General features: G+C 44.9%; 5 protein-coding genes across 9 annotated transcripts; 1 reads left to right on the forward strand and 4 right to left on the reverse strand.

Moving 5' to 3' along the window:
* Nucleotides 1-94,068: 94,068 nt before the first annotated feature.
* LOC126035240 (uncharacterized) lies at nucleotides 94,069-469,915 on the reverse strand. Of its 2 annotated transcripts, XM_049793518.1 has the most exons (4): nucleotides 469,616-469,915; nucleotides 344,695-346,060; nucleotides 233,088-234,424; nucleotides 94,069-97,408 (listed from the first exon to the last, which is right to left on the reverse strand). In XM_049793518.1, exons 3-4 carry the CDS (start codon nucleotides 234,075-234,077, stop codon nucleotides 94,256-94,258), a joined length of 4,143 nt encoding a protein of 1,380 aa, XP_049649475.1. In that variant the 5' UTR covers nucleotides 234,078-234,424; nucleotides 344,695-346,060; nucleotides 469,616-469,915; the 3' UTR covers nucleotides 94,069-94,255. The 2 variants fall into 2 exon arrangements, with proteins under 2 accessions (XP_049649475.1, XP_049649477.1); XM_049793520.1 differs by lacking the exons at nucleotides 344,695-346,060; nucleotides 469,616-469,915 and adding an exon at nucleotides 258,049-258,410 and having other exon boundaries at nucleotides 94,069-96,982; nucleotides 233,088-235,992.
* On the reverse strand, nucleotides 179,427-186,597 carry LOC126035385 (uncharacterized). The gene is made up of 4 exons (XM_049793938.1): nucleotides 186,272-186,597; nucleotides 185,521-185,619; nucleotides 184,571-184,697; nucleotides 179,427-181,666 (listed from the first exon to the last, which is right to left on the reverse strand). The coding sequence occupies exons 1-4, from the start codon at nucleotides 186,595-186,597 to the stop codon at nucleotides 181,586-181,588; spliced, it is 633 nt and encodes a 210-aa protein (XP_049649895.1). The 3' UTR covers nucleotides 179,427-181,585.
* Nucleotides 187,249-373,164, forward strand: LOC126035241 (zinc finger SWIM domain-containing protein 6-like). 3 transcript variants are annotated; one of them, XM_049793521.1, is made up of 14 exons: nucleotides 187,249-187,887; nucleotides 305,612-305,968; nucleotides 321,008-321,156; nucleotides 321,687-321,837; nucleotides 346,392-346,571; nucleotides 348,164-348,340; nucleotides 348,615-348,761; nucleotides 351,717-351,863; nucleotides 353,997-354,257; nucleotides 357,460-357,595; nucleotides 362,236-362,393; nucleotides 362,908-363,071; nucleotides 368,110-368,191; nucleotides 370,585-373,164. In XM_049793521.1, exons 1-14 carry the CDS (start codon nucleotides 187,329-187,331, stop codon nucleotides 371,445-371,447), a joined length of 3,531 nt encoding a protein of 1,176 aa, XP_049649478.1. In that variant the 5' UTR covers nucleotides 187,249-187,328; the 3' UTR covers nucleotides 371,448-373,164. The 3 variants fall into 3 exon arrangements, with proteins under 3 accessions (XP_049649478.1, XP_049649479.1, XP_049649480.1); XM_049793523.1 differs by lacking the exon at nucleotides 187,249-187,887 and adding an exon at nucleotides 297,419-297,683; XM_049793522.1 differs by lacking the exon at nucleotides 348,615-348,761.
* LOC126035318 (uncharacterized) lies at nucleotides 232,690-268,676 on the reverse strand. Its single transcript, XM_049793818.1, has 2 exons — nucleotides 264,554-268,676; nucleotides 232,690-232,720 (listed from the first exon to the last, which is right to left on the reverse strand). Exon 1 carries the CDS (start codon nucleotides 266,562-266,564, stop codon nucleotides 265,374-265,376), a length of 1,191 nt encoding a protein of 396 aa, XP_049649775.1. The 5' UTR covers nucleotides 266,565-268,676; the 3' UTR covers nucleotides 232,690-232,720; nucleotides 264,554-265,373.
* LOC126035330 (uncharacterized) lies at nucleotides 321,880-381,013 on the reverse strand. 2 transcript variants are annotated; one of them, XM_049793841.1, is made up of 2 exons: nucleotides 379,976-381,013; nucleotides 321,880-324,520 (listed from the first exon to the last, which is right to left on the reverse strand). In XM_049793841.1, the coding sequence occupies exon 2, from the start codon at nucleotides 323,911-323,913 to the stop codon at nucleotides 322,819-322,821; it is 1,095 nt and encodes a 364-aa protein (XP_049649798.1). In that variant the 5' UTR covers nucleotides 323,914-324,520; nucleotides 379,976-381,013; the 3' UTR covers nucleotides 321,880-322,818. Both variants share the same exon structure in this region, with proteins under 2 accessions (XP_049649798.1, XP_049649799.1).
* Nucleotides 469,916-520,027: the final 50,112 nt, after the last annotated feature.

Below are 520,027 nucleotides of genomic sequence, written 5' to 3' on the forward strand. Positions count from 1 at the left end.
CATGAGCCAGATTACCCTGATAATTGTGCTAAGATGAACCTGTCCCAGAGAACGTGGGCCACCCTGGTTTTGGAATTGGTGCAATAAAGCTCCTCCTGGCACTGGAGGTGTTAGTTCTGTTTCAAAATAGGGAGCAAGGAGTCTCCACAGGTGAGAAAACTGTGGATCAATAGTGTTTTAAATATTTTATCTTCCAGAAAAAACAATTTATGGAGAATGAAAGATTATTTGGAATAATGGTGCATTCAGAGTTACAGGACTGCTTATACCTTCAGTTTTATGAAGTAACAGATCTGAAAAATAATTTAGCAGCTAGGTACTTTACCTGCAGGGCTGTGCATTGACCTTATCAGAGCAGAAGTAATATACTAGGAATTTGAAAAAATAGTTATCTTTTCTTTCAAGTAATCTCTAAATTCTTTTCCTGTATAAGAAAAGCTACTTCAAATATGTGTATGTTAAAAATTCTTGCTAATATTTTGAAAATAATGCTGCAGTCACATTTTAAATAAGTGACAGTGCAGCTGAATTTTTTTTTCTGTATTAGTGTAGGGTGATATCTATGGTCTACTTTTCTCCTAATTTGAAACCCTTATATCACAAACCTTTATACCACAATATAAGTATAATTATACTAGTGAAGTACATACAGAATTCTGTTTGGTCTCTATTTGTAGGACTGATTGGCTTTAGTGCTTTAGCTACATAAACTTTACTGGCTGCTATTTTGCATTATATTCCCTTTTTGATGCTAATGCTGATATGGTAAACTGCTGTTTGACAGCTATGGAAGGAAGGAATATTTGTGACCATATTTCATGTTGAAACCCTGTATAACAAATCTCAAATATGGCTTCACAAATCAGCTGGACACATCTTACTGATGACCATATTTTGGGAACCAATGGCTTGGTGAATAGTGTAGGCCAATAAAATGTCATTCAGAATCACCATGACATGTCAGTCACTCTTAAGTGAGAATGAATGTGAGTTGTCCTTCCTTACACTGGTCAAGGTAGCTAGGTCATGATACCAGCTAAGTCTGTTGATGGTGTTCTTAAGACCTGATAATGATTTGGAATCAGGCCATTCTTCCACAAACACCTAACTGATCTCTTTTTTTTTGTTTCCATTATAAAGCTTTCATTTTCTCACAGAAGAAATTTCTTTACATCTCTTTATCTTTAGATTCTAATTTTTCTTATGGAAGAATAATCCAATGACTTCACAAGACAACTTGCTCAGTGTTTAGTGTTTCACATTGTCCTGGGTTAAGCTGGGATAAAGTTAATTTTTACAGGAACCTGGGAGGTGGGGGCATAGCCGGGGCAGCTGACCTGAACTAGCCAAGGAGCTATTCCATACCATGTGACATCATGCTCAGTATATAAATGGGGAGCAGGCCGGGGGGTGGTCTCTGTTTTCGGTGGGGGAAGTGGCGGAGCGTCGGGTCCTGGGTGGTGAGCAGTTGCACTGTGCATCACTCTTTTTGTATATTTTTTCATTAGTACCGTTGTTGTTGTTGTAATTTTTCTTTGTGTTTGTCCCAGTAAACTGCCTTTATCTCAACCCTCGAGGTCCCAGTTTCTTTTTTTTCTCTCCTCCGTCTCCTCCCCATCCCACCGGAGGGGGGCGGAGGAGTGAGCGAGCGGCTGCGTGGTCCTTTGTTACCGGCTGGGCTGAAACCACGACACACATACTTACAGTTTCTTTACTCCCTGCCCCCACCCTATCCCCTTTTTTCCAATTTTTTGGAGGAAGTCACTTAGAGCAGGACTTCTGTGTGCTGGGTTAATCATAACCCGAGAATGCTGCTCATCGCCTTAGTTATTTCTAATCTGATCAGTAACATAAGGCATGTTAGTGGTTGGATGCCTTGGGTTTTGAAAGCCAGCTTCTGGGATACTGGAAACGGTTGTCTTTTGATTTTATTACAGCTTGAAATATGCCAAGTTTCATTCTCAACTCAGTTATGATGAGGGTGATAACTGCAAATAAATCCAGATCAAGTTGCTTCTTATCTTGTGTTTAAACATATTCTGTTCTTATGGTAATCAGGGGGTCCATTTTGATAGAGTAGTTTGGATCACATCTGCACCCAGTGTAAGCATGCATGTGTGCATACACATACATATAAACATAGTGCTTTATAACAGGTGAGAATCTGAGCTTGTATATTGTGGACACATATTTAGCTAATGGTTGCAAGAGCATTCCAGATGCCTTTAGAAGGCCTTGAACAGAATAAACAAGAAGACAAAAATGAAAGATGCCAATTAGAACACAGGTGTGCATTCCACAATAAAGGGAACTTGGCACAAAGAACCTCAATTTGGCAGTTTATCTTGACCAATTAGACTGAGACATGTTTTGCATGTTTTAGTTAGTATAACCAATTATGTCCTGTTTATGCGCATGTACAGAGTTGATATAACCAATCATATTTTGTGCTTGTGCACATGTACAGTGACTTTGCAGAATATGTGACTATAAGTATGTGTGTGTTTTAGCAATAAAGGGTCGTCTGTCGTCCGCTTTCAAGATTACAGGCGTCCGTCTACTTCAATCTCTGCAGTATATGTATATTTTTGCATTACTGTAGCATTCTGTCATCTGTTCCTTTTCTTATATTGTGTATGGTCCTATATGGTTGGCTGAGGAAAATTTTTCATTACCTTTATTCCTGTACAGTTGTAAATTATATTTTAACCAATTTATCAAGTGATGAATAATTAAGGAGACCATTACATTTCTTTATTATGTATATAGGAAACTAGATGTATGTAGCATGTTTTTGGGCAAATAGGAAATATGTTCTTGTCTAGAGAGCTTACAGTTTTAAATTAATGAAAATTTTTTAAAGGCTACAGATATTAAAATATTTTTAATCAAATGCTATTTTGTGGAAGCAGATTTAATAATTTATCACTTTACATGCAAATTAGTTTACCTGCTAAGCATTCATGTTGTCAGAAGTTATTAACAAAAGTTGTCTTGGGATATAGCAGTTGTTTTATAGGAGTGTCCTGGGTTTGGCTGGGATAGAGTTAATTGTCACAAGAGGCTGGGGGGGGAAACACAGCCAGGATAGCTGACCCGAACTAGCCAAGGGGATATTCAATATCATATGTCATGCTCAGTATATAACCTGGGGGAGCTGGGGGGGGGGGGGGTAGGAGGGAATGCAGATTGGGAACAGCCTGGGCATTGGGTTCTGGGTGGTGAGCAATTGCATTGTGCATCACTCGCTTCATATATTCTTTTATTAGTATTATTTTTATTATTACTTCTTCTCTCCTTGTGTTGTCCTATTAAACTGTCCTTATCTCGTCCCATGAGTTTTTACCTTTTTCTTCTGATTCTCCTCCCCGTTCCACTGGGGGGGAGGAGTGAGTGAGCACAGCGTGGTGCTTAGTTGCCAGCTGTGCCTAAACCATGACAGTCCTTTTTGGTGCCCAACATGGGGCCCAAAGGGTTGAGATAATGACAGATCTGACCAGAGCATGTTAAAATAAAATTTGTTATACACATTTCTTATATTAGTTATATAGTTGCTGGTCACAATGTTGGTTTATTTGTTCACATGATGGTGTTATGTAAATCTTTATATACACTATGTATTCCCTGCGGTGATGTTTATCATCTCTGGGAGAGGGATCAGGACTATCATTTTGCTCTACTGGGTAATATCGACTTATGATATGATTACATCACTGGTCATGAGGTTAAGCTGGTATTTGTATGCAGCATTGTTGTCATGTCTGTACCTTGGGTGCTTTCTCTTGGGACCCAATCTATGGGGAAGTAATTGCACCCAATCTATGGGGAAGACAGGGGTGATACTGAATCCCACTCTTTCACCTCCCCTTTCTCCTTCTGGCTAATTACAACAGCTTTTGAGAATTTTGACTATCCTTGGGATGTTCAAGCCAGCATAGTTCTTATTGCTAGGTCTCCTGAATGTGTTTCAGGTCTTGTTTAGGGTTACACAGAAATTTTTTAAGAATACCACCCAGAGATCTGCCCCAAAGCTGGATAGTCATGGGTGGCATGGCACGTGGGAGAATATGGGCAGGTACCTAGAGAACTTCTTACCTCCAATGGTTTGGAACTTCACTCCTGAACAACTACAGCACCCTGATGAAGTGAAAGAGTATTTGAAAGGAAAATATTGTGGCTATTCCAGAAAGGCACAATTTACCGCACTGTGCTGGGCCCTGGCCAGTATCTACCAAACACTGCTCAATATTATGCAGCACCCTCAGGGGGAAGGGAGGGGAAACAGACCGACAAGCACTGTGGCTACTCAAACCCTGGTGACAGGCACTGGAGCTGAACCAGAGAACGAACGTGTGCCGGTATCAGTCACCCCTATACAAAAGAAGAAATGCACAAAGAAATCAGTTTGCTTAGTGAGGGATGAAGGTGAACCAGGGTCATCATGAGAACAGGAGGAAGAGGCAGAACCAGACGTCATCACCTGATCCCTATCCCTGAGTGAGCTGTGAGATATGCAAAAGGATTTCAGCCACCATCCAGGTGAGCACATTGTTACCTGGCTGCTCCAATGCTGGGATAATGGGGCCAGTAGTTTGGAATTAGAGGATAGGGAAGCCAAACAGCTGGGATCCCTTTCTAGGGAAGGGGGCATTGACAAAGTGATTGGAAAAGGGGCACAAGTCCTCAGCCTCTGGAGGTGACTTCTGTCAGGTGTGAAGGAAAGGTACCCCTTCAAGGAAGATGTTCTATGTCAACTAGGCAAGTGGACCACCATGAAGACAGGTATCCAGTACCTGAGGGAATTAGCCATGCTAGAGGTGACTTAAAATGATCCGGAAAATGTGCAGTCACCCACAGATCCAGATGAAGTCCAATGCACACAACCCATATGGCAGAAGTTTCTAAAAAGTGCACCACCATCGCACGCCAACTCACTGGCAGTAGTGTTCTGGAAAGAAGGCGAGGAACAAACAGTGGATGAAGTGGCTGTCCAACTCCAGCAATATGAAGGAAGTCTCTCTTCCTCCCTACAGGCCTGCGTTTCAGCTCTGGAGAAACTGCCAGACATGCTAGCTGAGAAAATGTCCCAAGAGTTCCAGCGATTCGAGGATAAGTTCTGCCACCCACCTGTATGGGCCCATATCTCAGCTGTTAGGAGTAAGCGTTCCTCTGCTCAAGAGAGACAATACAGAAGGTACATGCCACAGGGTACCCTGTGGTTTTACCTGTGTGACCATGGAGAGGACATGAGGAAGCGGGATGGAAAACCTACCTCAGTCCTAGATGCATGGGTACATGAGTTGCAAGGAAAAACAACCACAAAAAGGGAGTCTTCCTAGAAAAATGCCACTCCAGTTTCCAATGGACACTTCCCCAGACAGGTGAAGGGCTCTCTCTTGTGATCCCCATGAAGGGACTTCTGATTCATGTTTACAAAAAGTAACGAATACTCTGACCAGAATTAGAGGGGCCCTGCCTCCAGCCAGGTGGAGGAAAGGGACAACCAGGTTTACTGCACTGTGTGGATTCAATGGCCTGGCACATCAGACCCACAGGAGTATAAGGGTCTAGTAGACACCGGTGCACAGTGTACTCTAATGCCATCAAGCTATCAAGGGGCAGAACCCATCTGTAATTCTGGAGTGACAGGGGGATCCTAACAGCTAACCGTATTGGAATTGCACTGGGAATGTGTGGCATAAACACTCCATTGTGACTGGCCCAGAAGCCCCGTGCATCCTTGGCATAGACTATCTCAGGAGAGGGTATTTTAAGGACCCAAACAGGTACCGTTGGGCCTTTGGTATAGCTGCATTGGAGATGGAGGGAACTGAACAGCTGTTGTATTGGGTCTGGCTGAGATGGAGTTAATTCTCCCCATAGCAGCCCTCATAGTGCTGTGCTCTGCATTGGTACGTAGAAAGGTGTTGATAACACACCAGCATTTTGGCTACTGCTGAGCAGTGCTAGCACAGCATCAAGGCTATCTCTCCAACATTTTTGCCCCCCCTCAACGGCAGGCTGGGGCTGGGCAAGATCTTGGGAGGGGACATAGCCAGGACAGCTGACTTAAACTAACCAAACAGATATTCCATACCATATGACATCAGCTTGTTGCCAAAAAACTTGGAATAAAGAACTTATCAACACCAATTTAGTGTAGATAAGCAGACACTTCTTTATTGACAGCCGGGTGCACGGGCGAGTCCTCTCACGAACCACGCACACCTGAACACCAAAATCATACACCTTATATTGAACTTATTCATTCATATTCATTAGATTTCCGAGAAAGGTTATGCATATTCATTAGATTTCTGGGAAGTTATTAGCATATACAAATGTCCTTTACGCAGGCGCAGTGAAGGTCTCTGGTGGTCCTCTAGAGTCCTCTGGTGGTCTTTCATAGTCTTCCTCACTTGTCTGCTTCTTGACCTCTCAGGCGATTCTGCGCAGTACGATTCTCACCATCATCTATATTAATTTACATTTAAATGCATACTATGTCTATTCTTAAATATAACCTTTCTAATGATTGGTCCTTCCGTCACACCATCTCATTAATATTCTTATGTTCAGACAATCATTGGTTAATCTCACTTAACTCTACTGATTGGAATCCTCGATAATTAGATCGAGGTGGGAAGGGTAAGGGGTTTCCAAGCAGCAAACTGGTGTCCATAATGGTTTCCTTAGTTTCTTAAAACAAAACACTACTGATCAACAAATCTTTGTCAAAGTTTCTGTGGTTAAATGATTTTAGACAATACTTGAATTCTTATGGTTACACGTAGTACATTTTCTAAAGTTCCTAAGTTCCTATGACTATATATTTCAAACTTAACACTCCCATACCTATGCTTCACAATTTTCTACTTCTTAATCAAACTGTTGGTTGTTGGTTAAATGTGTAAAATGCAATAGGTATATATAGGTTTTTTGCTAAAATATTTCTTATAATTCTACATTCCTATTAAAATGAAATATGATTAATTCTAACTAATAACAAATCAATAACAAGCTCAGCTATAAAAGCTAAGTAAAGGGGGATGGAAGGAGGGCATTTTTGTCTTCTGGAGCAACCACTATGCGTACTGAAGCCCTGCTTCCCAGGAAGTGACCAGACATCACCTGCCAATGGGAAATAGAGAATAACATCATTTGGTTTTCTTTGCTTTCACACGTGACCTTTGTTTTTGCTTTATTAAACTGCCCTTATCTCAACCCACGAGCCTTTTGTTATATTTTCTCCTCCCAGTCCAGCTGAGGAGGGGGAGTGATAGAGTGGCTTTGGTGGGCACCTGGTGCCCAGCCAGGGTCAACCCACCACGTAATTTTATCTGAATGGCACTTCCTGCATTCTGTACTCATTGTAATGCTACTTTGTCTCAAAGGAATCTTGCAAGATAGCTGGACATTTCCTACCTTAAGACCCTTGCATTTTTTCATCAGCACTCATTTGCATTCTTATTAGAGATTTTCATTGAACTTTAAGACTCCTACTGGCACATAATGCACTGTAATATGCATAAAAGTGAGCATGCAAATTAAGACTTGCATTAATCACTAAATGTTACCAGGAAAAAAAAAAAAAAAAGACTAGGAGTAGATGGGCAATAAAACGCTGCGTAGCATTCTCATGAATCTCTAAAGGTACATAAAATTACTGATCTCCTCTCAGAAGCACTATTGACATGTCCCGAGGAGGTAAATTACACATTCTACAGCAGGCGAACATTCAGAACTAACATTACAGAAAAGTTATTTGTTGTGCACATCCATATCGCCTAGGGAAAATAAAAGTATGCACTCCCACTTTGTAGTAAAATATAAGAGGTTTCATCTAAACAAAACCAGGTAATATTTGCATTGTGCACATGGATTACGTTCTAAATTCAAAACTGCAGTACAAATGGAAACACATTTTTGGATTTTTAGCATGAAAATCAACTATATTTTCTATGTACAAATATCTAAGACTAAGGAGAACACAAGGGATTATGATTCTATTTGTATAATACTGAGCATGTTTCAGTTTTACAAAAGCCTTAATAGACATTCAGAAGTTTTGTAAAATTCACAGCTCTGAGAACTTAAGAAATTTAATCCTGTGGAGCACTTAAAACTAACATCTTCAGGAGAAAAATTCCAGGCAAACACTTCAGGAGTAAACCCTCAGCCCTATATTCAGTAAATTCTCAGGACTAATACATAAAAATCCTCTCCAGAGTCTGAGAAACAGCTTGCACAGACTGAGCCTGTAATCTGGATAATAGGTTTATCTACTTGCTTTATAGCTTTCTACTTTGCCTCAGTTACCCTATTTCGTGTTTATAACTTGATAAACACAGCCCGAAAATCAGCCCCTTAGTTTACAAACTGTCCAGGCTGTAGGTCTTAGATACACAATGAGATTTAACTCAGATCCCTTCAAATGTCACTACAGCCTGTTCCCGCTCCCTAAACAATCCCTTTCACTTGGTTTTGTGCAAGTTCTCTTCATGCAACTCACACCCTTAAATATTTCCAGGTGTCACAACCCGTGCTGGACAGACCAGGGAGGGGTCTGAGTTTGGAATTCCCTTGGGCTAAATTAAGGTGAAGCAACACCAAAGGATCAGTTAAACATTTTATTCATGGCAGAAGCAAACTGAACTTGGAAGGCATAACAGTAGGTGGCAGGGGTTTCTCTCAACAGGAATTTGCATGAAACTATCTCAATAAACCACATAACCCATGGTAACCATATACATCAGGGAAGAAGGAGAGCCCTCCCATTGACACACAAGAGGTTTAGAGCAGACCCTCTTGCTTTCTAGACTCCTCTTCACAGAAGAGCCTAGGGGCAGCTGGACCCACTCCTAGTCCCAGACTTGGTCAACAGTTTTATGTCTAAAGGGATGATGTGTAGGGATTATGAGAAAGGAAAGAGAGAGAGAGAGCAGGACAGAGAGAGAAAAAGGAAGAGAAAAGAGAAAGATTACACCAGTCCTGGGTCCAGCGTTGGTCCAGTCAGCCTAGAGATACAGTTTCGGTGGGAACGCATGTGTGGGGCTTCAGTTTGTGTCCTTTTATCATCTCCTTGTCCCTCCCTCAGGCAGGCACTCAAACTCATTAGGCTAATTAGGTGTCATGCACGGTTTGTGGGGGCTTGGGGGTAGTTTGGGGAGTAACTTCCCCTTCCCTGCAGACATGACCATTGTTTGATCTTTGGCCATATATGGTGAACTGCCCTGCTCAGCATATCAGAACAGCGCATCAGAACACAGAGCTGTGCACCCTCCAGCATGCCCTCCCCATCCTGTCACTGATGTCCTGTGCTGATCTGTGTTAATGGGCTTCTTTTCACCTGTGGTTCCTTGCTATGCAGGATTCATTGTTATGCAGAGTTGTTAAAGAATTTTCAGTCATGGTTTTCTCTCTGTTTGCTTTATTAACAACTCAGAGTTGGGCCACCATCGCAGTGAATGGCGAAGGATAACTCAAAAATGCCTTCTATATATACAATTTTACAAAACAATATGCAATTGATGTTTTGTCAAAAGAAGTTCTTGGTGTTTTTCCATGAACTCTCAGTTCTCTATTCTCCAGTGGTTTCAAAAGTCCAATAAATTTTCCTGTTTCAATTGATTCTTATTGTCTCATCTCGGTTCTTCTGAAGTTAGTGGTCATAGGCAGAAGGTCTCCAGTCACCACAGTCACTTATCTTCTTAAACTTCAAAGATCACCTTTGAATTTCTGAGAATCACTCAGGTTGTTCTATTAATTCATACTTAGCCTATGTCTAGTCCAAAATAGCTAACTTTTCTGATATTGCTTACTCTGAAGTTAATCACATACTCTTATCTATTCTCATGTCTTAGGTCTAAGATGTATGATTCTTTTTCTGTTGATTCAGCTTGACTGGGTTTTAAGCCAGCTATGGTGAGGGCTATACAAGGGACCAATGAGCAGCTTATGCATATTGTTTCATAAGCACCTGCATTCTATTAATCACATCTAAAACAATCTCTAATCATTAGTTATATGTCTGATATGAATAGTCTTAGAAATGTTACCAATATTTGATAAAAATTAGAATTTAACATGAGTCAGGCTTAGTTAAAAGGGAAAAAGACTGTAGAATAGGAGTTTGAAGCTTGCAATAGTTATAGACACCTAGGAACATACAAAATGTCCAGTAAGGAATTATAAAAGAATAAGTATTGTCTTAGATCAGTTAACCATAGAAATTTAGATAGATTTGTTAGATTGTAGTGTTTTGCTTTAAAGAGCAAAGAGAGAGATCGTTATGGACCTTAGCTTTGTGGTTTACAAACCCTACTTTGATCAAAAGACCAGTTAATGGGATAAGTAAGATTAACCAACGGATGTCATAGTATAAGAATATTGATGAGGTGATGTAACTGGGGGCCAATCATTAGAAACGTTAAATTTAAGAATTAACATTGAATGTACTTTTACCTAAGTGGCAAAATTGTACTGCGCAGAATCGTATAAGAAAGGTCAACTATCGGACAAGGTGAGGAAGACTATGGAAGACCACCAGAGGGCTTATGAAGACCACCAGAGACTTCACTACACCTGCGTAAAAGGACATTTACATATGCTAATGATCTTTCGGACAATTGATGATTATGTATGATATTTCCCAGAAATCTAGTGAATATGTATGACAGGTGTATATTTAACCTGCATGATTAAATCAGACCGGTGCACACACTAGGTGGAGTGATCCCCTGTGTGCCCAGCGCTGCAATAAAGAAGTGCCTGCTTCTTAACTTCTCATTGCTGTTAAGGAGTTTTATTCCGGATTTTGGCAACAGTTTTGGCGACCCAGATGGGACCTTGCGAGTGAGACTGGACGAGATCGAGTGTTGATCGAGCTCCGGCCGGCACCGAGGGATTCTCGGGGAGAACCATCGCTCTCGACTCGTAAAGCTCCTCACAACATTCCCTGGAAAAAGGGTAAGGCACTTCTTCTTTAAAACTTGTTTGGATAGCCTGCCCATAAGGCGCAGCGAAAGCTTTGCAGGGTTGGGGCTGAGAGGGTACCCGTTTGTGTAGAAGCCTAGGCGTCTGCCCGTAAGTCATAAGCGAAAGCTATTGCAGGGTTGGACAATTTTGGGAAACAAGGGAACCTATACGCTATAGAGTTCTCAAAGGTAGTACCTCCAACTGAGGTTGGAAGTTTTAAAGTGTGGTGTTGGGAATTGGCTTGCTGAAAAAGGACATGGTCCTGTGGAAAGGTTGTGCGAGCAGAGTTCTGTGTGAAAGAATGTCAGCGTGGGCAGCAAGACTAGGCCTTGGCCGAAGACTGCTGGCTTTGCTGATATCAGGAGAAAAACAACAGCTGGTCTCGCTGTTATCAGGAGAAAGACAGGGACGGTGTGACCTTGGCATAACTTCACAAGTAACTTTTGAAGAAGTTCTCATGAGAAAGGTACTGAACACGCGTAGCTGCCAACCACAAGTGGGTGTGTTTTAGTAATGAATAAACATTAGCAATGTACCAATCATATTAGGACTAGTAGGCATAATTATCGCAAACTGTATAAATATGAGCTATCCGTGCAAATAAAGTTGAATCACTTCTATCACTCATATTGGGTCGACTTATGTGCATTCCTCCGCCGCTCCAACAAATGGCGCCCGAACGGGGACCGAAGAAAGGGGAATTGGAGGGACGGACACTGAGAAGCACCGGTAGCAGCGACCGGGGGGCAAAAGATTAACTGAACGCTGATCGTCTTGGTTGGTGTGTTAACTCTCGTGCCTGGACCGTCCAAAAGGGGTTCGCCGTCAATGAGGGCTACTGGAAAAAGGCTGCAAAGACTTTTTAACCGAGGTGCCTTAATCAAGGTAGCACCCAGGAGTATCAAGAAGCCGGCTGGCAATGGATCAAGAGGTAGCCCTAAAATTATTACAGTGCTTTTTAGAAAAGCGGGGGGTAAATTGCGTTAAGCAAGTTTCGGGATTAGTTGCTTTAGGTCGTGTTAAGGGATGCTTTAAGAATCTGGATTTATTATTTAAGGAGAGTGAATGGCGTAGATTAGGAGACGTATTATGGGATATGGTAATTAACGATGATAAATCAGCTAAAAAACTAATGAAGCAAGGACAGAAACCTTTCAATTAGTGTGGGTACAGCTTTTGAGCTTAGTACCTGGAAAGCTATCGGAACCTCCCTATGGGATGAAATTAGTGACGGGTCTAAAGAAGTTAAAGGTCTTGCAACTTTATGGAAATTGATTAAGACAACTCCGTAAGAAATGAAAGCAGATCGTAAAGCGTCTGCGTCTGCTTTTGCTGCTCTCTCTCTCCAACCGCAAGCGAAAGGGAAAAGCGGGGAGAAAAACATAATGCAGCGAGAGAGACTTTTTCAAGCTTGTTCGCCTGCTCTTGTGCCCTTGACTTCTGCTCCACTCCCTGGGACTGCCGATATTAATCAGCCATCCGACACTTCCCAAGCCTCCCTAACCGTACGATTAAAGGAAACCCTACAGAATCAGGGAGTGAGTAAAAATCCGCCTACGAAAAACCAGCCCTCAGATACCACCGTTCAACATGAACAAATTATACCTAGCATATACCCTGATTCAAATAATGCAAACAAGGTTTTGGCTACTCTAATAATAGAACAAAAAGAGACAATGTTAGAATTGTTAAAGGAAATGCAGAAAAGAGACGGGGAAACCAACCGCACCCGCGATAGATGCGGAGCCGCTTGTAATAGCCGCTGCAGAAGAAAGGCAGAGACATTGGAGGGGTGTAATAAAAGATGCCATTATAGAAGGGACTATGCTCCAAGCATTCCCAGTTATTGCATCAAATGGATAGAAAAAATGGGAGGTGTTTGACTGGAAGGTCATTGAGAAATTAAGGAATGCTGTGAGTCAGTACGGAATCAAATCTGCGTTAACTCACCAAATACTGCAATTCATTTTTTCTGCTGATATGCTGATACCTCAAGATATTAAACAGCTAGCACAGTTGATTTTGACACCCGCCCAAATGTTAGTGTTTTTCTGGCAGTGGGAGAAGCTCTATGATAGGGAACAAGCAACATCACGACAACAAACAGATCCCCTATGGGGAGTAACCATGCAGATGGCAATGGGTACTGGACCCTTCGCATCAGGGAACGCTCAGTTACAATGTGTCACTGAGGTTCATCATCTATCACAGATCTTGGCGTATCAAGCTTTTCTTACCATACCAGACAATATGCGCAGCCATGCTTTTACCCAGGTGAAACAGGAGTATAACGAAGCTTTTGCACAGTTTATTAATAGACTGCATAGGGCAATCTATGACCATCCTGACATGAACGAGGGCATGAAAGAAAACATGTTCAAAATACTCGCTTTTGAAAATGCTACTGAAAAGACATGCAAAGCATTGTGTAATTTGCCGAAAAATGCAGACGTCGTTGATATGATAGAATACACGGATCGATCAGTGGAGTCACAGAAAGGAGCCTATGCTGCCACAGCTCTCCAAGGAGCTACAAAGAAACACAAGGCCAGTAAGACACCCTTGGTCAAGTGTTCTAACTGTGGCAAACGTGGACACATTAGGAGCAAATGTACAGGTACTGTTAACAGTAAGTGCTGCAACAAGTGTAAGAAAGATAACCATACCACCAAGAATACAGGAAGAAGGGAAACTTTACACCGACCGCGAAGGCCCCTCGCGCGGCGACACAAATGCAAGGGGCTTGAGCTGCCAGCCCTCAGGCAGCCTCACAACCACCAGATCTGCCACCGCAGGAAGCTCCGGAGTGGATGTGGAAACCGCAGTCAACATAAAGGGACCATTGGGGTTTGGACTTAGTGCATTTTTAATGGGGCAATCTTCAACAGCTCTAGAAGGAATTCTGGTGCTCCCAGGGCTTATTGATGCAGATTATTGTGGGACTGTGAAAATTATGATCCATGTTGTAATCCCTCCTGTTTCTATTCCTAAAGGTACCAGAATAGCACAATTAGTTCCATTCAGGTTGTGTGTTCCGAACCCGGGTGAAGTACAACGTGGAGATGGTGGATTCGGCTCCACAGGGAAACCGCAGGTATACTTTGCCATGGACACAACAAGAGGTAAACCAGAAAAGGTAGTGCAATTGGAAGGGCCCAATGGAGTTGTCGTCAAGAAACCAATGACAATCAATACAGGAGCTGATGTTACGATTATTTTACGATGCATTTGGCCTCCATCATGGCCATCGATCAATCCAAATTTTGGTATTGCTGGGATAGGGGGCACACAAGCCACCTTAGTAAGTCAGCTACCAATTACATTTGTGTTCCCCGATGGTGAACACATTACGACGTGTCCGTATGTCATGACTACCCCAACTGAATTGTTTGGCCTCGTAGGCCATGATTTATTGAGCCAAATGAAGGCAATGTTAGTGACGCATCCTTTTTAGGAGCGGTCACTGAGGGGTAGCCAATTCTGAAAATTAGCTGGAAAACAGATGAGCCTGTTTGGATTGATCAGTAGCTGCTAAATTCTAAAAGGTTGCTAAAAATACAAGGGTTAGCTGAAGACCAATTGAGAGCGGGACATGTTGTCCCTTCTACTAGTCCATGGAATACATCAATATTTACCATTCCCAAGAAAAGTGGGAAATGGAGACTGTTACATGATCTCAGAGCTGTGAATGCGGTGATGGGCATTATGGGAGCCCTGCAGCCAGGTTTGCCATCTCCAGTTATGCTTCCAGAAGAATGGAATTTGTTAATTATAGATCTAAAAGATTGCACCCAGATGGCGCTGAACGGTTCGCCTTTTCGGTACCATCGATTAACAAGGCAGAACCCTATAAGAGATACCATTGGGTTGTGTTACCGCAATGAATGCGCAATTCCCCCACGATGTGTCAGGTGTATGTGGCCTGGGCATCAGAGCCTGTAAGAAAGCGGTTTCCTCAGTAACTTGCCACAGGATGAGATTTTAACTCAATTGCAGGACATCTTAAGCCATCGCGGAGTAATAATCACTCCTGAAAAGGTGCAAAAGGCAGCACCTTGGAAGTATTTGGGGTGGCACATAGATGCTAGCAATGTTAAACCTCAGAAGGTTCAAATAACATGAGAAATTTCAACGTTACATGATGTCCAGAAGCTTGTGGGAGATATCCAGTGGGTGCGGAATCTTTGCGGTATCACTAATGGCGATATGACCCCTCTGGTAGAACTCTTGGGTATGAGAACACTGTGCAGATGAGAAACGGGAAATGACAGAGCTGACCAATTGGTTGCAGCGCCACGGGAACCTCCTCCAGGGAATCGTTTTCAACAAAGCACGGCAATCACATGCGTTCTTGCACCAACCCACTAGGATGTTAACAAAGCAATTTGACTTACCACTTACTGATGCCCAAGGTATCTTTAAAGCATGTCAAAGATTGTCAAAAGGAAGGGCTCGGCTTGGGCCGTGGGGTTAACCGACGAGGTCTTTTGCCATTGCAGTTGTGGCAAATGGATGTCACCCATGTCACGTGGTTTGGTGCAAAGCGTTCTGTGCATGTGTGTATTGATACCTATTCTGCTGCCATGTGGGCCACAGCACGAACTGGAGAAAAGGCCTTACATATTGAATGACATCTTCACGCTTCTTTTGCAGTACTGGGTGTCCTTAAGAAATTAAGACGGACAACGGCCCAGCCTATGGTTCTACACGATTTGCTCGATTTTGTAATTTGTGGGGAATTCACCATGGTACGGGTATTCCACATCTTCCCACAGGACAGGCTATTGTCGAATGGGCCAACTAAACCCTAAAAGAACATGCTGCAAAAACAAAAAGGGGGAACCCAGGGCTTACTCCCAGAGGAACGATTGGCCAAAGCCTTATTTCTGCTAAATTATCTTAGATTGACAGGTGATCACAAAGACCCACCAATGGTAGTGCATCATGTTCTTTTACAGGCAGAAAGGACGCAACAAAGTACAGGAATCATGGTAATGTATAAGGACCCAGAATCCGGGAAATGGTGTGGATCAGCAGAAGTAAAACTTACTGGGAGATCCCGGCTAAGTGGGTCAAGCCATGGCTTCGCACTGATGCTGGACCCGGAATTGTCCCAATGGCAACTGACACGTCACTGGCGGGTGCTGGAGCCACTGATCCGACAGATTCTAACTAATAGAGTATTACTAGCGGACACCGAGTCCTTCAGAGAGGTTTTTAGAACAGCGTGCCTTATTGTATATAGAACTTGCTTTAGGTAAAAAGTGTGTTAAGCATAATTTGATTAAACATAGCGTGATTACGGGAAGACAGTGTGGGGTAAATGTAAAAGTTAGTTAAAGCCAAAATCAGGGGTAAGATCTATTTCCATTAATAACCTGGGAACGAGGTTGATTGTGTTTCCACAGATACAGGCCCACGACGGACTCCTGTTCGATTTGCACGACCATCATCATCTGGAGCATCATAGATGATGTGGCAATATGAATACTACCTCAGCCGAAAACTAATGTATAGGTCACCTTGGCTAACATAACAGGTCAAGATTCTCTGTGCATTGCAACTGTATCGTAAAGCCCACGAACCAATAGACAAGATGGCTATGACTCGTGCAGCGCGCCTGGCCAGCGAGCGCATGCGTCATAGATTGCAACCGAGGCGGACTTTTGGCACCCGCTGGCCACGTGTGCTAAAACCCGTTCCTCTGCAAATGTATAAATACCGGGATTTTCCGAAGAGCATCGGGCTGGTGTACGGTGAGGCCGTCGTTGCCTCTGTGGGGACGCCCACGGAAAGCTGGCACCTACCGATTGCTGGGCTGAGTTCGTGGAGCAAGATGGCACAAGAATGTATGGATGGTTCATTTTCCTCATAGTCCTCATGGTCTGGGTCATTAGGGGTAACAGGTTGGCTCAAAGAATTATGGGCATTATTGTAGTTACTGTGATTGTAGCTATTGTAATAGTTTTACCTTGTTCAGCTTATTAAGGAAAATGGCATCCCAAGTTATTAAGCAAGCCTGGATTGCTCAAAAACAAAAAGAGGGAGAAAGATTTAAACAGAGACCTACAGTGGATTCGACCTTGTTGTGGTATTACAAATACAGACTTACAGCCGCTGCTGGATTTATTGAGGGGCAGCGATAGCTTAACTTCTACAAGACAACTAAGTGCACCGGGATGGCAAGCCTTGACAGCAATTGGACAAAAAATCACATCCTCCATGTCTGGCAGATACGTTCCTGATTTACCCATAAATTTGAAACCTTACGCTGAGATTGATATGGAACACACTGACTGTAGTAAGCAGCATGACAGTGACACCAGTGATTGATCCACATCGGTTAACGCCATGGGACAGTAAGAATGTTTGGGTGTCACTAGCTAAAGCTATTAATCAAACCTCTTTTTGTGTGCTTATGTATTTTATTAGGTATAATGTTGTTTTTACTGTGTTTAATTAATTGTGTTCACAGATCTTTGCAAAGGGCAATACAGCAGGTGTTAAAATTTTACCTCAATCTATACACAAACAAATAGATTGGCTGAAGAAACATACACAAAGATCCAGCAAGAAACTAGTTGGTTTGATGGAGTGTTACAGTCAATATTTGGCAGGATAACACCACGGCTAATGTCATTGATTAAGGAAGCCTTACGATGGTTGGGTATATTGATATTAATCTGTGTAATAGTTAAAATTGCGTATGGGTGCATGATAAAAGGAGTCTCAAAGCTGACACACCAAGCTCTACTCGCACAAAAAGAAAAAGGGGGAATTGTTGGGAATTGGCTTGCTGAAAAAGGACATGGTCCCGTGGAAAGGTTGTGCGAGCAGAGTTCTGTGTGAAAGAATGTCAGCGTGGGCAGCAAGACTAGGCCTTGGCTGAAGACTGCTGGCTTTGCTGATATCAGGAGAAAAACAACAGCTGGTCTCGCTGTTATCAGGAGAAAGACAGGGACGGTGTGACCTTGGCATAACTTCACAAGTAACTTTTGAAGAAGTTCTCATGAGAAAGTTACTGAACACGCGTAGCTGCCAACCACAAGTGGGTGTGTTTTAGTAATGAATAAACATTAGCAATGTACCAATCATATTAGGACTAGTAGGCATAATTATCACAAACTGTATAAATATGAGCTATCCGTGCAAATAAAGTTGAATCACTTCTATCACTCATATTGGGTCGACTTATGTGCATTCCTCCGCCGCTCCAACAGGTCCCCAATGGCACTCTTTATGTTTTGTCTGTACTATTTCCCTCATCACAAATGGTGGGACTACTACTTGTCCTTTTGATGTCAGCCACCATCCTTCCAAACTTTTCTTTGCATTTAATAGTTTCCCCAATTTCTCATCCTCTTCCGAATATTTAGGCTTTTCCTTTGGTAGTGCAACAGTTTTTGTGGGGATTAACGCCAATTGTAAGGTTTTCCTTTTGGCTGCTTCTCTAGCTGTTTTATCTGCTAATCTATTCCCTATAATTTCTTTTGTGTTCCCTGTTTGGTGTGCTTTACAGTGCATGATTGCTACTGCAGTAGGTTTCTGTACTGCTTGTAGTAAATGTAAAATCTCCTCTTTATATTTAATGTTGGACCCCTGAGAGGATAATAATCCTCTTTCTTTCCATAAAATCCCATGGACATGGACCACGCCAAATGCATATTTCGAATCAGTCCAGATGTTTACTTTCTTTTCTGTACTCAATTCTAGAGCCCTTGTCAAAGCCACTAATTCCGCCTTCTGGGCTGAAGTTGTGCTAGGCAAGGTATTGGCTTCTATGACTGATTTTTCAGTTGTTACCGCATATCCTGCATAGCGAACTCCACTTTCAACGAAACTGCTACCATCTGTGTACAACTCCCAGTCTGGGTTGTCCATAGGTACATCCTTTAGATCCTCTCGACTGGAATACACATATTCGACAGTAGTCAGGCAATCGTGTTCCAGTTGTCCTTCTTCCTGTACAGAACTCAGAAAGACTGCAGGATTAGTCAGGTTAGTAGTTCTCAAAATCACATCATCTTGCTCCATTAAAATTACTTGATATTTCATCATTCTGCTCGGGGATAGCCAATGGCCCCCCTTTTGCTCCAACACTGATATCACCATATGTGGCACATATACCACCATCGTTCTTCCCAGAGTCAATTTTCGAGCTTCCTGTATTATCATCACGGTGGCTGCTACCGCTCTCAAACAAGCAGGCCAACCTTTACTTACAAAGTCCAATTGTTTGGAAAAATATCCAACCAGTCGCTTCCAACTTCCCATCTTCTGGGTCAGCACCCCCAGTGCAATGTGTTGTTTCTCATGTACAAATAACTGGAAATCTTTAGTCAAATCCGGAAGTCCCAAGGCTGGTGCTGTCATCAAGGACTGTTTTAAACTCTTGAAAGCTCCTTGCTGATCTGGACCCCATTCGAATGGTGGGCCTTTAAGAGCTTCATACAATGGCTTAACCAACAGACCATAATTCATTATCCATAGCTGACACCACCCAGCCATTCCCAAAAAGGTTCTCAATTCATGGGTATTTCTTGGCTCCGGAATACTGCAGATTGCTTCTTTCCGCTCCATTCCCAACTGTCTTTGTCCTTGGGACATTTCAAACCCCAGATATATCACAGTCTGTTTTGCTATCTGGGCCTTAGTTCTAGAGACTTTATATCCACTTAGCCCCAAAAAATTCAAAAGATCAATTGTTACCTTTATACACGCTGATCTCTCTTCTGTAGCTATCAGTATGTCATCTACGTACTGAAGGAGCAAATGTCCAGATTTGGGACCATCTTGTTTCCACACCTCAAGTTCTTTTGCTAATTGGCTTCCAAAAATTGTTCGGCTGTTCTTAAATCCTTGAGGCAGTCTTGTCCATGTCAGTTGCGTTTTTCGCCCTGTGTCCGGATTTTCCCACTCGAAAGCAAATAATTTTCGACTTCCTTCTTCCAGGGGTATACAAAAGAAAGCATCTTTCAAATCAAGCACTGTAAACCACTGATGATTCTCCCCTAGAGCCGTTAACAGTGTATATGGATTAGCCACTACAGGGTGTATATCTTTCACTATCTGATTTATTGCCCTCAGATCCTGTACTAATCTGTATTCTCCTGATGGCTTTTTCACTGGTAAAATTGGAGTATTATATTCAGATTCACATTCCTCTAAAATTCCATATTTCAAAAATTTATCAATTAATTTCTTGATTCCCAATCTAGCCTCCAGTTTAATTGGATATTGCTTTAATCTCACTGGCCTCACATTCTCTTTCAGTTCCACCTTAACAGGTTGTGCCATTTTAGATTTTCCAGGTATCTCTGTGTTCCAAACTGTAGGAATCACCGCATCATCAATTTCTTGTGGCACCTCCTGACTCTTAACCTTTTCCTGTATCATCAATATTTCTCCTGTCTTTGATTCCGGGATCTTTAAAAGAATTTCTCCTCCTTCAAAAACTATTTGTGCGTTTAATTTGGATAACAAATCTCGACCCAACAAGGGTATCGGACATTCTGGCACATACAAAAATTCATGTGTAATTGCCTTATTTCCAAATTTTAGATCAAGGGGTTGAAAGAATGGTCTATTTTCCTGTTTCCCTGTCGCTCCAATTATGGTTGCTCTTTTATCTCCTAATTTTCCTTTACGAGTATTTAAAACAGAATATACAGCTCCTGTATCTACTAGGAATTCAACTTTATCATTTCCCAGCTTAATTGTAACCAGAGGTTCAGCTGGGCTCCCCTCCGGTCCCCTTCATTCATCCAGGGTCATCATTTTCACAACCTCTTGCTGATTTGTTTGCAGCTGAGGACAATCCTTTTTCCAATGTCCGTTCTCTCTGCAATAAGCACACTGGTTTATTCCTAAAGGTGCATTAAGGTCCCGGTTACCAAAGTTTTTAAAACCTCCTCTTCCTCGGGTTCGTCCCCTTCTTCTTGCTGCACCCCCTGTTAAAACAGCTATTAACCTACTTTCTCTAACTTTTTCTTTCTTTTCTCTTCTTTGTTCCTCCTCCTTTTCCCGATTATTATAAACTTTCCATGCTGTTTCTAACATTTTATTCAGATTTCTTGAATCCTCCCCCTCCAATTTTTGGAGCTTTCTCCTTATATCTGGTGCCGACTGTCCCATAAAAATCGAGGCCAGCTGTTGCTGTTCTGCCTCTGTTTCCAGTTTTAAATCAGTATATTTTCTGGCAGTTTCCTTCAATTTCTCCAAGAACACAGAAGGAGATTCATTTTTGTCTTGTTTTATCTCATATAATTTGGACCAATTCAAAGCTTTTGGCATTGCATGTTTTACTCCATACAATACCCACCTTTGGTACCGAGTTAACCTTCTCCTATCTACAGGGTCATTTGGATCCCACTGAGGGTCTCCTAAAGGAAAACTCTGTTCCAAAGTTCCAGAGAGCGTTTCATTCATATGTGCTGCCTCTGCTTGAGCTTTTCTGGTTTTTAATACCATCTGTTTCTCAGTGCTGTCCAATAAATTATCCAGTATTACTTGCAAATCATTCCAATCAGGATCTTGGGTTCTAATAATTGTTTCTACAACCCTTCCTACTCTCTCCAGATCTTCCCTATAAACCCCTGCTGCCTGTTTCCATGCCATCAAATCCGTAATAGAAAACGGCACCTTAACATATACTGGTCCATGTTGTCCCACTCCCTGTCTTAAAGGAGCCAACAAATGAGATTGCTGCCGAGTTCTCCAAGACACTGGAGTGTGGACTATTACCTCTGGTGTTTCATTAACTTCTTCCCCTGTCCTAGTACTATCTGGTTCTATTATTCTCCCTGATTCAATACTCCTTTCCCGTACATGTGAGGAAGAGGGATCCCGATCCTCCCTTGGTGGGGCTATTTCTAACTCTAGTTCTATTTCATCCTCTTTTGGTACCGTACATTTAATGCACCTCCTTCCAATATCACAAGCCGAACAGCAACTCTTAGTCTTCTTATTTTCTGCAGTCAATGACATCACCAAATTGTCTCGACTAATTAACTTGCATTCCTTTTGCCAATCCATCCTCTGTCTCAAGTAAAAGAACAAATCTACATGTGGCACTTCACTCCATTTACCTTCTCTTCTACAAAATAACATTAGCTGTAATATAGTATTATAACTTAAAGTTCCATTTGTTGGCCATTTTTCCTGATCTGCCAAAACATACAAGGGCCACCAGTGATTACAATATTCAATCATTTGATTTTTACATAAATCATCATGCAGTTCACCCCAATGTGCCAACAAACATCCCAACAGAGATGTTTTCGGTATCTTTCCATCAGTGGATAAATTTCCCATACTCTTACTCTTAAATAATTTGGTCAATGCCATTATGTTTATATCCAATACCGAATATCTACTGAATATGTCTAATATCAAATACCGACCCAAATATCAAATGCCAAGTATCAGATACAAAGTTTCAAATACCGAATGCATGCATCAAATACCAGGTATCAAACGAATACAAATACCAATTGTTGCCAGGAAATGGAGTCCACCTACTTGTCTAGGGCACGGACAGAGCCGAGTTCCCTAGGCAAGAGTCATAACCAATATCCCCTGGCAAGATTATTAACCAGCAAAATATACTCCACACTGTTGGAGCAGCGGAGGAATGCACATAAGTCGACCCAATATGAGTGATAGAAGTGATTCAACTTTATTTGCATGGATAGCTCATATTTATACAGTTTGCGATAATTATGCCTACTAGTCCTAATATGATTGGTACATTGCTAATGTTTATTCATTACTAAAACACACCCACTTGTGGTCGGCAGCTACGCGTGTTCAGTAACTTTCTCATGGGAACTTCTTCAAAAGTTACTTGTGAAGTTATGCCAAGGTCACACCGTCCCTGTCTTTCTCCTGATAACAGCGAGACCAGCTGTTGTTTTTCTCCCGATATCAGTAAAGCCAGCTCTTTTCGGCCAAGGCCTAGTCTTGCTGCTCAAACTGACATTCTTTCACACAGAACTCTGCTCGCACAACTTTTCCACAGGCCCATGTCCTTTTTCAGCAAGCCAATTCCCAACAATTCCCCCTTTTTCTTTTTGTGCGAGTAGAGCTTGGTGTGTCAGCTTTGAGACTCCTTTTATCATGCACCCATACGCAATTTTAACTATTACACAGATTAATATCAATACACCCAACCATCGTAAGGCTTCCTTAATCAATGACATTAGCCATGGTGTTATCCCGCCGAATATTGATTGTAACACTCCATCAAACCAACTAGTTTCTTGCTGGATCTTTTGTGTATGTTTCTTCAGCCAATTTATCTGTTTGTGTATAGATTGAGGTAAAATTTTAACACCTGCTGTATTGCCCTTTGCAAAGATCTGTGAACACAATTAATTAAACACAGTAAAAACAACATTATACCTAATAAAACACATAAGAATAAAAGACTGTTCAGGTAATGCCAATGACACACAAAAAGAGATTTAATTAATAGCTTTAGCTAGTGACACCCAAACATTCTTACTGTCCCATGGCGTTAACCGATGTGGATCAATCTCAGCATAAGGTTTCAAATTTATGGGTAAATCAGGAACGTATCTGCCAGACATGGAGGATGTGATTTTTTGTCCAATTGCTGTCAAGGCTTGCCATCCCGGTGCACTTAGTTGTCTTGTAGAAGTTAAGCTATCGCTGCCCCTCAATAAATCCAGCAGCGGCTGTGTAGGGATTGGCGCTCGGAAGATCTCGCGATGTACGGAAAGAGAACGGTTAAAGGAGGCGGGATGACCGACAGACAGTATATAAGGGCTTGACGCAGTTGAATAAACGCCATTTGCAGCATCCTCATATTGGTGTCAGTGCTCTGTGGCCCAGGGTATGATGAACCCTGTGCCGAGTCCCACGGGGTAATCAGACGAATGTCTACAAGTGGTGACCCCGACGTGATTGGACATCGGCGGATTACGCAGGGCGTAATCGAAGGCCTGGCCAGGCATGGAAGCGGTCCTGAAGGTGTTGGACTCGTGCTCTAGAGAGGTAAAGATCCCTATGGGACAGAAAGAAGCGAAAGCTTGCCTAGAGCGGCTCCAGAAAGAGGGAGCGATAGAGCGCCCGGGGGACATATTGTCTCCTGAGTGCTGGCCGAAATGCACCGCGGCTTTAGCGGAGCGGGCTATGGCGACGCAGCATGGTCCAGAGTTAAAGACGTGGGGGCGGATTAGGGCGATTTTGAGGAAAGTGCGGGAGGAGAGCTTAACATGGAAGGAAGCGAAGAGATTGATGCAGGCGCAGGCGGATCGGGGCATACAGGCGGATGGGGAGGCGCAGACAGAAGGGCTAACGGAGGTAGCGGAGCAGACGCCTCTGGTGCTCCCAGTGCAGCCGTCGGCACCGGCCGAACCACCGGGATACCCTTGGGAGGAGTTGGAACGGGAGCGTGAACGGGTGAGAGAGGAGGAGCGGGAGAAAGAGCGACGGTTAATTCAGGAGGCAGAGGAACGAGTGGCTGAGCAAAGGAGACGGGAGAAGGAGAGGCAGAGACTAGAGGAGGCAGAGAGGGCTGTGATGAAGGGATCAGAAAAGGAGCAGGTAGAGGAGGGAGCAGTTCCCCTGTATGATCCGGAGGATTGGGTGCCGGGACGTGTTTTGCGAACCGCGCCACAAGCGCACCCTAAGATGGTGCCGACATCCGCTCTCTCCCCGGATGTCTCTCCGGAAGTCGGGAGAGGCGGAGCACGGCCAAAGGAAGGAGGAAGGAAAGCCAGGACACTCCCACTTCCGCGCGTAGCGGAAGAGGAGGAGAGTGGGCCGGACTCAATCGAGGGGTTGGCTCAACGGTTAGAGGAGGCGTGGCAACTGGTGGGCGGAAACCGCTGTCGTCCGCCACATGCAGCGATAAGACAAAAAGCTATTTCCGGCTGTAAGGCGCAGTTGGCAGCAGCCAGTGAAAAGGCAATGCCTATGTCTTTAACACCTGCGCCCGACCCAGCTACAGATCCACTGCAGATGCTGCAGCGAGTAGTAGAGGAGTTGCAGGAGCAGGTGAAGCAGCAGCGGGAGCTGCTACAAGCAGCTGGGGAACAGAAAGGAGTCCCCAATTCACCGAAGGTCACGTTGCCGGACTGGAAAATTGTAGCAAAGGAATGTATTATGGACGGCATACGTTTTGAAGGACCCCCTCTAGTTTGCCCAGTCCGAGCTGGTCCAGGTGGTGTAGGGGTGGAGTGGTCTCCGTTGGATAGCAAGCTTTTGCAACAAGTGAAGAAGGCCGTGGATGATTACGGCTTAGGACATCCCATGACAGGCTCTCTTTTAGATGTGGTTTTTTCAGGTTCACTGACTCCCTGGGATTCGCGACAGTTTTGTAGTATGATTTTGACTCCCACCTTTTTCTTGATTTGGAAAGAAGCTTGGACAAACAGATTACAGGCAGCACTAGTTGAGGCCCAACAAGAAAGACCCAGAAACAGGAAAGTGGGAAGGTGGGTGGCGCTTGGTGACACAGGGAAGAGGGTATGCTGCAGTACAATCATCAGAGCACCCAGACTCACGCGTGCGCTGGGTGCCGGCACGGTGGTTGAAACCAGACCTCAGTCAATAACGACTTATTGTGAGTTATTTTGCAGGATGCCGTTCAAAAGATCGTCTGAGTGCCTGCACTGTGGTCGCTGCGACCCTTGGGTGCTTGTCAAGTGTGACCGCTGTGGACAACAACTCTGGAGACGCACCAGCCGAGCATCAAAATGGTGTGACCGATGTTTTGAACACCGCAGATCCACTTTACAGCAACCGCTGTGTGTACCCCACAAGCAGGGGACTATGATATGCTTTTGGACAAAGCCAATCTGTTACAGGAGGCAGGTGACAGTGGCTTGACAATCTCCTCTCGTCGACCTGGCAATGGCTCCTGTCTTTGATTGACTGGAAAACGTTGGCCCTGCTTGGAATCCTTTTGGTTGTGGTGGTTATCATGGTTTGTTGTGGGATACCAGCACTGACTGTTTGCGTGCGGAGACTCTTTATACAGAGTGCGGGTACCGACCAGTACGCACGAATTACCATGAGTTGGTGGAATCGCGCTTATAGCTGTAACGCCAGTTTGTACCGTCGGTCATCCGCCATAGGGAGGGGGAACTTGTAGGGATTGGCGCTCGGAAGATCTCGCGATGTACGGAAAGAGAACGGTTAAAGGAGGCGGGATGACCGACAGACAGTATATAAGGGCTTGACGCAGTTGAATAAACGCCATTTGCAGCATCCTCATATTGGTGTCAGTGCTCTGTGGCCCAGGGTATGATGAACCCTGTGCCGAGTCCCACGGGGTAATCAGACGAATGTCTACACGGCTGTAAGTCTGTATTTGTAATACCACAACAAGGTCGAATCCACTGTAGGTCTCTGTTTAAATCTTTCTCCCTCTTTTTGTTTTTGAGCAATCCAGGCTTGCTTAATAACTTGGGATGCCATTTTCCTTAATAAGCTGAACAAGGTAAAACTATTACAATAGCTACAATCACAGTAACTACAATAATGCCCATAATTCTTTGAGCCAACCTGTTACCCCTAATGACCCAGACCATGAGGACTATGAGGAAAATGAACCATCCATACATTCTTGTGCCATCTTGCTCCACGAACTCAGCCCAGCAATCGGTAGGTGCCAGCTTTCCGTGGGCGTCCCCACAGAGGCAACGACGGCCTCACCGTACACCAGCCCGATGCTCTTCGGAAAATCCCGGTATTTATACATTTGCAGAGGAACGGGTTTTAGCACACGTGGCCAGCGGGTGCCAAAAGTCCGCCTCGGTTGCAATCTATGACGCATGCGCTCGCTGGCCAGGCGCGCTGCACGAGTCATAGCCATCTTGTCTATTGGTTCGTGGGCTTTACGATACAGTTGCAATGCACAGAGAATCTTGACCTGTTATGTTAGCCAAGGTGACCTATACATTAGTTTTCGGCTGAGGTAGTATTCATATTGCCACATCATCTATGATGCTCCAGATGATGATGGTCGTGCAAATCGAACAGGAGTCCGTCGTGGGCCTGTATCTGTGGAAACACAATCAACCTCGTTCCCAGGTTATTAATGGAAATAGATCTTACCCCTGATTTTGGCTTTAACTAACTTTTACATTTACCCCACACTGTCTTCCCGTAATCACGCTATGTTTAATCAAATTATGCTTAACACACTTTTTACCTAAAGCAAGTTCTATATACAATAAGGCACGCTGTTCTAAAAACCTCTCTGAAGGACTCGGTGTCCGCTAGTAATACTCTATTAGTTAGAATCTGTCGGATCAGTGGCTCCAGCACCCGCCAGTGACGTGCCAGTTGCCATTGGGACAATTCCGGGTCCAGCATCAGTGCGAAGCCATGGCTTGACCCACTTAGCCGGGATCTCCCAGTAAGTTTTACTTCTGCTGATCCACACCATTTCCCGGATTCTGGGTCCTTATACATTACCATGATTCCTGTACTTTGTTGCGTCCTTTCTGCCTGTAAAAGAACATGATGCACTACCATTGGTGGGTCTTTGTGATCACCTGTCAATCTAAGATAATTTAGCAGAAATAAGGCTTTGGCCAATCGTTCCTCTGGGAGTAAGCCCTGGGTTCCCCCTTTTTGTTTTTGCAGCATGTTCTTTTAGGGTTTAGTTGGCCCATTCGACAATAGCCTGTCCTGTGGGAAGATGTGGAATACCCGTACCATGGTGAATTCCCCACAAATTACAAAATCGAGCAAATCGTGTAGAACCATAGGCTGGGCCGTTGTCCGTCTTAATTTCTTAAGGACACCCAGTACTGCAAAAGAAGCGTGAAGATGTCATTCAATATGTAAGGCCTTTTCTCCAGTTCGTGCTGTGGCCCACATGGCAGCAGAATAGGTATCAATACACACATGCACAGAACGCTTTGCACCAAACCACGTGACATGGGTGACATCCATTTGCCACAACTGCAATGGCAAAAGACCTCGTCGGTTAACCCCACGGCCCAAGCCGAGCCCTTCCTTTTGACAATCTTTGACATGCTTTAAAGATACCTTGGGCATCAGTAAGTGGTAAGTCAAATTGCTTTGTTAACATCCTAGTGGGTTGGTGCAAGAACGCATGTGATTGCCGTGCTTTGTTGAAAACGATTCCCTGGAGGAGGTTCCCGTGGCGCTGCAACCAATTGGTCAGCTCTGTCATTTCCCGTTTCTCATCTGCACAGTGTTCTCATACCCAAGAGTTCTACCAGAGGGGTCATATCGCCATTAGTGATACCGCAAAGATTCCGCACCCACTGGATATCTCCCACAAGCTTCTGGACATCATGTAACGTTGAAATTTCTCATGTTATTTGAACCTTCTGAGGTTTAACATTGCTAGCATCTATGTGCCACCCCAAATACTTCCAAGGTGCTGCCTTTTGCACCTTTTCAGGAGTGATTATTACTCCGCGATGGCTTAAGATGTCCTGCAATTGAGTTAAAATCTCATCCTGTGGCAAGTTACTGAGGAAACCGCTTTCTTACAGGCTCTGATGCCCAGGCCACATACACCTGACACATCGTGGGGGAATTGCGCATTCATTGCGGTAACACAACCCAATGGTATCTCTTATAGGGTTCTGCCTTGTTAATCGATGGTACCGAAAAGGCGAACCGTTCAGCGCCATCTGGGTGCAATCTTTTAGATCTATAATTAACAAATTCCATTCTTCTGGAAGCATAACTGGAGATGGCAAACCTGGCTGCAGGGCTCCCATAATGCCCATCACCGCATTCACAGCTCTGAGATCATGTAACAGTCTCCATTTCCCACTTTTCTTGGGAATGGTAAATATTGATGTATTCCATGGACTAGTAGAAGGGACAACATGTCCCGCTCTCAATTGGTCTTCAGCTAACCCTTGTATTTTTAGCAACCTTTTAGAATTTAGCAGCTACTGATCAATCCAAACAGGCTCATCTGTTTTCCAGCTAATTTTCAGAATTGGCTACCCCTCAGTGACCGCTCCTAAAAAGGATGCGTCACTAACATTGCCTTCATTTGGCTCAATAAATCATGGCCTACGAGGCCAAACAATTCAGTTGGGGTAGTCATGACATACGGACACGTCGTAATGTGTTCACCATCGGGGAACACAAATGTAATTGGTAGCTGACTTACTAAGGTGGCTTGTGTGCCCCCTATCCCAGCAATACCAAAATTTGGATTGATCGATGGCCATGATGGAGGCCAAATGCATCGTAAAATAATCGTAACATCAGCTCCTGTATTGATTGTCATTGGTTTCTTGACGACAACTCCATTGGGCCCTTCCAATTGCACTACCTTTTCTGGTTTACCTCTTGTTGTGTCCATGGCAAAGTATACCTGCGGTTTCCCTGTGGAGCCGAATCCACCATCTCCACGTTGTACTTCACCCGGGTTCGGAACACACAACCTGAATGGAACTAATTGTGCTATTCTGGTACCTTTAGGAATAGAAACAGGAGGGATTACAACATGGATCATAATTTTCACAGTCCCACAATAATCTGCATCAATAAGCCCTGGGAGCACCAGAATTCCTTCTAGAGCTGTTGAAGATTGCCCCATTAAAAATGCACTAAGTCCAAACCCCAATGGTCCCTTTATGTTGACTGCGGTTTCCACATCCACTCCGGAGCTTCCTGCGGTGGCAGATCTGGTGGTTGTGAGGCTGCCTGAGGGCTGGCAGCTCAAGCCCCTTGCATTTGTGTCGCCGCGCGAGGGGCCTTCGCGGTCGGTGTAAAGTTTCCCTTCTTCCTGTATTCTTGGTGGTATGGTTATCTTTCTTACACTTGTTGCAGCACTTACTGTTAACAGTACCTGTACATTTGCTCCTAATGTGTCCACGTTTGCCACAGTTAGAACACTTGACCAAGGGTGTCTTACTGGCCTTGTGTTTCTTTGTAGCTCCTTGGAGAGCTGTGGCAGCATAGGCTCCTTTCTGTGACTCCACTGATCGATCCGTGTATTCTATCATATCAACGACGTCTGCATTTTTCGGCAAATTACACAATGCTTTGCATGTCTTTTCAGTAGCATTTTCAAAAGCGAGTATTTTGAACATGTTTTCTTTCATGCCCTCGTTCATGTCAGGATGGTCATAGATTGCCCTATGCAGTCTATTAATAAACTGTGCAAAAGCTTCGTTATACTCCTGTTTCACCTGGGTAAAAGCATGGCTGCGCATATTGTCTGGTATGGTAAGAAAAGCTTGATACGCCAAGATCTGTGATAGATGATGAACCTCAGTGACACATTGTAACTGAGCGTTCCCTGATGCGAAGGGTCCAGTACCCATTGCCATCTGCATGGTTACTCCCCATAGGGGATCTGTTTGTTGTCGTGATGTTGCTTGTTCCCTATCATAGAGCTTCTCCCACTGCCAGAAAAACACTAACATTTGGGCGGGTGTCAAAATCAACTGTGCTAGCTGTTTAATATCTTGAGGTATCAGCATATCAGCAGAAAAAATGAATTGCAGTATTTGGTGAGTTAACGCAGATTTGATTCCGTACTGACTCACAGCATTCCTTAATTTCTCAATGACCTTCCAGTCAAACACCTCCCATTTTTTCTATCCATTTGATGCAATAACTGGGAATGCTTGGAGCATAGTCCCTTCTATAATGGCATCTTTTATTACACCCCTCCAATGTCTCTGCCTTTCTTCTGCAGCGGCTATTACAAGCGGCTCCGCATCTATCGCGGGTGCGGTTGGTTTCCCCGTCTCTTTTCTGCATTTCCTTTAACAATTCTAACATTGTCTCTTTTTGTTCTATTATTAGAGTAGCCAAAACCTTGTTTGCATTATTTGAATCAGGGTATATGCTAGGTATAATTTGTTCATGTTGAACGGTGGTATCTGAGGGCTGGTTTTTCGTAGGCGGATTTTTACTCACTCCCTGATTCTGTAGGGTTTCCTTTAATCGTACGGTTAGGGAGGCTTGGGAAGTGTCGGATGGCTGATTAATATCGGCAGTCCCAGGGAGTGGAGCAGAAGTCAAGGGCACAAGAGCAGGCGAACAAGCTTGAAAAAGTCTCTCTCGCTGCATTATGTTTTTCTCCCCGCTTTTCCCTTTCGCTTGCGGTTGGAGAGAGAGAGCAGCAAAAGCAGACGCAGACGCTTTACGATCTGCTTTCATTTCTTACGGAGTTGTCTTAATCAATTTCCATAAAGTTGCAAGACCTTTAACTTCTTTAGACCCGTCACTAATTTCATCCCATAGGGAGGTTCCGATAGCTTTCCAGGTACTAAGCTCAAAAGCTGTACCCACACTAATTGAAAGGTTTCTGTCCTTGCTTCATTAGTTTTTTAGCTGATTTATCATCGTTAATTACCATATCCCATAATACGTCTCCTAATCTACGCCATTCACTCTCCTTAAATAATAAATCCAGATTCTTAAAGCATCCCTTAACACGACCTAAAGCAACTAATCCCGAAACTTGCTTAACGCAATTTACCCCCCGCTTTTCTAAAAAGCACTGTAATAATTTTAGGGCTACCTCTTGATCCATTGCCAGCCGGCTTCTTGATACTCCTGGGTGCTACCTTGATTAAGGCACCTCGGTTAAAAAGTCTTTGCAGCCTTTTTCCAGTAGCCCTCATTGACGGCGAACCCCTTTTGGACGGTCCAGGCACGAGAGTTAACACACCAACCAAGACGATCAGCGTTCAGTTAATCTTTTGCCCCCCGGTCGCTGCTACCGGTGCTTCTCAGTGTCCGTCCCTCCAATTCCCCTTTCTTCGGTCCCCGTTCGGGCGCCATTTGTTGGAGCGGCGGAGGAATGCACATAAGTCGACCCAATATGAGTGATAGAAGTGATTCAACTTTATTTGCACGGATAGCTCATATTTATACAGTTTGCGATAATTATGCCTACTAGTCCTAATATGATTGGTACATTGCTAATGTTTATTCATTACTAAAACACACCCACTTGTGGTTGGCAGCTACGCGTGTTCAGTACCTTTCTCATGAGAACTTCTTCAAAAGTTACTTGTGAAGTTATGCCAAGGTCACACCGTCCCTGTCTTTCTCCTGATAACAGCGAGACCAGCTGTTGTTTTTCTCCTGATATCAGCAAAGCCAGCAGTCTTCGGCCAAGGCCTAGTCTTGCTGCCCACGCTGACATTCTTTCACACAGAACTCTGCTCGCACAACCTTTCCACAGGACCATGTCCTTTTTCAGCAAGCCAATTCCCAACACCACACTTTAAAACTTCCAACCTCAGTTGGAGGTACTACCTTTGAGAACTCTATAGCGTATAGGTTCCCTTGTTTCCCAAAATTGTCCAACCCTGCAATAGCTTTCGCTTATGACTTACGGGCAGACGCCTAGGCTTCTACACAAACGGGTACCCTCTCAGCCCCAACCCTGCAAAGCTTTCGCTGCGCCTTATGGGCAGGCTATCCAAACAAGTTTTAAAGAAGAAGTGCCTTACCCTTTTTCCAGGGAATGTTGTGAGGAGCTTTACGAGTCGAGAGCGATGGTTCTCCCCGAGAATCCCTCGGTGCCGGCCGGAGCTCGATCAACACTCGATCTCGTCCAGTCTCACTCGCAAGGTCCCATCTGGGTCGCCAAAACTGTTGCCAAAATCCGGAATAAAACTCCTTAACAGCAATGAGAAGTTAAGAAGCAGGCACTTCTTTATTGCAGCGCTGGGCACACAGGGGATCACTCCACCTAGTGTGTGCACCGGTCTGATTTAATCATGCAGGTTAAATATACACCTGTCATACATATTCACTAGATTTCTGGGAAATATCATACATAATCATCAATTGTCCGAAAGATCATTAGCATATGTAAATGTCCTTTTACGCAGGTGTAGTGAAGTCTCTGGTGGTCTTCATAAGCCCTCTGGTGGTCTTCCATAGTCTTCCTCACCTTGTCCGATAGTTGACCTTTCTTATACGATTCTGCGCAGTACAATTTTGCCACTTAGGTAAAAGTACATTCAATGTTAATTCTTAAATTTAACGTTTCTAATGATTGGCCCCCAGTTACATCACCTCATCAATATTCTTATACTATGACATCCGTTGGTTAATCTTACTTATCCCATTAACTGGTCTTTTGATCAAAGTAGGGTTTGTAAACCACAAAGCTAAGGTCCATAACGATCTCTCTCTTTGCTCTTTAAAGCAAAACACTACAATCTAACAAATCTATCTAAATTTCTATGGTTAACTGATCTAAGACAATACTTATTCTTTTATAATTCCTTACTGGACATTTTGTATGTTCCTAGGTGTCTATAACTATTGCAAGCTTCAAACTCCTATTCTACAGTCTTTTTCCCTTTTAACTAAGCCTGACTCATGTTAAATTCTAATTTTTATCAAATATTGGTAACATTTCTAAGACTATTCATATCAGACATATAACTAATGATTAGAGATTGTTTTAGATGTGATTAATAGAATGCAGGTGCTTATGAAACAATATGCATAAGCTGCTCATTGGTCCCTTGTATAGCCCTCACCATAGCTGGCTTAAAACCCAGTCAAGCTGAATCAACAGAAAAAGAATCATACATCTTAGACCTAAGACATGAGAATAGATAAGAGTATGTGATTAACTTCAGAGTAAGCAATATCAGAAAAGTTAGCTATTTTGGACTAGACATAGGCTAAGTATGAATTAATAGAACAACCTGAGTGATTCTCAGAAATTCAAAGGTGATCTTTGAAGTTTAAGAAGATAAGTGACTGTGGTGACTGGAGACCTTCTGCCTATGACCACTAACTTCAGAAGAACCGAGATGAGACAATAAGAATCAATTGAAACAGGAAAATTTATTGGACTTTTGAAACCACTGGAGAATAGAGAACTGAGAGTTCATGGAAAAACACCAAGAACTTCTTTTGACAAAACATCAATTGCATATTGTTTTGTAAAATTGTATATATAGAAGGCATTTTTGAGTTATCCTTCGCCATTCACTGCGATGGTGGCCCAACTCTGAGTTGTTAATAAAGCAAACAGAGAGAAAACCATGACTGAAAATTCTTTAACAACTCTGCATAACAATGAATCCTGCATAGCAAGGAACCACAGGTGAAAAGAAGCCCATTAACACAGATCAGCACAGGACATCAGTGACAGGATGGGGAGGGCATGCTGGAGGGTGCACAGCTCTGTGTTCTGATGCGCTGTTCTGATATGCTGAGCAGGGCAGTTCACCATATATGGCCAAAGATCAAACAATGGTCATGTCTGCAGGGAAGGGGAAGTTACTCCCCAAACTACCCCCAAGCCCCCACAAACCGTGCATGACACCTAATTAGCCTAATGAGTTTGAGTGCCTGCCTGAGGGAGGGACAAGGAGATGATAAAAGGACACAAACTGAAGCCCCACACATGCGTTCCCACCGAAACTGTATCTCTAGGCTGACTGGACCAACGCTGGACCCAGGACTGGTGTAATCTTTCTCTTTTCTCTTCCTTTTTCTCTCTCTGTCCTGCTCTCTCTCTCTCTTTCCTTTCTCATAATCCCTACACATCATCCCTTTAGACATAAAACTGTTGACCAAGTCTGGGACTAGGAGTGGGTCCAGCTGCCCCTAGGCTCTTCTGTGAAGAGGAGTCTAGAAAGCAAGAGGGTCTGCTCTAAACCTCTTGTGTGTCAATGGGAGGGCTCTCCTTCTTCCCTGATGTATATGGTTACCATGGGTTATGTGGTTTATTGAGATAGTTTCATGCAAATTCCTGTTGAGAGAAACCCCTGCCACCTACTGTTATGCCTTCCAAGTTCAGTTTGCTTCTGCCATGAATAAAATGTTTAACTGATCCTTTGGTGTTGCTTCACCTTAATTTAGCCCAAGGGAATTCCAAACTCAGACCCCTCCCTGGTCTGTCCAGCACGGGTTGTGACACCTGGAAATATTTAAGGGTGTGAGTTGCATGAAGAGAACTTGCACAAAACCAAGTGAAAGGGATTGTTTAGGGAGCGGGAACAGGCTGTAGTGACATTTGAAGGGATCTGAGTTAAATCTCATTGTGTATCTAAGACCTACAGCCTGGACAGTTTGTAAACTAAGGGGCTGATTTTCGGGCTGTGTTTATCAAGTTATAAACACGAAATAGGGTAACTGAGGCAAAGTAGAAAGCTATAAAGCAAGTAGATAAACCTATTATCCAGATTACAGGCTCAGTCTGTGCAAGCTGTTTCTCAGACTCTGGAGAGGATTTTTATGTATTAGTCCTGAGAATTTACTGAATATAGGGCTGAGGGTTTACTCCTGAAGTGTTTGCCTGGAATTTTTCTCCTGAAGATGTTAGTTTTAAGTGCTCCACAGGATTAAATTTCTTAAGTTCTCAGAGCTGTGAATTTTACAAAACTTCTGAATGTCTATTAAGGCTTTTGTAAAACTGAAACATGCTCAGTATTATACAAATAGAATCATAATCCCTTGTGTTCTCCTTAGTCTTAGATATTTGTACATAGAAAATAAAGTTGATTTTCATGCTAAAAATCCAAAAATGTGTTTCCATTTGTACTGCAGTTTTGAATTTAGAACGTAATCCATGTGCACAATGCAAATATTACCTGGTTTTGTTTAGATGAAACCTCTTATATTTTACTACAAAGTGGGAGTGCATACTTTTATTTTCCCTAGGCGATATGGATGTGCACAACAAATAACTTTTCTGTAATGTTAGTTCTGAATGTTCGCCTGCTGTAGAATGTGTAATTTACCTCCTCGGGACATGTCAATAGTGCTTCTGAGAGGAGATCAGTAATTTTATGTACCTTTAGAGATTCATGAGAATGCTACGCAGCTTGATACGCCAAGATCTGTGATAGATGATGAATCTCAGTGACACATTGTAACTGAGCGTTCCCTGATGCGAAGGGTCCAGTACCCATCGGCATCTGCGTGGTTACTCCCCATAGGGGATCTGTTTGTTGTCGTGATGTTGCTTGTTCCTGTGATGGGTTAACCCTGGCTGGGCACCAGGTGCCCACCAAAGCCGTTCTATCACTCCCCCATCCTCAGCTGGATAGGGGAGAGAAAATATAACAAAAGGCTCGCGGGTCGAGATAAGGACAGGAGAGATCATTCACTATTACCGTCACGGGCAAAACAGACTCAATTTGCAAAATTAACTCAATTTATTACAAATCAACCAGAGCAAGGTAATGAGAAATAAAATGAAATCTCAGAACACCTTCCCACCACCCCTCCCTTCTTCCCGGGCACAACTTCACTCCCGGATTTCACCACCAAGACCCCTAGCGGCACAGGGGGACAGGGATGGGGTTTACAGTCATTTTCTGCCGCTTCACCTCCTCAGGACGAGGGCTGATCACACTCTTCCCCTGCTCCAGCGTGGGGTCCCACCCACGGGAGACAGTCCTCCACGAACTCCTCCAACGTGGGCCATTCCCACGGGCTGCAGTTCTTCACAAACTGCTCCAGCATGGGTCCATTCCACGGTGTGCAGTCCTTCAGGAGCACACTGCTCCAGCGCGGGTCCCCCACGGGGTCACAAGTCCTGCCAGAAAACCTGCTCCGTGGGCTCCTCTCTCCACAGATCCGCAGGTCCTGCCAGGAGCCTGCTCCAGCGCGGGGTTCCCACAGGGTCACAGCCCCCTTCGGGAACCCACCTGCTCCGGCGTGGGGTCCTCCACGGGCTACAGGTGGAGATCTGCTCCACCGTGGACCTCCCTGGACTGCAGGGGGACAGCCTGCCTCACCAGGGTCTTCACCACGGGCTGCAGGGGAATCTTCGCTCCGGCGCCTTGGAGCATCTCCTCCCCCTCCTTCTTCACTGACCTTGGTGTCCGCAGGCTTGTTTCTCTTACATGTTCTCACTCCTCACTCCGGCAGCAGTTTCTCTCCGTCCCAATTTTTTTCCTTCTTAAAAATGTTATCACAGAGGCGTTACCACTATCACTGATTGGCTCGGCCTTGGCCAGCGGCGGGTCGGTCTTAGAGCCGGCTGGTATGGGCTCGCTCTCTCTCGAACACAGGGGAAGCTTCCAGCAGCTTCTTACAGAAGCCACCCCTGTAACTCCCCCCCCCGCTACCAAAACCTTGCCAAACAAAACCAATACAGTTCCCTATCACAGAACGTCTCCCACTGCCGGAAAAACACTAACATTTGGGCGGGTGTCAATAATCAACTGTGCTAGCTGTTTAATATCTTGAGGTATCAGCGTATCAGCAGAAAAAATGAATTGCAGTATTTGGTGAGTTAACGCAGATTTGATTCTGTACTGACTCACAGCATTCCTTAATTTCTCAATGACCTTCCAGTCAAACACCTCCCATTTTTTCTGTCCATTTGATGCAATAACTGGGAATGCTTGGAGCATAGTCCCTTCTATAATGGCATCTTTTATTACACCCCTCCAATGTCTCTGCCTTTCTTCTGCAGCGGCTATTACAAGCAGCTATTACAGGCAGCTCCGCGTCTATCACGGGTGCGGTTGGTTTCCCCGTCTCTTTTCTGCATTTCCTTTAACAATTCTAACATTGTCTCTTTTTGTTCTATTATTAGAGTAGCCAAGTCCTTGTTTGTATTATTTGAATCAGGGTATATGCTAAGTATAACTCGTTCATGTTGAACGGTGGTATCTGGGGGCTGTGTTTTCATAGGCGGATTTTTACTCACTCCCTGATTCTGTAGGGTTTCCTTTAATCACACCGTCCCTGTCTTTCTCCTGATAACAGCGAGACCAGCTGTTGTTTTTCTCCTGATATCAGCAAAGCCAGCAGTCTTCGGCCAAGGCCTAGTCTTGTTGCTCAAACTGACATTCTTTCACACAGAACTCTGCTCGCACAACTTTTCCATAGACCCATGTCCTTTTTCATCAAGCCAATTCCCAACAGGGAGCAGAAGCATTAGTAACCTTTTTGAGAAGGCAAGTGGTATCAGTAAAAATGCTAGAAATAGCTAAAATGACAACTGCTAAGTGTGAAATATGTTTGAAAAATAATCCAGTAGTAAAGAAAAAGGTCCAAATGGGGATAGTGAAATCAGGAATGGAACCAGGGGACTATTGGCAAATAGATTTTTCAGAGTTACCTCGACAAAATGGGTATCGATACATTTTGGTGGGGGTTTATACTTTTACAGGATGGCCAGAAGCTTTTCCCTGTCGGACCAATCAATCAAAGGAAGTCATAAAATGGTTATTACAAGAAATCATCCCAAGATTTGGAGTACCTATTGGAATCTCTTCTGATAGAGGTTCCCACTTTGTTGCAGAAGTGGTCCAGGGTGTTAGTAGAATTTTGGGAATTACGTGGGATCTACATACACCTTGGAGACCACAATCTAGCGGAAAGGTGGAAAGAATGAATCAAACACTAAAAAGACAAATTAGTAAAATCTGTCAAGAAACCAATTTGAAATGGCCCCAGGCACTCCCATTAGCTCTTTTACGAGTTCGGATCCAACCAAAGAGTGGGACACTAATTAGTCCTTATGAATTATTATATGGAAAACCTTATGAATCTCCCGAACCAAATTTGAGCACACATTTAAAAGGAAAACAAGATGTGTATAACTATTTACTTTCTTTAGGGAAAATTTTAACTGCGCTGCGGAGTGCGGTTCTTTGGAGCAGACCTCTGTCTTTGGAAAATCCAGTACATGACTTCCAGCCAGGTGATTATGTCTATGTGAAGACATGGGCTTCTGAACCTCTACAAGAGCCCTGGAAAGGACCCTTTCAAATATTGTTGACTACCTTCACTGCTGTTAAGATTGCCGAATCAGATGCTTGGATACACTACACCCGAGTAAAGAAGGCACCTGCTACATGGAGAATCATTAGCCGTGACCCAGAGACTTTGAAACTGACACTGAAACATGTCTAATTTTTCATATCAGTTTGTGATTGTTCTTTTTATATTGGTTTGGCAGATGATGTTGGTGGAAACCTGGACGGAACTGATGAACAGGAACGAAAGACAAATAGAAACAGAACAATTGATTGGCATTCCAAAAAAAATCAGCTGAGGAAAATTTGATGTTAGGATTGATTAAAGGATTTGCCCACTTACAGAATGTTACTCAGATCACTGCTTGTTTACCAATACCAAGACCAGTGGGGGAAACTATCCCTTGGGGAATTCTAACTATGAATTTAACCACCCTGGAACATAAAAACGGAACCACTCATTGTAAACAAGTGCCAGTGACACAATGGTCCGAGCAGGTAAAGGTCATCAGAAAACAATGGAAATGGATGGGCAGAGAAGAAGATTGTTTGAAATTATTGAATCATAAGGTTACACCGGCCTCTTCTATAGGAGACATGTTTGTTGTAGGTAGTCCGAGGGGTTGGTGTTCGTATGATGTACAAGTCAAAACTAACAGGAGTCGGAGCATTATGGAATGGAAATGTAATGAGACTAATCAGACTATCCCAGAAAACACAGAAAGTTGGGATTCAATATGGTCTATGGCCATAATATCTCAATTTCAATATATGGCCAAAACTTCTTGGTGTATCATTTGGGACAGATCAGTTTTTACAGTTTGGCCATCTGTAAATGACAGAAAAAGTACATTGCGGATAAAAGAGAAAATAGTATCTTGGTGGAAATGTGAAAAAATTTACGATTGTAGTACTACAGACCCAGCAATAGAAAGAATTCCCCCTTTAGCTGCGGCCTTGAAATACGGCTGCTTGTGTAGGGGACTTAAAAATGATCTCAAATTAACTGAGACATTCATGCCTAAAAGGGGAACCTTTTTCAGTTGCAGAAAAACTACCATTCAGAGTCCAGGACATTTGGTTTGGGCATTAAGTGATGGAACCTGGACTACTCAGTTATCACTAGATGGTACGGTAAAACAAAATATTTTAGGCATGCCAACATTGTGCCTGATTTGGAAGAAATCACCATTTAAAGGACCCTTGGAGAATTTAAAGTTAAAACGGACCAAGAGATCTGAAACAGATGACGAAATATGGAACAAACCCTCAACAGGAGTAAAAATTGGCTGGGCTCTTGAATCCCTTTTGAACCCTATAGCTTCATATAGAAATAGAGAATGGCTTTATCATTTAACAAGTCAGGTAGAAAAATTGGCAAACATTATAAAGAGAGGGTTTAAGGAATTAAATATTCAGCTGCAGGCAACTTCCAGGATGACTCTTCAAAATAGAATGGCCTTAGACCTACTCTTGCTTAAAGAACATGGAGTGTGTGGATACCTCAAGGGTAGATTGGACCATTGTTGTATTCATATTCCTAATGTTACTCAAGACGTAGAACGTGATATGGAGCTATTGAGCAAAGTTGAAAAAGAAACCGAGACCATTCGAGAGGATATGTCAGAAGATTGGCTAGGAAAAATTTTTAGCGGATTAGGGTGGAATCTGAGTTCTTGGTTAAAATCCATGATTAAAACTTTGTTTTGGTTACTAATTGTCTTTTTGATGATCATGCTGACATATGTTTGTCTAAAGAGACAATTTACTAATAAAATTGCAGTCAATCGCATGATCATGAGAGAGGTTCCAACTATTCCACCAAAATATAGTCCACCACCACAATATGCTGAAACGAATATTGATTTTCGAAATACTAGTAGAGAAATGTTATGTAGTTAATGTGAAAGTATTGAAATAATTTTCAAAACTTTCAAAGGGGGGAAAAGTTACCAATATTTGATAAAAATTAGAATTTAACATGAGTCAGGCTTAGTTAAAAGGGAAAAAGACTGTAGAATAGGAGTTTGAAGCTTGCAATAGTTATAGACACCTAGGAACATACAAAATGTCCAGTAAGGAATTATAAAAGAATAAGTATTGTCTTAGATCAGTTAACCATAGAAATTTAGATAGATTTGTTAGATTGTAGTGTTTTGCTTTAAAGAGCAAAGAGAGAGATCGTTATGGACCTTAGCTTTGTGGTTTACAAACCCTACTTTGATCAAAAGACCAGTTAATGGGATAAGTAAGATTAACCAACGGATGTCATAGTATAAGAATATTGATGAGGTGATGTAACTGGGGGCCAATCATTAGAAACATTAAATTTAAGAATTAACATTGAATGTACTTTTACCTAAGTGGCAAAATTGTACTGCGCAGAATCGTATAAGAAAGGTCAACTATCGGACAAGGTGAGGAAGACTATGGAAGACCACCAGAGGGCTTATGAAGACCACCAGAGACTTCACTACACCTGCGTAAAAGGACATTTACATATGCTAATGATCTTTCGGACAATTGATGATTATGTATGATATTTCCCAGAAATCTAGTGAATATGTATGACAGGTGTATATTTAACCTGCATGATTAAATCAGACCGGTGCACACACTAGGTGGAGTGATCCCCTGTGTGCCCAGCGCTGCAATAAAGAAGTGCCTGCTTCTTAACTTCTCATTGCTGTTAAGGAGTTTTATTCTGGATTTCGGCAACAGAAACAACGAGGCTTAAGGCCTAGTTCCCTTTACAGAGTTCATCATTAAGCAGAACTTGCACCACCACAGTTTGAGACATTATCTCTTTCAGTCTCTCACACTCCTGTAAAATGACAAATTCTCTGTAAGTAAGAAATGGGAAAGAATGGAAAGAGTAGAGAGTTCAAATAATACTATAGAAGCCAGTTGACTGAGTGGGAATGGTATAATACAAGGTTTTTAGACACAGTTGCCGAAAGGCTCATTAAAATTCTATCGGTATTTTTTCCTCTTTAACATTGGTCTAGAAGTTTCCCAGTCCCACAACAACTGTGCTTATTCCCTCAAGCCTTTAAAAGACTGATTAACAAATAAGAAGGTGGTGATAGCTTAAAGAAAAAAAACCCTAAAACATGAGAAGTGTGTTCTGCTTGCTATTCAAGGACTGTTTACATTATGTGTACTCAAGGTAAAGCTTATCTAGTTTAAGATTCTGCTTACAGTAGAGGATGCTTAAAGAGTCACAGACTTGCTAATTAAGGAAATTACAGAGGGGTGTGGCAAGACAAACAAAGACCCTGGTGTCCTCAGATGATGCATGACCATAAAAGGACAAAAGAGAAGAGAAGAGAATCCTTAAGTTTGGAAAACACCTCTAAGATCATCGACTCCGACCTTCAACCCACCACCACCATGCCCACTAAACCATGTCCTGAAGTGCCACATCTACATGTTTTTTGAACAACTCCAGGGATGGTGACTCAACCACTTCCCTGGGCAGCCTGTTCCAATGTCTGACAACCTTTTTCCTAATATCCAATCTAAACCTCCCCTGCCGCAACTTGAGGACATTTCCTCTCATCCTATCTCCAGCCACCTGACAGAAGAGACCAGCACCCACCTCACTACAACCTCCTTTCAGGTAGTTGTAGAGAGCTATAAGGTCTCCCCTCAGCCTCCTTTTCTCCAGACTAGACAACCCCAGTTCCCTCAGCCGCTCCTCATAAGACTTGTGCTCCAGGCCCTTCACCAGCTTCGTTGCCCTTCTCTGGACACGTTCCAGCAATGTCTTTCCTGTAGTGAGGGGCCCAAAACTGAACACAGTACTAGAGGTGAGGCCTCACCAGTGCCGACTACAGGGGAACAATCACTTCCCTGCTCCTGCTGGCCACACTATTTCTGATATAAGCCAGGATGCCATTGGCCGCCTTGGCCACCTGGGCACGCTGCCAGCTCATATTCAGCCAGCTGTCAACCAGCACCCCCAGGTCCTTCTCTGCCAGGCAGGTTTCCAGCCACTCTTCCCCAAGCCTATAGCGCTGCATGGGGTTGCTGTGACCCAAGTGCAGGACCCAACACTTGGCCTTGCTGAATCTCATACAATTGGCCTCGGGCCATCGATGCAGCCTGTCCAGATCCCTCTGTAGAGCCTTCCTACCCTTGAGCAGATCGACCCTGCCTCCCAACTTGGTGTTGTCTGCAAAGTTGCTGAGGGTGCACTCAATCCCCTCATCCAAATCATTGATAAAGATGTTAAACAGAACGGGGCCCAACACCAAGCCCTGGGGAACACAATTTGTGACCCTCCACCAACTGGATTTCACCCCATTCACCACAACCCTCTGGGCTCATCCATCCTGCCAGTTTTTCACCCAGCAAAGAGTACACTTGTCCAAGCCATGAGACGCCAGTTTCTCAAGGAGTATGCCATGAGAGACGGTGTCAAAGGCCTTGCTGAAGTCAAGGTAGATAACATCCACAGCCTTTCCCTCATCTACTAGGCGGGTCACCTGGTCATAGAAGGAGATCAGGTTGGTCAAGCAGGACCTGCCTTTTGTAAACCCATGCTGGCTGGGCCTGATCCCCTGCTTGTCCTGCACATGCCATGTGAGCGCACTCAAGATGAACTGATCCATAATCTTCCCTGGTACCGAGGTCAGGCTGACAGGCCTGTAGTTCCCCGGATCCTCCCTCCAACCCTTCTTGTAAATGGGTGTCACATTGACAAGCCTCCAGTCCTCTGGGACTTCCCCTGTTGACCAGGACTGCTGATAAATGATGGAGAGTGTCTTGGCAAGTTCCTCTGCCAGCTCCCTCAGTACTCTTGGATAGGTTGCATAGACTTGTGAGTGTCCAGATGGTGTAGTTGTGGCAGTACATTCCCCCCCCATCCTGCCAGCAGGAAATGAAACTTCTCCAGGAAGGGAGAGGGGGAAGGAAACCCTGGAGGCTGCAGGTTGAAACGTGAACTGGCCAATCGAGATGCGACAGGTACACTGAGGTGACCCTCCTAGCCAATAGAATTAAATGACCACAGGTCAGATTCAATAGGGGTATAAATGGAGTCCCGCCGGAGGAAGTGTGGGAATCGGTTCTCTTCGGAGCAGTGGGTCTGCAGTTGGGGACTCCCCCTCGGGTCGGGGCACCGCCCGAGGTAACTCCTCGAGGGAGAGAGCCCTCAACTTTTAGGTGAGTGATATGCGCGTTTTGAGCCATCACTTTAAATCTTGGGGATTCTTAAGTTGGCCGTGTAGTATTAATTCTCTTTACATCATTGAGCCTGTGGTTTTATAAAATGTTACCGGACTTCTAACTAACTTTTGCTGAAGAATAAATCTGAGTTTTAACACCTGTTGGATTTGGTTAGTCGTGCATCTGTAACATTTTTAATTGGCATAGTCGGCAGGATGGTGTTAATGGAGGAATTATTACAGAAGCACGGCTGCAGCCCTTCTCCCCCAGGTCTGGACTGGGCAAAGGAGAAGTGGTCCGACCCGGCAGCAGTCATGGAGAGAGTAGAATTATGCCGCGGAACGTGTCGAGATGGCAGAGGCAGTGTGTGTGCCCTCCTGGGCGCCTGCTGGATTCAAGCACAGAACCGAAAGAGTGATTCTGCTAAAAGGCAAGGGGAAATAGATTGTGTGAAGCTGGAATTGGAGGAAAGGGACGTGCGACCCCTTATTGAAACAGAAGGGCACGCGGGTCCGCACAGTGGGACCCCCGGAGCACTGTTTGCACGGGGGTTTTGGTCGGGACACGAACTTGGCGAGTTGCAAGCTAAGTTTTCGCGCAAGCTGGGCGAAACCAAGACTGAGTATTTATGAAGAGTTTAACAGGGGAGGATCAGATACTGTTGAGTGATGATGAAGCAAGAGGTTACTGGGGACCGAGAGTGTTTCTGAGTGCTGGACTGGCAGGTGATCAGTCGATAACGTCCCAAGTAGCCTACTGGGCTGGGGGTGTGGACCCCAAGGAGAGAGGAGAATCTGTTACTATCTGGGAAAAGGGACTGTCGGAGTTAACGGAGGGCAGCAGGAAGGTCCGCCCAGCCTACTCTGGTGGAAGGCACCAGCACTGGGGGCAGCCCGAGCCGTGCTGCACGGGCAGTCCCACCAGTGGCATCCAGGAGTGGGATTGCTAGAGGTTAAAGCTAGAGACCAAGGGGAAGCGCTAGCAGCCCCACCCCCTCAGGAAGAGAAACGGGACCCTTTCGTGGCACTGCGAGAGGAACCGGAAGGGCCAAAAAACTAGAAGCTGTGGTTTGGGTTTCAGGCCACCCAGTCCGCATGGTGAAGACCTGCCAATGGTCTGCTGATAAGGAGCCTTATATACACATTCCTGTGGGCCCAAAACAGATAAGTTTGGAATTCTTAATTGATACAGAAGCCCAAATTAGTGTTTTAAATGAACGACAAGCTAGTGAGCTGGGAATTAAGCCATCAAGAAAGGTGATAAACATTAGAGGAGTAACAGGGGTGACAGAAAAATGCCCCATAACTCGAACTCAACTTTGGCTATCTGGGGAAAAGAGAATGAAAGCTTTGGAAGTGGCTTCAAGCCCCTATGAGGGAAATATACTGGGATTTGATGTGCTGGCAGGCAGACAATGGTATCTACCCAATGGTAGGGTGTGGAGCTTCGGGGGCAGGGAGGCAGAGGCTATTCATGTGAGAACATTGCAGATTGCTCCTGCACTACCGCAATCTAGGGTAACCCATGTCCCTCAATACCCGCTTCCAGCTGCGGCCAAATGGGGCATTTCGGAAGTAATTAATGATCTGGAGAAAGAAAGATCATCAGTTGCACACATTCCGCTTATAATTCTCCTTTTTGGCCAGTCCGTAAATCAGATGGAAGGTGGCGACTAACAATTGATTATAAAAGATTGAACAGTAATACCCTCCCATTAACTTCTGCCATCCCCAGTATTACCTCAGTGATTGCCCACCCTCTCTATGACTTGCTCTGAAAAAAACAGAAAATGGGATTGGACTTTGCAACATAAGGAAGCACACTCTGAAAGATGAGCGTAAGGCTTATCAGAGACTAGGTCCATTGCACCCACAAGATCCTTTAAGGGTGGAATGGGGATTTGCTGAACATGCCTCATACTGTGGCATGTTTCAAAAGGGGCCACAGGGACCAGCCAGGCTGTTATTATTCTCTTCCACTGCATTTAAGGAGATGGAGCGATGATATTCAGATTGGGAGAAGGGGACTCTTTCCCTCACTAGAGCAGTTAAAGAGGCTGAAAAGCTGTGTACTTCACAGGATGTTATAGTACAGGGTCCTTTCCCTCTCTTAAATTCAGTCCTCAATGGGTCACCTCCTCCGGAGGGAGTAGCCCAAAAGGCCACAGTTAGAAAATGGTATGCATACCTAGAAGGAATAAGCCAGTTGCTCCCACTAAAGGAGGGTCCGACTAAGATTTTCAAACTACAGCAACCTGTAAACCCTGACCCAGCCTTGCTGGGTCAACCGTATAAACCTTCTCCAATTGAGGAGGCACCCGAATTTGTGGCAGGCTCAGATGTGCAAGGAGTGTGGTTCACAGATGCATCTGCCCATCAAGTGAGATCAATATGGCAATATAAAGCAGTGGCATTGGAGATTGGTACTGGGAAGAAAGTCAAAGAAGAGGGTGAAGGTAGTGCACAAGTAGGAGAACTAAGGGCTTTATTACTGGCCATAGAGAATGATGCTACCATCATCTATACTGACTCTTAAGCAACCTTTAAGAGTGCTACAGAGTGGATATGTCAGTGGGAATCTAGTAAGTGGGAAGTAGGTCATGTGAAAGTGTGGAGGACAGAGGACTGGCAATGTCTCCTGGTAACAGGGAGATCCCAACCTTTAAAAGTGGGATAGATGAAGGGACATGCTCAGGATGGAACCCCAGCTGCGAAATGGAATCAGCAGGTGGACCACCTGGCCCAAATCAGGATGGTCACCAGTGAGAAGGAAGATTAGGATAGACTAGCAGAATGGTTGCATATCAAGCGAGGCCACTCAGGGAAAGCAGATCTTTATTATGAATGCCGATCTCGGGGTTGGCCAGTGTCTATGAAAACCTGTGAAGCAATTCTTACAGCTTGCCCGCAATGCCAAATAAGGCTTAAGGCTAATCATCCAAATCAAGCTCCAGCCCAGCATATCAGACAAGGCAAGGCTCTTTGGAGCACGTGACAGGTTGATTACATTGGTCTTCTAAGACCGTCTCATGGGAGTGGAAAGACTCACCACATCAGTGCCCAGTGGATAATCCCGGACTTCTAACTCTGTGACCTGGTTTTAAGACCAAGGCCTAGTTTGTGCTTTTTTTACAGGACCATGAAGGAATGAGTCATTCCAGTCCTTCTACCAGCAGTGATGACGGTGACAGGTATGGATGGTGAAGATCTGGATGATAATGTCGTGGCAAAATGATGGACATCAATATATCGCGAGTCCTTGACCTCGTAATGAGAGCAACGTAACAATTATAGTTGGAGGTTCAGATTGGATGGGGAAGGAGGTTATACTCATGTTGTTTATAGTTGGTCACCAGGTGCAGTAAATGCTAGTTCAGTATGAAACACCAGATGTGACTATATCCTCCAACTAACCCATGGGATCATGGGGTGGAGTTGGAATGGCACTACACCATGCCCTGAAATTCCATGGGGGCAACTGTGTATGGTACTCAAGGAACATCGATAGAGCACCCTAGAACTGAGTTTACAACTATCAACCTTAGCCAACATTACATCTGACAGTTTGGGGACTCTTGAACAATCAGTTATAACATACCGGTAAAATGACTATCCAAAATTGAGCCGTATTGGATTTGATGCTACTGAAAGAGAAGGGTATATGTGAAGTTTTGAACCTGTCGATGGATGACTGCTGTGTTCACTCCAAATGTGTCAATGTGGCTTCAAGACTAAATTAACGAGAGAATACGGCAAGAGACTCGGAGACAATTGCTTCTGCACCAGGGACCAACTGGTTGGGAAAGTTTTTATATGTACGGATATTTTTCTTTCACAGGGTGGGCGACCAGCCTTCTCTAATCTTTAATAATGCTTGTAGTTATGATTACTGTAATCTATAGTGCAATAACTTCTATCAAACGCTTGGTAGTGAAGCCAGTACTAATGCTTAAGTATACTCCCTTAAAACCTGTCCATATGCTGGATATTCCCGTGTTCGATATTCCACTTTAGTTCTAGACCAGAAGGGAATGATGACCCACAATGACTCACCAAACTGCACCCCCTTTTAACTTTGGAGGCAAGAGGTGACTGTACCACCACTCCAAAGAAACCAGTTGCATCATGACTGTGGTCACGGGGTGGATTGTGGCAGTACATCTCGCCCCCGTCCCCCATCCTGCCAGCAGGAAATGAAACTTCTCCAGGAAGGGAGAAGGGGAAGGAAACCCTGGAGGGCGCAGGTTGAAATTTGAACTGGCCAATCGAGATGCGCCAGGTACACCGAGGTGACCCTCCTAGCCAATAGAATTAAATGACCCCAGATCAGATTTGACAGGGGTATAAATGGAGTCCCGCCGGAGGACACATTGGCAGTCCTCCTTGGAGCAGTGGGTCTGCAGTTGGGGACTCCCCCTCGGGTCGGGACACTGCCCGAGATAACTCCTCGAGGGAGAGAGTCCTCAGCTTTTAGGTGAGTGATATGCGCATTTTGAGCCATCACTTTAAATCTTGGGGATTCTTAAGTCGTCCGTGTAGTATTAATTCTCTTTACATCATTGAGCCTTGTTGCCTCTTGTGAGGCAAGGCGACCCGGTTCGGAGAAGACACGACGGCAAAACGTACAGGCCGTTCGGGCTAGTCACACACGGACACCAATGTGGTGGATGGCGAAAAGCGTTTATTCCCCGTGTTGCTTCCTTATATAGCCACGGTGCGCTTGCGTCACCACTGAACTGCTATTGGTTAACGTAACTGGAGGGGGTGGGGCCCTACCTTTCCGTACACCGCGAAATCTTCCGATCGGGTTACCTGTCTAACCACAGAGCCTGTGGTTTTATAAAATGTTACCAGACTTCTAACTAACTTTTGCTGAAGAATAAATCTGAGGTTTAACACCTGTTGGATTTTGTTAGTCGTGCATCTGTAAAAGTAGTAGATCACTACCTACTTCATCCTGGATTATGGGGGGTATATTCTGCTCTCTGTCCCTGTCTTCCAGCTCAGGGGGCTGAGTACCCTGAGGATAACTGGTCTCACTATTAAAGACTGATGCAAAGAAGGCATTAAGTACCTTGTTTTTTTCCTCATCTCTGGTGGCAATGTTCCCCTCTGCATCCAATAAAGGATGGATATTCTCCTTGGCTCTCTTTTTGTTGTTAACATATTTGTAAAAACATTCCTTGTTGTCCCTTACGACAGTGGCCAGTGCCACGACTGAGAGAGGGGACACAGCTTGATACAAGCAGAGAATCGTTTTATTGCATATAACACTCGTTTATATAGAAAATTAGAAGACACATTTTTTAAACTGATTGATTATTATGCTTCAAAGTTCTTATCAGTGCGTGCTAATTGGTAGCTACTCAAACTTTAGCAATTGGACAGTTAGCAACTAAGCTATTTTTGCAAAAGACTCTAAGTTGCAGCCCTTTATCGAGCATGACTCACGGGTCAGTAATTCTCCACCACATCGGCATCTCTCTATTTCCCTTATCAGGCCTCCCAAGGTTTATAGCCTACAAGTTCCAGCACATCCCTTTATAACAACCGAGCAGTACCCGCCGTCCTGTCTGATTCCTTCAAGTCTCTCCCCACAGGCCAGATTTAGTTCTAGCTGAGTTTTTGCCCTTCTAATTTCCTCTCTGCATGACCTAACGAGATCCCTGTACTCTTCCTGAGTTGCCTGCCCTTTCTTCCAAAGACGGTAAACTCTCCTTTTTTTCCTGAACCCCAGCAAAAGCTCCCTGTTCAGCCAGGCTGGTTGTGCTCCCTGATGGTTTGTCTTGCGGCGCATGGGAATATCTTGCTCCTGAGACATTAAGATTTCCTTCTTAAAGAATGTCCATCCATCCTGGACCCCTTTGCCCTTGACGTGCGGAAAACAGACTCCACAATCAGTGAGATTGTAAAGTAGGTATGTTCATTCAGTGCTGGGCGGCACGGGGGGTAGTCCCACCAAAGTCGTGCGCGCCCGACTCGGCAGTTTGCCTCAAGTTTATACAGTCAGGTATTACATATTTACAATACGCCTATACATATGCATGACCTATCCCCGCTTCATATTAAAATTAGCTCCGAGAGGTCATTTCCATAGTCTCCTCTCAAACTGTGCCTGCGCAGGGCCTCTTTATGGTGGTCGTCTGGTGGTCGCAGAGATGAAGATAGATGACTCCTCTTCGTCACCACTAGTAACCTCTTTCCTTGCGCAGGCTCAGTGATTTCTTGGTATTCACCCAAGCCGCAAGACCAGTCTTAGCTGGCTCTTGGGGCCTGCTCTTGCTTCTTATCAAGGACTGTCTTTACCTCATTGGCTGGTTCTTGGGACCAGCTCTTCTTATCAAGGACTGTCTCTACCTCAGCTAATTTCAACAATGTAAGCACTAAACATCATCTTTCACCCCCCTTTATTATGTCTACTGACATTCTTTGACTCCTCTTGTCTCAGTCCCCCCTTTTCTAGAAAATAGTAAATTCTTTTACTATATTTAATCCTAGTACTTATAATACATTGTTTCTCTATCTAGCATCCTCTCAAAGTATTTGTAAATAAGTATTTCGATCCCAAGCCTGCCCCTTGGACAAGGTCCAACTCGGGAACATAACAATCAACGTCTCACCAATTTGAGCTTCAAAGGTCCTGTTTCTTGTGAAGTCCATTGTCCTTTGGGTGCCTTCTTCACCCTAGCGTGATGGATCCAGGCGTTCCGTTCCTTGATCTTAATCGCGGTGAAGGAGGCAAGTAGTACTTGAAATGGTCCTTCCCACGGCGGCTCCAGAGTTGTTTTCTGTAAGAGACTTTATATACACATAATCTCCTGGTTGTATATTATGCACAGGCCCATCCAAACCTCTCCCTCGAGTCCCTACCACATGCTTCCTGATTTTATTAAGTTGCTTACCTAATGCCACCATGTAAGAAGTCATAATTTCATCCCCTGCTTGTACAGACACCCCTCTCTGTATCCCATAGGGTTGTCCATACAGAATTTCAAAGGGGCTCAGTCCTTCTTTCGCCCTTGGTCTTGTTCGTATACGCAGAAGGGCTAAAGGGAGAGACTGAGGCCATGTCAAATTTGCTTCTTGTCCTAATTTCACAGTTTGCTGTTTGATGAAGTGGTTCATTTTTTCCACTTGACCACTCGACTGGGGGTGATATGGAGTATGAAGCTGCCAATCTATACCCAAATGGTGGCTAATTTGTTGTACTATTCTTGAGACAAAATGTGGTCCTCTGTCAGAGGATATGGTTGCTGGAACCCCAAAACGTGGTATTATCTCTTGTACCAGTATTTTAGTTACCTCCCGAGCTTTAGCCGTTCTTGTTGGGAATGCTTCTGGCCAACCTGAGAAGGTATCAGTTAATACCAATAAATATCGATACCCCCCTTTTGTTGGAAGTTCTGTAAAATCAATTTGCCATTGTTGTCCAGGCCCATTGCCTTTTCCAATCTGGCCCATTTCCAGCTTGGGGGTATTCTTAGGATTAGTCTGGAGGCAAAGATCACACTGTTGTGTCACCTGTCTCACCGTGGTGTATAAATTTCTAGCCACAATTTCTCTTATCAAATGATTATACAGAGCCTCTGTTCCCCAATGTCTTTTCCTATGTTCCTCCCGTATCAAATGCCATAATAAGCAAGAGGGAACGATTAGCTTGCCCTGTGGGGTATGAGCCCACCCCTCTTCATTATATGACCCTTCTGAATCTGTAATGAGCTTCTGATGTTCCCTGATATATTCTGGCTTACCTTTTAGGGAGATTTGTCTATCAGGAATCAAGGCCCCTTCTGGTTTTACCTTTGTTTTGGCCACTTGTCTTGCCTCTCTGTCCGCCAGCTCATTCCCTTTTTCCAAATCTGAGCTCACTTTCTGGTGTGCCTTAATATGCATAATTGCTACTTTCTTAGGGAGCTGGACAGCTTCCAGTAACTTCAGAATTTCTTCTGCGTGTTTGATATTTTTCCCCTGGGAATTCAATAGTCCTCTCTCCTTCCAAATTGCTCCATGTGCGTGTACAACTCTAAAGGCATATTTTGAGTCTGTATAAATGTTCACAACTTTTCCCTGGTCCAATTCCAGGGTGCGGGTTAGAGCAATTATTTCTGCCTTCTGTGCAGAGGTGTTCATCGGCAAAGCCCCTGATTCTATTACCTCTTGGCTGGTGGTGATGGCGTATCCTGCATGTCGATTACCATTTAGGACGTAACTGCTTCCGTCTGTGAACCAAGTTTCCCCGTTTTCCATGGGGCTGTCTTTCAGGTCTGGGCGACTGGCATATGTTGCTTCAATGGTTTCCAAACAGTCATGATGTACCGGTTCTCCTGTGTTCCCGCTGAGAAAAGAAGCTGGGTTGACAATGTTAGTGACTACAATCTCCACGTCATCCTGCTCTACCAATATAGCTTGATATCTCAGGAATCTTTGTGGAGAAAGCCAGTGTCCGCCTTTTGCTTCCAGTACTGCTGATACTGTGTGAGACACCAGAACAGTCATTTTCTGGCCCAGAGTAAACTTTCAGGCTTCCTGTATAGTTAGTATCACGGCCGCAACCGCCCGCAGGCATCCAGGCCAACCTTTTGCAGTCGTGTCTAACTGCTTAGAGAGGTAGGCAACTGCCCGTCGATATGGGCCCAGGTTTTGTGCTAATATTCCCAGGGCAATGCCCTGCTTCTCATGTGAGTAAAGAAGAAACGGCTTACTCACATCTGGGAGTCCTAAGGCCGGGGCCGACGTCAAAGCCTTTTTCAGTAGCTCAAAAGCTTGTTCGGTCTCCTTGTTCCACTCAAGGTGTCTCTGCTCAGTGGCTGTCAACGCATACAGTGGTTTAACAAGCAATCCATAATTATAGATCCACAATCGGCACCACCCTGTCATTCCCAGAAAAGTCCGTAACTCTTTTACTGTCTGAGGTCTCCGAGTTTGACATATTGCCTCTTTACGGGCCTGTCCCAAAGTTCTCTGTCCCGCACTGATTTCATAGCCCAAATAATTCACTTTGCGTTGCATTACCTGTGCCTTTTTCTTGGATACCCAGTACCCCTGGAGTCCCAGAAAATTCAACAGACTCACCGTCCATGTCGTACAATCTTTCTCTGTTTTGGTGGCGATCAGGATATCATCCACATACTGCAACAGCTTCCCCTCCTCAGATGGGGCTCCCCAGGATTCTAAGTCTTTCGCAAGCTGATTGCCAAAAATGGTAGGACTATTCTTAAGTCCTTGTGGCAACACCGTCCAAGTGAGCTGGGTCTTTCGACCACTCTTGGGGTTTTCCCATTCAAATGCAAATAATTTTTGGCTGGTCTCATGGAGAGGGAGGCAAAAGAAAGCATCCTTCAAATCTAAAACAGTAAACCAAGTCAATTCAGCTGTTAATACGGTCAACAGGGTATATGGGTTCGCCACTACCGGGTAAAGATCTTCAGTTATCTTATTCACCACCCATAAGTCTTGGACCACCCGATATGACCCATCGGGCTTCCAAACAGGTAATATAGGGGTATTGAATTCAGACTCACAGTCTTTTAATAATCCCAACTGCAAAATTTTTTTCTATCACCAGCCGGATTCCTTCTCTGCCTTCCTTCTTTAGGGGATATTGTTTAATTCTTACCAGCTTTCGGCCTTCCTTGATCATAACTTCAACAGGTGGAGCACTTTTCGCTCTTCCAGGTGCATCGGTAGCCCATACCCCCAGGTACACTTGGTTTAAGATGTCCTCGTTAATGCTTCCTTCTAGGGGGAGACTGGTTAAGGTTAGGGTCAATATTTGAATGTATTGCTGATCTTTTACCTCCAGAGTAATTTCTCCCTTTTTGAATACAATTTTTGCTCCCAATTGTTCCAACAAGTCCCTTCCCACAAGTGCCTTTGGGGAGTTGGGCATATATAAAAATTTATGAATGCCCCACTGTTTTCCTAATTTATATCCTAAAGGTTTACAAAAATACGCCTTTTCACTTTGGCCAGTTGCTCCTTTCACCATGATATAATCATTTCCCAGGGGCATCAAAGCCTGATTCAGAACCGAGTATGTTGCTCCTGTATCTACCAAAAATTCTACCTCTTGTTGTGTTTTCCCTAGCTTAATTATAACCAGTGGATCCGCTAGGGTAGATTCCCCAGGTTCCCGTCAGTCTCCCTTCACATGGGCTACCGTTCTTCCTGTTTGAGCCCTCTGATCCTCCTTGTTCCTTGGGCATTCCCTTTTCCAATGACCGAATTTCTTACACAAAGCGCATTGATCCTTGCCCAGTTGGGGCAAGTCTCGTCTAGGCCCTCTTCCTCTTTCTTCCTGAATAACAGCCATTAATTTCCTTTGCCCTTGCCTATATCCTTCTTCTCTGTTACTAAATACTCTCCATGCTTCATCCAACAATATTTCTAAATTCCTACTCTCTGTAGGGCGTAATTTCTGAAGTTTGCGCCTTATATCCCCTGTAGACTGATCCAAAACCAGGGAGACCAATTGTTGTATTCCTACCTCTGACCCAGGATCCAGCGGTGTGCTGCGGCGCATTACATCCCTCAGTCGATCCAGGAATTCGGATGGAGACTTGGAAGGACTCTGTTTGACTGCATATAAAGCTGACCAATTTATAGTTTTGGGGATTGCCCTCTCCATTCCTTTTATAATCCACTCCTGATACCCCTGCAATCTTTCCATATGTGCAGATCTATTAACATCCCACTTTGGGTCTTGGAGAGGGAAATATTCCTTAACGTCCCCTCCTGTAATCTTATAATGATCTTCAGCAAGGTTCCCTGCTGTTTTTAAAATCAGCTCTTTCTCTGTCTCGGTCATATATTCCAATAATAGCTGTATATCCTTCCAATCAGGGTTATGCTGTTTCACAATAAATTGTAAATGCTTAGCTACAGTTATCGGATCTCTCCTATAATCTTTTGCAACCTTTTTCCATTCCCCTAGGTCAGCAGTAGAAAAGGGTACTTTGATTAACATCGTCCCACCATTTGGCCCCACCGCCTCTCGGAGAGGTACTTGTAAAGCTGTTGAGGTAATTTTCTTCCTAGTACAGGAAGATACAGGACTGCTCGGGGGGGTCGGAGTTCTATCCGAGTCTGCATCCTGTTTCTGTGGTTGAGGCTTAAACAAATCAGTTAGATCTTGTTCTGGTAACTGATGAATTTTATTTGTCTTTGTACATCTTTGTCCAATACTACATGCCAAACAACACCGCCTCAGTTTACCTCTAAGCTCCTTGTTGTTCTCTCGCTCAAGTGCAAGCACCATGGGGTCCTGTGGGGGTACCATTCCACAGTCCCTTTGCCACTCCGGATGATTTCGGAGGGTGAAAAACATGTCTGCATACGAAACCTCATCCCATTTTCCTTCTCTTCTTAAAAACAGCATTAGTTGTAATAGAGTATTATAATCTAGTGACCCATTAAGTGGCCACTTAGCATCACTTTCTAACTTATACAATGGCCACCATTGATTGCAGTATTTAATAAGGTTCTTTTTACTTCTGTACCTCCGGTCCCAACAATATCTTTCCAGTGGGCAATTACACAACCCAGAGGACTTTTCCTCAATATTCCTCCTTGATTGTTTCCCATTTTATAACTCCTCCTCCTAATGATTCTTAAGTTTGATCTTGGCTTCTCCTTTTAATAAGCTTCCATGCAAATTGTTTCTTACACTTCTGTTACAGTCTTCCCCAGTTTTCCTCCCACACGTCCCAAATTTCTGGAATTAAATTTTCCTTTACACACCAATCTCACTATTTTGGATTCTTAGTGAGCTCTTTCCCAATCATAAAAGTGTGGAATTTGGAGAAAACACTCAAGGCAGTCTGGTTTCCATCTGCTAGATGTACAGTACCAGCTTCTCCCCCAAGATTTACACTTCAACAAAACCCAAGCCGGATGCTAATTATTATATAGTGCAGTTGCAAGCCCACATACAAAGCAAGGAATCACCCCTATTAATACGTAATGACATTCACACATTAACAAACATACATACACCTATAAATTTCAACATATCATTTCCACACACCCACACAAAATCTTTAACATAAATTTCCAAACATTCACATCATACAAGCATCGCTCCAGTTGACAACCTTCAGCAGCTGCAAAAATAAACCAAGCGCAATTGCGAGGGGGTGCGCTTACCCTTCTCCTGCCTCTTATATACCAGTCATCGACAGGTCCGTCCTGGCTCCCGATACTGGGATGCAGCAGTCACCCCGGATTTGCTCGATCTACCCCCAAGATCTCTAGCGGCCACTCTATCGGTCAGCAAATCCCCCCTTGTACCATACAGGGTACCCTCCTCCCATACGGGGACTACGCTGCACGCCAGACGTCTCTGTGCGATTTACCAGCTGCCCTGGCCCGTTAAATTTACAGGTTACCTCTGTGACACATACTGTTTGGTCCGTGGCTTCAGGAGGTTGTTGTCTGCTCCCGCGGTGAGCAGCTGGCAGCAGAGGCTCCTCCGAGGAAAGTGCTCGGGGCGCACCTAGGGGCGTCCGCTCCGGAGTCAGTCCCGCAGCCGAGCAGAGAGTCTCCTGGCTGGCTCGCCAAACTGACGTGCGGAAAACAGACTCCACAATCAGTGAGATTGTAAAGTAGGTATGTTCATTCAGCGCTGGGCAGCACGGGGGGTAGTCCCACCAAAGTCGTGCGCGCCCGACTCGGCAGTTCGCCTCAAGTTTATACAGTCAGGTATTACATATTTACAATACGCCTATACATATGCATGACCTATCCCCGCTTCATATTAAAATTAGCTCCGAGAGGTCATTTCCATAGTCTCCTCTCAAACTGTGCCTGCGCAGGGCCTCTTTATGGTGGTCGTCTGGTGGTCGCAGAGATGAAGATAGATGACTCCGTCACCACTAGTAACCTCTTTCCTTGCGCAGGCTCAGTGATTTCTTGGTATTCACCCAAGCCGCAAGACCAGTCTTAGCTGGCTCTTGGGGCCTGCTCTTGCTTCTTATCAAGGACTGTCTTTACCTCATTGGCTGGTTCTTGGGACCAGCTCTTCTTATCAAGGACTGTCTCTACCTCAGCTAATTTCAACAATGTAAGCACTAAACATCATCTTTCACCCCCCTTTATTATGTCTACTGAGATTCTTTTGACTCCCCTTGTCTCAAGGCTTTGGGAGTTGTGAGAGACTGAATTGTTATCTCCAGCTGTTGTTCTCAAAGATTGTTAGGTGTGAGAGACTGGACTGTCATCATAAGCCATTCATCTCAAGGATTGTTTGATGTGAGAGACTGATCTGTGAACTATTCATCTCAATCCATTTGTCTCTGGCATGGCCTGTTTAAGCAGGACACTCCTCTGTCCATAAAGACAATTACCAGGCCACTGAGGCATCCAGGGCAGGAGAGGGGCTGGAGCCGCAAAGCATGCAGGAATGTGGAGACTACCATTCTCATGGAAACTCTAGTCTTTGAGATAAGGTACTGGTTTCTGGCCTTGATCACAAGAAGGTCGAAGGTCGTGTGAGAGATGAAACCTGCAGCGTGTGAACACTGCATGAACAGTATGTATGCGCATGCATCATGGAACTATGCCCTATAAAAAACCATGGAGACAAGCCGTGGTGTGCACCCATCACCGAAGAACTGAAGACTGAGGACCAATGGGACACCACTGGATCCATGGTGGTGACTATCCTTGCAACTCTATCCTGACTGCTTGCTTGATTTCTGCCTTTTCTTCCATTCTATCCTATTGCTACTATTTTGATAATAAAAGCTCTTTTGGGTATATGGCATTTGATCTCATTTGTGTCTTAATCTCGCTCTTGGGATCATATGGAAACCTTCCCTGACATTGGATCAGGACAGGAGTACAGCGAGAATAACAGATAGACCTGCCTTTGCTCATGTGACCCATTCAGTGGCCCACACCAGCAAAGGGGGGATGACTGCAGCTATATGACAGGATTGGCTTGCTCCAAACTTTGGTTTGCCTCAATTTTTTCTTGTGTTTGTATTTTTCAGTTATTTGTCTATTCTCAACAATATTTTGGAATGGAATGAGAGCAATAGAATGCTTTAGTGGAGTCACTGAGCTAATGGCTACATCATAAAAATGTTGGCATATCTGAAAATACAGCTAATACTGAAAAATGAATGTTAAAGAACTTTAAATATAATTTCATTTTCTTATAAATACTCCACATAAATTTATGATTTGTATAATTCATACACATTTTTATGTAATCAAATCATTCTATAGTTTGAACAATCAGGAAGGGGCTTTCATTTTGTCAGAAATTAAAGTGTAAATGACTGAAGCTTGCTAGCAAATTACTGTTTAAATTCTTGAATCTTCATATTGTTAGGACACCTTTTAAACTAAATTATGTAAGATAGAAGGAGAAGACAATTATAGCTGCATACCCTAAACCGTGGGGACCATTTGTAAATTTGCAAATTGACTTTATTCAGATACCTAAATACTGTAATTTTGAGTATGTCTTTGTCATTTTAGATATGTTCTCAGGATGGACGCCTGTCCTTGTAAACATTCAGATGAAACAACTGTTGCAAAAAAAAGTGCTGAAAGAACTAATTCCTGGGTTTAATAGTCCCCTAACATTAGATAGCAATAAGGGGACCTATTTTACTGGATAAATAGTGCAGAAAATTTTTGCAACCCTACAAAGAGAACCAAAGTGTCATTTTGCCCATCACCCCCAATCCACTGGGGCTGTATAGAGGAAAAACTCTGATTTTAAAATCAATTTAGCAAAAATTTGTGCAGAAACTGTCCTGAAATGTCTGAATGTGTTACCTCTCCCATTGATGCATATGAGAAGCATTGTGAATAGAAAATACGGACTGTCACCTCATGAGCTTTTAATGGGCAGACCCGTGTGATTGTCTTACACAGCACCCTTAACTCCCATGCAGTCAAACTTAAAACTAGCAGATAATGCTCTTCTAAAAAATTGCCAGGTATTAATGAAATGTTTAAGGACTTTCCACACACAGCTGAAAGAAGTTTTACTAGAACCCACGACTGAAGCCTGTCACTCCTTGAAACCAGGAGACTGGGTCTACATTAAGGTATACCAGTGAACACATGACCTTCAGCTGTGCTGCAAGGGACCTTATCAGGTACTGGTAATTACTAATGCTACAGTAATGCGCAAGGGCTGCTCAACTAGATCAGTGCTTCCCAGTGTAAAAGGGTCACACCACCTTCAGACACAATGCAGAGTGTATCACCTGTCACAACAGAGCTGGATGATCTGGATGGACTTCCTTTGATCAAATATCAACAGAAGTACAATCTACAACCCTGCAAATAGATTTGGATGACCCTATGGTTATCAATTATTATGTATAATATGATTGAAATAACCAGGGAGCTGCTAAAGTTCTGTGTACAGCCCCCATCAGTTAATATTTAAATTAGGGAAACAATAACTAGACACGATTTAGGGTTTAGGAACTAATTGCTAGACAATGGGGCTTTATGTTTATGTCAGAAAAGGTAATGGATTGTGGTCTGGTCAACAAACCTTGAAGAACCGCTTGGAACTGCCAAGATTAGGGAAGAAGTAGGTAAAAGGTAATTCCTATGGGGGAGATCGCAACCACTGACTCATTGACCACCTACTCAAATGACACCACCTGCTCAAAAGAAGACAATGAAGGAAGACAGAGTCTGCGCACTAATTTGCATGAGGGGCAAAGAAGAAAGAACCAATCATTAAGAAAAATAACAGTGAATATGTATTAGTTGAGTGTATAAATGTGGGAATTTTTGAGACAAGGGTGTGCTGTCTTGAGACAGGCACCATTAATGCGCATCAATGAAATTAATTTGAGAATACCTCGACTCTGTGCGTTATTGGCTTGCACACTGGGTAAATGAACCCCGTTTGTGGGACAACACTATTATTATCATCTGAACCTGTCAATTGTTTTTAGAAATTGTAGCTTTGTTTGCTCTGGGATTTTGCATTTGGGTTTATATTATTACTGATGGTATACTAACCCGTAAGAATTGTTATATGATAAAATCTTAAGGAATGAAGGATTATGAGGGGTATGTGGCTTTAAGGCCTATAAGATACTGCCTGTTTATTGGACTAACACCTGTATATTAGGATAGATTGGTTGTTTTTTTCTTGACATTTCAATACATCCAGACCTCTTCTGGAATGACGGGCACAACTTACCCCAGTGTACCAAACAAAGTATAAAACACTCTGTGCAAAATCCACTTGATAAATATTTGACAAACTGGCTTCCACCAGTTCGCATGAACTTTCCTCCCATGGCTACGAGCATCAGAATTCTAAAGGGCTGTCGTAAATATATCTATTGTAATGGAAGAGATAGGTAATGCTATTTCAGCCTTACAGTTAGAGGTAAAACAAGCATCTCAGGTAGCCCTGCAAAACAGAATGGCATTAAATTATGTGCTCATCACTCAAGAAAGATACATGTATACACCACCTGCTGTACAGATGAAGACCAAGATCAGAGAATAGAAATGGACATACATAAAATTTGAGGTAAACTTCAAATACTGCATGAAATACCTGGAAAAAAACCCTTTTTGTCTGGTGTGGACAGCTCCAAGAAATGAAAGGATGGTTAAGGAAAAACTGCTTAAGGCAACACTGAAATATAATATGTTGGGATTATTAACTTTGGTGGTTATGTATGCATTAGTTCAGTTGATCTTATGTTGTAGCCATTTGGTATGTAAAAGGATAGAACAAGACATAATGCAAGCAGAAGCCAGAACAATAATGCTAAATATGTTAGAGGGTAAGGAAGAAGAAAAGGAAGAAGTGCTTGGACTAATGACTATAAATGATTATAAAATCTAGAGGCAAGAATGGATGATGGGACAGCATGGCCCATGCGGTAATCAATCCTGGGTTCCGAGAAGTCCTGAGCAGGATGACTGTGGCCCTTCTACCATACTCTAGATCTTTAAGAACAAGAGCCTCCTTATCTGAAATTGAGCTGTAAACAAACAAAGCTAGCAAAGGGAATAAACCTAAGTGAGGCAAAGCAAATGTCTTTGGAAATGGAAAAGGATAGAAAGAAGCATAAGGAAGAATTTTAAAGACTTGCAATGATTAATGTGTGTGAGTAATAAATACACACAAAATGGAGGAATGAAGGGGAAATTCAAATAGTAACTGCTCAGCAGTGGTAATTTGTGACCGAGGAATGATCTGGCATGGAGGGCAAGAAGGCCCAGCTGCAAGAAGGGGTTAAACTGGCTGGAAGCAGGAATGCCAGAGACAGAAGGACTCCCTGCAAAGGAGTGAAGTTTCCCTGGGTGATGAGATAAGAAACAGCCTCAGCATTGTCTTGTAGCCATCCTGGAATTGGAGCACTCAGGGGCCACCTTTGGGCAGCAGAGCTGGGCTGGTGGATGGACCCAGGGCCTGGATGAGGTACCCCATGCAACCGCTCAGGGATTGGTGCTGGTGCCAGTGTATATAAGGAACTGGCTTATGATGCATCTGTTACCTGATCAGAAAGTAACTCCCGAAACACACAAAGTATGTTTAGAGAGGAGACATTGTTTTGTTCTGCGCAGGGTGCAAGGTGGAAGATTTCCACAAATCGAGCACACCTACTGAGGTTTTCAGTCCATACTTATACGCTACAGCTAAAACACCACGCCTATCTAATACATAAGTTTCACCTAACTATTGCATATTCTTTATGTTGAGCAAGCATGACATGTTGTTCTGAGCAATCATCCCAGAGTCTTCTACACCTGCGCGGGGGTCTCTGGTGGTCTTTGGTGGTCATTTAGGGAAGAATACCCCTACTCCTTTTGTCCTTTTATGGTCATGGGTCATCTGAGGACACCAGGTTCTTTGTTTCTCTTGCCACCCCCTCTGTTTCTCAATGCCAAAGGAGGATGTATATCCTTAATTAGCAAGTCTGTGACTCTTTAAGCATCCTCTATTGTAAGCAGAATCTTAAACTAGATAAGCTTTACCTTGAGTACACATAATGTAAACAGTCCTTGAATAGCAAGCAGAACACACTTCTCATGTTTTAGGGTTTTTTTTCTTTAAGCTATCACCACCTTCTTATTTGTTAATCAGTCTTTTGAAGGCTTGAGGCAACGATTGCCCCCTTTGGAAATTTTAAATTTTTTATTTGAGACTTCCAAGATCTTTAATCATCATTATATTCCAGACAAGCAGAGTTCACACAATTGCTTGTTTCATGCATCCAATTAGCATTGCAATGATTATTATCACTACTATTATCATAATCACACTTTGGATCAAACTAGCTAACCATCCTGTAAGGGACCATCCACCTATGCTTTGTAGAATTTTGTCTATCCAATTGTTTTCAGCACTTTCTCGCAATTCTTTGGTCCCTTTTGCTACCTCCCTGATTTGGTCAATTTGTTTATTAAGATCTTCAGTCATATTGGGAATGTGGACACAACAATGTTCCTTATCCAGTTTGAGATATCCGCATAATCCCCTTTCTTGGGACTACATCTTGTTTCTCTACAATTAAATTTTGACGTTGACATCCAATTCGCAATGCTTTTTCCACCCCTGTTATGTTTTTCAGAACTCCAATATGAGAGCAATTGAACAATTGAGTACAATTCCATTCAGGGGCATATTCTCCATCCTTGGGATTCATGATAATCTCATCATACTGATTGCTAGTATTTATAAATTGTCCTGTCCATTCAAAACACCGTGGACTAAGGTTCATATCTATCTTTTGACTGTATGTCTCAGGCCAGTTATCTTCCACGGGGCTTCTCCAATTTGTTGGAACCTTGGGTGTAGGACAGTTAACCTTTGGAGTAGCCTTCTCATCAAAAGCCTCAAACTCTCCCAACTCAGGTCCTCCAGTTTCTATGTGGTATGTATAATAGGAAGATAAACCTGTCTCATAATTGCTACCTGTGATATATGTCTTGTTCCGTATGAGGTAGCAAGTCGCATTTGCTTTTAAGCTTTTGCTTAAGTTTACCAGTGGTGGCTCTTTCAATGCAAGAATTCCCCATCCTACTGGATTTTTGCTGGAATGTGGAATTGGTATACAAGTAGCAATACTCATGGTGTTTTGTAATTTGCCAAACCCCTGAATGAATTTCAAAATTAAATTATCTTCCAATCCCTTAATTTTTGTTAGTGTCATTAAGTTAATGATGATTAAAATTTTCAGATTCCATACTCCTATCAAAATCATGAACAAATTATCATAATAGTAAACAAAAATATGTTGTGCCCTGCTCCCGAGTACAATTTATGAATTAACCCTTTTAAATTTTAGATGCTGAGAATTCTCTTTCTGTTTTTCCACAATCCACTTATCTGAAGGGAGTCCGTTCTTGATCCGAGTGTAATGGATCCAGGGTCCCACTCCATTAAGTTTGACTGCAGTATATGTGGTTAGGAGAACTTGAAAGGGTCCTTTCCAACATTCCTTCGGAGGTTCGTCATTTCAGGTTTTTAAATAAACCCAATTTCCTGGCTGAAATTCATGAACTGCAGTATTCAGGCTCAAAGGTGTCCTTAATTGTAGATACCTGTTAAGAGAAGACAGAACCTTCCCTAGAGAAATCACATACTCTTTAAGATATTGTTTCCCTGTTAATTCTATAGAACCTGGCTCATGATTCATGCTTTGATAAAGTTTCCCATATGATATCTCAAAAGGGCTAACCTTTTCCTTAGATCTTGGTGTAATTCTCACTCTCAACAACGCTAAAGGGAGAGCTTCTGGCCATTTCAACTGAGTTTCCTGAAAAAATTTATTCAATTGTCTCTTAATTGTTTGGTTCATTCTTTCTACTCTCCCACTAGACTGCGGCCTCCATGGGATACGCAAGTCCTATTTGATTTGTAAAAATTTGGATACCCCTTGGACTATTTCTGCTACAAAGCGCAGTCCTCGATCTGAGGAGAAGCTTCCCGGTACCCCGAATCTCAGAATGATTTCTTTCAATAAAACCTTTACTACTTCCCTTGCCTTGTTGGTGCGACACGGGAAAGCTTTGGGCCATCCTGAAAAAGTATCCACACTCACCAGTAGATATTTATATCTTTTACAATTAGGTAGTTAAAAAAAATATAAATTGATTTGCTAGTAATCTCCAGGTGTATAACCTTTTCTTACCTCTCCTGGGGGGGGGCCTTTTCTGAATTTTAGGATTATTCTTTAAACAAAGTTCACATTTCTGTACAATCCTTTTAGCTTTTATCAACATATTCATTCCCACAGCATATTGTCTGGTTGCCTCAAGCAAAGCTTCAACTCCTATGTGTGTACTTTTATGTGTCCTTTCCGTTAGCTCCTTCATTATAGGACAGGCAATGGTTCCACCTCCATTTCCTTCTCCAAAGTCACAACAGCATACCCGGCCTTCTGTTCCCCTTTATTTACAAAGCTACTTCCATCAGTGAATAGCTCCCAATCAGGATGTTGTAAAGGGGAGTCCTTTAAATCTGGACGGCTAGAATATACTTGCTCTATGGTCTGTAAACAATCATGTGTTTATCCTCCTTCTTCTCCTCGAGAGGGCAACAATGACACTGGATATAAAGTATTAGATACCACATCCTCTTGTTCAAGCAATATTGCTTGATACTGTACCATCCTGCTCGGAGACAGCCAATTATGTCCTTTTTGTTCCAAAGTCTCTGTCCCATTGTTATCTTTCGTGCCTCCTGTATTAACATCACTGCTGCAGCTACCGCCCTCAAGCATCCCGGCCATCCAGAGCTTATGCTATCCAGTTGTTTTGAGAAGTAAGCTACCGGTCTTTTCCAGTCCCCTAAAGTTTGCACAAGCACTCCCATCGCTTCATGTCCTTGTTCATGCACATAAAGATCAAAAGGCTTTGTTAAACTGGGGAGGCCTAGTGCAGGGGCCTTCATAAGAGCAACCTTTATATTGCCAAACCCTTTTCAACATTCTGGAGTCCATTCCAACACTTCTCCTGGTCCTTTAATAGCCTCATACAAAGGTTTAGCCATCAATCCAAAGTTAGGTATCCCAAGGTGACACCACCTGGCCATTCCAAGAAATCCTCTTAACTCTCTTTTTGGTTTGGGTGGGGCAATCTGACAAATCGCTTCCCTCCTCTCAATCTCCAGTTTTCTTTCTCCTTGAGAAATTTCAAAACCAAGATAGGTCACATTTTTCTGTGCAATCTGCTCCTTTTTCTGAGTCACTCGATATCCAGCCAGCCCTAAAAAGTTCAATAAACTAATAGTTGCTTCTTTACACTCCTCAATGGTATTTGCCCCCAACAGGATGACATCCACATATTGTAGCAAGGTAATTAACAAGTTCTTACCTTGCCATTATTCCAATTCCTTCGCTAGTACATTACCAAAGATGGTGGGGCTATTCTTAAATTCTTGGGAAGTACTGTCCAACATAGCTGCATCTTGTGTTCTGTTGTAGCGCTCTCCTACTCAAAGGCAAACAGTTTTTTACTCTGTTCTTCCAGAGGAATACAGAAAAAGGCCTCTTTTAGGTCCAGAATGGCTTCCCTCCCTGTTTTAATTCTACTTTCACCAGTTCGGCTGATTTAGCTCTTCCAGGCCTGTCTGTTGCCCACACAAAGGGGACCACTGCATCCATAATTTCAGAGGGGATTTCAACTTGTTCATTATTCATGTCCTTGATTCCTGTAACATATAAACCTGTGCTCCCCAGGCATTACTCTGAGGAATATGCACTTGAATTTTGTTGGGTTTGGGGTTTTTTTCAAAAGTTATCTGTGCTCCCAATTTATTTAGTAAATCCCGTCCCATAAGAGGTAATGGACATTCTGGCATATATAAAAATTCATGCATCAATGTTGTTTCCAATTTCACACATCGTAGGTTGGAGAAAGGGCCTAACCTCTCGCTTTCCTGTGGCACCAACCGCCGACATAGAGAACTTACTCATAGGTCCCTCACAGCTATTTAACACAGGTTAAGTTGTCCCTGTCTCTACCAAAAATTTCACAATTTCATTACCCAGCTTGCCTGGAACCAGCGGCTTGGCTGGGGCTTAGCCCCCGGTCCCCATCAATCACAATCCTCTGTACCGATCATTAGTAAATTGGCCTCAGGAATAGGGGCAGAAGGAGGAGACCAAGTATGTTTCCCCCTCCTCCCCATTCCCTTCCACATCCCTGTCCTCTCAGGAAACCCCTTCCCCCAGAGGATGTTTGTGCTTGAGTAAATGCTGCTGCTAAAATAGCAGCCTTTTGCTTCTGATCTTTTAGTTTCTCCTTTTGTTTTTCTTTCCCCAACTCTACTCTGTTATTATACACCTTACAAGCAATCTCAATCAGTTGAGATCTTGTCATTCATTAACACATTTGAATCAAATACTGACAATTTGCGTTACTTTCTTGTTTCATAATCATTTCTTAAAGCAAAGAACATATCCACATATGGGATTTCATCCCACTTATCTTGCCTTCTAAAAAACAGCATTAGCTGTAAAATGGTATTATAATTCAAAGTTCCCATTTCCGGCCATTTTTCTTCATCATCTAATTTATGCACCGGCCACCATTGAGTACAGTACTCTCTTAATTTCATCCTTGTTAGGGGATTCCCACCAAACTCATTCCAATGTTCCAAAATACAACCCAACGGGGAAGCTTTAATTATTCCCCCTTCTTCAGAGGAAGCTGAGTTTCCCAATATAACCTAATACAACAATTTAAAACAACCAATAGTACCAAAAATACAAGTACACCGAACCAAACCCAACTCTTTACCTGCTCCGGTTGTCACTGTACTGACGCAGGAGAGAGAAAATATCTCCAACCAGCAGCTGCAATTAATCCACCAATTCTTACCCTAAACAGATACGCTTTATAATATCAAAATAGCAATGTCTCTACCCCAGTTCCATTCGATCACTTAACACCCACCAGGGAATCACAAGAGGAGTCCCTGGAAAAATCCTCCGGTGTGCGCTGGAGTCCGGCTTGCAATTCTTCCGGCGGTAGCAAGCGTTGATAAAAATCCAGTTTTAAAGTCCCATCTGGGGTCACCAAAACTGTTACCTGATCAGAAAGTAACTCCTGAAACACACAAAGTATATTTAGAGAGGAGACGTTGCTTTATTCTGCGCAGGGTGCAAGGTGGAAGATTTCCACAAATTGAGCACACCTACTGAGGTTTTCAGTCATACTTATACGCTACAGCTAAAACACCACGCCTATCTAATACATATGTTCTCAGTCCAGGTCCACCTGAGCCACATCAGTCTTGGCAGCCTGATCCACATGTTCATTGTTTCGATGTTCTTCAGTGGCCCGAACCTTGGGTACGTGAGCATCTACATGACATACTTTTACAACCAGATTCTCTAGCCGGGACGCAATATCTTGCCAGAGTGCAGCAGCCCAAATGGGTTTACCTCTGCGCTGCCAGGTGCTCTGCTTACATTGCTGTAGCCACCCCCACAGGGCATTTGCCACCATCCATGAGTCTGTATAGAGATAGAGCACTGGCCACTTTTCTCTTTCAGCAATATCTAATGCTAGCAGGATGGCTTTCACCTCTGCAAACTGACTCGATTCACCTTCTCCTTCAGCAGTTTCTGCAACTTGTTGTGTAGGACTCCATACAGCAGCTTTCCACCTTTGATGCTTTCCCACAGTGCGACAGGACCCATCAGTGAACAGGGCATATTGCCTCTCATTTTCTGGCAGTTTATTATATAGCGGGGCATCTTCAGCATGTGTCACCTCCTCCTCTGGCAACATTCCCAAATCTTTGCCTTCTGGCCAGTCCGTGATCACTTCCACAATTTCTGGGCGACTGGGGTATCCTATGCGAACCCGCTGTGTGATCAGTGCAATCCACTTACTCCACGTGGCATCAGTCGCGTGATGTGTAGAGGAGACCCTCCCTTTGAATATCCAGCCCAGCACTGGCAGTCGGGGTGCTAAGAGGAGCTGTGTCTCAGTACCAACCACTTCTGAGGCGGCTCGAACTCCTTCGTACGCTGCCAGTATCTCTTTTTCAGTTGGAGTATAGTGAGCCTCGGATCCTCGATATCCTCGACTCCAAAACCCCAGGGGTTGGCCTTGGGTTTCCCCAGGTGCTTTCTCCCAGAGGCTCCAGGTAGGGCCATTCTCCCCAGCTGCAGTGTACAGCACATTTTTAACATCATGTCCTGTCCGGCCTGGTCCAAGGGCTACGGCATGAACAATCTCCCATTTAAGTTGTTCAAAGGCTTGTTGTTGTTCAGGGCCCCATTTAAAATAATTCTTCTTCCGGGTCACTTGATAGAGAGGGCTTACAATCAAACTGTAATTTGGAATATGCATTCTCCAAAACCTCACGACACCTAAGAAGGCCTGTGTGTCCTTTTTATGGAGACATAGCTGCTATTTTGTTAATCACGTCCATTGGGATCTGACGATGTCCATCTTGCCATTTGTGGTGGGTTGACCCTGGTTGGATGCCAGGTGCCCACCAAAGCCGCTCTATCACTCCCCCTCCTCAGCTGGACGGGGGAGAGAAAATATAACAAAAGGCTCGTGGGTCAAGATAAGGACAGTTTAATAAAATGATAGCAAAGGTCGCGCATGAAAGCAAAGAAAAAAACCAAATGATGTTACTCTCTACTTCCCATCAGCAGGCGATGTCTAGCCACTTCCTGGGAAGCAGGGCTCCAGTACGCGTAGTGCTTGCTCTGGAAGGCAAAAATGCCCCCCCTTCCGTCTCCCTTCACTTAGCTTTTATATCTGAGCTGACGTCATATGGTATGGAATATCTGTTTGGTTAGTTTAGGTCAGCTGTCCTGGTTATGTCCCGTCCCAAGATCTTGCCCTGTCCCAGCCTGCCATTGAGGGGAGGGCAAAAATGTTGGAGAGACAGCCTTGATGCTGTGCCAGCACTGCTCAGCAGTAGCCAAAACACTGGTGTGTTATCAACACCTTTCTGGCTACTGATGCAGAGCACAGTGCTATGAGGGCTGCTATAGGGAGTACTAACTCCATCTCAGCCAGACCCAATACACCATTTTATTCCCAAAAACTGGATCTCCTGTGCAGGTCCCTTGACCTTACTTTCTTTTATGGCAAAACTGGCTTTCAGAAGGATTTGGGTTATTTTCTTCCCTTTCTCAAAGACTTCTTCTGCCATGTTGCCCCATACGATGATGTCATCAATGCATTGCAGGTGTTCTGGAGCTTCACCTTTTTCCAGTGCAGTGTGGATTAGTCCATGACAAATGGTGGGGCTGTGTTTCCACCCCTGGGGCAATCGATTCCAAGTGTACTGGACACCCCTCCAAGTAAAGCAAGTTGTGGACGAGACTCTGCTGCCAGAGAGATTGAGAAAAACGCATTAGCAATGTCAATTGTGGCATACCACTTGGCTGCCTTTGACTCTAGCTCGTATTGAAGTTCTAGCATATCTGGAACGGCAGCACTCAGCAGTGGTGTAACTTCATTCAGGCCGTGATAGTCAACTGTTAATCTCCATTCCCCATTAGACTTCCGCACTGGCCATATGGGACTATTAAAGGGTGAGCGAGTTTTGCTGATCATTCCTTGGCTTTCCAGTTGGTGAATCAATTTGTGGATGGGAATCAGAGAGTCTCAGTTGGTGCGATATTGCCGCTGGTGCACCGTCATGGTTAGCAATTGGCACTTGTTGTTCTTCAACCTTCAGCAACCCCACAATTGAAGAGTCTTGAGAGAAACCAGGCAGGGTAGACAGCTGTTCAGTGCCCTCCGTCTCCAAGGCAGCTATACTGAAAGCCCATCAATACCCCTTCAGGTCCTTAAAATACCCCCTCCTGAGATAGTCTATGCCAAGGATACACGCAGCCTCTCGACTAGTCACAATGGGGCGTTTCTGCCATTCATTTCCAGTTAGGCTTACTTCAGCTTCCAATACAGTTAACTCTTGGGATCCCCCTGTCACACCAGAAATACAGATGGGTTCTACCCCTTTATAACTTGATGGCATTAGAGTGCACTGTGCACCGGTGTCTACTAGAGCCTTATACTCCTGTGGGTCTGACGTGCCAGGCCATCGAATCCACACAGTCCAATAGACCCAGTTATCCCTTTCCTCCACCTGGCTGGAGGCAGGGTCCCTCTAATTCTGGTTAGAGTATTCATTATTCACTTCTCGTAAAATTGGCTCAGAAGTCCCTTCAAGAGGATTGGAAATAAAATCAGCCTTCTACTCTGTTTGGAAACTGGAGCGGCATTTTTCCTGGGAGAGTCCCTTTTTGTGGTGGTTTTTCCTCGCAGCTCACATACCCGTGCATTTAGGACCGAGGTAGGTTTTCCATCCCATTTCCTCATGTCCTGTCTGTGGTCACATAGGTAAAACCACAGGGCACCTCGCGGTGTGTACCTTCTATATTCTCTTTCTTGGGCAGAAGATCGCTTGCTCCTAATAGCTGAGTCATTGGTCCTTACAAGTGTGGAGTAGGACATATCCTCTTTGATTTGTTGGACATCCTGGGACAGCTTCTGCACAGCCAAAGTGCAGGCTTGTAGGGAGGAGGAGAGATTTTCTTCGTATTGACGGAATTGGCAAGCCGCTTCCCCCACTGTCGGTGCCTCTTCATCCTTCCAGGACATTACAGCCAATGCGTTGGCATAGGACGATAGTGCGCTCCGTACAAACTTCCGCCACATGGGTCGTGTGCATTGGACATCGTCTGGTTCTTTGGGTAATTGTGGGTTGTCCAGGTCATGATGAATCGTCTCTAGCACAGCTAATTCCCTCAGCTATTGGATACCTTTTTCCATGTGGTCCACTTGCTTGATTGACATATAACATCTTCCTTAAAGGGGTACCTTTCCTTCACACTTGACAGGAGTTGCCTCCAGAGGCTGATGGCTTGTGTCCCTCTTCCAATTGCATAGTCAATGACACCTTCTCTGGCAAGTGATCGCAGCTGCTTGGCTTCCCTACCTTCTAATTCCAAGCTATTAGCCCCATTGTCCCAGCATCGGAGGAGCCAGTTGATAATATGCTCACCTATACGGCGGCCAAAATCTTTTCGCAAATCCCGCAGCTCACTCAAGGATAGGGACGGGGTGATTACCTCTGGTTCTGCCTCTTCCTCCTGTTCCCGTGATGACCCTGGTTCACCTTCATCCTTCGCTAAGCGAACTGATTTTTTTTGTATATTTCTTTTTCTGTACGGGGGCAACTGATACTGGTGCAGGTTGGTCCGCTGGTTCAGTTGCAGTATCGCTCACCGGGTTTTGGATAACCGCAGTGTCTGTCGCCGAGGTTTGGGTAGCAGCAGTGCTCGTCAGTGGGGCTAGAGGGACCGCAGTGCCTGTTGTTAAGGTTTGGGTAGCCTGAGATCTCATCGCCGGGGCTGGAGGGGTCACGGTGCCTGTCGCCAAGGTCTGGGTGCCTGCAATGCTCCTTGCCGGACCTGGAAGGGCCGCAGCGCCCGTTGCTGAGGTTTGGGTGGCCGCGGTGGTCATCGTTTTGTTGTTAGGTCTAGAGACATTCTCTTCCCCTTAAGGGTACTGAGTGGTGTCGAACAGGGCTCGATAGGCATGGGCCAGGCCCCAGCACGTTGCAGTGATTTGTATCTCTCTGGAGCTGCCGGGGTGACAGCATACCTTTTCCAAATATTTTACTAGTTCTTCTGGATCCTCCACTTGTTCAGGGGTGAATTTTCAAAACATTGGAGGTGCCCACTTTTCTAGGTACTTGCCTATACTACCCCACACACCCTGCCACTCATAATTATCCAGCCTTGGGGCTCATCTCTGGGTGATCTTCTTAAATAGCTGTTTAACCTTAAACGAGAGCTGAACCACATTCAGAAGTATGCTAATTCCTAGCAGTAGGGCTAGGACCGTGCTAGTCCCAACACCCCAGAAGTATTCAAATTTTTCAAAATTCTCAAACACCATTGTAACTGGACTGAAGGAGAAAGGAGAGGGGAAGAAAGGTACGCCACCCATAGACTGGTTGTCCATGGATGAAAGGTAAATGGTATAATTACTAATAGTTTCCCACAGATGGCTCCTGCAGTATAAAGGTGACAATGCTAAGTGCAAATACTGGATTAATCCCACAGCCAATGACTTTATCATACCATAAACTAGTGTTATACCATACATCAAAGCAAAAACCTTAATCCACCTCCCATGGATGATAAGCAGTAGAAGAGGAACTACATACAGCAAGTGAGGTGATACATAACAGAGCTTTAAAGACCAGAGCAACAATTCTAAGAACACATAAATCAACATAATGAACGCTTAGAACAATTTTGTTTTAACAAGCTCTGGTCAGCTTTGTCATTATCTCAACCCTTCGTGCCCCACGTTGGGCACCAAAATGGACTGTCATGGTTTAACCCCAGCCAGCATCTAAGCACCACGCAGCCACTCACTCACTCCCCCCCCCCATCCAGTAAAACTCCTGGGTTGAGATAAGAACGGTTTAATAGAACAGAAAAGAAGAAACTAATAATGATAATGATAACACTAACAAAATGACAACAGTAGTAATAAAAGGATTGGAATGTACAAATGATACGCAGGGCAATAGCTCACCACCCGCCGGCCGACACCCAGCTAGTCCCCGAGCGGCGATTCCCCGCCCCCACTTCCCCGTTCCTATACTAGATGGGACATCATATGGTATGGAATACACCGTTGGCCAGTTTGGTTCAGGTGCCCTGGTTGTGTCCTGTGCCAACTTTTTGTGCCCTGGCTGGGCATGAGAAGCTGGAAAATCCTTGACTATAGTCTAAACAATACTGAGCACCAACTGAAAACATCAGTGTTATCAACATTCTTCACATACTGAACTCAAAACATAGCACTGTACCAGCTAGTAGGAAGACAGTTAACTCTATCCCAGCTGAAACCAGGACAGAGGGGCTCATAGAGAGGGCTTTAAACTACGTTTGAAGGAGGAAGCGGATAATACTAGGCGCACCAGAGGTGAGCCTGGGGGAGGCATGCCAATGTTGGGGGTGGAATTCATAGCCCAGCTCAAGTGCATCTATGCCAATGCACTCAGCATGGGCAATAAACAGGAGCTGGAAGCCATCGTGCAGCAGGATAGACATGACTTAGTCGCCATCACAGAAACATGGTCGCATGACTCCCATGACTGGAGTGCTGCAATGGATGGCTACAAGCTCTTCAGAAGGGATAGGCAAGGAAGGAGAGGTGGTGGGGTGGCTATCTATGTTAGGGAGTGTTTTCATTGTACAGATATCCACGATTGTGATGATAAGGTCGAGTGCTTATGAGTAAGGATGAGGGGGAAGGCCAACAAGGCAGATCTCATGCTGGGAGTCTGTTATAGACCATCCAGCCAGGTTGAAGAGACAGATGAAACATTCTACAAGCAGCTGGCAGTAGTCTCACAATTGTGTGCCCTTGTCCTCGTGTGGGACTTCAACTTTCCAGACATCTGCTGGAAATACAACACAGCAGAGAGCAAGCAGTCTAGGAGGTTCCTGGAGTGTGTGGAAGATAACTTTCTGACACAGCTGGTAGGTGAGCCTTCCAGGGGAGGAGCCTTGCTAGACCTACTGTTTACAAACAGAGAAGGACTGGTGGGAGATGTGGTGGTCGGAGGCTGTCTTGGGCTTAGAGACCATGAAATGACAGAAATTTTGATTCTTGGTGAGGTAAGGAAGGGGGTCAGCAAAACCACTGCTATGGATGTCTGGAGGGCAAACTTTGGCCTTTTCAAGGACACTGGTTGAGAGAGTCCCTTGGGAGACAGTCCTGAAGGGTGAGACAAGAGGAGTTAAAGAATGTCAGTAGACATAATAAAGGGGGGTGAAAGATGATGTTTAGTGCTTACATTGTTGAAATTAGCTGAGGTAGAGACAGTCCTTGATAAGAAGAGCTGGTCCCAAGAACCAGCCAATGAGGTAAAGACAGTCCTTGATAAGAAGCAAGAGCAGGCCCCAAGAGCCAGCTAAGACTGGTCTTGCGGCTTGGGTGAATACCAAGAAATCACTGAGCCTGCGCAAGGAAAGAGGTTACTAGTGGTGACGGAGTCATCTATCTTCATCTCTGCGACCACCAGACGACCACCATAAAGAGGCCCTGCGCAGGCACAGTTTGAGAGGAGACTATGGAAATGACCTCTCGGAGCTAATTTTAATATGAAGCGGGGATAGGTCATGCATATGTATAGGCGTATTGTAAATATGTAATACCTGACTGTATAAACTTGAGGCGAACTGCCGAGTCGGGCGCGCACGACTTTGGTGGGACTACCCCCCGTGCTGCCCAGCGCTGAATGAACATACCTACTTTACAATCTCACTGATTGTGGAGTCTGTTTTCCGCACGTCAGTTTGGCGAGCCAGCCAGGAGACTCTCTGCTCGGCTGCGGGACTGACTCCGGAGCGGACGCCCCTAGGTGCGCCCCGAGCACTTTCCTCGGAGGAGCCTCTGCTGCCAGCTGCTCACCGCGGGAGCAGACAACAACCTCCTGAAGCCACGGACCAAACAGTATGTGTCACAGAGGTAACCTGTAAATTTAACGGGCCAGGGCAGCTGGTAAATCGCACAGAGACGTCTGGCGTGCAGCGTAGTCCCCGTATGGGAGGAGGGTACCCTGTATGGTACAAGGGGGGATTTGCTGACCGATAGAGTGGCCGCTAGAGATCTTGGGGGTAGATCGAGCAAATCCGGGGTGACTGCTGCATCCCAGTATCGGGAGCCAGGACGGACCTGTCGATGACTGGTATATAAGAGGCAGGAGAAGGGTAAGCGCACCCCCTCGCAATTGCGCTTGGTTTATTTTTGCAGCTGCTGAAGGTTGTCAACTGGAGCGATGCTTGTATGATGTGAATGTTTGGAAATTTATGTTAAAGATTTTGTGTGGGTGTGTGGAAATGATATGTTGAAATTTATAGGTGTATGTATGTTTGTTAATGTGTGAATGTCATTACGTATTAATAGGGGTGATTCCTTGCTTTGTATGTGGGCTTGCAACTGCACTATATAATAATTAGCATCCGGCTTGGGTTTTGTTGAAGTGTAAATCTTGGGGGAGAAGCTGGTACTGTACATCTAGCAGATGGAAACCAGACTGCCTTGAGTGTTTTCTCCAAATTCCACACTTTTATGATTGGGAAAGAGCTCACTAAGAATCCAAAATAGTGAGATTGGTGTGTAAAGGAAAATTTAATTCCAGAAATTTGGGACGTGTGGGAGGAAAACTGGGGAAGACTGTAACAGAAGTGTAAGAAACAATTTGCATGGAAGCTTATTAAAAGGAGAAGCCAAGATCAAACTTAAGAATCATTAGGAGGAGGAGTTATAAAATGGGAAACAATCAAGGAGGAATATTGAGGAAAAGTCCTCTGGGTTGTGTAATTGCCCACTGGAAAGATATTGTTGGGACCGGAGGTACAGAAGTAAAAAGAACCTTATTAAATACTGCAATCAATGGTGGCCATTGTATAAGTTAGAAAGTGATGCTAAGTGGCCACTTAATGGGTCACTAGATTATAATACTCTATTACAACTAATGCTGTTTTTAAGAAGAGAAGGAAAATGGGATGAGGTTTCGTATGCAGACATGTTTTTCACCCTCCGAAATCATCCGGAGTGGCAAAGGGACTGTGGAATGGTACCCCCACAGGACCCCATGGTGCTTGCACTTGAGCGAGAGAACAACAAGGAGCTTAGAGGTAAACTGAGGCGGTGTTGTTTGGCATGTAGTATTGGACAAAGATGTACAAAGACAAATAAAATTCATCAGTTACCAGAACAAGATCTAACTGATTTGTTTAAGCCTCAACCACAGAAACAGGATGCAGACTCGGATAGAACTCCGACCCCCCCGAGCAGTCCTGTATCTTCCTGTACTAGGAAGAAAATTACCTCAACAGCTTTACAAGTACCTCTCCGAGAGGCGGTGGGGCCAAATGGTGGGACGATGTTAATCAAAGTACCCTTTTCTACTGCTGACCTAGGGGAATGGAAAAAGGTTGCAAAAGATTATAGGAGAGATCCGATAACTGTAGCTAAGCATTTACAATTTATTGTGAAACAGCATAACCCTGATTGGAAGGATATACAGCTATTATTGGAATATATGACCGAGACAGAGAAAGAGCTGATTTTAAAAACAGCAGGGAACCTTGCTGAAGATCATTATAAGATTACAGGAGGGGACGTTAAGGAATATTTCCCTCTCCAAGACCCAAAGTGGGATGTTAATAGATCTGCACATATGGAAAGATTGCAGGGGTATCAGGAGTGGATTATAAAAGGAATGGAGAGGGCAATCCCCAAAACTATAAATTGGTCAGCTTTATATGCAGTCAAACAGAGTCCTTCCAAGTCTCCATCCGAATTCCTGGATCGACTGAGGGATGTAATGCGCCGCAGCACACCGCTGGATCCTGGGTCAGAGGTAGGAATACAACAATTGGTCTCCCTGGTTTTGGATCAGTCTACAGGGGATATAAGGCGCAAACTTCAGAAATTACGCCCTACAGAGAGTAGGAATTTAGAAATATTGTTGGATGAAGCATGGAGAGTATTTAGTAACAGAGAAGAAGGATATAGGCAAGGGCAAAGGAAATTAATGGCTGTTATTCAGGAAGAAAGAGGAAGAGGGCCTAGACGAGACTTGCCCCAACTGGGCAAGGATCAATGCGCTTTGTGTAAGAAATTCGGTCATTGGAAAAGGGAATGCCCAAGGAACAAGGAGGATCAGAGGGCTCAAACAGGAAGAACGGTAGCCCATGTGAAGGGAGACTGACGGGAACCTGGGGAATCTACCCTAGCGGATCCACTGGTTATAATTAAGCTAGGGAAAACACAACAAGAGGTAGAATTTTTGGTAGATACAGGAGCAACATACTCGGTTCTGAATCAGGCTTTGATGCCCCTGGGAAATGATTATATCATGGTGAAAGGAGCAACTGGCCAAAGTGAAAAGGCGTATTTTTGTAAACCTTTAGGATATAAATTAGGAAAACAGTGGGGCATTCATAAATTTTTATATATGCCCAACTCCCCAAAGGCACTTGTGGGAAGGGACTTGTTGGAACAATTGGGAGCAAAAATTGTATTCAAAAAGGGAGAAATTACTCTGGAGGTAAAAGATCAGCAATACATTCAAATATTGACCCTAACCTTAACCAGTCTCCCCCTAGAAGGAAGCATTAACGAAGACATCTTAAACCAAGTGTACCTGGGGGTATGGGCTACCGATGCACCTGGAAGAGCGAAAAGTGCTCCACCTGTTGAAGTTATGATCAAGGAAGGCCGAAAGCCGGTAAGAATTAAACAATATCCCCTAAAGAAGGAAGGCAGAGAAGGAATCCGGCTGGTGATAGAAAAAAATTTTGCAGTTGGGATTATTAAAAGACTGTGAGTCTGAATTCAATACCCCTATATTACCTGTTTGGAAGCCCGATGGGTCATATCGGGTGGTCCAAGACTTATGGGTGGTGAATAAGATAACTGAAGATCTTTACCCGGTAGTGGCGAACCCATATACCCTGTTGACCGTATTAACAGCTGAATTGACTTGGTTTACTGTTTTAGATTTGAAGGATGCTTTCTTTTGCCTCCCTCTCCATGAGACCAGCCAAAAATTATTTGCATTTGAATGGGAAAACCCCAAGAGTGGTCGAAAGACCCAGCTCACTTGGACGGTGTTGCCACAAGGACTTAAGAATAGTCCTACCATTTTTGGCAATCAGCTTGCGAAAGACTTAGAATCCTGGGGAGCCCCATCTGAGGAGGGGAAGCTGTTGCAGTATGTGGATGATATCCTGATCGCCACCAAAACAGAGAAAGATTGTACGACATGGACGGTGAGTCTGTTGAATTTTCTGGGACTCCAGGGGTACTGGGTATCCAAGAAAAAGGCACAGGTAATGCAACGCAAAGTGAATTATTTGGGCTATGAAATCAGTGCGGGACAGAGAACTTTGGGACAGGCCCGTAAAGAGGCAATATGTCAAACTCGGAGACCTCAGACAGTAAAAGAGTTACGGACTTTTCTGGGAATGACAGGGTGGTGCCGATTGTGGATCTATAATTATGGATTGCTTGTTAAACCACTGTATGCGTTGACAGCCACTGAGCAGAGACACCTTGAGTGGAACAAGGAGACCGAACAAGCTTTTGAGCTACTGAAAAAGGCTTTGACGTCGGCCCCGGCCTTAGGACTCCCAGATGTGAGTAAGCCGTTTCTTCTTTACTCACATGAGAAGCAGGGCATTGCCCTGGGAATATTAGCACAAAACCTGGGCCCATATCGACGTGCAGTTGCCTACCTCTCTAAGCAGTTAGACACGACTGCAAAAGGTTGGCCTGGATGCCTGCGGGCGGTTGCGGCCGTGATACTAACTATACAGGAAGCCTGAAAGTTTACTCTGGGCCAGAAAATGACTGTTCTGGTGTCTCACACAGTATCAGCAGTACTGGAAGCAAAAGGCGGACACTGGCTTTCTCCACAAAGATTCCTGAGATATCAAGCTATATTGGTAGAGCAGGATGACGTGGAGATTGTAGTCACTAACATTGTCAACCCAGCTTCTTTTCTCAGCGGGAACACAGGAGAACCGGTACATCATGACTGTTTGGAAACCATTGAAGCAACATACGCCAGTCGCCCAGACCTGAAAGACAGCCCCATGGAAAACGGGGAAACTTGGTTCACAGACGGAAGCAGTTACGTCCTAAATGGTAATCGACATGCAGGATACGCCATCACCACCAGCCAAGAGGTAATAGAATCAGGGGCTTTGCCGATGAACACCTCTGCACAGAAGGCAGAAATAATTGCTCTAACCCGCACCCTGGAATTGGACCAGGGAAAAGTTGTGAACATTTATACAGACTCAAAATATGCCTTTAGAGTTGTACACGCACATGGAGCAATTTGGAAAGAGAGAGGACTATTGAATTCCCAGGGGAAAAATATCAAACACGCAGAAGAAATTCTGAAGTTACTGGAAGCTGTCCAGCTCCCTAAGAAAGTAGCAATTATGCATATTAAGGCACACCAGAAAGTGAGCTCAGATTTGGAAAAAGGGAATGAGCTGGCGGACAGAGAGGCAAGACAAGTGGCCAAAACAAAGGTAAAACCAGAAGGGGCCTTGATTCCTGATAGACAAATCTCCCTAAAAGGTAAGCCAGAATATATCAGGGAACATCAGAAGCTCATTACAGATTCAGAAGGGTCATATAATGAAGAGGGGTGGGCTCATACCCCACAGGGCAAGCTAATCGTTCCCTCTTGCTTATTATGGCATTTGATACGGGAGGAACATAGGAAAAGACATTGGGGAACAGAGGCTCTGTATAATCATTTGATAAGAGAAATTGTGGCTAGAAATTTATACACCACGGTGAGACAGGTGACACAACAGTGTGATCTTTGCCTCCAGACTAATCCTAAGAATACCCCCAAGCTGGAAATGGGCCAGATTGGAAAAGGCAATGGGCCTGGACAACAATGGCAAATTGATTTTACAGAACTTCCAAGAAAAGGGGGGTATCGATATTTATTGGTATTAACTGATACCTTCTCAGGTTGGCCAGAAGCATTCCCAACAAGAACGGCTAAAGCTCGGGAGGTAACTAAAATACTGGTACAAGAGATAATACCACGTTTTGGGGTTCCAGCAACCATATCCTCTGACAGAGGACCACATTTTGTCTCAAGAATAGTACAACAAATTAGCCACCATTTGGGTATAGATTGGCAGCTTCATACTCCATATCACCCCCAGTCGAGTGGTCAAGTGGAAAAAATGAACCACTTCATCAAACAGCAAACTGTGAAATTAGGACAAGAAGCAAATTTGACATGGCCTCAGTCTCTCCCTTTAGCCCTTCTGCGTATACGAACAAGACCAAGGGCGAAAGAAGGACTGAGCCCCTTTGAAATTCTGTATGGACAACCCTATGGGATACAGAGAGGGGTGTCTGTACAAGCAGGGGATGAAATTATGACTTCTTACATGGTGGCATTAGGTAAGCAACTTAATAAAATCAGGAAGCATGTGGTAGGGACTCGAGGGAGAGGTTTGGATGGGCCTGTGCATAATATACAACCAGGAGATTATGTGTATATAAAGTCTCTTACAGAAAACAACTCTGGAGCCGCCGTGGGAAGGACCATTTCAAGTACTACTTGCCTCCTTCACCGCGATTAAGATCAAGGAACGGAACGCCTGGATCCATCACGCTAGGGTGAAGAAGGCACCCAAAGGACAATGGACTTCACAAGAAACAGGACCTTTGAAGCTCAAATTGGTGAGACGTTGATTGTTATGTTCCCGAGTTGGACCTTGTCCAAGGGGCAGGCTTGGGATCGAAATACTTATTTACAAATACTTTGAGAGGATGCTAGATAGAGAAACAATGTATTATAAGTACTAGGATTAAATATAGTAAAAGAATTTACTATTTTCTAGAAAAGGGGGGACTGAGACAAGAGGAGTCAAAGAATGTCAGTAGACATAATAAAGGGGGGTGAAAGATGATGTTTAGTGCTTACATTGTTGAAATTAGCTGAGGTAGAGACAGTCCTTGATAAGAAGAGCTGGTCCCAAGAACCAGCCAATGAGGTAAAGACAGTCCTTGATAAGAAGCAAGAGCAGGCCCCAAGAGCCAGCTAAGACTGGTCTTGCGGCTTGGGTGAATACCAAGAAATCACTGAGCCTGCGCAAGGAAAGAGGTTACTAGTGGTGACGAAGAGGAGTCATCTATCTTCATCTCTGCGACCACCAGACGACCACCATAAAGAGGCCCTGCGCAGGCACAGTTTGAGAGGAGACTATGGAAATGACCTCTCGGAGCTAATTTTAATATGAAGCGGGGATAGGTCATGCATATGTATAGGCGTATTGTAAATATGTAATACCTGACTGTATAAACTTGAGGCAAACTGCCGAGTCGGGCGCGCACGACTTTGGTGGGACTACCCCCCGTGCCGCCCAGCACTGAATGAACATACCTACTTTACAATCTCACTGATTGTGGAGTCTGTTTTCCGCACGTCACACCGAAACTGTCAACTGGCCCATCCCTGTGCCTGCACTGTTGGCGTTTTTAAGGGCAGAATCTTTCAAGGACCCCAGAAGGGTTCCAACTCCTTAGGGAAGGAAAAGGTTAAAAAAAAACAACCATAAAACCAGTCATATATCTCCTTGGATCAGGGACTTATCTGAGCATCCTTGGAGATGTGGATCTCTTGTGCCACTGGCAATCAAACTGGCTGACCCTGGGTTGTCCTGTCCAGCCACCTCTTGTTTATGAGCAGAATGGTATGCATTTCTCTAAGAAGATTTAAATTTCCACTAGGTACATTATTTGTACAGTTAAGTGATGTTTGTTCCCCTATAATTAACCAATTTCCTCTGTAATATTTGGTTCTACTACTTGGCTCTATTAGGTTTAAATCTCTGTAAGACAAGGCCGTTCCTTTGCAACTGTGCATTTCCCTTTTCTACCTGATTCTTTACAAATTTGGAAATTCAATTTGTAGAGAGCTCAGCTTTATCCTGATCCTCTCAGGTTTCCTCTTGCCTTATAGCAAATATCATTATCGATTTGATAGGTGGAAGTGATTTGTTACTTACAGGAGGTCTTGTACATACTTTGGTAAACCTCTTTTCATCTCCCAAACTACAAATCCCAGTCACTAGGCTTGCAGTTTGAGCCATTTACACCTCCTATTGACCTTCTAATATTCTGTAAACATCTTTTCAACCCCATTGTTCAAGTTAATCCAAGAATTTATTAGCACAGGTTCCATTTCAGTGCCTGCATAAAGCTCAAAAGGTTGGTTACAAATTTAACAATGTAGGCACATTAGCAAAGGATCAGTCCCCTATCATGTAAGAATTATATATGTGTAATCTCGGGAGTACTCACAACTTGACCAAATCCTGCTGGCTACGAAACTGTTAAAGGATGTTAGAAGTGATGTACTTAAGAAATGATGTACTTAAGCCACCTTAAGAAGACCACAAAGGTCTTGTGAAACAAGATACCCTTTGTATACACAAGGCATGCCTTGCTAAAGACTGTGCCCCGAAGAAGAACTGAAAGACTGATAAGAAGGGAACATCGTACCCCAGGAGGCGCTGAAAAGTTGAATAATTGCTAATAGGTATGAAGTCAGCAAAAATCTTCGATAACTGGAGGAAAGGTAAAGGCAGCAGGGAGAGATCACGACCACCGACTCAATTCAAGACCAGAAAGACTTACCCCCCCACTCTCCTTCAGCATGTGCTGTAGAATAAAAGAACACTGTACCTTTAATTCGAAGTGGGGAAACTTTAGCCCAATAGAAACTGTGGTAGATAAGCAACTACCAATAATAGTTTTGCAGAAGAACTTTGGAAATTTAATATGTATAACTGAGCTGTATAAATTGCTTGCCCGTTTAGGCATGAGGTGTGGTAGCTTTGTGGATTACCACCTAGCCCCCATCTTTGTGCAAACATGAATTGAAATAAAATGCCTCTCCTCTGTTTATATATTGGTGTTTCACACACCAGGTAAACGACCCCACTTTTGGGACAACAGAAGCACAGCTGCCTCCTCCAGCAGCCCCAGCCAGGACCCTCTTGCCCAGCCACTGCAGCCTAGCCCTGGGGACCGAGGCCTCTGCCCAGGCTGAGGGATGCAACTGCTGCTTTCTCAGTTACAGGTTCAAGCAGTAGTGAAGCTGAGCATGTATCCCAGAGACACACGCACAGACATACACAGGACATTGACATGGCCAGTCACAGAAACTGTAACAGACAAGGCAGTGTTATTAACAGCACCCACATATAGGATTCACATAAACTAAACATAGCCAGCCAAGTCCCCTACCTCCTCTTCAGCTGATGGGATACAAGTTCACTAGTGAAAGTGCACACGCGCTCACACACACATATTACTTCTAGATTTTTCAAGCACACACACATTCACAGATCCCCCGAAAACCAGCATGGACCTTCTGTCCTCTCAGTATCCCTGCCTGGATCTTGGCCCTCTTTTAACCCTGCACCACCTGCGGTATAACATGGGGTGTCTGGCATCACCAGATGAGTGGGATATGGGGGTAAAACTGGTGCAGTAGTACTGTTACTGATTTGTTATTGATTTGTCAGAATTAATCATATTTAATTTTAATAAGAATGTAGAATTATAAGAATTTTAACAAAACGATACATATCTATTGCATATTATATATATTTGGCCATGGGAGTGTTAAGTTAGAGATGTAGTCATAGGAACAAAGGAACTTTAGAGTATTGTCCAAAATCATTTAACCACAGAGACTTGGACAGAGATTAGTTGATTGGTAGTGTTTTGTTTTAAGGAACTAAGGAAACCGTTACGGACACCAGTTTGTTGCTTGGAAACCCCTTACCCTTCCCACCTCGATCTAATTATCGAGGATTCGAATCAGTAGAGTTAAGCGAGATTAACCAATGATTGTTTGAACATAAGAATATTAATAAGATGGTGAGACTGAGGACCAATCACTAGAAACATTAAATTTAAGAATTAACATTGAATGTACTTTTACGTAAATCTAATATATGATGGTAAAATCGTACTGCACAGAATCACATAAGAAAGGTCAACTATCGGACAAAGTGAGGAAGACTACGGAAGACCACCAGAGGGCTACTGAAGACCACCAGAGACATCACCATGCCTGCACAGAAGGACATTTGCATATATTAATAACTTCCCGGAAATCTAATGTATATGTATAACCAGTCTTGGAAATCTAATGAATATGAATGAATAAGTTTAATATAAGGTACATGATTTTGGTACTCAGGTGTGCGTGGTTTTTTGAGAGGACTCACCCGCGCACCCGGCCGTCAATAAAGAAGTGTCTGCTTATCTACACTGAATTGGTGTTGATAAGTTCTTTATTCCGAGTTTTTCGGCAACAGTACCAGGTACTAAGCTTGGGTACAGAGATTTAGGTGCTGCAGCTGAAGCTTTAGAAGGATCCTTATTTTTATTTTCGCCTAATTTCGCCTTTTATCTTTTCAATTTGTTCTTTCATTTTTGCATTATTATCCTGTAAGCTAGCTATAACTGATTTCTGCCTGCGACTGTTCGCCTCCTATTCCCACAAAAAAACAAGCATCCATTTGTCTCTCTTTATTGTCTTTGTAGCGTTCGCTACATATCAAGGTGCCGCAATTAGATCACTGGTCGACCCGGACCAGGGAAAGAGACAGATAACACACACGGTGTGAGTGCCAACTTCCGCCTTTTATTGCGCAGTTAATTCCTTTTATACTAACAAGGGCAGGTGGGGTTACAGGTGTGTCATAGGGCTGCGACTAACCCTCCATCTTTCCGTAACATCGCGAGATCTTCCGGACGCCGAACCCTACATCTCCCCCTCCCTATGACTAACTAGTTTCTATTGTTATAAACAGCTTCACACAAAGAACTAACTGTGTAAAGTACTATAAACATAAGCATATTTCTACAACTAAGGTTAAACACTATATCTTAAACACACGTAAATGTAATCCACACAAATGGTAAATGGAAAACCAAGGCTTATTGTCTGGGGCATCCAGATTCCCGGCTGTAAGCAACTCTGCAACTCCGCCCCTGACAGCCAGACCCCATGAAGGCACGCGTTGATGGGCTCCGAGAGGGATGTCGTCCGGACACGCATCGGTCTCCCCGACTGGCCCTGCATCCACTGCCAGAAATTGTAGCGGATACCCAAGGCGTCACAAGCCAGGATAGGATGACAGCGATCTATAAGGAAAAACACTCAGACATTACGAGGTTAGGGCAGGACGAACCATATGACTATGGACCCATTTCAGTAGCCCTTCAGGCATCTGTACACAGGCATACCCTCGCCCGAGACAATGCAGCTCAAATGGCCCTTCCCATTGGCGTGTCTGAAGGTCACGCACACAGACCAATGGGTAGGGACCTTTCTCTTCCATGCTCGTAAAATGTCACTGCGCCATCGTCTGCTCCAGGTCCCTTCGAACTGTCTGATTTAATGAAGTTAATGCAGTTAACAGAAGACGCTGTATATGGAGAACAGGTACATTATCCTGTAACCAGGAGGGCTCCTCCTGCTCCCCCTCCCTAAGCCGATCGAGCAAGGTCTTTAAGGTTTGATGTGCTCGTTCTACAATGGCCTGGCCGTTGCTATTACAAGAGATGCCATGTATAAGGTTAATACCCCAGGTTGCACAAAACCGTTCCACCTTTTCCCCAGTAAAAAGTGCACCATTGTCTGTCTTAGTCTGTTGCGGAATACCTAGTTGAGCTATGCAAACACACCAGTGTTGTATAAGTGCCAAACTATTCCATTTAGTGTGCAGTATAGGAAAAATACATCTACTATAAATGTCTACTGTAACATGTAAATGCTGCTGTGCCTTAAAAGGAGCATATTCTGCAATATCTGTTTGCCAGATCTGATTTGGCCGCAAACCACGAGGGTTGACCCCAGCCTCCCAAAGGGGTACTTGGGCACAATGAGGGCAAGCTGCGACAATTTCTTTGGCTTCAGCACGAGAAATATCCGTTAGTGTCACCAGGCCTCGTGGACCGCAATGCAAAAGGCGGTGTAACGTCATCGCGCGTGCCCTTGCTGGCGTAATGTTATCATCACCAACAACAGCCAACAACGCTTGTGCTGCCTGGTCAGCACGGCTGTTCCCTTCAGCTAATGGTCCAGGGAGACCAGAGTGACTGGTAACATGAATAGGGAAAACTGGTGCACTACATAACTGTAAGGCGTTCAGTAGCATACCGGCTATCTTCGTAGAAGAGGCTAGTGCCCATTCCCCTGCAACCAAAAGCTTATATACATACAGTGAATCCATGACCACATTTAAGGGTTCTGCCGGCCAACGTAACAATGCCATGGTCACTGCCGTGGCCCCCAAAAACTGTACTAAGCGACTTGGTTCAGTATAGTCTACCTGGTGACATGCCCCATCTTCTTTCCAAACACAAAAGGCTTTGCTGGTCTTGGAGGATGCGTCAGTAAACATTGTGCACTGATTATTAGGGTGTTTCGCCACCTGCTTTGCTGGAAGAATGAGTAAGGCACACAAGATCTCCCCACAGGGATGGACCTCATGTCCCACTATTGTCCCCGTAAACCCTGCTAATGCACCCTGTAAAGCAGACACCACGGTCTGACAGAGAGTTGGCGAATTTTTCATGCCTTGGGGGAGCATTTTCCACTGATACCATTGCATGGGCGCTTGATGGTTCCTTTCCGGGATAGAGAGGGCAAACCGCTCACGATCTTCCATGGTCAATGCTATTTGGGCAAAAGGAGGAACTGCTGGAACGGTTGTTACATTGCCCTGAACCTGTCCCTCCTTCTCGGCGGTCAGTTCCACGGAAGCACCAGTTGATCCTGAGTTGCTGTCGCTGGGTCCTGTACAAAATTTAAAGGGGAGAGCCCGGACCCCATCCCTCCCCCCATCTCGTTTCCCGACATCGGTTCTCGTTGTTTTGCATACCACGGAGCCCCCCGCTGGGCCCCGGGTACACGGCAGTCTCGAACTCTGTGTCCGGGCTTACCACACCTCCAACAACAGAGGTTGCCCGCCCCCACCTGCTGAGCCAACCTTGCGGGTCTGGTTGCGCAATTCCTCGCTCTATGGCCCCTACCCCCACATCGGTGACAGGCGCCTGTACCCCCTTGCAAAACTTGCTTCAAAGGCGCCACCATCGGACACGATTCTTGTTGTTGCTCCCTTTCCAGTACGTGACGTATCATTTCACCCAGCGATGAGCCCGCTAGCAAATGAGAGAGAAGCGCTGCAGTCTGCGGGTTGGCTTGAGCCTTAGCACACTCAACCACAACCGCTTCCTTAGCCGCCTCCGGAAGGTTTGCAGCCTGTACAGCAAGCTGAAGCCGATCTAAAAAGGCTGTAAACCTCTCGGCAATCCCCTAGCAGATCTTCACCCAAGGGGGATCTGCTCTGTCCATAGCCGCGACATGTTTAAATGCGGCCAAGGCGGTAGCCGCGACTGCCGCAAAGTCACGTCTGCGCATGGCCTGTGCCTGTGCCTGAGGTGTCGCAAACTGCCCCTCCCCCATGAGTTGCTCTATGGTCACTCCCGCTAGGTGGTGACCAGGATCCTGAGCATCAGTCACGACCTTAAGGCACCGAGCTCGCCATTCTTCCTTAAACAACAACAGCAATGATGGGGGCAGTACCCCTCTCATCAGCTGCATCACATCAAAGGGCGCAACAGGCGTTGAAAGCAGACATTCGAACAAAGTGAGTGCCTGCGCGGAATTCACTCCATGCGCCTGCACAGTACTCGCGAGTTCCCGAACGGTCTTTACATCAAAAGGTGTCCACTCATACCCTCCCCGCGCCGCTGCCCGAATAGGGAGAACGACCGGCTGAAACTGCACCCCTGAAAGGCAACATTCTTTGGCAATCAGTTGCCAGTCTGTGCCCTCTCGGGTGCCCTCTTCCTGGCCATCCCCGTCCCCCTGTGTGGGGGGCACTAGCGGCACTGCACGCTCCGCATTCTGTATGACCCCCTCAAGTCTCCGCAACAGACCCTGTACTCTCTGCAAAATGTTCGGTCCCTCCTCTATTTGAGTCTGTGGCGCAGGTTTTGATGGCCTCCGTATTGCACCATCCCCCTTCTCCTCGTCAGAACTATCGGAATTGCCCTGCGCTGGCACCTCGCGCCACTTCCGCAAGGACCCAGACGAGGGTTTAACCCGTTCCGGCAAAGGCGCAGTAGGCTTAGGCTCAGCAGGCACAGGAGGCTCAATCCCAGGAGGCTCAGTCCGCTCTCCCAGCAAGGGCGCCTGATCTCCCTCACAGGGGGGTGTTTCCTCCTCTGCCACCGTCTCCAACCCCCGCAGCCTCCTAACTGCTCCCTCCGCGGGTGGCCGTTCCTCCCACTCTCTCAACTTACAGTATAAATGTCCCTTAACATCCCTGCCTGGAACCCAGTCCAAGAGGCATTCCTCTAAGCCCTTCCGAACCACCCGCCGTAATTCTTCCCAGGGAAACTTCCGAGGGGGGGGGCGTATCCGGCCCCGCTGGTGCCGTTTCAATAGGAAAAACCTCGGTCTCGCCGCACCTCCCGTGTCCCCGCCCTTAATCAGAGAGAGATCGGTCTGCGAGCCCCGCTCCACGACCGCCCACTCCGTCTGAGTCTGACTCACTGTCCCCGAGGGCACCGTCTCCCGCTGTCCCTGAGGCGGCGCCTCATCCGCAAACAAAGCAGCTCGCGCCGCCAACCAGCACGCCCCGGCTTTCTGTCCTTCCGTAACCACCCTCTCCACTTTTCCCCAAGTTTGTTATCGTTCTGCAGCTCTGCGCTCGCCCCCGAGCGCAGATTGGAGCAAAGACTCCCGAATCTCTCCCCATTTTGGGGGGTTTAAAACTTCTCTAGGAGAACCAATACCTCCCCGGCGCAGCATCCACTGGATGCATTCGCCCGTGGGGACCCTCCTAATCGCTCCGCGGGCACCCACCTCATTAGCTAACACCTTCAATACCTTAATCACCTGCGCAAGTTCCATCGTCCCCTGTGCGACCGATCACGTCGGGGTCACCACTATGTAGCGTTCGCTACATATCAAGGTGCCGCGATTAGATCACTGGTCGACCCGGACCAGGGAAAGAGACAGATAACACACACGGTGTGAGTGCAAACTTCCTTCATTTTATTGCGCAGTTAATTCCTTTTATACTAACAAGGGCAGGCGGGGTTACAGGTGTGTCATAGGGCTGCGACTAACCCTCCATCTTTCCGTAACATCGCGAGATCTTCTGGACGCCGAACCCTACAAACAGGTGCCAATTGCTACCACGACGGTGCACCGGCGTCAATATCGCACCAACCGAGACTCCCTGATCACCATCCATAAGCTGATTTGCCAATTGGAGAGCCAAGGAGTGATCAGCAAAACTCACTCACCCTTTAATAGTCCCATATGGCCCGTGCAGAAATCCAATGGGGAATGGCGACTAATAGTAGATTATCGTGGGCTGAATGAAGTCACGCCACCGCTGAGCGCTGCTGTGCCAGATATGTTAGAGCTTCAATATGAACTGGAATCAAAGGCAGCTAAGTGGTATGCCACAATTGACATTGCTAATGCATTTTTCTCCGTTCCTTTGGCAGCGCAGTGCAGGCCTCAGTTTGCTTTCACTTGGAGGGGCGTCCAGTACACCTGGAATCGACTGCCCCAGGGGTGAAAACACAGCCCCACCATTTGTCATGGACTGATCCAGGCTGCACTAGAAAAAGGTGAAGCTCCAGAACACCTGCAATATATTGATGACATCATCGTATGGGGCAACACAGCAGAAGAAGTTTTTGAGAAAGGGAAGAAAATAATCCAAATCATTTGAAGGCTGGTTTTGCCATAAAAGGAAGTAAGGTCAAGGGACCTGCGCAGGAGATCCAGTTCTTAGGAGCAAAATGGCAAGATGGGCGTCGTCAGATCCCTGTGGACCTCATCAACAAAATAGCAGCTATGTCCTCACCGACTAATAAAAAGGAAACACAGGCTTTCTTAGGTGTTGTGGGTTTTTGGAGAATGCATAATCCAAATTACAGTCAAATTGTAAGCCCTCTCTACCAAGTTACTCGGAAGAAGAACGATTTTAAATGGGGGCCTGAGCAACGACAAGCCTTTGAAGAGATTAAGCAGGAGATTGTTCACGCAGTAGCTCTTGGGCCAGTCCGGACAGGACAAGATTGTTGGGAATTGGCTTGATGAAAAAGGACATGGGTCTATAGAAAAGTTGTGCAAGCAGAGTTCTGTGTGAAAGAATGTCAGTTTGAGCAGCAAGACTAGGCCTTGGCCGAAAATAGCTGGCTTTACTGATATTGGGAGAAAAACAACAGCTGGTCTCGCTGTTATCAGGAGAAAGACAGGGACGGTGTGACCTTGGCATAACTTCATAAGTAACTTTTGAAGAAGTTCCCATGAGAAAGTTACGGAACACGCATAGCTGCAAATCACAAGTGGGTGTGTTTTAGTAATGAATAAACATTAGCAATGTACCAATCATATTAGGACTAGTAGGCATAATTATCGCAAACTGTATAAATATGAGCTATCCGTGCAAATAAAGTTGAATCACTTCTATCACTCATATTGGGTCGACTTATGTGCATTCCTCCGCCGCTCCAACAAATGGCACCCGAACGGGGACCGAAGAAAGGGGAATTGGAGCGACGGACACTGAGAAGCACCGGTAGCAGCGACCGGGGGGCAAAAGATTAACCGAACGCTGATCGTCTTGGTTGGTGTGTTAACTCTCATGCCTGGACCGTCCAAAAGGGGTTCGCCGTCAGTGAGGGCTACTGGAAAAAGGCTGCAAAGACTTTTTAACCGAGGTGCCTTAATCAAGGTAGCACCCAGGAATATCAAGAAGCCGGCCGGCAATGGATCAAGAGGTAGCCCTAAGATCGAGGGGTGGACTTGACCATGGACACTATCGCACAGGTCATCCATGAATGTGAAACATGTGCTGCAATTAAGCAAGCCAAGCGGCAAAAACCCCTGTTGCATGGAGGGCGATGGCGGAAATATAAACAGTGGGAGGCCTGGCAGATTGACTATATCACACTCCCATGAACACGCCAAGGCAAGTGCCATGTGCTTACAATGGTGGAAGCAACCACTGGATGGCTGGAAACATACCCTGTGTCCCATGCCACTGCCCAGAACACTATCCTGGGCCTTGAAGAGAAAATTTTATGGCAACACGGCACCCCAGAAAGAATCGAGTCGGACAACGGGACTCACTTCCGAAACAACCTCGTAGACACCTGGGCCAAAGAACATGGCATTGAGTGGGTGTATCACATCCCTTATCACGCACCGGCCTCCGGAAAAATTGAACGATACAATGGACTGCTGAAAACTACATTGAGAGCGATGGGGGGTGGAACTTGCATTGGGATACACATTTAAGAAAAGCCACCTGGTTAGTTAATACTAGAGGATCCGCCAATCGGGCTGGCCCCGCCCAACCAAGAGTTCCACATACTGTAGAAGGGGATAAAGTCCCTGTAGTGCGCATGAGGAGTATGTTAGGAAAGACAGTCTGGGTTAGTCCTCCCTCAAGCAGAGGCAAACCCATTCAAGGGGTTGTTTTTGCTCAAGGACCTGGGTATACCTGGTGGGTGATGCAGAAGGATGGGGAAGTTCGATGTGTACCTCAGGGAGATTTGATTTTGGGAGAGAATAGCCAGTGAATTGGGCTGTATGATATTTAACTGCTAAATAACCTGCCAATGCATGTCATTGTATCTATAGTGTCTATATGCCATATCAAGGGTATTATTGTGAGAATTATCCAAATGACTACAGGATGGACTTTTGAAACTGAGCCAAGTACAACAGCGATAGAACTTGAACTGGCACCCAGCAATTTCCTCAAGATCAACATCTTCGACCTGCAGACCAAGGGCATGAGTTGCACCAAATGTACTAGCCACAAGTTCCAAATGCAGCGTACAACAACCCAACATCTCACACCATCTCTCTCTTATCCTGAAGAACTGTTACAACAGATAGAGCCCCAAAATCGATGGACACATTAGAGGGATAGCCCATAGGCTAAAGGAACACCGTGTGTGTGTGTGCGAGGTCGGGGGGTGGAGTCCCTATACTTATATATATGACAAGGAAAGTAGTAGTGGTTGATTGGAAAAAAAAATAAAGTAAGATCTGGGCATGATGTAGATGGTATAGAATAAGGGGTGGATAATGTCCTGGGTTCAGCGGGGATAGAGTTAATTTTTACAGGAACCTGGGAGGTGGGGGCATAGCCGGGGCAGCTGACCTGGACTAGCCAAGGAGCTATTCCATACCATGTGACATCATGCTCAGTATATAGATGGGGAGTGGGCCGGGGGGTGGTCTCTGTTTTCGGTGGGGGAAGTGGCGGAGCGTCGGGTCCCGGGTGGTGAGCAGTTGCACTGTGCATCACTCTTTTTGTATACTTTTTCATTAGTGCCATTGTTGTTGTTGTAATCTTTTTGTGTTTGTCCCAGTAAACTGCCTTTATCTCAACCCTCGAGGTTCCAGTTTCTTTTTTTTCTTTTTCTCTCCTCCGTCTCCTCCCCATCCCACCGGAGGGGGGCGGAGGAGTGAGCGAGCAGCTGCGTGGTCCTTTGTTACCGGCCGGGCTGAAACCACGACAGACTGTTATGGGTTTGCGTGGCATGGGGTTTTATTTTTTTTTTGGTAGCGGGGGAGGGGCCGCAGGGGTGGATCCTGTGAGAAGCTGCTAGAAACTCCCCCGGCTCCAAGTCGGACCCTCCTCTGGCCCAGGCCAGACCCAATCAGTGGCAGTAGTAGCGCCTCTGGGATAACATATTTAAGAAGGGGAACTGGTAGTGAGCAGGGGGATTGGAATGTGAGAGGAACACCTATGCAGATACCAAAGTCAGTGAGGAAGGAGGGATGCCTGAGGAGGTGGATGCCCCTGCAGCCCGTGGTGAGACGGCAGGCTGTTCCCCTGCAGCCCATGGAGGTGAGCAGTGGAGCAGAGGCCCCCCCAAGATGGCCGTGACTCCATGGGAAAGCCCGTGCTGGAGCAGCCTGTGACTGAAGATCAGCCCGAGGAAAGGACCCACGCCAGGGAACTTTGTGAGGAACTGCAGGCCATGGAAAGGACTCACATTGGAGAAGTTTGTGAAGGACTGCCTCCTGTGGGAGGGACCCCATGCTGGAGCAGGGGAAGAGTGAAAAGTCCTCCCCGAGGAGGAAGGAACAGCAGAGACAATGTGTGGCGAGCTGACCCCAACCCCCATCCCCTTTTCCCTTGCGCCGCCGGGGGGAGGAGGTAGAGAAAACCGGGAGTGGCGCTATGCCAGGAAGGAGGGAGGGGTGGGGGGAAGGTGTTCTAAGGTTTGGTTTTACTTCTCATTATCCTTGTTTTGATTTGTAGTAAATTAAGTTGATTTTGTTTCTTCCCCAAGTTGAGCCTGTCTTTTGCCCATGACCATAATTAGTGAGTGATCCCTCCTAGTCCTTATCTCGACCCACGAACCTGCCTTTATATTTTATCCTCATCCCATCATGGCCGGGGGGGTGGGGTGGGGGAGTGAGCGAGGGGCTACGTGGTGCTTTTTTACCGGCTGGGCTTAAACCACGACAATGTCTTAAAGGGATGAGGTGTAGGGATTGTGGAAAAGGAAAGAGAGAAGAAGACAGAGAGAGAAAAAGGAAGAGAGAAAGATTTCACCGGTTCTGGGTCCAGCGGTGGTTCAGTCAGCCAAGGGGTCCAGTTCCGGTGAGCTTGCGCACCTGGGGCTTCAATTTGTGTCCTTTTATCATCCTTGCCCCTCCTTTGGGCGGTGTCCTGGTTTCAGCTGGGATAGAGTTAACTGTCTTCCTAGTAGCTGGTACAGTGCTATGTTTTGAGTGGTGGGTTGACCCTGGCTGGATGCCAGGTGCCCACCAAAGCTGCTCTATCACTCCCCCTCCTCAGCTGGACGGGGGAGAGAAAAATATAACGAAAGGCTCGTGGGTCAAGATAAGGGCAGTTTAATAAAATGATAGCAAAGGTTGCGCGTGAAAGCAAAGAAAAAACAAATGATGTTACTCTCTACTTCCCATCAGCAGGCGATGTCTGGCCACTTCCTGGGAAGCAGGGCTCCAGTACGCGTAGTGCTTGCTCCGGAAGACAAAAATGCCCCCCCCTCCGTCTCCCTTCACTTAGCTTTTATATCTGAGCTGACGTCATATGGTATGGAATATCTGTTTGGTTAGTTTAGGTCAGCTGTCCTGGTTATGTCCCGTCCCAAGATCTTGCCCTGCCCCAGCCTGCCATTGAGGGGAGGGCAAAAATGTTGGAGAGACAGCCTTGATGCTGTGCCAGCACTGCTCAGCAGTAGCCAAAACACTGGTGTGTTATCAACACCTTTCTAGCTACAGAGCTGCAGAGCACAGTGCTATGAGGGCTGCTATAGGGAGTACTAACTCCATCTCAGCCAGACCCAATACAATCTCCACCCCTTATTCCATACCATTTGCGTCCTGCTCAGGTCCCACATAATTTAATACAGATATCTTCTAACCATACTATTGTATTTAATTCTCATTACTGAAATCCTTTCTTACCAACACTTACAACTGAAACTACATACTTAAACAACTTTTATACCCAACGTACAGATTTATACATTCTTATTAATTACTATCCCTTGTCCTTTAAGAGATAGATATTCCAGGGGCTTCTTCCACTCCTCCACATGTTCACACACAGGTTATGACTTGGGCCCCATCCATCAAGATGAGTGGTCAGGACAGGAGAAGCAGTACGTTCAATCGTTGGGCACCAACGTCGGCTTGGTTTGGGTCACCGATGCACTCATCTGGTTCCTTGCGAAGTTCACTCCTCTGCAGTTCAGGTCATTCCTGCTACATTACTTCCTGCAACATACAACTCACATCACAGATTATTTTTCCCCCAAGGTTAAATGTCCTTGAGGCACACACTGGGTCTCCCCATCCTTCCGCATTACCCACCAAGTACACCCAGGTCCCTGAGCAAAGACAATCCCACGAATGGGTTTGCCTTTTCCCATGGGAGGTGCAATCCACACTGCCTTCCCCAGCCACTTCCCCATGTGCACCACGGGGACCTTATCTCCTCCCACAGTATGTAGGGGTTTTGTTTGGGCAGGACCAGGACGGTTAGCAGATCCTCTAGAGTTAACTAGCCAAGTGGCTTCTGCTAAATTTGCATCCCAATGCTTCCATGTCCCATTGCCTAGCGCTCTCAACATACTCTTCAACAGTCCATTATATCTCTCAATCTTTCCAGATGCCTGCGGGTGATAGGGTATGTGGTATACCCACTCAATGCCATGTTTCTTTGCCCAGGAGCTTATAAGGTTATTTCGGAAATGAGTCCCATTGTCTGATTCAATTCTTTCTGGGGTACCGTGTCGCCATAAAATTTGCCTTTCGAGGCCTAAGATGGTGTTTTGGGCAGTGGCATGGTTTACAGGATATGTTTCTAGCCAACCAGTAGTTGCTTCCACCATGGTGAGTATGTAGCGCTTGCCTTGGCGTGTTCGTGGCAGTGGTCCAATGTAGTCAATTTGCCAGGCCTTGCCATATGAAAGACCCAGCCACCGCCCTCTGTTCCAGGGAAACTTTACTCTGGTGGCTCTTTTGATTGCAGCACATGTTTCACATTCATGAGTGGCCTGTGTGATGGCCTCCATGGTCAGGTCCACCCCTCGATCACGAGCCCACCTATATGTTGCATCTCTCCCTAGATGTCCCGATGTCTCATGGGCCCATCGAGCTACAAATAGCTCACCCTTACGGTCCCAGTCCAGGTCCACCTGAGCTATTTCTCTTTTGGCAGCCTTGTCTACCTGTTCATTATTTCGATGTTCTTCAGTGGCACGGCTTTTGGGCACGTGAGCATCTACATGACGTACCTTTAGAGTCATGTGTTCTACACGGGCAGCAATGTCCTGCCACAATGCTGCTGACCAGATGGGTTTACCCCTGCATTGCCAATTGGTCTTCTTCCACTGCCGTAGGCACCCCCACAGGGCATTAGCCACCATCCAGGAGTCGGTATAGAGGTAGAGTACCGGCCACTTCTCTCGTTCAGCAATGTCTAGAGCCAGTTGGATGGCTTTCACTTCTGCAAACTGACTTGACTCGCCTTCTCCTTCAGTGGCCTCAATGACTTGTCGTGTGGGACTCCACACAGCAGCTTTCCACTTCCGATGGTTCCCTACCACACGACAGGATCCATCAGTAAACAAAGCATAACACCTTTCATCTTCTGATAACTCATTATATGGTGGTGCCTCTTGGGCACGAGTCACCTCCTCAGGTGATGCTCCAAAATCTCTGCCTTCTGGCCATTCCATGATCTCTTCCAGAATTCCTGGGCGGTTAGATTTCCCCAGTCGAGCCCGTTGCGTGATCAATGCTATCCACTTACTCCATGTAGCGCTGTTTGCATGATGTGTAGAGGGGATGTTTCCTTTGAACATCCAGTGTAGCACGGGCAATCGTGGTGCCAAGAGGAGATATGTTTCTGTACCAACAACTTCTGAAGTGGCTCGAACCCCCTCATATGCTGCTAAGATCTCTTTTTCAGTCGGGGTATAGTGAGCTTCTGATCCTCGGTACCCCCGACTCCAAAACCCTAATGGTCGACCTCGGGTTTCTCCTGGTGTTTTCTGCCACAGGCTCCAGGTGAGACCATGTTCCCCAGCTGCAGTGTAGAGTACATTTTGTACATCTGGTCCTGTTCGGACGGGCCCAAGAGCTACTGCACGAGCTATTTCCTGTCTGATATGCTCAAAGGCTTGTTGTTGTTCAGGGCCCCATTCAAAATAGTTCTTTTTCCGCGTTACTCGATAGAGAGGGCTCACAAGCTGACTATAACCTGGAATATGCATTCTCCAGAACCCCACAAGGCCTAGGAAAGCTTGTGTTTCTTTCTTGTTAGCTGGTGGAGACATAGTTGCTATCTTGTTAACCACATCCATAGGGACATGACGGCGACCATCCTGCCATTTTATTCCCAAGAACTGAATCTCCTGTGCAGGTCCCTTGACCTTACTTTTCTTTATAGCGAAACCAGCTTTCAGAAGAATCTGAATTATTCTTTTTCCCTTCTCAAACACTTCTTCTGCCTTGTTGCCCCATACGATGATGTCATCTAAGTATTGTAAATGTTCAGGGGCATCGCCTTGTTCCAGTGCCATTTGGATTAATCCGTGACAAATGGTAGGGCTGTGCTTCCACCCCTGGGGCAGCCGATTCCAGGTGTATTGGACACCTCTCCATGTGAAAGCAAACTGTGGCCTGCACTCTGCTGCCAAAGGAATGGAGAAAAATGCATTGGCAATATCAATTGTAGCATACCATGTGGCTGCCTTTGATGCCAGTTCATATTGAAGCTCTAACATGTCTGGTACAGCAGCACTCAATGGCGGTGTCACTTCATTCAGGCCGCGATAATCTACTTTTAACCTCCATCCTCCATCAGACTTCTGCACTGGCCATATAGGACTATTAAAAGGTGAATGAGTCTTGCTGATGACTCCTTGGCTCTCTAGGTGATGAATCAGCTCATGGATGGGAGCCAGGGAGTCTTGGTTTGTCCGGTATTGCCGACGGTGCACTGTCCTGGTAGCGATAGGCACCTGCTGTTCTTCAACTTGCAGCAATCCCACAGTAAAGGGATCTTCCGAGAGGCCAGGCAGGGTAGATAGCTGTTTGATCTTCTCTGCATTTACAGTGGCTACACCAAAAGCCCACCGGCACCCCTTTGGGTCCTTGAAGTACCCTCTCTTGAGGTAGTCTATGCCAAGGATACAAGGGGCCTCTGGACCGGTCACAATGGGGTGCTTTTCCCACTTGTCCCCTGTCAAGCTCACTTCAGCCTCCAGTATAGTCAATTCTTGGCATCCCCCTGTCACTCCAGAGATCCAGATGGATTCTGTGCCCCTGTATCCTGATGGCATCAGTGTACACTGTGCACCAGTGTCTACCAAAGCCTTATACTTCTGTGGGTCTGATGTGCCAGGCCATCGAATCCACACAGTCCAGTATATCCGATCATCCCTTTCCTTCTCCTGGCCGAAGGCAGGGACCCTCTATTGCTGTTCCTCATCAGAATATTCACTGTCCGATCCTTGCGGTACCAGACCAGAAGTCCCCTCACCAGAATCAAGGGAGGTGGTTTCAGTTCTTCTATGCCTGGAGGATCGCTGAGTGCCTTCTTGGGCCTCTACAGCAACTACGCTGACAGCCTTCTTCTTGGGTGACCCCTTCTTAACAGCTGTCTTCCCTCTCAGTTCACGTACGCGGGCTTCCAGCTTAAAGGTGGGTTCACCATCCCACTTCCTCATGTCCTCCCCTTGGTCACGCAGGAAGAACCAGAGTGTACCACGTGGCATACGCCTTGGGCTCCCTTTCCCTCTGACTGGGGCAGGGGAGAACTGATTTCTTGGAGCATCCCTAACAGCCAAGGCACTGTCCTGTAGGGATGAGGAGACACAGAGATTTTCCTCAAAGTTTTGGAGCCAAGACGACACTTTCTCCACAGTTGGTGTTTCCATATCTGCACAATACATTGCTGCCAAGCTGTTAGAATACGACGCTGGGGCACCTTGAATCACCTTTCACCACATGGCTCGTGTGCACAGGACATCCTCTGGGTCTTTGGAAACTTCCTCGTCATCTAGATCACTGTAGATGACTTCCACCACTGCTAACTCTCTCAGGTACTGAATGCCTTCATCTGCAGTAGTCCACTTTTCTGATGAATTTACAAGATCTTCCTTGAATGGATATCTTGCCTTCACACTTGAGAGGAGCCGGCTCCAGAGACTGCAAATTGCTGCCTCTTTCCCAATTCCTCTTTCAATTCCCCGGTTTCTAGCGAGGGATCCCAGCTGTTGCGCTTCCTTGCCTTCCAGTAGCTGACTATCAGCCCCGTTATCCCAGCATCGGAGCAGCCAGGCAGCAATCCGCTCACCTGGCTGGCGGCTGTAATCTTTCCGCAAGTCCCGAAGTTCTGAGGACGTCAGGGACCGGGTAGTTTCTGCTTCTTGTTTAAGTTCCCTCACTCCTTCCTCCAATTTCCTTATCGAAGGACCAGCTTCTAAATCAAGCCTTTCCTCTTCTTCTTCTTCCCTCACTAATCGATGGTATGGACCCGTTGATCTCCTTGTCCACTGTTTCCGTTTCACTACTGGGGCAATTACTGTAGTTGTTGTTTGGGTCCCTATCTCGAGCATCGTGTCCTTAGATGCAGTCTGGGTCCCTGCCTCAACCATGGTCCTCTGAGAGTATTGAACTGTGGCTCGGTAGGCATAGGCCAGGCCCCAGTACAGTGCGAGAAGCTGCTGGTTTTCATTGGGATAGGCAAGGCACCCTTCTATCAGGTGGCGTGTCAGTTTGCCCGGGTTACTTGCTTGTTCGGATGTAAAATCCCAGATTATGGGAGGTGATAACCGTCCTAGGAATCTGCCCAAATCCTTCCATATACCCTGCCACCCAGGGACTGGTCGCTTGAGGGCACATTTCAATATTGCCTCACCTAAAACTTGCCTCCTCTTATACCAGGACGAGACCAGGTTCCACAATACCCATAATATGCCACCAGTATTAATTATTAGTATTGAACAGCTCACGTAAGGGTGAACAAGGACCTCGGGAGCCTGCATAATAAAACCATTCACATCAATGCCTGGTAGGGAGAGGGAGATGTATTCCCTCATCTCCTCCACAAGATAGCTCCCACAGCACAGCAAAGCCATCAGTGCCAGGACAAAGCACACAGCCATTATTTGCATTAACATGTTCCCAAACTCAGCAAGCTAGAGATAAGCAAGCAGCTAACAAGCTCTGTGACCTGCACAGGAGCTTGCCACTTAATGACTAGCTATAGAACGCTTAATGCAAAACTGCCGTTGTCGTGCCCCACGTTGGGCGCCAAAAAAGGACTGTGGTGGGTTGACCCTGGCTGGATGCCAGGTGCCCACCAAAGCTGCTCTATCACTCCCCCTCCTCAGCTGGAACGGGGGAGAGAAAAATATAACGAAAGGCTCGTGGGTCAAGATAAGGGCAGTTTAATAAAATGATAGCAAAGGTTGCGCGTGAAAGCAAAGAAAAAACAAATGATGTTACTCTCTACTTCCCATCAGCAGGCGATGTCTGGCCACTTCCTGGGAAGCAGGGCTCCAGTACGCGTAGTGCTTGCTCCGGAAGACAAAAATGCCCCCCCCTCCGTCTCCCTTCACTTAGCTTTTATATCTGAGCTGACGTCATATGGTATGGAATATCTGTTTGGTTAGTTTAGGTCAGCTGTCCTGGTTATGTCCCGTCCCAAGATCTTGCCCTGCCCCAGCCTGCCATTGAGGGGAGGGCAAAAATGTTGGAGAGACAGCCTTGATGCTGTGCCAGCACTGCTCAGCAGTAGCCAAAACACTGGTGTGTTATCAACACCTTTCTAGCTACAGAGCTGCAGAGCACAGTGCTATGAGGGCTGCTATAGGGAGTACTAACTCCATCTCAGCCAGACCCAATACAGATGTAAAGGGAATTAATATTATACAGCCAATTTAAGAATTCTTAAGATTTAAAATGATGGCTCCAAAACACCGTGTATCACTCACCTAAAGATGAGGGCTCTCTCCCTCGAGGAGTTACCTCAGGCAGTGCCCTGACCCAAGGGGGAGTCCCTGACTGCAGACCTGCTGCTCTGCTGCTTCGAGAAGGACTGATTCCCACATGTCCTCCAGCGGGACCCTGTTTATACCCCTGTCGAATCTGATCTGTGGTCATTTAATCCCTATTGGCCAAAAGGTCACCTCAGTGTGCCTGGTACATCTCAATTAGTCAGTTTGTTACCGAAATCCAGAATAAAACTCCTTAACAGCAATGAGAAGTTAAGAAGCAGGCACTCCTTTATTGCAGCGCTAGGCACACAGGGGATCATTCCACCTATCGTGTGCACCTGTCTGGTTTAACCATGCAGGTTAAATACACACCTGTTATACATATTCACTAAATTTCTGGGAAATGTCATACATAATCATCAACTGTCCGATAAATCATTAGCATATGTAAATGTCCCTTTATGCAGGCGTGGTGAAGTCTCTGGTGGTCTTCCATAGTCTTCCTCACTTTGTCCGATAGTTGACCTCTCTTATGTGATTCTGTGCAGTACGATTTTCACCATCATGTATTAGATTTACATAAAAGTACATTCAATGTTAATTCTTGAATTTAACGTTTCTAGTGATTGGCTCTCAGTCACACCACCTTTTCAATATTCTTATACTAAAACATTCATTGGTTAATCTTACTTAATTCCACTAACTGGAATCTTGATCAAAGTGGGGTTTCTAAGCAACAGAACTAAGGTCCATAACGATCTCTCTTAGTTTCTTAGGACAAAACACTACAAACTAACAAATCGGTTGAAGTTTCTATGGTTAACTAATTTTAGACAATACTTATTTTCTTATGACTGTATACAGAACATTTTGTATGTTCCTAAGTTTCGATGACTACATTGCAAGCTTCAAACCCCTATATTCTACAGTCTTTACCTTTTGATCAAAGACAGCTTATATAAAATTTTAACTTATCAGAATATTTGTAACAACGGGAACTCTTGTTATAGCCCTGGTTGAGTTTCCCTCTGTGAGTAGTCACAGTACTGATGTATTGGAGCCACCTTTTGGCTCTTATTTGCTTTCAAGCCAGCTCAGCTGGAATTGTACCAACAGAGTGTCTAAACCTTCATGTGCCTTCGTGGACCTTCCTCAGGTGCAGGTGCCCTCTCTGAGGATTATGCAGTCAACAATATATCCACTAATGTCATGCAAAGACCAAAAAGCAAAACAAAGAGCAAAATGACATATCCTTCCCTGAACGCCTTACAATCTTAATATAAAAAAGAGACAATAAGCAGGCACAGAGGGGAGTACAAGAAAAAATGGCAGTAATGGACAGCTTGTCAGGCAGTACACATTGTACATCTGCAGCCTGGCTTATTCAGGCCTCTCCAAACATCATGGAAGAAAAGAGCTCGAAGGAGACAAGCTGGCATTCTGCAGAGGCTTGCAGTGGGCTCCAGAACACCAGGCCAACATGGGCTTTCTCAAAGCCAAACATGAAGTTCTCTATTCCTTCAGAGACAGATGGAGAAGTTTCAGCAGAGTGATTCCAAAATGGCATCTTTTGTTGCCCAGAGTAAGGCTTTCAATTCTCTGCAAAGGACAGAATTTAAAACATATCCTTCTCTCGTTGGCAGTGCTATTTCCCAGCTTTGGCAGCTCCCCATTCAGCTGCCTTCCACAAATCCCACTCCAAGGTGCCAAATTTCCAGCATACTCGTGGATCAGATTTGAATGTTAGAAATGCCATTGGGTGCCTACAGCTCAGGAACTATGACTTTCAGCATTATAATGTCCAAATCTTTTTTTGGCTATAACCAAAGACACTGAAGGGCCTTATAGAAAGAGAAATAGAGAGGCTGTTCACATATGTTTTAGCTAGCAATAGGACATCTCTTTCTAGGCTGCCTCAGATCATGCCCTGCCAGTTTCCAATCTGTAGCACACTGGATGCTAAGTCCACCCCTTTCTAAAGAAAAGAAAAAAAGACTCCAGTTTTACAACAAGATCCATAGGGCAGGTGCTACATTAAGAACGAGGGCCAAAGGTATACAGCATTCAAATGAGCCATATTGCTGAGTGCAACAGACCATGGAGGACTCCCTTATAGGAGACCACCACTGAAATGGTGTGGTTTAGATTTGGAGAGGAAAGACATTAGGACTAGCCTGGCTGCTTTCCGTTAGCCCATACTTGTGGCAGGGTGGGGAGAAACTATAGCTCATTACCCTACCTCATTAGTCCTACCTGCTCGCCTCCTGTCATCCATGGCCTGGTGGCATTGGTGGCTCAGACTGGAGGAGCAGGAGCAAGGTGCTAGTGGCTCATGAGGGGCTCATATACTTTTTACAGATTTGGTGCAAGGGTTTATTTGCTTCAGGTCTAGCTTACTATTCAATCTTTGCAGTAATCAGAGAGCATGCAAATATTTGTAAGAAGCAAACAAAAAGGCCAAAAACATCTCTTTCATGTTCAAATGAATATTTGTACATGTCCCCGTTCTCTTTACCCTGTCTTTAGGTGTGCATTGCTCAGCAGTAACATCTAGCTGTGATTTGTTTATTTATTTATTTACATGCTTGGATTTATATCCCGCAGGGGTCCATATTGGCCAGCTCAACGCGAAAACAGGAAAACATGAGGTTGTGCTTAAAATACAACTTGTAAGTCACCCACAGAGGGGGAAAGGGTCCAACATGAAGTTATTCTATTCTGTCCTTCATTCCCAAATGGAGAAAAGCTTTTAAATCAAGCAAACCCATTGTACATCCACAGTAACTGGAAGCAAATTATATCATCAGTTTTCAAAATGAGAAAACGTGTTTTCAAGAGAACTATAATGCACAGGCCCATGCATTAATCTAGGTCCCAAATAAGTTTGATATTGAGGACTTTGGTGACATGTGAGTGGCTGCTGGCACTGGCTGTGACTGATGGGAGTTGCAGCCTTCTGACTCAGCCTAGTACCCAGTAAAGGTGGTGCTTGATCAGCCACTGCCTCTGTGGAAGTGGGACCCAGGGCCACTGTTCAAGAGCAGAATATGATGTATTGTATCTTAGTCTCAGTCTCTGAGGGACTTCCACATTGCTAGTCCCTTCTGTCTTTTGTCTTTGCAATGAAATTAAACACATATTACAATAATTAAAAAAATACATTCTTGGAGCATTCATATCTGCATTTTTCATTACACACTGCACTGCCAAAATGTGCAGAGTCAGCCCTATCTGTTAAAAAGGGGTGTTAAAGACTTAGAAAAGCATATAATTTTCCAAAGCCGTAGACCAAAGAGCCAGTAGACCAAAGTCTGCAGGATGAGAACCTCTTCAGGGAACATGTGCTAACTTATTCAGGAATGAGCAAACTCTGCTTTATCCTGTTGTTCTTTGGTTTGTGCAGAATAAACATTCCAGACTGATACACATCATACACAAAGGCCCATTTCTGGCATAGGGGGCCAGGGACTGTATAGTGTTTTGTTTGGTCCTAGACCTGAAAACAAAAGGCTTCAATTAGAGATATTACTAATTTTCTGAGCAGTAGCAAAACCAATCTGCACTCTAAAAATGGCATTCAGGTGTATTCCACTTCTTCAGGAGAAGCGTGGGTACTCAGCCTTGTGCTGCAATGTACTCCCTCATCATTTGTGCTAGCACCAAAGTTTGCTGGGCTGCACTGTCAGCCAGGATAGAGGACTGACATGGTTTCAATCCCTCTTGCTCCCCTTTTCTGTCAGAGCACACAGACTTAGAGATGAGCCCCTTCGCTTTCTGGAGGGCTTCAATGAAAGGACAATTTATTCACTGACTGCTGGCCCTCAGCACTGGATTTGGTCATTCATTTGGGACAAATTCTTCCCTTGGGCATGGCCTAATGTGGTCACACAATGACTTCAGTGGCAATTCTGCCCACTGAGCTAAGAGCACAATTTAGTTGTTAAAGCTGACACAAATCCTCATGCAAAGTCTTTCCTTTGTTCTTTGTTATCTCAGAAAGAATGTCAGCCTCCCTTGCAGCTGTTATTTTTATCCAACAATGCCAACACTTTTGTGGTCTTTACAAAAAATTAATATCTGCCCAAAACCTCTGCTTAAAATAACACTGTACAGCATTTAAAGTATAATTTCTCTTGCATTACTGCTTTTAGGCATCACACTTAACTCCATGGGATGCCTTTTTATGTGTCTATTTAGGTAGTTGCATTTCCTGTTGCAGGGATGAAAATAAGTCATATATTTTTTAAAACTACTCTCCAACTTCCAGTGAAAAAAACCTGTGTCCCAAATGGCACAGGACCAGGCTCTCATTCCTTTTCTGAGACTGAAGAATATTTACTGTGCAAGTTTTCCTATTGAAATCAGTGAAATTATCTGTGGAATAATGAACCATTTGGGAGTAGTGGGTGTCGTGGTTTAACCCCAGCCAGCAACTAAGCACCACGCAGCTGCTCACTCACTCCCCCCCATCCAGTGGGATGGGGGAGAAAATCAGGAAAAGAAGTAAAACTTGTGGGTTGAGATAAGAATGGTTTAATAGAACAGAAAAGAAGAAACTAATAATGATAACACTAATAAAATGACAACAGTAATCATAAAAGGATTGGAATGTACAAATGATGCGCAGTGCAATTGCTCACCACCCCGAGCGGTGATCCCGCCCCACACTCCCCCCCAGTTTATACACTAGATGTGGCGTCAAATGGTATGGAATACCCTGTTGGCCAGTTTGGGTCAGCTGCCCTGGCTGTGTCCTGTGCCAACTTCTTGTGCCCCTCCAGCTTTCTGGCTGAGCATGAGAAGCTGAAAAATCCTTGACTTAGTCTAAACACTACTTAGCAACAACTGAAAACATCAGCATTATCAACATTCTTCTCATACTGAACTCAAAACATAGCACTGTACCAGCTACTAGGAAGACAATTAACTCTATCCCAGCTGAAACCAGGACAGTGGGATACTGACTCTTAACCCTTCATTACAGCAGTGCTTCTGTAACTGTAGCCATGTACCAAACCCAATACATTGCCTAGGATAATGCTAACAAAAAAAACAATAAAACCCCCCTCATGATTAACTGCATGCTCTTACATTTAAATGAGCAACAAACTATATATGAATTCCTGGATTCATATTTTCCAAACATAACATCTTTTATGTCTTTATTTTATACAAAGATTTAATGAAATGCTTAATTTTTTAAAATTATTATGCAGAAAATTAAAGTCTGTTTATATGCTCTGCTATTCCAAGATGCTTAAAATATTGTTAAGACTTTTGGAAAATCAGTCAAGAAGTCAGGGAAATTTGAAGTTTAAAGGAGGTATTACCAGTTTCTGAAGATTGTACACACACACACATTTAGGCTCATGATAATGTAGAATGGCTTGTTCTAGGGCATCACCATGGTTCAGATGTATTATCCTTGGCTCATTGAAATGACATTTTTGGTTGCTGATGATCTGTACTGATGATGAAGGGGGCTAGAAGATCAGTAATTTTATGTAGCTACTAGAAACACTCCACAGGCTGCACAGGGTTCTGAATTCCTGTCACCTGACACTAAGGGGACAGACGGGTTCCTTTAGGGATCCTTGGCAGAATGATGATGGCACTAAATTGTAGTTACAATTAAAGCTTTATTTTCTTAACAGGATATTATGATTAGTATAGCACAGAATTTATGGTTAGAATGGCACAGGATTTCTACAAGCAGAATCAATATAGTATACTATCTATAAGCAACGTAATACAGAATTTATAATACAACTTAACATATTATTTCTAATCACCTAGACCCTAACTTAACTTATGACTTCTAATCACCTGGACCCTCTGCAGATTAGGTCAAATCTTAATACATGGTTTGCTGTATCAATATAACAATCATAATCTAGACTTGAAAAATCATATAAAAAAATATGAGTCGCTCAGTCCTCAGAGGAAGCAGATGATGGTGGAGGCATCCCTGGCCACCAGGGGGTCACAGGTCTCAGTGTCCAGCAGCAGCTCTGGTCCAAGTTCCCCACTTAGGACTTGTAACTGCTTGATTTTATAGACAGTGCTCTGTATGCTGTTATGCTTCCCTGTTCTGTGACAGGGTCATCAACAACACCTGTTTGGCTGGGTGCCTAGGACCTTCAAGGCCAGTAAGGAAGGGAGTAATTGGCCTGGCACCCACGAATCTTGAGGCCAGTAGGGAGAGGAAGAAGAAATCTGGTTTGTCTACTTGGTTCACAGGACCTTCAGGGCCTGATAATGAGTGAAAGGGAATGAATACATGAACCACTTGGTCATAGAGAATGGCTGCTTGTCTCATAAAATGGCATTAGTTATGCTAACCACATTACCAGTAGTTGGGAGCAGGGTGTACTGGTCACAACTCCTCACTGCTCACATCTGGAGAGCCTTGCTGTAGCAGATACCACACAGGAACCCACAGTGAGGGCAAGGGCAATTAAGCAACAAGACCAGAGGGAGAGAAGTCATATGCAGAGAAAGGAAGGCAAATTGACATTCTCAAAGCATCTCCTTTGTCTTGTATATCTGTGACCAGCTTGGAAAAAAATAGCCCAGCCATTGAATGTAATCCTGAATATGACAAGGAGTGCCCCAAGACTTTTTACATTCATAATGATATGCCTCAGATTTTGAAGGAGTGGAGATTTTATATTTGACTAAAATTTTTCTGCATGTAAAGTAATTCTGTTAGAAACAGATGATCAGTTTTTAAATTTCAAAAGGGCTTTGGGACTGTTACAAAGCTCTTCAAGTGCAAGTCAGGTTCCTTGCCCATCTCATTGAAGGGAGCACATGTACTTCAGACAGTGGGCTTTTGCTTAAGATGAGTAGAAAGTGTGATGTACAGTGAGGAGCATGGGAGTCTTTTGCTTTAGTAGTCATCCATTTGCCCTGTCCTGAAGATGTGCAGATGTGCTTTTCATTCTAGGATGTTTCAGGGAATGGAAAGATACTGACTTTATTTTGATGATCAGGGTGACCATTTGTTTTTTCTCTTTCTGAAAAAGAAAAAAAAAAATTCTTGGAACAAGATTAAGCCCACAGTACATAGGTATATACATAGAGAACATGACATTTTCCACTACAAATGTATGGACAAAACCAGAAATACTTTTGCAAAAATACTTTATGGACACCATAGAAAAACAAAGTTGTAATTGTCATAGGAAGGTACAAGAGAGTGATAAAATATCTTTATGTTTAAAATAAGACCACTTTGTGGGTGCATTTTGCTTTCTGGGCTTCTAAATCTGCCCTGCCTCTTCCCTTTCTGTCACCTGGACTGTAACCTATTCAAGACAAGAAGAATATGTATTATGATTTGGGATGAACTCTATTCATAGCAATTAACAATGGAACAGAAAAGTACCATTGAAGGGGGAAGATTTCCTCACTAGGATGTATCTTTGGCAGGAACTGTATGTTTCTCTTCAGGAGAACCATTGTATGGGGAAAGACGAGACTTGAGAGCAAGCCTGGCATCTTGCACTAAACCTTAGGTGCAGAAGATAGGCAGCTCTGCTGCTCAGAGCTCCACAGCGTGCAGCCTGGCAAAGCAGCATTTACTACATGGATCAGGAAAGGAGGTGTAACAGTGAAGACTGTATACTAATAACCCAAGTTCCGGTTAAGACTTGGTTATAATAAAGGCAGGAATCCCCTCACCTCACCTGTCTGTATAAAAACTAGGCATCCTATCCAAACTAGTCATCTTGTCTCTCTCCCTATTGTCAATGGGAAGAGACAGACACTCCAGAAGGTGATTTATCCTTCCTGTTATGGGTGCATGCCTTAGGATAACATCACTCACCTTCTGAAAGAAATTTTGAATAGAGACAGGTTACATACAGTCTTAACACCTTGTCTCTTCCAGAGCTTTTAGCAATTCCCAATTAAAAATGGCAGCACTGCCACAGTGGTGGAAGCATCTGCGAGAATGCTGAAGGAAAACAATCTTTTTTTGGCTACTAGTCACGTGAACCTGCTTTGGGAAGTTGTAGGTAACATGATACTGAAAATGCCTGTGGTCTCCAGAGCCTGATCTATACCCACATTCCCTCTGTGAATTGGCTCAGTCTTGGCCGGCGGCAGGTCTGTCTTAGAGCCGGCTGGTATGGGCTCTCTCTCGAACACAGGGGAAGCTTCCAGCAGCTTCTTACAGAAGCCACCCCTGTAACCCCCCACTGCTACCAAAACCTTGCCACACAAAGGCAATACACCCTGCAGTCCATGGTGAAGACCATGGTGAGGCAGGCTGTCCCCCTGCAGCCCATGGAGGTCCACGGTGGAGCAGATATCCACCTGCAGCCCATGGAGGACCCCATGCCAGAGCAGGTGGATGCCCGAAGGAGGCTGTGACCCCATGGGAAGACCGCACTGGAGCAGGGTTGTGGCAGGACCTGTGGATCCATGGATAGAGGAGCCCACACTGGAGCAGGTTTTCTGGCAGGACTTGTGACCCCGTGGGGGACCCACACTGGAGTAGTCTGTTCCTGAAGGAATGCACCCTGTGGAATGGACCCATGCTGGAGCAGTTCATGAAGAACTGTAGCCTGTGGGAAGGACCCACATTGGAGAAGTTCATGGAGGACTGTCTCCCGTGGGTGGGACCCCACGCTGGAGTGGAGGAAGAGTGGGGAGTCCTCCCCCTGAGGAGGAAGGAGCGACACAGACAACATGTGATGAACCAACCGCAACCCCCATTCCCCGTCCCCCTGCCCCACTGCTGGGGGGGATAAGGTAGAGAATTCGGGAGTGACGCTGTGCCCAGGAAGAAGGCAGGAGTGGGGGGAAGGTATTTTAAGATTTGTTTTTATTTCTCATTACCCTACTCTGATTTGACTGGCAATAAATTAATTTTCCCCAAGTCGAATCTGTTTTGCCCGTGATGGTAATTGGTGACTGATCTCTCCCTGTCCTTATCTCAACCCACGAGCCCTTTGTTATATTTTCTCTCCCCTGTCCAGCTAAGGAGGGGGAGTGATTGAGCGGCTTTGGTGGGCACCTGGCATCCAGCCAGGGTCAACCCACCACAGGCTGGTAGGGCTGGTTTTATTGTGCCTTTTCATATACAGCGTGTGGGCATGGAGGAAGTGATCCCCTAGTGGAAGAGAGAGCCCTCCACACCATAACCATACACAAAACCTAGAGCTGCCCTGAATGAAGTGCTCAGTGTCTGGACTACAGTATCCTCTCCAGAGAACATAATTCTATTCTGATTTGCAACCTAAATTTGCAATATAAATGCAGAGTAAACAGTTTAGTGTAAATGTGTCTTTACATAAGTATATACTTGTGTATGGTTCAGTTTTAATATACCATTGATATAATCATCAATAAGAAACAAAAACTGGCATCTGGTGACCCCATAATTTCAGAGATGCTATAATCAGAACAAGAGAAGATATTTTGAGAGTTTCAAAGAATCTTTCCCATTCTAGAATCAGATCTCTTGCTGATATCTTAGTTCCTCCTCTGATTAATAATGCTGAAGCTTTATTAGTTAATCAATAAGACATGATACAGGATATGGTTATCATAAGCTAATCATACCCTGGAGCATTTTGAGGCATGAGCCTTATGCCTCTAATCAGATTGGGGTGAGATTATTTTTTGATAAGCACACCCTTGGGAACTGGCTCATTTCTATTATGAGAAAATTTTATGGTTGGGGAAAATGTGCATTTCTGCTGTAGAAAAATGAAAATGGTAGTTAATAATTAGCAGCCATTTCTCCCAAACTGAAAAATCATATTTCCTTTTAGAATGCTCCAGTGGAATTCCTCACTATCTGTGCTATTTTAAGGCAAAAATAATTTCTAAACAGGTGACATGCTTGGGAGTCAGTTTTAACCTACCATATCTATCTATCTATATGCACCAAAGAGGCACACAGGAAAAAAATATCCAATGACAAGTTTGCTGTAGAGCTGAAAAACAAAGGCAGGCATTGCCTTGTTTTCGCTTAAAAAAAAAAAAAGAAAAAAGAGAAAAGAAAAAGGCTGGCAGATTAGGTATTGCTTCTGGTGTCATATGCTACACATCAGATCTCTGTTTATATACATGCAGCTAGTTTTTGTCTTCTATTTACTAATAGGAAATTGAAATATTGATAAAAGTTTCATTTAAATTAAAAAAGAAAATAGCACATTGCACTGAACTAGGAAATAACCTTTTTGAATTATAGTGATTAGAAGTAACAATCACACTTGGGTGTGTACATTGAAAACGTACACATACACTCTGTTTTTATAAACAAACTCACTGTAGATACTTTTAGATATTTTGGAAGTGCTTTACATGACTATTCATAAGAAGCATTAGTGAAAAAAGTCTCAAATTAGCAATTAGAGGTAATTGCACATTTTAGATATTTACAAACAAATATCTGTATGAAATGTGTGTGTGCACACAATCAACCCAGGATCAGTAGTGACAGAATCCAGTGATTTTGCTGAATAACATTAATAATAAAACCTCAAATAACAATAAGTTCAAGGCTTCACCCTCAACCTAGGTTTTTTTATCATTGGAGCTCACCTCTGTGTTTCCCCCCCACCCACTCCCTTTTGAGAGATTAGGAAAGGAAAGCACGAGGAGATGAAATAACTAGTCCCAACTTACCCAAGACCCCGATGACAGAGCCAGAAGCAGAATCATAGTCTCAACGTGGAGCAAATCACTACACTATGACTTGCTATGTGCTTGAGAGGGCCCAGTCACTAGACTGAGTCCATGTTAGGGCTATGCCTACTCATGGGAAAACATTCCACTGGTAAGAATACACAAATTGCCTTTGTGGGGAATCACTGAATCTGAGCCTTATGGCAGAAAGCAGAGAGCACAAGAGGTAAGCTGTGACCTTTTGAAGAAGATCCAGCTGGTAAGAAGCATCCAAATCAAAGAGAAGGTGTGGCAAAGCAACAGCTGCTTCACAGCCCATGTTCCTACTTCCACCATGTTCTATGCTCACCTCCATCCTCTCTGCTGGTTATGATTTTTCTAAACTTTGTCTGAAATTTGTAGGTACATGTGGTTCTTCTTCCATAAAATGAAGGAAGATATTGTAAAAAGGGGATTTTTCTTGCTGTTCCCTTCAGCACAAGCACCTTTCCCACCTCTATTTGCTGCCATTATTCTTAGCCATAGCTGTTTGTACAGTCCAAAAGCATGAGAGTTTGTGACCACTTAGGGATCAGAACAACTACTAAAACTATTGCAACTAACTCAGGACCTTTTGTTGATCTAGCAGGACAACACTTTGTTCCTACATATTTCAACATGGGGCTATTTCAGTTATTCTGGTATTATATGTTTTGATTCTGATCTTCCTTACTGCAGATTTAGGTAAATGTACCGCTGCTGTCACGGCCTTAACATTTAGAAAATGCAGCATGTGTGCATGTGGTTGGAGCATGTGTTAACAGTATAACTGTGACTAGTCTTATATCATGCCCTTAAGGGTCCAAACTACGTAGGCTTTAGTCATGCAGTTGAGTCTTGCAGATATAATTTCTGAAATATCTTTCAGGGCCAATTTACAAAAGTTATCCCAAAAGGCGAGTGAGTGCCCTTTTGCTTTTCCTTACAGGCATGTTATTGCAACAGTGTCCAGTGGGTGTGGGGGTGTTTTTTTGCATCTGAAGCACATGAGAGAGAGAGCATGTCACAAGAGAGCATTCCTTCTATGTCCCAAACTCCCAATGACTTTGATGAAGTTTGGCATGTGTTTAGTGTTCTAAGAACTTCTATTTATATGGTGATTAAAAAAACCCTACTTGGTAGTTTGCATCAGCTGCTGTTTATTGTATAAAGAAATGGTTTTCTTTTTTTTAATTGATATGTCTCTGTAATTGCAGCATAGCTGAAAGATCACAGTTCTAAAATATAAAATTAGATACATATGTCTATGGTGATCTTTTGAAAATGTTCATCAGCTAATCACAGACTGTCCCAAAGCCCACCGAAGTCAGTGACAATCTTTCCATTGCATCCAAGGAGGGAACTGTAATACCTGACAAAATCGGTATTACACTGAGGAGGTACAACAGAAGGTCAGCTCATCCTGAGGAAATGTATTGGGTCTGGCTGAGATGGAGTTAATTCTCCCCATAGCAGCCCTCGTAGCGCTGTGCTCTGCATTGGTACCTAGAAAGGTGTTGATAACACACCAGTGTTTTGGCTACTGCTGAGCATTGCTGGCACAGCATCAAGGCTGGCTCTCCAACATTTTTGCCCCCCTCAATGGCAGGCTGGGGCAGGTCAAGATCTTGGGAGGGGACACAACCAGGACAGCTGAACTAAACTAACCAAACAGATATTCCATACCATATGATGTCAGCTCAGATATAAGAGCTAAGTAAAAGGAGATGGAAGGGGGGCATTTTTGTCTTCCAGAGCAACCACTACGGGTACTGAAGCCCTGCTTCCCAGGAAGTGGCCAGACATCACCTGCTGATGGGAAGTAGAGAATAAAATCTTTTGTTTTCCTTTGCTTTCGCATGCGACCTTTGCTTTCACTTTATTAAACTGTCCTTATCTTGACCCATGAGCCTTTTGTTATTGTCCTGGTTTCAGTTGGGATAGAGTTAATTGTCTTCCTAGTAGCTGGTACAGTGCAATGTTTTGAGTTCAGTATGCGAAGAATGTTGATAACACTGATGTTTTCAGTTGTTGCTAAGTAGTGTTTAGACTAAAGTCAAGGATTTTTCAGCTTCTCATGCCCAGCCAGTGAGAAAGCTGGAGGGGCACAAGAAGTTGGCACAAGACAGAGCCAGGGCAGCTGACCCAAAGTGGCCAATGGGGTATTCCATACCATATGACGTCACATCTAGTATAGGAACTGGGGGGAGTGGGGGCGGGGTATTGCCGCTCAGGGACTAGCTGGGTGTCTGTCGGCCGGTGGTGAGCATTTGCACTGCGCATCATTTGTACATTCCAATCCTTTTATGATTACTGTTGTCATTTTATTAGTGTTATTATCATTATTAGTTTCTTCTTTTCTGTTCTATTAAACCATTCTTATCTCAACCCACGAGTTTTACTTCTTTTCCCAATTTTCTCCCCCATCCCACTGGGTGTGGGGGGAGTGAGTGAGTGGCTGTGTAGTGCTTAGTTGCTGGCTGGGGTTAAACCACGTGTATTGGTTTTGTTTGGCAAGGTTTTGGTAGCGGGGGGGGGGGGGGGAGTTAAGAAGCTGGAAGCTTCCCCTGTGTTCGAGAGAGAGCGAGCCCATACTAGCCGGCTCTAAGACGGACCCGCCGCTGGCCAAGGCCGAGCCAATCAGTGATAGTGGTAACGCCTCTGTGATAACATTTTTAAGAAGGAAAAAAGTTGGGACGGGGAGAAACTGCCGCCGGACTGAGGAGTGAGAACATGTAAGAGAAACAAGCCTGCGGACACCAAGGTCAGTGAAGAAGGAGGGGGAGGAGATGCTCCAGGTGCCGGAGCGAAGATTCCCCTGCAGCCCGTGGTGAAGACCCTGGTGAGGCAGGCTGTCCCCCTGCAGTCCAGGGAGGTCCACGGTGGAGCAGATCTCCACCTGTAGCCCGTGGAGGACCCCACGCCGGAGCAGGTGGGTTCCCAAAGGAGGCTGTGACCCCGTGGGAACCCCGCGCCGGAGCAGGCTCCTGGCAGGACCTGCGGATCTGTGGAGAGAGGAGCCCACGGAGCAGGTTTTCTGGCAGGACTTGTGACCCCGTGGGGGACCCGCGCTGGAGCAGTGTGCTCCTGAAGGACTGCACACCATGGAATGGACCCATGCTGGAGCAGTTCGTGAAGAACTGCAGCCCGTGGGAATGGCCCACGTTGGAGGAGTTCGTGGAGGACTGTCTCCCGTGGGTGGGACCCCACGCTGGAGCAGGGGAAGAGTGTGATCAGCCCTCGTCCTGAGGAGGTGAAGCGGCAGAAAATAACGTGTGATGACCATAAACCCCATCCCTGTCCCCCTGTGCCGCTGGGGGGGGCTTGGTGGTGAAATCCGGGAGGGTAGTTGTGCCCGGGAAGAAGGGAGGGGTGGTGGGAAGGTGTTCTGAGATTTCATTTTATTTCTCATTACCTTGCTCTGGTTGATTTGTAATAAATTGAGTTAATTTTGCAAACTGAGTCTGTTTTGCCCGTGACGGTAATAGTGAATGATCTCTCCTGTCCTTATCTCGACCCACGAACCCTTTGTTATATTTTCTCTCCCCTATCCAGCTGAGGATGGGGGAGTGATAGAACGGCTTTGGTGGGCACCTGGTGTTCAGCCAGGGTCAACCCATCACACCATGACAGTTATATTTTCTGTTCCCTGTCCAGCTGAGGAGGGGTAGTGATAGAGTGGCTTTGGTGGGCACCTGGCACCCAGCCAGGGTCAACCTAACACAGGTAAAGCCAATATGCATGTTGTTACACCATGTGAGTTGTAACAGACATATGGACTACCCTGCTAGGATGCTCCCCGCAGCTGTGTGTCTTACACCATGGACCAACCTCTGCATGATCACCTTGCAGAGCTGCCCATGGTCTATTCATGACCAAGGCTCCTGAGAGTGCTCTGCCTTCTCCACTTCAGCTTCTACTGCTCCCTGAAGAAGAAAATGTTTAAGACTTAGCCTATGGTAACTCTGTCCTGGCAATATTTCTGAATTGATGTTATACTGGCAGCTGGTGTTGTAAATGGACAAGGCTGTAATGGAGCCAAAATCTGAGCCATATGTTGTCCAATTAGCTAAATAAACTTGGAATTAAACAAAGCAAAGATGCACAGGCACAAAACTGTATTTTCTAATTTATCTAAACTTGATAGTTTAGATACCAGAAATGTATATTAATACAATGGGGAGGAATTAGTTTGTTATTAGTAACAATGAGCATACTATGACCATGTGTCATCAAAAGAATTATCAGAAACTTTGATTTATCAAAAAACACTGTGAACATTTTAAACATCATTAGAACTGATTTACAATGCATAGATGAATGTCTAGGGCAAAACCATCATTGTTTCTCTGGAAAATAGTGTACCTCCAAGAGAAAAACACAATAGAGGGAGGAGGAGGAAAAAACTAAATATAAAATAAGCTCTATAAGCAAAAGACTAATGCTCACGGGTACCCTGAAGATTTAACTACTAAAAATTTTAGATGATCTGCTTAACAAATGCATGCCAAAGCATGCTTGCTCCAAATTATTGCCATTAAATTCTTATTGGACTTTGCACTATTACAGTATAATATACTGATTAAATGTGTGTGAGAGAGAAATAAAACACATTTTTGTAAACACTGCAGTGCATTTATCAGAGTAGTCATTTTCTAAACCGTCAGATTGGGTATTCAGATGTGGGATTTTTCATTGAAATAATACATGGGAATGTCTCCCAAACTCAGTTTTGTCTATTACATAAATGATACATAGAGTACGCATTAGCATTAGACTAAAAAGGATAGTAATATTTCTATCTAGCTGTTTTGGGTTTGTGTGGCAGGGGTTTTGGTAACCGGGAGGGGCTGCGGGGGGGGGGGGGGGGGCGGGCGGGCTCCTGTGAGAAGCTGCCAGAAGCTTCCCCTATGTCTAACGGAGCCAGTGCCAGCTGGCTCCAAGTTGGACTTGCCTCTGACCAAGGCCAACCCAATCAGCGATGGTGGTAGCACCTCTGGGATAACATATTTAAGAAGGGAAACCTGCAGTGGGGGAGGAGATTGGAATGTGAGAGAAACACCTATGCAGATACCAAGGTCAGTGAAGAAGGAGGGGGAGGAGGTGCGCCAGAGGGGGCAATGCCCCTACAGCCCATGGTGAGATGGCAGGCTGTCCCCCTGCAGCCCATGGAGGTGAACAGTGGAGCGGATGCCCCCAAAGATGGCCGTGATTCCATGGGAAAGCCTGCACTGGAGCGGTGTGTGACTAAAGATCGGCCCGTGGAAAGGACCCGTGCCAGAGAAGTTTGTGAAGGACTGCAGCCCGTGGGAGGGACCCCATGCTGGAGCAGGGGAAGAGTAAGGAATCCTCCCCTTGAGGAGGAAGGAGCAGCAGAGACAATGTGTGATGAACTGACCACAACCCCCATTTCCCATCCCCCTGCACAGCTCAGGGGGAGGAGGTAAAGAAAACCAGGAGTGGAGTTGAGCCAGGAAGGAGGAAGGGGTAGGGGGAAGGTGTTCTAAGGTTTGGTTTTACTTCTCATTATCCTTGTTTTGATTTGATTGGTAGTAAATTAAATTGATTTTGGGTTTTCCCCAAGTTGAGTCTGTCTTTTGCCTGTGACCATAAGTGGTGAGTGATCCCTCCCTGTCCTTGTCTCGACCCATGAGCTTTTTCTTCATATTTTCTCCTCCTCATCCCATCGGGGCCGGTGGGGAGGAGTGAGCGAGCAGCTTTGTGATGCTTTGTTACCAGCTGGGCTTAAACCACAACACTAGCCTACATGGATATCTAAAAACACTAAGGGTACAGGAAAAATGAAGAAAAACATACAAGCTTAAGGGATGAGACTCATTTTGCCCTTAAGTCTCTCTCTGAATAACATGGTGTCAGCTTATACTGGATGTTTCATACTTCTGCTTGCATGAAAACTTAAGTATTATGTACCTGTCTCTCAAGTATTAAACACTAGTCATTTTTTTCTTCACACTGCAGTGTGAAAGCAGATCCCCCTTTCCTGCTGTGTTCTCAGTAAACATCAAACCATCATGTTGCTTGCCTTGACAACATGTCTTCAGAGTGTAGCTTTTTCAATATGATTTTGCATTTGTATGGAATTTCCCTTTTCAAGGAAGTATATTCCCTAATTTTCATTTCAGGATATGATTCCCTTCTAGAAATTTGTCCTATTTCTTTTAAACTGGTTTTAGTGACATTGTGTTTGTGGCATAGTAATGGTCATTCACCCAATTTAAAGAATAAAAAGTAATGTATTTTACTAGTTTTGTTAGCATGAGAAATAATTGAAGATCTTGCTTACTAAAACTCAACCAAACAGAAAAACCCTCAAGCCATGTTACCATGAATCCAGAGTAACATTGGCAGCAAGATACAGAATTCACAATAACATGGAACTGAACTGTGGAGAAAAAACCATCCTGAATTTTACAGCAGCCATTATTTGTCAATGCTGGTGAAATGAAAAATACTTTTCTATTTCTTTGGGGTTTTGGAAACAATGCACTTGAAAATAGTCTACCCTGAGTCTCTGCCACTGTTAGAATCATTAAAGACAGGAAGGGACCTCTTGAGATCAACTAGTCCATGCCCCCTGCTCAAGTGAGGTCTGCTACAGCAAGTTGCCCAGGCCTATGTCCAGTTGGGTTTTGAGTATCTTCACAGATGGAGACTCCACAACCTCTCTGGGCAATCTGTTCCAGTGTTTTATGGTGTTAGTAAAAAGTGTTTTCTTGTGTTCAGATGGAATTTCATGTGTTTCAATTTGTGCCCATTACCTCTTGTCCTGTCAATGGGTACCACTGAGAAGAGTCTGGCTCCTTCTTCTTCATTCCCTCCCATAAGGTATTTAGACACATTGGTAAGATTCCCCCTGATCCCCCCCTGTTCACTGGGACAGAGAAAGCTGTGTAAAACATCAAGGATCTGCCCTTTTCTATAAGTACCACATGATCTCTAATTGCCACCTGCAAAACTATCTGATCGGCAAAGTGGATTTCTCTCTAACAATTCATTGAGATGACAGAAATACTGCTTTCTTTAGAGATGCACTGTTCTACCAGTACTTCCCTGGGTTTTCTGATTCAGAGGGGAAAGTCTTGACAATTTAGCTTTGAGTCATGCATGCCATAAGAACAATGTGCTTCCACAAATAAGTTTTCCATCCTTTCACCAGAACACATCCATATGACAGGATCATTTGGGCATTTTTTCTGGGCCTAGCTAACCTGAATGCAAAGCCTATTGCTTCAGCTTTCAGAATGCACTTTATTTCTCAATTTCAAAAGCATTTTCACAGCACAGGATTCCACCATGAGCTACTAGAGGGGCTGTATGTAAAGATGAGAACGCTGCTCTGTCTCAAATTCCAATAATTCTCAGAAGCCATTCTGTATAGCTGGTCAACAAGTGACAGTGGCTTCTGATACAGGGATACAAGTGTATTTGGAACTGGACTAGACAAGCACTCTTTCAATTCATAGGCAGTGGCTGCTATGTAAAGGAGAGCATGTCAGCTCCTGCTATAGATATTTCTTTTTCTACTGATACAGGAAACTGGTATTACAGAGAAAATTCTGACCGAAACAGATGAAAGCCTTTAAAATATAAAATAACTAAGGCTTAAATCTAAGATAGTATAACACACCTGGTTCACACGTGGCTCAGAGGCTGGTGCCATTGGTGGAATTTTGGGTTCTTTGATCATGAGGAGGTTTACACAGCACCGGGCTTGCTAGCGACAGATGGTATCCAGCTATCTCAAAGGGGTAAAAGAATCCTCGCTCATAGAGAGGGCTTTAAACTAGGTTTGAAGGGGGAAGGGGATAAAACTAGGCTCACCAGAGATGAGCCTGGGGGAGGCATGCCAATGTTGGAGGTGGATTCGATAGGCCAGCTCAAGTGCATCTATGCCAATGCATGCAGCATGGGCAATAAATGGGAGGAGCTGGAAGCCATTGTGCAGCAGGATAGATATGACATAGTCGCCATCACAGAAACATGGTCGCATGACTCCCATGACTGGAGTGCTGCAATGGATGGCTACAAGCTCTTCAGAAGGGATAGGCAAGGAAGGAGAGGTGGTGGGGTGGCTATCTATGTTAGGGAGTGTTTTCATTGTACAGATATCCACGATTGTGATGATAAGGTCGAGTGCTTATGAGTAAGGATGAGGGGGAAGGCCAACAAGGCAGATCTCATGCTGGGAGTCTGTTATAGACCATCCAGCCAGGTTGAAGAGACAGATGAAACATTCTACAAGCAGCTGGCAGTAGTCTCACAATTGTGTGCCCTTGTCCTCGTGTGGGACTTCAACTTTCCAGACATCTGCTGGAAATACAACACAGCAGAGAGCAAGCAGTCTAGGAGGTTCCTGGAGTGTGTGGAAGATAACTTTCTGACACAGCTGGTAGGTGAGCCTTCCAGGGGAGGAGCCTTGCTAGACCTACTGTTTACAAACAGAGAAGGACTGGTGGGAGATGTGGTGGTCGGAGGCTGTCTTGGGCTTAGAGACCATGAAATGACAGAAATTTTGATTCTTGGTGAGGTAAGGAAGGGGGTCAGCAAAACCACCACTATGGACGTCTGGAGGGCAAACTTTGGCCTTTTCAGGACACTGGTTGAGAGAGTCCCTTGGGAGACAGTCCTGAAGGGCAAAGGGGTCCAGGAGGGATGGACATTCTTTAAGAAGTAAATCTTAATGGCTCAGGACCAGGCTATTCCTATGTGCTGCAAGTTGAACCGCCGAGGAAAACGACCGGCCTGGCTGAATGGGGAGCTTTTGCTAGGAGTTAAAAAAAAAAAGGAGAGTTTATCATCTCTGGAAGAAAGGGCAGGCAACTTGGGAGGAGTACAGGGATCTTGTTAGGTCATACAGAGAGGAAATTAGAAAGGCAAAAGCTCAGCTAGAACTAAATCTGGCCACTGTCGTAAGAGGCAACAGAAAATGTTTTTACAAATATGTTAACAACAAAAGGAGAGCCAAGGAGAATATCTATCCTTTATTGGATGCAGAGGGGAACATAGCCACCAGAGATGAGGAAAAGGCTGAGGTACTTAATGCCTTCTTTGCCTCATTCTTTAATAGTGAGACCAGTTATCCTCAGGGTACTCAGCCTCCTGAGCTGGAAGGCGAGGATGAAGAGCAGAATATACCCCCCTTAATCCAGGAGGAAATAGTTAGTGACCTACTACTCCATCTGGACACTCACAAATCTATGGGACCTGATGGGATCCATCCAAGAGTACTGAGGGAACTGGCAGAGGTGCTTGCCAAGACACTCTCCATCATCTATCAGCGATCCTGGTCAACAGGGGAGGTCCCAGAGGATTGGAGGCTTGCCAATGTGACGCCCATTTACAAGAAGGGTCGGAGGGAGGATCCGGGGAACTACAGGCCTGTCAGCCTGACCTCGGTACCAGGGAAGATTATGGATCAGTTCATCTTGAGCGCGTTCACATGGCATGTGCAGGACAAGCAGGGGATCAGGCCCAGCCAGCATGGGTTTACAAAAGGCAGGTCCTGCTTGACCAACCTGATCTCCTTCTATGACCAGGTGACCCGCCTAGTAGATGAGGGAAAGGCTGCAGATGTTATCTACTTTGACTTCAGCAAGGCCTTTGACACTGTCTCTTACAGCATACTCCTTGAGAAGCTGGCATCTCATGGCTTGGACAAGTGTACTCTTTGCTGGGTGAAAAACTGGCAGGATGGATGAGCCCAGAGGGTTGTGGTGAATGGGGTGAAATCCAGTTGGTGGTGGGTCACAAATTGTGTTCCCCAGGGCTTGGTGTTGGGCCCCGTTCTGTTTAATATCTTTATCAATGATTTGGATGAGGGGATTGAGTGCACCCTCAGCAACTTTGCAGACAACACCAAGTTGGGAGGCAGGGTCGATCTGCTCAAGGGTAGGAAGGCTCTACAGAGGGATCTGGACAGGCTGCATCGATGGCCCGAGGCCAATTGTATGAGATTCAGCAAGGCCAAGTGTTGGGTCCTGCACTTGGGTCACAGCAACCCCATGCAGCGCTATAGGCTTGGGGAAGAGTGGCTGGAAACCTGCCTGGCAGAGAAGGACCTGGGGGTGCTGGTTGACAGCTGGCTGAATATGAGCTGGCAGCATGCCCAGGTGGCCAAGGCGGCCAATGGCATCCTGGCTTATATCAGAAATAGTGTGGCCAGCAGGAGCAGGGAAGTGATTGTTCCCCTGTAGTCGGCACTGGTGAGGCCGCACCTCGAGTACTGTGTTCAGTTTTGGGCCCCTCACTGCAGAAAAAACATCGAGTTGCTGGAACATGTCCAGAGAAGGGCAACGAAGCTGGTGAAGGGCCTGGAGCACAAGTCTTATGAGGAGCGGCTGAGGGAGCTGGGGCTCTTTAGTCTAGAGAAAAGGAGGCTGAGGGGAGACATTATAGCTCTCTACAACTACCTGAAGGGGGGGTTGTAGTGAGGTGGGTGCTGGCCTCTTCTGTCAGGTGGTTGGTGATAGGACAAGAGGAAATGGCCTCAAGTTGCATTAGGGGAGGTTTAGGTTGGATATTAGGACAAATTTTTTTTACTGAGAAGGTTGTCAGACATTGGAATAGGCTGCCCAGGGAAGTGGTTGAGTCACCATCCCTGGAGGTATTGAAAAAGCACATAGACAAGGTACTCCAGAACATTGTTAAGTGGGCATGGATGATGGTTGGACTCGATGATCTTGTAGGTCTTTTCCAACCTAAACAATTCTATGATTCTATGATTCTAAAATGTCCAGTGGCCTCCATACTGTCCATGTTATTTTTAATGAGAGAGGTTTCAAGATCAAGAAAGAACAATTCTGAAGGCTGAAAATTAAGGAAGTCAAAGCCAAATAGTCAATTCTGCTGCTTGGCATATGTGTCCCATGCACTCCATAGCATACTGGTTGGACACATCTGGTTGGCTACTGACAACATGTAGTATCTTAGAAGCTTTCTATTGAAGTTTTTGTTTGGTTAGAGACTTTCTGTGCAGTGGGAAAAGTCAGAGGAATTACATTCTCCGAAACAATTAACTTGACTGGAATGCAAGGTGGTGGCCAGTCTTGTTCCCCAGAGAGGGGATAATGAGCAGTTAACTTTTCTCACCTTGCTGCTTTTTTTAATCAAGATTTTTCATCAAGTTTAAATGCCACCCTAGTTCTTGTCACAAGATTTATAAACACTTATCATGAAGAAATTACTTAGTAGCCTATTAGGTAAGTTTCAGTGAGAGAGAAACAGGTTGCTAATATTGAACTTTGCTCAAAATTCTTTCCAGTAGCCCTCTCCAGTGCATGAAATCCTGATCTACTGAATTTAGTGGCAAAGCTACGCTGACTTTAATTGGCAGGATTTCACTCAGCCACACTTTATGGGAGACATCCAGTACCTTACTGTAAACTCTTGTATTGGCTTTGTGTGGCAAGGTTTTGGTAGCGGCGGGGGGTTACAGGGGTGGCTTCTGTAAGAAGCTGCTGGAAGCTTCCCCTGTGTCCGAGAGAGCCAATACCAGCCGACTCTAAGATGGACCCACTGCCGGCCAAGGCCGAGCCAATCAGCGATAGTGGTAATGCCTCTGTGATAACATTTTTAAGAAGGAAAAAGTTGCCGGGACAGAAAACGGCAGCTAGAGAGAGGAGTGAGAACATGTAAGAGAAACAAGCCTGCAGACACCAAGGTCAGTGAAGAAGGAGGGGGAGGAGATGCTCCAGGCGCCGGAGCAGAGATTCCCCTGCAGCCCGTGGGAAGGACCCACGTTGGAGAAGTTCATGGAGGACTGTCTCCCATGGGTGGGACCCCATGCTAGAGCAGGGGAAAAGTGTGATGAGTCCTGCCCCTGAGGATGATGAAGCGGCAGAAAATAACGTGTGATGAATTGACCGCAAACCCCATTCCCGTCCCCCTGCACTGCTGGGGGGCTTTGGTAGAGAATCTGGGAGTGAAGTTGTGCCCAGGAAGAAGAGAGGGGTGAAGGGAAGGTGTTCTGAGATTTAGTTTTATTTCTCATTACCCTACTCTGGTTGATTGGCAATAAATTGAGTTAATTTTCCCCAAGCTGAGTCTGTTTTGCCTGTGATGGTAATTGGTGAGTTGATCTCTCCTGTGCTTATCTGGACCCACAGGCCCTTTGTTATATTTTCTCACCCCTGTCCAGCTGAGGAGGGGGAGTGATAGAACAACTTTGGTGGGCACCTGGCGTCCAGCCAGGGTCAACCCACCACAACTCTACATGCGCATACTTTGCAACTTTTTAACAACTTAATGTTTTTGTTCTCAGAGGAGCTTATCACATGTTAATCATTGCCCCAAGACCAGTAAAATCATGCAATACATATTATAATAATTTATTTTAAACCCATAAAATAAAGAATGCCTTTGTCCTAGTGAAATGGACACACAGCTAGTAATGTAAGAAATACAAGGGAAAGAACATGTGATAGCTCCCCTGTTTCGGCATTCCTTGGTAGTTTTGATGTTTGCCATTACCAGGACTAGTGTAATTGTCTAGGAATCCAGAACAACATTTGCCATTCTTTGCTCATCATTACAGGAAAGGCAAATACTTGCTTCTAAAAATTTCTTTCCACTCTTCTCTTTGAAGTGCTAAAGGTTGAAATGCTGGGAATAAATTGTGTCCCATTTGGGTGGTATCTGGAGTTTACCCCTCATTGGATCAGCTCAGTGGACAGCCTGGACCTACTGATGTTTTTATTTTCCTGTAATGTCCTTGGGGAACCAAAATCAGAAACGGTAAATGCCTTAGAACAAAAAATCTAATTTGAGACTAATATAATGTAGCAAGGCCCTATATTAGCCAGACAGGCTGCTTAAATCACTGAGAGAACTTAAGCACTCAGTCCTACATACATTACTTTTGCTGAAGCGGGGCTTTGAGCAGAAGAGTTTGGTCCAGAGAATACCCTGGATTCTGCTCCCATCTCTTCTGCTTGCTACCACTTGCAGCCTTAGTCAGATCTAGCAATGGATTTGAGCAGTCAAAACCAGATTTAGGCATGCTTGAGGTGTTTTAATTCCCTATCTGTGATGCCACCCTTCACCCACACAGTGGCCATTTTTTAAATTAGGCTTACAACCTTTGGGCTTGAGAATCCCATAAGCACTATCTGATTTGTGACTGCTTCCACCAGACCAGGCAAGCACTACACAAGCACCACAGGATCTAGAAACTCGGAGAGTGACATGTAAGCCCTGCTCAGTAAATGCTCTCCAAGCACACCTAACTGAAGCTGACAGAATGAGATCCTTCACAAAATGCAATTGCATTTGCTCTCCTTTTCAGACCCCATTCTTGGTGGCACAGGTAACTTATCTATCCAACCTAATGGCTAGATCACTTATCTGAAGTGGGAAATCCAAGTTCAGATCCCTCTTTGGCCACAGTGAGTTCAAGTCCACAAATCTCCCTTCACAGAAGACAATCCAAATGACCAGGATACAGGCTATGAAGCCAATGTAAGCAAAGAAGCAAGATTTACTGGTCAGCAGAACAGTGAGAAAAGGCCGTGATTCTGCAGTGCTTAGCAGCTCTCAGGCCTTCTCCCAGGGAAAAAGTCAGAATTGACCTTGTGCTTCTCCTCCAACTAGAATCTCCAAACACGTTTGGAGGGGAAAGAGTGAAACAAACATAAGCACAGTGTTCATTTAAGGCCCACAATACTCACAATATTTTCACTGTGCAGGCATGCTTCTTTGTAATTATTATGCCTTTATCACCAAAGCAATCCTAAATGGCTACTCTATCAGAGAAATTTCTAGCTGGCTAGCTAGTTGGCTTACTTCTGTCTTAGTTTCTAGGATATGCATGTCGCATTCACAAACTCAGCTCTGCCTAATTTCATGCCAGAAGATATACAAAATCCATACACAGGGAATTGATTATATTGGTTTTGTATTGATTGTATTGGTTTTGTTTGGCAAGGTTTTGGTAGCGGGGGGGGTTACAGGGGTGGCTTCTGTAAGAAACTGCTGGAAGCTTCCCCTGTGTTCGAGAGAGAGCGAGCCCATATTAGCCGGCTCTGAGACGGACCCGCCGCTGGCCAAGGCCGAGCCAATCAGTGATAGTGGTAACGCCTCTGTGATAACATTTTTAAGAAGGAAAAAAATTGGGACGGAGAGAAACTGCCACCAGAGTGAGGAGTGAGAACATGTAAGAGAAACAAGCCTGCGGACACCAAGGTCAGTGAAGAAGGTGGGGGAGGAGATGCTCCAGGCGCCGGAGCGAAGATTCCCCTGCAGCCCGTGGTGAAGACCCTGGTGAGGCAGGCTGTCCCCCTGCAGTCCAGGGAGGTCCACGGTGGAGCAGATCTCCACCTGTAGCCCGTGGAGGACCCCACGCCAGAGCAGGTGGGTTCCCAAAGGAGGCTGTGACCCCGTGGGGAACCCCGCACTGGAGCAGGCTCCTGGCAGGACCTGCGGATCTGTGGAGAGAGGAGCCCACGGAGCAGGTTTTCTGGCAGGACTTGTGACCCCGTGGGGGACCCGCGCTGGAGCAGTGTGCTCCTGAAGGACTGCACACCGTGGAATGGACCCATGCTGGAGCAGTTCGTGAAGAACTGCAGCCCGTGGGAATGGCCCACGTTGGAGGAGTTCGTGGAGGACTGTCTCCTGTGGGTGGGACCCCACGCTGGAGCAGGGGAAGAGTGTGATCAGCCCTCGTCCTGAGGAGGTGAAGCGGCAGAAAATAACGTGTGATGACCATAAACCCCATCCCTGTCCCCCTGTGCCGCTGGGGGGGCTTGGTGGTGAAATCCGGGAGGGTAGTTGTGCCTGGGAAGAAGGGAGGGGTGGTGGGAAGGTGTTCTGAGATTTCATTTTACTTCTCATTACCTTGCTCTGGTTGATTTGTAATAAATTGAGTTAATTTTGCAAAATTGAGTCTGTTTTGCCCGTGACGGTAATAGTGAATGATCTCTCCTGTCCTTATCTCGACCCGCGAGCCTTTTGTTATATTTTCTCTCCCCTGTCCAGCTGAGGATGGGGGAGTGATAGAACGGCTTTGGTGGGCACCTGGTGTTCAGCCAGGGTTAACCCATCACAGCTGTAAAAGGGAATAAGAGTTTAAAGATTCCAGGGGAGTGATGGCAATAGTAATATTATTGAGTGCTGCAGGTGCCTTTGTTGTTCTAATGAAGCAAATAAACAATGTGCCAGCTCTAAAGATATTACACTCTGACTTAGCAACACAGAACAGTGCAAAAATAAAAAAAGTGATGAGTCTTTGCTGAGGAGCACAAGAGGAGAGCTTTGCGGAAGGAAGGAATTTTAAAGATGGATTTAATGGTGATAAAGAAGAGTATGCTGGGCATACCAAGTAGGAACCAGAAGTAAGGGAGATGGAAGTTACATCCTTCCCATACGTGTGCATCTGAGCCTAACTGTTGCTAAATAGAGTCAAGGGCAAAATGTCATGGAAGAATACAGGTACTTGGGAACATACAAAGGATAATAGTGTGGAGATTTATGATAAGAAAATTATTGTGGTTTAATTAAATACTTCTGAAGGCCATATTTTTAACCATTACACTGTTAATAAAACACCAGGTGCAAATAATTTTAGGGACAGAATGAGTCACAAAGTATGTGGGAGATGGCAGGGACTAGCATGAGCATTACTGCACAGGGAGCGCAGCTGAGAAGAAGGAGGCAGCAGATCTATTTCAGACTGTGCCACTGGCTTGTTTCTTAACTGAGTGAATCACAGACTCAAATATTCAAAAGCAGATTCTAATTCCAGATGCTTTGCCTTAGACACTGAGTCTGTCTTTTCAAAAGTGCTGGACACCTGCAGCTCCCCTTGCAGTCAGATGGGATATTCTCTGGATGAAGTTGTAAATATCTGAAGCCAAGTTCTGAATAACTAAGAGTGAGGTTTCATGTTATGGCAAAACTGATCAGCTGGGTAGCTGCTGGTAAAAGAGCTGTCCTGCTCCTACCTGATTCTCCCACAAGCTGCTTTTGCTTTTTTGGGGATAGGTCTGACCTCACAGAGCCAGGGGGCTAAACTGGCAGAAATATTCACTTGCAGGGGGTTACATATCTTCTAGATTAGCTCTTTGAGTGATCCTACCTTTTGGCTACACAAGCACTGGAGGCAGTAAGGAGGAATAAGGATTCCCTCTGAGGCAGCCACGTTTCAAGGCTAATTTTGAACACACATGTCTTATCCTCACCATTCATTTGTTTCAGTCTCACCATTTGTAAAATAGGGATGGGGACAGGTTATTGTAAGACTACACTAATAGGAATATGTATGAGGAAGTACAAAGACTAAGAAGAACTTCACATAAATACAAATCCTAACTAAAATGTTCTTACCTTCATGTTTCTTTCACAGCCCTGCCCACTGTATTCCTTTTTTTGTCATTCTCCCCTCTCTCCTTATTAATGCTGTTGAACACATGTATTTGTTTCAATTCAATTTTAATTGAAAGATGCCCACCGTATAGTACTTTTAATCAGGCCTGTGTGTTGAAATCAGGCCTATTACTTTTTGTTTCACTCCAGCTGTGCTGCTGCTGCTGCTTGTCCCCTGAAACATCACTCCTCAATCAGTGCCTGTTATCAGAGCTTGACAGGAGGTGCTGCTTCCAATTCATCAGCTGGGAGGAAAAGGCTTGCAGTAGGATAGCTGCTAGTCAGCCAATGCCACTCTACAATAGTCAGCTTTTGAGAGGGATTACTACTTCAAATACTCAATTAGTGAAATCCTGGCTATACTGAAGAAGGCAATGGGATCTTTGCCACTTGCGTGCAGTGAAGCCAAGATTTCACCTATTGTCTGTATGCAGTTGCAGCACACTGAGGCTCAGGATTTTCAGGCTCACCCATAAAAGGTTATTCTCTGCTCCTGAGTTAACTCAGAAGTTGTAGTTATAGACCAACCAGTATTTCACCATGACAGCCCCCACAGAGATAGATATGTCAGTTAGCATGGCTGTGAGAACATGAGGGTAGGTGTTAAACATGAAATCATATTTAGAGCTAACAGGTGCTGAAAGGTATGGTAGATTTCTTTTTGCTATACATTTCAGAGAAAGACTACCTGGAGAAGAACACAAGAAGCACCAAGCTACATTTATCAGCAACTAATTATAAAAAAATACACATGAAATTAGCTTTTACCTTCTACATGAGCAGGTAGTCACATTATGCAACTCAGTGATAATAGCAATAGCTATGATCAATTCAGTTATATTAATTTTGCTTCTTCATTCAACTATTTTATAAGCAGATTTATTGACTGAAACACAAACTATGACCAATAATTAAAAGCAACTGCTATGTGGTTATATTCCCATAACCTTTCTATAACCTGATAATAAGGACAAAATATGGGCCCTACTCCCAAACATATACTAAAATCCCCAAATTCATGTTTTATATATAACTGATGATACATGGCTATTATTAAAGATTAATATCTAAATATTATTCTGAAGTTTGATAATGTGATGTGCAATCACATTAGGGCATCATTAGGACCATCTAGTTGAAATCACAGCAATTATTTATGTACTGAGTACAGCGTGTTCAGTAAGAATGACCTTCATCACCTGAAGGTGGCCTGCATCAGTCACACATATTGTCCTGGTTTCAGCTGGGATAGAGTTAATTGTCTTCCTAGTAGCTGGTAAAGTGCTATGTTTTTTGAGAACAAGGACAAGAATAAAGACTTCAAGGACAGCCAACAAGAACTTCAAATGGGTCGGTGGTCGTAAAAGCAGCCCTTTGACTCAAATGGATCCTTCATTGTGCATGATCGGATGTAGGCAGTACTGTGATAATCAGTTACAATCATTTTTACGTATATGTATATTAATCTGATTAACATGCAATTGGTTATTCTATATAACCTGTTTGTGCTAAAGCTGTGGTATGCATGCTAGGTGGAATTATCCCCCGTGTATCTAGCGCTGCACTAAAGAATGCCTGCTTTCTAAAACTCCAAAATGAGTTTTAGAGAGTTTCTTCCACCGGCTTTTCAGTATCATCTGCCCAATGCATCGTTCATTAAATTTTTCTTTTAAATTTAAGCACAAATGTGTGTTTAAATCACCTCAAGGGGTACTATAAAAATTCCCCAACAGTTTGATGTCAGAAGTGGGATTGCTGCACACTGGCAGAAGTGACCAGACTGGAACCAGTGCGGAGACCCAACGTGGTGCCACCACAAGAGGTAAGAGATCCTCATTTCAAAATCTTACTTGCGTGTGGTCTTCTCCCCTACCATGTCTCCTGGTTGGCTGTCACTTCAGTGGTAAGCAAAGCCTATGTTATTTTAGTTTGTGCTTATAATTTAATGTCCTGGTTTCAGCTAGGATAGAGTTAATTGTCTTCCTAGTAGCTGGTACAGTGCTATGTTTTGAGTTCAGTATGAGAAGAATGTTGATAACACTGATCTTTTCAGTTGTTGCTAAGTCGCGTTTAGTCTCAAGTCAAGGATTTTTCAGCTTCTCAAGCCCAGCCAGCAAGAAAGCTGGAGGGGCACAAGAAGTTGGCACAGGACACAGCCAGGGCAGCTGACCCAAAGCGGCCAACGGGGTATTCCATACCATGGGACGTCACATCTAGTATAGGAACTGGGGGGAGTGGGGGCAGGGGGAATCGCCACTCGGGGACTAACTGGGTGTCTATTGGCGGGTAGTGAGCAATTGCACTGTGCATCATTTGTACATTCCAATCCTTTTATTACTACTGTTGTCGTTTTATTAGTGTTATCATTATCATTATTAGTTTCTTCTTTTCTGTTCTTTTAAACCGTTCTTATCTCAACCCATGAGTTTTACTTCTTTTCCCAGTTTTCTCCCCCATCCCACTGGGTGGGGGGGAAGTGAGTGAGCGGCTGCGTGGTGCTTAGTTGCTGGCTGGGGTTAAACCACGACATATAAAGAAAGGGGGAAAATTAAGGGGAAACAGAATTAAAAGGCTTTTTTTGGCTGAATGAAAGTAGGCTAAGTTTGAGACTTATGAAAGCTTGGGTCATGTGGGTCATGAGTCATTTCAGTGTGTGGGCCCAGGCCAACAAGGAAATGGCTGGTTTAGCCAAATGAGAGTAGTCTAGGTTTGAGACTTCTGAAAGCTCAGGTTGCGCTCTGGAGACATCTCCATGGGTGATGATGAGTCATCTCCTGTTTGGGTCCAGGTTTTGAGGGGATAAAGTTGAAGCTCTTGTCTTCTCGGGGACACCTGAACCTCCCCTCCTGTCCCTTTGCCAAACCTCTCCTTCTATCTCTTTGCCATGTACAGGCCTCAGCTTCATGCTCCGTCAGATTTATAAGGACCCAGAAACCAAATGAGAGTAGGTGCTGAAAGCTTTTTGCTTTGAGGGGTTCGAGTCAAAGCTCTGTCTTTTCAGGGATGCCTGAACCTCTCCTTCTGTCCCTTTCCCATGCACAGGTCTTAGCTTTGTACTCCCTCACTGAGAAAAGTCAAAAACTAATTGGGAAAATGGGTCAAGGTTCCTCCTGTCTGGATCCTAAAAGCCTGTTAGGCTCCATGTGCCACAATTACGGTGCATGACTGGGAAAACATGGGGGCAGGAGGTTGGTCCAACTTGCCCACCAGTGGAAGGGCTATGCTTTTGCCACACCAGAACTGCAATTTCCAGAAAGAGGTATCCTTTGACCTGGACAAATTAACTTACCTTTGCGAATACTGTAGGGTTCGGCGTCCGCAAGATCTCGCAATGTTACGGAAAGATGGAGGGTTAGTCGCAGCCCTATGACACACCTGTAACCCCGCCTGCCCTTGTTAGTATAAAAGGAATTAACTGCGCAATAAAATGAAGGAAGTTTGCACTCACACCGTGTGTGTTATCTGTCTCTTTCCCTGGTCCGGGTCGACCAGTGATCTAATCGCGGCACCTTGATATGTAGCGAACGCTACATAGTGGTGACCCCGACGTGATCGGTCGCACAGGGGACGATGGAACTTGCGCAGGTGATTAAGGTATTGAAGGTGTTAGCTAATGAGGTGGGTGCCCGCGGAGCGATTAGGAGGGGCCCCACGGGCGAATGCATCCAGTGGATGCTGCGCCGGGGAGGTATTGGTTCTCCTAGAGAAGTTTTAAACCCCCCAAAATGGGGAGAGATTCGGGAGTCTTTGCTCCAATCTGCGCTCGGGGGCGAGCGCAGAGCTGCAGAACGATAACAAACTTGGGGAAAAGTGGAGAGGGTGGTTACGGAAGGACAGAAAGCCGGGGCGTGCTGGTTGGCGGCGCGAGCTGCTTTGTTTGCGGATGAGGCGCCGCCTCAGGGACAGCGGGAGACGGTGCCCTCGGGGACAGTGAGTCAGACTCAGACGGAGTGGGCGGTCGTGGAGCGGGGCTCGCAGACCGATCTCTCTCTGATTAAGGGCGGGGACACGGGAGGTGCGGCGAGACCGAGGTTTTTCCTATTGAAACGGCACCAGCGGGGCCGGATACGCCCCCCCCCTCGGAAGTTTCCCTGGGAAGAATTACGGCGGGTGGTTCGGAAGGGCTTAGAGGAATGCCTCTTGGACTGGGTTCCAGGCAGGGATGTTAAGGGACATTTATACTGTAAGTTGAGAGAGTGGGAGGAACGGCCACCCGCGGAGGGAGCAGTTAGGAGGCTGCGGGGGTTGGAGACGGTGGCAGAGGAGGAAACACCCCCCTGTGAGGGAGATCAGGCGCCCTTGCTGGGAGAGCGGACTGAGCCTCCTGGGATTGAGCCTCCTGTGCCTGCTGAGCCTAAGCCTACTGCGCCTTTGCCGGAACGGGTTAAACCCTCGTCTGGGTCCTTGCGGAAGTGGCGCGAGGTGCCAGCGCAGGGCAATTCCGATAGTTCTGACGAGGAGAAGGGGGATGGTGCAATACGGAGGCCATCAAAACCTGCGCCACAGACTCAAATAGAGGAGGGACCGAACATTTTGCAGAGAGTACAGGGTCTGTTGCGGAGACTTGAGGGGGTCATACAGAATGCGGAGCGTGCAGTGCCGCTAGTGCCCCCCACACAGGGGGACGGGGATGGCCAGGAAGAGGGCACCCGAGAGGGCACAGACTGGCAACTGATTGCCAAAGAATGTTGCCTTTCAGGGGTGCAGTTTCAGCCGGTCGTTCTCCCTATTCGGGCAGCGGCGCGGGGAGGGTATGAGTGGACACCTTTTGATGTAAAGACCGTTCGGGAACTCGCGAGTACTGTGCAGGCGCATGGAGTGAATTCCGCGCAGGCACTCACTTTGTTCGAATGTCTGCTTTCAACGCCTGTTGCGCCCTTTGATGTGATGCAGCTGATGAGAGGGGTACTGCCCCCATCATTGCTGTTGTTGTTTAAGGAAGAATGGCGAGCTCGGTGCCTTAAGGTCGTGACTGATGCTCAGGATCCTGGTCACCACCTAGCGGGAGTGACCATAGAGCAACTCATGGGGGAGGGGCAGTTTGCGACACCTCAGGCACAGGCACAGGCCATGCGCAGACGTGACTTTGCGGCAGTCGCGGCTACCGCCTTGGCCGCATTTAAACATGTCGCGGCTATGGACAGAGCAGATCCCCCTTGGGTGAAGATCTGCTAGGGGATTGCCGAGAGGTTTACAGCCTTTTTAGATCGGCTTCAGCTTGCTGTACAGGCTGCAAACCTTCCGGAGGCGGCTAAGGAAGCGGTTGTGGTTGAGTGTGCTAAGGCTCAAGCCAACCCGCAGACTGCAGCGCTTCTCTCTCATTTGCTAGCGGGCTCATCGCTGGGTGAAATGATACGTCACGTACTGGAAAGGGAGCAACAACAAGAATCGTGTCCGATGGCGGCGCCTTTGAAGCAAGTTTTGCAAGGGGGTACAGGCGCCTGTCACCGATGTGGGGGTAGGGGCCATAGAGCGAGGAATTGCGCAACCAGACCCGCAAGGTTGGCTCAGCAGGCGGGGGCGGGCAACCTCTGTTGTTGGAGGTGTGGTAAGCCCGGACACAGAGTTCGAGACTGCCGTGTACCCGGGGCCCAGCGGGGGGCTCCGTGGTATGCAAAACAACGAGAACCGATGTCGGGAAACGAGATGGGGGGAGGGATGGGGTCCGGGCTCTCCCCTTTAAATTTTGTACAGGACCCAGCGACAGCAACTCAGGATCAACTGGTGCTTCCGTGGAACTGACCGCCGAGAAGGAGGGACAGGTTCAGGGCAATGTAACAACCGTTCCAGCAGTTCCTCCTTTTGCCCAAATAGCATTGACCATGGAAGATCGTGAGCGGTTTGCCCTCTCTATCCCGGAAAGGAACCATCAAGCGCCCATGCAATGGTATCAGTGGAAAATGCTCCCCCAAGGCATGAAAAATTCGCCAACTCTCTGTCAGACCGTGGTGTCTGCTTTACAGGGTGCATTAGCAGGGTTTACGGGGACAATAGTGGGACATGAGGTCCATCCCTGTGGGGAGATCTTGTGTGCCTTACTCATTCTTCCAGCAAAGCAGGTGGCGAAACACCCTAATAATCAGTGCACAATGTTTACTGACGCATCCTCCAAGACCAGCAAAGCCTTTTGTGTTTGGAAAGAAGATGGGGCATGTCACCAGGTAGACTATACTGAACCAAGTCGCTTAGTACAGTTTTTGGGGGCCACGGCAGTGACCATGGCATTGTTACGTTGGCCGGCAGAACCCTTAAATGTGGTCATGGATTCACTGTATGTATATAAGCTTTTGGTTGCAGGGGAATGGGCACTAGCCTCTTCTACGAAGATAGCCGGTATGCTACTGAACGCCTTACAGTTATGTAGTGCACCAGTTTTCCCTATTCATGTTACCAGTCACTCTGGTCTCCCTGGACCATTAGCTGAAGGGAACAGCCGTGCTGACCAGGCAGCACAAGCGTTGTTGGCTGTTGTTGGTGATGATAACATTACGCCAGCAAGGGCACGCGCGATGACGTTACACCGCCTTTTGCATTGCGGTCCACGAGGCCTGGTGACACTAACGGATATTTCTCGTGCTGAAGCCAAAGAAATTGTCGCAGCTTGCCCTCATTGTGCCCAAGTACCCCTTTGGGAGGCTGGGGTCAACCCTCGTGGTTTGCGGCCAAATCAGATCTGGCAAACAGATATTGCAGAATATGCTCCTTTTAAGGCACAGCAGCATTTACATGTTACAGTAGACATTTATAGTAGATGTATTTTTCCTATACTGCACACTAAATGGAATAGTTTGGCACTTATACAACACTGGTGTGTTTGCATAGCTCAACTAGGTATTCCGCAACAGACTAAGACAGACAATGGTGCACTTTTTACTGGGGAAAAGGTGGAACGGTTTTGTGCAACCTGGGGTATTAACCTTATACATGGCATCTCTTGTAATAGCAACGGCCAGGCCATTGTAGAACGAGCACATCAAACCTTAAAGACCTTGCTCGATCGGCTTAGGGAGGGGGAGCAGGAGGAGCCCTCCTGGTTACAGGATAATGTACCTGTTCTCCGTATACAGCGTCTTCTGTTAACTGCATTAACTTCATTAAATCAGACAGTTCGAAGGGACCTGGAGCAGACGATGGCGCAGTGACATTTTACGAGCATGGAAGAGAAAGGTCCCTACCCATTGGTCTGTGTGCGTGACCTTCAGACACGCCAATGGGAAGGGCCATTTGAGCTGCATTGTCTCGGGCGAGGGTATGCCTGTGTACAGATGCCTGAAGGGCTACTGAAATGGGTCCATAGTCATATGGTTCGTCCTGCCCTAACCTCGTAATGTCTGAGTGTTTTTCCTTATAGATCGCTGTCATCCTATCCTGGCTTGTGACGCCTTGGGTATCCGCTACAATTTCTGGCAGTGGATGCAGGGCCAGTCGGGGAGACCGATGCGTGTCCGGACGACATCCCTCTCGGAGCCCATCAACGCGTGCCTTCATGGGGTCTGGCTGTCAGGGGCGGAGTTGCAGAGTTGCTTACAGCCGGGAATCTGGATGCCCCAGACAATAAGCCTTGGTTTTCCATTTACCATTTGTGTGGATTACATTTACGTGTGTTTAAGATATAGTGTTTAACCTTAGTTGTAGAAATATGCTTATGTTTATAGTACTTTACACAGTTAGTTCTTTGTGTGAAGCTGTTTATAACAATAGAAACTAGTTAGTCATAGGGAGGGGGAGATGTAGGGTTCGGCGTCCGGAAGATCTCGCGATGTTACGGAAAGATGGAGGGTTAGTCGCAGCCCTATGACACACCTGTAACCCCGCCTGCCCTTGTTAGTATAAAAGGAATTAACTGCGCAATAAAATGAAGGAAGTTTGCACTCACACTGTGTGTTATCTGTCTCTTTCCCTGGTCCGGGTCGACCAGTGATCTAATTGCGGCACCTTGATATGTAGCGAACGCTACACTGTTGTTCTTCAACCTTCAGCAACCCCACAACCGAAGGGTCTTGAGAGAGACCCGGCAGGGTAGACAGCTGTTCAATCTCCTCCATCTCCAATGCAGCTACACCAAAGGCCCACCGGTACCCCTTTGGGTCCTTGAAATACCCCCTCCTGAGATAATCTATACCAAGGATGCATGGGGCCTCTGGGCCAGTCACAATGGGGTGTTTATGCCACTCATTCCCGGTTAGACTCATTTCAGCTTCCAATACGGTTAGCTCTTGGGATCCCCCTGTCACACCAGAGATACAGATGGGTTCTGCCCCTTTATAACTTGATGGCATTAGGGTACATTGTGCACCGGTGTCCACTAGAGCCTTATATTCCTGTGGGTCTGATGTGCCAGGCCATCGAATCCACACTGTCCAGTAGACTCGGTTGTCCCTCTCCTCCACCTGGCTGGAGGCAGGGCCCCTCTAATCCTGGTTAGAATATCCGTTACTCACTTTTCACACACGTGAATCAGAAGTCCCTTCAAGAGGATCAGAAATGAGATCAGCCCATCTACTGCGTCTGGGGGACTGCTCACGGGAAACTGGAGCAGCAGTTTTCCAAGAAGAATTCTCTTTTCTGGTTGCTTTTTCTCGCAACTCCTGTACCCGTGCATCCAAGACTGAGGTAGGTTTTCCATCCCACTTCCTCATGTCCTCTCCATGGTCACGCAGGTAAAACCACAGGTTAGCCCGTCGAGTGTACTTTCTCTCTCCTCTCTCTTGGGCAGAGGAACGCTTACTCCCAATAACTGCGATGCGGGCCTTTACAGGTGAGGAGGAGGACAGATCCACTTTGAATTGCTGGAACTCTCGGGACAACTCCTCTACAGCTGAGACACAGGCCCGTAGGGAGGAAGAGAGACTTCCTTCATATTGCCGGAGTTGGACAGCCAATTCATCCACCGTTTGTCCATAGCCTTCTTTCCAGGACATTACTGCCAATGAGTTGGCATAGGTTGGTGGTGCACTTCGTAGAAACTTCTGCCACATGGGTTGTGTGCATTGGACTTCATCTGGATCTGTGGGTGACTGCGCATTTTCTGGATCATTATAAATCACCTCCAGCACGGCTAATTCTCTCAGGTACTGGATACCTCTCTCCATGGTGGTCCACTTGCCTTGGTGACATGTAACTTCATCCCTGAAGGGGTATCTTTCCTTTACACCTAACAGAAGTTGCCTCCAGAGGCTGAGGACTTGTGTTTTTCTCCCAATCGCCTTGTCGATGCCCCCTTCCCTAGACAGAGATCCCAACTGCTTGGCTTCCTTACCCTCTAATTCCACACTACTAGCCCCGCTATCCCAGCATTGGAGCAGCCAGGTAACAATGTGCTCACCTGGGTGGCGGCTAAAATCTTTTCGCATGTCACGCAACTCACTCATGGATAGAGATCGGGTAATTATTTCAGGTTCTGCCTCTACCTCCTGTTCTCGCGATGACCCTTGTTCATCTTCATCTCTCGCTAAGCGAACTGATTTCTTTGTGTGTTTCTTTTTCTGTACAGGGGCGACTGATACTGGCACAGGCTGGTTCTCTGGTTTAGCTGAAGTGTCTGTCACCGGGGTAGGGGTAGTCACGGTACCTGTTGTCGTGGTAGGGGCAGCCACGGTGCTTGTTGTCGGGGTAGGGGCAGCCACGGTGCCTGCTGTTCTGTTTTCCATCTTTTCTCCCTGAGGGTGCTGCCTAGTATCAAGCAGTGTTTGGTAGATACTGGCCAGGGCCCAGCACAATGTAGTGAGTTGTGTGTCTCTGGGATAGCCACAGCATTTGTCTTTCAAATATTCTACCACTTCATGAGGGTTCTGTAGTTGTTTGGGAGTGAACTTCCAAGCCACTGGAGGTGAGAAGTTCTCTAGATACCTGCCCATATCCTCCCACATGCCGTGCCACCCATGAGTATCCAGCTTTGGGGGAGATCTCTGAGTGGTACTCTTAAAGAGCTTTTTTGTAGCCCTAAACAAGACCTGAAACATTCAGGAGGCATAGCACTAACAGCACACTGGCTTGCGCATCCCAAGGATATTCAAAATTCTCAAAAGCTGTTGTAATTAGTCGGAAGGAGAAAAGGGAGGTGAATGGACGGGGGGAGGTATCCCCCCCTAATTTCCCCATGGATTGGGTGTAATCACCAATAAAATCGGACAGAAGGTGCCCAAAGTATGGAAATGATATCACTGCCTCATACAGATACCAGCTTAACCTCATGACCAGTGATGTAATCATTTCACAAGTCGACATTGCCCAGTACAGCAAAATGATAATCCCAATCACTCTCCCAGAGATGAGATACGCAACTACAGGCAACACATAGAGCATATAAGAGCTTACAAAACGCCACCATGTAAACAAATGAAACAACATTGTGACTAACATCTATTTATCTAAGAAATGCGTTTGGCAAATTTGTTTCAACACGCTCTGGCCAGATCTGTCATTATCTCAACCCTTCTGCCCCACGTTGGGCGCCAAAAAGGACTGTCGTGGTTTCAGCCCAGCCGGTAACAAAGGACCATGCAGCCGCTCGCTCACTCCTCCGCCCCCCTCCGGTGGGATGGGGAGGAGACGGAGGAGAGAAAAAGAAAAAGAAACTGGAACCTCGGGGGTTGAGATAAAGGCAGTTTACTGGGACAAACACAAAAAGATTACAACAACAACAACGGCACTAATGAAAAAGTATACAAAAAGAGTGATGCACAGTGCAACTGCTCACCACCCGGCACCCGACGCTCCGTCACTTCCCCCACCGAAAACAGAGACCACTCCCCGGCCCGCTCCCCATTTATATACTGAGCATGATGTCACATGGTATGGAATAGCTCCTTGGCTAGTCCAGGTCAGCTGCCCCGGCTATGCCCCCACCTCCCAGGTTCCTGTAAAAATTAACTCTATCCCAGCTGAACCCAGGACACAGACATAAAACTGTTGACCAAGTCTGAGACTGGGAGTGGATCCAGCCACCCCTAGGCCCTTCTCTGAGGAGGAGTCCAGAAAGCAAGGGGGTCTGCTCTGAACCTCGTGCCTCGACGGGAGGGATCTCCTTCTTCCCTGAATTGATGTATATGGTTACCCTGGGTTACATACTTTACAGAGGTAGTCTTATGCCAATTCCTGTTGTGAGAAATCCTGCTGCCTACTATCACGCGTCCCCAGTTCAGTTTGCTTCTGTCATAAATAAAATCTTTAACTGATCGTTTAGTGTTTTTTCACCTTAATTTAGCCCAAGGGAATTTCGAATTAAACACGACTCCCTGGTCTGTCCAGTCTGGGTCATGACAGATGCCAATTTAGATGTCCCGTCCCACTTGGTGGTCTCGAGGGAGGTGATCTTTTAGATATTCTGTTGCCGCATACAGGAGTCATGACAATGACACAGGAGGACAGGGAAAATTTCAACACCCCATTTCGCTTGGCGAATCCCAGGGCAGGAGTCACGACAGTGGCTCCTAAATGCTCAAAATATGTTTTATTTAACGTTGACTTATAACACAAGTGTGGCTAAATTTGGTGTAGCAGATATTTTGAATAAAAAACTTGACACCTAACAGCAGTAGCAAAATATTCCTAACAACAAGGTAGGAGGAAGAGAAGAGATAAGAGAGAGAAAAGAAAGAGAAAAAGGAGAGGTAAGTATCACCACCCTTGGATCCAGCAAGGAAAGAGTCTTGGAAGTAACTGTCTGGATTCCTCAGGCGGTAGGCATTCGCCTGGGGGTTAGTCTCCCCTGCTTTTATACCCTCATCTGAGACAGCCCTTCCTGCATGTGTTGTGGGGTCTTCTCGAAAGTTCTTGAGGAGGGAGTTGGCGGGGGGGGGGGGGGGGTCGCTGATGCCTCCTTATCCCATTTAACTTGTTTACACAACTGCCATGGTAAGGGCCTGTGGCAAAACTCTGAACCTGTGACAAAACATCCGAAATGCAACCACTAGAAAACTTCCCAGATAAACAATTGCCTTAAAGCCTCTTTGAGGCACAACCACTAGAAAGCCTCCCAGAAACTGTTCACTACCCCACCTCCGCAAGGCATGTCCTGTTTCGGCTGCTTGTGGCTACCTGCTTGGTTGTTTGAGACAAAATGGTTGCCAGTCTCTCACAGTCTTTCGGTCCCTCACAGACAGGTGTATTCTTCGCTGGATAAAAAACTGACTGGATGGCCAGGCCCAGAGGGTTGTGATGAATGGCGTTAAATCCAGTTGGCAGCAGGTCACAAGTGGTGTTCCCCAGGGCTCAGTGTTGGGGCCAGTTCTCTTTAATATCTTTATCAATGATCTGGGCGAGGGGATTGAGTGCACCCTCAGCAAGTTTGCAGATGACACCAAGTTGGGAAGCAGGGTTGATCTGCTCGAGGGTAGAAAGGCTCTACAGAGGGATCTGGACAGGCTGGATCAATGGGCCAAGGCCAATTGTATGAGATTCAACAAGGCCAAGTGCCGGGTCCTGTACTTGGGTCACAACAACCCCATGCAGTGCTATAGGCTTGGGGAAGAGTTAGTGGCTGGAAAGCTGCCTGGCAGAAAAAGACCTGGGGGTGATGGTTGACAGCCAGCTGAATATGAGCCAGCAGTGTGCCCAGGTGGCCAAGGCGGCCAACGGGATCCTGGCTTGTATCAGAAATAGTGTGGCCAGCAGGAGCAGGGAAGTGATTGTTCCCCTGTACTTGGCACTGGTGAGGCCGCACCTCTAGTACTGTGTTCAGTTTTGGTCCCCTCACTACAAGAAAGACATTGAGGTGCTGGAGTGTGTCCAGAGAAGGGCAACCAAGTTGGTGAAGGGCCTGGAGAACAAGTCTTATGAGGAGCGACTGAGGGAACTGGGGTAGTTTAGCCTGGAGAAAAGGAGGTTGAGGGGAGACCTTATTGCTCTCTACAACTACCTGAAAAGAGGTTGTAGCGAGGTGGGTGTCGGTCTCTTTTCCCATGTAACAATTGATCAAATGCGAGGAAATGGCCTCGAGTTGCGGCAGGGGAGGTCTAGATTAGATATTAGGAAAAATTTCTTCACCGAAAGGGTTATCAAGCCTTGGAACAGGCTGCCCAGGGAAGTTGTTGAGTCACCATCCCTGGAGGTATTTAAAAGATGTGTAGATGCGGTGCTTAGGGACATGGTTTAGTAGTAGACTTGGCAGTGTTAGGTTAACGGTTGGACTCAATGATCTTGAGGGTCTTTTCCAACCTAAATGATTCTATGATCCTATATGGCTTGATATCCCTATTGTTTCAACATCCAAAGATGAAGTGGGCCTGGAATCTAGCACAAATCAACCACCACCTGTTTATTAAATAGGAAACCTTTTAAATGACAATGGCTCATAGGAAGCACACCAACACTAGCTTGTGCATTGATTCAACACTAGCTTGATGCACAATCAGCTTGTGCATATTTTTTTAATATTTTATTGTATTCATAAAATTCCAGTTTCATTACCAAGAGATCTGGTCATTGTGGATTGACCTTGGGTGGATGCCAGGTGCCCACCAAGCCACTCTATCACTCCCCCTCCTCAGCAGGACAAGAGGGGGAGAAAATAAGACGAAAAAGAACTCGCGGGTCAAGATAAAGGCAGTTTTAATAAAGAAAAGCAAAGCCTGTGCATGGAAAGCAAAGGAAAACAAAAAAGATTTTATTCTCTACTTCCCATCAGCAGGTGATGTCTGGCCACTTCCTGGGAAGCAGGGCTTCAGTACCCGTAGTGGTTGCTCTGGAAGACAAAAATGCCCCCCTTCCATCTCCCTTTACTTAGCTTTTATAGCTGAGCTGATGTCATATGGTATGGAATATCTGTTTGGTTAGTTTAGTTCAGCTGTCCTGGCTATGTCCCCTCCCAAGATCTTGACCTGCCCCAGCCTGCTGGTGATGGGGGGAAATGTTGGAGAGACAGCCTTGAAGCTGTGCAAGCACTATTCAGCAGTAGCCAAAACACTGGTGTGTTATCAACACCTTTCTAGCTACCAACGAAGAGCACAGCACTACGAGGGCTGCTATGGGGAAAATTAACTCCACCTCAGCCAGACCCAATGCACTGATGTTGAGCGGGGGGGAGGGAGGGAATTATTCAGGTCTCCCTTCTTTGCTCCTGTTAGGAGAAAAGAAAGTCAAAACCAAACCTTAGTAGAATAGTTATACCTGTTGTCCTGTGGAACTTCTATCAGGACTCCTCATAACCCATCCTAAGTCAAGAACTTCTCTTTCTCTCTCTCAAAAAAAAAAAGCGCTTTATGAAGCTTTTCTATGTGTTAGGTATCATGAAACTGATTGATTGTTCACAAATGGAAATTATTTGGTGATTTAGACCAGATCTTGCTGCTGAAATGTTGGTAAGCTGATACACTAAAACTGAACCTGTTAATATGATTACTATTAATCATATTAATGATTAATTAATGATTAATATGATTCTGACCAGAATACCTATATTTAAACAATGTATTTATTAAAGGAGTACTTAGGCTGGGTCTCATATTTCAGTGATGCAGAGATAACCAAACCATTTTTTTTTCTCTTAAAACAGAGTATATTAGCTTTTCTAATTAATTTGCAATGATGTTAGAAGATGATGCTTACGACATGTAAGACAAGCATACCTGATCCTAAATGGGTGCTTCCACTGCTCTGTAGCATCAGTGCCTGCAAAGCAGGAAGTACTGAAATCGGGAGGAATTTAAATTCTGGGATGATTTAACTTGTTTTTGTCTTTTTTAAATACTAAAGAAACACTTTTCTCATCTCTACAGCACTAGCTTTATACTATATTTTATTTTTTTTCTGTGAGGAGTGTTCTTCAAAAAATCTCTAACCAAAAAGAGAAGGAAGATACTTTTATTGCATAAGGATGCTTATCTTGCACCAGTTTGCAGATCTTTTCATACCTGGAGACCAAAGCAAAGGCAAGAATGCCAGGCTGGGGCACTGGCTACATCCTGCGGTCCTTTCTCAAGCCAAACTCCAATCCACCATGTCACTATAGTGTTTTGTAGTATAACCACCTGTGGGACAAGCAAATTTGGACGTCACAGACTGCACAAATTCCAAAATGCCAGCTTCTATCCTATCCTATAGACGTTCTACATTTATGACATAGTGCAACAGTTTTTAGTGAAAGGAGGGTGAAGGGGGGGGAACTTAAGGGAGTACAGTATGAGCAGGGTTTGCACAGCAGACAGGAGCTTTCTCACCTGCTTAGTTGCTATCAGCTGGCACAGTTATGTCATATCTGTTACAACTTCCATCACTGTAGTTATAGGTTCAGTTATGATTTGTTTGCATTATTCACAATGTTCCAAACTCTCAGATGGCTCAGCCAGAAGATGAATATTTTTGGCAAAAGTTGCAGTATATATGTGCAATCTTTTGAGCTTTTAACAAAGTTTGAATGAAGGCTGAAATTAAACTGTTCTGCATGCTCCTTTTATAAAAAAAACTTAGGATGGCTGTGATATGCATCAGACTGGCTTCTTCATTTTATTAATGCTTTAATAACAGTGTAGCTCACACTGTAAGTGCTTTAGGTGTGTGGACAGTCATTTGGTTGGTTGTACAGCACCCAATGTGCCGGGAGGTGTGCCAGGCAAGCATTGGTGCTGAGGGGGTGTGTATAACAGATGACTGGAAAGGAGCAGTGTCAGTTCCATCTTAATCAGATGGGATGTGAGATCCAGCCTGTCTTTGCCTCTGCTGGATGGTTTGTGCAAATTCACACTACCCTAAGCATTTCTGCTCATGCTTTTCTTTCCTGGCATGCTTGTTTCTCCTCCATGCCTACCCTACTGCAGGACCAGGGGTGGGTTACATTGCAGTTGCCACTTTTTCCTCTACACTACATTTAGCCTTTTCATATTTGTTGGGCAAAGCCCTTGACTAGTGCTTGGACTCTCCCCACTTCTTTCTGCTAAAACTGAACAGATTCTTTGAATACTAATGCTGTGCTTTGGGTTTTCCAAATTCTAAAAGGGACACTAAAATGATGTTAAACTTGCCTTGCTGCTGTTCCTAAACAAACTGCTGTGTTCCATTTCTGTTTGTCTGGCTTGAATAGCAAGTGCAGACTGGTTTCACTTGTAGGTTCTCACTGATGAACTCAGCATTATTCTTCTTTCCAGAACAGCAGTATTTTTTTAATCATTACAATTGTTAGATTCACCTCATCTTCCTTCTTTCACCCTTTCTAACATTAAAAATAACAATAAACCTGAAATGCATCAATGAAGCAGACTGTTCCTACGTTGTCTCATTGAACTGTGACACTGTTTAGTCCATGATAGCAAAAGTAAGGTAATACAGTGTTGTGGTTTAACCCCAGCCAGCAACTAAGCACCACGCAGCCGCTCACTCACTCCCCCCCCACCCAGTGGGATGGGGGAGAGAATCGGGAAAAGAAGCAAAACCCATGGGTTGAGATAAGAACGGTTTAATAGAACAGAAAATAAGAAACTAATAATGATAATGATAACACTAATAAAATGACAACAGCAATAATGAAAGGATTGGAATGTACAAATGATGCGCAGTGCAATTGCTCACCACCCACCGACCAACACCCAGCTAGTCCCCGAGCGGCAATTCCCCGCCCCCACTTCCCAGTTCCTATACTAGATGGGACATCACATGGTATGGAATAACCCGTTGGCCAGTTTGGGTCAGCTGCCCTGGCTGTGTCCTGTGCCAACTTCTTGTGCCCCTCCAGCTTTCTCACTGGCTGGGCATGAGAAGCTGAAAAATCCTTGACTTTAGTCTAAACACTACTTAGCAACAACTGAAAACATCAGTGTTATCAACATTCTTCACATACTGAACTTAAAACATAGCACTGTACCAGCTACTAGGAAGACAGTTAACTCTATCCCAGCTGAAACCAGGACATACAGTAATTGATTTGATGCTTTTAATAATCTCCTGTTTTTATTAAATGTTTTTCTCCATTCCTTTATACAAAACAATTTTGAGATTTTTCATGTCTAAGTAAGTCACAGGTATTGTAACATCATTTTCCACATTTTTACATATTTACTGGGTCTTAAGACTATCATTTTATTAATATGACAGATACTGATGAAATAGAAATGTGGAACTTGTGCATGGTATAGAACCAGAAGTGGTACACAAAACTAGTATAGAGATATTGTATATTTATGTAATGAATTTTTGGTTTGATTATGATAACATCTTGTAGAAATCAGGGCTAATGCAGTTCTCATTAAATTTTCCACAAATTATCTTGAGACAAGTATAAAGTAATTGGGTGTTGAAAAAATGTACTGCAGAAACAGCTCTAGACAAGTACAGTCTGTATTACTCAGGAAGTTGTAACATGCAAATACTTAAAGTGCATCTTTGAAATATAATGATACATAAATTCCTAGTCTAAGCATCATCAGCACAAGGACATTTATTGGCGTGGTTTGAAACATTTTGGGGATAGGGAGCTTTTTTCTTTTTCTCTTTGTTTTGTTAAAGTGAAATATAGCACTAAAAATGCAATGGGGAGCTGGTCTCCGGCTTGGAGAATTCCAGAAAATCCTCATCCTTGTCAATGGCCTGTCAATATTTTTGTCCTATTGAGTCTGGCTGGAAAACACCTTTGCCTAAATACGTACCACCCCTGTGAAGAAAACGGTGTATTATTTAGCCCTCTACAAATTAGACTATGCTAAGCAGATTGGTATGTGAGGAGATCATTAAAAGATGAGAAGGGATCACAGAGTCTGTTTTGTTTTGGATGTTTGATTATTCTTTAAAAGTGTACAGAGTGGAAGACATTCACATTTTGTTTTTATCAAAAGTAAACCAATCCTCTCCTAACCTTCATTTTAGGAGGCTAAATAAACCAACTTATGGAAATGTCTTTGATTTGCCACTTCCTCTCTGAGAGTGGTTGCTGTACATCCCCGGGACACTGCATCTGGAAGGCTTGTGTCCCCCAAGCACCCCAGCCTGCTTGCTTTCTCAAGTTCTTCCTGTGGTTCAGATACATCTGAGATGATCTGGAAAGCTTCTCCCACTGAACCCAATAGCTTTCTGGGAGACATCTGTGCCGCTTCAGGCTAAGCCGGATAAGCAGCAGCTAGAAAACAAAATCTGCTTCAGAAGCGTTAGGTGCATTGGTGGCAATATAAAATAAAAATCAGAGAGGGATCATGATCATTTCTATTTAAATCATGGTTGTGTGTCTCTGCATGTCCCTGTGAATTTGGGGTTTACTTCAACTGAAAATTTGATTTATGTATGGTCGTTGCTAATTGTTCATATAAGCATTTGCCAGCAACTGCTAAAAGATCCAGACTCCGCTTTTTACCTTACTTATCTACACTCAGGTTTTTGGAGCTCTCAAGCCAGCCAGGTCCTACATCCAGATATCTTTACCAAAAATCATGCCTTACAGAAAAAATTCTGTTCTTTTTTTTCCCCCTTCCTGAAATTTTGTCTTTCAGTTCAGTGGGGTTGTGTATTTGGTTTACGTGGCAAGGTTTTGGTAGCTGGGGGGCTACAGAGGTGGCTTCTGTGAGAAGATGCCAGAAGCTTCCCCCATGTCTGATAGAGCCAATGCCAGCGGCATCCAAAATGGACCTGCGTCTGGCCAAGGCTGAGCCCATCAGCGATGGTGGTAGCGCCTCTGTGATAACATATTTAAGAAGGGAGAAAAAAACTGCTGCGCAACAGCAGCTGGAAGAGAGGAGTGAGAATATGTGAGAGAAACAAATCTGTAGACACCAACGTCAGTGAAAAAGGAGGGGGAGGAGGTGCTCCAGGCTCCGGAGCAGCAATTCCCCTGCAGCCTGTGGTGAAGACCATGGTGAGTCAGGCTGTCCCCCTGCAGCCCATGGAGGTCCATGGTAGAGTAGATATCCACCTGCAGCCTGTGGAGGACCCCACACTGGAGCAGGTAGATGTACCCTGAAGGAATCTGTGACCCCATGGAGAGCCCACACTGGAGCAGGTTTTCTGGCAGGACCTGTGACCCCATGGAGAGGAGCCCACATTGGAGCAGTCTGTTCCTGAAGGACTGCACCCTGTGGGAAGGACCCATGCTGGAGCAGTTCATGAAGAACTGCAGCCCATGGGAAGGCACCACATTGGAGAATTTTGTGGAGGACTGTCTCCCATGGGTGGGACCCTACGCTGGAGCAGGGGAAGAGTGTGAGGAGGAAGGAGTGGAAGAGGCAACCTGTGATGAACTGACCGCAAACCCCATTCCCTGTCCCCCTGTGCTGCTCAGGGGGAGGAAGTAGAGAAGCTGGGAGTGAAGTTGAGCCCAGGAACAAGGGAGGGGTGGTGGGAAGCTGTTTTGAGATTTGTTCTTATTTCTCATTGTTCTACTCTGATTTGATTGGTAATAAATTAAGTTAATTTTCCCAAAGTCGAGACTGTTTTGCCCGTGACAGTAATTGGTGAGCGATTGCTCCCTGTCCTTATCTTGATCCACGCTCCTTTCATTATATTTTTCTGTCCCCTGTCCAGTTGAGGAGGGGGAGTGTTAGAGCAGCTTGGTAGGGCACCTGGTGGCCAGCCAAGATCAACCCACCACAGGATGTTACTAGCTGGTGGTAATACATTACATTTCCTTTGCCATCACTGACTTCTCACAGGCTGTCACTTTCTACCAGAGTCCCAGGGTATCATATCTTGAAAGTTTAAGTGTTTTTTGATGAAAGGGGCTTTATAAATACGTTTAATAGTATATTTTAATTCAGTAAGAAACAATGTATTGGATCATTTGTTTCATTAATGTATGAGCCTCAGAACCAACTTAGTCAACGATACAGGGTAAGAATATAAGCTTTGGTTTCTAAAGAACTTGACAAATGAAGTCTAAATTAATGGGAACAAAAGAGATATTTATCTAATTTTCTTTATGCACAATTACTTTCTGTAAATGCTGGGGCTTTGTTTCATGCACTTTCTCTGGTAGTGAATACTGTCAAATATGCGTTGACAGAGAGTGAGGAACTCTTCTACTGCATATACTAGTGATGCTGTTTTACATATATCAGGTATATCATTTACTAAATGTAGGTTTTTAGATTAAAATATAAATTGGGATATTTAAGGAAATATAAGTAAAAAGCCCTTCAAGGTAACTAAAAGATTCCTTTTTAATTATAGCTTTATTATCACAGATTTATTAAAATAATTCTCAGCAAAATTTCCTTCCAAGGAACAGAACACTGAATTAAAAGGAAAGTAATTCTGAATCATGTGCTAAGATATCCAGCAGTGGTTAAATTTAATCAGTAAGCATTGCATCTAATGAGTCCGGTTATGGAGCTACCCAATTAATGTATCCTTGTTATGGTGGAGTTAATCTGAAATAAATGCATGCTACCAAGAAGGAACTAGCTATTTAATCAGCTCTGTTAAGACACTAGGTTTTTTTAACCTGTTACTACCTAAAGCTGCTACATAATGACTAAAATATATCTGTCAGTAAAGACAGGAACTTGATATCAAAGACTGACATCTGTTGTATTACAGGTAATTTTTCTTAAACAATTACAAGATAAATTTTCTTTGGTATTGGTTTATCCTTTCTAATTTTTTTTAAACAAAACAAATAAAAAGGATGGAACAAAAGCTTGAATGAGCGAGTTTGACAAACTAACACTGAAGAAATCTTATTAATTTAACATTGTTAAATGTGTTGAGTGGCAAAGCAGCTTGGAAACCAGAGTGAGAGAAACAGAAAATTTAAAAATGCTGTAAGCTTTAAATAAAACATAAAAACATTTTGTGTGTGTGTGGGGAGAGGACCATTACACATAAGTGAGTGTTTGATATGTAGCATATAATTACAGGAAGTTTGTAGAAGGTGCCATGATACCTGTCAATTATCAACAGGCAGAAAATGCAGATAACATACATAATTCATCAGCATACTGCCCTTTGTTGTTAAGCTGACTGATTTAGCTCCATAACATAACTGCTTATTCAAAACAAGACATTTAAATTCAAATGAAATACTGTTACCTCTTCAAAATGTGTTCAGTTATTATACTATTCATATATATATATATTCATTGCTAAATGTTAGCAAGGAAGACTACAACTACACAAATTTATATGTGCATACAAATCTGTTGTATTATGAGGAAAAAAGAGGTGTTATCAATATCAGTCAGTGCTTATATTCTTGCATGAGAGAATGTTAGCCAATTCTGACTTTTAATAGAAAACATTTAATAATAAAAATTATTTTAATGTCCTTAACATATTTGTTATTTATTCTGCTAGTCTCACACAAAATATTTTAATAATTGCAAATATACTTTAAAATTAATTAAATAAATATTGTAGAGGTAAATTCAGCTTGATTTCTCCTGCTATAGTCTTTAATTGTGCCTGCTTGAAGTCAGATGGATATTAATAAAAAGCCATCTATCTAGATAAGGGCTAGCAGTAAGTGTGGATCAGATATTGTGTGGAGGGTTTTCATGCTTTTTTCTGAATAGGAGTGTCCTCACTTAAAAAAAAAAATTACCAAGATTAAAAAACCCTAATAGAAATACAGAGGTTCTGGAAATTATTAGTATCCATTGCTTGCATATGAAGAGACAGAAAACAGTTCAATGTTTGGAGGGACACAGATCTGAGATACAATAGAAATTTGTGTACAGTATAAAAAACATAAAGAGGAAAGGAATGAACTGCTTTTATTTACTATTTCAGAATACAAGAAGGAAAAGACACTGTGAAAATAAAAGCATAACAAATAGAAAACTCATCAAAGGAAATGCCTTCTACATAACAGAAAGGTTTTTGCAGTTGGAGTTCACTCCCACAAGGTGAGTGGGAGAAAAAAGCTCTTTTGTGTAAGTAGGATTTCTACATGGTTTGAACTTTTATGAGTGATGAGTGCATTCACACCCATATATAAAGGATGCTGTGAATGTTCTCATTGTGTATGAAGGTCCATGTTACCAAAGCTGCCATTATCCGATGGATGCATTTCCCTTATGAGGAGGTTGTTTGCATTTGCCTGTGCTGGGTCTGATTCTGGATAGGTAAATGCACTATGCACCTAGAGTACACTACATCCTGTGTACTAAATAAGCATAAAAACCTTCCATGAGGCAAATATTTTTTATTCAGAAAATTATTTTCCTATAATATCAAATTTTCAATGAAACTTTGCTTCTTATTATAAGGTAGCTTTCATATTATGCCCTGTCCTTAACTGTAGTGACATTTTGGGTCATACAGTATACATTATTGATGGCAGCAGGACCTAAGGATGAGGAAAGCATTGGGTTGCTTGTTCTACTGGATACACAGCAATAGGCCTGGACAGAGATATTACAGCTGCTATGGTCTTGTGAAGCTGGGTTTGTTCTCTCTTTTTCTCTTCACTTACATGGCAGTGTCCAGCTCTTGCTGCCTGATGTTCATATGCCATTCAGGCTGATAGGATGTACACTTTTTTTAAAATGGCACTGCTACTTAAAGGAAAGAAGGAACAATCAATTTTCAGACCCTTTGAGTTTGAAACGTTTCACCAAAACACTAGGGGCATTTGGAGTCTGTGTTAGGGACTGCTCAAACTAGAAGAGGTGAGGTGATTATCAATATGTGGCTCTAGCACTTTCCTCAGCTAATATCACTGAGGCAATTGGTATCATTTTAGTCTCTAGGTGTAGCTGTTCCAACAGCAGTAGTGAGCGTGGTTTGACTTTGGTCAGACAAGCTTTGTAGGCTAGCCCAAGATTAAATGGAGTATGCTAGAACAGGGAAGAACAGGATCACAAGGAAAACAGGAATGGTAAGGCTGTGGGGGTTTTTTTAGGTTGTTATTTCTCCATTTTTTTTAAGGCAGCATAAACTAGCACTGACATGAAATTGGAGCAATAGAAGAGGGTAGGAATAAAGCTCTAGTTGTAGAAAGGAGACCAGGCAGGTCAGGATGTCAGGTGGCAAGGAGGAATAACAAAAATCTAGTAAATCAGACAACATGTGGAGATACATAACATGGAAGTGATCTGAAAAGGGTAAGAAAGGTAGAAAAAGGGGCCAGGGATCTGTTCTCTCCTCCTGGGTTGCAGTTCACCAAAGACCCTCCCTCTCTGGCAGCTTGCCCTTGTCCTGTGGCCCTTTCCAAGCTTTTGTATTTCCATTACTGGCCTGAATGAGGCCTTGAACAAGAATAAAATCTCTCACAGTTGAAGGGGAAATCCTACCAGTTCAGTTTAGCAAAATGCTTTGGGCTAAGTTTTCCAAAGACTGCTGATGGGAATAGCAAAACAAGAAGCAACTGATTACATCCCAGTTTATACAGTTTAAAAAAAAAAGCAGGACAGGCTGCAAAACTAGCTTTGTGGGAGGAGCTCATGCTGACTCCCTTCCCAGCCTCTGAAGATCCCCTGGAGCCCAAGTACTTTCCTCCTCAGCTGCCAAGGTGTTTATCCTTGCTGTGTGGGTTCTGGAGCCAACTGATAACTCAGTGGCTGGGTCATCCTTTGGCTAGACCCAAGGAGAAGTTGCAGGTACTGCATCTCATTTTATATTTTATCATCCAAACTCATCTCTGCCAAAAGACGTTGTCTATTTGTTCTAGCAAATGAAAAACTGAATATCCATAATTAAGATCAGGTTTTGGATATGGTGCTTTGGTCAGCTGCAAATAAATTCAAGTCAATTTGTCAGCATGTAAAATAATACAAGTGTTGCCATATTTGTCCCACACACATAACATACACTACTTATCTATCCATAGTAGCACTGCAAAAAGTAAGCAGCATATTTTGAAGCACATGCAGAAGAAAGAGTAATTTCTCATAAGTGGGTAAAGCTGTACTCAAACATATGTGCTGCATAAACAAAATATTTATTGTACTCACAAATTATCTGTATACTGTAAATGTAAAAATTACTGTACTTCTGATTATTTCCTCTGAATATATATAAAATAGTGCCAAAGGGCAGGACATTACCAGACGAGTTCAATCACACCTCAGGCTTCCTGCAGACTCACTGAGAAGATGATCTCCATACATTTATTTGACTTTGTTGCCCTTTCTCTCACCCTTGGTGATTACTTCACACACATGGCCACTAGGTGGGAACCAGACGGCAGGAAGCCGAGGAATATAAGAGCTGGAAAGCGGCTGCAATTTGGGATGGGTAGAGGGCGTTGTCCCTCTGTAGTAAGATGGAGTCACCCAAATGTGGACAGTGGTCAAATAGCAGTGAGGGTAAAGACACTGGGAGGCCGAGAAAAGTTAGGAAAAGAGAAGTTTGGGGAGGTCCTTGCTTAAGTTTTGCCACCAACCTACAGACAAGGACACTTTGGCTGCACTTGATGGTGTTTTATTTACCTAAGGTCAGCTAGGTAATTTTTGTCATGCTTCTGTTTGCACCTCCAAAAGGCTTGTGAAGGGCGAATGTGTTCCTTTTGCATGTACTAGGCTCTGTTGGGTAATGCAACTACAGCTATTGTCCAAAGCAATTAACCCAGGATCACCTTACCAAGTCCCATGACTGTAGTAGGACCTGACACATATTGTCAAAATACCTCTCACAATTCGGGATTGTAAACACCTAGTTTCTTTAGATTGGTGATTCATAACTTATTCTTGTTTACACACCTCTAAGAAAATTTGACAAAGGAGGAAAAAGCAAAAATACTTCCCCCCTCCCCTAATTGGAGGGTTTAGGGCTTAGCACTAGCTAGTGATTTCTTAAAGTATATAGTAGGGTATTAAACAGAGGGGATGATGCAGAGGAAACATGAAACAACCAGCCCTAGAGATGTAAAAGATGACCTTCAGATAACAGGAAAAAAGTTCATCTCCTAAAATCCAGTATTCTCTCATTTATCAATGCTTCTACTCATGCATACCAGGAAAAGTTACTTTTAGGCCTAGATGGATGGAAAGTCTTTCCAAGATATAAAGACAGTCAGACCAGTGATTTATGATGAACAAGCTGGAATGAAATTTTATTCTTCTTCTCACTGACCTATTAAGGATGTTTTTTGAGTAAGGACATTCACTAAAGGTGTTCCCACTGGATAGCAGTCATGGAATATGCCTGAGCCAGGACTGAACATGATTTATAGAAAAGGTGCTGTTTATATCTATGCCCTGCTGATACTAATAAAGAGCACAACTGTATATAAATTTTAAAGTAACAGAGGAAAGTTTCATGCTTTATGGAAAAAATAGTTATTTACAGACAAAATTGCATAACATACTCCAGTAATACAAAAATTATTATTTGTTCTGTGTGGAGAGTTAAATCAAGAACTGCAAATAAAGAAGACTGTCATGACCTGGGCTGGAGTATTAAGTTTGGAATTCCCTCAGGCTAAATTAAGGTGAAATGACACCAAACTATCAGTTAAAGATTTTATTCATGGCAGAAGCAACCTGAATTTGGGAGGCATAACAGTAGGTGGCGAGGTTTCTCACAACAGGAATTGGCATGGAACTACCTCAGCAAACCGTGTAACCCATGGTAACCATATACATCAATTCAGGGAAGAAGGAGATCCCTCCCGTTGAGTCACGAAGTTCAGAGCAGACCCCCTTGCTTTCTAGACTCCTTCTTGGAGAAGACCCTAGGGGTGGCTGGATCCACTCCTAGTCCAAGACTTGGTCAACGGTTTTATGTCTGTATTGGTTTTGTGTGGCAAGGTTTTTTTTTTTGGGGGGGGGGGGGTTTACAGGGGTGGCTTCTGTAAGAAGCTGCTGGAAGCTTCCCCTGTGTTCAAGAGAGAGCAAGCCCATACCAGCCGGCTCTAAGACGGACCCACCGCTGGCCAAGGCCGAGCCAATCAGCGATAGTGATAACGCCTCTGTGATAACATTTTTAAGAAGGAAAAAAAGTTGGGACAGGGAGAAACAGCCGTCGGAGTGAGGAGTGAGAACATGTAAGAGAAACAACCCTGCAGACACCAAGGTCAGTGAAGAAGGAGGGGAGGAGATGCTCCAGGCACCGGAGCAGAGATTCCCCTGCAGCCCATGGTGAAGACCATGGTGAGGCAGGCTGTCCCTCTGCAGTCCAGGGAGGTCCACGGTGGAGCAGATATCCACCTGCAGCCTGTGGAGGACCCCATGCAAGAGCAGATGGGTTCCCAAAGGAGGCTGTGACCCCGTGGGAACCCCGCGCTGGAGCAGGCTCCTGGCAGGACCTGTGGATCTGTGGAGAGAGGAGCCCACATTGGAGCAGGTTTTCTGGCAGGACTTGTGACCCCGTGAGGGACCCACGCTGGAGCAGTGTGCTCCTGAAGGACTGCACACCATGGAAAGGACCCATGCAGGAGCATTTTGTGAAGAACTGCAGACTGTGGGAAGGACCCACGTTGGAGAAGTTCGTGGAGGACTGTCTCCCATGGGTGGGACCCCACGCTGGAGCAGGGGAAGAGTGTGATGAGCCCTCCCCCTGAGGAGGTGAAGTGGCAGAAAATAACGTTTGATGACTGTAAACCCCATCCTTGTCCCCCTGTGCCGCTGGGGGTCTTGGTGGAGAAATCCGGGAGTGAAGTTGTGCCCGGGAAGAAGGGAGGGGTGGAGGGAAGGTGTTTTGAGATTTCGTTTTATTTCTCATTACCTTGCTCTGGTTGCTTTGTAATAAATTGAGTTAATTTTTCCAAATTGAGACTGTTTTGCCTGTGACAGTAATTAGTGAATGATCTCTCCTGTCCTTATCTCGACCCGCAAGCTTTTTGTTATATTTTTCTCTCCCCTATCCAGCTGAGGATGGGGGAGTGATAGAACGGCTTTGGTGGGCACCTGGTGTTCAGCCAGGGTCAACCCATCTCAGTGTCTTAAAGGGATGAGGTGTAGGGATTATGAAAAAGGAAAGAGAAAGAGAGAACAAGACAGAGAGACAAAAAGGAAAAGAGAAATATTTCACCAGTCCTGGGTCCAGCGTTGGTCCAGCCAGTCTAGAGGTCCAGTCAGCCTAGGGGTCCAGTTCCAGTGGGCATGTGTGCCTGGGGCTTCAGTTTGTGTTCTTTTATCATATCCTTGCCCCTTTTTCAGGTGGGCACTTGAACTCATTAAGCTAATTAGGTGTCATGCGCAGTTTGTGCTTTCAGAACCTTTGGGAAATGGGTCGCTGGGCTTGGGGGTTGTTTGGGGAGTAACTTCTCCTTCCCTGCAGACATGACCATTGTTTGATCTTTGGCCATGCAAGATGAGCTGCCCTGCTCAGCATATCAGAACAGCATATCAGAACATGGAGCTGTGCACCCTCCTGCATGCCCTCCCCATCCTGTGGCTGATGTCCAGCGCTGATGGGCTTCTTTTCACCTGTGGTTCCTTGCTATGCAGGGTTCCTTGTTATGCGGATTTCGTCCTTATGCAGAACTTGCCCCACCACAATGTTTGAGACGTTAACTCTTTCAGTCTCTCACACCACAGGCTCAAACATTGTCTATATAATCTTCGTGGATTCTCCAGTCTTCTCCCAGGCTGGTGATTTAGATGTAAAGAAAGGGGAGAGAGACAAAAGGAGAGAGAGAACATGTACAAAGCCTCAAACGGTACAAAACTAACTTAATGGACAGAAGAGGGAGAAAAGAGAGAGGAGAGGGAAGAGATGGCACAGGTAATCACACAGTGAACAATTTCAAGGCCAAGCATTAAGAACAAAAAATCCACATAACGACATGAGTCCAATGCTAACAAGCCATTTTCCCCACCCCGTGAGTCCCAAGGACATTAGGAGAGAGGTCAGCAATGATCCTCTGTTAAACCGGTCTTTTAGTTGCATCACTTCGAAAAGTTCTCAGTCTTGTCTGTAACTTCTCTCATCTTCTTTCATGTTTCTTCTAAGGAGGTAGTTGTGTTGTGTATGGTGAGACAGCATTCTCCGTCGGTGAGATTTAACATGCCATATACCCCATGTTCTTTTAACAATAACATCACAAAATTCAAGGTTTCCTCCTCAGGGAAGAAAATTAATATTTGAATCATTGGAGGGATTTTTTTAGAGCCATAAAAGGTCCCCTGGAAGTGTTGTTCCAGGAGCAATTTGGTTTACCAGCTTTTTCCACAAGATTGGTGATGTTTAGATTAATGAGGCCAAATTGAATTCCTTCATACAAACACCTTGATTGGTGTCATTCCAGAGGTGCATAAAACCTTGAATCAAATTCCAAGCTAAATCTGAAGAATTTTTTCCCTGTCCTCCAGTGGAAAGGATCAGGACGAGGGAAAAGGCTCCCCAAAGCATCTTTCTCTATAATAACAGACAGAAATTACAAGTAACAATAGACTGTTACCACAAATAACAATTAATATAGTTAGGACTAACACGGGTCCCTTGCTGTCTTTATCCATTTCTCTTTGGTTCTACAAAGTGCAAATGTAAAACATAAAGGGGTCAAGGGGAAAGGTTATTAAAAGGTCCTCTTTCAGTCTCTCACAAAGACACATTTTATTCAATCATAGTGATAGGCACTTTATTTACAGTATCACATTCTGGAATAGGTCAGAGACCATATTTTCTATGAAACATTTTACAAACTCTTACCATATTCTTGATATAAATAGTTGATATCTGTGCAATCTCATATTCTTTACAAGTTCACATTAATGCCAAACATCAAGTAATGTTCATATGGCTTGAAGATGAATATAGAAATCAAAACTAAAACACATTAAAGTGACAAACCTAAGTAGCTGCTCTAAAATATTGTATATAATAATATGTAATGTTCATGGTCAGTATAAAGATATGACTAGCTTCTAGCAGAGCCAAGCTCATGGGCTTTGCTGAGGGAGTGTTGTCTTTTGGGTCTCCCAGCAAAGTTGCTGTCAAGAAATATGACAGTCTCTGTTCAACTTTCATTTTTTATAAAATACAGGACACAATCCAAGTTACTCAGACACAAGACAAAGGACTTTAATTCTCCAGTATGTGGTGGTCTCCTGGCAGCTGAGTATCAGATATTAAGATAGCTAGACTCAGACACATACTAGGCACTTATTTTTCTGATTAATTAAAGTAGTAGCTGCTTTTTATTATAGTTTTCAGATGAAGAACCTCAGAAGGTATAAATTATCAAATCCATTGAAGTCAACTGGAACGATGATAATTTACACCAGATAAGAATCTTAGCTATCACAGGAAATACAGCCTCACTACAGGAATCTTAAATGAGAAATGCTGCCTAGTGTCCTTCAATGCAAAGAGAGAAAGCAAAACTGGGGAAAGGAGGATGGAGAAGGTTTTGCCTCCTTTCCCCACATCCACAGATCAAAATTTGTTTCTTCAGATGCCTGTGAGAAAGGAGGAAATGATAGTCAAGTGTAGTTGTGCATAGACCAGCAAATGCTGTGCTGAGTGCATGTGAGAAGTTGCTTTGTAAGGTCTCTCCTTGTGACTTTGTTGCAACACAAACTATAGCATCTGAGACACAAGACTCCAGTAGGAGAAGGCAAAAATCAACTGTGGATGCATGAGGTACTGTCATGGTTTAACCCCAGCCAGCAACTAGGCACCACACAGCTGCTCGCTCACTCCTCTTCCCTCCCAGTGGGATGGGGAAGAGAATCGGAAAAAAAAAAGTAAAACTCGTGGGTTAAGAACAAATTAATAACTAAAGTAAAATAAAATATAATACTAACAATAATAATAATAAAATATTACAATAATAATAATAGTAATGAAAAAGAATATAACAAAAAGAAGAGGAAAAAAACCCAAAACAAGTGATGCACAGTGCAATTGCTCATCACCCACTGACTGATGCCTGAGCAGCAATCCACCCCTCCCAGCCAACTCCCCCCAGTTTATATACTGAGCATGACGTTCTATGGTATGGAATATCCCTTTGGCTAGTTTGGGTCAGCTGTCCTGGCCATGCTCCCTCCCAGCTTATTGCACACATGCTTGCTGGCAGAGCATGGGAAACTGAAAAATCCTTAACTTATCCTAAGTGCTACTTAGCAACAACTAAAACATCAGTGTGTTATCAACATTATTCTCACACTAAATCCAAAACACACTGTGCCAGCTACTAAGAAGAAAAATAACTCTGTCCCAGCTGAAACCAGGACAGGTACTAAGCCATTGTCTCATGACAGTTGTACTTTGGGGCCTCCTGTCTCAGTGAGAGTTGCCAGGCAGTCTTTACCATGGAGGGGACACACAAAGATCCAAAGTTAAAGATGATTCTTAAAAGCATGCAATCCAAAACTGGAGTTCACAAGACATAGAAACATAGGACCACCCACCTGAGAGATTCAGGCCTATGACATAAGGCCTACTTAGAAATTCCATGCTTTGCTTAGCTGTAGATTTCCAGAGTAGTTTGTTTAAGTATAATCAAACAACTATCTATCTGATTCAAAGATGGATGAGGAAGTAGTGACACATCACATGTACTCCTCAGCGAGTGGTGACCAGCGAAACTACAAAGAACACACAAGTCAGCCTGATGAGAATGTAAAAGAGATAACCTACCCCTATCAGAGAATAAAGAATCTCCTCAGTAGTAAAATATAACTGTCTGAGAGCTTAGTGAGAAACTTGCTTCATTTGAATAGAGACTAAGCCCTGGAGCTACTAATACCAAGGGCAGCAATTAAAAAATTTAAAATTCCATGTGTGGCTGGCTGTCCTCTGTGTACATCTTTAGGACAGGCTTTTCTGCAGTATGGATCCCTTGCCACACTATACCATTTACATACAATTATGCCATTTCTTAAAATGCTGCAGCTGCACTGAAGCTCCAATACAACTGTTGGCATCCATAGGCAAAAAACTGGAGCATGAAGTAAGCTCATAGCAGAGATGAAGGACGAAACAAAAACGTCTTGGTCCCCATCAGAGATAAGGCTAGAACATCCATTCTGACCATGTGGGCTGATCTGTTTTGTCATAGAAGTCTCAGAGATTTCCTGAACTACTGCTGAATTCAACTAGAATATGTCTTTTAAGAAAGATATCTCTTGAGGTTAAAATTACTAGAGATGGAAAACCCATTATAATTTTCATCAAACTGTTCCAATAGTTAATTGCTTATTATTTAGGGAAAATTGGTCCACTCAATTATAGTCTGATTTTGTTCAGCTTCAACATCCAGCAATCAGATCCTATTATGTCTTTGTCAGCTAGATGGAAAAGCCAGGTATTAAGTTTCGATTTCATTGCAGATACTTTTGGACTGCAGTCAATACACTTTTCTGTTTGATAAACCAAACAGAAAAACTGTCTTGCATCACGCCACATGAATCAATGACTTTTCTGGCTCTTCTCTCAACCTTTTCTGTCTATGTGGTGGGTTGACCTTGGCTGGATGCCAGGTGTCCACCAAGCCATTCTATCATTCCCCCTCCTCAGTTGGACAGGGGAGAGAAAAATATAACAAAAGGCTTGTGGGTCAAGATAAGGACAGGGAGAGATCACTCGCCAATTACCGTCATGGGCAAAACAGACTTGACTTGGGGAAAATTAAATCAATTGATTACCAATCAAATCAGAGTAGGACAATGAGAAATAAAACCAAATCTTAAAACAGCTTCCCCCCACCCTCCCTTCTTCCTGGGCTCAACTTTACTCCCAGCTTCTCTACCTCCTCCACCTGAGCGGTGCAGGGGGACAGGGAATGGGGGTTGCAGTCAGTTCATCATACATTGTCTCTGCCACTCCCTCCTCCTCACACTCTTCCCCTGCTCCAGAGTGGGGTCCCACCCATGGGAGACAGTCCTCCACGAACTTCTCCAAGGTGGGTCCTTCCCACAGGTTGCAGTTCTTCATAAACTGCTCCAGCATGGGTCCTTTCCAACATCTTCCCCACTAAGCAGCACAGGGGGACAGGGAATGGGGGTTGCAGTCAGTTCATCACATTGTCTCTGCCACTCCTTCCTCCTCACACTCTTCCTGGGGCTCCTGCTGGCTTCTCCAGGATCAGTTGCATTACCATACTGGGTGCCTCGCAACATCCGACTCCACCACTCTGGATTTGGGGATCTGAACCTGACTCCATTTTGATAGGCTGCCTCTCTCCTGGATTTTCATAGGCCAGCAAGAGCTCACCAGACGCTGCCAGAACTGCAATGCTTTCCAAGGTGTGGGCCTTTCTCTTGGGGTGAACCCATTCCAGGGCTCCCGGCCCTTCACAAAGAAAAGAGAACTCTCCTCACCAGCGTGGGCTCCTCTCCACAGGGTCACAGTCTCCTTCAGGTGCATCCACCTGCTCTGGCGTGGGGTCCTCCATGGGCTGCAGGTGGATATCTGCTCCACCATGGACCTCCATGGGCTGCAGGGGGGCAGCCTGCCTCACCATGGTCTTCACGGGTGTCGTGGTTTAACCCCAGCCAGCAACTAAGCACCACGCAGCCGCTCACTCACTCCCCCACCACCCAATGGGATGGGGGAGAAAATTGGTGTCCTGGGTTCAGCTGGGATAGAGTTAATTTTTACAGGAACCTGGGAGGTGGGGGCATAGCCGGGGCAGCTGACCTGAACTAGCCAAGGGGCTATTCCATACCATGTGACATCATGCTCAGTATATAGATGGGGAGCGGGCCGGGGGGTGGTCTCTGTTTTCGGTGGGGGAAGTGGCGGAGCGTCGGGTCCGGGTGGTGAGCAGTTGCACTGTGCATCACTCTCTTTGTATACTTTTTTCATTAGTGCCGTTGTTGTTGTTGTAATCTTTTTGTGTTTGTCCCAGTAAACTGCCTTTATCTCAACCCTCGAGGTTCCAGTTTCTTTTTTTTCTTTTTCTCTCCTCCGTCTCCTCCCCATCCCACCGGAGGGGGGCGGAGGAGTGAGCGAGCGGCTGCGTGGTCCTTTGTTACCGGCCGGGCTGAAACCACGACAATTGGGAAAAAGTAGTAAAACTCCTGGGTTGAGATAAGAATGGTTTAATAGAACAGAAAAGAATAAACTAATAATGATAATGATAACACTAATAAAATGACAACAGCAATAATGAAAGGATTGGAATGTACAAATGATGCGCAGTGCAATTGCTCACCACCCACCGACCAACACCCAGCTAGTCCCCAAGCGGCAATTCCCCGCCCCCACTCCCCAGTTCCTAAACTAGATGAGACGTCACATGGTATGGAATAACCCGTTGGCCACTTTGGGTCAGCTGCCCTGGCTGTGTCCTGTGCCAACTTCTTGTGCCCCTCCAGCTTTCTCACTGGTTGGGGATGAGAAACTGAAAAATCCTTGACTTGAGACTAAACACTACTTAGCAACAACTGAAAACATCAGTGTTATCAACATTCTTCTCATACTGAACTCAAAACATAGCACTGTACCAGCTACTAGGAAGACAGTTAACTCTATCCCAGCTGAAACCAGGACAACGGGCTGCAGGGGAGCATCTGGAGCACGTCCTTCTTCACTGACCTTGGTGTCTGCAGAGTTCTTTCTCTCACATATTCTCACTCCTCTCTTCCGGCTGCAATTGCGCAGCAGTTTTTTCCCCTTCTTATATATGTTATCACAGAGGCGCTACCACCATTGCTGATTGGCTTACCCTTGGCCAGCGGCAGGTCCATCTTGGAGCTGGCTGGCACTGGCTCTATCGGACATGGGGGAAGCTTCTGGCATCTCCTCAAAGAAGCCATCCCTGTACTTCCCCTGCTACCAAAACCTTGCCACCCAAACCCACTACAGTCTACCAACAGTCTTCTTGAATCCTAAACTGGACAAAGCAAATTCCAACAAAAATGTTTTCAGTGCCAAACATAGAACTAGTATTGTCTTTGTAGTCCCTAGAGATTTCTCTTTGTATAGCCAAGAATTACATGAGGCTTTTTGACCAAACCACAATATTTAAGAGTTCATTCATTGTTACGTGCCTCAATAAATCTCTCTATACCTCTTAATTCCTCCTCCAAATCCCCAAATAAAAACTTGTTAACAGAAGAAAAACTCCAACCAGCATTTTCAGTTCTTTTTAGGTCAAGCAAAACACAAATTTCCGAAGATGAAAAATGCAACAGCAGCATTAACTTTGCCATAATGTGACTGACGATTAACCTATGGGAATTATCTGCAGACACGGTTTTATTCCCTTGTTTGAAGCAATAGACTTGTTCAGAAATGATCTGGAGCAATTTTGTAGAGCTCTAACTCTGATACTAGTAAAGCTGGGAGAGACAAAGAAGAATGAATGCACAGAAAGAATAAGACATACTTTTTTGTCAATATCCACTAGTTTTAAGGCTGCCTTGCATAAGTTGGGCCAGTTAGAGAACTAAAAGATCCTCTGACATGGGAATTGTCTTCATAGGGGAAAAACATTGTATGCAAACTTGCTCATCAGATGAAGGTCTAGTCTTGAACGATAGCAAATATATACATGTGAAAAGGCTATGCAAGGCAGAGAAAGGGTAATAGTAGTGACGCATATATGACATAAGACAAATATTTTAAAAGACTGGCTCAAAGTTCAAAAGTAGAATAAATCTATAGCATGGGAATGTTCTAGTATTACTCTGAGATTCCATAATAAAGTTGTGTTAAGCATTTAACATAACCGCATGTTTTAGAGATGAGCCATGATATACAAGGAATCCCAGGAAAACAAATTGGAGGCTTAGACTCCCCTAAAACAAAATGCTGTGTTTTCTAGGGAACTGTATTTTGAGAACACCTTGCTCAACTGACCTTCAATGGCTCCAAATTTGGGTGTCTTTTCTTTTCTTGAGCTCTGGTATTTGGTATACAGACCAAATGGACAGGTAAAAAGGACAGTCTGCTTTCACTGTTCACAGACATATTACTTAACAGTTAGCCACAAAACACTTGTCTGCTTGCACCCAACTTTATTAAATAAAGTCATCCGGACTGCAATTGCTTATCTTTGTTGCTTATTACATCCCCAATCTTTTGGGTCATCTATGAGCTATCATTAATAATTTTGTACAATCTTTGATGTCATTTAAAACAAACAGTAAATAACACATGGCCAAAAGCAATTCCTCAAATAAACCTAATATGAATACACTTGCTCAGTTAGAATCCTCCATTTACTATTTTGTTTTTGACTGTCAGTTAACCAATATTCTATTAAATAACAGGTCATATTCATTAAATTAGCATGACATAAAAAATGTCATGCAGGGTTAAGTCAAAATGTCTGGAAGAAGTCTAAGTATTACATAAACAGTATTGTTATTTAAAGGCTATATTTTTTTATCAAGTGTGTTGTTTAATAAAACTGTGGTCAGATCTGATTTTCATATATCCATATTGATTAACATTAGTTCTACTGATTATCTTTAATAGCTTACTGATCAGACTTGTATTCAGTTATACATTTTTTGCTTAAGTGCATGCTAGCCAATAATCATCTGGATTGTCCTATTTACCCATTTTACTGCCAGTACTCTTAAATTCATCAAGTCATCTGCATTGTCTTTCCCAGTTTCAAATTTATTGAAAACAAACAGTAGCAATCCAGATAGCTGCTCCGTCAGTTTGAATATAAACACTGAATTAAAGTTATCTGAACATGTTACTTTGAACTTAGCTGTGATGGCTAACATGCTCTTGAGTTACTGCTGGAATAGGATGTGTTTTCTCACCTCGTGAAGTGATAAAAGTTTGGGGTTTACCCATATGCTACAAACATAGAAAAAATATTTAATTATTCAGTCTTTTGTGATTTACTAGCAACTTTTCCATCATTTCTATAGTCCATATGATTCTTAGGACTAACATAACCCTCCCTAAATGTACCACTTCTAGCCATGAGGGCAGCAAGGGAAAGAATGATGCTGTGTTCTTTGCAGACGTGATTGCTGTTTACAACACTGACTCATGGGAAGTAGTAACTCTACATAAAATACTCCAGCAGACTGGCTGATGTGTTATCCCAAGATGGTGTGTTGAGGCAATAAAGAGCAGTCACTGTTCTGAGCATCTGTTGAAAGGGCAGAGTCAGCTTTTGAAAAGTTAGTTAAAAGCAGTTATTTATTTTCCTACACATCTAAAGGATTCATGAAGCTTATTTACAGAAACATGTCTTTCCTGCTATGTGACAGATGCACACAAAAGAATAAACTGACTTAAACAAAAACTTTGAAGTTAACCACAGATAAAAGTGCAGGCAGAATAACCAGGGAAATATTTTTGTTCAGCATTACTTGCAACAGCTGGTATGACTCTCAATGAGAAATGTGTAGTTACGTTGACTCTATTCCTTTCAGAAAGAAGTGACCTGTGGAGAGACATGAAGAAGCAAGCAATTATTCAATCCATCTTCATTCTGTCAGACCACAACTTCCCATATAAAAGACTTCTGCAAGAACATCACAACATGCTGCAACAACAACAAAAAAAATATTTATTAGACTAAGTTTATCAACAGTTTATACCTGGGACAGCAGAGGACTAACTCAGATCTAGAAATTTCCTTTTATATTCCCCTCCTTATTTCCATTCACCGCACACCTTTTTTCTTTACATGCAGACAGTAGAACCTTCATCTTGTCTAGGAATTGTCATTCCTTATTTTTTTCCAAGTAAACTTGGAAAAAAGATTTTAACTATCTTTGCACTACAGTTGAGCATATAAGGCTAGTAGTATTTGTATTTTTAAGTATACTTCACACAAAATTAAGGCTGTTATGGGGCTTTTCAGAATCGCCACTGGCTATTAATATTTATACCATTATGCTTTCACTCATCAAGGTAAGATCTATACAAATGATGCCACAAATACACTTGCTGACATCAGCTCAAGCCAAAGTAGTAAATTTTGCATAATATTCACTTTGCAGATGCTGAAGCGTATTCTCATCCAGACTGTAGTCCAAAACATGATTTTTCAGTTCTCAAGCCACTTTCAAACAGTTGTCTTCTGAATGCTAATTTCACTCCTGTGTTGGCAGATCCATACAGAGCATGTCATGAATGTTGCCGTGGTTATACTCTCCATTTAGTAAACAGTATGAAATAAACCCACATTCAATGGCAATAATGCAACTTAGACCAATCCCCAGGTATTCTTAAAGTGGTTCATCTTCATTTACACTTCTTAAAATCATAGAATCATAGAATAGTTTAGGTTGGAATGGATCTTTAAAGGTCATCTAGTCCAACCCCCCTACAATGAGCAGTGACATCTACAAGTAGATCAGGTTGCTCAGAGCCCCATCCAACCTGACCTTGAATGTTTCCATGGATAGGGTATCTACCACCTCTCTGGGCAAACTGTTCCAGTGTTTCACCACCCTCATCATAAAAAAATTCTTCCTTATATCTAGTCTGAATCTACCCTCTGTTAGTTTAAAACCATTACCCCTTATCCTATCGCAACAGGCCCTATTAAAAAGTCTGCCCCCATCTTTCTTATAAGCCCCCTTGTATTGGGTTTGTGTGGCAAGGATTTGGTAGCAGAAGGGGCTACAAGGGTGGCTTCTGTCAGAAACTGCCCCTATGTCCGACAGAGCCAATGCCAGACAGCTCCAAGATGGACCTGCAGCTGGCCAAGGCCGAGCCCATCAGCGATGGTGGTAGTGCCTCTGTGATAACATATTTAAGAAGGGGAAAAAGTTGCTGCGACACAGAAACTGCAGCCAGAGAGAGGAGTGAGAATATGTGAGAGAAACAAGCCCTGCAGACACCAAGGTCAGTGAAGAAGGAGGGGGAGGAGGTGCTCCAGGTGCCAGAGCAGAGATTCCCCTGCAGCCCGTGGGGAAGACCATGGTGAGGCAGGCTGTCCCCCTGCAGCCCATGGAGCTCCACGGTGCAGCAGATATCCACCTGCAGCCCGTGGAGGACCCCACACCAGAGCAGGTGGATGTGCCCTAAAGTAGGCTGTGACCCCGTGGGAAGCCTGCGCTGGAGCAGGCTCCTGGCAGGACCTGCAGATACATGGAAAGAAGAGCCCACATTGGAGCAGGTTTTCTGGCAGGACTTGTGACCCCATGGGGGACCCACGCTGGAGCAGTCTGTTCCTGAAAGGACTGCACGCCATGGAAGGAACCCATGCTGGAGCAGTTTGTGAAGAACTGCAGCCCATGGGAAGGACTCATGTTGGAGAAGTTCGTGGAGGACTGTCTCCTGTGGGAGGGACCCCACGCTGGAGCAGGGGAAAAGTGTGAGGAGTCCTCCCCCTGAGGAGGAAGGAGCAGCAGAAACAACATGCAAACTGACTGCAACCCCCATTCCCCGTCCCTCTGCGCCACTCAGGGGGATAAGGTAGAGAAAATTGGGAGTAAAGTTAAGCCTGGGAAGAAGGGAGGGGTGGGAGGAAGGTGTTTTCAAGATTTGGTTTTATTTCTCATTACCCTACTCTGATTTGATTGGTAATAAATTAAATTAATTTTCACCAAGTCGAGTCTGTTTTGCCCATGATGGTAATTGGCAAGTGATCTCTCCCTGTCCTTACCTCGACCCACGAGCTTTTAGTTATATTTCTTCTTCCCTGTCCAGTTGAGGAGGGGGAGTGATAGAGCCGCTTTGGTGGGCACCTGGCATCTAGCCAGGGTCAACCCACCACACCCCTTTAAGTACTGAAAGGCCACAATAAGGATATTAGCAGAAATTTCTTTACTGAAAGGGTTGTCAGGCATTGGAACAGGCTGCCGAGGGAGGTGGTAGTGTCACAATCGCTGGAGGTATTAAAAAAGCGTGTAGAGAAGGCACTTCAGGACATGGTTTAGTGGGCATGGTTGACAGTTGGACTTGATGATCTTAAAGGTCTTTTCCAACCTAAACGATTCTATGATAAGGTATCCCCGGAGCCACCTTTTCTCCAGGCTGAACAACCCCAACTCTTTCAGCCTTTCCTCATAGGGGAGGTGTTCCAGCCCTCGGATCATTTTTGTGGCCCTCCTCTGGACCCACTCCAACAGGTCCATCCATGTCTTTACTGTACTGAGGACTGCAGAGCTGGATGCAGTACTCCAGGTGGGGTCTCACCAGAGAGGAGTAGAGGGGCAGAATCACCTCCCTCGACCTGCTGGCCATGCTTCTTTTGATGCAGCCCAGCATGCGATTGGCTTTCTGGGCTGCAAACACACATTGCCGTCTCATGTCTAGCTTTTCATCCACCAGCACCCCCAAGTCCTTCTCCACAAGGCTGCTCTCAATCCCTTCATCCCCCAGCCTGTACTGATACTGGGGGTTGCCCTGACCCAGGTGCAGGACCTTGCACTTGGCCTTGTTGAACCTCATGAGGTTCACATGGGCCCACTTCTTGAGCTTGTCCAGGTCCCTCTGAATGGCATCCCATCCCTCAGGCATGTCAACCGCACCACACAGCTTGGTGTCATCTGCAAACTTGCTGAGGGTGCACTCGATCCCACTATGTCACTGATGAAGATTTTTAACAGTACTGGCCCCAGTACGGACCCCTGAGGGACACCACTCGTCCCTGATCTCCATCCGGACATTGAGCTGTTGACCACTACATTCTAGATGCAACCATCCAGCCAATTCTTCATCCACCGAGTAGTCCATCCATCAAATCCATATCTCTCCAATTTCGAGAGAAGGATGTTGTGGGGGACTGTGTCAAAGGCCTTACAGAAGTCCAGATAGATGACATCCATAGCTCTTCCCTTGTCCACTGATGTAGCCACTCCATCACAGAAGGCCACTAGGTTGGTCAGGCAAGACTTGCCCTTGGTGAAGCCATGCTGGCTGTCTCAAATCACCTCCCTGTCCTCCATGTGCCTTAGCATAGCTTCTAGGAGGATCTGTTCCATGATCTCCCCAGGCACAGAGGTGAAGCTGACAGGTCGGTAATTCCCAGGGTCTTCCTTTCTACCCTCTTTAAAAATGGGTGCAATGTTTCCCTTTTTCCAGTCACCAGGGACTTCACCTGACTGCCATGACTTTTTAAATATCATGGAGAGTGGCTTGGTAACTACATCAGCCAATTCCCTCAGGACTCTGGGATGCATCTCATCAGGTCCCATAGACTTATGTATGTTCAGGTTCCTCAGGTGGTCATGAACCTGATCTTCTCTTACAGTGGGAGGGACTTTGCCTCCCCAGTCCCTCTCTTGTGGTCCATACACTCGAGAGGTGCGGGAAGAGAGATTGCCAGTGAAGACTGAGGCAAAATGTTGTTGACTACCTCAGCCTTGTCCTCACCTGTTGTTACCAGTTTGCCACTGTCCTAGTTTCAGCTGGGATAGAGTTAATTGTCTTCCCAGTAGCTGGTACAGTGCTATGTTTTTTAGTTCAGTATGAGGAGAACGTTGATAACACTGATGTTTTCAGTTGTTGCTCAGTAGTGTTTAGACTAAGTCAAGGATTTTCAGCTTCTCATGCCCAGCCAGTGAGAAGGCCGGAGGGGCACAAGAAGTTAGGAGGGGACACAGCCAGGACAGCTGACCCAAAGTGGCCAACAGGGTATTCCATACCATGTGATGTCACGTCTAGTATATAAACTGGGGGGAGTGGGGTCAGAAGGATCGCCGCTCGGTGACTAAGTGGGTGTCGATCAGCGGGTGGTGAGCAATTGCATTGTGCATCACTTGCATATTGCAATCCTTTTATTATTACTATTGCCATTTTATTAGTGTTACTATTATCATTATTAGTTTCTTCCTTTCTGTTCCATTAAATTGTTCTTATCTCAACCCACGAGTTGCACTTTTTTTTTCTGATTCCCGCCCCATCCCACTGGATGGGGGGAAGTGAGTGAGCGGTTGCGTGGTGCTTAGTTGCTGGCTGGAGTTAAACCACAACAGTACATTTTGGCGCCCAATGTGGGGCACAAAGGGTTAAGATAATGACAAACCTGGCCAGAGCTTGTTAATACAAATTTGTTAAGAGCATTTATTACATTGGTCTAATAGTCGCTGGTCACCATGTTGATTTATGAGTTCTTGGAGTTGTGGCGCTTGCTTTTAGAGTTCTGTCATGTATCACCTCACTTGCTGTACGTAGTCCCTGTGCTGCTGCTTATCATCCGTGGGAGGTGGATTAAGGTTTTCGCTTTGATGTATTGTGTAATTCTGGCTTAAGGTATGATAAAATTATCGGTTGTAGCACTAATCCAGTATTTGCAATCAGCATTGTTGTCACCTCTATAGTTCGGGAGCCATCTGTGGGAAACTATTAACAATTACACCATTTACTTTTCCTCCTCAGAGAGCCGATATGTGGGCAAGACGCCTTTCTTCCCCAGTCTAGTTACAATGGTGTTTGAGAATTTTGGAAAATTTGAATACCCTTGGGATATTGAGACCAGTATGGTCCTACTGGTAGGAGCTAGCATGTTCCTGAATGTGGTTCAGCCCTTGTTTAAGGTTAAACAACTATTTAAGAAGATCATCCAGAGATCTGCCCCGAGGCTGGATAATTATGAGTGGCAGGGAATGTGGGGTAGTATGGGCAAATGCCTAGGGGGGTGTTCCAAAACACCGGAGGTGTTTTGGAACTTCACCCTTGAACAAGTGCAGAATCCTGAAAAACTAGCAGAACACTTGGAAAAAGTATGCTGTCATCACCCCGACAATTCCAGGGAGACACAACTCACTGCAGTGTGCTGGGGCCTGGCCCATGCCTATCGAACCCTGTTCAATACCACTCAGTATCCTCAAGGAGAAGAGAAGGACTCTGGATCTAACAACAAGGCAACAGGTACTGTGGCCACTCTAACCCCTGCATCAGTATCAGTTGCCCCCATACAAAAGAAGAAATATACAAAAAAATCAGTTCGCTTAGCGAAGGATGAAAGTGAACCCCTGTCATCATGGGAACAGGAGGAAGAGGCAGAACCAGAGGTAATCACCTGATCCCCATCCTTCAGTGAGCTGCAGGATATGCAAAAAGATTTTGGCCGCCGTATAGGTGAGGATATTATCACCTGGCTGCTCCGATGCTGGGACAATGGGGGTAATAGCTGGGAATTAGAAAGTAGGGAAGCCAAGCAGCTGGGATCGCTTGCCAGGGAAGGTGGCATTGACAAGGCAATTGGAAAAGGGGCACAGGTCCTCAGCCTCTGGAGGTTACTCCTCTCAATCGTGAAGGAAAGGTAGCCTTTTAAGGATGATATTGTATGTCAATCAGGCAAGTGGACCACCATAGAAAGAGTTATCCAATATCTGAGGGAATTAGCCATGCTAGAGATGATTTATTATGGCCCGGACAACCCACAATTACCCAAAGATCCAGACGAAGTCCAATGCACACGACCCATGTGGCGGAAGTTTGTACGGAGCACACCATTGTCCTATGCCAACTCACTGGCGATAATGGCCTGGAAAGATGAAGAGGCACCGACAGTGGATGAAGCGGCTCGCCAACTCTGGCAATACGAAGAAATTCTTTCCTCCTCCCTACAAGCCTGCATTGCAGCTGTGGAGAAGCTGTCCCAGGATGTCCAGCAAATCTAAGAGGATATGTCCCACTGCTCACCTGTAAGGACTAATGTCTCAGCTATTAGGAGTGAGCGTTCTTCTGCCCAAGACAGAGAATATAAAAGGTACACACCACGAGGTGCCCTGTGGTTTTACCTATGTGACCACAGACAGGACATGAGGAAATGGGATGGAAAGCCTACCTCAGTCCTAGATGCACAGGTACATGAGTTGCGAGGAAACCCCATCACAACAGGGAATTTTCCCAGGAAAAAAGCCACTCCAGTTTTCAAACAGAGTAGAAGGGCTGATCTTACTTCTGATCCTCTTGAAAGGACTTCTGAGTCAATTTTACAAGAAGTGGGTAATGGACACTCTGACCAGAATTAGAGGCGCACTGCCTCCAGCCAGGTGGAGGAAAGGGATAACTGGGTCTATTGGACTGTGTGGATTCGATGGCCTAGCACGTTAGACCCACAGGAGTACAAGGCTTTAGTAGACACCCGTGCACAGTGTACTCTAATGCCATTAAGTTATAAAGGGGCAGAAGCCATCTGTATTTCTGATGTGACAGGGGGATCCCAAGAGTTAACTGTATTGGAAGCTGAAGTAAGCCTAACTGGGAATGAATGGCAGAAACACCCCATTGTGACTGGCCCACAGGCTTCGTGCATCTTTGGCATAGACTATCTCAGGAGAGGGTATTTTAAGGACCCAAAGCGGTATCGATGGGCTTTTGGAATAGCTGCCTTGGAGATGGAGGGAAGTGAACAGCTGTCTACCCTGCCTGGTCTCTCTCAAGACCCTTCGATTGTGGGGTTGCTGAGGGTTGAAGAACAACAAGTGCCAATTGCTACCATGACGGTGCACCGGCGGCAATATCGCACCAACCGAGACTCCCTGGTCCCATCCACAAGTTGATTCGTTGACTGGAAAGCCAAGGAGCGATCAGTAAAACGCGCTCATCCTTTAACAGTCCCATATGGCCAGTGCAGAAATCTAATGGGGAGTGGGGACTAGCAGTTAACTATCGTGGCCTGAATGAAGTTACACCGCTGCTGACTGCTGCCATGCCGGACATGCTAGAACTTCAATACAAACTGGAATCAAAGGCAGCCAAGTGGTATGCCACAATTGACATTGCTAATGTGTTTTTCTCAATCCCTCTGGCAGCAGAGTGCCGGCCACAATTTGCTTTCACTTGGAGAGGCATCCAGTACACTTAGAATGGACTGCTCCAGGGGTGGAAACAGAGCCCCACCATTTGCCATGGACTAATCCAGACTGCACTGGAAAAAGGCAAAGCTCCGGAACACCTGCAATACATTGATGACATCATCGTATGGGGAGACACAGTAGAAGAAGTATTTGTAAAAGGGAAGAAAATAACCCAAATACTTCTGAAAGCCAGTTTTGCAATAAAAGAAAGTAAGGTCAAGGGACCTGCACAGGAGATCCAGTTTTTGGGAATAAAATGGCAAGATGGACGTCGTCAGATCCCAATGGACGTGATCAACAAAATAGAAGCTACGTCTCCACCAACTAATAAAAAGGAAACACAGGCCTTCTTAGGTGCTGTGGGTTTTTGCAGAATGCATATTCCAAATTACAGTCTGATTGTAAGCCCTCTCTATGAAGTGACCAGGAAGAAGAATGATTTCAAATGGGGCCCTGAGCAACAACAAGCCTTCAAACAAATTAAACGGGAGATTGTTCATGCAGTAGCCCTTGGACCAGTCTGGGCAGGACAAGATGTTAAAAATGTGCTCTACACTGCAGCTGGGGAGAATGGCCCTACCTGGAGCCTCTGGGAGAAAGCACCTGGGGAGACCCGAGGCCGACCTCTGGGGTTTTGGAGTCGGGGATATCGAAGATCCGAGGATCGCTATACTCCAACTGAAAAAGAGATCTTGGCAGCATATGAAGGAGTTCGAGCTGCCTCAGAAGTGGTTGGTACTGAGACACAGCTCCTCTTAGCACCCCGACTGCCAGTGCTGGGCTGGATGTTCAAAGGGAAGGTGTCCTCTACACATCATGCAACTGATGCCACGTGGAGTAAGTGGGTCGCGCTGATCACACAATGAGCTCGCATAGGAAACCCCAGTCGCCCAGGAATTTTAGAAGTGATCATGGACTGGCCAGAAGGCAAAGGTTTTGGAATGTCGCCAGAGGAGGAGGTGACATGTGCTGAAGAGGCCCCGCTGTATAATAAACTGCCAGAAAATGAGAGGCAATATGCCCTGTTCACTGACGGGTCCTGTCGCATTTTGGGAGAACATCGGAGGTGGAAGGCTGCTCTATGGAGTCCTATACGACAAATTGCAGAAACTGCTGAAGGAGAAGCTGAATTGAGTCAGTTTGCAGAGGTGAAAGCCATCCAGCTAGCATTGGACATTGCTGACGGAGAGAAGTGGCCAGTGCTCTATCTCTGTACGGACTCATGGATGGTGGCAAATGCCCTGTGGGGGTGGTTACAGCAATGGAAGCAGATCAACTGGCAGTGCAGAGGTAAACCCTTTTGGGCTGCTGCGCTGTGGCAAGATATTGCTGTTCGGCTAGAGAAGCTAGTGGTAAAAGTATGTTATGTAGATGCTCATGTATGCAAGAGTTGGGCCACTGAAGAACATCAAAACAACCAGCAGGTGGCTCAGGTGGATCTGGACTGGCAACATAAGGGTGAGCTATTTATGGCTTGGTGGGCCCATGATACCTCAGGCCATCAGGGAAGAGATGCAACATATAGATGGGCTCGAGATCGAGGGGTGGACTTGACCATGGACATTGTCACGCAGGTTATCCATGAATGTGAAGCATGTGCTGCAGTTAAGCAAGCCAAGCAGCTGAAGCCCCTGTGGTATGGAGGGCGATGTCTGAAATATAAATATGAGGAGGCCTGGCAGATTGACTATATCACACTCCCACAAACTCACCAAGGCAAGTGCTATGTGCTTACAATGGTGGAAGCAACCACTGGATGGCTGGAAACGTATCCTGTGCCCCATGCCACTGCTCAGAATACTATCCTGGGCCTTGAAGAACAAGTCTTATGGCAACATGGCACCCTAGAAAGAATTGAGTCAGACAATGGGACTCATTTCCGAAGCAACCTCATAGACACCTGGGCCAAAGAGCATGGCATTGAGTGGGTGAATCACATCCCCTATCATGCACCAGCCTCTGGGAAAATCAAACGATACGATGATGGACTGTTAAAGACTACATTGAGAGCAATGGGGGGGTGGAACCTTCAACCATTGGGATACACATTTAGCAAAAGCCACCTGGTTAGTCAACACCAGAGGATCTGCCAATTGGGGTGGCCCTGCCCAATCAGAACTTTTACATACTGTAGAAGGGGATAAAGTCCCTGTAGTGCACATAACAAACATGTTAGGGAAGACAGTCTGGGTTACTCCTGCCTCAGACAGAGGTAAACCCATTTGTGGGATTGCTTTTGCTCAAGGACCTGGGTGCACTTGGTGGGTGATGCAAAAAGATGGAGAAGTCTGATGTGTGCCTCAAGGGGATTTGATTTTAGGTGAGAATAGCCAATGAATCAAATTGTATGATGTGAATTGCTATATAACCCTGCCACTGTATGTCGTTGTCACTGTAATTGTCATATGCTATATCCATGGCATTACAGTAAGAATCACTTAGATCAAGGAAGAAAGAACTGTGATAAAACTGAGCGATGTGCAGTAGTGATGGAACCAGAACTGACTTCAGCATGCAATTATCCAACATTACGCACCATTCTCCTGTTGCGTCCAATGTCACCCGCTTGCCATACCACACTGAAGCCCAATGCTGCTCTGCTAACTAAGAAAGAGGACTTTACACCATCCCTCCTGCCCAGAAAGACTGGTATGACAGATGGAGCCCAGAGTCGGGAACTAAATTAACTCAATGAAATTTTTATGAACATGACCCATAAACTAAAGGAATGATCTCTGTGTGTGTGTACACATATATACATATATATCAAAGGACGGAAAAGGTGGTGATGATTGAGCAGGACCTAACTGAAGTTATGGGAACTGAGCATGACGTTAATGGTATCGAATAAGGGGTGGATACTGTCCTGGTTTCACCTGGGACAGAGTTAATTGTCTTCCCAGTAGCTGGTACAGTGCTATGTTTTGAGCTAGGTATGAGAAGAATGTTGATAACACTGATGTTTTCAGTTGTTGCTCAGTAGTGTTTAGACTAAGTCAAGGATTTTTCAGCTTCTCAAGCCCAGCCAGCGAGAAGGCCGGAGGGGCACAAGAAGTTAGGAGGGGACACAGCCAGGACAGCTGACCCAAAGTGGCCAACAGGGTATTCCATACCATGTGACATCTCATCTAGTATATAAACTGGGGGGAGTGGGGTCAGGGGGATCGCCGCTCGGTGACTAAGTGGGTGTTGGTCAGCAGGTGGTGAGCAATTGCATTGTGCATCCCTTGCATATTGCAATCCTTTTATTATTACTATTATCATTTTCTTAGTTTTACTACTATCATTATTAGTTTCTTCTTTTCTGTTCTATTAAATTGTTCTTATCTTAACCCATGAGTTGTACTTCTTTTTTCTAATTCCCTCCCCCATCCCACTGGATGGGGTGAAGTGAGTGGGCGGCTGCGTGGTGCTTAGTTGCTGGCTGGGGTTAAACCACGACAGCCAGTCATGTTCATTGGGAGGGGTACACTTTCTTTGACCTTCCTTTTCTGGTTGACATACCTATAGAATCCCTTCTTATTATTCTTTGCGTCACTTACCAAGTTCAGCTCCAGCCGCGCCTTGGCCTTCCTGATCCCATCCCTCTTCCCCCTTTGAGAAAGGTGAATCCCATCTGACGCCAGCCGGCCTGGTGCCATGTAGCCCATCCCATTATTGAAAAACCCAAAACTGTGGTGGTGACATCAGCCATGGAGCCATGTATTAATAGATTGGGCTCGTCTGTTTCTTCCAATGTCGCTGCCTGCAACTGGAAGGATAGAGGAAAAAAATAACCTGTGCTCCAGATTCCCTTACCAACTGTCCCAAGGCCCTGAAATTTCTTTTGATTTCTCTTGGACTGCATGTTGTGGCTTCATCACCACCCACATGGAAGAGCAGTAATGGGTAAGTCTGAGGGCCGTACTAGGCTAGGAAGTTTCCTAGTGATGTCCTTAACCCAGGCCCCAGGGAGGCAGCAGACTTCCCTAAGAGGGGGGTCTGTCTGGCATATTGGACCCTGCGTTCCCCTCAGAAGGGAGTCACCTACAACTATAACCTGTCTTTTTTTCCTCGTGGAGGTGGTTGTGATACAGGGGGTAGGCCTTTCTGACTTTGGCAATACCTCTGGTGTAGATGGACCATTGTCCACATCATCCATTGACTGGCCTTCCACATCCAGAGCCTCATACCTGTTGTACAGAGGCATCTGGGAAAGCGAGTTTGGTAAGGAGGGGGTTTGCCTGCTGCCCTGAGCATAGACTTGCCTCCACACTCCTTTCCTTTAAGCTACTACCTTCAGCCTGGTGGGGGGAGGATACAGAATCCCCTTGATCTTTTTTTTTTTTTTGGTGGCTGTTCCTGTTTATGTCTCAGGGAGGGCAGAGCATGGTTCCACCAGTCTATCTCTTTCTCAGACTGATCTGAGTAAACAGATTGCAGTTTCATTTCCATGTTGCCAGTATAGGGGACACCATCCCTTTCAAGAAGTGCTCAAAGTTAGCAAACAATTTTTCATTCCTAGGACCATCATTGCAGACAAGGCAAGAGATTCTGAGCAAAGGGAAAAAGTTGCCTTCTTCCCCTTAGCAGATGTGGTGACTGCGACTCACGAGTACCAGATGGAGGTTGTCACTACAGCATCAATTATTGGGATAGGAAACTGCAAGTTTTGTAAGGCCCAGAGCTATTTTAGGAGGGTTTTCCTGACACTAGAATCAGTCCAGGGTGGATCCAATTTCCCTGGCAGTAAATGCCATTTAGAGGGTGGAGTTGGCAAGGGACTGGGTTTATAAACTCATCCTTCAAATCTTACTCACATTAGTTCTGCCCTTCTCTTCCTCAGTTCTTTCCACTCCTAACTCATATCCTAGGGATTTCTTATTTTCTTTTTAAAGAAAAGATCTCTAGCTTTCCTAGAGAACTTCAAAAGCAGCCATTCAATTGCAGCAAATGAACTTTTGTTTCAAAAACCAAAAATCAAAGCCTTTATGTTTGCAGAGATAAATTGAAAGGTCAGAGTAGGGTGCAAACTGACTCAGTACAGGTTGTCCAAGCATGCATACAGAGGGCTTTGGTGCCCGTGCTGCTGCCCTGAGCACAGTGAAAACTGGACAGCATCTGTCAGGCTTTGCTGCTGCTGCTCAGAATCACTGAAACCACAGAAGAATAAGGTGATTTTTGTGCTGGCTGTAACAAAGCTCTGAGAAGCACATATAAAAATTACTAACTGGGAAGCAGTTCTGACTTAGGGTACTGGAGAGATTCTTCCTTCTCAGATTGGGGGAGCAGTAACATAGCATTGGATCTTCACTACAATTGGATTAATTCAGAGGCTCCATTTTTTGGAACCACTAAAAAAATGTATTTTACATTAACACACTAGAATAGTTTTCTCTTCCTCCTGCTCATGGATCACAACATCCGCAGGATGACTGATGGTGACATCTGCCTAAGCCCACAGTCAGCCTGACACGGTATCTCCTAGAATGTTTGAACCACACCACATACAGTGCCTGTATCTATTCCTTCTGAAGAACCCCAATACAGCCCAGCAGAGGACAGTGTCTAGCAATAAGAAAGCTGTCCCATGAGTCCTGCCTAATTTATTGAAGCAAAGAAGCATGGATAAGTATTAAGTATCAAGGGGTCCTTTCCTTTTCAGTAGTAAAACTGCCAACTTCTTGCAACTCTTAATACCCCCCTGGAAGAGGCTCAAAACACTAATTTTCCGGAAATATAAGAGTACATTGTGCCACTATTATTCCAAGTGGAGAAGTGCAACAGAGGCATATCTCTCAGCTCATCTTAATTCCTGGAGCACAGAAGAGGAAAAAGAAAGTTCTCCCTTTCTATTCAGAACAACTTCAAACATTAGATGTTGTTTAGTGACAGAACAGTAGAAAAAAAATTAAATCCCTGCTCCAAGAAAAGGATTCCAATGAAACCTTTGAAGCTACTTAAGTAGAAGGAAGTATTGGGTTCTCCGACAAAATTTTACTGCAGAGCTCTAATCATAGCTTATCTTTATCTTCTGAATTTGATTACAAGGTGTCCTGGGTTCAGCTGGGATAGAGTTAATTTTCACAGGAACCTGGAAGGGGGCACAGCCAGGACAGCTGACCTGAACTAGCCAAGGAGCTATGCCATACCATGTGACATCATGCTCGGTATATAAATGGGGAGCGGGCTGGGGGGCTCTCTTGGCTTTCAGTGGGGAAGTGGCGGAGCGTCGGGTTCTGGGTGGTGAGCAGTTGCATTGTGCATCCCTCGTTTTGTATATTCTTTTATTAGTATCGTTGTTGTTGTAGTAACTTCTCTTTTTGTGTTGTCCCAGTAAATTGTCCTTATCTCAACCCTCAAGCTTCCGGTTTTTTTTCTTTTCTCCTTCCTGATTCTCCTCCCCATCCCACCGGAGGGGGGCGGGAGGAGTGAGCGATCGGCTGCATGGTCCTTTGTTACCGGCTGGGCTGAAACCAGGACACAAGGCGTAACTCGAGATATTAGCTCTGGTACAATTTCTAAGACTGCAGGACAGGAAGAAGGAAGATAAGTAGATGGAATGTTTACGGGGCATTAGTCAGGACAGAGCAGTACGGTTTTACTGTAACTAGGTTTTATTTAGTTAAACCCAACCCGCAAAAATACCATTATCTTTAAATGGCATTTTGCTTAAGGATGGAGTTGACACCAAATACTGCTATACAGATACAAATAGAGGACGAAATCGGGGGGGGGGGGGGAAGAAAGAAAAAAAGGAAAAAATTAAAACCAACAATATCTGAAGCAGTTGCTGGCCAGTTAGCTATACTTTCTTCTTCCTTGCACTGCTGTCTTGGCTGCACTGGTGGAGACAAGGATGCACCAGAACAACAAGGTATCCTACAGATACACACCGCATCTCTAGCGCATAGGCAGGAACTTTGGTTTTTCGCACATTTAAACTGTTCCCTTGTAAATACAGCTCTCTCACCATCACAAATTAATCTGGACTCGGACTTCTTGAAATGGAAGGAAGAGGTGTTTTTTTTTTTTTTTTTTTGTTGGAATTTTTTGGTGTTTTTTTTGTTTTGGGGTTGGTGGTGTTTTTTTTTTTTGCTTTAAAGTCCTTAAAGTGCTACCAGCACTTAACATCCTGGAAAACGCACTTCTGAGAATTTTTAGTATCTGTTGTTTCTCTTTCTTTGCCATAGGTGAAAATCTGGGTAAGCAATGCCTTTTGTTCCTTACATTAGTAGACTGAGGTTTGCGTGCCCATCTTCACACAGAGTTTCTGCCCAAGAACTATTATGTTGCCTGCCATGGCAAAGTAGCTATTTGGTCTAATGCAAGGAAGTCTAAAGTAAAATGCAACTTAAAGGGAGGAAGCTGGAGAAGATAAAAAGGAGATTTGTTAGTGTAGGATGCTTATCCACAAGAAGGCAGTCCAATGATGTTTCCATTTAGACCACCAGTCTACTTCACTTTCTGTACATTATATGTGCTGAGATTTTCCTATACATGATGGTAGATCAATCAGTGGCATTTTGCAACTGATTAACTTCTGAACTGGCCTATCACATTTTTGGTGGAGGACTTCTGACCAGAAGAGGATAAAGCTTTGAGTAATCTTTTTTTTTTTTTTTTTTTTTTTTGCATTACACAGCTATTTTACCACAATTAAGTGTATGCACTTGCAGTAAAGAGAAAAAATACCTAGAAGTTATTTTTAAACCTGAAGTTTTCATCAAATTTGCTTTTATTTTGATATTAGAAAAAATATAATCCTTTAAAAATAAAGTTTAGAAAAGCTTGTGAGAGTAATAACACTGTTTTTACTTTGAATGTTCATGAATTCTGCAACTCAGGTCTATAGAAGGGATGTTAAATCTAGTTTCCTCTCAGACAGCATTTTCCACTTTTGACTTTTTGCAAATGGTAAGTGAATAAGTTAAAACTCCAAAGGTGAGACACTCTTGTTCCTCTGTTCCAAGACTGAAATTCTGAATCTTCTAAATCAGTTCAACATATTTAATTTTAAGAAGTCACTTTCACATTATCATTTTACTTGTAACAGTGATGCTTTTATCCCTAGTAACTTAGTAGTGAGCTAAACTGTCCCAACAGATATCCCAACACAAGGCTCCTTATAAGGAAGAAATAATTCATCCATCCCCAGGGTCTATTTTCAATAAATGTAAACTGAATGTGCTGATTCCTTGAGGAAATACAGAGCAGCATTAATTCACACAGCTCTGGGACTCTGGCACACGCAATGCCCTCCCCTTCAGTCCGTCTCAGAATGACTTCATACGTGAAGTATCAAGCCACAAAAAGGCAGAGGACACAGAAATGAATGCCAAGAGGATTTAGGTCAAATTAGGATGTTTGTATCTTTTCATTATTGTAGAATACTGGTAAAGCACACTTAGTATTTTAAGTACATTTTCCTAAATGCTTTTAGATTCTAGCCTCTGACTCCAGTTTTGGAATCATGGAATTTAATTAGAATAAAAACCTGCACTTTGAAAGGGCTCATTCAGTGCTGCTGGTTTATTTTCACTTTAATAGAGAGACTCTAAAGAGCTGGCAATATTTATCCTAGAGTATTTGATTTAAAAGGCTACTAAAAGGCAAACATTCTATTTTTAACTCTGTAAATTAAAAATAGTTTCTGAACATAATGAATGAAACTATTTAAGAAAACTCATCAGCTAATCTAGCCTCCTTTCCTGAGTTTCTTCCTCTTCATCTCTAACCCCCTACCCTCCCAGAATTTAGAAACATTTTATGCAGCACATGAATCTGGACTCTTGTTCAGTTTAAATGACATGCCTCCTCTTAATGGTTGTTGTTCTTGTTCTCGTATTTCCAGATAAGTTTTAACCACCAGAGTGACTTGTGTTGGCCAGCATTAGGTTGTCTGCAAACCATTTTTCTACATTTAGACCATTGTTTGCTTCATACTGTGGCAGAAAAAGACTTAACTGCAAGGTTCAAGCAAATGATTTATTTGAACTTCACTTACAGACTTAACACACTGTTATTGCAGGTTTTACAGATACAATGGAGGAATGCACTATTGCAATTTTTAAGGCAAGAGTAGTACACTATTACAACCACAAGCACACACGTGTTTACAAACCTAAAGCATAAACAATATTCACCTACTCCTCCAGGTAAGGGCTCTCAATCCCAGGGAAGTTACCTTGACCGGTGTCCTGATCCAGGAGGGGAAGGGTCTCCTTTACAAGCCAACTGTATAGTTGAAGTGACTCCCCCATTTTCAACCTGAATCTTAGGGGTTTTATTCCCTGACTTGTGGAATGGTGTGTATGACTATGTCTGAGTGGATTATGATATATGCCTAAATGGATTATGTATGTCTGAGTGGAGTTTCCCCTTATCTTTACTTTGCTGGTCTGTGATTGTTTGAATACACAAGGTTGTCATTTGAAACAAGTTGAAACTGAGACGGGAAACCAAAGAAACCTTAGTATATATATAAATGTAGATAGGAATTGTTTAATAATTATGTAGCTTATAATGAAGTTAAAGAAGTTTCAATAAGAGGTAGACATGGCCCAAGGGGATGAGAAGTGATGTTTAACGCTTGCATTGTTGAGGCTGGCTGGGACAGGAGATAGTCCCTGATAAGAAGCAGCAGTGGCTCCAAGAACCAGCTAAGACCGACCTTGTGATTTGGACAAATGCCAAGGGACAACTGAGTCTGCGCAGGGACAGGTTAAGAGTTCACCGTGAAGAAGACATACAGCCTTCATCTTCACGACCACCAGACGACCACCATAAGGAGGCACTGCGTAAGCGCAGTTGAGAGAAGGCTATGGAAATGACTTCCTAGAGCTAATTTTAATATGAAGCGGGGATAGGTAATGCCTATGTATAGGCGTATTGCGAAACTCTATGTATATGTAACACTTGACTGTATAAATTTAAAGTGAACTCCCAAATCAGGCGCGCACGACTTTGGTGGGACTACCCCCCATGCTGCCCAGCGCTGAATGAACATACCTACTTTACAATCTCACTGATTGTGGAGTCTGTTTTCTGCACGTCAAAACCCTCCAGGTTTTGGGTTTTTTTTTAACCTTGCTTCCTCAGGCAACTGAATAGTGGTTGGATTGAGACTCAGGGCATACTATTTGTTAAGGGATTTCAAGGTTCAGTTCAGGTTTTGGTTCTCTGAATGGCACAGCCGCTGCCCTGTTTAGTTTAGGGTTTGTCAGACAACCCAGGGCTAAGCTGGCTACACAGCTCCTTGTGAGTTGTCTCTGCAAAGAACCAGGGCCTCAAGGCAATCCAAGGCTGGGTTGCTTTTGTAACCCCCCATGAGTCACCTGTGTGCACTGGACATGGTGAAACTCATTTGTGAACTATGAGCCAGACAATCCACACACATACAAACACAACTGTACATCTGTATGTGATCTTTCTTTAAATTAACATAACTGGTAGAATGCTCAGGCCCTGTATACATTACTGGAATGAGCAAAAATGACTTGAAGTGGCCTAATGCTTTGAAATGTTATTAAGAATGAATTTCACTGAGTGGTGGCCAAAGGTATTTTTCCAAGTAGCTCATAGAATAGCCTTTGATTACATGCATGTGGACACATATTTAGCTAATGGTCACAAGAGCATTCCAGACACCTTTAGAAGGCCTTGAACAGAATAAACAAGACAAAAAAAGAAAGATGCCAATTAGAAAAACACAGGTGTGCATTCCACAATAAAGGGAACTTGGCACAAAGAACCTCAATTCAGCAGTTTATCTTGACCAATTAGACTGAGACAAGTCTCACATGTTTTAGTTGATATAACCAATTATATCCTATGTTTATGCACGTGTACAGAGTTAGTATAACCAACTATATCTTATGTTTATGCGTGTGTACACTGTCGATATAACCAATCACATTTTAAGCTTGATGCGTGTGGACACTATATGCTTGCATGCAGCAACCAATCAGATCTTTTAAGGAACTTAGAGAATTGTATAAGAATGATCTGCTATGCTCAATAAACTGGCGACATTGATCATCATATTGGTGTCCTGTCGTCCATCCCCACATAGAATTTCTCTACACCTGGTGACCCCAACGTGATCTGGTAAGGAACAAGAGGGGAACGCTAACGACTGAAAAGGCGGGGGAGATTGTTGTGGATGCCGGTGGGCTTATAAGAAAGCGCCGAGCTGCTCAAGAGAGGCAGGAATCATAAGCTTACGTGATAAAAGGCGGCATGGGTATCGCAGCATCTGTGAAGGAAAAGGCAGCCATAAAGACATTTATGAGGCTGGTTGAAAAAACAGAGACGGATATTAAAAAGGACCAGTTAGAGGATTTGTTACAGTGGGGACAAAGAAGGGGATTTTTCAAGGACTCTGAGGCTCTCTTTTCGTAGTCTATTTGGGAGAACTTAGGAAAGGAAATATGGGAGTCTGTACAAGGAGGAAATAGAATAGCTGCACGTCTGGCAGCACATTGGAAAAAGTGTCTCCAAATGATACAACAAATAACATTGGAAACTGCTGTTCAGGATGTGTTAAAACATGCTTTAGCAGCAGAAACTCGAACTGTTAATGCTCCTGCTCCTCCATCGTATTGTTTGGAAACAGAGACAGTATGTGGAGCACATGAGCCCCCCCCCCGCCACCAACGGCACCACCATTAGAAGAAAAAACACCGATTGCAGCTTTCCCTGTAGAAGAGCTGAACTTTTTTTGGGGGGAAATAACGCCGATGTTCCCATGGCCCCATTGACACCTGAGGAACAGGCAATGGTAAATCCTTCTGCGAAAAAGACAAGTCAGCCGCTACTACGAGCGGAAGTCATTCCCCTGCCCATGGACTCTGATGATTGGGGGGCCCAACAGGACTTAGAAAATACTGAGGAAGCTCAAAATCAGTTATACCCTGATTCAAATAATGCAAACGAGGATTTGGCTACTATAATGCTAGAGCAAAAAGAGAAAACGCTGGAATTACTGGAAGTGTGTCCGAAGGACAGTCTAGCCGAATGATCATCTAGCCAGCTGGACTGAGCGGACAACCTTCTCCCGGGAGATCAATCACCCTGCTCGTTTGGAAGTAAGGTGAGCGGCTAGAAGGATTAAAATGGGTGCCCAGATGTCCGTGGAAGAAGGGGCAATTGTACGAATGCTTTCGCATATCCTCTCTGTGAGAGGGATTAAGTATGATTCAAATACTTTACGTATGATGCTGAAGTGGCTTAAGGACCATGGTGCCCCCCACTTCAAATGTACAAGTCTTTGAAGTTAAAAATTGGGAAGAAATGGGAAAAGTAATTTGGGACTTTGTATCATGTGCGGACGTGAAGGCTCAGAAAATCTCCGCTATGTGGAGATTGGTGCTGGAACTGTTGAAAGCCCTTAAGGCAGAAAAGGAGGTGGCTGCTGCTGCAAAAATTTCAATTGAAGATACCCCAGAAAAAAAGAAAAGCGTGTGTGGCGAGGTGGTAAATAATTCAGACAGTGATGAGGAATTAAACACTGAGGGAGATGTCATTAATGGAGGCAACGATCAACCTTTAAGTAACCTGCCTCTCGAGCAGAGACCTATCCCCTCTGCACCTCCCTATGAGGCAGATACATCCCCAGGAGAAGCTATAAAAAAAGCGATGGAAGGACATAAATGATAAAATGTTAACTGAAGGTCTAAATCCTGTGGCTTTTCCAGTTACCGTCACGCAGAATGCCCCAAACATGTGGCAACCTTTCAATTGGGATTTAATAAAAGAAGTACGGAAAACAGTAATGGCTAATGGACTGTCTGCTCCATTTAGTCAGGCATTATTGGAGAATATATTTTCCGGTCAAATTTTAACAGGCTTTGACTGTACATAATTGGCTACAATGATTTTAATCCCGACTCAGCATCTATTATGGAAGGTGAAATGGGCAGAATTATGTGATTTAGCGGCACTAAGAAATTTGGACCACCCAGAAGGAGATCTGCAGTATATGATCACTGCTGCACAAATGATGGGGACTGGTGACTTTGCAGATGTTAATAGGCAAGCAAGGCTACCGGTAGAAGCATTACAAGAATCAGCTTCTTTAACTCTGAAGGCAATGGTAACCTTGCCTGAAGCTGGAAAGCCACAACAATCATTTACAAGTATAAGGCAGGGTAATACAGAACCTTATATGTCCTTTATTGAGCGTCTGTGAGATGCTATTGAAAAGCAAATAGATAATGCTGATGCCAAAGAAGCATTGATAATAAAGTGAGGCCAAGGTTATGCTTGTGTCATTACAGAAAATGGGCCAAAGTGGATTCCAACTAAATGGACGAAACCTTATGCTGAGATTGATATGGAACACACTGACTGTAGTAAGAAGCATGACAGTGACACCAGTGATTGATCCACATCGGTTAATGCCATGAGACAGTAAGAATGCTTGGGTGTCACTAGCTAAAGCTATTAATCAAACCTCTTTTTGTGTGTCATTGGCATTACCTGAACAGTCTTTTATTCTTATGTATTTTATTAGGTATAATGTTGCTTTTAGTCTGTTTAATTAATTGTGTTCATAGATATTTGCAAAGGGCAATACAGCAGGTGTTAATTGACGAAACACAAAAAGGGGGAGTAGGGAATCTCTCTCCACAAGAAGAGTTAGCTAAAGGCAAAATTAGGGTTAAGGTCATGGTTTTAGCTAAGAATCTAGAAACAGGGCAATGGGAAGGTCCATTTCCATTAATAACCTGGGGGCGAGGTTATGCTTGTGTTTCCACAGATACAGGCCCACGATGGGCTCCCACTTGATTTGTACGATCATCATCATCTGGAACATCCTAGATAGTACTGCAATATGAATACCACCTCAGCCAAAAACTAACATGTAGGTCACCTTGGCCAACATGACAGGTCAAGATTCTCTGTGCAGTGCAACCGCATCAACAAAGCCCATGAACCAATAGACAGGATGGGTATGACTCGTGCAGTGTGCCTGGACAGCGAACACATGCGTCATAGATTGCAACTGAGGCGGATTTTGGCACCCACTGGCCACGTGTGCTGAAATCCGTTCCTCTGCAAATGTATAAATACCGGGATTTTCCGAAGAGCATCGGGCTGGTGCATGGCAAGGCCATCGTTGCCTCCATGGGGACGCCCATGTAAAGCTGGCACCTACCGATTGCTGGGCTGAGTTCGCGGAGCAAGACGGCACAAGAATGTAGGGATGGTCCATCTTCCTCACAGTCCTCGGATGGACGTAGTCATGGATACCGCAGCAATCCAAAGAAAACATCTGGATGACCCTGGCTGACGTGACCAGACAAGATTGCTTATACCTCAGTACAGCAACACCAAGCAATCCCTTTTTCACAGGTTTAATAGGGGGTTCCACTGGCATCAACGAAGATTAAGAACTTATTGATGGAGACCCCTGTGCAGCAGGTCATGGACTCAATGGATGGGAATGCCTGGTTTCCATGGATCGGGCATTCACCCTCATTGCCACCCCAGGAATCACAAATTCTGGGGTCCCTGAATACAGACTGGTGTAGTATTATCAGATTTACTGTTAGATGTAGATAGTATTAGACACACAACCTTACAAAATAGAGCTGCTCTTAAATCATTAGTTAAGATAGTTTTGTCTTGTAGTGTTGTTTTTTGGTGGTTTTTTTGTAATTTGTGTGCCTTGTAGGTTGCAATGTGTTTAAAAATTGATAGATCAAGTAAGGCTGTGTTAATTGACAAAAAACAAAAAAAGGGGGAATTGTGGACACATATTTAGCTAATGGTCACAAGAGCATTCCAGACACCTTTAGAGGGCCTTAAACAGAATAAACAAGATGACAAAAAAAGAAAGATGCCAATTAGAAAAACACAGGTGTGCATTCCACAATAAAGGGAACTTGGCACAAAGAACCAATTAGACTGAGACAAGTTTCACATGTTTTAGTTGATGTAACCAATTATGTCCTATGCAGCAACCAATCAGAGCTTTTAAGGAACTTAGAGAATTGTATAAGAATGATCTGCTATGCTCTTCAAATCACCTGTTTAGAAAATAAACTATTGCTGTAGTCTCAGATTTTGGTGGAAACAAAAAGTACATGTTAAGTTTCAAGTCACCTTGATGTTATTTGTACTTCTTGGATCTCCCGACTGCGAACCTCCCAGCTGAACACTTGCACTGCATCATGGAAATGTAGTCTAGCTGGGTAAACAAGCCTACATGAATGAAACAACCAGGCACTCAAATTATGGCTTCTGCATTGTATGCTATCAAGTGCTGTTCATTGTTAAATCCAAGTGAGATGAATAAGTGTTTTCAACTATAAGTCGCCAAAAATGCCATTTTCAAGCTAAAGTTCCAAAATATTTAATTAAAAATATTGTTCTAAAATGATACATCAAAGTCTTTCTCCATAAGAGAGACAGTATCAGCTTTATTTGCTAGCTCTGATCCTTATTGTATATTATTTTCATAATACTTTACATTAGCAGTGTGGCTGTAATTAGGGACAGAACTCCCTGCTACAAGCAGAGGCAGCATTTGGTATTTACCCGGTGCTATGCAGGAGTCATATCCTCAGCCTGCCACTGTGGCTTATCAGCATTTTCTCCTTTTTTTCAGGAAGGTCATTTAATTTGGGGAGTCGGTATGATCCCGAATTGTATGGTTTTTAATGAACAAAGACAAATAAAAAACCGCCTCACTGCCACACTCTGCGGCAACTGCGAGCATTACGCACCGCTTGCTAAAAATTAACCGGGACAGATGGCCAACACCATTCTTTTTACAGACCTTTTAAACACCAAGGAAAACACAACACGTTAATTGCGTTCAACTCACCGCGGGTCGTGGCACGGAACCCCTCACCTTGGGCTACCAAAGCGGTTCCAAGCCGGACCATCTGCAAAGCGAGCCGGCCGCGTGGAGCTCACATCGGGCTGCAACCGGCACTTCCAGGGACCAGCGCGCGCGCGACCAGCGAGACAGCACACGCCGGGCATCCCATGGGGCAGGGGTTCACCCCGCGGCCCAATGGCCGTAGCTACCGTAGTGCCTCCAATAGAAGGGAAAAATTTGGGGCGCGCCTCACTGAGCCGCCTCAAGAGCTCGTTACGGGCACGCGTGGGGTCAGCCACCCCGGCTCCTACCCCAGAGGAGCAGCACCCCAACAGCAACACCCCCATTTCGCCCATTTCAGCCCGCCTCTGAGACAGGAGCCCAGGCGAGGCCACCCCGCCCCATGTGGGGCAGCCCGTGTGCTCCTCCTACCTGCCCTCCGGGGCGCCTCTGCCGCCTCCCAGCAGCTTCCAACTCCCGCGGAGCTCCGGTGAAAGGCGGGTGTCGCTCTGCTTCCCCGGGCGAGGCGCTGGAGACAGACCAGCCCCTGCCTTTCCGCGGGCGAGTGTAGCTACCTCAGCCGTTACCGTATTTTCCGGCTGCGAGGCGCGCTTCTCCTCACTCGTCCCCCGCCAGCTTTCCTACCAGAGATAACCGGGTTGAGGCCGCGGCAACCCCACCCCCGCATTCCACTCCTTACATGGTGCCAGAGAGGAGCGCCGCCAGCCACGCCCCCTTTTCCCACCAGGCGCGCGAGGCGCCCTCGGGCTTGCGCGCGTGATATCAGCGCGGGGGGGGGGGGGGGGGGGGGGGAAGGAAGAAAAAGACGACACATCGGCCTAACATCCCCAAACTAGAAGCACGCGCACCATCCCCCACCATCCTCGGACCGTTCTATTTATGTTTGTGGCGCCGATTTGCATAAGGCTCCGCCCCCCGCCGTGGGCGAGGCGGCCGGTACCGCCCCCCGCAGCCATGTAAGGGAAGAGGGGGTGTGACCCGGGGGTAGCTCGCGGCCGCTCCTGCCTTCCTGGTGCCGTTTATAGGGTACAGCCACTTCCGCTATCCGCTTAGAAGCGGCACGATCATGGCGGAGCGTGGTCAGCTCCCCTCCTCTGCCAAGCGCCTCTGCTGTAGACCTGGCTATGGCTCAGGGTGCAGGCCAGGCCAGCGGGTGGGTGGCACCGGACTCGGCAGTGGGGCACTCTGTGCTGGATCCTCTGCCGCCGCCGCCGCCGCCGCCGCCGCCGCCGCCGCCGCCGCCGCCGCCGCCGCTGCCGCCGCCGCCCTGGGGCTACTGCCGCTCGGCAAGACCCAGAGTCCCGAATCCCTGCTAGACATCGCGGCTCGCAAGGTAGCGGAGAAGTGGCCCTTCCAGCGGGTGGAAGAGCGGTTCGAGCGGATCCCGGAGCCGGTGCAGCGCAGGATCGTGTACTGGTCCTTCCCCCGCAGCGAGAGGGAGATCTGCATGTACTCCTCCTTCAACACCGACGCCGAGGACTCCGCCGCCGCCGCCCCCGGGGGGGCCACCGCCGGCACCGCGCCCGGTGGGGGCGCGGACGTCGCCGCCGCTGAGAACCGCCTGCCCTTCCGCAGGGGCATCGCTCTGCTTGACGGCGGCTATGTCGATAACGTCCTGCAAGTCGGTGAGTCACCGGCCGGGACCGTGCCGCAGAGCCGTGCTGCGGCCACCCGGGCAGAGCACCGCCGGCCTCCTCAGTCGCGGGTCTACCCCTGCGTATCACCCGCCTGTCAGCCGGGGAGCCGCCTTCCTGTGCGGCCCCGGCGGCTGGAGTCACCCCGCCTCCTTGGTGTGCCCCGGCAGCCTCTCGGGGGGCCGGCAGCGCGGCTGGGGAGCTGCCCCCCCTTTCCGTCCGTCCCCCCCCCCCGCGGCCCGGCCTGCACGAACCCTTCACTCCCAGGCTGTAATTCGGGCCAGGCAACTTCCTCTTCCAGTCTCCTCCTCCTCGCATCCAGAACACAGAATAACTCCTTCGCTCCGCTCCGTGACACATCCATGGTCCCCGCCGCCAGCGCCCGGCCCGGCCTGGCCTCCGACAGGCGGGTTGGCCACGCTACTCCCTGCCTGTCCATTTAACTCTCCCGATGCGTCGTGCTCGCTCCTGTAATCCAGAGTGTGTAATCCCGTTTGGCTCTGCTCCCTCTCAGCGCCCACCCTCGGTAATACGGGTCATCACCATACCTCGAGCCACAATAGCGAGGAGATGCCTCCACCGCCCCCCCCCCCGGGACCGCCGGTGGAAATGAATCAGCAGAAGGCGGCTGACGGGATAAGAGGGCGGGATGCGGCGCAGTCCGAAATAAAAGAGGGTGCGAGACCCCACTAGCGGGTGTGCGAGGGAAGCCGCAAACAAAGGCGTTTCTAGTGTGGCGGCGAGCCAGAGGGTGGGGGCGCGATCCGCCCAAGCCCCGCCACCGTGGCGGGGGCGGGCGGGCGTCGGGAAAGGCCTCCGGTTCCGGGTGATGGCGGGCAGCTGCCGCAACTCGGGCGCAGAAGTGCCCACGAGTTAGTCGGAGACGAGCTCCTGCGTGACAAAGGTGAAGTGAGGAAGAAAGCGCTGCTTTTCCTCCTCCTGGAACAATACTCCCCCTCCCCCCCCTTCAGTCTCTGCCCTTGCACCCAGCGGCAGCCGCCGCCTGCTGCTGTTATTCACCCACTGCGCGCTGGCGCCCCTGGTTAACTCCTCCCTGTCTCCATTTAAAGGGCACTGGAGGTTGGTGCCTTCCACCCCGACGGGTGGCTGCTTACGGGCGGGGGGGTGGAGCCCCCTCCCCCCAGGCAGCCCTCCCGGTGGGGCGGTGGTGGACCTGCGGGGAAGGAGCTTATAGTTTCCCCGGGAAACTTCCGGGGGGTGGTGGTGCGCTTGCGCTTTGTGCGGCTTGGGCGTATCGCCGTGCGGCGGCGCCTTCGCGGAGGTGGCGGCGACTACTGGGCACTTTGTTCTCGTTTTCGTGTTCTTTTCTGTTTTCTGTCCGTCCCCCACTCCGAAAGGGGAAGCCGGACAAAAGAGACTCTATTGCTTTTCACCGCCGGCTCGACAACCGAGGGGCAGGGCAGGATGGCACCTGCGCGGGGCCGGGCCCTCTGTCCCGCCCTGTGCTGGGCCGGATCGGACCGGACCGGACCGTCTCCCGGCGGTGGCTCAGCTGCGGCTGCTGCTCACCTTTTGTTCGCAGCGCTGTGTGGGACTGATCCGCGCTGAGCTGGGCTCCCACTCGGCCTTGTCCGCAGCGGTTTTCCTTTCGCGGGCAGCCTGCAAACGTGCCTTCTACTTTCCGAAGGGAAGCTCTGTTGCTGCTCCTGGGCTAAGCGCCCTTCCCTTCTGCCTAAGTGGAGTTCAGCTTTAGATATTTAAAAAAAAAAATATTTTAAGTTTGTAAGGGTTTAAAAAAATTTAAAAGTCTTAAAAAAAATTCTATTAACTTTATTATAAGTTTAATCTTTTGGTTTTCTCTTTCCAAAGGTTTGAGGCGTGTTTGTGGTTCCTCAGGACTGGCAAAATCACAAGTAGGGCTTTTTTAGTTTGGTTGGCAGTGCTGAGACTTCCCCCCCCCCCCCTTTTGCTTGCACTTGATTCTGTTTGCAAGCAGTGAGGAATGACGGGAGTGCACACAGGGTTTCTTGGCTGATTACATTTAAGCTAGGAATTCACTGTGAAAATAAAGCTAAGGGGTGATAAATAAAAGATGCAATCTTTTCTAGGACGCCCAGTGTGGGCTTGTCTTTGCTTGCTTTCAGCGGTGGAATAGGCCTCAATGAGTAGTTGTGAAAGAAAAAGTAACTTTTTGTATAGCTTCAAAAGGGGAGTAATGTTGGCAAGGGTCAATGTGAAGAAAGAAAATATGCATAAATACAGCTGAAGCATTGGCTGCTGCTTCTGGACCCCTTAACTGCATTCCAAACAAATGCTATACCTACTGCTGAAAATACCTTTGGTTGGGTTTGTTGGGTTTTTTTAACCTTATGTGAGCCTCCTTTGGAAGGCTGTACAAAAATAGTAGTGGAAGCTGGTGATATGAAACATGTCAATTGTACTGTTGTGAAGGGTATTGTCCAAATGCTTCTTAAACACTGACAGGCATAGGGCATTGTTTCTGCTGTATTTAGCATTGGTGCAGCCTCATCTTGAGTACTATGTGCAGTTCTGGGTCCCACAATTTAAGAAGGATGTTAAGGTACTCCAGAGGAGGGCAACAAAGCTGGTGAAAGGGCTGGAAGGCATGTCCTATGAGGAGCTGTTAAGGACTCTGGGGTTTTCTAGTTTGGAGAAAAAGAGGCTGAGAGGTGACCTCATTGCTCTCTGCAGCTTCCTGAGGAGAGGTGGAGAGGGAGGTGCTGATCTCTTCTCCCTGGTATCCAGTGACAGGACACTGTAGGAATGGTTCAAAGCTGTGCCAGGGAAGATTCAGACTGGACATTAGGAGGCATCTCTTTACTGAGAGGGTAGTCAAACACTGGAACAGGCTTTCTAGAGAGGTGGTTGATGCCCCATGCTTGTCAGTGTTTAAGAGACATCTTGACAATGCCTTTAATATGCTTTAACTTTTGGTCAGGCAGTTGGACTAGAATTTTTTTAAGGAGAAAATGAATTGTAAATTACTCCGCATCACAGCTTTTAAAACGAGGAATCTTCTTTTCTGTAAAGTTTTATATTGGGTTGACCTAACAAAATTTTTCATTTGTTTTGGGTCAGTTTTTGTTTCTCACATTTCATTTTTCCCCTAATTTCAAGGCTTTCCTTGCTCCCAATAAATCAGTTTTCAAAGCTTGCTTTCAGTTTAGGAAAGTGATTCCATCTCTGTATATGATCAGATGTTTTGGTATGTAGCAATTCTTGAATTTGAGCCAGTTGTCATGCCAGCAACCAATGCTTGTATGTGTGCTCTCTCTCTGAACTTTAACTTTGATATGAACAATTAATTAAAAGCAAAATCTGTTTGTGAGGGTAGGCTGAAACAATTTAAAAGTCAGCATTGGGCAAATTGGTTTCCTTAAAAATCAGTAGCTAGTTGCAATGTTTTGCCATATCATTTGCTTTTTTAAATGAATCTTTTAAAATTGAACCCTTACATAAGACTGGTAAAGTTCTAATTTAAAACAAAAAAAAAAAAGCCCACCCTACTTAGAGTGAGAAGTATGTTATGTATGTACAGCAGTTTTTACTGGTGAAGGATAAAGTATATTATGTGGCACACTAGAAGATATGTCTGCATGGGTTCAATTTTAATGTCACCTGCTATCAAGGTAATCTAGTTGTTATGTCAAGACAAATCCTGAAGTTTTGTAATAGTTAACAAAATATGAGTGTAAAGTTATGGTAGTATAGGAATGCAGCTGACACCCCTTAACTTTCTCTTTAGCTGTTTTTCTTTGGGGATTAGGTAGGAGAATTTACTGCATAGTTAAAAAAATTAAAAAAGGACAACACTATTTTAACTGACAAAAGCTATCCTAATTTATTAATATGCTGTGACAGGAACTAATTTGAAATTTTAAAAAGCTTTCATGTGTGGCAAGGGTACAGATTTAATGTGATTTCTGATTGCCTGGAATGCAGTCAACCTGACAGCATGTGAATACTTGAGTACTGTCCAACAACTGCATTTGTTGTTCTGGGAGATGTCTCCTTGAACTTCCAGTTTTTCCTTTTGGTTTACTATCTAAAACTACCTATGTAAAAAGCTTCTTTCGGCTGGATATGTATGCAGCTTTTGACAGGCTTCGTAACCTTTTGTGACCTGGATCACTAGAGATGTTGGCTGGTACTGTATGCTGGTTTGCATTCTCCTTCTAGCTATGTGCCAATTATCATGATTTATGTGATGCCCTTGCAATACATTACCATGCTGTCCTCTGATGAGGTAGCAATATGCATCCAGTATTTGTTGCCTTGGTCCCACTATTGAAGACCAGGATGTCTAGAAAACTTGTGATGTAAGTCACTATCTTAAAATAGTTTTTTTTCTGACTTAATTCTGCAAATGTGTGAACAGACCAGAGGAGTGTAGCCTTCTAATAGTGGTAACTAAAGTGTAGAGAATTCCTTTGTGGTTAAGTCAGAACTGATAAAAGGCTTGCTGTAGAAGCTGAGCAGTCATACAAAATACTTTAATGAATTGTGTCAAATCGGAAATATAGACTGAAGTGTCTCCTAATGTGGGCTTTTTACCAATGCTTTATTAAACCCTTCTGAAAAATGAAAAATAAAGTGTGAAAGAAGGGAATCTTTAACTGCATTTAAAATATATTTTAAGATAATTGTGATGTGTGCCATCACATGCTTTAAAAAGGAGAGCTTAATCTTTTTATTTATCTATTATTGTTTACTCTAACCCTCTACTCCTTGTTGCAAGTGAGTACATTTGATGGTTTTGAAATATCTGGAAAGTTTTGCTTTGGAAATGCACGGGCAATGGCTGAGAAGGTCTGATGTTAATTGGAAGGATGCAGTAAAACTTGTCAGTAAGCTTAAATTCATGCTAGTAGAACTAGCTGATTAGATAAATCAGAAGCTCATTTACTGAATTAATGTGCTAAAAATTCAGGTGACTTACCTTTTGTCCTGCTTTATTTAACAGTCTGCCTGTTTACATAAGTCATCCTTCATTGTTAATTGGTGTCAGACCTTTAATACATTAAGGGATTGTTGGAAAAATAAGGGGTGGAAGGAAATGGCACTATAGGCAGAAATTTGACAGAAGTAGGCGTTAATATATATCTTTGTCCAAAAAAACCCCAAACCAACCAGTTATTGATATTCAAGTGATCTTTTTAAAGGCTGGGAAAATAAAATGCTGCATAGCTGTATGACTTGTAAGAAGTAAGACACTTTGTACACATGCCAAGTTTAACTGCTAACTGGTTACTGACAGCTGGGTAGTAATGCAGATACAGTGCAGGAATTGTGCAGCTGACTACAATGTTTAATTTATACTGACTAATGGAATAAAGAACATTTAACCATTGAGGCACTTAAAATTGGACAAACTGTTTTATAAAGTGTGAGACAAATTTACAATTTGTAATACAGTAGAAGATCAAGTTTGTGTGTATTCTAATTATTTTCCTATTAAACTTGTGTTAAAAGCAAGGTTTTTAGGTTAAAGGCTTTTACCAGCACTGGCTCTCTTGGGTTTGTTTCCTTAGCTTGAAGTTTGACTCTTCCTTATTTCATACTAGTGACTTGTATTTTCTCTGCATACCCGTGTTTGGCTATGTGTGCAAGGCATAGTGGCAGCACAAACTCTCTTCAGCAAATCAGTTTCTAGCTTACTGTTGAGGTTTAAGCCCAACCGGCAACAAAGCACCAGGAAGCTGCTGGCTCACTCCTCCTCCCCCCCCCCCCCCCCCCCGCCCTGGTGCGATTGTTACCTGATCATAAAGTAACTCCCGAAACACACAAGTATGTTTAGAGACGAGACATTGCTTTATTCTGCACAGGGTGCAAGGTGGAAGGTTTCCACAAATCGAGCATACCTACTGAGGTTTTCAGTCCATAATTATACACTACAGCTAAAACACCATGCCTATCTAATACATATGTTCTGCCTAACTATTGCATATTTGTTACATTTAGCGAGCATGATGTGTTCTCTTGAGCGATCATTCCAGAGTCTTTTATGCCTGTGCGGGGGGGTCTCTGGTGGTCTTCAGTGGTCTTTGGTGGTCGTTTAGGGAAGAATACCCCAACTCCTTTTGTCCTTTTATGGTCATGGGTCATCTGAGGACACCAGGGTCTTTGTTTCTTTTGCCACCCCCTCTGTTTCTCAATGCCAAAGGAGGATGTATATCCTTAATTAGCGAGTCTGTGATTCTGAGATGTCCCTTATCTGGTGCCTTGACTATTATCCAAACACTCCTTAAGCATCCTCTATTGTAAGTAGAATCTTAAACTAGATAAGCTTTACCTTGAGTACACATAATCTAAACAGTCCTGGAATAGCAAGCACATCACACTTCTCATGTTTTCATTCTTTTCTTTAAGCTATCACCACCTTCTTATTTGTTAATCAGTCTTTTGAAGGCTTGAGGCAACAGGATGAGGAGAAAATATAAAGAAAAGCTTGTGGGTCCAGGCAAGGACAGGGAGGGATCACTCGCCACTTATGGTCATGGGCAAAAGACAGGCTCAACTTGGGGAAGAAACAACATCAATTTAATTTACTACAAATCAAATCAAAACAAGGATAATGAGAAGTAAAACCAAACCTTAGAACACCTTCCCCCCACCCCTCCTTCCTTCCTGGCATAGCTTCACTCCGGGTTTTCTCTACCTCCTCCCCCCAAGCAGCACAGGGGGATGGGGAATGGGGGTTGGGGTCAGCTTGCCACACATTCTCTGCTGCTCCTTCCACCTCAGGGGGAAGACTCCTCACTCTTACCCTGCTCCAGTGTGGGGTCCCTCCCACAGGAGACAGTCCTTCACAAACTTCTCCAGCATGGGTCCTTTCTGTGGGCCGATCTTCAGGCATAGGCTGCTCCAGTGCTGGCTTTCCCATGGAGTCACAGCTATCTTCGGGGGCATCCAACTACTCTGGTGTGGGGTCCTCCCTGGGCTGCAGGTGGGCATCTGATCCACTGTTCGTGTCCACGGGCTGCAGGGGCATCACCTTCTCCCCCTCCTTCTTCGCTGACCTTGGTGTCTGCATAGGTGTTTCTCTCACATTCCAATCTCCTCCCCCACTAGCTTCCCCTTCTTAAATATGTTATCCCAAAGGTGCTACCACTGTTGCTGATTGGGTTGGCTTTGGCCAGAGGCGAGTCTGACTTGGAGCTGGGGAAGCTTCTAGCAGCTTATCACAGGAGCCACTCTTGTAGCCCCCTCCCCTGCTACCAAAACCTTGCCACACAAACCCAAAACACTTATCCTTGTCAAGAGCAGCTGGTGAGCTTTATAAATATTTAATTTCTACATTCAGCTGTAGGGTTGTAGGGTTATTCCATGTGGGACTGGATGACAGGACAGCAATATGATGATTAAAGTCACCAGTTTATTAAGCCTAGCTGATCATTCTTATACAATTCTCTAAGTTCCTTAGAAGCTTTGATTGGCTGCTGCATGCAAGCATTTGGTGTCCACGCGCACAAGCATAAAATGTGATTGGTTATATCGACAGTGTACATGCATATAAACATAAGATATAGTTGGTTATACTAACTCTGTACACGCACATAAACATAGGACATAATTGGTTATATTAACTAGAGCATGTGAAACTTGTCTCAGTCTAATTGGTCAAGATAAGCTGCTGAACTGAGGTTCTTTGTGTCAAGTTCCCTTTATCATGGAATGCTCACCTGTGTTTTTCTAATTGGGATCTTTCTTTTTCTGTCTTCTTGTTTATTCTGTTCAAGGCCTTCTAAAGGCATCTGGAATGCTCTTGCAACCATGAGCTACTTTCAGGCCCAGTCACTAAGTTCCATATAATTGACTCCTACCTCTCCCCCTTATTTGTTTTTGTCAATTAACACAGCCTTACTTGATCTATCAATTAATTTTTAAACACATTGCAACATACAAGGATGGACCATCTGTACATTCTTGTGCTGTCTTGCTCTGCAAACTCAGCCCAGCAATCAGTAGGTGTCAGCTTTACGTGGGCGTCCCTACGGAGGCAACAATGGCCTTGCCATACACCAGCCCGATGCTCTTTGGAAAATCCCGGTATTTATACATTTGCAGAGGAATGGGTTTCAGCACACGTGGTCAGCAGGTGCCAAAATCTGCCTCAGTTGCAACCTATGACGCATGCGCTCTCTGGCCAGTCGTGCTGCACAAGTCATAGCCATTTTGTCTATTGGTTCATGGGCTTTGTGATGCGGTTGTAATGCACAGAGAATTTTGACCTGTTATGTTGGCCAAGGTGACCTACATGTTAGTTTTTGGCTGAGGTGGTATTCATATTGCAGTACCATCTAGGATGTTCCAGATGATGATGGTCGTACAAATCGAGTGGGAGTCTATTGTGGGCCTGTATCTGTGGAAACACAATCATAATCTCATCCCCAGGTTATTAATGGAAATGGACCTTCCCATTGCCCTGTTTCTAGATTCTTAACTAAAACCATGACCTTGCCTCTAATTTGGCTTTAGCTAACTTTTCTTGTGGAGAGAGATTCCCTACTTTTTTTTTAAGAGAGCATTAACTGATCTAATCATCAACATTCACGAGCATCTAATCATACATGGGATAATAGCTAAGAGTATGAATATAGGAGCCACCAAGAAAATCGACCACTTCAATATTTGCTGTATCCAAGGCCCAAACCCCAATGATTCTAACCAGTCACTAAATGGGTCAGTATAGTATCCAATCTTGTTTAGGTTTTCTTGTAATTGACTTAACTGTTTGTGAATGCTTATAGAATGGTCTGACAGGTTCATGCAGCACATTCCTTCAAACTCTTCACACCCATGTCCTATCTCCACAAATCAAAAACACTCCTGGGGGCAACAACTTTCCCCCCACAGTATTTGCATCCAAACTTGCAGTATCAACATCAGGCCATAAAGGTAACCCTGTTATGTTCTGCCATCCTACAAAGTATGACCCTGATCGCTCTTTCTCCTCCTTTACCAAAACGGTGTCCCCCCAAAAAAATATCACTCCTATACCATTATATGGTTGTAATTGTGATCGGAGATATTGACAATCTTCTAAATGGGAAATATTGGTTACCTCAACCGGTGGTAAAGAAAATATTAGATCCAATTCCTGAAGGGGCAAGCTCGCACTACTCAGAAGGTTTTCCACAAACAATTGTTGCTGTTTAGCTCCTATCAAAGAGGGCCACCACTTTTCACCAATCTTTATGCACATCACCACATCGCTTGTTGTCATCATGTTGAATTTCTCAAATTCTATATTGTAATTAGTCTGGTTGTACCATGAGCTGTAAAATTTAGGGTTAAAGTCTGGATACCCAATGAAATGTGTGAAAAGGAGCCCCTGGTGTAGCTAAAGACAGACAAAAATCAGTCAATTTTAAATACAGATCCCGTGACTAAGGTCATCGCAATCATTATCACTACCATTTGCTTTTCCAAATCTTTTTTTTTTTTTTTTTTATTGTCTTTATCATAAATGACTACATATCAGGGTATCTTAATACTACTTCCACACTCGGCTCTTATGAGTAATGTTTTGCCGGATGCCGATCAACATTAAATCGTGTATATTTGCTGCAATAGCTCTAAGCTGCTTATTCTTGTAGACATTCGTCTGATCACCCCGTGGGACTCGGCACAGGGTTCATCATACCCTGGGCCACAGAGCACTGACACCAATATGAGGATGCTGCAAATGGCGTTTATTCAACTGCGTCACGCCCTTATATACTGTCTGTCGGTCATCCCGCCTCCTTTAACCCTTCTCTTTCCGTACATCGCGAGATCTTCCGAGCGCCAATCCCTACAATTCTCTATATGATTAGTTATAGGTTAGTTGGTTAGTTAAATTTCTATCACAATGATCACACAAAAAATTTTCTATCCCTTTCACCCACTCGCACTAAGATGCGTATCCAGGGCCGGCACCGTACTCCTTGTTTTTTACACGTGTTCTTAATTTCCGCATTGACTGCCAGTCTCCGTCATGATTTGTCTAGGCAGTCTATCTAGGGCTTCAGGACCTGCTGAAGTCTCCACTGCCTCTTGTTCCTGATCTTCTGAGTTGTTTGTGACATCTGATTGCTCAATCCATGGCTTGACCCATTTCGCTGGTATCCAATGGGGCTGTTCGTTACCTGTGGAAACGCAAGCATACCCTCTTCCCCAGGTGAATAACTTGCAAGGTCCCTGCCATTGTTGTAAAACTGGATCAAATATTGAAACTTGCGGCTGGTTTTTATCAACATTTTTGCTCCCACACATATGCCTAGTAGTTGGGATCTGATCCTCAGTACCACGTGGCTGTAGCCAATTCAAAACGTAGTGCTTTGCTTATTAACTCTTGGGGGGTACAATGCCGCATGTCTTCCCCCGTTTTTAAAATGTTTAAACGATCCTTTAAGGTCTGATGTGCACGTTCAACGATAGCTTGACCAGTAGAATTATGGGGTACGCCAAAATTATGAGTTACCCCCCCATAGCTGTAAAAATGTTTCTAATGACTGTGCGCGATATCCTGGGCCATTGTCTGTTTTAATTTCTGTTGGCACTCCCATGGCGGCAAATGCTGCCAAAAGGTGCTTAATTACGGATCTGGCATTAGTTGATACGTGAACAGTAGCCCACATAAGGTTCGAATATGTGTCAATAGATACATGAACGTATTTATATTTCCCCAAACTGGGATACTCCGTAACATCTGTTTGCCAAATTTGCAGTGGTGGTAATCCCCCGGGGGTTCACCCCTTGTGGTTGTAAGTTTGGAATGTTTGCACAGTCAGGGCAAGCAGCAATAATAGTTCTGGCTTGCTGCAATGGGAGATCAAATTGCTTACTCAGCACTTCTGCTGACTGATGATAAAATTTATGGGATAGCAGTGCTTGTCCAAACAAATCAGGTTTGGGTGTTGTGATGGGTTAACCCTGGCTGAACACCAGGTGCCCACCAAAGCTGTTCTATCACTCCCCCATCCTCAGCTGGACAGGGGAGAGAAAATATAACAAAAGGCTCGCGGGTCGAGATAAGGACAGGAGAGATCATTCACTATTACCGTCACGGGCAAAACAGACTCAATTTGCAAAATTAACTCAATTTATTACAAATCAACCAGAGCAAGGTAATGAGAAGTAAAATGAAATCTCAGAACACCTTCCCACCACCCCTCCCTTCTTCCCGGGCACAACTACCCTCCCGGATTTCACCACCAAGCCCCCCCAGCGGCACAGGGGGACAGGGATGGGGTTTATGGTCATCACACGTTATTTTCTGCCGCTTCACCTCCTCAGGACGAGGGCTGATCACACTCTTCCCCTGCTCCAGCGTGGGGTCCCACCCACGGGAGACAGTCCTCCACGAACTCCTCCAACGTGGGCCATTCCCACGGGCTGCAGTTCTTCACGAACTGCTCCAGCATGGGTCCATTCCACGGTGTGCAGTCCTTCAGGAGCACACTGCTCCAGCGCGGGTCCCCCACGGGGTCACAAGTCCTGCCAGAAAACCTGCTCCGTGGGCTCCTCTCTCCACAGATCCGCAGGTCCTGCCAGGAGCCTGCTCCGGCGCGGGGTTCCCACGGGGTCACAGCCTCCTTCGGGAACCCACCTGCTCCGGCGTGGGGTCCTCCACGGGCTACAGGTGGATATCTGCTCCACCGTGGACCTCCCTGGACTGCAGGGGGACAGCCTGCCTCACCAGGGTCTTCACCACGGGCTGCAGGGGAATCTTCGCTCCGGCGCCTGGAGCATCTCCTCCCCCTCCTTCTTCACTGACATTGGTGTCCACAGGCTTGTTTCTCTTACATGTTCTCACTCCTCACTCCGGCGGCAGTTTCTCCCCGTCCCAACTGTTTTCCTTCTTAAAAATGTTATCACAGAGGCGTTACCACTATCACTGATTGGCTCGGCCTTGGCCGGCGGCGGGTCCGTCTCAGAGCCGGCTAATATGGGCTCTCTCTCTCTCTCGAACACAGGGGAAGCTTCCAGCAGTTTCTTACAGAAGCCACCCCTGTAACCCCCCCCCGCTACCAAAACCTTGCCACACAAAACCAATACAGGTGTATTAAAACAGATGTTTGCATTGGCTACTACCAGTTGATCCGCGCGCGCATTACCTTCCACAATAAATCCCGGCAACGTTGTATGGCTACGAATATGATCGATAAAAAAATAAGTCTGTCCGTCTTTCTAATAACGTCCGTAATTTCAAAAGTGCCATAAACAGCTGCTTATTACTTACAGTTTTTAGCAAGGATCTATGCATACATTTGACTATCCCAACAACATATTGAGAATCCGAAACAATGTTGACAGGTGTTTTATCCCATTTTTTGAAAACAGAGCATACGGCTAATAGCTCAAGCACCTGTACTGACCCCTCTGACAGAACGATTTTGGATTTCCAGGATCCATCCTGAAGATATACAAATCCTGCTTTACCTGTTCTGCTGCTAGCATCAGTAAAAACGGTAATGGCCTTCAGCAGCTTATCGCTGCAAATAGAGTGTGGTTCCATTGTTAACATTGTTTTAAAAGATGGGTGGGGGGGGTAGTGATTATTTACTTCCCCCTTAAAACCCATCAGAGCTACTGCAAGGCAGTCATTTTTCATCATGGCATTATTCTCAACATCAAGTGACATAGGCAAAATAATTTTGTCCATTTGCTTCCCTGAAATTTGTGTCGCCATTGCCCCTGCTTTTTGAATGCACATTCGCAGAGCTTCAATTCTAGTGACTACTGTTTTTGACATGCTAGCAGGCAAGAATATCCGTTGTATTATTACCAATGGGTTTTGTTCCCGTTGCTCATCCCACTGACCCAAAATTCCCACAACTTCCTGATCTGAGTTATATACATATAAATTTATGGACAAATCAGGGACGTATCTGCCAGACATGGATGATGTGATTTTCTGCTCAATTGCTGTCAAGGCTTGCCGCCCCGATGCACTTAGTTGTATTGCAGAAGTTAAGCTATCGCTGCCCCGCAATAAATCCAGCAGCGGCTGTAAGTCTGTATCTGTAATACCACAATAAGGCCAAATCCACTGTAGGTCTCCAACAAGTTTTTGTACATCATGTATATTTCGTATGTCTTTGTGTAGCGACAGCTTTTGTGGACAGAGGCTTCTGCAACTTGCAAACCCAGATATAGTGTCAACGGCGTTCCGTCTCTTTTAAACCTTGATCGACAGTCGCTGACTTTGTGTCTGAACTTGTCACACTTGTTACAGACCCCGGGAAAGTTTGACTGGCTGCTGTTAGTTAGTGCTGGCATAGATCGAGGCTGTGTTGCTATGCGTTGAGGGCACGTACGTCTCAAATGCCCCGGTTGACCACACCGATAACACGCTAAGGGGTCTTTGTGTGGGCTGCAGTCTCCTTTTCCCTGTTGCACCATCGGTCATAATGCTACCGCGAGTGCTGCAGCATGAGCTTCAGCATGTATTTTAGCTTTCTCTTGTTCTTGTATTATAGTAGCCAAATCCTCGTTTCCATTATTTGAATCAGGGCATATGCAAGGTATAATTTGTTCATGTTGAACGGTGGTATCTGGGGGCTGTTTTCTCGTAGGCAGATTTTTTACTCACTCCCTGATTCTGTAGGGTTTCCTTTAAGCATATGGTTAGGGAGGCTTGGGAACTGTCAGATGGGTGATTAATATCAGCAGTCACAGGGAGTGGAGCAGAAGTCAAGGGCACAGGAGCAGGCGGACAAGCTCCAAAAAGTCTCTCTCGCTGCATTATGTTTTTCTCCCCGCTTTTCCCCTTCGCTCGCGGTTGGAGAGAGAGCAGCAAAAGCAGCCGCAGCCGCTTTACGATCTGCTTTCATTTCTTGTGGAGTCGTCTTAATTAATTTCCATAAAGTTGCAAGACCTTTAACTTCTTTAGACCCGTCACTAATTTCATCCCATGGGGAGGTTCCGATAGCTTTCCAGGTACTAAGCTCAAAAGCTGTACCCACACTAATTGAAAGGTTTCTGTCCTTGCTCCATTGTAGAAGCCGCTTTAAACAAGCTTTATCATATTTTTTGCCCCTCTCTGAGAGTATATGTTGGGGGAGCTTAACTACCGCTTCTTCTTCTTTGGAAAGCGTAGACCTCATCTCCTCCCCCGACCGCTCACCTCCTTTATGGGCAAGTCCTTTTTAATATCTGTCTCTGTTTTTTCAACCAGCCTCATAAATGTCTTTATGGCTGCCTTTTCCTTTGCAGATGCTGCGAAACCCATGCCGCCTTTTATCACGTAAGCTTACGATTCCTGCCTCTCTCGAGCAGCCTGGCGCTTTTTTCCAAGCCCACCGGCATCTGCGGCAATCTCCCCCGCCTTTTCAGTCGTTAGCATTCCCCTCTTGTTCCTTACCGGATCATGTCGGAGGTTGCCAGATATAGGGTTGTAGGGTTATTCCATGCGGGACCGGACGACAGGACACCAATATGATGATTAAAGTCACCAGTTTATTAAGCCTAGCTGATCATTCTTATACAATTCTCTAAGTTCCTTAGAAGCTTTGATTGGCTGCTGCATGCAAGCATTTGGTGTCCACGCGCACAAGCATAAAATATGATTAGTTATATCGCCAGTGTACACGCATATAAACATAAGATATAGTTGGTTATACTAACTCTGTACACGTGCATAAACATAGGACATAATTGGCTATATTAACTAGAGCATGTGAAACTTGTCTCAGTCTAATTGGTCAAGATAAGCTGCCGAATTGAGGTTCTTTGTGTCAAGTTCCCTTTATCGTGGAATGCTCACCTGTGTTCTTCTAATTGGCGTCTTTCTTTTTCTGTCTTCTTGTTTATTCTGTTCAAGGCCTTCTAAAGGCATCTGGAATGCTCTTGCGACCATGAGCTACTTTCAGGGCCGATAACTAAGTTCTATATAATTGACCCCTACATTCAGTTTTGATATTTTGACTTGCTTGAAGCCCATAGAGCACCAATCCATACTCAGTGATTAATGATGGTATTGATAGCGCATTTATGGAACGTATAAATAAATGCAGATAGTATGGTATTCAGGATTTCATTTGCTTAGGGGCTGGTCATTTTTGCCACTTACCTGCACTTTTGGCCATGAAAGGATGGCCAATAAAATGACTGTGTTAAGAATTCATTAGCAAAAATCTCTACAGATAATCTGGAAAACATGAGCTAGTCAGTGAAGTTGTGTGAAGAACCTTACAGTAAGCTATTGATTACTTGCACAGAAGTTGCCTCAAGGAAGCGCTTATTTTCCCTCTAATGTTTGAGGAATACAGTATACTGCTTTAGGAGGGTGAAAAAATAGTCTTAGTAAAACACTCGTTTGCATATTTACAAAGCTGGCCTCAGTGACCACATTAAGCATGGTTTGTGCTTCTTCAAGACAATTCTGCTGAGTCTGCTGAGTTTTAAAAGTTAAAGAACAGGGAAAAATAGATAGTCTAAATGAATTGTTTAATATATTAGCTAAAGGAAGGAAACCTGGAGTGCTTTTATTCTGAAACACTATGTTATGACCAATAACAACTGGTTGTGCTGCTGCTGTTGTACATGCAAAATGAGTTTCAGTTCCTCCATTGATTTAGGTTGTAAACTGAAACCTTGCAAACTGACTACAGTTAGTGTCTTGGTGATAAAATATCAGTCCATTATATTCTGTATCTGGATTTAGTGTAGCTATATTACATAGAAGCATGAAACTTCAATTTTGCTTCTAGAGCAGAGGGATGAGGATGACATAAAATGTGTAACTGTTTTTTAGCTCTTTGTTATTGCAAGCCATGATATGTGAGAGCACCATCATGCAGCTTTCTTGGTCAGATCTAAATGCATTAATTTATAGAGGTGACTTCAGCTAAATGTGCTACTAATACATGAATGGTAGGCAGTGACTAGGAATGGGACTTGATGTAACAGGTGCCTTGGCAGTCTGATGGGATAAGGAAGCTGAGAATAACTTGATTAGTGCTACTTTTAGAAGCAGCATACCACTTAGTTTTACTGACAGTTTTCAGTGATCAAACTTTACATTGTCATGTATCCTGGCAATAATTGACAGGCTTAGTTTCTAGGTAGTTATGCAGATGATAAATTAAGTGGCTGCTTGGTGGCAGGAGTGAAAAAGCGTTTAGGAGTAGGCAAGAGTTTGGCTCATTGAATAAGATGTACTTGAAGAGAGGTAGTAAAATGTTGACTTGACCTTTATAGATGAGAGGCTAGGAAGAGAAGTGGGCAAGTGGTGATGCCTGAGATAAGGTAGAGGTCAAAGAGCTCAGTAGATCCCTGAAGAGGTATATTTAAGGATGATATAGTCTGAATGACTGCTCCCTCTACATGGTCGACTTTCAATGGGTATTAGTGAAGGCATGGAAGCTGATAGATTCTTTCCTACAAAATGAAACAAAGCTTTCAAAATGGAAAGCAGGTTGGCAAACTGTAACTTGGCTGTCCTGTAGCTTTTGAAATTGTAATATATGTTTAAAGCTATGAAGTGGGTGTTCTCTTGCTCTCTTTTCTTTTTTAACATTGCATCCCAATTTAAATTTTATGAATAATATGTTTCCTTTGTGTGTCAGACACTGTTTTTCAGAAAGAGCTGACTTTCTATGTAATTGAAGGGTGTTTGTCGGACTGTACTTCATTGGAAGCGGAAGCTATTTCTGTTGGGTCATGGTGGAGGTTCCATCATTACAGTGGTAAAACCCATTGACTTAATATTGTACAACTGATTGAAACAGATTTTTTCATAATTAAATATGCATTGATGAGATCATAGAATAAATATAACTGAATTTCATTTATTATAAGGTATAGTCAAGTTGTGTCTTAATTCTCCTTAATAGGTGTCCTGGGTTCGGTTGGGATAGAGTTAATTTTCACAGGAACCTGGAAGGGGGCACAGCCAGGACAGCTGACCTGAACTAGCTAAGGAGCTATTCCATACCATGTGACATCATGCTCAGTATATAAATGGGGAGTGGGCTGGGGGGAGGCTCTCTCTCTCTCTCTTTGGTGTGGGAAGTGGCGGAGCATCGGGTTCCGGGTGGTGAGCAGTTGCACTGTGCATCACTCGTTTTGTATAGTCTTTTATTAGTACCATTGATTGTTGTAACTTCTCTTTTTGTGTTGTCCCAGTAAATTGTCCTTATCTCAACCCATGAGGTTCCTTCTCTCTTTTTTTCTTTTTTTTTTCTCTTCCTTTCTCCTTCCTGATTCTCCTCCCCATCCCACTGGAGAGGAGCAGGGAGGAGTGAGCAAGCGGCTGTGTGGTCCTTTGTTACCAGCTAGGCTTAAACCACGACAGTCCTTTTTTGGTGCCCAATGTGGGGCAGAAGGGTTGCGAAAACAACAAATCTGGCCAGTGTGTGTTAAAACAAATTTGTTATACGCATTTCTTATATTAGTTAAATAGTTGCTAGTCACAATGTTGGTTCATTTATTCACATGGTGGCATTATGTAAGTTCTTATATGCGCTATGTATTCCCTGCGGTTATGTTTATCACCTCTGGGAGAGGGATCAGGATTATCATTTTGCTATACTGGGTAATATTGACTTATGAAATGATTACATCACTGGTCATGAGGTTAAGCTGGTATCTGTATGCGGCATTGATATCATTCCCATACCTCAGGTGCGTTATATCGGAATTTATTGGTACTTGCACCCAATCCATGGGGAAGTTGGGGGGGATACTTCCTCCCGTTCGTTCACCTCCCCTTTCTCTTTCTGGCTAATTACAACAGCTTTTGAGAATTTTGAATATCCTTGGGATGCGCAAGCCAGCGTGCTGTTATTGCTATGTCTCCTGAATGTGTTTCAGGTCTTGTTTAGGGCTACAAAAAAGGTTTTTTTAAGAATACCACCTAGAGATCTGCCCCAATGCTGGATAGTCATGAGTGGCATGGCATGTGGAAGGATATGGGCAGGTATCTAGAGAACTTCTCACGTCCAATGGTTTGGAGCTTCACTCCTGAACAACTACAGGACCCTGATAAAGTGATAGAATATTTGAAAGGAAAATGCTGTGGCTATTCCAGAGAGGCACAACTTACCACACTGTGCTGGGCCCTGGCCAGTATCTACCAAACGCTGCTCAATATTATGCAACACCCTCAGGGGGAAAGGGGGGAAAACAGAGCGACAGGCACTGTGGCTACCCCAACCCTGGCAACAGGCACTGGAGCTGAACCAGAGAACCAACCTGTGCCAATATCAGTCGCCCCTATACAGAAGAAGAAACACACAAAGAAATCAGTTTGCTTAGTGAGGGATAAAAGTGAACCAGGGTCATCACAAGAACAGGAGGAAGAGGCAGAACCTGAAATAATCATGTGATCTCTATCTCTGAGTGAGTTGCATGACATGCAAAAAGATTTTGGCTGCTACCCAGGTGAGCACATTGTTACCTGGCTGCTCCGGTGCTGGGATAATGGGGCCAGTAGTTTAGAATTTGGGGGTAGGGAAGCCAAGCAGCTGGGATCCCTGTCTAGGGAAGGGGGCATTGACAAGGCGATTGGGAGAAAAACACAAGTCCTCATCCTCTGGAGGTGACTTCTGTCAGGTGTGAAGGAAAGATACCCCTTCAGGGATGAAGTTACATGTCACCAAGGCAAGTGGACCACCATGGAGAGAGGTATTCAGTACCTGAGGGAATTAGCCATGCTGGAGGTGATTTATAATGATCCAGAAAATGGGCAGTCACCCACAGATCCAGATGAAGTCCAATGCACACAACCGATGTGGCGGAAGCTTCTATGAGGTGCACCGCCAACCTATGCCAACTCATTGGCAGTAATGTCCTGGAAAGAAGGCTATGGACAAACAGTGGATGAATTGGCTGTCCAACTCTGGCAATATGAAGGAAGTCTCTCTTCCTCCCTACAGGCCTGTGTCTCAGCTGTAGAGGAGTTGTCCCAAGAGTTCCAGCAATTCAAAGTGGATATGTCCTTCTCCCCACCTGTATAGGCCCGCATTGCAGTTATTAGGAGTAAGCATTCCTCTGCCCAAGAAAGAGAAGAGAGAAAGTACACATGAAGGGCTAACCTGTGGTTTTACCTGTGTGACCATGGAGAGGACATGAGGAAGTGGGATGGTGTCGTGGTTTAACCCCAGCCAGCAACTAAGCACCACGCACCTGCTCACTCACTCCCCCCCACACCCAATGGGATGGGGGAGAAAATTGGGAAAAGAAGTAAAACTCGTGGGTTGAGATAAGAACGGTTTAATAGAACAGAAAAGAAGAAACTAATCATGATAACATTAATAAAATGATGACAGTAATAATGAACAGATTGGAATGTACAAATGATGCGCAGGGCAATTGCTCACCACCTGCCGACCAACACCTAGCTAGTCCCCGAGCGGCAATTCCCCGCCCCCACTCCCCAGTTCCTAAACTAGATGGGACGTCACATGGTATGGAATACCCCGTTGGCCGGTTTGGGTCAGGTGCCCTGGCTGTGTCCTGTGCCAACTTCTTGTGCCCCTCCAGCTTTCTCGCTGGCTGGGCATGAGAATCTGAAAAATCCTTGATTTGAGCCTAAACACTACTTAGCAACAACTGAAAACATCAGTGTGTTATCAACATTCTTTGCATATTGAAGTAAAAAAATAGCACTGTACCAGCTACTAGGAAGACAGTTAACTCTATCCCAGGTGAAACCAGGACAGATGGAGAACCTCCCTCATTCCCTAGATGCATGGGTACGTGAGTTGTGAGAAAAAGCAGTGAGAAGAGAGGATTCCTCCTGGAAAAATGGCCCTCCAGTTTCCTGCGAGCAGTCCCCCAGAGTAGAAGGGCTGATCTCATTTCTGATCCTCTTGAAGGGACTTCAGATTCATGCTTGTGAAAAGTGAGTAATGAATACTATGGCCAGGATTAGAGGGGCCCTGCCTCCAGCCAGGTGGAGGAAATGGACAACCAGGCCTACTGGACAGTGTGGATTCGATGGCCTGGCACATCAGACCCACAGGAGTATAAGGCTCTAGTGGACACTGGTGTACAATGTATACTAATGCCATCAAGCTATAAAGGGGCAGAACCCATTTGTATTTCTGGTGTGACAGGGGGATCCCAGCAGCTAACTGTAGTGGAGGTGAAGTGAGTCTAACTGGGAATGAGTGGCATAAACAACCCATTGTGACTGGTCCAGAGGCTTCATGCATCTTTGGCATAGACTATCTCAGAAAAGGGTATTTCAAGGACCCAAAGGGGTATCAGTGGGCTTTTGATATAGCTTCCTTGGAGACGGAGGGCACTGAACAGCTGTCTACCCTGCCCAGCCTCTCTTAAGACCCTTCGATTGTGGGGTTGCTGAGGGTTGAAGAACAACAAGTGCCAGTTGCTACCACAATGGTGCACCGGCAGCAATATCTCAGCAACTGAGACTCCCTGATTCCCATCCACAAGTTGAGTCGCCAACTGGAGAGCCAAGGTCTGATCAGCAAAACTCACTCACCCTTTAATAGTCCCATATGTCCTGTGCAGAAATCTAATGGGGAGTGGAGACTAACAGTTGACTATCTTGGGCTGAATGAAGTCACGCCACTGCTGAGTGCTGCTGTGCCAGATGTGTCAGAACTTCAACATGAACTGGAATCAAAGGCAGCCAAGTGGTATGCCACGTATGACATTGCTAATGCATTTTTTTCAATTCCATTGGCAGTAGAGTGCAGGCCACAGTTTGCTTTCACTTGGAGAGGCATCCAGTACACCTGGAATCGACTGCCCCCAGGGGTGGAAATACAGCCCCACCATTTGCCATGGACTGATCCAGACTGCACTGGAAAAAGGTGAAGCTCCAGAACGCCTGCAGTACATTGATGACATCAGCGTATGGGGAAACACAGCAGAAGTCTTTGAGAAAGGGAAGAAAATAATCGAAATCCTTCTGAAAGCCAGTTTTGCCATAAAAGAAAGTAAGGTCAAGGGACCTGCACAGGAGATCCAGTTTTTAGGAATAAAATGGCAAGATGGACGTCGTCAGATCCCAATGGACATGATCAACAAAATAGCAGCTGTGTCTCCACCGACTAATAAAAAGGAAACACAGGCCTTCTTGGGTGTCGTGGGGTTTTGGAGAATGCATATTCCAGATTACAGTCTGATTGTAAGTCCTCTCTATGAAGTGACCAGGAAGAAGAATGATTTTAAATGGGGCCCTGAGCAACGACAAGCCTTTGAACAAATTAAACGGGAGATTGTTCATGCAGTAGCCCTTGGACCAGTCCGGGCAGGACAAGATGTTAAAAATGTGCTCTACAATGCATCCAGGGTGAATGGCCGTACCTGGAGCCTTTGGCAGAAAGCACCTGGGGAGACCCGAGGCCAATCCCTGGAGTTTTGGAGTCGAGGATATCGAGGATCCGAGGCTCGCTATACTCCAACTGAAAAAGAGATCTTGGCAGCATATGAAGGAGTTTGAGCTGCCTCAGAAGTGGTTGGTACTGAAACACAGCTCCTCTTAGCACCCCGACTGCCAGTGCTGGGCTGGATGTTCAAAGGGAAGGTCTCCTCTACACATCACATGACTGACGCCACGTGGAGTAAGTGGATCGCACTGATCACACAACAGGCTCGCATAGGAAACCCCAGTCGCCCAGGAATTGTGGAAATGATCATGGACTGGCCAGAAGGCAAAGGTTTTGTAATATCGGCAGGTGAGGAAGTGACGTGTGCTGAAGAGGCCCTGCTGTATAATAAACTGCCAGAAAATGAGAGGCAATATGCCCTGTTCACTGATGGGTCCTGTTGCATTTTGGGAGAACATCGGAGGTGGAAGGCTGCTCTATGGAGTCCTATACGACAAATTGCAGAAACTGCTGAAGGAGAAGCTGAATTGAGTCAGTTTGCAGAGGTGAAAGCCATCCAGCTGGACATTGCTGACGGAGAGAAGTGGCCAGTGCTCTATCTCTATACTGACTCATGGATGGTGGCAAATGCCCTGTGGGGGTGGTTACAGCAATGGAAGCAGATCAACTGGTAGTGCAGAGGTAAACCCATTTGGGCTGCTGCGCTGTGGCAAGATATTGCTGTTCGGCTAGAGAAGCTAGTGGTAAAAGTATGTTATGTAGATGCTCATGTATGCAAGAGTTGGGCCACTGAAGAACATCAAAACAACTAGCAGGTGGCTCAGGTGGATCTGGACTGGCAACATAAGGGTGAGCTATTTATGGCTTGGTGGGCCCATGATACCTCAGGCCATCAGGGAAGAGATGCAACATATAGATAGGCTCGAGATCGAGGGGTGGACTTGACCATGGACATTGTCACGCAGGTTATCCATGAATGTGAAGCATGTGCTGCAGTTAAGCAAGTGTGATGGGTTGACCCTGGCTGAACACCAGGTGCCCACCAAAGCCATTCTATCACTCCCCCATCCTCAGCTGGATAGGGGAGAGAAAATATAACAAAAGGCTCGCGGGTCGAGATAAGGACAGGAGAGATCATTCACTATTACCGTCACGGGCAAAACAGACTCAATTTGCAAAACATACTCAATTTATTACAAATCAACCAGAGCAAGGTAATGAGAAGTAAAACGAAATCTCAGAACACCTTCCCACCACCCCTCCGTTCTTCCCGGGCACAACTACCCTCCCGGATTTCACCACCAAGCCCCCCCAGCGGCACAGGGGGACAGGGATGGGGTTTATGGTCATCACACGTTATTTTCTGCCGCTTCACCTCCTCAGGACGAGGGCTGATCACACTCTTCCCCTGCTCCAGCGTGGGGTCCCACCCACGGGAGACAGTCCTCCACGAACTCCTCCAACGTGGGCCATTCCCACGGGCTGCAATTCTTCACGAACTGCTCCAGCATGGGTCCATTCCACGGTGTGCAGTCCTTCAGGAGCACACTGCTCCAGCGCGGGTCCCCCACGGGGTCACAAGTCCTGCCAGAAAACCTGCTCCGTGGGCTCCTCTCTCCACAGATCCGCAGGTCCTGCCAGGAGCCTGCTCCGGCGCGGGGTTCCCACGGGGTCACAGCCTCCTTCGGGAACCCACCTGCTCCGGCGTGGGGTCCTCCACGGGCTACAGGTGGAGATCTGCTCCACCGTGGACCTCCCTGGACTGCAGGGGGACAGCCTGCCTCACCAGGGTCTTCACCACGGGCTGCAGGGGAATCTTCGCTCCGGCGCCTGGAGCATCTCCTCCCCCTCCTTCTTCACTGACCTTGGTGTCCGCAGGCTTGTTTCTCTTACATGTTCTCACTCCTCACTCCGGCGGCAGTTTCTCTCCGTCCCAACTTTTTCCTTCTTAAAAATGTTATCACAGAGGCGTTACCACTATCACTGATTGGCTCGGCCTTGGCCGGCGGCGGGTCCGTCTCAGAGCCGGCTAATATGGGCTCGCTCTCTCTTGAACACAGGGGAAGCTTCCAGCAGTTTCTTACAGAAGCCACCCCTGTAACCCCCCCCCGCTACCAAAACCTTGCCAAACAAAACCAATACATTCCACCCCTCGCCTCTGTGCATCACATTTTTAAGAACTATCATTAAAATCCACATTCATCACACAAAGTCTTCACTCACATCACAAAAATAATTCCCCACACCAAAATCAAAATAATATCATCACAAAACTGACAAAAGTGGACAATTTACACACACAATCCACCCCTCATCCCTTCACCACAATTACAACAATAAAGATTCCCCACTCATCAAGCAGCTCTTAACTCTCTAGCTGCGTTCAGTCCATGTTTTGCCCATTACCTCTCTCAGTTACTATCCTTATCTCAAATTCCTCACATTGCCCGCATTCTCCACCAAAAAGACTGTGATGGGTTGACCCTGGCTGAACACCAGGTGCCCACCAAAGCCATTCTATCACTCCCCCATCCTCAGCTGGATAGGGGAGAGAAAATATAACAAAAGGCTCGCGGGTCGAGATAAGGACAGGAGAGATCATTCACTATTACCGTCACGGGCAAAACAGACTCAATTTGCAAAACATACTCAATTTATTACAAATCAACCAGAGCAAGGTAATGAGAAGTAAAACGAAATCTCAGAACACCTTCCCACCACCCCTCCGTTCTTCCCGGGCACAACTACCCTCCCGGATTTCACCACCAAGCCCCCCCAGCGGCACAGGGGGACAGGGATGGGGTTTATGGTCATCACACGTTATTTTCTGCCGCTTCACCTCCTCAGGACGAGGGCTGATCACACTCTTCCCCTGCTCCAGCGTGGGGTCCCACCCACGGGAGACAGTCCTCCACGAACTCCTCCAACGTGGGCCATTCCCACGGGCTGCAGTTCTTCACGAACTGCTCCAGCATGGGTCCATTCCACGGTGTGCAGTCCTTCAGGAGCACACTGCTCCAGCGCGGGTCCCCCACGGGGTCACAAGTCCTGCCAGAAAACCTGCTCCGTGGGCTCCTCTCTCCACAGATCCGCAGGTCCTGCCAGGAACCTGCTCCAGCGCGGGGTTCCCACGGGGTCACAGCCTCCTTCGGGAACCCACCTGCCCCGGCGTGGGGTCCTCCACGGGCTACAGGTGGAGATCTGCTCCACCGTGGACCTCCCTGGACTGCAGGGGGACAGCCTGCCTCACCAGGGTCTTCACCACGGGCTGCAGGGGAATCTTCGCTCCGGCGCCTGGAGCATCTCCTCCCCCTCCTTCTTCACTGACATTGGTGTCCGCAGGCTTGTTTCTCTTACATGTTCTCACTCCTCACTCCGGCGGCAGTTTCTCTCCGTCCCAACTTTTTCCTTCTTAAAAATGTTATCACAGAGGCGTTACCACTATCACTGATTGGCTCGGCCTTGGCCGGCGGCGGGTCCGTCTCAGAGCCGGCTAATATGGGCTCGCTCTCTCTTGAACACAGGGGAAGCTTCCAGCAGTTTCTTACAGAAGCCACCCCTGTAACCCCCCCCCGCTACCAAAACCTTGCCAAACAAAACCAATACAGCAAGCCAAGCAGCTGAAGCCCCTGTGGTATGGAGGGCGATGTCTGAAATATAAATATGAGGAGGCCTGGCAGATTGACTATATCACACTCCCACAAACTCACCAAGGCAAGTGCTATGTGCTTACAATGGTGGAAGCAACCACTGGATGGCTGGAAACGTATCCTGTGCCCCATGCCACTGCTCAGAACACTATCCTGGGCCTTGAAGAACAAGTCTTATGGCAACATGGCACCCTAGAAAGAATTGAGTCAGACAATGGGACTCATTTCCGAAGCAACCTCATAGACACCTGGGCCAAAGAGCATGGCATTGAGTGGGTGAATCACATCCCCTATCATGCACCAGCCTCTGGGAAAATCAAACGATACGATGATGGACTGTTAAAGACTACATTGAGAGCAATGGGGGGGTGGAACCTTCAACCATTGGGATACACATTTAGCAAAAGCCACCTGGTTAGTCAACACCAGAGGATCTGCCAATTGGGGTGGCCCTGCCCAGTCAGAACTTTTACATACTGTAGAAGGGGATAAAGTCCCTGTAGTGCACATAACAAACATGTTAGGGAAGACAGTCTGGGTTACTCCTGCCTCAGGCAGAGGCAAACCCATTTGTGGGATTGCTTTTACTCAAGGACCTGGGTGAACTTGGTGGGTGTTGCAGAGGTATGGGGTAGTTCGATGTGTGCCTCAAGGGGATTTGATTTTGGGAGAGAATAGCCAGTGAATTGGGGTGTATGATGTTAACTGCCAAATAACCTGCCAACCTATGTGTTACGGACGCACGCACACTCAAATCTAACAGGTGTTAAAACTCAGATTTATTGTTCAGAAGAAGTTAGTTAGAATCCGGTAACATTTTATAAAACCACAGACTCAATGAGGTAAAGAGAATTCATACTACACGGTTGACTTAAGAATCCCCAAGATTTAAAGTGATGGCTGTAAAATGCACAAATCACTCACCTAAAAGCTGAGAGCTCTCTCCATTGAGGGGTTACCTTGGGCAGTGCCCCGACACAAGGGGGAGTCCCTAACTGCAGAGCCACTGGTCTAAGAAGGACTGCCAACATGTCCTCCGGTGGGACCCCGTTCATACCCCTGTTGAATCTGACCTGTGGTCATTTAATCCCTATTGGCCAGGAGGGTCACCTCAGTCTACCTGGCACATCTCGATTAGGCAGTTCAAATCTCAACCTGTGGCCTCCAGGGTTTCCTTCCCCTTCTCCCTTCCTGGAGAAGTTTCATTTCCTGCTGGTGGAATGGGCAGGGGGGAGAGTGTACTGCCACACAATCCACCCTGTGACCACAATCACGATTTGACTGGTTTCCTTGGAGTGGTGGTACAGTCACCTCTTGCCTCCAAATTTAAAAGGGGGTGCAGTTTGGTGAATTTGACGCTCATTGTGGGTCATCGTTCCCTTCTGGTCTAGAACTAAAGTGGAATATCGAACACGGGAATATTCAGCATATGGACAGGTTTTAAGGGAGTATACTTAACCGTTAGTACTGGCTTCACTACCAAGCGTTTGATAGAAGTTATTGCACTATAGATTACGGTAATCATAACTACAAGCATTATTAAAGATTAGAGAAGGCTGGTCACCCACCCCGTGAAAGAAAAAAATCCGTACATATCAAAACTTTTCCCAACCAGATGGTCCTTGGTGCAGAAGCAATTGCCTCTGTGTCTTTTAGCGTATTCTCTCGTTAATTTAGTCTTGAAGCCACATTGACACATTTGGAGTGAACACAGCAGTTGACCATTGACATGTTTAAAACTTTACATATACCCTTCTCTTTCTTTGGCATCTAATCTAATACAGACCACTTTTTGCTAGTCATTTTACCGATATGTTATAACTGATTGTTTGAGAGTCCCCAAATTGTTAGATGTAGCGTTGGCTAAGGTTGATAGCTGTAAACTCAGTTCTAGAGTGCTCTGTCGGTGTTTTCTTGGGTATCATACATATTCTCCCCTATGGAATTTCAGGGCATGACCTAGTACTGTTCCAACTCCACTCCGTTATCTCATGGGCTAGTTGGAGGGTATAGTTGCATCTGGTGACCAACTACAAACAACATGAGTATAATCTCCTTCCCCCATATAATCTGAAACTCCATCTATAATTATTGCATTGTTCCCATGTGAGCTCAAAGGCTGTCATTTTTGCCATGACATTATCATCCAGATCTTCGCCATCCACACCTGCCACCATCATCACTGTCAGTAAAAGGACTGGAATGACTTGTTCCTTCCTGGTCTCGTAAGAAAGCATAAAGTAGACCTTGGTCTTAAAACCGGGTCACAGGGTTGGAAGTCTGGGATTATCCACCGGGCACTGATGTGGTGAGTCTTTCCACTCCCATGAGATGGTCTCAGAGGACCAATGTAATCAACCTGCCATGTGCTGCTGGGCTGGAGCTTGGTTTGGGTGATTAGCCTTAAGCCTTAATCGACATTGCAGGTAAGCTGTAAGAATTGCTTCACAGGTTTTCATAGACACTGGCCAACCCCGAGATTGGCATTCATAATAGAGATCTGCTTTCCCTGAGTGGCCTCGCTTGATATGCAACCATTCTGCTAGTCTATCCTAATCTTCCTTCTCACTGGTGACCATCCTGATTTGGGCCAGGTGGTCCACCTGCTGATTCCATTTCACAGCTGGGGTTCCATCCTGAGCATGTCCCTTCATCTATCCCACTTTTAAAGGTTGGGATCTCCCTATTGCCAGGAGACGTTGCCAGTCCTCTGTCCTCCACACTTTCACATGACCTACTTCCCACTTACTAGATTCCCACTGACATATCCACTCTGTAGCACTCTTAAAGGTTGCTTAAGAGTCAGTATAGATGATGGTAGCACCATTTACTACAGCCAGTAATAAAGCCCTTAGTTCTCCTACTTGTGCACTACCTTCACCCTCTTCCTTGACTGTCTTCCCAGTACCAATCTCCCATGTCACTGCTTTATATTGCCATTTTGATTCCACTTTATGGGCAGATGTATCTATGAACCACACTCCTTGCACATCTAAGCCTGCCACGAATTCGGGTGCCTCCTCAATTGGAGAAGGTTTATACGGTTGACCCAGCAAGGCTGGGTCAGGGTTCACAGGTTGCTGTAGTTTGAAAATCTTAGTCGGACCCTCCTTTAGTGGGAGCAACTGGCTTATCCCTTCTAAGTATGCATACCATTTCCTAACTGGCCTTTTGGGCTACTCCCTCCGGAGGAGGTGACCCTTTGAGGACTGAATTTAAGAGAGGGAAAGGACCCTGTACTATAACATCCTGTGAGGTACGCAGCTTTTCAGCCTCTTTAACTGCTCTAGTGTGATGGGTTGACCCTGGCTGAACACCAGGTGCCCACCAAAGCCATTCTATCACTCCCCCATCCTCAGCTAGACATGGGAGAGAAAATATAACAAAAGGCTTGCGGATCGAGATAAGGACAGGAGAGATCATTCACTATTACCGTCACGGGCAAAACAGACTCAATTTGGGAAAATTAACTCAATTTATTACAAATCAACCAGAGCAAGGTAATGAGAAATAAAACGAAATCTCAGAACACCTTCCCACCACCCCTCCCTTCTTCCCGGGCACAACTTCACTCCCAGATTTCACCACCAAGCCCCCCCAGTGCCACAGGGGGACAGGGATGGGGTTTATGGTCATCACATGTTATTTTCTGCCACTTCACCTCCTCAGGACGAGGGCTGATCACACTCTTCCCCTGCTCCAGCGTGGGGTCCCACCCATGGGAGACAGTCCTCCACGAACTTCTCCAACGTGGGCCATTCCCACGGGCTGCAGTTCTTCACGAACTGCTCCAGCATGGGTCCATTCCACGGTGTGCAGTCCTTCAGGAGCACACTGCTCCAGCGTGGGTCCCCCACGGGGTCACAAGTCCTGCCAGAAAACCTGCTCCGTGGGCTCCTCTCTCCACAGATCCGCAGGTCCTGCCAGGAACCTGCTCCAGCGCAGGGTTCCCACGGGGTCACAGCCTCCTTCGGGAACCCACCTGCTCCGGCGTGGGGTCCTCCACGGGCTACAGGTGGATATCTGCTCCACCGTGGACCTCCCTGGACTGCAGGGGGACAGCCTGCCTCACCAGGGTCTTCACCACGGGCTGCAGGGGAATCTTCGCTGCGGCGCCTGGAGCATCTCCTCCCCCTCCTTCTTCACTGACCTTGGTGTCCGCAGGCTTGTTTCTCTTACATGTTCTCACTCCTCACTCCGGCGGCAGTTTCTCCCCGTCCCAACTTTTGTCCTTCTTAAAAAATGTTATCACAGAGGCGTTACCACTATCACTGATTGGCTCGGCCTTGGCCAGCGGCGGGTCCGTCTTAGAGCCGGCTGGTATGGGCTCGCTCTCTCGAACACAGGGGAAGCTTCCAGCAGCTTCTTACAGAAGCCACCCCTGTAACCCCCCCCCCCCCCCCGCTACCGAAACCTTGCCAGACAAAACCAATACATCTAGTGAGGGAGAGAGTTCCCTTTTTGCAATCTGAATATCATCGCTCCATCTCTTTAAATGCAGTGGAAGAGAATAATAACGGCCTGGCTGGTCCCTGTGGCCCCTTTTGAAACACACCACAGTATGAGGCATGCTCAGCAAATCCCCATTCCGTGCTTAATGGATCTTGTGGGTGCAATGGACCTAGTCTCTGACAAGCCTTACGCTCATCTTTCAGAGTGTTAAGGGCTTCCATATGTTGCAAAGTCCAATCCCATTTCCTGTTCTTTCGGAGCAAGTCATAGAGAGGGTGGGCAATCACCAAAAACCCTGGTATATATTTTCTCCAGTAGCCCAAAGTACCTAACAGCTGTTGTAATTCTGTTTTATTGCCTGGAGTCTGTCCCTTTTCAATAGCTGATAGAGTGTCATCAGGTACCGCAACTGCTCCAGCTATCCACCATGCCCCCAGGAATTTGACTTCTTGTCTAGGACCTTGGCATTTAGAAGATGGGATGTCTAGCCCATTCTTGACTAACAGATTCCAGATGGCCTCAGCCACTTGCCCTACCTGTTCCTTGTTGTCCCCACCAACTAGGATATCATCTATATATTGATATATGTGAACACCTGATGGTACTTCCACAGCATCAAGGAGCTTGGCTAAAGCATTGTGAGCAATAGTGGGGGAGTCGATTAAAAGTGTATTGGGTCCCCTCCCAAGTGAAGGCGAACTGGGGTTTGTCCTCTTCCCTTAGGGGAACCATAAAAAACATATCCTTGACATCTAAAGGAGCCATCCATGGGTGGGCTGCAGCCTGTATTGCTGTTATCACTGAGGTAATACTGGGGATGGCAGAAGTTAATGGCAGGGTATTACTGTTCAATCTTCTATAATCAATTGTTAGTCGCCACCTTCCATCTGATTTACGGACTGGCCAAAAAGGAGAATTATAAGGGGAAGGAGTGCGACTGACGATCTCTCTTTTCTCCAGATCATTAATTACTTCTGAAATGCCCCGTTTGGCTGCGGCTGGAAGTGGGTATTGAAGGACACGAGTTACCTTAGATTTCGGTAGTGCAGGAGCAACCTGCAATAGCCTCTGCCTCCCTGCCCCCGAAGCTCCACACCCTACCATTGGGTAGATACCATTGTCTGCCTGCCAGCACATCAAATCCCAGTATATTTCCCTCATAGGGGCTTGAAGCCACTTCCAAAGCTTTCATTCTCTTTTCCCCAGATAGCCAAAGTTGAGTTCAAGTTATGGGGCATTTTTCTGTCGCCCCTGTTACTCCTCTAATGTTTATCACCTTTCTTGATGGCTTAATTCCCAGCTCACTAGCTTGTCGTTCATTTAAAACACTAATTTGGGCTTCTGTATCGATTAAGAATTCCAAACTTATCTGTTTTGGGCCCACAGGAATGCGTATATAAGGCTCTTTATCAGCAGACCATTGGCAAGTATTCGCCATGCGGATTGGGTGGCCTAAACCCCAAACCGCTGCTTCTAGTTTTTTAGCCCTTCCAGTTCCTCTCGCAGTGCCGCGAAAGGGTCCCGTTTCTCTTCCCGAGGGGGCGGGGTTGCTGGCGCTTCCCTTTGGTCTCTAGCTTTCCCCTCCAGCAACTCCACCAACTTCCGGATGTCGTCAGCGGACTGCCAGTGCAGCACGGCTCGGGCTGCCCCCAGTGCCAGTGCCTTCCGCCAGAGAGCGTCCCTTCCGGGATCGTAGTTCCGACCCGACTGGCCGCGAGTTCGAGACCGCTCGGGGCGGGGCTTACAACTGGCTGGGCGGACCTTCCTGCTGCTCTCCATTAACTCCGACAGTGCCTTTACCCGGATAGTAACATTTTCTCCTTGGGGTCCACACCCCCAGCCCAGTAGGCTACTCAGGATATTATCGACTGATCACCTGCCGGTCCAGCACTCAGAAACACTCCCGGTCCCCAGTAACCTCTTGCTTCATCATCACTCAACGGTATCTGATCCCCCCCTCTTACAGAAACTCTTCACAAATACTCAGTCTTGGTTTCGCCCAGCTTGCGTGAAAACTTAGCTTGTAACTCACTGAGTTCGGGTCCCGACCAAGGGGTTGTGCAAATAGTGTTTCGGTGGCTCCCACGATGCGGACCGGTGTGCCTTTCTGTTTCAATAAGGGGTTGCCCGTCCCTTTCCTCCAATTCCACCTTCAGACAATCTATTTCCCCTTACCTTTTAGCAGAATCACTCTTTCGGTTTTGTGCTTGAATCAAGCAGGCGCCCAGGAGGGCACGCACACTGCCTTTGCTGTCTTGACTACTTCCGCGGCATAGTTCTACTCTCTCCACGACCACTGCTGGGTCAGACCACTTCTCCTTCGCCCATTCCAGACCTGGGGGAGAAGGGCTGCAGCCGTGCTTCCATAATAATTCCTCTATTAACACCATCCTGCTGACTATGCCAATTTAAAATGTTACGGATGCACGACTAACCAAATCCAACAGGTGTTAAAACTCAGATTTATTCTTCAGTAGAAGGAGTATTCATTCATGAAGTATTCAGTATGTCATTACATCTATAGTGGCTATATGCCATATCAAGGGTATTACAGTAAGAATTGCCCAAATGACTGAAGAATGGACTTTGAAACCAAGCAAAGTGCAGTGGTGATGGAACTTGAACTGGTGCCCAGCAATTTCCTCAAGATTGACATCTTCAACCTGCAGACCATGGGCATGGGTTGCGCGAAATACACTTGCTGCAATCTTCAGAAGCAGCGTGCAACAATCCAACTCCACACACTATCTCTCCTACCCTGAAGGACTGTTACAACAGATGGAGCCCCAATCTCATGGATTAAATAAAATTGATGGACATGTTAGAGCGATGGCCCATAGACTAAGGGAATGCTATTCGTGTGGGTGGGTGTACATATATATATACACATATATGTATCTCAAAGATGGGGAAAGTGGTCATGATTAATTAGAAAGTGTAGGATCTGGGCATGATGTAGATGGTATAGAATAAGGGGTGAATAATGTCCTGGTGTGGTAGGTTGACCCTGGCTGGGCACCAGGTGCCCACCTAAGCCACTCTATCACTCCCCCTCCTCAGCTGGACAGGGGACAGAAAATATAACAAAAGGCTCGTGGGTCAGGATAAGGACAGTTTAATAAAGTGATAGCAAAGGTCGCATGCGACAGCAAAGAAATACAAATGATGTTATTCTCTACTTCCCATCAGCAGGCGATGTCTGGACACTTCCTGGGAAGCAGGGCTTCAGTACGCGTAGTGGTTGCTCCAAAAGACAAAAATTTCCCCCTTCCGTCTCCCTTCACTTAGCTTTTATAGCTGAGCTGACGTCATATGGTATGGAATATCTGTTTGGTTAGTTTAGGTCAGCTGTCCTGGTTATGTCCCGTCCCAAGATCTTGACCTGCCCCAGCCTGCCATTGAGGGGGACAAAAATGTTGGAGAGACAGCCTTGATGCTGTGCCAGCACCGCTCAGCAGTAGCCAAAACACTGGTGTGTTATCAACACCTTTCTAGCTACCAATGCAGAGCACAGCACTATGAGGGCTGCTATGGGGAGAATTAACTCCATCTCAGCCAGTTCAGTTGGGATAGAGTTAATTTTCACAGGAACCTGGGAGGGGGCACAGCCAGGACAGCTGACCTGAACTAGCCAAGGAGCTATTTCATACCATGTGACATCATGCTCAGTATATAAATGGGGAGCGGAACAGGGGGAGTGGTCGGCTTTCGGTGGGGGAAGTGGTGGTGTGTTGGGTTCTGGGTGGTGAGCAGTTGCACTGTGCATCACTTGTTTTGTATATTCTTTTATTAGTACCATTGTTGTTGTAACTTGTCGCTTTGTGTTGTCCCAGTAAACTGTCCTTATCTCAACTCAAGAGGTTCCATTTTTTCCTTTCTCCTGATTCTCCTCCCCATCCCACCAGAGAGGGGCAGGGAGGAGTGAGCGAGTGGCTGCGCGGTGCTTTGTTACTGTCTGGGCTTAAACCAGGAGAACAGGCAATAAATGGCTTAATTTTAAAGCATTCTCTATTACAAAAAGAGCAGGTATGTGTTTTCTGTCTTTTTTTTCTTTCTTTCTGTAGTAGTGAATATTTGTGGTACCCAGACTTGAGAAGAATGGAGAGAGGTGGTTTTTTGTTTTTGTTTGTTTGGTTGTTTTTTTTTGTTGGTTTGTTTTGTTTGTTTTGGTTTTTTTCCAAGGCTATATGTTGTGCTGACCTGGGAATAAGGATGAGGAGTGCAATGTTAGACTGGATAAATCGAAAGAGATGTGAATCATGAGCATGCACTTCAGTGAATCCTGCCTTGCACTTCAGTGAATCCTGCCTGTTATGAGGTCCATCTTCCCCACCCTCCTTGAATTACAAAATGAAGTTAAGAAGTAGAGATGAAGTGTTGAGAAACATCTGCTGAAAGGAGGAATCAGAGGAGGATGACTGTGCAATGAGACACTGAGCTGTGATTTTTAGGAAGTAAAAGAAGAGCCACAAAAACCAATAAAGGTCAAAAGTTCTGGGAGAGGGATCATCAATTTATAGGAGTGCTGAAAGGTAAAGGAATATAAATCCTGAAGCATATCTAGCATGTCCAGAAAACCTTTGCACTGGGGACCTTGGTGAGAGCCATCCCAGTGTGATGCACTGCACTGGAACCAGCAAAGGCTCAATGGCAGAATCACATTCCAGGCAAGGGCCTCAGTGTACTCAATTATTTGGCAGTGGGAGTGAGAAGATGGTGATGCGGGGCAGGTGGTATTATGATATAACACAAGCACCTCAGGCAGAAGTTACACGGCTGAATGAGGTGGGGGAGTCAGCAGCATAAGAGTGCAAAAAGAAGTCTATATATTAGCCTAGCATACATGTAGCTTGATTGGTAGGTGAGGGTGGGGTGTTATCTGTAGCTGTGTTTTGGGTCAGGTAGCTTGGAAGGGATACCATTGCATGTGACTTTGGTAAGGAAATGAATGTTCTGAACCTGGGGATGGGGGAGTGTGGTGTGAGGGAATAAGCAGATCCACCTATATTGCGGTTGCTGCCATCTGATGCTGGTTTGAAGTACAGTGGGAAGGGTATGTTTGCAGTGTGGGCTGGTGGTGGGACTGCTGCTGAGGTAGCCTGTGATTTAATCTTCCATCAGTAGCTGGGTACAAGTAGTATAAGTTGCCAGCAGCACATTCAGCATAGGTTGGAGGGACCTTTGAAAGGCTCATCCCCCACAGAGCTCAGTGCCATCACACCCTGCTCCCAGCATCGAGCAGCTCCTCTTCCATGGGCAAAAGCACTACCAGGCCTTTGTTCAGTTTGCTTTTCTGTGGGAATGAATATATTTGTGAGCAGGAGGCTGTTGTGAGGTTTGTTAGCAATATGTACTCTAGGTGTCTAATGGCAGTGTCCAGTGTGGTGGTTACAGCTTGTTAGCCCTGACGTGGGCATGCTGGTGCAGTGATACAGGTTCTAGGAGTTGGTGTTATGATGAAAGGGCCTCCATTAGCTTGAGCTGTGCATGTCAGCTGTTCAGAGACTCTTGTACTGGCCTACAAAACCTGGATTGTGTCATAAAGGTAGTGTGCTGATCAAAGGCCGAGACGAGTAGTCTGCAGTCTTTGTAAATACAGGTTTAAAGCTAAAATACAAGCCTGATGTCTGTCTTCTTTCTAAGGCTGGTAACCTTAGGTTGCCTGACAAAGATTATAAATGACAAAAGCCATAAACCTTTACTCTGAGAGAAGTTGAAACTGTATTTCCAGTTATAATTTAGCAGTGTTATCATTCTTCCTCCTCCCTTTTTCTAGGGAGTGGGCACATTCCTCATTGACCAAGCCTGTTGCCATGAGGAAAGCTGCTGATACAGCAGTGCAGTGTGGTTGTAACACTTCCTTGTGAGCATGGGAGCCCTTCTCCAGGAGCCCATTCCAGCAAACTTGCTCCCTCTTGTCACTTGGTGAACTCTTCCAAGGATGGACTATGAAACAGGCCTAACATGTTTTCCATTGTGAAATACTCTAGTCATGAATATGGTAAATAAAATAACCAACTCATTTGCTGTGCCTTGACTCATTTACTACTCTGTGCCTCATAGTGTAACTCCTAGAACAGAAAATGCATATTGCTGTGCTTATAAACTTGTATTTTGGAAAGTGTTTTTGTGATTGTCATTCGCAAACTTCACCCACTGTGAAGACCACTGTGTGTCATTCACCCTGAAGTTATGTGATTGCTTTAGGCTGACTTAAATGCAGCCTGCTGTCAAAGGGATGCTGTGGTTCTCAAGCTTGCACCTTGTGCCAGGGTTTGCGGAGCTGTGTGGTGAGCCAGACAGCTGGCCTGCTTATGAATTCAGATCTTGCTAGGTGAGTTTTACCTGGTTTATTGGCCAAAAAAACGCTACTGTTGATTCAAGGGAGAGTAGATTGCAAGAGGGGGGCACTGAGAAGTGCAGGACTCACTTCTGTGTCAGTCACACAGACTGACTTAAAGTGATCAAGAAGCTCTGACTGCTGCCTGGGGAAAGGAGATGGCTGCTGTGCTTGGGAGTTCACTATTGGCAAAAGGTGGCCTTATTGTTCCAGAAATGGCAGCATGGGCCTTTGCTGAGCTGTGATGTGTGTTGGGCCTGTATGAGTGAGCTATCTTCTACATTTCTTCATCCATAGTGTTTTTCCTTGTTATACCACCTTGACCAAGAGACGAGTCCCCCTACCATGCTCCCCCAGTGGTTAAAAGCAAGCCAAATGTTTACTTTAGGGGTACAGGAAAGGGGAAGGAAATACCTATTTACTCCAATCATGTGTGTTTACTTCTCTCTGTATCTGTGTAGCTGTTGCAAAAGGTGCTTTTTGCCTTCAAAGTTCATATCTTGCCTCTTTTGAGACAGTACTGAGCTTCAGCATACTTATACATAACAGACTTTTGAGGCAATTTTTCCACTTATTATACAGTTGTTTGGTGACTAAATAATATGTTCTATGTTTTATTTTCATTCATAGCTGTTGACTTCAGTTGCTACAGTAAGCATTCACAGCTTTTTGTCTGGTTAGGCCTGCTAAGCCAACATAGCTAAGAATGAGCTGGAATCTCCTCTTTGTTTCTTGGGCTTTGATCAGTTGCCCCTCAACAGTCTCACTGGAGGCTGCAGGGTCATGATGGTATAGCAGAGACTTCATTTGGCTTGCATGGTCTTCACTACTGGTAGTAATGCATGAGAAGGAAATGACAGAGCAGGACTCAAGCTGAGTTTGTAGGGCTGGTGGGGGGGAACCCTTATTGCTTGTAGACTGAGTACTTTTGATATAGACCTCACTGAGAGTATAAAATAGCTTTTGTGGGGTTCCAGTATCATTACTACTTCCCCAAGTAGAACAGCAGTTGAGTAGAATGTTGGTGCTTTTGTATAACTTGCATAGTGTGGAAGTTAAATGACAGACAGCTGCTCTGGTAAGTGAGGCATATTTACTGAATTGTTCTGTTTTCAGGACTGGAATAAAGCAGATGTGTGATCTATTCCAGATGGACAGAACTAACAGCACTAAGCTTGCCCATAACTGGTGGAGGGAAGAAGTGCATTGGAAGCCCTGTTGCACACTTCACAGTGCAAATGAGTCCATTTTCAGGGTGGAAATGGCTTCCCTTTACCATAAAGAGAGATTTCATGGGGCTTTATGCAGGCCTGTCTGGGATAGGATGCTTTGGCTTTCTCAATTGCTTGCACTGGGGGAGATTAAAGCTTATCAACAAGGCTTGCTTTCAACAGTAGCCTGTTTTGATGTGGAAGGATTGATCTGGGTTGCTCACTTCGTAGAGCCTTCCTACAGGTCTGCCTAGAGGATTGTGGCTGTTGGACTCTTTTACAGCATGCATGAGTGAGAGACTGAGTCCTTAAGTTGTACAGAGCTTAAGTAGGGTACTTTACCTCTCTGTTGTCTCCTGCTGGAAAGGAGCCTGCATGACCTCTGACCCTAATTGAAGTGTCTAGTTTCTTTCCTAACCTCTGCCAGTGGTGTTTATTATACATGTTTATCCAGGCTTCTAAACTAAATATTTCCTCATTTGAGGAAGGTGAAGTTACTCAATCTGTTATCTTTCCTGCTCCATTGCTACACTGCTAAGAGTCTTCTAAAATTAGACGGCTCCTTTCTGTCAAATCATGTTTTAGGCTGATCACAGGTGTTTAATGTGATACCTTTGTGAGCTGACCATGATTTCCGCAAGCCAGGTTTGTTAAAGAAGTACCAGCTTGAATTCTTGTCCACTTAGTGAATGAAGAGCAGTTATGTATATTACTCCTTCAGTTTTTGTACCAATTAGTTTGGTTTCATGGTTGTCTTCCTTTTAACCCCTCCACTTCTACTTCCTCCTTGCTATTTTGAAGACATACAGCCAGGGAATCTGGCTGTTCAGAATGGCGTACTGAGCTATATGCAGTTCTGTTGCTCGCATGAAGCCAACAACTAGGAAAAAGAACAGTCTCCATGAGTAATGCAATAGGTTCTTTAAACACAGTCAAATAAAACAAGAACATTAAATTTTGAAGCTCGGCTAAGCTATATTCAGTGTAAGAAGTACTATCCCAGGAAGGATGAAGGCTTACAGGACCTGAGTGGGGGAAGAGGAAAGGAACAGTGTTTGTAGGCTTCCTTTATCTTCATTAAATTCTTAAATTATTTCATCTGCTATGGGTGGATGTGTGTACCTTAATTATTATATTTACACAAATCCAAGGTTGTGATACAGATTCAGGTTAGTCTAGAAAAAGTATTTTAAATTACATTTTATTCATAACTGAATATGTTTTGTCTTTAATCTGCAGAAAACATTTTTTTTTTCCTCATTAAAAAAACCATTATTTTATTGGAAAGGCATTTAAGAGGGTTAAAAGCATGGTATTTTTGTGCCCTACAGTTGAGCGAGCCTCCTCAAACCTGCCAAACTTAAAACTCAGTGGGATTGATGTTTCTTAATGGAACAGACAGCTCACAGTGGATGTTCTCATCACAACTCTGGGGCTGAGTAAAAAACAGTATCACCAAAAACCAGAATAACTTACCTAGTTCTTTGCATACAGATTTGCTCACAAGTTCAGAATTTTGCAGAACTGGTTCAGGAATCCTGACTTGCACTTGCCATCCTTGCCAAAGCCCTCCAGAAGCATTACATATATACCTTCACACCAGCTGAAGGTGAGAATGCTGCCTGTGGGTACATGGCCAGAAGCTGATTGCTGTAATTTCCTCTCTTTGGACCTTTATCTTGCACCTTTCCAAAAGACAGCAGACTGCTTTCCACCAAGGGGTAAAGTCCTGTGGATTACTTTCCAGTCACTCTGGGAGACTTTCCACAGGGCAATTTCTGCAGAGTGATGAATGTGCCACCAGCCCTGCCTTTGCATAGTTTTTGTTGCTGTAGTAGGTGTGAAGTTATACAAGGTTGTTTGACCTAGTAGAGAAGTTTAAGACAACTTGGGATTTTAATTTTGAAGATATGACGAAGAGGTCATACTGGGTTCAGATTGCTATTGTTAAAATTGTTTGTTTAATGTACTTTGGTGCTATTTGAATTCAGGCCAGAGAGTTACTGACAGTTTGGTGGGTTGACCTTGGCTGGATGCCACGTGCCCACCAAGCTGCTCTATCACTCTCCCTCCTCAGCTGGACAGGGGAGAGAAAATATAACGAAAAGCTCGTGGGTCATAAGGACAGGGAGAGATCACTCGCCAATTACCATCACAGGCAAAACAGACTCAACACAGGGAAAATTAACTTAATTTTTTACCAATCGAACCAGAGTGGGGTAATGAGAAACAAAACCAAATCTCAAAACACCTTCCCCCCACCCCTCCCTTCTTCCTGGGCACAGCTTCACTCCTGGATTCTCTACCTACCTCCCCCAGCAGCCTAGGGGGACAGGGAATGGAGGTTGCAGTCAGTTTGTCACACATTGTCTCTGCCGCTCCTTCCTCCTCAGGGGGAGGGCTCATCACACTCTTCCCCTGCTCCAGCGTGGGGTCCCTCCCACAGGAGACAGTCCTCCACGAATTTCCCCAATGTGGGTCCTTCCCACGGGCTGCAGTTCTTCATGAACTGCTCCAGCATGGGTTCCTTCCACGGTGTGCAGTCCTTCAGGAGCACACTGCTCCAGCGTGAGTCCCCCACGGGGTCACAAGTCCTGCCAGTAAACCTGTTCCAGCGTAGGCTCCTCTCTTTCCACAGATCCGCAGGTCCTGCCAGGAGCCTGCTTCAGCACAGGCTCTCCATGGGGTCACAGGCTCTCCATGGGGTCACAGCCTCCTTTGGGGCACATCCACCTGCCTCAGTGTGGGGTCCTCCACAGGCTGCAGAGTGGGTGTCTGCTTCACTGTTAACCTCCATGGGCTGCAGGGGGACAGCCTGCCTCACTGTGATCTTTACCACAGACTGCAGGGGAATCTCTGCTCTGGCGCTTGGAGTACCTCCTCCCCTTCCTTCACTGACCTTGGTGTCTGCAGACTTGTTTCTCTCACATATTCTCACTCCTCTCTCCCGGCTGCTGTTGCGCAGCAGTTTTTCCCCCTTCTTAAATATGTTATCCCAGAGGTGCTACCACTGTTGCTGATTGGCTCGTCCTTGGCCAGCGGCAGGTCCGTCTTGGAGCCGGCCAGCACTGGCTCTATCGGACATAGGGGAAGCTTCTAGCAGCTTCTCACAGAAGCCACCCCTGTAGCCCCCCTCGTACCAAAACCTTGCCATGTAAACCCAATACACAGTTATGCTGTTAAGGTGGTAGGTTTAGTTCATCCAGCAGTCTCTTTAAATGCATCTATCTTTAAAGATAAAATAAAATTGGGTGCCAGCTAGGAGCATGTAGTCATGAAATTACTTTCACAATGCATTTTCTGCTAATTGCATCCCAGAAGAGCTTAGAGTGTACGCTTAGAGTGTAAAGTGATTTGATAGGCTTCCATCAAGTTGCATCTCTTACAGATTCAGGATACAGGTATTGGATCTGTTTTAGGTCAGAATACTTAGGCAGAAACAACAGGCACAAAATTGACTAGTCTGAGTCTTTAAGAGGTGTCCTTTAATAGTATCTTCCCAAGAATAACACTGACCCAGTGAGGAGATTGAAGTAGACGGACGCCTGTAATCTTGCAACGATGGCCTTGCCGTAAACCAGCCTGATGCTCTTCAGAAAATCCCGGTATTTATACATTTGTAGAGGAACGGATTTCAGCACACATGGCCAGCGGGTGCCAAAATCCACCTCAAGTTGCAAAATGGGGAGCCTATGACGCATGCGCTCGCTGGCCAGGCACGCTGCACGAGTCATACCCATCCTGTCTATTGATTCATGGGCTTTGTGATGCGGTTGCAATGCACAGAGAATCTTGACCTGTCATGTTGGCCAAGGTGACCTACACGTTAGTTTTTGGCTGAGGTGGTATTCATATTGCCGCACCATCTAGGATGTTCCAGATGATGATGATCGTACAAATCAAGTGGGAGTCCGTCGTGGGCCTGTATCTGTGGAAACACAAGCATAACCTCGCCCCCAGGTTATTAATGGAAATGGACCTTCCCATTGCCCTGTTTCTAGATTCTTAGCTAAAACCATGACCTTACCCCTAATTTTGGCTTTAGCTAACTTTTCTTGTGGAGAGAGATTCCCTACTCCCCCTTTTTGTGTTTCGTCAATTAACACCTGCTGTATTGCCCTTTGCAAAGATCTATGAACACAGCTAATTAAACACAGTAAAAGCAACATTGTACCTAATAAAATACATAAGAATAAAAGACTGTTCAGGTAATGCCAATGACACACAAAAAGAGGTTTGATTAATAGCTTTAGCTAGTGACACCCAAGCATTCTTACTGTCTCATGGCATTAACCGATGTGGATCAATCACTGGTGTCACTGTCATGCTTCTTACTACAGTCAGTGTGTTCCAAATCAATCTCAGCATAAGGTTTCAAATTTATGGGAAAATCAGGAACGTATCTGCCAGACATGGATGATGTGATTTTTTGTTCAATTGCTGCCAAGGCTTGCCGCCCTGGTGCACTTAGTTGTATTGCAGAAGTTAAGCTATTGCTGCCCCGCAAGGTTGACCCTGGTTGGATGCCAGTTGCCCACCAAAGCCGCTCTATCACTCCCCCTCCTCAGCTGGACGGGGGAGAGAAAATATAACAAAAGGCTCGTGGGTCAAGATAAGGACAGTTTAATAAAATGATAGCAAAGGTCGTGCGCAAAAAGCAAAGAAAAAACAAATGATGTTAATCTCTACATCCCATCAGCAGGCAATGTCTGGCCACTTCTCAGGAAGCAGGGCTTCAGTACGCGTAGTGGTTGCTCCGGAAGACAAAAATGCCCCCCCCTTCCGTCTCCCTTCACTTAGCTTTTATATCTGAGCTGACGTCATATGGTATGGAATATCTGTTTGGTTAGTTTAGGTCAGCTGTCCTGGTTATGTCCCGTCCCAAGATCTTGCCCTGCCCCAGCCTGCCATTGAGGGGAGGGCAAAAATGTTGGAGAGACAGCCTTGATGCTGTGCCAGCACTGCTCAGCAGTAGCCAAAACGCTGGTGTGTTATCAACACCTTTCTAGCTACTGATGCAGAGCACAGTGCTATGAGGGCTGCTAAAGGGAGTACTAACTCCATCTCAGCCAGACCCAATACAATCTCCACCCCTTATTCCATACCATTTGCGTCCTGCTCAGGTCCCACATAATTTAATACAGATATCTTCTAACCATACTATTGTATTTAATTCTTATTACTGAAATCCTTTCCTGCCAACATTTACAACTGAAACTACATACTTCAACCACTTTTATACCCAATGAACAGATTTATACATTCTTATTAATTACTATCCCCTGTCCTTTAAGAGATAGATGTTACATGGGCTTCTTCCACTCCTTCAGATGTTCACACACAGGTTATGACTTGGGCCCCATCCATCAAGATGAGTGGTCAGGACTTGAGAAGCAGTACGTTCAATCGTTGGGCACCAACATCGGCTTGGTTTGGGTCACCGATGCACTTGTCTGGTTCCTTGCGAAGTTCACTCCTCTGCAGTTCAGGTCATTCCTGCTACATTACTTCCTGCAACATACAACTCACATCACAGATTATTTTTCCCCCAAGGTTAAATGTCCTTGAGGCACACAGTGGGTCTCCCCATCCTTCCGCATTACCCAACAAGTACACTCAGGTCCTTGAGCAAAGACAATCCCATGAATGGGTTTGCCTTTCCCATGGGAGGAGAAATCCACACTTCCTTCCCCAGCCACTTCCCCATGTGCACCACAGGGACCTTATCTCCTCCCACAGTATGTAGGGGTTTTGTTTGGGCAGGACCAGGACGGTTAGCAGATCCTCTAGTGTTAACTAGCCAAGTGGCTTCTGCTAAATTTGTATCCCAATGCTTCCATGTCCCATTGCCTAGCGCTCTCAACGTAGTCTTCAACAGTCCATTATATCTCTCAATTTTTCCAGATACTTGTCGGTGATAGGGTATGTGGTACACCCACTCAATGCGGTGTTTCTTTGCCCAGGAGCTTATGAGGTTACTTTGGAAATGAGTCCCATTGTCTGATTCAATTCTTTCTGGGGTACCATGTCGCCATAAAATTTGCCTTTTGAGGCCTAAGATGGTGTTTCGGGCAGTGGCATGGTTTGCAGGATATGTTTCTAGCCAACCAGTAGTTGCTTCCACCATGGTGAGTATGTAGCGCTTGCCTTGGCGTGTTCGTGGCAGTGGTCCAATGTAGTCAATTTGCCAGGCCTTGCCATATGAAAAACCCAGCCACCGCCCTCTGTTCCAGGGAAACTTTACTCTGGTGGCTCGTTTGATTGCAGCACATGTTTCACATTCATGAGTGACCTGTGTGATGGCCTCCATGGTCAGGTCCACCCCTCGATCACGAGCCCACCTATATGTTGCATCTCTCCCTAGATGTCCCGATGTCTCATGGGCCCATCGAGCTACAAATAGCTCACCCTTACGGTCCCAGTCCAGGTCCACCTGAGCTATTTCTCTTTTGGCAGCCTTGTCTACCTGTTCATTATTTCGATGTTCTTCAGTGGCACGGCTTTTGGGCACGTGAGCATCTACATGACGTACCTTTAGAGTCATGTGTTCTACACGGGCAGCAATGTCCTGCCACAATGCTGCTGACCAGATGGGTTTACCCCTGCATTGCCAATTGGTCTTCTTCCACTGCCGTAGGCACCCCCACAGGGCATTAGCCACCATCCAGGAGTCGGTATAGAGGTAGAGTACCGGCCACTTCTCTCGTTCAGCAATGTCTAGAGCCAGTTGGATGGCTTTCACTTCTGCAAACTGACTTGACTCGCCTTCTCCTTCAGTGGCCTCCATGACTTGTCGTGTGGGACTCCACACAGCAGCTTTCCACTTCCGATGGTTCCCTACCACACGACAGGATCCATCAGTAAAGAAAGCATAACACCTTTCGTCTTCTGATAACTCATTATATGTTGGTGCCTCTTGGGCACGAGTCACCTCCTCAGGTGATGCTCCAAAATCTCTGCCTTCTGGCCATTCCATGATCTCTTCCAGAATTCCTGGGCGGTTAGATTTCCCCAGTCGAGCCCGTTGCGTGATCAATGCTATCCACTTACTCTATGTAGCGCTGGTTGCATGATGTGGAGAGGGGATGTTTCCTTTGAACATCCAGTGTAGCACGGGCAATCGTGTTGCCAAGAGGAGATATGTTTCTGTACCAACAACTTCTGAAGCGGCTCGAACCCCCTCATATGCTGCTAGTATCTCTTTTTCATTTGGGGTGTAGTGAGCTTCTGATCCTCGGTACCCCCGACTCCAAAACCCTAATGGTCGACCTCGGGTTTCTCCTGGTGTTTTTTGCCACAGGATCCAGGTGAGACCATGCTCCCCAGCTGCAGTGTAGAGTACATTTTGTACATCTGGTCTTGTTCAGACGGGCCCAAGAGCTACTGCACGAGCTATTTCCTGTCTGATATGCTCAAAGGCTTGTTGTTGTTCGGGGCCCCATTCAAAATAGTTCTTTTTCCGCATTACTCGATAGAGAGGTCTCACAAGCTGACTATAACCTGGAATATGCATTCTCCAGAACCCCACAAGGCCTAGGAAAGCTTGTGTTTCTTTCTTGTTAGCTGGTGGAGACATAGTTGCTATCTTGTTAAGCACATCCATAGGGACATGGCGGCGACCAACCTGCCATTTTATTCCCAAGAACTGAATCTCTTGTGCAGGTCCCTTGACCTTACTTTTCTTTATGGCGAAACCAGCTTTCAGAAGAATCGGAATTATTCTTTTTCCGTTCTCAAACACTTCTTCTGCCTCGTTGCCCCACACAATGATGTCATCTATGTATTGTAAAAGTTCAGGGGCATCGCCCTGTTCCAGTGCCATTTGGATTAGTCCATGACAAGTGGTAGGGCTGTGCTTCCACCCCTGGGGCAGCCGATTCCAGGTGTATTGGATACCTCTCCACGTGAAAGCAAACTGTGGCCTGCACTCTGCTGCCAAAGGAATGGAGAAAAATGCATTGGCAATATCAATTGTAGCATGCCACATGGCTGCCTTTGATGCCAGTTCATATTGGAGTTCTAACATGTCTGGTACAGCAGCACTCAATGGCAGTGTCACTTCATTCAGGCCGCGATAATCTACTGTTAACCTCCACCCTCCATCAGACTATTGCACTGGCCATATGGTAGTATTATAGGGTGAGCGAGTCTTGCTGATGACTCCTTGGCTCTCTAGGTGATGAATCAGCTCATGGATGGGAGCCAGGGAGTCTCGGTTTGTCCGGTATTGCCGACAGCGCACCGTCCTGGTAGCGATTGGCACCTGCTGTTCTTCAACTTGCAGCAATCCCACAATGAAGGGATCTTCCGAGAGACCACGCAGGGTAGATAGCTGTTTGATCTTCTCTGCATTTACAGTGGCTACACCAAAAGCCCACCGGTACCCCTTTGGGTCCTTGAAGTACCCTCTCTTGAGGTAGTCTATGCCAAGGATACAAGGGGCCTCTGGGCCGGTCACAATGGAGTGCTTTTCCCACTTGTCCCCTGTCAAGCTCACTTCAGCCTCCAATATAGACAATTCTTGGCATCCCCCTGTCACTCCAGAGATCCAGATGGGTTCCGTGCCCCTGTATCCTGATGGCACCAGCGTACACTGTGCACCAGTGTCTACCAAAGCCTTATACTTCTGTGGGTCTGATGTGCCAGGCCATCGAATCCACACAGTCCAGTATATCCGGTCATCCCTTTCCTCCTCCTGGCCAAAGGCAGGGGCCCTGTATTGCTGTTCCTCATCAGAGTATTCACTGTCCGACCCTTGCGGTACCAGACCAGAAGTCCCCTCACCAGAATCAAGGGAGGTGGTTTCAGTTTTTGTATGCTTGGAGGATCGCTGATTGCTTTCTTGGGCCTCTACAGCAACAACGCTGACAGCCTTCTTCTTGGGTGACCCCTTCTTAACAGCTGTCTTCCCTCTCAGTTCACGTACGCGGGCTTCCAGCTTAAAGGTGGGTTCACCATCCCACTTCCTCATGTCCTCCCCTTGGTCACGCAGGAAGAACCAGAGTGTACCACGTGGCATACGCCTTGGGCTCCCTTTCCCTCTGACTGGGGCAGGAGAGGACTGATTTCTTGGAGCATCCCTAACAGCCAAGGCACTGTCCTGTAGGGATGAGGAGACACAGAGATTTTCCTCAAAGTTTTGGAGCCAAGACAACACTTTCTCCACAGTTGGTGTTTCCATATCTGGACAATATATCGCTGCCAAGCTGTTAGAATATGATGCTGGGGCACCTTGAATCACCTTTCGCCACATGGCCCATGTGCACAGGACATCCTCTGGGTCTTTGGAAACTTCCTCGTCATCTAGATCACTGTAGATGACTTCCACCACTCCTAACTCTCTCAGGTACTGGATGCCTTCATCTGCAGTAGTCCACTTTTCTGATGAATTTACAAGATCTTCCTTGAATGGATATCTTGCCCTCACACTTGAGAGGAGCCGGCTCCAGAGACTGCAAATTGCTGCCTCTTTTCCAATTCCTCTTTCAATTCCCCAGTTTCTAGCGAGGGATCCCAGCTGTTGGGCTTCCTTGCCTTCCAGTTGCTGACTGTCGGCCCCATTATCCCAGCATCAGAGCAGCCAGGCAGCAATCCGCTCACCTGGCTGGCTGCTGTAATCTTTCCGCAGTCCCGAAGTTCTGAGGACGTCAGGGACCGGGTAGTTTCTGCTTCTTGTTTAAGTTCCCTCACTCCTTCCTCCAATTTCTTTATCGAAGGACCAGCTTCTAAATCAAGCCTTTCCTCTTCTTCTTCTTCCCTCACTAACCGATGGTATGGACCCGTTGATCTCCTTGTCCACTGTTTCCGTTTCACTACTGGGGCAATTACTGTAGTTGTTGTTTGGGTCCCTATCTCGAGCATGGTGTCCTTAGATGCAGTCTGGGTCCCTGCGTCAACCATTGTCCTCTGAGAGTGTTGAACTGTGGCTCGGTAGGCATAGGCCAGGCCCCAGTACAGTGCGAGAAGCTGCTGGTTTTCATTGGGATAGGCAAGGCACCCTTCTATCAGGTGGCGTGTCAGTTTGCCAGGGTTACTTGCCTGTTCGGGTGTAAATTCCCAGATTATGGGAGGTGATAACCGTCCTAGGAATCTGCCCAAATCCTTCCATATACCCTGCCACCCAGGGACTGGTCACTTGAGGGCACATTTCAATATTGCCTCACCTAAAACTTGCCTCCTCTTATACCAGGACGAGACCAGGTTCCACAATACCCATAATATGCCACCAGTATTAATTATTAGTATTAAACAGCTCACATAAGGGTGAACAAGGACCTCGGGAGCCTGCATAATAAAACCATTCACATCAATGCCTGGTAGGGAGAGGGAGATGTATTCCCTCATCTCCTCCACAAGATAGCTCCCACAACACAGCAAAGCCATCAGTGCCAGGACAAAACACATAGACACTATTTGTATTAGCACGTTCCCACGTTCCTTCATTCTCCCCACAGGATAGCTCCCACAGCACAACAAAGCCATCAGTGCCAGGACAAAGCACACAGCCATTATTTGCATTAACATGTTCCCAAACTCAGCAAGCTAGAGATAAGCAAGCAGCTAACAAGCTCTGTGACCTGCACAAGAGCTTGCCACTTAATAACTAGGTTAGAACGCTTAATGCAAAACTGCCGTTGTCGTGCCCCATGTTGGGGGCCAAAAAGGACTGTGGTGGGTTGACCCTGGTTGGATGCCAGGTGCCCACCAAATCCGCTCTATCACTCCCCCTCCTCAGCTGGACGGGGGAGAGAAAATATAACAAAAGGCTCGTGGGTCAAGATAAGGACAGTTTAATAAAATGACAGCATAGGTCGCTCGTGAAAAGCAAAGAAAAAACAAATGATGTTAATCTCTACTTCCCATCAGCAGGCGATGTCTGGCCACTTCCTGGGAAGCAGGGCTTCAGTATGCGTAGTGGTTGCTCCGGAAGACAAAAATGCCCCCCCCTTCCGTCTCCCTTCACTTAGCTTTTATATCTGAGCTGACGTCATATGGTATGGAATATCTGTTTGGTTAGTTTAGGTCAGCTGTCCTGGTTATGTCCCGTCCCAAGATCTTGCCCTGCCCCAGCCTGCCATTGAGGGGAGGGCAAAAATGTTGGAGAGCCAGCCTTGATGCTGTGCCAGCACTGCTCAGCAGTAGCCAAAACACTGGTGTGCTATCAACACCTTTTCTAGCTACTGATGCAGAGCACAGCGCTATGAGGGCTGCTATGGGGAGTATTAACTCCATCTCAGCCAGACCCAATACAGTCTGTATTTGTAATACCACAATAAGGTTGAATCCACTGTAGGTCTTCGTTTAAACCCTTCTCCCTCTTTGGGCATTATTTCCCCTTTTTGAACACAGATCAATCAATTCCTGCATTTTATCCTTGGGGGATTTCTCTTCCGCCTTACCCACTAATTTAGCAAAGGAGTCCATAGTTTCTACGATCGCATTTGCTCCTTTTTGATATGCTTTTTTCGTCAACGGTTGCCTACATTTACCCCATCTCTTTTTCGCATTTCCTCCAGCAATTCTAACATTTTCTCTTTTTGCTCTAGTATTATAGTAGCCAAATCCTCATTTACATTATTTGAATCAGGGTATATGCTAGGTATAATTTGTTCAGGTTGAACGGTGGTATCGCGGGGCTGTTTTCTCGTAGGCGGATTTTTACTCGCTTCCTGATTCTGTAGGGTTTCCTTTAATTGTACGGTTAGGGAGGCTTGGGAACTGTCAGATAGGTGATTAATATTGGCAGTCACAGGGAGTGGAGCAGAAGTCAAGGGCACAAGAGCAGGCGGACAAGCTCTAAAAAGTCTCTCTCGCTGCATTATGTTTTTCTCCCCGCTTTTCCCCTTTGCTCGCAGTTGGAGAGAGAGCAGCAAAAGCAGCCACAGCCGCTTTACGATCTGCTTTCATTTCTTTCAGAGTTGTCTTAATCAATTTCCATAAAGTTGCAAGACCTTTAACTTCTTTAGACCCATCACTAATTTCATCCCATAGGGAGGTTCCGATAGCTTTCCAGGTACTAAGCTCAAAAGCTGTACCCACACTAATTAAAAGGTTTCTGTCCTTGCTCCATTGTAGAAGCCGCTTTAAACAAGCTTTATCATATTTTTTGCCCCTCTCTGAGAGTATATGTTGGAGGAGCTTAACTACCGCTTTTTCTTCTTTGGAAAGCGTAGACCCCATCTCCTCTTCTGACCGCTCACCTCCTTTACGGGCGAGTCTTTTTTAATATCCGTCTCTGTTTTTTCAACCAGCCTCATAAATGTCTTTATGGCTGCCTTTTCCTTTGCAGATGCTGTGATACCCATGCCGCCTTTTATCACGTAAGCTTATGATTCCTGCCTCCATTAATGACATCTCCCTCAGTGTTTAATTCCTCATCACTGTCCGAATTATTTACCATCTCGCCAGACACACTTTTCTTTTTTTCCGGGGTATCTTCAATTGAAATTGTTGCAGCAGCAGCCACCTCCTTTTCTGCCTTAAGGGCTTTCAACAGTTCCAGCACCAATCTCCACATAGCGGAGATTTTCTGAGCCTTCACATCCGCACATGATACAAAGTCCCAAATTACTTTTCCCATTTCTTCCCAATTTTTAACTTCAAAGACTTGTACATATGAAGTGGGGGGCACCATGGTCCTTAAGCCACTTCAGCATCATACGTAAAGTATTTGAATCATACTTAATCCCTCTCACAGAGAGGATATGCGAAAGCATTCGTACAATTGCCCCTTCTTCCACAGACATCTGGGCACCCATTTTAATCCTTCTAGCCGCTCACCTTACTTCCAAACAAGCAGGGTGATTGATCTCCTGGGAGGAGGTTGTCTGCTCAGTCCAGCTGGCTAGACGATCGTTCGGCTAGACTCTCCTCCGGACGCACTTCCAGCAATTCCAGTGTTTTCTCGGCCCGCAATCACGTTGGGGTCACCATTTGAGGAGATTGAAGTAGACGGACGCCTGTAATCTTGAAAGCAGATGACAGACAACCCTCTATTGCTAAAACACACACATACTTATAGTCACATATTCTGCAAAGTCGCTGTACACGTGCACAAGCATAAAATATGATTGGTTATATCGATACTGTATATGCGCATAAACATAAGATATAATTGGTTATACGAACTCTGTACACGTGCATAAACATAGGACATAATTGGTTATATCAACTAAAACATGTGAAACTTGTCTCAGTCTAATTGGTCAGGATAAACTACCGAATTGAGGTTCTTTGTGCCAAGTTCTCTTTATCGTGGAATGTGCACCTGTGTTCTTCTAATTGGCATCTTTCTCTTTTTTGTCATCTTGTTTATTCTGTTCAAGGCCTTCAAAAGGCATCTGGAATGCTCTTATGATCGTTAGCTAAATATGTGTCCACACCCCAGGTAATAAAGTAAATAAAAGGTTTTTTGTGCATAATGATTGAAACCTTCCCTATTGGGAGGCTTCAGCATTCTTCACTAGAATCACCTATATGAAAGTTGTTTTCAGGTAGGAGTGGCTATTCTTGACTTAGACCGTTTTCTGGATTTACTAAGCATTCACATTCAAAGCAGTGCATCAGTTTTGGAAATACCAGCTTCCTTAAAAGAAGGAAACATCTATCTTGAACGATGAAATATGGTTAATATACAAGTCCATGTTGTATTTCTCATTGAACTTCATGATGGTTTCAGTGCATTTTCTTCTCTTCCTTCCCCGCCACCGTGTAGTCATGACAAGAAGAAAAGGCAAAGGCAAAAGCAAAACTGAACCCTGTGCTGTTTATTATGAAGATGCCACAAAGACAGTTGAGATTTAGACCTTTATTTGTAAGCAAAATGTGCATTAGATGCAGTGGTTGTGAACCTTTTGAAATCCTTCAACTCTTAATTGCTAAAAACTTGAAATACATTCCTGATGACTGCAAAATTTTTAATATCTTTTTTCATTCTGGTTATTCTGAAAACAGTTTGGCGCATCTTGATTAAGCATGCTTTAATTTGATGCATGTGGGGAGATTGAATGGAACACAGAGGAGAAACCTCATCTGAAAGTTGGAATAGCTTCAATCAACCTGGTCATTTAGAAGAAAATGTATTTCCTCAGAAAATGAGATAAAATATGCATGTGCTGCATCTTGGTCATCATTTGAAGTTTTCTATGCCTGAAATAAAATATTAAACTTGGAACTGTACCATAATTGGCAGGTATTTTAGAGTGAAAAGCATAGCAGGTGAAGGGAATCTGTGGCTTTTAATCAGTTCAGTGAAAGTTATGCAGTTCTTGAGCATGCCTGGAAAGGTACAAAAACTTTTTTCTTCTGTTGAGAGCGTTCAGACTTGATATACATCTACCCTGTATAGACTTATGTATTGGCTTTGCATGGCAAGGTTTTGTTAGCGGGGGGGGTTACAGGGGTGGCTTCTGTAAGAAGCTGCTGGAAGCTTCCCCTGTGTCCGACAGAGGCGATACCAGCCGGCTCTAAGACGGACCCGCCGCCGGCCAAGGCCGAGCCAATCAGCAATAGTGGTAACGTCTCTGTGATAACATTTTTACGAAGGAAAAAAGTTGCTGGGACAGACAGAAATGGCAGCCAGAGAAAGGAGTGAGAACATGTAAGAGAAACAATCCTGCAGACACCAGGGTCAGTGAAGAAGGAGGGGGAGGAGATGCTCCAGGCACCAGAGCAGAGATTCCCCTGCAGCCCATGGTGAAGACCATGGTGAGGCAGGCTGTCCCCCTGCAGCCCATGGAGGTCCACAGTGGAGCAGATATCCACCTGCAGGACATGGAGGACCCCACACCAGAGCAGGTGGGTGCCCAAAGGAGGCTGTGACCCCGTGGGAACCCCGCTCTGGAGCAGGTTCCTGGAAGGACCTGCGAATCCATGGGGAGAGGAGCCCATGCTGGAGCACGTTTTCTGGCAGGACTCGTGACCCCATGGGGGACCTGCGCTGGACCAGTCTGTTCCTGAAGGACTGCATCCTGTGGAAGGGACCCATGCTGGAGCAGTTTTTGAAGAACTGCAGCCCGTGGGAAGGACCCACCTTGGGGAAGTTCGTGGAGGACTATCTCCCATGGGTGGGACCCCACGCTGGAGCATGGAGAGTGTGAGGAGTCCTGCCCCTGAGGAGGATGAAGCAGCAGACAATAATGTGTGATGAACTGACCATAAACCCCATTCCCCATCCCCCTGCGCCGCTGGGGGGGTTGGTAGAGAATCCAGGAGTGAAGTTGTGCCTGGGAAGAAGGGAGGGGTGGAGGGAAGGTGTTCTGAGATTTGGTTTTATTTCTCATTATCCTACTCTGGTTGATTTGTTATAAATTGAATTAATTTTCCCCAAGCTGAGTCTGTTTTGCCCATGATGGTAACTGGTGAGTGATCTCTCCTGTCCTTATCTCGACCCACAGGTCCTTTGTTATATTTTCTCTCCCCTGTCCAGCTGAGGAGGGGGGAGTGATAGAATGGCTTTGGTGGGCACCTGGGGTGCAGCCAGGGTCAACCCACCACAACTTATATCAGCCTACCTAGTATTTCACTTAAAGCAGGAACAGGATCTATAAGAAGACCCTCATTAACTCTATGTGCTGATGATGTCTCTGCTCCTCCTCTTGCTAACGCTCTTGCATTTCACATTAGCACTTAGCAGGAGGATAGCCTATTTTTGGTACTCTGAGGTTAATTACATTTATCATGCTGTTTACACAGACTAATTTTGAAGGCTATCACCAAAAAGTCTTGGGAGGGAGGGAGGGAAAAAATAATATATCTCAGAATATATTGAAATGCTTATGTGTTTTGGAGACTTACTTCCATTATGAACACAGAAACTACTTGCCAGCTTTCAGGTTTTTTTGCCAGTAGTAATAGCTTTTCCATACATCCACAGCTGTTTATTGTGTGAACAGCTGACAAAAACTCAGGCTTTCAGGGGTAATGTGAGCTGGCCTCTGGGTAGAACAAAGACATTCAGTAGCGGGGGGAATGCTTTTTTTTCCTCCAGAAGCACAAATGTAAAGGCAGCTGGCAACATGAGTGCAAATCGGAAACACATCTGGAAACTTAATTCCACTGATTGTGGTGTTACTGAGTGCAATGATTTATTTTTACCTTATTGTCTTTAAGGATGTTAATATTTAGCAAATAAAACTGTATGCTGCTGCTTTTTGGGTTGTAAAATACTGCTGTAATGCGCAGAGAATAATTCTGTTAAAATAGAGGGAAGAATGTACTTGCACAAATGATGTGATTTGTCTTGTGAGGAATGGGGGGTTGCTAGGGTTAAACTAGATTAAATAAACCATGTAGGTCTTGGAGCTCTTGGGTTTTCCTGAATTAGGCATTATGTGGGAGTGTTATCAAAATACTCATTCAAATAAGCAACCCCTGCTGTTTGTTAACCAGTATCTTGATGTGCTTGCTTTTGTAATACTCCTTCCACAGCCATAGTACCTCTTACTTTGCATATGTGTTATTACTTAGATAACCTTAAAGGAATGCTACTAATTTCCCCCTTATTTATTTTTTTTTATCTAAACCATTACTGCAGACCCTTGATCTAGCTCTGAATGCTTTAACTCTTGAGTTTGTTTACTCTGCTATTTAATCCTATAACTCAGCAGCAATGCTCTGAGAACTTTAAGGATAAATGCATGTTCTGCTTGGAAGGGTAGTTGCTGTTAACATGTGTGACTGTGAAGGCTGTGCTGGCAGAAACCAAATCAAGTTCTCCAGGCACAAAGAACAATTTGAGTGCAACAGCATAATGAGAAAGCAGCCCAATTGCACTGTACAGGCTAAATGACATATAGAAAGTAAACTCTTGCACAAATGGAGCAAGGCAATGTTGCAAAATTCAGCTTGTTCATTTGCTGAGAGTAAATTTATTTGTCTTGATGAGCAAAACAAAAGGTTTTATTACAACCTTCATAATTGGCAAACAGATGTTTTTGTACTTTAGTTTATAAACTGTCATGAATCTACGGGTCTAAAACCAACAGTAGAAACTACTTTCTTCTTTAATTTAAAGAGCTTTTCTAATGTGATGTGCTACCTCTTTTAAAGTGTGTGCTATTGAACGCTTTGGGAGGCTTCCTGGAGAAAAGAGGTATTAACTTAGCTGAGTTACATGACCTCAAAAAACCCCACAATTCTGTGTTTAACATTTTGTTTGGAGCTTTAACTGATACTGAATATTGAAAATGAAAATAATCAAATTCACTGATTAGAATAAATGATTATACTCATCGAAGTTTTTTTAAAATTTTTAAAAAAATCTTGTTCAGTTCTGTTCTGGTCATAAAATCTTAGAACCGCTTTATTTTGTAAGTTTCATGTCTTGCATGTAGTAGACATTGAGCTTAGTTACAGCAGAGTTGAGCGCTTAGGCTGCTTTTACAGAGGATAAGATGCAATGTGTTCATTGAACAATAGAAAGCAATTTAAAATTGGTTACAGCCACCTTTTTTCTAAGCCCTTTACACTGTTTTTAAATTATTCTGTTTTGCAATTATTCACCTATATTGTCCATAAGGAGCAAGAGATTGTTAGATTTTAGGATTCTTTTCTTAAAGGGCATAGTGCATATTTGAAAACTGTTGTTAGAACAGTTCACTGACTTACTATGTATAGGGCTATCAAAACACAGCGTGCTCAATGCTAAAAGATACAGTGGATTATACCATTCAAAATGTTCTTTTGTATTAGAGGTAAAGTTGAGATGACTGACATAGAAAGATCATGGATGACAATCATTCTCTTTGCCCCACCAAGCCAAAATGACCTATCTCTATTGTAGACTTGACACTTTTTTTTAAATCTCGCTTGTGGCAAGCTCTTTGTCAGCTATTGAAGGCACCTTCTAGATTACGGAGAGCAGCATTACTGGAGCTCAGCAAGTCATTTTGGGTTTCCTTTGGCTAGATACTGGTATCACAATGTTTCCTTTCCTGCTTTTCTGACCCCCTCCCAATTTTTGTTCTATACTGTATTCTTCATCTGTTGCAAATGAATAATGGGATGAAGTCTCTTGCCCATGACCCTTGTTGGGGCTTGGTTGTACAGTAAGAAAAAGAACTGATCTATTATGGATTGTGTTTTTGAAACTGTATAAAAAGTCTTAAACCTTTTTCAAGGGGCATCTGCAGTTCTTGAAACATGGTTCATCCTGTGAAGAGCTGCATGCAGTAAGGCTAACTAAAAGTTATAGCTTGTTTTTCCTTTGCAGTTTTAGAACCTGATTGCCTTTGTAGAAAGATGGGGCTGGGCTATTCTAAGACATATATCTGCACAATATGTCACAGGACATTCCTGGTGCTAACATAGCTTTGGCTACATCTGCAGTTGAAGAACATGTACTCTGGCAGTGTTGATGGGCCTTAAATTGAGCTTACATGAATTACATGTGCTGCGAGGCATATACTGCTAACGTGGAACCTACTGAAAGCTGATAAGTGATTGTGGAAGTTAAACCTTATTTTCATGGAAACCAGAAGTGGTTGGAGTCAGATTTGTAGAGTACTTAATACCTAAGTCTGTGGACAAATGTATAGCTCAACAGTAGTTATGCAGCTAATCACTTGGTGCATGTTTGTATTTGTTGGCACTAAAATGTCTTTAAAAAAAAAACAGGTCCTCATTGGTTTCTTTCAAGAAATAACTGCTCCAGGAAGAATGAGCTTTAACAAGAGATTTTTAAACAAAACCAACTCTGCTCCTTTTGAGCTTTTCAAATCTTTCGGCAGGCATTAACTACTTCTGATTGTGTGTTTGTTGGCAGCTGAATTTAAGCTTTAGAATTTTTGGACAGTTATCAATATAGTTTAGGCCTATTGTCTCCTTGGTTTTGTTTGGTGGTGGTGTTTTGTGTGGTGTGCTTGTTTTGTGGGTGGGTGGTTGTGTGTGGTGTTTGTTTGTGGGGTATGTTTTTTGTGTGTGATCCTCCCCCCCCAAGTTAATCCAGGGAGAAAACTAGTTCTGTTTCTGGGATTTTGACCTCTCAGTCAAGACTGAAGAATATTGATGGGCATACTTATCAAACTGATAGGGTAATAAATGCAAACTCTTTAGGAATCAACTATTTTATCTGACTCCTTCCTGAGATTTCTGTCTAGTTCAAAGCCATGGCCTGGAAGACTGGTAAGGATTTCACTCTAACAGGAAAAAAGTATTTCCTTATGTTCAGGAGGAACCTCCTGTGTTTCACTTTGTCCTGTCACTGGGCACCACTGGAAAGAGCCTATCTCTGTCCTCTTTGCACTCTCCCTTCAGATATTTGTACAAATTGATGAGATTCCCCTGAGCCTTCTCTTCTCCAGGCTAAACAGCCCCAGCTCTCTCAGCCTTTTCGGTGTGAGGTGCTCCAGTCCCTTCACCTTCATGGCCCTTTGCTGGACACTCTCCTGTATGTCCATGTCTCTCTTGTACTGGGGAGCCCAGCACTGGACACAGGACTCCAGGTGTGGCCTCAGCAATGCTGAGCAGAGGGGGAGGATCACCTCCTTTGACCTGCTGGTGATGTTCCTCCTAATGCAGCCTAGGATGCCACTAGCTGTCTTTGCCACAAGGGCTCCTGATGAACTTGGTGTCCACGAAGACCCCCAGGTCCTTTTCTGCAAAGCTGCTTTCCAGTTGGTTGGCCCACAGCACAATACATGGCACCATACAAATATCTGGCCACATAAACAGAATTTGTTTTATAGGCTACTGATGGAAGAGAATCTTACACTTTCTGTGCAGTAGTACAGATACAACTTGTGTTACTGCACAGCTGGACGTCAGTGACCAGAGGCTTGCATAGCAGGTAATGCATCAGAACTTGATTTATTCTTGGGCACGAGAGGCTTCACCCAAAGAAGTTCTGACCAAGACAGTGGATTGCTTGGATCTGAGCCTGTGGTAACTGCCTTTCTGCTGCCCATGGGACGCACTGGTACATCAGTGTTTGGGTCTCTTTAGTATGCTCAGTGATATAGTTGCAGTTTAGCTTATTGCAAACGACTGCTGGGGCTGAGAAATCTTGTGCTCAGTCCCAAGGTACCTTTAAGAAACACTTTTGGTCTTTATTTCAAGCGCAGCATGCATCACACTAGTTAGTGGTTTTTTTAAAAAAACATCTGTTCCCTTACTCGTCAAATTTACTTGGCTTTTGCTTGGGAAGGGAGATAGCTTTTCTTCCTGCTCTTAACAGTTATGTAAAATGCTAGCCATGTTCTTAATCCAAGATGCAGATACCATGGCGATAGCTGTAAACAGTGGTTGTGTGTTGAAGATTGAAAAAAAAAATAAATTCTACTCTATTTAGAAGTGTAAGTCCCACTTGCTTTCTTCAAACTAATTCTTGATGGAGTAGGACTCAGTGGAAATAATTTGCTTTTTTCAGTCTGGAAGTTCAGGGTAGTTCATGGTGATTCTGGCTGAAAGTAGAATACAAATTATTTGCTTATGAGTATCCTTCCAAGATTATTAATGAATGAGCACTTGCACTTGTTTGTGAGGTTGGAGTTTTGTTGTTGTTGTATTGATATTTTTTACTAGTGTAAGTGAAGAGTTTAAGAATTTTGAAGCTTCTAATTATTTTTCAACTAACAATCAAAAGAGAGCTATTTAACTTTTTTTAGTTTCAGACTACCCTTAACCCCAAACAGCAGTGAAATAAAAACACTTACTTAAATTAAGAAGCAATCACAACTCCTCATTTGCCCTGCCTGTGTAATTGGAGCAATTTCATTCTTAACTCTGAGGGAATAGTTTTTAAGCTTGAATTTGTAACACCAGCATTAATACTAATCTGTTAGTGGATGGAGATTGGAATTGGTGCTGGTTTTATTTGGGAGGAGCTACAGAAGTACTTTGTTAATTGTGTATTTTCTTCCTATTAGCATATTGTTTGCTAACCAGTTTAAGTTTGTTATGGCCGTTTCTATTATTTTCTTGGATTTCTGCTCAGTAGAACTTGGTTGTAGGTGACCTGCTGCTGCTTTGGTTCTCACAGACAGGTGTCTTGGGGCATGGGGGTACTAATGTAACGTTTACCTGGATCACCCCCCAGAATGTAAATAAATTTTATGATGAATCTCCTACAAAAAGATGATACTTCAAAATAAAAATTAGAGTTGCAAAATACATCTGAGTGGCTAGTTTCTGGTCAGATGGCAAAGAACATTTTAATGTAGAGCAGAGAATGCTGAAAACCAAGTAGTTTTCAAGACCATTATTTGTCCTTAATAAGCATCATATTTTTATAGGTTCAGTTTATCACAGTTATAGAGGTGAAAGGCAAGAAAAACAGCTGCAGAATTACATTTGAGAAGTTAAATTATTTAATGTTCTTTTAACAACAAATCTTTTCCCGAAAGTGGTCTAAGAGGCTCTCAGTTTCCAGAGTCTATGTGCCTTTTCTGTGTACAGTAAGGCTTGCAAAATAAGCATTTTCATGCAGGTGAAGGGGTAACTAAATAGCAAGTGTGTACTGATGACTTTTTTTTTTCCTTCTCTAAAGAAAAGTTGGGGTTTTTTGTTTGCAGTTCAACTCGGGAGCTAGATGTCAAATGGAGTAGTAGACAACTGATCCATGCTCCCCTCTGCTCTCCCTTCCATGCCATTTAAGAAGTCACTAGTATTTGCAGAAGATAAGTAGTGCAGGAGAGATTAAAAAAAAGCAAGCATTACCACATTTTTTAAATGTGTTTACTTCCTAAAGCTTACATATAGGGTCCTCTATTGTTTTTGTTGTCATTATAATAAACAACTTTAACTTAAGTTCTCTTTGTTTTTTGGATTACAGTTGAGAAAAAGAGGTAGGCTGTGGTTTAGACAGAAGACTGGTGTATGGATGGAAGGTGGGAAAGTAGGTGATAAAATAGATATAGATACCACCTTGTAGTCAAAGTTTTAGCCCTCGGTCTCAGAGGAAAATTTGAAGTGCAGTAATGATACAGCTTTACAGATGTTTGCATATAATTCCTCCCAAATAAAACAAAAAGTAGGAAGCAAGGAAATGTTCTGGAAATAAGTAAGCAATGTGTCTTTGACTTTTAACTCCAGTTTGTGTGTTTGACCCCTGTCTCAGTAGAATTCTAATGTATTGTTTCCTTTGCAAATTCTCATGTTCTAAAATGGTCTTCCTTTGGGGGAGTTTAAGGCAAAATCCTCCCCCTGCTGTGAAGATCTGCTTGTGTCTTTGAATGCTTGGTGGGAAAATCTCAAGCATTTTCAGCCATTACCTCTGGATGTGTAAGGATGAAGTCATAGCCACAACCTAATTGTCAAATACTCGCTTCTTGTTGGGTGTATTCATTTAGGTGGACCTAAGTTGACTTGGAATCTCTTAAGCTGTAGCCTTCCTATGTACTCTTGAGCACATCTTGCAGCAGGTGGAGATAAACATGCAGTAAAAGTTCATGGTAGAGATTATATGGCTGACTCTGGTTTTTTTAGAATTGCAGAAATGCTACTGTTGCTTTTAAGAGGATGTTCAAAAAATTAAGTTATGGAAAAAGACATAGAATTTATCATGAAAGTAGCACAGAAGATTTCATGGTAATTAAAGGTAAGTTCATATATTGCAATGGATCATTGAAGATGTATGACTAGGTAAAAATTTAAAATGTTTAGGATCATGCCAGACACAGGAAAGTATCTCAAGTACAGCCAGAGGATTCATAGTTATTACATTAGTGACAAGTGAGCTACTAGATGCTTGCTCATTCACGTTCCCTCCATGCCATGAACATGTTTAGCAAAGTATTCATTTCACCGATCCCATCCCCACTAAAATTTTGCCTTGCATTTTACCTAACATATTTTCAATCTAGTCACTGAAATCAGTAAGAAAATGTCTGAGTATGAGGAAGCTACTGTAAATTAGATTCTTCCAAGTAAGACTTAATCGGGGAAAATTCAGAGTTTTACAAGTCCACAGTGAAGTGACATAATAATGGAATTTAGGTACTGAAGAGCACGTTAATGGGTTTGAATTTAAATATCTAACCAAAGGAGGCAAATGGATCATTTCAGTCCAAAAGGCAAAGTTATTTGGGTCTAAGCAACTTGGTTTGGCAAGACTGTTGGTGCAAACATGTGGATAGGTGTTTTGTTGTTGTTTTTTCTTGACAGGGAAATCTGCAATTAAAACTCATCCTGGCTCCTCCTGTTCATATTCTCTGCCTCTACAGTTTCACTATCACTGTCATTGGAGAGCAGCATGACTGAGACGACATTGGCATGTTTGGGATCTTCTTTAGAATTTCTGCACAATTTATTCAGTTTTCTCATCTGTTTTGTCAAGATGAAGGAGATAGAAGATTCCTCATCAGCAGAGGATATAAGCAGGCAAACCACAGTCTGTTGGCTCTGGCTGATTGTGCTTCAGATCCTTTTCTCAGTAATTAAGAGTGGCAGGTTGGGCTAACCTAAAATTTTTGGAACACAAAATAGAGCTGTGTGAAGTTCAGGCTTTAAGCAGATGTGGCTCTGTTTTGCTGGAGCAGAGACCCTGTCTTTTCAGTGGCTTCAGGTTAAGAAATGATTATTTTGTCCAGAGATTAGACCATGTCTTGAAGCAACTATGATGAAGCCATATTTCCTTCCCAGTACTCTTATTCCATTCAGAGCCAGTGAAGCAACAGGAGAAACAGGCCTGCAAATACATCAGTAGAGTCTGCCTAGCCCATTTCATTCGACAGAAAGGGAAGTGACACTCTTGTTCTGGCCAGCACCATCCTGGATGGAGAAGATAATGTAACTTAGAGAAGTATTTTCTAGCTCAGAAGTAGACGTTGCTGCAACCAAGTCTGTGACAGCAGTAAGTTAAATACTTTGGTTTCATCTGTAAACCATTCATGTCTTCACCTTCTACAGTTATTACTAAGGTTGTCCCTTCCATCAAAAGCCAGTGCTTCCTTGGAACATGAGACATGGAGTAAATTCTCACTAGGAGTTTTGACATAGTTTTGGCTTACACGTTATAATTTATGCCCTTGCATGATGACTAAGTATGGTATTAGGTTTTCAGATAAAATCTGAGGTAACCACCACCACCTAATTAAAAGACTTGAAAGGCTGTTATTTGTAAAGATAATTTTTTGAAGTTGCATTCTCTGAAAAAACAGCAATGAAATAAAAGGGTTTGAAGTAGAGAATTTTGATTATGACTTAATCCTTGAGAAATAGGGTAGTTTAGGAGCAACGAGAAGGAAATTTTGTGTAAATATTGTTTGTATTTCATTGTTGCTAAGTTCTTAAAACTTTAGAAGACTTTTTTCCAACAAAGTTGGCCATCCTGAGGGAAAAGGTACTCCCTGTACTGCTGGAGCATCCTAATATACTGCCATTGTACATCCTAATATACTGCCGTTGTATTTCTACTTTTTGTTTGAACCCTGTGATGACACTCCTTCAGTTGCTAGAGTTGCAGTTCTAATTAGCTGATGATGCTTCCTTGCAGATTAATGCATTTTATTATGAACACTATATTGTAGGCAGAAAATACAAGAAAGCTTGTAGATTGAACTAGAACAGCTCTCTGTAAGGGCTGGAAGATACCATAGTAAACTCCAGCATGTTAAACAAGCAGGGTTTGTGCCTCTCCTTGTAGGGGCTTAACATTTCAAGAAAACGGCTTTAACCCTTGCTAGAGGTTTGCAAAACTGTTCTGAAAGAAAGAAACTAGCAATATATACCCTGAACCATGTCATAATGAAACACAGAGGTTGGAACATAATGGCTTTTACTTAAAATTGCATTAAAGAGTTCTGTGTATTCAGAGTGCTTGTGAAAGTTTCAGGCTGCTTCGTGAGTGTTTGCATTGTGGTGGCTTGTTAGCTAAAGTAGTGGTGAGGGGAAAAAAAAGTTCAGGGACTGATGTTTTCATGTCAGGTCAGCAACTTAACTGACATGTGGGTTCTGGGTTTTTTTTACAATTTGACAATTCTCTGAGAGTACAGTGGGGAGAGAACAAACATTACTGCTCTGTGTGTGTACCTACTGTCTTTGTGTGTAAGCTGTTGCATTTTTGGTTCAGCCAGTTTTACTTAAATTTACATTTTAAACTAGTAAAAACCTATGAAAATAATTTCTGAAATGGGTTAAAGATTTGCAAGTATGTTTTACCATGTGCTGTGGCCAGCGGGGAAACTTTATGCATACTTAAGTAGGATTTAGGCTGTGGTTTCACGTACATTTCTTGCAGTGTCAGTATAAGCTGGAGTTGCTCTCAGCTGTTTCTTTCTGTCTTTGCATTATTCCTTTAGTTGTGCCAGTGGAAGTGGGGGGTTTGTTTTGTGTGGCCTGGTGTGGTGATGTAGGTCAGGGAACTTGCCCAGTGAAAGATGGTTTGGTTGGTTGGGTTTTTTTCCTCCTAGCTGAGTCCATTCCTTGATTCAGTTCAGGATGTGAGACCACAGAGAGGAGCTCTGGTGAAACTTGAGAGGTCAGAGTAGGGAGCAAGAATGAGTTGTCAGTGGCTGGTGCAGTTCTCTGCAGCTCCCGTTGCTTCCCTAATGCTGAAAGTAACACGGATGAGGCCATACCTGTAGGTGTGTTAGCCTGAGGTGCTATGGATTTCCCAATCCTAATCACAAGCAATTAGTGGAATACTTTATTACCTTTCTTCTAGTCTGTGCTTATGCTAAAGCAGTAAATCTCTCTTTGGGGGGTGGGGGTCCCCTTTGTATCTGGCTCATCTGGTTTATCCTAGTCAGCTCTTAAATTACATTTTAGGCCTGACTGCTGAAGAAGTTTTTCCAAAAAACAAGATGGAAGGAGGAAGCAATAATCATCCCCTGCCACCCAAAACTAAGAGGAGGAAGAAAATTACCTGACAACAGTATCCCTTCCCCCAGATGGCTCTTTCAAGGGTTTAGTTTATCTGATGTAGTTCTGCATGTAAAAAAATCCATGTAATTTAGCCTCAGTGGGCAAGCTTCTTCCTACTCCTGTCTTTGCTGGTTGAAAAAAAAAAGGAATGTATGCTGGTCCGCTTCCTGAAATGTATCCAAGTTGGCTGAGAAAATGGAGAGTTGTTCCCTCTGCAGCATCTGTTGTTCCTTAGGTCTTTGCTGTAGAGTTCATGAAATAGCCTGATGCTCAACACTTCCTCTTTAGTCCTAAGAAAGCAGGCGATATACTGCAGTGCAACGTAGTAACAGCTGCTTGAAAATGCTTGGTATCTGTGCACTTAACTGTCTGTTGCAGTACAAACTGTAAAGTTAGGTAAGGGACAAGTTAAGGTAATTTGAAACTTCCTTTTTTTAGACCTCTTATGAATGAAATATGGGTTTGTAGAGATGACCAAGAATGACATCTTTTGAAAGTGCAGAGCTCACAGGAGAAAACCATGTCTTAGCCTGCATAAATGAAATGTAACAGTTCAGTTTGTTCTTAAATAGAACTTGTGAAGAGTTGCCAACTTTAAAAAGGGTGCAGTTTAGCACTGGAGTTTGTCTTTAAGAATAGTTGCAAGGCTAGTAATTTATATTTAACTGCAATAAAAATGAAGATGCTTACTGGTTGTAAGAGCCAACTTAGCTTTTCTCTTGAAATGGAAATTTTAACTGTATGATCTTTATGCTGAATTGTCCTTTTGATTCCCTTCACTCACTTCTCTAACACACAAACAAGGATTTCCTCTCTGGATTTTCTGTTTTGTACTAGTCATGTTTAGAAGCTTTTTATAACCGTATTTATCCACCTTACAAAGTCTGAATGATTTGTTTAGACTTTATAAAGTCATCTTGTTTGGTTGATTTGATAGATATCCATAGATGACTGAAGGATTTCTTCAGAGCTTGTGTACACTGTCACTCCAGTACTTCCCCATCACCTCTGCCCTTACCCACCTGTACTCGTTTATTATTTTATCCTGTTTGTGCTAGATCCTGTGCAAACTCATGTTACCAGTCAGTCCTTGCTCTGAAAAGTTTATGCTTAAAATTATGATGCAAAAGGGTGTAGCAAAAAAACCTGAAGGGGAAGAGTGAATGAAAAAAAAGATGTGAACGTGTGGTTTCACAGGCTAAATAGGTACATGTCGTGGTTTAATCCCAGCCAGCAACTAAGCACCACGCAGCCACTCACTCACTCCCCTCACACCCAGTGGGATGGGGGAGAAAATTGGGAAAAGAAGTAAAACTTGTGGGTTGAGATAAGAACGGTTTAATAGAACAGAAAAGAAGAATCTAATAATGATAATGATAACACTAATAAAATTACAACAGTAGTAATAAAAGAATTGGAATGTACAAATGATGCACAGTGCGATTGCTCACCACCCGCCGATCGATGACCAGTTAATCCTCGAGCAGCAATTCCCCGCCTCCCCCCCACTTCCTAAACTAGATGTGCTGTCCCATGGTATGGAATATCCTGTTGGCCAGTTTGGGTCAGGTGCCCTGGCTGTGTCCTGTGCCAACTTCTTGTGCCCCTCCAGCTTTCTCGCTGGCTGGGCTTGAGAAGCTGAAAAATCCTTGACTATAGTCGAAACACTACTTAGCAACAACTGAAAACATCAGTGTTATCAACATTCTTCTCATACTGAACTCAAAACATAGCACTGTACCAGCTACTAGGAAGACAGTTAACTCTACCCCAGCTGAAACCAGGACACACTCCTCCAGCCACATCGTCCTGTTCACAAAACTCCAGCGTTTTTACAGAGGCTGTCTTCTCCACCAAAGTTCTTTAATGAATGTTTGGGACATTGACTATAATTTGCCAGACCGTCACAATGGTGTTGTTTAATTGTCAACTGAAGTGTTCAGAAATCATGATCAATTTCTGAAATAAAGAGGCTTAAAAATAATAATAAAAAACCCTAGGAGATAATTTTGAAATTCCATGGTTATTTGCCTCTTCTAATGCTTTAGGGGTTGCAGTTTTCAAACTGTCCTCTGCAGCTAATAAGAGAAGTTCAAAAAAACAATCCAAAGGTCAAAAAGGAGACACAAATAAAACTTTACTGTTTTAAATGAGAGAAGCCCAATGGCAAGTAGAAAACCCTGAGGAATTTAAGAATGGGATTATTCTAGGAAGACTTTTGAAGATAGCAGCTGCCTGTCCTAGTATCGAGGTGTTCAGCTTTCAGCTAGTAGTGAAACACAAACCTGGTAATACTAAATATTGCTAGGATCTGAACAGCCTGTGGACCATCAGCCACTTTCCTGTTTTCGAACCCCCCCAGAGGAGCCAAAACCAGCATGTGATGTAGTCGGCTTCTGTGCTGATGACTTTTTTTTCTTTTGAGGACTACTGAGATAATTGCGATGGTAATAAGGTAAAAACCACACAAATGGAATCGTCCTGAGGAAGTGTTATAAACATGACATAAGGCTAAATCCAAATTCAAAATGTCTGTCCACTTTACATCTGAAAGTAATTGTTAATTTGAATTTTATAACTCTGTAGTGTCTAAAAAGGAGATGTACTAAATGTTTCTCAACTAGTGTTTTATCAGCAGAGGTGATTTAGGGGCATTACTGGAACAAAAGCAACAGGGGAGGCACATGGGGAGCTATTTTTTAATAGTTAATAGTTCATGCAGGCATACCAAATGAAAACCTAAAACTAGGAAAGTAGAAGCTCAATAATTGTGAAATCCCTTTAATGCTACTGTCAGTTACCCAGTGGAACATTTTAGTCAGTTTGTAGAATTGGCATTGTTAGGATTATTTTAGGAAGATAAATGTCTTTATAAATCTGTGAATTGTACACTGCAATGATAGATCAGATAAAGCAACAGAACTTTTCCAACTTGATTATCTAGTAAATGTAAAAGAAATACAGAGCTTGCACGTTTAAAGCAGAGATCAAATTTGTAAACGTCAAGAAAACTAAAAGTTATGGCCCCCACAGCAAATATTAAGTCATCCCCTAGTACACTTGAGGTTTTTGTGTTGCTGTATATGCTGATAAAATCTTGCCTTAAAATATGTATGTTGCGGTGGTTATAGTAGCTATGGTGAACTTTTATTCAAATAAGTGTCCTGGTGCTTTGAAAGCATTGAACTGATTCATTCCATGCATTTAGATACTGGTATCAGTTATACAATCAGATAAAATGCTTTTACTTGTAGTTAACTCTTCAATTTGTCCAGCTTGCCACCACATGCAATCTGTGCAGGATTTATAAAACTTAACATTGAAAGGAGTTGTAGAACTGTTAGATATTTGTTAATATTTCAAATCCTTTATGCTATGAGTTAAAATAATATGTGCCATGTGTTGTAGTCATAACATTGTAAAGTTTCAGCTCTGGAGAGTCTTGACAACTGGAGCCTCTACATTTCCTAATGGTGGTGGTTATAGAAGACTGGAAAAGGGACTTTCCTTGAAGTCATGTTTTAGATTGCATAGGTGGCATGGAGGGAGTGTGAAGGAAGAGACATCCTTTCTTTTCCCCCACCCTACTTGCTCATACAATTTAGGAGCACAGGCTGTACTGCATCTCTTTCAAATTAAAATGTAGTGTGAAAAATTATGGTTCTGAAGTCAAAGCTTTTGTTTTGCTTTAACTGTCCCTGAGCAATGTCCTGTTCTGAAGAATGCTAGATGAGATGGCTATTTTTCTGGGGGTTTTTGTTTTCTTTTTAAGTGGGGAAGTTATGTTTTTTCTGATTAAAAACATGAAAATCCATTTTAGGAAATCTAGTTTATCATTAAAAAAAGGTAATTGTAAACTTATGCATCCTTGTCAATGCTGTACTTGCCCCTCTTCAGGAAGTACATAGATGTGGTTTGTTTGTTTGGTTTTTTTTTCTTTGGACTTGGGTCATCTGACTTGGTTACAGGAATATGATTACTTGTGTTGTAAATGGTAGTGGGGATCTGGAAACAGCTGATCAAAACTAAATGTCTGTAAAATGCTTTCATGCTTTTTGTAAAGAATTTTCTGTGACACAAAGTTTACTTGCTAGCTGAGTTAAAACTTATCTCTAGTAGTACTACAACATTTATCAGAGATTATTTGATTCAGGTTTGTAGATCTGTAATGTTATGGTACTGAGGTGATGCTGACAGTCAAAATCTAAGAATCTTATACAAATATTTCTTAGGGTTATCACCATTTTAAAATGAGTGCCCCTTGCTGGGTGAGGCAGTGTGTACTGGATAGATGTTCACCTAATAGGGCAAAAACTGTATGTGCTAGAAAATTATTTTTGTATGGCATGTGCTCAGAAAAATAGAGCTAAACTTGATGGTTTAGAATAGGGATCTGTGATTAGATAACGTTACAAAATGGAAGACTTCAAGGAAGGAATTTACTATGCTGTACTGTCTTCACAGCTTTAAAATAGGAACTGTGTGGTCTCCAAAGTAGTAGGGCTATATGAATGAAATGTGGAAACTAAGGTTATGTGACCTTCAGAAAACTTCCTTCATTTTTTTCAGCTTTGTAGAGATTATTGGAAATCACTTGCATAGTGTATGTAGCACCCACAGCTCTTCTTAGCCTCCTCCCCACCTCTGGTATCAGATCTGCTTGTTTTGAGTCTTTTCTTAAATTAGATGGCCAGCTCAGTGTGACAAGAACCACATCTTCCTGTGTTTGCCCTAAGCCCTGAACCTGGCCCCTGGTGCAGCACAAATGGCAATCTGCTGGTTTCTCTGGCTTGTATGGATGAATCTGTAACCAGTGGCACTTTCAGGATTCATGTGAAATATCATATATAAATCCAATTAAAATCGGAGCTGCTGTAAATACAGTATCTGCATCCAACTGTCTTGACACAGACTCATGCAGAACCAGAGGAAATTAAGGTAATCTTTTGGCTGTGAATGTTACTGCTGAATTTGTATCTACTTTGCAGTACTTCGGTTTAGTTCTTCCTCTTTTTCCTTTTTCTGACACACAGTTTTGAGTAAATGTGACAGTAACTCCCCTGGTTGCTGCAGCCTCTCAGTTTGTTTTCCGGTGTTTCTAATGGAGAGTTGCCAGCCCAGCATTGTGGGAGTAGGTGATGAGAAAGTGCTGCAGCCGTAAACCCAATTTCAAAGTGTGGGTGAATAAAGGGTTAAAGGTGGAAGAGGCTGAGGCATTATGCAAGCTGCTAAGTAAAAAGGAAGTGCATTACAAAATGCTGAGCTCAGTAGTCTGGCTCCTGGCCAAGTCTTTGCTTTCTTCACTACAGCTGAGGGCTTTCCAAGTTTCCCACCAGTGGGTTTGTCTGAACTGTTCAGGAATGCTGCCTCTGCTGCTAGCTGACATCAGGGTGGGCGGTTCAGCCGAGGGCCAGGCAGGCAGGCTGCCTTGAAATACCCTCTTCTCTCCACACCCCCGCCCCCCGCCCTGCCAAGGTCCTGCTGCCTCCCAGCGGCTTCCATCCCCTTCTTCATCTTGCTCCATCATACCGGGGCCTACAGTATAAAGGCAAAGTTGTCATTTAACTGAAAAATAATGTCTCCCCCCAACAGTGCAAGGTCTGCTTTTGTATTTTGTTTTCAGCACTGCAGATGAGCTGGTGAAGAGGGAGAAAAAAAATATCCTTTAGCTTTGTAGTTTTGGGGTTGGAGGATTTTGGGAGGTGGTGTGTGTCTTTCATCATCAGAGTTCCTTCCCCTGCCCATCTGGTCCATCTTCAGCCCAGCCAGATTCTGAAGCAGAAGCTTGTGACTTGTCTGCCCCATACAGTGGTGACTTGTTGGGTATCAGCTACAGCCAGAAGCACCAGAGCAGTAAGGATGCCATGGTGCCATCACAGCTTTTTTTTTTAAATTAGGGAAAACTTCCATAGAAAAGTATTTTGAGGGTAGCAAGGTGTTAAGCTTTTGGTTCAAAATGAATAAAAATAGCCTATTTTTGGATTTGATTGCTTTCTGGGTTATATTCTCTTCAGCTTTAAAATCAGATTCAGTCCGGATTTATGGTTCTGGATTATTATGAAACAAATACAAAATATTGTATCTGGAAAATATGCAGGCTGTGGAAGAGTGACAAAGCATGTTTCAATATCAGCCTTACTGGCAATATAGGTAAATGGAGCATTTCTTAAATGGGAGAACTGTTGATTGCAGAGGCTTCTGGGCTGTCTGGACACTTGCTAAGCAGGTCCAGGCAGCTTCTTTGAAGCTGCTCCCTTGGCTTTTCTAATTCAGGTGTTGGTTGTTTTTTTTTTGGACTACCTTTCCTCCTATAACCAGTCTTGCTGCTTCTAGTCTTCACTAGATCCGCAAAACTTCTGGGGCAGTTTCTCATCACAGGTGTCTCAGGGCAGTGTGCGCTTGTCACTAAGTTGTATAAAACAGTCTAATCCTGTTGTAAATTAGAGATACAGGCTGCAGGACTACATTCGGAGTTTAAATATAAACACATGATGGAACTGATTTTCTAAGAGTTTTATGAAGGAGAGGGGATATGGAAAAAAATTCAAGAGAAGCCCTTTTGTCTTTGTTCTCCTACTTCCTATCCTGTGAATGATTTTGCAGATGTAGGTGGCATCAGTATAGTTACCTGTTCCTAATCATAAAGACAAATGAGAGAACAATCAGCAGACTGGAGATAACAAATTTTGAAACTGTTAAAAAGAAACTTGTTTGTGCAAGGCAACACTAGTTCATGAAATTCATTATGAGATGGTATTGGGGCCAAGTCTTAAGTGGAGCCAAAAAAGACCAGATGTATTAGTACGGAAAACACCTTGTAAAATTTGAGACCTGACCTAGTCAGTGGTTGGGGCTTTAGGAGTCAGAAGAGGTGAATTTCTTCTGTACTACTGAGGTGCTGCATGACTCTTGTTGAGTCACTCTGTGCGGTGGGTTGACCCTGGTTGGATGGCAGGTGCCCACCAAAGCCGCTCTATCACTCCCCATCCTCAGCTGGATGGGGGAGAGAAAATATAACAAAAGGCTCCTGAGTCAAGATAAGGACAGTTTAATAAAGTGATAGCAAAGGTCGCGTGCGAAAGCAAGGAAAAAACAAATTATGTTATTCTCTACTTCCCATCAGCAGGCGATGTCTAGCCACTTCTCAGGAAGCAGGGCTTCAGTACGCGCAGTGGTTGCTCAGGAAGACAAAATGCCCCCCCCTTCCGTCTCCCTTCACTTAGCTTTTATATCTGAGCTGACGTCATATGGTATGGAATATCTGTTTGGTTAGTTTAGGTCAGCTGTCCTGGTTATGTCCCGTCCCAAGATCTTGCCCTGCCCCAGCCTGCCATTGAGGGGAGGGCAAAAATGTTGGAGAGACAGCCTTGATGCTGTGCCAGCACTGCTCAGCAGTAGCCAAAACACTGGTGTGTTATCAACACCTTTCTAGCTACTGATGCAGAGCACAGTGCTATGAGGGCTGCTATGGGGAGTATTAACTCCATCTCAGCCAGACCCAATAAAATCTCCACCCCTTATTCCATACCATTTGCGTCCTGCTCAGGTCCCACATAATTTAATACAGATATCTTCTAACTATACTATTGTATTTAATTCTCATTACTGAAATCCTTTCTTACCAACACTTACAACTGAAACTACATACTTAAACAACTTTTATACCCAACGTACAGATTTATACATTCTTATTAATTACTATCCCCTGTCCTTTAAGAGATAGATATTCCATAGGCTTCTTCCACTCCTCCACATGTTCACACACAGGTTATGACTTGGGCCCCATCCATCAAGAAGAGTGATCAGGACAGGAGAAGCAGTATGTTCGATCATTGGGCACCAACACCGGCTTGGTTTGGGTCACTGATGCACTTGTCTGGTTCCTTGCGAAGTTCACTCCTCTGCAGTTCAGGTCATTCCTGCTACATTACTTCCTGCAACATACAACTCACATCACAGATTATTTCCCCCCCAAGGTTAAATGTCCTTGAGGCACACAGTGGGTCTCCCCATCCTTCCGCATTACCCAACAAGTACACCCAGGTCCCTGAGCAAAGACAATTCCACGAATGGGTTTGCCTTTCCCATGGGAGGCGCAATCCACACTGCCTTCCCCAGCCACTTCCCCATGTGCACCACGGGGACCTTATCTCCTCCCACAGTATGTAGGGGTTTTGTTTGGGCAGGACCAGGATGGTTAGCAGATCCTCTGGTGTTAACTAGCCAAGTGGCTTCTGCTAAATTTGTATCCCAATGCTTCCATGTCCCATTGCCTAGCGCTCTCAACGTAGTCTTCAACAGTCCATTATATCTCTCAATTTTTCCAGATACTTGTCGGTGATAGGGTATGTGGTACACCCACTCAATGCGGTGTTTCTTTGCCCAGGAGCTTATGAGGTTACTTTGGAAATGAGTCCCATTGTCTGATTCAATTCTTTCTGGGGTACCATGTCGCCATAAAATTTGCCTTTTGAGGCCTAAGATGGTGTTTCGGGCAGTGGCATGGTTTGCAGGATATGTTTCTAGCCAACCAGTAGTTGCTTCCACCATGGTGAGTATGTAGCGCTTGCCTTGGCGTGTTCGTGGCAGTGGTCCAATGTAGTCAATTTGCCAGGCCTTGCCATATGAAAAACCCAGCCACCGCCCTCTGTTCCAGGAAGACTTTACTCTGGTGGCACGTTTGATTGCAGCACATGTTTCACTTTCATGAGTGACCTGTGTGATGGCCTCCATGGTCAGGTCCACCCCTCGATCACGAGCCCACCTATATGTTGCATCTCTCCCTAGATGTCCCGATGTCTCATGGGCCCATCAAGCTACAAATAGCTCACCCTTATGGTCCCAGTCCAGGTCCACCTGAGCTATTTCTCTTTTGGCAGCCTTGTCTACCTGTTCATTATTTCGATGTTCTTCAGTGGCACGGCTTTTGGGCACGTGAGCATCTACATGATGTACCTTTAGAATCATGTGTTCTACACAGGCAGCAATGTCCTGCCACAATGCTGCTGACCAGATGGGTTTACCCCTGCATTGCCAATTGGTCTTCTTCCACTGCCGTAGCCACCCCCACAGGGCATTAGCCACCATCCAGGAGTCGGTATAGAGGTAGAGTACCGGCCACTTCTCTCGTTCAGCAATGTCTACGGCTAGTTGGATGGCTTTCACTTCTGCAAACTGACTTGACTCGCCTTCTCCTTCAGTGGCCTCAATGACTTGTCATGCGGGACTCCACACAGCAGCTTTCCAATTCCGATGGTTCCCTACCTGTCATGGTTTCAGCCCAGCGGGTAACAAAGGACCACACAGCCACTCGCTCACTCCTCCGCCCCCCTCTGGTGGGATGGGGAGGAGACAGAGGAGAGAAAAGAAAAAGAAACTGGAACCTCGAGGGTTGAGATAAAGGCAGTTTACTGGGACAAACAGAAAGAAAAATTACAACAACAACATATTGCAGGTGCTCTGGAGCTTCAACTTTTTCTAGTGCAGCCTGGATCAGTCCATGGCAAATGGTGGGGCTGTGTTTCCACCCCTGGGGCAGTCGATTCCAGGTGTACTGGACGCCCCTCCAAGTGAAAGCAAACTGAGGCCTGCACTCCGCTGCCAAAGGAATGGAGAAAAATGCATTAGCAATGTCAATTGTGGCATACAACTTGGCTGCCTTTGATTCCAGTTCATATTGAAGGTCTAACATATCTGGCACAGCAGCGCTCAGCGGTGGCGTGACTTCATTCAGCCCACGATAGTCTACTGTTAGTCTCCATTCCCCATTAGATTTCCGCACGGGCCATATGGGACTATTAAAGGGTGAGTGAGTCTTGCTGATCACTCCTTGGCTCTCCAGTTGGCAAATCAGCTTATGGATGGGGATCAGGGAGTCTCGGTTGGTGCGATATTGTTGCCGGTGCACCGTCGTGGTAGCAATTGGCACCTGTTGTTCTTCAACCTTCAGCAACCCCACAACCAAAGGGTCTTGGGAGAGACCCGGCAGGGTAGACAGCTGTTCAATCTCCTCCGTCTGCAATGCAGCTATACCAAAGGCCCAACGGTACCCTTTTGGGTCCTTGAAATACCCCCTCCTGAGATAATCTATACCAAGGATGCAGGGGGCCTCTGGGCCAGTCGCAATGGGGTGTTTATGCCACTCATTCCCAGTTAGACTCGTTTCAGCTTCCAATACAGTTAGCTCTTGGGATCCCCCTGTCACACCAGAGATACAGATGGGTTCTGTCCATTTATAACTTGATGGCATTAGGGTATATTGTGCACCAGTGTCCACTAGAGCCTTATATTCCTGTGGGTCTGATGTGCCAGGCCATCGAATCAACACTGTCCAGTAGACTCGGTTGTCCCTCTCCTCCACCTGGCTGGAGACAGGGCCCCTCTAATCCTGGTTAGAATATCCGTTACTCACTTTCTGCACACGTGAATCAGAAGTCCCTTCAAGGGGATCAGAAATGAGATCAGCCCATCTACTGTGTCTGGGGGACCGCTCATGGGAAACTGGAGCAGCAGTTTTCCAAGAATAATTCTCTTTTCTGGTTGCTTTTTCTCGTAACTCCTTTACCCGTGCATCCAAGACTGAGGTAGGTTTTCCATCCCACTTCCTCATGTCCTCTCCATGGTCACGCAGGTAAAACCACAGGTTAGCCCGTCGTGTGTACTTTCTTTCTCGTCTCTCTTGGGCAGAGGAACGCTTACTCCCAATAACTGTGATGCGGGCCTGTACAGGTGAGGAGGAGGACAGATCTACTTTGAATTGCTGGAACTCTCGGGACAACTCCTCTACAGCTGAGACACAGGCCTGTAGGGAGGAAGAGAGACTTCCGTCGTATTGTCGGAGTTGGACAGCCAATTCATCCACCGTTTGTCCATAGCCTTCTCTCCAGGACATCACTGCCAATGAGTTGGCATAGGTTGGTGGTGCACTTCGTAGAAACTTCCACCACATGGGTTGTGTGCATTGGACTTCATCTGGATCTGTGGGTGACTGCGCATTTTCTGGATCATTATAAATCACCTCCAGCACGGCTAATTCTCTCAGGTACTGGATACCTCTCTCCATGGTGGTCCACTTGCCTTGGTGACATGTAACTTCATCCCTGAAAGGGTATCTTTCCTTTACACCTAACAGAAGTTGCCTCCAGAGGCTGAGGACTTGTGTTTTTCTCCCAATCGCCTTGTCGATGCCCCCTTCCCTAGACAGAGATCCCAACTGCTTGGCTTCCTTACCCTCTAATTCCACACTACTAGCCCCGCTATCCCAGCATCGGAGCAGCCAGGTAACAATGTGCTCACCTGGGTGGCGGCTAAAATCTTTTTGCATGTCACACAACTCACTCATGGATAGAGATCGGGTAATTATTTCAGGTTCTGCCTCTTCCTCCTTTTCTCGCGATGACCCTGGTTCATCTTCATCTCTCGCTAAGTGAACTGATTTCTTTGTGTGTTTCTTTTTCTGTACAGGGGCGACTGATACTGGCACAGGTTGGTTCTCTGGTTTAGCTGAAGTGTCTGTCACTGGGGTAGGGGCAGCCATGGTACCTGTTGTCATGCTAGGGGCAGCCACAGTGCTTGTTGTCGGGGTAGGGGCAGCCACGGTGCCTGCTGTTCTGTTTTCCATCTTTTCTCCCTGAGGGTGCTGCCTAGTATCAAGCAGTGTTTGGTAGATACTGGCCAGGGCCCAGCACAGTGTAGTGAGTTGTGTGTCTCTGGGATAGCCACAGCATTTTTCTTTCAAATATTCTATCACTTCATGAGGGTTCTGTAGTTGTTTGGGAGTGAACTTCCAAGTCACTGGTGGTGAGAAGTTCTCTAGATCCCTGCCCATATCCTCCCACATGCCGTGCCACCCATGAGTATCCAGCTTTGGGGGAGATCTCTGAGTGGTACTCTTAAAGAGCCTTTTTGTAGCCCTAAACAAGACCTGAAACATATTCAGGAGGCATAGCACTAACAGCACACTGGCTTGCGCATCCCAAGGATATTAAAAATTCTCAAAAGCTGTTGTAATTATTCGGAAGGAGGAAAGGGAGGCGAACGGACGGGGGGAAGTATCCCCCCCTAATTTCCCCATGGATGGGGTGTAATTACCAATAAAATCTGATAGAAGGTGCCCAAAGTATGGAAATGATATCACTGCCTCATACAGATACCAGCTTAACCTCATGACCAGTGATGTAATCATTTCACAAGTCGACATTGCCCAGTACAGCAAAATGATAATCCCAATCACTCTCCCAGAGATGAGATACGCAACTACAGGCAACACATAGAGCATATAAGAGCTTACAAAACGCCACCATGTAAACAAATGAAACAACATTGTGACTAACATCTATTTATCTAAGAAATGCGTATGATAAAGTTGTTTCAACACGCTCTGGCCAGATCTGTCGTTATCTCAACCCTTCTGCCCCACGTTGGGCGCCAAAAAGGACTGTCGTGGTTTCAGCCCGGCGGGTAACAAAGGACCATGCAGCCGCTCGCTCACTCCTCTGCCCCCCTCCGGTGGGATGGGGAGGAGGCAGAGGAGAAAAAAGAAAAAGAAACTGGAACCTCGAGGGTTGAGATAAAGGCAGTTTACTGGGACAAACACAAAGAAGAATTACAACAACAACAACGGCACTAATGAAAAAGTATACAAAAAGAGTGATGCACAGTGCAACTGCTCACCACCCGGGACCCGACGCTCCGCCACTTCCCCCACCGAAAACCGAGACGACCCCCCCCCGGCCCGCTCCCCATTTATATACTGAGCATGATGTCACATGGTATGGCATAGCTCCTTGGCTAGTCCAGGTCAGCTGCCCCGGCTACGCCGCCACCTCCCAGGTTCCTGTAAAAATTAACTCTATCCCAGCTGAACCCAGGACACTACCACACGACAGGATCCATCAGTAAAAAAAGCATAACACCTTTCGTCTTCTGATAACTCATTATATGGTGGTGCCTCTTGGGCACGAGCCACCTCCTCAGGTGATGCTCCAAAATCACTGCCTTCTGGCCATTCCATGATCTCTTCCAGAATTCCTGGGCGGTTAGATTTCCCCAGTCGAGCTCGTTGCGTGATCAGTGCTATCGAATTACTCCATGTAGTGCTGGTTGCATGATGTGGAGAGGGGATGTTTCCTTTGAACATCCAGTGTAGCACGGGCAATCGTGGTGCCAAGAGGAGATATGCTTCTCTACCAACAACTTCTGAAACGGCTCAAACCCCCTCATATGCTGCTAGTATCTCTTTTTCAGTCGGGGTGTAGTGAGCTTCTGATCCTCGATACCCCCGGGTCCAAAACCCTAATGGTTGACCTCGGGTTTCTCCTGGTGTTTTCTGCCACAGGATCCAGGTGAGACCATGCTCCCCAGCTGCAGTGTAGAGTACATTTTGTACATCTGGTCCTGTCCGGACAGGCCCAAGAGCTACTGCACGAGCTATTTCCTGTCTGATATGCTCAAAGGCTTGTTGTTGTTCAGGGCCCCATTCAAAATAGTTCTTTTTCTGGGTTACTCGAAAGAGAGGGCTCACAAGCTGACTATAACCTGGAATATGCATTCTCCAGAACCCCACAAGGCCTAGGAAAGCTTGTGTTTCTTTCTTGTTAGCTGGTGGAGACATAGTTGCTATCTTGTTAACCACATCCATAGGGACATGACGGCGTCCAGCCTGCCATTTTATTCCCAAGAACTGAATCTCCTGTGCAGGTCCCTTGACCTTACTTTTCTTTATGGCGAAACCAGCTTTCAGAAGAATCGGAATTATTCTTTTTCCCTTCGCAAATACTTCAGCCTCGTTGCCCCACACGATGATGTCATCTATGTATTGTAAAAGTCCAGGGGCATCGCCTTGTTCCAGTGCCATTTGGATTAATCCGTAACAAATGGTAGGGCTGTGCTTCCACCCCTGGGGCAGTCGATTCCAGGTGTATTGGACACCTCTCCATGTGAAAGCAAACTGTGGCCTGCACTCTGCTGTGAAAGGAATGGAGAAAAAAGCATTGGCATTATCAATTGTAGCATGCCACGTGGCTGCCTTTGATGCCAGTTCATATTGGAGTTCTAACATGTCTGGTACAGCAGCACTCAGTGGCAGTGTCACTTCATTCAGGCCGTGATAATTTACTGTTAACCTCCACCCTCCTTCAGACTTTTGCACTGGCCATATGGTACTATTATAGGGTGAGCGAGTCTTGCGGATGACTCCTTGGCTCTCTAGGTGATGAATCAGCTCATGGATGGGAGCCAGGGAGTCTCGGTTTGTCCGATATTGCCGACGGCGCACCGTCCTGGTAGCAATTGGCAGCTGCTGTTCTTCAACTTGCAGCAATCCCACAATGAAGGGATCTTCCGAGAGACCACGCAGGGTAGATAGCTGTTTGATCTTCTCTGCATTTACAGTGGCTACACCAAAAGCCCACCGGTACCCCTTTGGGTCCTTGAAGTACCCTCTCTTGAGGTAGTCTATGCCAAGGATACAAGGGGCCTCTGGGCCGGTCACAATGGAGTGCTTTTCCCACTTGTCCCCTGTCAAGCTCACTTCAGCCTCCAATATAGACAATTCTTGGCATCCCCCTGTCACTCCAGAGATACAGATGGGTTCCGTGCCCCTGTATCCTGATGGCACCAGCGTACACTGTGCACCAGTGTCTACCAAAGCCTTATACTTCTGTGGGTCTGATGTGCCAGGCCATCGAATCCACACAGTCCAGTATATCCGGTCATCCCTTTCCTCCTCCTGGCCGAAGGCAGGGACCCTCTATTGCTGTTCCTCATCAGAATATTCACTGTCCGATCCTTGCGGTACCAGACCAGAAGTCCCCTCACCAGAATGAAGGGAAGTACTTTCAGTTTTTGTATGCTTGGAGGATCGCTGATTGCTTTCTTGGGCCTCTACAGCAACAACACTGACAGCCTTCTTCTTGGGTGACCCCTTCTTAACAGCTGTCTTCCCTCTCAGTTCACGTACGCGGGCTTCCAGCTTAAAGGTGGGTTCACCATCCCATTTCCTCATGTCCTCCCCTTGGTCATGCAGGAAGAACCAGAGAGTACCACGTGGCATACGCGTTGGGCTCCCTTTCCCTCTGACTGGGGCAGGAGAAGACTGATTTCTTGGAGCATCCCTAACAGCCAAGGCACTGTCCTGTAGGGATGAGGAGACACAGAGATTTTCCTCAAAGTTTTGGAGCCAAGATGACACTTTCTCCACAGTTGGTGTTTCCATATCTGGACAATACATTGCTGCCAAGCTGTTGGAATACGATGCTGGGGCACCTTGAATCACCTTTCGCCACATGGCCCATGTGCACAGGACATCCTCTGGATCTTTGGAGACTTCCTCATCATCTAGATCACTGTAGATGACTTCCACCACTGCTAACTCTCTCAGGTACTGGATGCCTTCATCTGTGGTAGTCCACTTTTCTGATGAATTCACAAGATCTTCCTTGAATGGATATCTTGCCTTCACACTTGAGAGGAGCCGGCTCCAGAGACTGCAAATTGCTGCCTCTTTTCCAATTCCTTTTTCAATTCCCCTGTTTCTAGCGAGGGATCCCAGCTGTTGGGCTTCCTTGCCTTCCAGTAGCTGACTATCAGCCACGTTATCCCAGCATCTGAGCAGCCAGGCAGCAATCCGCTCACCTGGCTGGCGGCTGTAATCTTTCCGCACGTCCCGAAGTTCTGAGGACATCAGGGACCGGGTAGTTTCCGCTTCCTGTTTAAGTTCCCTCACTCCTTCCTCCAATTTCTTTATCGAAGGACCAGCTTCTAAATCAAGCCTTTCCTCTTCTTCTTCTTCCCTCACTAATCGATGGTATGGACCTGTCAATCTCCTTGTCCACTGTTTCCTTTTCACTATTGGGGCAATTACTGTAGTTGTTGTTGTTGTTTGGGTCCCTATCTCGAGCATCGTGTCCTTAGATGCAGTCTGGGTCCCTGCCTCAACCATGGTCTTCTGAGAGTGTTGAACTATGGCTCGTTAGGCATAGGCCAGGCCCCAGTACAGTGCGAGAAGCTGCTGGATTTCATTGGGATAGGCAAGGCACCCTTCTATCAGGTGGCGTGTCAGTTTGCCAGGGTTACTTGCCTGTTCGGATGTAAATTCCCAGATTATGGGAGGTGATAACCGTCCTAGGAATCTGCCCAAATCCTTCCATATACCCTGCCACCCAGGGACTGGTCGCTTGAGGGCACATTTCAGTATTGCTTCACCTGAAACTTGTCTTCTCTTATACCAGGACGAGACCAGGTTCCACAATACCCATAGTATGCCACCAGTATTAATTATTAGTATTGAACAGCTCACATAAGGGTGTACAAGGACCTTGGGAGCCTGCATCATAAAACCATTCACATCAGTGCCCAGTAGGGAGAGGGAGATGTGTTCCCTCATCTCCTCCACAAGATAGCTCCCACAACACAGCAAAGCCATCACTGCTAGGAAAAAGCACATAGACATTATTTTATTAGCACGTTCCCAATTTCCTTCATTGTCCCCACAAGATAGCTCCCACAGCACAACAAAGCCATTATTTGCCAGGACAAAGCACACAGCCATTATTTGCATTAACATGTAGCATGACCATAAGGAAGCCTCTGTGTTGCCTCTGTGAATCAGACTAGTTTTACACCTCTCATTCCAGTGAGCACAGTCTGGGATTTCCTCTTGAGTTATAAAATTACTAAGTCTAGTTAAATGTGGCACAGCCATAATGAAACAGGACTTTGGAGCTTTCAAGCTACCTAAATATTGCTGTGTATTGAATAGAAATTAGGTATATTGGGTTTGAGCCATGAGAGAATCATTGAAGTTCTGCATTTCCACAAAGAATAGGCACCACATAAAGCTTAACACATTGCATGCTTCTGAAATTCACTGTCAGAGGTTTAATTTGATGTGTGGAGGTGGATTAAACTTCAAGGTTGTGGATTTTACTAAAATATCTACATAAGCGTGCATTTCTTTTTTCTTTGTTGATTAAATCTATGAATTAACATGGCAGAAGCAATCTTGTGTACTTGATTTTCATTGGTAGATATTGTTCCTCATATTTCTGTTTCACTTCTCTTTTTTGGAGCCTGTTTTTTCAAGGCACAGTGCTCCTTGCTTTTTGTACCTTGAAGTCCCTTGTCATGGTGACTCATAATGAAAGAAACCTAGAAGCAGTTTAGAGAGAAAGAGGCCCTTGCCCCGTAAACTGAAGGGAAACGTACCCAGTAACGTATCCGCTAAGAAATCTTGTGCGGTATAGATTTTATTGTCATTTTTAAAAAGAAGTATGGAGCAGTGCTTCAGTGCTGGTACCCAAATAGCATGGGTTTTTCCCTTTGTGCTCTACCAGCTGGTGGTCCTGTCTTGTAGAGGTCTTGTCCATCTGTACTGATGAAGTATTAGTAGTTCAGTACAATGTCAGTGTAAGTATGCAGGAACAAAACACCAGAATGCTTCTGAAAAGCTAATAATAGAGTAATAATAGGCACAGAGATCAAACTCCTAATGAATGCCATGTGGATACTAGCTACTTTTCCTGGGTGATCCTCCTTTCCCTGACAGCCTGACAGGGTATCAAGTGCCATGTTGTTGTGTTTTGTTTTGGTTTTTTTCTTGTACTGACTATTTGGGTAAAGGGGTACTGGTGCAAAAATTTGCATCCTTGTCTTGAGTTTTAATAACTAAAGAAGTTGAAACACAACATGTCCTTGCCTCACTTCTTTTCTAGAGGCATTAACTAAAAGGCAACTTCGCATACAGCTTGTACAGAAAGTACTTTAGCAAGGGCTCTGATGAAGACACCACTTTTTCTTCCCCTGCTTTCCCCTGCTAGGTCTGTCTTTGGGGACTGCCCATCTGGTAAACTCTTGCAGCCAGAGAACTGAGAGCAGAGTGCTCTCACAGCTGGTGGATAAATTAGGAATAATAAATTAGGCAGCTATTTGATTAGGTAAGAAAATAACACTCAACAGAACTAGTTTCCTGAGTATTATTAGTAGCCAAAAATAATTTGGTTTTAAGTGCAGCAAAAGGCATTTCTAGTGATTCTGAGTAGAAGTTTTTGCAAAAGGTGAATGTGAAAGTTTACCAAGTGTCTCTTCTCCCCCCCCCCCCCCCCCTCTTTTTTTTTAATGTGCCATGGCATATAAATGCCTTTGTTTTGCAGCTGTTTCTTAATTTTCATGGGGTGGGGATGGAGATGCCCCTCTAGCTTTAAAAAGGCAGAGGTTTTTGTTGTTTTGGGGTTTTTTTTCTTCTTTCTCTCTTCTGGCTTGGTGAATCAAGAGAATGAAAATATCTCTTGCTTGATGCTTGCCTTGATGGGATTTGGACACAGTAGGGGTGACAAATAAACAACCTTTCTGTCTCATCTCATTTGTTGTATATCACTTCTCCATCTCCTTCCCCAGACACTTGGCAACTTTTGCTGAAAGTCAGTCTGCCCAGCATCCCATACTGTCCCTACACCAGGATGTGAGCCATAGTGACAGTGTAATTGGTGCCTGATCTTGTAGGACTGCAGGAGTCTCAGCTGAGCAGCAGCAAGGAGGAACTGAATGTTAATGTCTCTGGGAACCCCACACCAAATGCAGTGTGTGAGTCAGAGCTCTTCTGCATGATGTAGACTTGACTGCAGGTGGCTGGCTTGACCATCACAACAGTTATTTAAATTTTTCTCTTAATACTTCTAACAACAGTAAAATAACTGTATCCACAGGGGTCTGTAGCTAAATGAGCGAGTGGAGCCTTTTCTTAAACTTTTGTTAAAATGACTTTTCAGTCTCTATAGAAAATTTAACTTTGAACTCTTGTATCTTTTTGATTTGAACCTTTTTTGATGCCGACTGTATTCCACTCTTTTACCTTATTCTCAAAATATAAACTATGTTTTATTAATTTTAGGATGTAAATGGCACAGCTCATTGTGCTGAGTGTATCTTTTGTCTGCATCCTGATAGCAAGACACCAGTTGGCATGGTTTGGATGTGTCTGCCTGTGCTAGTAGGAGGCCCAGAGTTAGGGAAAAACTGGATCCTGCTCAGTTAGAATTTGGTTTAAAAGATTTTGCGTCCTTTGTTGTTAACTGCATCTGATGGCTGAAGTATGCAAGATTATTTTTTGTGAAACATGATGTACCCTTGTTCTTAGCCTTGAAACGTATTACAGAGCTCTTTTGTACTAGCTGACATTCTCATATCACAGTTTGGTACTTATGTTACAGAGATACTGTAATAGTACATTGAGATACAGTGTTGTATTGAGTCTAGCTGAGATGGAGTTAATTCTCCCCATAGCAGCCCTCATAGTCTGTGCTCTGTATTGGTAGCTAGAAAGGTGTTGATAACACACCAGTGTTTTGGCCACTGCTGAGCAGTGCTCACACAGCATCAAGGCTGTCTCTCCAACATTTTTGCCCCCCTCACCGGCAGGCTGGGGGCAGGGCAAGATCTTGGGAGGGGACATAGCCAGGACAGCTGACCCAAACTGGCCAAAGGGATATTCCATACCATATGACCTCTGCTCAGCAATAAAAGCTGAGAGAAAGAGGGGGTGCATTCGTTATTATTACATTTGTCTTCCGGAGCAACTGTTGCGCATACTGAAGCCCTTCTTCCCAGGAAGTGCCTGGACATCGCCTGCTGATGGGAAGTAGAGAATAAATCTTTTGGTTTTCCTTTGCTTCCGCGTGTGGCCTTTGTTTTTGCTTTATTAAACTGCCTTTATCTTGACCCATGAGTTTTTTCCCATCTTATTTTCTCCCTCCCCCCCGTCCTGCTGAGGAGGGGGAGCAGTAGAGTGGCTTGGTGGGCATCTGGCGGCTAGCCAAGGTCAACCCACTACAAGTGTCATCTGCGTTTCTCCAGTGCTTTGAGATTTGTATCTGTAGGAGCAGACTAGAAGAGTACAGGCTTGGTTTTGGCCAACTTCATGAAATTTTGGTAACTTTTTCTCTTGAGGCTATTTCAAAGTACGCTCTTTGAAGTGACAGTTGCTGCACAAATCCTTGTAATCTACATGTTATGCTAACTGAAATTAAAGATAAGGGAAAGGATTCACAGGTTTTGACATACTTGCTCCTACCTGGCTGGAATTACATGGTTGTTTTAATAAGGGTTTATTACAAATTTATTAGCTGCAAAATTGATAATGTAAAAGTACAGTATCTGGCTTTTCATGCTGATAACTGTACACACTAAAAGAGTAATTCCTCTGTGTTTGGAAGTAACTTCTTGTTCTGGTTTCAGCTGGGATAGAGTTAACTGTCTTCCTAGTAGCTGGTACAGTGCTATGTTTTGAGTTCAGTATGCGAAGAATGTTGATAACACTGATGTTTTCAGTTGTTGCTCAGTAGTGTTTAGACTATAGACAAGGATTTTTTCAGCTTCTCATGCCCAGCCACGGCACAAGAAGTTGGCACAGGACACAACCAGGGCACCTGACCCAAACTGGCCAACGGTGTATTCCATACCATGTGACATCCCATCTAATATAGGAACTGGGAAGTGGGGGCGGGGAATCGCTGCTCGGGGACTAGCTGGGTGTCCGTCGGTGGGTGGTGAGCAATTGCCCTGCGCATCATTTGTACATTCCAACCCTTTTATTACTACTGTTGTCATTTTATTAGTGTTATCATTATCATGATTAGTTTCTTCTTTTCTGTTCTATTAAACCGTTCTTATCTCAACCCACGAGTTTTACTTTTTTTCCCCCGATTTCCTCCCCCATCGCACTGGGTGGGGGGGGAGTGAGTGAGCGGCTGCGTGGTGCTTAGTTGCTGCTTGGGGTTAAACCATGACACTTCTGTGGGTAACTCTGTACTTTTTCTTTTCCATGCATTGATGTTTCAACAAATAACACAATAATTACAAGAAAGTTACAAAGCAGCATTTTTATAAGCAGATTTGTGCAGGTTGGGTTTTTTCTTTGCTCACTGCTCACTCTCTTGTTTTTGCATAAAGCAATGAGATACTTTTCACATCGACAGGTGGAAACATGAAGAAAACTTTGACTTCGCTTGCCTGTGTAAGAATCTGTTGTCTGAATTTTTTTGCTCCATTCAATATAACAGCTGGTTTTGTACTAGTGAGTTACAATTGTATTTAATATGAAATAGTGCCTAGCAACATCTAGGCCATGCTTTTGCTGCTACAGATTACTCAGTATACACTCTGTGACAATCTAGTTGATTTTTAGGTGAACAGTGTCTGTTTAAGATACCGTGGAGTATCTGAGTTTGTGAGTTTTGCCCTGGCTGGAAGGGAATCATTACATTTGGTATGATACTTGAGCTCTTGTGGATGCTGAATCTGAAATGTTTTTGACTGTGAAAGAGCATAGAGGTGGTTCTTTTTGGCTGAAAGGTTTGGACAGTGAATGTGGCTTTTTTGCCATAAATACAAATTTCCCATTCCAATGGAGCATTACAAAACAACCCCCGGTGAATTCTGGGTGATTCTTTTTGGCAGGTGAGGACATTTCCCAGGGAGGTGTGTGTGCTACCTTGGGCTCCTCCCACTGCCCCACCTCTTTGAAACAACTTAGTTGGCATTAGCTTTACTAGCTGCTGGAGTTGAGCTGGTGGTGTTATTGTTTGGGAGTTATTGCTTAAAAATAGAGTCCTTTTGACCAGCAAGACCTGCATGTGGTGGGGAACATTATCTGCAGTTAGTCTTCCTGCCTCCTTCTACTGGGAGGAGGAAATGAATGCAACATAGCTAAACAGATTTTGGAGAGCTGGAGAAAGCAAGTGACTAAGTGTGAACTTTTGCTCAAACTGCACCTGACTGGAATAATTTGACTTCAACTTGATTGTTTTTGAAGAATATTTGTGGGTTTGAGAATGTTTTGTAAGCTTGTAAGGTTTTCATTGAAATGCAATTTTTAGTTTAGATGATGTTTGTTGTGAAGGGCTGACAAAAACCACAAGTGCTTTCAGAGGTGGGGAGTGGAAGGCCTAATGTTTAGAGAACTCGGTCCCAAATACTTATGTTTATCTAGTTTAAAAGCACATAGGCTTTATTTCTTTTTAAAACTCCAACACTTATAAATAATTGTATTTGTGTTATGAGTAGAGATGTAGTTTATTAAAACCAGGATTAACAAGATGAGCAGTATTGTGTTAACGATTGCAAGTCAGTACAAAGCATGCTTGGAAGCTGTTACTGTTAGTGGAGATTTCACAATGTGAGTATTGGAGCTTATCTATGCGGAAGTGAAGGAGAAAGTTGCATATGATATGCCAAAAAGTATTTCTTGAGTAATTAAATTATATTTTTGTTTGACATCATTTCGGCTACCTGCTTAATTTGTGAGGTTTAATTAAGATATAGTCAGCTTGTGCTGACATGGACATAAAATCAAGGCCTAGTTTACCTGAGGAAAAGGCTCTTTTTCTTTTTGGGGTCTGGCTATGTCTTTCTCTTTTTTTTTTTTTTTTTTTCAAATCATTAGCAATTCAGAGAGCAGAAGTAAATAGCCATTTTTAAAATTCATGTCCTCAAATGTTAATTTGATGCTTTGAGGCATAAATGACCTTTCTAACCAGCCCAAACTTGTCAAACAAAGGAACAATAGAAACAAGCTGCTTTGTTCTAATACAACAGGCTGCTTTTCAGGGAGAATTTCAAAACAATCCTGCCTCCCTCTTCTCAACAACATTAAATTAAACTTTGGCCTGTGCTACGTTTGAATTTAGACGTGTATGCATCATTGGAGAGATGGTGATGGAATCTAGACAACCTGTGCAAATTGAACCATAGACTTCAGCTCCTGAAGCCCAGGGCAAGTGAATAATGCTTTAATCCATAGCTACCCCAGCTGGTATTACTTAGCACTGGAAAAGCAGTTAGGTGTGGGTCAGAAGCAGAGGGGAGAATCAAAAGGGAATTTCTTGTTGTTACAAAGCTTAAAAGTGGAGGGCAGAGGGGGGAGGAGAGAAACAAAACCACCACCACTTCTTGAAACCTTTCATTTAAGTGTTTAGATTGCAGTATACACCTTGGAGGTTATATTTAAAAACTAAATATAAATATTTTTTTTGGTAGCTCCTAGGGGTTTCATTGAGACTGGAACTGTGTATAAGTATATGCTGTAAAAACAGTGCATCAGTGCAAACTCTCTGTCATTATGAGATTTACCAGATAAGATACACATAAAAGGTTGGGATGAAAGATATAAGGTAATATAAAAAATGAATAGGTCTTTATACAGGGTAATGCATATTTTTTTTTCCTACCACTTTCCAAAAAGAAGTTAAACTAAATTTGGTACTTGAATACCATTCTTCCCTACCAGCTGTGCTTGGAGGATCTCAAATTAATCTCTTGGAGGGACATCTAGGAGATGAGTAGAGTTAAGGAGTAATAGTCTGGTGTTGCAGTTTTTGTATCTTGTCTATTTTCTCCTGTCTATATCTTTTGTCTTGCTCAGTGCTTACTCGTAGATCCACATCCAAAAAAGGAATATCCAATTCTTGAATTTGTTCAAACTTGAGAAAATTGAAAGTCCTTTAATCATTCACTATTTTTTCCACTACTTATCTGTTCAGAGACTTACCTGGCATGTTCTACTGTATAACCTGTATTGGTTTTCTTTATCTAAAGCACAATCCTTACATAATTTCCCAGCTAGATGGGAGGAGACAGCACTGGTCATTTTCAAATATCCAGCAGCTGAGCAGTATCATATGATGTTATTACTGTTCATTAATATTTGGTGTTGTGGTTTAACCCCAGCCAGCAACTAAGTACCACCCAGCCACTCACTCACACCCCCCATCCAGTGGAATGGGGGAGAGAATTGGGGAAAAAAAGTAAAAGTCATGGATTGAGATAAGAACAGTTTAATAGAACAGAAAAGAAGAAACTAGTAATGGTGACGACAATAATAAAATGACAATAATAATAAAAGGATGGGAATATACAAAACAAGTGATGCACAATGCAATTGCTCACCACTAGCCAACTGATGCCTAATTAGCTCCTGAGCAGCAATTTCCCCCCCGCCAGGCCAACTCCCCCCAGTTTATATGCTAGATGTGATGTCACGTGGTATGAAATACGCCTTTGGCCACTTTGGGTCAGCTGTCCTGGCTGTGTCCCCTCCCAAATTCTTGTGCCCCTCCAGCCTTCTGAAAAATCTTTGACTTAGTCTAAACATTACTTAGCAACAACTGAAAACATCAGTGTTATCAACATTCTTCTCATGCCTAGCTCAAAAACATAGCGCTATACCAGCTACAAGGAAGAAAACTAAACCTATCCCAGCTGAAAACAGGACAGTATCCACCCCTTATTCTATTTACATCATGTTCAGGTCCTGTACTTTCCTATACATTCTAATCAATCATCATCACCTTTTCCGTCCTTTTATATATATGTATACACACACACAAATATCATTCTCTTATTCTATGGGCCATGTCTATGAAAGGTTTGTTGAGTTCATTTAGGCCCTGACTTTGGGCTCCATCTGTCATACCAGTCTTTCTGGGCAGGAGGGATGGTGCAAAGTCCTCTCGGTCGGTAGAGTAGAATTGGGCTTCAGTGTGGTGTGACGAGCAGATGACATTGGATGCAGCAGGAGGATGGTGTACACCGTTGGATTGTTGCATGCTGGAGTCAGTTCTGGTTCCATCACTACTGTGCTTCGCTCAGTTTTATCATAGTTCATTCTTGCTTGATCTAAGTGATTCTTACTGTAATGCCATGGATATAGCATATAACAATTATAGTGACGATGACATACAGTGGCAGAGTTATATAGCAATTAACACTATACAATTTAATTCATTCGCTATTCTCACCTGATATCAAATCCCTTTGAGGCACACATTGGACTTCCCCATCCTTTCACATCACCAGCCAAGTGCACCCAGGTCCTTGAGCAAAAGCAATCCCACGAATGGGTTTACCTCTGCCTCAGGCAGGAGTAACCCAGACTGTCTTCCCTAACACATTTGTTATGTGCACTACAGGGACTTTATCCCCTTCTATACTATGTAAAATTTCTCACTGGGCAGGGCCACCCTGATTAGCAGATCCTCTGGTGTTGACTAACCAGGTGGCTTTTGCTAAATGTGTATCCCAATGGTTGAAGGTTCCACCCCCCCATTGCTCTCAATGTAGTCTTTAACAGTCCATTATGTTTGATTTTCCCAGAGGCTGATGCATGATAGGGGATGTGATACACCCACTCAATGCCATGCTCTTTGGCCCAGGTGTCTATGAGGTTGTTTCAGAAGTGAGTCCCATTGTCTGACTCAATTCTTTCTGGGGTGCCATGTTGCCACAAGACCTGCTTTTCAAGGCTCAGGATAGCGTTCCGGGCAGTGGCATGGGGCACAGAATATGTTTCCCGCCATCCAGTCGTTGCTTCCACCATTGTAAGCACATGGCGCTTGACTTGGCGAGTTTGTAGGAGTGTGAGATAGTCAATCTGCCAGGCCTCCCCATATTTATATTTCAGCCATCGCCCTCCATACAACAGGGGCTTTAACCGCTTGGCTTGCTTAATTGCAGCACGTTTCACATTCATGGATAACCTGTGCAATAGTATCTATGGTCAGGTCCACCCCTCGATCACAAGCCCATCTATATGTTGCATCTCTTCCCTGGTGGCCTGAGGTATCATGGGCCCACCGAGCCATAAATAGCTCACCCTTATGTTGCCAGTCCAGGTCCACCTGAGCCACTTCAATCTTGGCAGCCTGATCCACCTGTTCATTGTTTTGATGTTCTTCAGTGGCCTGACTGTTGGATACATGAGCATCTATGTGACGTACTTTGACAACCAGATTCTCTAGCCAGGATGCAGTATCTTGCCACAGTGTGGCAGCCCAAATGGGTTTACCTCTGCGCTGCCAGTTGCTCTGCTTCCATTGCTGTAATCACCCCCCCAGGGCATTTGCCACCATCCATGAGTCAGTATAGAGATAGAGCACTGGCCACTTTTCTCTTTCAGCAATGTCTAATGCTAGCTGGATGGCTTTCACCTCTGCAAACTGACTCGATTCATCTTCTCTTTCAGCAGTTTCTGCAACTTGTCGTGTAGGACTCCATACAGCAGCCTTCCACCTCCGATGCTTTCCCACAATGCGACAGGCTCCGTCAGTGAACAGGGCATACTGCATCTCCTTTTCTGGCAGTTTATTATACAGTGGGGCCTCTTCAGCCCGTGTCACCTCCTCCTCTGGCGACATGCCATTGATACCCCTTTGGGTCCCTAAAATACCCTCTCCCGAGGTAGTCTATGCCAAGGATACATGGAGCCTCTCGACCAGTCACAATGGGGTGTTTCTGCCATTCATTCCCAGTTAGGCTTACTTCAGCCTCCAATACAGTTAACTCTTGGGATCCCCCTGTCACTCCAGAAATACAGATGGGTTCTGCCCCTTTATAACTTGATGGCATTAGAGTGCACTGTGTACCGGTGTCTACTAGAGCCTTATACTCCTGTGGGTCTGACGTGCTAGGCCATCAAATCCACACTGTCCAGTAGTCCCGGTTATCCCTTTCCTCCACCTGGCTGGAGGCAGGTCCCCTGTAATTCTGGTCAGAGTATCCAGTACTCACTTCTTGTAAAATTGACTCAGAAGTCCCTTCAAGAGGATCAGAAATAAGATCAGCCCTTCTACTCTGGAAACGGGAGCAGCTTTTTTCCTGGTAGAATCCCCTTTTGTGGTGGTTTTTCCTCGCAACTCATGTACCCATGCATCTAGGACCGAGGTAGGTTTTCCATCTCATTTCCTCGTGTCCTCTCTGTGGTCACATAGGTAAAACCACAGGGCACCTCACGGTGTGTACCTTCTATATTCTCTCTCTTGGGCAGAGGAATGCTCACTCTTAATAGCTGAGACATTGGTCTGGTAGGTGGGGAATAGGACATATCCTCTTTGTATTGCTGGAAATCCCGGGACAGCTTCTCCACAGCTGAAATGCAGGCTTGTAGGGAGGAGGAGAGATTTTCTTCGTATTGCCGGAGTTGGCGAGCCACTTCATCCACCGTCGGTGCGTCTTCGTCTTTCCAGGTCATTATTGCCAGTGTGGTGGCATAGGATGATGGTGCGCTCCGTACAATCTTCCGTCACATGGGTCATGTACGTGGGACTTCGTCTGGATCTCTGGGTAATTGTGGGTTGTCTGGGCCATAATAAATCGTCTCTAGCATTGCTAATTCCCTCAGATATTGGATACTTCTTTGCATGGTGGTCCACTTGCCTGATTGACATACAATATCATCCTTAAAAGGCTACCTTTCCTTCACGTGTGACAGAAGTCACCTCCAGAGGCTGAGGGTCTGTGTCCCTTTTCCAATTGCCTTGTCAATGCCACCTTCCCTGGCAAGCAATCCCAGCTGCTTGGCTTCCCTACCTTCTAATTCCAAGATACTAGCTCCATTGTCCCAGCATCGAAGAAGCAAGGTGATAATATGCTCCCCTATATTGCGGTTGAAATCTTTTCACATATCCCGCAGCTCACTGAAGGATAGGGTTTGGGTGATTACTTCTGGTTCTGCCTCTTCCTCCTGTTCCTGTGATGACCCTGGTTCATCTTCATCCTTTGCTAAGTGAACTGTTTTTTTTGTATATTTCTTCTTGTGTATGGGGGTAACTGATACTGGTGCGGGTTGGTTTTCTGGTTCAGTTGCAGTACTGCTCGCTGGGGTTAGAGTGGCCACAGTACCTGTCGCCTTGTTGTTAGATCCAGAGACCTTCACTTTCGCTTGAGGGTACTGAGTGGTGTTGAACAAGATTCGATAGGCATGGGCCAGGCCCCATCGTGTTGCAGTGATTTGTGTCTCTCTGGAATTGTTGGGGTGACAGCATACCTTTTCCAAATATTTTACTAGTTCTTCTGGATTCTGTACTTGTTCAGGGGTGAATTTCCAAAACATTGGAGGTGCCCACTTTTCTAGGTACTTGCCCATACTACCCCCCACACCCTGCCACTCATAATTATCCAGCCTTGGGGCAGATCTCTCTGGGTGATCTTCTTAAATAGTTGTTTAACATTAAACAAGACCTGAACCACATTCAGGAACATGCTAGTTCCTAGCAATAGGACCATGCTGGTTTCAACATCCCAAGGGTATTCAAATTTTCCAAAATTCTCAAACACTATTGTAACTAGCCTGGAGAAGAAGGGAAAGGGGAGGAAGGGTGTCTCGCCCATAGATTGGCTCTCCGAGGAGGAAAGGTAAATGGTGTAATTGTTAAGAGTTTTCCACAGATGGCTCTTGAAGTGTAGAGGTGACAACAATGCTGAATGCAAATACTGGATTAGTCCCACGACCAATAACTTTATCATACCATAAGCCAGTATTACACAATACATCCAAGCAAAAACGCTAATCCACCTCCCACGGATGACAAACAGCAGAAGAGGGACTACATACAGCAAGTGAGGTGATACATGACAGAACTCTGAAAACAAGCGCCAGAACTCTAAGAGTTCATAAATCAACATTGTGACCAGTGGCTATTAAACTAATATAATGAATGCTTGTAATGAATTCGTTTTAACTTGCTCTGGTCAGGTCTATTGTTATCTCAACCCTTTGGGTCCCATGTTGTTTGCCAAAAAGGACTGTCATGGTTTAACCCCAAGCAGGAACTAAGCACCACACAGCCGCTCACTCACTCCCCCCCAGCCAGTGGGATGGGGGAGAGAATCGGGGGAAAAAAAGTAGAACTCGTGGGTTGAGATAAGAACAGTTTCATAGGACAGAAAGAATGAAACTAATAATGATAACAATAATAAAATGAGAATAGTAATAATAAAAGGATTGGAATATACAAGTGATGCACAGTGCAATTGCTTACCACCCGCCAACCGACACCCAGTTAGTCCCCGAGTGGTGATCCCTCTGCCCCCACTCCCCCCAGTTTATATACTAGACATGACATCACTTGGTATGGAATACCCCTTTGGCCAGTTTAGGTCAGCTGTCCTGGCTGTGTCCCCTCCCAACTTCTTGTGCCCCTCCAGCCTTCTTGCTGGCTGGGCATGAGAAGCTGCAAAATCCTTGACTTTAGCGTAAACACTACTTAGCAACAACTGAAAACATCAGTGTGTTATCAATATTCTTCTCATACTGAAGCCACAACATAGCACTATACTAGCTACTGGAAAGAAAATTAACTCTATTACAGCTGAAACCAGGACATTTGGTTACTTGAATCTTTTATATTAGGGCTTATTTTATTTTAGGGATGAAATACGCAGTATGTTATGAAAATATTTGAGGAAAGCTAATGTGGCTCCTTAGCTTTTCTTTTTAGATGACCTTCTAAAAGGAAGAAGAGAAAATACTTACCCTGTTAGTTTATCTTTTTGGCCTAGTAGATGGTTCATATATAACCTCTAATGGTAATTTTTCTGACACTTCAGGATCCATTCATGAAGATATTTAATAGACTCGTCTTCCTTGTATATTGGGTTATTTTCTCACATAATTGTGTTGTGGTGGGGTTTTTTTTGATTGCTTATGAATCAAAAATATATACGTGCGGTTTTTTTAAATGTTTTTGTTTTGATCACTAGCAAGGGGAAACTACTCTGATGGCCTGAAATCTTATATAAAGCATTAAAGTCAGCTCAGGCTAAAACTTGGCCAGATATTGTACCTGTGTTAGTCATAGTGGGCTAGAACATGTCACTTCTCATAGGGACTGGGATTATCTGACTCCAGAGAGAGGAGAAACAAAAGTAAAAACCTAATTATTGCTTCCAAAAATACTGAATTCTTTCTAAAACATCAACACATGTGAACAAACTGTAGGACAGAAAATTCTGCTCTCTGGATGAGAACAGAGAGACCCTTTTCTACTATAGTGTCTGCAAAATCAGCCTACAAAGCTTTTCTGGACTGTAAAGCGCTTTATCAGTCTGCAGTCTTCATTCAGATCTAGGAATGAGCTGCGACTGCCGCAAGGAATGCATATGCATGTACCAAACTCATACAGAGTTGTTGGTGGAAAACTTGGGCCAACGGCATATAGCTCAACATACATAAGTACGAATGACGCATGTTAGTTATCCCATAGCTTAAGTTTGCAGCTGATTCTGGTAGTTGATCCAAATTGCTGTCAGACTGTATTTTCTTGCACATAAACACATGTACTTTTGCTTTAAATTGGTACAACTATTTCAAATCTAATGTGGCATATTTTAAGCAACTGCTAGATTCTTTTATATTTGGTTATTTGAGTATTGAAATGAATAGGTATCTGGATGGAGCTTTAAGCAAGGTTTTAAGGACAGCAGAACTTTAAAAAAAACAACTCTGCTGTAATTACATTATCACTGGCTTTTATCCAGCCAAGGATATCTGCTCTCTGAGGCCACAACCTTTTTTAAAGATCACAATTCCTCTGTGCTGTACACCTATAAGATATCCACACAGTAAGCTGCTGACAGTGCTTCTCCACCTGTTTGGCCTTGAGTGTGTTTTGTGCTGCCATGATAACTTGATCACAAAGAGCCTTGGGTTTATGGTTTCCTTGCCTGATTAATACAATGTACTGTAATTAGGAACAGGAAAAATCCCCACAGGCTCTTTTCCAGTTTAAATATTCCCACTGCTCCCAAGACTTCCCCAGCTTTCATTGTGCATTGTTTCAGATTAGTCATAATTGAAATATTTATTTTGTTTAGTGTGGCCTAGACACTGGGAAGAGTCCCTGGAATTTATTGGAGCTTTCAGTTTGGTTTTGGGGCTTCTTTGAGAGGGTTGTATGACTTGCTGTGTACCTTAAGAACTGAGGTACTAGCATAACAGCATTTCAGTGTCCTACTTTTATAGTGCCAGTGCTCATCCAGAAAGGAATTACAGATAATACAAGACTACTTATTTAGCTCTTGACAAATTCTTCTGTCACTTTTATTTCTTTCCTGTGTCAGTGTAGATGGGAAATGAGTTGAAGAACATTAAAACACTGAAACGGGAAAGAAAGCAAACCACAAAGCTACATGTATTTAATTTTTCTAGGTACAATGTTAACTGATTTGATAAAATAGCTTCAGTTTTCTGTTATGTGTTGGGGTTTTTTGTTTGTTTGTTTTTGTTGTTTGTTTTTTTGTTTTGTTTTTTTGTAAAGTGAATTGTAACTTAACCAAATGGTATCACTTAAATTTTTCGGTTACAGCTGCTGTAGAAATGTGCACACAGCTACTGTTTTGGTAAACAAAGCCTAGTAGCCAGATGGCAGTAATATTTAAAAAGCTGAGCAATATGATTTCAGAAGCTGTGTTTTGCCTAGTACCTTAGATTTAGTACATAGTAGAAGACTTTAAATGTGTTATCACTGCAGTGGCTTGAAAGAACAAATAGACTATTATGTAGAATAAAAATAATGCTTATTAAACTTGCAGTTGATTCTTTCTGATAGATGATCCAAATTGTTGTTAGACTGTATTTACTTACATGTAAACAGATGTGCTCCTGCTCTAAATCAGGACAACTTTTCCAAACCTAGTTATGCATATTTTAAACAACTGTTAAATACTATGCTTCAAATAATTTCTGGTTTCATGAAGACTTAATTTTTCTAATAGGTCCTTTCCTCACCCTTATTCCATTCTATCCTCCTACTTGAAAGGTTAAAGTTGGTACATTTGGCTAGCTGCTGTATGACTGAAGAGAGTGAAGGAAAATATCTTTTTTGCAGGGTATGGATGCTCAGCATACTCTGCTGTTCTTTGTATATTTTTAATCTGTTGGGTAATTGTTTGCCGTGGTGCATTAAAATAGTCAGCTTAGTGTTTTTTCCTAGTTTCTAAAAGTAGGCTATAGACTAGGCTGAATGATTCTTAGCATCAACTTAGCCACCATCAAATTGGTGGAGATAATGAGATCAGATTCTGTTCTTGGTGACACAGCTATGAGAAAATATGATCCTTGAGCTATTAAGCAGCAAAATAACCTTTTCTAAGACTTGAAGTAAGAACCATTAATAAGTGGTGGCAGACTTTTTTATTTATTTAAAAATGGGGTAAGTCTTCCTGCAAGGCTGCCTGCCTCTTCCCCTCCCTCCCTCCCCCACTCCCCCTCCCCTTCTCCCTCCCCCCCCCCCCTTTTGATGTGGGAAAAGTCTGCATTGTGAAACAGTTGAAGCAAAAAAGCAGGACACCCCCCCGCACCCCAGCCCCACCCCGTCTAAACTGCCTGTTTGTCATGCACTGCTCTTCCTTGGAGCAGACATTACTCAGGTTGTGCTGCTCACTCCTCTGTGAGCAGCAGCGTGGGCTTGTTTCCTCTGTTTGGAGTTCATCTTCTGCTGGTGTTAGACAACCTTCTCATCTGACCCCCAGTCTACCCTGCAAGCTTTTTATATACAAGTTTCTGCTTTTCAGACTGCTGCAGATAGGAAGCAGTTTTTGGCAACTATGGCCTGTTGACTCTCCTCTCTGGGGCTGAGAGAGACTGGGTGTTGAACAGGCATTCCTCCAGGATAGCAGTCAGCCTTGCTGTGGTTTGGCCCACTCTGCTATTGTGCCATGCCTTCACTGCCTTTCCTCAACACGGCCTTGTGCAACCCATAATAAAGGGAGAAATAGATATTCCCCCCACCAGTGGCGATGATTTTTGTGGATTAGGAGTTTAAATAATATTCCATAGTGCTGCAGGCACTAGCAAACTGCCTCTAAGTGTTTTAGAAGCTTTTTCTCCACCTTCTGAAGTAGCAGTGTGAGTCAACGTTGGGCTTCTTTACAGCAGGGCCTTTGGAGTCCTGAGGAAAACAAAGCAAACCAGACTTCATTAGGTGGTTGGAGGCACAGGTACTTGGTGAGATTACAGTAATTTTCTCCATTACCCTTAAAGACCAGTAAGAAGGGAGGCTTCCTCTGCTTTCAAGAAAGGGGTTTTCTTACTAGAGATCTCCACGTCAGGAGCTGTGAATCCAAACAAATTTTGTTCTCTTTTTATTAAGTTTTTTTTTCTTGTTTAACAGGTAATTAAGAAAAAAAAGTTCAGTAGTTTGTTTCAGTAAGTTTTACTTCTGATTTCAATATTAACTCTGAAAGAATAACTACAAGTAGCATTTGTTTTGAGCTGGTCAGATTGTAGAAAATCTTTAAAGTAATTACTCCTTCTCTTACCATTTCATTAGAGCAATAAATCCTACCAGTGTCCTCAAAAAAACTTTGTATGTTTGACTATAAAAATTAGTTCATATAAAAATTCCCTGTCCAAATGTGGTTAACGATAAGGTTGCAGGGACAGCTAGATTAAAAACAAAATCCCTGAAACTCATCTGAAATAGAAATAATGCTTGTGGCTTTTCCAATGTTTGTTCATTTGGAAGGCAGACTGAAGAGAAAATATAAAGGTTACTTCTCTTAATGTTCTGGACATTTTTTTTTTCTGTTTAGCTTTTTCCAGTATTATCCTGCTTTAAAAGGTGGTTTCTTCAGCCATATTTTGTTTTTCATGGTCTAGAAGGTTTGGAATTTGCATTGCCTTCTCATGCAAAAAGCTAACATCACCTTTCAAAACAAAATGTGTGGACTGCGACATATTTACTCTTAAAAAGAAAATAAGTCCTTCTTTTCTGGAGCAGTTTTATCTCTGGCAGGAATATTTTAAAAGCATATTAAATTTGCAAAACCAGAATATAACAGTTCTGTTTTCTACTTCATGAGTTTTATGTAGATGAATAAAAACAAAATTAACCTTTTTTTAGAAGCATCTTGCTTCTGCTTCATGATTTCAGTGTTTGGGTTATTTCTCTTCATATGGACTAAAAGGGGGTTGTCTTTGTTAAGTATGCCTATGATGGAAGAAATAGATTTGTTTGACTGTTTGTTTGTTTGTTTGGTAGGTTGGGGGGGGGGGTGTTATGAATTTGACATGATTCATTTGAGAAAAGGCTCCACTCACCCTCATGCTTCGTAGATTTCAATAGTTGTGACACTATCAGTGAGGAAGGACAGTCAGCATTGCCTCATCTTGAGAGGTATTGATGTGTTGTTTGAATGGCTTACTACTTTAGAAAAAGAAACTTTGTATATTCCCGTAACAGCACACAAAAAAAAAAAGATTAAAATATCCTTCTTGTTGCTTTATAGAATGTCTTAAGCAGATCCAAAATGGAAAAGACTGACAATTTTTCTGTTGTTCTGATTGCATGTGTCACAGTCCACTTGGTGGACTCATGATGGTTCGTTTGCTACGATCTCGAAAGTGCAAAATTAAGGTGACCAACACCAAAGGGGATAGCAGTAATCACACAGTAAAACTTTATTGTATTGCCTATGAGGAGGCACGCGATAGTTAGAGATGGGTGAAAGAAAGGAGAAAAGTAAAGTTAAGTTTAGAGAGAGGAGAAAGAGAGGTTATAGCTACCACCACTGATCTCAAGACGTCCTAACGGTCCCGGGTCCAGCTGATGCTGTGTCGTCGATCATCGTGGTCCTTGGTGGGGAAGCTTCAAACTTCCGTTGTTCAGAAGTCATCTTTTATGCTTAGTAACACACCTTGCTCCACCTCTGCCTCAGGAGTCTCCGCCCTTCTCAGCATACAATTATCATATCTCCGCCCTTCTTGAGCAAGGCTATCGTGCAGGCATGGGGTCAGTGTCCGAGGCATGGTAAGTCTCGGAGGCGGGCAGCCTTGGACCAGGAGGTGTGTTTTGGTATTATAATGAAGCAGAGTTCATCTAAAGTTCATGATTTCTTCATCGATGTTATGGCAACAGTTGCAATCCATCCTTTTTGACAGTAGCTATGTGGTTATCTCTAACGGTTCCAGCCAGGTACCTTCCAGGAACCTTGTACCGCACATTCCATCCTTGGGACTGGCCACTGCGCTCCAAACAGGCCATTGTCAGGTAGCGTACTGTTCATGTTCCTGATGACAATGTTGAGACAATGCTGATTTTCTGACCGACTCTTACAGCATGCAAACTCTGTGTGTGTGTGTGCACACGCACACATATGTAACGGGGGGGGGGGGGGGGGGGGGAAATATGTTGGTCTTTCCTTCTGCAGTACTTCCCCGGTACAGTGTTTTTGGCATCTGCAGTCCATACTCTGATCAGCAATGCATAGCAGGCAGCAACCTACTTCAGCCTACTGATTTCTCTTAAGTTGTCAGGCAATGCGGTGATGCTCTGCTTTACAAAATTCTCAGGGCAGTGTTTGGGTTCCACATCAGAGCAGCCTCTGTGTGTGTTGGATAAGCAGAAAGGTCCAGTCCATTGGAGTCTCTTGATCCTCAGGAATGAGACATGTCTACTGTGTAAATAAAAAAAGAAGGATAGGAAAGCCTTGGGCATCCTTTCATATCAAAACAGTGGGCTATTTGACTATCTGTACTCATAGCAGATAAGAGAAGACTACATTGAGGCTCTGTCTGGCCAGCAAGGGGTGTCTCTGTTGCTTTTTTCATGTTTAGATCTATTTGCAGTTTGGAACAAGGAAAATGTACCAGTTGGAATTTTGTTCCTAACATCCTAAAGCAGCCTGTGGAGGTACTTCTGTGTTGTCATAGCCCCCAAATCTTCCTAACATCAAAATGATCTGAAAACTAATTCTAGAGCAAATGTCTGCCTGCATAATCCTGAGTGTCTAGTTGAGATAAAGTTTGTTTTAGCTAAGTATATTGGAATCTCCTTTGCCTTGCATTGCACTTGCCTTCCAACAGAGAGCAGATTATCACTTGCTCCAAAGCAGATTTAAAATAGTGTTTCCCAGAGGGCATCGCTTTAGTAATGCAGAATAGATTTGTTACCTTTTACTTGGGCTGCTTTGGAAGTATGTAATTAAAGTCAAAATCTGAGCTGGGAGCCGTACATGCTAGTACTCACTGCCCTCTAGACTAAATGACCAGTCATTTTGTCACTTGGTATAACCATATTCATAATCTGTTTTCCCTGAGTTAGGTGTAGGGATGATTGGTGACACTGTCTTAAGACTGTTTTTGGTATAGGAGCACATTGAAGTATTTCCTGAAGGACATGAAATGTCTTACATGTGTTGGTCCAACACTTGACTCCAAAAAACTTGTTTCTCTAGTTTAAAACTTTTATTTCTTTCCTCTGAAGTAATTTGCTGTTGTGAACAAAATTATTACTAACTGCATGTAGTAGAACTTTAATATTACTACAACTCTAGTCCTCTAGTAGAAAGAATAAAATTTGTTGCAAAGGCCACTGCTCTAATACAAGTATTCATATTTCCAATGGCAAGAGTAACCTGCAATAGGTTTCCCACCAGTTGTCCAGATATGATTCCCTTTCCACTTCCCTTCATATCAAAACAATGTAAAACTATAGACTGGGGAGTGAGACCCAGGAAATTAACTAAATTATATTAGTAGTTGTAGGCCAGAAGCTTGTCACATTTGGTTACCTCACTCTGAGTCCTGGGGTTTTTTGGTCTAGAATAGTCAATGAGCTGTTCATTTGGGACTCTGTTACAAAGAACACCAGGGAGAAGGTCTAATAAAGAATACAGTGTTTTTCAAAGGGAATAATGCTACTTAAGAGTACATAATATCTGAACAAACAGGCAATGAACAGCATATAATTCTGTACATTATGCAGTAGCATTAAATATACATATTAGTAAGGTAGCAGATGCTATAATTCTGAAATTGCCATGTAAGTTAGCAGTCTTTTGCAGCACGGTGCTGCTCTATGTGAGACTCCTTCACATGTAATGAATAGCTAATTTCAGCTCTATAGTCCATGAGAGACCAGAGGGGATCAGGGAGGGGGTAGAGTGTTCTAGCAACCAAAACCAGCAGGATGTGCTGAAATGTGCTTTTAATGGAGCAACGTTTCAGAGCTCTTGGGGGTAAATTTATAAAGAGGGATACTCATCTGTTACTTTGTATTCAAACTGAGGAATTATTGCTGCAAATGGACAAGCAGGCATATGAAATGCATGTTGCAGGGATGAGATGATAGGTTTCAGTGCCTCTTCTGAGGTGGTGTATGTCTTGTATTTTACTTTTTTGTGTAACCAAAAGATGAAATAAAAACAAGTGAAAGCATACATGGGAATTGGCACTGAGAAGGCAAGCAATGTTTTCCCTCATCCCTCTTTCAGAGCATGTGAGGATGCTTGTTGATCCAATTATTGTGTGCCACAGATGGGAAGATTCAGCTAGTAACTGAATCTGGCACTTGCACATCTCACGGGGTTGCGAGTCTTGCGAGAGGTGAAAACTAGGAGTTTTCTTGCTGAGAAACAGGGTTTTCTTGCAGAGCAAGCAGGGGTCAAAAAGCTTCGGGTATCTCAGGTTCATTACTGATACTATTCTGTGTTTTCAAAGTATTTTGAAAATAGTTGGTCTAATGCTCAAATATTTATGTAGAAAAGCGATCCCATTTAACCTTAAAACATCATCGTTGCTTGTTAGGACCAAGCTAGGTCTATGAATCTGGACTTCTAAGACTTGCTTGGAGAATTTAAGAAGGGTAGCAGACATCATATGGACATCTGTCACAACTCTCATCCAGAGATTCAGACTGCAGAGAAGACAGACAGATTTCTAAGGAAACAGTTGATAATGCTTGCAGCTCCTGATATCTGTCTCATTCCTTATCAGAGGAGGAAGCCTCCTGTTTGGCTAAGTAAACAGGAAAAAACAGATGTAGGGAATAGTAATCCTTGCTACGTAGTCTAATCTACCTTGATATAGTGAATGATCTATTTAAACCCTTTCTCAACAGATACAAATAACCAAATCATAGAGTAGTCAACCTTCTGGAAGCATGATGCTAGTTAAACAGTTCTTTTCCTTCCCATTTGACTGAAGAGGGTATGGATGGATTTTAAATTTTTTTTTTAGTTATTTTGGTTTAAAAAGTGGACAACTCTGGTATACTACCCAGCTGCTTCCTTTGAATTATTCTGCCAAGTGAGAGAGCAGGGGAGATTTGCAAAAAGGGATGGGGATGTTGTTGCAGGGGACAAGACTGAAGGTGTTCTTTCTAGATACTTTAAATTTATTTTGAGCCATTTAAAGTATAAAGAAAATAAATCAATAGCCCTCTGTGTAAGGGCCCTGACTGAAGTATTTAAATTTATTTTGATGGGTGCTGGGATATTGACAGTGTTAGAAGTTAAAGGCCCAGTTTTCAGTTTACAGATCTTTATCATCATAACAGAGGCTAGATTATAGAATTGAACTCTGTATCACAATAAGAAAGGCAGAAACAGAACAGAGAATTACTTCAAATACTAGCAAGTCTCTTGATTTGAGTATCCTGGGCAACATTGAGAGCTAATTCATATGTAATCTTGTTTCTTTCTTGCTATTTAAGTGCACTGTGATACCACAACATTAGGCGGGTGACAACAGTATGATGTAATAATCCAGTATGTTGCTGAATTTCATCTTAACTTAATCTGATCCAGAAAATACTTTTTAACCATTAGTAATAATATCAACAACTGTGGTGACAGAGGAATTATTCCTGTTCAACTTTTCTGCCAGCAAAGGGCAAGCACCCTTTCTATCTTTACCTGCATCTGTTTCAGAGTTCATATAAATACCTGTTGTGGTTTTTTTTTTTCTTCAAAGAACTTGGAATGTTCTTCGTTTTTTCTCCGTTATTTTTATGTAGGTTATGATAAAAGTGAAAAGAGCATAGAAAGAGAACCTTTCCTTATCACAAAAGGTAGACCTGTAGGTATGAGACCTGCATCAAAAAGGAGATTTACTACCACTACAAGACCAATGTGTAGTTGGAGATAAGTAAAATCAACAAACAACCTTGAGTCATAAAATTAGTCAGCAATGTACTTAGTCTTCTGGGTTTGGTTTCATGTTCATCAGCAAGCCTAACCCTTGATTATTTTAGTAGGCAACCAAAGCTAACAAAATGAAGCATTAAGCACACTTCCACAAGTACAACACCTACCAGCTTATCACAAATGCTAATAGCTGTAGTATAGATAGGTTATCGGAAGCTGAAGCCCAAAAATAAGTGGCAAGAGAATGCTGCAGGGATCTGGAAGAGAGAGAGTTACTTCATCATTGCATGAAAGCAGCATGTTGCTTGGCTCACTGACAGCTAGAGAGACTTGCCATCCCTGAGGTTTTTGTCTTCTGTCCCCTTGGGTTTTTTTGTCTGCCTGCAGTGTGCTGTAAAAGTGAAATAAATGGTGGTGGGTTTGTAATTGTTTCCTTTTCCTCTTCCTCTGTCAAAGGATAGTTGGAAGGGGTTTCTTGGCTTGTCAGTGAAAGTTAGAGATGTTATATGTTACCAGAAGTGCTGCTGGGTTGTTTTTTTTGTTGTTATTTTTTTTGGGGGGGGGGTGGTGGTGGGTTTTTTTTGTTATTGGGGTCCTCAGTCTAATAGCTTAGGTAATGTAAAACCTGGTCTTGGAGGCCAAACTACAGCATGTTGAATTCTAGTAACTTGCTTAATAAATCTAAATGAAAAATTAAATTGTGTTTAGTTGTATAACTTGTCCTCTTTCCTTAGATTGTTTTTCTTTAATTTACCCTGGAAGTTTTGCTTCCTTGATTGTGCAGTTCCATTTTTTCCTGTTTCCCCCTGCCTTTCCAAACTTAACACAGACTGAGATAGTGAAATCTGGAAAGTTTTGATTTTCTGGGTGTGAGACACAAATTTAAAAAAAGAAAAATCTCATATTGCATTTTATTGTTCAACCCTATGCATGTTAATAGAGGCTTGGATAACACGTTACATACTAAAACACTATCTAGAATCTGATGAATAGTCAGAATAACTATAGCTTGTTAAAGTTCTGGGTGCTGCAGGTTAGAGGTAAATATTCCTAGGAATTTCTTGGCTCTGGCAAGGAAGAATGGTATGCTTTGCTCATTCAAGGAGAATTAGTGTGTGGCTTCAGAGGAGGGTTTGGGCTCCTAAATTACCTCTTTAAGAAAATTGCTTATTAATCTTACCTGCATTGTTTGAGGAGCAGCTGCATGCTCTGAATGTGCTAGCATTGGTTTAGTAGAACGTACTTCAGGCTCCCCTACCTGCACACACCTACCCTTTACCTATTCCAAGTGCTTGCTCTGCATGTAGCTCCCAGAAATTAGAGCCTGGGAACATGCGTAATTTTTTTATTTGAATTATCAGATACTTGTATTTTATAAATACAAAAAGATATGCAAGTGAAGTACTCGGTTTTCTGTGCCTTTGGAAATCTGTTTTTCTTACATGAAGCCTATTTGTTCTGCATCCTACGTCTGGAAAGAGATGCCTAATATGGAGGAGTATGGCAAGTCTTATCAGCCAGTTTTGACGATGAGGTGTACTAGCCAGGATTTCTGTATATTGATTTGATTTCATCAACTAATAATTGGAACAGCGAGCAGCGAATTAGAATCTAGCCTAGCAACAGTATGGAAAAACTGTGAACCACAAGAACCTGTTTTCATACAATATGTCCCCTTGTGTGGGTTTAGGCTGTGTGCCAGTGTTATCAAGGATGTTCTGATTTATAATATAGGTGACCTTTGCATGTGCCCTTTTTTGGGTGTTTTTTTTGGTGGTGCTTGTTTTTGTTTGTTTGGTGTTTTGCTTGGTTTTTTTAAGATTTTATTTTTATTACAGTAGTTCCACAATATTCCAGTCTGTATTTGGGGCTCTACTGTGGTTGGCCCTGGACATCTAGAAAAAGAAAGATGCTTCCCCCGATGTTGGCTCCAGCTGTGCAAGGGTGACTCATCTGTGATGTTGGTGTGTTTTTAGACTTTCATCCTGGAACTCTTTCAACCCTATGGTTTTAATGGCTTTTTCTCTGCTGCTTTGTCAGGAAATACTATGTTGTACTTCATTATTTTTGCTGGAGTCCCTTGTAATGCTGTGGTGACCAGAGAAAGTTGCTGAAAACACTTATCTTGTAAAACTTACAGTCCAAAATTAACTGAGCACACCCCCCCCGCCCCGAAGTCCTACATTGTTGTTGTTTCTACATTTAAAAAACCTCTTTTCCTCCTTTTACTTCCATTGATTAGGAATAAAATGAGTCCAGTAAACATCCTGACTCTTGCAGTAATACAAAAACATTTGTTATAAATAAAATTAAAGCAATAAAAGAATTTTGTAAATGCTAAGAATTAAGTCTTTCTGAATATTTAGTATACAAGTCAAAGAATAGAATCGTGGCCATAAAGAAAGGGTCTCCCTTTCTAGGAGTTTTAATGCTATTTTTCATTTGGCACAAGTGCAGCATTGATCTTTTTTCTTTTTTTTTTCTTGCCCTTTTTAAACAAAGAAAATTCTTTATTCCACAACTAGTAATGGAAATGGGAGTGGCAGTTTCCTATTTTAGGACAAGTGTAATGCTTCCTGAGGGAAGGTCAGTTTAGTTTCAAAGCTATACTGGCTCGTGCTTTTGCATAGTTTAAACTTTAACTGTTTGAGTGCAATCTTAAATTACTCAGTTAAATGTTTTATGTTGTTGGAATGACCTAAATACCTTTTACTGCAAGATGCCTGTGTTTCAGACATCCTGTTCTGGGTTTTCCCAAACTGTAAGTATGACTATGGAAATCCAGACAGTCTTTTCAGCAAGTAGTTATTTTCTAATCTTTTTAAAAATCTCTTCCCAAGTTAATATCAGTGATTGCTGTCTTCTTCATTTATAGGATTTTATCCACTTCCCATTAAATGGGAAAAGTGCATGCATTGAGCCAGTTGAAGGTGAAAGGATCAGAGATGAGGTTGGCCTGGGGGAGGGAAACTTCAAAACAAACAAAAAATTGGATTAGAGCTGGGTTCTTCCCCTTTTTCCCTCCCTTAAAAATGAGCAGATATTGCTGGAGGTTTTCTTCAGTCTCAGATGATTTAATTTCTGTTATTTCCTTTTGGTGGAGACAGATGATTCTTAGTTGAGGGTAAGCCTTTAACTGTAGACATGTAACATGGAAAATTTCACCTCTTAGCAATAGGGATGTAAATAGCAACTTTAACAAATGACCATATTTTATCTGTTTGACAGGCAAAGCATCTTCTAAGTTGCTTAAAACAACTGATAGTCTCTAAATAATTACTTTCATGAATGTAAGAGCAGCCTATTTCTTGTATTGCTTTAAGGATATTTGATTGAAAGCAGGAGGTTTAATCTGAGTTTGGTTTTGTTGCTCTTCTTCATTTGCAGTCACTTTCCATTTGTGATATTTATGCTTGTGCTGTAGCAAATAAGCATAATTTCTCCCTGCAAATGTTGTGATGTGAAAACTAAGTAGCAGTAAAAGCTAAAACAGTATCACATTGGGAGATAGGTACCCTGGGCTATGGGATGAATTTCTGCTGCCTGTTTCCTGCAGGAGGGATGCCAGCTTCTGCAAATTCCTTCTCAAAAGCTAGCAACAAATGTCTTCACACTGATCCTCTGAAGACTGATAGTAATCAGTCCTTGTTCTTGGGCTCCCTCAGCATGTTGCCGAGATGCACATCCTTGCAGATGGTTTGCACAACCTGCTCTCTCAATCTGTTACCTTTGCAAAAAAAAAAGGGCCTATAAAATTCACCAGCAGAGTGAAGGTTTGTTTATCAAAATTTAACTGTAGATTAGTAATATTTCTTAACCTTTTGTTTCCAGCCTTTGTTATGGCTGAATGTAAACTTGAGCCTGATGCCTGCCTACATTTATATTTTCATTACAATTCACCTATAAACATTTTAGTGTACACTAGCTGGACTGTCAGGACAGCATGGTGTGATGGGTTGACCCTGGCTGGACGCCAGGTACCCACCAAAGCTGTTCTATCACTCCCCCTCCTCAGCTGGACAGGGGAGAGAAAAATATAACAAAGAGCTTGTGGGTTGACATAAGGACAGGAGAGATCATTCACCAATTACCGTCACGGGCAAAACAGACTCAGCTTGGAGGAAATTAACTCAATTTATTGCAAATCAACCAGAGTAAGGTAATGAGAAATAAAACCAAATCTCAGAACACCTTCCCTCCACCCCTCCCTTCTTCCCGGGCACAACTTCACTGCCGGATTTCTCTACCAAACTCCCCCAGCGGCACAGGGGGACGGGGATGGGGTTTATGGTCATCACACGTTATTTTCTGCCGCTTCACCTCATCAGGACGAGGGCTCCTCACACTCTTCCCCTGCTCCAGCGTGGGGTCCCACCCACGGGAGACAGTCCTCCACGAACATCTCCAACGTGGGTCCTTCCCACGGGCTGCAGTTCTTCACAAACTGCTCCAGCATGGGTCCTTTCCACAGTGTGCAGTCCTTCAGGAGCACACTGCTCCAGCGTGGGTCCCCCACGGGGTCACAAGTCCTGCCAGAAAACCTGCTCTGTGGGCTCCTCTCTCCACAGATCCGCAGGTCCTGCCAGGAGCCTGCTCCAGGGTGGGCTTCCCACGGGGTCACAGCCTCCTTTGGGAACCCACCTGCTCCGGCGTGGGGTCCTCCACGGGCTGCAGGGGGACAGCCTGCCTCACCATTGTCTTCACCACAGGCTGCAGGGGAATCTCTGCTCCGGCGCCAGGAGCATCTCCTCCCCCTCCTTCTTTACTGACCTTGGTGTCTGCAGGGTTGTTTCTCTTACATGTTCTCACTCCTCTCTCCGGCAGCTGTTTCTCTCTGTCCCAACTTTTTTCCTTATTAAAAATGTTATCACAGAGGCGTTACCACTATCTCTGATTGGCTCGGCCTTGGCCGGCGGCGGGTCCGTCTTAGAGCCGGCTGGTATGGGCTCTCTCGAACAGCTCCTTACAGAAGCCACCCCTGTAACCCCCCCTCGCTACCAAAACCTTGCCACACAAAACCAAGACACGTGGTTAGTTAAAAGCTCAATTATTTGGGAGTAGCTCCACCTCTAGCAACTTTCTTGAGTATTAATTACCCTTTTTTTCCTTACCTTTCATTTTGAATTTACTTCCAGTTTTTCTTCAGTACCAGTGTAGATTTGATGATTCCCACTTCACACTTTTGCTGCAGCAAGCTGCTGTATGGTGGTTCCAGACGGTTTCCCTCAGCTCAGATAGGCTATTAAGTCTCCCTCAAAAGTTTGAGGCTTACCATATTCCATGCATGTGGTGGGTTGACCTTGGCTGGATACCAGGTGCCCACCAAGCTGCTTTCACTCCCCTCCTCAGCTGGACAGGGGAGAGAAAATATAGTGAAAGGCTCGTGGGTCGAGATAAGGACAGGGAGACATCACTCACCAATTACAATCACAGGTAAAACAGACTTGACTTGAGGAAAATTAATTTAATTTATTGCCAATCTATATCAGCATAGGGTAATGAGAAATAAAACCCTATCTTGAAAACACCTTCCCCCCACTCCTCCCTTCTTCCCAGGCACAACTTCACTCCCAATTTCCCTACCTCCTCCCCCTGAGTGACGCAGGGAGACGGGGAATGGGGGTTGTGGTCAGTTCATCACATGTTGTTTCTGCCGCTCCTTCCTCTTCAGGGGGAGGACTCCTCACACTTTTCTCCTGCTCCAGCATGGGGTCCCTCCCACGGGAGACATTCCTCCACGAAATTCTCCAAAGTGAGTCCTTCCCACGGGCTGCAGTTCTTCATGAACTGCTCCAGCATGGGTTCCTTCCATGGCGTGCAGTACTTTCAGGAACAGACTGCTCCAGCGTGGGTCCCCCATGGTGTCACAAGTCCTGCCAGAAAACCTGCTCCAACATGGGCTCTTCTCTCCATGTATCCACAGGTGCTGCCAGGAGCCTGCTCCAGCGCAGGCTTCCCATGGGGTCACAGCCTACTTTAGGGCACATCCACCTGTTCTGGCGTGGGGTCCTCCACGGGCTGCAGGTGGATATCTGCTCCACCGTAGACCTCCATGGGCTGCAGGGGGACAGCCTGCTTCACCATGGTCTTCCCCACGGGCTGCAGGGGAATCTCTGCTCTGGTGCCTGGAGCACCTCCTCCCCCTTCCTTCCTCACTGATCCTGGTGTCTGCAGGGTTGTTTCTCTCACATGTTCGCACTCCTCTCTCTGGCTGCAGTTTCTGTGTCGCAGCATCTTTTTCCCCTTCTTTAATATATTATCCCAGAGGCACTACTACTGTTGCTGATTGGCTCAGCCTTGGCCAGCGGCAGGTCCCTCTTGGAGCCGGCTGGTATTGGCTGTGTTAGACATAGGGGAAGCTTCTGGCATCTTCTCACAGAAACCACCCCTGTAGCCCTCCCGCTACCAAAACCTTACCACGCAGACCCAATACACATGTATCATAAATCATAAAATGTGAATTTGCACATATTCTGTGAAGCTTATGATTTCTTTGGCATTCTTGATTTTATTTTCATAGCTATCAGATGATCTCTGTGGCGTATATTATTAGAAAAATTGTCAGATACATAAATACATTTTCTGTCTGCTTGTGTCTCACAGCAAACTGTAGTTTTCTATCTATCACCTTCAGGGTTTCCAGGGTCACACTGAGATTTCTTTTTAAATTTTGTTTACTGCTGCTCTTACGATACATTGTACTGAGAGAGGAGCTGTTAAACTCTTAGCATAGAGGAACAGAGTTTGTTTTAAAGTGATAGCGTTTTAAAAACAGAGAAACTTGGATTGCATACCTGATAGAGGGTGACCTGCAGCCATGGATTGCTAGCCTTCTTGACCTGACAGGAGTCAGTCAGCATTCACACTTCTAGCAAATGCTCGACACTATGTTAAGCCTTTAACTGAAGAGATGTCTGCTTCTGCTTTGTGAGCCATAAGCATCATTTGCCATAGCATCTTAGATCACAATTTGAAGATCACTGTGCTAGAGGTAGTGTTCTATGTTACTGCTCTCTGGAAGGTGCCTTTATCTATTTATTTATTTATTAATAACTCTAATTTACACCAAGATTTTGCTGCTTTTGCTTTGCCCACAAAGCTAATGTTGCAAACACCTAAAATGAGGTTGATTATATCCATGTTAAATGAGTTGGAGTGCAGACAACTTTCAGGTTTTTCAGAGATGTGATCTGAGACTGTGAGCAATGCTGGCAAGTACGTCATTCTGTAGTTCGTATGGTGTTCCTATGGAGTGGGTTGGAAGTTGTTTAGTTGCAGGGATAGCAGTGAAACTTTGAGGGACCCTTGAGGCCATGCTCATGGGGAGCATGTTTTGTTCAATGCCTCTACCTCCAGAGAGCAGGAGCTGCTGCAGTCTGCATCTGTCTTAAAACAGTCCAGATCTTATATGGCTGTTGGGCAGGGGAAGGCATTTTGCTGCATTATTTGCTGATTGAATGGCCTTTCCTTCTCTTCAGGGAAGAGTAGTCTGGATGGATGTATCCCATCCACAGTCATCCATGACCCCAGCTTGGGCCACAATGTGAACTGGTTGCTTTTGAGCAGCAGAGATGTGATACAGACCTATCATATAGTTTGGCTTGAGGGATTAGTGGAGGCCTTTGTCTAATGAACGTAATTAGTTGAACAGTTCTTAGACTTGAAGGTTTGGTCTGCTGAAGGAAGTCCTGGAAGAATTTTTTCTTTAAATGCAACTGTTGAATTCATAGCATTGGGACAAATAAATCTCATGGTTCAAGTCACTAGTGCTGGTACCGTTACAGCATGCATGTTCTTAGACATGCACCAGCAGTAGTGAACTTTCAAGTTGTCAGTAGAGTGTGTGCATGTAGTTATTTATTGTTACTTCACTCTCTCTTGCATGCAAAAGTATCGAAATATCAAATCCTGACAATTGCCTTTATGAATGTGACTCATAGAATCTGGGCAGTTCTTTGTGACTGGTCTTCTGTTAGTGTTTGGGTGCAGTGATAAAGCCAAATTTATTCTAGGTGGCAGTGCTCTAAAAACATAAGCTATTTTATACCCTATGCGTTCATTAAATATGGTAAAAATCTTATGAGCTACTTGTGTTAATTCCCTCCCCCCCACTCCTTATTATCTTTGTGCAAGCATGTTTAAGGTACCATTTTCCATTTTAAATCAGTGTTTTCTTTGGTTTATAATCAGGCTGTTAATATTAGCTTCAGGCTAAGTGGTGGCATGCAAAGTTTTGACTTCATAATAATTTCAAAGTGTGGTGTTAATCTCTTTTTAGAGTGTTCCAATGTTCAGAAGAATTGAATGTAGGATACTACTTTGCCATCTTAAAGGAAAACCACTTATTAAAAGACAAAACATGAATGAGGTAAACATGGTTTGGACTTTTGCTTGTCATGGGGGGGGGAATGCAACCACTGACCTAAGTTACGAAAAAATAGCTAATGGGCACAGTTAGGAACTACTTTCCATAAGCATTTCTTGTTGTTTGGTAGGCAACATGAAGCAGAGGTGTTTTTCACTTTCACTTCACATCAGCCTTCCACCTCTGATGTTTTCCCACAATACGACAGGACCCATCAGTGAACAGGGCATATTGCCTCTCATTTTCTGACAGTTTATTATACAGTGAGGCCTCTTCAGCACACGTCACCTCCTCCTCTGGCGACATTCCCAAATCTTTGCCTTCTGGCCAGTCCGTGATCACTTCCAAAGTTCCTGGGTGATCAGGGTTTCCTATGCAATCCACTTACTCCACGTGGCATGAGTTGCATGCTGTGTAGAGGAGACCCTCCCTTTGAACATCCAGCCCAGCACTGGCAGTCGGGGTGCTAAGAGGAGCTGTGTTTCAGTACCAACCACTTCTGAGGCGGTTTGAACTCCTTCATATGCTGCCAAGATCTCTTTTTCAGTTGGAGTATAGCGAGCCTCGGATCCTCCATATCCTCGACTCCAAAACCCCAGGGGTTGGCCTCGGGTCTCCCCAGGTGCTTTCTGGAGAGGCTCCAGGTAGGGCCATTCTGCCCAGCTGCAGTATAGAGCACATTTTTTACATCTTGTCCTGCCCAGACTGGTCCAAGGGCTACTGCATGAACAATCTCCCATTTAATTTGTTCAAAGACTTGTTGTTGCTCAGGGCCCCATTTGAAATCATTCTTCATCTGGGTCACTTCATAGAGAGGGCTTACAATCAGACTGTAATTTGGAATATGCATTCTCCAAAAACCCACAACTCCTAAGAAGGCCTGTGTTTCCTTTTTATTAGTCGGTGCAGACATAGCTTCTATTTTGTTAATCACGTCCATTGGGATGTGTCGATGTCCATCTTGCCATTTTATTCCCAAAAACTGAATCTCCTGTGCAGGTCCCTTGACCTTACTTTCTTTTATGGCAAAACCGGCTTTCAGAAGGATTTGGATTATTTTCTTCCCTTTTTCAAAGACTTCTTCTGCCATGTTGCCCCACACGATGATGTCATCAATGTACTGCAGGTGTTCTGGAGCTTCACCTTTTTCCAGTGCAGTATGGATCAGTCCATGGCAAATGGTGGGGCTGTGTTTCCACCCGTGGGGCAATTGATTCCAAGTATACTGGACGCCCCTCCAAGTAAAGGCAAACTGTGACCGGCACTCTGCTTCCAGAGGGATTGAGAAAAACACATTAGCAATGTCAATTGTGGCGTACCACTTGGCTGCCTTTGACTCTAGTTCGTATTGAAGTTCTAGCATATCTGAAACGGCAGCACTCAGCGGTGGTGGAACTTCATTCAGGTCACGATAGTCTACTGTTAGTCTCCACTCCTGTCGCATCCCAAAGTTGGAGCGACTCAGGTTCGTGGATTTCCTTTGTCAGAATTAAGGTGAAACGACACCAGGGGAGTTCAAACAACAACCAACATTTATTCAACCTAGCTAACTTTGTCCAAGTACACATGAATTTGTTAGTATGAACCTTGCAATATGTCACTAAGCCGCTATTTGAGAAGAGGAGGGAAGTACAGGAAAATGAAATGGAAAAAGGAACATGAAATGTACCAGAAGGAGAGCCCTCCCGTTGAGTCACGAGGTTCAGAGCAGACCCCCTTGCTTTCTGGACTCCTTCTCAAAGAGGAGCTCAGGGGCGGCTAGGTCCACTCTTAGTCTCAGACTTGGTCAACGGTTTATGTTTCAAAGGATGAGGGACTGTGGAAAAGAGAGAAGAAAAAGAGGGAGAGAGAGTGAGAGAAAGAAAGAAAGAAAGAAAGAAAGAAAGAGAGAAGAGAGGGGTTTCACCAGTCCTGGGTCCAGCGTTGGTCCAGCCAGCGTAGAGATCCAGTTCCGGAGGGCGCGCGCTGAGGATTCGTTCTCTCCTCTTTTATAGTGTGTTAGTTGATGATCTCAACATGCGCAGTTCCCACACCCGGGGTTCACTGGAATCGGTTAGTGAGCTTTGGGGAGGGGTGTTCATTGTGGAGTTGCCTCTCTTTTCCTGCTGGCATGACCACTTAAGATAGAAGCACAGTCCCAACTTCCATGGGGCCTTCTTCCTCCAGGAAGGCATAAATTGTGTTCCTTCTCCTGGCCACTGAAGATAAGGAATTGGGGCTTTGGAGAAGTGCGTTCCCACCCTCCGTGGGGCCCTCTCCTCTGTCCACATTGTCCTGTTCACAAAACTCCAGCATTTTTACAGAGGTTGTTTTGTCCACCAAAGCTCTTTTAGCGGATGTTTGAGACATTGAATTTGTCAGACCGTCACAACTCCCCATTAGACTTTCACACTCGCTATATGGGACTATTAAAGGGTGAGTGAGTTTTGCTGATCACTCCTTACCTTTCCAGTCGACGAATCAACTTGTGGATGGGAACCAGGGAGTCTCGGTTGGTGCGATATTACTGCCGCCAGTGCACCGTTGTGGTAGCAATTGGCACTTGTTGTTCTTCAACCTTCAGCAACCCCACAAGCGAAGGGTCTTGAGAGAGACCAGGCAGGGTAGACAGCTGTTCACTTCCCTCTGTCTCCAAGGCAGCTATACCAAAAGCCCATCGATACCCCTTTGGGTCCTTAAAATACCCTCTCCTGAGATATAGTGTATGCCAAGGATACACAGAGCCTCTGGACCAGTCACAATGGGGTGTTTCTGCCATTCATTCCCAGTTAGGCTCACTTCAGCTTCCAATACAGTTAACTCTTGTGATCCCCCTCTCACTCCAGAAATACAGATGGGTTCTGCCCCTTTATAACTTGATGGCATTAGAGTACACTGTGCACTGGTGTCTACTATAGCCTTGTACTCCTGTGGGTGTAATGAGCCAGGCCATTGAATCCATACGGTCCAATAGACCTGGTTATCCCTTTGCTCCCCCTGGCTGGAGGCAGGGCCCTTCTAATTCCGGTCAGAGTATCCAGTCCTCACTTCTCATAAAATTGGCTCAGAAGTCCCTTCAAGAGGATCAGAAATAAGATAGGCCCTTCTTCTACTCTGTTTGGAAGCTGGAGTGGCATTTTTCCTGGTAGAATCCCCTTTTGTGGTGGTTTTTCCTTGCAACTCACGTACCTGTGTATCTAGGACTGAGGTAGGTTTTTCATCCCATTTCCTCATGTCCTCTCCATGGTCACACAGGTAAAGCCACAAGTTTTTTAGTTCAACCCCATCCAGCAACTAAGCACCACTCAGCTGCTCACTTACTTCCCCCCCACCCAGTGCGATGGGGGAGAGAATCGGAAGGAAAAAGGTAAAACTCGTGGGTTGAGATAAGAACAGTGTAATAGAAGAGAAAAGAAGTAACTAATGTTGTGGTTTAACCCCAGCCAGCAACTAAACACCATGCAGCCGCTCACTCTCTTTCCCCTCACCCAGTGGGATGGGGAAGAAAATCAGGAAAAGAAGTAAAATTCGTGGGTTGAGATAAGAATGGTTTATTGGAACAGAAAAGAAGAAACTAATAATGATAATGATAACACTAATAAAATTACATCAGTAATAATAAAAGGATTGGAATATATAAGTGATACACAGTGCGATTGCTCACCACCCACCGATTGACATCCAGTTAATCCCCGATCGGCAATCTGTTGCCCGCACTCCCCCCAGTTTCTGTACTAGATGTGACGTCACATGGCATGGAATACCCCGTTGGCCAGTTTAGGTCAGCTGCCCTGGCTGTGTCCCCTCCCAACTTCTTGTGCCCCTCCAGCCTTCTTGCTGGCTGGGCATGAGAAGCTGCAAAATCCTTGACTTGAGACTAAACACTACTTAGCAACAACTGAAAACATCAGTGTGTTATCATCATTCTTCTCATGCTAAATCCAAAACATTGTACTATACCAGCTACTAGAAATAAAATTAAGTGTATCGCAGCCAAGACCAGGACATTCAGCTCAGATGAGAGAGTTTTATGTATGCTTCATAGGAAAGTGATATTAAAAAAAAAATAATCTCCCATACGGTTTCTTTGAGATCACCAATTCAACTCTCATTTACTAGGAATTAACCTGAAATAGAGCTGGCTATCTTTTAACAAAGCCTCTTTTTTTGAGATAGGGCACTCATTGGAGCATGCCGTGACTACTTAAACCAAAGGGAAAAGCTGAGGGAGGAGCTCATGATTCAAGGGGCAATAAAAACTGGCTGGATGGATGAGCCCAGAGAGTTGTGGTGAATGGAGTTAAATCCAGTTGGCAGCTGGTCACAAGTGGTGTTCCCCAGGGCTCAGTGTTGGGGCCAGTTCTCTTTAATATCTTTATCAATGATCTGGGCAAGGGGATTGAGTGCACCCTCAGCAAGTTTGCAGACGACACCAAGTTGGGAGGGAGTGTTGATCTGCTCGAGGGTAGGAACGCTCTACAGAGGGATCTGGACAGGCTGCATTGATGGCCCGAGGCCAATTGTATGAGGTTCAACGTAGCCAAGTGCTGGGTCCTGCACTTTGGTCGCAACAACCCCATGCAGCGCTACAGGCTTGGGGAAGAGTGGCTGGAAAGCTGCCTGGCAGAAAAAGACCTGGGGGTGCTGGTTGACAGCCAGCTGAATATGAGGCAGCAGTGTGCCCAGGTGGCCAAGGCGGCCAACGGCATCCTGGCCTGCATCAGAAATAGTGTGGCCAGTAGGACTAGGGAAGTGATCATCCCCCTGTACTCAGCACTGGTGAGGCCACACCTATGAGTACTGTGTTCAGTTTTGGTCCCCTCACTACAGGAAAGACATTGAGTTGCCGGAGAGTGTCCAGAGAAGGGCAACAAAGCTGGTGAAGGGCCTGGAGCACAAGTCTTATGAGGAGCGACTGACGGAACTGGGGTAGTTTAGCCTAGAGAAAAGGAGGCTGAGGGGAGACCTTATCACTCTCTACAACTACCTGAAAGGAGGTTGTAGCGAGGTGGGTGTCGGTCTCTTCTATCAAGTAACTAGTGATAGGACGAGAGGAAATGGCCTCAAGTTGCAGCAGGGGAGGTTTAGATTGGATATTAGAAAAAATTTCTTTACTGAAAGGGTTGTCAGGCGTTGGAATGGGCTGCCCAGGGAAGTGGTTGAGTCACCATCCCTGGAGGCATTCAAAAAACGCATAGACAAGGCAGTTCAGGACATGGTTTAGTGGGCATGGTGGTGTTGGGTTGATGGTTGGACTTGATGATCTTAAAGGTCTTTTCCAACCTAAAAGATTCTATCATTCTAATTCCCCTCTCCTTCTCTGTAAGTGTTGAATGGAGCCAAGAGAAAGAATACCATTTACGCCTGGGCTGCTGCTTTCTCCCCCACTTTCTCTCTGTGTACTTTACAGCTTACTGCCTCTTCAGCTTCAACCTCAACTGCTTTAACTGGTAAACATCCTCTTGCAAAATCGTGGTTGTTGTATGTGTATGACCTTCAGGGTAGAGTATCGGAGTACTGCAGTTGAATGTAATCCAGACAGTGATGCTGACTGCACAACCTGCTCTGAAATGTACAGTGTTGTGGTGGGTTGACCCTGGCTGCACACCAGGTGCCCACCAAAGCCATTCTATCACTCCCCCCTCCTCAGCTGGACAGGGGAGAGAAAATATAACAAAGGACCTGAGGGTCGAGATAAGAACAGGAGAGATCAACTCACCAATTACCGTCACGGGCAAAACAGACTCAGCTTGGGGAAAATTAACTTAATTTATTGCCAATCAACCAGAGTAGGGTAATGAGAAATAAAACCAAATCTCAGAACACCTTCCCTCCACCCCTCCCTTCTTCCCGGGCACAACTTCACTCCCGGATTCTCTACCAAATCCCCCAGCGGCACAGGGGGATGGGGAATGGGGTTTACGGTCAGTTCATCACATGTTATTTTCTGCTGCTCCTTCCTCTTCAGGGGCAGGACTCATCACACTCTTCCCCTGCTCCAGCATGGGGTCCCTCTCACGGGAGACAGTCCTCCACGAACTTCTCCAATGTGGGTCCTTCCCACAGGCTGCAGTTCTTCACAAACTGCTCCAGCATGGGTCCTTTTCATGGCGTGCAGTCCTTCAGGAGCACACTGCTCCAGCGCGGGCTTCCCACGGGGTCACAGCCTCCTTTGGGAACCCACGTGCTCCGGCGTGGGGTCCTCCATGGGCTGCAGGTGGAGATCTGCTCCACCATGGGCCTCCATGGACTGCAGGGGGAGAACCTGCCTCACCATGGTCTTCACCACGGGCTGCAGGGGAATCTCTGCTCTGGTGCCTGGAGCATCTCCTCCCCCTTCCTTCTTCACTGACCTTGGTGTCTGCAGAGTTGTTTCTCTCACATGTTCTCACTTCTCTTTCTGGCTGCCATTTCTGTCTGTCCCAGCAACCTTTTTCCTTCTTAAAAATGTTATCACAGAGGTGTTACCACTATCTCTGATTGGCTCGGCCTTGGCCGGCAGCAGGTTCGTCTTTGAGCCGGCTGGCATTGGCTCTGTCAGACACAGGGGAATCTTCCAGCAGCTTCTTACAGAAGCCACCCCGTAACACCCCCCCTCTACCAAAACCTTGCCACACAAAGCCAATACAAGCATAAACAAATGGAAAAAAAGATATTTTCTTCTTCATTTCCTGTAGCTTGAAGAGCTTTTTAAAAACAATTGGAGATGTAACATTTTGGACTAGCGCTATGTATATATTTCTGGTTTTCCACCTAATTTTCATGTGATACTGCTTCCTACAACACATTTTTCCTATAATTCAAGAATACTAAAGCAGTTTTGTACTTTGAGGGAGTGTGGTTTTATATTATTTCCATTATAAATAGTTAATGTATAACACCTTACTTGTATTATCTGTTCCAGATTTTTTATGCACAGTCTGTTCAAGTTTAATATTGATACAGCATATGAAATTTGTTTGTTTTGCTTTGTATCTATACCTCTGACTTAATGCTTGAGCCAAAAATCAATGTCATGTTTACATAAAATCCAAAAGAAACACCCAGATTCTGCAGTGATAAAGTATTGAGAGCCAAACCTGGGTCTTCATGATGGGAAAACAGAGATTGGTTTAAGTCTGATCTTCAGAGAATAGAGTTTGAGACCTTGGTTCAACAGGGTGCTTTGTTGAGTAGTGGCTGCAGTGAACATTTTCCAAGTTCTTGAACATTTCTTACAATATGAGAAAACCCAGCTCTTTTGCCTTGTGCTTTATCATGCTTAGTAGAAATGCAGACTTCTGAAACAGTGCATGCATGTGTCATTTAGCATTATAAATCTGATATCCTGTGTATTGGTAACTACAGCAGTTTCCATCTCCACGGAGCTACACAATCATAGCTGCCCTACCAGATTGCTTGGGTTGAAGGTGAGATTTAGCGTCAGCTCAGTGGTGGGAGAGGTGAAAGCAAAGTGACTCGTTTCAGTGAATCAGTGGCAGAGTTGAGATTAGGACCTGGGTTCATGCCACTAGGGTGCACTACTTCCTTCTTAGTTATCGAGAGAATGGTTAAATTTGCCCATAGGCGCAGGCTCCCTGGTGTGGGGTTTGGAAAATTGCTGCCAACTTGCTGAGCTACTAGGAGATTCACATTGGTCTTAATCGGATGCAACTCTGCTTCTGCAGCTATCATTTACCAGATAAATGTTTTTCTTACTATCAAACTTTTATGAATGTTGTGATGGAATGGCAAAGAGGGCTTGTAAACTAGCTCCTTTTGATTTTATTGGAGATGAAAAGGGTATGTATGAAAGAAAGGGTTCATCATATTTGTAATTAAAGCAAGTTCTTTAAGACATATAATTTCTCAGAAATAGATTATTTTTACTTGATTAATGAAAGGTTATTGATAATGAGATATGGTATTTTACTTAATAATGTAAGCTCTCTTTTTTTTTTTTCTCTTCACAGGTTTCCACTTGAGTGGCACAGTGACAGAGCCTGCAATGCAGTCGGAGCCAGAAACTGTTTGCAATGTAGCTATCAGCTTTGATCGTTGCAAGATTACCTCAGTGACCTGTAGCTGTGGAAACAAGGACATATTTTACTGTGCCCACGTTGTGGCACTCTCTTTATACCGGATCCGCAAACCAGATCAGGTCAAACTGCATCTTCCCATTTCAGAGACACTCTTTCAAATGAACAGAGACCAACTACAAAAATTTGTACAGTATTTGATCACAGTGCATCACACAGAAGTTTTGCCAACTGCTCAAAAATTAGCAGATGAAATTCTTTCTCAGAATTCAGAAATCAATCAAGTCCATGGTAAGTTTGATACTTGTTCTTCCTTGTTTCGTTTCCTCTTTGGTTTTGAGCTTTTTTTGGTGGCGTTCAGGAGCGTGACCTCCTGAGGTCCCTTCCAACCTGAATTATTTTGTGATTTTATGGTGTTTACTAAAGAGGATTCTGTTATTGAATCTTCACTTTAAGATGTTTAGGAAGTAATACTTTTTGGAAAAGAGAAAAGACACGTTTGTTAGATAGAGAGTAGGTAGAACAAAAGAAGGGAGTCTTTCTGATAACAGGGCTCATCTGTAGCCTAGCCCCTTTCTTTAAGGTCCAGTGACCCCGGCAGGTGGTGCTGCAAGAAGGTGAATTTTGGGAGCAGTGTTCTTTGGCTTTGAGGGCTATGGGGATGTGGCCAGAGGCAAGGCAATTGCTCTACTTGTTGTGGGATGTAATGAGAGGGTGGTTTGCAGAGCTGCCTGGTGGCAGTGGAAAGGGAAGCTAAAGCAGGTGCAGGACACTAAGCAATAGAGGAAGATGCTCAGATGTTGTAAGCTGAAGGCATGTATCACATGAGAGTTGGTAATAGCCTGAATGTAAGGAATTAAGGGGAAGGAAGAATTATGGTGAGTATGCAAGTGGTGCAGAGAACACTAAAACAGTCAAGGGTGATTAGAAAAGGGGAAGGTAAGGGTGGGAAAGGAAGGACATATGATGGCTATAATGGTTATATTAGCTGTACTATGGCTAATGTAAGAAGAAAAATGACAGAAAGGGTGTTGTAGAGAGTGCTTAAACTTCATCAACATTGTCTGTAATTATACTAATCACAGGCATGTTGATCTTTGTCAGCTATTTCCTTATTATCAAAATATCTCTTTATTCGTTAGTATTTAAAGTATTTTTAGAGAGAGATTAATGCTTATATCACAGCCCAAATACCAAAAAGAATGGGAAACAAAAACCAAAGTTGTTAATAAATTATGAAATTTCACAATGAGTTCGAGTAGGGTAGTTTAAAAAATATCCACAAAACTAAAGTTTGTCTTTTACATGTTGCTGTTTTCCTAGTAAATGAGATTGCAGTGTGTCTTTATTGACTGTTAGTATTTCTTAATAAAATGCCAAAAACTGAAGTAGAAAATCCAGGCAGCACAAGAAAATAAACCAAATAAACCTGGGTTACAAAAGAGGATCTATAGTATCCTGATTTTCCTCTCAGACTCCCATGAAACCATGGTCTGATTTATTTATTTAAAGATATGTTTATGACGTTAATTCCAGGATTCTTTTAAGGAAAAAGTTAGTTCCTCTGATTATATAGCAGGTGGGCATTCTTCTGGGATTCATACTGTAATTCTGTTATTTTGATCTTGCAAATTCCTTAAATTAGAAATAAAAAAGCTAACTGGAAGAAATCTACCCCTGGTTCTAACAGCATAGGTGGCTGAACATAAGATCACCATTCACTCTGTCATATCTCCTGTGCTGCAGGTGTTCAGTTTGTAATACAAAACTGTCTTGCCTCTCTTGCTTTGAAAAGTTTAACCTCACTAAACCAGTGTTTGAAGAGGAATTATATTGAATGCTGTTTTAAGGCACAGGTAAGTAAGAGGAAAAACTTGCTTATAAAAGTAAAGAGGAGACCTGGCACAGAAACACCAGAAACAGCTTTGATTAAAGGAAAGTCCAGAATTGGGAGTTGGATGAGGAAATTCTCTTCTCAGAAATTCTCTTTTTTATCTCAAAAAAAACCAACATAAAAAGCCAACTAAGCACCACACAGCTGCTCGCTCACTCCCCCCACAGTGGGATAGGGGAGAGAATCAGAAGAGTAAAAGTGAGAGAACGTGTGGGTTGAGATGGAAGACAGTTTAAGAGATAAAGCAAAAGCTGCGCAAGCAAGCAAAGCAAAACAAGGAATTCATTCGCTACTTCCCACCGGCAGGCAGGTGTTCAGCCTTCTCCAGGAAAACAGGGCTCCATCATTGTCGTGGTTTAACCCCAGCCTTCGCATACTGAACTCAAAACATAGCACTGTACCAGCTACTAGGAAGACAGTTAACTCTATCCCAGCTGAAACCAGGACAATTGTGTATAACAGTTACTTGGGAAGACAAACGCCATCACTCTGAATGTCCCCCCCTTCCTCCTTCTTCCCTCTGCTTTTTATTGCTGAGCAGACATCATATGGTCTGGAATATCCCTTTGGTCAGTTGGGGTCAGCTGTCCCAGCTGTGTCCCCTCCCAACTCCTTGTGCACCCCCAGCCTACTCGCTGGTGGGGTGATGTGAGAAGCAGAAAAGGCCTTGACTCTGTGTAAGCACTGCTCGGCAATAACGAAAACATCCCTGTGTTATCAACGTTGTTTTCAGCACAAATCGGAAATATAGTCCCATACAAGCTACTGTGGAAAAAAATAACTCTATCCCAGTCAAAATCAGCACACTTGTCCTGTCTTTACATTTTCTGTTATTAGCAGTGGCTGCTTCACAGCAGTTGCTAGTTTTTTTGATGCTGTGCACTGCTGAACAGGTGTTATATTTCACGCAAGAGTTCTGAAATTAAGTACAAGATGAAGTGACCTATGTCTAAACTTTGAATCATTTGAGGAATCAAAGCCATAATATTTTTTAATTGTTAATTTTATGATCTTTGTTTCTATTTCATTACTGTTTAGAATAATTCTGAGCACACTAAGTTTATAAAATCAATTACTATTCTGTTGTGAATCAGCGTACAGCAGTATTGGTTTCTATCTGGTACCATTCAGTCTTTGCATAGTACTCATGCTTTTCATTTGTAATTGTTTTTCCATATCTTCTTCTTAATGCTGCCATGGGATGAGTTGTGGTTTAACCACAGCCAGCAACTAAGCACCACACAGCCGCTCACTCACTCCCCCCCACCCAGTGGGATGGGGGAGAAAATCAGGAAAAGAAGTAAAACTTGTGGGTTGAGATAAGAATGGTTTAATAGAACAGAAAAGAAGAAACTAATAATGATAATGATAATACTAATAAAATGACAACAGTAATAATAAAAGGATTGGAATGTACAAATGATGCGCAGTGCAATTGTTCACCACCTGCCGATCAACACCCAGCTAGTCCCCGAGCGACGATTCCCCCCACCCCGCCCCCCCCAGTTTATATACTAGATGTGACATCACATGGTATGGAATACCCCATTGGCCACTTAGGGTCACCTGCCCTGGTTGTGTCTTGTGCCAACTTCTTATGGCTCTCCAGCTTTCTCACTGGCTGGGCATGAGAAGCTGAAAAATCCTTGACTTGAGACTAAACACTACTTAGCAACAACTGAAAACATCAGTGTTATCAACATTCTTTGCATACCTAGCTCAAAACATAGCACTGTACCAGCTACTAGGAAGACAATGAACTCTATCCCAGCTGAAACCAGGACAGTATCCACTCCTTATTCTATACCATTGACATCATGCTCAGTTCCAATACCTTCACTTACATCCTGGTAAATCATCAGCACCTTTTCCGTCCCTTGGAGACATATAAACAATTATATATATATGTATATATGTATGCACACACAGAGATATCATTCCTTTAGTTTATGGGTCGTGTTCATAAAATGTTTGTTGAGTTCATTTAGTTCCCGACTCTGGGCCCCATCTGTCATACCAGTCTTTCTGGGCAGGAGGGATGGTGCAAAGTCCTCTCAGTCAGTAGAGCAGAATTGGACTTCAGTGTGGTATAACAAGCAGGTGACATTGGATGTAGCAGGAGGATGGTGTGCACCATTGGATTGTTGCATGCTGGAGTCAGTTCTGGTTCCATCACTACTGCGCTTCGCTCAGTTTTATCACAGTTCTTTCTTGCTTGATCTAAGTGATTCTTACTGTAGTACTATGAATATAGCATATAAGAATTGTAGTAATGATAACATACAGTGGCAGGGTTATATGGCAATTCACATCATACAATTTGATTCTGGCTATTCTCACCTAAAAACAAATCCCCTTGAGGCACACATTGGACTTCCCCATCACCCACCAAGTGCACCCAGGCCCTTGAGCAAAAGCAATCCCACGAATGGGTTTGCCTCTGCCTAAGGCAGGAGTAACCCAGACTGTCTTCCCTAATATCCCCTTCTACAGTACATAAAAGTTCTGCTTGGGCAGGGCCACCCCGATTGGCAGATCCTCTGGTGTTGACTAACCAGGTGGCTTTTGCTAAATGTGTATCCCAGTGTTTGAAGGTTCCACCCCCCATTGCTCTCAATGTAGTCTTTAACAGTCCATTGTATCACTCAATTTTCCCAGAGGATGGTGCATGATAGGGGATGTGATACACCCACTCAATGCCATGCTCTTTGGCCCAGGTGTCTATGAGGTTGTTATGGAAATGAGTCCCATTGTCTGACTCAATTCTTCTGGGGTGCCATGTTGCCACAAGACCTGCTTTTCAAGGCCCAAGATAGTGTTCCAGGTGGTGGCATGGGGCACAGAATATGTTTCCAGCCATCCGGTGGTTGCTTCCACCATTGTCAGCACATAGCGCTTGCCTTGGCGAGTTTGTGGGAGTGTGATATAGTCAATCTGCCAGGCTTCCCCAAATTTATATTTCAGCCATCGCCCTCCATACCACAGGGGCTTTAACCGCTTGGCTTGCTTAATTGCAGCACATGTTTCACATTCATGGATAACCTGTGCAATAGTATCCATGGTCAGGTCCACCCCTCGATCACAAGCCCATCTATATATTCCATCTCTTCCCTGATGCCCTGAGGGCTCACTGACCCATAACTAGCTCACACTTATGTTGCCAGTCCAGGTCCACCTGAGCCACTTCAATCTTGGCAGCCTGATCCACCTGTTCATTGTTTTGATGTTCTTCAGTGGCCTGACTCTTGGGTACATGAGCATCTACGTGACGTACTTTTACAACCAGATTCCCTAGCCAAGACGCAATATCTTGCCACAGTGTGGCAGCCCAAATGGGTTTACCCCTGCACTGCCAGTTGCTCTGCTTCCATTGCTGTAACCACCCCCACAGGGCATTTGCCACCATCCATGAGTCAGTATAGAGATAGAGCACTGGCCACTTTTCTCTTTCAGCAATGTCCAAGACTAGCTGGATGGCTTTCACCTCTGCAAACTGACTCGATTCATCTTCTCCTTCAGCAGTTTCTGCAACTTGTCGTGTAGGACTCCATACAGCAGCCTTCCAGCTCCGATGCTTTCCCACAATGCGACAGGACCCATCAGTGAACAGGGCATATTGCCTCTCATTTTCTGACAGTTTATTATACAGTGAGGCCTCTTCAACACGTGTCACCTCCTCCTCTGGCGACATTCCACAATCTTTGCCTTCTGGCCAGTTCATGATCACATCCACAATTCCTGGGTGACTGGGGTTTCCTGTGCGAGCCTGTTGTGTGATCAGTGTGACCCACTTAGTCCACATGGCATCAGTTGCATGATGTGTAGAGGAGACCCTCCCTTTGAACATCCAGCCCAGCACTGGCAGTCAGTGTGCTAAGAGGAACTGTGTTTCAGTACCAACCACTTCTGAGGCAGCTCGAATTCCTTCATATGCTGCCCATATCTCTTTTTCATTTGGAGCACAGCAAGCCTCGGATCCTCGATATCCTCAACTCCAAAACCCCAGTGGTTAGCCTCGGGTCTCCCCAGGTGTTTTCTGCCAAAGGCTCCAGGTAGGGCCATTCACCCTGGATGCAGTATAGAGCACATTTTTGACATCTTGTCCTACCCGGACTGGTCCAAGGGCTACTGCATGGACAATCTCCCGTTTAATTTGTTTGAAGGCTTGTTGTTGCTCAGGGCCCCATTTGAAATCATTCTTCATCTGGGTCACTTCATAGAGAGGGCTTACAATCAGACTGTAATTTGGAATATGCATTCTCCAGAAACCCACAGCACCTAAGAAAGCCTGTGTTTCCTTTTTATTAGTCGGTGCAGACATAGCTGCTATTTTGTTAATCACGTCCATTGGGATCTGACGACGTCCATCTTGCCATTTTATTCCTAAAAACTGAATCTCCTGTGCAGGTCCCTTGACCTTACTTTCTTTTATGGCAAAACCGGCTTTCAGAAGGATTTGGATTGTTTTCTTCCCTTTCTCAAAGACTTCTTCTGCCATGTTGCCCCACACGATGATGTCATCAATGCATTGCAGGTGCTCTGGAGCTTCACCTTTTTCCAGTGCAGTATGGATCAGTCTATGGCAAATGGTGGGGCTGTGTTTCCACCCCTGGGGCAATCGATTCCAAGTATACTGAACACCCCTCCAAGTAAAGGCAAATTGCAGACGACACTCTGCTGCCAGAGGGATTGAGAAAAATGCATTAGCAATGTCAATTGTGGCACACCACTTGGCTGCCTTTGAATCTAGTTTGTATTGAAGTTCTAGCATATCTGGAATGGCAGCATTCAGCGGTGGCGTAACTTCATTCAGGCCACGATAGTCTACTGTTAGTCTCCACTCCCCATTAGACTTTCACACTGGCCATATGGGACTATTAAAGGGTGAGCAAGTTTTGCTGATCAGTCCTTGGCTCTCCAGTCGACAAATCAACTTGTGAATGGGAAACAGGGAGTCTCGGTTGGTGCAATATTACTGCCGCCGGTGCACCGTTGTGGTAGCAATTCGCACTTGTTGTGGTACCAATTGGCACTTGTTGTTCTTCAACCCTCAGCAGCCCCACAAGTGAAGGGTCTTGAGAGAGACCAGGCAGGGTAGACAGCTGTTCACTTCCCTCCGTCTCCAAGGCAGCTATACCAAAAGCCCATCGATACCCCTTTGGGTCCTTAAAATACCCTCTCCTGAGATATAGTGTATGCCAAGGATACACAGAGCCTCTGGGCCAGTCACAATGGGGTGTTTCTGCCATTCATTCCCAGTTAGGCTTACTTCAGCCTCCAATACAGTTAACTCTTAGGATCCCCCTGTCACTCCAGAAATACAGATGGGTTCTGCCCCTTTATAACTTGATGGCATTAGAGTACACTGTGCAGCAGTGCCTACATTAGCCTTATACTCCTATTGGTCTAATGTGCCAGGCCATCGTATCCACATAGTCCAATAGACCCTGTTATCCTTTCCTCCCCCTGGCTGGAGGCAGGGCCCCTCTAATTCCGGTCAGAGTATCCAGTCCTCACTTCTCATAAAATTGGCTCAGAAGTCCCTTCAAGAGGATCAGAAATAAGATAGGCCCTTCTTCTACTCTGTTTGGAAGCTGGAGTGGCATTTTTCCTGGTAGAATCCCCTTTTGTGGTGGTTTTTCCTTGCAATTCATGTACCTGTGTATCTAGGACTGAGGTAGGTTTTCCATCCCATTTCCTCATGTCCTGTCTGTGGTCACATAGGTAAAACCACAGGGCACCTCGTGGTGTGTACCTTTTATATTCTCTGTCTTGGGCAGAAGAACGCTCACTCCTAATAGCTGAGACATTGGTCCTTACAGGTGAGCAGTGGGACATATCCTCTTAGATTTGCTGGACATCCTGGGACAGCTTCTCCACAGCCACAATGCAGGCTTGTAGGGAGGAGGAAAGAATTTCTTCGTATTGCCGGAGTTGGTGAGCCACTTCCTCCACTGTTGGTGCCTCTTCGTCTTTCCAGATCATTATTGCCAATGTGTTGGCATAGGACAATGGTGTGCTCCGTACAAACTTCTGCCACATGGGTCGTGTGCATTGGACTTCGTCTGGATCTTTGGGTAATTGTGGGTTGTCCGGGCCATAATAAATCGTCTCTAGCACAGCTAATTCCCTCAGATATTGGATACCTCTTTCCATGTTGGTCCACCTTCTTGATTGACATATAACATCTTCCTTAAAGGGGTACCTTTCCTTCACACTTGACAGGAGTCACCTCCAGAGGCTGAGGGCTTGTGCCCCTTTTCCAATTGCCTTGTCAATGCCACCTTCCCTGGCAAGCGATCCCAGCTGCTTGGCTTCCCTACCTTCTAATTCCAGGTTACTAGCCCCATTGTCCCAGCATCAGAGGAACCAGGTTATAATATGCTCCCCTATATGGAGGTTGAAATCTTTTTGCATATCCCGCAGCTCACTGAAGGATAGGGTTCGGGTGATTACCTCTGGTTCTGCCTCTTCCTCCTGTTCCCGTGATGACCCTGGTTCATCTTCATCCTTCACTAAGCGAACTGATTTTTTTGTATATTTCTTTTTCTGTATGGGGGCAACTGATACTGGTGCAGGTTGTTCCGCTGGTTCAGTTGCAGTATCGCTCGCCGGGTTTTGGATAACCGCAGTGTCTGTCGCCGATGTTTGGGTAGCAGCAGTGCCCATTGCCGGGACTGGAGGGGTCGTAGTGCCCATCGCCAAGGTTTGGGTAGCCACAGTGCTCGTACCAGGGCTGGAGGGGTTGCTGTGCTCTTCGCCAAGGTCTGGGTGGCCTCAGTGCTCGTCGACACGGCTAGAGGGGCCACGGCGCCATTCGCCGAGGTTTGGGTGACTGCAGTACTCATCATTTTGTTGTTAGATCCAGAGTCCTTCTCTTCCCTTTGAGGATACTGAGTGGTGTCAAACAGGGCTTGATAGGCATGGGCCAGGCCCCAGCACGTTGCAGTGATTTGTATCTCTCTGGAGCTGCCGGGGTGACAGCATACCTTTTCCAAATATTTTACTAGTTCTTCCAGATTCTGCACTTGTTCATGGGTGAATTTCCAAAACATTGGAGGTGCCCACTTTTCTAGGTACTTGCCCATACTACCCCACACACCCTGCCACTCTTAATTATCCAGCCTTGGGGCAGATCTCTGGATGATCTTCTTAAATAGTTGTTTAACCTTAAACAAGAGCTGAACCACATTCAGGAGCATGCTAATTCCTAGCAGTAGGGCTAGGTACCCCACCCATAGACTGGTTTTCCAAGGAGGAAAGGTAAATGGTGTAATTATTAATAGTTTCCCATAGATGGCTCCCGAAGTATAGAGGTAACGAGAATGCTGAGTGCAAATACTGGACTAATCCCACAAATGAAGACTTTATCATACCATAAACCAGTGTTATACAATACATCAAAGCAAAAACCTTAATCCACCTCCCACGGACGATAAGCAGCAGAAGAGGGACTACATACAGCAAGTGAGGTGATGCATAAGAGAACTTTAAAAACCAGAGCAACAAGTCTAAGAATACATAAGTCAGCATAATGACCAGCGACTATTAGACCAATATAATGAAAGCTTAGAACAAATTTGTTTTAACAAGCTCTGGTCAGGTTTGTCATTATCTCAGTCCTTCGTCCCCCACGTCGGGCACCAAAATGGACTGTCGTGGTTTAACCCCAGCCAGCAACTAAGCACCACACAGCCGCTCACTCACTCCCCCTCACCCAGTGGGATGGAGGAGAAAATCGGGAAAAGAAGTAAAACTCGTGGGTTGAGATAAGAACGGTTTAATAGAACAGAAAAGAAGAAACTAATAATCATAATTATAACACTAATAAAATGACAACAGTAGTAATAGAAGGATTGGAATGTACAAATGATGCGCAGTGCAATTGCTCACCACCCGCCGACCAACACCTAGCTAGTCCCCGAGCGGCGATTCCCCGCCCCCACTTCCCAGTTCCTATACTAGATGGCATGTCACATGGTATGGAATACCCTGTTGGCCAGTTTGGGTCAGGTGCCCTGGCTGTGTCCTGTGCCAACTTCTTGTGCCCCTCCAGCTTTCTCGCTGGCTGGGCATGAGTAGCTGAAAAATCCTTGACTTTAGTCTAAACACTTCTTAGCAACAACTGAAAACATCAGTGTTATCAACATTCTTCTCATACTGAACTCAAAACATAGCATTGTACCAGCTACTAGGAAGAGAATTAACTCTATCCCAGCTGAAACCAGGACAGATGACATTTAATAAAAATTAACTAATCTGTAGTTCATTTGTATACTTAAATTCATAAGATTTTTATAAAATGAAGTTGAAAACATTCAGTATGGCTCAGTGAGTGATTTGGTATGATTTCATTTGAAAATTAAAACAGCTCTTGTGAGACTTCAGAAATAAGGACCAGGGAAGCAGTTTACCTTGAAGATGCTACATTCTGTTGTTATTTTAAGCAAAAATTACTGTTGACTTGCTCCTGAGGAGTCTGCAATATAGGCTATTCTTAGCCTTTTTTAGTCAAAGCCCTTTGCTTTCTTCTATTTACTTTTCAAGGTTAAGTTCTCCATATATGACACCAGTTCTTGAATGCAGTTGCTCATTTTGAAAGCAGTTGCTCTTAAAATTGCTATGTAAATGGTTAAAGTGTTTAATTTTTCTAAATGCTGCTTCTTAGAACTTGGGAGTTGATTATATTTAACATGTAACCTGTTATGACCATAAATATAAAAGGCTGTTACCCTGGTTTCAAATTTTATTTGCGTGTTCAGTGTTACAAACAATTGTGCACAGTGTTCCTGCTTTGATTGCTAAGATTGCAATTTAGTAATTTTAGTAAAAGAGCATGAGTAAGTATGTATGGCCCTATCTGTATACTGAGTATAAATACTTTATTTATTGTATTGTAAGTACATGACATAAAACCTATTTCAAAGACTAGTCATGATAAGTTAACAAAGCCAGAGGTTGGAGGGAGGGAGATAATATGTTAGTATCTATAAACTGACACAGTTTAATTACAAGTTCTAATATTTAGTATAATTATACAGTGTTTTTCACTTTCATTGTTCAAATGGGAACTAATTTATTCTCATGACACCCCTCTAAAGCGCATAAGTAATACTTATCTCCACTTTATGAGTGGGGAAAGGGATTTGGTCTTGGTACCAAACTGCATTGCAGAAATTAAATTTAGGGCTGCCCATGTTCCTCTCCACAGCCAAACTGTCCATCTGCGGAAGCCTTGCAGTGCCTGTTTGGGGCCACGCTGCACCCCAAGTGAAGCTGCTGCCTTTGGGTTGACCCTTCAGATCTATCTGGTGTTGAGCCTGAGCCTTCTTGCCAGCTTCATTTCACAGCTCCTAAGGCAGCTCCCTCCTGCAGTCCTGTTGCTTGTTCAGATAGTTTCTTGTCTACTCACCTGGTCCCACGTCTTCAGAAGAAAAGTGGGAGTGTAGGAATTCTGTCTGTTTCTCAAGAGTGATGTGTGTGCTAGTGGGAGAGGAAGCAGACTAGATCAATCAGTGTTCACTTGACTGTAGGTGAATGTAGTGATCTTGAAAAGTCCCTGGTTGAGGTGTGGAGATGGTTGTGTCTCAACTGTAAAACCAGAGTGACATGGGCAGTGGGAGCTGAGGCTTCTCTGGCAGCACTGCCAGGAGACCCAGCTGCTGCCAGGGCTGCGAAGGGGGTTTGGACTTGTGCCTGATTGGACATGCCGTCTCTATGCCTTGTTAGTCCATGGCTATTGCTGAAGACTGTTAATGGTGTTGAAAGATCAGTGAATTACAACCGTAGCTGGTGCCAGTTACATGTATACTGGAATTTCTTTATACATCCCGATTAAAAATTTTGATCGTACTGAGTGTAGCTTATAATACGATCTTGTGAGGAAATATTGCTCTGAGTTGGAAGTATCTGTAGTACTGTGCTGAATAGCATCGTAGAGCTCAGACCCTCAGCTTGGTGTCTTCAGCTTTTATGGTCTTCTAACCCAGTGGCATGAAAATAACACTGGTGTAAGTATAGCAATGCTGAGCCCCTGGGGAAGGTATATTTGGGATTGCGCTGGGAGAAGAGGCCTTGGTGGGGGCAGTGCCGCTGGCATGGGGCAGTGAGTGCCCTTGTTCCTGTAAAGGAACCCTGTTTAAAGAATTTGCAGTATCTGTGTTGAAATTTAACCTTCTAGCACAAACTGACCGATGAGCTTTTGATAAAATGTAAACAGTTATGGAAGGAATTTTGTTTTTTCCCTAAATAGGGAAGCTTAGCTGAGGAATCTTAGGCTATTTTTAATATGACTTAAAAGTAACCATATCAAGACTGTTTAAAGATAAATCTCCATTGAAGTGAGGGATAAATATGTGTGTTTTGTATATTGGTGCTTTTATATAGTTCCTTTTCACAGGTCTTTTCTCTGTGTTTTAGAGCAATGAAATATTTAAACTATTTGCAAGGTGATACTGCAAACCTGGGTCTGTTCAACAGTTGCACTGCTTGTTCTTGTGCAGCCTGATTTCCATTTTTATATCATTCTTTGCAACTGAAGACTTATCAGCATGTGTTTCATGTAGCTGGCTGAATTGAAAGCCCCTTAAAACTAACATAGTAAAGATGGAAGCACTCATAGAAGAGGAAGTTTTTCATTCCTTGGGTTTTGTACTGTCTTGGGCTTGATTCCTGTCTTCTGAGACACTTATGGTTCCTGTGGAAGGCAGGAGAGTTCTTTTACATCTTCAAAGACACAATTTCTTATTAACCTCTCTCTCTCTCTCTATATGGACAGCAGTGCAGCGTTCACAGCTGTAGGCTCTGAAGTTGGAGGCAGTTTAGGAAGTTGCTGAGCTGGAAGACTTTTTTTGACTCTCTCAGCAACTAGTAAACAAGACATCCCTCTGACCCTTTAAATCTTCCAGTTGTATTTTCATTGAATAAAGATTCTAGCATTCCCTGCAACTGCTTAAAAGATTCAACTACATGGTAGAGCTGCAATTGTGAAATAAAGGCTTAAATCAATAGAATCAATGTTTCTATACATCTTTCAATTCCTAGCCACCTGAAGAGTTGTAGCTATCTTGGCTTTTCATGTTCTCGGGACTTCTTTGAACACAAGTTTTTACAAATCTGACCCTGTAACTTTCCTTCCCTGCCAGTATCCTTCTTTTAGTATTGGCTACAGAGGTAACATGATCTGGGATTTAAAAGTGATAGATTGTGTTATGCAATTCAATTTCTAACATCTTCTCAAAACCTAACAGAGATAGAGATTACACAGTTGTGACAAGCCCAAAATCAAAATGTCAAGTTAACGAGTCTTTGGCATGCTTAAAATACCTTACATCTGGTATGGTGATGCACTACTTTGAGTTGTTTCCATGACAGTCTCGATAAGTGCTTTTCAACCTTTTCAATTTGAATACCTTTTAAAAAAATATCCAGTGAAGGTGCAGGCTTCTTCAGAAATATATAGATTGTTAGATGGTGCAAGAACTTATTTTAGTTTTGTCAGCCTTTAGAAGAGGCCAAAAGTGGAAAATCACTGATCTCAACTGCAAAATTTCAGTTAGAGCAACCCATGGCCAAAGCACTGCCTGATATAAATCCAGTCACCTTAGTTGGCACTAGGCTAATTCAGGTAGAGATGCTCTGAATTGACTCTGTGCTGATGACATTGTCCATGTAAAAATGCTCCTTCAGAAGCACCATAGTCTTACACAGCTGTAACTCTTATATATGATGGAAATGCCTTTACTGCTTAAAGACTTTGGATTTGCTTGGAGATTTTTTTTTTTTTTTTTTTTACTCTTTGTTTAGCTTTGCAGAGCCATCACAGCTCAGAGGCACCGAGGTGATGATTTTCCTCATGTTAATCAGTAGCAGTGGTCACTAGCAGTCACTTATACCTGAGCAAGACTGCTGAAGGTACAAAAATTACACAGGTGTTTTAGGGAGAGTGGTTTTAATGTTGCAGTTGTTGAAATACTATGTAAAGTGTAATTTCCTTTGTAAAAGCATTCTAGAATAGTTGCTGAGATGGGAGGAAAAAACTCACCTTGATTTTAATGTTTTATTATAAAATACTGTTTATTTAAATACCTTTTCAGAGGCTGTCATTTTTAAGTGCTTAACACTACTAAGGAGAAATTTATGTCTGTTTTAAAGAACCTTTAGATTAAAGTCAAGATATCCAAAACAGGATAATAAACAAATCTAAAAACCTCTGCAGTACTCCTATCCCCTTGACCCACAAACCTCTCTTGTTTATATACAACATTCTATTGGGATTGTATGGCAAGGTTTTGGTAGCTGGGGGGTTACAGGGGTGGCTTCTATGAGAAGCTGCTAGAAGCTTCCCCTATGACCAACAGAGCCAATACCAGCTGACTCTAAGATGGACCCACTGCCGGCCAAGGCCGAGCCAATCAGCGATAGTAGTAGTGCCTCTCTGATAACATATTTAAGAGGGGAAAAAAGTTACAGCAGGCACAGAAACGGTAGAGAGAGGAGTAAGAACATGTAAGAGAAACAACCCTGCAGACATCAAGGTCAGTGAAGAAGGAGGGGGAGGAGATGCTCCAGGTGCCGGAGCAGAGATTCCCCTGCAGCCCATGGTGAAGCCCATGGTGAGGCAGGCTGTTCCCCTGCAGCCCATGGAGGTCCACAGTGCAGCAGATATCCACCTGCAGCCCGTGGAGGACCCCACGCTGGAGCAGGTGGATGCACCTGAAGGAGACTGTGACCCCGTGGGAAGCCCACGCTGGAGCAGGCTCCTGGCAAGACCTGTGGATCTGTGGAGAGAGGAGCCCATGGAGCAGGTTTTCTGGCAGGACTTGTGACCCCGTGGGGGATCCACGCTGGAGCAGTCTGTGCCTGAAGGACTGCAGCCTGTGGAAAGGACCCATGCTGGAGCAGTTTGTGAAGAACTGTAGCCCATGGGAAGGACCCACGTTGGGGAAGTTCATGGAGGACTGTCTCCTGTGGGAGGGACTTCACGCTGGAGCAGGGGAAGAGTGTGATGAGTCCTGCCCCTGAAGAGGAAGGAGCGGTAGAGACGTGTGATGAACTGACTGCAACCTCCATTCCCCGCCCCCCTAGGCTGCTGGGGTGGGGTAGGTAGAGAATCTGGGAGTGAAGTTGTGCCCGGGAAGAAGGGAGGGGTGGAGGGAAGGTGTTCTGAGATTTGGTTTTATTTCTCATTATCCTACTCTGGTTGATTGGCAATAAATTAAGTTAATTTTCCCCAAGTTGAGTCTGCTTTGCCCGTGACGATAATTGGTTGAGTGATCTCTCCCTGTCCTTTTCTCAACCCACAAGCCCTTTGTTATATTTTCTCTCCCCTGTCCAGCTGAGGAGGGGGAGTGATAGAATGGCTTTGGTGGGCACCTGGTGTCCAGCCAGGGTTAACCCACCGCAAACATAATGATTTCTCTTCTTGCTGTTTGCAGGTGCTCCTGACCCAACAGCAGGTGCTAGCATAGATGATGAAAACTGCTGGCATTTGGATGAGGAACAGGTCCAAGAACAGGTTAAACTCTTCCTCTCCCAGGGCGGATACCATGGATCAGGGAAGCAGCTCAATTTGCTTTTTGCAAAGGTATGTTGAGTACTCTAAACCTTCCCTCTTTTCTCTCAACCCACTCCCCCAGCTGGTCTGTACTTGTTCATGTCTTAGTCAAAGTCCTCTTGTTCTAAAACAAGACAAAGCCTTGGGAACATGATGGCAAGTTAATAATGCAATGGAACACAATCTGGTGTGTCTTGAGATCAGTTTAAGGATATGAAGTAACATTTCAACTGTCTGCAGTTTTGCTGTTCTCTTCCTTCCTACCCCCAAAATGTTGGAGAAACCTGTAGAAATGATGGTCTTGCAGCAGCTTGCATAATACACCTGTGGATTACTTGTGGAAGAAGTGTGTTTGCAGAATTGCAATGGGATACTGAAAGTAAAAATTGTTGTTAAAATTGGGAAGGCAGACTATTTTTTTCTACTTGAAAATTTCACATCAGATATATAAATTACATCTCTTATTTAACAGAGATGAAATGTTTAACACTGCAGCATATTGCCTGTACTGTGGTTTGGTTTGTTTTTTTCAAGTTTGTATTAAAAGACTCATTTCCTAGGTGCGAGAGATGCTAAAGATGAGAGATTCAAATGGAGCTCGCATGTTGACGTTGATAACAGAACAGTTCATGGCTGACCCTCGTCTGTCGCTTTGGAGACAACAAGGAACTGCAATGACTGACAAATATAGGCAGCTCTGGGATGAACTCGGTAAATGCATAGACTTCAAAATCATTTAGGTGTTCATGTGAATAATGAGGAAACATATTTGGGATGGAGAGAAATTTTACTTGGTACTAGGTAAAGCAGGTTAGAGTTTTCTGCAGGTTTGCTTGTTCAGTTAAGGTTGGGTGAAATTGAATTTCTGATCTACTATATGAGACAATTACAGTTGGAGGAGAAGCAGCATGGTATGAAATAAGTATGATTGCAAGAGGTTGTAAGTACCTGAGGATCTAAAAAGAATAAAGCATAAAGTGGAAATGTAGCTACACAACTGAGGGTAAGTATATAAGCCACTAGCACTAAACTGGAAAGGTGTATTGGGCTTGCATGGCAAGGTTTTGGTAGCGGGGGGGGGCTACAGGGGTGGATTCCATGACAAGCTGCTAGAAGCTTCCCCTATGTATGACAGAGCCAATACCAGCCGGCTCTAAGACAGACCCGCCACCGGCCAAGGCTGAGTCAATCAGTGACAGTGGTAGCACCTGTGATGGTCTGACAAATTATAGTCAGTGTGTCAAACATTTGTTAAAGAACTTTGGTGGAGAAGACAGCCTCTGTAAAAACGCTGGAGTTTTGTGAACAGGACAATGTGGCCGGAGGAGAGGGCCCCACAGAGGGTGGGACCATGCTTCTCCAAAGCCGCAATTCCTTATCTTAAGCGACCAGGAGAAGGAGCACAGCGTATGCACCTGGAAGAGGGGGCCCCACGGAGGATGGGACTGTGCTTCTATCTTAAGTGGTCATGCCAGCAGGGAAAGAGAGGCAACTCCCCAATGAACTCCCCCAAAGCTCACTGACCAATTCCAGAGAACCCCGGGAACGTGAACTGCGCATGTCGAGACCACCGACTAACACACTATAAAAGAAGGGAGAACGAGTTCTCAGTGTGCACTCTCAGGAACTGGATCTCTATGCTGGCTGGACCAATGCTGGACCAACAGAACCAGTATACATTTATACTGACTCCTATGCAGTGTTTAAAGGATGCACTGAATGGTTACCATTTTGGGAACAAAACCAATGGGAAGTAAACCAAGTGCCAGTGTGGCAGTGAGACAAATGGGAAGAAATACTGAATATCGCCAAGCAGAGATCTTTCTTGGTAGGCTGGGTTGCTGCACACCAGACAGGAGATAACCCGGCCCACCTCCTAAATAACCAAGTAGGTTCCTTAACACGTCTAGACAGTCTTGCCACCGATGGTGAAGCAGAGAAATGAGAACACCTTCTGGAGTGGCTGCATGTGAAGCGTGGCCATTTGTATTGGTTTTGTGTGGCAAGGTTTTGGTAGCGGGGCGGGTTTACAGGGGTGGCTTCTGTAAGAAGCTGCTGGAAGCTTCCCCTGTATTCAAGAGAGAGCCCATACCAACCGGCTCTAAGACGGACCCGCCGCCGGCCAAACAGTGATAGTGGTAATGCCTCTGTGATAACATTTTTAAGAAGGAAAAAAAAAGTTGGGACAGGGAGAAACAGCTGCTGGAGTGAGGAGTTAGAACATGTAAGAGAAACAAGCCTGTGGACACCAAGGTCAATGAAGAAGGAGGGGGAGGAGATGCTCCTGGCGCCGCAGTGAAGATTCCCCTGCAGCCTGAGGTGAAGACCCTGGTGAGGCAGGCTCTCCCTCTGCAGTCCGGGGAGGTCCACGGTGGAGCAGATATCCACCTGTAGCCCGTGGAGGACCCCACGCCGGAGCAGGTGGGTTCCCGAAGGAAGCTGTGACCCCGTGGGAACCCTGCGCTGGAGCAGGTTCCTGGCAGGACCTGTGGATCTGTGGAGAGAGGAGCCCACGTTGGAGCAGGTTTTCTGGCAGGACTTGTGACCCCGTGAGGGACCCACGCTGGAGCAGTGTGCTCCTGAAGGACTGCACACCATGGAAAGGACCCATGTTGGGGCAGTTCGTGAAGAACTGCAGCCCGTGGGAATGGCCCACGTTGGAGGAGTTCGTGGAGGACTGTCTCCCGTGGGTGGGACCCCACGCTGGAGCAGGGGAAGAGTGTGAGGAGCCCTCGTCCTGAGGAGGTGAAGCGGCAGAAAATAACGTGTGATGACCATAAACCCCATCCCTGTCCCCCTGTGCCTCTGGGGGGGCTTGGTGGTGAAATCCGGGAGTGAAGTTGTACCCGGGAAGAAGGGAGGGGTGGAGGGAAGGTGTTCTGAGTTTTTGTTTTATTTCTCATTACCTTGCTTTGGTTGATTTGTAATAAATTGAGTTAATTTTCCCAAATTGAGTCTGTTTTGCCCGTGATGGTAATTAGTGAATGATCTCTCCTGTCCTTATCTCGACCCACAAGCTTTTTTGTTATATTTTTCTCTCCCCTGTCCAGCTGAGGATGGGGGAGTGATAGAACGGCTTTGGTGGGTACCTGGTGTTCAGCCAGGGTCAACCCATCACACCATTCAGGGAGTAAAGACCTGTACAAAGAGGCTATTAGTAGAGGATGGGCCGTTACATGAGAATTATGTAACACTGTTATTTCTGCATGTGGTCAATGTCGAGTTCGTTTGGAAAAATATAACCCTTTAAAAGAGCAACCCCTACATTTAAGGACAAACAAAGGTTTATGGCAAACGTGGCAAATTGACTATATTGGCCCCTTTAGGCTATCAGAGGGAAAACAATATGTGTTAGTAGGAGTAGAGGTGGTATCAGGACTAACACAAGCTGAAGCTGTATCCAGAGCAACAGGAGAAAATACAGTGAAAAGTCTTAAAGTATGGTTTAGCTGCTTATCCAAGCCTCAGTCAATTCAATCTGATAATAGGAGCCATTTCACTGCTGGAGTGGTGCAAGAATGGGCTAAGGATGAGGAAATCCAGTGGGTTTTTCACACCCCTTATTACCCTCAAGCTAATGGTATTGTGGAGAGAACGAACGGACTTCTAAAACGAGCTCTGAGGCCCCATGACGCAGGGTGGGCCTCGCGAGTACCAGAAGCAGTATACCAAATCAATAGCTGGTGGGCAGCAAATGGCTGCCCCCGACTCCTAGCATTCTGTCCCACAGCTCCTTCTATTGTTCCAGGGACGAAAGGTGGCAAAGACCCTGCGCACTTGCTCCACTATGCTGGACAACCAGTATTAGTGGAACTACCCACTGTGGGGCAAGTGCCCCTAACCCTAAAGATGCCCCTTAACCTTTATGTCTGGGTAGCCACAGACGCCTGTGGGAAGGAGCATCGTATCAATACCCGATGGATTGTCCCATCCTTCTAAGTGGACCTTCATGTCCTGAATTAAAGCTGCTCCGATGTTAAATGGCTGATGGGAATATGTTTTTTCTGTATCCCACTAGCTGGATTCTAACAAACATATCAGTTAAGATGCACAATATAAGCCCAACCCTCTGCTATAGTACTAAGACCATAGCTGCTTGGTTGCTTGCTTATGTCTTTGTTACTTTTGTATTTCTGACTAGTGATGCTGTGTTGACTTCTCAGGATTCCTGAGTTGGGGGGAGGACATAGGGAGCTTGGCAGCAGACCACGTTGGAGTTCTTGCAGCGGCACCTATGCCACGTAATAGCAAGAGGTCGCTTTTTTACCTGGTTAGGATGTGGTTCCTTCGCCACAAAGTTCAGGCAATGTTCCGTTGATGCCACACGGGAGCAAGAGGTCACTATAAACTTATTAGCCTTTTATGCACAATGAGCACGTTCTGCTGATCTATGGATGCTTTAATCAGAGCAATTCCAGTCAAGAGAGCTTGAAGTTTAAGGCTAGTTTGTATGCATCTATAATAAGTAACACATCCTGCACATGGCCTGCATGAGGTTGTTTTACAGAAGCTGCATGAGCGCCTTGGAGGGTGCACCTCAGCCTCTCGGATGGATCCCAACCACTAGCAGCACTGCTTGACATCTCCAATCCCATCCCTCTAATCATTGTGTATTTTTTTATATATTTTGCAGGTTATCAGAAGCCCACGGCAGGACTTATGTTTTCACTTGATGAGTGGGCCATTATCTATATTGTTTGTTTGATTTTGGTTGTGATATTTTTATCATACAACAGGGAAAGATGGTTTGGAACTCCTTCCTCCTTGCCTTTCTTGCCTTTGGTGCATCTGGACAAGGGGAAAGGACCTCCCAATTTAGCTTGGGAAGTGATACAAGAATTCATACATGTCTGGAATAGAACAGATCAGGGGATCTGTATTCAGATTCCTACTTCTGCCGAGCAGGGGATTAGATTCAGTTTGATACCCATGAAGCTCAATATTGGAAAACATAATATGACCAATGGCATTATAGGGTTAGTAGATGCTCCGTTTGAGTATCAGTATCAAAGTGATTATACCTCTTCTGGCAGATGGTGGCGAGATGAAGCAGCCTTCTATGAGATCCCTCAGGACACAGGGTGGCCTGACTTAATAAACAAAACTTGTAAGCGATGGAGATTGGAGGTCAGTCGCGAAATTGGTGTTAGTCATAGCCCACCGTGTCCTCCAGGATTCGAGGAAGCCTATTCCAGATGATTCCCACCTTCTCCATCCTGGTGGAAAATAACAGGCTGCCCTTCCTATCACAATATATCTTGTAATCTAGTGCCCTTTTGGCCTGCTTCCCCGGAAATTACCCCTTTTGAATTACAGTATAATGTAAAATGGGATTCGGCTTGGTGTGTTCACATACCTGACAGGAAGGGACAATATCTTTTAATGAATAGCGCCCACACTGCTTAGGGATGGTCAGTGAAACACATGTTAAAAAAACCAACCTCTTCACTTATTAAAGAAAGAATTCGTGGGCACGCCCAACCCCAATGATGCCCATTTGTTAAACTGTACCCACATTATAGATTGTACCACAGGTGCTAGCAATCCCATTGAAACATGGATCAATTTGGAAGTTAGAACCTTAATTCGAGATATGTGCACCTGTTGGGGATATCCTAATTTTGGATACCGAAACCGGGATAACCAATGTAATCAGATCACCAATAATGTTAATACCTGGCTAAAATGTGGAATTCCCATTAACCACTTCCCAAGACATAAGGTGGGGGAAGATAATCAAATACCCCGAGGAGATGCAGCTACTTGTCAAAATGCTTTGTATGCTGCCCCCGAGGGGACTGTCTGGGGGTGCTCAGATGGGAAAATGTACTCGCACTTGAATGTTATCGAACAGGCTGGATTGCGGTGTGGTTTGGGAATTCCTACTATGTGCCCCAGGCAAATCTTTGAAAATACCATACCACCTATTCAAAGGAAAAAATGAGAACTTGATGACCCAAGTAGCACCCAGAAGTGGATTCAAAGCATTCTAAAACCTGATTATTATTATACCTGGGGACAGAAGGTATCATTAGAGGTAGAAGCATTCTTTGCGCCATCCGGGTTTATTGTTCGGCACCAATGGGTGCTAGAAAATCTAACTTGGCAAGTGCATGTATTAAGTAATTGGACTCGATATGCCTTTGGAGAACTAAATCTGCAAGTGCAACAAGTATCAAAAATGGCATTACAGAATCGTTTAGCCTTAGATATATTATTGTTAAAAGAACAAGGTGTGTGTGGTATGTTAACCTTGACTGAATCCCAATGTTGTATTACCATTCATAATGCCATGACCTCCATTGAAGAAGCCTGGGCAAAGATGAAAGAGATTGCTGATCAAACAGCTGAATTATTTCAATCAGTGCAGTCAAAAGACTGGTTTGATGGTTGGAGTCCAAACTCATGGCTATATTCCATTTTGGGGTCTTTGGGACTGAGGGGATGGGGAAAATGGCTTGTAAATACTGGACTTATGATATTAATTGGATTTATAAGTTTAATAGCAGGCCTTGCCATAGTAAGATGTATGATTAGCCGCTTACTATCCTCAGCTGTCCCTCTCTCTCTTCTCCTACTATCTGCTGTATTAAAATCACCACAGACGAAGATGATATGAACAAGAAACAAAGTCCAGCGAATGAGCCACGGGGTGGTGTGATGGTCTGACAAATTATAGTCAATGTCTCAAACATTCATTAAAAACTTTGGTGGAGAAGACAGCCTCTGTAAAAACGCTGGAGTTTTTTGAATAGAACAGTGTGGCCGGAGGAGAGGGCCCCACAGAGGGTGGGACCATGCTTCTCCAAAGCCGCAATTCCTTATCTTAAGCGACCAGGAGAAGGAGCACAGCGTATGCACCTGGAAGAGGGGGCCCCACGGAGGATGGGACTGTGCTTCTATCTTAAGTGGTCATGCCAGCAGGGAAAGAGAGGCAACTCCCCAATGAACTCCCCCAAAGCTCACTGACCGATTCCAGAGAACCCCGGGAACGTGAACTGCGCATGTCGAGACCACCGACTAACACACTATAAAAGAAGGGAGAACGAGTTCTCAGTGCGCACCCTCAGGAACTGGATCTCTATGCTGGCTGGACCAATGCTGGACCCAGGACTGGTGAAACCCTTTTCTTCCTTCTTTCTTTCCTTCTTTCCTTCTTTCTTTCTCTCTCTTTCTCTCTCTCTCCCCCCCCCTCTTTTTCTTCTCTCTTTTTCATAGTCCATACAGCTCATCCTTTTAAATATAAACTGTTGACCAAGTCTGAGATGGATCCAGCCGCCCCTGGGCTCCTCTTTGAGAAGGAGTCCAGAAAGCAAGGGGGTCTGCTCTGAACCTCATGACTCAATGGGAGGGCTCTCCTTCTGACAGTTTCATGTTCCTTTTTCCACTTCTTTTTCTACACCTCCCTTCTCTTTTCAAACAGCGGCTTAATGACATGATGCAAGGTTCATATTGATAAGTTCACTTGTACTTGGGCAAGGTTAGCTAGGTTGAATAAATGTTGATTGTTGTTTGAACTCCCCTGGTGTCATTTCACCTTAATTCTGACAAAGGAAATCCACGAACCTGAGTCGCTCCAATTTTGGGATGCTACAGCGCCTCTGGGATAACATGTTTCAGAAGGGAAAAAAAAGTTGCTGGGGCACAGAAACTGTAGCCAGAAGGGAGGAGTGAGAACATGTAAGATAAACAATTCTGCAGCCGCCGACGTCAGTGAAGAAGGAGGGGGAGGTAGGTGCTCCAGGCACCAGAGCAGAGATTCCCCTGCAGCCCGTGGTGAAGACCCTGGTGAGGCAGGTTCTCCCCCTGCAGCCCATGGAGGTCCACAGTGGAGCAGATATCCACCTGCAGCCCATGGAGGACCCCACACCAGAGCAGGTGAATGTACCCTGAATGAGGCTGTGACCCTGTGGGAAGCCCGTGCTGGAGCAGGCTCCTGGCAGGACCTGTGGATCTGTGGAGAGAGGAGCCCATGGAGCAGTTTTTTTGGCAGGACTTGTGATCCCACAGGGGACGCATGCTGGAGCAGTGTGCTCCTGAAGGACTGCAGGCCGTGGAAGGAACCCATGCTTGAGCAGTTTGTGAAGAACTGCAGCCCATGGGAAGGACCCATGCTGGAGAAGTTCGTGGAGGACTGTCTCCCATGGGAGGGACCCCATGCTGGAGCAGAGGAAGAGTGTGATGAGTCCTGCCCCTGAAGAGGAAGGAGCGGCAGAGACAACGTGTGATGAACTGGTCGTAACCCCCATTCCCTCTCCCCCTGCACGGGGTAGGTAGAGAATCCAGGAGTGAAGCTGTGCCCGGGAAGAAGGGAGGGGTGGAGGGAAGGTGTTTTAAAATTTGGTTTTATTTCTCATTACCCTCCTCTGGTTTGATGGGCTATAAATTAAGTTAATTTTCCCCAAGTTGAGTCTGCTTTGCCCATGATGGTAATTAGTGAGTGATCTCTCCCTGTCCTTATCTCAACCCACAAGCCTTTTCTTATATTTCCTCTCCCCTGTCCAGCTGAGGAGGGGGAGTGATAGAGCGGCTTTGGTGGGCACCTGGCGTCCAGCCAGAGTCAACCTACCACAAAAGGTTAAGGAAGAAATCGATTCACAACTAGAGAGACATAGAAGGCAAAATAGAAGATTCATTAAGAGTATGAGAAGATAGCAAAAAAGGAAAGCAGAAGTCTACTACTGAGGAGGAAAGAAGATCAAATAAGAGGGCTATAACAATTAACACTGCTTTATAGGAAAGGTCAGTTGTGACCAGATATGTGACTTGTACAACGGAGAAAGTAACACAGGCTGAAATCGGAAAGGAATATTTAAACTGGTAAAATCTGAAGACACTTGCTCTAAAGTGTTCCAGAAACTTGCTGACAGAGTTTTGAACTGCTGCTTCAGAAGTTCTCAAAATCTGTAGGAATTTGTGATAGGGAGGGGAAATTAAAAACAACTTTAAGGTAAATGTCACCAATATTTTAAAAGTGGGTAGGTGAGTGGAAAGAATAATATTAAGTAACCATCAGCATTGCTTTCCTAGATGTAAGGTACTGGAACAAACTACTAACTAGTTGGTATGTAAGCATATAGAAGATAAAAGAGATAAAAGACAACCTAAATTATTTAAAATACAGTGGTAAATCGAATTTGTTTCTCTAAAAGAGAATTCAGTGAGTGTATGAGTGAAGGAATTGTCTATATCTTAGCTGTAGTAAGGTTTTGGATGCTGTTTTGGAGGCTTTCTCAAAGCAAGTTGAAGACACACAGCCTAAATGGAATTGCCTTGTGATTCATGGAACTTGGAGTAGTTACCTGTGCTCTCAATCTGGAAAGCCACTTCAAGTCTAGACTTCCAGGAGTCTGTCTTGAGATGTGTTCTGGTCAATATTGCTATTCCTGACTTATGTGGCATGGAATATTAAAATAAATATATATATTGTTTTTAAAAATCCAACAAAACAAGACAAAACAAAAAAACCCAAAATACCGCAACCAAAAAACAACCCAAAACTTACTGATGACACTCCTTGTGACAATATGTAAACACTGCGGAGAACAAAGCCAAAATCCATAATGCTCTTGGTACATTTTAAAGGACCAAAATCAAGCTAAATGAAATTAAATCCAAGCAAGAATGACATACTTCATTTAGAAAGGACAAGTCAAAAGCAAAAATTATGTTTTCCACTGTTAAATGTTAAAGATGACCATGATTGATTGCATGTTGTCTGACGGGGCTAAGACTGGATATAACCTGTTTAGCATAAATTATGTTCATTCTAAATGAATCATTAGGCTAATAAAGCACTAGCTGTCTATAGTTGATATTATAGACTTCTGTGGTGGAAAGCCTTAATATCAGAGCAGGCAAAGCTCTGTCAGAGAGTATAGATATAAGTATTTTGCCTTCAGGTATACCAACCCTCTTGGTATGTTATTTTTTTGATGCCTTGGCTTGTTGGGGAATAATGCTTTTTGCCAAGCTGGACATGTATACAGCAAAATTGTATCCCACCATACTGAAAACTAGAAGGTCTCATGCTTTGTCGCTTATGTGGTTTGAGCTGGTAGGTGGCAGGAGAGGCAGAAATATGTTCTCCATCTGTTATCTGTAGCAGTCTTACCACATGCTGCCAATAAACCTAAACGGTTTTGTTGAATTTTCTTAGCGGCTCCTCTTCTTATTTAATCAGTTCCATATTGTTGTGCTTTAACCCCAGACCGTAACTAAGCACCACGCAGCCACTCACTCACTCCCCCCCACCCAGTGGGATGGGGGAGAGAATCGGGGGGGAAATAAAAGGTAAAACTCATGGGTTGAGATAAGAACAGTTTAAAAGAACAGAAAGGAAGAAACTAATAATGATAATAATAACAATAATAAAATGACAATAATAATAAAAGGATTGGAATATACAAAACAAGTGATGCAAAATGCAATTGCTCACCACTCGCCAACTGATGCCCAATTAGTTCCCAAGCAGGGATCCCTCCCAGCCCCACTCCCCCCAGTTTAGATACTAGGCATGATGTCACATGGTATGGAATACCCCATTGGCCAGTTTGGATCAGCTGCCCTGACTGTGTCCCCTCCCAACTTCTTGTGCCCCTCCAGCCTTCTTGCTGGCTGGGCATCAGAAGCTGAAAAATCCTTGACTTAGTCTAAACACTACTTAGCAACAACTGAAAACATCAATGTTATCAACATTCTTCTCATACTGAACCCAGAACATAGCACTATACCAGCTACTAGAAAGAAAATTAGCTCTATCCCAGCCAAACCCAGGACACATATTAATGTCATCTTGACAGCACCTATCTGAAGGTGGAATCTCTCTGCCTGCAGCATTAAATAAGCAATATTTTAGATTAATCGAATTGATTAGTTTACCTCTGTTTAATCAGAATTGTAGTTGCCACTCCCAAAAAGCCACAGTGCAACATCCAGCCTCACCACTACCTCGGCTGCTGTATTTGCAATCTGAGGTAGGCCCTGTTTTTTCAGTCCTGAACTGCTCTGCTTCCTCTCTCAAAATATGTTGATCGTGTACCACAGTTTCAATTGAAAATACATTTCAATCACTTCAGGTGTGCAGTAGGCTAAGGGTAGAACTTAATTTGGTTCTTCCACCTCCAGCTTGTGTTTATGTTGGTAACCTGTCCATTTCTTCCCCACACCAGTAGGATTCCTTCCACTCGTGCTTAGCAAGTTCTCTGAAAATTTCTGTTAATTGGATGAATCTCTCCAACTTGACTCCTACCTTGTGTGAAAATTAGAAGCTACTGCCATGTTTTTGCTAGGATTTCACCTTGAGTTTCACTCTAGGTAAACACATACCTTTTTCCAGGTGAAACATGCATGTGAATGTGCAAAAGTTGAAGAAGGCTTTAAGGGAGACCAGAGTTACGATAGCAAACTACAGAAGGAAGAGCAGGAAGTCCCTGGCGACCCTTGATCTGTGCTAGTAGTGGCAGAGAACTCAGACATTGGGTTTAAAGGAGCAATGATATTGTTATGTTCTGAAATAATGTTGGTTTCCTATCTTGTCATCTTCTAGGATGTCAGAGAAGTAAAATATCAATAAAGGGAGTGGGACAGGCCTTTGCGTACTTAACTTGTATTATCTATTCAGAGTATTCTGGGAGTGGCATATATGTATGTCTTTGTTTAAAAAAATGCTTTATCTGTAATCTCATTTATTTCACAGATAGGTAGCAACATGGTAGTTATGGAGATTTTTAGGACATGTAAAGTATGTAAATATAGACTTTGCTTAATAAAGGCTTGCTTGCATTGGTATGCTGTCTGCCAACTGCTAGGCATATGGCCACTTTGTCAGTTCCATTTTGGCATAGGTTTCTAAGCATACTTAAATAACTTCAGTTTTGCTCCTTGACTGGGTCGCTTGAGCCTTTCATTAGAACTTAACTGGTGCTTCCTGCCTGGCATTGAGCATTGGCCAAGGATACTGGAAGGACACATTGGGCTCTGATCAGAGTTCCTGCTAAAGTTTATGGTAAATTGTGTTGACTTCAGTAGAAGTCAGATTGGGTTTGTATGTTTGAAGATGCTTATTTAAAACCCAAAATTAAATACTTCACATCTAAGCATGAGCCTAGCAATTTTCTAATACAAAGTCCTAATTCTGTAAGTAATTTATGATTCAAAGGCCTCAAGTTAACTAGCTAGTTACGTGTAAGGCTTTTTGTTGCATTTTAAAGCCTCTAGATCAGGAGGAAGAATATAATTGTGCTAAGCAGATTCCCCTATTGTACATCAAAGAATAGGTTGAGCTAAATGCTCCAAAGGTGTAGTATTGGAAAGATTAAGATTACAGGTCAAATCTATAAGAGTTGCTCATGTACTTCTCATGCTAGAAGAATTTAGATGCAGCTTCAGTGATGCACTGGTGAACACTTCCAACTTGCCACAGTAATACATGAATGCGCTTTCCAGAGTTTAGAGTGGAGTTGGAATTTTGTATGTTGTTGCTGTTTAAATGGTGTCTAGGTAGGTAAATTTCACATGCTGACCTTAATGTGTTTAACTCTCGGTGACCATGGTTGAAGAATTAAGTATATCAGAATGATTAACTCTCTGAAGCCCCTTGGTTTGTCTTTTTAATTAAATTGCATTGGTAAAATGGAGGAATATGGAAATGCACAGTAAATATCTGCTGATGCCTGTTGAACTGAGATCTCAGATTTGAAGAAAAGGTCAGTTAACCTTCTTTGTACTCTAGAGGAGAAAAAATGGTCCATGCAATCTTACTACAACAGTAATTCATTAATATTCATCCATCAAAAATTAAGTAAAAGTTTATTGTTCTTTACGAAAGTGAAAGAATTTCCTTAATAAAAGGGGAAAATTTGACTTTGTGCCCCAGCCCAGGGATCATGATGGCTGCAAGGCTCTGCTTTGGAATTAAAATGTTGAGCACTGCCAGATGCCAGACACTGAGAAGAGGCTGAGTTTTGTTGGCAAATGGGATCTGCAAGTTAATTGGTGTTTTCTGCAGGCTTCTGGCTGTGAAATGAAATTGGAAGCCCTTTAGCCACATGGATAACACAGGACCTGAATACAAATGTCATGTCACCATCAGGGCCCACTGTGAAACAATAGTGTTCCCACTTGAACGCTGCACCATTACAGATCATTTAAATATGGGGATTACATTTAAACTAAAAGCCCCATTTGCCTTTTACTGCAATTTAAATGTCCTCTTAGCAAAAGCTAAGTGACAAATTAAATGAAAAAAGTGCCCACGTTTTTAAAGCTGTAATGCAAAACAACCTTTTATTGCTTCGCATGTGCCACGAATGAATCGTTATACTTGTCAACCCTAAACCAAGCCATAACTGGAGCAGCTACTGTTATCAAAGGCTGCTCTTGTGACAGCTTAATAAAGCTGAAACTCTAAATGAAATCCCAGATGCTTAACCTGATGAAAGCAGTCAAGTAGAAAAATCTAAGACAAGTATCTTCTACTTGGTAGAGTGAGGGAGCCCAACAGCTTGTCAACATGTAGATTACAGGATCAGATATTTTTTTGTGAACTACCATTTTCAATATCTTTATATCTTCTTGCTTGCCTTCATGGTGAAGAAACTTCACATAATTTGCATGTTTCAAAACAAACATTTCTAATAATTTCCTCAGGTTTTATATTTAAAAATGGTTTAAGGGGGAAGAGAGCTGTTTTGTGAGTCAAGGATTAGTTTCTTATGGAACAAAAATATGATGGTTGTGTCATGGTATGGTGGGTTGACCTTGGCTGGCTGCCAGGTGCCCACCAAGCCACTCTATTGCTCCCCTCCTCAGCAGGATGGGGGGAGAGAAAATAAGATGGGAAAGAACTCATGGGTCAAGATAAAGCAGTTTAATAAAGCAAAGGAAAACCCAAAAGATTTTTTTCTCTACTTCCCATCAGCAGGCAATGTCCAGCCACTTCCTGGTAAGTAGGGCTTCAGTTCACATAGCGGATGCTCTGGAAGACAAATGTAAAATAATGAATGCCCCCCCTCCCTTCTCTTAGCTTTTAATGCTGAGCAGATGTCATATGGTATGGAATATCCCTTTGGTGAGTTTGGGTCAGCTGTCCTGGCTATGTCCCCTCCCAAGCTCTTGCCCACTCCCAGCCTAATGGCCTTTGGAGGTGAGGGGGGGAAATGTTGGAAAGACAGCCTTGATGCTGTGTGAGCACTGCTCAGCAGTGGCCAAAACACTGGTGTGTCATCAACACCTCTCTAGCTACCAGTGCAGAGCACAGCACTATGAGGGCTTCTATGGGGAAAATTAACTCCATCCCAGCCAGACCTAATACACATGGGGAAGAGGGTATATCCAGAGAGCTCTTGCAAGGCAGGGCAGTGGGTAAAATTGGCAAACTTGTTATTGGTTTTCCTCATGCTGATCCTGATCTCTGTTGGTTCTTGTATTTCATGAAGTTGAGGAGGACTTAAAAGATATTCTGTACTTCCAGCTAGGTACTCTCCACATTTTAATGCATAAGCTTCTCCTGTCTATCTTAGCCACTTGTTGGTATCTGAAGCATTCTCCAGTGGGACTTCTGATTATGCTTTGTTCTAATGGAGATCTCAACATTCCTGGAGGAGCGAGGTGGAGGTGGCTTTGCCAGTCATTCTGAAGACACTTGTCCTTCTTTTTGAGAAGCAATGAATATCATATACTACCTTCTTTAAGGTTTCCAAGTGACTGTCCTAGTGAAAGTGTGCATGTGTTTAAAAAACAGATGTAAACCGCTTTAAAATCCTTTGATGACACTTCTATTTTAAAGGGGTCATAGGTTCCGTCTCCTATTATTGTTACTATTCTGGCACTTCCAATGCTGGAAAATGATGCTTTTGTAATAGAATTGATTAGGCTCAAATGGGGCACAGTGGCAGGTATGCAGCAACTGTTGAAGCTGATTTGTCTGTTGCACAAAGGGAATGATCTTAATTACCTGGCTCCACTTTCTTTGAAATAATCAAATGTTACTAACCTGGTAGCTTTTGAGGTTTTAGTTTTTTAAGAAAGGGACATGCATTCATGGGAAAAGCAAAGACATGTCAAACGTGCATCAGTTTCTTGCATATTTTAATTTTGCAAATGAATGGATTGATCTTAAGTATATTAAACGTAAAATTCCAAGGCAAAGGCAAAGTTTCAGCCACTGATTATACAGGTATTGTAAATGAGAAAACACTGACCCAAAGCAGGGCTGCTACAGAGCAGCCCTGACAAGATAGCATAATATTTCTAGGAAAAGCAATTTCTTGGTGTCATGGTTTAACCCCAGCCAGCAACTAAGCACCACGCAGCTGCTCACTCACTCCCCCCCACCCAGTGGGATGGGGGAAAGAATTGGGAAAAACCAAGTAAAACTCGTGGGTTGAGATAAGAACAGTGTAATAAAACAGAAAGGAAGAAACTAATAATGATAATAATAAAAATAATAAAATGACAATACTAATAAAAGGATGGGAGTTTACAAAACAAGTGATGCACAATGCAATTGCTCACCACCAGCCGACTGATGCCCAGTTAGTTCCTGAGCAGGGATCCCTCCCAGCCCCACTCCCCCCAGTTTATATACTAGGCATGATGTCACATGGTATGGAATACCCCATTGGCCAGTTTGGATCAGCTGCCCTGACTGTGTCCCCTCCCAACTTCTTGTGCCCCTCCAGCCTTCTTGCTGGCTACACATGAGAAGCTGAAAAATCCTTGACTTAGTCTAAACACTACTTAGCAACAACTGAAAACATCAGTGTGTTATCAACATTATTCTCATACTGAACCCAAAACATAACACTATACCAAGCTACTAGGAAGAAAATTAACTCTATCCCTGCCAAACCCAGGACACTTGGAAAGACTGTAATCAAACAGTCTAACAGAATTGTACTCCGGATCTTTAGTGTTGCTCAGTGTCCTAGCCCCCACTAAATCTGTTTCTACCACCACCCTCCCATTTACTGGGACAAGAGTAAAATATAATGGGATTAATGAAAACCAAGCAATGCTTAATCTCTTGGGAGAGTCTGCATATATTCCTTGCACTTCCTTTAGCTTCATGAATACATGCATACACAAGATGTGTAATTATTACAACATCTACTTTCACAGTGACTGAATACTTCTTAATATTTTTCAATTTGCATGTTTAAATCCTAATCAGTGTAAAGGCATGCTGTTCCTTTCTCCCTCATGAAGTCAGAGGCATGGATGTCTACTGAGAAATACAAAAGTACTGATGTTCCCCCTGTATGTACAAGGCATGCATGTATTGTGTAAAGCAGTAATGTAACCTATTTCTTTGTGGTGTGAGGCACACTAAATATGAATGACAACTGTGCATTTTCAAAAAGAGGGCTATTTGAACCAAAGGTCTGTTTTGGCAAAGCTGGCTTTTTCTGGGTCAAAAAGATTAGTGTTGAACCAAAATAGGCAATTCTTCACTGCAGTATGACAGTTCTAATATTCATTCCCTTGTGAAATTAATAGCAAATTGCAGTCACAGCATGACTTGACTTCCAGTTATCTTCGGGGGGGGGGGAAATTTGCATATTGGTTTGTGATATATTGCCATTGTGCTGTGAGGAGCTTCATATTGGAAAGACATGGGTTACAGTCAAGAGATCCAAATCAGAACTTTACTTTTGGTTTAGTTCGGGGGGGGGGGAGAATGTGTCAGCCTTCTGAGATCCAATATGAAAAGATATCTGGTGCCTGGGGAAAGGGAGACAGGAAACAGTGAGCTGTGTTAGAAAAACAGATTATGTAAACACATTCTCTGTTTTTTTCTTTTTTTTTGTTTTCCATTTAATGAGACATATGTTCATATTGCGGGTGGCATTGGTGACATCATGAAAGCTAGTCAAACAGGTAAACTTACTTGAGAATGCCAAGAATGTATTTTGGGAAACTTCTTTTGAGTATAGGCTGTTGTGAACAACAGCTTCCAGGCTGAAGTCACTAGAAATGGATTTGGATATGTTCCCCACAAATTAATTACAAGTAGCTGCCCTTCATTTTTCCGTAAGTCTTATCTGTAGTAAGGGGTAAGTGTGATCAGCAGTTTCCCTATATAGGAGTCATTAAGCAGAAAATAGAGAATCTCTTGTTTGAGGCCAGTGTAAGCTTTCAGGTTGGTGGTGACATTTAAGGGCCAGTGAAATAAGGAAGAATATCCTCTGGGCTCCTTCCAGTTGGCATGTGGTAAAATCTGGGCACAAATGAATGTTTTCCTCAGACTTTTCAGCGCTAGGAGCAGGACAGGAAACAGTGAACAGAAAGAGCCAGAATGGAGCAGATGTCAGGGGAGGGGGAAGGTGCTTGGGGAGAAGGAGGAGGAAGAAATGAATACAGGAAAATGCACACACGTGGTGGGGAAAGATCACACACACAAAAACTTGAAACCCAAATAGGCTGAAGAGTGTGGGGTCATTGGCATTATGCTTCCTTCTCCCAGATGGTAGCCTTTGTAGTGCTACAGGAGCTGAGCCTGAGGCTCTTTCTGTTCCCTTCTTTTCTCAGTGAGGGAGTTTTGTCTCTCACTCCTCTTTCTGCAAGGAATTGGGCAGCCATGAAAGCTGGTCAAGATCTCAGATGTGCACGCAGCTTGCCCTGAAGTCACCTCGAGCAGGGTGCAGTTGATCTATTGAAATTTTAAGTGGTTTGTGTCGGGTTTATTAGAAATACACTTATCCTTATGTTTCATTTGCATTAAAATAGCATGGATTTCCAAGATAATCACTACTAACAATGTAGTTATGCTTGACAGTTTCCCTCTTTAAACCAAAGAAGTTTTTAAAGGATTTTGGTACTTTGGGGTATCCTTTCCCTTTCCTGCCTCTTAGATGTACTGCATGCATAGTGGAGCTTCTGAAGAAGGCAAGTGAATTCCTTTGCTTCTAGTGGTGTTTCTGAGGAGCAGAAAGAGAAAAGGCCACTCATTTTGTAGGGGCATGGTGTAATCAGTAGTGTGCATTCCACCTTGCTGGATTATTGAAATACTTACCGCATGTAGTTAAGATATTCCACTTTGCTTTTGCTTCAGTCTGAAAACACAGGGAATCTGTTTACAAAGTATTATAATTGGCTTTTTTTTTTTAGATGCCAAGAGGTACAGTGTCTCCTCAGTGCCCTAATCTAACACTTGATTTTGAAAATAAATAAATAAGCCCAAGATAACTATTATATAAGGCTTTCCAATGTGCCCCATTGTCCTGGTTTTGGCTGGGATAGAGTTAACTTTCTTCCTAGTAGCTGGTACAGTGCTATGTTCTGGGTTAGGTATGAGAATAATGTTGATAACACACTGGTGTTTTCAGTTGTTGCCAAGTAATGTTTAGACTAAGTCAAGGATCCTTTTATTAGTATTGTCATTTTATTATTGCTACTATTATCATTATTAGTTTCTTCCTTTCTGTCCTATTAAACTGTTCTTATCTCAGCCCACAAGTTTTACTTTTTTCCCCGATTCTCTCCCCCATCCAACTGGGTGGGGGGGAGTGAGTGAGAAGCTCCGTGGTGCTTAGTTACTGGCTGGGGTTAAACCATGACACCCATCTTCTGTTTTGTTTTGTACATTGCAAGAAATTTAGTCCTTTTGTCTTGGACAGTGCTGTGAATGTATTGATGCTTAATAATAAGAACCAGTTGTAATGCCATTCAGGGGAACCTGGACAAGCTCAAGTGGGCCCATGTGAACCTCATGAGGTTCAACAAGGCCAAGTGTAAGGTCCTGCACCTGGGTCAGGGCAACCCCCAACATCAATAGAGCCTGGGGGATGAAGGGATTGAGAGCAGCCCTGTGGAGAAGGACTTGGGGGTACTGGTGGATGAAAAGCTGCACATGACTCTGCAATGTGCACTCGCAACCCAGAAAGCCAACTGTATCCTGGGCTGCATCAAAAGAAGCGTGGCCAACAGGTTAAGGGAAGTGATTCTGCCCCTCTACTCTGCTCTGGTGAGGCCCCACCTGGAATACGGCGTCCAGCTCTGGCATCCTCAGTACAAGGAAGACATGGACCAGTTGGAGCAGATCCAGAGGAGGGCCACAAAAACGGTCAGAGGGCTGGAACACCTCTCCTATGAAGAAAGGCTGAGAGAGTTGGGGTTATTTAGCCTGGAGAAAAGAAGGCTCCGGGGAGACCTTATTGCAGCCTTTCAATACTTAAAGGGGGCTTATAAGAAAGATGGGGACAGACTTTAGTAGGGCCTGTAGTAATAGGACAAGGGGTAATGGTTTTAAACTAAATGAAGGTAAATTCAGACTAGATATAAGGAAAAAAATTTTTACAGTGAGGATGGTGAAACATTGGAACAGGTTGCCCATAGAGGTGGTAGATGCCCCATCACTGGAAACATTCAAGGTCAGGTTGGATGGGGCTCTGAGCAACCTGATCTAGTTGAAGATGTCCCTCCTCATTGCAGGGGGGTTGGACTAGGTGACCTTGAAAGGTTCCTTCTGTCAAGACCCAGGCTGGACAGACCAGGGAGTCGTGTTGAATTCGGAATTCCCTCGGACTAAATTAAGGTGAAACGACACCAAATGATCAGTTAAACATTTTATTCATGGCAGAAGCAAACTGAACTTGGGAGGCATAACAGTAGGTGGCGGCGTTTCTCTCAACAGAGAAACTACCACACTGCCTTCCCCAGCCACTTCCCCATGTGCACCACGGGGACCTTATCTCCTCCCACGGTATGTAGGGGTTTTGTTTGGGCAGGACCAGGACGGTTAGCAGATCCTCTGGTGTTAACTAGCCAAGTGGCTTCTGCTAAATTTGTATCCCAATGCTTCCATATCCCATTGCCTAGCGCTCTCAACATAGTCTTCAACAGTCCATTATATCTCTCAATCGTTCCAGATGCTTGTCGGTGATACGGTATGTGGTATACCCACTCAATGCCGTGTTTCTTTGCCCAGGAGCTTATGAGGTTATTTTGGAAATGAGTCCCATTGTCTGATTCAATTCTTTCTGGGGTACCGTGTCGCCATAAAATTTGCCTTTTGAGGCCTAAGATGGTGTTTTGGGCAGTGGCATGGTTTGCAGGATATGTTTCTAGCCAACCAGTAGTTGCTTCCACCATGGTGAGTATGTAGCGCTTGCCTTGGCGTGTTCGTGGCAGTGGTCCAATGTAGTCAATTTGCCAGGCCTTGCCATATGAAAAACCCAGCCACCGCCCTCTGTTCCAGGGAGACTTTACTCTGGTGGCTCGTTTGATTGCAGCACATGTTTCACATTCATGAGTGACCTGTTTGATGGCCTCCATGGTCAGGTCCACCCCTCGATCACGAGCCCACCTATATGTTGCATCTCTCCCTAGATGTCCCGATGACTCATGGGCCCATCAAGCTACAAATAGACCACACTTACGCTCCCAGTCCAGGTCCACCTGAGCTATTTCTCTTTTGGCAGCCTTGTCTACCTGTTCATTATTTCGATGTTCTTCAGTGGCACGGCTTTTGGGCACGTGAGCATCAACATGATGTACCTTTAGAGCCATGTGTTCTACACAGGCAGCAATGTCCTGCCACAATGCTGCTGCCCAGATGGGTTTACCCCTGCGTTGCCAATTGGTCTTCTTCCACTGCTATAGCACCCCCACAGGGCATTAGCCACCATCCAGGAGTCGGTATAGAGGTAGAGTACTGGCCACTTCTCTTGTTCAGCAATGTCTAGGGCTAGTTGGATGGCTTTCACTTCTGCAAACTGACTTGACTCGCCTTCTCCTTCGGTGGCCTCAGCGACTTGTCATGTGGGACTCCACACAGCAGCTTTCCACTTCCGATGGTTCCCTACCACACGACAGGATCCATCAGTAAACAAAGCATAACACCTTTCATCTTCTGATAACTCATTATATGGTGGTGCCTCTTGGGCACGAGCCACCTCCTCAGGCGATGCTCCAAAATCTCTGCCTTCTGGCCATTCCATGATCTCTTCCAGAATTCCTGGGCGGTTAGATTTCCCCAGTCGAGCCCGTTGCGTGATCAATGCTATCCATTTACTCCATGTAGCGCTGATTGCATGATGTGTAGAGGGGATGTTTCCTTTGAACATCCAGTGTAGCACAGGCAGTCGTGGTGCCAAGAGGAGATATGCTTCTGTACCAACAACTTCTGAAGCGGCTCAAACCCCCTCATATGCTGATAGTATCTCTTTTTCAGTTGGGGTGTAATGCGTTTCTGATCCTCGATACCCCCGGGTCCAAAACCCTAATGGTCGACCTCGGGTTTCTCCTGGTGTTTTCTGCCACAGGCTCCAGGTGAGACCATGCTCCCCGGCTGCAGTGTAGAGTACATTTTGTACATCTGGTCCTGTCCAGACAGGCCAAAGAGCTACTGCACGAGCTATTTCCTGTCTGATATGCTCAAAGGCTTGTTGTTGTTCGGGGCCCCATTCAAAATAGTTCTTTTTCCGCATTACTCGATAGAGAGGTCTCACAAGCTGACTATAACCTGGAATATGCATTCTCCAGAACCCCACAAGGCCTAGGAAAGCTTGTGTTTGTTTCTTGTTAGTTGGTGGAGACATAGTTGCTATCTTGTTAACCACATCCATAGGGACATGACGGCGTCCAGCCTGCCATTTTATTCCCAAGAACTGAATCTCGTGTGCAGGTCCCTTGACCTCGCTTTTCTTTATGGCGAAACCAGCTTTCAGAAGAATCGGAATTATTCTTTTTCCTTTCGCAAACACTTCTTCTGCCTCGTTGCCCCACACGATGATGTCATCTATGTATTGTAAATGTTCAGGGGCATCGCCCTGTTCCAGTGCCATTTGGATTAGTCCATGACAAATGGTAGGGCTGTGCTTCCACCCCTGGGGCAGTCTATTCCAGGTGTATTGGACACCTCTCCATGTGAAAGCAAACTGTGGCCTGCACTCTGCTGCCAAAGGAATGGAAAAAAAACCACATTGGTAATATCAATTGTAGCATGCCACATGGCTGCCTTTGATGCCAGTTCATATTGGAGTTCTAACATGTCTGGTACAGCAGCACGCAGTGGCGGTGTCACTTCATTCAGGCCGCGATAATGTACTGTTAACCTCCACCCTCCATCAGACTTCTGCACTGGCCATATAGGACTATTAAAAGGTGAATGAGTCTTTCTGATGGCTCCTTGGCTCTCTAGGTGATGAATCAGCTCATGGATGGGAGCCAGGGAGTCTCAGTTTGTCCGATATTGCCAACGGTGCACCATCCTGGTAGCTATTGGCACCTGCTGTTCTTCAACTTGCAGCAATCCCACAATGAAGGGATCTTCCGAGAGACCACGCAGGGTAGATAGCTGTTTGATCTTCTCTGCATTTACAGTGGCTACACCAAAAGCCCACCGGTACCCCTTTGGGTCCTTGAAGTACCCTCTCTTGAGGTAGTCTATGCCAAGGATACAAGGGGCCTCTGGGCCGGTCACAATGGGGTGCTTTTCCCACTTGTCCCCTGTCAAGCTCACTTCAGCCTCCAATATAGACAATTCTTGGCATCCCCCTGTCACTCCAGAGATCCAGATGGGTTCCGTGCCCCTGTATCCTGATGGCACCAGCGTACACTGTGCACCAGTGTCTACCAAAGCCTTATACTTCTGTGGGTCTGATGTGCCAGGCCATCGAATCCACACAGTCCAGTATATCCGGTCATCCCTTTCCTCCTCCTGGCCGAAGGCAGAGACACTCTATTGCTGTTCCTCATCAGAATATTCACTGTCTGACCATTGCGGTGCCAGACCAGAAGTCCCTTCACCAGAATCAAGGGAGGTGGTTTCAGTTTTTCTATGCCTGGAGGATCGCTGATTGCTTTCTGGGGCCTCTACAGCAACGACACTGACAGCCTTCTTCTTGGGTGACCCCTTCTTAACAGCTGTCTTCCCTCTCAGTTCACGTACATGGGCTTCCAGCTTAAAGGTGGGTTCACCATCCCATTTCCTCATGTCCTCCCCTTGGTCACGCAGGAAGAACCAGAGTGTACCATGTGGCATACGCCTTGGGCTCCCTTTCCCTCTGACTGGAGCAGGAGAGGACTGATTTCTTGGAGCGTCCCTAACAGCCAAGGCACCGTCCTGTAGGGATGAGGAGACACAGAGATTTTCCTCAAAGTTTTGGAGCCAAGACGACACTTTCTCCACAGTTGGTGTTTCCATATCTGGACAATACATCGCTGCCAAGCTGTTAGAATACAACGCTGGGGCACCTTGAATCACCTTTCTCCACATGGCCCATGTGCACAGGACATCCTCTGGATCTTTGGAGACTTCCTCATCATCTAGATCACTGTAGATGACTTCCACCACTGCTAACTCTCTCAGGTACTGGATGCCTTCATCTGCGCTAGTCCACATTTCTGAGGAATTCACAAGATCTTCCTTGAATGGATATCTTGCCCTCACACTTGAGAGGAGCCGGCTCCAGAGACTGCAAATTGCTGCCTCTTTTCCAATTCCTCTTTCAATTCCCCAGTTTCTAGCGAGGGATCCCAGCTGTTGGGCTTCCTTGCCTTCCAGTTGCTGACTGTCAGCCCCGTTATCCCAGCATCGGAGCAGCCAGGCAGCAATCTGCTCACCTGGCTGGCGGCTGTAATCTTTCCGCAAGTCCCGAAGTTCTGAGGACGTCAGGGACCAGGAAGTTTCCGCTTCCTGTTTAAGTTCCCTCACTCCTTCCTCCAATTTCCTTATCGAAGGACCAGCTTCTAAATCAAGCCTTTCCTCTTCTTCTTCTTCCCTCACTAATCGATGGTATGGACCTGGTGATCTCCTTGTCCACTGTTTCCTTTTCACTATTGGGGCAATTACTGCAGTTGTTGTTGCTGTTTGGGTCCCTATCTCGAGCATGGTGTCCTTAGATGCAGTCTGGGTCCCTGCCTCAACCATGGTCCTCTGAGAGTGTTGAACTATGGCTCGTTAGGCATAGGCCAGGCCCCAGTACAGTGCGAGAAGCTGCTGGTTTTCATTGGGGTAGGCAAGGCACCCTTCTATCAGGTGGCGCTTCAGTTTGCCAGGGTTACTTGCCTGTTCGGGTGTAAAGTCCCAGATTATGGGAGGTGATAACTATCCTAGGAATCTGCCCAAATCCTTCCATATACCCTGCCACCCAGGGACCGGTTGCTTGAGGGCACATTTCAGTATTGCCTCACCTAAAACTTGCATTCTCTTATACCAGGACGAGACCAGATTCCACAATACCCATAATATGCCTCCAGTATTAATTATTAGTATTGAACAGCTCACATAAGGGTGAACAAGGACCTTGGGAACCTGCATAATAAAACCATTCACATCAATGCCTTGTAGGGAGAGGGAGATGTGTTCCCTCATCTCCTCCACAAGATAGCTCCCACAACACAGCAAAGCCATCAGTGCCAGGACAAAGCACATAGCCATTATTTGCGTTACCATGTTCTCAAACTCAGCAAGACAGAGATAAGCAAGCAGCCAACAAGCTCCGTGACCTGCACAGGAGCTTGCCACTTAATAACTAGCTATAGAACGCTTAATGCAAAACTGCCGTTGTCGTGCCCCACGTTGGGCGCCAAAAAGGACTGTGGTGGGTTGACCCTGGCTGGATGTCAGGTGCCCACCAAAGCCACTCTATCACTCCCCCTCCTCAGCTTGACGGGGGGGGAGAAAATATAACAAAAGGCTCGTGGGTCAAGATAAGGACAATTTAATAAAGTGTTAGCAAAGGTCGCATGCGAAAGCAAAGAAAAACAAATGATGTTATTCTCTACTTCCCAGCAGCAGGCGATGTCTAGCCGCTTCCCGGGAAGCAGGGCTTCAGTACGCGTAGTGGTTGCTCTGGAAGACAAAATGCCCCCCTTCCGTCTCCCTTTACTTAGCTTTTATATCTGAGCTGACATCATATGGTATGGAATATCTGTTTGGTTAGTTTAGGTCAGCTGTCCTGGTTATGTCCCCTCCCAAGATCTTGCCCTGCCCCAGCCTGCCATTGAGGGAGGGGCAAAAATGTTGGAGAGACAGCCTTGATGCTGTGCCAGCACTGCTCAACAGTAGCCAAAACACTGGTGTGTTATCAACACCTTTCTAGCTACTGATGCAGAGCACAGCGCTATGAGGGCTGCTATGGGGAGTATTAACTCCATCTCAGCCAGACCCAATACACCTGGTGTTAGGCATAGCTGGGAAACAAGCAGTGTAGCCTTTGAGGGGAGAAAAAGTGTTACAGTATAGAAGTTTGACATTAGTCATTGGCTGCTGCATTTTTAATAGAAAATCTAATTTAGCAATTTTTTTTTTAAATCAGGTGCTCTGTGGATGTGTATAGTTTTAAATCCCCACTGCAAGTTGGAGCAGAAGACCAGTTGGCTAAAACAGCTGAAGAAATGGAACAGTGTGGATGTTTGTCCCTGGGAAGATGGAAACCATGGAAATGAGCTGCCCAATTTAACCAATGCTTTGCCTCAGGGTGGAAATGCTAACCAAGGTGAGCCTAAATATATGCTCTGACTGCAACATTTAATATAGTCTCTATCTTATATACTCTAGCCTTGCAGAATTAAGCACTCTTTCCTGGGATAAGTAACTTTCTTGTTGAGGATTGACCAGCCAAATTTATTTTCACTGATACTATCCTTGCAGAAAGGATAAATGGGGGTGTGTGGGGGTGTGTGCTGGGGCTGCAATGTTTTCAAAGCAAGTATTTGTGTTTAGTTAGGTTTTCTAACTTTTCACTTGGTCCTTCTAAATACTTGTTGCATGAAAATTGGATGTCCCTGAAGTATGTCATGTAGAAGCCTTTTGTTTCTTTGCTTGGCTATAATTTTATATCCCTTCTAGTGTTGGGGTTTTTGGTTTGTTTGCATTTACAAAGCCTTTGATACTTACTTAAAGGGAGATCTGTTGTAACTGCATTAAACTGAGTGTGTGATAAACTAAAGCAGATATCTGTGGGATGTGCTCTGTGTTGTGCAGTCTGCACTGATGGCAGGGGGGTGCAGAGGCAGCACTGCCTTCTTGGAGGAGGTGTCTCTTATTACTCAATATCATGCTTTCTAATCTAAAATGTGATTATCAAATCTGACAGAAACCTTCTCCAGTCACCTTCAGGCAAAGATTGCTACTTTTCTCATAACTGAGGAAGGTGCAGGATGTTTACCTGGGAAAAAAACCCTTGTAATCCTCAGAACCCTCAGTATTTTGATACATATTTCATATAATCATGATAATGTTAAAATTAAATGCTTGTGGGAGGTGGCAGAGTTGGGCTTAGATGGGTTTTTCCATGTTTCTTTTTCTTGGAAGATTACCTCTGAAGGAGGTATTATTTATTCATTTTTAAATCTTGCAGCTACTAGCTGGGGACAGATGTTCATTCAACATATAACTTCCTACAGAGGTGTTTTGCTTTCTGGATCTCGTGATGTTCAGCCCAACCTGGGCAGGCTAGTGGCAACTCTAACACAGCATTTCAACATTCATAGACACAGTGCCATGTCAACAGAGTGCTTTTGCCATAAGATGTCCAGTGAGGATTATGTCAGTCCCATGGCCTCAGTACCTCACTTTCTTTGCAATATTTGTATATGATTATGACAAAAAATTATACAAGTGCTCAAAGTTAATATCACTTCTCGAAGAGAACTAAAAATCTTTCATGTGATGTTTATGATGTTTATCTGTCCCTCATCCTAGTAGCTCTGGGTCTGAGAAGGAGAGAAGCTGGTGATGCTTGAGTAGCTGTGTGCCATATACTTTCTAGTTTGTTTTTAGGGGAGTTCTGTGCACGCTGTTTAATGTCCTTCATCTCTAGCTGTTCCCTTTGCAAAGTCCTATTTAGAATTAGCTGTGCTGGTTTGTAGATCTCTCTGAATGCAAAGTGAATGGCACATACTTCGTCTGAGCTGTTGGGTAATAGGATGTGAAATGTCATCTGCGGTCTGCTCCTTGCAGAAGGGGGCAAGGCAGGCTGCGGTCAGCTGGGGGTTGGTGAATAGGCAGAAGACAAGAATACTGTGACTGATTCACATATGAATGAGTAAAAGCTGATGCAGCTTTCTGAACTTGTGAAAATGACAGATTCATCGAACAGGCCACATCGGACAGTGTTCACTCGAGCCATAGAGGCGTGCGATCTGCACTGGCAAGACAGCCACTTACAGCACATTATCAGCAGTGATCTATACACCGACTACTGTTACCATGACAACACTGAAAACTCGCTCTTTGACTCTCATGGGTGGCCTCTCTGGCATGGTAAGTGGCTAAACCGGAAAGATGTTTCCATGACTTGCTGCTTTGTTCAGTTTCTATGGCATTATTTTGGGGGGATGGTGGGGAGATGAATGAAAAGCCTGGCAAAAAGAACAGAGGCTTCCTTGAAATGCTGGCTCAGAAGTAGTCCTTTAAGTCTCGCAGTTTTTTTTAAAAAAGCAAAGAAAAACAAAAAAGCCCTTTTGAGTAACCTAGCAAAACAGGCCATTGCAGACATGGAAGCATTGCTATTCCTCAATTATTTTCTCCATTTTAGAACATGTTCCTACAGCCTGTGCGAGGGTGGACGCGTTACGATCTCATGGATACCCACAAGAAGCACTGAGGCTAGCAATAGCTATTGTTAATACACTAAGGAGGCAGCAGCAGAAACAGTTGGAAATGTTCCAGGCTCAGAATAAAGGTAAATGTGGGGAAGAGAGAAGGGCAAAGGACATGACAAGGTGACAATAACACCAGACTGGAACTTTGCATGAGAAAACTGCTTTTGAAACTAAAGCAAAAGAGGTGATTTTAACTCTTCAGTCCAAACGATCATAATGGTAATGTCACATTCTGGATGTTGGAAGGGTATTTTTTAAGCTGGGTTGTGAGCTCTGCAGGGCAAGGGCTCTGTTCTGCCTTCGCGATATGTCTGACATGATGGGGCTGTTATCCCAATCAGGGTTTTTGATTACACAGTGTAAATATTCATCCTGTGTAATTTACAGGCTTTTAAACAGAGCTTTGCATTTGGCACACCAGGTATTTTAAATAATTTTTTCCTCTGACATATAATTTAGCAGAGCTATATATTTCTGAGGTGGAAGCCTAAAGTTGACATTGAGGGTAACAACAAGGCAAAGTCTGCACTACAGAAATTCATAAAATTTGGCCATTTTTTCAAAAGTCTCTTGTGATGCTTAAAACTTTAGTAGATTCACATAACTGGAAATGAGATTTTTGAAACACTGGCTTTATAAAATGTTCTGCAGTGTTCCTCTGAGTACTACCCCTATTTTTTGAAGGAACATTCTACCAAAAATAATCCTGCACTAAACTTTGTCATAAGTTTGAAGAGGTATTGGAAGAAGAAAGGGATGGGTTTGTGGTTAAAGAATGCATGTGGAAAAACTGGAATTACGTTCTTGCCTACTACAAGAACACCTTTCATTCAAATTTTATTTTAGATCTTTGTTGCTACTCATAACTACGTGTATCCTCATGCATTGTAGGCAAAAATACCAGTGTGAAGTCATGTGTGTAAATTTTTCAAGTGTATGTACAGGTGTTTTCCCAGAAATGATCATTTAGAAATTGAAGTGAAGACAAAGTAGACACCTGACTGAAAAAAAAGATTAGCTGGGAGTTTCTATGTGCCTCCATTTCCATTTCACAGTACCCAAGGAAGAAGTTTTGAGCACTATTGTGGATCCTACATTTGAACAAAACTTAAAAGAACTTTGTATTATTACTTAGAATTTTTCTCAGTCTTTTTATCGTGTAATATATCTTTCCTTAACATGTGCTCCCTTAAAAGCTTTGCACATTTTCCAGCTTCTCAGACTGGGGAGGTAAGAAGGGAGGGGGTTATGTCAGTGTGTGTGTATGTGTGTACATACCACTGACAGGCGTGAAGGGTCTGCTGTAAGGGTGCTGGCTGTAGTACTGCTCCTTTTCATTCCCAGTTGTTAATGCAGTATCTAGACATTCAATACTTCTGTTAAGTTTCTTTCCCTGTAAGCAGTTTCTCTAACTGTCAGCTACTATGCTAAAAATGGAGCATATGAAATGCGATTCATCCTGCCCCAAAACAAAGTAGTTTGTCATTTCTATGTTGTTACTCACTGCTTTTGTGTTCTTTTTCCCCTTATGTTTGGAATTTAAAAAATATTCTTTTAATACTGCAAAATATTCTGGTCTTCTCTATAAGCAGATTAATTCTGCAGGTACAGTTTCAGTTCAGCAACCACCACATGCTTCTACTTAGCTTTCATTCACATGACTGATCTGATGTCCATGGAACCACTCGCGTGATCTGAAGTTAAGTCTATATGAATGGAGGACTGAAGCCTTTGTTTGGCATGACACAAGTGAAGCTCATAAGTAGACAAAATAGATGAAATGGAATATAAGTCAGTAAGAAGTCACTGATATTAATCCTTTTTGGTAATATTATGTGTTTCTGCCTGTCATCTTTAGCACGTGCTATTTGTTGGCAAGACAATTATTTACTTGTTTGTTTTTCATATTACATATCAGTTGATTCTTTAAAAAAAGCCACCCTCCTGAACACTCAGTTCAACAGTGTGGCTGTGTTTCACTTTGTAGCCCCACACGTTTAAATAGGCAAGAAGCGAGCTTTTAAAGTTATGTGGTTATATGGTTACTCAGAAAGATGGCACTTTGTGAACGAGAGAGAGCAGAGGCAGGTACAAGTTAGTGTGTAATAGGCAGAGAAACAGAGCATCTGTAATGGCTTGTATGCAATTTTTAAATGGTCACCCATAATGCGTCTGATCTCTCATAGTTCAGCCATGTGTATGTGTCTATGAGAAAAAATGGGAGTTGGAATCAAAGGGGAGCTACTGCCATAAGACTCTTAGTTAAAAAAAGGGATTTGGGGAATCTCTAACCTCTGTTACCACAGCCACACTTCCTTCAATTCATTGTGCTAAATGTTGTAACTGACTGATGGATGAGGGCTACAAAACAAAGTATCCATGAAGGTATTTGTTGACTGAAACTTTACAATGACAAAAAAATGCACTTAAAGGACGATTTTTTTTTCTCATATACCTCATTTAAACACTTTGTCCTTTTTTTTCCCCTTTTTTTCTTTTTAGGAACTGTCATCCTGAGTTTATTACGTCAATAAATATTTAGATGCAAGATAAGCTCATATTTTATTTATTAAAATGGAACATTTTAGAATATTTTAATTAATTTCAGTGCCATCAGATTCACTTAAAATGTAAAAATGGTAATGCATCTTTTGAGTGAGGAAATGGTTGTGAATATTTTACAAAAAAAAAGTCTTTGCTATAATTTTTCAGCAGACATTTTCAGAAGTGTTACTGGTATCAAGTAAGAGATTTCAAAAGATACTGCAGTTGAAATTTTTGACCCATAATGTACTTTGCTAGTGCTCGAGATGTTTGGCTTTTGTCTATTTTCTTTTTTTCCTCTTTTAACATATTCACAAAGGGCAATGAATTCACCCTGAAAGATACTAATTTCTTCTTCTAAGCAGAAGCTACTGGAAATACTTTGAATTCTGTACTGAGAGCATTTTAATCAGTTTTACCTCTAAAATTGTTTTGAGGGGCTAACATGTATTCTCTTTGTCTCCCTCCTCCCTCCATCTTTTCTGTCACAGAACTTCTCCACAAAGGAGTAACCTCAATAACAAATCTTGAAGGTTGGGTGGGACACCCATTGGATCCAATTGGCACTCTCTTCAGTAGCCTGATGGAAGCCTGCAGGGTGGATGATGAGAGCTTCCATGGATTCTCAGACTTCACGGGTAAGGCTATGCAAAGGGAGCAATCTTCTCCAAGTCTTCAGTAACTGGAGGCGTTTTTCTATCTTGACTTTCTGAATTAACTTCGAAGCCAGTGTCTTTATAGTATAAGAACTCACATTTGCATTCCCTAAGAAAACATGAGGGACAGAAAATGTTTAAAGTAAAATTTTGTTATAAGTTATATGAAAGCACTTCAAAAATTACCAGTTACTCATTCTTGAAGACAATTCCGTATTTCACACTTGAAATAAAACCGAATAAGACTTTATAGCAGCGACCCTCTCCACATACATTGCTCTGTCCTCTTTGAGAAATTACAGGAAATCACAGAATTGTTGAGGTTGGAAGGCTCCTCTGGAGATCATCTAGTCCACCTGCTCTGCTCAGAGCAGGGTCACCTAGAGCAGGTTGCCCAGGACTGTGTCCAGTTGGGTTTTGAACAACCCCAAGAATGAACACTGTACAACCTCTCTGGGCGACCTCTTGCAGTGTTTGACCATCCTCACTGTAAAAAAAGTGTTTTCTTTTGCTCAGATGGTATTTCCTGTATTTCAGTTTGTGCCCATTGCCTCTTGTCCTGTCACAGGATACCACTGAGAAGAGTCTGGCTCTGTCTTTACATTCTCCCATCAGATATTTATACATTTTTGGTAAGATCCTCCTGAGCCTTTCTTTTCCAGGCTAAACAATCCCAGCTGTCTCAGTCTCTTATATGGGAGATGCTCCAGTCCTTTAATCATCTTTGTGGCCCCTCACTGGATCTGCTCCAGTATGTCCATGGGGAGCCCAGTAATGTACATGGCACTCCAGGTGTGGGCTCACCAGTGCTGAGCAGAGGGGAAGAATCATCTCCCTCGATCTGCTGGCGACACTCCTCCTATGCAGTCTAGGATGTTATTTGATGACTTAGCTACAAGTGTACATAATACTTCAAATTGTTGACAAAACACTTAAAATTCATAACATACATGGTCTATAAAGGTTATGAATTGGAAAATAGTGTTGCAGTATTGATACATGATTTAGGACAGGATGTGTATGCCCATTTTAACTTCAGTATTTGCTTCCCAAGAGCTTAACTGATTTATTCCTTATTCTCAGTCTCTTTCCATCTCTGTGGTAGTTTCTTATCACCTTTTGTGTGGTCAGAAACTCGATTCATCCCTCTACCTACAGCTCTTTTATATGCACATCCCCAATCTTGGGGCTTTGCATCAAAACTCATTTTATTCAATTAGATTTTCTTCAGTAAGCTTCCAATCCCATATCCACAAATTCTGGAAGAACTTTAATTAAAAGAAATCAGATTCTTTGCAATTAGAAAAAAACAAAACAACCCCATGAAATAAAACTAGCGTGTGTTGAAAAGTAAAATCCCCCTACACGCACATATGCAATCTACCAAATGCATTCTGCCTTCTCATTTGCTGCAGCTGTCCATCTCCTTACATCTGTACATTACAACTTTTTGTTCCCAAACTAGACTGTAAACTGCTAGAGGTTGGAATATAATTTTGTCATATGGTGTGTCTGTGAAGTGCCAGTAGTACTCTTTAAAGCAATTTATGGCTTGGTCTGTGTGGAATTTACAAGTAATCTTTACTAAAAGTAGCACTTCTAGTTTTAATAAAAGTCAGAAACATTACACATGTTTATCAGAAATACAACTGTAATAAATAAAAAAGTATGAAAAGAGCTCTAGCAAACAGGATGCTTTAAAGTTGTGGAGTTCCCAGGCCTACTGTATTTGCACAATCCTAATAGCTTCAACTGAAATCTATGGGGAATCTATGAAATGGGTGGGGAAAAAAATTGAAATTAATCTTCCAGTTTTGGCCTTATTAACACAAAGCTGGATAAACTGCCTTTCTCCAAATCATGCAGTTTAAAATGAAAACTTTTCTTTTTACTTGAGTGTTTTTTTAAAAACCTAATTGTTTTGTGTATTTCTGCCATGTGGAATTGGATCAGGTAGTTTAGATTGGATCATTGGATCTTGAGATTGCACTAGTAATTTAAATCATTCTAAAAAATGAATACTGACAGAGGAAGCACTTGTGAATATGGCATTATAGGCAGATTATGGATTAGAATGATTTCCTGATGTGTTGTTCTTTGTGTCACCCTTTACAGAGGATGTGGGGCAATGCAAATCTCTGGAGTACCAGCACCTGCCTGCACACAAGTTCTTAGAAGAAGGGGAATCTTATTTAACGCTGGCTGTGGAAGTAGCACTGATAGGGCTGGGACAGCAACGAATAATGCCAGATGGCTTGTATGCACAAGAGAAGGTTTGTCGAAATGAGGAGCAGCTCATTTCTAAGCTACAGGAAATTGAATTGGATGATACTCTGGTGAAGATTTTTCGAAAACAAGCAGTCTTCCTATTAGAAGGTAGCTCAATGTAGATGCTAACTGCTTCTTTAAACTGTCTTCACTTACACAAGCCCACTGAATTAGTATTCCAGTGGAAACTGCCTTACATACTTAAGATGTTTTTGATGTAGAACTCCAGCAAAATTTTATTTCCAGTCTCTAATGAAAAGTAAATATACTTCAGATATCACATGACTGTAGAGATAAGGTATCTACTGACCTATAAGCCTTTCATCTTAATTTTTATTGCATTTTGTACTTTAGATTTGTTGCTTGTCATAATCTCAGTATCCTAATTATACAACCCAGGCTCACAATTAAATAATATAGACATCAGTTACCATCAACAGTTCTCAGGTAGCAAATTTCTAAATGTCACTTGTGTCCTGAAAAAGGGCTGGCAGCTTTGTAACTGTATGAAGATTTTTACCTCTGTTCCTAAGTGAAGAGCTCAGAAAATTCACTTAGAATTGCTGGGACAGAAATATAACATTTTCTTTGTAGCAATTGGGAAAATTACTTGCCTCTGAAGTTTGTATCATACATGAAAATTGAAATATATGGTCAAATATTGAGGCTTAAGACCTGGTCTTGTGACTAAATTTTGATTAAGACAAATAACTTGTGTTTGGGAATTAGCCAGTGTATTGCAATAAAATCTGTACAAAAAAGTGCATGCTTTTGCCTTAGCTTTTAAAAAGGCTTAACATATAGTACTTAAGCCTCATGTTCAGAGAATAGTCTTGTGGGTTCTAAGGTTGTCTTTCTAGTTTTTGGTTCTTTAAATGGAAGAAAAAACTTTAAAGGAACCAATTAGCTAAAGGTATGGTCCAAGTTTTGAGTGTTTTCTCAAGGGATGGTGGGGAGTGTGATACTGCTCTAGGAAAGTTGTGAAGACTGTTACACAGCAGTCAGGTTTTGCTTGCTTTCTGCAAGACATTTGTCTTTTAAAACTACTTCTTTAATGGAAGACACACAGTATGTTGTTTAGGGTTCTCAGCTTTGAGTCACTATTATTGCCCTGATCCTTAAAGATTTTGGTACCTACTGATGGTGCCATTTGAAACTGCAGAGAAGCTGCACCATAGGGAGAGTTTCCATTATGGTGTGGCTGTAACTGCTGCTTTATGGCCTTTGGACAAGAACAGCTGCTTGCTGGATCCAGCCATAGAGGGATCATATGGATTATAAAATCAATTTGCTGCATCTATTTACTGATAAGGATGCTTTATGAGGAAAAGGCAGGATTTCTCTCAAGTATTGTGATACTTCCAGTTTACTACTTTGATCACTGATATTCTTTTTGTTTTCTTAGAATAGTAAAAAAGTGAACATAGCAGGAAATCTGCTAAAATAACTACCTACAAAATTGCTGTGGTGAGCAGTGTGCAACAATGGTCTTCAGTTTACTCCAGGTTAGGCAGAAGCTGCCAGCTCACGTGGAGGAAAAACTGCAGTGATTTAAGATCCTAATCGTATCAATTGTGGGTTTATAGTTAAAGTCCTGTAGATATAATAAAGAAAGCTTAATCCAGTATTAAGCTGATTTCTATGCTGTTAATGCAGATTAATGCATGCTGTATGTAGCTACCATTTGAATGCATGGGAAAGCAGAATGTAAGACTGTGTTGCAAGAACTGTTTTAATTTTTTGCTTAACTGCTAAGTTAATGGCAGAATATATTTTCATATAAACGCTTTGTCATGTATTCTTCGTGTCCTAACTGAGTTTCTGACTGGACCACCAACTGGCAAACACATTAAATGGCTTCTTTCATTGAAGCAATGCCAGCTAGTTTTGAATGGCTTTCAACTTCATTTTAAACGATTGAGATACACACTGTCACCTACTTAATCTTCATTGATGTTTCCTTTGTGATCAGCCCCAGTCTTCAGAAATGCCCACCTATGAAGCTCAGATTTTTTTTCATGCCTAGTGATTTTTATCTTTGCATTTTGTGCTAAGGCACCAGTCAGAAAAACATTGCTGAAACAGCTGTGCTGGTCCAAGTTGTTACCATCTCTCTCTCATGGAGTTCATCATCCTCTGCAGCAGAAATGGTTGAATAAATGTTGTGAGTACTCCTCATCTGCTTCAGTGTAGGGTCAGCCACTGCTGAACGCTGACATGTGTGACTGCAGTGAAGTGTGCTCACACAGTCATTCATCCATCCAAGTGTGGTGTGTTGGAATCTCTAGTCGAAGAGGAGGAAGTAGTAACTTCTAGGTCTGCTGGTTGCTATTTGTGCAATAATTGTCCAATAATACTTAATGTAAGATTCTTATTCTGTATCTTGCAACATTTAATGCCTGAACCTCTAGCTGCTGAAGTAAAAAACTGCTTGACACAGTTTTCCTATTAATAGGAATAACAGTCTTAAGGTTGCAGGAAAAATGTAAAAATGGAATTCATATACAATATGAACATTCAGAACTCAGCAAGCAAATAGTTTCATTTAATTTTTTTTAAATCATCATTTCTATTGTCAATCTTGACACTGCTGTTATGAAGTTGAAGTACTGCACTGGCTGCACTGAGTGTGAGCAAAATCCATTGCTGCAACAATGGGAATAGTTTCCCCACAACAAATACAACTTTTAAGATCATGTGGCTATAATGGACTAACAAAAGCAGCTTTGGTGCATGATCTGACCTAGTCTTCTCCAGAGAACAAGTCCACACCAAAGGGTTATTTAAATGCCTAATGTCAGGTGAGACATTAATAGGGATCAGGTGCTGCTGTAGTGATTGGTCATGTAACTTCAATTAAAGATACATGTTTTTCCACTGTAACTACTTTTTTTTTTTTTTCTGGTGGATTTGTGATAAAGCAATTATGCACCATCAGAGGGTGCATAGGGATTCACGTGCACAATATAACTATGCAGAGGCAAAGCTAGGATTATCACCTACTTTTGCATACCATAGACTTGCTGAATGAGCCCCATGGAGCCCTGGGACCATTCTGTCATTTGTATGTGCACTGGTAGTGTGTTTAGTACTATAAAATTTGCAGTCTGTCTTGTTGTTTCAAAGAATATATGGTATTTAATATACTTGTAATATATTTCACAAAAATATCAACATAACTTTACCTTTTGTACAGCAAACTGTCTCTGAATACCAATTCTAACTCAAGGTATAGTGAATGTTTTTAAAGGTCCAGAAGTTGGGTTTTAACAGTTTGTAAAGACTGACATTCTCTTTCTGTTTCCCACAGCTGGACCATATAGTGGTTTAGGCGAAGTCATCAATCAAGAGAGTGTTCCAATGCACACATTTGCCAAGTATCTTTTCACCTCTCTCCTACCTCATGATGCTGAATTGGCATACAAAACTGCACTGAGAGCCATGCGGTATGTATTCACAAGTCATCTAGAAGGAGCACAAGTAGCGGTTTGGAAAAGGGGAAAAAGCTTGGTAATCAAGACCTAGTCTTTTTTTCTAAAAGAAGCATTGTTCCCTTTAAGGAGAAATTACTTTGGTTCTGTCATCTGTAAAAGCAATTGATGTCTGTAGTAACTACAGTATAATCATTTATAAATGTACAATTAGTGTTTATCTACAACTCTAAACCAGCATTCTATGTTACAAATCCTTCTAGAATTCCACTCTTGGGGCATGTGGTTTTGTGTTAAATGACAGCTTTAGCACATGTGTTCTCTTACTGATGTGGTTGTGTGTGTGTGTGATGGTAGTGGCAAGGAAATGAGGAAAGAGGCATCTCACCAGCAGTCTCAGGATTATCTGCTGCTTAGCAGATGATAGGACTATTTGTTTCACCAGCCTTCTTTATAAATTAACTCTCAATGATAGATTTGAAACCATATGGTGAGGTCTGAGCCAGTACTTTTTTCTTGTGCTACATAACTAAGCAGTTTTGCATGCTTCTGGGTGAATTTTGGGATTTAAATGGAGTATGTCATATGACAACAAAATGTCTAACTTGCATCCCATTTGTTTTCAGTAATCAGGGAAAAAGATGTTTCTCAGGGAGTGCTCAGTGTGTGTTGGCTTTATCTCAGGGCAGGCCAGATTGTTAATGGTGGCTAAGGGCCTTCTGATGGAAGTTCCAAGGGCCTAAATGATCAGTGATAAATCCGTGTTGTCCACATAGAGTACAGGGAAGAAACTGGTCCCATCTGGATTCTCTGGTCGCTGTCAAGAACTTTTAGTAAATGATGGTTGACAAAGAACAGCCACAACTGAATACTAAGAGCAATCAAGTCCCAAATTTAAAAAAAAAAAAAAAAGTGTTGGGTTTTCCTGGTCATTATTATCAAGAATGACTGCACAGTGATTGAAGGACACACTATCCACATAAGTAGCATTTAGCTTCATCAGACAGGTTGTGTCATAGTGATTTGGAGGTATGTATTCTGGAGCTAGTTTCTCCAGAAAGCTAAATGGGGAGAAAATAATCCTGTGTTCAAAGGACTAAATGGGAGGGCATGCATAAGAACAAAACATAGCTACTATCAGGTCAGACCAAAGGTCTGCGTAGTCTGTTTGGTTTCTTTTTTGCCTCCAAGAGTGTCTAATAGTGGATGTTAGTGAAAGAGTCTAAGAAATATGAAGAGTGACCCTGCATACTTGCTGCTTATGATTAGAATTTTAGGAAATAGATTGAGAAGACAAAACTGCGTTACTGATAAACTGTTGAGAACATTCAAATGTATGATCAGAAAGCTGTTGGGGCCATCTAGGTACACCCCTTTTCTTTCATTGCAAGTTAAGTGCATCAATAACCCTGGTCATACCAGATCAGCAAGATAGTACAAAATGTGTGGTGTGTGGTTGTGTGTGGTGGGTTTTTGGTTTTTTGAGTTTGGGGGGGGGTGTAATAAAAAAAGATCAATTTTATAAAGTAGACTTCTGTCCTTGTATTTCATTCCAGTCACTACCTTAAAGTGTTTCTCAGAGATTGTTCGTGGGGAGTTTTCCTCCTTAAACTAAACTACTGAAACCACATTGAAAGGCTGGAATAGACATCTATCAGCAGCTTTGCACAGTGCACTGAATGCTTCAGTGAACATGACAGCAGCAGGCCATTCCTCTTGAAGAAGGATTTGGGCTTTCCCCAGAAACAAATCATAACTGAAAACTTCTTTTCTGGAAGTTTCCTTTCTCAACTGGAGAAACAAGCAAGGCACTGAAAGATCCAAATGATGAAATCTCTAGTTAATCATGGGGAGCTCCAGCCATCTTTTGGCATGAAGCTGCCATCTCAGCCAAAGAAGTTATTTCTCAAACAGACCAGTATAAGAAAGAGTCATCTGTTTGTTTCCATCTGGTAATATCACAGGAGACATCAGAATAATCAGGGCTATTCTCCATAGCTCTCTTGGCATCACTTTATAAGGCAGATGAGAGTTCAGCTGTTTTGTATTATTTATCTATTCATTATATATTTGGCACTCTTAAGAAATGTGAACTGCTATCTTGAACTGTGGTGATGGCAGATGCAGACACTTTCTATTCAATGTCTGTCTGCATTCCTCAGCACTTCTCAAAAATTCTCATAAAGAAGGTTGGAAATTTGAGCATCCCTTCCTCCCTGGCATGGGTAAAATATTTCAACATAGAAATTGTATTGGTTTTGTGTGGCAAGGTTTTGGTAGCAGGGGGGGGGGGGGGGTGGGTGTTACAGGGGTGGCTTCTGTAAGAAGCTGCTGGAAGCTTCCCCTGTGTTCGAGAGAGAGCCCATACCAGCCGGCTCTAAGATGGACCCGCCGCCAGCCAAGGCCGAGCCAATCAGTGATAGTGGTAACACCTCTGTGATAACATTTTTAAGAAGGAAAAAAAGTTGGGACGCGGAGAAACAGCTGCCGGAGAGAGGAGTGAGAACATGTAAGAGAAACAACTCTGCAGACACCAAGGTCAGTGAAGAAGGAGGGGGAGGAGATGCTCCAGGCGCCAGAGCAGAGATTTCCCTGCAGCCCGTTGTGAAGACCCTGGTGAGGCAGGCTGCCCCCCTGCAGTCCATGGAGGTCCACGGATGAGCAGATATCCACCTGCAGCCCGTGGAGGACTCCACGCCGGAGCAGGTGGGTTCCCGAAGGAGGCTGTGACCCCATGGGAACCCCGCGCTGGAGCAGGTTCCTGGCAGGACCTGTGCATCTGTGGAGAGAGGAGCCCACGGAGCAGGTTTTCTGGCAGGACTTGTGACCCCATGGGGGACCCACGCTGGAGCAGTGTGCTCCTGAAGGACTGCACACCGTGGAAAGGACCCATGCTGGAGCAGTTTGTGAAGAACTGCAGCCCATGGGAATGGCCCACGTTGGAGAAGTTCATGGAGGACTGTCTCCCGTGGGTGGGACCCCACGCTGGAGCAGGGGAAGAGTGTGATAGAATGGCTTTGGTGGGCACCTGGTGTTCAGCCAGGGTCAACCCATCACAGAAATCTGTGCAGTTGCTCATGCTTTTAGAAGTGGAGCATGTTTCTTTCTTCACTTGAGCATTTATCAAAGAAGTTAACTTCCCAAGACTACAGCTAGTTTCTCTCCAGATGTAAGTGTTTAGTGTCAGTCTACACACAAGTCTACACAGGTCATTGATCCATGATGGCAACTCTGGAGTATTTTGCTTCTCTGTATTCAAAATCATCTGTTGCTGTTTATTTTTTTTAAATCCTCTTTTAGTGTGTGGAACACTCAGTGTGAAATCAATGGAAGCTGAGACCGTAAGGCCTTTCATGCATGCACCTCAGGTCTGCAAAGACAGGGTGTGCTATCCTTGATGGTCACTTCTGTCTACAGTTCTCTGCTTGCAGCACTGAAATATATGGAGTAGAGCCTTGGAGAATGTGGATCTGTGGTGACCTAGCTGACTGCTCACTTGGAATCTGAACCTGAATGTTTGGCTTAGTTTGGCTGATCCCTTGTTAAGCCTGAATTTCAACCCAGGCTTTGGGAGTCAGATTTTAATGGTGGTGATATTTAATGAAAAAGTAGCTTTGCTAAAACCTAGCTAAATAATTGATGTTTGAAAGGGAAAAAAGTGAAGAATGCTAAATCTGCTTGTGCTTGTTATGATGTTCCCTAATCTTGCCAAAATTGCATGAAAGCCACCAATTCACAACAGCATTTCTTTTCACAGCAAAGGAACATAGAAGCTGGCAATGAAATTCAAAGTGACAAAAGATTTCCCCAAAACAGCCTCTTCCTTTCATGCTCTTTGTCTATTTACTGTTACTCATAACCTAATAATCCTTTTTGAATTATGTAGTTGAGATTTTTCCTGTTTGTTGAAACCATTTAATAATGCGCTTTTTTCTCTCCCCCCTCTCTCTGTGCTTGGAAAAAAATCAGCTGAAGAATTTATATGTATTTTATTTTTATGTGTATAAAGCTATATAAAGAGGTGTCTCAGTGGTACTAGGGAAGAGATTTGACCTTTGATACAAATCAAAAGGGGAGTCTTTTTTTTTATATTAGCATGCACATTATCAAATGTTGGTAGGCTAGAGTTTAAGGACTTTTTTTTAAATAGTTTATATTTGAACAGTAAAATGTCCTTTTTAGTATGTCTGAATTTATTGCAAGGTCAAAAATCCAAATTACTTGTTGAATATCCCTCTCCCTTACTTTGAGCATTTGCAAGTAAAGAAAGTATATTCCAAATATTGAAGATATTTACATGTTCTCAGTATGATGGAGAACTTCTCCACTTTCCTTCCTGAGGGCTGTGGTTCAAAGACTGAAACAAGGCAGGGGAAAAAAGCTTCAACTCTATGGATGATGCAGAAAGTCTCTGCTGCCTTGACTAACGGATAGCTTAATTGTCCTGTGAATTCCTGCAGATGCCCACTGATGTAGGCAGGTTTGGCAAATGGACTTTTAAGGTTCCCCAAGAAGAGAAGTGGTTTTCCAATATCTTTATACCCAAAACTGCACATTTCATAAACAAGGTTAAGTGTTCTTGCAGCTTTAGTTTTGCTTATGAGTAACCTAATATAACAATGATTTAATGAAAGAGGATTTCTTCCTTATTTCAGATTGCTAGTATTGGAATCTACGGCTCCTTTAGGAGACATGTCCCGCCCGCACCACATTGCATCAGTTGTTCCAAACCGGTATCCCCGCTGGTTCACCCTAAGTCACATCGAATCCCAGCAGTGTGAGCTGGCATCGACCATGCTAACAGCAGCCAAAGGTATATTGCTGTCAGTTACATACTCAACTAAATGTATGCTTTTAATATTGGAATAAACAAATTATAAAACTTGTGTTTAGGAATCCAAATTGCAGTTTGACAGGAGCTTGAAATGGGAACAACAAACTGAACTGACTTAAACCTGTCACTTAATTTTCTAGCAAAGTGGTTAAACTAGCTAGATGGTAGCCAAATGGGCTTGATTTGAGGCTGATGAGACAACTTTTTGTTCTTCTGACACATGATATAGACTGTGAAACCCAGGAGTGGATAAATCACTTCTAAAATTCACAAATCAGGATGGCTTTTGCCCATGTACTACACTAACACCATCAGGCACTAGAGGAGTTTGTGCTGTCATGTATCTTTCATTCATGTGATTTTAATTATGGAAGGTTTATAAAAAAACCAAAATGTGTGTAACTGAAACATCATACTATTGCGTAGCAATGGCAGGCTCAATTATAATGCATCTCTGAATGTTTTGGGAGCTTGTTCTGTTTACACCTTGCAGGTGATGTTCGGAGGCTGGAAACAGTGTTAGAATCAATCCAGAAAAATATCCACTCCTCATCACACATCTTCAAACTTGCCCAGGATGCATTTAAAATAGCAACACTCATGGACAGCTTGCCAGACATCACTCTTCTGAAAGTTTCTCTGGAGTTGGGCCTTCAGGTATTTCCCTTGTTCATTATTACTACAGTAGAAGACAGGAATTTGATCCTGTGTTGGTGGGTACAGCTCTTTAAGTCACTGAGTACCATACCCTCTTTGGGCTCTGTCTGGAATTTTTAGATTCTGTTTTCTGATGTAAAGCGCAGTTGACTGGTAAACATAGAGCAAGGGTCTGTGCAGCCCCTTTGTGTCATTTGAGTGGAAGAGAAAGCTGGGAGCAGCTGGCTGCAGGGCTCTCCTCTGTTCAGGGGTAAGAGAGGACCAATGCAATGGGTTCAGGAGTATATGTAGGGATGGCTAGAGAGCAAAATTATTCTGCTTCCCAGAAATGCACTTTTGCAGATCTTTTGCATGGCCTTGAGGGGTTTCTTATCATTCCTCCCATCCTTCCCTTCCTTTCCCTCAAATGAGATTTGGTAGGTGCTTGTTGAATTACTAGAGAAAGCCAAGGCCAACCATAATGACCTGTTTCTAAGGCAGACTGTGCTAACAGCAGCCCTCTCACTTCCTTCATTAAATACTGCACTCCACAAGCTGTGGGATGATCATCTGCATCAGACTCAGCTTGATGTGTACAAGAACCTCAGATCAGTTTTCAGGCTCTTAGGAGAGACCTTACAAGCTAAAAGGAGACAGCTAAGTTTTTAGATATCTGGAGTAATATTGCCTTACACTGATGAATCTTGGAGTTTACACAGTTAATTTCAACAAAAATAAATCTCTTCATCCCTCTTAAGGGAGTTCTTAAAAACAACAAAAAACCACAACCAAACAAAAAAATGCAAAGATCAGAAAACCATTTATTACTTGGCTTCAGTTAGAAAAGCTCCAAAGACTTCTGTGGAAAGGATATTATCCCAGTTGCTTCTCATGCCAAGAAAGGTACTATTTGCCTATTCTAGGCTTTTAGAAGCTAAAGTCTTTAATCAGAAAGCTGAGATTGTGTGCTTTGTTAGCCTTTCTTATTCCCAAGGTTGCTGTAGAAATCTGCTTATTTTTTCACATCTTGGTATGTTTCTGCCTGAAATGTTTGTTTACTTGAGAGAGAAAGATCCTTATGATTGACTTAAATGTCACGTCAAGCTTTCACCAAGTATCATTCAGTGGTAGCAGCACGCTTTAGGTATCACTGTGTTCATTGATACCCCTATGTGGATTATGGTGTCATCAAATGTCTTCAGTAAGATCTAGTGAAAGAAATATCATGAACCTGTACTTTCTCCTAAATCCAGTGTTTGGAATGAACTGGTGTAGAACATGTCCACTGTCTGCCCCAAGCTTCGTAAGGTGTTTTAAGAATCTTAAAAGTAGTTTGCTTTCCAGAAGGAAGATGCATAGCAGTTTTCTGGTAATAACTCACATCTGTATAGATTTCTACAGTAATGTTTTGCCTGTAAAAGCCTTACAGTGTCAGCACTGTCTTCAGTGGCCTACAGATGCTTTCCCCTCTCCTGCCCCCTGACCTAATGGCAATTAGATTGTCTATATTCGCTATCTAGTAACTGACTGCTTATGACATTTATGTGCCCTATAAAACTCTGTTTCTCCCTCCATGTGGCAAACTGAACAGCAGTGTCCTCACAGGTATACTGTTCCGCCTCTCAGCTACAATGACAAGTTGGACTGGTTAGGCTGAGGAGATGATACCAACAATTTCACAACTCTGTCACTGGGATTTCTGTGACAGAAAAGCCTCTTATATTGTTCTAGATTTGGGAGTAATGTATGGACTTCTGGGTTCTTTCTCCGTATTTCCAATGGCAGCATGTGTTACGTGACTCAGCAGAGAGAAGGTATTTAAACTAGCTGTGGAAAGTGTGGCCAAATGGGCATGAAGCATCTCAGGTGTATTATGTCCTTCAGAACCTTACTAGCACAGATGCTGTAAGATCTGCAGGTACAGGAGGGGCTTCTATTCCTCCATTTGCCTGTTGTATGCTACATCAATGCAAGTAAGTATTACCACACACATGCAGACAGGCACTTCTGGCAGAACTGCTGAGCAAGTTAGTGCAGGTGATCACTTGATGCGTATTTGGCAAGTGGTGTCCTTTCCCTGAAAGCCTGTAAATAAGTAAACCTCTTTCCAATGTGCATGACAAAGGGGTTTCACGTTGGTGCAGGAGCTAATGGTTGGTTGGTCATTTCTTACATTTCTTAGGGGTAGTGAGAACTTCTGTTCCTCTAGAATAAGAAATTCTTATTAAAACAAAAAAATCCATCAGGACAAAGTCAAGGTTATTCTCTGTGGAAGAGAGCTTGGCTTTCAGATAAGCTATGTAATTCCCAGGAGCTTCTTGTAATTTTCAGACTTACTAACCTGTTGAGAAGCTCTCTTCAATTGATAGCACAGATCTTTGATAGAACTCCCTTTTAGGAAGAGTTGGCTCAAGAAGTTATTGAGCAGAAGTGAAACAGTTCTTTGGCTACATGGGCTACAGTATAAATTAACTTCAGCTCCTCCTTGGTCAAGACATCAATATATGCTTTATTTGCAATCTTGGGGTTTTTTTATCATCAGTAAAGGGCTGTCTTAGTGCTCTTAGTTTGTCAGTTTAATCAAATGAAAGGAACCTAATTACAGAATAGTTCAAGTCAAGAAATTTTTCCAGGTCAAGAAACTAGATATATTATTGGTTTTTGCTCTCAAGTTAGGACTGTCTACACTGGAGCTGCTATTATGCCCACTATGCATGCTGAAGGCTCTTGTGACTGATGATCCTTTTACAGACCACCACGGTGAGGGAAGTCATCAGAGAAGTAGTCATTCACGCCTTTTTTTTTTTTTTTTTGACCTCCTTCCCTCCTTCATCAGTAGCAGAATTCAGTCCATAACCCTGTATTTTCTCTTGGTTTCCCTCTACTTGGGGGAAGCTGAAAATTCATCTTGGATATTGGAAGTGTTAGCCTTCAATTTGTGTGTGCATCGATACAGGAATTCACCTAGACTCTTTCTCTTTGATGGAGAGAATAGGACACATACTTGCACTCCAAAGCATTTTGACTTGGGGATGCCTGTTTTTCTTCCAGAAAGACTTCAAGCAAAGGCTGGTTCCATAATTTTTTAGCCATATTTTCATATTTAAAAATGTGTTAGGTTGCTCCTCACAGATCAATTTGCTTTCTCTCAAAATGCTGTTCTCCAATCTAGCACTTAAATTACTGTTTAGTTGAAATGATACCATGATGTCTGATGCCAACAAAGCTGGCCTTATGCTGTACCTTTGGGTGATGTACAACCAGTCACCAAGCTCCCAAGGTGTGAATGTTTGGAGGCCAGCATGGAATCACTGATGGTTGTTTATAACCAGACTTCTTAAAAATCATCTGTGCATTTGTGCTCCTCAGCAGTCTTTCCATCTTCTTAATTATCCTATCTACAGCTTAGGACTAAAGGAGGTAGCAGGAGTAACAAATATGACAGAGGGCTACAAGTCACCTTAGGATTGGGGGGGAATATGGGTTGAAAACACTCTTACAAATGCTGCTGACTCCAAGCTGTTTTGTGAGTGCATTTTATGAGTTAATATGTAAAGATCATCGCTGAAAGCTCTGATTGACCTATTATGCTCTTTGTTTAATTGCTACAAATAGTAATACCATAGTATCATCACTGATATTGTAAGGGGAAAACTACTTGTTTTCTTCATCTAGATGTCTGTGGGGTCTGTCCAGTTAGCTGAAACAAGCTTTCCATGCAACTTCCATGCAGTGTTTGTTTTACTGCGTAAACATATTTGCCCACATTTTGAAAAACAACATAGGCAATAACTGCAGGTGATGTAAAATATGGGCACTGCAATCAGAGCTTAGTCCTTTTTCTATGATTCTGATGGGTTTACGATGGAACTTCTTTGCAGGGGCTCCTTGTTCAGAGAGGGAAATCATCACTATGACTTACTAATAATATCTGGATATATCTGGAAGTGTGTATATATATATATCTTTGCAGCATAAGCAGCCAGTCAAATCACGGTACACTCTAACTCCTGTCTGTATTGTTGAAGTCAATGAAAAAAAAATGCAAATGGGGGAAAAATTACTGTTCTGGTTTCAGCTGGGATAGAGTTAACTGTCTTCCTAGTAGCTGGTACAGTGCTATGTTTTGAGTTCAGTATGTGAAGAATGTTGATAACACTGATGTTTTCAGTTGTTGCTAAGTAGTGTTTAGACTAAAGTCAAGGATTTTTCAGCTTCTCATGCCCAGCCAGGGCACAAAATGTTCGCAGAGGACACAACCAGGGCACCTGACCCAAACTGGCCAATGGTGTATTCCATACGATGTGACGTCCCATCTAGTATAGGAACTGGGAAGTGGGGGCAGGGAATTGCCACTCGGGGACTAGCTGGGTGTTGGTCGGCGGGTGGTGAGCAATTGCCCTGCGCATCATTTGTACATTCCAATCCTTTTATTACTACTGTTGTCATTTTATTAGTGTTATCATTATCATTATTAGTTTCTTCTTTTCTCTTCTATTAAATTGTTCTTATCTCAACCCATGAGTTTTACTTCTTTTTCCCGATTTTCTCCCCCATCCCACTGGATGGGGGGGAGTGAGTGAGTGGCTGCGTGGTGCTTAGTTGCTGGCTGGGGTTAAACCATGACAATTAGATGGGTTAGTTTGCCCAACAAGAGTTGACACGTTTCCACTTTAAAGACTAGCATACATAGAGGGAGGAGACACAATATAATTTAATTTGAATAATTGGTAATTGGTTGGGCTTTTTTGTTGTTTGGGGGGGGGCTTTTTGGGGGGGAGTTTCTTTTTTTTTTTTCTTCTCCCCAAATAAAAGAGTTTCTCCTCTAGCCTTGAAGGACCCACAGTTGGAATTACTCTCTGTATGCTCTTCTAAGATAGCTGAGCAGTATTTGTCAAGTCTTTTGACATATCAGCTAAAAAGAGGTAACAGTAGAGAGGGCAAGAGGCTGCCATTTTGAACCTCAGTGTATTTGAGTAACTTAAATCCCTAATTGTTGGTATATTGTCTTGGTTTTGCAATAGGATTACTTTGTATTTTGTTTGTGTTGTTTTAATAGGTGATGCGGATGACGCTGTCAACACTGAATTGGCGACGGCGGGAAATGGTGAGGTGGTTGGTAACATGTGCAACAGAAATAGGTATGTTCTGAGATGCTTCTCAAGGGCTCCTGCCTTTTTGTCAGCTAATCTTATAGGGCTTGATCTCGTTTGTCAATACCCAGGCTCTGCAAATGTCTCCCTCTTTCTGTTCATCTATAAAATTCCTTTGGTTAGAAGATGTTAATTATGTCAATGATGAGTGGGTTTTTTGAGCATGTGATAGAATAGGCACAGGCCAAGTGAGACAATAGTTGAGTAATGCAGTGTGACTTCTTTTCCCTGCAAGGTAGGGACGTGCATAACCTCATGGGAAATACCCCAGATTTCCCTTTGTCCCCTCCATGTTGGGTTTGGGTTTGAGGCTGGAGCAGAGAAAAGGCTCGTGGTTATGGGCTGTTACACTATGCTACAACTTTGCTTGCTCTGAAAGGTGAGGCTCCAAAAGACTAGTGAGAGCGCTATCTGGTCAGCTGTGGGGAAGAGGAACCAGAAAACAGGTGAATGAAATGCTGAGGATGCCTCCCACTGTGTGGCAGACAAGATCTTGTGAAGGGGTTCTCATTGCTTGTTGTTTGTTTTCTTGTTTTGGTTTTTTTAAGCCCCTGGGTAAATCCAAGCTTAGAGTGTAATGCATCTTTGTTATGTGGCCATGACATTGTGCAGGCCTCTCATCTGCACTGGAAAGCAAACCAAACACTAATGCACCCATCCTTAACCACATAAGGTGAAAATAAGGTGGGAGCAGAACTAGCCTCATACTTAGAGGACAGCAGTGGGAGAATAGTGCACTCAGCAGGACATTATGTTCATTTCTGGGCTTTGCCATAAATTTCTTATGTGTCTTGATGAGGTGTCCCTTAGCTTCTGTTTTCCAGTTTACCATCTGCAAGATGAGGATACAGAATCTGAAAGTGAAGATGAGGGCATTAAAAACTGTGTAGCTGTAAAAAAACCCCACCAAAACCCAACAACAAAACAGCAGCTGTGGTAGTGAGGACAATATAAGTACTATGATAAGGGAGCAATTTTAGTTGCCACTAAAGGTATTTTTTGAAAGTATGCTTCCCTGCTGTATTTACTCCTTTTTCATACATCTGAGTTGGATTGTATCACATAGATACTTCTTCAGTTTCAGAACTTCAAAGGATTGCTGCTGCTTATTCTCTGGATTAGTTTATTCTTTGCTTTATGCTTAACTGGGAAATTAATGTTGTCAGTAGCATGGGAAAATACAGCTTGCCTTTGTATGCCCTCAGCCAAAAAATGGTTTGTGTCTGCAAATTTTCATGCAATGCTCTTGTTTCATTGCTTTTATATCTTTGCTAATGTAATTATTTCTGAGGCTATCTTGCAGATATTAGTGCCTGGGTATTATTTTGTGCAGTTACATATTGGCAAATAAAATGCTGGTTTTAATACTGCTTTAAATTAGTTTACATATAATAATAGAAGTATCCCATAAAGAACATTTCATGTCACGCAAAGTACTCTTGAGACTTAATCAAGTTGATAAAACAAGGAATCTGTTTATTTAAATGAAGATCTGGTATTTTCTGACTATGATGAATTTTTGCATGAGTGAAGGGGTACACAGGAAACATCAGAGTCCTACAGAGAAAAGGACCTCTGAGTGTGGTTTAGGTGGGCTCACAGATGTGTGTAAACTGCCTCTAGCAATAATAAGACACTCTAGTTGGCTATAAGATTCCATTTATGGAACCCATTAGTAACTGTTTCCCCCTTCTTCCCCCCACCACGTACACGTGCCAGGAATAAAGTGATACTAAGGAAATTATCCATTTCAGATAATATCCAGTAGTGCATATTGCTCAGAGTATTTCCTTAATAAGGATCTTGATATTCAGGAGCATATGAATTTGATACAAGATGTATCTGAAAAGCCTGTTGGGAGGGGGTGGGGGTTAGGATTTTTTTAATATTTTTTTTAAGGTGTGCTTAGTATTAAATGCCATGATGTTCTATTAAATGAGACATTTAGCATGCTTTCATATTCTTTTGTGCATGCACTGTACCTTGAGATGCACATGAAAAAAGAAGTTAAAATTGCCTTTTAAGTGTTCAGTGTTAGGGCTGCTTTTGAGTGATGTGATGAGACCAAATGAGCCAGAACTTGTTATCCAAATTGTCTTAGATAACAAGTAAAACAGCTCAGTTGTCACACCAGGAGATTAAAGCTTATCTTGCAGGCTTTTTTGTTATTATCTGCATTTCGGTGATTGCTACAGAGTTTGTACAGTAGTCTGTTTTAATGTCCTTTTCCAGCCATGTTATCTCGTTTAGCCCTTCTTGCTGAAGCACATCTCCTTGGATGTACTGGCAACCTCTTAGACTTTGAAAATGTAATCTTTTGCTGAACATTTGTATCTGCTAGGTTTTATCAGTTGTGGCTAATCCTTTCTTTCTCTCCCCAGGTGTTTATGCACTGGATAGTATCATGCAAAACTGGTTTACACTTTTTACTCCAACAGAAGCCACTAGTATTGTTGCTACAACAGTGATGTCCAACAGCACCATTGTCCGTCTGCATCTAGACTGCCATCAGCAGGAGAAGCTGGCTGGCAGTGCTAGGACGCTTGCTCTACAGTGTGCCATGAAGGATCCTCAAAACTGTGCCCTCTCTGCACTGACCTTATGTGAAAAGGATCACATAGCTTTTGAGACCGCTTACCAAATTGTTCTAGATGCTGCTACAACCGGCATGAGCTACTCGCAGCTTTTTACTATAGCACGATACATGGAGCACCGTGGTTACCCCATGCGGGCCTACAAGCTGGCCACTTTGGCCATGACGCATCTCAACCTGAGTTACAATCAGGACACACACCCTGCCATTAATGACGTTCTGTGGGCATGTGCGCTCAGCCACTCCCTTGGGAAAAATGAGTTAGCAGCTATAATACCTCTGGTGGTCAAAAGTGTCAAATGTGCAACAGTACTGTCAGATATTTTGCGTAGGTGTACTTTGACCACTCCTGGCATGGTGGGACTTCATGGAAGGAGGAACTCTGGTAAGCTCATGTCACTGGATAAAGCCCCTTTAAGACAACTCTTGGATGCCACGATCGGAGCCTACATTAATACAACTCATTCGCGTCTCACTCACATCAGCCCGCGACACTATAGTGAGTTTATAGAGTTCCTCAGCAAGGCCCGAGAGACCTTCTTAATGGCTCATGATGGACACATCCAGTTTACACAGTTTATTGACAACCTAAAACAAATCTACAAAGGCAAAAAGAAACTGATGATGTTGGTTCGTGAGCGGTTTGGTTGATGAAAATGCGTGAAGGGGGGGGAGGGGTGGTTTGTTTTTACTTGAGCCTGCCTTTGTATCCTTTTGAACTTAAAAGAAACAGAGCCACACCGGTATTATATGTGTATAGTTATATTGAGTTTGCAAACTAAACTGTCATGTTGTAAAAGTTTGTGTGTTTAATTTTTTTCATTTTTTCTGTTTTTTGTGAGAGAGAGATTAAAAAAAGTTTGTTTTACACTGAGTATATGTTGTCAAGTGGCAAAAGCCCACATTGCTCTCCTGTTCTTTCTGTATATGTTCACAGCCTCAAAAACAAACATACATTGCAATGGCTTTAAAAACCAAACAAAACACCTCCATCCTGTGATAAGTACCTCGAATGGATTCAGCTTTACTCCTTTGTAACTCATCCTTACATTTCAACATGTTTAAACAAACCAACAAATGAAATATTAATAGTTAAAAGGCTGACCATGTGGCTTTGCAGTGCTGTTCATCCAGAAGCATGGCACACAATGCTTGTGCATGTGGAAACTTAGCGACTGTCAACATACATTCTCAGGGATTTATCAAAAAAAAATTAAAAAAGAATGAGAGCATTTATTGTACTGTATATATATTATAGTATATGTCTGAATATTGAAAAAATATAACATTAATTTATAAAAAATAAAAAAAATCTATGTAATGCAAAATACTTGAAGCTGCAGTAGCTTGGTTTTAAAAAAAGAAGAAAACCTATCCGAAGGACTAAAGTGCGCCTTGCTTCAGGGTTGGCTCAGGTGGTGAGCTATATGCTGGGCATCTATGCAGAGCCACCTTTTGGATTGCATGGTCGGACTGATACCTATTGGGGGAAATTTTATATATATATATTTATACAACCTGTGTATACATATATATGTATACACACATACACACATGCTTGTAACAGGCACTATAGTAAAGAGGGACAACAAAAAATACACAGCCAGAGCAGCAAGCCTTAGCATTAAGAATACAGTATGCCAGAATTGGGGTTTGTGCCTCCTCGCCTAGGAAACTTAAAGAAATATCCTTTTTGACACAAAACGCAAAATAATTGACATGATACATTATGCCTTTGCAGTGAGCTAATAATAAGCTAACCTTTGTGCACAAATATATATATTATATATATATTCTGCATAGGTATTTTGACTTTGTGCAGGACAGAAAGTTGTGTAGGTATTACTGTTCTACTTTTCCGTTTGTTTTTTTAAATATATTTTATTTCCTCTAGAATTACTCAAACAAGAACAGCCTTCTATCTTGCCTTGTCTTAATGCTTTAAAATAACCAAACTGGAGATCTAACTACCAAACCGTTCATTATATTATTAAATACCAACTTTGGTTACAATATAGTGTCTTTACTTTAGCTGATGGTTCTGTATCCTTGTGCTTTTTAAAGCAGTTTTTATGTTTTGGTGCAAAAATTGTCCAGTGTCTCGTTCCCTTCATTAGAGAACATGCTAGAGGTATGTTTGTAGGTATTTTTGTTTAGAAAAACTATTTCATGCTCTCCATTTTATTTATTATAATAGGTAAAAAAGGTTGTACTTCATCACCCATGTAAACATGCTCATGAAGTTGAAAGTAATTAAGATTTGATACACTGATATCAATTTATTTATGTAACTAATTCACTGTTTTATAAACTTGTTAATGATCAACAATTTTTTTGTTTTGATTAAAATTAGTTTTTTGAAAGTTGATTCTGCCTCCTTTATTGTGTCTGTTACTGGAGTTGAATTGTGGATAGTTCATAGACCTTAAATGCCCAGCTTGCAACTTTGGTGCGTTATGGTGATAAGCAGTATGACCACCAAGACCAGGAAAGAAATGTTTTGTTCCTCAAAAATCTGCTAATAATGGCAGTGTTCACAATTGCAACATCTCCTTTGCTGTTGGAAGACCTGGTGTGTCAGAGGGACCAAATGCTGCCTGCGATTGAAGATGTGTGGTCTATACAACAAACTGTAATCCTTGACATATTGCCCTGGTGGGATGGAAGAGTGTGTGGGGGCATGTTCCCACTCAGTGGATTATTTGGGTGACAATGAGAGTTGAGATGTGCTGCAAATGTATACAAGGACAGTTTTTGCTCTTCTTTAGCTTTTCTAAAGCATTTTGTATATTCTGAACTGGGCAGCTCACTCCATCCAGCATGGAGTTCCTGCTCACCAGCTGACAGCCAACATTTCTGCTTTTTTGGAGGCTTTGCTCTGTAAGATTTGTGTAATTATTCCAGCCCTCAATGAATGATGGGATACGGCATGGTTGAAAATTGAAGAGGAGCTTTCTGCTTTACCAAGATCTTTAGCATATTAGGTATATGATGTCATATTTGACTAGATGATCTGACCACTTTCACCTTTTTTTAGTATCCTCAGCTGAAAAGAGAATTAGCATGCAGCAAGCAAATTTCAGAGATGCCAGTGTACGCATGAATTCTGACAGTGAGATTTGTGTCACTGGAAGATGGAGGAGGAAAAGGTCTGAATCATGTACAACTTCTCATGTAAAATAGGAGTCTTTAACAAGCCTTGCTAACAGCTGAGTTGTCCTGACCTGGTAGTACAAACATTCTGTAGCTTCTGTGAATATCCCTTCCAAGTATTGAATCCTCATTATGTGTTTGCTTCATTATTTTGTCCTAGATTGATTTTCTGATACAGACGTGCAGACATTGCATGGGTGTTGGGTTTTTTTGCCTCTTACAAATACCAGGCATTGATGTGAATGGTTTTATTATGCAGGTTCCCAAGGTCCTTGTTCAACCTTATGTGAGCTGTTCAATACTAATAATTAATACTGGTGGCATATTATGGGTATTGTGGAATCTGGTCTCGTCCTGGTATAAGAGAAGACAAGTTTCAGGTGAGGCAATACTGAAATGTGCCCTCAAGCGACCGGTCCCTGGGTGGCAGGGTATATGGAAGGATTTGGGCAGATTCCTAGGACGGTTATCACCTCCCATAATCTGGGACTTTACACCCGAACAGGCAAGTAACCCTGGCAAACTGACGCGTCACCTGATAGAAGGGTGCCTTGCCTATCCCAATGAAAACCAGAAGCTTCTCGCACTGTACTGGGGCCTGGCCTATGCCTAACGAGCCATAGTTCAACACTCTCAGAGGACCATGGTTGAGGCAGGGACCCAGACTGCATCTAAGGACACCATGCTCGAGATAGGGACACAAACAGCAACAACAACTACAGTAATTGCCCAATAGTGAAAAAGAAACAGTGGACAAGGAGATCAGCGGGTCCATACCATCGGTTAGTGAGGGAAGAAGAAGAAGAGGAAAGGCTTAATCTAGAAGCTGGTCGTTTGGCAAAGAAATTGGAGGAAAGAGTGAGGGAACTTAAACAGGAAGCGGAAACTTCCTGGTCCCTGACGTCCTCAGAACTTCGGGACTTGCGGAAAGATTACAGCCACCAGCCAGGTGAGCGGATTGCTGTCTGGCTGCTCCAATCTGGCATAAAGGGGCTGACAGTCAGCAACTGGAAGGCAAGGAAGCCCAACAGCTGGGATCCCTCGCTAGAAACCAGGGAATTGAAAGAGGAATTGGAAAAGAGGCAGCAATTTGCAGTCTCTGCAGCTGGCTCCTCTCAAGCGTGAGGGCAAGATATCCATTCAAGGAAGATCTTGTGAATTCCTCAGAAAAGTGGACTAGCGCAGATGAAGGCATCCAGTACCTGAGAGAGTTAGCAGTGGTGGAAGTCATCTACAGTGATCTAGATGATGAGGAAGTCTCCAAAGATCCAGAGGATGTCCTGTGCACATGGGCCATGTGGAGAAAGGTGATTCAAGGTGCCCCAGCGTCATATTCTAACAGATTGGCAGCGATATATTGTCCAGATATGGAAACACCAACTGTGGAGAAAGTGTCGTCTTGGCTCCAAAACTTTGAGGAAAATCTCTGTGTCTCCTCATCCCTACAGGACGGTGCCTTGGCTGTTAGGGACGCTCCAAGAAATCAGTCCTCTCCTGCTCCAGTCAGAGGGAAAGGGAGCCCAAGGCGTATGCCACATGGTACACTCTGGTTCTTCCTGCGTGACCAAGGGGAGGACATGAGGAAATGGGATGGTGAACCCACCTTTAAGCTGGAAGCCCATGTACGTGAACTGAGAGGGAAGACAGCTGTTAAGAAGGGGTCACCCAAGAAGAAGGCTGTCAGTGTTGTTGCTGTAGAGGCCCAAGAAAGCAATCAGCGATCCTCCAGGCATACAAAAACTGAAACCACCTCCCTTGATTCTGTTGAGGGGACTTCTGGTCTGGTACCGCAAGGGTCGGACAGTGAATACTCTGATGAGGAACAGCAATAGAGTGTCCCTGCCTTTGGCCAGGAGGAGGAAAGGGATGACCAGATATACTGGACTGTGTGGATTCGATGGCCTGGCACATCAGACCCACAGAAGTATAAGGCTTTGGTAGACACTGGTGCACAGTGTACGCTGGTGCCATCAGGATACAGGGGCACGGAACCCATCTGGATCTCTGGAGTGACAGGGGGATGCCAAGAATTGTCTATATTGGAGGCTGAAGTGAGCTTGACAGGGGACAAGTGGGAAAAGCACTCCATTGTGACCGGCCCAGAGGCCCCTTGTATCCTTGGCATAGACTACCTCAAGAGAGGGTACTTCAAGGACCCAAAGGGGTGCCGGTGGGCTTTTGGTGTAGCCACTGTAAATGCAGAGAAGATCAAACAGCTATCTACCCTGCGTGGTCTCTCGGAAGATCCCTTCATTGTGGGATTGTTGCAAGTTGAAGAACAGCAGGTGCCTATCGCTACCAGGACAGTGCACCGTTGGCAATATCGGACAAACTGAGACTCCCTGGCTCCCATCCATGAGCTGATTCATCACCTAGAGAGCCAAGGAGTCATCAGCAAGACTCATTCACCTTTTAATAGTCCTATATGGCCAGTGCAAAAGTCTGATGGAGGGTGGAGGTTAACAATAGATTATCGCGGCCTGAATGAAGTGACACCGCCACTGAGTGCTGCTGTACCAGACATGTTAGAGCTCCAATATGAACTGGCATCAAAGGCAGCCACGTGGCATGCTACAATTGATATTGCTGATGCGTTTTTCTCAATCCCTGTGGCAGCAGAGTGCAGGCCACAGTTTGCTTTCACATGGAGAGGTGTCCAATACACCTGGAATTGACTGCCCCAGGGGTGGAAGCACAGCCCTACCATTTGTCATGGACTAATCCAAATGGCACTGGAACAGGGCAATGCCCCTGAACTTTTACAATACATAGATGACATCATCGTGTGGGGCAAGGAGGCAGAAGAAGTGTTTGAGAAGGGAAAAAGAATAATTCCGATTCTTCTGAAAGCTGGTTTCGCCATAAAGAAAAGCAAGGTCAAGGGACCTGCACACGAGATTCAGTTCTTGGGAATAAAATGGCAGGCTGGACGCCGTCATGTCCCTATGGATGTGGTTAACAAGATAGCAACTATGTCTCCACCAGCTAACAAGAAGGAAACACAAGCTTTCCTAGGCCTTGTGGGGTTCTGGAGAATGCATATTCCAGGTTATAGTCAGCTTGTGAGCCCTCTCTATCGAGTAAGGCGGAAAAAGAACTATTTTGAATGGGGCCCTGAACAACAACAAGCCTTTGAGCATATCAGACAGGAAATAGCTCGTGCAGTAGCTCTTGGGCCTGTCCGGACAGGACCAGATGTACAAAATGTACATTAGTGTTGAGAGATCTTTCCCAGATCCTCCCCGCTCGTTCTCCGAGTGGAGGTCTGGTATCCCATTAAAAACTCCCTTCCAACAAGGGAAATCCTGTCCATGATGCCAATTAAGATGTCGCATCCCAAAGTTGGAGCGACTCAGGTTCGTGGATTTCCTTTGTCAGAATCAAGGTGAAACAACACCAGGGGAGTTCAAACAACAACCAACATTTATTCAACCTAGCTAACTTTGTCCAAGTACACATGAATTTGTTAATATGAGCCTTGCAACATGTCATTAAGCCGCTATTTGAGAAGAGGAGGGAAGCACAGGAAAATTAAATGGAAAAAGGAACATGAAAAGTATCAGAAGGAGAGCCCTCCCGTTGAGTCATGAGGTGCTACTTGGACCATCAAGTTCTCGTTTATTCCTGTGAATAGGTGGTGTGGTATATTCAAAGATTCGCCTGGGACACATAATAGGAATTCCCAAACCACACTGCAATCCAGCCTGTTCGATAACATTCAAGTGCGAGTACATTTTCGCATCTGAGCACCCCCAGACAGTCCCCTCGGGGGCAGCATACAAAGCGTTTTGACAAGTAGCTGCGTCTCCCCGAGGTATTTGATTATCCTCCCCCACCTTATGTCTTGGGAAGTGGTTAATGGGAATTCCACATTTTAGCCAGGTATTAACATTATTGGTGATCTGATTACATTGGTTATCCTGGTTTCGGTATCCAAAATTAGGATATCCCCAACAGGTGCAGATATCTCGAATTAAGGTTCTAACTTCCAAATTGATCCATGTTTCAATGGGATTGCCAGCGCCTGTGGTACAATCTATAATGTGGGTACAGTTTAGCAAATGGGCATCATTGGGGTTGGGTGTGCCTACAAATTCTTTCGTTAATAAGTGAAGACATTGTTTTTTTAAGATGTGTTTCACTGACCATCCCCAAGCAGTGTGGGCGCTATTCATTGAAGGATATTGTCCCTTCCTGTCAGGTATGTGAACACACCAAGCTGAATCCCATTTTACGTTATATTGTAATTCAAAAGGGGTAATTTCCAGGGAAGCAGGCCAAAAGGGCACTAGATTACAAGATATATTGTGATAGCAAGGGCAGCCTGTTATTTTCCACCAGGATGGAGAAGGTGGGAATCGTCTGGAATAGGCTTCCTCGAATCCTGGAGGACATGGTGGGCTATGACTAACACCAATTTCGCAACTGACCTCCAATCTCCATCGCTTACAAGTTTTGTTTATTAAGTCAGGCCACCCTGTGTCCTGAGGGATCTCATAGAAGGCTGCTTCATCTCGCCACCATCTACCAGAGGAGGTATAATCACTTCGATATTGATACTCAAAAGGAGCATCTACTAACCCTTTAATGCCATTGGTCATATTATGTTTTCCAATATTGAGCTTCATGGGTATCAAACTGAATCTAATCCCCTGCTTGGCAGAAGTAGGAATCTGAATACAGATCCCCTGATCCGTTTTATTCCAGACATGTATGAATCCTTGTATCACTTCCCAAGCTAAATTGGAGGTCCTTTCTCCTTGTCCAGATGCACCAAAGGCAAGAAAGGCAAGGAGGAAGGAGTTCCAAACCATCTTTCCCTGTTGTATGATAAAAATATCACAACCAAAATCAAAGAAACAATACAGATAATGGCCCACTCATCAAGTGAAAACATAAGTCCTGCCGTGGGCTTCTGATAACCTGCAAAATATATACAAAAATAAACAATCATTAGAGGGATAGGATTGGAGGAGATGTCAAGCAGTGCTGCTAGTGGTTGGGATCCATCCGAGAGGCTGAGGTGCACCCTCCAAGGCGCTCATGAGGGCTTCTGTAAAACAACCTCATGCAGGCCATGTGTAGGATGTGTTACTTATTATAGATGCATACAAACTAGCCTTAAACTTCAAGCTCTCTTGACTGGAATTGCTCTGATTAAAGCATCCGTAGATCAGCAGAATGTGCCTATTGTGTGTAAAAAAGCTAATAAGTTTATAGCGACCTCTTGCTCTCACGTGGCGTAGGGGCCGCTGCAAGAACTCCAACGTGGTCTGTTGTCAAGCTTTCTGTGTCCTCCCCCCAACTCAGGAATTCTGAGAAGTCAACACAGCATTACTAGTCAGAGTAACAAAAACATAAGCAAGCAATCAAGCAGCTATGGTTTTAGTACTATAACAGAGGGTTAGGTTTATATTGTGCATCTTAACTGATATGTTTGTTAGAATCCAGCTAGTGGGATACAGAAAATACATATTCTTATCATCCATTTAACATCGGAGCAGCTTTAATTCAGAACATGAAGGTCCACTTAGAAGGATGGGACAATCCATCGGGTATTGATACGATGCTCTTTCCCATGAGCATCTGTGGCCACCCAGGAATAGAGGTTAAGGGGTGTCTTTAGGGTTAGGGGCACTTGCCCCACAGTGGGTAGTTCCACTAATACTGGTTGTCCAGCATAGTGGAGCAAGTGCGCAGGGTCTTTGCCACCTTTCGTCCCTGGAACAATAGAAGGAGGTGTGGGACAGAACGCTAGGAGTCGGGGGCAGCCATTTGCCCCCCACCAGCTATTAATTCGGTATACTGCTTCTGGTACTCGCGAGGCCCACCCTGGGTCATGGGGCCTCAGAACTTGTTTTAGAAGTCCGTTCGTTCTCTCCACAATACCATTAGCTTGAGGGTAGTAAGGGGTGTGGAAAACCCACTGGATTTCCTCATCCTTAGCCCATTCTTGCACCACTCCAGCAGTGAAATGGCTCCTATTATCAGATTGAATTGACTGAGGCTTGGATAAGCAGCTAAACCATACTTTAAGACTTTTCACTGTATTTTCTCCTGTTGCTCTGGATACAGCTTCAGCTTGTGTTAGTCCTGATACCACCTCTACTCCTACTAACACATATTGTTTTCCCTCTGATAGCCTAAAGGGGCCAATATAGTCAATTTGCCACGTTTGCCATAAACCTTTGTTTGTCCTTAAATGTAGGGGTTGCTCTTTTAAAGGGTTATATTTTTCCAAACGAACTCGACATTGACCACATGCAGAAATAACAGTGTTACATAATTCTCGTGTAACAGCCCATCCTCTGCTAATAGCCTCTTTGTACAGGTCTTTACTCCCTGAATGGCCACGCTTCACCTGCAGCCACTCCAAAAGGTGTTCCCATTTTTCTGCTTCACCATCGATGGCAAGACTGGCTAGACGTGTTAAGGAATCTACCCGGTTATTTAGGAGGTGCGCTGGGTTATCCCCTGCCTGGTGTGCAGCAACCCAGCCTACTAAGAAAGATCTCTGCTTGGCGATATTCAGTATTTCTTCCCATTTGTCTCGTTGCCATACTGGCACTTGGTTTACTTCCCATTGGTTTTGCTCCCAAAATGGTAACCATTCAGTGCATCCTTTAAACACTGCATAGGAGTCAGTATAAATGTATACTGGTTCTGTTGTCTCAGCTTCCTTAACGACTACGCTCCACACAGCAACTAACTCCCCTACTTGGGCACTACCCTCTCCCTCAGTTATCACATGCTCCCCTGAATCAATATGTAATGCTACTGCTCGATACTTCCACGTCTTTCCGTCCGTTTTTGCGGAAGCATCAGTGAACCATACGTTTTTTAAATGGGGTTTGAAATCAGGAGCCACTTTGATGTACGATGGAGGGGGTTCTGTTTCTGGGTGATCAGAAGGGGGATCCTGTATTTGGAGCATTTTGGGTGTTCCCTCCTCTATCTGTCTAGTGTGACAGTAGTGGTCTAGCTGGGCATACCACTTGCTTACTGTTTCTCGTTGAGCTACTCCTGCGGGGAGAGGAGTTCCAGCCAATATTGGTTTCAGGATCTTAAAGGGTCCTCACAAGATGATGGGCTGTTGTCGTATAATTCTCTCAGCTTCCTGTAAGGCTAAGTTAACCACAAAGAGTCCTTTCTCCCAAACTGAATATCGTTTTTTCAGCATCCTTAAAGCTTCGCGAGAAAAATCCTATAGGACGAGTAGGACCTTCAGGTCCACGCTGCCACATATGTATAGATAACCCATGAATTGCAAAACCCCATTCTATGTGGAGTGGGTCTGTTGGATGTATCGGCCCTAGGGCCTGGTAAATCCCTGCTTTGAAAATTAATAATTTCAGAGCCTCTTCATGGACAGGTGTCCAGCCCCAAGCAGTTCTTTTACGGGTTAAATCATATAAAGGGCGAGCTATGATAGAAAAGTTGGGGATGTGTTTCCTCCAAAACACTAGCAAGCCTAGGGCATGCTGTAATTCTTTCTTATTTTCAGGCATTTTCACTTGTTCAAGGGTGGACAAGGTTTTGGGAGGTATACACAAAGTCCCTCCTTTCCACCAGATACCTAAAAATTTTACTTCAGGTGATGGGAGTTGCACCTTTTCTGCAGGAATTTGGAGCCCTAAATTCTCTAAGTGATTAATGATTTCTCTCTGGGTTTGCCCCACCGCAGTGGTGTCTGGTCCTCCAATTAGCACATCATCAATATATTGATATACTCTTACTCGATCTTTGGGAGTGATCTGATTTAGTTCCTGGGCTAATGCATAGTGAGCAATGGTTGGTGAGTGGCAATAGCCTTGGGGAAGCCGTGTAAATGTATATTGTATACCTTCCCAGGTAAAGGCAAAGCGATCCCTAACTGCTTCTTGCAAGGGAACCATAAAGAACATGTCTTTCACATCAATGGTTGCTAAAATCTGGTGACCTTGTTCTTGTATGGTTGCAATTAATTCTGCTATATTGGGGACTGCAGCTGTTAATGGGCCAGTATTGGCATTCAGGCGTCGATAGTCAACTGTCAATCGCCACTTCCCATTTGGCTTGCGGACTGGCCATACTGGGGAATTATAGGGTGAGTGCATAGGAATAACTATCCCCTGTTCCCGTAACTCAGTTATCACTGAAGTGATCCCTTCCCTTGCTCCCAAAGGCAAAGCATAAGGTTTGACATTAACTATCTTTGAAGGGGGAAGAGTTAGTGCAGACTGCAAAAGCTTCACAGAGATTGCGGGACACCCAAATTTCCATTCTCTTCCCTTAGAGACCAGCCCTTTAAGAGGTCAAGTCCTAGAATATTGGTGGGTAGAGGACCTAGTATCATAGTAACCTCAACAGGGGATGAAACCCCTGGCAGCCAGCATTTAACTTTAGCTGTCGGCTGTAGTTGGGAGCTTCTGAAAACGTCTGTGACCCATATCTGCTTCTTATCTGCAATTATTCCATTGCGGTTAGCAACATCCACCTGGAGTGCTGACATTTGAGCACCCGTATCAACTAAAAAAGTTACTGGGGTCTTAAAGGGACCAAGGGGAAAAGTAATCAACAGGTCTCCTGTCTTATTCTCAGTGAGCCTCCTTAAATAAACCCACTGGCCATCCCCCGGCTCGCTTACTGGGGATGGCGTGTCTAGTTTCCCGTCCTGCGGACAGTCATACCTTCCTCTGGAGCAGTGGGTGTTTGGGGAGTGGGAGTTGCCAGCGACTGTGGATTCGCCCCCTTATAGCCTAGAACGTTTAACTCAGTATGGGGAGGCTCCTTGTTCTTGTCTTTCCACCCTAGGACCAACTTTTCTAGGACAGAGGTGGGCAAGCCGTCCATCACATCCCGAGGAATTCCCTTTTCTATCCCTTCTGCCCACAACAAGTTTCGCTGACCCCCATATGGCTTTTTGGTGTTTACAGTCTTAGATGGGGGAAGTCGGCCAGGTCCTTCTATTCGGCGGATAGCAGGCTTAGCCCTGCTTTCTTCTCTTGTGAGACCCATTCTCCAGCCATAGTTAATCAATTCCTGTGCCACTTCTCCCCAGGTCAGGGCACCTCCTGCATTCCGCCTGCCTCCTCTAGGTGCTATCGCATCGCGTAATCTATCCTGCATCTGGACAGCATATAATTTCAAAGAATCTGGTAAACCTCGGATTAGAGGAGTCATTCTATCGGGATTGGCATTTAACAACATCGGAGAGGGCTGTTGTGGCACTAATCGCCTATCATGCATTAATTGGAGACAAGCAGTTTTCTGTAAGCTCTCGGTTAACTGATTTATAGAAGGGGTATCTATCCGTGTTGGTTCTCCCCGTTCCATTTGGTCTATTCCCCCTGCCCAGTAAGCTGCCCGCTGTGTCAGAGACCATGGTTCCCTAGGATCATCGGTAGTTAGGAACACTCCAGGCCCCCAATATCCTTGGGCTTCATCTTCTGACAATAAATTCCGGCCACCACCGGTTAATGACACCCTCCACACATATTCTGTTTCGGTCTCCTTTGCTAGTTGGATATACTTTTCCTGAATTTTAGATAATTCAGTGGCAGAATACGGTATCGTCTTAATGGTCACATGTGGTGCTCCGCCAATTTGGCCATTGTCTATGGTTTCTGTTTTAATTAATGGCCTCATTGCTATCTCTTCATCCTCAGGATAAAAAACTTTTCTGGTACATTCTAACTCTTGATTTGGGTATAAAGATTTTTGCTGTTTCACTTGAACTACCTCTAGACCTTGCAGGTCTAAGTCCGAGTCAGATCGTTCATCTGCCTCGGCTCGTAAAATTCTTTCCCGATCTAACGCATCAGACAAGGCAGCATGAAGCCGCTGCATTGTATTACACTCAGCAGTTAACTGCTCTTGCAGGACTTTAACTAAATCCTGCAGGGACTGAATCTTCTCCTTATCTGCCTGTTCAGCTCTCATTGTTTCCTGTCTGTCTTCCTGAGCTGCTGCGAGTGCAGCCCCTAACACTGCACACACTACAGCCTTCCCTTTTCCCGGGCGAAACCTGCCTTCTTTTGCAAGCTTCTTAATTCTTCCTACAATGGCTTTTGGATCATGTCAGTGGTTTCGTGCCCAGGCTACTCCTTGTGGGGAAGGGTGGGCTTTATATACAATTAGCTTCTCTAAAACAAGGGAACAGTCAGACACAGATATTTCCCGGGTCACCATGCCTGCCACTGCTCGGATCTCTCCCGACTTATTGTTGAGAGATCCTTCCCAGATCCTCCCCACCCACTCTCCAGGTGGAGGTCCGCTATCCCGTTAGAATCTCCCTTCCAACAAGGGAAATCCCGTATAGGCAGTTAGCCTCTCTAAAAACTGGGGAACAGTCAGACACAGATATTTCCCGGGCCTCTATGTCTGCCACTGCTCAGATCTCTCCCGACTTAGTGTTGAGAGATCTTTCCCAGATCCTCCCCGCTCGTTCTCCGAGTGGAGGTCCGGTATCCCATTAAAAACTCCCTTCCAACAAGGGAAATCCTGTCTGTGACGCTAATTAAGATGTCGCATCCCACAGTTGGAGCGACTCAGGTTCGTGGATTTCCTTTGTCAGAATTAAGGTGAAACGACACCAGGGGAGTTCAAACAACAACCAACATTTATTCAACCTAGCTAACTTTGTCCAAGTACACATGAATTTGTTAATATGAGCCTTGCAACATGTCATTAAACTGCTATTTGAGAAGAGGAGGGAAGTACAGGAAAATGAAATGGAAAAAGGAACATGAAATGTATCAGAAGGAGAGCCCTCCCATTGAGTCATGAGGTTCAGAGCAGACCCCCTTGCTTTCTGGACTCCTTCTCAAAGAGGAGCTCAGGGGCAGCTAGGTCCACTCTTAGTCTCAGATTTGGTCAACGGTTTATGTTTCAAAGGATGAGGTGTAGGGACTGTGGAAAAGAGAGAAGGAAAAGAGGGAGAGAGAGAGTGAGAGAAAGAAAGAGAGAAGAGAGGGGTTTCACCAGTCCTGGGTCCAGAGTTGGTCCAGCCAGCGTAGAGATCCAGTTCCGGAGGGCACGCACTGAGGATTCGTTCTCTCCTCTTTTATAGTGTGTTAGTTGATGATCTCAACATGCGCAGTTCCCACACCCGGGGTTCACTGGAATCGGTTAGTGAGCTTTGGTGGGGGGTGTTCATTGTGGAGTTGCCTCTCTTTTCCTGCTGGCATGACCACTTAAGATAGAAGCACAGTCCCATCCTCCATGGGGCGTTCTTCCTCCAGGAAGGCATAAATTGTGTTCCTTCTCCTGGTCACTTAAGATAAGGAATTGGGGCTTTGGAGAAGTGCGTTCCCACCCTCCGTGGGGCCCTCTCCTCTGTCCACATTGTCCTGTTCACAAAACTCCAGCATTTTTACAGAGGTTGTTTTGTCCACCAAAGCTCTTTTAGCGGATGTTTGAGACATTGAATTTGTCAGACCGTCACAGGGGTACCGAGGATCAGAAGCCCACTACACCCCGACTGAAAAAGAGATACTAGCAGCATATGAGGGGGGTCAAGCCGTTTCAGAAGTTGTTGGTACAGAAGCGTATCTCCTCTTGGCACCACAACTGCCTGTGCTACACTGGATGTTCAAAGGAAACGTACCCTCTTCACATCATGCAATCAGCGCTACATGGAGTAAGTGGATAGCATTGATGATGCAACGGGATCAACTGGGGAAATCTAACTGCCCAGTAATTATGGAAGAGATCATGGACTGGCCAGAAGGCAGTGATTTTGGAGCATCACCTGAGGAGGTGGCTCGTTGTCATGGTTTATCCCCAGCTAGCAACTAAGCACCACGCAGCCGCTCACTCACTCCCCCCCATCCAGTGGGATGGGGGAGAAAATCGGGAAAAAGAAGTAAAACTCGTGGGTTGAGATAAGAACAGTTTAATAGAACAGAAAAGAAGAAACTAATCACGATAATGATAACACTAATAAAATGACAACAGTAGTAATAGAAGGATTGGAATGTACAAATTATGCGCAGGGCAATTGCTCACCACCCACCGACCGACAACCCTCCAGTCCCCGAGCAGTGATTCCCTGCCCCCCCACTTCCAAGTTCCTATACTAGATGGGACGTGACATCGTATGGAATACACCGTTGGCCACTTTGTGTCAGGTGCCTTGGTTGTGTCCTGTGCCAACTTCTTGTGCCCTGGCTGGGCATGAGAAGCTGAAAAATCCTTGACTATAGTCTAAACACTACTTAGCAACAACTGAAAACATCAGTGTTATCAACATTCTTCTCATACTGAACTCAAAACACAACACTGTACCAGCTACTAGGAAGACAGTTAACTCTATCCCAGCTGAAACCAGGACACTCGTGCCCAAGAGGCACCACTATATAATGAGTTATCAGAAGACGAAAGGTGTTATGTTTTGTTTACTGATGGATCTTGTCGTGTAGCAGGGAACCATCGGAAGTGGAAAGCTGCTGTGTGGAGTCCCACACGACAAGTCATTGAGGCCACTGAAGGAGAAGGCGAGTCAAGTCAGTTTGCAGAAGTGAAAGCCATCCAACTAGCCCTAGACATTGCTGAACTAGAAAAGTGGCCGTTACTCTACCTCTATACTGACTCCTGGATGGTGGCTAACGCCCAATGGGGGTGGCTACAGAAGTGGAAGAAGACCAATTGGCAACTCAGGGGTAAACCCATCTGGGCAGCAGCATTGTGGCAGGACATTGCTGCCCGTGTAGAACACATGACTCTAAAGGTACGTCATGTAGATGCTCACGTGCCCAAAAGCCGTGCCACTGAAGAACATCGAAATAATGAACAGGTAGACAAGGCTGCCAAAATAGAAATAGCTCAGGTGGACCTGGACTGGGAGCGTAAGGGTGAGCTATTTGTAGCTCGATGGGCCCATGAGACATCGGGACATCTAGGGAGAGATGCAACATATAGGTGGGCTCGTGATCGAGGGGTGGACCTGACCATGGAGGCCATCACACAGGTCACTCATGAATGTGAAACGTGCTGCAATGAAACGAGCCACCAGAGTAAAGTTTCCCTGGAACAGAGGGTGGTGGCTGGGTCTTTCATATGGCAAGGCCTGGCAAATTGACTACATTGGACCACTGCCACGAACACGCCAAGGCAAGCGCTACATACTCACCATGGTGGAAGCAACTACTGGTTGGCTAGAAACATATCCTGTAAACCATGCCACTGCCCGAAACACCATCTTAGGCCTCAAAAGGCAAATTTTATGGCGACATGGTACCCCAGAAAGAATTGAATCAGACAATGGGACTCATTTCCGAAATAACCTCATAAGCTCCTGAGCAAAGAAACACGGCATTGAGTGGGTGTACCACATACCCTATCACCCACAAGCATCTGGAAAGATTGAGAGATATAATGGACTGTTGAAGACTATGTTGAGAGCGCTAGGCAATGGGACATGGAAGCATTGGGATACAAATTTAGCAGAAGCCACTTGGCTAGTTAACACCAGAGGATCTGCTAACTGTCCTGGTCCTGCCCCCAAAAAACCCTACATACTGTGGGAGGAGATAAGGTCCCCGTGGTGCACATGGGGAAGTGGCTGGGGAAGGCAGTGTGGATTGCACCTCCCATGGGAAAAGGCAAACCCATTCGTGGGATTGTCTTTGTTCAGGGACCTGGGTGTACTTGGTGGGTAATGAGGAAGGATGGGGAGACCCAGTGTGTGCCTCAAGGACATTTAACCTTGGGGGAAAAATAATGTGTGATGTGAGTTGTATGTTGCAGGAAGTAATGTAGCAGGAATGACCTGAACTGCAGAGGATTGAACTTTGCAAGGAACCAGATGAGTGCATCGGTGACCCAAACCAAGCCGGTGTTGGTGCCCAACGATCGAACGTACTGCTTCTCCTGTCCTGACCACTCATCTTGATGGATGGGGCCCAAGTCATAACCTGTGTGTGAACATGTGGAGGAGTGGAAGCCCATGGAATATCTCTGTTAAAGGACAGGGGATAGTAATTAATAAGCATGTATAAATCTGTACGTTGGGTATAAAAGTTGTTTAAGTATGTAGTTTCAGTTGTAAGTGTTGGTAAGAAAGGATTTCAGTAATGAGAATTAAATACAATAGTATGGTTAGAAGATATCTGTATTAAATTATGTGGGACCTGAGCATGACACAAATGGTATGGAATAAGGGGTGGAGATTGTATTGTGTCTGGCTGAGATGGAGTTAATTCTCCCCATAGCAGCCCTCATACTGCTGTGCTCTGCATCAGTAGCTAGAAAGGTGTTGATAGCACACCAGCGTTTTGGCTACTGCTGAGCAGTGCTGGCACAGCATCAAGGCTGTCTCTCCAACATTTTTGCCCTCCCCTCAATGGCAGGCTGGGGCAGGTCAAGATCTTGGGAGGGGACATAACCAGGACAGCTGACCTAAACTAACCAAACAGATATTCCATACCATATGACGTCAGCTCAGATATAAAAGCTAAGTAAAGGGAGACGGAAGGGGGGACATTTTTTTGTCTTCCGGAGCAACCACTACGCGTACTGAAGCCCTGCTTCCCGGGAAGTGGCCAGAGATCGCCTGCTGATGGGAAGTAGAGAATAACATCATTTGTTTTTCTTTGCTTTCGCGCGTGACCTTTGCTTTCACTTTATTAAACTGTCCTTATCCTGACCCACGAGCCTTTTGTTATATTTTCTCCCCCCCTGTCCAGCTGAGGAGGGGAAGTGATAGAGTGGCTTTGGTGGGCACCTGGCATCCAGCCAGGGTCAACCCACCACAAGAACTGATGAAAGTTTGACTTGTTTTCATGACTGATTGAAATCTCTTTTGTGTCCTCAGTGGTGCTGTGCAGTGCAGTTCACACCATGTTAAAAGCCCTCATGGACCAACAGTAGATTGCCCCATGTCTCTAGCAAACATGTCTAGATATGTACTGATTTTATTTTGTGGAGGTAGGAAGAGCCCTGGAAAGATTCCATGAAAAATTCTGAGGTCTCTTTTGGTGAAAACTGATCAAATATTTCTAAAACAACAGATTGGAATTAATTTTGAAGCTTAAGGAAGCCTAGTCAAAATACAGTGTCTCAAATACCTTATCTCCTTTTCAGAGCCACATATTTGAGATATGCAACTGAACACCTCTGCTATCATTGTCACAACTCCTAATAATTGTCGCAAACACTCCTTTAAATAAGAACTTTTTTTAAATCCAGGATTGCTGTTCAGTAGTGACGGGAACTGAGCATGATTCTTCCATATCATAGGCTATCATTGAATCTTCATTCTTTTGGTGATTTGAGTGAAATGCTGAAAGATGTGACATTACTTCTCTATTATGAGACTGTCTTGCAGCCCAAGAAACTGAGTTTTACCCATAAGTTCATTTTCAGATCTCCTTTATAGCCTATTGATTCTGCCAGAACAGAAGCCAACAGAGATTTTTCTTACCCAAATTACATTACCTTTGTTTAGTTTTTTGGTTTTTCAACACTTACTTCATTTCCACATCTGGTTTTCCCATTAGAGAAAACTGCACAACTTTTCAGTATGAAAAAGAGAAAGGCACATATGGGAGACTCAGAATTTAGATACTAAGGTGCGACTGAAATCCAAGACAGCTTCCCTCAGAGTACTTTGTGTTGTATTCTCAAAATCTTTTGTTTTTAATGCTATGGCAGTGAAGCTAAACCTGGATTGCATGTACATGACAAAGACTTTATTAGATTGTTTGAGAGAAATTGCAGGTAATATTCTGATGCTAGAGCTGCAACTAGAACACTGGGACTGTATATCACTGTGGTTGTCTAGTAGAACAGATGGAGCCCTTTCAAGACAATGATTCTGCTAATAAGTGCAATCAGTGCTTTGGATGACTGTGAAATGATTGCTGGAGGTGACATCGATATGACACACACCCCGTCTTAAGGGAAGGTAAACCTCCAGGGTGGACTGCAGTAGATATGCAAGAAATCTGCTCCATAATAATTCCCTAAGCAACATAACCTGCAACCTTAGATGTTAGCAACACCAGGGGAGCTTGGTATGCTGAATCTAAGAGAAACAACATGGAAGGTGGAGCAGAGTGGAGACACCGCGGCCAGGCTCTGTGATATCATCGCAGGGATAGGGAACTGGAACTACTGGAACAAGAATGGAAGGTCCCTGCATTGAATCCACTGAAGCAAGGAGGTGAAATAATGGGGTTCTGTCAACGCTATTGTCTTACTTCTGGTTAATATGATAAGTGCCCAGTTCTGGAGTAGTGACACACTAAATCATGCTCTCTGGGTGAATTTTGCTCATTATAATCTCTTTATAATACCAAAACACACCTCCATCCCAAAAGCTACCCACCTCCAAGCTGCAACCACCCCTCACTGAGCATGCATTCTGAATTTTCTCTAGCATATACCTTTAAAGGTAAAGCAAGGAGATTTTACACCAATCATAATAAAGGTATGTATGACTAGAGTCACTCAAGCTCCACCTAAAAATAAGATAATAGTATAAAAGGGCTTAAGGGAGGAGGAATGTCAGGGAAGATACCATCATAAACAAGTTGGGAAGACATCACTGACTTCTGGGATCAGTCGACAGGCTGAACCTCTCTTCCCCCCCATAGGGATGCCTATTGGGTAAGATTCAAACCCTCGGTCATACCGAGTGCTTCCCCAGGAAACTTAGAAATCTCTACAGAGTTTTTCCATAATTTAGTGTGCTTGTAGTCAACTGTATTATCATTTGCACATGCTTTGCAGACAGTGTATTTATCACCAGCAATCCAGAAGAGCCTGTACTGTTGCTTTAATAAACTGCGCTGCTCATTAATCTAGTTGTGATAGTTCATTAACGCAACCAAACTCCCTAAGTCTGGTAATTCTCATGCGTTGAACGCAGCTAAGCCGACAGTGCAGTATGCTATTAGTGCATCCGTCATCATGATAGTTCAGCATATTGAATGTGACCGGACTTATAGCACTGAATTGGACATCACTCAGAATTTAAACCTAGCCGCCCCCAGACCCTCTGACATCTGAGGATAAACTGGAATGCAAGGGGGGTTATTTTCTGCCAAACTTCTTTACGCTTTAATGCAACAATGATCAGTCAACAGTTTTTGCAGTACAGATGAAATTCTGGAGAACTTTTTTTTTTTATATATATCTATAAAAAGGTAAAATTGGCTTCCTAGTATTTTTAAGTATAGAAGATACCGAGTGATTTGCATTAATAAATTTCTGTTCTATAGAAAACCCATATTCCATCATTTTCTTTGTATATCCATACAAAGTTTCATGCTGCAAGCTTTCAAAAATGTCTGTGAAAGTCACTTTTCAATAATGCTTTAGTGTTCTGTCAAATTAGATGGAGCTACAGTTTTCTTTCAGGTTCATCTAGTAGCAATTAAGTTTTTATATAAGTATGTATAAGTAATATAAGTGCATCAAAACTGGGGTGCAGCTTACATGGAAGGAAATTTTGCTTTGTGAGTTGTGCCATTTTAGATTTGTAGTTATACAGAGTGGATTTGCACTAGAAGTAAATTTATTTCACTGAGACACCTTCAATTTGATTAAAATAGAGATTTTTACTGAAAAATCATCCAGACTTCTATTTCTGATTTAAAAACAAAAATCCTGCTAATTCATTTACTTTTAATGCAGGATATAATTTGGAATAATAGCAATATAGCTGATTCTTTACAGAATTGGGAAGTATGATACCCTCAAGTATTGTTTTGCTCTGCAGTTCTGGCTAGGGACAAAGTATAAAGTGTTCATAAACAAACATTTTCCCATCTTTTTAAGTGCTTGTCCCCTTGAAAGTATACTTTTTGCAAGGATAACTTGGGAAGGAAGGAGCACAAACCACAAATTGTTATGTCCAACCCTTGCCTCATGACAATGCAACAGATATAGTAGAGATTTATGGGTATTTCAGCATGTTACAAACTACACTGAATACGAGATGAAAAGCTGTGTAAGATTCTTAATTGGGGAGAAGACAAAGTGTCAGGGATAGCTTTACTGAAAGAAGAGATTGCTAGGATTTGCCTCCCCTGTAGAAGTGTGCACTCCATACTGCACATGGGAAGACAAGAGTGTTGCCTCCACTAAAACCCTGGGCTGTTAGCATCAAGTAGCACCTAGCCCTCAGCTGAAATGTTTGCAATCCATCCTTTCAAGTAGTATCAGTATCCCTAAAGTTAGTAAAAGTAGAGCTCTGAGATAAAGAACCTGCCTTAAGAAGAAAATTACTTCAGCTGCTGTATTTGCAGACAGCTGCAAGGTCACAGGATCTAAGATTTCTATAAACATGTATTGGCTACAAAGTACAAGTTATTTCTAAGACCAGCCTTGAAAGATTTCTATAGGTTCTAGTTGCAGAGAGCAATTATGACTAGAAAGTACCATGATCATGAACTGTCCCTTTTTTGAAATTACCCTTTCTTACCCGCACAATGTGAAGAGCTGCATCAGATTGGTTTTTTTTCCTTACTTACCTAATAGAATATGTAATGTTTTTATGCCAGTGTTTTTATGCTTTCTTTTGTTGTTTGCTGTTAAACCTAGTATTTTGAAGACTGGAAAGCAAAACTTACCCATTATATTGAGTTTGCATGGCAAGGTTTTAGTAGCAGGGGGGCTACAGGGGTGGCTTCTGTGAGAAGCTGCTAGAAGCTTCCCCTATGTCAGACAGAGCCAATGCCAGCCGGCTCCAAGACGGACCCACTGCTGGCCAAGGCCGAGCCAATCAGCGATGGTAGTAGTGCCTCTGTGATAACATATTTAAGAAGGGGAAAAAGTTGCAGCAGGCACAGAAACTGCAGCCGGAGAGAGGAGTGAGAACATATGAGAGAAACGAGCCTGCAGACACGAAGGTCAGTGAAGAAGGGGAGGAGGTGCTCCAGGTGCCAGAGCAGATATTCCCCTGCAGCCCGTGGTGAAGACCATGGTGAGGCAGGCTGTCCCCCTGCAGCCCATGGAGGTCCACGGATGAGCAGATATCCACCTGCAGCCCGTGGAGGACCCCACGCCAGAGCAGGTGGATGTGCTCGAAGGAGGCTGTGACCCTGTGAAGAGCCTGCGCTGGAGCCGGCTCCTGGCATGATCTGTGAACACGTGAAGAGAGGAGCCCGCACTGGAGCAGGCTTTCTGGCAGGACTTGTGACCCTGTGGGCGACCCATGCTAGAGCAGTCTGTTCCTGAAGGAGTGCACCCTGTGGAAAGGACCCATGCTGAAGCAGTTCGTGAAGAACTGCAGACCATGGGAAGGACTCACGTTGGAGAAGTTCATGGAGGACTGTCTCCCATGGGAGGGACCCCACGCTGGAGCAGAAGAGCATGAGGAGTCCTCCCCCTGAGGAGGAAGGAGCGGCAGTGACAACATGTGATGAACTGATCACAACCCCCATTCCCCATCCCCCTGAGCCGCTGCTGGGGAGGGGAGGAGGTAGAGAAAATTGGGAGTGAACTTGAGTCCAGGAAGAAGGGGGGAAGGCGTTTTAAGATTTTGTTTTTATTTCTCATTACTCTGCTCTGCTCTGCTTTCATTGGTAATAAACTAATTTCTTCAAGTCTGTTTTGCCCATGAGGGTAATTACTGAGTGATCTCTCCCTGTCCTTATCTTGACTCATGAGCCTTTCATTGTATTTTCTCTCCCCTGTCCAGTTGAAGAGGGGGAGTGATAGAGCAGTTTTGGTGGGCACCTGGTATCCGGCCAGGGTCAACCCACCACACCCAGAAAGAGCAGAGTCCATGCTTCTGGTGTTCTATTATAGGTGGGCTCCAGTGTGTTGCTGGACTTAGCGGAAGCAGTGCAGATGCACCAGCCTAATTAAACTTTCTAGGTCACACTCTCTGCATTGTGAAGTAACCTGTGAGCCCAAGAGCAAGCCAGTGAGTAGAGTCTCTTACTGAGTTTTGTACCAACTGCATTTCATTATTATCACTTCCCTTTTCTTTCTCTTTAGCCTTTGTCTTTTAGCATACATAATTTCAAGAACTTTGTATTTGGAAATATGCTTACATGGAAGATGACGTGGATGGCATTTCGTGCATGGGGTCTGATGATGTAAAATGAGCAGTGAAGATATTCCTTGGTAACTGCAGTCTGTGGTTTTCCTGGTTTCAGCTGGGATAGAGTTAATTGTCTTCCTAGTAGCTGGTACAGTGCTATGTTTTGAGTTCAGTATGAGAAGAATGTTGATAACACTGATGTTTTCAGTTGTTGCTAAGTAATGTTTAGACTAAGTCAAGGATTTTTCAACCTCTCATGGTCAGCCAGCAAGAAGGCTGGAGGGGCACAAGAAGTTGGCACAGGACACAACCAGGGCAGCTGACCCAAAGTGGCCAATGGGGTGGGTATTCCATACCATGCGATGTCACATCTAGTATATAAACTGGGGGGAGTGGGGGCAGGGGGGTCGCTGCTTGGGGACTAACTGGGTGTCAATCAGTGAGTGGTGAGCAATTGCACTGTGTATCACTTGCATATCCCAATCCTTTTATTATTATTATTGTCATTTTATTAGTGTTATCATTACCATTATTAGGTTCTTCTTTTCTTTTCTATTAAACCGTTCTTATCTCAACCCACGAGTTTTGCCTCTTTTCCCGATTTACTCCCCCATCCCACTGGGTGGGGGGAAGAGAGTGAGTGGCTGTGTGGTGCTTAGTTGCTGTCTGGAGTTAAACCACGACAGTCCTTTTGGCGCCCAACGTGGGGCATGAAGGGTTAAGATAATGACAAGCCTAACCAGAGCTTGTTAAAACAAATTTGTTACAAGCATTTATTACATTGGTCTAATAGTCACTGGTCACCATGTTGATTTATGAGTTCTTGGAGTTGTGGCGCTTGCTTTTAGAGTTCTGTCATGTATCACCTCACTTGCTGTACATAGTCCCTGTGCTGCTGCTTATCATCCGTGGGAGGTGGATTAAGGTTTTCGCTTTGATGTATTGTGTAATTCTAGATTAAGGTATGATAAAATTATCGGTTGTGGCACTAATCCAGTATTTGCAATCAGCATTGTTGTCACCTCTATACTTCAGGAGCCATCTGTGGGAAACTATTAACAATTACACCATTTACCTTTCCTCCTCAGAGAGCCGATATGTGGGTGAGACGCCTTTCTTCCCCAGTCTAGTTACAATGGTGTTTGAGAATTTTGGAAAATTTGAATACCCTTGGGATATTGAGACCAGTATGGTCCTACTGGTAGGAGCTAGCATGTTCCTGAATGTGGTTCAGCCCTTGTTTAAGGTTAAACAACTATTTAAGAAGATCACCCAGAGATCTGCCCCGAGGCTGGACAATTATGAGTGGCAGGGAATGTGGAGTAGTATGGGCAAATGCCTAGGGGGGTGTTCCAAAACACCTCCAGTGTTTTGGAACTTCACCCATGAACAAGTGCAGAATCCTGAATAACTAGCAGAACACTTGGAAAAAGTATGCTGTCATCACCCCGACAATTCCAGGGAGACACAACTCACTGCAATGTGCTGGGGCCTGGCCCATGCCTATCGAACCCTGTTCAATACCACTCAGTATCCTCAAGGAGAAGAGAAGGACTCTGGATCTAACAACAAAAACAGGTACTGTGGCCACTCCTGCCCCTGCATAAGTATCAGTTGCCCCCATACAGAAGAAGAAATATACAAAAAAATCAGTTTGCTTAGAGATGGATGAAGGTGAACCAGGGTCATCACGGGAACAGGAGGAAGAGGCAGAACCAGAAGTAATCACCCAATACCTATCCTTGAGTGAGCTGCTGGATACGTGAAAAGATTTTGGCCGTTGTATAGGTAAGCATATTATCACCTGGCTGCTCTGATGCTGGGACAATGGGACTAATAGCTTGGAATTAGAAGGTAGGGAAGCCAAGCAGCTGGGATCGCTTGCCAGGGAAGGTGGCATTGACAAGGCAATTGGAAAAGGGGCACAAGCCATCAGCCTCTGGAGGCGACTCCTGTCAAGTGTGAAGGAAAGGTACCCCTTTAAGGAAGATGTTATATGTCAATCAAGAAGGTGAACCACCATGGAAAGAGGTATCCAATATCTGAGGGAATTAGCAGTACTACAGACGATTTATTATGACGTGGACAACCCACAATTACCCAAACATCCAGACGAAATCCAGTGAACACGACCCATGTGGCAGAAGTTTGTATGGAGCTCACCAATATCCTATGCCAACACACTGGAAGTAAAGACCTGGAAAGATGAAGAGGCACCGACGGTGGATGAAGTGGCTCGCCAACTCCAGAAATATGAAGAAATTCTTTCCTCCTCCCTACAAGCCTGCATTTCGGCTGTGGAGAAGCTGTCCGAAGATTTCCAGCAATTCAAAGAGGATATGTTCTATTCCCCACCTGTAAGGACCAATGTCTCAGCTATTAGGAGTGAGCATTCCTCTGCCCAAGAGAGAGAATATAGAATGTACACACCGCGAGGTGCCCTGTGGTTTTACCTGTGTGATCATGGAGAGGACATGAGGAAATGGGATGGAAAAACTACCTTGGACATAGATGCACAGGTACGCAAGTTACGAGGAAAAACCACCACAAAATGGGATTCTACCACTAAACATGCCGCTCCAGTTTCCAAACAGAGTAGAAGGGCCTATCTTATTTCTGATCCTCTTGAAGGGACTTCTGAGTCAATTTTACAAGAAGTGGGTAATGGATACTCTGACCAGGATTAGAGGGGCCCTGCCTCCAGCCAGGGGGAGGAAAGGGATAACCAGGTCTATTGGACTGTGTGGATTCGATGGCCTAGCACATTAGACCCACATGAGTATAAGGCTCTAGTAGACACCAGTGCACAGTGTACTCTAATGCCATTACGTTATAAAGGGGCAGAACCCATCTGTACTTCTGGAGTGACAGGGGGATCCCAAGAGTTAACTGTATTGGAAGCTGAAGTAAGCCTAACTGGGAATGAATGCCAGAAACACTCCATTGTGACTGGTCTAGAGGCTCCATGTATCCTTGGCGTACACTATATCTCAGGAGAGGGTATTTTAAGGACCCAAAGGTGTATCGATGGGCTTTTGGAATAGCTGCCTTGGAGATGGAGGGCACTGAACAGCTGTCTACCCTGCCTGGTCTCTCTCAAGACTCTCTGATTGTGGGTTGCTGAGGGTTGAAGAACAAGTGCCAATTGCTACCACGACGGTGCACCGGCAGCAATATCGCACCAACCGAGACCCTGGTTCCTATCCAGAAGTTGATTCGTCGACTGGAGAGCCAAGGAGTGATCAGCAAAACTCGCTCACCCTTTAATAGTCCCATATGGCCAGTGTGGAAGTCTAATGGGGAGTGGAGACTAACAGTAGACTATCGTGGCCTGAATGAAGTCATGCCGCCACTGGGTGCTGCCATGCCAGATATGCTAGAACTTCAATACAAACTAGAGTCAAAGGCAGCCAAGTGGTATGACACAATTGACATTGCTAATGTGTTTTTCTCAATCCCTCTGGCAGCAGAGTGTCGTCTGCAATTTGCCTTTACTTGGAGGGGTGTTCAGTACACTTGAAATCGATTGCCCCAGGGGTGGAAACACAGCCCCACCATTTGCCATGGACTAATCCAGACTGCACTGGAAAAAGGTGAAGCTCCAGAACACCTGCAATACATTGATGACATCATTGTATGCGGCAACACGGTAGAAGAAGTCTTTGAGAAAGGGAAGAAAATAATCCAAATCCTTCTGAAAGCCAGTTTTGCCATAAAAAAAAAGCACAGGAGATCCAGTTTTTGGGAATAAAATGGCAAGATGGACGTCGTCCGATCCCAATGGACGTGATCAACAAAATAGCAGCTATGTCCCCACCGACTAATAAAAAGGAAACACAGGCCTTCTTAGGTGTTGTGGGTTTTTGGAGAATGCATATTCCAGATTACAGTCTGATTGTATATACATACATATCAAAGGATGGAAAAGGTGGTGATGATTGGCCGGGATGTAACAGAAGGTATGGGAACTGAGCATGACGTCAATGGTATCGAATAAGGGGTGGATACTGTCCTGGTTTCATCTGGGACAGATTTAATTGTCTTCCCAGTAGCTAGTATAGTGCTATGTTTTGAGTTCAGTATGAGAAGAACGTTGATAACACTGATGTTTTCAGTTGTTGCTAAGTAGTGTTTAGACTAAGTCAAGGATTTTTCAGCTTCTCATGCCCAGCCAGTGAGAAAGCTGGAGAGCCATAAGAAGTTGGCACAAGACACAACCAGGACAGCTGACCCAAAGTGGCCAAAGGAGTATTCCATACCATGTGACTTCTCATCTAGTATATAAACTGGGGGGAGTGGGGGTGGGGGGATCGCTGCTCAGGTACTAACTGGGCATCGGTCAGTGAGTGGTGAGCAATTCCACTGAGCATCACTTGTATATTCCTATCCTTTTATTACTACTGTTGTCATTTTATTAGTGTTATCATTATCATTATTAGGTTCTTATATTCTGTTCTATGAAATTGTTCTTATCTCAACCCATGAGTTTTCCTTTTTTTAACCCTGCTTCCCTCCCCCATCCCACTGCATGGGGGGAAGTGAGTGAGCAGCTGCATGGTGCTTAGTTTCTGTCTGGGGTTAAACTACGACAGCGGTATTGGAAGTATCTGCGGAGCAGTGAATGAAAAGGGTGAGCTGTTCAGTTATGCTTACTTTAGGGGCTGTTTAGCTGAGACCTAAGGCAGCAGCCACAGCTAGCATGTAGAACCAGCACTGTCTGCCCTTCCAGGTAACCACTCTGACCTTTGAATTGCTTGTCCAACCACAAAGTCATCTTGGTTTGGTGTCCCAGGAATCAAAGGCAAATCACTGTTCATAGAAGGATACTGGAAAGTCAAAAAATGGATAAAGGTGATTAAGGACAAAGCAAAATATTCCTCTGGTGAAGTTGCTGGCATTGCATCAAGGCTGATCTTGGCACACACTTTTGGGAAGTCTGTTATTTATAAGAACAGTGGTGAGACAAATAGTGCCAAATTCTGCCTAGTCAGTGTGCAGGAAAAATCATTTTGGGGTTTGTGGCCTCCAATTCCAGATGACCTGAATCTCGTTAAATGGCACAGTGACTATCTGTAATGCTTTCTTTATCGCCTAGTGTGATGGGTTGACCCTGGCTGGATGCCAGGTGCCCACCAAAGCCGCTCTATCACTCCCCCATCCTCAGCTGGACAGGGGAGAGAAAAAATATGACAAAAAGCTTGCAGGTCGAGATAAGGACAGGAGAGATCATTCACTAATTACCATCACGGGCAAAACAGACTCAATTTGGGAAAATTAACTCAATTTATTACAAATCAACCAGAGCAAGGTAATGAGAAATAAAACAAAATCTCAGAACACCTTCCCTCCACCCCTCCCTTCTTCCCGGGCACAACTACACTCCCGGATTTCTCCACCAAGACCCCCAGCAGCACAGGGGGACGGGGATGGGGTTTACGGTCATCACACATTATTTTCTGCTGCTTCATCCTCCTCAGGGGGAGGGGTCATCACACTCTTCCCCTGCTCCAGCATGGGGTCCCACCCATGGGAGACAGTCCTCCACAAACTTCTCCAACGTGGGCCATTCCCACGGGCTGCAGTTCTTCACAAACTGCTCCAGCATGGGTCCATTCCACGGTGTGCAGTCCTTCAGGAGCACACTGCTCCAGCGCGGGTCCCGCACAGGGTCACAAGTCCAGCCAGAAAACCTGCTCCATGGGCTCCTCTCTCCACAGTTCTGCAGGTCCTGCCAGGAACCTGCTCCAGCGCAGGGTTCCCACGGGGTCACAGCCTCCTTTGGGAACCCACCTGCTCCGGCGTGGGGTCCTCCACAGGCTGCAGGTGGATATCTGCTCCACCGTGGACCTCCCCGGACTGCAGGGGGACAGCCTGCCTCACCAGGGTCTTCACCACGGGCTGCAGGGGAATCTTCGCTCCGGCGCCTGGAGCATCTCCTCCCCCTCCTTCTTCACTGACTTTGGTGTCTGCAGGGTTGTTTCTCTTACATGTTCTAACTCCTTTCTCCAGCGGCTGTTTCTGTCTGTCCCAACTTTTTTTTCCTTCTTAAAAATGTTATCACAGAGGCGTTACCACTATCGCTGATTGGCTCAGCCTTGGCCGGTGGCGGGTCCGTCTTAGAGCCGGCTGGTATGGGCTCACTCTCTCTCGAACACAGGGGAAGCTTCCAGCAGCTTCTTACAGAGGCCACCCCTGTAACCCGCCCCGCTACCAAAACCTTGCCACACAAAACCAATACACCTAGCTTTTCCTATGCGCAGGGAAACAAGTCAGGCAGACTGCACCTCATCTCTTAGATGCATTACAAATTGTACAACTGAAGCCATCTGTCCCTTTGTCTTTGCTGCTATTCAAGTGTATGTTTACAGGTGAGCATGTTCAGCAGGGGCAGATGTAGACTGACCTCACAGAGTGGGGACAAGGGGGAAGTCCAAAACCAAACACAGTTATTAACCATGGGCTCAAGCTATTCTTCAGGTTTTGCAGTTGGGGGAAACATTTGTGGACTGATGCACAGGACAGGCTGGCTCACTAGCTGATAACTGTAGCTTTGGTCCTTCCAAGCAGCATGTACATCCTGCGAGGACGTGCTATGGCCAGGCCAAAGGACAGCAAAGAAGACAAAACAACCAGGTAACATATTTGTTTCTGGCCACAACTACGTGGCTTGATAACCCATGGGCATAGGTAGCGCCAGGGAAATGTCTTGTTTCCTCTTTCCCTAGTAGTAAATACTTCTCTACTGGACAAACGATGGTGAGGATTAAGGCAACAGGATGAGCCCTGTGCAGGGCATGTGACTGAGAGAGATCACACATCTTTAGAGCCTCCTTGTGTTGGGTAACCCCATCCCATCCTTTGAAGTGAACACTCTTTTGTGCAGCTCTTGGCTTTCCGCAGATGTTTTAACTTACCAGCAATTCTGGTGATTTTTCTGTATGTAAGAATCGTGAGGAATTAAACTGCTTATTGAAATGCCATACTGTGAATTTGTGATTAAATTCAGAAATCATAGCATTTTGGAATTTGGTTATAAAAAATATTCCTTGGCTTGTTCAATGGGTCCTTCATGTCTGGGGTTTCCAAATAGTGGTGGTTTTCAGTTTGCTGCCTTTATTGCACAATTGGCAGCACAACTGCAGAACCCTCTCAGCACTAGAGAAAGCACATATAAGACACTGGTCTCTGGAAGCTGTAATTCCAAAAGGTTAAATATATTTTCCATGAATTCTTGTGCTATATACTGGGTGAGTAGCAGTTCCCACGGCAGACCTCAGGGATCCCTAACATGAAGACCAGATGTAAGTCTGGAACAGTCTTATTGATTTAGGTCTCTGGATTAGCAAGATATGGGAGCAGGCGGTTGAGTTTCTGTGCATGAATAGCCCTTGTGAGGTCAATGGTACTCACTTCCTTAAAATACTTTGCTAAAAAGAGGACTTAGAAGCACATTGTGTGGGAGCAGCTTGGAACACCTGGCATTTGTTTTCAAGAGTGACCATTAGAATTTGTTGTGCTGCATGTTTGCCAAGCCTTTGAAGAACTAGTTTCACAAGGTCAGGTTGGAGGATGGCCTTGTGTAGGCCTGGGAAGATGTGGCTGAAGACAGTCACGAGTATGTCTATGGAATGTGTTTGTCTTTAACTGTTCTGAGGACTGGCAAACATCCCAGCTGGGCCAGATATGCCCTCCTGTGTTAGTAGTATTGGCTGTATGCCGTTAGTTCTTTCTAGACCTTTGTTGAAACATATATAAGTTTGATCATTTTGTGAAATAAAGGGAATCTTGCACAGAGAGCTTGAGCGCTTAATTCAGTTGCTGCACATTGGAGTGCACAGCTTGCTCCTTCAGCAGCTGGCAGGAGCCAGGCCATCTGTGCAAAGTACGGCATCCTTGGGGGCATCTGCCCAGAGCTTCGGGTAGGGGGGGTGACTCCCCACTTCCACCCCTTGCTGCAAAGCTCCACCTATGGGTCCTGGGAGAAGCCTGTCCTGGTCTGCCTGTAGAGATCTGTGGGAGACATAGTGCTCCTTAGAGATTCAGATATGGACATGAGGGAATTCACTAGTGAGGGAACAGCCAGACTTTCTTAAATAGAGAAGCTTTTCATTTAATTTCCTTTGTTTTCTTTTTAACAGCCTAAAATATAAAGTGGAACAGAAGTGAAAAATAAAACTTAAACAAATTGCTTCTTGGCAGCTCTGTTTCACTTGCTGATGTTTTGAAAATGTATCAAAGTTCTTTGCAGCCTAGTGTTTAAAAAAATTCTCCTATTTAATGGTAGCCTCTGTAAGTGCCTGCTAAAGGAGGTTTTCAGACTGCTGCTTGTTTACCAAATAGCTCATTATAGGTCTGCTGCAGAAATGTGCACGGGAAGCATAAGGGAGGCTCCCTCCTTAGGTGAAACTCCCTTGGCAGTAACACTATAACCCTCAAGAGAAGTGGGTACAGTATAAAAGCAGTTGCTTTTAAGATTTGAAAAACAAATTATAACTGGCTACATCAGGAGAGCACTGAAAGTAAAGAGCTATGTCAGAAGTTGAAGACAAATTATTCTTTTGATTTAGATCATTTTGGGCTACAGAACTACATTAAAGACTAAGATCCCACAATTGCTTTTGTGTGTATGTGCATGCATGCTTTTAAAAATCCTGGTATAGAAACAGATGAATTGTGTCTGTCTCTGCCAAGTGCCATATGTTTACAGCTGAGTTATAAAATGCTTTAAAATAGGGGTTTATAATGGAAACACTGACACATCCTTAAATATGTTGATGCTAATAGGCACACCATAATAAATCCCATAGAGAATTTAAAAGATATATCTGTTGTTCTGGAAAAGGATATACTGGCTTCTGCCTGAAGTGAAGCTTTTAATTTCTGTTCTTCAAACAGTTTGAATGGCATCTAAGAAGCCCTGGATTATATCTAATGCATCAGATGGTGCCAGTATGTTGTAAAATAATGTGTTTGATATCTAAAAACTTTTCCAATTGCAATATGTAAAACACAGCCCTTTTCAGAATATGTAATTTTACCTGCATGTGATATAGTGCATAAAGGCATTCCAGTTTTTCCCTGTTTTTTATTTCCTGAAATAAATCCCAATATGCAGCAACTGTTCCAATTTTTTGTATACTGGCTGCAATCACCAAACTCTTGCTTTTGTTAAAATTCCTCCCAGGAGAAACCTACTTTCTTGTAGGTAACTTTATTCTAAATTATTACAAATTTTAATAGGCTTATGACTTTCCTATAGACAACAGTAGACAGAAGCACACTGTAGCATTGGTACGTGCTAATACCTTTCACCCAAGTTCTTGCAAGCGCTATCAGAGGGGCTCCTTCCCTGCCACTAGAGAGAGGCAGCCAGCTCTGGGCTGGAGCAGGGCAGCTGTGCAGGGCAGCTGTGCAGCATCATACAGTAGCTCAGGGGCACAAAGCTTGCCTGCCATGCTCGAGATGGCAAGGCAGGTTGGTAGCCTGAGTATGGTGACACTTTGGACTTGAGCTGTGGTCCTTGGGATAACATCCTCACTCTGGAAAGCAGTGTAAGCAGGGAATGGGGATGTTAAACACAGGAATGCTGCTATTCTGTTGGATATTGTTGGAGCCTTTCCCAGGGGCAGGTGGCAGCCCTGCCAGGGAGGACCCAGGGATGGGCTGGGGGGCTGCAGTGTGACCCAAGGCCTCTGGCCTGCTCACCTGCAGCCCCCCTGTCCTGCCACCAGCCACCCAGCCCTGCCATCAGCTGCCACCCTCATCCAGGGGAGTCAAGAGCCCAGGAGACATAACCCCATGAAGGTTTGGTGTTGTTTTTTTTTTTTAAACCTCAGAAGATAAATAGCAATGCCAAATAGAGAGGTCTTCCTGGCTCAGGCTGTTGCACTGGGCGACCTTCGTTTCACCAGCCTGGTCATGTGTAGGTTTTGGACTCTTTCCCTTGGGCAGCGGCTCCTGGAGGGTGTAGGAGTCAATTATATGGAACTTAGTGACTGGGCCTGAAAGCAGCTCACAGTCACAAGAGCATTCCAGATGCCTTTAGAAGGCCTTGAACAGAATAAACAAGAAGACAAAAAAAGAAAGATCCCAATTAGGAAAACACAAGTGCACATTCCACGATAAAGGGAACTTGGCACAAAGAACCTCAATTCAGCAGTTTATCTTGACCAATTAGACTGAGACAAGTTTTGCATGTTTTAGTTGATATAACCAATTATGTCCTATGTTTATGCGCATGTACAGAGTTAGTATAACCAATTATATCTTATGTTTATACGCGTGTACAGTGTCGATAAAACCAATCATATTTTATGCTTGTGTGCGTGGACACTAAATGCTTGCATGCTGCAGCCAATCAAAGCTTCTTAGGAACTTAGAGAATTGTATAAGAATCATCAGCTAGTCTCAATAAACCGGCGACTTTGATCATCATATTGGTGTCCTGTCGTCCATCCCCGCATGGAATTTCACAACAGGAGGGCACACCTGGGGCTGGCACTCCTGCCTCTGGGATACTGGGAAATTCCCTCAGCGGCAGTAAGGCTTGTGTTTTCAGAGGTACCATCAGGGCTCGCTATCACAGGCTTCCCTTTCTCTTGAATGAGGTTTAGTGACAGCACCTTTTTTTTCTGCGGTTATTTGTTGTTGTTCCATTTCCTTGTTGTTTGCCACAGAACAAAATGTCCCCTGGCAGCAGGGTCTCCTGGCCAGAGAAAAGCCTCCTGCCCAGAGTGAACTATGTGGGATGAAACTATGTTGACTGCAGGGTGAAAAATTGTGTACTATGTCTGAGAAGGCTTAAACACAAGGCAGGGAGTGTTGCACGGTCAGAGCCTGGGGCCACGCTTTCACAGTGAAGTGAAAAGGGGGCCAGGATGCTTTAGGGTGAAATGCTCAACTGGGTGCTGACAAGAAGATGCTGGAAAATCCCTGTGAAAGAGAAAACGAAGTGACTCACACTGTTTGTGGGGGTGACTGGGGATGTCCTTGCTGTCTTCTGAGCTGTGGTGTTACTGTTGGTCATTACAACTGGGGGTAGCAGAAAACAGGCAGTCTGATAGAAGTAGATGATTGACTGCTTTCCCCTCTGTTGGAGGCGCAGTATCTCACAATTCCTTTTGTATCTTGAGCAAATTCCTTCTCCAAACCTCTTAGAAGCTTCCTAATTTCCAGCGTGCATCAGAAGGCTCAAGGGAGGCAGTTGCTGTGTCAGTCACCACGCAGAGTGGGGAGCAAAGCAACCTTCTTCAAAACTTCAGTCCAGAGACATGAGCTGCAGGTGAGGGACAAGAACAGCAGGCTTGTGAGCATGCTCCCCTCCCTCACCTGTGCCAATGGTGGCAGAGGAACGGTGATGGAGGATGCAGTGTGGGGATCCACAGACCTTGCCAGGCTTGCAGGCTGGTACGGTACAGCACAGAGCAGGATGAACACAGGTGCCCTCAGCTCATAACAGCGGCAGTTCTATCTTTTTAACATGCCAGGCAGGAGCACAGCTGCAATATTTATAGTTACAATTTCATATCTATGTGCATGAAGTTGGTGCAAATGTTAGGTGAGAGCATGTAGTCTGTGAAGTAACTACACAGCCATCGCAAAGGCACCAGCTTCCTCAAAGTCTGCAGTTCGTGCATGTGGATTGTCATGGTTTAAGACCAGCTGGTAACAAAGCACCATGAAGCCACTTGCTCACTCCTCCACACCGGCCCTGGTGGGATGAGGAGGAGAAAATATAAAAAAAAGCTTATGGGTCGAGACAAGGACAGGGAGGGATCACTCACCACTTATGGTCACGGGCAAAAGACAGGCTCAACTTGGGGAAAAAACATCAATTTAATTTACTACTAATCAAATCAAAACAAGGATAATGAGAAGTAAAACCAAACCTTAGAATACCTTCCCCCCCACCTCTCCCTCCTTCCCGGCTCAACTCCAGTCCCGCTTTTCTCTACCTCCTCTCCCCCAGCAGCACAGGGTGATGGGGAATGGGGATTGCAGTCAGTTCATCACACATTGTCTCTGCAGCTCCTTCCTCCTCAAGGGGAGGACTCCTCACTCTTCCCCTGCTCCAGCGAGGGGTCCCTCCCACGGGAGACAGTCCTCCACAAACTTCTCCAACGTGGGTCCTTCCCACGGGCTGCAGTTCTTCACGAACTCCTCTGGCATGGGTCCTTTCTGCAGGCCAATCTTCAGTCACAGGCTGCTCCAGCGCAGGCTTTCCCATGGAGTCACAGCCATCTTCGGGGGCATCCACCTGCTCCAGCATGGGCTCCTCCATGGGCTGCAAGTGGGCATCTGCTCCACTGTTCACCTCCATGGGCTGCAGGGGGACAACCTGCCATCTCATCATGGGCTGCAGGGGCATCACCTCCTCCAGTGCACCTCCTTCTTCACTGACCTTGGTATCTGCATAGGTATTTCTCTTACATTCCAATCTCCTCCCCCACTGTAGCTTCCCCTTCTTAAATATTTTATTCCAGAGGTGCTACCACCATCGCCGACTGGGTTGGCCTTGGCTAGAGGCAGGTCCAACTTAGAGCCAAGGAAGCTTCTAGCAGCTTCTCACAGGAGCCACCCCTGCAGCCCCTCCCCTGCTACCAAAAACCCTGCCACACAAACCCAAACCATGGATCTAATATGGTTTTGTTCTGCAGAAGAGCATCAGAACATTTTAATTCAGTATCCTTGTCCCAATCCAATGTTGGGGAAGGTTTCGACATGATCCCAAGAGCGAGATTAAGACACAAACGAGGTCAAATGCCGTATACCCAAAACAGCTTTTATTATCAAAAGTAGAAAATAGTAGCGATAGGATAGAATGGAAGAAAAGGCAGAAATCAAGCAAGCAGTCGGGATAGAGTTGCAAGGACAGTCACCACCATGGATCCAGCCGTGTCCCGTTGGTCCTCATTCTTCAATTCTTTGGTGATGGGTGCACACCACAGTTTGTCTCCATGGTTTTTTATAGGGCATAGTTCGATGATGCATGCACATATGTACTGTTCATGCACTGTTCACGCACTGCAGGTTTCGTCTATCACACGACGATCATGTGATCAACACCAGAAACCAGTACCTTATCTCAAAGACTACAGTTTCTGTGAGAATGGTAGTCTCCACATTCTTTGCTGGCTCTATCCTGTCTCCTCCCCTGGATGCCTCAGTGGCCTGGTAATTGTCCTTTTGGACAGAGGAGTGCCTTTCTTAAACAAACCATCTCTGGGATAAGTGGCTTGTCACAGCAAACAATCCTTGAGACCAATGGCTTGAGATGATAGTCCAGTCTCACAACAATCTTTGAGACAAATAGCTTGAGATAACAATTCAGTCTCTCACAATCCTGAAACTCCATGAGCTTATTTATCAGATTTTCCTTCCAAAGACTCAGTTTTCCCTCCATCTTGCCTTCCCTCTACATCAGTCCCAGAAAGAGATGGCTTTCTCAGTTTAGGATCCTATTCTTAAGTAAAATGTTAGCCCGGGGGGACCCACAGCATGTGACTCGGGTGGCAACAAAAAGCAAAACCTGTGCAACAAATTCAGTCTTTAAACAAGGCTGCACTTTTGTGAATGGTGAGTGTTTACTTCAGTAAACTTCAGAACTGCAAATAATTAATAGAAACATACTGTTTGTATTAGACTAATAATAAATACAGCAGTGGCTATGCTACCTGAATAAATCACTCATTGTGAGCTTGTCGTGGTTTCAGCCCAGCCGGTAACAAAGGACCATGCAGCCGCTCGCTCACTCCTCCGCCCCCCTCCAGTGGGATGGGGAGGAGACGGAGGAGAGAAAAGAAAAAGAAACTGGAACCTCGAGGGTTGAGATAAAGGCAGTTTACTGGGACAAACACAAAGAAATTACAACAACAACAACGGTACTAATGAAAAAGTATACAAAAAGAGTGATGCACAGTGCAACTGCTCACCACCCGGGACCCGACGCTCTGCCACTTCCCCCACCGAAAACAGAGACCACCCCCCAGCCCGCTCCCCATTTATATACTAAGCATGATGTCACATGGTATGGAATAGCTCCTTGGCTAGTTCCCCACCTGCCAGGTTCCTGTAAAAATTAACTCTATCCCAGCTGAACCCAGGACATTATCCACCCCTTATTCTATACCATCTACATCATGCCCAGATCTTACATTTTTCTAATCAACCACTACTACTTTCCCTGTCTTATATATAAGTATATGGACTCCCCCCCCGACCTCGCACACACACACACATGATGTTCCTTTAACCTATGGGCTATCCCTCTAATGTGTCCATCGATTTTGGGGCTCTATCTGTTGTAACAGTTCTTCAGGATAAGAGAGAGATGGTGTGAGATGTTGGGTTGTTGTACGCTGCCTCTGGAACTTGTGGCTAGTACATTTGGTGCAACTCATGCCCTTGGTCTGCAGGTCGAGGATGTTGATCTTGAGGAAAGTGCTGGGTGCCAGTTCAAGTTCTATCGCTGTTGTACTTGGCTCAGTTTCAAAAGTCCATCCTGTAGTCATTTGGATAATTCTCACAATAATACCCTTGATATGGCATATAGACACTATAGATACAATGACATGCATTGGCAGGTTATTTAGCAGTTAAATATCATACAGCCCAATTCACTGGCTATTCTCTCCCAAAATCAAATCTCCCTGAGGTACACATCGAACTTCCCCACCCTTCTGCATCACCCACCAGGTGTACCCAGGTCCTTGAGCAAAAACAACCCCTTGAATGGGTTTGCTTCTGCTTGAGGGAGGACTAACCCAGACTGTCTTTCCTAACATACTCCTCATGCGCACTACAGGGACTTTATCCCCTTCTACAGTATGTGGAACTCTTGGTTGGGCGGGGCCAGCCCGATTGGCGGATCCTCTAGTATTAACTAACCAGGTGGCTTTTCTTAAATGTGTATCCCAATGCTTGAAAGTTCCACCCCCCATCGCTCTCAATGTAGTTTTCAGCAGTCCATTGTATCGTTCAATTTTTCCGGAGGCCGGTGCGTGATAAGGGATGTGATATACCCACTCAATGCCATGTTCTTTGGCCCAGGTGTCTACGAGGTTGTTTCGGAAGTGAGTCCCGTTGTCCGACTCGATTCTTTCTGGGGTGCCGTGTTGCCATAAAATTTTCTCTTCAAGGCCCAGGATAGTGTTCTGGGCAGTGGCATGGGACACAGGGTATGTTTCCAGCCACCCAGTGGTTGCTTCCACCATTGTAAGCACATGGCACTTACCTTGGCGTGTTCGTGGGAGTGTGATATAGTCAATCTGCCAGGCCTCCCACTGTTTATATTTCAGCCATCGCCCTCCATGCGACAGGGGTTTTTGCCGCTTGGCTTGCTTAATTGCAGCACATGTTTCACATTCATGGATGACCTGTGCGATAGTGTCCATGGTCAGGTCCACCCCTCGATCTCGAGCCCATCTATATGTTGCATCTCTTCCCTGATGGCCTGAGGTATCGTGGGCCCAGAGAGCCATAAATAGCTCACCCCTATGTTGCCAATCCAGGTCCACCTGAGCCACTTCAATCTTGGTGGCCTGATCCGCCTGCCGGTTGTTTTGATGTTCTTCAGTGGCTCGACTCTTGGGTACATGAGCATCTACGTGACGTATTTTTACCACTAGCTTCTCTATCCGAACAGCGATATCTTGCCACAGTGCGGCAGCCCAAATGGGTTTACCTCTGCGCTGCCAATTGCCCTTCTTCCATTGCTGTAGCCACCCCAATAGGGCATTTGCCACCATCCATGAGTCAGTATAGAGATAGAGCACTGGCCACTTTTCTCTTTCAGTAATGTCTAACACTAGCTGGATGGCTTTCACCTCTGCAAACTGACTCGATTCACCTTCTCCTTCAGCAGTTTCTGTGACTAGTCGTGTAGGACTCCATACAGCAGCTTTCCACCTCCAATGCTTTCCCACAATGCGACAGGACCCATCAGTGAACAGGACATATTGCCTCTCATTTTCTGGCAGTTTATTATACAGCAGGGCCTCTTCAGCCTGTGTCACCTCCTCCTCTGGCGACATTCCAAAATCTTTGCCTTCTGGACAGTCCGTGATCACTTCTAACATTCCTGGGCGACTGGGGTTTCCTATGCGAGCGCGCTGTGTGATCAGTGCAATCCACTTACTCCACGTGGCGTGTAGGGATTGGCGCTCGGAAGATCTCGCGATGTACGGAAAGAGAAGGGTTAAAGGAGGCGGGATGACCGACAGACAGTATGTAAGGGCGTGACGCAGTTGAATAAACGCCATTTGCAGCATCCTCATATTGGTGTCAGTGCTCTGTGGCCCAGGGTATGGTGGACCCTGTGCCGAGTCCCACGGGGTGATCAGACGAATGTCTACAAGTGGTGACCCCGACGTGATTGGACATCGGCGGATTACGCGGGGCGTAATCGAAGGCCTGGCCAGGCATGGAAGGAGTCCTGAAGGTGTTGGACTCGTGCTCTAGAGAGGTAAAAATCCCTATGGGACAAAAAGAAGCGAAAGCTTGCCTAGAGCGGCTCCTGAAAGAGGAAGCGATAGAGCGCCCGGGGGACATATTGTCTCCTGAGTGCTGGCCGAAATGCACCGCAGCTTTAGCGGAACGGGCTATGGCGACGCAGCATGGTCCGGAGTTAAAGACGTGGGGGCGGATTAGGGCGATTTTCAGGAAAGTGCGGGAGGAGGGCTTAACATGGAAGGAAGCGAAGAGATTGATGCACGCGCAGGCGGATCGGGGCGTGCAGGCGGATGGGGAGGCGCGGACAGAAGGGCTGACGGAGGTAGCGGAGCAGACGCCTCTGGTGCTCCCAGTGCAGCCGTCGGCACCGGCCGAACCACCGGGATACCCTTGGGAGGAGTTTGAACGGGAGCGTGAACGGGCAAGAGAGGAGGAGCGGGAGAAAGAGCGACAGTTAATTCAGGAGGCAGAGGAACCCGTGGCTGAGCAAAGGAGACGGGAGAAGGAGAGGCAGAGACTAGAGGAGGCGGAGAGGGCTGTGATGAAGGGATCAGAAAAGGAGCAGGCAGAGGAGGGAGCGGTTCCCCTGTATGATCCGGAGGATTGGGTGTCGGGACGTGTTTTGCGAACCGCGCCACAAGCTCACCCTAAGATGGCGCCGACATCCGCTTTCTCCCCGGATGTCTCTCCGGAGGTCGGGAGAGGCGGAGCACGGCCAAAGGAAGGAGGAAGGAAAGTCAGGACACTCCCTCTTCCGCGCGTAGCGGAAGAGGAAGAGAGTGGGCCGGACTCAATCGAGGGGTCGGCTCAACGGTTAGAGGAGGCGTGGCAACTGGTGGGCGGAAACCGCTGTCGTCCGCCGCACGCAGCGATAAAACAAAAGGCTATCTCCGGCTGTAAGGCGCAGTCGGCAGCAGCCAGTGAAAAGGCAACGCCTATGCCTTTAATACCTGCGCCCGACCCAGCTACAGATCCGCTGCAGATGCTGCAGCGAGTAGTAGAGGAGATACAGGAGCAGGTGAAGCAACAGCGGCAGCTGCTACAAGCAGCTGGGGAACAGAAAGGAGTTCCCGATTCACCGAAGGTCACGTTGCCAGACTGGAAAATTGTAGCAAAGGAATGTGTTATGGACGGCATACGTTTTGAAGGACCCCCTTTAGTTTGCCCAGTCCGAGCTGGTCCAGGTGGTGTAGGGGTGGAGTGGTCTCCGTTAGATAGCAAGCTTTTGCAACAAGTGAAGAAGGCCGTGGATGATTACGGCTTAGGACATCCCATGACAGGCTCTCTTTTAGATGTGGTTTTTTCAGGTTCACTGACTCCCTGGGATTCGCGACAGTTTTGCAGTATGATTTTGACTCACACCTTTTTCTTGATTTAGATAGAAGCTTGGACAAACAGATTACAAGCAGCACTAGTTGAGGCCCAACAAGAAAGACCCAGAAACAGGAAAGTGGGAAGGAGGGTGGCGCTTGGTGACACAGGGAAGAGGGTATGCTGCAGTACAATCATCAGAGCACCCAGACTCACGTGTGCGCTGGGTGCCGGTACGGTGGTTGAAACCAGACCTCAGTCAATAACGATTTGTTGTGAGTTATTTTGCAGGATGCCATTCAAAAGATCGTCTGAGTACCTGCACTGTGGTCGTTGTGACCCTTGGGTGCTTGTCAAGTATGACCGCTGTGGACAACAACTCTGGAGACGCACCAGCCGAACATCAAAATGGTGTGACCGATGTTTTGAACACCGCAGATCCACTTTACAGCAACCGCTGTGTGTACCCCATAAGCAGGGGACTATGATATGCTTTTAGACAAAGCCAATCAATTACAGGAGGCAGGTGACAGTGGCTTCACAATCTCCTCTCGTCGACCTGGCAATGGCTCCTGTCTTTGATTGACTGAAAAACGTTGACCCTATTTGGAATCCTTTTGGTGGTGGTTATTATGGTTTGTTGTGGGATACCAGCACTGACTGTTTGCGTGCGGAAACTCTTTATACAGAGTGCGGGTACCCACCAGTACACGAATTACCATGAGGTGGTGGGATCGATTATAGCTGTAACGCCAGTTTGTACCGTCGGTCATCCGCCATAGTGAGGGGGGACTTGTAGGGATTGGCGCTCGGAAGATCTCGCGATGTACGGAAAGAGAAGGGTTAAAGGAGGCGGGATGACCGACAGACAGTATGTAAGGGCGTGACGCAGTTGAATAAACGCCATTTGCAGCATCCTCATATTGGTGTCAGTGCTCTGTGGCCCAGGGTATGGTGGACCCTGTGCTGAGTCCCACGGGGTGATCAGACGAATGTCTACAGTGGCGTCAGTCACGTGATGCGTAGAGGAAACTTTCCCTTTGAACATCCAGCCTAGCACTCGCAGTCAGGGTGCTAAGAAGAGCTGTGTCTCAGTACCAACCACTTCTGAGGCGGCTCGAACTACTTCATATGCTGCCAAGATCTCTTTTTCAGTTGGAGTATAGCGAGCCTCGGATCCTCGATATCCCCGACTCCAAAACCCCAGAGGTCAGCCTCGGGTCTCCCCAGGTGCTTTCCGCCAAAGGCTCCAGGTAGGGCCATTCTCCCCAGCTGCAGTGTAGAGCACATTTTTAATATCTTGTCCTGTCCAGACTGGCCCAAGAGCTCCTGCATGAACAATCTCCTGCTTAATCTGTTCAAAGGCTTGTCGTTGCTCAGGCCCCCATTTAAAATCGTTCTTATTCCAAGTAACTTCATAGAGAGGGCTTACAATCAGACTGTAATTTGGAATATGCATTCTCCAAAAACCCACAACACCTAAGAAAGCCTGTGTTTCCTTTTTATTAGTCGGTGAGGACATAGCTGCTATTTTGTTGATCACATCCATTGGGATCGGACGACGTCCATCTTGCCATTTTACTCCTAAGAACTGGATCTCCTGCACAGGTCCCTTGACCTTACTTTCTTTTATGGCAAAACCAGCCTTCAAAAGGATTTGGATTATTTTCTTCCCTTTCTCAAAAACTTCTTCTGCTGTGTTGCCCCATGCGATGATGTCATCAATATATTGCAGGTGCTCTGGAGCTTCACCTTTTTCTAGTGCAGCCTGGATCAGTTCATGGCAAATGGTGGGGCTGTGTTTCCACCCCTGGGGCAGTCGATTCCAGGTTTACTGGACGCCCCTCCAAGTGAAAGCAAACTGAGGCCTGCACTCCGTTGCCAAAGGAATGGAGAAAAATGCATTAGCAATGTCAATTGTGGCATACCACTTAGCTGCCTTTGATTCCAGTTCATATTGAAGCTCTAACATATCTGGCACAGCAGCGCTCAGCGGTGGCGTGACTTCATTCAGCCCACGATAATCTACTGTTAGTCGCCATTCCCCATCAGATTTCCGCATGGGCCATATGGGACTATTAAAGGGTGAGTAAGTCTTGCTGATCACTCCTTGGCTCTCCAATTAGCAATCAGCTTATGGATGGGGATCAGGGAGTCTCGGTTGGTGCGATATTGCCGCCGGTGCACCGTCGTGGTAGCAATTGGCACCTGTTGTTCTTCAACCTTCAGCAACCCCACAACCGAAGGGTCTTGGGAGAGACCCGGCAGGGTAGACAGCTGTTCAATCTCCTCCATCTCCAATGCAGCTATACCAAAGGCCCAATGGTACCCCTTCGGGTCCTTGAAATACCCCCTCCTGAGATAATCTATACCAAGGATGCACAGGGCCTCTGGGCCAGTCGCAATGGGGTGTTTATGCCACTCATTCCCGGTTAGACTCATTTCAGCTTCCAATACAGTTAGCTCTTGGGATCCCCCTGTCACACCAGAGATACAGACGGGTTCTGCTCCTTTATAACTTGATGGCATTAGGGTACATTGTGCACTAGTGTCTACTAGAGCCTTATATTCCTGTGGGTCTGATGTGCTAGGCCATCGAATCAACACTGTCCAGTAGACTCGGTTGTCCCTCTCCTCCACCTGGCTGGAGGCAGGGCCCCTCTAATCCTGGTTAGAATATCCGTTACTCACTTTCTGCACACGTGAATCAGAAGTCCCTTCAAGGGGATCAGAAATGAGATCAGCCCATCTACTGCGTCTGGGGGACTGCTCACGGGAAACTGGAGCAGCAGTTTTCCAAGAAGAATTCTCTTTTCTGGTTGCTTTTTCTCGCAACTCCTGTACCCGTGCATCCAAGACTGAGGTAGGTTTTCCATCCCACTTCCTCATGTCCTCTCCATGGTCACACAGGTAAAACCACAGGTTAGCCCGTCGTGTGTACTTTCTTTCTCGTCTCTCTTGGGCAGAGGAACGCTTACTCCCAATAACTGCGATGTGGGCCTGTACAGGTGAGGAGGAGGACAGATCTACTTTGAATTGCTGGAACTCTCGGGACAACTCCTCTACAGCTGAGACACAGGCCCGTAGGGAGGAAGAGAGACTTCCGTCGTATTGTCGGAGTTGGACAGCCAATTCATCCACCGTTTGTCCATAGCCTTCTCTCCAGGACATCACTGCCAATGAGTTGGCATAGGTTGGTGGTGCACTTCGTAGAAACTTCCACCACATGGGTTGTGTGCATTGGACTTCATCTGGATCTGTGGGTGACTGTGCATTTTCTGGATCATTATAAATCACCTCCAGCACGGCTAATTCTCTCAGGTACTGGATACCTCTCTCCATGGTGGTCCACTTGCCTTGGTGACATGTAACTTCATCTCTGAAGGGGTATCTTTCCTTTACACCTAACAGAAGTTGCCTCCAGAGGCTGAGGACTTGTGTTTTTCTCCCAATCGCCTTGTCGATGCCCCCTTCCCTAGACAGAGATCCCAACTGCTTAGCTTCCTTACCCTCTAATTCCACACTACTAGCCCCATTATCCGAGCATCGGAGAAGCCAGGTAACAATGTGTTCACCTGGGTGGCGGCTAAAATCTTGTTGTATGTCTCGCAACTCGCTCAGGGATAGAGATCGGTTAATTATTTCAGGTTCTGCCTCTTCCTCCTGTTCCCGCGATGACCCTGGTTCATCTTCATCTCTCACTAAGCAAACTGATTTCTTTGTGTGTTTCTTTTTCTGTACAGGGGCGAGTGATACTGGCACAGGTTGGTTCTCTGGTTTATCTGCAGTGTCTGTCACCGGGGTAGGGGTAGTCATGGTACCTGTTGTCGTGGTAGGGGCAGCCACAGTGCTTGTTGTCGGGGTAGGGGCAGCCACAGTGCTTGTTGTCGGGGTTTGGGTAGCCATGGTGCATGTTGTCCTGTTTTCCATCTTTTCCCCCTTTTCCCCCGAGGGTGCTGCATAATATCAAGCAGTGTTTGGTAGATACTGGCCAGGGCCCAGCACAGTGCAGCGAGTTGTACGTCTCTGGAATAGCCACAGCATTTGTCTTTCAAATATTCTACCACTTCATGAGGGTTCTGTAGTTGTTTGGGAGTGAACTTCCAAGTCACTGGTGGTGAGAAGTTCTCTAGATACCTGCCTATATCCTCCCACATGGTGTGCCACCCATGAATATCCAGCTTTGGGGCAGATGTCTGGGTGGTACTCTTAAAGAGCCTTTTTGTAGCCCTAAACAAGACCTGAAACATATTCAGGAGGCATAGCACTAACAGCACACTGGCTTGCGCATCCCAAGGATATTCAAAATTCTCAAAAGCTGTTGTAATTAGTTGGAAGGAGAAAAGGGAGGTGAACGGACGGGGGGAAGTATCCCCCCCTAACTTCCCTATGGATGGGGTGTAATTACCAATAAAATCTGACAGAAGGTGCCCAAAGTATGGAAATGATATCACTGCCTCATACAGATACCAGCTTAACCTCATGACCAGTGATGTAATCATTTCACAAGTCGACATTGCCCAGTACAGCAAAATGATAATCCCAATCACTCTCCCAGAGATGAGATACGCAACTACAGGCAATACATAGAGCATATAAGAGCTTACAAAACGCCCCCATGTAAACAAATGAAACAACATTGTGACTAACATCTATTTATCTAAGAAATGCATATGACAAATTTGTTTCAACACGCTCTGGCCAGATCTGTCGTTATCTCAACCCTTCTTGCCCCACGTTGGGCGCCAAAAAGGAATGTCGTGGTTTCAGCCCAGCCGGTAACAAAGGACCATGCAGCCGCTGGCTCACTCCTCCGCCCCCCTCCGGTGAGATGGGGAGGAGACGGAGGAGAGAAAAGAAAAAGAAACTGGAACCTCGAGGGTTGAGATAAAGGCAGTTTACTGGGACAAACACAAAGAAATTACAATAACAACAACGGTACTAATGAAAAAATATACAAAAAGAGTGATGCACAGTGCAACTGCTCACCACCCGGGACCCGACGCTCCGCCACTTCCCCCACTGAAAACAGAGACCACCCCCTAGCCCGCTCCCCATTTATATATTGAGCATGATGTCACATGGTATGGAATAGCTCCTTGGCTAGTTCCCCACCTGCCAGGTTCCTGTAAAAATTAACTCTATCCAGCTGAACCCAGGACAGAGCTGTTTTGTGGCTTCCCATGATAATTAATAATTCCTGAATTGAAGTTGTTGGATAAGGGTAACTGTTTATGTTATTCTAGTATCTACAGACCCAATGTGAGCCTGTGTCTCCTTGCATTGCCTATGCCTCCAGCATAGGCATGAGAATCAGCACAGAAAGAATCCTTCCATTCAAAACTATATGGCATTTCCCTGGCATCTCCTTTCCTTCCTGAGCCTGGTACCTTTCCAAGAAAGGAGAATGGCTGCTGCTGTGCAGTATATTCTGGTTAATCAATCTATGTCTCCACTGCTCAGATAGTATCAGCGTGGTAGCATATGAACCTCAGACATAAATTGCAATAACATAATTTATGTAGTAATTGGAAGGAAAATTAAGTTATAAGTTGGTAATACTTGTGGGATTGTTTGCTATCTTCCACAGAGCAGACCAAAATTGGAGGGATCAGGAGCAGCAGGCTGTTTAACTTTCTGACACAGCTGGACAAAACCAGCTTTATCTGAATAGCATTGCCATTAGCACTAGGTTTCTCATCCGTGCATTTTGGTTCCCCAACAGTGGGACAGTGGATGAGTTGGATCCTGTTATTAACTTGTCTCAAAGTACCATGTAAAATTAATAAGCATAGAGAAAGAATGCTTTCAGATCTTGAGAAAATTAGAGTGTCAGAGACAACATGGGCTTAAATATGTAATGGGAAGTAAGCTGCATTCAGGGATTTCTATAATAAAGATAATGGAATCCTTAAATGCAAGAGGGTCAATGAGCTTTTGTTTTCTCTTATCTACACTGTAGAAACTGCTCTAATGATGGCTCTAGTTACAAAACATTGGTATCCCATCATGTTTACAGCATGACTTGGGTAATATTGATAGGAACCACCTGTGTTGTAACCACATTCCTAGACTATGCCCTTCTGAGGTCCGCTGTTAAAATACAGATTAGGAATTTGTTTTAAACACAGTCTGGGCTTGGCAAAACTAAGTGATACTTCAGATGAAGCTGTACTGAGTGACTAGCTGGTCTTCTAAATAGTTCCTGTTGGAATCACATTAAAATCAATAGCCTCAAATATGACTTACTTAGCTGAGGTAATTTCTTCAGCTGACCTTGGCCAGTCTTTCCTTTCCTCTATACCTTTCCAGAAAGACTAAGTTTAATCTCTCCTCCTAAACTACGGCAAGTTGCATGCTCCTCTTGGCTCATACCAGAACCTACTGTGGGAATTAACTGCTATGGAGCAGCCTCTTCTGAAAATGATGGTAATCAAATGCTATAGTTTGCTTGTTAGGACTTTTTAATTAGTAAAAAGCAATCAGGTGTTTTGTTTTGTTTTTTTTTTTTTCCAGAGTAATCCTCTGTAATCTACATGACACAGCAGGAAGAATGCAGCCAGCCAGCACAGTGACTTGTTCAGGTTTAAACTTTGGGAATTTCTCCGGCTTGAGTGCTGACAGCTGCCTTCCAGGTGGCAGGAAGTTTGCAACGTATGAGAAAAGCACCTCAACATGGCTCCTAAAGAGATTGGCTGGAAAGGAAATTTTCCTTCATCATGGGATCTCTCAGCAGAGTTGTTACAGGTAAAGCTGGTTAAATTCAGTACTAAATATGACATTGCAAATAAGAAACCTAAGGGGAGCTGAGGAACCCTGTTGTTTAAAAATGTTTTAAAGTCTATTCTCCTGAAACGTGTATTATCATTCTCTATTCAAAAGTTTTCTGGTTAAAGAAGGTCATGTGCAGAAGAAACTGTTCCTAGTAGTTATCCTCACAGGGACCTCTACTCTTCCCCTACTGAACCAAGTAATGACAGATTGGAGAATGTCTATGGGTTATTTCATGCCTTTTATTCTGAAGTGTGTTCAGTTCTTAGGTGACATTTTAGAAGTACCTATTTTAAAATAGAGAACCATCAGTGTGATATTCAGCTCATAAGATTCCAGGATGGGACAGATAGGTGTCTCTGTCACTCACAGGTGTTATGCCCACTCCGTACATGACACAACAGCCAAGGGTCTTGCAGGGAAAGAAGCTTGATTTCACCTGAGAGATTTCTCCCACAGTGGAAAGTCGACAAAGCCAGCTCCCAAGGCACCCAGGGCTGCATGGCTGGAAAAACATGTAGGTGTGCTTTGTTGCACTAATTCAAAAATTATGTGAACAGTGCCCAGAAAGACCAAAGCCAGCACAGGCTGCTGAAACCTGTATTAGGACTGGGGCAGTCTAACTGGCTTCATAACTCATTTTTGCATCATAGCCACTGTTGAGTGCAAAGAATGAATAACTCCTCTCTTTGTTAATTTATTTGTTTCCTGTTATTCCAGCCAGTCCTCCCCAAAATGCAAGCATCTCCTCCACTGATGTTCTTTTAATATGGAGTGTGAGCAAAAATTATAGCTACTACAAATATAGGTTGTAAATTTTTTGGAATGTGTGATTGCAATTTTTAAAGACGTATTTGCACTAGCTTTAGTTATCTTGGATACCAAGAGTGAAGTTATGCTCTTCAGCACAGACTACTTAAAGTAGGCTTGCTACATGCTTACTTGGATGATTACTTTGGTGCCTAAGTTTAACAGAACAATGAATAATTATTTCCATATAATATTTCTGTACATTCAAGTAGGAAGGAAGAACCTCTGAATTCACACTTACAGTAAATGAGCTGAATACAATGCATACATATGTATAGCACTGAAAAAGAATGATCTTCATACACGAAATCTGAGAGATTCACAGTCATTGTGCAGGGCATCTGCAAAAATAGACTAAATGCAACAGCTGGAGTCACTGGAGAGCTAGATAGGAATTTGAGGTAGGGAAAAAAGTCAGCAAACTGTATTATTCATCATTTGTCATTTGCAGTTGGGGAGATGGAATGCCCTCTGACACATTTGAAGAAGCTCATGATTTATTAGAAGTAGTGAAAGAAGTATAAAGTCAAATAGTAATATAATCCTCTGGGGATGTCTTGCTACAGTCTTTTACATAGCATTAGAGCTACTGTAAATAGTTGGACTAAGATAAAAATCCTGGCAAACATTTGGTATGAAATGCTTGAGATATGGAACTATTCATTCTTTGAAGTCAAGAGATTTTAATCTTGTCCTGCATCATAATACTAAAACCTGCTACCTTTATTTAAAAATAATTCAAACTCGCATAAACCAAAGACATTATGATGAGACTTCTAATCTCTTTCACCCTAAATCCATCCTCCTTTTACTGGAGATGCCCCAGATGATGAATGGCATTAGCTACACCACCTCAGCTTTGTGGACCTGTTGTTGCAGCAGGAGAGCCCTATTAATTCACAGTGATCACAGTGGGCATTGTATGAGGTTTGCTTTTGACCTGGGAGAATATTGCCATCATTTATTTTCAGTAGGCAGTACAAATAGAACCATTTCATAGAAAGTGGCCAGATGGAAAAAAAATACTTGATGGCTGAAAAAAATAGTTATTACATATATGCAATAGTCATTATGGAAATGTAGTGAGCCAATTTGAGTAACTGTTTTCCAAATATTACCTATAAAATTCATTTCTGCATGCAAGCCTAAATGAGCAGCAGTGCAACTTCCTAAACTGGAAATCAGCAAATAATCCTGAGAAGCAGCATTGCTTTAACAAATGACACGAATGCAGCCATTCGTGCCTGGACTTTATCCTACACAACCTGACATTTGTGGCATGAACACTCACTGGTTTCTTCCTACTGCTGCATTGCAGGTTACTTGCTTTGTTTTGTAGACCAGGAATTCCATGCATTAGAGCATGGATGGAAACAAGAGAAAGAGGATATAGAGAGAACTAAATCAAGAATTCACCTGTCATGGGTCCAAACACCAGAAAGCACATGCTTTTCAAGTATGCTTGCTATGGTCTTCTTTTAAATAGCACTCAAACCACTGTAAATAGTTGGGCTTACACAAAAATAAGTGGTGCTGGAGAGGTAGTTTGTGGCTGTATGTTATGTAACAACTCCAAAATTCACCTCAATTCTTGTGTTTTGTCCTTGGACAGTGCTTCTCTAAACAATCACAAATGTGAATTTGTCTTGGAAATAATCAGCAATGCACACACAAAAGGCAGCAGATCAGACTTTTTGCATGGTAAATGGGAAAATCCAAAGCTGATAAGTGTGGTAGGTTGACCCTGGCTAGGTGCCCACCAAGCCGTTCTATCACTCCCCCTCCTCAGCTGGACAGGGGAGAGGAAAATATAACAAAGGGCTTGTGGGTTGAGATAAGGACAGGAGAGATCATTCACCAATTACCAGCACAGGCAAACCAGACTCAAATAGGGGAAAAATAATTCAATTTATTACAAATCAACCAGAGTAGGGTAATGAGAAATAAAACCAAATCTCAGAACACCTTCCCTCCACCCCTCCTTTCTTCCCGGGCACAACTTCACTCCCGGATTCTCTACCAACCCCCCCCCCCCAGTGGCATAGGGGGACGGGGATGGGGTTTATGGTCATCGCACGTTATTTTCTGCTGCTTCATCCTCCTCAGGGGGAGGGGTCATCACACTCTTCCCCTGCTCCAGCATGGGGTCCTACCCATGGGAGACAGTTCTCCACAAACTTCTCCAATGTGAGTTCTTCCCACAGGCTGCTGTTCTTCACGAACTGCTCCAACGTGGGTCCTTTCCACGGTGTGCAGTCCTTCAGGAGCATGCTGCTCCAGCATGGGTCCCCCATGGGGTCACAAGTCCTGCCAGAAAACCTGCTCCAACGTGGGCTCCTCTCTCCATGGGTTCACAGGTCCTGCCAGGAGCCTGCTCCAGCGCAGGCTTCCCATGGGGTCACAGCCTCCTTCAGGCATCCACCTCCTCCAGTGTGGGGTCCTCCATGGGCTGCAGGTGGATACCTGCTCCACCATGGACCTCCCTGGACTGCAGGGGGACAGTCTGCTCCACCATGGTCTTCACCATGGGCTGCAGGGGAATTTCTGCTCCAGTGCCTGGAACACCTCCTCCCCCTCCTTCTTCACTGACCTTGGTGTCTGCTGAGTTGTTTCTCTCACATATTCTCACTCCTCTTTCACAGCTGCAGTTTCCATTACACAGGGTTGGGGTTTTCTCCCCTTAAATTTATGTTGTCACAGAGGTGCTACCACCGTTGCTGATTGGCTTGGCCTTGGCCAGCGGTGCGTCCATCTTGGAGCCGGCTGGCATTTTCTCTATTGGACATGGGGGAAGGTTCTAGCAGCTTCTTACAGAAGCCACCCCTGTAGCCCGCCCCCCCCCCCCCCAAAAAAAAAAAAAACCACCTTGCCACACAAGCCCAATGCAGTTAGAAATATAGTGTTACTGCAGAATTTCATAAGACTGTTAAAATATATAGTAAGTAGATTATTCTTTATGAAAGCTGTTGGGTTTTGTAATGATTTCTTTGGATTCCTATTTATTTCAGCCCTCTTACATGCAACTTTCCCATACAGAGGCAGGTATTAGGCCTTTCACAGACCCATAGCTGAGGTCTGCAGTAACCCTGCTGAACTAAACACAGAGGTCTCGACTTACTGTAAGATGAGCTCTATTTGTCCACATTTGGGTAACTCCAGTGGAAAAAAAGAGGCACTTTTCACAGCCTAAAAATGGGACAGGATTAAATTTAATGGGACGTTCTTAATGTAATAAGGCCTTGTACTGTATAGCTAAATACACACACAGTCATTCATTAATTATACCTAATAGGTTGTGAAGAAAATAATATTCACATTTTATAGACATTTATATTTTTAAGAAACTTAAGAAATGGAGTTCAGAATAATATTTAGAAAAGGAAGAGGCTCCTAGTTCTTCTTTAATATATTATTCTTCAAAATGGAGTGTCTGGGCCTCAGACCACCTATTAGGAGAGAGGGGCCCAGAGCAAGACACCTTGGAAGTTTACACAGAATCTGAAAGTGCAAATAGTGTTGCTCAAGCCCATATCTATTTGATGTGGTTTAGAAAAGCTTTATTTGTCTTTAAAGGTTTAATATCATACAGCAGACACAAACAGATCCAGGAAATTCCTGAAGTATGTTGAAGATAGTACCTGCACCAAGAAGTTAAGGGAGTTGACTAGGAAAGGTACCCTCCTAGATTTGTTGTTTGTAAACAGAGAGGGACTTGTGGGCGAAGTTGTGATTGGTGGCTGTCTTGGTCACAGTGACCATGAAGTAGTTGAGTTTCAAATCATTGGTGACAGGAGGAAAAACTGCCAGCAAAACTTCAACCCTGGATATGGGGAGAGTAGACTTTGGGCTGCTGAAGGAGCTAGTTAGTAAGGTCCCCTGGGAATCCGCTTTTGAAGGTATTGGGGTCCATGAATTCTGGTCACTTTTTAAGAGCCATCTCTTAAGAGTGCAGGAGCAAGCAATTCCAAAGTGTCAGAAGTCAAGCAAGTGGGACAGAAGGCCGGCTTGGCTGAGCAGGGATCTTCTTCTAGAACTTAGGTGAAAAAGGAAAGTGTATGGCTATTGGAAGCAAGGACAGGTGACACAAGAGGACTACAGAAAATTCATGCGGCTAAACTTGATTAGAGTTTAAGCTGGCCAGCACTGTGAAGGACAACAAAAAGGTCTTTTTAAAATATGTTAACAGCAAAAGGAGAATCAGAGATAACATTAGTCTGTTACTTGATGAGGTCGGTCACCTCACAAATAGGGACATAGACAAAGTGGAGATGTTTAATGCCTTCGCCTCTGTCTTTAACACCGATGATGGGCCCTGGGACCCCCAGAGCCCTGTGTTGGAAGACCATGACTGGGGGGATGATAAACTCGCAGCTGACTCTGAACTTGTTTGAGACTTGCTACTCTAGCTGGATGCACATAAGTCTATGGGGCCCAATGGGATTCATCCCAGGGTACTGAAGGAGCTGGCTGATGTTATCGCAGGACCTCTCTCAGTCCTGGGAGTCTGGAGAGGTCCCAGTTGATTGGAAGCTGGCAAATGTTGTTCCAATTTTCAAGAAAGGTAAGAAAGAAGACCCTGGTAATTACAGGCCTGTCAGTCTCACTTCAGTGCCTGGTAAAATTATGGAGAAAGTTATTCTGGCAGTTATTGAAGAACAACTGAGAAACAATGCAGTCATTGGTCATAGCCAACACGGGTTCACGAGGAGAAAGTCCTGCTTAACTAACTTAATTTCCTTTTATGACAAGGTCACCCAGCTAGCTGACCAAGGGAAGCCAGTAGATGTGGTGGTTTTGGATTTTAGGAAAGCTTTTGATATTGTCTCTCACAGTATCCTTCTGGACAAATTGTCCAGCACACAGCTAGACAAGTCCATAATATGTTGGGTGAGCAATTGGCTGATGGGTCAGGCTTATTTATAGTAAATGGGGTTACATCAGGCTGGTGGCCAGTCACCAGTGGGGTTCCCCAGGGCTCAATTTTAGGGCCAGTGCTCTTTAATGTTTTTATAAATGATCTGGACGCAGGAGTCAAATTTACATTAAGTAAGTTTGCCGACAATACTAAACTAGGAGGAGCTGTGGACTCCCTCAAAGGTAGAGAGGCCTTACAGAGAGATCTGAATAGACTAGAGAGCTGGGCAATCACCAACCATATGAAATTTAGTAAGAGCAAAATTCTGCTCTTATTATAAGAGCAAGATTCTGCACCTGGTGTGGGGTAATCCTTGTTATACATACAAATTGGGGGACGAGAGGCTGGAGAGCAGCCCTGCAGAAAGAGCTCTGGGGGATTGTGTTGATGGCAAGTTGAATATGAGTCAACAGTGTGCCCTGGCAGCCAAAAGGGCCAACTGGGTCCTGGGGCACATCAAGCACGGCATAGATAGCCGGTCAAGAGAGGCGATTGTCCCATTCCACACTGCACTGGTGCAGCCCCACCTCGAGTACTGTGTGCAGTTCTGGGCGCCTCAATATAAGAAGGACATCAAACTATTAGAGTGTGTCCAGAGGAGGGTGACCAAGATAGTGAAAGGCCTCGAGGGCAAAACTTATGAAGAGCGGCTGAGGTCACTTGGCTTGTTCAGCTTGGAGAAGAGAAAGCTGAGGGGTGACCTCATCACAGTCTACAACTTCCTCAAGGGGGGTAGCGGAGAGGGAGGTGCTGATCTCCTCTCTCTGGTGACCAGAAATAGGACACGAGGAAATGGTATGAAGCTGTGTCAGGGGAAGTTCAGATTGGACATTAGGAAAAGGCTCTTCACTGTGAGGGTGGTCGGTCACTGGAACAGGCTCCCCAGAGAAGTGTTCGCACCACCAAGCCTGTCAGAGTTCAAGGAGTGTCTAGATGATGCTTTTAGCCATATGGTTTAGTTTTAGGTAGTCCTGCGAGGAGCAGGGAGTTGGACTCCATGATCCTTATGGGTCCCTTCCAAATTGAGATATTCTATGTAAGTAGCTTTTCATATTCTGTGTATCAACTATTAAAAATGGATCCCACAAATTTTACTCCTCTGGTTTTTCTAGTAGTATATCTAATGCTTGTCTCTACATGACATTTCCACTCTTAGGGACTGATTCCATGACTTTGTATGTCCTAACTGGCTCAGACCCATTTTGGCCTTTTTTCTCTCTTATCTTTTCTTTTGGATTGTGGTGAGTTGACCTTGGCTGGATGCCAGGAGCCCACCAAGCTGTTCTATCACTCCCCCCTCCTCAGCTGGACAGGGGAGAGAAAATATAACAAAAAGCTCGTGGGTTGAGATAAGGACAGGGAGAGATCACTCACCAATTACCGTAATGGGCAAAACAGTCTTGACTTGGGGAAATAAATTTAATTTATTGCCGATCAAATCAGGGTAGGGTAATGATAAATAAAAACCAAATCTTAAACCACCTTCCCCCCACCCCTCCCTTCTTCCCAGGCTCAACTTCACTCCTGATTTCTCTACCTCCTCCTCCCCCCAAGCAGCGGTCAGTTCATCACATGTTGTTTCTGCTGCTCCTTCCTCCTCACTCTCTTCCCCTGCTCCAGCGTGGGGTCCCTCCCACAGGAGACAGTCCTCCACAAACTTCTCCAACATGAGTCCTTCCCACAGGCTGCAGTTCTTCAGAACTGCTCCAGCATGGGTCCTTTCCACATGTCCTTTCCACAGCATGCAGTCCTTCAGGAACAGACAGCTCCAGCGTGGGTCCCGCACAGGGTCACAAGTCCTGCCAGAAAACCTGCTTCAACGTGGGTTCCTCTCTCTCTCTCCATGGGGTCACAGGTCCTGCCAGGAGCCTGCTCCAGCGCGGGCTTCCCACAGGGTCACAGCCTCCTTCAGGTGCATCCACCTGCTCCGGCATGGGATCCTCCACGGGCTGCAGGTGGATATCTGCTCCACCGTGGACCTCCATGGGCTGCAGAGGGACAGCCTGCCTCACCATGGTCTTCACCACGGGCTGCAGGGGAATCTCTGCTCTGGCACCTAGAGCACCTCCTCCCCCTCCTTCTTCACTGACCTTGGTGTCTGCAGGGCTGTTTCTCTTACATGTTCTCAATCCTCTCTTCTGGCTGCTGTTGTGCAGCAGTTTTTCCCCCTTCTTAAATTTATGTTATCTCATAGGTGCTACCACCATCGCTGATTGGCTCAGCCTTAGCCGGCGGCAGGTCCATCTTGGAGCTGGCTGGTACGGGCTCTATTGGACATGGGGGGAGCTTCTAGCAGCTTCTCACAGAAGCCACCCCTGTAGTGCCCTCCCCCCCCCCCCCCCCCCCCCCCCCCCGCAGCCCCCCTGCTACTATGTATTGGGTCTGGCTGAGATGGAGTTAATACTCCCCATAGCAGCCCTCATAGCACTGTGCTCTGCAGCTCTGTAGCTAGAAAGGTGTTGATAACACACCAGTGTTTTGGCTACTGCTGAGCAGTGCTGGCACAGCATCAAGGCTGTCTCTCCCACATTTTTGCCCTCCCCTCAATGGCAGGCTGGGGCAGGGCAAGATCTTGGGACGGGACATAACCAGGACAGCTGACCTAAACTAACCAAACAGATATTCCATACCATATGACGTCAGCTCAGATATAAAAGCTAAGTGAAGGGAGACGGTGGGGGGGGCATTTTTGTCTTCCGGAGCAAGCACTACGCGTACTGGAGCCCTGCTTCCCAGGAAGTGGCCAGACATCGCCTGCTGATGGGAAGTAGAGAGTAACATCATTTGTTTTTTCTTTGCTTTCGCGCGCGACCTTTGCTATCATTTTATTAAACTGCCCTTATCTTGACCCACGAGCCTTTCGTTATATTTTTCTCTCCCCCGTTCCAGCTGAGGAGGGTGAGTGATAGAGCGGCTTTGGTGGGCACCTGGCATCCAGCCAGGGTCAACCCACCACAGTCCTTTTTTGGCGCCCAACGTGGGGCAGGACAATGGCAGTTTTGCATTAAGCGTTCTATAGCTAGTTACTAAGTGGCAAGCTCCTGTGCAGGTCACAGAGCTTGTTAGCTGCTTGCTTATCTCTAGCTTGCTGAGTTTGGGAACATGTTAATGCAAATAATGGCTGTGTGCTTTGTCCTGGCACTGATGGCTTTGCTGTGCTGTGGGAGCTATCTTGTGTGGAGAATGAAGGAACGTGGGAACGTGCTAATACAAATAGTGTCTATGTGCTTTGTCCTGGCAGTGATGGCTTTGCTGTGTTGTGGGAGCTATCTTGTGGAGGAGATGAGGGAACACATCTCCCTCTCCCTACCAGGCATTGATGTGAATGGTTTTATTATGCAGGCTCCCGAGGTCCTTGTTCACCCTTACGTGAGCTGTTCAATACTAATAATTAATACTGGTGGCATATTATGGGTATTGTGGAACCTGGTCTCTTCCTGGTATAAGAGGAGGCAAGTTTTAGGTGAGGCAATATTGAAATGTGCCCTCAAGCGACCAGTCCCTGGGTGGCAGGGTATATGGAAGGATTTGGGCAGATTCCTAGGACGGTTATCACCTCCCATAATCTGGGATTTTACATCCGAACAAGCAAGTAACCCGGGCAAACTGACACGCCACCTGATAGAAGGGTGCCTTGCCTACCCCAATGAAAACCAGCAGCTTCTCACACTGTACTGGGGCCTGGCCTATGCCTACCGAGCCACAGTTCAATACTCTCAGAGGACCATGGTTGAGGCAGGGACCCAGACTGCATCTAAGGACACGATGCTCGAGATAGGGACCCAAACAACAACTACAGTAATTGCCCCAGTAGTGAAACGGAAACAGTGGACAAGGAGATCAACGGGTCCATACCATCGATTAGTGAGGGAAGAAGAAGAAGAGGAAAGGCTTGATTTAGAAACTGGTCCTTCGATAAGGAAATTGGAGGAAGGAGTGAGGGAACTTAAACAAGAAGCAGAAACTACCCGGTCCCTGACGTCCTCAGAACTTCGGGACTTGCGGAAAGATTACAGCCGCCAGCCAGGTGAGCGGATTGCTGCCTGGCTGCTCCGATGCTGGGATAATGGGGCTGATAGTCAGCTACTGGAAGGCAAGGAAGCGCAACAGCTGGGATCCCTCGCTAGAAACCGGGGAATTGAAAGAGGAATTGGGAAAGAGGCAGCAATTTGCAGTCTCTGGAGCCGGCTCCTCTCAAGTGTGAGGGCAAGATATCCATTCAAGGAAGATCTTGTAAATTCATCAGAAAAGTGGACTACTGCAGATGAAGGCATTCAGTACCTGAGAGAGTTAGCAGTGGTGGAAGTCATCTACAGTGATCTAGATGACGAGGAAGTTTCCAAAGACCCAGAGGATGTCCTGTGCACATGGGCCATGTGGTGAAAGGTGATTCAAGGTGCCCCAGCGTCGTATTCTAACAGCTTGGCAGCAATGTATTGTCCAGATATGGAAACACCAACTGTGGAGAAAGTGTTGTCTTGGCTCCAAAACTTTGAGGAAAATCTCTGTGTCTCCTCATCCCTACAGGACAGTGCCTTGGCTGTTAGGGATGCTCCAAGAAATCAGTTCTCCCCTGCCCCAGTCAGAGGGAAAGGGAGCCCAAGGCGTATGCCACGTGGTACACTTTGGTTCTTCCTGCGTGACCAAGGGGAGGACATGAGGAAGTGGGATGGTGAACCCACCTTTAAGCTGGAAGCCCGCGTACGTGAACTGAGAGGGAAGACAGCTGTTAAGAAGGGGTCACCCAAGAAGAAGGCTGTCAGCGTAGTTGCTGTAGAGGCCCAAGAAGGCACTCAGCGATCCTCCAGGCATAGAAGAACTGAAACCACCTCCCTTGATTCTGGTGAGGGGACTTCTGGTCTGGTACCGCAAGGATCGGACAGTGAATATTCTGATGAGGAACAGCAATAGAGGGTCCCTGCCTTCGGCCAGGAGAAGGAAAGGGATGATCGGATATACTGGACTGTGTGGATTCGATGGCCTGGCACATCAGACCCACAGAAGTATAAGGCTTTGGTAGACACTGGTGCACAGTGTACACTGATGCCATCAGGATACAGGGGCACAGAATCCATCTGGATCTCTGGAGTGACAGGGGGATGCCAAGAATTGACTATACTGGAGGCTGAAGTGAGCTTGACAGGGGACAAGTGGGAAAAGCACCCCATTGTGACCGGCCCAGAGGCCCCTTGTATCCTTGGCATAGACTACCTCAAGAGAGGGTACTTCAAGGACCCAAAGGGGTGCCGGTGGGCTTTTGGTGTAGCAACTGTAAATGCAGAGAAGATCAAACAGCTATCTACCCTGCCTGGCCTCTCGGAAGATCCCTTTACTGTGGGATTGCTGCAAGTTGAAGAACAGCAGGTGCCTATCGCTACCAGGACAGTGCACCGTCGGCAATACCGGACAAACCGAGACTCCCTGGCTCCCATCCATGAGCTGATTCATCACCTAGAGAGCCAAGGAGTCATCAGCAAGACTCATTCACCTTTTAATAGTCCTATATGGCCAGTGCAGAAGTCTGATGGAGGATGGAGGTTAACAGTAGATTATCGCGGCCTGAATGAAGTGACACCGCCATTGAGTGCTGCTGTACCAGACATGTTAGAGCTTCAATATGAACTGGCATCAAAGGCAGCCACATGGTATGCTACAATTGATATTGCCAATGCATTTTTCTCCATTCCTTTGGCAGCAGAGTGCAGGCCACAGTTTGCTTTCACATGGAGAGGTGTCCAATACACCTGGAATCGGCTGCCCCAGGGGTGGAAGCACAGCCCTACCATTTGTCACGGATTAATCCAAATGGCACTGGAACAAGGCGATGCCCCTGAACATTTACAATACATAGATGACATCATCGTATGGGGCAACAAGGCAGAAGAAGTGTTTGAGAAGGGAAAAAGAATAATTCAGATTCTTCTGAAAGCTGGTTTCGCCATAAAGAAAAGTAAGGTCAAGGGACCTGCACAGGAGATTCAGTTCTTGGGAATAAAATGGCAGGATGGTCGCCGTCATGTCCCTATGGATGTGGTTAACAAGATAGCAACTATGTCTCCACCAGCTAACAAGAAAGAAACACAAGCTTTCCTAGGCCTTGTGGGGTTCTGGAGAATGCATATTCCAGGTTATAGTCAGCTTGTGAGCCCTCTCTATCGAGTAAGGCGGAAAAAGAACTATTTTGAATGGGGCCCTGAACAACAACAAGCCTTTGAGCATATCAGACAGGAAATAGCTCGTGCAGTAGCTCTTGGGCCCGTCGAACAGGACCAGATGTACAAAATGTACTCTACACTGCAGCTGGGGAACATGGTCTCACCTGGAGCCTGTGGCAGAAAACACCAGGAGAAACCCGAGGTCGACCATTAGGGTTTTGGAGTCGGGGGTACCGAGGATCAGAAGCTCACTATACCCCGACTGAAAAAGAGATATTAGCAGCATATGAGGGGGTTCGAGCCGCTTCAGAAGTTGTTGGTACAGAAACATATCTCCTCTTGGCACCACAATTGCCCGTGCTACACTGGATGTTCAAAGGAAACATCCCCTCTACACATCATGCAACCAGCGCTACATGGAGTAAGTGGATAGCATTGATCACGCAACGGGCTCGACTGGGGAAATCTAACCGCCCAGGAATTCTGGAAGAGATCATGGAATGGCCAGAAGGCAGAGATTTTGGAGCATCACCTGAGGAGGTGACTCGTGCCCAAGAGGCACCACCATATAATGAGTTATCAGAAGATGAAAGGTGTTATGCTTTGTTTACTGATGGATCCTGTCGTGTGGTAGGGAACCATCGGAAGTGGAAAGCTGCTGTGTGGAGTCCCACACGACAAGTCATTGAGGCCACTGAAGGAGAAGGCGAGTCAAGTCAGTTTGCAGAAGTGAAAGCCATCCAACTGGCTCTAGACATTGCTGAACGAGAAAAGTGGCCGGTACTCTACCTCTATACTGACTCCTGGATGGTGGCTAATGCCCTATGGGGGTGGCTACAGCAGTGGAAGAAGACCAATTGGCAACGCAAGGGTAAACCCATCTGGGCAGCAGCATTGTGGCAGGACATTGCTGCCCGTGTAGAACACATGATTCTAAAGGTACGTCATGTAGATGCTCACGTGCCCAAAAGCCGTGCCACTGAAGAACATCGAAATAATGAACAGGTAGACAAGGCTGCCAAAAGAGAAATAGCTCAGGTGGACCTGGACTGGGAGCGTAAGGGTGAGCTATTTGTAGCTCGATGGGCCCATGAGACATCGGGACATCTAGGGAGAGATGCAACATATAGGTGGGCTCGTGATCGAGGGGTGGACCTGACCATGGAGGCCATCACACAGGTCACTCATGAATGTGAAACATGTGCTGCAATCAAAAGAGCCACCAGAGTAAAGTCTCCCTGGAACAGAGGGCGGTGGTTGGGTTTTCAATATGGCGAGGCCTGGCAAATTGACTACATTGGACCACTGCCACGAACACGCCAAGGCAAGTGCTACGTACTCACCATGGTGGAAGCAACTACTGGTTGGCTAGAAACATATCCTGTAAACCATGCCACTGCCCGAAACACCATCTTAGGCCTCGAAAGGCAAATTTTATGGCGACACGGTACCCCAGAAAGAATTGAATCAGACAATGGGACTCATTTCTGAAATAACCTCATAAGCTCCTGGGCAAAGAAACATGGCATTGAGTGGGTATACCACATACCCTATCACCCGCAGGCATCTGGAAAAATTGAGAGATATAATGGACTGTTGAAGACTATGTTGAGAGCGCTAGGCAATGGGACATGGAAGCATTGGGATGCAAATTTAGCAGAAGCCACTTGTCTAGTTAACTCTAGAGGATCTGCTAACCATCCTGGTCCTGCCCAAACAAAACCCCTACATACTGTGGGAGGAGATAAGGTCCCCGTGGTGCACATGGGGAAGTGGCTGGGGAAGGCAGTGTGGATTGCACCTCCCATGGGAAAAGGCAAACCCATTCGTGGGATTGTCTTTGCTCAGGGACCTGGGTGTACTTGGTGGGTAATGCGGAAGGATGGGGAGACCCAGTGTGTGCCTCAAGGACATTTAACCTTGGGGGAAAAATAATCTGTGATGTGAGTTGTATGTTGCAGGAAGTAATGTAGCAGGAATGACCTGAACTGCAGAGGATTGAACTTCGCAAGGAACCAGACAAGTGCATCGGTGACCCAAACCAAGCCGACGTTGGTGCCCAACGATTGAACGTACTGCTTCTCCTGTCCTGACCACTCATCTTGATGGATGGGGCCCAAGTCATAACCTGTGTGTGAACATCTGAAGGACTGGAAGAAGCCCCTGGAATATCTATCTCTTAAAGGACAAGGGATAGTAATTAATAAGAATGTATAAATCTGTACGTTGGGTATAAAAGTTGTTTAAGTATGTAGTTTCAGTTGTAAGTGTTGGTAAGAAAGGATTTCAGTAATGAGAATTAAATACAATAGTATGGTTAGAAGATATCTGTATTAAATTATGTGGGACCTGAGCAGGATGCAAATGGTATGGAATAAGGGGTGGAGATTGTATTGGGTCTGGCTGAGATGGAGTTAGTACTCCCTATAGCAGCCCTCATAGCACTGTGCTCTGCAGCTCTGTAGCTAGAAAGGTGTTGATAACACACCAGTGTTTTGGCTACTGCTGAGCAGTGCTGGCACAGCATCAAGGCTGTCTCTCCAACATTTTTGCCCTCCCCTCAATGGCAGGCTGGGGCAGGGCAAGATCTTGGGATGGGACATAACCAGGACAGCTGACCTAAACTAACCAAACAGATATTCCATACCATATGACGTCAGCTCAGATATAAAAGCTAAGTGAAGGGAGACGGTGGGGGGGGCATTTTTGTCTTCCGGAGCAAGCACTACGCGTACTGGAGCCCTGCTTCCCAGGAAGTGGCCAGACATCGCCTGCTGATGGGAAGTAGAGAGTAACATCATTTGTTTTTTCTTTGCTTTCGCGCGCGACCTTTGCTATCATTTTATTAAACTGCCCTTATCTTGACCCACGAGCCTTTCGTTATATTTTTCTCTCCCCCGTTCCAGCTGAGGAGGGTGAGTGATAGAGCGGCTTTGGTGGGCACCTGGCATCCAGCCAGGGTCAACCCACCACACCCACGAACCTTTTGTTATATTTTCTCCCCCCTGTCCAGCTGAGGAGGGGGAGTGATAGAGCGGCTTTGGTGGGCACCTGGCATCCAGCCAGGGTCAACCCACAAACTTTGACATGCAAACCCAATACAGCTTTCCCAGTCAAATGACCCCATTCCTGTTATTTTTATATGATTTAGACATGTTGTTTAACGTGCATGTAGGCAGAATGACAGGGAGGTCCTTGTTAAAGGAAATTGCAATAAATAATAAATACAGCATTAGGAAAATAACCCAGGGGAAGAAAGAATCTCTAGGAGCAAATAAAGTGAACTTCTGCCTGCCAGCTTATTTCAACCCTTCCTGCCTGTGGAAATAAAGTAGCTGAAGGGCTGCAGCTCAAAAAACCCTACATCCTCTGGGAGCCCAAGAGCCTGTATGTTGGAGGGGCTCCTTTAGCTTGCAGTGGCTCCCTGTCCCTTGCAGCCTGCAGCTTTCAGTGTGGCTTCGTTATGAATATCCTCATTACCCACAAACTTGTCGTTTCCATCCTCCTCGCCACGTTCACCTCACCTCCTTGGCAGGGAGGCTTTCTTGTGGGTTGTGGGATCTTGTCTCTGCTCCACTCTCGGCGGGGACAGGAGAGAAACGGGTGGGATTTGGGCTCCCCATGGAGACACCGGCCCTGCTGGCATGGGGACAGCAAGGTCCCATGGTGCTGCACCCCTCTCTGCCAGGCAGAGCTCAGCAGTCCCTGGTGCAGCCTCCCAGCTGGCTCCAGCATTGTTAAGTTGCTTCACGGAAAGTCATCATAATCCCCAGGTAAACTGTGATTTCCTCTTTATCAGGTTTAGCTGAAAACAAAACAATTAATTAAAAAAGCAAAATGCAAGACCTAATCGTTATTTATGCCCCTAATTATCTCATTCTAGAGGGTATTTTAGTCCCTGTCTGGTCAGAACATTAATTATTTTCATAAATACAACAAAAGTTAAATAATAAGCATACAGGGCTACAGAACCACTGCAATGATCAAGCTTAAATGAACATATACACTTTATTAATGGGTGCTTTATACAACTCCATATATTATAAATCAAACTAAAAAACCTATTTCCATCTTCTAAGGTTGCAATGAAAAAGCTCTAACATTATTGAGGATAATTTTTATTGTTTAAAACTCCTTTTTTTCAGTAATGAGACTGTTATGGGGATAATTTTATCTGGTTTTTCATGAGGCATTTCAGCTTGTTAAATAAGTTAATAAATGACTATGCATTAATCAAAGTGACAAAGCTATGAAGAGCTGAGGATGGGAGACAATTCTGGTGATAGTATTAATTAGTATTTAATTAGAAACTTAGCGGCCATAAATAAAAAAATCATGGGAGAGATGTTTATACAAATTGCTTTGAAAGTGAGGTTGAGTTGTATTTGCTTTAGAAAAAAAAACCCCTTTCTTCCTTCCACCCTTCCTTCCTTTCTCTTCTTTCTTTCTTTCCACACTGTACTTAGCAGAGTTCCAGTGACATCAAATGGATAGAAATGAGCTTATATTGTTTTTTTAATTTTTTCCAATTAGAGGACTCTGCACTTGAACTGTGCTTTTCACTCTCTGGCTTGAACAGGTTTTATTCTGATTTCTGATTTCTAGACAAGCAGAAAGAAAGAAAAACCCAAAGAGAGAAAAGGGAGGGAATTTCTATTTCTGCTGTTTTAACTATGTGCGTCATCTTTCTCCAAGGAAGAATTGATGTCATAATGATGCCGCTGCAATTCTTTGTACACAGCAATGTCTTCTGTTCATGAGCAGAGCGGGAACCCTGTTATTTATCTCATGTTACAGAACAGAAGTATTTATAATTATAGACCTTTTGCCATTTCTCCCCATAAGGTGCCCATTTTAAAACGGACAATTCCTACTAACAAAAGAGATAATAAATCACTCTGTTGCGTATTTAAGGCTGTTTTCTTGAGGAGCAGACTTTATTATTTGTTGCATTTACACAAGAAGGTTATCCACAGTAAAACTGCTTTTTCTATTTACCAGTCTATCACTGTCGTGGCTCATTTATGTGTGAACATGACTGACTAAAGTCAACATTATCCACAACTGACAAACGCCAGACCTACAGTTCCATCAACACCTTCCTTAAGATAATGCCAAGGACCAGCTGTTTGAAGTAGTGGGACAATAAAGTGGAGACAGTGTCAGATTGATCCAATTCCCTGTGTATAAAAGGGATTCTGCCTAATAACACAAAGCTCTTTTTGCTCTCCAAACACATTAGACCTTAAACAGGGACCTAGCCTTCAAGAAAATGTGTAACTGACATGAAAATGCTGAAGTTTTAAGGTGGTTTCTTTAGCCATTTCCATTCAAGGCCTTTCATTAAGAGTATAGTGTAAACCCAAGATAAAATGCACCTGATAACCAGGGGTTTTAAGTTTTGATGGGATGTTTAGAATGAAGAGCCAGTGATGACACAGAGTTCATTCTCCTTTTCCTTTTGTTTTATGTTTAACAAATCATTTGCATCCGTTAATAAAATTAAACCTGAGAAATAAATGAGGCAGCTCCTTGCAGTGACACTCCTGATTTGCATTGCCAATATAGCAAACTGAGTTCCTTAATATGTTTCTTTATATTAAGTCTCCACAAAACACAGCAGTTAATACAAATATTCCTTCAAAATGACCAGCTGCTTCTGCACTGCAATACATATTAAACTGGAATTTAATAAAATATTTTACTGAATTTCCAAAAGATAAATAGCTGAGCAGTACTCACTAAAAACTCAGGAGACATTTTGGTACATTCAAGCATTAAGATCCCAAACTTTTACATATTTCCCTTCATCCATCCCCTAATTAATAAGCCCCTGGAGTTGCATGTGAACATCTATCTTTTTATTTTTTTAATGGATGGAGACAGATCTACATATTTCGGTAATTAGAAACGGCTGGTTTTTTCCCTCTGCCTCTCATTTCCCAGTGTCATGGTTTAACCCCAGAGAGCAATTAAGCACCACACAGCTGCTCACTCACTTTCACCCCAACCAGTGGGATGGAGAAGACAATAGGGGGAAAAAAAAGTAAAACTCATGAGTTGAGATAAGAACAGTTTAATAGAACAGAAAGGAAGAAACTAATAACGATAATAACAATAAAAAAATGACAACAGTAATAAAAGGATTGGAATGTACAAATGATGCACAATGCAATTGCTCACCACTTGCCGACCAATGCCCACTTAGTCCCCGAGTGGCGATTCCCCCCAGCCACACTCCCCCCAGTTTATGTACTAGACATGATGTCACATGGTATGGAATACACTGTTGGCCACTTTGGGTCAGCTGCCCTGGCTGTGTCCTGTGCCAACTTCTTGTGCCCCTCCACCCTTCTCACTGGCTGGGCATGAGAAGCTGAAAAATCCTTGACTTGAGACTAAACATTACTTAACAACAACTGAAAACATAAGTGTTATCAACATTCTTCTCATACTGAACTCAAAACATAGCACTGTACCAGCTACTAGGAAGAAAATTAACTCTACCCCAGCTGAAACCAGGACAGTATCCGCCCCTTATTCTATACCATTGAGGTCACTCTCAGGTCCCATACCTTCAGTTACATCCTGGTCATTCATCATCACCTTTTCTATCCTTTGAGAGAGACAGAGAGAGAGAGAGAGATATGTACACACTCAGAGATATCATTCCCTTAGTTTATGGGCCATGTTTATAAAACATTAGTTGAGTTCATTTAGTCCCTGACTTTGGGCTCCATCTGTCATACCAGTCTTTCTGGGCAGGAGGGATGTTGCAAAGTCCACACAGTCGGTAGAGCAGCATTGGGCTTCAGTGTGGTATGACAAACGGGTGACATTGGATGCAGCAGGAGGATGGTGTGCACCGTTGGATTGTCGCATGTTGGAGTCGGTTCTGGTTCCATCACTACTGCGCTTTGCTCAGTTTTATCACAGTTCTTTCTTGCTTGATCTAAGTAATTCTTACTATAGTACTATGGATATAGCATATAACAATTATAGTAATGATAACATACAGTAGCATGGTTACATAGCAACTAATATCATACAGTTTAATTCTGGCTATTCTCACCTAAAATCAAATCCCCTTGAGGCACACATTGGACTTCCCCATCTTTTCGCATCACCCACCAAGTGCACCCAGGCCCTTGAGCAAAAGCAATCCCACAAATGGGTTTACCTTTGCCTAAGGCAGGAGTAACCCAGACTGTTTTCCCTAACATATTTTTCATGTGCACTACAGGGACTTTATCCTCTTCTACAGTATGTATAAGTTCTGACAGGGCAGGGCCACCACGATTGGCAGATCCTCTGGTGTTGACTAACCAGGTGGCTTTTGCTAAGTGTGTATCCCAATGTTTGAAGGTTCCACCCCCCATTGCTCTCAACGTAGCTTTTAACAGTCCATTGTATCACTCAATTTTCCCAGAGGCTGGTGCATGATAGGGAATATGATACACCCACTCAATGCCATGCTCTTTGGCCCAGGTGTCTATGAGGTTGTTTCGGAAATGAGTCCTGTTGTCTGACTTGATTCTTTCTGGGGTGCCATGTCGCCACAAGACCTGCTTTTCAAGGCCCAGGATAGTGTTCTGGGCGGTGGCATGGGGTACAGAATATGTTTCCAGCCATCCGGTGGTTGCTTCCACCATTGTCAGCACATAGCGCTTGCCTTGGTGTGTTCGTGGGAGTGTGATATAGTCAATCTGCCAGGCTTCCCCAAATTTATATTTCAGCCATCGCCCTCCATACCATAGGGGCTTCAACCACTTGGATTGTTAATTGCAGCACATGTTTCACATTCATGGATAACCTGTGCGATAGTTTCCATGGTCAAGTCCACCCCGCGATCACGAGCCCACCTATATGTTGCATCTCTTCCCTGATGGCCTGAGGTATCATGGGCCCACTGAGCCATAAATAGCTCACCCTTATGTTGCCAGTCCAGGTCCACCTGAGCCACTTCAATCTTGGCAGCCTGATCCACCTGTTGGCTGTTTCGATGTTCTTCAGTGGCCCGACCCTTGAGTACGTGAGCATCTACATGACGTACTTTTACAACCAGATACTCTAGACGGGACACAATATCTTGCCACAGTGCGGCAGCCCAAATGGGTTTACCTCTGTGCTGCCAGTTGCCCTTCTTCCATTGCTGTAGCCACCCCCACAGGGCATTTGCCACCATCCATGAGTCAGTATAGAGATAGAGCACTGGCCACTTTTCTCTTTCAGCAATGTCTAACGCTAGCTGGATGGCTTTCACCTCTGCAAACTGACTCGATTCACCTTCTCCTTCAGCAGTTTCTGCAACTTGTCGTGTAGGACTCCATACAGCAGCTTTCCACCTCCAATGCTTTCCCACAATGCGACAGGATCCATCAGTGAATAGGGCATATTGCTTCTCATTTTCTGTCAGTTTATTATACAGCGGGGTTTCTTCAGCACGTGCCACCTCCTCCTCTGGCGACATTCCAAAATCTTTGCCTTCTGGACAGTCCGTGATCACTTCCACAATTCCTGGGTGATCAGGGTTTCCTATGCGAGCCCATTGTGTGATCAGTGCAATCCACTTACTCCACGTGGCATCAGTTGCGTGATGTGTAGAGGAGACCCTCCCTTTGAACATCCAGCCCAGCACTGGCAGTCAGGGTGCTAAGAGGAGCTGTGTCTCAGTACCAACCACTTCTGAGGCAGCTCGAACTCCTTCATATGCTGCCAGTATCTCTTTTTCAGTTGGAGTATAGCGAGCCTTGGATCCTCGATATCCTCGACTCCAGAACCCTAGGGGTTGGCCTCGGGTCTCCCCAGGTGCTTTCTGCCAAAGGCTCCAGGTAGGGCCATTCTCCCCAGCTGCAGTGTAGAGCACATTTTTAACATCTTGTCCTGCCTGGACTGGTCCAAGGGCTACTGCATGAACAATATCCTCTGTTTAATTTGTTCAAAGGCTTGTTGTTGTTCAGGGCCCCATTTAAAATCATTCTTCTTCGGGGTCACTTGACAGAGAGGGCTTACAATCAGACTGTAATCTGTAATATGGATTCTCCAAAACCCCACAACACCTAAGAAGGCCTTTGTTTCGTTTTTATTAGTCGGTGGAGACATAGCTGCTATTTTGTTGATCACATCCATTGGGATCGGACGACGTCCATCTTGCCATTTTACTCCTAAGAACTGGATCTCCTGCACAGGTCCCTTGACCTTACTTTCTTTTATGGCAAAACCGGCTTTCGGAAGGATTTGGATTGTTTTCTTCCCTTTCCCAAAGACTTCTTCTGCCATGTTGCCCCACACGATGATGTCATCAGTGTATTGCAGGTGCTCTGGAACTTCACCTTTTTCCAGTGCAGTCTGGATTAGTCCATGGCAAATGGTGGGGCTGTGTTTCCACCCCTGGGGCCGTTCATTCCAAGTGTACTGGACACCCCTCCAAGTAAAGGCAAATTGTGGACGACACTCTGCTGCCAGAGGGATTGAGAAAAATGCATTAGCAATGTCAATTGTGGCATACCACTTGGCTGCCTTTGACTCTAGTTCGTATTGAAGTTCTAGCATATCTGGAACAGCAGCACTCACCGGTGGCGTAACTTCATTCAGGCCGCGATACTCAACTGTTAGTCTCCACTCCCCATTAGGCTTTCACACTGGCTATATGGGACTATTAAAGGGTGAGCGAGTTTTGCTGATCACTCCTTGGCTCTCCAGTTGGCGAATCAATTTGTGGATGGGAATCAGAGAGTCTCGGTTGGTGCAATATCAGTGCCGGTGCACTGTCGTGGTAGCAATTGGCGCTTGTTCTTCTTCAACCTTCAGCAACCCACAACCGAAGGGTCTTGAGAGAGACCAGGCAGGGTAGACAGCTGTTCAGTGCCCTCCATCTCCAAGGCAGCTATTCCAAAAGCCCATCGATACCCCTTCGGGTCCTTAAAATACCCTCTCCTGAGATATAGTTGTGGGACAGGATTTGCCTGGTGTCAGTAAAACCCCCAGCACTGCTAAATTGAAAGAAGGAGGTGTGCTAGAACTTGTCGGCCATAGGCCCTGGGAAAGATAAGATAAGAACTTTGATTAGAAGAGACAAAGACTGCTCACTCTATGTTTGTACAGAGGATTGTGAGCTGGTGAGACTTTAAAACAATCACCCTGTAGAAGAGGAACTATTGTTCTTGCTCAAGATAGATTGCTGTAAATAGAAGAAGTAAATGTTTAAAAAATTCCTTTAGCATTAGCCAATCTGTGAATGCTTAATGTATCTGTAAATGCTTAACGTAGAATTTGGACCAATCAGCTTAGAACACGCTAGCCTGAACTAGTATAAATGTATGTGAAGAATCATAATAAAATCGACATTTTGCTTGCATCAAGCTGTGTCCCGTCTCTCAATCGCGGCAAATTGGTGACCTCGACGTGATACCAGGGCTCAGGAACCACCTATCTGCGTGGCATGCTGCGAGTCCCACAGAACTTTGAATGAGCTGCTGAAAGGAAGCAGGAGCCGGCCGGCCTGAAATCCCTCCGGAGTAGAGAGGTGAGCTGTGGGAAACATGGGGAATCAAGCGTCTTCCCCGGAAAGAGACGTATATGAGCTTATGAAAGCTCTTCTTCAAAAGCATGGAAAGAATATTTCTGGGCATGATCTTAAAGCAATGCTTAAATGGGTACAAGTGAAAATACCCACTGTAACTGCATCTACTATTTTTACGCGGGAACTTTGGGATGATGTGGGGGTGAAACTATGGGATACGGCGACTATGGGGAATGCCGAAGCACAGCGCATGCTTCCGTGGTGGAGAGGTATTTTTGAGACTTTAAAAGCCCAGGAAAAAAGTCACAAAGACAAAGCAGAGAGAGAGGAAGACTCTCCTGCGATACCACTGTTACCATCAGAGGGTCAAAAATCCATTGCGCCGCTAGAGGTGTGTGCTGCGGGGTACCCCCCAGAAGAGGATCCCTTTGATCCGGGACCAGTGGACTCTGAAAAGGAGCCAGACCTCTACCCCCCCGACCCACATGACGTGTGGGCTAACATAAGGCGCCAAGCCTTAAAGGAAGGAGAGCTGGAAATTGCTAAAACAATAGTAGCCCCCGTGATCTATCAAGGTCGGGGGGCACACTGGGAAGCTCTGTCTTTTCCAGTGATTAAGGAGTTGCGCCGTACTGTCACTGAACATGGACTTTCCTCCCCGTATTTTACAAGCTTATTATCCTCTGTTTTTGATACCTATGTTATGACTCCGCATGATTTAAAATCCTTAGCACAGTTGTTATTGACACCGACACAATATACTTTGTGGGAGGCACATTGGAGGGGGGGACTCCAAGCGCTCCTCTTAACTTACATAGGTCACAGCAATGCAGCTATAGCTGCGCTGACTATAGAGCACCTCACAGGTACAGGTCAGCACACCAGTCCTGTGGATCAGGCTCGAATTCCACGGGAAGCCCTTGAGGCAATTCGTGAAGAAGCAAAAAAAGCCTTTTTTAAAGTTCCTGACTCACAGAAGCCGCAAAAAGCTTTTACTACTATTACCCAGGAACCCCGAGAGTCTTATATGCATTTTATCGATAGACTGAAACAAGCTTTGGAGCGCCAAATAGATAATATGGAGGCATGGGAAATTTTGTTGTTAAAATTAGCCGTCGAGAATGCTAATGTGGATTGTAAAAAGTTGTTAAAGTCTCTCCCGAATCCGAATCCTACATTGGTTGAAATGGTAGAGGCTTGTAATAGAATTGGTACTGTGGATCATAAATTTGAGGCCATGGCTGCTGCCTTTGCAGCCATGCACGGTCCGTCACATTTGGGGAATTGCTATGGCTGTGGTAAACCAGGGCATTTAAAAAAGAACTGCCTGTCTATGAATATGGGAGCCAGGCACCAAGCCCCTGGGGTTTGCCCTAGATGCCGAAAAGGGCGTCATTATGCTAATCAATGTCGGTCTAAGTATGATTTCCAGGGACAACCAATACAGGGAAACCAATCACGGAGCATGGAGCAGCGACGCGTGCAGACACAAATACCGCAGCCGACGTCTCAACCCCCACGGAGGGAAGCAGCAGTGCTTCAAGTCTCCGTCCAGCAACAGCCAGGAGTGCCGGATTGGACCTGGCAACCGCCCACACAGTAACGTTACTTGATTGTTGAGTTCACTTGCTGTCGACAAATATTTCGGGACCCTTGCCCCCCAAAACACAAGCGCTGTTGTTAGGAAGATCATCTACCACATTGTCAGGGCTTTTTGTGTTACCTGGGGTTGTTGATTCTGATAGTACCGATGAAATTAAAATTATGGCATGGACCCCATTTCCTCCCTGCACTGTACCGAAAGGTAGCCGTATAGCGCAATTGATACTAATTCCCACGGGAACGGACTCCCCGGTTCCTAGTCAGCCCCAACAAAGGCGGGGAGGGTTCGGATCTACGGGGAACCCACAAATTTTATGGGTACAGTCTATCTCTCAGAAACGACCTATATGTCAATGCACCCTTATTCGTGGGGGACAGCAAGTAGTGCTAAATGGGATTATTGATACCGGGGCTGATGTTACAGTAATATCTTTGGCTAAGTGGCCCCCACAGTGGCCTCTGGCCAATGTTTCCCAAACATTGGCAGGAATTGGCGGAACTGGCAGCAGCCACCAAAGTGTGGAATTAATCCAAATTCAAGGTCCGGAGGGGCATATAGCCTCTGTTAAGCCTTTTGTGCTGCCTGTTCCCATGATTTTATGGGGGCATGATGTACTGTCCCAGTGGGGAATGTCCATTCGGACCGGTTTTTAGGTGGGGCCATTGAAGTGCGCGACACCCTAAGATTAACCTGGAAAACCAATACCCCTATTTGGGTAGATCAATGGCCCCTACCACTGGAAAAGCTTCACGCCCTCCAAGAATTAGTCACAAAACAGTTAATGAAAGGACACATTGTGCCTTCTACTAGCCCCTGGGCATACCCTCTCAAATAAAAACGGACAATGGCCCTGCATATGTCTCGGCCGCAACAAAAACATTTTTTGACTCTTGGGGGGTGACCCACATTACTGGCATCCCTCATTCCCCTACAGGTCAATCCCTGATTGAACGCTCTCACCAATCTTTGAAACGTTTGTTACAACAACAAAAAGGGGGAGTAGGGACTGCCACTCCTGAGGAACGTCTACAGAAAGCTTTGTATGTTTTTAATTTTTTGAATTGTTCTTTGTTAGATAGCAACCCTCCGATAGTCCGACATTTTAACACGAATGCTTCACTCGAGACGTGAGTTAAGGCCCCAGTGTTGGTTCGTGATCCGGAAACAGGTAAAGTCATGGGACCGTATCCCCTTATCACATGGGGCAGAGGCTATGCTTGTGTCTCCACAGAGAAAGGCCCCCGATGGATCCCGGCAAAGAGTGTACGACCTTTCCGTGAATCCCTACCACAATCATCTGGTGAAAACTCCAATCACCCTCCGGACCAGTCTTTCGAGCAACAGACTGGTGAATCTCCTGAGGAGGACCAGGACAACAGGGACTGAACGCCGATTGGAATCAAACGAAAGAAAAATGCAGAAAATTATTTGCTTGGAAACTGGAGAAGGGCGGAAAGTCGCTTTTAAAATAATATCCCTTATTATGATTCTGTTAGAGGGTGTGCAAAGTCACCCACTTTTACCTGCGGTACCCAAGGTCAATGTATGGGTAACACTAGCAAATCTCACCGGACAAGACACGTTGTGTCTTGCCACCGCCTCTCCTAGTAACCCCTTTTCTACGTGCCTTGTGGGCTTGCCGCTGGATGAGTGGCCGATACCTACAGATCTCCGAGATAAGCCCCTATTTAAAAATGTGTCCCGGAATGTAACGGACTATTGGGACGTGTGGACCCCTCACCTTCCTCTCGCTACCCTAGAACCACAAGAGATTGAGCTCCTCAGATCAGTAAGAATGGATTTCTGTGTCAGGTTTAACTATACAGGAAGAAATCAATCTAAGACATGGGATGTCTCTCCTGTCCATCCCATTTTTAAAAATGCTACTGCTTGGTGTAACTACACAACAACAAACTTGTCTAAATCTAGCAATGCTCCCCTTTTATTGCCGCCGGGGATGTTTCTTATTTGTGGGGACAGAGCATGGCCCACTATCCCTTCCCATATAAAAGGAGGCCCATGTAGTCTCGGACGCCTTTCTATCCTGACTCCTAATACATCCATGATTTTACAACACCATCTCTCTCACAGGGCAAGGCGTGGCGTCCATACATATACCCCCGATTGTGATGACAATGTGGAGTTTTGGTCTTTTAGCCAACGCTTTGTTACCTCTCTTTTATTACCCGGGGCTGCTGCTGCAAGAGCATTAGCAACTTTGGATAAGCTTGGCTGCTGGCTTGCTAAACAAACGAATGCTACTAGTAATGCACTATCTGGTCTTTTATTAGATGTAGATAGTGTGCGCCATGCTACCTTGCAAAATAGAGCTGCTATAGATTTTTTGCTTTTGGCACAAGGACATGGCTGTGAGGATTTTGAGGGTATGTGTTGTATGAATCTCTCAGACCATTCGGAATCTATTCATGCTAGCATCCAGCAGCTTAAAGCTGGAGTCTCTAAGCTTCGACAAAGCGACAGTTGGGATTGGTTAGACAAACATTTTGAAGGATGGGGATTGTCGGGGTGGTTAAGGAGTTTTGTGACAATAATTGTGTATGCTTTGGCTGTCTTTGTTCTCTTGTTACTTTTTTTGCCGTGTTTGTTACAATGCTTACAAGGATTGATAGCACGCTCCATAAAAAGAGTTCTTATTGTGCAACAGGAAGGGGGAGATGTGGGACAGGATTTGTCTGGTGTCAGTAAACCCCCCAGCACTGCTAAATTGAAAGAAGGAGGTGTGCTAGAACTTGTCGGCCATAGGCCCTGGGAAAGATAAGATAAGAACTTTGATTAGAAGAGACAAAGACTGCTCACTCTATGTTTGTACAGAGGATTGTGAGCTGGTGAGACTTTAAAACAATCACCCTGTAGAAGAGGAACTATTGTTCTTGCTCAAGATAGATTGCTGTAAATAGAAGAAGTAAATGTTTAAAAAATTCCTTTAGCATTAGCCAATCTGTGAATGCTTAATGTATCTGTAAATGCTTAACGTAGAATTTGGACCAATCAGCTTAGAACACGCTAGCCTGAACTAGTATGTGAAGAATCATAATAAAATCGACATTTTGCTTGCATCAAGCTGTGTCCCGTCTCTCAATCGCGGCATATAGTGTATGCCAAGGATACACAGAGCCTCTGGACCAGTCACAATGGGGTGTTTCTGTAGGGAATGGCGTTCGGAAGATCTCACGATGTCACGGAAAGATGGAGGGTTAGTCGCAGCCCTATGACGTATCTGTAATCCCGCCTACCCTTGTTAGTATAAAAGGAATTGACTGCGCAATAAAAGGCGGAAGTTGGCGCTCACACTGTGTGTGTTATCTGTCTCTTTCCCTGGTCCGGGCCAACCACTGATCTAATCGCGGCACCTTGATATGTAGCAAACGCTATATAGTGGTGACCCCGACGTGATCGGTCACACAGGCGACAATGGAACTTGTGCAAGTGATTAAGGTATTGAAGGTATTGGCTGATGAGGTGGGTGCCCGCAGAACGATTAGGAAGGGCCCCATGGGCCAATGCATCCAATGGATGTTGCGCTGGGGAGGCATTGGTTCTCCTAGAGAAGTTTTAAGCCCCCCAAAATGGGGAGAGATTCGGGAGTCTTTGCTCCAATCTGCGCTCGCCCATGAGTGCGGAGCTGCTGAACGATTACAAAGTTGGGGGAAGGTGGAGAAAGTGGTCGGGGAAGGACGGGAGGCTGGGGCGTCCTGGTTGGTGGTGCGAGCTGCTTTGTTTGCGGACGAAGCGCCGCCTCAGGAACAGCGGGAGATAGTGCCCTCGGGGGCAGTGAGTCATACTCAGATGGAGTGGGCGGCCGTAGAGCGGGGTTCACAGAGCGGTCCATCTCTGATTGAGGGCATGGACGCGGAGGGTACGGAAGAGACGGAGTTTTTTCCTGTAGGGACGGCACCCCTCCGCAGTATCCATGGGAGGAACGGCCACCCGCGGAGGTGATAACTGGGAGGCAGCGGGGGTTGGAGACTGTGGCAGAGGAGGAACCCCCCACCCCCCCACCCCCCCCCCCCCCCGTGGGGGAAATCAGGCGCCCTTGCCGGGAGAGTGGACTGAGCCTCCTGAGCCTTTGCCTGAGCCTACGCCTGCTGAGCCATCATCTGCACCCCCCTCCGGCCCCTCCGCCCTCTTGCAGCAGTGCGTGTCAGCCGGCCATTCCTGGCCGCCGCCAGCCGCAGCCGCGGCTGGCCCCTGGGCAGAACCATCCACGCCCCCGCCACCGCCAGTTAATCCATCCCGCCTCTCGGAACCAGAGACCCTGAAACCAACTGCGCCCGCGATAGACGCGGAGTTGCCTGTAATAGCCGCTGCAGACGAGAGGGAGAGGCATTGGAGGGGAGTAATAAAAAATGCCCTTGTGAACGGGACTATGCTCCAAGCATGCCCAGTTGTTGTACAAAATAATGGACAAAAAAGATGGGAGGCGTTTCACTGGAAAGTCCTTGAGAAATTAAAGACTGCTGTGAGTCAGTATGGAATCCGCTTATTGATAAAGCCAGTAAGAAACCCTCGGTCAAGTGCTTTAATTGTGGTAAACTTGGACACATCAAGAGCCAATGTAGAGTTTCTGCTAACAACAGTTGTAAGAAAGATAACCATACCACCCAAGAATGCAGGAAGAAGGGAAACTTTACACCGAGCATGAAGGCCCCTCGCGCGACAACACAAATGCAAGGGGTTTGGGCTGCCAGCCCTCAGGCAGCCTCGCAACAACCAGATACGCAACTGCAGGAAGCTCCGGAGTGGATGTGGAAACCACAGTATACATTCAACATAAAGGGACCATTGGGATTCGGGCTTAGTGCATTTTTAATGGGGCAATCTTCAACAGCTCTAGAAGGAATTTTGGTAGTCCCTGGGCTTATTGATGCAGATTATTGTGGGACTGTGAAAATTATGATTCATGTTTTAATCCCTCCTGTTTCTATTCCCAAAGGTACCAGAATAGCACAATTAGTTCCATTCAGGTCGTGTGTTCCGAACCCAGGTGAAGTACAACGTGGAGATGGTGGATTCGGCTCCACACGGAAACCGCAGGTACACTTTGCCATGGACATAACAAGAGGTAAACCAGAAAAGGTAGTGCAATTGGAAGGGCCCAATGGAGTTGTCGTCAAGAAACTGATGACAATCAATACAGGAGCTGATGTTACGATTATTTCACGATATATTTGGCCTCCATCATGGCCATTGATCAATCCAAATTTTGGCATTGCAGGGATAGGGGGCACACAAGCCACCTTAGTAAGTCCGCTACCGATTACCCATTTGTGTTCCCCAACGGTGAACACGTTACGATGCGTCCGTATATCATGACTACCCCAACTGAATTGTTTGGCCTCATAGGCCGTGATTTATTGAGCTAAATGAAGGCAATGTTAGTGACCCATCCTTTTTAGGAGCGGTCACTGAGGGGCAGCCAATCCTGAAAATTAGCTGGAAAACAGATGAGCCTGTTTGGATTGATCAGTGGCCACTAAATTCTGAAAGGCTGCTAAAAATACAAGAGTTAGTTGAGGACCAATTGAGAGCGGGACATGTTGTTCCTTCTACTAGTCCATGGAATACATCAATATTTACCATTCCCAAGAAAAGTGGGAAATGGAGACTGTTACATGACCTTGGAGCTGTGAATGCAGTGATGCACTGTATGGAAGCCCTGCAGCCAGGTTTGCCGTCTCCAGTTATGCTTCCAGAAGAATGGGATTTGTTAATTAGAGATCTAAAAGATTGTTTTTTCACCATTCCCTTGCACCCAGATGATGCTGAACGGTTCGCCTTTTTGGTACCATCGATTAATAAGGCAGAACCCTATAAGAGATACCATTGGGTCATGTTACTGCAAGGAATGTGCAATTCCCCCACGATGTGTCAGGTTTATGTGGCCTGGGCATTAGAGCCTGTAAGAAAGCAGTTTTCTCAGTCAATCATTTATCATTATATGGATGACATTTTAATAGCGGGAAGGAACTTGCCACAGGATGAAATTTTAACTCAATTGTAGGACAACTTAAGCCATCGTAGAGTAATAGTCGCTCCTGAAAAGGTGCAAAAGGCAGCACCTTGGAAGTATTTGGGGTGGCACATAGATGCTAGCAATGTTAAACCTCAGAAGGTTCAAATAACATGAGAAATTTCAACACTACATGATGTCCAGAAGCTTGTGGGAGATATCCAGTGGGTGTGGAATCTTTGCGGTATCACTAATAACGATATGGCCCCTCTGGTAGAACTCTTTGGTAGGAGCGCATGTGCAGATGAGAAATGGGAAATGACAGAGCTGACCAATTGGTTGCAGTGGCATGGGAGCCACTGATCCGACAGATTCTGACTAATAGAGTATTACACTTTAGAGGACTAGTGGACATTGAGTCCTTCAGATAGGTTTTTAGAACAGCGTGCCTTATTGTATATAGAACTTGCTTTAGGTAAAAAGTGTGTTAAGCATAATTTGATTAAACATAGTGTGATTACGGGAAGACAGTGTGGGGTAAATGTAAAAGTTAGTTAAAGCCAAAATCAGGGGTAAGATCTATTTCCATTAATAACCTGGGAATGAGGTTGATTGTGTTTCCACAGATACAGGCCCACAATGGACTCCTGTTCGATTTGCACGACCATCATCATCTGGAGCATCATAGATGATGTGGCAATATGAATACCACCTCAGCCGAAAACTAATGTATAGGTCACCTTGGCTAACATAACAGTTCAAGATTCTCTGTACATCGCAACCGCATCATAAAGCCCACGAACCAATAGAAAGGAAGGCTATGACTCATGCAGCGCGCCTGGCCAGCGAGCGCATGCGTCATAGATTGCAACCGAGGCGGACTTTTGGCACCCGCTGGCCATGTGTGCTAAAACCCATTCCTCTGCAAATGTATAAATACCGGGATTTTCCGAAGAGCATCGGGCTGGTGTACGGTGAGGCCATCGTTGCCTATGTGGGGACGCCCACGTAAAGCTGGCACCTACCGATTGCTGGGCTGAGTTCATGGAGCAAGATGGCACAAGAATGTATGGATGGTTCATCTTCCTCATAGTCCTCATGGTCTGGGTCATTAGGGGTAACGGGTTGGCTCAAAGAATTATGGGCATTTTTGTAGTTATTGTTATTTTAGCTATTGTAATAATTTTACCTTGTTCAGCTTGTTAAGTAAACATGGCACCCCTTATAATAGCACCGGCCAGGCCATTGTAGAACGAGCACATCAAACCTTAAAGACCCTGCTCGATCGGCTTAGGGAGGGGGAGCAGGAGGAGCCCTCCTGGTTACAGGATAACACACCTATTCTCTGTACACAGCATCTTCTGTTAACTGCGTTAACTTCATTAAAACAGACAGTTCAAAGGGACCTGGAACAGATGGCGGTGCAACATTTTATGAGCACGGAAGAGAAAGGTCCTTACCCGCTGGTCCGCATGTGTGACCCTCAGACATGCCAATGGGATGGGCCGTTTGAGCTGCGTTGTTTCAGGCGAGGGTACGCCTGCGTACAGACGCCTGAAGGGCTACTGAAATGGGTCAATAGTCGTATGGTTCGTCCTGCCTTAACCTCATAGTGTTTGAGTGTTTTTTCCTTACAGATTGCTGTCATCCTTTCCTGGCTTGTGACACCTTGGGTATCCACTACAAATTTCTGGCAGTGGATGCAAAACCAATTGGGGGGCTGTGATGGGTTAACCCTGGCTGAATACCAGGTGCCCACCAAAGCCGTTCTATCACTCCCCCATCCTCAGCTGGATAGGGGAGAGAAAATATAACAAAAGGCTCGCGGGTCGAGATAAGGACAGGAGAGATCATTCACTATTACCGTCACGGGCAAAACAGACTCAATTTGCAAAATTAACTCAATTTATTACAAATCAACCAGAGCAAGGTAATGAGAAGTAAAATGAAATCTCAGAACACCTTCCCACCACCCCTCCCTTCTTCCCGGGCACAACTACCCTCCCGGATTTCACCACCAAGCCCCCCCAGCGGCACAGGGGGACAGGGATGGGGTTTATGGTCATCACACGTTATTTTCTGCCGCTTCACCTCCTCAGGATGAGGGCTGATCACACTCTTCCCCTGCTCCAGCGTGGGGTCCCACCCACGGGAGACAGTCCTCCACGAACTCCTCCAACGTGGGCCATTCCCACGGGCTGCAGTTCTTCACGAACTGCTCCAGCATGGGTCCATTCCACGGTGTGCAGTCCTTCAGGAGCACGCTGCTCCAGCGCGGGTCCCCCACGGGGTCACAAGTCCTGCCAGAAAACCTGCTCCAATGTGGGCTCCTCTCTCCACAGATCCGCAGGTCCTGCCAGGAACCTGCTCCAGCGCAGGGTTCCCACGGGGTCACAGCCTCCTTCGGGAACCCACCTGCTCCGGCGTGGGGTCCTCCACGGGCTACAGGTGGATATCTGCTCCACCGTGGACCTCCCTGGACTGCAGGGGGACAGCCTGCCTCACCAGGGTCTTCACCACGGGCTGCAGGGGAATCTTCGCTCCGGCGCCTGGAGCATCTCCTCCCCCTCCTTCTTCACTGACCTTGGTGTCCGCAGGCTTGTTTCTCTTACATGTTCTCACTCCTCACTCCGGCGGCAGTTTCTCTCCGTCCCAACTTTTTTTCCTTGTTAAAAATGTTATCACAGAGGCGTTACCACTATCACTGATTGGCTCGGCCTTGGCCGGCGGCGGGTCCATCTCAGAGCTGGCTAATATGGGCTCGCTCTCTCTCGAACACAGGGGAAGCTTCCAGCAGTTTCTTACAGAAGCCACCCCTGTAACCCCCCCCCGCTACCAAAACCTTGCCAAACAAAACCAATACAGGGGCCCGATGTGTATCCGGATGACATCCCTCTCAGAGCCCATCAATACGTGTCCTTATGGGATCCGGCTGTCAGAGACGGAGCTGAAAACATTGTGTCCGAACAAGTGTCAACAGAAGAATCAGAATCGCTCACAGCTGGGAATCTGGATGCCCCAGACAGTAAGCCTTAACATCAGCATGCCAACGATAAACTTTATAAAGTAATAGAAGTAATTCTTTCCTAGCCTTAACTTTCCATTTACCCCTTGTGTGAATTCTCTGTAAAGGAGCTCCTTGCTCTCTAAGGTAAATGGGACATTTACGTGTGTTTAAGATACAGTGTTTCAACTTAGTTGTAGAAATATGCTTATGCTCATAGTACTTTACACAGTTATTTCTCTGTGTGAAACTGTTCATAACCATAGAAGCTATTCATAGGGAGGGGGAGATGTAGGGAACGGCGTTCGGAAGATCTTGCGATGTCACGGAAAGATGGAGGGTTAGTCGCAGCCCTATGATGTATCTGTAATCCCGCCTACCCTTGTTAGTATAAAAGGAATTGACTGCGCAATAAAAGGCGGAAGTTGGCGCTCACACTGTGTGTGTTATCTGTCTCTTTCCCTGGTCCGGGCCGACCACTGATCTAATCGCGGCACCTTGATATGTAGCGAACGCTACAGTTTCTGCCATTCATTCCCTGTTAGGCTTACTTCAGCCTCCAATAGAGTTAACTGTTGGGATCCCCCTGTCACAACAGAAATGCAGATGGGTTCTGCCCCTTTATAACTTGATGGCATTAGAGTACACTGTGCACCGGTGTCTAGACCCGGTTATCCCTTTCCTCCACCTGGCTGGAGGCAGGCCCCCTCTAATTCCGGTCAGAGTATCCAGTATTCACTTCTCATAAAATTGGCTCAGAATTCCCTTCAAGAGGATCAGAAGTAAGATCAGCCCTTCTACTCTGATTGGAAACTGGAGCAGCATTTTTCCTGGTAGAATCCCCTTTTGTGGTGGTTTTTCCTCGCAGCTCAGGTACCTGGTCATTTAGGATCGAGGTAGGTTTTCCGTCCCATTTCCTCATGTCCTTTCCATGATCACACAGGTAAAACCACAGGGCACCTCGCAGTGTGTACCTTCTATATTCTCTCTCTTGGGCAGAGGAACGCTCACTCCTAATAGCTGAGACATTGGTCCTTATAGGTGGGGAATAGGACATATCTTCTTTGAATTGCTGGAAATCCTGGGACGGCTTCTCCAGGGCCGCAATGCAGGAGTGTAGGGAGGAGAGATTTTCTTCGTATTGATGGAGTTGGTGAGCCACTTCATCCACCGTCAGTGCCTCTTCCTCTTTCCAGGTCATTATTGCCAGTGTGTTGGCATAGGACGATGGTGCGCTCCGTACAAACTTCCACCACATGGGTCGTGTGCATTGGAATTTGTCTGTATCTTTGGGTAATTGTGGGTTGTCGGGGCCATAATAAATCATCTCTAGCATGGCTAATTCCCTCAGATATTGGATACCTCTTTCCATGGTGGTCCACTTGCTTGATTGACATATAACATCTTCCTTAAAGGGCTACCTTTCCTTCACACTTGACAGGAGTCACCTCCAGAGGCTGATGGCTTGTGCCCCTTTTCCAATTGCCTTGTCAATGCCACCTTCCCTGGGAAGCGATCCCAGCTGCTTGGCTTCCCTACCTTCTAATTCCATGTTACTAGCCCCATTGTCCCAGCATTGGAGGAGCCAGGCGATAACATGCTCATCTATACAGCAGCCAAAATCTTTTCGCAAATCCCGCAGCTCACTCAAGGATAGGTATTGGGTGATTACTTCTGGTTCTGCCTCTTCCTCCTGTTCCCGTGATGACCCTGGTTCACCTTCATCCATTTCTAAGCGAACTGATTTTTTTGTATATTTCTTCTTCTGTATGGGGGCAACTGATACTGGTGTCGGTTGGTCCGCTGGTTCAGTTGCAGTACCGTTCGCCGGGTTTTGGGTAACCTCACTGTGTGTCGCCGGGGCTGGAGGGGCCTCAGTGCCTATCACTGGGGTTTGGGTAGCTGCAGTGCCCATCGCCGGCGCTGGAGGGACCGCAGTGCCTGTCGCCAAGGTCTAGGTATCCGCATTGCTCGTCACTGGGTCTGTAAGGGCTGTAGTGCCCATTGCCGAGGTTTGGGGAGCCGCAGTGCTCGTCATCTTGTTTTTAGATCCAGAAACCTTCTCTTCCCCTTGAGGGTACTGAGTGGTGTTGAACAGGGCTTGATAGGCATGGGCCAGGCCCCAGCACGTTGCAGCGACTTATATTTGTCTGGAGCTGCCGGGGTGACAGCATACCTTTTCCAAATATTTTACTAGTTCTTCTGGATTCTGCACTTGTTCAGGGGTGAATTTCCAAAACACTGGAGGTGTCCACTGTTCTAGGTACTTGCCCATACTACCCCACACACCCTGCCACTCATAATTATCCAGCCTCAAGGCAGATCTCTGGATGATCTTCTTAAATAGTTGTTTAACCTTAAACAAGAGCTGAACCACTTTCAAGAGCATGCTAATTCCTAGCAGTAGGGCTAGGACTGTGCTGGTCTCAACATCCCAAGGCTATTCAAACTTTCCAAAATTCTCAAATGCCATTGTAACTGGACTGAAGGAGAAAGGAGAGGGGAAGAAAGGTACCCCACCCATAGATTGGCTTTCCAAGGAGGAAAGGTAAATGGTGTAATTATTAATAGTTTCCCACAGATGGCTCCCGAAGTATAGAGGTGACAACAATGCTGAGTGCAAATACCAGACTAATCCCACAGCTGATGACTTTATCATACCATAAACCAGTGTTATACCATACATCAAAGCGAAAACCTTAATCCACCTCCCACAGAGGATAAGCAGCAGAAGAGGAACTACATACAGCAAGCGAGGTGATACATAACAGAACTCTAAAAACGAGAGCAACAACACTAAGAACACATAAATCAACATAATGACCAGCAACTATTAGACCAATAAAATGAATGCTTGTAACAAATTTGTTTTAACAAGCTCTGGTCAGGTTTGTTGTTATCTCAACCCTTCGTGCCCCACATTGGGTGCCAAATGGACTGTTGTGGTTTAACTCCAGTCAGCAACTAAGCACCACGCAACTGCTCACTCACTCCCCCCCACCCAGTGGGATGGGGGAGAAAATTGGGGAAAAAAGTAAAACTCATGGGTGTGACAGTCTGACAAATTATAGTCCATGTCTCAAACAGTTGTTAAAGAACTTTGCTGGAGAAAACGGCCTCTGTAAAAATGCTGGAGTTTTGTGAACAGGACAATGTGGACAGAGGAGAGGGCCCCACGGAGGGTGGGAACGCACTTCTCCAAAGCCCCAATTCCTTATCTGAAGTGACCAGGAGAAGGAGCACAGCATATGCGCCTGGAGGAGGGGGCCCCATGGAGGATGGGACTGTGCTTCTATCTTAAGTGGTCATGCCAGCAGGAAAAGAGAGGCAACTCCATAATGAACACCGCCCACCAAAGCTCACTGACCGATTCCAGAGAACCCTGGGAATGGGAACTGCGCATGTCGAGGCCATCAACTAACACACTATAAAAGAAGGGAGAACGAGTTCTCAGTGCGCGCCCTCCGAAACTGGATCTCTACGCTGGCTGGACCAACGCTGGACCCAGGACCGATGAAACCCTTTTCTCTTTCTTTCTTTCTCTCTTTTTCTCTTTCTCTCTTTTTCTCTCTCTCCCTCTTTTCCTTCTCTCTTTTCCACAGTCCCTACACCCCATCCTTTGAAACATAAACCATTGACCAAGTCTGAGACTAGGAGTGGATCCAGCCACCCCTGGGCTCCACTTTGAGAAGGAGTCCAGAAAGCAAGGGGGTCTGCTCTGAACCTCGTGACTCAATGGGAGGGCTCTCCTTCTGATACAGTTCCATGTTCCTTTTTCCATTTCTTTTTCTACACCTCCCTTCTCTTCTCAAACAGCAGCTTAATGACATGTTGCAAGGTTCATACTGATAAGTTCACTTGTACCTGGGCAAGGTTAGCTAGGTTGAATAAACGTTGATTGTTGTTTGAACTCCCCTGGTGTCATTTCACCTTAATTCTGACAAAGGAAATCCACGAACCTGAATCACTCCAACTTTGGGATGTGACAGTGGGTTGAGATAAGAATGGTTTATTGGAACAGAAAAGAAGAAACTAATAATGATAATGTTTACACTAATAAAATGACAATAGTAATAATAAAAGGATTGGAATATACAAGTGATGCACAATGCAATTGCTCACCACCCACCAATTGATGCCCAGTTAGTCCCAAAGCAATCCCCCCTCCCCCCCCCCCCCCCCATTTATATACTAGACATGATGTCACATGGTATGGAATACCCCGTTGGCCACTGTGGGTCAGCTGCCCTGGCTGTGTGTGTCCCCTCCCAACTTCTTGTGCCCCTCCAGCCTTCTTGCTGGCTGGGCATGAGAAGCTGAAAAATCCTTGACTTGAGACTAAACACTACTTAGCAACAACTGAAAACATCAGTGTTATCAATGTTCTTCTCATACTGAGCCCAAAACATAGCACTGTACCAGCTACTAGGAAGACAGTTAACTCCATCCCAGCTGAAACCAGGACAATAAGTAAATAATATGTTTTACTGAGATACAGTTTAGATTTAATCAACCTTCTTTTTAGAAAAATCAAATACTTCAGTAAAACAGGGTAAGAAGTTGCCCTGTCGTGATTTACCTTTCCAAATTTCTGTTGCACTGTCTTCTTTCTAAAGCCTTAAATAATACTGAAGTGAGTCTAACAGTCTTGTTCATGTCCTTTTTCTTCTGTCCTCACATACAGAGTCTATGTATGCTATTCTGCAGTCATTCAGTATTAATTTAACTTGAAGGATTTATAAAAACTCCTTGCTTCTGGACCTGCAGTTTCACATGCCAGGTCTTTTACTGCTCTGGGTAGTGATTGGCTGCCCCCCCCCCCCAGCTTGAATACATTAAGGTCTTTACGTTTTATTTCAGTCCCAGCTGTGGTGAGCTCTCTTCCCAAATCTTCATTTCCATTAGCCATTGTGTTCTTACCTCCTTGCTCAACATCATCTTTCTATTGAAAATACAGCAAACTATTTAAATTTGAAGTCATACTTCCCTAGTGTCTCTCTTCTCTCTGTACTGCAAAGAAAGCCCAGTATCCCACCCCTTTCTCCTTGTGATTTATATGACTAAACTTTTCATAGTTTGCTTCTAATTTTCTTTGCACAGTGTACCTAAACTTGGATTTTGAGCTCCAAAAGGTGCTTTTCCTAGTCAGTCTTTTCCTATTTTGGGTGTTCTTTGCTTACTCCTGATAGCTTTTTGAAAATGGCAGCTTATCTAGCCATTTCAAAGTCTTTCCATAAAAGTTTCTTTTCTTGCTTCCAATAGTTTTTGTATCTTTTACTTAAGAGTATTCCTGGATTCCACACATTCAATTTCTTCAGCACTTCAGACTTTATCAACAACTTTAGTTTATTTCGCAGTTTTCCTTTATAAATAAAAAATATTCTAGACCTATTTTTGTTTAGCCCTCCACTTTACTTAAATCTTCTCATGTCAAGTCAATCCTTGTTTATCTTCTATCATTGATTGTTCTATACTTTTCTGTGTACTTACCAAACCCATGTCTGATAGAGTATTATCTCTAGTAGGTTTGGTGATTATTTGGCAAGACATTTGTCAGCTATCATGTCCAAGAATAAGTAAGCTGTACGATTAGTAGTTGCATTTGCTTCTTAATCTATATCTGAGGGGTCAATGACACAACAGTGATAAATCCCTGGTAGTGAATTGAGATATTCATCCGTTTCTAAATCTGACCCTGTAGCTGAGAACAAGTACTATTCTAGGAGAAGTTTTGAATTTTATACTTTTGTATAAAACAAAGTTACATAAGCTGCTCAGTTGTTTCTCAATGACCCCATCCAACAGTTCAGACAAATTCAGTCTTTTCACAGACAATAATGCCTCTCTTACCAATGTTCATACCCTTTCTCCATACTATCCATCCATTGAGGAGCTTTGGCCTATTGCCATGCCTTTTTGTTTTGTTTAACCTGATTTTCTGATCCTTGTATGTCAAAACCCAAAAAGGAGATTGTGTCTCTCCTGCCTTTCTTCCATTCCAAGTCTTTAAAAGCAGACATGTATGTCCAGTCAAATTTCAGCTACCTTACAAATGAGAAGATGAGCTATCCAACAATGCATCTAATAGGCTCTTCAGGGAGCTGCTGTATAAATAAATAAATAAATTACTAGCATAATAATTGCTTCTGATGTCACATCATAGATGTCATTGGGTGCTCAATAAGCTTGTCATTATGTTGCAGGTATTGCATGCCCCACCTAACTATTTTAAGTTGTTGCTGAGTGCATCTCTGTATTGTAGAGATTGGCGCTCGGAAGATCTCGCGATGTACGGAAAGAGAAGGGTTAAAGGAGGCGGGATGACCGACAGACAGTATATAAGGGCGTGACGCAGTTGAATAAACGCCATTTGCAGCATCCTCATATTGGTGTCAGTGCTCTGTGGCCCAGGGTATGGTGGACCCTGTGCCGAGTCCCACGGGGTGATCAGACGAATGTCTACAAGTGGTGACCCCGACGTGATTGGACATCGGCGGATTACGCGGGGCGTAATCGAAGGCCTGGCCAGGCATGGAAGGAGTCCTGAAGGTGTTGGACTCGTGCTCTAGAGAGGTAAAAATCCCTATGGGACAAAAAGAAGCGAAAGCTTGCCTAGAGCGGCTCCTGAAAGAGGAAGCGATAGAGCGCCCGGGGGACATATTGTCTCCTGAGTGCTGGCCGAAATGCACCGCGGCTTTAGCGGAACGGGCTATGGCGACGCAGCATGGTCCGGAGTTAAAGACGTGGGGGCGGATTAGGGCGATTTTCAGGAAAGTGCGGGAGGAGGGCTTAACATGGAAGGAAGCAAAGAGATTGATGCACGCGCAGGCGGATCGGGGCGTGCAGGCGGATGGGGAGGCGCGGACAGAAGGGCTGACGGAGGTAGCGGAGCAGACGCCTCTGGTGCTCCCAGTGCAGCCGTCAGCACCAGCCGAACCACCGGGATACCCTTGGGAGGAGTTTGAACGGGAGCGTGAACGGGCGAGAGAGGAGGAGCGGGAGAAAGAGCGACAGTTAATTCAGGAGGCAGAGGAACCCGTGGCTGAGCAAAGGAGACGGGAGAAGGAGAGGCAGAGACTAGAGGAGGCGGAGAGGGCTGTGATGAAGGGATCAGAAAAGGAGCAGGTAGAGGAGGGAGCGGTTCCCCTGTATGATCCGGAGGATTGGGTGCCGGGACGTGTTTTGCGAACCGCGCCACAAGCGCACCCTAAGATGGCGCCGACATCCGCTTTCTCCCCGGATGTCTCTCCGGAGGTCGGGAGAGGCGGAGCACGGCCAAAGGAAGGAGGAAGGAAAGTCAGGACACTCCCTCTTCCGCGCGTAGCGGAAGAGGAAGAGAGTGGGCCGGACTCAATCGAGGGGTCGGCTCAACGGTTAGAGGAGGCGTGGCAACTGGTGGGCGGAAACCGCTGTCGTCCGCCGCACGCAGCGATAAAACAAAAGGCTATCTCCGGCTGTAAGGCGCAGTCGGCAGCAGCCAGTGAAAAGGCAACGCCTATGCCTTTAATACCTGCGCCCGACCCAGCTACAGATCCGCTGCAGATGTTGCAGCGAGTAGTAGAGGAGATGCAGGAGCAGGTGAAGCAACAGCGGCAGCTGCTACAAGCAGCTGGGGAACAGAAAGGAGTTCCCGATTCACCGAAGGTCACGTTGCCAGACTGGAAAATTGTAGCAAAGGAATGTGTTATGGACGGCATACGCTTTGAAGGACCCCCTTTAGTTTGCCCAGTCCGAGCTGGTCCAGGTGGTGTAGGGGTGGAGTGGTCTCCGTTAGATAGCAAGCTTTTGCAACAAGTGAAGAAGACCGTGGATGATTACGGCTTAGGACATCCCATGACAGGCTCTCTTTTAGATGTGGTTTTTTCAGGTTCACTGACTCCCTGGGATTCGCGACAGTTTTGTAGTATGATTTTGACTCACACCTTTTTCTTGATTTAGAAAGAAGCTTGGACAAACAGATTACAAGCAGCACTAGTTGAGGCCCAACAAGAAAGACCCAGAAACAGGAAAGTGGGAAGGTGGGTGGCGCTTGGTGACACAGGGAAGAGGGTATACTGCAGTACAATCATCAGAGCACCCAGACTCACGTGTGCGCTGGGTGCCGGCACGGTGGTTGAAACCAGACCTCAGTCAATAACGATTTGTTGTGAGTTATTTTGCAGGATGCCATTCAAAAGATCGTCTGAGTGCCTGCACTGTGGTCGCTGTGACCCTTGGGTGCTTGTCAAGTATGACCGCTGTGGACAACAACTCTGGAGACGCACCAGCCGAGCATCAAAATGGTGTGACCGATGTTTTGAACACCGCAGATCCACTTTACAGCAACCGCTGTGTGTACCCCATAAGCAGGGGACTATGATATGCTTTTAGACAAAGCCAATCAATTACAGGAGGCAGGTGACAGTGGCTTGACAATCTCCTCTCGTCGACCTGGCAATGGCTCCTGTCTTTGATTGACTGAAAAACGTTGACCCTATTTGGAATCCTTTTGGTGGTGGTTATTATGGTTTGTTGTGGGATACCAGCACTGACTGTTTGCGTGCGGAAACTCTTTATACAGAGTGCGGGTACCCACCAGTACACGAATTACCATGAGGTGGTGGAATCGCTTATAGCTGTAACGCCAGTTTGTACCGTCGGTCATCCGCCATAGTGAGGGGGGACTTGTAGGGATTGGCGCTCGGAAGATCTCGCGATGTACGGAAAGAGAAGGGTTAAAGGAGGCGGGATGACCGACAGACAGTATATAAGGGCGTGACGCAGTTGAATAAACGCCATTTGCAGCATCCTCATATTGGTGTCAGTGCTCTGTGGCCCAGGGTATGGTGGACCCTGTGCCGAGTCCCACGGGGTGATCAGACGAATGTCTACACTGTATGTAATGCCTGTTCCTTAAAAAGAAATCCACAGCTGAGGCAATCTTCAAGAATGCCCCCAGGACTGGAGTTGCTCTGGGCATTGGGGGTGCATGCGAGCCTCCAGAAGGTGAAGGTGGGAGAGCAGCCCGCTCCCCTCCCCTCAGGCTGTGTTCCCAGCTCTTCTTCCACCACCGCAGCCTGCAGTGGTAGAAGAAGAGCTGGGAACACAGCCTGAGGGGAGGGGAGCGGGTTGCTCTCCTACCTCACATACCTCCAGATATGGAGGATGAAATATTACAGGGTTGCAGCTTGAGCCTGAATCACGTTGTTTTATTTGTATTGCTATATAATTGTAGGTCAGCCACTTTCAGCCTTTTTTAATTTCTGTGCAGGGAACTGTGGACACTGAGGGCAGAGACGTCCAGTGGTCACACACTGGTCAGTCAGGAAGGTGGGAGACAACCCCCAGATGACAGTCACAGACTGAGAGGACTCCACGGAGCCTTCTTTGCTCCTGCCACTGCTCAAAGCTGAAACACCTCCAGTTGCAAAGGGCGCTGGTGACTCCTCCATGCCTGCAGGTCAGATACCCTGAATGTGTTTCTAATCACAGGGCACCCCTGTTGCACCCCTCTCAGTGGGACCCAGCAGATGAGGGAGGAAAGCTCACTAGATGGCCTGTAATAAAACCTCTATTTACTCTCTCTATAGCCATGCTGATGCCTTGACTCCCATGCTAATTTACTGTTACCTCTTTTTGAGGCAGCGAAGTTTTCTTCTCCCACAGACCCATGAGACAGAGGTGTATATAAGGAGAAGTTGTTGCCTCTTGTGAGGCAAGGCGACCCGGTTCGGAGAAGACACGACGGCAAAACGTACAAGCCGTTCGGGCTAGTCACACACGGACACCAATGTGGTGGATGGCGAAAAGCGTTTATTCCCCGTGTTGCTTCCTTATATAGCCACGGTGCGCTTGCGTCACCACTGAACTGCTATTGGTTAACGTAACTGGAGGGGGTGGGGCCCTACCTTTCCGTACACCGCGAAATCTTCCGATCGGGTTGTAGACATTCGTCTGATCACCCCGTGGGACTCGGCACAGGGTCCACCATACCCTGGGCCACAGAGCACTGACACCAATATGAGGATGCTGCAAATGGCGTTTATTCAACTGCGTCACGCCCTTATAAACTGTCTGTCGGTCATCCCGCCTCCTTTAACCCTTCTCTTTCCGTACATCGCGAGATCTTCCGAGCGCCAATCCCTACAAGTCCCCCCTCACTATGGCGGATGACCGACGGTACAAACTGGCGTTACAGCTATAAGCGATCCCACCACCTCATGGTAATTCGTGTACTGGTGGGTACCCGCACTCTGTATAAAGAGTTTCCGCACGCAAACAGTCAGTGCTGGTATCCCACAACAAACCATAATAACCACCACCAAAAGGATCCCAAATAGGGTCAACGTTTTTCAGTCAATCAAAGACAGGAGCCATTGCCAGGTCGACGAGAGGAGATTGTCAAGCCACTGTCACCTGCCTCCTGTAATTGATTGGCTTTGTCTAAAAGCATATCATAGTCCCCTGCTTATGGGGTACACACAGCGGTTGCTGTAAAGTGGATCTGCGGTGTTCAAAACATCGGTCACACCATTTTGATGCTCGGCTGGTGCGTCTCCAGAGTTGTTGTCCACAGCGGTCATACTTGACAAGCACCCAAGGGTCACAGCGACCACAGTGCAGGTACTCAGACGATCTTTTGAATGGCATCCTGCAAAATAACTCACAACAAATCGTTATTGACTGAGGTCTGGTTTCAACCACCGTGCCGGCACCCAGCGCACACGTGAGTCTGGGTGCTCTGATGATTGTACTGCAGTATACCCTCTTCCCTGTGTCACCAAGCGCCACCCTCCTTCCCACTTTCCTGTTTCTGGGTCACGGACCAATACTGGTGGCCCTACTCCCCTTATCGCCTGTTGCCAATGCTTCTGCATTGGACTCTGTGACTCTGTACCACGGGCAAACTGATTGAGTGCAAATAGTGCTAAAGCCAACAACCGTGCATTACGGTGCACAGGGGTCTCACGAGCAGAACGTCGGCATTTGGGATTTTGTTGCTGATGATTTTTGTGGTCAAGAGGATCTGTCTCTTGGGGTACCTGCTCCCCCTCCCTAAGAACATCAAGCTTGGCTTTTAATGTGCGATGTGCGCGTTCTACAATGGCCTGTCCCTGACTGTTATAGGGAATACCGTGAAGCAGTCGGATTCCCCAACGATCTGCCCACTGTTGGGTAGAAGCTGCGGTAAAACAGGACCCATTATCTGTTTTGATAGTGCGTGGGCAACCTAACCACGCCATGGCAGTCAGCCAATGTTGTTGCGCAGCACGGGCCGTAACCTTTCTGTGAAGAGTCGCAACGAGAACGCCACTGCAGGTGTCGATGGTGACCGCAATGTGAGGGGATGGCTGAAAGGGTGGATACATGGTGAAATCAGTTTGCCATAACTCCGAGGGCTCTAGCCCCCGCGGATTCACTCCCGCGAGCCACAAAGGAGAATGCTGACAGTGAGGACAAGTAGCCACAACGTCCCGTGCCTGGTGTAAGGGAATGTCACAGTGCCGTGACAGTGCCTTTGCCCCAATGTGTAAGTCATGGTGTAACTGCCGGGCCTGCTGTAGAGTGTTCACCTGACGAGCAGCTAGGTCAGCGCGACGATTTCCATCATAATAGAACCCTGAATGATTCGTGTGCGCTGTCACATGAATAATTGATACGGGCGCAGAACGTCGCGTAAGCGCTGCTTCCAACATGACGGCTACGTCTGAAATAGGCCAGCCAGATTCTGCCATAGTGTGTATCAGTTTCGCCACATATATCGAATCTGTTACGATGTTCGAGGGCTGTTCAGGAAACAAGCAAAGAGCCATGCGAATCCCATGGGCTTCGAGTTTCTGCACTGAGCACGATTCATCCTGGTATACCATTCTTTTCCAATCAGTGCCTTCTTGCCATACAACTACTGCTCGCTGCGTCTGTGAAGACGCATCTGTAAACAGAGTAGGACCTTGCACCGGTTGTTCACTGATGCGTAGGACTGGCTTCAGACACAGCAATGGCAAAAAGGTCTTTGCCTCAAGAGTGGGCCCATACGCTAGGTGTCCCACAAAACCCTCAAAGGCCAAAGCCAGGTCGTCCTGTTGGCTCAGGTTCCTTTGCCATGTTTCCGCACGTACCGGCAGCCAGATTCTGTCTGGCTCTTTCCCAAACACTCTACGGGTTACTTCGCGTCCCCGCAAAATCAACAATGCCAGTGCCTTTGAATAGGCTTGAAAAGCCGTTTTTATCTGGGTGGATGTAATCCACCATAGAGCCCTAGGCTTCGAGGGTTCACCTTGGCCTACTAGTCCAATAGCACCCTTCTTTGTCAGGCTCAAATACAGTTGCAATGGTTCTTTTGGCTGCCATCTGTGCAAGCTTTCTACACTCATGAGTTCTGCAATTCTATTCAATGAGTTCTTTGCTTCCTGAGTCAAAGTCCTTTTCTCCCACGGGTGGTGTCCTCTCAAGAGCTCATATAGAGGACTCATCCAATCGGGAGGAATGGGCAAGACACCATTTAACCACTGCAAAGCTCCAACTAATTTCTGTATGTCATGTAAAGTATTAACGACTGGCTCCAAGATCTGCTGTTGTGCTCGGACTGCATGAGGGCCAATGCTGAGTCCTAAATACTTACAGGCTGGCCCTTTCTGCGTCTTAGCCTCTTGCACTTCTAGGCCTTCCGCTTGCAGAGCCTGTAAAATTTGTTGCTCACCAGAACGGAGGGACTCCTCCGAAGGCGCTGCCACCAAAATATCATCCATGTAGTGATAGATGACCAACTGAGAATTGTTTTGTCTTACCGGCTGCAGGGCAAGGGCCACTGCCCTTTGACACAAGGTTGGTGAATTTTTCATGCCTTGCGGCAAAACTGTCCACTGATACCGCTTTGCTGGTTCAGCCAGGTTGGTTGCTGGGAGTGTAAAAGCAAACTTTTCTTGGTCTTCCTCTGCCAACGGGATAGAGAAAAAACAATCTTTAATGTCCATGATCAAAATTGGCCAGCCATCTGGCAGGGCAGAAGGAATAGGCAGGCCGGGTTGCAAAGGCCCCATGTCTTCCAATACCGCATTGACGGCCCGCAAGTCCTGTAGTAGCCGCCATTTGTTCTTGTCCTTCTTTGGGACCACAAAAATGGGTGTATTCCATGGACTAGTGCTCTCAACAAGGTGTCCCTTTTTGAGTTCTCTATTTACAATTTCAGTCGCCGCTTGTAATTTTTCTTGCGTGAGGGGCCACTGTTCTACCCAAACCGGATCAGTGGTTTTCCACTTCATACATACCGCAAGCTCGCGGCGCATCAGGTAGACAGTGGCCCCACTCAAAAATTTGACAAGCGGACACCCCATTGTTGCAACACGTCACGGCCAAGTAAAGGCTCAGACACCTGTGCCTTATGCGGTCTGACATTAGCAACCAAGACTGACCCGTCGGAGTCCTGGGCAGAAACCCAACAGGCCAGCAGTGAATGTTCTGACAGAGAGTTACCACCCAGTCCTTCTAAGCGGCTTTGTACAGTAGGCCAAGAATCTGGCCACATTCCATGAGGAAGACATGAGACATCAGCACCTGTATCCACGAGTGCAGAACACCACAGCTCACGTGGTGTGATGTTGTCGGCCACTATCCGTATACAGACCTGTACATGTGGCCTGTCCCAGCAATCTAACACCAAGGCCACTTGGGGTTCCGCGACTGCTCCATCGCCGTTGCGGAGGACGCGTTGTGGGGCTCTTGTGAGGTGGGGGGAGGCATGCCCCGCTGTCTCCCCCGAAAGCCGTTTCCCGCTTGGCAGGTCTTTGCCAGATGTCCTGTTTGTCCGCATTTCCAACAAGGCCCCGGAGGACCTCCTGACTCACGCTTCTCTGCCTTGCATTGATCTCTCTTATGCCCTTTGCGACCACAACGGTAGCAAACCACCTGTTCGGAGCTACCTTTTTGCTCCGGAGCCCTTACTGCAGCCACAACTGACTGTACCACTGAATCAGGAACCTCCCGCTGCTTCTTCAATACTGCCTCTACCATCACTCCAAGGGATGCCCCCAGAGGCACTGTCCGTAAGACCGCTTTTGTAGTTTCATTCGCCTGCTGTCTAACACACTCCAACAACACTGGTCCTTTAGCTGAATCAGGGAGATGCGCCTGCTCTATGGCTCCCTGTAACCGGTCACAAAATTTTGGAAATTCCTCCGCTACCCCTTGCTTGATTTTCGTCCATGGCTCCTTTGGAGTCATCAGGGGTGCAACAGCTGTCAAGGCTGCACGCGCTGCCCGCGTCGACGTTGTTAATTCCCTAGCTGTAAGTTGTCCCGCCTGTTGCTGCGGTGTCAGCTGACCAGGGTCTGACCCTCGCAGACGCTGTACTGACGAATTAGCTAATGGGTTGGGTCTTTCTTGTTGGGCCTCAACTAGTGCTGCTTGTAATCTGTTTGTCCAAGCTTCTTTCCAAATCAAAAAAAAGGTGGGAGTCAAAATCATACTGCAAAACTGTCGCGAATCCCAGGGAGTCAGTGAACCTGAAAAAACCACATCTAAAAGAGAGCCTGTCATGGGATGTCCTAAGCCGTAATCATCCACGGCCTTCTTCACTTGTTGCAAAAGCTTGCTATCTAACGGAGACCACTCCACCCCTACACCACCTGGACCAGCTCGGACTGGGCAAACTAAAGGGGGTCCTTCAAAGCGTATGTCGTCCATAACACATTCCTTTGCTACAATTTTCCAGTCTGGCAACGTGACCTTCGGTGAATCGGGAACTCCTTTCTGTTCCCCAGCTGCTTGTAGCAGCTGCCGCTGTTGCTTCACCTGCTCCTGCATCTCCTCTACTACTCGCTGCAACATCTGCAGCGGATCTGTAGCTGGGTCGGGCGCAGGTATTAAAGGCATAGGCGTTGCCTTTTCACTGGCTGCTGCCGACTGCGCCTTACAGCCGGAAATAGCCTTTTGTTTTATCGCTGCATGTGGCAGACGACAGCGGTTTCCGCCCACCAGCTGCCACGCCTCCTCTAACCGTTGAGCCGACCCCTCGATTGAGTCCGGCCCACTCTCTTCCTCTTCCGCTACGCGCGGAAGAGGGAGTGTCCTGACTTTCCTTCCTCCTTCCTTTGGCCGTGCTCCGCCTCTCCCGACCTCCGGAGAGACATCCGGGGAGAAAGCGGATGTCGGCGCCATCTTAGGGTGCGCTTGTGGCGCGGTTCGCAAAACACGTCCCGGCACCCAATCCTCCGGATCATACAGGGGAACCGCTCCCTCCTCTACCTGCTCCTTTTCTGATCCCTTCATCACAGCCCTCTCCGCCTCCTCTAGTCTCTGCCTCTCCTTCTCCCGTCTCCTTTGCTCAGCCACGGGTTCCTCTGCCTCCTGAATTAACTGTCGCTCTTTCTCCCGCTCCTCATCTCTCGCCCGTTCACGCTCCCGTTCAAACTCCTCCCAAGGGTATCCCGGTGGTTCGGCCGGTGCCGACGGCTGCACTGGGAGCACCAGAGGCGTCTGCTCCGCTACCTCCGTCAGCCCTTCTGTCCGCGCCTCCCCATCCGCCTGCACGCCCCGATCCGCCTGCGCGTGCATCAATCTCTTTGCTTCCTTCCATGTTAAGCCCTCCTCCCGCACTTTCCTGAAAATCGCCCTAATCCGCCCCCACGTCTTTAACTCCGGACCATGCTGCGTCGCCATAGCCCGTTCCGCTAAAGCCGCGGTGCATTTCGGCCAGCACTCAGGAGACAATATGTCCCCCGGGCGCTCTATCGCTTCCTCTTTCAGGAGCCGCTCTAGGCAAGCTTTCGCTTCTTTTTGTCCCATAGGGATTTTTACCTCTCTAGAGCACGAGTCCAACACCTTCAGGACTCCTTCCATGCCTGGCCAGGCCTTTGATTATGCCCCGCGTAATCCGCCGATGTCCAATCACGTCGGGGTCACCACTTGTAGACATTCGTCTGATCACCCCGTGGGACTCGGCACAGGGTCCACCATACCCTGGGCCACAGAGCACTGACACCAATATGAGGATGCTGCAAATGGCGTTTATTCAACTGCGTCACGCCCTTACATACTGTCTGTCGGTCATCCCGCCTCCTTTAACCCTTCTCTTTCCGTACATCGCGAGATCTTCCGAGCGCCAATCCCTACATCGGGTTACCTGTCTAACCACAAGAAGTACAGCTTTTTATGGGTGTTGAGCCTAAGTGACTCCAGAATTGTTGGATTAACAATTGTTGGATTAATTGTTGGATCTTTAAATTATGTGTATTCATTTGGGACCCTTAACTATTAAAATTCACGCAAACCACAGTTATATATCTACTGATCGCACAGCACGGCACCAGGATGTACAGATTACCTCGTAGAAAAAAAAAAAGACGGTTACAGAAATGAGTGCCCTACAATGATATGTACAAAAAACAAAGAGCTGGGTTCACTCTTCAAATTTCCAGAAATGTTTTGCCAGCAACTGGCTTTCTAGATCTTGATGGGTGTCAGCTTCCCAGGCTCTCTCCTCAGTATCTGCTTGCTCTAAATGAGAATAGAAAGGAGGAATTTCAGTGAAATACTTCCTGAAATGAAACACTAAGAATAGCCATGGTTTGAGCAGCTGGCATTTTAAAATGGGATATACTTATTAGCTCCTTCTGCAAGATCTGTATTCCTTGCATCTTCTGTAAAGAGAAATGTTGCCACCCATCCCTTAGGGCTTGTATACAGAACCACACAGAATCTGTTCTTAGTTAAAGTCATGCAACTTCTGTATGTTTATGTTTTTAAAAAAGGCTTCAAATGTGTTATATGCATTTAACTTGTACCTGTAAATTCACCAATGCAAGATGGACCAAGATAAGCAAGGTTTCAACTGATAATGGATGTCTACATATTCATGAATGACAAACAGCATAACTTTATATCAGCTGAATTAAGCTAATGCAGCTTTATGCAATATAAAAATTATATCTGTAGTCACAACAGCACAACTTTGTATAGAGATGAGATCAGATAAAGAACTGGTAAATGAAATATATTTGGTTTTCCAAAAAGCTTGCTACCATCCATTGCAAGAGCCTACTAGGAAGTCTAAATAATTGCAGAGGAAAAGACAATGTTCAGATATGGTTTAGAAACTGGCAGAGTAGAGACAGATAAATGGAGATAAAGTAATTTCCCAACATGAAAGGAGAAAAACATGAGGATACCATGACTGGTATCATGACATGACTTGTCTGCTTTTCTTCTATGTACTGTAGGGATCATTTTGAACCCCGCTTTGGCAGAGATAACCTGTGTTGATCAAAAAATGTTGAGATATTTTTGCAGAAAATGACTGCATTAATTTCTACTTCACAAGTTTGGAAGGGTTTCTTAAATCAATCTCATTGTTTAGTGCAGGTCTATCAAACATCTTCACAAAAACCTGGGCTGTTTTAGAGGCAGAAGGAGGAACTTGAATAACAGATTTTGTCTCTTCCAGTATGTCTTTCCCTTCCACAGTTCTCTCTTTTTTCATTTTGCCACTGGAAGAAAAAAGGTTGCATAGCTATTCAAAGGTTCTTTAAAAAAATCCAGCAGGTTCTGTGGGTAATAATCATGGATAATAACCAAGTGGAAGAAAGAACAGACCCCTTCACCACCCGCTGACCAGATTACCCCTTCCACTGCTGCGAGTGAGGCTGGAGCCCCACTGACCCAGCCTGTAGCACCACCAGTCAAACACAGTCTCACAGGAGAGCTTGACCCTGAAACCACTGAGGCACTTGTTTCACCTCACACACATCCTGCTGGTCTGGATCCAGGCTGGAGCTGTTTTCTGTCTGTGAAGCACAGAGATGGTGCAGTAGGTTACCCTGGCTGGATGCCTGGTGCCCACCAAAGCCACTATATCACTCCCCCTCCTCAGCTGGACAGGGGAGAGAAAATATAACAAAAGGCTCGTGGGTCAAGATAAGGGCAGTTTAATAAAATGATAGCAAAGGTTGTGCACAAAAGCAAAGGAAAACGAAAGATTTTATTCTCTACTTCCCATCAGCAGGCGATGTCTGGCCACTTCCTGGGAAGCAGGGCTTCAGTATGCATAGTGGTTGCTCCGGAAGACAAACATAAAATAACAAATGCCCTCCCTTCCATCTCCCTTTACTTAGCTTTTTTATCTGAGCTGACGTCATATGGTATGGAATATCTGTTTGGTGAGTTTAGGTCAGCTGTCCTGGTTATGTCCCCTCCCAAGATCTTGACCTGCCCCAGCCTGCCATTGAGGGGAGGGCAAAAAATGTTGGAGAGACAGCCTTGATGCTGTGCCAGCACTGCTCAGCAGTAGCCAAAACACTGGTGTGTTATCGACACCTTTCTAGCTACCAATGCAGAGCACAGCGCTATGAGGGCTGCTATGGGGAGTATTAACTCCATCTCAGCCAGACCCAATACAATCTCCACCCCTTATTCCATACCATTTGCATCATGCTCAGGTCCCACATAATTTAATACACATATATCTTCTAACCACGCCATTGTATTTAATTCTCATTACTGAAATCCCTTCTTACCAACACTTACAACTGAAACTACATACTTCAACCACTTTTATACCCAACATACAGATTTATACATTCTCATTAACTACTATCCCCTGTCCTTTAAAAGATAGATATTCCATGGGCTTCTTCCACTCCTCCACATGTTCACACACAGGCTCTGACTTGGGTCCCATCCATCAAGATGAGTGGTCAGGACAGGAGAAGCAGTATGTTCAATCATTGGGCACCAACACCAGCTTGGTTTGGGTCACCGATGCACTCATCTGGTTCCTTGCAAAGTTCACTCCTCTGCAGTTCAGGTCATTCCTGCTACATTACTTCCTACAACATACAACTCACATCACACATTATTTTTCCCCCAAGGTTAAATGTCCTTGAGGCACACACTGGGTCTCCCCATCCTTCCTCATTACCCACCAAGTACACCCAGGTCCCTGAGCAAAGACAATCCCACGAATGGGTTTGCCTTTTCCCATGGGAGGTGCAATCCACACTGCCTTCCCCAGCCACTTCCCCATGTGCACCACGGGGACCTTATCTCCTCCCACAGTATGTAGGGGTTTTTTTGGGGCAGGACCAGGATGGTTAGCAGATCCTCTGGTGTTAACTAGCCAAGTGGCTTCTGCTAAATTTGTATCCCAATGCTTCCATGTCCCATTGCCTAGCGCTCTCAACATAGTCTTCAACAGTCCATTATATCTCTCAGTCTTTCCAGATGCTTGTGGGTGATAGGGTATGTGGTACACCCACTCAATGCCGTGTTTCTTTGCCCAGGAGCTTATGAGGTTATTTCAGAAATGAGTCCCATTGTCTGATTCAATTCTTTCTGGGGTACTGTGTCGCCATAAAATTTGCCTTTCGAGGCCTAAGATGGTGTTTCGGGCAGTGGCATGGTTTACAGGATATGTTTCTAGCCAACCAGTAGTTGCTTCCACCATGGTGAGTATGTAGCGCTTGCCTTGGCGTGTTCGTGGCAGTGGTCCAATGTAGTCAATTTGCCAGGCCTTGCCATATGAAAAACCCAGCCACCGCCCTCTGTTCCAGGGAGACTTTACTCTGGTGGCTCGTTTGATTGCAGCACATGTTTCACATTCATGAGTGGCCTGTGTGATGGCCTCCATGGTCAGGTCCACCCCTCGATCACGAGCCCACCTATATGTTGCATCTCTCCCTAGATGTCCTGATGTTTCATGGGCCCATTGAGCTACAAATAGCTCACCCTTACGCTCCCAGTCCAGGTCCACCTGAGCTATTTCTATTTTGGCAGCCTTGTCTACCTGTTCATTATTTTGATGTTCTTCAGTGGCATGGATTTTGGGCATATGAGAATCTACATAACTGTACTAGGGTGGTTTCGAGGATTCCCTGGATGGTAGACACACACACACACAAACTCTAAAGGCAAAAAAACCCCCTTTTATTAACTACAAGCCTGTGTTGCTCTAATAAGTCCTAAAAAGCAATAAAGAAAACAAAACATACTGACCCAAGGACTGTGAGGAAGATGGACCACCCAAACATCCTTGTGTTGTGAGCTCAGCGATCAGTATGTGCCATCTTTACGTGGGCGTCCCTAAGGAGTCAATGGTGACCTTGCCATACACCTGCCCATCGCTCTTCGGAAAGCTCCCGGTATTTATGCTTCCACGGAGGCATGGTTTCAACACATGGGGCCAAAATGTGTTGAAACACATCCCACTTGCCAACTTTGTGTTGCAACACAAGGTGCTCTCAGCGCATGCACCTGCTGCTGTATTGGGTCTGGCTGAGATGGAGTTAATTCTCCCCATAGCAGCCCTCATAGCACTGTGCTCTGCATCAGTAGCTAGAATGGTGTTGATAGCACACCAGTGTTTTGGCTACTGCTGAGCAGTGCTGGCACAGCATCAAGGCTGTCTCTCCAACATTTTTGCCCCCCCCCTCAATGGCAGGCTGGGGCAGGTCAAGATCTTGGGAGGGGACATAGCCAGGACAGCTGACCTAAACTCACCAAACAGATATTCCATACCATATGACATCAGCTCAGATATAAAAGCTAAGTAAAGGGAGACGGAAGGGGGGAAATTTTTGTCTTCTGGAGCAACCACTACGCGTACTGAAGCCCTGCTTCCCAGGAAGTGGCCAGACATCGCCTGCTGATGGGAAGTAGAGAATAACATCATTTGGTTTTCTTTGCTTTCATGCGCAACCTTTGCTTTCACTTTATTAAACTGTCCTTATCTTGACCCATGAGCCTTTCGTTATATTTTCTCCCCCCCTGTCCAGCTGAGGAGGGGGAGTGATAGAGCGGCTTTGGTGGGCACCAGGCATCCAGCCAGGGTCAACCCACCACAGCTGGCCAGGTGCACACCGCATTCTTATCTCCCATTGTTCCAGGGCTGCTGTGCATGCGCCAGACCAGCAGCTAGCAGTACCCCGGTCTTCACATGCTGATCAGGCACCTTGCAGATAACAAAGATGTTGCAAGGCCGATCAGGTGCTTGGTTGTGGTTACTGCTGTGTTAATCAGAGACACAATCATTTCAATTTTTGCTATTGTTTTGCTGAATTGATGCGACAAAAAAATCCATTCTTTTATCAACAGAGGATCTCTTTGTTTTTCGTCCCATTGAAAAATGAGACCATATGGTTGAAAATCAGGATTTAAAATTATCAATTGAAATGGACGATCAGGATCGCATCTCTGAGCCTGTCTCTCAGACATTGCTGTGGCCACCTTTTGAAGTGCTAACTTTGCCTGCTGAGTTAAAGTTCTTTTGGAATTCAATGCTGGATCTTCCTTTAAAAGCTGAAAGAGAGGATGCAGCTCTTCATTTGTTATGCCTAATAATGGTCTGACCCAATTTATTGTTCCAAGTAATTTTTGCATATCATTTAATGTTTGAACCTCTGTGATAATTTTCAACTTTTGAGGTATTATGTGCTGATTAGTTATTCGCCACCCTAAATAATTCCAAGGTGTTGTTTTTTGAACCTTCTCTGGAGCTACCTCCAAATGATGAAGTTTAATATTGTCTAACACGACAGACATTGCTATTTGCATCTCTGATTCTGTCCATGTTGCTACAAGAATATCATCCATATAATGATAAATGAGAGCATTAGGCAATTTCTCTCGAGCAGGAGAAAGAGCCCTTGCTACAAACCATTGGCAAATGGCAGGGCTGTTTTTCATACCCTGTGGCAACACTGTCCAATGATACCATTTATTTGGTTCAGAAGCATTAACAGAAGGAAGAGAAAAAGAAAATTTGGGGGCATCACATGGATCTAGAGGAATCATAAAAAAAACCAGTCCTTCAAATCAATTACTGTTAAACACCAATCTTTTGGAATCATAGTGGGAGACGGGAGTCCTGGTTGTAAAGGACCCATGTCTTCTAATACTGCATTAATACGTCTCAAATCATGTAACAATCTCCACTTTCCACTCTTTTTCTGTATCACAAACACAGGCAAATTCCAAGGACTAGTCGTAGGTACACATGCTTTGCCTTTAACTGTTCATCCACCAATGATTGTAAATGTTGTAGCAGCTTTTCAAGTGTCAGGGGCCACTGATCCACCCATACTGGATTCTCAGTTTTCCATGTTAATTTCAGGGTGTGCTGCACCTCAGTGACCCCTACGACAAATTTGACCCAATGCTTAATCCCCATTGCGCAAGACAGTCCCATCCCCATAAAGTTAGGGGAGTTGGGAGGATAAAAGGACGAATTCTAGCTCTTTTACCCTCAGGACCTATCACTTGCACCAAATGCACACTTTGCAATGGAATGGTGTGACCTCCTATGCCTGTAATTGCCGTGAATACTTTCGAAATTGGTCAATGAGAGGGCCACACGGAGTGCGATATAACTGTCACATCTGCCCCGGTATCAATAATGCCAGACAACTCAATTGTTTGGTGAGGATTTCCCCATTCCAATCTACAACTGAGAGTCAGTCTGGAATTAGAGACCCGCTGAGCCCAAAAAATATGTGGAACCCCCGTAGAGCCAAATCCACCTGAGTCCCTTGTTTTTGCTGCTGCCAAGGATGGCTTAATGTTAAAAACAACCAATTGTGCAATACGAGAACCAGCCGGCACAAAACAAGGAGGCATAAGTGTCCACACCATAATTTGGATTTCCCCTTGATAATCAGCATCAATTACACCTGGCAACACAAAAAGCCCTTGCAATGTGGTAGATGACTGTCCTATTAACAACACACTTTTGTTACCCTCTAACGGTCCCCACACCCCTGTGGCTACCACTTTTACTTCAGATGTTTCTAAGGTTACTGATTCTGCAGTGGCCAGATCCATTCCAGCGCTGCTGCTTGTTCTTGCATATAGACTTGAGACTGGGGTCCCCCTTGTTGAATGGGGGCTGCTTGTGTCTGTACGCGGCCCCTCTTTGTGCTCCACTTCCCGTTTCCCTGAATTGGCTGTCTTTCCTTATTAAAACGAGATTTGCATTGATTAGCAAAATGTCGACCCTTTCTGCACTTGGGACACACTCCCGGACTTTTGGTGTGCCCTTGTTTTTCACCTTTATTTCTATTTGGACATTCACGGCGTACACGTCCCTTTTTCCCACAAGAAAAACATGTTTGGGAACTGACATGCATAGCTGCAAATGCCTCAGCTATGAGTTTGATAATAGAAAATTGCAGAGCCTCCCATCAGGGCTGGTGATTGGCTTCATAGATGACTGGAAAAGCTCACAGGTTTTGTAAAATGTTGGTGTCCCCTGCCTTAGCAGCCTCTTGTTTAATTTTTCCCCAAATATCACAGGTATCAGGAGAATATAAGTCTGGTGCAGCTTCAGGATCAATAGGTCCGGGGTCAAAAGTATCATCATCCTCATGATTACCCTCTTCTGCCCCCCCAACTGCTCTTATCAATGGTGGAGCCGAAGGTTCCAATATCGGAGCAGAAACTCCAGGGACTGCAGGACCAGGAGCTTCTGCAGCAGCAGATCTCTGTTCCGGACCAGTCCCAACATGTTTCTTTAAAAATTCAAAAACAGTTCTCCAAGCCCCTAATAGGGACTGAGCAATTTTGTCATCTCGAGTTGTTGCATCACAGAGTTTGACTCCTATTGTGACCCACTGTTCAGGATCAAAGATAGTTACGAAGTCAAGATCAGGGCACGTCGCCTTTGTCCATTTTAGCAGCATTTTCAAATTATGCTCGGTTATATGGGCTTGATATTTTTGCAGGAGCTGCTGCATCATATTATATACAGTTTTCTCTTCCTGGGACATTTCACTCCCCATTGTTCCCAGCTGCTCACCTGTCGTCCAGTGAGAGGCAATTTGGCTGCGCAGTCTTCTGCTTCCTTTCAGCAGTTTGAGAAGTTCAGCTGGGCTTGCCACCGGTGCAGTCGAACCCACTGCGTCTTAGGCCCTAGGATCCTCAGCCTGTTCGGGCGCCACTTGTGGCAATTGAAAACGGACTCCGAAGCTGGTTGCAAATGAAGACCCTTTATTGAACAAACGAGTCCTTTTATCTGCTAGTTGTTGCCGACGCAACAGCCAGCAATCATAGGCAGAAACTTTCCAAAACTTTCCACTCAGCAGCAACTATCTTATCTCTACACAATTCTTGGCTCCGTGTTCTTTCAGCATGATTACTTTGCCGGGAACCTCACTGTTCCCATGGCTTTCTGCCAACCAGAGCAATAATATCATTGTTTCCACAGGTGGTCACTGAGTCAAGTGTTCCCACAGTTAAGCAATCTCTAGGGCTAGTTGGATGGCTTTCACTTCTGCAAACTGACTTGACTCACCTTCTCCTTCAGTGGCCTCAACAACTTGTCGTGTGAGACTCCACACAGCAGCTTTCCACTTCCGATGGTTTCCTACCACACAAAAGGATTGTGGAATGATTGCTGGAGGTGACTTATCGATATGACACCCCACCACCCTCTTAAGGCAATGTTGGGAATTGGCTTGATGAGAAAGGACATGGGTCTATAGAAAAGTTGTGCGAGCAGAGTTCTGTGTGAAAGAATGTCAGTTTGAGCAGCAAGACTAGGCCTTGGCCGAAAAGAGCTGGCTTTACTGATATCGGGAGAAAAACAACAGCTGGTCTCGCTGTTATCAGGAGAAAGACAGGGACGGTGTGACCTTGGCATAACTTCACAAGTAACTTTTGAAGAAGTTCCCATGAGAAAGTTACGGAACACGCATAGCTGCAAATCACAAGTGGGTGTGTTTTAGTAATGAATAAACATTAGCAATGTACCAATCATATTAGGACTAGTAGGCATAATTATCGCAAACTGTATAAATATGAGCTATCCGTGCAAATAAAGTTGAATCACTTCTATCACTCATATTGGGTCGACTTATGTGCATTCCTCCGCCGCTCCAACAAGGGAAGGTAAACCTCCAGGGTGAAATGCAGCAGATATGCAAGAAATCTGTTCCATAATAATTCCCTAAGCAACATAATCTGCAACCTTAGATGTTAGCAACACCAGGGGAGCTTGGTATGCTGAATCTAAGAGAAACAACACAGAGGGTGGAGCAGAGTGGAGACACCACGGCCAGGCTCTGTGATATCATCGCAGAAATAGGGAACTGGAATGATAGGGACAAGAATGGAAGGTCCCTGCATTGAATCCACTGAAGCAAGGAGATGAAATAATGGGGTTCTGTCAATGCTATTGTCTTACTTCTGGTTAATATAAGTGCCCAGTTCTGGAGTAGTGACACACTAAATCATGCTCTCTGGGTGAATTTTGCTCATTATAATCTCTTTATAATACCAAAACACACCTCCATCCAAAAAACTATCCATCTCCAAGGTGCGACCAACCCTCACCGAGCATGCACTCTGAATTTTCTGTATAAAGTTTATACCTTTAAATGTTTATACCTTTAAAAGCAAAGCGAGAGAAATTTATACCAATCAAAGTAAAGGTATGTATGACTAGAGTCACTCAAGCTCCACCTAAAATATAAGAAAATATAAAAGGGCTTAAGGGAGGAGGAATGTTAGGGAAAATACCATCATAGACAAGTCAGGAGGACATTGCTGACTTCTGGGATCAGTCGATGGGCTGAACCTCTCTTCCCCTGCATAGGGACACCTATTGGGTAAGATTCGAACCCTCGATTATACCAAGTGCTTCCCCGGGAAACTATAGAAATGTCTACAGAGTTTTTCCATAATTTAGTGTGCTTGTAGTCAACCGTATTATTATTTGCACGTGCTTTGCAGACAGTGTATTTATCACCGGCAATCCAAAAGAGCCTGTACTGTTGCTTTAACAAACTGCGCTGCTCATTAATCTAGTTGTGATAGTTCATTAACGCAACCAAACTCCCTAAGTCTGGTAATTCTAGTGGGTTGAACGTGGCTAAGATGAGAGTGCAGTACACTATTAGTGCATCTGTCATCGTGATAGTTCAGCATATTGAACGCGACCGGATTTATAGTGCTGAATTGGACATCACTCATAATTTAAACCTAGTCGCCCCCGGCTGCTCTGACATCTGAGGACAAGCTGGAATGCAAGGGGGGTTTATTTTCTGCCAAACTTTTTTAACTTTTAACACAATAAGGATCCATCAGTAAACAAAGCATAATGCCTTTCGTCTTCTGATAACTCATTATATGGTGGTGCCTCTTGGGCACGAGCCACCTCCCCAGGCGATGCTCCAAAATCTCTGCCTTCTGGCCATTCCATGATCTCTTCCAGAATTCCTGGGTGGTTAGATTTCCCCAGTCGAGCCCGTTGCGTGATCAATGCTATCCACTTACTCCATGTAGCGCTGGTTGCATGATGTGGAGAGGGGATGTTTCCTTTGAACATCCAGTGTAGCACGGACAACCGTGGTGCCAAGAGGAGATATGCTTCTGTACCAACAAATTCTGAAGTGGCTCGAACCGCCTCATATGCTGCTAGTATCTCTTTTTCAGTCGGGGTGTAGTGGGCTTCTGATCCTCGATACCCCCGGCTCCAAAACCCTAATGTTCGACCTCGGGTTTCTCCTGGTGTTTTCTGCCACAGGCTCCAGGTGAGACCATGCTCCCCAGCTGCAGTGTAGAGTACATTTTGTACATCTGGTCCTGTCCGGACAGGCCCAAGAGCTACTGCACGAGCTATTTCCTGTCTGATATGCTCAAAGGCTTGTTGTTGTTCAGGGCGCCATTCAAAATAGTTCTTTTTCCGCCTTACTCGATAGAGAGGGCTCACAAGCTGACTATAACCTGGGAATATGCATTCTCCAGAACCCCACAAGGCCTAGGAAAGCTTGTGTTTGTTTCTTGTTAGCTGGTGGAGACATAGTTGCTATCTTGTTAACCACATCCATAGGGACATGACGACGTCCAGCCTGCCATTTTATTCCCAAGAACTGAATCTCCTGTGCAGGTCCCTTGACCTCGCTTTTCCTTATGGTGAAACCAGCTTTAAGAAGAATCGGAATTATTCTTTTTCCCTTCTGTCGTGGTTTAACTCCAGCCAGCAACTAAGCACCACGCAGCCGCTCACTCACTTCCCCCATCCAGTGGGATGGGGGAGGAAATTGGGAAAAAAAAGGTAAAACTTCTGGGTTGAGATAAGAACGGTTTAATAAAGTAGAAAAGAAGAAACTATAATGGTAATGATAACACTAATAAAATGACAACAGTAGTAATAAAAGGATTGGAATGTACAAATGATGCACAGGGCAATAGCTCACCACCCGCCGACCGACACCCCGCCAGACCCCGAGCAGCAATTCCCTGCCCCCCCCCCAGTTCCCAGTTCCTAAACTAGATGGGACGTCACATGGTATGGAATACACCGTTGGCCAGTTTGGGTCAGGTGCCCTGGCTGTGTCCTGTGCCAACTTCTTGTGCCCTGGCTGGCCATGAGAAGCTGAAAAATCCTTGACTATAGTCTAAACAATACTGAGCAACAACTGAAAACATCAGTGTTATCAACATTCTTCGCATGCTGAACTCAAAACATAGCACCGTACCAGCTACTAGGAAGACAGTTAGCTCTATCCCAGCTGAAACCAGGACACCTTCTCAAACACTTCTTCTGCCTCCTTGCCCCACACGATGATGTCATCTATGTATTGTAAATGTTCAGGGGCATTGCCCTGTTCCAGTGCCATTTGGATTAGTCCGTGACAAATGGTAGGGCTGTGCTTCCACCCCTGGGGCAGCCGATTCCAGGTGTATTGGATACCTCTCCATGTGAAAGCAAACTGTGGCCTGCACTCTGCTGCTAAAGGAATGGAGAAAAACACATTGGCAATATCAATTGTAGCATGCCACGTGGCTGCCTTTGATGCCAGTTCATATTGGAGCTCTATCATGTCTGGTACAGCAGCACTCAGTGGCGGTGTCACTTCATTCAGGCTGCGATAATCTACTGTTAACCTCCATCCTCCATCAGACTTTTGCACTGGTCATATAGGAATATTAAAAGGTGAATGAGTCTTGCTGATGACTCCTTGGCTCTCTAGGTGATGAATCAGCTCATGGATGGGAGCCAGGGAGTCTTGGTTTGTGCAATATTGCCGCCATTGCACCATCCTGGTAGCAATTGGCGCCTGCTGTTCTTCAACCTGCAGCAATCCCACAATGAAGGGATCTTCCGAGAGACCACGCAGGGTAGATAGCTGTTTGATCTTCTCTGCATTTACAGTGGCTACACCAAAAGCCCACCGGTACCCCTTTGGGTCCTTGAAGTACCCTCTCTTGAGGTAGTCTATGCCAAGGATACAAGGGGCCTCTGGGCTGGTCACAATGGGGTGCTTTTCCCACTTGTCCCCTGTCAAGCTCACTTCAGCCTCCAATATAGACAATTCTTGGCATCCCCCTGTCACTCCAGAGATCCAGATGGGTTCTGTGCCCCTGTACCCTGATGGCACCAGCGTACACTGTGCACCAGTGTCTACCAAAGCCTTATACTTCTGTGGGTCTGATGTGCCAGGCCATTGAATCCACACAGTCCAGTATATCTGGTCATCCCTTTCCTCCTCCAGGCCGAAGGCAGGGACCCTCTATTGCTGTTCCTCATCAGAGTATTCACTGTCTGACCCTTGCGGTGCCAGACCAGAAGTCCCCTCACCAGAATCAAGGGACGTGGTTTCAGTTCTTCTATGCCTGGAGGGTCGCTGATTGCTTTCTTGGGCCTCTACAGCAACGACACTGACAGCCTTCTTCTTGGGTGACCCCTTCTTAACAGCTGTCTTCCCTCTCAGTTCACGTACGCGGGCTTCCAGCTTAAAGGTGGGTTCACCATCCCATTTCCTCATGTCCTCCCCTTGGTCATGCAGGAAGAACCAGAGAGTACCACGTGGCATACGCCTTGGGATCCCTTTCCCTCTGACCAGGGCAGGAGAGGACTGATTTCTTGGAGCATCCCTAACAGCCAAGGCACTGTCCTGTAGGGATGAGGAGACACAGAGATTTTCCTCAAAGTTTTGGAGCCAAGACAGCACTTTCTCCACAGTTGGTGTTTCCATATCTGGACAATATATCGCTGCCAAGCTGTTAGAATACGACGCTGGGGCACCTTTAATCACCTTTCTCCACATGGCCCGTGTGTACAGGACATCCTCTGGATCTTTGGAGACTTCCTCATCATCTAGATCACTGTAGATGACTTCCACCACTGCTAACTCTCTCAGGTACTGGATGCCTTCATCTGCAGTAGTCCACTTTTTTGAGGAATTCACAAGATCTTCCTTGAATGGATATCTTGCCCTCACACTTGAGAGGAGCCGGCTCCAGAGACTGCAAATTGCTGCCTCTTTTCCAATTCCTCTTTCAATTCCCTGGTTTCTAGAGAGGGATCCCAGCTGTTGGGCTTCCTTGCCTTCCAGTTGCTGACTGTCAGCCCCTTTATGCCAGCATTGGAGCAGCCAGACAGCAATCCGCTCACCTGGCTGGTGGCTGTAGTCTTTCCACAAGTCCCGAAGTTCTGAGGACGTCAGGGACCAGGAAGTTTCCGCTTCCTGTTTAAGTTCCCTCACTCCTTCCTCCAATTTCTTTGCCAAACGACCAGCTTCTAGATTAAGCCTTTCCTCTTCTTCTTCTTCCCTCACTAATCGATGGTATGCACCCGCTGATCTCCTTGTCCACTGTTTCTTTTTCACTATTGGGCAATTACTGTAGTTGTTGTTGCTGTTTGTGTCCCTCTCTCGAGCATGGTGTCCTTAGATGCAGTCTGGGTCCCTGCCTCAACTGTGGCCCTCTGAGAGTGTTGAACTATGTCTCAGTAGGCATAGGCCAGGCCCCAGTACAGTGCAAGAAGCTGCTGGTTTTCATTGGAATAGGCAAGGCACCCTTCTATCAGGTGGCATGTCAGTTTGCCAGGGTTACTTGCCTGTTCGGGTGTAAAATCCCAGATTATGGGAGGTGATAACTGTCCTAGGAATCTGCCCAAATCCTTCCATATACCCTGCCACCCAGGGACCGGTCACTTGAGGGCACATTTCAGTATTGCCTCACCTAAAACTTGCCTTCTCTTATACCAGGACGAGACCAGATTCCACAATACCCATAATATGCCTCCAGTATTAATTATTAGTATTGAACAGCTCACATAAGGGTGAACAAGGACCTTGGGAGCCTGCATAATAAAACCATTCACATCAATGCCATGTAGGGAGAGGGAGATGTGTTCCCTCATCTCCTCCACGAGATAGATCCCCCAGCACAGTAAGGCCATCAATGCTAGGACAAAGCACACAGCCATTATTTGCATTAACCTCTTTCCAAGCTCAGCAATATAGAGATAAGCAAAGCAGTCAGCAAACTCCATGACCTGCACAGGAGCTTGCCACTTAATAACTACTATAGCTGTAGCATGCTTCATGTAAAACTGCTGTCGTTGTGCCCCACATTGGGCACCAAAAAGGACTGTGGTAGTTTAAGCCTGGCTGGGTGCCAGGTACCCACCAAAGCCGCTCTATCACTTCCCCTCCTCAGCTGGACAGGGGAGAGAAAATATAACAAAAGGCTCGTGGGTTTAGATAAGAACAGTTTAATAAAGCTGTCGTGGTTTAACCCCAGACAGCAACTAAGCACCACGCAGCCACTCACTCACTTCCCCCCACCCAGTGGGATGGGGGAGACAATCGGGAAAAAAAAAAAAGTAAAACTCGTGGGTTGAGATAAGAAGGGTTTAATAGAACAGAAAGGAAGAAACTAATAATGATAATGATAACACTAATAAAATTACAATAATAATAATAATAAAAGGACTGGAATATACAAGTGATGCTCAGTGGAATTGCTCACCACCCACTGACTGACTTCCAGTTAGTCCCTAAGTGGCGATTGCCCCCAGCCCCACTCCCCCCAGTTTATATACTAGATGTGACATCACATTGTATGGAATACCCTTTTGGCCACTTTGGGTTAGCTGCCCTGGCTGTGTCCTGTCCCAACTTCTTGTGCCCCTCCAGCTTTCTTGCTGGCTATGCATGAGAAGCTGAAAAATCCTTGACTTTAGACTAAACATTAGTGTGAGATACTAAATAGTTATCTCAAGCCATTTGTCTCAAAGATTGTTTGCAGTGAGAGAATGAACTGTGAACTATTTATCTCGAGCCATTTGTCTCTGGCATGGCCTGTTTAAGCAGGACACTCCTCTATCCATAAGAATGATTACCAGGCCACTGAGGCATCCAGGGGAGGAGATGGGCTGGAGCCAGTGAAGCATGCAGGAATGTGGAGACTACCATTCTCATGGAAACTGTAGTCTTTGAGATAACATACTGGTTTCTGGTGTTGATCACGAACACTGCAGCGCATAAACAGTGCATGAACAGTACGTATGTGCACGCGTCGGACTATGCCCTATAAAAAAACCATGGAGACAAGCCGTGATGTGTACCCATCACCAAAGAATTGAAGACTGAGGACCAATGGGACACGGCTGGATCCATGGTGGTGACTATCCTTGCAACTCTATCCCGACTGCTTGCTTGATTTCTGCCTTTTTCTTCCATTCTATCCTATGGCTACTATTTTCTACATTTGATACTTTTGATGATAAAATCTGTTTTGGGTATGTGGCATTTGACCTCGTTTGTGTCTTAATCTTGCTCTTGGGATCATATGGAAACCTTCCCCAACATTGGATCAGGACAATTATTTAGCAACAACTGAAAACATCAGTTATCAACATTCTTCTCATACCAAACTGTTGAGGATTTCTTGGCTGGGTGAGGGCATGTGAGCAATCCAGCCGTTGGGTGGGAACGAAGCATAAGTTTACAAAGTGCTGGAGCAGACAAGGACGCTATGCCCTTGTACGCTGGGAAAAAGGAAGATAAGAAGAGCCTGACAAGCAACTCCTGGATGCCAAAGAATGAGATAAGTAACTGCTGGACACCTCGTGAAGAAGCTTGCACAGCCAATAGAGGATAAGATAGCGTCGCGTGAAACGGGGTATTGTACCAATTAGAGTATTGTATAAGGCGCATGCACAAGCACATAAGGTATATAACTGTGCTAAAATTTGTAGTAAATGGACTTCACTTGATCACATTGGTCTGTGAGTGATTTCCCCTGTGGATCCTCCGCAACATTTGGCGCCCGAACAGGGACCCTCAGATCAGCACTTTATTGTCTCTATGGGAATTTCTGATGCAGCTGAATCGACGAGGAAGCAGAGGAGCCGGCCAAAAGTGTTCCTGCTGCCCCAGCAGGATGGCATGAGCTTCAGCTAAGCTGGGAAGCACGACATGAGCTTCAGCTGAGCTGGGACGCGTGCAAGTTTGAATCTTGCCCTGAGCTGGGAAAACGAGGAGATGCATGGAAGCTTGAATCTCACCCTGATTAGGTGAGCGGTCGGAGAAGGAGATGGGACTGGACAAAAGGCAGGAAGCAGTCCTAAAGCTCCTTCGTAATTTTCTCTCTGAGAGAGGACTGAAATTTGATAATTCTGTGTTAAAGGGGTTACTTTTATGGGCCTGGGAGAAAGAACTTATCCCGAATGTAAATGTCGCATTTGAAGAAGCAAACTGGGATAATATAGGCAAGGCGCTGTGGGACACTGCTAACTGCAAGGCGGGTAAGGTGAAGGAGATGAAAAAATACGCAGCGCTCAGGAAAGTAATTCGAGACATGCTGGAGGCAATGAGGGCGGACTGGGAGGTAGCCACTGCTGCCCGTGCGGCCGTGACCCCCTCTGCTGCCTCCACGGCTGCCGCGTCAGCCTACCCCGCTGGAGTTGGGGGGACATTCTCTACACAACTATCTCCAACCCCCCGCACATCCATTTCTGTTAACGCTGAGACGCCTGCACAGACGCAGCCTTTGCCTATAACCAGCCAGGCCGCTGGTGCCAAAAAAATTCCCCCGTCTGTTACTCCACAAGAAACAGGGGAATTAGGGGGGGGCGACTGTCGCCCGACAGATCCGAAGACGATAGACTCGGGGGTGACTAATGCGGATAAACAGATTGCGGGGGTGAGGGAACCATCTCCATTGGGTGGTGCGATGGAAGAGCTAAGGAAGGTGGTGAACCAATTACAAAAACTGACAGTACGGTCGGAAGAGCTCCTAAAGGAGGTGGTGCACCAATTACAAAAAATGACAGTAGGGTCGGGAGAGCCAGAAATGAGGGAGAAACGTTCACCCTCCCGAAAGGATGAACCGAGAAGGCAAGAGAATGAAGATTCCGGCCGTATACCAGTCCCGCTACCTCCCCCCCGCTTCTCACCACCCCCTCCGGCCACTCCCTCGGCCCCTCCCCTCCCGCCCCCTCCCTCCTCCCCTACCTCTCCGCCCCCCCCTCCGCCCATTTGCAGCGGCGCGTGTCAGCCGGCCACGAAGCGGCCGCCGCCAGCCGCGGCCGGCCCCCGGGCAGAACCGTCCGCGCCCCCGCCACCGCCCGTTAATCCATCCCGCCTCTCGGGACCAGAGACGGAGAAACCAACCGCGCCCGCGATAGATGCGGAGCCACTTGTAATAGCCGCTGCAGAAGAAAGGCAGAGACATTGGAGGGGTGTAATAAAAGATGCCATTATAGAAGGGACTATGCTCCAAGCATTCCCAGTTATTGCATCAAATGGACAGAAAAAATGGGAGGCGTTTGACTGGAAGGTCATTGAGAAATTAAGGAATGCTGTAAGTCAGTATGGAATCAAATCGGCGTTAACTCACCAAATACTGCAATTCATTTTTTCTGCTGATATGCTGATACCTCAAGATATTAAACAGCTGGCACATTTGGTTTTGACACCCGCCCAAATGTTAGTGTTTTTCCGGCAGTGGGAGATGTTCTGTGATAGGGAACAAGCAACATCACGACAACAAACAGATCCCCTATGGGGAGTAACCACGCAGATGCTGATGGGTACTGGACCCTTCGCATCAGGGAACGCTCAGTTACAATGTATCACTGAGGTTCATCATCTATCACAGATCTTGGCGTATCAAGCTTTTCTTACCATACCAGACAATATGCGCAGCCATGCTTTTACCCAGGTAAAACAGGAGTATAACGAACCTTTTGCACAGTTTATTAATAGACTGCATAGGGCAATCTATGACCACCCTGACATGAACGAGGGCATGAAAGAAAACATGTTCAAAATACTCGCTTTTGAAAATGCTACTGAAAAGACACACAGAGCATTGTGTAATTTGCCGAAAAATGCAGACATCCTTGATATGATAGAATACATGGATCGATCAGTGGACTCACAGAAAGTAGCCTATGCTGCCGCAGCTCTCCAAGGAGCTACAAAGAAGCACAAGGCCATTAAGACACCCTTGGTCAAGTGTTCTAACTGTGGCAAACGTGGACACATTAGGAGCAAATGTACAGTTACTGCTAACAGTAAGTGCTGCAACAAGTGTAAGAAAGATAACCATACCACCAAGAATACAGGAAGCAGGGAAAATTGACACCGACCGCGAAGGCCCCTCACACAACGACACAAATGCAAGGGGCTTGGGCTGCAGCCCTCAGGCAGCCTCGCAACAACCAGATACGCCACTGCAGGAAGCTCCGGAGTGGATGTGGAAACCACAGCACACATTCAACATAAAGGGACCATTGGGATTCGGGCTTAGTGCATTTTTAATGGGGTGATCTTCAACAGCTCTAAAATGAATTTTGGTAGTCCCTGGAATTATTGATGCAGATTATTGTGGGACTGTGAAAATTATGATTCATGTTTTAATCCCTCCTGTTTCTATTCCTAAAGGTACCAGAATAGCACAATTAGTTCCATTCAGGTCGTGTGTTCCGAACCCAGGTGAAGTACAACGTGGAGATGGTGGATTCGGCTCCACAGGGAAACCGCAGGTATACTTTGCCATGGACATAACAAGAGGTAAACCAGAAAAGGTAGTGCAATTGGAAGGGCCTGATGGAGTTGTCATCAAGAAACCGATGACAAATCAATACAGAAGCTGATGTTACGATTATTTCACGATATATTTGGCCTCCATCATGGCCATTGATCAATCCAAATTTTGGCATTGCAGGGATAGGGGGCACACAAGCCACCTTAGTAAGTCCGCTACCGATTACCCATTTGTGTTCCCCAACGGTGAACACGTTACGATGCGTCCGTATATCATGACTACCCCAACTGAATTGTTTGGCCTCATAGGCCGTGATTTATTGAGCCAAATGAAGGCAATGTTAGTGACCCATCCTTTTTAGGAGCGGTCACTGAGGGGCAGCCAATCCTGAAAATTAGCTGGAAAACAGATGAGCCTGTTTGGATTGATCAGTAGCTGCTAAATTCTGAAAGGCTGCTAAAAATACAAGAGTTAGTTGAGGACAAATTGAGAGCGGGACATGTTGTCCCTTCTACTAGTCCATGGAATACATCAATATTTACGATTCCCAAGAAAAGTGGGAAATGGAGACTGTTACATGACCTTAGAGCTGTGAATGCGGTGATGCACAGTATGGGAGCCCTGCAGCCAGGTTTGCCGTCTCCAGTTATGCTTCCAGAAGAATGAGATTTGTTAATTAGAGATGTAAAGGACTGTTTTTTCACCATTCCCTTGCACCCAGATGACGCTGAACGGTTCGCCTTTTTGGTACCATCGATTAACAAGGCAGAGCCCTATAAGAGATACCATCGGGTCGTGTTACCGCAAGGAATGCGCAATTCCCCCACGATGTGTCAGGTGTATGTGGCCTGGGCATTAGAGCCTGTAAGAAAGCAGTTTCCTCAGTCAATTATTTATCATTATATGGATGACACTTTGATAGTGGGAAGGAACTTGCCACAGGATGAAATTTTAACTCAATTGCAGGACATCTTAAGCCATCGCAGAGTAATAATCGCTCCTGAAAAGGTGCAAAAGGCAGCACCTTGGAAGTATTTGGGGTGGCACATAGATGCTAGCAATGTTAAACCTCAGAAGGTTCAAATAACATGAGAAATTTCAACACTACATGATGTCCAGAAGCTTGTGGGAGATATCCAGTGGGTGCGGAATCTTTGCGGTATCACTAATGACGATATGGCCCCTCTGGTAGAACTCTTGGGTATGAGCGCAGTGTGCAGATGAGAAATGGGAAATGACAGAGCTGACCAATTGGTTGCAGTGGCATGGGAGCCTCCTCCAGGGAATCGTTTTCAACAAAGCAGGGCAATCACATGCGTTCTTGCACCAACCCACTAGGATGTTAGCAAAGCAATTTGACTTACCACTTACTGATGCCCAAGGTATCGTTAAAGCATGCCCCGATTGTCAAAAGAAAGGGCTGGGCTTGGGCTGTGGGGTTAACCCATGAGGTCTCTTGCCATTGCAGTTGTGGCAAATGGATGTCACCCATGTCATGTGGTTTGGTGCAAAGAGTTCTGTGCATGTGTGTATTGATACCTATCCTGCTGCTGTGTGGGCCACGGCACGAACTGGAGAAAAGGCCTTACATGTTGAACGAAATCTTCACGCTTCTTTTGCAGTGCTGGGTGTGCCTAAAGAAATTGAGACAGACAACTGCCTAGCCTATGGTTCTACAAGATTTGCTTGATTTTGTAATTTGTGGGGAATTCACCATGGTACGGGTATTCCACATCTTCCCACAGGACAGGCTATTGTTGAATGGGCCAACCAAACCCTGAAGAACATGCTGCAAAAACAAAAAGGGGGAACCCAGGGCTTACTCCCAGAGGAACGATTGGCCAAAGCCTTATTTCTGCTAAATTATCTTAGATTGACAGGTGATCACAAAGACCCACCAATGGTAGTGCATCATGTTCTTTTACAGGCGGAAAGGATGCAACAAAGCACAGGAATCATGGTAATGTATAAGGACCCAGAATCCGGGAAATGGTGCGGATCAGCAGAAGTAAAACTTACTGGGAGATCCCGGCTAAGTGGGTCAAGCCATGGCTTCGCACTGATGCTGGACTGGAATTGTCTCAATGGCAACTGGCACGGCACCGGCGGGTGCTGGAGCCACTGATCCAACAGATTCTGACTAATAGAGTATTACACTTTAGAGGACTAGTGTACATTGAGTCATTCAGATAGGTTTTTAGAACAGCGTGCCTTATTGTATATAGAACTTGCTTTAGGTAAAAAGTGTGTTAAGCATAATTTGATTAAACATAGTGTGATTACGGGAAGACAGTGTGGGGTAAATGTAAAGTTAGTTAAAGCCAAAATCAGGGGTAAGGTCTATTTCCATTAATAACCTGGGAACGAGGTTGATTGTGTTTCCACAGATACAGGCCCACAATGGACTCCTGTTCGATTTGCACGACCATCATCATCTGGAGCATCATAGATGATGTGGCAATATGAATACCACCTCAGCCAAAAACTAATGTATAGGTCACCTTGGCTAACATAACAGGTCAAGATTCTCTGTGCATCGCAACTGTATCGTAAAGCCCATGAACCAATAGACAAGATGGCTATGACTCATGCAGCATGCCTGGCCAGCGAGCGCATGCATCATAGATTGCAACCGAGGCGGACTTTTGGCACCCGCTGGGCACGTGTGCTAAAACCCGTTCCTCTGCAAATGTATAAATACCGGGATTTTCCGAAGAGCATCGGGCTGGTGTACGGTGAGGCCATCGTTGCCTCTGTGGGGACACCCACGGAAAGCTGGCACCTATCGATTGCTGGGCTGAGTTCGCGGAGCAAGATGGCACAAGAATGTATGGATGGTTCATCTTCCTCATAGTCCTCATGGTCTGGGTCATTAGGGGTAACAGGTTGGCTCAAAGAATTATGGGCATTATTGTAGTTACTGTGATTTTAGCTATTGTAATAATTTTACCTTGTTCAGCTTGTTAAGAAAAAATGGCATCCGAAGTTATTAAGCAAGCGTAGATTGCTCAAAAACAAAAAGGGGGAATTGTCGAGGATTTCTTGGCTGGGCGAGGGCATGTGAACAATCCAGCTGTTAGGTGGGAAGGAAGCATAGGTTTACAAAGTGCTGGAGCAGACAAGGACGCTGTGTCCTTGTACGCTGGGAAAAAGGAAGATAAGAAGAGCCTGACAAGCAACTCCTGGATGCCAAAGAATGAGATAAGTAACTGCTGGACACCTCGTGAAGAAGCTTGCACAGCCAATAGAAGATAAGATAGTGTCGCGTGAACCGGGGTATTGTACCAATTAGGGTATTGTATAAAGCGCGTGCGCACGCACATAAGGTATATAACTGCTAAAAGTTGTAGTAAATGGACTTCACTTAATCGCATTGGTCTGTGCATGATTTCCCCTGTGGATGCTCCGCAACACTGAACTCAAAACATAGCACTATACCAGCTACTAGGAAGACAATTTATTCCAGCTGAAACCAGGGCAAAAGCAAAAGCAAAGGTTGCGTGCGAAAGCAAAGGAAAACAAAAGATTTTATTCTCTACCTCCCATCAGCAGGCAATGTCTGGCCACTTCCTGGGAAGCAGGGCTTCAGTAATCGTAGTGGTTGCTCCGGAAGACAAACGTAAAATAACGAATGCCCTCCCTTCCATCTCCCTTTACTCAGCTTTTATATCTGAGCTGACATCATATGGTATGGAATATCCCTTTGGTCAGTTTGGGTCAGCTCTCCTGGCTATGTCCCCTTCCAAGATCTGGCCCTCCCTCCAGCCTGCTGGTGAGGAGGGGGGAAATGTTGGAGAGACAGCCTTGATGCTGTGCAAGCACTGCTCAGAAGTAGCCAAAACACTGGTGTGTTATCAACACCTTTCTAGCTACTAATACAGAGCACAGCACTATGAGGGCTGCTATTGGTAGAATTAACTCCATCTCAGCCAGACCTGATACAGATGCCCAGCACAAAATCATATGTTTCAAGGATCTCTATTTCACCTTGGGTAACATGAATATTTTTTTGCTAAGAGTTTTTCCTTAGCCACTGAAGAATGTGATTTTTTTGCTTTCAAACCCAGCTGTTCCTCTGCTCTCAGGACACTGGCTTGGCAGCATCTGCCCTATTTTAAGTAAAAGTGACTACTTTCATCCCACTTAAGAACTATGCAAAAACTCCAGATATGCCAAACAACTAATAAAGAGGTACAAGAATAGTGCCTTACAACGAGATATTGCATATGAGTGAGCTTGGCACCATAGCCTGACCCTTGCATGCTGAAGAAAGCTTCATTGCAAAAGCAACAACTGGCAGTAAGCACGTTGGTCAAACTCTGCAAACCCTGTGGGAGCTAGCAAAGTTGCAAAGCACCACTGCCTGTTGGTGCTATGGTGACTTCCCAGGGCATCCTCCTAGAGAGTCACCAGCTACTGCCAGCTTTGGGCAGTCAAACAAGGGGCTGGTAGTGAGGGAGTGCACAGAAACCTTCTCACAGCAGTGCAAGCACAGGTTGCCAACCGCAGCAGCCAGACGCACACAGAGGGGAGGGGAGGGTGAGGAAGAGAGTTAGTCTTATATTCCATCCTCCTCAAGTTGCACCATGCTGTTGCTCTATGCTTCCCCTGCTCCCAAAGCCTGGTCAGCCCTGAGAGATCAGATTTGCAGAAGGTGTAGCCAGTGCCACAGCATTGCCTGTGCAGTGGGGAAGGGCGAGGAGTAACTGTGCTGGGAGAGCTCCACAGCTCTGCTGCTCACCAGGGAACTTGGGTGAATTACGGGCCCTGGGCTTTCTCAGGTGCACAGCGCTGTCTGAAACGACATTGAGGACGACTTCAGAGAGAAGGTCTAAGAGTGAGTAAACAGCTCAAAGGCTCACATAACTCGATACTAGAAATGAACAAATAATCTGTAATGAATAATGTATTGATGATTTTCATCTCTTTCTGATTACAAATTGTCAATGAACAAGTCAGTTTAACAAATATTCACTTTTCAAAACACCAAATTACTGTGAATAATTCATGAAGTACAACTTGTTCTTGTGTTACTCGTTTTAAATATTTAATGCTCATGTTGTAGTTTAACCCCAGCCAGCAACTAAGCACCACACAGCTGCTCACTCACTTCCCTCCACTCAGTGGGATGGGGAGAGAATCGGGAAAAGAAGTAAAACTCGTGGGTTGAGATAAGAACAGTTTAATAGAACAGAAAAGAAGAAACTAATAATTATAATGATAACACTAATAAAATGACAGCAGTAATAATAAAAGGATTGGAATATACAAGTGATGCACAATGCAATTGCTCACCACTTGCTGACCGACGCCTAGTTACTTCTCGAGTGGCGATTCCCTCCAGCCCCACTCCCCCCACTTTATATACTAGACATGATGTCACATGGTATGGAATACCCTATTGGACATTTTGGGTCAGCTGCCCTGGCTGTGTCGCCTCCCAACTTCTTGTGCCCCTCCAGCCTTCTTTCTGGCTGGGCATCAGAAGCTGAAAACTCTGTATTGGTAGCTAGAAAGGTGTTGATAACACACCAGTGTTTTGGCTACTGCTGAGCAGTGCTTGCACAGCATCAAGGCTGTCTCTCCAACATTTTTCCCCCCGCTCTCCGTCAAGCTGGGGGTGGGAAAGACCTCGGCAATAAAAGCTAAATAAAGGGAAGAGGAAGTGGGGGGCATTCATTGTTTACATTTGTGTGGTGGGTTGACCCTGACTGGATGCCAGATGCCCACCAAAGCTGCTCTATCAATCCCCCCCTCAGCTGGACAGGGGAGAGAAAATATAACAAAGGGCTCATGAGTTGAGATAAGGACAGGAGAGATCACTCAACCAATTACCATCACAGGCAAAATAGACTAAACTTGGGGAAAATTCACTTAATTTATTACCAATCAACCAGAGTAGGGTAACGAGAAATAAAACTGTATCGTAAAGCCCATGAACCAATAGACAAGATGGCTATGACTCATGCAGCATGCCTGGCCAGCGAGCGCATGCATCATAGATTGCAACCGAGGCGGACTTTTGGCACCCGCTGGCCACGTGTGCTGGAATCCGTTCCTCTACAAATGTATAAATACCGGGATTTTCCGAAGAGCATCGGACTGGTGTACGGCAAGGCCATCGTTGCCTCCGTGGGGACGCCCACATAAAGCTGGCACCTACCGATTGCTGGGTTGAATTTGCGGAGCAAGACAGCACAAGAATGTACAGATGGTTCATCTACCTCACAGTCCTCGGATGGACGTAGGCATGGATACCACCGCAAACCAAAGAAAACATCTGGATGACCCTGGCTGACGTGACTGGACAAGATTTCTTATACCTTAGTACAACACCACCAAGCTATCCCTTTTTCACAGGTTTAATAGGGGGTTACACTGACATCGACAAAGTTTAAGAACTTATTGATGGAGACCCCTGTGCAGCAGGTCATGGACTCAATGGATGGGAATGCCTGGTTTTCACGGATCGGGCATTAACCCTCATTGCCACCCCAGGAATCAGAAATTCTGGGGTCCCTGAATACAGACTGGTGTAGTATTATCAGATTTACTGCTAGACATTGATAGTGTCAGACATGCTACGCTATAAAATAGAGCTGGAATTGATTTCTTGCTTTTAGCACAAGGACAAAGATATTTGAGGGTTGGGGATTATCTGGATGGTTGATATCTCTGCTCAAGACTGTGGGGGTAGTAATCTTGATTGTGATAACTATGCTCCTAATGTTGCCCTGTCTTTTCAGCCTTCTGCAAAGGGCCCTGCAGAGGGCAGCCAGGATATTTTTAGCACAAATACAAAAAGGGGGAATTGTCAGGGGATGCAACAAGTCTACAGAATTCCTGACAGTTCGAGAACAGCGCGACCTTGAGCAGCTTGTAGTATATCCTTGAGAAGTCTGGAAAGATCCGAGAAGACCAGTACGAAAACAAGATAGTGATAAGAAGAACCGTCCTGACAAACTCACCAATCATGAATTGTTAGTTACTAACTAAGCCAATCATATACTAACACATACTCTGAAGAAGGGGATAAAAAGGTGTGTTAGAACAATAAAGTAGCCATTTTGTGTGATCTATTACTTGTCGTGTCCGTCTCTACCGCGACATCCTGCAACTTTTTTTCCTTGTTAAATATGTTATCCCAGAGGCGCTACCACTGTCACTGATTGGCTCGGCCTTGGCCAGCCGTGGGTCTGTATACAGATGGGTTAAAAGATGGGATTTTGGTTCGTGGATGAACATTGGGGGAGAGGTAGATAGCTGAGGAAAACGCAGTCAGCACAGAAAATGGATGGTTTGTTGCCTGTTGCTTGGAATGCTGACCATGGAGATCAGAGAGCTGAGCAATACTGGGGGAGGATGGGCAGCAGGCTGTTGCACAGCACAGCTGTGTGCATGATTGGCGCGTGACTGCTGAATGATGACAATATGCCGCATGTACAAAGCCCATGAACCAATAGACAGGGTGGCTATGGCTCGTGCAGCGCACCTGGCCAGTGAGCGCATGTGTCATAGGCTCCCTATGTTACAATGGAGGCGTGTTTTGGCACCCACTGGCCACATGTGCTGAAACCCATTCCTCTGCAAATGTATAAATACCGGGATTTTTCCGAAGAGCATCGGGCTGGTGTATGGCGAGGCCACCATTGCCTCCATGGGAATGCCCATGTAAAGCTGGCACCTACCGATTGCTGGGCTGAGCTCATGGCGCAAGACAGCGCAAGAATGTATGGATGGTCCATCTTCCTCACAGTCCTCGGGTCGGTATGTTAATTTGCTTTACAAGATACCCTTTGCATAACGCACATCTGTAGTTAATAAATGCTTGCTTTTTTCCCTTATAGTCAGCGTGTGTGTGTTCGCCTTCTCGGGAATCCTTGGAACCACCCTAAAACAGGGTCCATCTTAGAGCCAGCTGGTATTGGCTCTGTCAGACATAAGGGAAGCTTCCAGAAGCTTCTCATAGAAGCCACCCCTGTAACCCCCCCACTATCAAAACCTTGCCACAGAAACCCAACACAGTGTGTCATCAAGAGCAACCGCTACATGTACTGAAGCCCTGCTTCCCAGGAAGTGGCCAGACATCGCATGCTGTTGGGACGTAGAGAATAAAATCTTCTGTTTTCCTTTGCTTTCGCTTTATTAAACTGTCCTTATCTCGACCCACAAGCCTTTCATCATATTTTCTCTCCCCTGTCCAGCTGAGGAGGGGGAGTGATATAGTGGCTTTGGTGGGCATCTGACATCCAGCCAGGGTCAACCCACCACATCCTCGTACTCTCTAAGCTTATCCTAGGCAGAGATTTTGCTCTATTTTCTTAGTAGTGCCATTTGTGCTATTTACCTGCTCACAACTCCTTTTTTTGTAAAGCTTTCCCAGATCTCTGAAGCTGTATCACAAATACTGTTCTCAGTTTCTCATGCTGCAGCTGTTTCATTCCTATAAATAAAAAAAAGTTTATCACAGCAGAACCTTGAACAAGAACCTGCCAAACTACTAGAGACCACATACGTCAGCAGGTTGTGGGGTCTCTCCTGGATCCTGATGAAATTATTTTTTATTAGAGCATTCCTGATCTGTCTTTCATATTAGGGGCTTCACTTTCTACAGCCAGGGTTCTGGAGCACACCATGTCTCCTTTTCTGTCATTCTGCCTAAAACAGGGAAAAACGACTGCTCTCTGCACGTCACATTAAAACAGAGTGGAAAAAGGGCATTAGACAGGCTAATTCTACAAAAGCTAAGATAAATATATGTCTGTATATGTCTGTAATAGTAATATCATATGTCAGGTAAGTGAGGTTTTTCAGAAACTCTTGCTGTAACTGGATTTCTCAACTGCAGGGTGAATCAGTCCCAACGAGATCTTTTTCTTCCCTATATTTTGGAGAATTTTGCTACATCTCGTGGGTTGTAGTACCTTATCTTCCATATGCTTCAGTGGAGCATGTGAAATTGGATGCATTCATCTGGGTTCCATACGTCTGCCCATTGTGATTCATTGTACCATGTGAGCATGAGGACTTGTCCAAAACAGAGGATGCGGGAGCACAGGATTTTTCTGGTGAGCATCATCAGATTGTTCAGACTGGTTAAAGAATGCAGGGATGGGAAAGACTCCCAGGCCAGCAAGTCCAGTTATTTCAGGCAACAATATTATACAGCTTGTTTGTAGCCCTGTAGAAGGATTAGTTAGGGTATTTGCTTCTACTGCTGCTACTGGGAGGCAGCTCCTGAACTTCTAGTGGTCAGAAATCTTTTTCCAGTTTTCAACTCAAATTTGTTCTTGGTCAAAGGATAACCTCTTTTTCTTGTACCAATACTAGTCTTCAGCCTTTCTTGCTGCATGCAGTATTTTGGGAATTCATCCCTGCTTTACAACAGCGATGTATTGAGTATTTTTGTAAGAGTACTGACAGCATAGTAATTATAGGGTTTATAGTGTTACCAGTGTGAGAGGTATTTGATAATATGTAGGATCAGGTGCCCTATTTATCACTTTTCCTCTGCAGATTCCAGTGTGCTGCACAGCAGTGGTTATTTCATATGTTCTCCCTTTTTTGCAGATAGGAAGATAGAGGTATGCACTTCCACACTGAGTGTAAACTCATTGTATAAATCTATACTCAGACTTCTGAATAAACGCCCTGATGTTCAGAGGCACTCTGTGTTTCTCTGATGCCACAGATCTAATATCACTTAAAATTAAATGCATAACTGTTGGCCCCTGTGTTTAAAAACTTTGGTCTTAGCCACCCTTCCCTTCAGATGAAACTTCTGATGTGAAGAACTCACCTTCCCAGGTGCCTCTGTACAACAGGTATGAGGCTCTGGATGTGGAAGGCCAGTCAATGGATGATGTGGACGATGGTCCATATACACCAGAGGAGTTGCCAAGGTCAGAAAGGCTTACCCCCTGTATCACGACCACCTCCACAAGGGTTATAGTTGTAGGTGACTCCCTTCTGAGGGGAACAGGGGTCCAATATGCCAGACAGACCCTCCTCTTAAGGAAGTCTGCTGCCTCCCTGGGGCCCGGGTTAAGGACATCACTAGGAAACTTCCTAGCCTTGTATGGCCCTCGGACTCTTACCCATTAATGCTCTTCCATATGGGTAGTGATGAAGCCACAACGCGTGGTCCACGTGCAATCAAAAGAGACTTCAGGGCCTTGGGATGGTTGGTAAGGGAATCTGGAGCACAGGTAATTTTTTCCTCTATCCTTCCAATTGCAGGCAGCAATGTTGGAAGAAACAGACTGGCCCAGTCTATTAATACATGGCTCCATGGCTGGTGTCACCACCACAATTTTGGGTTTTTCGATAATGGGGTGGTCTACACGGCACCAGGCCTGCTGGCGTCTGATGGGATTCACCTTTCTCATGAGCTAGCAGGGCTCACTGACAGAGCTTTCAATTAAACTTGAAGGGGGAAGGGGATAATATCAGGCTTGCCTATGACAAGCTGTGGGATGGCATGCCAAGGTTAGAGGGATGGGGTGCTAGCAAGGGCCCTCAGCCTGTTGCTCTGAGATATGCTAGGTACACTGGAGCACACTTGAAGTCTTATGGAGATGAGCCAGGGTTTCCTGAGGTAATAGGAGCCAATAGGGAAACACCAGTGAAATACCTCAAAAGAATTAAGGTGTGTTCCTCTAAAAGGTGACACAGCTGACAGCCCAGCTGAAGTGCCTCTACACCAATGCACACAGCATGGGTAACAAACAGGAGTTGGAAGCTACCATGCTGCTAGAAAGCTACGACCTAGTAGTTGCCATTACTGAAATTTGGTGGGACAAATCCCATGACTGGAGTGCTGCTATTGATGGCTGCAAGCTGCTCAGAAGGGACAGGTGAGGAAGGAGGGGCGGAGGGGTTGCCCTCTACATCAAGAAATGGATAGATTGTGAAGAGCTGTGTCTGAAGAATAGCCACGAGCAGGTTGAAAGCTTATGGGTAAGAATTAGAGACAGAGGCAATAAAGGGAACCTTGTGGTTGGTATTTACTACAGGCCGCCCAATCAAGGGGAGCCTATTGATGAAGTCTTCTTACTCCAGCTTCAAGAGGCATCACGCTCACAGGCTCTCATCCTGCTGGGGGACTTCAACCACTCCAACATCTGCTGGAAAAATAGCATGGTGAGCTGTAGGCAACCCAGGAGACTCCTGGAGTATATCGAGGATAACTTCTTAGTCCAGGTAATAGACAGCCCTACCAGAGGGTATGTGATACTGGACCTGTTGGTCAACAATGCAAGTGAGCTAATTGGTGACATCAAGATTGGAGGCAGCCTGGGCTGCAGTGGTCATGCACTGGTGGAGTTCACATTCCTGAGGCATATGGGTCAGGCAAAGAGTAAAGTCAGGACCCTGAATTTTAGGAAAGCAAAATTCCAGCTGTTCAAGGAGTTAGTCAATAGGAACCCCTGGGAAACTGTCCTCAGGGACAAGGGAGCAGAACAGAGCTGGCAGATCTTTAAGGATACTTTCCATAGAGTGCAAGAGCTCTCGATCCCCAGGTGTAAGAAATCAGGAAAAGAAGGCAAGAGACCAGCATGGATGAGTCGAGACCTACTGGTCAAACTAAAGGGCAAGAAGGAAATGCACAGGGCAGTAGAAGCAGGGACAGGTATCCTGGGAAGAGTATAGGGACGCTGCCTGGTTGTGTAGGGATGGGGTCAGGAAGGCCAAGGCGTGGCTGGAGATGAACTTGGCAAGGGACGCAAAGAATGATAAGAAGGGGTTCTACAGGTATGTCAGCCAGAAAAGGAAGATCAAAGAAAGCGTTCCCCCCCCTTGATGAACAAGACTGGCAAACTGGTAACAACAGGCGAGGACAAGGCTGAGGTAGTCAACAACATTTTGCCTCAGTCTTCACTGGCAATCTCTCTTCCCGCACCTCTCGAGTGGATGGACCACAAGAGAGGGACTGGGGGGGCAAAGTCCCTCCCACTGTAAGCAAAGATCAGGTTCGTAACCACCTGAGAAACCGGAACATACATAAGTCTGTGGGACCTGATGAGATGCATCCGAGAGTCCTGAGGGAATTGGCTGATGTAGTTGCCAAGCCACTCTCCATGATATTTGAAAAGTCATGGCAGTCAGGTGAAGTCCCCAGTGACTGGAAAAAGGGAAACATTGCACCCATTTTTAAAGAGGGTAGAAAGGAAGACCCTGGGAACTACTGACCTGTCAGCCTCACCTCTGTGCCTGGGGAGATCATGGAACAGATCTTCCTAGAAGCTATGCTAAGGCACATGGAGGACAGGGAGGTGATTTGAGACAGCCAGCATGGCTTCACCAAGGGCAAGTCTTGCCTGACCCAACCTAGTGGCCTTCTGTGATGGAGTGGCTACATCAGTGGACAAGAGAAGAGCTACAGATGTCACCTATTGACTTTTGTAAGGCCTTTGACACAGTCCCCCACAACATCCTTCTCTCAAAATTGGAGAGATATGGATTTGATGGATGGACTACTCAGTGGATGAGGAATTGGCTGGATGGTTACATCCAGAGGGTAGTGGTCAACGGCTCAATGTCTGGATGGAGATCAGGGACGAGTGGTGTCCCTCAGGGGTCCGTATTGGGACCAGTACTGTTTAATATCTTCATCAATGACATAGACAGCGGGATCGAGTGCACCCTCAGCAAGTTTGCAGATGACACCAAGCTGTGAGGTGCAGTTGACATGCCTGAGGGATGGGATGCCATTCAGAGGGACCTGGACAAGCTCAAGAAGTGGGCCCATGTGAACCTCATGAGGTTCAACAAGGCCAAGTGCAAGGTCCTGCACCTGGGTCAGGGCAACCCCCAACATCAATAGAGCCTGGGGGATGAAGGGATTGAGAGCAGCCCTGTGGAGAAGGACTTGAGGGCACTGGTGGATGAAAAGCTGGACATGACTGCAATGTGCGCTCGCAACCCAGAAAGCCAACTGTATCCTGGGCTGCATCAAAAGAAGCGTGGCCAACAGGTTGAGGGAAGTGATTCTGCCCCTCTACTCCGCTCTGGTGAGACCCCACCTGGAATACTGCATCCAGCTCTGGCATCTTCAGTACAAGAAAGACACGGACCAGTTGGAGCAGATCCAGAGGAGGGCCACAAAAATGATCCGAGGGCTGGAACACCTCTCCTATGAGGACAGGCTGAGAGAGTTGGGTTATTTAGCCTGGAGAAGAGAAGGCTCCGGGGAGACCTTATTGCAGCCTTTCAATACTTAAAGGGGGCTTATAAGAAAGATGGGGACAGACTTTTTAGTAGGGCCTGTAGCGATAGGACAAGGTATAATGGTTTTAAACTAAAAGAGGGTGATTCAGACTAGATATAAGGAAGAAATTTTTTACGATGAAGGTGGTGAAACACTGGAACAGGTTGCCTAAAGAGGTGGTAGATGCCCTATCCCTGGAAACATTCAAGGTCAGGTTGGATGGGGCTCTGAGCAACCTGATCTAGCTGAAGATGTCCCTGTTCATTGCAGAGGGGTTGAACTAGATGATCTTTAAAGGTCCCTTCCAACCCAAACTATTCTATGATTCTATAAAAACTGTGAGGCCAGTTATGGGCAGAAGTGAGAATAGGAAGGAGCTTCCTGACTCGGTGCCTGATTCACCCAGTTTCATTTCACATTATGTAAGGAAGTCAAGTGAGTTGTCAGTGTCATATTTAGTGTTCTGCATCTCTAGGATGCACTGATATCATCTCAGGTAGCACAGAAACTCCTGTATTTTTGGCTTCAACTTACAGTTTTGCAGAAGTGATCTAGAATTGTCTTCTGAAAAAAAAGGCATTATTTTTAAATTTTAGCATCTTCTTTGCTTTCATGTCTCTTCTATGCTAGCTCCTAAGAGCTAGAGATTCACCAGCTTTTTGTTACGAAATGAAACCACCACCAACAGTCTCTGCTATGATCCAAAACTGCTGATCATTACACAGTTCAAGTGAGAACTAAATGGTTTGAGTTCTATATTTTTTAGGATTTTGATTTATTTTCCATGTAATCTGATAAAAAAAAGTTGCTGTCACAGTCTCACATGCTGGTTTTACCCTGTTGTTACCACTCTCTCCAGTATACCTTTGTCTTGAAACTTCTGTACATAAAAAGTTTGCTAGTGTATACATTAAGGTAGGTACTCAATTTAACAATGCTTTCCCATGTGCTATCAATCTGCTTCAAAGAAATTGTTTTTGTTTCAGGGGACACTGCTGATAACCTTCCAGGAGAAACTAATTTTAACCTAATCATTAAAATTTGCATATAAAGTACATATTGCAATTAGAGTGCCCAATATTGTTAAAGTGAAAAAAATGTTTGGGTCTGGGGTTTTGGGATACTTCAAAGAAGATGGAAAGAAATGTCTTAATCCTGATTTCCTGTCATGGTTTAACCCCAGCCAGCAACTAAGCACCATGCAGCCGCTCACTCACTTCCCCCCACCCAGTGGGATGGGGGAGAGAATCGGGAAAAGAAGTAAAACTCGTGGGTTGAGATAAGAACAGTTTAATAGAACAGAAAGGAAGAAACTAATAATTATAATGATAACACTAATAAAATGACAATAATAATAATAAAAGGATTGGAATATACAAGTGATGCATAATGCAATTGCTCACCACCTGCCAACCAACGCCCAGTTAGTCCCCAAGCGGCGATTTCCCCCACCCCCACTCCCCCCACTTTATATACTAGACATGATGTCACATGGTATGGAATACCCCGTTGGCCACTTTGGGTCAGCTGCCCTGGCTGTGTCGCCTCCCAACTTCTTGTGCCCCTCCAGCCTTCTTTCTGGCTGGGCATCAGAAGCTGAAAAATCCTTGACTTTAGACTAAACGCTACTTAGCAACAACTGAAAACATCAGTGTTATCAACATTCTTCCCATACTGAACTCAAAACATAGCACTGTACCAGCTACTAGGAAGACAATTAACTCCATCCCAGCTGAAACCAGGACATTTCCTCAGGGCAAGGAGTAGGGGAAGGGGAAGAAAGGAGAAAGATTCTCATATAAAATGAGGAGAGTAGGAGGGGGTGGCTGAAGAGTGTCTTCGGTGAGGGGTGTGTAATGAGGCAGATGCCATACATGAACAACTCACTAGAACATGTTTTTATATTGGAAAATCAAACCTAATAGACTTGCCTCACTTAAATATCTTTACAGATAATATGATAAAAAATTCATCACACTTGTGCCCAGGATATTGCCAGCCTGCTGTTCTTGAGCATCTCTGCACAGCAGCTGCCACACAAGGAGTAGCCAGCCCTTCAGTCTCCACGATGCAGGAACACTGTTACAGAGCTGCAAACAGGGGAAAAAACTGGGATATCAAATATTTTTGTTTTACTTGGATTAAAAAATCAAATTTAAGAAAAATGGAAAGAACATTTTATTTCAACTTCATTCTATATAATTTGATTTCAATAAGACCCAAATTGTTTCATTTTGAAGAGGTGAGAGTGTTCTCTTTGGATTTGACTTTTCCATTGCATTGTCTTTCGGGTGGCACATGCACTCACATCCTTGCTGAGGGCTTGGGTTCCAACTGCTCAGTGTTTTCCAAAGAAAAACAATTCTATGGGAACATTTTGGACAAACTGCTAGAAAGGAAAGGTACATCCAAGTTTAAATTCATGATAGAGCAAAGAAGGAAGAAGTTATCTGTACTGGTTTCTATCCATAGCAAGGAATTCTCAGTTTGCATGAGTGGTTTTCACCTTTAACCATGCCAGGAGACCGTTAGGAGCAAAACAAATGGCAAGCAAAGCAATAGAAAAGATACTGTCAATGTGGCTCCTACCCGTGGAGGTAACACCAGGGAAGTTATTTTTTGGGGAATATTCCGTACAGCTTGCAACTTGTCTGCTGACCAGCAGCAAAGAGGATATTAAACTGTTAAAGCTGCCAGTTTTGGGGAGATCAAGGGTGGAGCACTTGGCAGTAGCTGGGCATGAGGCTCTGAGAAAGAAGAAAGCCATTACTGCAGATGACGGTGTAAAACAAGCAGTGCCTGGGAATGTCTCAGGTGCTGGGACAGGATCACCTGCACTGCAAAGTCCTCACGACGGCCCCAGCCCAGGGTGGCTGGCAGAGGCCCAGATCCCAGCACCATTCAGGGACCATTGCCCATAGGTGGTTTGCAGGCAACCACTCAGTTTTGGTGGGTTAGAGTGTTTGCTCAGGTAGATGTGCGCTGTTGTAAGCCTGTTGGCCTCCATGCCAAGAAAATGACTACAGAAATTTTAATTTATAAATATAGAAGAAAGAATGTAGGGTTTAGGGATTAATCCATGTGGGGCCCGGACGACGGAACACCAACGTGATGATTAAAGTTGCCAGTTTATTGAGCTTAGCTAATCATTTTTATACAATTCTCTAAGTTGTTGAGAGACTTTGATTGGCTACTACATGCAAGCACTTGGTGTCCACAAGCATAAGCGGTGATTGGTTACATCGGTACTGTCCACGCGCACAAGCATAAGCGGTGATTGGTTACATTGGTACTGTCCACGCGCACAAACACAAGACATAATTGGTTGTGTTAATTAAAGCATACAAGACTTGTCTCAGTCCAATTGGTCAAGATAAGCCCCTGAATTGAGGTTGTTTGTGCCAAGTTCCCTTTATCGTGGAACGTGCACCTGTGTTTTCCTAATTGGGATCTATCTTCTTCTATCTTCTTATTTATTCTGTTCAAGGCCTTCTAAAGGCGCCTGGAACAGTCTTGTGACCATGAGCTATTTTCAGGCCCAATAACTAAGTTCCATATAACTGAACCCTACAAAAGAAATGTGTGTAACGGCTGTTGCAGAGGACTTCTTTAAGTAGGGCAGTCCTCAGCACCCTAAAAAGAGTTAATATAGAACTGATTCAAAGCCTGTTTAAGTTAGCGGGAGATTTCCATTCTGAAAGGGTCTGAACTGAGGTCACAGGTGGAAATTACTGAATAACTGGACCAGAAAGAAAGATTAGGATGGAAAAAGATATGTTCCTGATGAGAGAGGAGACAGATGCATGGAAGGCTGCTCCAGAGTGCCAGAGCATCCAGGACAGGAGGCTTATGTTCAAAGCATGAGAAAGCAACAGATCGGAGGGAACAGAGTGGAGAAGCCACAGGAGCAGAGCTTGGTCATGGTGCTTCAGCGGAGAAGGGAAGGTCTTGATGTGGCCTCATTGCTGGACAGTCACCTGGGGGCTGGTAGGATCACTGAGCCCCCCTCCTTCCCCAAAAAAGGCCAATGAAAGTCTGGAGGGCTGTGCTTAGCAATCACTTCAGATTCCCTCCATCCCCTCTAACCTCACTGAGTTCTGCAGGTAAGCTGGCCCCTGGGAAAGTGGGGAAAACAGAACTCCTGGCAGCCCCCTTTTCCTGAATCTGTGCTGTTTTTCATGGGATGAACAGGTGCTCTGTGCTCACACTCCCTACATGTGACACCTTCACCTAAACATCGCTGCCCAACTGCAGATCTCATGGCTTACAGGATTTTAAGGGACTGGACTTGCTCCATGAGATCCAAAAAGGCATGACCTCCATGACCCAAATGGCTGAATGAGGTGGCATGTCTGCAAATCAGTCCTTCACTTATGTCCTCCTGCTTATCTTGTTTCCTCAAGTTTTACTTTAGTAGCATATTGGGTTTACATGGCAAGGTTTTGGTAGCAGGGGGGCTACAGGGGTGGCTTCTGTGAGAAGATGCCAGAAGCTTCCCCCATGTCTGATAGAGCCAATGCTAGCCAGCTCCAAGATGGGCCTGCCGCTGGCCAAGGCCGAGCCCATCAGCGATGGTGGTGGTGCCTCTGTGATAACATATTTAAGAAGGGGGAAAAAAAATGCTGCGCAACAGCAACCAGAAGAGAGGAGTGAGAATATGTGAAAGAAACAAGCCTGCAGACACCGAGGTCAGTGAAGAAGGAGGGGGAGGAGATGCTCCAGGCGCCAGAGCAGAGATTCCCCTGCAGCCTGTGGTGAAGATCATGGTGAGGCAGGCTGTCCCTCTGCAGCCCATGGACGTCCACGGTGGAGCAGATATCCACCTGCAGCCCATGAAGGGCCCCATGCTGGAGCAGGTAGATGTGCCCTGAAGGAAGCTATGACCCCATGGAGAGCCCGCACTGGAGCATGCTCTTGGCAGAACCTGTGGCCCTATGCACAGAGCAGGCCATGCTGGAGCAGGTTTGCTGGCAGGACTTGTGATGCTGTGGGGGATCCACATTGGAGCAGTCTGTTCCTGAAGAACTGCAGCCCCATGGGAAGGATCCATGTTGGAGAAGTTCATGAAGGACTGTCTCTTGTAGGAGGGACCCCATGCTGGAGCAGGGGAAGAGCTTGAGGAGGAAGGAGCAGCAGAGACGACGCGTGATGAACTGACCATAACCCCAGTTCCCCATCCCCCTGCGCTGCTTGGGGGGAGGAGGTAGAGAAATCGGGAGTGAAGTTGAGCCTGGGAAGAAGGGGGGGGTGGGGGGAAGGTGTTTTTAGATTTTTTCTTATTTCTCATTATCCTACTCCATTCTTAATTGGCAATAAATTAAATTAATTTCCCCGAGTTGAGTCTGTTTTGCCCATGATGGTAATTGGTGAGTGATCTCTCCCTGTCCTTATCTCGACCCATGAAACTTTCAGCATATTTTCTCTCCCCCTGTCCAGTTGAAGAGGGGGAGCGATAGAGCGGCTTGGTGGGCATCTGGTGGCCAACTGTCATGGTTTAACCCCAGCTGGCAACTAAGCACCACGCAGCTGCTCGTTCACTCCTCCCCTTCCCAGTGGGATGGGGAGGAGAATCGAAAAAAAAGTAAATCTCGTGGGTTCAGATAAGAACAATTTAATAACTAAAGTAAAAAAAAAACCATCCTAACAATAATAATAATAAAATATAATAATAATAATTGTAATGAAAAGGAATACAACAAAAAAAAAATCCAAACAAACCCAAGAAAAGACAAGTGATGCACAATGCAATTGCTCACCACCTGCTGACAGATACCTGAGTAGTGATCTGCCCCTCCTGGCCAACTTCCCCAGTTTATATACTGAGCATGACATTCTATGGTATGGAATATCCCTTTGGCTAGTTTGGGTCAGCTGTCCTGACTATGCTCCCTCACAGCTTATTGTACACATGCTTGCTGGCAGAGCATGGAAAACTGAAAAATCCTTAACTTAGGATAAGCAACAACTAAAACATCAGTGTTATCAACATTATTCTTACACTAAATCCAAAAAACACTGCACCAACTACTAAGAAGAAAATTAACTTTATCTCAGCTGAAAGCAAGACACCAGCCAAGGTGAATCCACCACAAGTAGGATGAAACAAACCTGGTTAGAAAATCTTATGTTTTGTGCCTGTGCACTGTTTCTCAAAATGAGCATTCGGTCATGGAGTTAAGTATTCTTTATTGCAGCGCTGGAAGCACGGGGGATCGCTCCTCCAAACGTGCTTGCTGGCTGGGACTAATTGTATAGGTTAAATACATGTCTTACATACATATTCATAGAGTTTCCGAGAAATGATATACATATTCATTAACTTTCCAAGAAATCATTAGCATATGTAAATGTCCTTTACGCAAGCACATTGGAGGTCTTTGGTGGTCTTCTGGAGTCCTCTGGTGGTCTTCCATAGTCTTCCTCACTTGTCCGCTGTTTGACCCTTGTTGTATGAGTTTGCGCAGTATGATCCCCTTCTGGGCCCCACAAACAACTTCTCTGCTTATCACCTAGCTTTTGGCTCAGTCATCACAAGAGACAGAACATGTTTTCTTATCAAACAGAATACGTCCTCAAACAGGACATGTTATCTTGTCATATATTACAGACACAGGAATCTTGTGCTTTATGTCCTTGGCTTGTCTACGTAAATCAACTTATGGAGACAGTTGTTAACTGTTGGAGCGGCGGAGGAATGCACATAGGTGGACCCAATATGAGTGATAGAAGTGATTCAACTTTATTTGCACGGATAGCTCATATTTATACAGTTTGCAATAATTATGCCTACTAGTCCTAATATGATTGGTACATTGCTAATGTTTATTCATTACTAAAACACACCCACTTGTGGCTGGCAGCTATGCGTGTTCAGTAACTTTCTCATGAGAACTTCTTCAAAAGTTACTTGTGAAGTTATGCCAAGGTCACACCGTCCCTGTCTTTCTCCTGATAACAGCGAGACCAGCTGTTGTTTTTCTCCCCATATCAGTAAAGCCAGCTATTTTCGGCCAAGGCCTAGTCTTGTTGCTCAAACTGACATTCTTTCACACAGAACTCTGCTCGCACAACTTTTCCACAGGCCCATGTCCTTTCTCATCAAGCCAATTCCCAACAGTTAACCTTCTAACAAATTCCTGAGTCTTTTTGTGATGGGTTAACCCTGGCTGAATACCAGGTGCCCACCAAAGCCGTTCTATCACTCCCCCATCCTCAGCTGGATAGGGGAGAGAAAATTTGCGGGTCGAGATAAGGACAGGAGAGATCATTCACTATTACCGTCATGGGCAAAACAGACTCAGTTTGGGAAAATTAACTCAATTTATTACAAAATAACCAGAGCAAGGTAATGAGAAATAAAACGAAATCTCAGAACACCTTCCCACCACCCCTCCCTTCTTCCTGGGCACAACTACACTCCCGGATTTCACCACCAAGCCCCCCCAGCGGCACAGGGGGACAGGGATAGGGTTTATGGTCATCACACGTTATTTTCTGCCGCTTCACCTCCTCAGGACGAGGGCTGATCACACTCTTCCCCTGCTCCAGCGTGGGGTCCCACCCATGGGAGACAGTCCTCCACAAACTCCTCCAACGTGGGCCATTCCCACGGGCTGCAGTTCTTCACGAACTGCTCCAGCATGGGTCCTTTCCACGGTGTGCAGTCCTTCAGGAGCACACTGCTCCAGCGTGGGTCCCCCACGGGGTCACAAGTCCTGCCAGAAAACCTGCTCCAACGTGGGCTCCTCTCTCCACAGATCCGCAGGTCCTGCCAGGAACCTGCTGCAGTGCAGGGTTCCCACGGGGTCACAGCCTCCTTTGGGAACCCACCTGCTCCGGCGTGGGGTCCTCCACAGGCTACAGGTGGATATCTGCTCCACCATGGACCTCCCTGGACTGCAGGGGGACAGCCTGCCTCACCAGGGTCTTCACCATGGGCTGCAGGGGAATCTTCGCTCCGGCGTCTGGAGCATCTCCTCCCCCTCCTTCTTCACTGACCTTGGTGTCCGCAGGCTTGTTTCTCTTACATGTTCTCACTCCTCACTCCGGCGGCAGTTTCTCTCCGTCCCAACTTTTTTCCTTCTTAAAAATGTTATCACAGAGGCGTTACCACTATCACAGATTGGCTCGGCCTTGGCCAGCAGCGGGTCCGTCTTAGAGCCGGCTGGTATGGGCTCGCTCTCTCTCGAACACAGGGTAAACTTCCAGCAGCTTCTTACAGAAGCCACCCCTGTAACCACCACCACCCCCCCCCACTACCAAAACCTTGCCAGACAAAACCAATACACTTTTATTTGGCAATATACTGAGTCTAAACATACATTCTATTTCTACATCTACTAGGCCTAGTGTCAGTCTCTGTATCAGCACTGATGGCAAATGATGCTTTTTAATGGATTCAGTCTTCCTTCACAGTAGGGTCAGTAGTAAAATATTCACCTGTATCATGAATTATATGTAAACCTTTAGTTTATACCAGTTTGTTTAGAGCAGGGTGCTGGACAGAAAATTGCAAATTTGCCCAGCCTGAAGAAGGCAGGTTTGTAACTATTAGGACAGCTGTCCCTAGAGCCTGCTTATGTGTGCAGAAGGGGAAATGACTGTATCATTTTAAGGAAAAGGACATGAGGAAGAAGAAGGATTTAACAATTTTGTGCCAAGTCTTAAGGCAGGAGCAAGAGAGCAAAAGGCTGATAGCGATGTTTTCATTTCACAGGGAGATGGAAGCTTCATTGGTCTTCTAATCCAAAATACTGTGTTTTTTGTCTGGTTAAGGTAGTATCTACCTCTTCAATAGGACTGTGACTCAGAGAGCAGGTGATGGCTGCTTCTTTCTGTGTATAGAACTATAATCTTTCTTATTTATCAAAGACATAAATTACTATTATTTTCTTACCAGATCAAACATTTTCCTTAAATATGTGAAAGAAAAATTGTAGGTTGTCTACTGAATTTTCCTCTTGGAAAAACTGCCTATTCTTAATATACAAGTTCAATGAAAGTTCAAAAGTTTATCAGTGCAGACTGTATTCTAATAATTTATCTGCCAGCTCATATTTTGATACTTTGAATTGAGACATTTTTGTACTGCCTTCATGTAAAAGTAATCAAACAGCACTTTTCATAGGCCTATCATAATATCTATTGATCATAATCAAACTATAGATAGTGTTAGTATTAGAGGGCTCCTGTGTAGGACAATTTGTCAATCACCAGAGCAAACTGATGCTGACTGTTGCAGGACGCTGTTTTCCTTAGCCAATATAACTCCACCAGGTTTCACCCATGAGGCAATGCTCAGGGAGTTTGCAGGTAAATCAGATATTTTTTGCAGGCAAGTCAGATGTTTTTACACTTGCTGGGCTCAATGACACTCACTCACAAGGTAATACAAAGGTTATTGGATGAAGTCTCAGCACTGCTAGTAGTATCTTTAACAGCCTGCTCTGGAAAAGTGAGATGTCAGAGAGTGGGAAAGAACAAAGTGCCTATCTTTATGAAGTGGGGCAAAATAAAGAGTAGTTCAGAATTATGGAGCTCCCAGGTTATTCTTAGTTCCTGGAAAATGTTGAAACAATTAACACAAACCATTTTTAAACATCTAGGAGAAAACAAGAAGGTGAGTAGAAGCAAGCATAGATTTACCAAGAATAAACAATGCCATCCAGTCTAACACCATTTGATAAACAGTTTTCAGACAGAGAAACAGAAGTGATCCAATATTTTGAATTTAGGGAGATTTTCATGCTCATTTATATGACTTTTTCCTAACATGACAAAGTAAGAATGGCCCAGATGGGGCAGCCTCTAAGATGGGGGCAATATTATCTGGGTGACAAGAAATAGCCAGGATGTACTACTAAAACAAGTTGTAGGTGATGAGGTTCTGCAGGAGTCAGTCCTTGATCCAATTCTCTTCAATATTTTCAATATCAGGCTATATGGGGGAAAATAAAGTATACTTATTAAATTTTCAAAAGTCACCTCATTGGGACTGACCACAGATAATTTGGAAGATAAAGCTAAAATTAAAATTTATCCTGACAGCTGCCGAAGATGCTCTGAAAGAGTAACGCAAAATGAAGGAACTATTCTTGGGAAGGCTTCATGAAATAAACATAGGATAGAGACCAGCTGGCAAAATACAGGTTCTTCATGAAAACATCAGAGGACCATTGTGAATCATGAGCTGAGGAAGAGGAAATATTTGCAAAACCAGTAAAAGTTATAGTAGTATAAACAGAAACATAAGATGTGTGAAAAATCCTTCCACTCTGTTCAGCTCCAGTGAGCTCAAACTGCCTGCACAGCTGCAGGGCTGTGTCCCGTGTAGGGTGACGTCTTTTGAAAAACATGTGGATCAACACTAGAAAGTCCAGAGGAGACCACTAAAACTGACCAGGAGTCTAGAAAGAAAGTGAATAAACCATCTGGGGTTAGCCTAAGTTGCAGAGGATGGAGGGAGGAATCAGCCCTAACAAACATAGCAACACAAAACTGCAGAAGGGGATGATTTGTTTTCCACATCCATGGTAACCTAGACAAGTCTTATGCTTAAACTGGAGCAATTTAAATTCAGGTGAGACACTAGGAAAAGCCTGCTACTGGGAAAGATAATGAAGGACTGGAACAGAAAGACTAAGCTATAAAGAAGGTCATCCCAAAAAAGGATGCATAATGAAAATTGCTGTCACTTGGAAATCAAATTCCTTTTTTGAACAGGGGCAATGTGATATGATATGAGTAATCAAAAATTATACAGATTTATTTTTTTTAATGCAGAATAGTGCAGTATAGAAAAGGGCCACAACTTTCTGGAAAGCTACCAAATTATTTCTGCTGTGACCTGGTAGTCTGACCAGTCCCTGCAGGGTAAGACCTGTGGGCTTGCTGCTCAGCAGGACAAAGTCAGCCTCAGATCTAGGTGGCCTCCTCTGTGGAGGTGGTAAACGATGAGGAACATGTCCCCTGGGGTCAGTGGCAGAAACTGTTGAAGAGGCTGGGGGAGACTGGTGCAGCTCTATGCCAGCTGCAAAAGAGCTCAGAGGAACTTGGTAGGCAGTTGTTTTGCGTGGCTGTGCATTCTGTGCACTCTCTATGGGTTGCCTGCTGGTGGACTTGTGTGCTTAGAGAGAGGAGAACGATGTCACATAGTGGCAGCAGCTACTTCATAAACAAAACAACAGCAGAATTACCATTATAAGCCTAATTATTTTCCTTCCTCCCCTGGCCTTATTGATCTCAACCTTTACAGATTTTCCTAACTCCGGGTCTAGCCTATCTACATAATCTGTGAAAAATCAGACACGATTTCCCAAAACAGAATTAAAAAAAAAAAATTAGACCTGATTGAAAACTATACCTAGAGAAGAGGTAACAATTTTATTGGATGAAACATTCACTGGACTTCTTGAGCTGTGACTTAATGCCTGGGACCAAAATTTATTTGCTTACACAAGTTTTTTTGCTAAGACATTGACATGAGGATGATGAATACAGCATGATGGATGGCTGAAGGAAACCTAAACTTTGGGATTTTGTTGGGGAGGGGTTGGTCTTATTTGTCTGGTTTTGAAGTAAACTTCTAGGTTTGTATCCTGCAAAAACAAAGCTCAGAGTAAAAATTGTTTGGTCTGGAGGGACAGCTGTAGTCCTAGGAGGAGTCTTTCTAAACTCTCTCAAGATACTCTTTCACAGCTCATCTATAACCAACACCCTTTCTCAGGACAGACATTTTGGAGTTAACTCAGCAGGGTCATGCTGCTGTAGACTGGGTAAGTGAGAGGCATAACTTGCATTTCTTTCCCTGACTCATAAGTTAACGGAAAAGATTTTAATGTGCTTGCAGTATATCGTTCCCCCAAACAGAGTGCAAATTACATTACTTTCTATATGGCCACCGTTGGGATGGCTCTTCAAAGTGACAATTATAAATTAAAAAGAAATGTGGTTTTAAATAGGTTTCTCAGTTTGAAGCATGGTAACTTGTCTCACCTTCCAGACTAGTACTAGAAACGTGAACAAAGTAGGCACCATTCTCTGGTTCAGCATTGGTATATGGTGTAATAAATACTGCTATTTAGTGTGGAAAAAAGTCCATTCATTTTTATCATACGCTGTAACATGGAACAACATTATGTAGCAAGTTCATTGCCTCTGACCTCGTGCTTGCTAAATGGCATCCATAAATACTGAACATGCATATGAAATATTTTTGGTATCTCAGATTACAAATTTCTAGAGTTTAGGGAATGCCTGACCAGGGGTGAACTTCTCTGGCACATCATCTTTTTCCAGAACATATTGTTCTTGGATCTATCCCAAAACATACACAGGGATGGTCCAATGTTTCTGTGGACAGTCTTTTTCTTTTCCTTGGGCAGTTCATCTTTTGTTTTGGATGCAAACTAATCCTATTGTAATCTAAGCCTGTTTATTGTTTAGTGTTCATCCCTCAAGAAAAATAAAGAAGGTTCTAGAAAAATCCAGTGAATTCTAGTAGAATCAGCCAATGTTCAACCAACTCATTTGTTTTGGATACTTCTTAATAATTTCTATTCATTGGTATTCAGATTTTTCATGAAATGCCAAAACACACTGAAGAACGCTCCTTTTCTGTGTCCCTTACTAATTTATTACCATTTTCTGAAGGCCATTTTCTGTTATCCTTGAAGATAATGAAAAACTCCTCTCGGCTTCAATATCAGCAGAAAATTGCCCTAAGTGAGCAGTTTTGTCAACTGGAAATCATTTATTTATTAAAGGACTTAGTCTTGTGAATTACTGAATGTCTGCTAGTAAGGCGTGACAATGTTCAGCTTCCACTGATGTCTGTGGAGGCTGAGAGCACTCAGTAACTTGCAGTACTAGATCAAAATTAACAGAGAGAAGTAATTTTAAGTGAAGTGTAAAACACAAAGTAACATCTTTTCTGGCATCTGTATTTTTTATCACAGTATATAACCTGAATGCTGTGTGGAAATTATACCTTTTCAGCTATAACAACTTTTTCCAAAGTTTAGATACATTCTTACACTGAGAAATGTTTGCCACATTCTGTTCATGCTCATAAGGTTGTGACTAAGATAAATAGATTTTAGAGAAACATTAGAGTGGGAGTATGTGGGAAGAATTTCATATTACTAGCTCATTTTTTAGCAGATAGATAGAATTTTAAAAGCTTGATGAATTTTGTGCTTGATTCCATTAGAAGGGAATATGGCAATGGTTCCTATAGAATATACATCCTTATAGAATAGCACATTCATCTTTATTTCTTAGTTGGACTGTCTCATTAACCCTGCTCTTTCCTCCCATCTGCTTGATAACCCCTCCAGCCTTCCTCAGCCTGGGACTTCTTGACAGCAACGGTTGAAAAGGGGACACTCAAGATGCTCCTTTGCATTCCTCCAGAGAGGCTGGGAGTGTTCTCAGGATGAAGGCTCATTGCGCTATGCCCAGGGACTATCTGTGCAGAGCAGACCTGCCACTGGGCCCCCATAGCAGCTAACATGGTGTGGGCGCTGCTGTTTGCACTGGGAAGCTGAAAAGAGGGAGAGTTTCCAGAGGTACCATGACACCAAGGTGACTCTTCCAAGCATGGTGCCTAGTCCCTCTCTTCCCTTGGGCATGAACAGGACAAGCAGGGTTGTAATGTTGGCTTATAGGCCCAATGAATAAATTTAACAAAGAAAAAATGATTTGCTGTCTATTGCTAGTTAAGTGCCACTGCCAAGTCCTACTCACCAGAAAGATCAGCTGTGGTTAAAGGTTTGCCCATGCAATGTGGAGATGCACCCAAGGTGCATTTACTGCAACACTTGAGGGTGTTGAACCCATCTGTGCTATTTCTGCTTTCAACCTCCTGTGGCTTTAACTGGGACACTTGCATTCACTCTAAGATCACTAAGCAAGAATACCTCTCAAGAAGTAATGAATATTTGCCAAGCAACCATGTCAGTCACCTCATTTCAGTCTGCTTCTATATTTACAGCAACGTGACTGCATGACATGCCTTGCTCGGTATTTATGCAAAAAGTTGCACAAGCCACAGGAAGAATGGAAAAGCCACCTGAGGCAACTCCCGAGCATGACCGCTGCCCAGCTGTGCTCTGGCAGGTGCAGGGCTGGTGTGCACCAGCACGGCTGCCTCTCCTGAGCATTAGTACCTTTGGCAAACAAAGCCATTTACCTTTGTGAATATTTCCAATTTGGACTTGGGTGGAGTACGAAGGATAGAGTGGTTAGCAACTTTTAAATAGATTATTATTTGTGAGAAAGATGACAGCAAGTTCCTGGATGATTTGGAGAAACTTACCTCCCAATTAGCTGTGGAGAGCTCAAAGTCTGGGGGGGGCTCCAAAAGCAAGAAGTAGTTCCCACGATGTGGGGCTGGGAGCATTGGTGGCTTGATGCGTTATTTGCATAGTGCCTGCTTCAGTGGGTGAAATCCCTCTTTAACATCACTAGAAAGGGAAAGAGAAAAGAAAAATGTGGGGCTGAGGCCTGGGAAGTGCTGCAGCATAGGAAGGACAGTGCACCATGATCCCAGGGAGCAGGTGGCAGAAGCTGCCAGGAAGCAGGTTTCCTCTCTGGAGGGATTATATTGGTGTGCATTGGCTTTGTTTGGTTAATTAGACAGATGCCACATCAGGAAGGGCTGAGAAGTCAGGAAAGGGACAGAATAAAGAAAATCCATAGCAGGATGTTTGCTATGCTCCAGCTCCTCTGCATTTAACCAAAGTGTTTTAATCCTCATGTTGAGCTTTTCCATCACACATTAATTTCAAATGCAGGCTCAGTGTTTTGAAGGGCACTTTGTAATGGTTTTATCCAGATTCAGATTAATTGCAGTCCAGGGGGAAAGAATGCATTCTTTGCAAGGCAAGTAGAAAACATATCTGAACACAAAGCAAAAGAATGATTATGGCACGCACGCTCTGTACCCATTACCAATCCCCAAGGCTCTTTCTGTTTATTTAGGTGCTTTTTCTTCTGCTGCCTCTGGTTGGACTGGCTGTAAACTCACCAATGAATAAGAAAGGTTAAAATGGATAACATAAAAAGATGTGACATTCTTGAAAGATCCCATGTTTCAAACGTAGATTCAAGTGAAAACTACGAAAGGAACATCTCCCAGTGGTCTCAAGTAGATCTTTCTTCAGCACATCAGAGGTATGCATATCCATCTGTCATAGGGAGCTCTTTTGATCTCATTTCAATCCCAAGCAAGCTCAGATTCACTGTGTAATGAAAAATGGCATTTGCACAAAGTAGAGAGAAAAAGCATTGTTTCTGCAGCATATTATGTTTTACACTGCTCATGAGACGGTCTTTCATATCCCATTAAAAAAGCATTATCCGTAACTTACTGTGCACACCAGAATGTTGTAGTTTAACTTGGCAGGCAGCTAAACACCACACAGCCATTCGCTCACTCCCCCACTCAGTCGGATGGGGGAGAGAATCAGAAAAAAGGTAAAACTCATGGGTTGAGATAAAGACACTTTAATAGGACAGAAAAGGAAGGGAAAATAATAATAATGGTAAAAGAATATACAAAACAAGTGATGCACAATGCAATTGCTCACCACCCTCTGACCGATGCCCAGCCAGTCCCCGAGCAGTGGGCTGCCACCCCCCGGCCAACTCCCCCCAGTTTTATTGTTCAGCATGATGCCATATAGCATGGAATATCCCTTTGGCCAGTTTGGGTCAGCTATCCTGGCTGCGTCCCCTCCCAGCTTCTTGTGCACACCCAGCTTCCTCACTGGCAGGGCAGTATGAGAAGCTGAAAAGTCCTTGACTTAGTATAAGCACCGCTCAGCAACAACTAAAACATCAGTGCATTATCAACATTATTCTCATCCTAAATCCAAAACAGAGCACTATACCAGCTATTAGGAAGAAAATTAACTTTGTCCCAGCCAAAACCAGGACACAGAAAAAGCAACATTGTGCCTTTAAGAGAGATGTCTTATTTCTGAAAGTACTTTATCTCTCAAATTTCCTTACCTACAAAGTAACCTGTGTTTATAAGCAAATCCACTCTACCCCCTAATAATGACCTAGAGTAAACATCTGACATGCACTGCTTTCAAGATCCTCTTTGTTTAGGCATGAATTGTTCATTTCTATGTCTTTTGTATACTGCCTAAAGGAAAGACAAATGATACAAGGGACATTTTACATTATCAGTTGTGGCAGAGGGTATGCCTGTGTTTATTTGATCCTCTGTTATTGCATTACAAATGGTAAGATAAACTGCTGGGCATACAATGGTTATTAATTTCAGGGCACATTTTCACACTGAATTTTTAATTTAAAATTTATTAGAATCAAGATAGCCAGTTGTCAAGGTTCCTAGTCATTTGCAAAACCTATGGCAATCTCATGTAATAAAAAATTTCTTTCCAGTATCAGTGCTCAACTCATTTTAAAATATGAGTGCCTATTCTATTTGCATTAAGAAACACCTATTTTCCTGCCTGCCCACTTTCACAGTTCAGTCAGCTGTGGCAGTTTTGGTGTCCCATCTTGCTGAGCACACCCTCCACCAGCACCAAACAAAACAGCAACATTGAAACCTGTTAAATGTGAGACTACACAGGGTGAGAGGGGAAAAAAAAAAAGAGCATGGTGGATATGTTCCTGTAAAATACCAGTGTACCTGAGTGTACCCTCTGCACTTGCTGCAATTTTCTGTCTTGGGATAGCTTAATAAAATCAATACAGAACTTTGAAGGGGGAAAAAAATAACACAGAAAAAAGTATGTGCTTTTTTTTGTTCTGAGCATAAGATTTCTTTGCTACTTGACAGGACTCGCTGTCATATACACTACTTGCTTTATCTGAAAGTAGTTGAAGCTCTAAACATAAATCTATCAATGAAGCAACTTGCTGCCTTGCTTTTCAGCTCTGGATCTTGCAAACAACGGCCAGTTTTCAGAGTTTTCTGAGAAAAAAACACTAGAAAATTGTTTACAGCAGAGGCTGTGCCTCAGCTCAGTATCACCCAGAGAGCTGAAGCATAGGCAGAGCTGGTAGCAAGGTCCATGGCTGAGGGTGCCTAATGCTTCCTAGCAAAGGTACCTGTTTTCAGCTTTCCACAGCTTTGCTGTGGCTTGGTCTGGCATTTCTGTGCTTCCTGCTGCAGGAAGAAAAGAAGGATTTTTTGAACTTTCAGCAAAAAGCATTCAGTGAGCTCCAAGAATGAGGCTAACAAACAAGCAGTTTTGTTAACAGCCCTGGGTTTTGTTTATTTTGTATCTTTGATGGCCTCTAACAGTCTGAAAATTTTCCAATGACTAGGCAGATGTCTTTTGCTCTCCTCATGAAGGACTACTAAAATGTAGCTAAATTATAAGACCACAGGCTGATCTGCTGCGTGCTGAAAGAAATGTGAGCTCTAGTCCAAACTTTTCTCCTCACAGTCTTTGGGTTTTTTGAGAGCTGTTTCATATGTAACTGGGAGGATGATACTTCAGGTAAATATCATCCTCCCAATCTAATGCAGAGAGGTGAAAAATAGCTTTGTGGGATGCCTTCATGCATTCAGTCACCAGAGGGTGAAGAACAATCTTTGAAGACACTGCCTTTTTCCTCCCGGGTCTTTGCAATAATCTTGACCCCTAAATTCCAAACCTGGCAAAACCCGTAACTGTGCAAAATCTCCGGGGAACTGCTTCCAAAGTGCAAGGCAAGGAGTGATTTTCCCCTCCTCTGTGGGATCACCTCACTCCTCCCCACCAAGAGAGGAGGAAGGATGACCTCATTTCTGACACTACAGAAGCACATCAGTATTTTCTTTTCCACAGAAATTTTGCTTTCATTGCAAATGCTCTGGGCAGCTCTCCTCCCACTCCCCAGCTGGGGTCTTCATATGGTCCCCAGGGAGACAAAGGGTGGGTGGTGGCAGAGACTCCAGGGACCCAGGGCTTGGTGTTGCACAGCTGCACTTTGCGCGCTCTGCATGGGGGAGAGGACATAGCCGAGGTCAGTTAGGGGAGCTTCAGGGTGGGGTGTGAATGATTTCATAGGTTATTTTCTTGTTTCTTATAGCTTGTGTGGGGCAGCTGAGCTACTTCCCCAAAGATGTAAGATCTACTGGTTCCAGCCTGAGAGCATAGCAGGACCCTGGAGTTACATGGGGTTCAGGAGACACTGGAGTTACGTGGGGTGTAGACTCCAGGACACTACAAGACATTGTGCATTTATCTTTTTTGGCTCTTTCTGTGGCTGCACCAATCCTCACCATCCCAGCTGCACAGCTCTGTAGGAAGGGGAATGACAACAGGGTATTTGCAGGGCTGTATAGTCTTATCCTTAACTCCACTTCAGAATTACACTTCCCTGAGGGCTGTATTCCAGTATTGATTGACTATAAATAGCAGTAGCCCAGCTCATAGTCTTTGATAAAATAAATCTTACTTAGAGGCTAATATAAACAGAAAAGAAACCACATCCCTGCATACAGGGCACAAAACAGCAGGTGGGGCAGGGGAAAGAAGATTGAAGTAATCTTATTTAATATTACCAAAAGTGCAAGCAGGTGAAAGCAAAGTCAGTTATATTGTTTTACTTGCTGTTATTTGCTTGCTCCCAGTGAGCCACATAGGCAGGATGCTGTGCAAAGAGAGGTGAGTGTGAATTACTCTCATGTAGGCAATAAACTGTACAGGGGGCTCAGGGCTATCTACAGAGGAGAAAGGAGGATGATGTGAAGGAGTTGGAAGGGCATAATTCTTGTTTCCAAGTCCTTCTCTCCCTTTTATTGCATCCCTGTTCCCTGTAGACAGGAGTGTGTCAGCACCAACTTGCTGCCACATGGCACCTACATTACAATGTAGTATTGCTGTGTGGACACATATTTAGCCAACGGTCACAAGAGCATTCCAGACACCTTTAGAAGGCCTTGAACAGAATAAACAAGAAGACAAAAAAAGAAAGATGCCAATTAGAAGAACACAGGTGCGCATTCCACGATAAAGGGAACTTGGTACAAACAACCTCAATTCGGCAGTTTATCTCGACCAATTAGACTGAGACAAGTTTCGCATGTTTTAGTTAGTATAACCAATTATGTCTTATGTTTATGCGCGTGTACAGTGTTGATATAACCAATCATTAAGTGTAACTAGGTGCGTGGACAGTGCGTGAATAATGTGTGTAACCAATAGTAAAATAGCTAAACGCATGTACGGATGTAACCAATGTATAAAATGATGTCTGATGCTCTAGTAAAGGGTCTTCAACTATGATCATATTGATCTGTTGTTGAGTCCATGATTATGCTCCCGCAATTGGCGCCCGAACAGGGACACCCAAATTCTGCGCTACGTTTGGAGAACAAACGGCAGGATAAGAGGAGGACGGGACAATCCCAACTGAAAGACCGGCTACCCTGGCTGGTGTGCCCATAGAGGCAGATAAGACAGAGCTGTTGTTTTTTTGTCCATCGAGGTGAGGACTTGCCCGTAAAGGAGGTGAGCGGTCGGGGGAGGAGATGCGGTCTACGCTTTCCAAAGAAGAAGCAGCAATAGTTAAGCTCCTCCAACATATACTCTCAGAGAGAGGCAAAAAATATGATAAAGCTTGTTTAAAGCGGCTTTTACAATGGAGCAAGGACAGAAACCTTTTAATTAGTGTGGGTACAGCTTTTGAGCTTAGTACCTGGAATGCTATCGGAACCTCCCTATGGGATGAAATTAGTGACGGATCTAAAGAAGCTAGAGGTCTTGCAACTTTATGGAAATTAATTAAGACAACTCTGCAAGAAATGAAAGCAGATCGTAAAGCGGCTGCGGCTGCTTTTGCTACTCTCTCTCCAACCGCAAGCGAAAGAGAAAAGCGTGGAGAAAAACATAATGCAGCAAGAGAGACTTTTTGGAGCTTGTCCGCCTGCTCCTGTGCCCTTGACTTCTGCTCCACTCCCTGGGACTGCCAATATTAATCAGCCATCTGACAGTTCCCAAGCCTCCCTAACCGTATGCTTAAAGGAAACCATACAGAATCAGGAAGCGAGTAAAAATCTGCCTACAAGAAAACAGCCATTCAACATGAACAAATTATACCTAGCATATACCCTCCGTTGCCTCCGTCTACGCCTGGGTCACCTCAAGAGCATGAAGAGGGACCGGAGCTCACTTCACAGCAGTTGCAGTCAGTAACAGAAAAGCTGGCAGAGCTGGAGGCTGCTGTGAAGTGAGAAAAACCACCACCTGTATCCTTTGATCCACCCCCTCCTCCTCTTCCCCCCCCTCCCCTTCCTTCTCCTCCTTCTTCAAACCCTTTTTTACCTCTGCCCCCTCCTTGTCCTGCACCTATACCTCTGCCTTCTCCACCTCCCAAGGAACCCCCCACCTTTCCAGAAACAACGGACCCCCGGAATAGATGGCGGGGAATTATTCACGATGCCTTAATTGAGGGAGAAATCATAACAGCTCCCACAGTGTTTCCGGTTATTGCTGGGGCTGGGGGTGGACCTAATCAATGGGTTCCATTTGATTGGAAAATCATAAAAGAAGCAAAGGGTGCAATTGCTCAGTATGGTTTAAAATCTCCTTTTACGCAGGCAGTTTTGTCTCATATATATTCTGGGTCAACCTTAACTCCACATGTCTCATGAATGTTTG

The sequence above is a fragment of the Accipiter gentilis genome, chromosome W (assembly GCF_929443795.1).
Source record: "Accipiter gentilis chromosome W, bAccGen1.1, whole genome shotgun sequence".
NCBI lineage: Eukaryota > Metazoa > Chordata > Aves > Accipitriformes > Accipitridae > Astur > Astur gentilis.

Excerpts from the sequence above, each read along its gene's own strand:
- LOC126035385 (XM_049793938.1), bottom strand. The coding sequence starts at position 186,597 with ATGGGCGAAATGGGGGTGTTGCTGTTGGGGTGCTGCTCCTCTGGGGTA. Across the intron at positions 184,698-185,520 it reads GAAGTACAAATAACATCAAG|GGTCATCCAGATGTTTTCTT; the intron begins GTGACTTGAAAC and ends CACGTCAGCCAG. Across the intron at positions 181,667-184,570 it reads CGAACTCAGCCCAGCAATCG|ATGCTGCGATACCCATGCCG; the intron begins GTAGGTGCCAGC and ends TTTCCTTCACAG.
- LOC126035241 (XM_049793521.1), top strand. The coding sequence starts at position 187,329 with ATGGCGGAGCGTGGTCAGCTCCCCTCCTCTGCCAAGCGCCTCTGCTGT. Across the intron at positions 348,762-351,716 it reads GTTCCAGGCTCAGAATAAAG|AACTTCTCCACAAAGGAGTA; the intron begins GTAAATGTGGGG and ends TTTCTGTCACAG. Across the intron at positions 357,596-362,235 it reads ACTGCACTGAGAGCCATGCG|ATTGCTAGTATTGGAATCTA; the intron begins GTATGTATTCAC and ends TCCTTATTTCAG.
- LOC126035240 (XM_049793518.1), bottom strand. The coding sequence starts at position 234,077 with ATGTGGCGAAAGGTGATTCAAGGTGCCCCAGCATCATATTCTAACAGC. Across the intron at positions 97,409-233,087 it reads TGCAAGTTGAAGAACAGCAG|GAAAGGGATGATCGGATATA; the intron begins GTGCCAATCGCT and ends GGCCAGGAGAAG.
- LOC126035318 (XM_049793818.1), bottom strand. The coding sequence starts at position 266,564 with ATGGTTGAGGCAGGGACCCAGACTGCATCTAAGGACACGATGCTCGAG.
- LOC126035330 (XM_049793841.1), bottom strand. The coding sequence starts at position 323,913 with ATGGGGTTTATGGTCATCACACGTTATTTTCTGCCGCTTCACCTCCTC.